At 44.5% G+C, this 494,279-nt stretch overlaps 132 protein-coding genes and 1 non-coding gene across 133 annotated transcripts; 66 read left to right on the top strand and 67 right to left on the bottom strand.

Moving 5' to 3' along the window:
* Positions 1–8,498: 8,498 nt before the first annotated feature.
* Positions 8,499–10,937, top strand: F4807DRAFT_115742 (uncharacterized protein). Its single transcript, XM_047992828.1, has 2 exons — positions 8,499–9,066; positions 9,121–10,937. Exons 1-2 carry the CDS (start codon positions 8,701–8,703, stop codon positions 10,693–10,695), a joined length of 1,941 nt encoding a protein of 646 aa, XP_047858663.1. The 5' UTR covers positions 8,499–8,700; the 3' UTR covers positions 10,696–10,937.
* A 2,899-nt stretch (positions 10,938–13,836) lies between these two features.
* On the bottom strand, positions 13,837–14,450 carry F4807DRAFT_455784 (membrane-associated, eicosanoid/glutathione metabolism protein; the record flags this gene model as incomplete). The annotated part of the gene is made up of 2 exons (XM_048000776.1): positions 13,837–14,321; positions 14,423–14,450. The coding sequence occupies 2 exons, from the start codon at positions 14,448–14,450 to the stop codon at positions 13,837–13,839; spliced, it is 513 nt and encodes a 170-aa protein (XP_047858662.1).
* A 2,054-nt stretch (positions 14,451–16,504) lies between these two features.
* F4807DRAFT_115647 (carbohydrate-binding module family 50 protein) lies at positions 16,505–17,993 on the bottom strand. The gene is made up of 3 exons (XM_047992827.1): positions 17,719–17,993; positions 17,562–17,646; positions 16,505–17,365 (listed from the first exon to the last, which is right to left on the bottom strand). Exons 1-3 carry the CDS (start codon positions 17,828–17,830, stop codon positions 17,074–17,076), a joined length of 489 nt encoding a protein of 162 aa, XP_047858661.1. The 5' UTR covers positions 17,831–17,993; the 3' UTR covers positions 16,505–17,073.
* A 1,810-nt stretch (positions 17,994–19,803) lies between these two features.
* F4807DRAFT_115606 (SNF2 family N-terminal domain-containing protein) lies at positions 19,804–23,448 on the bottom strand. The gene is made up of 6 exons (XM_047992826.1): positions 22,148–23,448; positions 21,537–22,096; positions 21,171–21,467; positions 21,010–21,117; positions 20,297–20,931; positions 19,804–20,240 (listed from the first exon to the last, which is right to left on the bottom strand). The coding sequence occupies exons 1-6, from the start codon at positions 23,036–23,038 to the stop codon at positions 20,017–20,019; spliced, it is 2,715 nt and encodes a 904-aa protein (XP_047858660.1). The 5' UTR covers positions 23,039–23,448; the 3' UTR covers positions 19,804–20,016.
* Positions 23,449–24,286: 838 nt separating this feature from the next.
* F4807DRAFT_115532 (cysteine dioxygenase type I) lies at positions 24,287–25,746 on the bottom strand. Its single transcript, XM_047992825.1, has 3 exons — positions 24,848–25,746; positions 24,521–24,770; positions 24,287–24,469 (listed from the first exon to the last, which is right to left on the bottom strand). Exons 1-3 carry the CDS (start codon positions 25,058–25,060, stop codon positions 24,351–24,353), a joined length of 582 nt encoding a protein of 193 aa, XP_047858659.1. The 5' UTR covers positions 25,061–25,746; the 3' UTR covers positions 24,287–24,350.
* A 3,455-nt stretch (positions 25,747–29,201) lies between these two features.
* On the top strand, positions 29,202–30,517 carry F4807DRAFT_468086 (DUF1774-domain-containing protein; the record flags this gene model as incomplete). The annotated part of the gene is made up of 4 exons (XM_048002566.1): positions 29,202–29,220; positions 29,482–29,647; positions 29,711–30,113; positions 30,172–30,517. 4 exons carry the CDS (start codon positions 29,202–29,204, stop codon positions 30,397–30,399), a joined length of 816 nt encoding a protein of 271 aa, XP_047858658.1. The 3' UTR covers positions 30,400–30,517.
* Positions 30,518–30,827: 310 nt separating this feature from the next.
* On the top strand, positions 30,828–31,587 carry F4807DRAFT_455779 (uncharacterized protein; the record flags this gene model as incomplete). The annotated part of the gene is made up of 2 exons (XM_048000775.1): positions 30,828–31,123; positions 31,182–31,587. 2 exons carry the CDS (start codon positions 30,828–30,830, stop codon positions 31,585–31,587), a joined length of 702 nt encoding a protein of 233 aa, XP_047858657.1.
* Positions 31,588–32,298: 711 nt separating this feature from the next.
* F4807DRAFT_t20 lies at positions 32,299–32,405 on the top strand. Its single transcript has one exon. It is a non-coding gene; the product is annotated as a tRNA-Arg (tRNA).
* A 383-nt stretch (positions 32,406–32,788) lies between these two features.
* Positions 32,789–35,078, top strand: F4807DRAFT_115413 (uncharacterized protein). The gene is made up of 2 exons (XM_047992824.1): positions 32,789–33,580; positions 33,634–35,078. The coding sequence occupies exons 1-2, from the start codon at positions 33,126–33,128 to the stop codon at positions 34,937–34,939; spliced, it is 1,761 nt and encodes a 586-aa protein (XP_047858656.1). The 5' UTR covers positions 32,789–33,125; the 3' UTR covers positions 34,940–35,078.
* A 798-nt stretch (positions 35,079–35,876) lies between these two features.
* Positions 35,877–37,905, bottom strand: F4807DRAFT_406796 (uncharacterized protein). Its single transcript, XM_047996323.1, has one exon. The coding sequence runs from the start codon at positions 37,707–37,709 to the stop codon at positions 36,297–36,299; it is 1,413 nt and encodes a 470-aa protein (XP_047858655.1). The 5' UTR covers positions 37,710–37,905; the 3' UTR covers positions 35,877–36,296.
* Positions 37,906–38,252: 347 nt separating this feature from the next.
* F4807DRAFT_406794 (Nse1 non-SMC component of SMC5-6 complex-domain-containing protein) lies at positions 38,253–39,778 on the bottom strand. The gene has a single exon (XM_047996322.1). The coding sequence runs from the start codon at positions 39,611–39,613 to the stop codon at positions 38,576–38,578; it is 1,038 nt and encodes a 345-aa protein (XP_047858654.1). The 5' UTR covers positions 39,614–39,778; the 3' UTR covers positions 38,253–38,575.
* A 225-nt stretch (positions 39,779–40,003) lies between these two features.
* On the bottom strand, positions 40,004–45,006 carry F4807DRAFT_115374 (uncharacterized protein). Its single transcript, XM_047992822.1, has 3 exons — positions 44,462–45,006; positions 41,173–43,811; positions 40,004–41,120 (listed from the first exon to the last, which is right to left on the bottom strand). The coding sequence occupies exons 1-3, from the start codon at positions 44,764–44,766 to the stop codon at positions 40,408–40,410; spliced, it is 3,657 nt and encodes a 1,218-aa protein (XP_047858653.1). The 5' UTR covers positions 44,767–45,006; the 3' UTR covers positions 40,004–40,407.
* An 849-nt stretch (positions 45,007–45,855) lies between these two features.
* F4807DRAFT_115381 (uncharacterized protein) lies at positions 45,856–48,296 on the top strand. Its single transcript, XM_047992823.1, has 2 exons — positions 45,856–46,141; positions 46,219–48,296. Exons 1-2 carry the CDS (start codon positions 46,118–46,120, stop codon positions 48,010–48,012), a joined length of 1,818 nt encoding a protein of 605 aa, XP_047858652.1. The 5' UTR covers positions 45,856–46,117; the 3' UTR covers positions 48,013–48,296.
* A 352-nt stretch (positions 48,297–48,648) lies between these two features.
* Positions 48,649–52,831, bottom strand: F4807DRAFT_406788 (phosphatidylethanolamine N-methyltransferase). Its single transcript, XM_047996321.1, has 3 exons — positions 52,169–52,831; positions 49,522–52,088; positions 48,649–49,459 (listed from the first exon to the last, which is right to left on the bottom strand). The coding sequence occupies exons 1-3, from the start codon at positions 52,317–52,319 to the stop codon at positions 49,385–49,387; spliced, it is 2,793 nt and encodes a 930-aa protein (XP_047858651.1). The 5' UTR covers positions 52,320–52,831; the 3' UTR covers positions 48,649–49,384.
* Positions 52,832–53,834: 1,003 nt separating this feature from the next.
* Positions 53,835–54,895, bottom strand: F4807DRAFT_455772 (eukaryotic translation initiation factor 3 subunit-like protein; the record flags this gene model as incomplete). Its single annotated transcript, XM_048000774.1, has 3 exons — positions 53,835–54,059; positions 54,145–54,793; positions 54,879–54,895. The coding sequence occupies 3 exons, from the start codon at positions 54,893–54,895 to the stop codon at positions 53,835–53,837; spliced, it is 891 nt and encodes a 296-aa protein (XP_047858650.1).
* Positions 54,896–55,690: 795 nt separating this feature from the next.
* Positions 55,691–58,922, bottom strand: F4807DRAFT_115340 (uncharacterized protein). The gene has a single exon (XM_047992821.1). The coding sequence runs from the start codon at positions 58,450–58,452 to the stop codon at positions 55,876–55,878; it is 2,577 nt and encodes an 858-aa protein (XP_047858649.1). The 5' UTR covers positions 58,453–58,922; the 3' UTR covers positions 55,691–55,875.
* Positions 58,923–66,259: 7,337 nt separating this feature from the next.
* On the top strand, positions 66,260–68,302 carry F4807DRAFT_115186 (uncharacterized protein). Its single transcript, XM_047992820.1, has 4 exons — positions 66,260–66,582; positions 66,736–67,004; positions 67,069–67,495; positions 67,555–68,302. The coding sequence occupies exons 1-4, from the start codon at positions 66,393–66,395 to the stop codon at positions 67,737–67,739; spliced, it is 1,071 nt and encodes a 356-aa protein (XP_047858648.1). The 5' UTR covers positions 66,260–66,392; the 3' UTR covers positions 67,740–68,302.
* A 272-nt stretch (positions 68,303–68,574) lies between these two features.
* Positions 68,575–70,100, top strand: F4807DRAFT_455769 (FAD dependent oxidoreductase; the record flags this gene model as incomplete). Its single annotated transcript, XM_048000773.1, has 2 exons — positions 68,575–68,682; positions 68,841–70,100. The coding sequence occupies 2 exons, from the start codon at positions 68,575–68,577 to the stop codon at positions 70,098–70,100; spliced, it is 1,368 nt and encodes a 455-aa protein (XP_047858647.1).
* A 110-nt stretch (positions 70,101–70,210) lies between these two features.
* On the top strand, positions 70,211–71,156 carry F4807DRAFT_115096 (uncharacterized protein). Its single transcript, XM_047992819.1, has one exon. The coding sequence runs from the start codon at positions 70,321–70,323 to the stop codon at positions 70,798–70,800; it is 480 nt and encodes a 159-aa protein (XP_047858646.1). The 5' UTR covers positions 70,211–70,320; the 3' UTR covers positions 70,801–71,156.
* On the bottom strand, positions 71,066–73,645 carry F4807DRAFT_449488 (uncharacterized protein; the record flags this gene model as incomplete). The annotated part of the gene is made up of 5 exons (XM_048000028.1): positions 71,066–71,150; positions 71,209–71,720; positions 71,928–73,356; positions 73,494–73,562; positions 73,623–73,645. 5 exons carry the CDS (start codon positions 73,643–73,645, stop codon positions 71,066–71,068), a joined length of 2,118 nt encoding a protein of 705 aa, XP_047858645.1.
* Positions 73,646–75,022: 1,377 nt separating this feature from the next.
* Positions 75,023–78,086, top strand: F4807DRAFT_406754 (hsp70-like protein). Its single transcript, XM_047996320.1, has 4 exons — positions 75,023–75,363; positions 75,445–75,571; positions 75,635–75,700; positions 75,765–78,086. The coding sequence occupies exons 1-4, from the start codon at positions 75,334–75,336 to the stop codon at positions 77,579–77,581; spliced, it is 2,040 nt and encodes a 679-aa protein (XP_047858644.1). The 5' UTR covers positions 75,023–75,333; the 3' UTR covers positions 77,582–78,086.
* On the bottom strand, positions 78,087–79,918 carry F4807DRAFT_406752 (multicopper oxidase-domain-containing protein). The gene is made up of 4 exons (XM_047996319.1): positions 79,047–79,918; positions 78,784–78,980; positions 78,464–78,654; positions 78,087–78,325 (listed from the first exon to the last, which is right to left on the bottom strand). The coding sequence occupies exons 1-4, from the start codon at positions 79,860–79,862 to the stop codon at positions 78,192–78,194; spliced, it is 1,338 nt and encodes a 445-aa protein (XP_047858643.1). The 5' UTR covers positions 79,863–79,918; the 3' UTR covers positions 78,087–78,191.
* Positions 79,919–80,932: 1,014 nt separating this feature from the next.
* Positions 80,933–83,272, bottom strand: F4807DRAFT_115040 (uncharacterized protein). Its single transcript, XM_047992817.1, has 3 exons — positions 82,990–83,272; positions 81,802–82,941; positions 80,933–81,744 (listed from the first exon to the last, which is right to left on the bottom strand). The coding sequence occupies exons 1-3, from the start codon at positions 83,178–83,180 to the stop codon at positions 81,234–81,236; spliced, it is 1,842 nt and encodes a 613-aa protein (XP_047858642.1). The 5' UTR covers positions 83,181–83,272; the 3' UTR covers positions 80,933–81,233.
* Positions 83,273–83,509: 237 nt separating this feature from the next.
* On the top strand, positions 83,510–87,524 carry F4807DRAFT_114978 (uncharacterized protein). Its single transcript, XM_047992816.1, has 2 exons — positions 83,510–83,739; positions 83,820–87,524. The coding sequence occupies exon 2, from the start codon at positions 83,922–83,924 to the stop codon at positions 87,342–87,344; it is 3,423 nt and encodes a 1,140-aa protein (XP_047858641.1). The 5' UTR covers positions 83,510–83,739; positions 83,820–83,921; the 3' UTR covers positions 87,345–87,524.
* A 302-nt stretch (positions 87,525–87,826) lies between these two features.
* Positions 87,827–89,064, top strand: F4807DRAFT_455763 (acyl-CoA N-acyltransferase; the record flags this gene model as incomplete). Its single annotated transcript, XM_048000772.1, has 5 exons — positions 87,827–87,924; positions 88,004–88,011; positions 88,127–88,511; positions 88,679–88,713; positions 88,811–89,064. 5 exons carry the CDS (start codon positions 87,827–87,829, stop codon positions 89,062–89,064), a joined length of 780 nt encoding a protein of 259 aa, XP_047858640.1.
* A 6,539-nt stretch (positions 89,065–95,603) lies between these two features.
* F4807DRAFT_114882 (RhoGAP-domain-containing protein) lies at positions 95,604–99,731 on the top strand. The gene is made up of 6 exons (XM_047992815.1): positions 95,604–95,868; positions 95,930–95,960; positions 96,059–97,408; positions 97,464–99,200; positions 99,254–99,387; positions 99,440–99,731. The coding sequence occupies exons 1-6, from the start codon at positions 95,788–95,790 to the stop codon at positions 99,578–99,580; spliced, it is 3,474 nt and encodes a 1,157-aa protein (XP_047858639.1). The 5' UTR covers positions 95,604–95,787; the 3' UTR covers positions 99,581–99,731.
* Positions 99,732–103,193: 3,462 nt separating this feature from the next.
* F4807DRAFT_114821 (uncharacterized protein) lies at positions 103,194–105,801 on the top strand. Its single transcript, XM_047992813.1, has 4 exons — positions 103,194–103,748; positions 103,810–103,920; positions 103,986–104,700; positions 104,790–105,801. The coding sequence occupies exons 1-4, from the start codon at positions 103,586–103,588 to the stop codon at positions 105,592–105,594; spliced, it is 1,794 nt and encodes a 597-aa protein (XP_047858638.1). The 5' UTR covers positions 103,194–103,585; the 3' UTR covers positions 105,595–105,801.
* Positions 105,802–105,941: 140 nt separating this feature from the next.
* F4807DRAFT_114825 (uncharacterized protein) lies at positions 105,942–106,824 on the bottom strand. The gene is made up of 2 exons (XM_047992814.1): positions 106,577–106,824; positions 105,942–106,516 (listed from the first exon to the last, which is right to left on the bottom strand). Exons 1-2 carry the CDS (start codon positions 106,692–106,694, stop codon positions 106,008–106,010), a joined length of 627 nt encoding a protein of 208 aa, XP_047858637.1. The 5' UTR covers positions 106,695–106,824; the 3' UTR covers positions 105,942–106,007.
* Positions 106,825–107,074: 250 nt separating this feature from the next.
* F4807DRAFT_406711 (uncharacterized protein) lies at positions 107,075–110,326 on the top strand. The gene is made up of 2 exons (XM_047996318.1): positions 107,075–107,757; positions 107,830–110,326. The coding sequence occupies exons 1-2, from the start codon at positions 107,470–107,472 to the stop codon at positions 109,933–109,935; spliced, it is 2,394 nt and encodes a 797-aa protein (XP_047858636.1). The 5' UTR covers positions 107,075–107,469; the 3' UTR covers positions 109,936–110,326.
* A 4,489-nt stretch (positions 110,327–114,815) lies between these two features.
* F4807DRAFT_114794 (ARM repeat-containing protein) lies at positions 114,816–118,526 on the bottom strand. Its single transcript, XM_047992812.1, has 4 exons — positions 117,926–118,526; positions 117,741–117,859; positions 116,787–117,686; positions 114,816–116,736 (listed from the first exon to the last, which is right to left on the bottom strand). The coding sequence occupies exons 1-4, from the start codon at positions 118,388–118,390 to the stop codon at positions 114,915–114,917; spliced, it is 3,306 nt and encodes a 1,101-aa protein (XP_047858635.1). The 5' UTR covers positions 118,391–118,526; the 3' UTR covers positions 114,816–114,914.
* A 349-nt stretch (positions 118,527–118,875) lies between these two features.
* F4807DRAFT_114766 (BSP-domain-containing protein) lies at positions 118,876–120,534 on the top strand. Its single transcript, XM_047992810.1, has one exon. The coding sequence runs from the start codon at positions 119,289–119,291 to the stop codon at positions 120,372–120,374; it is 1,086 nt and encodes a 361-aa protein (XP_047858634.1). The 5' UTR covers positions 118,876–119,288; the 3' UTR covers positions 120,375–120,534.
* Position 120,535: 1 nt separating this feature from the next.
* Positions 120,536–122,139, bottom strand: F4807DRAFT_114788 (uncharacterized protein). The gene has a single exon (XM_047992811.1). The coding sequence runs from the start codon at positions 121,857–121,859 to the stop codon at positions 120,696–120,698; it is 1,164 nt and encodes a 387-aa protein (XP_047858633.1). The 5' UTR covers positions 121,860–122,139; the 3' UTR covers positions 120,536–120,695.
* Positions 122,140–125,992: 3,853 nt separating this feature from the next.
* F4807DRAFT_455755 (uncharacterized protein) lies at positions 125,993–126,273 on the bottom strand (the record flags this gene model as incomplete). Its single annotated transcript, XM_048000771.1, has 2 exons — positions 125,993–126,092; positions 126,161–126,273. The coding sequence occupies 2 exons, from the start codon at positions 126,271–126,273 to the stop codon at positions 125,993–125,995; spliced, it is 213 nt and encodes a 70-aa protein (XP_047858632.1).
* A 4,524-nt stretch (positions 126,274–130,797) lies between these two features.
* Positions 130,798–132,256, bottom strand: F4807DRAFT_455754 (uncharacterized protein; the record flags this gene model as incomplete). Its single annotated transcript, XM_048000770.1, has 5 exons — positions 130,798–131,589; positions 131,642–131,764; positions 131,823–131,909; positions 132,050–132,106; positions 132,170–132,256. The coding sequence occupies 5 exons, from the start codon at positions 132,254–132,256 to the stop codon at positions 130,798–130,800; spliced, it is 1,146 nt and encodes a 381-aa protein (XP_047858631.1).
* A 380-nt stretch (positions 132,257–132,636) lies between these two features.
* On the top strand, positions 132,637–136,757 carry F4807DRAFT_406677 (exocyst complex component Sec5-domain-containing protein). The gene is made up of 3 exons (XM_047996317.1): positions 132,637–133,226; positions 133,283–135,375; positions 135,435–136,757. Exons 1-3 carry the CDS (start codon positions 132,896–132,898, stop codon positions 136,170–136,172), a joined length of 3,162 nt encoding a protein of 1,053 aa, XP_047858630.1. The 5' UTR covers positions 132,637–132,895; the 3' UTR covers positions 136,173–136,757.
* Positions 136,758–136,793: 36 nt separating this feature from the next.
* Positions 136,794–139,777, bottom strand: F4807DRAFT_406673 (uncharacterized protein). Its single transcript, XM_047996316.1, has 2 exons — positions 138,978–139,777; positions 136,794–138,912 (listed from the first exon to the last, which is right to left on the bottom strand). The coding sequence occupies exons 1-2, from the start codon at positions 139,633–139,635 to the stop codon at positions 137,264–137,266; spliced, it is 2,307 nt and encodes a 768-aa protein (XP_047858629.1). The 5' UTR covers positions 139,636–139,777; the 3' UTR covers positions 136,794–137,263.
* A 1,957-nt stretch (positions 139,778–141,734) lies between these two features.
* F4807DRAFT_455751 (glycoside hydrolase family 92 protein) lies at positions 141,735–144,316 on the top strand (the record flags this gene model as incomplete). The annotated part of the gene is made up of 5 exons (XM_048000769.1): positions 141,735–141,836; positions 141,923–142,435; positions 142,501–142,977; positions 143,029–143,408; positions 143,464–144,316. 5 exons carry the CDS (start codon positions 141,735–141,737, stop codon positions 144,314–144,316), a joined length of 2,325 nt encoding a protein of 774 aa, XP_047858628.1.
* Positions 144,317–144,636: 320 nt separating this feature from the next.
* Positions 144,637–148,081, bottom strand: F4807DRAFT_114599 (kinase-like domain-containing protein). Its single transcript, XM_047992809.1, has 3 exons — positions 147,325–148,081; positions 147,071–147,270; positions 144,637–146,895 (listed from the first exon to the last, which is right to left on the bottom strand). The coding sequence occupies exons 1-3, from the start codon at positions 147,837–147,839 to the stop codon at positions 144,923–144,925; spliced, it is 2,688 nt and encodes an 895-aa protein (XP_047858627.1). The 5' UTR covers positions 147,840–148,081; the 3' UTR covers positions 144,637–144,922.
* A 312-nt stretch (positions 148,082–148,393) lies between these two features.
* F4807DRAFT_455749 (prion-inhibition and propagation-domain-containing protein) lies at positions 148,394–150,166 on the top strand (the record flags this gene model as incomplete). The annotated part of the gene is made up of 1 exon (XM_048000768.1): positions 148,394–150,166. The coding sequence occupies one exon, from the start codon at positions 148,394–148,396 to the stop codon at positions 150,164–150,166; it is 1,773 nt and encodes a 590-aa protein (XP_047858626.1).
* A 248-nt stretch (positions 150,167–150,414) lies between these two features.
* F4807DRAFT_406665 (DUF300-domain-containing protein) lies at positions 150,415–152,807 on the bottom strand. Its single transcript, XM_047996315.1, has 6 exons — positions 152,506–152,807; positions 152,421–152,438; positions 152,312–152,365; positions 152,174–152,261; positions 151,106–152,122; positions 150,415–151,056 (listed from the first exon to the last, which is right to left on the bottom strand). The coding sequence occupies exons 1-6, from the start codon at positions 152,592–152,594 to the stop codon at positions 150,556–150,558; spliced, it is 1,767 nt and encodes a 588-aa protein (XP_047858625.1). The 5' UTR covers positions 152,595–152,807; the 3' UTR covers positions 150,415–150,555.
* A 239-nt stretch (positions 152,808–153,046) lies between these two features.
* F4807DRAFT_114521 (uncharacterized protein) lies at positions 153,047–163,303 on the top strand. The gene is made up of 3 exons (XM_047992808.1): positions 153,047–153,318; positions 153,392–153,427; positions 153,497–163,303. Exons 1-3 carry the CDS (start codon positions 153,278–153,280, stop codon positions 163,134–163,136), a joined length of 9,717 nt encoding a protein of 3,238 aa, XP_047858624.1. The 5' UTR covers positions 153,047–153,277; the 3' UTR covers positions 163,137–163,303.
* A 341-nt stretch (positions 163,304–163,644) lies between these two features.
* F4807DRAFT_406662 (P-loop containing nucleoside triphosphate hydrolase protein) lies at positions 163,645–167,289 on the bottom strand. Its single transcript, XM_047996314.1, has 4 exons — positions 166,867–167,289; positions 165,923–166,655; positions 164,063–165,838; positions 163,645–164,006 (listed from the first exon to the last, which is right to left on the bottom strand). The coding sequence occupies exons 1-4, from the start codon at positions 166,872–166,874 to the stop codon at positions 163,989–163,991; spliced, it is 2,535 nt and encodes an 844-aa protein (XP_047858623.1). The 5' UTR covers positions 166,875–167,289; the 3' UTR covers positions 163,645–163,988.
* A 154-nt stretch (positions 167,290–167,443) lies between these two features.
* F4807DRAFT_406659 (NUDIX domain-containing protein) lies at positions 167,444–169,532 on the top strand. Its single transcript, XM_047996313.1, has 3 exons — positions 167,444–167,991; positions 168,045–168,190; positions 168,253–169,532. Exons 2-3 carry the CDS (start codon positions 168,141–168,143, stop codon positions 169,211–169,213), a joined length of 1,011 nt encoding a protein of 336 aa, XP_047858622.1. The 5' UTR covers positions 167,444–167,991; positions 168,045–168,140; the 3' UTR covers positions 169,214–169,532.
* A 69-nt stretch (positions 169,533–169,601) lies between these two features.
* On the bottom strand, positions 169,602–173,681 carry F4807DRAFT_406657 (ARM repeat-containing protein). Its single transcript, XM_047996312.1, has 5 exons — positions 173,208–173,681; positions 173,040–173,129; positions 172,680–172,961; positions 172,468–172,558; positions 169,602–172,415 (listed from the first exon to the last, which is right to left on the bottom strand). Exons 1-5 carry the CDS (start codon positions 173,337–173,339, stop codon positions 170,068–170,070), a joined length of 2,943 nt encoding a protein of 980 aa, XP_047858621.1. The 5' UTR covers positions 173,340–173,681; the 3' UTR covers positions 169,602–170,067.
* F4807DRAFT_114458 (small nuclear ribonucleoprotein E) lies at positions 173,570–174,417 on the top strand. The gene is made up of 4 exons (XM_047992807.1): positions 173,570–173,659; positions 173,797–174,135; positions 174,202–174,295; positions 174,354–174,417. The coding sequence occupies exons 2-4, from the start codon at positions 173,995–173,997 to the stop codon at positions 174,404–174,406; spliced, it is 288 nt and encodes a 95-aa protein (XP_047858620.1). The 5' UTR covers positions 173,570–173,659; positions 173,797–173,994; the 3' UTR covers positions 174,407–174,417.
* F4807DRAFT_114436 (5-formyltetrahydrofolate cyclo-ligase) lies at positions 174,306–175,540 on the bottom strand. The gene is made up of 2 exons (XM_047992806.1): positions 175,300–175,540; positions 174,306–175,216 (listed from the first exon to the last, which is right to left on the bottom strand). Exons 1-2 carry the CDS (start codon positions 175,412–175,414, stop codon positions 174,558–174,560), a joined length of 774 nt encoding a protein of 257 aa, XP_047858619.1. The 5' UTR covers positions 175,415–175,540; the 3' UTR covers positions 174,306–174,557.
* A 1,211-nt stretch (positions 175,541–176,751) lies between these two features.
* Positions 176,752–180,662, top strand: F4807DRAFT_114412 (OPT-domain-containing protein). Its single transcript, XM_047992805.1, has 2 exons — positions 176,752–179,186; positions 179,238–180,662. The coding sequence occupies exons 1-2, from the start codon at positions 176,944–176,946 to the stop codon at positions 180,139–180,141; spliced, it is 3,147 nt and encodes a 1,048-aa protein (XP_047858618.1). The 5' UTR covers positions 176,752–176,943; the 3' UTR covers positions 180,142–180,662.
* On the bottom strand, positions 180,459–181,859 carry F4807DRAFT_114408 (uncharacterized protein). The gene is made up of 2 exons (XM_047992804.1): positions 181,270–181,859; positions 180,459–181,164 (listed from the first exon to the last, which is right to left on the bottom strand). Exons 1-2 carry the CDS (start codon positions 181,753–181,755, stop codon positions 180,853–180,855), a joined length of 798 nt encoding a protein of 265 aa, XP_047858617.1. The 5' UTR covers positions 181,756–181,859; the 3' UTR covers positions 180,459–180,852.
* A 1,060-nt stretch (positions 181,860–182,919) lies between these two features.
* On the top strand, positions 182,920–187,027 carry F4807DRAFT_449469 (TRM-domain-containing protein; the record flags this gene model as incomplete). The annotated part of the gene is made up of 5 exons (XM_048000027.1): positions 182,920–183,267; positions 183,463–184,937; positions 185,223–185,226; positions 185,582–186,597; positions 186,631–187,027. 5 exons carry the CDS (start codon positions 182,920–182,922, stop codon positions 187,025–187,027), a joined length of 3,240 nt encoding a protein of 1,079 aa, XP_047858616.1.
* Positions 187,028–187,494: 467 nt separating this feature from the next.
* Positions 187,495–189,943, top strand: F4807DRAFT_455737 (P-loop containing nucleoside triphosphate hydrolase protein; the record flags this gene model as incomplete). The annotated part of the gene is made up of 5 exons (XM_048000767.1): positions 187,495–187,584; positions 187,644–187,812; positions 187,885–188,088; positions 188,141–188,333; positions 188,392–189,943. The coding sequence occupies 5 exons, from the start codon at positions 187,495–187,497 to the stop codon at positions 189,941–189,943; spliced, it is 2,208 nt and encodes a 735-aa protein (XP_047858615.1).
* Positions 189,944–206,938: 16,995 nt separating this feature from the next.
* F4807DRAFT_455735 (uncharacterized protein) lies at positions 206,939–207,292 on the top strand (the record flags this gene model as incomplete). The annotated part of the gene is made up of 1 exon (XM_048000766.1): positions 206,939–207,292. The coding sequence occupies one exon, from the start codon at positions 206,939–206,941 to the stop codon at positions 207,290–207,292; it is 354 nt and encodes a 117-aa protein (XP_047858614.1).
* Positions 207,293–208,141: 849 nt separating this feature from the next.
* On the bottom strand, positions 208,142–210,590 carry F4807DRAFT_455734 (uncharacterized protein; the record flags this gene model as incomplete). Its single annotated transcript, XM_048000765.1, has 6 exons — positions 208,142–208,848; positions 209,004–209,329; positions 209,381–209,436; positions 209,491–209,521; positions 209,578–209,723; positions 209,847–210,590. 6 exons carry the CDS (start codon positions 210,588–210,590, stop codon positions 208,142–208,144), a joined length of 2,010 nt encoding a protein of 669 aa, XP_047858613.1.
* A 4,276-nt stretch (positions 210,591–214,866) lies between these two features.
* On the bottom strand, positions 214,867–215,931 carry F4807DRAFT_113728 (putative ubiquitin carboxyl-terminal hydrolase). Its single transcript, XM_047992803.1, has 2 exons — positions 215,768–215,931; positions 214,867–215,702 (listed from the first exon to the last, which is right to left on the bottom strand). Exons 1-2 carry the CDS (start codon positions 215,793–215,795, stop codon positions 215,014–215,016), a joined length of 717 nt encoding a protein of 238 aa, XP_047858612.1. The 5' UTR covers positions 215,796–215,931; the 3' UTR covers positions 214,867–215,013.
* Positions 215,932–218,196: 2,265 nt separating this feature from the next.
* On the bottom strand, positions 218,197–220,836 carry F4807DRAFT_406594 (general substrate transporter). Its single transcript, XM_047996311.1, has 2 exons — positions 220,061–220,836; positions 218,197–219,990 (listed from the first exon to the last, which is right to left on the bottom strand). Exons 1-2 carry the CDS (start codon positions 220,185–220,187, stop codon positions 218,474–218,476), a joined length of 1,644 nt encoding a protein of 547 aa, XP_047858611.1. The 5' UTR covers positions 220,188–220,836; the 3' UTR covers positions 218,197–218,473.
* Positions 220,837–225,723: 4,887 nt separating this feature from the next.
* F4807DRAFT_113644 (kinesin-domain-containing protein) lies at positions 225,724–228,564 on the bottom strand. Its single transcript, XM_047992802.1, has 3 exons — positions 228,350–228,564; positions 226,124–228,273; positions 225,724–226,071 (listed from the first exon to the last, which is right to left on the bottom strand). Exons 1-3 carry the CDS (start codon positions 228,467–228,469, stop codon positions 225,846–225,848), a joined length of 2,496 nt encoding a protein of 831 aa, XP_047858610.1. The 5' UTR covers positions 228,470–228,564; the 3' UTR covers positions 225,724–225,845.
* A 1,223-nt stretch (positions 228,565–229,787) lies between these two features.
* F4807DRAFT_113589 (ubiquitin-conjugating enzyme E2 2) lies at positions 229,788–230,959 on the bottom strand. Its single transcript, XM_047992800.1, has 5 exons — positions 230,811–230,959; positions 230,501–230,566; positions 230,381–230,445; positions 230,095–230,319; positions 229,788–230,029 (listed from the first exon to the last, which is right to left on the bottom strand). The coding sequence occupies exons 2-5, from the start codon at positions 230,540–230,542 to the stop codon at positions 229,906–229,908; spliced, it is 456 nt and encodes a 151-aa protein (XP_047858609.1). The 5' UTR covers positions 230,543–230,566; positions 230,811–230,959; the 3' UTR covers positions 229,788–229,905.
* On the top strand, positions 230,960–232,957 carry F4807DRAFT_113621 (thiolase). Its single transcript, XM_047992801.1, has 3 exons — positions 230,960–231,676; positions 231,733–232,677; positions 232,732–232,957. The coding sequence occupies exons 1-3, from the start codon at positions 231,524–231,526 to the stop codon at positions 232,927–232,929; spliced, it is 1,296 nt and encodes a 431-aa protein (XP_047858608.1). The 5' UTR covers positions 230,960–231,523; the 3' UTR covers positions 232,930–232,957.
* A 325-nt stretch (positions 232,958–233,282) lies between these two features.
* F4807DRAFT_406575 (uncharacterized protein) lies at positions 233,283–235,489 on the top strand. Its single transcript, XM_047996310.1, has 3 exons — positions 233,283–233,865; positions 233,919–234,228; positions 234,288–235,489. Exons 1-3 carry the CDS (start codon positions 233,537–233,539, stop codon positions 235,263–235,265), a joined length of 1,617 nt encoding a protein of 538 aa, XP_047858607.1. The 5' UTR covers positions 233,283–233,536; the 3' UTR covers positions 235,266–235,489.
* Positions 235,490–237,893: 2,404 nt separating this feature from the next.
* Positions 237,894–239,835, bottom strand: F4807DRAFT_113566 (uncharacterized protein). Its single transcript, XM_047992799.1, has 3 exons — positions 239,314–239,835; positions 239,023–239,255; positions 237,894–238,972 (listed from the first exon to the last, which is right to left on the bottom strand). The coding sequence occupies exons 1-3, from the start codon at positions 239,716–239,718 to the stop codon at positions 238,144–238,146; spliced, it is 1,467 nt and encodes a 488-aa protein (XP_047858606.1). The 5' UTR covers positions 239,719–239,835; the 3' UTR covers positions 237,894–238,143.
* A 2,380-nt stretch (positions 239,836–242,215) lies between these two features.
* F4807DRAFT_113542 (RmlC-like cupin domain-containing protein) lies at positions 242,216–244,027 on the top strand. Its single transcript, XM_047992798.1, has one exon. The coding sequence runs from the start codon at positions 242,772–242,774 to the stop codon at positions 243,732–243,734; it is 963 nt and encodes a 320-aa protein (XP_047858605.1). The 5' UTR covers positions 242,216–242,771; the 3' UTR covers positions 243,735–244,027.
* A 3,763-nt stretch (positions 244,028–247,790) lies between these two features.
* On the bottom strand, positions 247,791–250,116 carry F4807DRAFT_406565 (phosphoglycerate mutase-like protein). Its single transcript, XM_047996309.1, has 2 exons — positions 250,028–250,116; positions 247,791–249,975 (listed from the first exon to the last, which is right to left on the bottom strand). Exon 2 carries the CDS (start codon positions 249,615–249,617, stop codon positions 248,145–248,147), a length of 1,473 nt encoding a protein of 490 aa, XP_047858604.1. The 5' UTR covers positions 249,618–249,975; positions 250,028–250,116; the 3' UTR covers positions 247,791–248,144.
* F4807DRAFT_406564 (uncharacterized protein) lies at positions 250,117–252,350 on the bottom strand. The gene has a single exon (XM_047996308.1). The coding sequence runs from the start codon at positions 252,215–252,217 to the stop codon at positions 250,565–250,567; it is 1,653 nt and encodes a 550-aa protein (XP_047858603.1). The 5' UTR covers positions 252,218–252,350; the 3' UTR covers positions 250,117–250,564.
* A 74-nt stretch (positions 252,351–252,424) lies between these two features.
* Positions 252,425–254,769, bottom strand: F4807DRAFT_113449 (methylmalonate semialdehyde dehydrogenase). Its single transcript, XM_047992797.1, has one exon. The coding sequence runs from the start codon at positions 254,427–254,429 to the stop codon at positions 252,696–252,698; it is 1,734 nt and encodes a 577-aa protein (XP_047858602.1). The 5' UTR covers positions 254,430–254,769; the 3' UTR covers positions 252,425–252,695.
* Positions 254,608–256,940, bottom strand: F4807DRAFT_113445 (ARM repeat-containing protein). Its single transcript, XM_047992796.1, has 3 exons — positions 256,406–256,940; positions 255,777–256,299; positions 254,608–255,723 (listed from the first exon to the last, which is right to left on the bottom strand). The coding sequence occupies exons 1-3, from the start codon at positions 256,698–256,700 to the stop codon at positions 255,111–255,113; spliced, it is 1,431 nt and encodes a 476-aa protein (XP_047858601.1). The 5' UTR covers positions 256,701–256,940; the 3' UTR covers positions 254,608–255,110.
* Positions 256,941–257,094: 154 nt separating this feature from the next.
* On the bottom strand, positions 257,095–258,615 carry F4807DRAFT_406560 (uncharacterized protein). The gene is made up of 2 exons (XM_047996307.1): positions 257,633–258,615; positions 257,095–257,566 (listed from the first exon to the last, which is right to left on the bottom strand). The coding sequence occupies exons 1-2, from the start codon at positions 257,927–257,929 to the stop codon at positions 257,303–257,305; spliced, it is 561 nt and encodes a 186-aa protein (XP_047858600.1). The 5' UTR covers positions 257,930–258,615; the 3' UTR covers positions 257,095–257,302.
* Positions 258,616–258,895: 280 nt separating this feature from the next.
* Positions 258,896–261,330, top strand: F4807DRAFT_406558 (uncharacterized protein). Its single transcript, XM_047996306.1, has 2 exons — positions 258,896–259,392; positions 259,470–261,330. Exon 2 carries the CDS (start codon positions 259,584–259,586, stop codon positions 260,673–260,675), a length of 1,092 nt encoding a protein of 363 aa, XP_047858599.1. The 5' UTR covers positions 258,896–259,392; positions 259,470–259,583; the 3' UTR covers positions 260,676–261,330.
* A 262-nt stretch (positions 261,331–261,592) lies between these two features.
* On the bottom strand, positions 261,593–263,264 carry F4807DRAFT_406555 (60S ribosomal protein L9). The gene is made up of 5 exons (XM_047996305.1): positions 262,926–263,264; positions 262,734–262,781; positions 262,404–262,659; positions 262,138–262,315; positions 261,593–262,067 (listed from the first exon to the last, which is right to left on the bottom strand). Exons 1-5 carry the CDS (start codon positions 262,969–262,971, stop codon positions 262,014–262,016), a joined length of 582 nt encoding a protein of 193 aa, XP_047858598.1. The 5' UTR covers positions 262,972–263,264; the 3' UTR covers positions 261,593–262,013.
* A 200-nt stretch (positions 263,265–263,464) lies between these two features.
* Positions 263,465–264,903, top strand: F4807DRAFT_113354 (vacuolar protein sorting-associated protein 26). The gene is made up of 3 exons (XM_047992794.1): positions 263,465–263,809; positions 263,889–264,361; positions 264,454–264,903. The coding sequence occupies exons 1-3, from the start codon at positions 263,596–263,598 to the stop codon at positions 264,727–264,729; spliced, it is 963 nt and encodes a 320-aa protein (XP_047858597.1). The 5' UTR covers positions 263,465–263,595; the 3' UTR covers positions 264,730–264,903.
* On the bottom strand, positions 264,768–268,788 carry F4807DRAFT_113364 (nucleoporin Nup120/160-domain-containing protein). Its single transcript, XM_047992795.1, has 3 exons — positions 268,055–268,788; positions 265,971–268,001; positions 264,768–265,916 (listed from the first exon to the last, which is right to left on the bottom strand). The coding sequence occupies exons 1-3, from the start codon at positions 268,677–268,679 to the stop codon at positions 265,078–265,080; spliced, it is 3,495 nt and encodes a 1,164-aa protein (XP_047858596.1). The 5' UTR covers positions 268,680–268,788; the 3' UTR covers positions 264,768–265,077.
* Positions 268,789–268,978: 190 nt separating this feature from the next.
* Positions 268,979–270,891, top strand: F4807DRAFT_113195 (DNA repair protein rhp51). The gene is made up of 2 exons (XM_047992790.1): positions 268,979–269,213; positions 269,274–270,891. Exons 1-2 carry the CDS (start codon positions 269,130–269,132, stop codon positions 270,231–270,233), a joined length of 1,044 nt encoding a protein of 347 aa, XP_047858595.1. The 5' UTR covers positions 268,979–269,129; the 3' UTR covers positions 270,234–270,891.
* Position 270,892: 1 nt separating this feature from the next.
* On the bottom strand, positions 270,893–273,188 carry F4807DRAFT_113256 (uncharacterized protein). Its single transcript, XM_047992793.1, has 2 exons — positions 272,466–273,188; positions 270,893–272,404 (listed from the first exon to the last, which is right to left on the bottom strand). Exons 1-2 carry the CDS (start codon positions 272,511–272,513, stop codon positions 271,310–271,312), a joined length of 1,143 nt encoding a protein of 380 aa, XP_047858594.1. The 5' UTR covers positions 272,514–273,188; the 3' UTR covers positions 270,893–271,309.
* A 2,461-nt stretch (positions 273,189–275,649) lies between these two features.
* Positions 275,650–276,712, top strand: F4807DRAFT_113199 (Formyltetrahydrofolate deformylase). Its single transcript, XM_047992791.1, has one exon. The coding sequence runs from the start codon at positions 275,709–275,711 to the stop codon at positions 276,561–276,563; it is 855 nt and encodes a 284-aa protein (XP_047858593.1). The 5' UTR covers positions 275,650–275,708; the 3' UTR covers positions 276,564–276,712.
* A 982-nt stretch (positions 276,713–277,694) lies between these two features.
* F4807DRAFT_113218 (uncharacterized protein) lies at positions 277,695–279,464 on the top strand. The gene is made up of 4 exons (XM_047992792.1): positions 277,695–278,322; positions 278,383–278,411; positions 278,471–278,611; positions 278,680–279,464. Exons 1-4 carry the CDS (start codon positions 278,118–278,120, stop codon positions 279,043–279,045), a joined length of 741 nt encoding a protein of 246 aa, XP_047858592.1. The 5' UTR covers positions 277,695–278,117; the 3' UTR covers positions 279,046–279,464.
* Positions 279,465–279,530: 66 nt separating this feature from the next.
* On the top strand, positions 279,531–281,047 carry F4807DRAFT_113187 (TPR-like protein). Its single transcript, XM_047992789.1, has one exon. It carries the CDS (start codon positions 279,707–279,709, stop codon positions 280,886–280,888), a length of 1,182 nt encoding a protein of 393 aa, XP_047858591.1. The 5' UTR covers positions 279,531–279,706; the 3' UTR covers positions 280,889–281,047.
* Positions 281,047–282,181, bottom strand: F4807DRAFT_113184 (RWD domain-containing protein). Its single transcript, XM_047992788.1, has 2 exons — positions 281,989–282,181; positions 281,047–281,834 (listed from the first exon to the last, which is right to left on the bottom strand). Exons 1-2 carry the CDS (start codon positions 282,056–282,058, stop codon positions 281,206–281,208), a joined length of 699 nt encoding a protein of 232 aa, XP_047858590.1. The 5' UTR covers positions 282,059–282,181; the 3' UTR covers positions 281,047–281,205.
* Positions 282,182–282,317: 136 nt separating this feature from the next.
* On the top strand, positions 282,318–284,788 carry F4807DRAFT_406529 (ARM repeat-containing protein). The gene is made up of 2 exons (XM_047996304.1): positions 282,318–282,651; positions 282,708–284,788. Exons 1-2 carry the CDS (start codon positions 282,402–282,404, stop codon positions 284,543–284,545), a joined length of 2,088 nt encoding a protein of 695 aa, XP_047858589.1. The 5' UTR covers positions 282,318–282,401; the 3' UTR covers positions 284,546–284,788.
* A 695-nt stretch (positions 284,789–285,483) lies between these two features.
* F4807DRAFT_406528 (uncharacterized protein) lies at positions 285,484–286,779 on the top strand. Its single transcript, XM_047996303.1, has one exon. The coding sequence runs from the start codon at positions 285,882–285,884 to the stop codon at positions 286,650–286,652; it is 771 nt and encodes a 256-aa protein (XP_047858588.1). The 5' UTR covers positions 285,484–285,881; the 3' UTR covers positions 286,653–286,779.
* Positions 286,780–286,822: 43 nt separating this feature from the next.
* Positions 286,823–288,348, bottom strand: F4807DRAFT_406527 (RNA polymerase Rpb4). Its single transcript, XM_047996302.1, has 3 exons — positions 287,908–288,348; positions 287,671–287,798; positions 286,823–287,586 (listed from the first exon to the last, which is right to left on the bottom strand). The coding sequence occupies exons 1-3, from the start codon at positions 288,090–288,092 to the stop codon at positions 287,465–287,467; spliced, it is 435 nt and encodes a 144-aa protein (XP_047858587.1). The 5' UTR covers positions 288,093–288,348; the 3' UTR covers positions 286,823–287,464.
* Positions 288,259–289,328, top strand: F4807DRAFT_455706 (sybindin-like family protein; the record flags this gene model as incomplete). Its single annotated transcript, XM_048000764.1, has 3 exons — positions 288,259–288,290; positions 288,757–288,879; positions 288,968–289,328. The coding sequence occupies 3 exons, from the start codon at positions 288,259–288,261 to the stop codon at positions 289,326–289,328; spliced, it is 516 nt and encodes a 171-aa protein (XP_047858586.1).
* A 332-nt stretch (positions 289,329–289,660) lies between these two features.
* On the bottom strand, positions 289,661–290,881 carry F4807DRAFT_468064 (von Willebrand factor type A domain-containing protein; the record flags this gene model as incomplete). The annotated part of the gene is made up of 2 exons (XM_048002565.1): positions 290,334–290,881; positions 289,661–290,257 (listed from the first exon to the last, which is right to left on the bottom strand). Exons 1-2 carry the CDS (start codon positions 290,622–290,624, stop codon positions 289,661–289,663), a joined length of 888 nt encoding a protein of 295 aa, XP_047858585.1. The 5' UTR covers positions 290,625–290,881.
* Positions 290,882–291,227: 346 nt separating this feature from the next.
* Positions 291,228–292,425, top strand: F4807DRAFT_455704 (Borealin N terminal-domain-containing protein; the record flags this gene model as incomplete). The annotated part of the gene is made up of 3 exons (XM_048000763.1): positions 291,228–291,399; positions 291,460–291,748; positions 291,798–292,425. The coding sequence occupies 3 exons, from the start codon at positions 291,228–291,230 to the stop codon at positions 292,423–292,425; spliced, it is 1,089 nt and encodes a 362-aa protein (XP_047858584.1).
* A 115-nt stretch (positions 292,426–292,540) lies between these two features.
* On the bottom strand, positions 292,541–293,874 carry F4807DRAFT_112807 (translation machinery-associated protein 22). The gene is made up of 4 exons (XM_047992785.1): positions 293,556–293,874; positions 293,414–293,433; positions 293,191–293,278; positions 292,541–293,074 (listed from the first exon to the last, which is right to left on the bottom strand). The coding sequence occupies exons 1-4, from the start codon at positions 293,620–293,622 to the stop codon at positions 292,656–292,658; spliced, it is 594 nt and encodes a 197-aa protein (XP_047858583.1). The 5' UTR covers positions 293,623–293,874; the 3' UTR covers positions 292,541–292,655.
* Positions 293,875–295,308: 1,434 nt separating this feature from the next.
* Positions 295,309–299,009, top strand: F4807DRAFT_113070 (uncharacterized protein). The gene has a single exon (XM_047992787.1). The coding sequence runs from the start codon at positions 295,571–295,573 to the stop codon at positions 298,568–298,570; it is 3,000 nt and encodes a 999-aa protein (XP_047858582.1). The 5' UTR covers positions 295,309–295,570; the 3' UTR covers positions 298,571–299,009.
* A 1,186-nt stretch (positions 299,010–300,195) lies between these two features.
* On the bottom strand, positions 300,196–304,627 carry F4807DRAFT_112801 (uncharacterized protein). The gene is made up of 5 exons (XM_047992784.1): positions 304,131–304,627; positions 303,955–304,050; positions 303,247–303,890; positions 303,074–303,197; positions 300,196–303,010 (listed from the first exon to the last, which is right to left on the bottom strand). Exons 1-5 carry the CDS (start codon positions 304,378–304,380, stop codon positions 300,606–300,608), a joined length of 3,519 nt encoding a protein of 1,172 aa, XP_047858581.1. The 5' UTR covers positions 304,381–304,627; the 3' UTR covers positions 300,196–300,605.
* A 4,186-nt stretch (positions 304,628–308,813) lies between these two features.
* Positions 308,814–309,306, bottom strand: F4807DRAFT_112754 (uncharacterized protein). Its single transcript, XM_047992783.1, has one exon. The coding sequence runs from the start codon at positions 309,118–309,120 to the stop codon at positions 308,866–308,868; it is 255 nt and encodes an 84-aa protein (XP_047858580.1). The 5' UTR covers positions 309,121–309,306; the 3' UTR covers positions 308,814–308,865.
* Positions 309,307–311,556: 2,250 nt separating this feature from the next.
* F4807DRAFT_406496 (ethanolamine kinase) lies at positions 311,557–313,496 on the bottom strand. Its single transcript, XM_047996301.1, has 2 exons — positions 312,350–313,496; positions 311,557–312,292 (listed from the first exon to the last, which is right to left on the bottom strand). The coding sequence occupies exons 1-2, from the start codon at positions 313,088–313,090 to the stop codon at positions 311,768–311,770; spliced, it is 1,266 nt and encodes a 421-aa protein (XP_047858579.1). The 5' UTR covers positions 313,091–313,496; the 3' UTR covers positions 311,557–311,767.
* Positions 313,497–313,802: 306 nt separating this feature from the next.
* On the bottom strand, positions 313,803–316,465 carry F4807DRAFT_406495 (uncharacterized protein). Its single transcript, XM_047996300.1, has 7 exons — positions 316,053–316,465; positions 315,687–315,997; positions 315,516–315,629; positions 315,095–315,459; positions 315,018–315,041; positions 314,678–314,968; positions 313,803–314,622 (listed from the first exon to the last, which is right to left on the bottom strand). Exons 1-7 carry the CDS (start codon positions 316,286–316,288, stop codon positions 314,254–314,256), a joined length of 1,710 nt encoding a protein of 569 aa, XP_047858578.1. The 5' UTR covers positions 316,289–316,465; the 3' UTR covers positions 313,803–314,253.
* A 669-nt stretch (positions 316,466–317,134) lies between these two features.
* Positions 317,135–317,904, top strand: F4807DRAFT_455698 (uncharacterized protein; the record flags this gene model as incomplete). The annotated part of the gene is made up of 2 exons (XM_048000762.1): positions 317,135–317,252; positions 317,366–317,904. 2 exons carry the CDS (start codon positions 317,135–317,137, stop codon positions 317,902–317,904), a joined length of 657 nt encoding a protein of 218 aa, XP_047858577.1.
* A 343-nt stretch (positions 317,905–318,247) lies between these two features.
* Positions 318,248–319,612, top strand: F4807DRAFT_112626 (uncharacterized protein). Its single transcript, XM_047992782.1, has 2 exons — positions 318,248–318,547; positions 318,610–319,612. Exon 2 carries the CDS (start codon positions 318,653–318,655, stop codon positions 319,364–319,366), a length of 714 nt encoding a protein of 237 aa, XP_047858576.1. The 5' UTR covers positions 318,248–318,547; positions 318,610–318,652; the 3' UTR covers positions 319,367–319,612.
* Positions 319,613–320,000: 388 nt separating this feature from the next.
* Positions 320,001–323,720, bottom strand: F4807DRAFT_112550 (muts domain V-domain-containing protein). The gene is made up of 5 exons (XM_047992781.1): positions 322,803–323,720; positions 322,503–322,741; positions 321,841–322,446; positions 321,363–321,789; positions 320,001–321,298 (listed from the first exon to the last, which is right to left on the bottom strand). The coding sequence occupies exons 1-5, from the start codon at positions 323,428–323,430 to the stop codon at positions 320,172–320,174; spliced, it is 3,027 nt and encodes a 1,008-aa protein (XP_047858575.1). The 5' UTR covers positions 323,431–323,720; the 3' UTR covers positions 320,001–320,171.
* On the bottom strand, positions 323,721–324,580 carry F4807DRAFT_112361 (magnesium transporter). Its single transcript, XM_047992778.1, has 2 exons — positions 324,450–324,580; positions 323,721–324,375 (listed from the first exon to the last, which is right to left on the bottom strand). The coding sequence occupies exons 1-2, from the start codon at positions 324,503–324,505 to the stop codon at positions 324,012–324,014; spliced, it is 420 nt and encodes a 139-aa protein (XP_047858574.1). The 5' UTR covers positions 324,506–324,580; the 3' UTR covers positions 323,721–324,011.
* A 1-nt stretch (position 324,581) lies between these two features.
* Positions 324,582–326,114, top strand: F4807DRAFT_112409 (HAD-superfamily hydrolase). Its single transcript, XM_047992780.1, has 2 exons — positions 324,582–325,075; positions 325,151–326,114. Exons 1-2 carry the CDS (start codon positions 325,067–325,069, stop codon positions 325,886–325,888), a joined length of 747 nt encoding a protein of 248 aa, XP_047858573.1. The 5' UTR covers positions 324,582–325,066; the 3' UTR covers positions 325,889–326,114.
* Positions 326,115–328,626: 2,512 nt separating this feature from the next.
* F4807DRAFT_112372 (uncharacterized protein) lies at positions 328,627–329,714 on the top strand. The gene is made up of 2 exons (XM_047992779.1): positions 328,627–328,982; positions 329,040–329,714. The coding sequence occupies exons 1-2, from the start codon at positions 328,745–328,747 to the stop codon at positions 329,489–329,491; spliced, it is 690 nt and encodes a 229-aa protein (XP_047858572.1). The 5' UTR covers positions 328,627–328,744; the 3' UTR covers positions 329,492–329,714.
* Positions 329,715–330,957, bottom strand: F4807DRAFT_406472 (Methylthioribulose-1-phosphate dehydratase). Its single transcript, XM_047996299.1, has 3 exons — positions 330,615–330,957; positions 329,941–330,453; positions 329,715–329,878 (listed from the first exon to the last, which is right to left on the bottom strand). The coding sequence occupies exons 1-3, from the start codon at positions 330,743–330,745 to the stop codon at positions 329,782–329,784; spliced, it is 741 nt and encodes a 246-aa protein (XP_047858571.1). The 5' UTR covers positions 330,746–330,957; the 3' UTR covers positions 329,715–329,781.
* A 1,021-nt stretch (positions 330,958–331,978) lies between these two features.
* On the top strand, positions 331,979–334,286 carry F4807DRAFT_112345 (calreticulin precursor). The gene is made up of 4 exons (XM_047992777.1): positions 331,979–332,212; positions 332,309–332,591; positions 332,651–333,435; positions 333,499–334,286. The coding sequence occupies exons 1-4, from the start codon at positions 332,090–332,092 to the stop codon at positions 334,000–334,002; spliced, it is 1,695 nt and encodes a 564-aa protein (XP_047858570.1). The 5' UTR covers positions 331,979–332,089; the 3' UTR covers positions 334,003–334,286.
* On the bottom strand, positions 334,061–335,829 carry F4807DRAFT_112339 (uncharacterized protein). The gene is made up of 2 exons (XM_047992776.1): positions 334,506–335,829; positions 334,061–334,457 (listed from the first exon to the last, which is right to left on the bottom strand). Exon 1 carries the CDS (start codon positions 335,521–335,523, stop codon positions 334,672–334,674), a length of 852 nt encoding a protein of 283 aa, XP_047858569.1. The 5' UTR covers positions 335,524–335,829; the 3' UTR covers positions 334,061–334,457; positions 334,506–334,671.
* Position 335,830: 1 nt separating this feature from the next.
* Positions 335,831–337,445, top strand: F4807DRAFT_112316 (uncharacterized protein). The gene has a single exon (XM_047992775.1). The coding sequence runs from the start codon at positions 336,137–336,139 to the stop codon at positions 337,358–337,360; it is 1,224 nt and encodes a 407-aa protein (XP_047858568.1). The 5' UTR covers positions 335,831–336,136; the 3' UTR covers positions 337,361–337,445.
* A 10-nt stretch (positions 337,446–337,455) lies between these two features.
* On the bottom strand, positions 337,456–339,092 carry F4807DRAFT_406461 (DUF962-domain-containing protein). Its single transcript, XM_047996298.1, has 4 exons — positions 338,675–339,092; positions 338,530–338,613; positions 337,844–338,432; positions 337,456–337,777 (listed from the first exon to the last, which is right to left on the bottom strand). Exons 1-3 carry the CDS (start codon positions 338,705–338,707, stop codon positions 337,977–337,979), a joined length of 573 nt encoding a protein of 190 aa, XP_047858567.1. The 5' UTR covers positions 338,708–339,092; the 3' UTR covers positions 337,456–337,777; positions 337,844–337,976.
* A 657-nt stretch (positions 339,093–339,749) lies between these two features.
* Positions 339,750–340,778, top strand: F4807DRAFT_112233 (RNA polymerase Rpb7-like domain-containing protein). The gene is made up of 4 exons (XM_047992774.1): positions 339,750–340,228; positions 340,300–340,380; positions 340,444–340,613; positions 340,677–340,778. The coding sequence occupies exons 1-4, from the start codon at positions 339,980–339,982 to the stop codon at positions 340,690–340,692; spliced, it is 516 nt and encodes a 171-aa protein (XP_047858566.1). The 5' UTR covers positions 339,750–339,979; the 3' UTR covers positions 340,693–340,778.
* Positions 340,779–341,683: 905 nt separating this feature from the next.
* Positions 341,684–342,657, top strand: F4807DRAFT_406454 (uncharacterized protein). The gene has a single exon (XM_047996297.1). It carries the CDS (start codon positions 341,967–341,969, stop codon positions 342,558–342,560), a length of 594 nt encoding a protein of 197 aa, XP_047858565.1. The 5' UTR covers positions 341,684–341,966; the 3' UTR covers positions 342,561–342,657.
* A 5,237-nt stretch (positions 342,658–347,894) lies between these two features.
* F4807DRAFT_455686 (kama family protein) lies at positions 347,895–349,613 on the top strand (the record flags this gene model as incomplete). The annotated part of the gene is made up of 5 exons (XM_048000761.1): positions 347,895–348,179; positions 348,226–348,398; positions 348,460–348,647; positions 348,696–349,246; positions 349,311–349,613. 5 exons carry the CDS (start codon positions 347,895–347,897, stop codon positions 349,611–349,613), a joined length of 1,500 nt encoding a protein of 499 aa, XP_047858564.1.
* A 2,380-nt stretch (positions 349,614–351,993) lies between these two features.
* F4807DRAFT_468058 (uncharacterized protein) lies at positions 351,994–354,739 on the top strand (the record flags this gene model as incomplete). The annotated part of the gene is made up of 2 exons (XM_048002564.1): positions 351,994–352,398; positions 353,178–354,739. The coding sequence occupies 2 exons, from the start codon at positions 351,994–351,996 to the stop codon at positions 354,603–354,605; spliced, it is 1,833 nt and encodes a 610-aa protein (XP_047858563.1). The 3' UTR covers positions 354,606–354,739.
* F4807DRAFT_112151 (uncharacterized protein) lies at positions 354,691–355,423 on the top strand. Its single transcript, XM_047992773.1, has one exon. It carries the CDS (start codon positions 354,874–354,876, stop codon positions 355,252–355,254), a length of 381 nt encoding a protein of 126 aa, XP_047858562.1. The 5' UTR covers positions 354,691–354,873; the 3' UTR covers positions 355,255–355,423.
* A 1,221-nt stretch (positions 355,424–356,644) lies between these two features.
* On the bottom strand, positions 356,645–361,870 carry F4807DRAFT_112106 (Oligoxyloglucan reducing end-specific cellobiohydrolase). Its single transcript, XM_047992772.1, has 2 exons — positions 357,612–361,870; positions 356,645–357,550 (listed from the first exon to the last, which is right to left on the bottom strand). The coding sequence occupies exons 1-2, from the start codon at positions 361,520–361,522 to the stop codon at positions 356,905–356,907; spliced, it is 4,557 nt and encodes a 1,518-aa protein (XP_047858561.1). The 5' UTR covers positions 361,523–361,870; the 3' UTR covers positions 356,645–356,904.
* A 1,705-nt stretch (positions 361,871–363,575) lies between these two features.
* F4807DRAFT_112080 (uncharacterized protein) lies at positions 363,576–365,850 on the top strand. Its single transcript, XM_047992771.1, has 2 exons — positions 363,576–364,020; positions 364,079–365,850. Exons 1-2 carry the CDS (start codon positions 363,712–363,714, stop codon positions 365,405–365,407), a joined length of 1,638 nt encoding a protein of 545 aa, XP_047858560.1. The 5' UTR covers positions 363,576–363,711; the 3' UTR covers positions 365,408–365,850.
* Positions 365,851–366,084: 234 nt separating this feature from the next.
* F4807DRAFT_112066 (amino acid permease) lies at positions 366,085–368,443 on the bottom strand. The gene is made up of 3 exons (XM_047992770.1): positions 367,746–368,443; positions 367,481–367,690; positions 366,085–367,407 (listed from the first exon to the last, which is right to left on the bottom strand). The coding sequence occupies exons 1-3, from the start codon at positions 368,318–368,320 to the stop codon at positions 366,348–366,350; spliced, it is 1,845 nt and encodes a 614-aa protein (XP_047858559.1). The 5' UTR covers positions 368,321–368,443; the 3' UTR covers positions 366,085–366,347.
* A 245-nt stretch (positions 368,444–368,688) lies between these two features.
* F4807DRAFT_406434 (glycoside hydrolase family 47 protein) lies at positions 368,689–371,783 on the bottom strand. The gene is made up of 3 exons (XM_047996296.1): positions 370,814–371,783; positions 369,413–370,749; positions 368,689–369,294 (listed from the first exon to the last, which is right to left on the bottom strand). Exons 1-3 carry the CDS (start codon positions 371,442–371,444, stop codon positions 369,121–369,123), a joined length of 2,142 nt encoding a protein of 713 aa, XP_047858558.1. The 5' UTR covers positions 371,445–371,783; the 3' UTR covers positions 368,689–369,120.
* Positions 371,784–372,798: 1,015 nt separating this feature from the next.
* On the top strand, positions 372,799–374,406 carry F4807DRAFT_112007 (uncharacterized protein). Its single transcript, XM_047992769.1, has 3 exons — positions 372,799–373,560; positions 373,623–373,850; positions 373,949–374,406. The coding sequence occupies exons 1-3, from the start codon at positions 373,201–373,203 to the stop codon at positions 374,177–374,179; spliced, it is 819 nt and encodes a 272-aa protein (XP_047858557.1). The 5' UTR covers positions 372,799–373,200; the 3' UTR covers positions 374,180–374,406.
* Positions 374,232–374,998, bottom strand: F4807DRAFT_455679 (RNA-binding domain-containing protein; the record flags this gene model as incomplete). The annotated part of the gene is made up of 3 exons (XM_048000760.1): positions 374,232–374,570; positions 374,642–374,858; positions 374,919–374,998. The coding sequence occupies 3 exons, from the start codon at positions 374,996–374,998 to the stop codon at positions 374,232–374,234; spliced, it is 636 nt and encodes a 211-aa protein (XP_047858556.1).
* Positions 374,999–375,486: 488 nt separating this feature from the next.
* F4807DRAFT_449445 (actin-related protein 2/3 complex, subunit 1) lies at positions 375,487–376,704 on the top strand (the record flags this gene model as incomplete). The annotated part of the gene is made up of 3 exons (XM_048000026.1): positions 375,487–375,709; positions 375,767–376,594; positions 376,664–376,704. 3 exons carry the CDS (start codon positions 375,487–375,489, stop codon positions 376,702–376,704), a joined length of 1,092 nt encoding a protein of 363 aa, XP_047858555.1.
* F4807DRAFT_111963 (uncharacterized protein) lies at positions 376,486–378,394 on the top strand. The gene is made up of 2 exons (XM_047992768.1): positions 376,486–376,594; positions 376,880–378,394. Exon 2 carries the CDS (start codon positions 376,979–376,981, stop codon positions 378,152–378,154), a length of 1,176 nt encoding a protein of 391 aa, XP_047858554.1. The 5' UTR covers positions 376,486–376,594; positions 376,880–376,978; the 3' UTR covers positions 378,155–378,394.
* A 5-nt stretch (positions 378,395–378,399) lies between these two features.
* Positions 378,400–383,953, bottom strand: F4807DRAFT_406424 (uncharacterized protein). The gene is made up of 3 exons (XM_047996295.1): positions 382,537–383,953; positions 381,961–382,483; positions 378,400–381,909 (listed from the first exon to the last, which is right to left on the bottom strand). Exons 1-3 carry the CDS (start codon positions 383,359–383,361, stop codon positions 378,635–378,637), a joined length of 4,623 nt encoding a protein of 1,540 aa, XP_047858553.1. The 5' UTR covers positions 383,362–383,953; the 3' UTR covers positions 378,400–378,634.
* Positions 383,954–384,422: 469 nt separating this feature from the next.
* Positions 384,423–386,195, top strand: F4807DRAFT_406422 (RNI-like protein). The gene is made up of 2 exons (XM_047996294.1): positions 384,423–384,851; positions 384,950–386,195. Exons 1-2 carry the CDS (start codon positions 384,657–384,659, stop codon positions 386,012–386,014), a joined length of 1,260 nt encoding a protein of 419 aa, XP_047858552.1. The 5' UTR covers positions 384,423–384,656; the 3' UTR covers positions 386,015–386,195.
* F4807DRAFT_406421 (Dynamin central region-domain-containing protein) lies at positions 386,196–389,698 on the bottom strand. Its single transcript, XM_047996293.1, has 4 exons — positions 389,172–389,698; positions 388,693–389,076; positions 387,023–388,633; positions 386,196–386,966 (listed from the first exon to the last, which is right to left on the bottom strand). The coding sequence occupies exons 1-4, from the start codon at positions 389,268–389,270 to the stop codon at positions 386,655–386,657; spliced, it is 2,406 nt and encodes an 801-aa protein (XP_047858551.1). The 5' UTR covers positions 389,271–389,698; the 3' UTR covers positions 386,196–386,654.
* Positions 389,699–389,997: 299 nt separating this feature from the next.
* F4807DRAFT_406418 (uncharacterized protein) lies at positions 389,998–391,533 on the bottom strand. The gene has a single exon (XM_047996292.1). It carries the CDS (start codon positions 391,100–391,102, stop codon positions 390,143–390,145), a length of 960 nt encoding a protein of 319 aa, XP_047858550.1. The 5' UTR covers positions 391,103–391,533; the 3' UTR covers positions 389,998–390,142.
* A 1,614-nt stretch (positions 391,534–393,147) lies between these two features.
* F4807DRAFT_111849 (protein phosphatase pp2a regulatory b) lies at positions 393,148–395,675 on the top strand. Its single transcript, XM_047992767.1, has 6 exons — positions 393,148–393,502; positions 393,679–393,719; positions 393,868–393,965; positions 394,040–394,691; positions 394,759–395,351; positions 395,411–395,675. The coding sequence occupies exons 1-6, from the start codon at positions 393,459–393,461 to the stop codon at positions 395,432–395,434; spliced, it is 1,452 nt and encodes a 483-aa protein (XP_047858549.1). The 5' UTR covers positions 393,148–393,458; the 3' UTR covers positions 395,435–395,675.
* Positions 395,676–396,410: 735 nt separating this feature from the next.
* F4807DRAFT_406406 (UAA-domain-containing protein) lies at positions 396,411–398,713 on the top strand. The gene is made up of 5 exons (XM_047996291.1): positions 396,411–397,067; positions 397,135–397,160; positions 397,225–397,241; positions 397,315–397,658; positions 397,740–398,713. The coding sequence occupies exons 1-5, from the start codon at positions 396,807–396,809 to the stop codon at positions 398,346–398,348; spliced, it is 1,257 nt and encodes a 418-aa protein (XP_047858548.1). The 5' UTR covers positions 396,411–396,806; the 3' UTR covers positions 398,349–398,713.
* Positions 398,714–399,083: 370 nt separating this feature from the next.
* F4807DRAFT_406398 (AMP deaminase) lies at positions 399,084–403,105 on the top strand. The gene is made up of 4 exons (XM_047996290.1): positions 399,084–399,422; positions 399,527–401,118; positions 401,184–402,304; positions 402,358–403,105. Exons 1-4 carry the CDS (start codon positions 399,416–399,418, stop codon positions 402,767–402,769), a joined length of 3,132 nt encoding a protein of 1,043 aa, XP_047858547.1. The 5' UTR covers positions 399,084–399,415; the 3' UTR covers positions 402,770–403,105.
* A 71-nt stretch (positions 403,106–403,176) lies between these two features.
* F4807DRAFT_406395 (uncharacterized protein) lies at positions 403,177–408,038 on the top strand. Its single transcript, XM_047996289.1, has 5 exons — positions 403,177–404,008; positions 404,085–405,407; positions 405,486–405,543; positions 405,599–407,410; positions 407,470–408,038. Exons 1-5 carry the CDS (start codon positions 403,811–403,813, stop codon positions 407,493–407,495), a joined length of 3,417 nt encoding a protein of 1,138 aa, XP_047858546.1. The 5' UTR covers positions 403,177–403,810; the 3' UTR covers positions 407,496–408,038.
* F4807DRAFT_406390 (DUF887-domain-containing protein) lies at positions 408,039–410,292 on the bottom strand. The gene is made up of 2 exons (XM_047996288.1): positions 409,098–410,292; positions 408,039–409,038 (listed from the first exon to the last, which is right to left on the bottom strand). The coding sequence occupies exons 1-2, from the start codon at positions 409,578–409,580 to the stop codon at positions 408,454–408,456; spliced, it is 1,068 nt and encodes a 355-aa protein (XP_047858545.1). The 5' UTR covers positions 409,581–410,292; the 3' UTR covers positions 408,039–408,453.
* Positions 410,293–410,594: 302 nt separating this feature from the next.
* On the top strand, positions 410,595–412,459 carry F4807DRAFT_111681 (Dor1-domain-containing protein). Its single transcript, XM_047992766.1, has 2 exons — positions 410,595–412,203; positions 412,280–412,459. The coding sequence occupies exon 1, from the start codon at positions 410,661–410,663 to the stop codon at positions 411,987–411,989; it is 1,329 nt and encodes a 442-aa protein (XP_047858544.1). The 5' UTR covers positions 410,595–410,660; the 3' UTR covers positions 411,990–412,203; positions 412,280–412,459.
* A 10,063-nt stretch (positions 412,460–422,522) lies between these two features.
* Positions 422,523–424,006, top strand: F4807DRAFT_111676 (solute carrier family 25 member 38). Its single transcript, XM_047992765.1, has 2 exons — positions 422,523–422,881; positions 422,958–424,006. The coding sequence occupies exons 1-2, from the start codon at positions 422,845–422,847 to the stop codon at positions 423,890–423,892; spliced, it is 972 nt and encodes a 323-aa protein (XP_047858543.1). The 5' UTR covers positions 422,523–422,844; the 3' UTR covers positions 423,893–424,006.
* On the bottom strand, positions 424,005–426,052 carry F4807DRAFT_111637 (uncharacterized protein). The gene is made up of 3 exons (XM_047992764.1): positions 424,627–426,052; positions 424,458–424,572; positions 424,005–424,254 (listed from the first exon to the last, which is right to left on the bottom strand). The coding sequence occupies exons 1-3, from the start codon at positions 425,728–425,730 to the stop codon at positions 424,118–424,120; spliced, it is 1,356 nt and encodes a 451-aa protein (XP_047858542.1). The 5' UTR covers positions 425,731–426,052; the 3' UTR covers positions 424,005–424,117.
* Positions 426,053–426,772: 720 nt separating this feature from the next.
* F4807DRAFT_406381 (Prefoldin) lies at positions 426,773–427,827 on the bottom strand. Its single transcript, XM_047996287.1, has 3 exons — positions 427,724–427,827; positions 427,488–427,654; positions 426,773–427,427 (listed from the first exon to the last, which is right to left on the bottom strand). Exons 1-3 carry the CDS (start codon positions 427,751–427,753, stop codon positions 427,256–427,258), a joined length of 369 nt encoding a protein of 122 aa, XP_047858541.1. The 5' UTR covers positions 427,754–427,827; the 3' UTR covers positions 426,773–427,255.
* F4807DRAFT_406373 (putative alkaline phytoceramidase) lies at positions 427,828–430,121 on the bottom strand. The gene is made up of 8 exons (XM_047996286.1): positions 429,726–430,121; positions 429,627–429,665; positions 429,317–429,464; positions 429,078–429,217; positions 428,797–429,016; positions 428,586–428,720; positions 428,488–428,502; positions 427,828–428,393 (listed from the first exon to the last, which is right to left on the bottom strand). The coding sequence occupies exons 1-8, from the start codon at positions 429,825–429,827 to the stop codon at positions 428,251–428,253; spliced, it is 942 nt and encodes a 313-aa protein (XP_047858540.1). The 5' UTR covers positions 429,828–430,121; the 3' UTR covers positions 427,828–428,250.
* A 323-nt stretch (positions 430,122–430,444) lies between these two features.
* F4807DRAFT_111511 (TATA element modulatory factor 1 TATA binding-domain-containing protein) lies at positions 430,445–433,709 on the top strand. The gene is made up of 3 exons (XM_047992763.1): positions 430,445–430,562; positions 430,625–432,411; positions 432,465–433,709. Exons 2-3 carry the CDS (start codon positions 430,864–430,866, stop codon positions 433,422–433,424), a joined length of 2,508 nt encoding a protein of 835 aa, XP_047858539.1. The 5' UTR covers positions 430,445–430,562; positions 430,625–430,863; the 3' UTR covers positions 433,425–433,709.
* On the bottom strand, positions 433,567–434,858 carry F4807DRAFT_111463 (ankyrin). Its single transcript, XM_047992762.1, has 7 exons — positions 434,726–434,858; positions 434,588–434,651; positions 434,489–434,514; positions 434,300–434,428; positions 434,140–434,242; positions 434,066–434,079; positions 433,567–433,996 (listed from the first exon to the last, which is right to left on the bottom strand). The coding sequence occupies exons 2-7, from the start codon at positions 434,640–434,642 to the stop codon at positions 433,709–433,711; spliced, it is 615 nt and encodes a 204-aa protein (XP_047858538.1). The 5' UTR covers positions 434,643–434,651; positions 434,726–434,858; the 3' UTR covers positions 433,567–433,708.
* A 237-nt stretch (positions 434,859–435,095) lies between these two features.
* Positions 435,096–436,751, top strand: F4807DRAFT_406326 (WD40 repeat-like protein). Its single transcript, XM_047996285.1, has one exon. The coding sequence runs from the start codon at positions 435,180–435,182 to the stop codon at positions 436,626–436,628; it is 1,449 nt and encodes a 482-aa protein (XP_047858537.1). The 5' UTR covers positions 435,096–435,179; the 3' UTR covers positions 436,629–436,751.
* Positions 436,706–439,330, bottom strand: F4807DRAFT_111394 (P-loop containing nucleoside triphosphate hydrolase protein). The gene is made up of 3 exons (XM_047992761.1): positions 438,747–439,330; positions 438,252–438,685; positions 436,706–438,166 (listed from the first exon to the last, which is right to left on the bottom strand). Exons 1-3 carry the CDS (start codon positions 439,104–439,106, stop codon positions 436,783–436,785), a joined length of 2,178 nt encoding a protein of 725 aa, XP_047858536.1. The 5' UTR covers positions 439,107–439,330; the 3' UTR covers positions 436,706–436,782.
* Positions 439,331–440,150: 820 nt separating this feature from the next.
* On the top strand, positions 440,151–441,830 carry F4807DRAFT_449432 (uncharacterized protein; the record flags this gene model as incomplete). The annotated part of the gene is made up of 4 exons (XM_048000025.1): positions 440,151–440,261; positions 440,336–440,901; positions 440,961–441,242; positions 441,299–441,830. The coding sequence occupies 4 exons, from the start codon at positions 440,151–440,153 to the stop codon at positions 441,828–441,830; spliced, it is 1,491 nt and encodes a 496-aa protein (XP_047858535.1).
* An 89-nt stretch (positions 441,831–441,919) lies between these two features.
* F4807DRAFT_111294 (Prefoldin alpha subunit) lies at positions 441,920–442,807 on the bottom strand. The gene is made up of 5 exons (XM_047992760.1): positions 442,658–442,807; positions 442,419–442,586; positions 442,235–442,344; positions 442,058–442,175; positions 441,920–441,993 (listed from the first exon to the last, which is right to left on the bottom strand). The coding sequence occupies exons 1-5, from the start codon at positions 442,680–442,682 to the stop codon at positions 441,944–441,946; spliced, it is 471 nt and encodes a 156-aa protein (XP_047858534.1). The 5' UTR covers positions 442,683–442,807; the 3' UTR covers positions 441,920–441,943.
* Positions 442,808–443,129: 322 nt separating this feature from the next.
* Positions 443,130–446,108, bottom strand: F4807DRAFT_111109 (CTP synthase). Its single transcript, XM_047992759.1, has 12 exons — positions 445,835–446,108; positions 445,652–445,660; positions 445,540–445,586; positions 445,422–445,477; positions 445,336–445,360; positions 445,183–445,280; positions 444,978–445,126; positions 444,915–444,922; positions 444,634–444,825; positions 444,269–444,584; positions 443,959–444,120; positions 443,130–443,798 (listed from the first exon to the last, which is right to left on the bottom strand). The coding sequence occupies exons 1-12, from the start codon at positions 445,881–445,883 to the stop codon at positions 443,158–443,160; spliced, it is 1,752 nt and encodes a 583-aa protein (XP_047858533.1). The 5' UTR covers positions 445,884–446,108; the 3' UTR covers positions 443,130–443,157.
* A 232-nt stretch (positions 446,109–446,340) lies between these two features.
* Positions 446,341–448,899, top strand: F4807DRAFT_406312 (tRNA synthetases class II core domain (F)-domain-containing protein). The gene is made up of 9 exons (XM_047996284.1): positions 446,341–446,883; positions 446,951–447,332; positions 447,395–447,473; positions 447,593–447,697; positions 447,824–448,099; positions 448,168–448,234; positions 448,360–448,392; positions 448,471–448,549; positions 448,610–448,899. Exons 1-9 carry the CDS (start codon positions 446,502–446,504, stop codon positions 448,758–448,760), a joined length of 1,554 nt encoding a protein of 517 aa, XP_047858532.1. The 5' UTR covers positions 446,341–446,501; the 3' UTR covers positions 448,761–448,899.
* The last annotated feature ends 45,380 nt before the right edge of the window (positions 448,900–494,279 follow it).

The raw sequence follows: 494,279 nt of genomic DNA, 5'->3' as shown, positions 1-494,279 counted from the left end.
CAAAATTAATATTTCACTATAAACATAAAACCTTCTGATCGCGACCCCCGCCGTTTTGTGATTTGATATGTTTAATCCTTCCCCTGTCCCCCCCCCCCCCCCCCCCCCCCCCCACGTTATCGTATTGCAAACAAGAGTTAAGATAGGATAACATTATGCGTTGCCTCGGTACTTACTGGAGACATCGGGCGAGCCGTATCGCATCACACGCATCACACGGATTTTCCATGATAATGGGGATGGGAAAGGCTTAACAAGAACGTCAGTCTTGGCTTACGGCCGTGATAGTGGAAGAAATAAAATGAGCCCAAAGACTTCCTAGCCTCTTCCCCTGTCGGGTACTTAAAGGTACTTGCCATGAAAGCAAGCCATTCCGCCCAAATCCCAGGGGATCTCTTGTCATCAAAGTCAGATCCACGTGGCCGCCAGGGCCAGGATATGATCTGAAATACCGCTGTGACCCAATAACCCCTGTAGTCAATCATACCTAGGAAAGGTACAATACAAGTACAGTACGTATTCTGTTGCGTGCAGAAGCGCCAATGGAGGCTTGGATCCTCCACACTGATGGATCGCTGCTAGGTTAAGGGTATGTATCGTTGTCACGGGCCGCCAGGGGCAGTTGGACGAACCCAAGTGATCACTTACGGAGGTGCCGTAACCCCGGAACATATCGCGAACCATGACCGGCATATGTGCTTCAAATTAAGAATTAGTATATTTTTTTTTTCGGAGACTCTAGGACTTTGGAGACTTTGGGGAAGACGGTGAGGCTAGGTGCATGCCATTACGCGCAATATACACGCCATACACTTGAAGCTCGAACGTTCCTTAGTCTTCGTCGTCGCTGGCGGCTAGCTCAGCTTCCGGGGGCACATCTTAAAACGTCTACAAGATCCGTTGCCACTTGCGGAGCGCCTTCTTTTGCATACGATAGCGACGGCGCTGAAAATAAGTGCGAGAATTGAAAAGTGGCGGTCGGGCACCGGGACCGACGTTGGTTTGGTTGCACCACCGAACTTTGGGGGCACCAAAATACCATGCTGGCAAACCAGATGAAGACCTCAACTCATGAGTTACAATGCTTTGTAAGAGGATGCGTCCCAGAATATCAGATATAACAGACAGGTGACGCATCTCATTGTTCGAGAACCAAGATGGCGCCTGCGGTAACACCTAGGAGAAGCAGGGTTAACGCAGGCGGGAGGTTCGGCTCGCCCTATCGCATTGTCTCGGACGCGATACATCATCCATTTGGTGTTCAGGCGAGAGTGGGAGAAGATAGCCGTTTCGGGACCATCTCCGTCCTTCAAAAGACTACGTACGAAGGTGAACAAGCGGCTCGTTGACGAAACGCTGGTTTGGGCATGCCTTACGACGCGGGAGCTACCGCCGGTGCAACACCAACAGACTCTAGAGCTGGCTAGACCATCCATTGCTGAAGTGATGATGATAAATCGGTTACCATAACCTCAGAAGCGGTCGTACCGGGGTGAAAGTCCCTGGCACCAACGTGCTCGACACGCGAAACGCTAGGTCCCGAACCACTCAACGACATTCGATGGCGGCTCAAAATATTGACCCTGAGTTTCAATCTTCGTTGATGTTATGGTTATCATTATTTAATCTGGTGGATGATGTGGATGAGCTGGAGAAGCTGTATTGAATTATCCTTGAGTTATGTTGTGTAGTATAGTAGGTGTGTTAGTGACGTTAGCGATGTTAGCGATGTTAAGTGATGGCTTATGCACGGCACAGGGGAAGATTAGATGGTTTAGTTGGCCCTGCCTGCCCTTGCTGGTCCTGGAGTACGGGTTGGCACCTGCGTACTAAAAAAATTTAGTTGAGGGCGCCGTCTCCCGCTAGAGATTAGAGCCCCTAAAGCTCTTTCCCTATCGTTCAGGTCCCACCTGAATTCCGTACATCATCCAACCATCTTTTACCAATTTGCCAAGACCATTCAGCTCCACGAATCACAGCTCACATTGCCAAGGTACCTGGGTACCTAGAACTTATTTTCCATTCCGGATAGAAGCCATTCCGAAACTGGCTAGAATTAGCATGGCGGTTTAGCCGTACAGCTTTCGCGACCGCCGAGATACTAGTCCAAATGACAAATACTTCGAGATTTGCACGCGACGCTCGTCTAATCTAGATATGGGATATAGGAGAACTGCGCGTGCTATGGCAGAAAAGGATCCGATGTTGCAAAAGGTAATGTAAGGCACCAGGTTTTTGCCAACTTTTCTTAACGGCGCAGCGGCGCTTGAGCAATGCGTAGCATGGATTACAACGCAACGTTGTGGCAATGACGATGGGGGGTCTAAGCACTTGTTAGGAGAAGGATATTCAAGGGCTTACTAACTTACTATGTACCTACGGATTTACAGTTATACCTATGCGAGTCTGAAAATGTAATAGAGACATTGTCATTGTAGTAGTTAATTGGAGCGGCAGCACTGATCACCATCAAATGCACTGCGCTTAGCACAGCCAACGAAAGCCTCGCTGTTAAAGGTAAGTCGGCGATGTTGAAAATGCTTGATTCGGGCAGGAGTTTAAGCCGAAGTTGCAGCAGCTGCAAAGACCAGGGGTCCCAATCTCGCGTCCTGCCTATGAAATTGTGTAAATGCTATATGCGCATAGCATAGTACATTATGGATGGATACCTTTTAGTTAAGCAAGGTAAGGCTGGAATTTCACAGACGCTTAAGCTTCAGTATTGATTTCTCGCTTTCTTTTTCTTTTTTTACTCCGAAGGACAATATCGATATGTCCGATATATTGTCCGACATCTCTCCTTCATCGCGCTGGTGTAATCCGTAGCTCGAACCTCAATTAGCCAAGTGAACGGGATCGACAAGTGACGACAAGGGAATCAAAGAATCAGGGACCTGTCCCACTCGATGATGAAGGGTATCCGGACATCTGGGCTAGGCTGATGATCATTTCCTGTGCGAGTTCCCGTAACTCATATCGTACCACGTATGCAGTGCTTTAGTACCGTAGTAAGTACGGTGGGTTTGGTGGATAAGAGGCTAATGAATGCCTCGGCTCGTCTTGTGAAGTTGTCAGCTCATGACTTTTCGATTTTTCTTTCCTTTGCCTTTTTTCGAAGGGAAATCAACCGAGATGAATAAGAAAAAATAAGCTCATTTCGTCTTCATGTATGCATGTTTACCTAGATACCTATGCGTATGTGTGAGTGCAGGTGGATGGAAGGCTATTTCCGTATGCATGTCTTTCTTGGGCGTGTCTCTCCTTGGCTGGCTGGATGATGCATCGTTGCATCACATACCTAATATCTACATGCATACAGGAGTATGTAAGTCAAGTACAGCATAAGGTGATGAGCAGAATGGGTAATGTAGGTATCGTAAACCACAATATAGGTGTGGTTTGGTGTGGTAAGGAGGTATACTTCAGAAGACAATAGACAAGGTATATGCGTGCATGCAGTTACGCAAATGTATGCTGACTGATTGACTGGGGACTTTTGACAAAGACAAAGTCTTTTTTCGGTCCCAGCTTTCTGGCTCAGCTTGGCGATTTTCGCTTACATGGGACTTACATGGGAACTAATGCGACCCCGGTAAAGTTAAACCCCAAATTTGCAATGTACCCAAGTATCGAGCGTGTCCACTTTTATCCCCCCTGGCTCCCTTGGTGGTACCAAACAGCCGGCCTCCAGGCTATATTGCACATCTTAAGAAAATCGACATTTATGTGTGACCCTGTGGGAATGTTATTGCGACATCATTGTTGATATTTGATAGCCGCTCCCGTAACCAAGTCATATGACGTGAGGAACTTCCTTAACATTTAACTCTATCCCGAAAAGAAAATAAGAGGCTAGATTGTCGTCGGTACTTCTTATTCCCCTAATACGTACTTGAAATGCCCGGTTTCTTTGGTTCGCTGGTGCTTAGTAGAACATGATAGGGTCGTGAGAAGCGCTTCACCAGATTCTAGAGCTAAGAAAAGGCGGACGAGAAAAAAAAAAGACAGCTAACACTAGGATGATATGTAGGCGGTTTTCCCGCTTATCACGCCATAGACTGCCATCTCCCATCGGTACCCGAGCTGCCGGGCCTTGAACTGATGAGGAAACGGGTACTTCCATACTGTGTTAAGTGGTGTGCATGTTGTATGTATATGCAGTGTTATACGCTTCTTGGGAAGGGCTCGAGGAAGATCTCGTTTCCCACGAACCAATCGTCATGCCCTGCCCAGCTTCGGCTTTTGCTCGCCGCCTCGCAAAAAAACGGATAAGGTGTAGTAATCGTAGAACCGCCAGAGAGAGCTGCGTCTAGCTCGAAGCAATGCAACTCTGGCCTGCGAGGTGTTGGCTTCAATTTACTAGACGGGAATAGCCAAGCTACGAATGCGTCTGAGGAGCACCGTCCAGTAACATCCAGTAAGCTTGGAGGCGAAGTAAGGTCTCATATCAGCGAAACCCGCTCTTTGCCAAGTTGGAGCACTCTGCATCCCAAGTGAGATCGGGCGTCCTATCATCGACTCTGTACGATATTTAGTCAGGCACTTGTAAAACGCTGACCTCTTTTCATTTTCGTCGACCGGAAACACGGGTATCGACACGATAGCCACCCGCGCCGATGCTGAACCGTGCATGATAAGGGTGCAGCGAAGAGAGACCCAGCCTAGCGGTATTTCGAGGTTACGAGGTTCGAGGCCCCGAAAACGGCCAAGAGGCTTGGGTTAGCAAGAAGGCGGTGGAGAGTTAGATTTTTCCAATTTTCGACGTTTGATAGTCGGGTCATGATCGTTGATATCAGAGGTCAAACTAACCAGATGAAATTACCACTGACATCATGACATGAGCCTCTCAAATCTTAATATAGTGCCCTGTAGATATTATAAGACGTATAGTTAAGTACCGCGATTATTAATACGGCATTTTATTTACGCTTGGCTTTTAGGGATTTTTAATAGTCGGAGTGAAGCGAAATAGGGCGGAGAACATTCACCGGTAGTCAGATATAACCGTCTAAAAAAGTTAACAGTCGATGTATGTTTTATCCGAGTGCATCCGCGTCTAGCTCGGTAGATGAAAGTAATAGCACCCGAAACTCAAGGCCATGTCGGGGCTGATTGGTAACCTGTAGGTTCAAAGGTTGTAACCTACAGAATTTTTGGGGTCCATTAAATGCGAAGTTAACCAAAGCTCAAAAAAGAGAAAAGAGAAAAAAAAGATACTCGGTACATCCACACATTCTACCTGCACATGCGCATGTGTGAGCTGTCAGTACGAGTACCGATGTGTACCAGCTCTGTAAGATCCGGGGATACCATGCTGCTCATCACTGATCAAGGATATCAAGGATAGCCCAGCCTACATACCCATTTTGTGTGTAGGTACCTTGAGACGACAGTTTTGGGACCGCGGATCTATCAATCCATTTTAGGAAAGGTTTGTTCACAACTTGACTCAAGAGATTTCCTTTTTAGACAGACGACTTGTCAAAGTCTCAGGGGAGTCGAGCGAATCCGGGAAGGTGCCCCACAATAAAGGGGTACCAGTCTTATCCCCTGCTCCCCTGCTCCCCTGCTTCTCTGCTTCTCTGCTTACAGTATGTCATAAGCTATAACACGGTTCGACTAAGGAACAGGTCGGAAAGACCTAAGCAGCATGCTGCAGCGCTTGTTGCCCTGTGAGAAAATGCTTGGCTATGATATCAACTTCAAAATTAAGCATCCGTGTCCACTCTAGATCCCCGTCTGCTCATCCTTGACATATCATATTAACCCAGTCGACCTCGTGGTAACTAGGCCAATCCAGATATTCAAGGATACGGTATTTGCAGCATCACATCACACCTGGTAGTAAGCCCATGACCCGCGGAACCCTTGGTGTTGTTAGTAAAAAGATGAGATGACTTAAGATCTTCCCAAAAGGTAATGTGGTAAACGATGCGCCTTTGCATCTCTGCATTTCGGTTTCTCGGCTTCCCCTTTTCAAATTACCAGATATCGAAGTCTCAGACAAACTAGGCTCGCTTGAGATTATCCTCGCTATTGCGTCTTACCTTCTTCTACATTAGGTAGTTACTAATCTTCAACAGTTCTCTTACAAGGTTGCGACTCTAGATCATTATCAGCGAGTGTTCGAAGCAGCCACAGCAAACATCGAACGCTTGCTTACGGTATACTATGTAATTACCAGATTAAAAAAGACAGCTTGTTCGTTCCCTTGTTACCAAGTACCGTTCGCTGGATACTAAGTAAGTAGATCGCTCTCTGTCGCAATTGATTGGTCGCCCTTAGCACACAATCTGACAGGATGCGGGTAACAAGACGGTTGTAAGTCAGCGAACTAATACGCTAACACGACTATTACTTAACAAACGAGATAAACCTGACAAGAACCTGACAATAACCTTACAAGAATCCTCCTATCTTAGATAATGTCAGAATAGTTGCCATGGGAGCCATGAGATATGCCGATCACTTAGTTATTATACCTACGATGACAGAATTAATTCCGCATTCGACCTGAGCAGCACGGCGTCGACGGATCTAAAAAACATTCGTTGAGAAAACACGGAGTCATATGACCCAGCCGGTACCAGCCTAGATGGGATGCCAAGCCTTCAGGGTTCCGATAAACATTACAGTAATGTGGCCCGCGCACTGTACCGACCCGCTGAAAAAAGCGAAAAAGAGAAAAGGAAAAAGGTCGATTGCCTTACGTACCTTGCCTGGCTCGGCTTGGCAAACCACTGGCTAACCGGCTAACCACCACTTTTCCTGCCCCTGAACTTTAGCACTTTAGCACCTTAGCACATTTTCTCGCATCCCATCCCATCCCATCCCTTTCTCTCAACACCGCCCTCGGGTCTTCTCTATCCCTTCAGATTACGAGCGGCCAAGAAGGATATAGAGTTTCTCCTTCAGACGTTGTGCCTTGCTTTAGTTTATCCCCGAAGTCTCCCCGCATATCTAGTAAGACACAAGAATTTGTGGAAGTCTTCCCACGTCTCCACGCTGCGCATGTTCAGGCCTCCTCATACGTCTTCCTCCTGACGTTTACAGATCCCTAATTTCCTTGCCGGGGGTAACTATAGAGACAGGGAACGCAAGACAGGGGGGCAGCCTGGTCTTCCACCTCTTTCTTAGCGTGGCGGAATCTCCAGAGACTCCAACGTATTCATACAGGGCGTGCGCAGGCAAGTTGTGTGCGACGCGTTGTACTGTGGACATCTCGAGTGCTCCATGAGAATGATCACTGGTTTATCCCTCCCGCTAACCCTTAACCCTCAACGCCTACAACCCTCAACTTTTCTGCCAGGTGGGGATCACACGGCTGCGGGCCATGATCGGTGAGGGAATCTTTGTCTTTGCCCACGTTCTAGTATGTATGTACGTTTCGATGTGTGTTTCCATGTACGTCGTTGGTACAGATTGCTGCCTCTCTGTCCAATGGCCCCAGTGACGCGCAGCAGAGAGCAGCCAGCAGCGAGCCCACTATGTATCCATAGATGTAGTAGCCTTCACGGATGGATTGGTGGCCCCCTCCTTCAGCCTAGCCCCCATCCACTCTCCTACCTCTTGACAACTACCTAACTCTCCAGAGTCCTCTGTCGGGCTTCGACCTTGGACCTTGCGAAGAAGCTGCAAGAAGCTTACAGGCGTAAATAAGATGTGCCCCAAGGGTTGGAGGCGGTGATGTGATGTTAAGACCGGGTCTGGATGAAAAGAGAGATGCTGAATCGCCTGGGCCCGCCACAGCCCCGGCTGGCCTAGTCCGCCCAAGCCAAGTCAGCGCTTCAGCAGCGCTACCCTGCTCATAATAGAATACTCCGCGTCTACGGTTCGGGTAGTCACTGGACGCTAGATCTTGATGAATAAACAAATGAGTGTACGATATGTACGATACCCATACCCATATCCATACCCATGTACGTATCTTAGCAGAAAGTACTTTCAGGTACCCTGTCGGCGACCAGTGTCACCAGCCTTTGCTCGAATCCTCGCTCACCTCCACCCAATTTCGTGGTCGTACCGGGGAAGTACCTTACACCTCCCGGTTCGCTGGTCGCGCAAGGTCCATAAGGAGACCCACAGCCTACTACATACATCTACTTGACGACACGCCCACCACCCCCCTCTCTCTCCCTTCCCGCTCTCTAGCAACTCCTGTATTTGTTTTTGATCCATCCTGTCCCTGCTTTGTCTCTGGTTTCGAAAGAATTTTAGGGGGGCTCTAAAGTGAGTTCTGTGTCTCACTTCGACTTCTTGGACTACGGCAAAACTAGATTTTCGGCCTCTTTACTCTTGCTCTTATACCGGCTCAGCCCCTTCAACTTGAAGTCCGTCCCGTTGTGCTTCGGGGAGTCAGTTCAGTTCACTACCACCACCACGTTCGTTCTTCAGCAATCTATTGGACTTTATCTGTCCGGGTATCTGACCCTCAGTCATTCCTTATAGAAAAATTAAACGGCCGAAAAAGCCAGAGGGCCTATAATTGAAGCATATATACAGCCGCAACGAAGCCGGAAGCCAAAAAGAAGCCCACGCCGCATTTTATCGCCTTCAGTCTCTCCTTACCAGCAACAAAACCTCAGTGTTATAAGCGTCACAGTCACTATAATCATCACCTTCAGGAGTCATTTTCGATATATTTATGTTAATCATTTGATCTGTTTTTTGTGTTTTGGTTTTTTGCGGTTATTGCCCAGGATGCATTACCACCCTCAGTCCCACTACAATACGGGATACAGCTTTCCCCAAAACAGAACTCTCCCGAATCCTAATTATCATACCCAGCCTTCCCAGACCGCCGGCATATCATATGGCGAGAGCCAGGCGTACGGTCTTTACTACCCCAGCTTCCCGGGTATGACATATATGTATGGCTACCAGCAACCTCGAAGCCATATAAACGAGCGCAGCATATTAAGCGAACCCAAGACGGACTCTAAACCGCGGCTATCCAAGGAGGAGGTGGAAAAGCTCGAAAAGGTATTCCAAGAAAACCCGAAGCCTTCGAGCTCGGTGAAAGGATCGCTTGCGGACTCGCTTGGCCTAGATCGACCGCGAATCAATGTATTTAGTATACCCCCTTGTAGTCTGAGCCATGCGACTAATCTTGAGTAACAGAACTGGTTTCAGAATCGGCGCGCAAAGGCCAAGCAGGAGCGGAAGCAGGAAGAGTATGAGGCGCGAAGAGCAGCAGAGAAGGCCAGCTGCGAGCCGGTCTCACCAGATGACGGGTTGTCAAGCGGAGTGTCGGAGCATGCGAACGACAGCGCGCGGAGGCGAGTGCAGCCTTCGTCTGCTCGATTCCCCGATGTCGACTCGTCTGCCCAAGTCGACACCTCTTATGACGACAACGACGACTCTGACGACGAATCTCCCGACTTGGATGAATCCAACTCTACTCAGGAGGCTCACGCTGCGGAAGGGGTTTCGGATGGTTATCTTGGTTTCTCGGAAGGGTCTGAATACCACAACTACCAACATGTTCCTCAAAGTCACGCCCATTCCGAGAACGTGACTGGCTTCGGCATTTATGCACCTCCCGAAGGAAGTGTCCAACATTTTGACCACAACCAGCAGTCGACCATCGTAAACAACAGTCTACCCTCACCCGAGGAGCAGTGCGCGACGACCGAGCACCATAACAATCAGTTTTCGCCTATGCTGGACCCGAGTTTCGCGCACATAACGCCGCTTCTTCAGTCACAGCAAACTTTCACCACGCCGAGGATGAGCGGGAGCCCCATACAATCGCCCCAGGGCCATGGCGATAGCCTAAACACACCTATCAGCGAGGGGCAGACGCCTTCGGGATTGATGCCAACCCCTAATTCTTTCAAGTCGCCCCCGCCTCCCGCGAACATTGCTTCCCGGCGAAACATACCACGACCAGCAACCCTTCAAACGGCATCGCTCAGGAGTCGCTCGTACGGTTACGGTGGTATGCCTAAGACTGCGTTAGATGGATCGAAACGGATGGATCCTTCAAGTCCTATGTCAAGCATACGACGGATTGCTTCTAGTACGGGTAGCATGCATGGTAGAATTCAAAAACCAATCTCGGGTCCCCGGTCACCCATGATTTACAATGCTGAGGCGTTGTTAGCATACCAATCTCGTTCTCCAGCTAATGCCATGGCGCCGGCGTTCTCGGGTGCGGCGCCTCCCACACCAATGACGCCAGCCGTTCTTGACCAGCAAGGCATGCGTGAGCCAGTTGTGACATCCGCGTGTTCTGAGGATACCTCATTCTTACTTGGGGCTAACCTTCCCACTAATATGATGGAGTCTAATTTGAAGACGCCACCCAGCACGCCCGGTGGCTTGCTTAACCACTACGGCAACTCTAACTATCCCAACCCGTACGGTGCCCGAGTAGACTTTCAACCCGACCAGCCTATCCTCACGCCTTTCTTCAATACTGAATTTACCGACATGTCAATGCACACCATCCCCAGCTACGCCGATTTGAGCGACGGAAGCCTCCCTACGACGCCTCTATACCCGATGGGTTCTATTCCGGAGCAGAATACATTTGGTCAAAGCACGATGGCGAACACCCAATTTGACTGGGACACGAACGAAGCCGTCAGCTCATCGAGATCCTCGCCAAACCAGACAAGGTCGAAGCAGATTCAGTTCACCCAGAACATGACGCCGCAGGACTACAACCTCCACACGGACAACAAGCAATAACTCGTCTTCGTCCATCACCTGGTTATCTCGAAAAGACCCGGGGACCTCGAATGTATCTCGTATACCGGGTCTACTGTTGATATCCCGAAATAACTAGGTCAAACCTTTGGAACCTGCTGTCAAGGCTGGGTTCCGTGTACCAATATTCCACGTTATTTATTGTCGATTTTATTTTCGCATTTGCATTCAGTAATGTAATGACACGGCTAATGCGTTGGGTTTGGATTGGCAAAAACAACTACTGATACCCCGGGATGGGAAGGGGAGAGCAGATCGACCCGGAAAGCAAGGTGGGAGGGAGGTCCGGATTACTGTTCGTCTTTCGTTTAGGATTGATCCGCGAGGTTCGGAAAACTCAGTCACCAAACGCGGGCCACCAATACACCCCTATTAGGAACTTTTAATCAGCCGGGCGTCTTGGTTTTACTGTAATGAATTTCTGGAAAGCGGATGACGGATGATGTTGCTAACACTACTACCTTTTCCCGACATTAGGCGTACATGAGGATGTGGGGAATCCGAGCTTTGCACTTTTTCTTACATGTCACATTTATACATATATAGCAAAAGGGAAAACCAGCCATGTTTGGGCGTTTTAGTATATCTAATGGTGGTTTTTGAGGGGTTCGCGGGAGTTGGAAGGCCGCCTCTGAGCGTATCTATCTTTCCAACATGTTGTTACATAGTACGGATGAGAAGTCCAAAGCGAATAGGAGCTTTCGGATATTAGCGATTAGTTTTCCTAAGCGCTTGTTTTACCTATCACCAAATTTTTCAAAATTTGTAAACAATTCTGAACATTCTGAAAATTTCGCTACTGCTGCCAAGTGAACTCGTGATCCATTTCTCACGCGTCATTCATAACTTCATAGTTCAATAGTCGCTCTACTTAGACTTTGGTTCCTGGTTGTGGCTGATTCATCAGCGGTAGTAGAGTGCTGACAAGAGACACCCTGACCCAGACGTGCAGGGAGAGTGCATATTCGCAGTCAGAGGGAGTGGCAGAGGGATGCGGATAGCTCATTGGTCCCGCCGGTATGGTACCTACCTCTAGGCCTCCCGCTGGTTGTACCAGATAGCTGTACCGGCACCTAACCCAACGCGGGCCTCGCCCAGCAAATGCCGAACTTACATCAGACTGAGGCATGGGACGACGATCATCTCCCCTTTCAGAATATTTAACGTAACCCTCTCCAGCCTGTCTCGCATCCAACTGCCGGAAGGCTCTCCTGCTACCCTTTTAGGCAACCCCCCTCTGCCCTCCTCAAGTCCTTTTCCATACATTTTCGTGTACCGTGGCGGCCCCCCGTTCCCCCCGGCACCGTGTAACTTGAACCCCGAGATGACGAGATCTGGACGCCGATTATGTAGTTTATTTTCGTTACTAAGTTACAGGTCATTTTTATTTTTGTAACCGCGTATTACGATATCATCGTACATGTGTACTACATACATTACTACGTGCCATAACCATCCCATCATCCTGCTCTTACGATCCAGGGGGTGGTTTCGTCGCGCTAGCCTTTATTCATCTGAATTTTCTCACGATCGCGACCTCGGTCGAAAGGCAAGCCTCGCCAACCCATTTTCGGGCACCCCTCGAGAAGCAGAATCGAGTCTAGTCTGCGTGGTGGGCTCTGGTTCTGGTTCTGGCTGCTGGTCGTGCGCCTGAACCGGCCTCGCGCATGCAGCCTCCTTCGTCGAATCACACCGCATAGCTCGACACCAGCTTCAATCGATTCTATGGAACCGGTTAGTGCCGATGGGCTTCGACCTTGCCAGCCCGCTTTGCAGATCTCGCAGCGATTCCAATTCTTAGGTACTCTATAAGTACCTACTAAAATACCTACCTATCTACATTGCTAGTGTACATGTGGTAAAGTCGCTGGTGGCAGACCGAGGCGGGCACACACGCACAATCTTCACGATCTAAAAAAATCATCGCACGTTGTTTAGCCTTGCATGTGACATCAGCGCGCCTAAAGCAAGTCGACGGGGGCGCACGAAATTAAAGTCGAGAATTATCTCACCCTGCATGACATGACATGAGGGTTTCGATTCGATAATGCTCACCAAGATGGATGTGAAGCAGGTCATCTCGTCGAGATCGAGAATCGCAACGTGAGCCTGCCCTTACAGCCTGACTAAGCCCAGCAATAAAGCAACCTCATACTCTTACACTACCAAGCGGCGTCCCTTACAGGATTACCCACATACATACATTACATGCGTATTTTGACGGCTCACAAGTAGCTTCGCGTACCTGGACTTCTTTCTTCTCATCTTATCAGATGCCGCTATTTACGGACCTGGACCTTGACGGGATGTCTTCGATCATTAAACACGTAACGCCGGTGGAGAATAAAATGAAGGAGAAGAAAAAATATTATGGCATCTTCCGTCTCTAATTGTTTTTTCGATGGAGATTTGTGGTGGCCCGCCGCGCTAAGGTCCGAGACACAACCAAGATGCTCCGTGGAGATGCTCGTGATGTGATGCCACGGTGGAAAGTGGAATAGATCTTTCTCCATACATGTCTGAGTGTTCAGAAAAGAAGGCTACATGAGGTACATCTAAAGCGAAGTTTGATCGCCGCCTCCTACTATTCTACGTTACGTTTGGATTGCGGGTCCCTCGAAGGAGAGGTTCACCAGACCTCCGCCCGGGATGCGAAACGCCTCTTCTTTAGTGTAAGCGGGTAGTCCCATGGTATGCTTTCTCATTTTTGCTCTTCACCACCACCACTAATTACACCACCTCGTGAACTCTTTCTAGCCAAAAGTATCACGCCGACGGTCAAACTCTTCCCGTTCACCTCTCCTGGTTATTCACTAAGAATAGACCTACCTAGAAAGGTATTTGCCTATCTAGGAATCCAGCCTCTTCTCACTTCTCACCACTCCCCTATTCTCGGTTTCCGCATTATCGGCTTCCCTCACCATTCCCGTCATACCAACCCCTTTCCTCTCCTCCCTCATCCCACTTACACCCGCACTCACGACCTTCCCTCCACCTCCTCTTACCAAACTCTCTATCAACACCTCTTACCACCATCTCTCCCCTCTCGCCTTCTACAGATGCCCTGATCCTCATTCACTCTCACTCTCACTCTCACTCTCACCCTCACAACCACCCTAACCCTCACAACCACCCCCCAAACCCAAACCCACTCCCAAGCCACCCCAAATACCCCAAAACCCCCAAAGTCGAATAAAACCCCACCGGCCTTCCAAGCCCCATGGCATCCGGCCCCAGGATCCCCGCCTCAGCATGCAGCACGCGCGCCGCGAGCAGCGTCCCCAGCGCCGCCCGCACTTCCGCCGGTCCCGCGCCGTTGAGCTCGGCGACGACGGCGAGCAGGAGCGCGAGGGGCACGAATTCGGCGAAGTTCTGCTGCGCGCGGGTTAGGAGGTGCAGCGGGTCGTTGGTTGTGTGGATTCCGGAGGGGGTTGTTTTGTTGGAGTATTGGGGCTGGGGAGAGGTGGGGCTAGGGGAATTAGGGGTTGGGGGAGGGGGGGGAACGCGGTCCCCGATCGCGACGCCGTACTTCAGGCGTTGGCGTACGACGCGTCCCGATAGGAAGATGTAGTATGCTGCGAAGGGGAGCGCGAAGGCTCCCGTGACGGCTGGTTGTGGTGTTAGTCATTCATTCGTTGCTTAGGGAGGTTAGGTAGGTGTGTAGGTGGAGGCGATATCACCTCATACTGGGCTTAAGGGGTTGGCTTACGGAGATGGAGACCGGGCTGGGATGTCATCGTGATATGAAATTATCGTTAGTTTGGTTGGTAAAGTTGGTGGCGAATAAGTCTCACGAGAAGGATACTTTGGGAACTTCTGATTATGTGAGTGGGTTAGTACTGAATAGTGACTTCTTTCGATACTCTGACATTTTGTTCGTCCTTTATACCTCAATGCCGCTTCACGACACCGCCTCGTGGGCCGAAAGTTCTCCATAACTTTCTCCGCAACAATTTCCGCAACTTTCTCCGCAGCGTCGTCGGACTCCCGCCTTGATAGCCGTTCGGAGGCCGTTCGATTTAAGTGAATCTTATTATTCAGCAAGGGGTATATCCTGTTCCTAGTTCCATTCGTCGCGATGGGCTGACACGTCTACGATCTTGCCCGGGGATAGGCGGGTAATAATTCCCATCTAATGACATATAGACGCTCTTATCGGTATCTACCGACATGAACTCTCATCATGCCCACTTGAGTGACGTGTAAGAGCTAAAGAGCATGATGGCGCTAGCCATGTTTAAAGAATGAGGTTATACGGATATAGCACTCTTGGCAACTTTCACATCTTGCGGAGATGGATGTCGTGAGCCTCGCTGGATACTCCCCGAAAGGGCGGCTTTGGGCAAGGTTGGCCGGTCAGATTTCTAAGCGTTCGCTTTAGCTTTAGACGTCGTATTCGTACCTAGCTAGGACTTGCTAGCGGCACTTCAGCAGAAGCTGGATGCGATGACCGTGGAGAATCTCGCCTTACCCTCAGCCGGGATTACTGATGGCAGATGAGGATGACTCAGAAGTGCAATTTCGCATATTGGCCACTTACGGTAGGTGAGCTACTTGAGCCGCTTTCGAGATTTCGTATTCGGGTCTGTGGAATATTCATTGGTGTGTGTAGTTGGGATTGGTCCTAGATCTCGTTGCGGATCTCTTAGCTTAGATTATAACGTCATTGATAGTGTTTCCCCTGCGGCTCCTTGGGTCTCATACCCCTGATAGCTCTGGATACTTAGGTCTACAAGTCATAATATCTCTTATAAGATGAACACACCCATCGCGTTAACTCCGTTTGACTCAAGTCGAAGAGTTCAACCGTGGCAGTATTCAGCCGATGATGAGAGACAATCTGTATGGTCCTGTTCAATCTAAGATTGTCCAGACAAGTCTTAATATCTCGGATATAGAAATTATGTCATTACTTCTTTATCTCGGAGTAACCAGGTGGCTTAATGAAGAAATCACTTTGTGGGTTGAGGATATTGCCATTAAACATGTTTCCCATGCTATCACCGAGATAGATTATGTATTCATATCTCAATAAAAAGGTAATTCAACCGAGTCAACGAAGTCCGAGGATCTTTATATATAGAAACTGTCTCTTGTTCATTAAAAGCCCGCCAATGGCGCTTATTGTGTTTCAGTCAACCAAGTAACCTAGAGTGGTGACGCCCATATCCAAGATCTCTTTAATTCACATTAAAAATCAATTAGATTTCAGATAATATTTGCCAGTAGCTCAATTCAAGTTTTCCTGTCTAAGAGTGTTGATATTTTGAGTTGACTGACTTGACTGTCCCCCTTACGTCCTCCGCTGAGATGAGCCCAGACTATCTCGGCTCGTACTAATAGGAGTCGCAGCGTTTTTTGACATACGCTGAGGTATCTGCGGCAACGGCTATAATGAGCTATGTAGATGAAACCAAAGTCTGTTCGCGACGTGTCACTCACTGTATCAAAGTCCGGTTAACAGAGCTCTACTGTCGTGTCGCCGAGATCGCCGCCGTTGAGATACGAATACGATGGTCAAGCTCTGGTACAAAACAATCTACTAAAATCTCAGTGGAATCTCCTATTACGAATAGAAGTCAAGGATAGAGCCTTTGGACCCTCACATGCAACGTTTGCCAGCGTTACCCACTTGGTGAATATCGGATTTACCCCTTTCCCTTAACACCGATGAATACGAATACGAATTTACACAGTCTAGTCGTTACGGCATTGGTTTATCAAGAACCATAAGTTCTCGTTTCTTAGTAACTCATTGAAATGAAGCTTATGGATTTTCTTAAGAGGGGTAAAACGATTTCAGTAAGTAACTAGACACACTGCCTACTTAGGCACTGAAGTGTTGAGTGATCTTATTCAACATATCAAAATACATGGGTGACTAACATATTGAGAATCTTTTACCAACGTCAATCTCATGACTCCCGATAGGTCATGCTCATGTGCTCTCTACTATGAGATAGCTATTTCTAATCCATATGAACCTACCTTCGAGCAAAAGGAAACAGCTTCGACAGCGCAGGCCATATACTATATCCCATCTCTTTGAATAAAGTTATAAGACACATGCTAAGGGCGAAGTAGGTTACTGCCATCTATCAATCCTTGTGTTTGGTTACTTGGTATAAGGGGCTTCAATATAGGTATCACAATTCTGAAAGTTCTTTCAAGCAATCTTTGTTTGCAGCTTAAGGTTGAACTTTTCGATTCCCTTCCCGCCTATACTTAATTACGTTAAAGGCACCCAACTAGGTGCCTCGGGAGTTAATAAGTCGACCATAGGCAGGCAAGTCCTCCCCCTTTAAACCCCCATCCATCCAACCCCCCGCCACTTCCCATCCCAAACCCTTCCCTATCTACCTAAGACGAAACACCAACGCAGTAATTATACCCAAGCTGCAGATTCGTGCACGCAGCATTCACGCTCGGGTTCCAGGCCAGGAAATTGGCGAGCGAGATGCCCTTGGCCGTGGTGACGGCGTAGCACGTGTCGCCCTCGACGACGGTGTAGCAGGCGTCGCAGTTGGCGGCGATCCCGGGCTGCGTGGGCGCCGGGCACGTCGTCGGCGCCGTCGCGGTCACGCCGACGCAGACTACCTCGCCCGGGAACAGGTTGTGGCAGTCGCTTGCTACTTGGGGGTTCCATGTGTAGCTGGGCGGGTTAGCCTGGATATTGTTCCGGGTTTGGAGAAGGATGGGGTGGTGAAAATGTGGTGGTCGAATGGGGAAAGCGGGAAGCGAGAAAAGGGGGGAAGGGGGTTTAGGGCTGAGAGGGCATTGGGAGGATAGAGGAATAGGGGATGAGGAGAAAGGGCGGCAAAGCGCTTGGCTAAAAGCAGATGACTTACAATTGGGAGAGCGTGAAGGTGTCGCCGAGTTTGTCAACGATGCCAATGCAGGTATCTCCTGTAGCCACCGAGTACGTCTTGGAGCCTATTCAGCATCACTCATATTAGCAATTCTATAACCTCGATATAGGGAGGGAAGGATAGAAGGGCATCGTACAATCAGAGGTGTAGCCCTGGCGCGCGAGTAACTGAGAAGTCTGAGTCGGCGCGGCGAAGACCTGGTTGGCGGCAAGAGCCAAAGCAGCGATGATGGTGGTGATGGCGAGCATCTTGATTACTGATTAGAGATTATTATTTCTTGGTATATCGGTTATACTATTCGGAGCGAATGTCGTTGGAGTGAGTGATGATGTCTTCTGATATAGCGATGAGGTGACGGTTTGAGCCTCTTATATATGCCAGGCACCTCATAGCTAGGTTGTTAGGTAGCATTCCCCATCCCTACCCCCATGCGCTCCGATGCTACGATACTCCCCAAGAAACACCTCATCTAACGAGACGTTGGGGACGGATCAGGCCGCGCTCGCTCCAGATCTAAGCTTTAGGTAGGCTACTCTACTCTACCTGATCTAGATCTAAGACCGGGGCGTTCATCATGACTTCATGCTACGCTCGCGTATTACACGGAACCTCCAATCAGGCATTGTCGGGGCCCCTCTTGGTATGGAGCTATGTAAGCCGCCTCGCTCCTGTGATTCCCATCACGAGGCCCTACGAAAGCTCTGTCCTACCCGCCAAACTCGGGCTCCTTCGGCACTCGAAGCCCGTCAATGCTAAGGCGACAAGTTGCGAGAGACAACTTGGCGACGATCCTTTCGAGCAGCTTTTGAGTGTAGCTAGTTCCTAGGAGGAGATAGTTCGCGAGGCGCAGCAGAGGTCTCGAGTCTTTCTCTTATCAAATGGACCATGCATGACAGGAGATGTCCCGTACGTATACCTAGGGTATACCTAGGTCATAGGAAATAGGCAATAGGTAGAATGAGAGAGAGGGGAAGCGGGAAGGAAACCGAAAGGGCCTGATTTTTCCAGTTCGTATATGCTCGTGTATATACCCCGGCTGTTAGGTAGATTTAAGGCTGAGAAAGAAGAAGTCGAATGATGGCAACATGATGTTGCAATCTCCGACAACTACTATACCTAACTTACCTAATAGAATCAAAGCTCGTCTCCATGCTTGAAGCGATCGGGTCAGCCTTATTAGAACCTAAAAGAGACTTAGAGGTCCTATTTTTGTAGAGGCGGCAACTAATTGGGCAGATGAAAAGAAGAAGAGGGGAAAAACAGGACAAGCTGGAACACGGACTTGGGGTAGAAAAAAGCAGATACGTCCCCGGATCCGGGCCAATGCAACCCTAACCCATGACTATCCGGCCTGTTCCGGTAAATGTCTGTATACCTCCCTGCGATACATATTTACCTACTATATGGATACAACCTCGTATGGGACTACCTATAGGAACAATTCATCCGCTCAGCCCGCCGCCTTAACTATTTATCCTCAACAAACTTCGCTAGAAACGATCTTAGGATAGAGAGCTGAAGAGCTGCCAAGTTCCAGGCTTACCTTCCCCCGCCCCGCGCGCTGCTCGGCCGAACAAATCCTTCTATCATTCTACCCAATACCGCCGCGACGCGTGAGTCGGTCAGCCGCTGATTATCGGATTGGGCATATCCGTATAAAACCTACCTATACACTACACATACGTATTGAACATTAGTATATCTAAGTGTAAGAGAGAACCTAAAGTTTCGCCGTCTGACTCAGCTACGCAGATGAGTTAGTTAGGCGGATTACCTATACATACCAAAAGCCTATAGCCAAGTGTATGATCTATGGAATGACGTAGAAGCAAAATACGTGGTACGGGATATGCGGGCGACCTCGTATTCACCCTCCGCATTCCCTCATGTCACCAGAGGTCCTGGCGGTAAGTCGCGACGACAGAGGAACCGAGTGATTGTTTCCACTTATGCTACGTTGCCATCGTCTGTGATCGCAGACACTTGGAAAAATCGAAAATCGTCATAATAGGACAACTCGTAGGGCATAGTTAATTTCGCGAACCTTGCCGACTCTGAAAATTGCCCTTCAGCCTCATGCAGGGTTAATCCTGGCGTCTTGTATCTCGGAGGATGCGCGGGGCATACCGTCTACATCTGGTCCCATGGAAGAGCTGATTACATACTATTCAAGAAACATTTTAGCAAAATCATTGCAATTTATAACACACTATTGTATAGCCAGACACCGATTTTAGTAGCCAGTAGCCATAACAGCAAACCTGCTTTGCAGCAATCATGTACTCCATCTCATCCTTTCCATATTACTTCCCATTTTCCATTTCCCTTTTCTTATCGACGCCGTCTTCATCTTGGATTCGCCAGCAAATCTTACAAAGAGCAACCGGTCCAACCCAGTCCAACCCTCCAAATCGGGGGAGCTCAACCTTCAAAATTAGGAAAGCAATTGCAAAACGTCGTCGAGACGACTAGTCTCCGTCTGCTCTCGCACCCTGTCGTTCAGAGCCAGGTTGACGAGCTCCCGCTTCTTACCTTGGATGCCGAGGACGCGCTCTTCGACGCTACCGTCCATCACCAGCTTCCAGACCGTCGTCTCGCGTGTCTGGCCAAGTCGATGAACGCGGTCGATTGCTTGGTCCTCCACGGCCGGTGCCCACCCTATGTTGGTATTAGTAAAACAATACTACTGGCAGAGAATATAAAAATAGACTTACAAGAATCCACAAGTATAACCGTATCAGCGGCCACCAAATTCAGACCAACACCGCTCGCAGCCAAACTGGCAAGCATGATTCGCGTGTCGGGGTCATTAGTCAGGGCATCAACCGACTCATCACGCTTGGCAACGGTCATCGAGCCCTCGAGGCGGCAGTACTTGTAACCGCTCTCATCCAGCAACTTCGCAATGATGGTGAGGAACGATGTCCACTGGGAGAAGATGACGACCTTGGACTTTGGATCCTTGAGCTTCGCTCTTAGAATCTTCTCCAGAGCTTCCGTCTTCGAGCTTCGCGAGTCTCCGTCGAATTTCTCTTCGAATTCCACCGGTTCAAGGCCAACGATGGAGTCCTGCTTTAGCTGCTGACGGCACATGGGGCATCGGGTGTCCCGTTCGAACGCCTTCAGGATGCAAGTTCTGCCGAAACGGTGCTTACAGGCCGTGATGATCGGATCGTGCAAACTAAGCGCATCCGTACAAATTGGGCACTCTTCTCCTTCGTTGCTGGCGGTCAGAAGAGCCTGTTGGAGAATATTGAGGTTCTCTGGAGTGAAGGCAACGACTTTGTCTTTTTCCAGAGGTCTCAAAACGTCCTTCACCTGACCTCCACACAAAGTCCAATGACAACACCTATGAATTAATTAGCTACGGCAATGTGGTCTAATCTAACTCGGACGACACGCCCAAGATAGTGCGCATATCACTTACATCTGTCGAAGACGAAGAAGTTTCTCCAGGACGCTCGTGAATCGTATCTGAGGTCCTTCAACCTGGCCTCTCTGCCGATACAATTCTAGAATATGCGTTGTCTCGGATCTGATAAACTATCGTTAGCAACTTTCTCGAAATGTCCCATTTGGTATACTCACAAGAGAGCCTTGTACTTATCCTTCTCATCATCGCGAAACTGGACGCGATGGATGTATTCGGTCTTCGGGGGCAACTTCAAGTCGACGAACTTCATGTCCTTTCTGCGACGAAGGCACAGATCCGCCGTCAACAGCTGGAACAACTTCGAGGCAAGTTTGTAGCTCTTGTCGTCTGAGTCTCTCGAGCCATTTGTCAAAGGCCTGTCGATCATCCGGAGGAAGAAACCAGCTTCTTCAATACCTCCAGTGATTTGAAGGAACTTCAACGCCGATAGGAGGTCCTTGGGTGAGTTGACGCTAAAATTGTACTAAATTAGTCTTGGTTCATAGAAAGTCGAGGGGAAAGAAGCCTATAGTATCACTTACATCGGTGTACCGCTCAACATCCAACGAGTCTTAGCCTTCAGCTGGAACACAGCTTTAGCTCTGGCAGTCGAATAATTGCGAATAGCATGAGCTTCGTCCAGGACAATCCGTCGCCAGTTGACCGAAAACAATGGTCCGTTTTTGGCCTGGTCGTTTCGTACCTTGTCGTAGGTGGTGATAACGACGTCGTGTTTCTGTAAGTCGCTAGTTGAGTAGTTACCAGGCTTGTGGTACCTGAAGACATTGGGCTTGTGCTCCTCTTTTACGTGCTGCTGGATCTGCTGTTCCCAGTTGCTCATGACACCAACTGGGGCAACGATCAAAGTCGGGCCCTCGCTAACAGTTGACATAATTAAACTGATAACCTGTAGAGTCTTGCCTAGACCCATGTCGTCGGCAAGAACACCGCCCAGGGCTAACTGCGGCGGATCCTTTGTGATGTGGTTGGAGACGAGATTGACGAAATTTCCACGGTCAGTACGCTGCCACAACTGGACAATATCCTTTGATCCAGGGGCGGGTGGCTTCGGATTCTCCTTTGAAGTCATCCAAGCTAAGCCCTATAACGGTTGTCAATAAATCGATGTTAAGTAAATGTCGAAGTGCCTTACCTGGAGCTGATATGGCAAGAGTTTAGACCGAATAGCCTGGGGCTGGTGCGCCTTGGGTAGTTTGGACAAAGCATCTTCGTTCATCGCGAATACGTCAACAGCACCAAGGTCACCCCTCAGCTTGACGGCCTCGCTCTCTGCCAACAGAGCACGAAGAGCGTCTCCTTCCTGTCCAACCTCGTCACCCGGTAAGCCTACGGTAGTAGCGTTGACTCTTAGACGCATAGCAGTATTCCTTTGAGCTTCCGCATCCCGCCGAGTCTGCTTGAGTTGGGTGGCCTTAACGAGCTTATCAGCTTTCAACCTTTCCTCCAATTGCAGACGGGCCATGGGATCGTTGGTGCCGTAAAAGTACAGCCGAACGGGACAGTCAAACATGCCCTTCTCGCCCGTGAGAACGCCTTCTAGAACGATCTCATTGTTGTCGATGTAGGGCGCAATCTTCAATGCAACCTTGGCGGGGATGTGACCGATTTGGGTTCGCATGACATTATCAACGCGAATGGCATTACGATCGTAAGGGTTGGCAGGTTCGCGACGACAGAGAACCCGCTCGCCAGGGTTCACCACACCTTGGTACCATCTGACGCCTACAATCTTGTTCTCCAGAGTGCCGTAGAGCTCAAACGAAGAGGTATCAACACCCTGGCTGGGTTCGGGAGCATCACCGTCATCATCATCTACAACCCACGAAGATCTGGGTGGGTGTCGAATGGCATGGCCTAGAGAAGAGGGAGGGGCGGATTGGTCGACAGTAGGCAAGACATACTGTGAAGTGTAGGGATTTGAGATCTGACTCGGCGAATGAGCAAAGGTTGATCCGTTGGAACGTGGGACCTTGGATTGAGATTCGCCCGCGGGTTGCGCCCTAGGAGGGCGCTTTGGCGGCATAGTGGATCAGTTGAATCAAGTGAGTGAAACAAGCCGATTTTTTAATGATTGACTTGAACTAGGTAAATGAAAGTACGCGGAGAACAACTTCAACGTTTAATCCGAACGATTCGAATATCTTAGCTGATTGAATTGTTGTAGAAGTTGTGGAAGTTGTAGAGAGGAAGGAAAAAGTCAAAAATATAAGGATGGAAGTTTACACTTAAGATTCGACGCGTTTTTCGATTTCGATCCGCGTTTGTCATTATTAAAGTCTGACACGACCGGCATCTCGAGATCACGTGATGCCATTGTTACACCTTGGCCCTAGCTCCTGTAAAATGGTTGGATGGGCAGTTTTTACGATATAACATGAGTATCAATATTTGGTGTTTTCAGAAGATGAAGCCATCTCCAAGCAGAATTTCTTTACGTACATTAACTTTATGTCGTATTATGGAGTTGTTACCTCATCCTTCGCCTACCTATTTCGGTTTGGTTGACCAACGAGCAGCCAACGAGCTAGCGGTCCGCGGACGGTACTCGTATCGGCTATCGGGGTTTGCATCGAGACTTAGCCGCTTCAGCCGCTTATACAATGCCGCCCTCAATTCTGTGCACTGTATAAGTCCAGTATGCTGTACTGAGCATTACAGCTGTACTGAACTTCACCTGAAATCACTACTTAATTGTTCAATTAAGTTTTTTTATATGAATCATACGATGACACATTTTAGTTTTTATTTAGGATAATTGTATTACTTTTTTGTTATACGAGAATAGCACATAATGTACAATATAGTACGTTCCTTGTGCGCCGTCTTACAAGTAACTCGTACAGTAGCCATCACAGTGCAAGAACTGTACGGCTACAGGCCGATTTCACCATCAAGACCCGGCGAATGGGACAACACCATGATGGTGCAATCCGAGCTAGGCCAATTCAACGAGACAGAGCACTGCTAATATTAGAGAAACGAGCCGCAACAGCACAACCTCTCTTCCTTTTTTCAACTTCACCTCATCCCGTCGCTCAAATTCAAGGAAATATGGCAGTGCAAGTTGGATTCATTCTCATTCATCATTTCTATCGAAAGGAGCTGCTTGGTTTCCCTATGAACGGCCCGCTCCATCGACGCTTACATGAAGTCATGTATCTGCCTCCCAAGCTTTTAAGGCCATACTTCATATCCATGATTACCTAATAACATGGAAAGGGGCTTCCACCTTCCTCTGGTCTTATATTACAAAGTCATCATACCGTCTCGCTGAGAAGAAATACCCAAAACTCCATACCAATCCCATCATGGTCTCGTCATAGCTTACAAGTCAACTAGGCCTGCACTCGGTTGCCATGCGACGAGTATAGACCACATTTCACGTGCGTTCTCTCCCCCGTCTTGGGGTTGAAGATGTAGCAGCCATTCTTTGCTACGTTGGGAGGAGTGTATACTATCGACGTTAGCCAAGTGGTGCGGCACGATATGCACTTGAGAGACCTACGATGTAGGGAGACAGCGTAGTCGCTGCCTCGGTTGGACACCTGGTGCAGTCCAAGCTCGTCTGCCATGTAGGCGACAGCGTTCTCCTTATGGACATGCTCCGATTTTACTTCCATTGGTTTTTCGGTGTCGCCATTGGGAAATGCGTATCGAGTCTCGGTGAGGTCGCCGCGGAGGATCTTCATCAGGCAATGAGCATTTCCGTGGTCGTGGATGGCGCTACCCTTTCCAGGAGTCCAGACGAGTACAAGCTACATTGATGGGATTGATCAGTATTGCTTGCACTTGGTATAAAGGTGTTGATCAAAGACGGGACATCGAAGCTTACCAGGTTCGCTTTGCCGTTACCCTCGTCGACGAGATTTCGGGTGTACCCCAAGCTACCGTCTTCCATCGCATACATGGACCACTCCTTCTTATCGGAGATATATCGTTCCATGATATGCGTTAGGTCTTCTACATCCACATCATCCGACGTCAATCCCGACGACGGCCCCAAGACGTCCTTGATGTCCTTCACGAGTTGTTCGAAGCGGTTCATCTTGACGGAATTTTTTATGGTACGGATTGGTAAGGACGACTTTGAGGTTTGCTAATATATTCGATATCTAATGGTATTGGATATGAAAGGTGAACGCCGATGGTGTGATGGCCTAGAGCGTCTGAGGTCTATCATCTATTGGAGAATATATAGGGTATGGGAAGAGAGAGGCGGTGTCAGCAGTGGTCTGCAATGTTTTGCAAGCTTTGTGTCAACTCCGCTTTTTCTCTGCACACCTGGACGAACACCTCAATCTGCTCAGTCAAATGTTCCTACCTTTTCCACCTTTCCTACCTTGGTAGTCAGGTAGTGCGCTGCCGATTACCGGGCGTGCCGGAGAGGGGAATCACCCGCAGTTTCCCCTTATCATTACGATCGTTGGGAAAATTGGGAGGACAGAATCGCCGGTAACTAACACAATCCTTTGTGATTGGTTAGGGCCGGTACTGTGAGGGACAAGTGGTACGTAATCGTGGCCTGTTTCTCTACTTCTTTATTTTAGCGACCTCGTGGGCTAGTCGCACGGACGAAGTTTGGAAGAAGTCTTCTAGAAGAATTATTGCAAAGACAAGTCTAACAAGTCCTTGACAAGGAATTCCAAAATAACAAAGCTGTTTTTTTGAGTCAATTCCCACCGTTTTTTGAGATACTGATGAGATAGTGACTTGTACCTTCTGGTTGCCGAACCGAAAAAAGGGGTACTAAAAAATCCGGGTTTAACCGATAAGACCTAATGACCTGTCGCCTCAGCCCCGCCAGTGGACCGCCTGGAACCCCCCTGTTTAAGGCTTATCTAACACCCCGTTTCTTGCACCGGTCGTCGTTCTATTTCGCCAAAATAGAGGACATCTGACGACGCTGGTCATCGGATATTAGCCATTGGAGACATTGAATCCTGGGATATGGAGAGTCGTCATAATTTGCGCAACTACAATACCAGGATATTTGATGGTGTTTGAAATTTGTAAACCAGATTCGAAATATCTGCTCAGATCCTGGACAAGCCGGTACCGCTCTAGCTTTTTCACAGGTCTAAGAGTTAAACGGCACTTGGTTCATATCACGTCTTCTTGGCGCTTCTATCGGCGATCCATTGGATATAATGACATTTCCGAGATGCATATGTGTCCTCTGACGCTGCAGACGTTGACAATCAAAGTAACGATCCCCACTCTACGAGCAGGTTAAGCAGTTTTGTGCATATATGAATACTAGGTACGTATCTAGCTAGGTATACCGCATCTCTGTTTCTTCGTAACTTAGCTCGGAAGCTCTATTTTTCACAGCTATGAGATAAGCTTACTTCTTCATCCCATCTTGCATCATGTACCATATCTTCGGCGTAGAGGGTTACGTCGCTTACCTCGTGCGCTTATCTAGAGAATGACGGGATGGTACCAGGCCCCGGAACCGGACCGGAATAAGCTGGACATTGCGATGCCCCCCGCCCACCGAAGAGAACGTGGCGGAGACTGCCGACACGCAAGATCGGTAGGGATACAAAACCAACGCTCAGGCTCGTCGTCGTCGTCAATTCGGCTCTCGACGAGCTAGAATTTTTATTCGTTCCTTGCCAAATTATGTATCTATAATGAGACAATTGCCAGATTACCAAGGGGTTTTTTACGGATCCATGACACCGCCAGTCAATTCGAACCATAGCCAAGGATTCTTGTTGCAAAAAGGTAGATATGCTTTAAATCTCCAACCTGCACAAATCCTGGTAGCGCTCCGGATCCTCTTCCCCGTGTTAATTCCCGTCGTATCATAGATGGCTGGGACCGTAGATCCGGTTAAATGACCCGGCATATCACCCGTATGCGTACCGGACCTAAACCGGAGCCGGGTAACTAATACGTAAAACCGCCCGGCGCCGTAGTTGTAGTAATTATAATATCAATCGAATGCCGATGAATATAGGCTCGGGCCTCGGAGCGATTGTAAGACTCCAACTTCTCTACCGAAGTTTATTGAGCAGGTGTTTCAATGTGCGAATATTTCACTTCGGTCATTACTTGAGGCTATCGAAGCCGGACAACATTGGGTCTTCGACTGAGAGCCGTACTAATTTATCTCGGACAGCATAGGGGTAAGTCTGGAGGCATATATAAAATGAGAAGTCTGTGTAAATAGAAGACAGTTGGCTAGAAGCGTTCGGTGTGGTGATAGTGACCTCGTCATCGATGATTCCCAGGCTTTCAGTTCCTGAATATCCTATTACATCAGACTCCGAACATAATGTATTCAGGAATAGACTCAACAATGGGGTGAGATAGCATTGATTACCCTGTCCGTATATTACTATACGACGCGCGAATTGTGAACGTCACTGTATGTTTATCTAAGTTCCATACCTCATGTCTTTCCCTACCTACTGAGCAAGACTAGAGTAGCCCAGGGCCTTCATGATGTTATAGAAACCGAAGGTCGTGATACACCGGACAGGTTGAAGAAGTGTTATTAAACATGGATGTGATATATAGATAGTAGAAGGTAGGTCGAGATTCGTGTAACTATTCCAATGATCTGTGAAGGGATCTTTGGTTCAAGGTTGGTGAGAGAAATGCAATTTTCGCAACCCATCTTCCGAGACATGGCGTTAATGCCCCATAATGTGTAAGATAGCCAGAGGATACGTCGGAAATTTTATGGTAGGGTAGAAGATCTCTTGATAGAACGAGGCCTATAATAGCGACCATTACCGTAGTTAGAAAGGTACCTTTACCTAGTAGGCAGGATCTGATGACGACGAAAGCTTGACTCAATGCGATATCTGACGAGCCTCACACCGCAGTTCAGAGAATTTTACAAATTGGAGATCTCCAAGCGTTCTTTTTAAATAGTTGCCTGCTCGTGTCGTACACGCAGGATCAAATATCTTACGTCTTCCGCAGCTCCAACTTCCAACTTACAAGAAGTAGACATACAAGCCGGACTAAAAGCTCCCCTTTGTCGAGGAACTTGCCGTAACTCTTCAATTTTCGTTGTCCTACTTAATTGTCTGAAATTTTACCATGCCACTACCAAGTCAGCAGATATAAAATTGCATCTTTCCAACGTGATGTTTCTTATACCATCTATTGTGTACCAATTAGAAAATACCATTTAAAGACAAATCGAAGGCATTGAATTCTCCCTACTTGTCTAGCTTCAGACTTACAGGACTTACAACTTACCCCATCCAGCCGCGGCATGGCTAATTATGGGTCTTGCGAAAGCCCCCAGGCCCCCTGACGGACCTAATCTCGATCGTCTGGAGAGCTAACAGCCGTCCGGGTCCGGTCAGACGCGGCATTACGTCTATATCTCGTAATCCGTACGTGCAGTCATGCAGCGTCATAGACTTTACAATTCTCCCTTAGCAATTGAGAGTTTGGATGTTACGCGCCATCCCTGACACTTAACTGCCAAAACTACTACCTGGCACCTGCTATGCGGTGGTACTTACCTAAGACGAACTGGTAATGAACCAATCTCGAACCGAAACGCAGGCTCGTACCAGCCCATCCTCTTACTTCGCCGCCAATGCTATGACTCTCTCAAAAGCGGTGATTCGTCAGTAGTGTAACGGTGCCGTGCGTCAAGAATGATTCTCATAGGTCCATTCTCCCTTTTTACTCCGCGTTTCATGCTCGTGGTGCGGGCAAATCCTGCTTCGGTGCTACAGTCATGTTCTCGGTGAGGATGAGAGACGGACAGACAGAACACTGTTTGTGTAAGGATGTATGTGTGCATGTAGGAACCGAAGCTGCCAAATAAGTTTCCTCCTAGCATTCCTCGCCTCAGGTACCAGTACCTCTAAACGTCACCCGTCAATCGCCCCATGTAAAGCTTCCCCCGCACATTCATGCTACAAAGAGGTCCCCGCCATCGTCATCGAAGTCCCTAAGGTACTAGGCCCAGGTCTTGGTTGGGTGGGCAGAGGCCGGTGTTCACTTTGTGTATCGACCGGTCGAACGTTTAAAATTCAATTGGGTCCCCTGTTTAAATTCTTTTTTGTCTCTCCTTTTATACGATTTTGCGTTGTGTTGTGGTTTAGACCTTCAGAATCATTTCGGGAATTTAGTTCAGAGGGCTCGGATACATCTTGAAAACCCTAATAGGCCTGATACAAGTCAGTTACGAAGGAATTACAGCAACAATGGAGCGACTTCATCATCGTATGTTCGAGTTCTGGATACGACGGTGTTGGCGCTAATTATCCGAATAGTGAACCCATTCGCGAAGCGCGATTCACATAGCAAGAATACGGTCATTACTTGGTATGCGATGGTCTCCCAATCTCGAGAATTCGAGTCTCGACCTGTTAAACGAAAGTAGCTAACAATGTGATAGTATGTCGTTAACCTCTTATATTTTGGCGAACTCTCGACTCTCACTTTCCACTTAAGGTCTATAAACATAATATTAATAAATTGCAGACAAGGTATTGACAACAGTGACCTGGCTGTTGTCTATCATTATCTCAATCTACTATACCTTCGAGAAACCGCACGATGGTGTCTGGCCTCGTCGGAAGATATGGCATCAGAACGATAAGTTTCACACGGCGTTCCGACTGAATTCCATCATCGCTAGCATCTACTGGTAAGAATAAATCGAGCAATGCATCGCGAGATGTTTACTTACATCTATATTTCACCCAATTAGGATCGTTCTTTTCGTTCTCCAGGGAGGATACATCGCCCACCTATTCTCCGGAACCGTCGAACACGTGAACGCAGCTTGCTCGGTGGGCAGTCACTTTATCGTGAACAATTTATTCCACTTCGCTTTTGTCATGCTATTCGTACGCTCCTATTTCGGTTGGGCAGAGCTGTTCATCATTCTCAACTTCTTCAACTTGAGCTCGCTGTATTTCCGTCATCCTGGTTACGCACGATTCATCCATACGCCTGTCGTGTCTGGGCCGTTGGCGTGGACTTTTATTGCGATATACTGGAATGGGGCTATCATGGTGCCTCATCCCGACACGCTTGTCGCCCGTATATTCGGTAACATCTTCATCTGGTCGATCCTAGTATACGGTCTGTTTTTCATTGTCGTGTACAAGGTAAGCAAGCAACATTATCTATTATGCCTATATTTGTATATAGGTCTAACGTCTGCAGGATTACACCATGGGATTTAACCTTAGCGTTCTATCGGCGGCTATCGGCGTGTCCCAATTCTTGCGACAGGTCGTTGCGTTTCAATGGATCTTTGCCTTTGTCATCATGGCCGTTCTCTTCGTGGCTACTCTCGTAGTTGCTGTGCCCGCGGCAACAGGCAGAGATATCAAGTTTGCGAGAGCTCGAGCGGGTGATACTGAGCGAGCTCCGCTCCTTGGTGAGAATTAGTAGTGTTGTACGGAGGCTACATACCAGTAACCCTTACTAATGGGTTAATGGGTGAGAGAGGTACCGGCGAAGTGTGATGCCAAGCAATACACTGTCATTGGAGATGTCCTTCATAGCTTGGCCAGTATGACGGCGTCGGTAGGCTGATAGGCATGGAAAGGAGCAAGGTATCATGGTTAAATCAACAATTTGTAGTGTTCAGTCTTAATAGTAAATTTAGCAAGCCTTGACAATTCATGTACCTAAGAACCCAGCTAGTTGCTGTAGGTGCGTCATGTGGGGTGATAACGATAAGACCAGGTACCGGAGCCTGGACGCAGCATCACTTAAAATTTATAATTCACTTAAAAATTTCAACACTGAAAACCCGATATTTACCAACCCCGGGTTTTATTCACGATTCAGTTACAAATCCTTTTCCTTTTGTCATGGCGGTTCCTAGAGTCCCAACCCTTAGCGTCGGCAATGATATTTGTCAAATATCTAGGATCTTGACTATCCTCACTAGTGACGCTGGCCCTAAATTTGTTCGTCGCGTTCTCACCGAAGATGAATTGAATGTCGAAAGGGGCAAGGCAATTCTGAGCGCCATGGCCTCCAGGCGAGGTGTCTTAACGAATCCCTTGAAGTATAGTCGGCAATACGACAAAGGTAGGGAAGAAGTTAGGGTGTCTCGGTCGATGATGAGAAAGATGGAAAAGGCAGCCCAGTACGTGGCTGGCAGGTTGGTGCAATAACCCACAACAGCTGGCCTGAACGAGACAACTTACTTTTTATATTAGGTGGGCAGCGAAGGAAGCGGTTAGGAAGGCGTACACCGTCCGGAGAATTAATTTCCAAGATGTGGAAGTAAAGTATGAACCGCAGATATTTGAGGAGGCAGGAGCCGCAGAGCTTCTCAGCCAGGAAGAAGATGTGGATGTGGATGTGGAGGAGGAAGAGGAAAGCAAACCTGGCAACGATAAATGGCAATCATCTTTGGTACTGGGAAACAAACCCATGTACACCAACTGGGGACCACCGATCGCCATCATCAGAGGCGGGGGTGTCTACGAGGACGAATATGCGCGCATTAGCATAAGTCATGATGGAGACTATGCTATGGCCTCGTGCGTTTTAAATATGACAGAACCAAGGCGCTTGAAGGATCAAGAAGAGTCGGATGAGAGTCAAAATGAAGTGGATTAAGCTGGAATCCAACCATCCTCTACATCCGGCGGCACGTAAGCTTGTTTCTCCTCGACACACGAAGCAATCTTTCGAGGGGACAAATTAGCCTTGGTTAATGTCAATTGAGGGATGGAAATGATTTCTCGGTGAAATCAGTTAAGATGTGGTCTCTGCCGTCGCAGGTAAGCCAGAGACTGCATAGTTATTTCAAGTTGCATTCCGGACACGCCGGGGAGGATATGGAAATCAGGAGTTAAGTGAAAATCTCACTATTTTCACTTGAAAATTCTGAATTTGCTATCAAAAATAGGAATTGAAGACTGGACATTCAAGGAAACCAGTCTTATACTACACTTGAGCCCCAGACTTGATAGATATCACCTCTGCGTATTCATACAAAACGGAATCATAATCATTCAACTCCCCCTTTCCCTAATATTTTCCGCACTTTTACTCCAACGCTAGGCGCTTACCTAGTAGCATTTAATTCGGCATGTAGCGCTACTCAGGCCAATTACAAACTTTGATAGCCCAGAGCTCTTTACTGTCTTTCAACAACTAAACCAAGCATGTCCACATTCCTTACATGTGTACATACCAAGCCCTCTGCCCCGCACAGTAGCAAGACGCTAGGCGTGATTTCTTTCAATATAAGACCTAATAGCGCCGCGAAAATTCATCATCGAGGCCGGATGACTGGCCCATTGTCCAACAAGCCGCCTGGCGCATGACTGCTTGGCGCAATGGTAGCGCGCGGTCCTCCTACTATAATGGGTTTATCCCTTGTAATAGGCAGTGATAGACTGAGGTTGCGGGTTCGAGTCCCGTGGTGGTCGCTCCTTTTTGTTCTTGATGATTTCAGTACCTTTATCGTCAACTATATCAATTGATACTTTTTGGTGTTCCAATTACTACTACTCATCTGTGATTTAGATGATGCATTTTCCTAAATCAAGACCAATCATCTTTACTTGTTAATATTTTAGAAGTTATTACCTTTTATGCCAACTATACATTCATTATGTCAATATTCTTCATGATATTGGCGCATCGTATCTAATGCATCTAAAGGTCTCATATTCTTTACAATGCTGCAGTGATGTGAATATAATTCTGCAGCTTAAGAGGTGCTTGGTAAATATATTTCTATGAACATCGTTCTTGCTCATATCGTTGTCCTTCCTCACATTGGCGCACAGGCTAGAAAGCCGCCGGAAACCACGTCCAAAAAGTCGGTACTAGGAAGGTACATTGAAACGCTAAGGTAGGATCGGAAATATCAGATCTTCCTAACCTTAAAGTCAATTAGTAGGTTACAGAGCCTCAGCAAGGTTGTTTAGTGACTTTAGCGACCTTCCATAAGAAAATAAAACAAACCAAACTCCAATAGCTCCAATTACCGATTTTCTTACCATCACCACTTCTCGACGTTGTCGCATGTAAAACTTTACTATCGAAAATTTAGTGTACCTAGGTGACTGACGAATTGAGTCATCGAAATTTTATTCTCTTTATTCATTGAAACTACTTAGTACCTAATTACCTAGTCAATAACTATGGCGACCGATGTGGATCTACCAAAGCGACAAATCACCCCAGTCCCAGTACCTGTTCTACCCGTATCCGTTCCCCAGAAACGACCTCTCGAAGACGACCACGCGCCCCCCGTCTCTTCACCACTCAACCCAAACCCAGATGTAAAACCCAGTAAATCTCAGTCGCATGACGACGTAGCAGTCATGGCGCGCGAGAAACCCGCAAGGAACAAAAAGGAGAGCATAAAAAAACGAGAATCCAAAGGTGGAGCTGGTGCAGATAGCTCTAGAGCAACGCCCGACCCGAAGATCAAAGAGCTTCAGCTACCTCCGAACGAGTCTTCGCCTCTGCGCTACAAGCTAGCACCCCCGAAGCCGTCTGATTTCGAAACAGCACGAGGTCCAATATTTACTCCCCATCACGAAGTCCCTGCCCCGGACGGATCTACCATCCAGTTCTACGAAACATCGGAACAGTGAGTCGCATTTATGATGATACAATCGCGGCCCTTTGCTAATGTTTATCCAGTGTCTACAACAAGAAGAGTTATCACTACCTACACTGCATAGCCGACCCTGCCTTCCCTTCCTCCTTTTACTATCGACAGACCGAGCCCGAACCATACGGTGCCCATATCAGCTTCGAAGATGCCGCCACGCATATGTATATGGACCAATTGGGCCGACACATAACGACAGACAAAGGTTTTAGAACGGCAAGAGCCAATGTTGCCATTCGCCAAGGTCGATGGTATTGGGAATGCAAGATTACTAGAGGTACTACTAAGAGCAACCCAGATGGAAGTGTCGAATCGCACGGTCACGTACGTCTAGGATTCGCTAGACGTGAAGCCTCGTTAGACGCGCCGGTTGGTTATGATGCGTACAGTTACGGTATTCGCGATGTGCAGGGCCAGAAGGTACACATGTCACGACCTAAGGATTTCTTCCCACCCGGCGAAGAGATCAAGGAAGGCGACGTGGTCGGACTCGAGATCCAACTACCGTCGGAGCAATTGCACAGAAAGGTCGTCCAGGGCCATTATAACCCTGCCGTGGACTCACTGGACGACGAAGAACCCACTGCGGAAGCCGCCAACATTGTTCGGGACAGAATACCGATCCGCTTCAAGCAGCACATCTACCTCGAGAAGATTGACTACCACACGACTAAGGAGCTTGAGGACCTTATGAACCCCTCCCCTGCTGGCCCATCCGGCACGATAGGCAGCAGACCGGCCGATCGTCCAAACCCAAACCACCAGGTGCCGGCCTTGCGCACGCTGCCCAAGTCCTGTATTAAGGTCTATAAGAACGGCGTACTGATGGGCACCCCATTTACCGACCTTCTCGCCTTCCTCCCACCAGCTTCAAAACCCCAAGTACAAGTGGGCGCAAGGGAGGGTATGGATGATGGTATGGCAGGATACTACCCTGCCATCAGCGTGTTCCGAGGCGGCGCCGCCGAGGTTAATTTTGGCCCGGATTTCTGGTACCCTCCTCCGGACTATCTTAATGCCAACTCAAACGTCGAGTCCTCCGACCCCGACGGCGATGGCGACGTTGAAATGGTCGACGTTGATACGGTTAAAGTTGCCACCACCGCAACTAATACCGGTAACAGCAATAAGGATAAGGTCCGTCCGGTGGCGGAACGATACGACGAGCAGATCGTGGAAGATGTGGTAGCAGACATAGTCGACGAGATCGACTTCTGGATGCGCGACGGCGCGCGCATCATCGATCGTACGGGAGGAGGAGACGCGAAGGCGGAGACGACGGCCGGGATCGCGCCCGCCAGGGAGGAGATCAAGGAGCTCGTGCAAGACGACTAGGGTCCGTCAGGGTCTGAGGCTGCGAGATTATCCTCCGGCGGAGCTGCGAGCCCGGCCGGTACTAGTGCTGCTAGTGCTACCGCCACTGCTAAGAACAAGGACGAAGATGTGGAGATGAAAGAGCAGATAAACGTGGACGTGGAGAGCGAGTGTGAGAAGGAAGCGGAGAAGGAGGTTAAGCCTGAGCCTGAGCCTGTACCCGAACTCGATCCTGAGCCTGAGCCTGAGCCTGAGCCTGAGCCTGAGCCTGAGCCTGAGAAACCCTTGCCGAGCAGGGTTCAGAGTCTGAGATCTAGGAAGGTGAAGGAGAAGGAGAAAGAGAAAGAGAAGGCAAAGGAAAAGGCAAAGCAAAAACAGAAGGAAAGGGAGGCGGAGATGGAGAAGGGGAAGGAGAGACGGCGGAGCCTGAGGAGTAGACCAGGGTAGTAGTTTGCGACTTCATGGGGTTTGGGGGGCTGTTGATTTGATCTGGTTTGGCTTGGCTTCATATGAGGGCTGAGGGTCGAGATGTGCGTGTAGTTCAGGCGAGCTAGGGAACGAAGATCAGGTTGAAATATGAGCTAGGCTGGCTATGTAGCAAGTCTAGAAGTCAATGAGATAATTGCTGCATATTTTCTTGTTGATATGAAATGTGATGTTTTGCTTTTGACTCGCTGCGTTGATATCAATGCTTCCGAGGAGGTCTTTAGTCATGGTAAATAAATCCCCTAAGGCTCAAAAGATTGAGCTTTAGATCCGTCTTATAGTATCATTAACACGCTTACCTAAGGCAATACTATCATAGCTAATACTCTGTTAAACCCTTCCTTCGCATAAGTTAGGTGATAGCGTAGGTATGAGGTTTGTTTGCAAGTCAAATAGCCCCTATTCGGATAATCGAACCCACAAGCTCAAACTAAACACAAGTTCTGAAAGTTTTATTCATATTTCATAATAATCATGTCGAACTCCATTGACTACCTAGTATCGCTCACTCACCTATTAATTCCAGCCTTCACCCAGACCATATCGAATATCTCGGATCCTCTTAGATATTTGTCACACCTAGCAAGCCACTCAGAAAAGAATCTAAATCATGACCGACGTTAAACATAAACGCAGCATAACAAAAAATCTAAGTCCTCATGTAAACGTCTAAAGCAACCCGGGTATCTGCATATTACAACAATCCGTCCCGTCATACGTAAACCCTCGTAACCTCATGAATGGGGAGTAGGAAATTGGTTGTAGGTCGGATCAGTCCTAACCTTTCCCTCCCTTTCCCTTCCCTTGCCCTCCTTTTTTTCCCTTTTCTCGTTTTCCTCAGCCTCCTACCCCTACCATTCGTAGTCCTGTTTTAGGTGCCCCATGAACCCTCTCACTTCTTCCCATTAACCTCGACCGGAGCAGAAACCTCGATAACCGGCTGCTGCCCCTGCCCTGGTAGCTGCGACGGCAACCCGCTCGGCGCAGCCTCAATAAGCGGCACACTCTTCCTAGCCTCCCCATTCCCATCCTCCTTCCCACTATCAGCCTCCTCAACCTCCCCAACCACAACCCCCGGCTCTCCCACCGCCTTATCCGCCGCCTCACTAGCCTCCTTCTCGAGCCTGACTTCGCGGCCCCTCTTATAGCAATACCACAGGACACTCAACAACAAGAAAACCGCCATACTCCAGAGCAAATTCGTGCCGATGAACGCGGGAAACCGCATCTTCAACGCATTCACGATACCCTTCAGCAGCCCCACCACAGCGCCCGGCTTCGTCACAAGCTCCATCAGATTGCCCGGGCTCAAAAACTTCTTCGCGCCTTCCTTGCCGGCCGCCTCCTCCATCTTCAGGCCCTGGGACTCGGCCGCGACGGCGAGGAGCTCGGGGGCCAGCGACGAGGTCAGCTTGTCCGGGAGCTGCGCGACGAGCTTCTTGAGGGACTTGGGCAGCTTCTCGTACGAGCGCGCGAGCACGCCGTCGCGGTCCTCGATTAGGCCGACCAGGTCCTGGTACGCCGTCGGCACCCCGTTGACGAGGTCTTTGAGGACCTGCGTGAAGCGCCGCAGCGTCTCGGCTGATTCTTTGGATAGCGAGAAGGCTTTGTTGTCTGTTGATGCTGCGATGTTTAGGTCCTCGAGCACGCGCGCCATGTCGGCTTCTTCCTTCGCTGCTTCCTGCTCCGGGTCGGCGTTGGCAGTGTTGGCGGTTGTGGTGGTCGAGGCGGGTACTGTGAGGTGCTGGTCCTGCTTGTGCTTGTCGCCGCCGGGCTTGCGCTTGAGGCTCATGTTGCGGGAGAGGTTGGTGACGAAGGTGAAGCGCTTGGGTTTGTGCTCGGGTTTCTCGCCGTCCTTGTCTTTTTCTTTCTTATCCTTGGTCTTGCCGTTGCTATCCTTGCCAGAGGCCTCTTTCGCATTACCGTTGTTCTCATTCTTACTAGCAAGGCTAGATGCATCGCTCTCTATCTCGAACACCGGTGTCTTGACGCGCGGGGGTAGAGGCGGCGGAGTTTCGTCGTCGTCGTCGCCGTCATCATTAGCATCTGATGAAGAAGAGGTAAGTCTCTCGAGAAACTTCTCGTCCTCCTTGTCGAGAATAGGCATACCCTCCGCCGTCTCCAAGACGAAATCGGGGGAGCTAGAGGATTCGGAAGTCGAGATGGCAGGGCTGGATTTTGCTGCGCTCTCGACTTCCTTCCCCTTTCCCTTCTCCTTCGTTTTCTCCTCCTTTTCTAATCGTTGCTTCTCGGCCTTCTCTTCCCGATGCTTCTTTAGCTTCTTGATAGTGAAGTACTCGAGCATCTTGGCTCTTTGTATCGTATGTGCGGTTCCGTGGAGTCGCGGGGTTGGTTGTATGTAATATCGGGCGATAAGAGGGAAAGAGATGAAAAAGGATTGGGAAACCAATGGTTATACAACGCAAACTTAATATCCCCCAAGCCTGTTTTACCTTTGTTACTAATAATATAATTGATTGGCCAATATTTCAAGATGGAAGTGGTGAATCGTTGAATCGGGGTCGCTCTGTCAGCAAGGGGCCTCGAGTTGCGATTTCTTGGCGTAGGTCATTGCACAGCCACAATTAACTGTGGCGAAAGCTCCCATCGTTTGCTCCTGATCTAGGATCAACAAGCTTAAGATTCGATTCATGAATCTAGATTTTGTACCTCCATACACGCATAAGTGAGGCGCAGTACACTACGAAGTTCCAACTCTACGGTCGTAGCTAACGATATAGGAGGCCTCGTTGGGAACTAGCCCCTTATCCTTTGGTGATTAAAACAGAAAGGATCAAGCGTAACTCTATCTCTCCTTCAAGGTAGTATCTTTACACTCTAATACATACCTAGATAGACATTAGAGCCGTGCATGTAAAAGCTGCGAGGTGAAACCAGTATATCGTAGATAAACACATAAACCATTATTTTCATTTTCAGGGGAATTATTCACATTACCCCCGAGGGTATCTAATTTATTTTCCTTCCATATCCCATTCCCATTTGTTCTAGTTTCCATGCCTTCTTTTCCTTTCCGACGAGCCATGGTTTAAAATCAGCGTAGGCGTATCGTATAACAGCAATAATCAGCATCAGCAGCCCCATAACATAGCCCATTGCCACTCCCGAGTAGAATAGGCAGCCAAGAATGCGACAAGTGAAGCAGTCTTATTATTCCTCCTCTTCCTCCCCATTCCTCTGCACCAAACTAGCCCTCCCCTTCCCGCTCCTCCGCGCGCCCTTCTTCCAAGCCTCCGTCTCCGTAATCGCCCGCTCGCCCACGAAGTTGCGCCCCGTCCACGGGACGCCGCACCTGGGACACGTGCGCTCGCCGCCGCCCCTGACGCGCCAGAACGCGTCCCCGCAGACGTCGTGCAGCCGGGCGTTGCAGTCGCGGTCCGCGCACCGCTGGCCCCACGTCACGATCTCGCGGCACGCCTCGCAGAACTTGACGCGCTGCCACTCGTCCGCCGCCGCCTCCGCGTCGTTGTACGCGTCCACGAGCCACGACCGCAGCTCGATCAGCGCCCGCGGCGCCAGCGAGTAGAAGCCGTTGGCGCTGCGCTCGAACCACCCCTCGTCCACCATACTCCGCATCACGTTCTCCACCTCGCTGCTCTTCAGGCCCCTCGTGGCAGCCACGGTCTGCGTCGCTCCGCCCTCACCATCCCCATTCTCCCTCTCTCCCTCTCCGTTACCATCGAACTCCTCCACCTCCCTCGGCGCCGTCCTGAGCTTATTCGCCTGCATGCCGTCTAAACAAATCGTCTCCATGCGCTGCGTATTATACCGCTCAAACATGGCATCGACAACCCTCCTAACGAACGCGCCCTCCTCCGCCGTCCGCAGCGTCGCCATCTGCGTCGGCCCGTCGCCCGCCACGTTGACCAGCGCGTACACCCGCTCCTTCGTCGCCTGGTGCGTCGCGCTGCGGATCTCGTAGTCGAACGCCGACGCCGCCTCCGACGCCGCCGACACGTACGACTCGAAGTCCTCGCGCGTCACCTGGCTAGCCTGCGTCGGCTCCGGTTCGGGGTTGTCCGGGTCCTCGCGCGGCCGCCGCGCGTACGCCATCTTCTCCGACGCCGTGAAGATCGCCGCGAGTATCGGCCGCGCCTGCGCGAATGTCAGCGTCCCGCGCGCCATGAAGGCTTGCAGGAATGCGCGGTTGCTGTCGTCGTATTGGTGGGGTATTTCGTCTTCGTCCATTTTGGCGACGGTGTGTTTGGTCTTTCCTCTTTTTCTTCTTTTTAGTATCCGATACTATTTGGTGGTAAAATAGTATGGGATGATTGCTGCTTTACTGATATTCGGTAGAATACCTTCGTTATTTGAGGTGAGAAAATATAACTGCTCCTAGGTGAAATGTGTAGTTGTCAGTTTTTAGAAGCAGGACCCCGCGATTGGGAGACGCGTTTTTGAAGCTGATACGCGTTAATTGGGCCCACTTTTATACGTCGTCGCAACTTCCAATGCTGTGGCTTGAGTTAGAACTCCTTAACTATAAGGCAGCTGCGAGTTGTTTAATCGTTAATATCACGTAATGCCAATACGTAAAACTAGAACATAGCTCCCCACACTATGGATAGATCATTCTTTCACCATACCACTGTATTAATCAAGATGGCCAAGGCAAATCTGTTCTGTCCCTTATATTACAAGATACCTAGATTCTAGAAAGGTAGCTACCCAGTAACTGGCTCGGCCGTGTCCCGGTAATCCCGGGGGCACTGAGACGAAACCGAAAGAAAAATATATCTATAACATACTTTTCGATATGCAGTACAGGCTATAAGTTTTACAACGATAAAAAAACAGACCTCCAGTGCTTCGTCGTGGCGTCGTTGATTCCAAGGTTGCTGACAAATGGGATATGTGTTAGGCTGTCGCAGCTCTGGTGTGCTGTATGTGTGATGTCGATGTGTAATGTCGATGTGTGGTGTGGTGTATAAACTCTTCCTATTCCCTTTCCACCCCTTGCATTCCTTTGCTTTCCCTCATCGCTACCTCTTCGTTACTGGTACTTTAGTGGTCGGTCTTCCTTGTCCAGCGGATTTCGAGGGGGACTTCTTCCGGTCCATGACGGATTTTAAAACTTGCAGCTTTTCTTCTGTTACCCTTATAGCCTCCTCAACTTCTCGCTCGTTCATCCGTTCCTCGCGCAACTTCTCTTCAACTGATCTCGGTTCCATCACCCGCTTACGAATAGGCACGACTCCATCATTCATGCGATGTAGGCCCACCCTCTCTTCTAACCAGTCCCAGAGATCGCTCTCTTCACGTCTCCATATCTCCTCATAGGCGACGGCCCGTTCCGGATATCCTATAAAACCTAGCTCACGCCCGTACGGCGTCACTCTCGGTTGGCCGTTAAACCCAAACCCGAACCACGTCGCTACTAATAACCCGACAAGTAGTCCATACACAACATTGCCGGTAAGAACGGGTCTAATAATATCCACAATCGGACCCAAGAGACCGTGGAGTGGCTCAAGCAGACCCCAATCTTCGGATTTCGACGTCGTTAAAGCAGAGGGGCCGCCCAGGCTTTCCTTAGAAGCTTGATGCAGCTTGCCTTTGGTTCGTTTCTTCTTTCCCTTTGCCGCCCCATTAAGTCCGGCAGATCGAGAACCAGAAGAAACTGCTGCTTTTAAGCTAGCGAAGATATCTTTGCAGTACTGTGTCTGGCCGTCTTTGGCGCCCTTTTCGATAGGTCCTATTGACGTAAGTGTCTAGTCACCGACGGGAATGTGTTTGTTAGGTCTTACCTTTTAGCCAACTCTTGCCACTCCATTCTATTGTAGCGTTGATCGTAACATGAGTCGCATTATTTTCGGCCCAGAACAAGCAGTATTTCGTCTTAACGCAGAATACGTTCCCACTAGGCACGTCTGGGTTCTGCGTAACAACTACCACATTGACACTCTTCTCGAGATCCAGGTTCTCTAGCGTCTCGGTCACTAAACATTTAGTCTGCTTGGGCCCTATGGAAGCGTATAAAGGCTTGATATAGGTAAAGCTTCGGCTCTTGTTATCTTGGGTTAAACCCTTCTTGTCTTCCATTTGCAGGTCGGTGCATTTTTGTTCGTTGGTCAACCACTTCCCCATCCACGAGACGGATGCTGGTCCAAAGAGGAGATTGTACACCTTTCCTAGCGGGGCGGCGACAATATCATCGCCAACAGCAATATCGTAATGAGTATCCGCATCCCCGCAGTCTGTCGGTGCGTGAGTAGCAGGTCCGGGGAAGTCAGTTACGCCAGGGGTCGCAGGTGCGAAGTCCGTCTTCTCGACCGCGCCGTTAGTAGCAAGCGCACCAGATACCTTTCTCGTACCAGCCTTCTCACCATCCGTATCGGCCGGGCTCGGTTCGGTCGTCTGTGTTATCTCGGGTGCGTCGTCGTCTTCCTGGTCCTCGTCGTAGACGTCGTCTCCGTCCTCGCTTTCTTCGTCCTCGGATGCTGTGGCACTTTGACTTCCGGTTACGGCATCGGCATCCTCGACCTTCTCGGTTTTATCGCCACCTGTACCCTCCAACGAAACGCCATTCAACGAGCTTTGTAGGGAAGGGTGTCCTAGTTTCCATATATTAACGATTAAGTCGTAAGTCGAGTCTCGACTAGCAAAACTAGCGAACACGTGCTTCGCATGGAGCGTCGTGATCATGAGACCGTTCTTGAAGACTAAAGCCGTGCTCCTCTTTTCAACGGACACTATCTCGTCAAAGCTCATAACCAGGGTCGTTACCCATCCGAAAATGTTGCTGCTGAAACATAGGTGGCCTTCCGAAACGTAGAGTCTGCCGTGAGCCAGGATCTCGCGTTGCAGGGCGCAACTATAATCTTCGATAAGGTAGTCGTCGTCGGGTACACTCTTGAACAAGGCGTGGAAATCTCGATTGCGTTTCTTACTCGCTACAGCAAACCCGGTAAGCTTCGGAACGCTGCCGGTGGCAGAAGGGTGAGCTACAGAGGCATTAGCTGCCGCAATAGCCGCACCGATCGTAGTGCCTGTACCAGCAGTCCCGCCGGTACTACCGCGTTTCCGCCTTTTACTGAGAGCACTCCTGATGCTGCCGGTCCGTTGTAGGCCTCCGGTCTTTCCTTCGTATAAACTGGTTGGTGGTGTCGTACCTGCTGTCTCCCAAGTGGTCTGGGGCGCCTTTACGGCGAGATCGTCAAAGCGGCCATCTTCGGCAGAAGCATTTACGGTATCCACGGGCGCCGACTCGGAACGTGCTCGGTGGTCAGTCGTCGAATCGGAGAACTTCGCAGCGGTCGGAGTAGGTGCGGTACTTCCAGGTTCGGATATACCCAGCTGGCTTAAGCTGAGATCGCCCTTACCAAGGGTCCTAACGGCCGGTTCCTTGTCGCCCATGGTATCTTCCGACTGTTCAACAGAAGGTTCGACTTCCACCTTATCGTCGTCGTCGCCCGGCTGGGTCTCTCTAGGGATGTTCGATTTAGGTTTATTTCCACCTGGGATATTAGTGTTGGTGACGGCAGTACTAAGACTGGTGGCGGCGTTTTGTGCAGCAGAGAGCATAGAAGAGAAAAAGCTGCCTCCGGGGGTTTGTGGGACAGCGTCCTCGGGGGTTGGTGTGAGCGGAGCCAAGGTTATATTAGACAACTTGCTTGGGCCAATGCTAGTTCCAGATCCAGATCTCGTTCGTCGGTGCGATATCATAATACCCGAAGGCGACACAACCACATTTGGGTTAGGGCCCGTGCTTGCTGACGAGCTTCCCCGAGAGCGGTGTGAATGATGCGAGTCGGTCGGTGTCGGCGGGGTATTAACGATAACGGGAGCGCTCGGGTCGGACGGCGGCGGCGTACGAGGACGCCGGGAAGTGTCGATAGGCGCCGGGCTCTTACGTCGACGTGGGAGTTCGGAAGGTGTTATCTTAGTAGTACCATTTGCATCGGATTGGGATGCGGTACTCGGACGAGAAGCCGAACCGGCGGCGGTCGACCTTTGGGATGACGCGTTCGCCAATTCAGGATCGGCAATGGTAATATCAGGCTGGCTGCCGTTATTGCCCAGAGCCTGGAGGTTACTCGCGCTCCTCTTGCTCCTGAAAGCGTTCCTGATCTTACTAGAAGGCGATTTCGACCGATTCGAAGAGGGATTCTGGGGTGGCTGTAGACTGGCCTTGGTAGGTGATGATTGGCGAGTTGATTCGTTGGAGGGGATGCTAAAAGGGGCGTGGGTCGCTGATCGTGATAGACCGTTTCGACCGTTCGGGTCCAAGTTGTCCAAATTCTGGGCCTCTGGTAGGTGGTCTGCTTGGATAATGGGCGACGACGTTGTCAACTGGCCAATCTGGGAAGGATGCGTTGAGGGTACGGTGGGCCGTACCGACGACCTATGATAATGGTCAATAACGTCGCTGTTGGCAGTTAAATGTCTGATGTCAGATTTAATAACCAAGAATAACCAAGACGGTAACCGTGCTTCCAATTAAGAGCAACGCCACACAACTCTATGTGTGCTATGATTAAACGGTGAAGCTTGGACCGGTAGGAGAGGTATGGGTATGGGTTTGGGAGCGGAAAGCAAGGCAGAAGAGCCGGAGTGGACCGATTGGAGTGCTGCGCATTTGAACGCGGATACGAAAGCGATGTGACTTGGAAGCTGACTAGAACTAGAAATAAGGCCTCGTAGGCTGCGGAGCCAACTAAACTACACGCAGCCCAGTTTTCCAGTTTTCACCCGCTAGGCGAATGCAATTAACTTGGTTCGGTTATGAGTTTATGAGTTATGCGCAACTCATTGTAGTGTAAGTGTAGTGTAAGTGAAGCTCCTCGTCTTATGAATTGAATTAAGTCGGCCAGCTCGACCGAAACAGAGGGGCGGAGTTGAAATGTGGAAAATGTTTCGTTTCAAGGCTTACCTAACTACCGAGCAATATGATGACTACTACTACAGGTAGAGGCAGGGAAGAGAGATAGGTATCATGAATTATAGGGTCAACATGATATGATGATATACATGAATCCAACCAACAGATAAGAAACACAGCAGGGAGTAGACAGATGACAGACAATAGACACTTACAAGTCTTCTTTTTCCGAATGATAGACTTCGGGACTCTCCTCGGGATCGGGCTCCTCCTTTCCATCGCGATCGTCTTCGGCCATCTCGTTAGATTGCGTGGATTGCGTGGTAGAAAAAGACCCGCCGTGAAAATGGTCACGGTCTCGACCACGACTATCTGGACTTCTACCACGAGGCATGTCCTCGCTACTAGCCGCCGATCCAAAACTTTCCTTCGAAGGTTGTTTCTTCCATCGTTTTGCGGCCAGCTTGAACTTTCCAACCTTACTTGGGTTGTTTGAGTTATTTGAGTTTGCGACGTCCATAATGATGACGGCGATGACGATATTTCCCCAGAGAACGATAAGTTTAAATGGCTGATCCTGACGAAGGGTAACACAGCAGCAGGCTACCAAATCTTGAATCCTTAAGCTTAGAGGGGTCAGCTAGAAGTTTAGGCAATCCCGTCTTCCGAGGTTGATTCAATCTTCTCAGGTAATTGAGGCCCGCAGACGTCGTTATCATAACACCAACATCTGCATTGGTTGAGCGCATATATTGTCGATAATGTTGATAGATAAGCCGAGGTGACGGGAGTGTCGCGCTGTGGTTTCGAATGCGCCAATGTGAGTAGCTTAGCTTTTACTACCTGTTTCCATGCGATCTTGTCGTGTCGTCATAGCTTGGAGCTGTCGACCTCTCTCTATTATGTAAGTTGACATACACTACCTATAGAGAGGTCCGTGTCTTTCTTTGTATTGCGTATTGCGTATTGGCGTATACGTAGCGTATAGAGGCGATTCACATATGCTTATTCCCCGGCTACAAATATTTATGACAGCAATGAAGATCTGGCTAAATGACGAGAAGGGTAGATTTATTTCGTATAGTAGTAATGCAGGCAACCAATCTATCGACCAGACGGGACAATTGCTTCATAAATCAAACAGAATAGCCCTGGAAAGCCCCTGGAAATCATCGATCAGGGTTAGCTTAGTAGTACCTAAGCAGGTAAGATGGCAAGATTCACCAGCCACACCACATAGTGTAACTGCCATGTACCTCCCCTACTCGCCTAGTAAAGACATCAAGGGATGATAGCAAGACCGAACAACCCCACCAAGAAGTTTCAACTGTGCGACCAGGTGCGACACAAAGGGCAGGCGCTTATGTCAGTCTAGTAAGTAGGTACATACCTAGCCAGCTACAATAGGTCACTTTCTAACCATTCTAGCCCTACATATACATACTACCCCACATAAAGATGGGTCACAATATTTGGCCGGTAATTGGAAGACAGGAAGATTGGAAGTCCCAACTATAAAGACAAATTGGGGCGGAATTGGTGGAATTGGGGGGGTGGAAGCCACCGACCACCCGCCTCGTTCACACTAATCTTTTTAAAGTTCCGCTACCCGAACTTCGGTAATGGGATGGGGTTCGCAGTTGATACGCCCCTGGCCCTTTTCTAATTGCAGACCTTCCTTGTTCATTATCGTTCATTATCCATTATCGTCATACAAGCACCACCAGCACACAAGGCTGCCACATACTTTCCCACTAACCCAACGGCAACCTATGCAGTTCCTCTTGCAAGGAGGTTAAACCGCTAAGCCCCTTTGTAATAGTCGACCCTCGCCTTTTACGTCGGATCGCTTTACTGGGCTGCTCGGGATCATGGAGTCGTCCCCCTTAATCAAGGTAGGATCACACACCGCAATGTCGGGGCCGGACCCGACCATGCATTATTCCTCGCAGCTAAACCCGTCGAATCACAGGCGCATGATCATGCGAGAGCCGCATCCATAGCAACCCACACGTCCGACACCACTGTCGCAGTGAACGAGCACACTCGAGCCGCCGGCGAGTTCGCCAACGCTGCTAAGAACACCAGCAGCGTCGAGGCTCTGCGGACCTTGAAGTTGCTTGAGCAGCATCACCGCCGCCTCTCCGAACTGCTCCAGATTCCGGGCAAGGTGCCCACCTCGCAGAACTCCGAAAATGACTCCCAGGTCAGCGAGAAGGACGAGGCCATCCCGGATGCGGTCCCGGCAACATCGTCGAAGTCTGATGCCGCCGGAGTCTCCAGCGAGAAGGGTAGCCAGCCCCTACCCACGCTACCGAAGCAACCACGGTATCCAGCGCGTGATCTAGGTGCCTCTATTGCCAGTAACCTAGCCTCCGCTCGTGGTATCCGGTCGAAGTACCGCTCGCAGCCACTCAGTCCGAGCATCTCTAACACCGAAGCTCCTGGCAACATGGACGCGGCGTCACGAAGAAGCGGAAGGACCAAGATGCAAACCATGCTCGATAACTCCGACAGGCCTAGCACCCTATCCTCCCCCGAGAAAGAACGAGCTCCTCGGCAGTCCACATCCCAGAACCAAGCTGAGAATTCCACCTCCACCGCCGCCAGCGACGAGGGCTTCTCACGCTTCTACAGCGCCTTCGGCAGCATCATTAACCGGATCTCCGCGCCCCTAGCCTTCGCAGGTCTCCCACTAATCAGCGAAGAGGACCCCTCCTCCCCTCCATCCACCACCTCCCATACCAACACTAACACCCACACCCACACCCCCGCCACTACCCCCTCTGAACCTCAACCCAAACAACCCTCCCAAAAACGCTCCTCCCGGATCCGCAACTCGTCCGCGGGCGTGGCGGAGCCGGACCTCAGCAAGCTGTACTCGAAAGCGGCCTTGCGGGCCGTGACCCGCGACGGCCAGTCCGCCGCCACCGACTCCTTCTACGTCGTGCCGACGAGCGGCCACACCGCGTCCTACGCGAGCATCCTCACCTTCGCGGACAAGGAGAAGCGACGCTTGGAAGCCCAGGGCGGTGCCGGCGGCCTCGACGACATTACTAACGATGCAGACGACAACGACTTCGCGGACGCGCGCGGGCGCGGGACATCGCCTGCGCCGCTGCCGCATCGGTTCGGCGGTGCGCGTGGAGCGCGCACGCGGTATGGGGATAGTAGGGATGTTGGGCCGGGGAGTAGCAGCAGAGGCATGGGCGGAGGGACCGCGGCGGATAAGGGGGGTAACAATAACAACAGCTCGACGGCGACCGTGATCGAGGAGCTGTACACGGAGAACGCGAGCCTGAAGAATATGCTGGATCAGCTGAGCCGCAGGCTGCACGCCTTCGAGAGCATGAGCCAGAACTCGGGGATGCGGCTCGCGGAGAGCATGAGGCTTATGCGGCCCGGCTCGCCGCTTTCCGGGGCCGGGGGAAAGGTTCCGCCGTCGTTAACGTCTGCGTCTTCTTCCGCTGGTGGTGGTGTAGGAGGAGGAGCGGCGGGAGCGGCGGACGAGGGCCTAGCGAAACGCAACAGAGAGCTCGAGGACCAGATCGCGGTTATGGGAAAACAGATGGAGGAGATGGAACGCAGCTACAATAAAGCGCGGGCCAACCTCGTCAGGTACCGCGAGAAGTGGGAGCAGCTAAAAGCCGGCGCTAAGGCGAGGAGAGCGGGCGGTAGCGCGAGCGGGAGTGCGGGCCCGCCGCAGGGAGGGAGCTCTGAGGTCGGGGGGATCGAGGAGGGGTTGAAGTCGCCTAGTTTGGCGTGAGAGCTGCGTCTGCGGTCCTGAGGGTAAGAGTTCTTTTTGCGGGGGGTTGGTAGGTGGTTGATGTCCATTGTAAGGGCGGTTAGGAAGGGCAATCAGGCGGGTTGCTAAGAAAGGGGTGACACACCGGTAGCGGTAGAAGGTGATGGTGTGTTGCTGGAAGTGAGCGAGTTAGCACTACGTTCTCGAATTGAATTGGATTGAATTGAAAGTAAAACGCTACTAGTGAACACTATGCTACGTATATCTATTTAGTCGAAACAAAGCTGGCTTGATCTTCTGTTATACTTCTATATATACGTACTTGTGATTGGGATAAGAAGCTTTTTATGTATGTGATTCTTAGTGAAGATGAGTAAGTGGCTGAGACCTACTGTGTAGGATATGCGATGCTATCTAATATTTGCCTTGACAGTTTTCATATACCCTGAGGTGCCTACCTACCTAGGCATATACTGCTTTATCAATGAAATGAGAATGTAGGATATCCATATCACAATATAACGTACCGTACCTACCTAATTATCATCTTCCCCATCGACCTGTCTCGATCACTTGCTAACAAATCATTCATGCCTCACTTATAAAACCGATTATAATCTTGTTCCTAGAGCCTTAAGGTAAGAATTCCAACATACACCTCCTTATAGGAGATCACATTAAAACTACAATGTACATAGATCGGCAAGTTCGACTTTCAGAGGGAGTATTAACACAGCAGCCATAATGGACAACGAACCATCCAACCATATCCACAAACAACCCTTCACATATATCAAATTCCTTACTTGAAATGGAGTAAATTTTTTCCATTGGCATTGGCACTACTATCTGGCCTTTGAATCAAAGCTTGAGCCTGCAAAACCCCGAAGTATTTAACAAGCTCTCCCGAAAAGATTCGAGATCGCAGCATCCCATCCACATCATCGTCATAACTCATCTCAAGCCTATCCATCAAAAAGCTAACCCCGACAACTCCGCCCATGTCTCTTCCTTCCCTCCCACTCGTAGGTCGAAAACAGGCCAGAGCCAACCCCTACCATATGTCCACGTAATAGTAGCACCCAGCTTTCCCAAAGACTTCTAAACTCTCCAACTCTCAAAATGCACGATATACGTGATGTTCAGTACGTTTATAAGCCTTGGAAAAGTAGCCGCCGGTTTTTGATTTTTGGCATCTCAACAAAATGCCAGATGCAGAACGAACAATAACGAGAACATGCATGCTTCGACGGGAAAAGAAGACTAGGAAAGACAACATTGATGCTTCAACACGAAAACCACGCCGCACCAAAATCTTCAACTCCGTTCGATGTGCAGAATGTGTGTGACTTAATATCACTCTATACTCCAGAATCATACGCCCTATACCCGATTAAGGGCCAAGTGGTTCGTGTTTCTCCTCATCTGGTGTCGATGTTCCCCTAGAGCGTGACATACTGTACGGAGCCTAAGAAAGTCGTTAGTCCCATTATCCCATTTTCGCATAGTTAAATCGGTCTCATCACTTACCAAAACCTGCTTTGCATTACAAATTCTCCAGGCCAAGTTCTTAACATTGCCATCGGCGGGGACCACAGCAGGCGTGAATTCGATACCGAACATCTGGTGGATAGCATAGACTAGCCTCTTAGCATACTTGCCATGCCGTTCTACGTGGCTACCGAACGGCTCGATTGGTGTGCTCGGTGCAATATCCGGGTCTCGGTCGAGGCAGTTCTGCACCACTGGTAAAAGAGCTGATTCGACGGCTTCCTGGATGGATACTGATGTGTCCGCTTCTGCATCATTGTAGTCGAAGCGGCCAATATGAATCTCGAAGGGTTGCGAGATCGACATGACGTTGTGGTTTCCATCATGGTGGTAGCGGAATTCATAGACACCTTGAGTCCACCACAACTTGTCTCCGGAAAATTCCATCTCGCCACTCACAAGGTTGACATCACCGTTTTCAGAAATTCCGACGGGTTGATCCCACTTCAGGATACCCTTGTCAGCTGTGGTAGACTGGTATTGGCCAGGTACGGTGGGAATCCATCGTCCGAGAGACGAGAGCTCGGTGATTTCACGAGAACGGTTATCAGCCACCATGTACAGACCGATCCAATCCTTCTTCCCGTGGTTCGCCGGTGCCGTCCACTTGACCCTGATCGGAGCGCCATATTCAAAGATCATGGTCTTCAATTCATTGGGGAATTGACCAGCAGTGCCTTCCTTGCCACTAGCTCGTTCCGTCAAAGCAGAGAATCCGGATGCTTCGCCCTCGACAGTCATGGAGTAGTGTTTCGGATCGAAACCAGCGAGATCGGGAGAAAGCTTAGTCAAAGTGAGACGAGCAGGATACTTGTTGAAGAGCGCCGTAGTATCCCTAACAATTGTTGAGACACCCGCAGCTAACTTCGGGCGTGCCGTATCTAGGAAATCTTCGACAAAGTGGGACGTATCATCCATGACTTTGTTCACACTTGACTGCCACTCTGCGACAGGTGGGGGTAAAGAACGCTTAATGAACTTGGTCAAGCCAGCTTCGCGCCTGAGCTCGCGGCCATAGACCTTCTGCATGTGCGGCTTTTCGACGAACTGAAGGAATCCGATGGTGAGAAGGTGGCTCACCAATGCCAAGGCGAATATGGATCTGCTCCATGTGATGATAGCCGCACCCCATAACCCGGCCGTCCCAAGTACTCTCTCCGGGTTGTTCAGAAAACGGTAAATCGAGGTATAGGTAAGCTTTGCCTCTTGGTCGAAGAAGAAATCACCGAAAAACCAGCCAAATTCCCCGAGAGAATCGTAGATGCTTACGGCAGTCCATATTTGAAGAGCGATGAGACTAACACCGACGACGTGTCGAAGCATCACGAACCCGTAGTTCCAGTCAACTGGGACACTGTACATCTTCCAGCAAGCAGCAGCGAAAAAGGCATAGCACATGGTTTGAGTGATGTGATAATATCCTTTCCACTGTCGCCAGCCCTCCTCCGGAGTCTCTCCAACCTTCAAAAAGTGGCGCGTCCATGCTTTACTGTTTGACTGTCGTGTGAGGATTATACCTAGTCCGACAGAGTACCAGAGTCGAAATACAAGTGCGAGTGAGAAGAAGAGGGTTTGATGTAGCGGGGTTTGCGGCGTGGCGAAAGCCATAAGAGCGACGAGTGACATGTTTACGAAAGTAGAGTAATCCACAGTTCGTAACAAGTCGATGTTCTTGATACCCAGTAGATTATGGATACGAGGCCTGAACGGCACCTCACTTTTACGAGTAGGGGGATCGTACGTCTTCTCGATGTGAGGGTTCTCCACGAGAACTAAGAAGGCAAGCTGGGCAGCATGAGCCACAATGGAGATGAAGAGAACCGAATAGCTAGCCGCAAGCGCGGAGATGCCGTAATATCCAGCGTACCCGATCGAATACATAGGATGAGGCGCCATCTCGAATACTCCATCGAATGTCAACTCTTGATCGATCAAGTAGAAGAAATCACCCCAGTACCAGGCGTAATCCTTCACAACTCGGTGGGCGTCGAGCTTAACCCACAAATTGAATCCAATCGCTGACCAACCGAAAATCCATCGAGCAGCGGTGACGAGCGAAGACTCTCCGGCAGGGCGATGTCCGCAAGCAATTGCAAACAGACAGTATGAGACGAAGTCACACATAAGAATGAGGTCCACAAGTCGCCTAAAGACGAGCCAGGTGTTGTACTCAATTGGAGCTTCCTCGAATTTGTAGTCATCGGGAATCTTGATCTCCAACTCACGCTTCAGCAGCCTATACAGCCATGGTCGTGGATTCTTGCCACTGGACGGATTCTCGAACAGCTTCCAGTTTCTAGCCCATGCAACAAGTTTGTTATCATTTGACTGCAATCGTAGAAGGATGCCGATTCCAAGGTTGTAAGATGTTCTCCAGAAGAGAAAGATGATTGCGAATGTAGTGCTCTTTATAGAGTCCGGTAGGAGATAGAGGGTTAGAATGTGACCTGCAAGAACGGCAAGAACAATGACATCTGATAGGTTTTTAGGTTCTCTCGGGTCGAGGAGCTGAGAGACCATATCGTGTGTAGTAGGAACGGTGAAGACTGTCAATACAAAGCATTGATTAGTATACGGTGCTGTACAGCACAATTTCATATATCTAGTCGGTATTGTCTAAGCTTACTTGTTCCGTCTGGTGTGCGACCATAGGTCTTTCTATTTTTTGGTGATGAAACAACATCTTCAATGGCTTCATCGCTGTCGCTATTCTCATCTGTTGCTAGCTTTCTGCGGCGCAACTCGCCAGCATCCGAGGGATCGACGGTTGCACTCATTGTGCTAGCACCTTGACACCTCTGTTCACCTTGAAAGGTACCGTTGAATTTGAATTTAAACGGTGTTGGGTAATGAACCTCGTCGACTGGCAGCCATAGAAACGGTAAAAGAAAAAGAAAGGTAGTAGATTTGGTGAGTTGGGCAACGAGAATGGAAAAGGAAATGTGAAGGGTGAACTTTGTGGAGGAGAAATTGGGATTTTGAATAAATTGAACGAATAGAATACTTGGCGAATATGCAAGTAGAAAGTGGTCGACGGGAACGATGGGGACGGGAAGGTTCAATTGGATGAAGAAAGGTTCCACGTGAGAAGCATTTGCCGACGGCTTTGGTCTTCGATGTTCGATGTCCGGGATCTTTTACGACGTCACTATTGCCTCAATCCTGTTCGTTTTAGATGATCGTGGTACTGATCGATTTTCAGATGCTCTCTGGAGCTCTTAGCTTTATAACGTAGCAAACAATTTTTGAATTGGTGTCGTCTATTCGTCGTCTTAAGGCTGAAGGATCAATTCCTACAGGTACGTCACATGCAAGAAAAGCGTGGATGGACAGGTACAGCACGTTCTGGAATGCAGGCCTCTGCAAGATACTCGGTTGTTTGATAAGCGAATGTCACTGGTTGATAAAAGAAACGCCACGAGGGGGCTGGAGGGGTAACCCCAAAAAGGAAAGCGATACTATATGGCAACAGGCCGTAGCTAACCGACACGGGAGTTCTTTCCAGGACTCTCTATTGCTCACACGACACCTGTGGGTAGTCCATTATAATGATGCCATAAGTGCATAAATGGCATACAAGAAATCTCATGTGTTAACTTAAGATTGAATCATAACGAATACGATGAATCTACACGTACGAAACTGTGTAGTATAAAAATACAAAGAGGGCAATCCTACAATTTCATTAGGTTGGACTATGGCCTTACTGGTAAAGTGGCATTCTATCTTCTTCGTCTTTGTCGAATACTTCCAAGACTGCCTTTGGCCAACAAGGAAAATTTATGAGTGGTTCGTGAACTTGGAACACCACCTAAGGACCAAGGTTGGCTAGGTACTCTGAAAAGGGCTGTCATGGACTATGGTCTCCTCCGCCACCCCTTCAAGGTTAAGTAGGTGAGACGACGAAGAGGTATCGTAGAAGAGGTCTTAATCCCAAATATCGTATAGTTTTCAGCATCCATGGACCATACCCTACGATATATAGTCCCCGTAGACCGTAGACCATATACCAGGTCCACCTTACCGTAGAGAAATAGACACATTCACTTCACGAAGTCCTACTCTGAAAAGCCACAAGATTTAGATTGCAACCGAATCTATTACGTCCCAAAACGCAGTCTGATCACATATTCATATGCCATAGCCACGTAACGGAACCGAGTTTAATGCCATCCCATAACCTCAAGCCATATCCGTCCCTCGTTGCCTTTTCATCGCCACCCACAACGGCGACGTGTAGCTGGTGTAGGTAACTAATAAACCCCATTCCATCCTAACGATCGTGAAGCAGTTTAAGCAGCCTTCTTAGCAAACTCGACACGCAAGATGAGGTGCTTGAAGCCGTAGCCGTCCATCTTGTTGCAGGCCTTGACGGCGTCGTTGCGGTCCGCGAAGCTGATGAACGCGAAGCCCTTCGCCAGGCCCGTCTCACGGTCCTTGGCCAGGAACACGCGCGTCACCCGGCCGAACCGCTCGAACATGTCGCGCAGCTCCGACTCCTCCGCCATCTCGGAGACCTGTATGTCATTCGTCAGCAACAGCTACAGTAGAGAGAGGGACATGTCTATTTTTGAGGAAGGGAAAGAGTAAAATAAAACTCACGTTCGTAACACGCAGCGTAGCAAAATCATCGCGCTCGCCATACTTGCTGCCGCCCATCCTCTCACCCCCAGCCGCGCCCCTATCACCCCTAAGCGCAGGCGGGACATAACTGCCCTTCTTCCCCGCTCCCGCCGCGCCCTGCGCAGCCGCCATCTCATCCGCGACGCCCGCCGCGACATCCGCGGCCGAGCCCTCGGCACCGACCGGCGCCATCGTATCCTTGTACGGGCAACGCGCCGTGAAGTGCTCGCCGTTGCAGATACGGCACTTGACGGTCTTATCTTTCAGCTTCTCCTTCATCGCGTTGGCGGCGCTGCCGCCCTCCTTCGCCTCGTCCTTCACGTCCTTGCGCCAGTTCGTGCTCAGCCGGAAAATGATGTTCTCGCCCACGGATGTCGTGTCCATCTGCGGGCCCGCCCCGTCCTTCTCGCTCAGCCCGAACTTCTGCCACGTCTTGCGCTCTGCTACGCGAGGGTTGACGACTTCGCGGTGCGTCACCAGGCGGATCCGCCGCGTCGTCTTGACTTTTTGGCCGTTCTCGTTGTACCGGTACGTGATGGTTGTTTTGGTGCCATCCTTGTTCTGGATCGTCTGCGGGGGAGGCAGTTCTACTGCGACCTCGTCGCCCTCGTCGTCGTCGGCCCAGTCTCTGTTTGATGGGGCGGTTAGTAAATCCATCGTCCATGCTATCACGTATCCACACCGGATTCAATAAAATTGCGGGTCTTAATTACCTGTTCTTAGAAGCCATGATTGCGGTTATTTTGACGGTGTCGATGAGGGAATGGTGTTGATGTAAGTGGGAGTTGCTTTCTGACGGTTGGTTTTTGTGCGGTTTGGAATAATAATTTCAAGTCTGAGTTTGAGTTTCTAATCCAAAGTGTGGGGTCCCAAATTTCTTATCGGTACCAGAAGATTTGCCCCGCGCTATCAATTAACGTCCGCCTATGTGGTCTGTGCATTTGACCCTAGGGAAGAGCTACTTGGCTACATACAACCGAAGTCATGATTGCCTCATAGCATAAAGGTTCCTCGCATGTATTTGTTGACTTAAAGCAGCACAATTATAATGATTTCTCACAAACAACATAAAAACATGTTCTTCATGAAGAAGCAACCCCTTAAGTTTCATCATACATAGCATAATGCTTTATTTAACTTTTACTTTTTTTGATATTACACCTAGATGATGTACCCAATAACTTGAATCCCTAAGCCCTCAACATTGATCTTCCTTGGTTTTTTGGCATAGAGGTAGGTAATATGAAGAAGAAAAGTCCAAGTGCCGCCAATAAGCTGGCTGAAAAGGCGTGAGTCTTCAAAGAGACATATTTTCCAAGTTTTTCCAAAAAGTTTAAACATCCCTCATCTCAGATTATCGTATCCATCATAATATCTTTTTTGTCGATATCTCTTCGTCATCTTTCATCGCCTCACAGCATTCAACAGCCCAACAACCAACCCAACTTCAAACAAAATACATCGTCATCCGTTTTACATAACATAAAAAATTCAGAGCATCCCCGTAAGGGCCTGTTGTATGTTGTTTCTTTCCGTTCCGGTAAGTTGAGTCTAATATATAGGCATAGAGAAACCGAAACGCCAATCATTATCGTGGGGCCCGTAGGTATAAGGTAAAAATACAATGATATACACGAAGCAAAATATAGAGTCAAAAATATAAGTCAAAGAAAAAAAAAAGGTGTGCCTTGTAGGACAGTGTGAAAAGTATTACGCCCTGATACTCCTAGGTAAATTGGAAGAGCGCTTAGTAGGGATCGGGGGAAGTGCACATGTCGGTGGAGGAGCTGGAGGGGGTCCCTCGGCTAAGTGTGGTAAACTCCTCCTAGTCATCAGAGTCCTCTCGCCGAAGTCCGCCCCCAAGTGATGGTTTGACGTCGACTCCTGCTGTAGAGTCTTGAGAGAAGGCGCCGAGCGCTTGGGCATACATATCAAAGGCGGCGCCAGGGTGTAGGAGGGTTCCTCAATAGAGGCCAAATTATACTGGCTATGGTTCATAAATGAATGGCGATTGAGGTGGTTTGCGTGAGTGTGGTGAGATGGGTTATCAGCTAGCAGAAGCGCATGTTTAAAAGATTGATGCCCAAAGTTAGAGTTCATCGATGATCTCCGCATTTCGAGGGACGATGATGCTCTACGAATTTCTTCATGGGGCTTTATGGTGTCAATAGACTGAGTTCGGGCTGGTCGAGCAATGAACGATTTATCCACGTCAAAGTATGGAAGCATTGGTTGCTGATATTGTTGACTAGCACGAGCATTGCGTTTTTCATGGAACGGCGCGATGACGCTGGTGCTGGTAAGATTCGCTTCTTCCGTCATCCGTTTTAAGATCTGACTCTCGGGCGTTTCGCTCCTCTCATGCGGGCTTTGCTTTGGTGCATAGTTAGGCCGAGGCGCGAACATGGACGGCGAGTCGGGTGCCTGTATGGAAGGGCGAGCTGGGTTGGGCGGAGTGAGAGGTGAGTATGGCGGCCTTGGTGAGGGCTGATCTATGACGATAGAAAGAGGGCGGGATATCGCGAGTTTTGTTGGCGGACTTCGTCGGACTGGTCTTATCGGCCCTTCTCGGTCGGACGCCTGCGGCTGATGTTCACGGGAGGCTGCGGCGGTCAAATTCATAGCCGAATACCGCCGGCCGACAGTATGTGGTACGCTAAAGTTAGGTACGAATTGATGCTTGTCCTCTTGAACCGATGTTAGCGAGGACGGCAGGGTTGAGATCGAGCGGCCCCGGACATCTAAGCGAGGATCGAAACTGGGGATCATCGTTTGCATCGACTGTCTCCGGATCGCGATGGCGGCAGCATTAGGACGCGGCCTCACTTCGGGAGTGGGCGGCAAGGGTTTTTGAGTTAGTTGGAAGAGTTGATCTTCTCCATTGCTGGAGAAGCTCGCTCGAATCGGGGAACTAGTAGGCGACGATTCTGCCGAGGACACGATGGTCCGTTGTCCAGACGAGATGAACGAGAGTCGGTTGCCGCTGCTGCCGCTACTACCACTGCTACCGCCACTGTCTCGAAGACTATCCAGCCGTTGCCCATCCGATGAAACCAAGCTTGAACCGTCATCCAACGTTGATTCCGACGTCCTCTCTGATCGGGGTTCCACAGTCTCGGTTTGTTCTGTAGGGTCGGCCAGTGTGTTCTCCTGGTTCCATGAAAAGTCCTGAGAGATGATGCGCGAGAAGCGCGTTGGGTCTCGCACAATTAACGTCCTCTGGCTTGCTTGGTTCTTCAATATTTGGCTGTCCTCCATCTCGGGCTTGCCCGTTTCTGAAAGCTTCTTCTTACCGCCCAGGGACTCAATCTCTCTTCTCAGGATAGCAAGCCAAGTATCCATACCTTCCGGGTTTTCAAACACAAGTAACATATTAGAAACTTGTCGCTTCTCAACTCCTCTTAGAGCGAGCTTCGATCTAAGAGATTTCGCATCCAGAGCTGGGTTCCCGTCAGCATCCATCGATGATGCCACCTGTACCACCCAGTGTTTTCCAGGGATGAGGTCACTGGCATAAGCAGCGGAATCCCGCGTTAGGTGTAGGATCTTCTCGGGTAGCCTATCGAATCGACCTTCTCCCGCATATTGGAGTAAGTATCCCGAGGTGACGAGTGCGTAGACCTTGTCTGTCCATTCCGGGGCATGCTTAGATTTCTTCCTCCTCTCTGCCTCCCCCAGATTACTCCTCGAGAAATCGTTCTGTTGTGAGTTCTCCTTGAGCTCGTTGAGACGGGTTAAAGCTTCTATCGGGGTGAGACAGGTTGCCAGTGTTGCGTACTTGATTGCCTGTGGATACATCTGGAACAGCGGCGGGGGGATAAATCCGGTTATCGAATCCCTCGTCTTTGGAGACCCTTGCTGACGGAGCTTGTTTTGGTTAACAGTAATGCTATTTTGTCGTAATCTTGAAGACGCCATAGACCCCGTAGACCCCGGCGACTTTATCGAAGACGGAGATGAGCTAAGGGAAAGCTCTGAGCGAGAAGGATGCAGTCTGTGAGGCCAATTACCGATATCCGCCAACGACGAGCGCTTCGAACCATGCCGTGATGACTCCCGTGACGAGGGTGCTTCTTCCACTATTCCTTCATTCTTTACTATTTTCGATTTGCTGAATATATTCCTCAAGCCGATCCTGGACTCACGCTTGGTAGGTCGTAGTGGGACCTTGGCCTCATTCTTGATAACTGTTATGTCTGGAGGCCTAGCTCGTCGTATATCGCGTGAACGATTCTGTAGTGCCTCAAGAGCCGGACTCGTAGGACTCGTGGTGCTTGATTCTGACATTGTGTATTGTGTGTTGCGTGTAAGTGTTGTTGAGGAGTTAGTGAGGTAATGATGATTATGGTTTGCCGAAAGAGCCTTCGACTATATATTATTTTTGTAGTAGGCGGGCAACGAGATCTGAGATCTGCGGTACGTCATCCAGAAACATATACTCGGAGACGAAAAGCCAATGCAGTAATAATAAGGTCCGAAGAGGCATGTGAGACTTTGGAAAGAGTGTAACCAACAAGTCAACGATTCGGCGAGCCTCAATGCATCAGTCGAAAAACAGCCGAGTTAATGAGGGGAAAGTAACTAGGGCCCATGAGCATGAAGTCAAGGCAACCCTGTGTTGTAGAACTTTGAGGCGAGGATGGTCCTGTGAGAATTTCTAATCCGGTAGACAGCCCTAACTCCCGGCGCAACTATACGACAGGCGACGGCTAGTAGTATATAGCTCCAAGCTAAATGTATTAAATGGTCGTCAGATCTTATTAGTGGTGGAGTTTGGGCAAAAAGAAAGTGAGGACTAGATCGTGAGCCTAACACGAGACGGGAGGATAGTCAAGCGTTTTAGAAGGACAAGATTAAGGATTAAGAGACACTACGTCTAAGCCACCGGCACAATGCCGTATAGATAGAATAGTAGTGTCAGGTAATGCAAGTAGATCGAAGCTCGTGGTCTGCTGGTCTGCGGTCTCATTCTCTTACGGGCTGAGACCCTTAAGGGAGAAGAGGAAGAGAAGGGCTGGGACAGGACGAAGAGGTCAGAGAGATAACTCGCATGCTATGTACATCCATACACACATGCAAGCCTGCAAGCCCGAGTCAGAATAAACCCCGGCATCAGAACACGGTCGAAGAGTGAGAAATTTGGGAAGAAATGGGACCTTGGCTGGTCTAGGATTCGCGCGAGAGAGAAAACCCCCCCTGGTCAAAAAGTTACGAAGTGAGTGGGTTGGATGTTCTTGGACTTGGATGTCCTTGACGGCAAGGGAAGAGAAGAAAGACTCCCCCCGGTCATGGATCTTCTTCCAGGGCGTCGGCCCATGACCGTGCGGCTTGGTGTGGGACTAGCGGACGCTGCTACAGTACCTGTCGAATACTTGTTTTGTGTAGTTTTACGTAGTTATTTCCGTCGAGCCTACCCCTGATCTACATGTAGTGTTGATGTAACTCGTAAGGCGTCTAACACTATTATCACGACTTTCTCCAGTGTCCATCTTTTTTTTTTTTTAATCTTTTTTTTCTCATCCATCAAGTTTGAAATATTGGAATTGCTCCAGTTTGTTCATGATCGTGCCGAAGTCTAGCAATTCTGGCATACGATCGACTAACGCAATACAAATAATCACAGATAGGCGCGGAGCACGACAGGATATTTCATATGCAGGCGATGGAGAACCACCCCAAACGTGGTACTGCCGCCGCGAACGCCAGACCTCTTACGTTCTTACGTTCGTCTGACGCTCCGAACATGTACCCATCGAAAGGGCCGGTTCGCAGTTGCGTACTGCGCAGTAGCTGGGCTGAGCCACTTGGAGAATTTAAAGATTTGCTAAATTATTTCCTTTATTCGGAAAGAAGCCGACGAAAATTCCCGCCTTGCCTTGGAATGAATTGCATTGTAATAACGAGATAGCGACAAGAGATTCAAGTTGTCCAAAGCGTCTACAATCTGCGGGCATAGACCAATTACTTTGGACTTGAATTTTCCGCAGCGCAAGTTTGTCACGTTGCGTGCATCCCTAGGGTTTCCAGTGTTGTTTTGGACCTGTGAGAAGAAACGCGCCGGCTCGACCCCTGACTGAGATGGCGAATCATCGACGTGCCAGGATGTGATCTCATTCGTGAGCCGCGAAATACTGTTTGGGGGCTGCGGGCCAGCAGCTAACTGGCTAGCATTGACCACCTAGTGCTGCTGGCTAGCATTGACCACCTAGTGCTGCTGGCTTTGACAGTGACAGTGACAGTGACAGTCCAGTTAGAAGGCGGGGGAGAGCACGGAGGAGGCATCGTCACCGCATGCGAATGCCAAGAGTTCTCGTCTTCCCTTTCTTCCCTTCTCGTCCTTAGATACTCGTCCTAGGTTGCATTCTCGAGAGCTACGGCGTGTTCACTGGCTCATTCCCCTCAATTGAAGTTCCGGTAGAGAGTCATGTTCGGTACTACCTAGTTCTAATTACCAGTAATAAGTGCCGATACCTACTATGAAAGATATGAACGATATAAATGATATGAATGGGCGATTGGAGGTCTGATCGTTGGTATTGATCTAATACCTATCACCGCTCGACGACGGGTGACGGATGATGTCGTGTCGATCGTTCAAGATGCAAAGATATTGTACCTAGATGTCGTAGATATCGCCATCGAGAACTGGTTGGCAATACGTAGCGAAGCTATCTCGGAAGACTATTGATCTTACATACAACTTACAATACACAATAGACCACAATATAATCCGCCACGCTTGGTATGTATGCGCAAGATACATTATTTGCATCCCCGGCAACCCGCATCGGCCGTGTGTCAGACTGTCCAACCACACATAATACGTGCTTCGGGATGCTATGCAGAGCTCTGCAGATTCGTAAGAAACCCCCCTTTGTTACATAGCAAGTTCTATCTATAAATTATCGACACAACGAAAGCGATTCAAGTCACGTACATACCTACCATACTGACTAATGTATGTACCTCTAATTATGTGATGAACTACAGACGCAAAGCCGCCCTGTCCTTTCGACGCTGATCAATTTCCAATATTAGCCCAAACAGGGTTCTGGCGCTTTGACAGGTTCTATCCGGATAGGGCACGCGAAAGAGCCATATTGGGCTCGTGATCCCTCGGCGATCCATCCGTAGCCAGAGTTCTAACAGCCTCATGGGCCTTAGGAAGACTAGTGTGGAAAGAAAATAATAAAAGTTCCAACTTATCTTCCCATCTCCACGATGTTTGTTAAGATTGTTTAAGATTGTCGATTGTTTAGGTAGAGCGGATCGTCGACCACGTTGCCTCTGCGCTACTATGTAATAACCATCACCCACTATAACTCTCCACCGTTGAAGTCTGCCGTGCCATGGCGGTACAGAGCACAGGAGCACAGGAGTGGACAGTTGCATATTGCATGATGGATGCTTCTCAGCTCAGCTGACATCACCCATTCTCGTCCCCGTACCAATTCCCAATTTGAGAATACGATTCCTGTACTCCGTCCGTATGCATCTTCGATCGATGTGTCTGCTAGGTATGCTACGCAATATGTATCTGCTATTGAAAATTCCCACTCACACACACAAGCTATGCCATGCAACTGCGAAAAGCTATTTCCTTGCAATGCCACGAGTTTGCGGAGCCCGCGTAGGGAACATTGTATCCAGACCGGCGGTAAGTCAGACTCGCGTCTAGACCGTCTTGTTGGTCCGGCACTTGAGCGCTACTCCTGGCGCTATCGAGAACCGAGCGGACGGCGTCGAACAACTAACAAGCTGCTAAGGGACCTTGGGTTAGGTCACTATTTACTTGATAAGCCTCACTTCTTGTCGATTGTCGATGCCCAATGGACGAGGGGAAGACGACATGTGAAAAATATTTGCACATTTCGCTCCCAACACATGCAAGGCCCTTCGCGTTACCACATCGCCCTTCTACCCTATCCTTATTAACTAGGGAGTCACTACAGCGAACTACAGCAAGCCCTTCCCACATCCGACCCCATTTAGTCCCCGTGTGGCGGCGTCGCGACAGGTTCCGTCCTGATAGTTCCTGCAGTAGTGGCCGGCCCAGCCGGGATCTTCCATGTTTCTGCATACTTAATACTTACCTACATACCTAGCTGCGAGAGCCATTGGCGAAGCTTCAAGAATTTCTCCTCCGTCGCCTAAAGAACGTGCCGTCGGGTTATGGCTTTGGTCTTTCGAGCTCCCCGTCGGATCCGGAAGGGAGTAGGAATCAGTAAGTCAATCCGTCAAAAATACATTACGATCACGCCCCCCTATATCACATTTTCCAATAATCAACAAACGACGAGCTTCGTTGTTATTTACAAATAAAAGAAAAAGCCAACAGGTAATTAATATATTAAAAATACGATGCTGATGTTTTTATAGCTCTCATCTTATAGTCGGGATAGCTGGGATAGCTGGGGAAGCTGGGTTAGAAACCTTGACCTATACTATTTATGCTAATTCAGCTGAGCTGCAGTGTTCTAAAATCCGACGACTAACAGAGTGCGTAGGACGCCACGACGAGCGGGTCATTCCGTAGGGATTTTGGACTTCTTAAGATTGGAAATGCACAAGAAAGCTGCTTCCAACATCCCTTTTAAGCCCCTTAGCATCCTTCACATAACGGGCATTCTGCGTCTGTCTATCTTGGTACCCAACCAGCTACCAGTATCCATCCCGCAATTATTCCCGTGGCTTGTCTAATGCTCGCTAAAAAGAATAATCCCGTCGGCTCGCCAAATGATTTTAGATGCTTAGGTCTAGGGTTTTCCCCTTCCGCCTACCCAGGGGCACAGCAAAAAGCGCGGACCAGTCAGCGAGGGATGGGGTGGGTGTCAAATCCCGCCAGCTTTCGCTACAGGGGTAGGTAGGGATTGACGAGCAGGGCCGCCACGCGTTAGGGAACTGCGGATTGCCACTATTCATCTGCGGTAGCCGAACCACCGGGTCCGCGTGTGCCAGCCGTCGACGATCGTTCAAATGGCCGATTTAATTAAGAGACCAGAGCGACCAGAGAGCTTGCCGCAAACAATAGGGGGGCCCTGACGTACCTGAACGCCCTCCCCGTGCTTCATGTGCATTAGGGGACGGCAACGATCGCGAATCACAGGCTGGCGATCCTGAAAACCGGTCGTGAGGGGGGATGCAGGTGGTCGCAGCTATCTGCAATGCCGATCAGGACGGAGCAGGCTGCACTTGGGTCACATAATTTTTTTTCTTCAAGCAGTTCGCAGTCCGCGGTCCCGGGGCTTGCTTATACATGTGTGAATAGTTGCTTTTTTGCCTCCCCAGATTCGAGTTCGCCGACCTGTGTTACTATCGCGGGGAGTTCTAGATTCTGGAACCCCCTTTAGAATACGAACCGCTTTCGTTTTCGGGTGGTCCATAGGTATCGATATCTTATTAAGTCCGTACCTTAGTTGACCGCATTCAAGGGCGGAGTATTGGTAATACGCATGTCCGAACCACACTTCACCTCACTCAGCAGCAGTCTTCGCATTTGATATCCTCTTACTACCTCCTTACCGATCGTCGAAAATCCCGAAACAAAACCCACTTGAATAGTCGCCGAACTCAAGTCGTCCCGCTTCCCGTCTCTGCTAAACCCACAAGTTTCAACCCACTTAGGTTGAGATGTTAGGTAAAATGTTTAGCAGCTGTGAGAATTTTTTTCTCTTTTCTTTTCAGACGCCGCGTAGTACTCCCCACGCCAATCATGTTACATAAAATAGCATATCTATTCGTAAGCGTCGAACGCTGATTCATCCTAAAACATCAGAGAACCACCGCTGCTTCGTAAGTCGTTTCGCAATGTCGAGGTGTGGGCGTCATTAGGGCTTTTCTGCCACCGTATCCTCATCACAGAAGCCCAGACCGTTCAGCTTTGGGCAGATGCCTCCCTTTGCCTGAAGCCGAGCCCCTCTTATTCGCCAATGCCTAGGCTATCCGGTGCATTGGTGCCGATCTAGATAGGATCGTCTCTTAGATACACTTGGCGATGGCTTGTCGCCGCCGTGAGTTACCATCCACCAGCCTTAAATTCCGCTGCAAATACCTGCAATTTTTGCCCGGAAAATTGGCATCCGCCGCCGCCCCGGAACGGAAGATGTCATTTAGCTCATTTCATTGGAAGGTTAGATTCGTAGGATTGCGGAAGCAGGTATAGTCTATCACGATAATGCGCTCGGGATCTGTGTATATGCACAGTTCGGCGCTCGCGACCGGTCTTGGAGATTTGGTGATAATGCGCCAGCGGCGCCAGAGTCAAGGTAGGCTGCGATATTTAAGTATGTATGTAATCACGACATATGTAATTAAGGTCACATTCTAGATCAATAGATCAACATATCATGGGATTTGTAGGATCAAGCTCTAATCCAGCATGCTGCGATCGACATCCAAGATAACTGGTCCAACTTTCTTCGCTGCAGCAGTCGATGAGGGGTATCGTGAATATTCGCGATAGAGTCGGACGAACGCCGATCCTCACTCCGTCGCGATATGGAGATTGATGGGATGGGTCTTGAAGCTGGGGATAATCCAAGCCCTTGAAACTCGAAAATATAGGCGTGACTCATCACAACTTACATACTGAGTAGTAAAGCGTCGTATCGAGCTTCATCTAAATCGAACGGAGGCGACATTTAAGTTAGTAATGTTTCGTCAATACAAAGCTAGAATTGGAACCCTTGTCAAAGGGAAAGTTCAAATCGATGTCATATCGTCTCAGACATGATGTAGACTGAACCATAAATTACAGGACAGAGGAAAATGCCTTCAATATTGAGGGATAATGGTTATATTCCGTGGCAAAGAAAGTAAATCGTAAATGCCGCCTGCATGATAGTGACTCAGTGACACTATGCGGACGACGAGAGCACATGACAAGAGCTTCTTGCCTTCGTGTGAAAGCAGAGCGACGTTGAAGGTATAAGGAAAACAATGTCGGCAGAGTCGGTTGCCTATTACACAAAATACGTATATAGAACGGGAGTATATGTAGATACAAACACGATCATATCAGGGGCTTCCAATGCTCATGCAAGGGTCGAGACTTAAGTTGAGGGTTTGCATAAGGAACTCAGCCTCCATTTGGAACCTACATGTCTAAACGTAACTCTAAGGGTCTTGGTCTTAGGTTACTAAGCCTATGGTGGAGTTGTTGTTAGCCTTGTGACCAACATCTCGACAAATGAGACATACATGGCGATGGAGAGCATCCCATAGGCGAGATGGGATGAGTTGTAAGACTTCGTATAACAATCTGTGTATCGAATTATTGAATTGCCATGAGGCTGGGATGCAATTACGACACAACTTCCGTAAGGCATTGAATGCTTAGACAGTTACTAGTATCCGTATGATGTCTCGTGGTTTTGATGAAAATGGGTTGATGGATAAATGCGGCTCAGGAGACTAGCCTCGATATACCGGAGCTGGATATACCGTGGGCCTAGGTTGATTATATAATCCTGGCATACGTAGCTGTATATCGATAACACACAATACATAAAGTTCGTACAATTCCGGGGTCACGTTCCCAGCAAAAGAAATCTAGCCCACATCAACTGACGTCAAGGGTAGCTCTAAATTCCCCACAAGGTCACAGCCCACCTGCATAACGAATGTTAGTGATTTCCGTGCCTAGGTGTTCTTTCCCCAAGCTGTTAAGTTCCGGCTAGTCAACGGCTGTTTGATCACCGGCCTTCTAAAAGTCTTCTGAAAAAGGTAAAATCGTAGGAGAAACAACTAACAACATCGTCCGACTTCCTGTCACCTGAACAAAATCCATCAAAGGAACCGGCTTCAGCCTTCGCGAGTTGGCCTGGTTGGCGAGCTGACGAGGTGTCCATCTCCCCCGTTTATTCCCCCCGATCGGGCGTTTATGCCATGATCGTCTCTTAAACCTCGTCCAGCTCTAAATCTTATTCGATATCCGTTGACGTCGGGACCGCCACCTTGCATATTGTTACTCCATATCGATCTTCCGCATCCTTACCATCTCCACTCCTCCATCTGATTCGTCCTGATTCGCCTTGATTTGCCTCGAAACAGCTTGTTTGGCTTGAAGTTTGACAGGCGATAGTACAGCAGCTTAGGTAACTGGTTCGCTGGTTAGCTGGTACCTAGCTGGCGACTGGCAGCTGGCAGCTTAGGTAAACGACCTAGGTTGTTCCTTTGTCACCTTTACCTGCAGCATTTGCCCTACTTTATCTACTCTAGACGTCAACATGGCCCCTGACCTTAACTCACTTCCACCATCTTCACCATCTGCACGTCCACGCATAATGACCTCCTCAAACGGTAATGGAGACTCTGCTATCCGCGGGGAGTCGGCATCACCGTCTCCTCGTTCAGCATCCACTTCTCTGCAAGCAGCCGCCACTATGAATGCCGGTCTTCAACATGAACCTATGAGACGTAAGTCCTCCTCAACACCGTGTCTTTTAACACCATGTTTCCCTAACCACTTAACAACCTAAGTGCCTAACTACCCACCTCGTTTCCCACCTCATTTCCCAACTTCCTAACTTTTCAACTCACGGTCTACTCACATACACATCTCTTTTGCAGGCTCCTCGAGCAGCTCTCTTTCACGACACCGCCAATCGCCCCAGATGGGCCGACGACGCTCCACAGTCTTGATGAACTTGCAACTCAACGATCCATCCGTTCCCGGCCCAGGCGAAATGGTCTCGGAGGGAAGTGCCGGATATGCCACTCTCAGCCCTCAGCTTACGGCTACATCTCCCCTTCTCATAGGAGGCGATCCTCACCATAATAGAGCCCCGAGTCTGGGAGAATTGCATCAAGAGCTCGAGGCGGAGCAGGAGGCACAAGTGGTATGCTATGCTACACGTGTATCGTTCGATCCGAGTTTCGGTTAGCTAATATGGGTCATGGTAGAACCGACTGCTGCAAATGATTCGCCAGCAGCAACTCCAATTACAACAGCTTCAAGCAGCACAGGGACAAAACCCAACGAGCGTGGCCGCTGAAGACGCGACCCCGACCTCGGAGAGATCTAGTTCTGTAACGCTTCCGAACCCGGTTGCACAACCACCATTTCCCGCCCCGTCAACTTCTGTTCCTCGATCTCCCGTCTTCTCACATCCCCGTTCCTCCTTCGACATCGCCCGCGATGCTCTACACCGTCGATCTAGAACACCAAGTCGTGGTGCTCCGTCTCCTAGAATGAGATCCACATCTATCAGTGGGGAGAGTGGGGAACCGCATTTGTCTGGCGTCCGTGATGAGAGTGCTTACTACCAGGCTGAGACGCAGTCTTTGGTCCGTGAGAATCAGATGCTACGGCACAGAATCCGGGAACTTGGTAAGATATATCATTTGCATAGGTATTTACACATTGATGACGTGCTGACGTGTATTTAGAACGTCAACTGAGTGAGGCCCATGCCAACAACGCGGGGCTGACGCGGGAACCAGCTCACCACTCTCAACTCACACAATCAACCTCGGTATCCGAGGAAGAGGGAGCAGCAGGCTCCTCTGGCCCAGCAGCATCTGCTAGCACAGCTCAACCTGTTGCGGTCTCGGAAACCCCCAAGGACGAATGAGGCGTCTGGGCTGGTCTGTAAAATTAGTCACGGTCTTGAGGCGTTCGGTTGTTTACCTAGGTAACTCGTCATAAACGGACGAGTAAATCTTCATGTTCTTTCAGGTCAGACGTCGGCGTTGGCGGAAGCTCTGGTAAGGGTATCGGGAACGAGGGATACGACTTTACGAAACAGACATACGGCGACTGTTTCCGGCGTTGTCCCTCGATGCACCTCGAATATTTAGTATTATCGATTTCCTTTTACCGGTGTCTCGGCGTACCTTACATTCTCCTGCTTTTTAGAGTGATAAAATTGTGATGCAAATCACAGGTTTTCGTCAACTACGAATGTTTAACTATGGTTGAATGTCTTATTCTATATGATGTGATATAAGATGGCAAGATTCGATATACTAGGTAGCTTATAATGTAGTATTGCTATTGAGATTGCTATAGCGAGGAGTCAAGGACTTCTTATATCTAATATCGTTTGTAATAAGGGGTATTGATGTTATACGCACACGTGATAAGGAAGTCGAAGGAACTACTACCTAATAGCTACAGAATTAAAGTCAAGTTACTAATAATTATAAAGATATCATATATATCATCTTTTGGCCGAATGAGATGTTTCTCTCTAATTACGTACATAGAATCGCTAATGCAGCAGCGGTGCAACCAGCCCTGCCCGACAATATCTCCGGCCCGGGGGTATGATATCATTTTTACTATACCGCATGTAGTATACGGCGTGTAGCATATTATAGCTTGCAATAGCTTATAGCTAAAACAACGGAGCTCATATTCCTAACCTACCCCAATTTCACAAACCTCTCAACTTCGTGCAAACGAAGATGTTTGCCAGGACGGCTCGACGTCAATTGCAATCGAGCACTGGTTTATCATGTCTGGCTCGTTCATTTTCGAGCACGGCGCCGGTTAGGGCTGATTTTACTCATGTCGTAAGTTTGTGTTCTTTACCTTGGTTGTAGCTCTATATGCCTTCATACGCCTATGTATATACGGACTTTCACATACACGCATATGCCAATACAATACAACATATACACTATCCTACCCACAGATCTTGACATCCTCACAGCACCTCCCCCAACCATAGATCATAGGCGGCGGCGTCGTCGGGCTATCCATAGCCCGAGCCCTCGCCTCCCACAACGCCGCCCACAACCCGAGCAACACCACGCTCCTACTAGAGCGCCACCCGCACCTCGGCACGGAAACCTCCTCGCGCAACAGCGAGGTCATCCACGGGGGCCTGTATTACGGCCCTACTTCCCTGAAAACGCGGCTCTGCGTCGCCGGCCGCGAACAGCTATACGCCTTCTGCAAGGCGCACGCCGTGCCGCACCGGAAGACGGGGAAATGGGTCGTGGCCCAGGACGCGAGCCAGTTGGAGAGCTTGCATCAAATCCACGAGACGTGCGCGAGGGAATTGGTAGGAGTAGTGCCGACGCGGTTCGTGGGCAAAGAGGAGGCGCGGAGGTTGGAACCGGGGGTACGTGCTCACGCGGGCGTGCTCGAGAGCCCGGAAACGGGGATCGTGGATTCGCATGCGTTGATGGTTGCGCTGCGCGGGTTGTTCGAGGATGAGGGGGGTGTGGTGGCGGTGAATTCCAACGTCGTCGGTATCGAGGCCCTGCGCTCCTCGTCACCTACCTCCTCCAACAGTAACAGTAACAGCAGCAACCCCGGCAGCGCAGGCTACCGCCTCACAGTCCGCGACTCCTCCACCGGCGAAGCATCCAGCATAACAACCTCCACCCTAATCAACAGCGCCGGCCTCGGCGCCTTCGCGATAAACAACCTTATCCTGCCGCCCGAAAGGCACGTCCGCGCCTACTTCGCAAAGGGAAACTACTTCAGCTACGCCGCCTCCGCGCCCCGCGTCTCCCGGCTCGTGTACCCCGTCACGCCGCCCGGCGCGGGCGGGCTAGGCACGCACCTCACCCTCGATATGGCGGGACGCGTGCGCTTCGGGCCCGATGTGGAGTGGGTTACGTCTCCCGCGGACTTAGCTGTGAGCGCGGCGCGGTTACCGGCTGCTATAGCGGAGATAAGGAAGTATCTGCCTGGTATCGATGTCGAAGCTCTGGCGCCGGATTACGCGGGGATTAGGCCGAAGCTGAGGCCTGCGGGCGCGGTGGGGGATGGGGGTAAGGATAAGGGGAAGGGGGATAAGGGGGATAAGGGGGGGAGCGGGTTTGTGGATTTTTATATCAGGAAGGAGGACGGGTACGAGGGCTTTGTTAATCTGCTGGGCATTGAGAGTCCCGGGTTGACGAGCTGTCTTGCGATTGGCGCGTTGGTGAGGGATATGCTGGTTGGGAGTGCTAGGGTGGAAGGGTCGGCAAGGCTGTGATGGGGGATTGGGATAGCATTGGATGGATGAGTGATGACTACATACCTAGTAGGTTCCAATCTATGGGTGAATGCGTGCGAGGTTGATTACCTATATTACTTACCTAGATCATGGAAGTGCCTGTCTGTCTGACCTTGTTTTGTCTACCAAATATTCCATGACAAATAACGAAAATCGCGATCTGGACATGGGTGTGTAGTATAAGGCTAGGCATTTGCGTATGTATGAGGACATCATAATGCGATGCATGCGATGTAATCCTCGCGATGGCACCGTACACAATCCACGTTATGCAAGGAGTCGACCCCGGACTCGGGATAGGGGGGCCCCGAATAATGGGATTGGAAGAATTGGGAACGCGCAACCCATCCCATTCCAAATTGACCTTACCATCGAACGCGCGCCAATGGCGACGAAAATCCTGAAAAAAACCATGAATGATAAAAAGTCACTGCACTTATTATTGGTCGAATGTAGGCTATGTACATGGGAATTCGATTCGGCATCAGTCAATGCACGGCCAGCAAAACAGCAAAAAATCCGACGTGTCGATGGCTTTTCGAGCCATCCAATTTCAATGTTGCTCTCTCTCCTGGTCTGGTCTCTGCCCGTTTCCTACATAGTACTCAGCTCCCCCTTCGAAAACTCCAATGGCGAACCGACTTTTTTGTGGAGAACTGCAGACGTGTCGAAGGGATAAAATCAACTCCCGCCCCTTCGAAAATTGGAAAATGGGGAGTATCACCGGCCCTTGCGAAACGAGAAACAGAGGCAAACCTTGGAAGGGTAATAAATCATCGCGTCCCTGTCCGGGGGAAAATGTAGCAGACGCAAGCAAACAAAAACGCCCTTGCCGCCACCCCTTAATGCACCTTGTGTGTGAGTATAAAAAACTCCTCAAACGCCGTTAAGAGTCAAGAGTTCTCATCGAAAGGTATCGACCATAGGTTACAAACGAATGCGAACTAACGAAGCTGGAGATCGGGGAACTGTCTTCTGCCCAGCATATTGACATGAAGTTCGTATATACCATCCTCAGCTGCGGCATACCTATGATCGGTTGTTAGCTTAGCCCATTCTCGATCGCAGAGTTGAAAATTCGACTTACAATGTTCGCCCGTCCTCGCTCCACGCCAAACCCGCAGTATCATCCGGATTCTGCTGATGCTCACGGCTGCCTGTTCTGATCCTAGTGAAGAGGGAGTCGTTGGACCACACATCGGCGATTACAGGTATTCCTCGGCGGGGCCTGCTGGATTCGGTTCGAGCGTTATCTTGGGTGCCGCGATCGTTCAGATACGCCATCGCTATATTCTCCGAATCAGGGGGCCAGGCGGAACTAAGTCGTCCAGAAAACCATGGGGAAGACGCACGTTCACGCGATGTCGCCGAACTGTCGTTGTTCGCGTCGTTGTCTTGAGCTTGCGTTCGGTTGGCCGTATATTGCGACATGTTGTCTATATTCTGCGCCAGCGAATGCATGATAGATGCGCTTCGTCGACGCTCTCGTCCCGCAGCGGCAACTCTTCCGAGATCTTGTTCAGGCGGTGTTTGACTGGTACCCGAACGATGTTGATCGCGCATTCGTTCTCGCTCAATAATGCGAGTCATCGCCTCGCTCTGTATAGGATTAGCTCTTGGAACGTTCTGCAGAAATCGGCTAGTCCAGCTATGATCTGCCTCTGGGGATTGGTGCATTGTCCTCAGCATTGCATGCACAGCGGATGGCTCTTCCTCGTCAGGCTCTTCATCTGCATGTTGAAGAAATTCGAGGAGAGAGGGGCGATTGCCTGGGGCTACGGGTCTTGATTCGGACTCAAGACTTACTCGGTCTGTCCAAGCCAATGGTCTCCATGTCGCACTTCTCTCAGCGGCTCGCTGACTCCTATGCTCTCCAAGCCTTTGCTCCTGTTCGCTTCGATCCCGGTCCCGGTTTTCGCGTCGGCGACGGTCACTCTGAAACGCTTCCAGGACCGCAACCTCGTCCGAACTAAAGGGTTGGTTGACTCTCGCCGTGTTCGAAGATTCCGGGTTAGGTAGCGGTCGATCGGCCATCGCTCGTCCCCAGCGCTCGAGTAGCGAACCGGATCCTCCCGCAACATAACCCCCGGGACCGCGTCCATTTGTTTCACCATGCGAGACGAGTAGGCTCGGTTCGATCGTGCTGCTACTGTCGTTAAGAGAGTAGTGATTGAAGCCTTGATGGTTCTGTAAAGGGATGATCTGTCGGCGCTTGAAATTAGTGCGTGCATCCGCCACGCCAATCCGTCCCCGGTGTTCGGACCATGCCAAAAGGTCATGGGGCCCTGGCGAAAAGGCCATGTCTCTCACGGCGCCGCATTCTTCAGGAGCTCGGTCAGAATTAAAGTACGTAATCAAGGGTTCGGAGTCGGGATCCTTGAGAGCGACAGCATCAAAAATGGAGATAGTGCCATACTGAGTGCCCACGGCCAAGTACTTTCCAGATGAGGAAAAGCAAGCCGCAAAACTACCCCTACATTCCGAAGTGTCTTTCTCCCATTCGCCCTTAAGTCGCAATCTTGGTAACTCTTTCCACTTGTAGGATTGTCGTGATACTCCATGGTAATGCTGAGTAAACGGTTGCCGCACGTGGATATAGAGGTACGGGTCGTCACAGATGGCAATGAGAAGAGATCCATCGGGAGAAATGACGCCGCGGTTGACACAGTCAGGATACTCTAAAACATCCTTATGTAGATCGGGTTCGTAGAGTCCTATGATCGTGATGGTCTTGTCGTTGTTAGCCACAATGGCTACTGGCGAGTCATACTGTCCTGGCGCCGGTGCACCGTTCTCTGTAGGCGGGTGCCACATGGTTATGCAGTTGACGCGTTCAGTGCCGACCTTGTAGCTTGAGGCTGACCAAGTCTTGTTCGAACCGTTAATTCGTTCCACAACTGTAAGCATGTCTCGTTGGAGCTGAAGCATGGGTCCTTCGGCCATGTTAGAGTTCTCCATCGAGTTCAGTCTCGACCGATAGTCTCTGCTAATGTTGTCGGCCTGGACATCACTGCTTCCTGATTCTCTAATAACAACCAACTCTCCACTCTCGCCACCACAGCAGATCCAGCCCTTACTAGCAATAAGGCATCGTGGGTGGAAGCTGATTACTTTGATAGTCTCACATTCGCGAGTCGATGTGTCAAGTCGTTGGATGTGCGTGTTGTTGACACCGGCAGGGAAGTAGAGGATGTGCTGTCGTTCTGCACTAAGTAGTGATCGAAGCTGCCAGTGACTAGAAATGGGAGGAAAGATTAGTTCAGCTTGCGCAAACGATGAACAGACGTAAATATAGGTGTTTATAGAGGTCTAGATGGGTAAGGTGAAATGATAAGGTAGCATGGTAGTAGGCAGAGGTGTGGCGAGGCTTACATTGGCGAGACGCTGCTCCGATAGTGTTTGCGACCTTCTCGAAGTAGTAGGTTGTCGGTAGGCCAAAGGCTAGAGGTTGATTGTCAATCAGCGGGGTTCAATATTTGGATGCGCATCAAGGAATCCTACTTGGCCTCCTCGTCTATAGGCATTTTGCCAATGGCGAGTATTGGATACCGCAATTAAGTCGCATCGATCATTAGAAGCGCGTCTGGGGAAAAGTGAGGTAACACGTTGAGAGATGCGCCGATCGTAGATGTTTCGGTCGTTAAGTCGGGATTGTGGTAGGAGAGTACGTTCGGGTTGACTGCCCAGGTGAGATAAACTGGGATGTGGTGGAAAAGTTGAAAGTACAATCACATCCGCAGCGACGGCGACGGAATGGTAGATATGCCCCGATGTGCAGAAAAATCAGTCACCAAGTTATCCACGTCCCGGGGTAGGGGGGTGCAAGTTAATTTGCTGTGTAGGAAAATCACGGATGCGGGACGGTTAGTCGTTATGAGGTAAGGTTAAATGGCGACGGGTAGAATGAAATTATTTTTTGTGTTCACGAGACAATGAAGGACAAAGGTCAAAAGGTTCCCTCTAGGAAGGTGGAAGGCTCCTCAGATGACGTTCAGATTCTCAGCAGTAGCCGTAGCATTAGTAGCAGCAGCAGCAACAGCAACGGCCGACAATCAACTCTGCCTGTCTGGGACTCTGGGTACGGGGCAACCACCAACAACCCTGCCCAGGCGCACCCACCTTAACGGTAAGTACGATACACTGGATACGACACAAAGTACCCACTACATCTGTTAATGTGAGTAGTGTATGTATGGGAGAGGTATGAACGGGTGACTTTCCCTTTAACAATTAAAGATTTTGAACAGTAGAAAGCGCTGTGCAACTCTATATACCCACGCAAGGTACGCCCGTTATCGTTAAAGTAAGAGGGAACGTTCCATGATTTCCGTTTTAGTCAAAGCTAAGGTAATACCTCACTAGACCTTGCAGTGATGCCATTTGGAACTTGGAACAACCTAATTATCCGGATACCAGGAGCGGGAGTATCGTTTAGGTATCGTCTACCTGGTAAACTCCGCGGCACTGGGGTTTTCAAACAACCTTACATCATAAGATACGAATCTGAATATCCTTTGCATTTCTAAGCATAGCTGTTCATGATAATATAAAAATATAAACTATTCCTGACATGTGTTATATGCGTGTTGCAAACATTAATAAAAAAATCATCTGGGACCTACAGCATATGAGACGCAGCCGTTCATTGCTAGTGATGACTGTGCAAGAACTTAGACATCGGTAGGTAACCTACTACATCTGGAATGGCCTACCAATTGAAGGTCTCAAAAAGGTCAACTTAAAAATTCTAGAACTAGAATATTATCTAAGCGCGGCTCCATCACTCCGTCATGCCCGCTGCCCGTCCGGAGGTACATACCGAGGTACCTGGTCTGTTAGAAGAAGTAAGCGCGGAAGAGGTTAGCGCAGAAAGAAGTTAGCGTAGAGAAAGTGGGATGGCCGCCACTTCTTGAATTTTTCAGAGGTACTTAGACCAGTTAGGTATGGAATACCGAGATATCATTGGCCCCGATATTGCCGAATTTGACCGCCCTTCGGGAAGCTTTGAGAAGAAATCTGCTCTCTTCTACGTCGCCGCAGAAATTTTATGGTATCCATCCCGCCAAATTTTTTGCCTCTTCCATTCCCCTCCATACATAATAAAAACGTCGTCGGGTCACCTGTACATTAGACCAGAACTTCTCTTTCCTCTTCCATTCCAATCCTTCCTAACGTCACTATCATTTGCGCCTTTCATTCTCCAGCCTTCAATATGTTGGCCGCCCGATCATTCTCCAGAGCTGTGAGTTTTTAAACCCGGTCCTCCGAAATTCAAAAATATTTTGTGCCCCCGCGCATGGCTAACATTGGATTGATTTAATAGCTTCCTCGAGCAACTCCCACAGCTGCGCGATGGGCTGCGCCTTTACGAAAACCCTTAGGGGCCAGCTTCGCTCGATATGAGTCGACTGAGGGAAAGGTCCAAGGTGCCGTCATCGGTATTGATCTTGGTAAGTTTGCCGATGCTACTGTCACCACTTTTTTTCGGGCCATATGCTAATATTTCCTCTTAGGTACCACCAACTCGGCTGTCGCAATAATGGAAGGAAAGGTGCCCAGAATCATTGAGAACTCGGAAGGTAAGATAATGTCGCTGGCGCACATCTATATGTCTATGACGAAATATTAATCGGCAACGTGCAGGTGCTCGAACAACACCATCTGTTGTTGCTTTCGCGCAAGATGGTGAGCGATTAGTCGGTGTTGCCGCAAAGCGACAGGCTGTCGTCAACCCTGAGAACACTCTCTTTGCCACCAAGCGATTAATCGGACGAAAGTTCACTGATCCCGAGGTCCAAAGGGACATCAAGGAGGTCCCTTACAAGATCGTCCAACACTCCAATGGCGATGCCTGGGTAGAGGCTCGAGGACAGAAGTACTCGCCCTCGCAGATTGGTGGCTTCGTTCTGAACAAGATGAAGGAGACTGCTGAATCCTACCTAAGCAAGCCAGTTAAGAATGCTGTCGTTACCGTCCCTGCTTATTTCAACGACTCTCAACGTCAAGCAACCAAGGATGCCGGTCAGATTTCTGGTCTCAACGTCCTACGTGTTGTCAACGAACCTACCGCCGCTGCGCTGGCCTATGGTCTGGAGAAGGAAGCCGACCGAGTTGTCGCTGTCTACGATCTTGGTGGTGGTACCTTCGATATCTCCGTCTTGGAGATCCAGAACGGTGTGTTCGAAGTTAAGTCGACGAACGGTGACACCCACTTGGGTGGAGAGGACTTCGATATCCGCCTAGTCCGCCACCTCGTCCAGCAATTCAAGGCCGACTCCGGCATTGACCTATCCAACGACCGAATGGCCATCCAGCGAATCCGTGAGGCCGCTGAAAAGGCTAAGATTGAGTTATCCTCCTCTCTCCAGACCGATATCAGCCTTCCCTTCATCACTGCCGATGCCTCGGGCCCCAAGCACATTAACACCAAGATGACTCGATCGCAGCTTGAGAGCATGATGGATCCTCTAATCACCAAGACTATCGAGCCCGTCCGCAAAGCTCTCAAGGATGCTAACCTGCAGGCGAAGGACATCCAGGAGGTCATCCTCGTCGGTGGTATGACCCGTATGCCTAAGGTTTCCGAGTCCGTCAAGAGCATATTCGGCCGTGAACCCGCTAAGTCTGTCAACCCTGATGAGGCTGTTGCCATTGGTGCTGCCATTCAGGGTGCTGTTCTTTCCGGTGAAGTCAAGGATCTCCTGCTATTGGATGTCACTCCTCTGTCCCTTGGTATTGAGACTCTCGGTGGTGTGTTCACTCGATTGATCAACCGCAACACCACTATCCCTACCAAGAAGTCCCAGGTCTTCTCCACTGCCGCCGACTTCCAGACTGCCGTCGAGATCAAGGTATACCAGGGTGAACGTGAGCTTGTCAAGGACAACAAGCTTCTCGGCAACTTCCAGCTCGTCGGTATCCCGCCCGCACACCGTGGTGTTCCCCAAGTCGAGGTTACCTTTGACATCGACGCCGACTCTATCGTCCACGTCCACGCCAAGGACAAGAGCACCAACAAGGACCAGTCCATCACCATCGCCTCCGGCTCTGGTCTGTCCGACTCTGAGATCGAGCGCATGGTTCAGGACTCCGAGAAGTACGCCGAGCAGGACAAGGAGCGCAAGGCCGTCATCGAGACTGCCAACCGCGCCGACAGCGTCCTGAACGATACCGAGAAGGCTCTTAACGAGTTCGCTGATAGACTCGACAAGACCGAGGCTGATGGAATCCGGGAGAAGATCACCTCTCTACGGGAATTGATTGTCAAGAGCCAGTCCGGCGAGGGTACTGCCACCTCTGAGGAAATTAAGGCGAAGACCGACGAGCTGCAAGTCGCCAGCTTAAACCTCTTCGACAAGATGCACAAGGCCCGTGCTGAGTCGGGCGAACAGTCCGGCAGCTCCGGCAGCTCCGAGCCTAACTCTTCGGAGTCGAAGCCCGAGGATGAGAAGAAGCCTTGAATGCGTTAACCAGAAAGAGAATCTTCTCCGTTAGCCCTTAATTATCTCTCGGAGCCGGGACCCACACGACCCAGCTCTCCATACCTGTACATTACCCCTGTACTCATATTTGCCGCTTCCACATTGATTCCCCGAATCGTCTTTCGACATTTCGACTGAGGCGATGTTCTTCTCATCACGAAATTTGCGGGCGGATATGCGGCGTTCTGAGACTTGAGGGGTAGGGAAAGCTTTTTTAAAGTTTTTTTATTATTATTAAAATCTGCATGCGTGCTGAAGAAGACGGGTTTTCACACGGGCTCTACTGCCAATGATTGAATGAAATGGCATCAGGCGGAAGGGTTTGCTCTGGTTTGGGGCATTTACGTGTGTGTGTATATAGGACGTTTTACGACGAAGGATAGCAAAAAAATAATGGAAGACATCCCCTCTCATGATTTGTGGCTTTTTTGGTTGGTATCTGTTGTGGTAGTATGTTTAATTGGGTGCTATGTACGTTGGAACATGTTGATTTAAGCATGTTCCGTTGTTCGTTGGTATTAACTAATTACATTAACAGTTTACCCGCCTTGGCTCTTGGTTATTAGAAAATTCGAATGACATCGCGCCCCTAGCGGGAACTGGGTCCCTCATCGTCACCGGCGCCGCAGAAACTTTGGCTCAGCCGCTTCGTCTCCGGATCCATCGCGCCGACCATACGGACGAGATCGGACGGTCGTTCGGCTAGGGTGAGAAACATGCCACCTGCGTGACACGGTTTTAGTACACTTGGTTCTTGATTTATTTACTTAACTCATTCTAGCACACGAGAAATACGGAAGGGGACAGCGAGACGGAGTAGGGGAGGAGGGAAAGGGGGAAAAGGAAGGGGTATAAACTCACCCTCGACATGCCACGAGACATGGCAGTGCAGCGCCCACACCCCCGGGTTATCGGCCGCGAAGCGGATGACTACGTGGTTGTTCGGCGGCACGGTCACGGTGTCCCGGCGCATGGGGTTGTCCAGATTCCACGTCGTCGCGCCGCTGCCGAAGGCGCCGCGGCCCCAGCCTACGACTTGGAATGTGTGGCCGCTGGTAGGTCAGGAGTTAGCGGGACCTTCAATAAAGAGTACCTAAGAGAGGGAAGAATGGGTAGGAGTGCGGGAAAAGGGAGAGTGGGGGTGGGGATAAAGGAGTAAGGAGGAGGGCAGTGCGGCTCACTGTAAATGCCACGGGTGCTCCATCGCGTCCTTCGAATTAATGACGATTTGCGCGCCTTGCTCGGCGTCTGGGATGTGCAGGACTTGTTGGTTCAGCCCGAAGTCCCAGCTATTGTACGAGTTCGCCTTGTCGGCGGTGAATTGCTGCTCCATGGCTTTCCAGAGCGTGGCGTTGTGAGGGAGGGGCGAGTAGGATGTCTATACACGAATTTCGTCTGTTAGGAGAGAGGTCAGGTTGGATAGGGACAGGGAGGATGGATATACCTTGTTAATGAAAATCCGATTCACCTCCTGCGCTTGGCGGAAAGCGTACTCGATGTAATGCGTGTTCGCCTCGCTCACATTCACGGCGGGCTGTCTACGCATCGGCACCGGCATGTTGAACGGCATATCGTCGCAGCCCTCCCACACGTCGCCCCTGAGCCCGTTGTTCTCGACGCCGTACGGATTCGTCGTATTTCCCGCCACCCCAATCGGTTCGATTATTTCACTACCCTTCCCATCCTCCTCCTCACTATCGTCTTCGGCATACCTCAATACCCCCCTAACGGCATACCCCCCGTCCTCAAGCCCAGCACTCGTATACGTCGAGTACGGCACGAAACACGTCTTCGGGATCGTCGCTCTCAGGTAGTAACTGCCGACCTCCTGGTCCGCGGCCAGGATCACGGACACGCGCTGCCCGAGGTTCAGGTACACGCCGCGCGCGGATATGGGCTCGATCTCGACGCCGTCGAGCTCGACGATGGTGAGCGTGTGGTTGTCGACGCTGAACCAGTATGAGAAGAAGCTCGATGCGTTGATGAGACGGAGTCGGATCTTGTGGCCGCGGCGGATGGTGGTGGTGTAGGGGTTGCCGCCTGTGCAATCGTTGGCGTTTGAGTTGGTGTTGGTGTTGGTATTTCTTAGGGAGGAGGGTCGGTTGGAATTAGGTGGTTGGCGGAAGGTGGTTGAGGTTACAGAGCAATTGTACGTGTTCTGCCCGTTCATCAGGATGTTATCTGCGAGAGGCTCGACGCCCGATTCGGTAGGCGCCCATTTCGAGGTTGGGTTGAGGTAGCTGTCTAATATCTTTATCATATCCAAGATATACTGTTAGCATGAATCCTTCTTCGTATAACAGGAATCTACTTAGGCAAACTCGAGTTTTCGCAGGGGGGTGGGCTCATCTTACAACAGATCCGTAAGCGTGATATACATCCGACACAAAAACCAGCTTCTCGTCATCCGTCCGGGGCACCATCTCCCCCGGATCGCGAATCACGATGGCCCCGTAAGCGCCATCGCTATACTGCACGGAGGAGTGCGCGTGCCACCAGAACGTGCCCCGCTGGTCCTCGACGCCGAACTCGTACGTGAAGCTGCCGCCGGCCGGGATCCCGCACTGCGTCACGCCGGCCACGCCGTCCATCCACGGCGTGCCCTGCTGGTTGATGCCGTGCCAGTGGATCGACGTGCTGGCGTTCGGCATCAGGTTGTTGACGCGCACCCTGATCGTATCGCCTGCGTTGGCCTCGACCAGCGGCCCCGGCGACTGCCCGTTGACCAGGACCATGGGTTTCCGGAATCCGTCTGGTGCCGCGAGAGCCAGCGAGACGTTGAAAACGTACTCGCGGATCTTCTTTCCTTCTTCTCCTTTCCCTGAAGTAGGGGAAAATCCTGTATCGAGGTCAAGCTCCCTCCTATTAACCAGCCTGTCTATCGGCACGAACTCGAGATCTTCCGGTACACCCACACCATACCTACCACTATAACCCTCATCCGTCAGCGGCCTCTCATTCTCATACACGATCTTATACCTCCCGAGCCCGAACCCGCAGCCCGCGCCGAGGCCCAGCGCCGCGATAAACAGGCCCACGAGCGAAGCCACAAAAACGCGCAACGAGACCGATCTCCGCGGGCCCTTCTTCCCCTCGACGACGACGAGAGGAACGTCTACGAAGCTGTTGCTATCCCATGCCTTCGACGGCCAGTCCAGCATCGGGCTATTCTCGCAGTCGGTTCCGGGTCCCGGCGACCCCGTCGCGCTGCCGCTGCTTGAAGAGCGACGACCGAACATAGTTTCACCATGACTCGAACAGAAAAGAAAAGGACACTCGAACGCAGACCTACTCTTTAGATACCTTGGAACTAGGTGCAATGGCGGGGTGGGTTATCTACTTTAAAAGCGTCTTGAGTATAGTAAGGGATGCATATATTCGACACTAGGTAGGTATGGTATGCCTTGTCGCAGAACGCCCTTCCATGCGATGTGGCATCCGCACGATAATCAACCCACATTGAAGGGTGCAGTCCCTTAAGGGATGATAAAAATACGTGGCTCAGGGGATCAGGGGATCAGGGGAAAAAAGAATAGTAGCACAATAAATTGACGAGATGTCTCGTAGCTTGTAAATTTCCGATTTGCTATCTGTTTTACGTAGAATAGACAGCTCACAGGTGGGTTGATTATTACCTTCCGAAAAACCATCCTTTCTTCTGCGGCTGCGCTGGCTGGGCCGGCTTCTCTTCAGGCTCTGGGGCGGCGGCCGAAGCCTTGCCAGGATAATCAATGTAGTTCCAGGCAACATCGAAAAATAGTGGTTTCACTGGAATTGGATCGACCTTAGGTGGGAAGTCCACGAGACAGTTTAAGTCGACGCCTTCTGCCGGGTACTCGAATAACCGTTGTACCAAGGGAATCCTCGCCGCCGGGGGAGTTGTATTCGCTGCCTTCTTTCGCAGATTGTCTATTTCAACAATTGCGCGGCATCGTTGAAGTTCTCCCTTCAAGAGATTATGTAGGAATTGAATATCGGATTGCCGAATCTCTATGTTGCGGGGAGATGTCTCTGAAGAAGAGGTACCATGCTTGGAGAAAAACGCCGCGGACTGCTGGCTCTCGTCAAATGCGTGCTTGGTGAGAACCAAGGCATTGAGCGACTGGTCAGTTAGCGAATGCGACCGCGCAATAGAGAGAGACCTATATAGTCGATAAGTATTCATTCAAATTATATAAGCCGGAATTGTGAATACTGACTTTAGAGCACGGAAATACTTTGCAGTCGCATTCAATTGTTCTAAAAGACCTTCGTCAGCCGCAACACCGGGTAATTCCTTGATCGAGTCGATGCTCTGTATCGTAGAATCGTAAAGCACGACTTTGTCTTTGAGCCGAGAAATCTTTCTACCAGTAGGCTCTACCTTAGGCTTCTGGGAGGTGGCATCTTTCTTGGATTTCCGGGTAGTCGTCGGTGCTGAATCTAACAAGGCCCCATCATGTTCTCCGCTCAATACCCGGTTGCGACCAATTCTCCAGCTGATCATTTGATAGTTGACGGCTGTACGAGTTATTTGCAGACTCTGTATTCGAGGGTCATTCTGGGACACGCCTTCCTCCTTGAGTTCGTCGATGGCACGCTTAGTGGCATCGGCTGCGTCTTGGCTGGCTATGAGCACTTCATCATATGCTGCGGCCATCTCCTTCGGAAGTATAATATCAGACGATGCGAGTTTCTCTGCCAGCTGGGAAGTAGCCGTATCGGTCGAGGCCAGCGCAATTGCGATAGCTGCATCTTCGATCTTTACTTCTCGAGATCTCCACGTAATGGTCTGGGGTGCGTTCGGGGCGCCTACTTGGCCTCGTTGGGCATCCGAATCACTTGTCTTTAGTAATTCCGGGGCTAATTTGTTGATTTGTTCAACTAAAGAAGAGTCAGAAGAGGGGAATGCTTTTCTAGCTATGGTTGGTATCGCCAAGGTTCTCGGAACCTTGGACTGGTAGGCGGCATATCGAATAGATGGGTCGATAGTCTCCGATAGTAGATCTTTGAAAATATCCCCCTTGATCGCGGTGGTGAGGGCGGTATATATGATACGAGCTGTGGCGTAACTCCGTAGACAAGCTTCCCAGCTCTGTTTCTCAAATTGCGTCGCACCCCGTATCATAGAAGCGTACGCACGTGCTTCTAGAATATCCGTATCGCTGGCGCCACTTGTAGAACTGTCAGATAATATTTTGACGAGATCCTCGGCAGCTCGAGCTCCTTTATCCAATCTCGATATTATGTGGGAGCGGGTTCTGCCCGAGATGCCCTTGGTGTCGGCGGAATGGACGGCTTTAAATCTCATGGCGTGCGCCCAGGCACGCTCGGCTGTCAATAACTGGAGATGAAGATACCTCGTTCCAGTCAGCTATTAAAACCCCAACATGGAACATTGCGCATACTCATGGTTTTCCGCCAGCTTCTCGGCTGTGATGGTGTCCTTCTTGCTGAACTTGCCTCGATTCTTGGTGACGATATTCAACCTTTTTCGACAATTGTGTAACTTCTTGACCAACTGCTTGTGATAGGTGTTGTAGTCGCCATACAACAAGGCCTGGTTCCTGGCCGAAACCACGAAATTGGTGATGTCCATGCTTGCGCAACCACAAGCTGACTGTCGCCGGTATGGGTGAAGGTGGATGAAGTTAGTGGGGTTTGACGTCCAACCTACTTATTCTAAAATCCAAAATCCAATTTGATGTGGGGTCGAGATGCCCAGCTCTAAGTACCAAGGTACTCAAGCATCATAGGGCACGTACCTAGCCACAGGTGGCTACCTACCTATCACTAACAAGAGCGGCAGGAGGAATGGAGGGACAAAATGGAGGGACAAAGTTTAATTGATCCAGAGCCGTTTGTAGTGGGGCTATTCATCCCACCACGCATCTGTGACGCTTGTGGCTGAGTGGGTCCGGCTACTAGCTATAGTTAAAAAAAAAAAAAACCGATCGAAGCTGCCGACGTCGTTGAAGAAGTTTAAACATGGCGGGTGGTTAATTTTCCACTATACGTTATATGTCATAGCCGAAGCAGTCCGGTATGGTTTGTAGCCTTTACAACTATACAACTCAGACACGTCTGTTCTCTTCATGAGAATTAGACGTAGTTAATTGTTTAGTGAGTTTTGATAGACTGTTTTACACTGGTGCACAGTAAGTCTATCCATGGATGTTAATGAATTTGCGCCAGGAGCTCCTCGGACTTCGTCAGTACTAACACATATACGAACCAGTTCCCATAATGTCCTGAACTCTTATTTACGATTGCTCTACCCTCTTATTTCGAATTGTTGGCCGTTGCGCGAACTGTGTGCTGCCTCAGACGTATTCTTCTCATGCTGGAGAAGACAGCTGCCAGTCTGGAACCATGCGGTCTCCAACGAGTAGTTCCTGGCGCTGCCAAATCCTTGCGAGCCCCGAGACAGCTTCAGAGTGCATTCTGGAAGCACGGAGCTGCTGACATTGAGCTCACCAGCGCCTGGCAAGCTTTAATGCATGGCACTTTTGATTTCAACATGGGCTCGACATCCGAAGATAACAAGGGTTCAGCCCTGACGGCTTCCGCCTTTCTTCTCGACTTCTTATATCCAACTGGTGCTATCAACCTTATGCGCCGCTTAACCCCAATTACCCCTACCTCTACCAGCCGATCCAACAGTCTCCGCCAAGGCCAGCGTTTTGCAAAACTCGCCCCTCGTTTGTTTACCTCGTCTGTTCCTAGACGACAGGTCGATCGCCAGGGGGGCGAGTCTAGTGTTAGTCCGGAAGAACATGACCCTGAACCTGAAAATAATACCTCGGTTACGGAGACGGGGGAGGTCCCAGACGCAACCGTTGAAGATATAGTCCAAGAAGCTGATATGGATCCTAATGGAACACCTCCACAGCTCGATACTATAGAGGATGATATAAGTCATTTAAGTATAGAAGAGCATATTGAGGCGCTCGATAATCTGTTAAAGGATAATAGTGACGATCCCAAAGATATTGATCAGATCTGGCATCATTACAAGTTCTTAGATGAACCGTCACAATCTATCTACCTGGATCAGGTTTTGCTTTCTCTTTCGAAGAGTGGTCGAATATCTGACTCATGGAAAATTTCGGAACTTTTCCATAAAATGTCTTTACCACAGTGGACGAACCAGAATTTTGTGGCTGGTGTCACGGCTGAAATTAGCTTACAGAACGATAATGAAGCCGTCGAAATCCTCATGAGAGGATTAGACCATGAAGGTCTCGAAGTGCCCTCCTTAATTGACGCGCTCGATTTAATACTTGCCAGTGCATTGCGATCTTCTAAAGCGGAGTTATTATATAATATCTGGAGGCATTATCCCAAGATGGCTGCCAGATGGGACTTCGGGGGCATTGTATCGCAACTGAGACATGTTTCTGAAGTTCCAGGTCTCGCTGGGAAAGCTTTCGAATTCCAGACACGCGGGCGACAGGAGCTTCAAGAGCTCCAAGAACAAGACGGCCACGAGCTTGATCAGGAGGCGTTGGACACGCTGCAGAGAATTTTGGTCCGCAGGGCTCTTTTATCTTGTGCCGATGACCAAGTTATCCCCCTTCTTGGAATAACGAATGATCTTCTTGCCTTCGAGGAATTCCTACGTGGCGTAATCTATAGGGGCCAGGGACGACTTGGGACTGAGGTGTACGGGATCTATCGTGATCTCCCCGGGAGCATGCCGAGTCATCCCGTGCTTCATGAAATATTCAAAGCCTACAACGGTCTGAATGCGCCAATTTCAATCAAGTACCGCGGAGTTGAACTGCTGTGGGGAGACTGGCATAGGTTTCACACTATCCCTTCTCGCAGGGCCTTTCAGAGATACTTAGCTTTCTATGCAGCCCAAGGAGATACTCTTAAGGTTTACGATCTGTGGCCTAAACTTATGAAGCTTTACCGTGATGACCCAGAACTCCCGGCTATCAAAGCTGACGATACATTTTCGCATCTTCTTCACGTCCATGCCGTTCGAGGTGAAGTCGGAGAAACCCAACGCATTTTTGACGATATTGAACGGAAATTTGGCATCGAGCAAAATACCTACGCCTGGAATATCCTTCTGAATGCTTATGCGAAGGCTGGCGACTATGATGGCGCCATATCTACTTTCGAGAAGTGTACCGAGGCAGGAAAATTAGACAAGTATAGTTACGGAACGATGATGCAGATGGCCGGTTCTAGAGGTGACTTAGGCTTCGCGATTGATTTATATCGCCAGGGACTAAGCGCAAACATACGAGCCAACGATGCTATCCTCAGTAGTCTCGTCGACGCGTACTGCCAGAATAATCACTTACAAGCGGCCGAAGACGTCTGCGTTCGTGCAGCCAAGAGAGGGATCGTCGCAACTCGGATGTGGAACAAACTTCTCCGCTATCACGCTCTTCGCCGGGACCTAGCTGCCATCAACAAAGTCCTCAACCTCATGGCCGATAAGGAAATCCCTTATAACGAATTCACATACCTTGAGCTGCTTCTTGGCCTATCGTTATGTCGTCAATCTCAACACGCTCTAGGTCTCCTCGCATCCGCGTTAAAGGACAAAACCTTCGAGGTCACTCAGGATCATTTTCATGTTGTTATGGGTGCTCTGCTTATGACTGGAGAGCCCGCTACAGTCCGACGTCTTCACAAGCTGATGATAGAAAACGGCTTTCCGACTTCATCTACCAGTCTATTCCACTTGGCCCGGGCACTGGGGCAATATAAGAATTTCCCCCCGAAGCAACGAGCACAGTTTACCGCGACGGAATGGCTTGGCAAATCGCTTCGTACATTCTATCATATATATGGCCTCAATAATAATAATAAGAAAATACGCAGGCTAACATCATCCTACAAACCCAATCAGACAGGCGAGCTTTTGGGAGAAAGTATCGAAAAGTCTCATTTCAGCACCATGATTTACATGTTGGTTGACCTGAAAGATTTTGTCCAAGCTCGAGAACTTATTGACCTCTATCGTTATATCTTCCAAGGTGAAGAAGAGACTAGTGGAGTCTTGCCCGTCGCGATGCTTAACGCTATTATGCTTGCGGACCTCCAGGAAAAGCATTATGACCGCGTTGCCAAAACGTGGGATATTCTCTTCGAAGCGGCGAAGAAGGAGGCGCGCTCAGCCGACTACGTTGAAGATTTACCTCATACGCCGAAAATATCGCCCAAATATCGGTACGTTCTATCAGGCGGCTTAGAGTGCATGCAGAGGATGCTCTTCAGCCAGGAGGACGCGGTCGGCATCCGAAGTCTTATTCAAGAGGTTCGTTATGAGGGGTTCGAGGTCGATAGCAAGAACTGGAATTATTATATCCAGGCGCTCGTCCAGTTGAAAGAATACAAGGAGGCGTTCTTTACCTGCGAAAAGATGCTCATGCCTAACTGGACCGGTTGGTTTGTCTTGCGTACCAAGGAAAATGTACGGAATAAGCTATCGCTTGACTTGCGTCGGAAAGGATCTTCTCCCCGACATCTTCGGCCGGTTGCCACGACGCTATACTACCTCGCCAAAGGCTACATGGACCTCGACCGGCTCAGCCCTTTCTCTGCCGACATGGCGAGCACGTTCCTGGAGATAGATAGGGAGTGCGTGCAAGTGGTCCGAGCTATCAAGTCCATGATACGGGTGCACTCGCCCCTCGAGAACGAGATTTTTGACGAAGGGGATTTTATCGACGATATCGACTCTGACTCCGACGACCAGGATAATCTGATAGATGATAGGGAGGGGGAAGTCGTGAGATGATTCTCCTATATGTGAATATGGGCCTGGATTCCATGGCCAGTTGTATATTCAGTGCAAATGTATGTAGCACAAACTCGAATCTACGTGCAATACGACTCAGGCGACTACGCCAGGGGCTTTGGATTAGTGATCATAGATGCTGGGGTAAGGGAAGCTTATACTATAGCGAGTAGATTCCTGCGTTTGTATCGATTGGCATTAAGGCGCAGGAGCTAGAGCGAACTCGGCTTCGGCATGGTTGACTCACGAACCCCCAATTTTTGCCTAAGCATAAGCTGTTAGACAACATATTCCGTACCTTGTAGGTAAGCACATAATCCAACTTCAAGGAAAATCCGACCCAACGGATTACTCGGTTTTATGCTCCGAGTGCTAAGCGCCACACATCTCACACTTCGTATCCAAGCTATCCAAGCATTCAACCCATTTCGTAAAAGTCGGGAACTACACACGTCAAGAAACGCCGTTATTACTCCGAAAACATGGCGCTTCCGTTCCCGCACCCGTCGGCGCTGCTCCCGCCCGGGTTCACGATGTCGAGGGCCACGCCGGAGGACACGGAGGGGATGACGGATGTTTGGTGAGTCTTCTATTCTTCGCGCTTTGGCTTTATATACCTCCATAACCTTACTACGTAATACGATGCTAACTATACATAGTAAGTTTTGTCTTATATTCATATACTAAATTGCCTATATCGTCGCATATCCAACTCAACTTCAGCAATTGCCCTCTCCTATGAGAACTACTAACCATCCACCCCATCCTTTCTTGTAAAACAGACTTCCGCGCCTTCTCCGCCGTCCCCGAGTTCACGTACTGGTGGTCGACGCCCGCCGCAATGCGCGCGTGGAACGCGGACCGCGTCCGCGCGCGCTTCACCGACCCGCGCGTCCAGCAGTTCAAAGTCGCGGAGGAAGGTACGGGGAGGGTCGTCGCGTTCGCGAAGTGGGATGTCCCGGCTACGGTTACGGGGCTGAGAGGTGGGTTTGTGATGTATGATGAGAAGGGGAAGGTTGTTGTTGGAGGCGCGGAAAAGGAAGATGGGGGTGGTGAGAAGGGAGGGGATGGGGTTGGGGATGCGGGAGAGGTGAAGAAACATGGCTTGAAGGCGCCCGAGGGCGTTGATCAGGTGTTGTTTGATGAGATGTTTGGTGGGTTGATGAGGTATGCCTTGTTTAAGAATTTCTTTTGCCCCCTTTTTGGATTGTGGCGAGGTTCAGAGCTGCCTATTTGGGTTGGATAATTGAGATCGTGCTCTTGAGACGAGTTTGAAACTCGCACTTTTTCTGCTAAAAGCGGTAATTGCTTGTTTGGATACTGACCCGTTGTAGGATGCAGGAGAAGTGGCGTACGAGCGAGAAGTTGGGTATGTGGGATATAACGCCCCCTTTCTTTGCCTTTGTCCCTTTATCCCTTTTCGTCCTTCTAGGCGTATTATCTATTCATACTCACAGATGGACCAGTCCTAAGCATCATATGCACCGACCCTTCATACCACGGCCGCGGCATCGGCGCCGCTTTGATACAGAGCGTCCTCGCCGTCGCGGACGCAGAGCAGGTCCCCGTGTACTTGGAAGCCATGCCCCTGGCCTTACCCCTGTATCAGCGCCACGGCTTCGCCCAGGTAGATACGCTTGAATTCGACGGGGGAAAGGATGGTAATGAGCAGAAGCCTACGCTTGCTATTATGGTACGAGAGCCTAAGCCCGTCGTATAGGGGGAATGTTCGAAGACCATATGCAGCATAGCAGACAACGGACGAGATACTCGGGGTCGAGGTATGGGCATCGGTATAGATAGCATACCTACGGCGCATATGCACAATATAACGAAACCATTGTGATATACTATTTACCTCTGACGTCTTAAGATGTGTATAAGGGAGCGCTCGGCCCACCTTTGGTCCCTTACGTGATCCTATAATACCATTTACTCCAGGAAAGAACATGTGAAATAGAGGGGTTCTCATACATGGTATACCACATAGGCATAATTATCGTCTGATTGGGATTTCCTAAGATATATAACTCGACTTCGCGAGGAACTGATCTGCCCACGTGCCTCATCCCAAGCCGGCTACATCGTTTCACATACCGCGATATCTCCCAACTGCGCCGCGCTGCGCCGCCGTCAAGTCACGCTCCCGACCTACTTTAATTAGTACCTACCTAGCCTAACCCAACGTCGACGTTCAACCTTTCACAAACAAGCAGCCCGTCTGGGTCTCGTTGCAATCGAAACATTTCCTCTCTCATGAAACCATGCTAGCTTAAGTCATTCCCGGTTTTCGCGTTGTACTATATATATCCGCCTGATATCTCTGCATGCGCCGTACACCCACATGAGTGCGAGCTTGGGATGCTTAAGTTGGGTACTCAAGGGGGGGAGATCACAGGCTAACACAAAGCTGCAAAGCCGCACGATCCTCCGGCACTGGTGACGATGGTGTGGTAACACATTACATTATACGCCAGGTAGCTTGCCTACCTACATAGTATAGTGGCAGTAAGCACCATGTAAGCGCGGCCAACCGCCATATCGGGGACTTTATATATATATATATATCTCGATCATCTATCTACTTAAAGTTAAAGGTGCTTACAGACCATGCAAGGCGTAAGCGAGGCAAGGTTATGTAGGCTACGTGCGGCATCTAGCTTACCACCGCCTAGCCCAATCCTCCCTCATACATAACCTACCAACCTAGGTAGTTACAAAGAATGTGCGCTCCCGTTATATCGCGATGGGTTCCAAGGGGGTGCCGGTGGGCGCTTCGTCCATTATATTTCCAGATCTCCAGATTTCCCTTTTTGCCCTTCACTGCGGCATGCGGAACGGAAGGTCGCAGTCCCTGTGGCCCGCGGGTCTTGGAGGTCCGGGATTGGGGAGGTTCTTTACATAGTATATATGGGTTAATGCAAGGAGCTTCGGATTGGGAGGCGGGAGTGGAGGATGTAAGGGGATGGTGCTTGGCGATAATTATGACTTTGGATGACTCATTCATATATTTATATGTATATGTGTGGATGTGAGGGTTCACGGTGTTATGTTGTTATGTTGTTTATGTCGTTAGTTTGCTATCCATTGGTAAGTATAGTGCTTCGGTCAACGCTTGCGAAATATACTCATCCTATTATAGGTATACAATAATTGTTTCAACTATTCCCATGAACAGGAAACAGGAAGCAACCTATAATTAAGCCAAGCTTGAAAGCGTTTGCATGAGCAGGTTTTGTGAACTCGGGTCTCCTTTCAAACAGGTAGGTATACCGAGAAGTGATACCCCCTTTTTCCATAACTTCACTTTTTCTATACTCTAAATTATGATCAATTTATTTCCACTTACATAGTAAAGAAGAATGATAATCATTCGACTAAATGCTTAAAATAACTTTGCAACTTGTTAGCGAATAATAATACTAGCGAATATAGATATATATGCACTCAGTTATAGTGAAGCCTCGTGTGATCGACAGGTCGACAAGTTTGACAGGTGGATCGCGAGGGGCATCAATCAGGAGTCGTCTATATGCAAAGCTTTTAAGCACTGGAATAACGTCCATAGCATAAAATATTAAATGGAGAAGACTTCCACTTGTCGTCGGTCCCATCGTTGGGCCACGTCGCATTCCGCGATCTGGTTTTGTATTCCCATTACTACGTGGGATCTGCTGGCTACATCTCACGAAATTTTGCATCTCTTATTATTCTTGGCATTACCCAAGTGGTTCGTGGAGGATAAGCCCTAGGTTTCGAAGATCCAGATCGGATATTTTTATTTATTATCCACTATCCACCCACCGTGCGTTCGGTCAGCAGTGCCGGGTCGCTTAATAGCTTCACCTGTCAGCAGTGGATCTGAAAAGTATGTAATTCAAGATCGCGCTGTGTGAGTTAGCTCTTTGTTTCATTTGAAACATGTTGAATAAGACGCTCGACTACTTCCACCGAATTGTCGGCATTATATGCTCCGAGTCGTACCTTAGAGACCGTCTTCGGCCCGCGGTATTATCTAGTCACGTATGAACGCCTCAAGCATAAGCGGCTAGCATAAAGTCGCTCAAGCAGATCTTTCCCACTGGTACGTAGCCCCGAGATGCTAAAAACCTGTAATGTAAGCACACGAGTAGTTCGGACGTGACGGGGGTATAGCGACATACGGAAATATTTGCATGCATCCGCACTAATACGCAAATGCGTTATACGAATCTATCCGTAAAACACATTATGCGGTCCGAAAAAACGACTGGTTGGCTGTTTTCCGCAATGGATCGGAGATTTCACCTGGGTATGCCGGCGATGAGATGTCAGGATATAAACACTTTCAAAATTTTCGAAATGAAAGGGACAGGGTCGTAGGCATCAGGTTGATAAAGAGAAACAGCTGCCAGATCAAGGGTTTTCAACTGGAATTGGCAATTCTAGATTCCAACAAGTGGCAATGCCTTACAGCACCGGCAACACTTCGCCGGGACCGACTAATAATAATAATTATGAGTACCGCATTGGTAGACTGGGGACGAATTTGACAACAACTCCCATCCATGTCAACAAGGCGTACCCGAAATGATTATGTATATGCACGCTGCAGAGCGGCTCGATGATACAAGCGCGACAGCAGGTCCCAGCAAGACCCAGCAAGGATTCCAGGCTGGGGTTTGGGGTTGGGGTTCCTGGAAGTCTCAAGTGGGCGAAATGGGCGGTGGGACAGGATTCACATCTTGAAACGGCGCGACGTGCTGTAAGCGATCCGCCGCCAATCTCATCGGTTTGGAGGGTCCCCGTAATGTGGTCTTATTAAAGTGCGAATCCTGGACCGACTCTGGACCAACTGATAGACACTGGGGTGTATGGGGTGTACTAGGTATCAGGTACGCTGCCAGGCTCGGAATCGCTCTTGTGCCATCGCTCGAAAGAGAGCAGTGAAAAAGGCGATAGATAATAATGGGACGACGAGCTTGGCAACGACAGGGACTTTCTTATTTCCCCTAAATCAGCAACCGGCCGAATGTTACCTGTAACATTTGCGGACGGGCATGAGACTCCCCAGGATACCGAAGATCAACTCAGGGGTCTTATTCCGACCCTTTAAGGAAAACAGAACAGAGAATCGGGTCGCGGTTAGTTACTGTAACGGAAACACGTAAGGGAATTATATGGATAGTTTTTAGTTTCATAAAGATAAGGCTAGGCGTAGAAGGCCTACCTGGTAGTAGGTAGGTAGGTATGTTGATATGTACCTAGATGTAGAAAATGCTGCATGATGGAGGTTAGGACCCTGGAATAAACTTGATGCTCCATAGCCATCATAAGCATCGTGATCGTGACTGGGCCACGCTTACGTGTGCTTCTAGAAAGAATGACGAGATTGCGTGATGTCAGCATGGTGCATTCCTTTAGAAGGTATGAAGAGGTTGACAGGTTGAATAATATGTCTGAATCGTTTCGTGGCTGAACGAGAGCCATTCAGAACCATGCTCAACTTGAAACACGTTTTAGCGGTCCTTTTACCGCGCTCGAATTGGCCTGACTCGCGTTCCCCTGCTTGGTCTATCAGATCAACGCCGGGATTACATTGCGTGGCTTCGCACGTCACGGAAGAATCCGCCATTATAGAAAAGCCATTAATCGACCCGACTGGTAAACCGGCAGACTGGCAAACTGGAAGATGCGGGAAAAGCAATTTATTTTTAATGCTAGCCTGAGGAAGCTAAAGCTGCTAAGGTAGCTCTGGTAGCTCTCCGCCTGGCGCTTGGTGCTTGGTGCTTGGTAATCGATGACGATAGGGGTAGTCCGACTATAGAGACGGACTTGGTTTAAGTTTTATTTTACGGTTAGTATGACTTCTTGACGTTTTCCATTAATTGGTGCGGTGGATGTAGATGCCTCAGGAACTCAGGAAGCTTAGGAAGCTCAGGAATTCCAGTATGCATGTGTGAATTCATTCGTCCTGGTGGTGTTACAGAACAACGGCATGACGGCGGCGTGAGGACGGCACGAGGCGTTCTTCGGGTTGTTGCAGCTAGACACAGACATAATTCCTCTGGGACCTGGAACCTGGGACTTTGAAGAAAGCCACCGAATGCCATATGAGGAGAATGAGTTGACGGTATGGGGCTCTTTGCGGTGCCGATCTCTAGGCCGCTGGGCCAGACCGCCTCCAAGCAGGTACCAAGACTTTTTGCACGTAGCACGAGTTCCGCCACGTTCATGTAAAGAAGATCGCTAGCGCTAGAACTTTCTCGTTGGCCAACAATGCATTGTTGCGTGCCTGCTTTTGCCTGCTTTGTATGTGTACTGTACTTCCATACATACCTACATATAGGCATGTAGGTAACAACACATCAAAAGTCGGGACCCGAAGCATGATTCGGAAAGAAACTCTCTGTATGTCAGTTTTGTAGCATTTTCTGCATTTTCTGATAGCCCGAATAGCCTACTCACGCTCTGACTTGTCATATGCGAGGCCTCTTACCTTTCGTTATTCGTTATACTAGCCAAGAAGCTGATGTGAGGGAAGATAGGATTCTTTTCTCTTGTTAGTCCGTTTCGTGTAGCCGCCTCTTGTCAAAGGTCGAGCTGTTGGAAACCCAGCCTGCCAGCCCTAGACGTTTGAGATGGCCACAAAAAGGCCGCAGAAGGATGGTTAGATTGTTTGAACGATCTATTTTGGACTTTGATCTAGTTGCCATTTTAACTCTCAATTTCATAAAAATAGGTGACCGTATTGAGATGATGGGTAACACTTTGCTTCGTCCGATTTGATGTAACTAATTTAGTGCCTGGTAAGGTTAAAAGGGTTGGGACCATTGAGACTGGAGGCGAGTAACCTGGATTACCTATCTATCTAAATATTCATCTAAAAGGATTATACTTTTCCAGGGTCAAGGGGATGTGGAGATCGACCCGACTTGCCGTTTTTACTAAAACAACGGTCAACAACTATATCCCATATCGATATTGGCTTTTATGTGAACTTGCCATCCCAACTATTAAATACCATTACTCAACCTGACCCTTACTTCAAATCACATTCATTATGCATTTCTAGTCAACACTTTTACACGTTGCCTTTCAACTCCCTTGAATTTCTCTATTCCCTCTGTGACTTTATATCCGAGCTGTGAACACAACATTGGAAAATAAAAGGCTTCAGGATAATATCTTGTACATGTCTTAGAAATATACGTGACTGTATTTATATTGAAAGCTAGCATACCCCTAATCGACTATACCCGGATAGACAGATTATCAGCTCTTCTATCGCGGATATTCACGTATCACGACAATTATACTTCGATCTTTTGGGCAAGTACTGTACATAACCGTCCCACTTTGGTAATAAAGGGTCCATCTTCTGAGACGGTTAGTTCAACTGGGGGCTCCATCCAGTGGCATCCACGCTTGTATCCCCTCCACGGGTTGCGATTCCCCCCTTTCCTGTGTTCCGAACTTTATCACTTTAGTCGGTTTAGTCAGTAACTTTGCATTGTGATTCATTGAATTGGATTGTTTGATTTGTTTTATTTTATTCTTTTCCTAATTGACCACAGAGCATCGACTGAATCGACTGAAGCGATCCACGATCTACGATCCATTCATCGCTCATCGTTCATCAAGTCCCCTTTCTACGTACATAACCAAATCAAATAAAAAAGACGAAGGAAAAGAAGAAGCAAAATATACCTTTCTTCCCCGTTCCTGAAGTTCCTGAAATCCCGAAGACGCAGTGCCGATTTCGATTTCCTGATCGACGTCGAGGCCCGTGAGTGGCATCTAAGTGGGCATTGGTTTCACCCGTCATACACTCCTGTGTCTCGCCTTGTGGCTTGCTGCTATAGTACACCACTTACTACGCATGCCTAGGTAGAACGCCTAAACTTTCTTTACCCATCTCGCAAACCACATACCAGATCATTACTCGCAGTACTACTCCCAGGACACAGTAGCGCCCTACAAGGCCTTACAAGGCGTTGTTACCTGCTCTCTGGGTCCGCTCTTTTCCTTCTCTTTTACTCACTCGATCTCTGCCACATCTTGCCTCGCGGCTCATCACCGCATCACCGCCATTCGAGATTTCGTCAGACAACCTCGACCCTCGACCGTCTTTCTAACAAACCACTCGAGTGTCTAGGTCAACGACGATTACACACCTATCTTTTCACCCCTCAAATAAATTAGTCGAGTAATTCCGCTTAATACTCGACATTTCCTCCTTCATTATTATCCCGAATATCCATCGAGTTGTCACCGTTAAGGAAGTGGCAGCTTCGATGTTGCGATAGCCCAAACTCGATCGCCTTTCATGACGCGCCGAACCTGAAGCTACCTACACCTCCTCATACTCGTAGAAAAGAATAGCCCTTCCCAGATCGTCGATTGGTTCGGCTAGGTTTAGATATCTTGCTTAGCATATAACTTCGGATCGGCTACCAGCAACATGGCGAGCAGCATCATGGACGAATACACAGACAGCCCTTTAGAGAGCGACGATGTCTTTCCTTGCAAGGGTTGCGGTGAGGTACGAAGCAGATACATATTCACTTAGAAAGATGGCATTGCTAAACTTGTTTTTTATATAGATACTTGAGGAAGGCAAGGCATTTGAACTAGGTGAGTTTACTTTCGATTTCCGAATATTCATTGCATTTCTGTTTGCTTATACTGTGCAAAAATATCGTCTGTGGAAGCTAATTCTAACATGGCTGCAGCCGGAAACCGATGGCATCTCAACTGCTTCCGATGCAACACCTGCGGTACTCTTCTCGATTCGGACGCAAACCTGTTGCTACTTGGCGACGGTTCACTCATATGCAACAATTGCACGTACAGCTGCAGCGCTTGCGGTGAAAAGATTGAGGACCTTGCAATATTGACCGGGGAGCAGGCCTTTTGCGCCGCCTGCTTCAGATGCAGGAACTGTAAAAGGAAGATCGAGAATTTGCGTTATGCTAGGACCTCGCAAGGAATCTTTTGCATGAACTGTCACGAGTCCTTGATGGCTAGACGTAGGAAGAAGTCTAAGGCTGCAGCTCAAGCAAAGGCGCGAGAGAAAGATTCATCCCCTATGATCATGGAGAAGTCCCTCCCGGCACTTCCTCCTAACGCTATACCCCCCAATGCGTTTTCGAACGACAGAGTCGAACCTGACTCTGACACTCCCACCGAACTTTCTCCGCGACCACGACCTTCGTATCCTCGAAACGACTCGTCTAGAAGTAGCTCGAGACCGGCTAGATCGCCTGAACGATCCGTCGATCACACTGGAAGAGATGGTGGCTTACTGCCTTCGCAGACTTATCGGAATAATCGAAACTCGGCAATCTTCGCAGGGGGCGATGTCGCCAGCAGCAACACCGCTGATGACCAAAGTTTCTTCATTCCCGTTGCCTTAGACCCGAGTCCAGTGCCAGCCCCAACGCCTAGATCCGCGACGGAACCTGTCAGCGATTCTAGTAAGAAGTCGAAGGATAAGGACTACTTCAACCTTTCAAAGCCGGCTTCTATATCGGAGCGGAGGGAGCCGGCGCAATCTTCGACGCCGCATATTGCTTTCCAGGAGAAGGGAAGACAGTCATCGTTTGACCACGAGACGCCTCCTCCCCGAGACTTGAATAGGAAGCTTTCCAAATCTAGCAGAAGCGATAAGAACGTACCTTCGAGGTCATCGCCAGCTTCGACTGAGGACAGAAGCCAAAAGATCACAACAAATGGAAGATCGCATCCCGCAGATGATTTCAAGTTGCAGGAAGCGCCTAAGAGTAAAAAGACGAATTCCAGAACAGAGTCCCAGTCGAATGCGGTCCAGGATTCTGTTAGATCTAGGGGTAGTAGCAGTAGTTCCGGCCGAAAAGACAAGGAGGCATTCCCCAGTCTACCACTGGCCGATTCGCCCCAACTCTTGCAAGCTGGCGACAAGACTAGCACCCCGCGCAGCTCACAGGAATCTCGCCTCAAAGACGAAGATGAAGTACGGTCGAATGAATCTTTAGCTACGTCGGTTAGCAACAATGCGAAGCCCATCACTAGAAAGGAGCTTCCTCCTACAGCTGCTAGAAATGGTGAGTGCATTCACAAAGCACTTGGGTTTTATCATTAACTAACAGTCCTTTTTAGTAAACGGTACAGCATCTCGGCCTGGCGCGGCGGAAAGGGCTGGGGAGTCATACATGACCCCAAGAGCACCGCCCGCTCCACCGACGTCGGGTGCGGGCCAGGAGTCGGCCAGTTCGACGGGTGAGCCCAAGACATCGCCCAAGCTACCTAGGTGGAGCGCAGGCGGTGACTTCAGTATGGATGAAGACATGGCTCGCATCCTGGGTACGGACGAGGGCTCGTCTTCAATTCTTCGGCGGGTTTCGAATGCGGTGCGTCATGGCAGAACAAATAGCACGGAATCTAGCAACAACCTTCCTCGCACTGGTCATACGCGCAGTGCCAGCGAAACAACGCGCACAACCACATCACCACGTTGGCCAAAAACTCCAATCGCGGAGGATGCAGTAAATGGCCATTCGCACGACATCACCAGCCCTCTATCGATAGCTTCGAACGACGACCCGATATTATTGAAGCGACGCCTCCGAAATTCTGAGCAGAGAGTCGCAGAACTGGAGCGCCAGTTCAACAACGAGAAAGATCTCAAGAACCTTACCATAAAATTAGAAGAGAAGCGCAAGACAGTATCGGTGCTAGATACGCAAACCGAGATCATGATCCGCCAATTGGAAGTGTTAGCCGGATACGTAGAAAGAGCTAAGGAAACGAAGAGACCTATCGACCCCCGCGAGCTTGAGGAATCGGCCCTGAAGGACTTCGTCCAGAAGCTCGAGAAGCTGAAGCAGTCCATGTCAGCCAGCCTAGAGCAGCTACACAGCGAGAGGGACGAACTCGTCGAAGAGAAGAACAAGGCAATCGCCGAGAGGGATCGTGCTCGAGTGGAGTTCGAACAACTGGTCTCTAAGAATGCGCAGTTGGCCGACTTGAACAACGACCTTACGAACCAGATACAGGAACGATTCAAGAACCACTCGGACCCTAAATCTCCTCCGAGTGGCCTTGGCATTTACAACCAGCACAAGGGCACATCCAACAACTCGGTTAGCTTAGATAGCTCCAGCATTCAGACCGGCGGATCGCTCCTTGCCGTCGACTCGGAAGAACCCATCCTCGAATCTGGACCAACCGTGGTCAAGATAGGAAAAGGCCAGGTCAAGAAGTTTAACTGGAAGAAGGGATCGAAGGCGATGGCCCAGAATATCGCCAAGGGAGTTAACCGCACAGTTGTCGCCTTCCAGCAGCCGGAGCGCGAGCGTCACTTGGGTATGGCGGGTGAGAATATCGGTCTTCCCTACAACATGACCGTTACGCAGGTCGAGGCGCCAGTCACACATATAGGCGGTCCTGTGAACGGCCAGAATCGCCAATTGAACGATGCTGCCAGCCGTCAAGGCTTCTTCAATTTCAAGAAAGGCCAGGGGATACAGAAAAGCATGACAACAGCCAACATTACTACTACTACCCAGGCAGCGGCCGAGCCGCCCTCGGTACTCTTCGGATCCGATCTAGCAGAACGAGCCGACTTCGAACGCCGGCAAATTCCCTGCGTCGTGACCCGTTGTATAGAAGAAGTCGAGCTCAGGGGTATGGACATGGAGGGTATCTATCGCAAGACTGGTGGAAACTCGCAAACCAAGGCCATCCAGGAAGGATTCGACAAGAACGAGAACTTTGATATTTCAGACCCGGATATGGACATTACCGCAGTTACGAGTGTGCTGAAGCAATACTTCAGAAAGCTTCCGACACCATTGCTGACATTCGACGTCTATGATCGTATTCTCGAGACGAATTGTAAGTATCGAGTGGACAAATACTGAGTATCAGATTAAAACTAACTTGACTAGCGATTACGGGCGATGCGGAGAAGTGCGCGCACTTGCAGAATGTATTCAAACAACTACCGCAGCAGCACAGAGACTGCCTGGAGTTCTTGATGTTCCATCTTCATCGCGTTGCCTCCAGAGAGCGTGAGAATCTCGTAAGTAAACGCATTTCTCTACATTCAGCGCACTCAGCTAATAGTTGATTAGATGACACCTAAGAACCTGGCTGTGGTCTTTGCACCTACTATTATGCGAGACCACACTATCGAGAGGGAGATGACGGATATGCACGCCAAGAATCTAGCCGTGCAATTCATCATCGAGAACACGCATAACATTTTCATTTAACCCAAGCCGGCTTCACTGCCATTGGCTCATTATACATACGATTCGATCCACGGACACATTTCATCAACAGAAAGAAGTACTCTTCACCAGTTTCCCGAAGTCGCAAAGTTAACAGCATTCGAGTAAACGCCTTAAGAGTCTTCGCAGACATCACCACCACACCAGTCCAGACTTACCGCCTCACTCCTCTTTTATTCACGGACACGACACCGACCCATCCGGCTCATTGGATTTTTTTTCGACTCTTTCTATTCGAGGAGGTGTCCCGGCGGGATTTTCTGTCTTTACGGTAGGAAATTTAATGATATCCTTGAGAGCATTGCAATTTTTGTTTCATTTCCGAGGAGAGGGATGGGTCCCGCATTCCGATTCTTTTCCTAAGAGACTTGGCAGCTGGATGATCCAAGTACTCAGAGAAGCATGGCTAGTCGGTTATGATAGGTTTTTGAGGGGGGAGAAAGCCAAAAGAAGGGAAGCAAGAGACACAAACAGAATATCTCTATGCCGTGCTTGGGCCAATGCCTAAGTACCTAGCTTTAAGGAGAGAGGCCGGAAATTTGAGTGCGGGAGTGGCTGTCATATTACGGGCTGGAGAATGGCCATGCTCTCCAATACCGTATGGACCCGACGTTACGTTAGCTAGGCAGGGCAGACAGTTGCTATGATCAGAGATCCTAAGTGCTGGTTAGTCGGGTTTATTGTGCATGTGAAGTGACTAGAAGTGACCTGATGTGCTGATAATCGACTATTGAGTATTGTAGAGGACGAACAAGTCTTTCCGTTATCTACATACATACGTGTTAGATTTTGAGAATATCCAGCCTCCCTATAAATCAATTATAGGATCGTATTTAACACAAGGCTCTCGGCCTTGCTTATAATCAAAAGATGGTATATTTCAAAATTGACTCCTGGTCTTACTAAGCTTTGCTATGATGAGGGTACGGCCGGTGGTTATGCCGTGTAATTTAGCAAAGATAACTATTTAGGAGCAAGGCTTCAGATGTTGATTATCTAGGTAGGCTATATACTCGCTGAGGATACTATGAAGAGAATGGTGTACGGGTTATAAAGATGGAATGTCGTCGTTTTTTTATAGTCGAAAAAAAGAAAAAGAAAGACAAAAATCTACACTGAAAGAATTCACCGAAATAGCACGCGTTCTAGAAAGGTCGAGTCAAGTGTACTGTGAACTAAGTCGGATGTTTGCCGTCGCCCCCAGATTCTCCTCTGGAATGGAAGTTGGATGTAGGCGTAGAAAATGTACAGGCGGATAGAACCCCATCTTATAATACTGCTTTACTGCTCTGCGTATATTGGCTTTACACCCACTGCTACCAATTAGCTGACATATCGACGAATCGCGCAGCTAAAGCTACCGCCTAGCTCGAGTGATTCGTTTTCATAACCTTTTTTTTTTTTTTTTTGAAACAAACTTTTACGCAATACGTCTGAATTACGAATTACAGATTACACGAACGTGGCTAGCCGTCCGTCCGTCCAAAACGAGACAAAACGACAAACCTCGGATTCTAAACAAATACCTAGAGTACCTACCTAGTAAGAGCAAAGGGACAAAAACTCCTAGTCAGGAACAGCTCGTCCCCCCCATGTCCGGCACATGTGTGGCCCTAATAAAAAGACCCCAAAGAGTGGAAGGGGGAAAAACGTGGTAGAAGCTGTAGCTAAGTAAGCGCCGTCTGACATGCATACCATAGTACATATTCCCCCGAACGGTCTAGATGGGATGAGCTGAAGCCTGAACGAGCGAACGGTTCCCTCGCTTCTCACTCACCTTCCTGTTCCTTGATTTGTTACATAAGTTAATAATCTTACATTTCCGCTCAAGACATTTGGGCGGACGAGCTGAAAGATGATATTGGATGACTTGCCAAAATAGATCGAAGCAATACATATATGCTGTAATGAATGCAATGCGTACACAGCAGCTTTGTCTACACAATATTACGGATGTTTCACTGCCCGAAGAAACTTATGACAACCTCGTCTTACTGAAATATTCGACGTCTTGTTTGTTAGTAGCTAGGGCAGGCTTGGCTTTAATATGCCGATACGATTAACAACTCGGCGTCTGTGCAGTGAGATAGACGATGTTAGGTCAACGTGGCAGGGCTGCTTACGGCGGCCGGTCGCCTAGATTCATGGCGTCTGCTGCATACCTACCTACATATGTACATCCATACCTATCCCTTGCGCTAATCGTCTGTGCAGTCCAACGCCATCTACACGTATGTTAACGCTGCCATATTGCGAGCTGGAGCTAAGCCTGGTCGCCATTAAATTTAGCAAGAATATCGAATGTTGGGATAGTCTAGACTACTCACTACCTGGTATTCACTCAGCTTACCTACTATATACCTGCGTAGATATACTAGGAAGAGGACAGTCAGTCCTTTCTTTCATCATACCTAGGTAGTTTCTTATATTAGTAGCCTCTCACATATCACATTGTTGGCCGTTCACCTAACCATCCACCAACCAGCCGAGGAAACGATTTACGCACGAAACGAAACAAAGAACAAAACGAAACCTCGCAGCCAACTACATTAGTTGGTAGCATCGAACGTCAAGTGACGGAACAAGCCTCGTAGGTAATTAATGTAGGGAGCCATGCAATACCTAACAAGTCCCCCCCCTCCCCCCAAATGCCATATTACACCCCTGGAAAAAAACGCGATCCTCCAGCGATCGATTCCGAGCCGAAGGATCATTGATGTAAATTGCAGCGCCTACAGCCGCCCCAAAGCAGCTTGGCGCCGCCCAGCCTGCTTCTCAACCCCACGGCCTTTTCTGGCACCTACTGCATCCTCTACGTGCCTACCTAGGTAGTCAAAAGCGTGAGAGGACGCGCGGGTTATTACATAGAGTGGATGCATATAAGTACTTCAATTATTGAGATAGATACTGAGACAGCTATCCGAGCACGACAACCTACGTGTGTCCGGGAAGAGCCGTGTATCACCCTCCGTAAAAAGGACGGGACAGGCGCCGATGAATATCGAATAGAAGCAAGCATGTCTCGGTACTCGTCCCAAGCCCCTACCCCCCCAAAAAAAAAATTCAACCAAAATCAACCAACGCCGCAATCGTGCTGTTGGAGGTATGTAGACGTTGCTTTCGCTTCGCTAGTTTTTTTGCCTCGTCTCGTCAATTCCTACATAGGTCTCGATTGGCAAGGTAAGCTTAAGGTGGCATGTTAGTTGATAGTAGTTCGCAAATACGACGCAAACTCCTAGGAACGGGTACCGGTCCTGGCAGCGCGCGCCAGGGTTCCCGATCCCGAGCTGTCTGAACCCCTGTTCTCATTGCGTCGTCGCCGCGCCGTTCGTTGTGTTGCTTTCCCAGGTGTTCTGCTGATTTGGTACGGAATATACCTACTATTACGTTGAAGGAATTGCGCTATGAGGACAGGTGGGTAAGTAAGTAAGTAAGCAAGCAAGATGTAAGTACATATGAAGTAAGAGTATGTAGGTAAATAAGGTAGGCAAGGAAGTCCAGATATAAAGTCCGTCAGCGAATCCGCTCTCCCCTCGGCCTTGGGGGCTGCGAAACTTATTTTCCGCCCCCCCTTCTGGCGAGGTAGCAGTTCGCAGTTTTTACATGCGTGCGTAGAAAGCAAAAAGCAAAAAGCGTAGCAGCCCGGTCAATTTTTGAGGCGGTATTTCCCCCAATTCGGCTGCGAGACATACATACATACATGACCTGACAGCGGCTGCTGCTGTGTGTGTGCGTGTGTCTATGTGTGTGTGTGAGCTGGCGATGCAAAAGGTCTCTGCCCGCGCACCCGCATCCGAGAAGGAATTCTCCTGCAGCTTTTTCACCATTCCTTCGAACTTGACCCCGGATTTTTTTCACCTGCTTCCTTCGCTTCCCTGGAAACTCGAACCCTTACTTTACTTTATTCTCGGGCGGCGCCTTTCTACCCAAGCCCCCCCTTCATAATGTTCAATCCTTCCTCCTGACTGAAATGTTCAAACCGCCCCGATGAAGGGCTCGTGTGCGCCTTTAGTGTCGCCGCTTCTACTTGCGGCGTTGTGGCTTCTGGGAGGAAGGGAAGGCTTGGTGGATGGGCGTGGGATCGCTAGACGAGATGCGGATGGAGATTTTCCTGGTCTTGACGGTTTCGTCCGGCACAGGTATCCTACAGGTTAGTTAATGCGCAGCGTGCCGAGTGGAAAAGGTGACCCGGATCTAATTTCTGAGTACAGTCGTGGCGTTTAGCTATTACCTCTACATAGACGGTGGCGAGCTGTCCCAGCAGGTCAACGGGACGGGGTCGAATGGCACCCAATCGGGTCAAACATACCCTTCATACGCCGGTATATTCAGCATCTTCGCATCGGTACACCGAGCACCTTGAACGTGTCTACTAATCATCGAGCAGCCAACTCGACATTTTCCCTGAACCTGAACGAGTCATGGACGAACGAGACAGTAACATTCCGCTCGATCACCAAGACGGCACCCCTTATCGACCAGCAGATCTATTGGTCCGACCCGACCAACGGTGCCGGCGCTCTGTACACCTGGGGCGGGATGGCCGTGGGGTCGGACCCACCGCCCGAGAATCAGTTATGGTTATTCAACACGGACGGCACGGGGGGCGGGACCTGGTCGGAAGTCACGCAGGGCGATTTCCGCGACTTCTCCAAGTTATCGCAGCCGGTGGGCGCGGCCTTCACGCAGGCCAACCACGTGGGGTACGCGCTCGGCGGCCAAGTCACCTCGCGGACCGACGCCGCGGTCCAAAAGGAGGATCCGGGTTATGCGTTGACGGGGCTTATATCGTACAACTTCGAAACCGGGCTGTGGGCCAATAGCTCGACCGTCTCGAACTACGGGGGATACGGCACGAATATAAACGGCCTTGCCCAATTCGTTCCTTTCGGACCTAACGGGTTGTTGCTTTTCTTCGGCGGCGCCGAGACGCCGGTGGATGCGACGAATGATAGCGTTGTGCAGGTCCTTTGGAATACCGTCACTCTGCACGATCCGGTCACGGGCATGTGGTATAGACAGGCGACGAGTGGGACGCGGCCGCCGACGATTGAGCGCGCGTGTAGTGTTGGGGTTCAGGGACCGAATAATACGTATGAAATGTAGGTCTACTTTCATTATCTGGTCTCTTCTGAATAACTAGGTTAAGAGGAGTAGTGGGAAGTGACCTGGTATTGACACGTTGTGTTAGATTCATATATGGCGGCTCATCAGACCAAACGGAGAGCACGTCTGCGGATGTGCATATATTATCGCTTCCGGGATTCGTCTTCTTTGATGCGCACTCTCCCGGCACGCCGCGTGCCGACCATGCTTGCGCAGTAGTTGGCGGAGGGAAAAGGCAGATGTTGAGTTACGGAGGTGTGGATGGCGGACCTGGACTGCGAAATCCCACGATGACGCCCGATCCATGGAAGCAGGGACTTGGAATATACGACATGAAAGAGTTGAAATGGACAGATTCATACGACCCAAATACGGCGGAATACGAAAGCCCGAAAGAAGTAGCGGATTGGTACGCACAAGGAGGAATGAACACGGTGACCTGGTGTAATAATTTGGAAGAGTTATTCGTCAACGGTAGCTCGGGCACATATGGTACGACCGGAAACTCGACCTCAACGGAACCGGACAGTTCGAGGTTTAAAAAGACTGGCGTTATCGTTGGTTGCACGGTGGGAGGAGTGGTGTTCCTTAGCGTTACGAGCACCCTCGTATTCTTGATACTAAGGTGGCGACGGCGCCGCCGCGAAAGCACGATGGTGGCTAGCACTTTTAACGAGTATAGACCAGAGCCATGGCCGAAAGATTCGCCGCGGATGAGGTCAGTCACGCCGGGGACGATGGTGTCATCGCCAACGCCGGTTGAACCGATAGAGATCAGTGGCACAGTAAGGGGCGAATTACCCGCCGAAGACGTGGAGTGGACATACGAACTCCCGGTTCCTACACCGCGACTGAGACCTGAGCTTCCGGATCGGAAGTATTCACATTAATGTAATTATATCATGTAAAACGAATTAAGCCTTAATACGTATTGTCAGTTCGGAAAGCTGACTGGTGAATTTGCGAGAAGTGAAGCCTACCAAGCAACTCAGGGCTATGGGCTCATGCTCATTCTCTCCCAATCCAAATTTGACACACGTTCTCATCCAACCTTCTTGAGTAGGCTGTCTCTCATAGCTCTTCTGAGTAATAGCCGGGTACGAAGAATTGCCTGTAGTGTTCGTATGGGCATCTCGTGTTATCCCGACCGTGTCATTGGAAACCTTTCATAGCGCGGCTTCAACTGTAATCCATCCTAGTGACAAATTTGCGTCGGCTCAACGTTCGGTTTGGCTGGATATCATCGTATCCTAGCTAGTCGATAAGCCATCGTTCTGCCTTCCGATTGGGAATGAAATTGCCTTCACTTCGTCTCACCGACAATTTTCTTAACCTTCTCGAGCAATAGTCCACTCTCCCTGCCTAACCTGCGCTGGCCATCTCGGCCAGGTTTCCGCGCCTTCGCCATGGCTTTTCTAAACTTCTCACGCTCGGTGATCTTGCGATTTCGCTCTTCATTGCGCCTCTCGATCTCTTGAGCACGAGCTTCTGCCTCAGCCTTCTTGCGCTCTGCATCGGCCGAGGCTTTGTCAAAGTAGCCGGGCTTGCGCGGGTGCTGTTTACGCCGGCGCGGGCGATCCCCTGATTGAGGCTGCGAGGGGGGTTCTGGTTGTTCCTCTTCATCGTTATCTAGCATTGCCTGCCTCTCAGGGTGAAGCTGAGGTGAAGGAGGCTCTGCATCTCCATGTCCATCTTCGGTACCCGCAGAAGTAACAGGGTCGAGTTTAGAAGATGCCTGTTCCGCAGCCTTTATCTTCTTGTATGCCTTCTTGACCTTCGCCTTATGAATGAGGTTTTTCTTTATCTTATCCACTTAATGCAGATTTCGATTAGTCATTCATATGCTCTTGGAGGGTGAGAGTGCTTGCAAACCTTTTCTCTTCCATGGTCCGTCGGGAAGATTTTGTGGTCCAACGCGAAAACCTTTACGAAGTTTTTTCGCCGCTGGAGTGGCTGCACTGTCTGATTCGAGAGGTCTTTTCACTGGCATCTTCACCAAACAGGTTGTTGCTGGTATGAAATCACCGGATATGAGATTTATGTAGATGAGACTACAGTGAATGACAATCTTGAATCGCTGCGATTAACAATTTCACAACTCAAAACGTTGAAGTCTAAAGTTGTAGGTATCGATAAGTTCCAAGTTGCAGTGGATAAACCCGTTTATGCACGCACTATGTACCTGGATGGACCTACCTAACCAAGTGTGCCAAGTCTAGCTCTTTCCGGATTACAGCACAGGCCCATCGCCCCTGTCACCGCCTATCCCTGCCGATACCGCCCCGAATTTGGCAGTCTTTTTCCCGAATAGGTGGGTTAAATAGCATTTAACAGGCGCTAATTATGACGCTGGACTTACTAAAAGTCGCTGTACAAGTCATAAGATTGATAGGTGAGGAAAGTCCGGATGATCAGAAACAATCCTACATTAATGTACCTTCCGACCTCTTACACCTGTCTTATGATAATAGGCCTTTCTTCAACCTCTCAACTTCAACTTTGAGTCTAACTAGACGAAGCGCTGGAAATACCCAACCCACTTCAACCCTACCAGCTAGCCCTACCTTTACCAAACAGAACATACCCTTGCCGCTCCGTTTCAAACTTCCCTGTCCTCTGAGTCAATGAGGCGAGCACGAGTCAGTTCCTGATACCGACCCATCTCTCCACAGTGAAAAAGAAACCCTTCGAAGACGATTGAAAATGCTTAAATGCTTATAACATGGCCTAATTCATAAACATCTAGACCAGCCACCGAATGCACGATGCCCATGTTCCAGATAGATCTAGAGCGGAGGGAGTCCGCTGAAAAGCCAACGTCACCCACAATGGCGTCACAACCAGACCAAGGTCAAGAAGATAGAGAAGACAGTACACTACGAAGAAAACAATCGGAGGAGAGCATCAGTACGGAATTGTGCGAGGGTCCGATCTCAGATATTCCAGCACCACAAACACCAGAGCGAAATCCCCCGACTGAATGCTCCGATCGATCTGAACTCATCGAACGACTAAAGAGAGGCGAGAGTCCGACTTGGAAACCGAATCGACATGTTCGTAATCCCTTCCCACTTCAAGGTATGAACAGGACATCTGAAGTGGCTAACTTCGTGGTTGATAATCAGTTTGAATCGATATGGGGCCAACAACCTGTCTCTCCTACCCGTAGTCCGAAACGTTCGAATGCAGGTTCACCAACTCTGCTACCTCCAGCCCCGATAACCCCAGAAAAGAAAAGTCCCGATTCCGATGATGAACGTAGAAGGCGGGAGGGATTGAGTATTGAGCGCCCACGTTCAGCTCTCCATAGCGGCGACTTCACACAAGATGAATTATCCGGAGATGCTAGTCCTGTACAAGATGGCCAGCAAGCTCCAAAAAGGCAAGATTTCAGTGGTATTGGTGACTCATGGTTTGCTACTTCGCCTCCGAGGGATTTTACGCCCTTTCAATTTGAGAGGCGGGAGATCTCAACGAGAAGACCAGACCAAGCACCTGGGTTGTCTTCATTATCGTCTTCCATCTCCTCGAGCTTCGTCTACAAGCCACCTACCAGTCCACTGGTTCAATCGGAGAGCAACGAAGATATTGATCTGACCTCTCCCATGGATGGCATCGATATCAGTTCAAGTCTCCCCAGAAATCCACGTCGACACACCTTCATGTCCCCTCATTCAGCCTCGTATGGCATGCCCCACAGCCCATCACCAATGCAACCATCTCATTTACGCCCAGAGAGAAGCTTTCCTTACCAGGCGCACCAGCCCCGACGCTCTCTGGCCTCTACTCCTAACTTTCCAACGACTTCATCTTCTCCACAAACCCCTGCGCTTTTACGGCCTAGACGTCCGTCATATAGCTCAGACGTCTCACCGATTCAACATGCATCTATGGTAGGATCGTACGAGGAAAGTATCTTGCGTGGACGAATGTCAACAACTCCCTCGAAGCCGCTTGATTTCTTGGCACAGATCGGTGTCCTTGGGCTGGGTAAGTGCAAGTCAAGCCTACGGTGTCCGCCTCATGTGACATTGCCTTTTCCTGCTGTGTTTTATAGTTACGGTAGCTCTTCTCAGGGTCATCCGAAGGTAGAAGATGGGCCCAGTCCGTACGTTGGACAAATAGACTTGGAAAATGGCCTTCCAAATCAAGGCGATGATGCAAGATCAAAACGAAAGATACAAAGTCGTACTCAAGAGCGTTTGCCAGCAGAAGACAATGGAGCAGAGGCGAACCGTCGTTCTGTAGAACCATCTGATCGCGACACCCGCAAAACTCAACGACCCAAGCGTAGGTCAAGTTCTCCCAGGGCACCCCCTGGCGGGAGCTATCGTATTCCCGAAAAGGGGCAAATACAAATTATTATCAAGAACCCCAATAAGACAGCAGTCAAGCTATTCTTGGTTCCGTACGATCTGGCGGGAATGGAGCCTGGTACGAAGACGTTCATCCGGCAACGAAGCTATTCAGCCGGACCGATCATTGAGAATATGCCTCTGAAGGACAACGGGACGGGAGATCGCCCAATTCTCAGATATCTTGTCCATCTACATATATGTTGTCCTTCGAGAGGCCGTTATTTTCTGTACAAGAGCATTAGAGTCGTCTTCGCAAACCGCGTGCCTGACGGGAAAGAGAAACTTCGCAACGAGATTACTTTGCCTGAACCAAGATTCACTACTTACAAGTCGATAAGAGTGATGCATCCTCCTATATCTGGAGGTACCGGCCCCGGCGCCAGTCTAGCTGCTGACAAAGCGTTTAGACGACGCAGTTCTGGGTTCTACTTCGTCGGCCCTAACCAACAAGTCTATGATGCTGCTCATGGACTTCATTCGGCAAATGTATCGCATCAGTCCTATTCGTCCGACTTCGGCGGACTCAATACGCCAGTTGAGCCTGTTCCTCTCATGCACAATGGTCCAAGAGATACGGTAGATGAAGGTAGCAACTTGGGATTTTCTGACCCTCAGTCGCCCAATTCGTCTCAGACCAGTCGGCCGAATACACAGAATTCGAACGACGTATCAAGCTGGAGTAGCCTGGATGGCCAAATTAACAGATACGACAAACTTAATAAGGGAGATGTAGGTTATGGCGGCAACCCATTCGCCCACTTGATAAACGGCAACACTGGTGTCGCGGAGAGTTTACTATCGCAGAGGTTACGGTCGCTAGGAGTCCAAGGTCAAGGTCAGGCTAGTCAGGAGTCTGATACAATGCAGGAGTAGGACTCCGGATTTTCTCACATTCATGTTCGGGCGTTAGGTGCTTGGGCACCGATCGTCCTCAAGGTATCGTTCATTGGCTTCTGGGTCGGGTTGGCGAGGCTTCGCATTAGGGATACTCCGGCGCCTTATAACTACATGGCGGCTCTTTGCTTATTTGGCTGATGGGATGAGATTGGACTCCTCATAGAGTTAGCTATGGTCCCTAGAGGATATTGTAACAATTGTGTCTCAACACTTGGCTTGTTAGATGTGATAATAAGTGCTTCCTTCAAGCTAGATATTTAATGTGTTCCAACTGTTACTCCGAGGTTAAAGATAATATGACTTTTCGTTCTAGAAGCAACTCGTCGGTTTCATTATCAACTCTGAAAGGTTGGAAGTTAATGCTAGGAACTCTTCGTTACCATGACATTTCTGGGTCCAGAGGTTATATAAATCATTACTGTGACTTTATTTGGGCTAAGCCAAATTCATCTGGTTCATAAAGTAGGCTATGGGATCAATCTAGGACTACTACTAAGGTCATATTTCGCCTTCTCTTTTGACTCACCCCCTTTCTATTTATTTGCATGATAACAGGCCAGATATGACAACACTTAATTCCTAACACAATTATCCAACAGATAATATAGTACTGTTATATGCTTGATTCAAGCGTATGGATTACATCACTGATCTTGTTCTTAGGAGCAGTAGGAGGCAAGCAATGACTCAACGCTCTTCAAACGGATTTACACAAGTGCTCAATTCAACTGAAATATGAACAGTACTATATGAATCTTATTAATCTACCTATTCATGCTTGAAAATCAGTTATTCCTCCAAATGTGACACTGTAGACGCCCGTTGTCAGAACAAGCATCGTATTCTCAGAAGCCTCTACTTGAGTTGAGTCATAAAATAAAGAGCTCCGGATTATGTATATATAGGTGAACATTTTCCCCCTAGATTCTCTATTATACCTAGGTAGCTACATAAGAGTACCTAAGCATTCTCTCGGTTATGTTCCTAACAAGAATCAAGAAAAATACGTATATATAGTTATATCAACATGAAAGCACCGTAGTAGGAAATCACCGACCTTGTATCCACTCGGTAATCTTTAATACTTCCCCATAAGATTTCCTTTGCCCCCTCACACGTAACGCACGACAAGTCCGCAAGGCCCAGTCAAGCCTATCTCAACTTTAGCAAGAGATTTCTATACCAACAAACCGACGATTTTCTCGACAACCATAGCACTCAGTCAAGTGTATCCTTGGGGGAGGGTAAAAAAAAAAAAATACCAAAACATACTTGCAATATTCCACGCAAAACACAAGAACACAAGAAGTGACTCAAACTACACGACGCACTCATATCCTAAACGTCGTTCTAGGAAACCTCATATTTCATGAGTGAAATTGTACCTGACGAACTTATTAGGAAAGGGCTTAATGTGCAAGCCCTAAGGAAGCGGCAACCTACCTAGTAGTGGAAGTATCACACTTCTCTACTACAGGCGTTAAGGCCGCATTTCAGGTCCTCAGAGGAGTGGCGAAGGATGGAAGGCAGATAAGGCCCACCACCCGCCGAACCCTCCTGATCGACAATAATGCTGAGAATATTGCTAGTAAGGTAGTAGGTTATATGAGGGATGCTTTGACACAGCTTACCTAGTGAGAGCCTTCTCATCATATACATGTCATACTCGATATAATGATGATGTACCCATCAACATTGCAGCACAGGATAATTTACAAGTAACCGCCGTCACAAAACCAGCAGTATTTGTGGTGCGCGTAGCCTGCCTAGAGATACCAGGTAGGCAGTCATCCAAAACACTGGATGCTGAATTCTCTGCAACCCCGGGCAAAACATCACAGAAGCAAATGCCGTGCTGGTTCCGCCCGTATTCATATCCCTTTTCATCACATCAATTCCACCCCTGACCATCAATCTACCATGTCCATCAGACAGTTAGCTAATGATTATATTAGAAAAGATACCTATTACAGGGCCAAATGCAGTAAGGAAAGCTAAGGTATCATCAATTGATGAGAAGAGATAGCTACCTAGCGAAAGGAATCCAAGCTATGAGCGATGTCGTGGAATCGAAGGATCTTCCGCCAGTGGACCACCTCAACCTTGATTTAACATTGTGTCTGTTCCCCCGCTATGGGACACATGCAGACTTATGTAGGAATTTTACAAAACATCGGCTATCATAATTTCGGCCTGGGAGGACAGCTCTCCTTATATGGCAGCGTCCGGATGCAAATTTTATGCAGAAAAAGGCCGAAGAGGCGAATAAGAATACCACGAGAGAACCGTGGCGGCCACTTCACTTGCTTGTGCCGCTGCCTTCCCCATTTACTACAGCATCCTCAGGAAGGAGGAACAGCATAGAGACTGCCTAGTATTAGTTTCCGCCAGCCAGGAGATTACACCGGTTCAGGAGCGACGCCCAGCACCATTGCCCTGGTAGAGCTGGATTTGGAACCCCATGCTACAGGGCTGGTGTTTCTTTTGGTGGAAAACACTATAAAGTCCACCAAGATGTCCGGGACTCATGTACCCACCCCGTTATTAAACTTGCCGGTCTGATAACGACATCTGCATTCTCAGAGGATCGCGCAGTTGTCACACAAGGGAAGACGGTCGTTCTGCGATTTGGTTCACGGTAAACCCAAATGATGGGTTCTCGTGTTTCCGTACTTGACGATTAGAAATCGCAAGTGGAACATTAAAGGATACTTCCAGATTTAATCAATAATTAGATGAATAAGCGGTTTGAGGCAAGCAATGCAGGGCTGCTTTACAGAGAATCTATTTCCTTTCAATATCGCCATTGCTGAAGATGCCACGCGTGTTGGCTTTGCTGGCCGCGGACCAGTTCAAACGAAGCGTCCGAGCTACAATTACAAGTACGATCCGACGAATGGAGCATTCCACTTCTTGTAATTTCCGGGCCTCTATCAACAGGAGGACTCGAATTTATTTCAATCCGAAGGAACTCCAGAACAGACGAAGACAGTCAAGGGCAACTCCTGCTTTTCCGCGCAAGACGGAGGCAAACATGATTTACTATGGCTACATGCGCCGCTATCTGGAGACACTGCGAAGCTCCGATGAGCTTCTGGATGAGGACCAGCGTGTCATATTTAGAGGTGTTTATAAGGAAAAAGATGGCTGTTGATTAGTTGGCACCTACTTCCGTCAAAGAGGAAGAGACAAATGTTAAAAGCACCACTGGTTCATAAACCGAAGCTGGCCTTTTTGAGATGTATTGGTTCCTTGAACCTTTCTTAAGTTGAGGGAAAGACATTTGGAGATAGAAAACATGTGCATGGACAACAACCTCGCCGCACATATCACGGAGCTGAGGAAGGCCGCAAAATACCAGAAATTCTGGGAGCTGCTGGGGCTGGGTTACTTTTAAACGTAGACCAAGGCTCCCAGGGACTGGGCGGTATGTGGAAACTTCACCCGCTGATTCTAGCCGTAAAATCACCTACTCTTCATACTTTTGAGCGGGAATGAGGTTCTTTACTATCAGACAGGATATAAGATCCTGCAGATTCAGTAGGAAAAACGTACTTTCGAACGACCTCGCAAGAGGAAGCAGAGAGCATACTGATTGGTAACCTACAAGGAGTCATCGACGAACAGAGGATACTGCTGTATCGTTTTGCTACGGAAAATGTAGAACTGCATCTCGCGTTAGAGATACATGTAATTCCTCCATCTACATCACCTTCGGCGTTGCATCAAACAGCACTTGGAATGGGGACGCCATAGATGCATAGCCTACTTACCAAAGAGTTCGATTAACTCTTTGACAAAATCAAAATGGAGGAACAATCAATAGTGATGATGATGGCATAGTTGACGGATATGCAACAGGTGCAATTAGAATTGGAAAAACGCCCAACAGATATGTCGAGTAAGCTTGGGATGGCTTTGCAGGAGGTTTATCGACCTTGCAGATAGAAGCGATGACTGAACCACAACGTGGACAAGGGAGGATCACCTATTCATGCTATCACTAATCTGTTCAACAATTTACAGCAACAAGTCGATGAGAACTAGATTTAATTAACACGAAACTAATTCATGCGACTTGAATCTTTGCTATTCATGTGAAGCTCGATAAGAATTGTCATTCAACTGCTAAATAATCCAGGGCATCCTTTCAACTAATTCCGATCCTTGAGCTGAATTGTACTTCCTTTCCTCTCAAAAAGGGGGGTGTATTGAAATCAACTATTCGACAAAATACAGAACTAACCTTTACCCCCCTTGAATATTCACATCAACAATATGATACACTAATTCTTAACTATCACTCACTCACTCTCAATCTCGGAAGCTCAGCTAAGTCAGATAATCAGGTATCATCCCATCGATTGAACTACAAAACCCCGTCACAAGTCCACCACCTCAAAGACAACTTGGTGACACAACACAACTATCAATTACAAAATCTGTACGGTAAACCCCTAAGCCCGGGTACCCGGTCTGGCACCCAGCTTTTATGTGCAAGTGTGTCCCTTACCCATTTGCAAGCCCCTGAATAACCTTGAATTTCCCCCTATCCGAAGGTAAAAAGTTAAGGCACTACTAATTGCATTCCGTTTCGCCCTTTTTTCGCCCGTTAGGTATAATGGATCCCCCCATCCGACACCGCGTCTCAGGGTATAATTTCCCGCCTTTCTCAGATGCTGGGGTATGATACAGTGCGGTACGGCGGAGTACCTAGATATGTATGAATGAACTCGGCTCCCGTATCGGTAAGGCATGGTATCGCGACGAATGCAAAAAAAACAGAGATATACAGAGACAAAGAGAACACCAGCGCCCAACGAATGACTATGTAGTGCCTGGGACCAAACGATGGTATATGCAAGGCAGACCAGAGAATCATGCCTAAGCAGTGAGACCAATGTACGATAAAGGAAAGGAAGCCCAAAGAGCCCTCTCACTCTCCGTCGTTATCATTAGGCAGCAACCCCGTTTTCCCTCTGCCTCTTGACGATATAATAAGTAATCAGGCTCTTCGGGTCATCCTTGACACTCTTCATACTCTCCCAGAACCTAGCATCGCCCAAGCGAGCGTGCAGCGCAACACAGAGCTGTACGGCGTCCATCCGAACGCCACTCTCCTTGCTTTCGAGACACCTGCTCGCTAGACCTAGTAGGCCAGTGATTTCGCTCTCGTTAGGCGAAAACGAAGTTCTCGTGTCAACTAATTCCTTGAGCACGTGGAGGCCCATGCTTAGGCTACGATGACCCGACGTGTCCATATCCATATTTGTCAGATTCTTCGTCATAGTCACTGTAATCTCGTCCGCGTCACCGAGTACCACCAATTCGTCTGCCAGGAGCTCCAACCCGCTTACGATATGCGTTCGAGCATCGTAGCGAGTACGCGCAGCAAGCAGAGCTTCTAGTCCCCGTGACACGTGAGGTTGGAACCTCTCACGAGACTTCTTGAGCAGCAACTTGATAGTTGCAAGGATCTGCGCCTTGACATCCTGGACCTTTTCTGGAGCAATGTTGCCCAGGGGAGATTCGAGATACTCGAATAGTCCCTGTAGCAAAGCATCAAACTTGCTATCGTCAAGCGATATCTTGTTGTCACGGAGAAGGCTCTGTAATTTCCGGAAACCATGTACGTCTAATGTCTGGGCTTTGATTCTAGCAATGCCGCTTTCGATCAGACGAGAGTTTTGGCGGTTCTTATCCGGGGAAACATGAGGACTACCGTTGGCCCCACCCGTCCCGGTAGGAGTCTGGGTCAGATTAGCAGCATCTTCATTAACGGGCCTATCTTCAAGCACCGGCCGCTCTACCACGGGATTCACCGACGGGCGGGGAGTCGCTTGATCCTCCGTAAAGGGGTCTTCGTAGACTTTGAGAGCTTTCGACGGTGTCGGAGTTGGAGTGGCTGATGCGGATTTAGAGACGATCGAGGCATCCGCATCCTCGATAATTATTGACGTTCTCGGCGAAGGCTGGGGTGAAGGCTTGGGCGAGGCCGATCGTGCGCTCTCCTTCAACTGAGCGATAGTTGGCACGACAAGCGTGATTTCCTCGTTTGGATTCGAGGGGCTGCTAAGATTGGGCTCACTTGCAAATGGTGGCCTAACCTTGCCCGGACTCTTCACTGGACCTCTAGTCGGACTAGTCCTTGGAGATTTGGTTGGTTTACCATTTGCTGGCTTAGAAGGAGTAGGAGCAGCAATACTGGATTCACTAGCAGTTGCTACGTGACCAGGACGGGTTCTTGGAGCCGTCCTCCTAGGCGACCCCGAGATCGTCTTTGGCGTCACACCCTTGGCCTTTGCAGCGTCGGTGGGGCTCGTGTGCTCCCTTGATGGTCCATCGTGAGATCTGACAGAATAAGGCCCGGCAGTAGCGGGTCGAGGTGCAATGTCCGGTCTTCTTCTAGCTGGACGCATGGGTGCTACCGACATACCGCCATGAGACTTCATTGACGTATCTGGACGTTCTGGACGTGTCCGAGTTGCAGGAGCAGTCGCATGTGAAGCGGAAGATACATTTGACGAGCCCGACACCGTCCGCGCTGGAGTAACCGTAGCCATAGCAGACCCCGGCCTAGAAGGCAGATTTTTTGTGGTTAGGGCCCTCTTCTGCGCTAACATCGCCTCCCTCAGCGAAGCCTTCGTGCTGGTCATAGTGCTCTTCGAGAGACCTAGCCCTGGCCGGGAGGCTGGTTCGGACTTCTTCGGAGAGTTCGGGTTGTTAGGATCTTTCTGTAGCAATTTCTGCGCGGTGGCTTCAAGCCCATCCATGATCCTTTACCATGATTAGTAATCACGTCAAAAAGGGGGAAATCATAAACTCACACTTCCGCCCTCGCGGGCCAGATCGCAGCAAATGCCCAGTACGTCGAGCGCATTTTCTCGCGCACTCCGGGGTTTGCATCGTTGAGACCTTTCTTGATACACTTCTCGATCATGTCCAAGCTTCCACCATGTTCGAGATGGCTCTTGTGATGCGACTCTTTCTTCAGCAGAGTCTTCACCCAGCCCGTAGCGTACGTCCTCGGTTGGACATTCTTATCCTGACAAGCACTCCATATGTGCTGCATGATCCTAGCATTGTACGTTACTCTTCCAATGACAGTGTCCACGGTAGCATTGGCCAATTGGGATGTGATCTTCTTGGTAGCAGCACATAATTTGATGAAAGTCTGCATGATAATTTCGACCATTGGATCGATGCCCGGCCCAAAAGTATTGGCCAGATCTTGGATGAGGGCGCATCCCTCTTTGGACAAACTGGTTCGTAGTGAGACGCAAGCCTTGATAATACCATCGAGTAACCCTCTGCAGCCATTAACAAAAGCATCCGGGAAATCAGACGGTGCATTGCCAGCAAGGAGGCGTCGTAGCTTGGTGATACTCTCTTCTCTCTTCAACCAATTTTGTTCGGTTTCCCTGCCTTCGAACCATTGGTGCATCTCCTTGATAATTTCGTCCAATTCTCGTTGGGTATTGACGTATGAGGGCTCTACCGACTCCACCTTTGCTTCCGGCATTGGTGTTATTGGCCTTTCGCTGGCAAGAGACGAAACACTCGCGGCCAAATTTGGTCTCCCCTGCATCATCGATGAACCCGGCCTCGATTCTGGGTCTGCTTTGGTCGGGGCTAATGCCTTCACGATGGCTTGCTCTATGGCAGGTCGCACTTTGAAGTTCTTCAATTGCTTCTTGAGATCAGACTTCGCTCCGTTCGGCGCGTCCCTATCATTAATGTTAGAATCTGTGCCGTATGATATGGGGATGGGGATTGCGAACTTGAATAATTCTATAACTGTGCTCTTTGCCGCGTCTCTGACCATGCCGTCGGCATCTTCTAGTAATTCCATCAAGGTTGGTACGTAGTTACGGAATTGTAGGCCTTGTTCCTTGTTCATCTGTGTCATTGTCAGCGCGTCTGGTGTAACGATAGACGTCGTGACAAATTGTTAAGTCGCGCATACCTGTAATAGCCATTGCATGCCCGATTCCTTTGCCCTAGGGTTCTTGCCAGCCATGGCAGTGTTGCGCACAAACCTCTCGGCGTCGATTGGCACATGAGCATATATGGTCGCCATCGCTTGTATGGCCAGACTTCTGATCTTATCCTTCTGATCACCCATCTTCTCGATGATGAGCGGTAGCGTGTGCTTGGCCTCTTTCACGAGGTACTTAGGCTCTTGTAGCGACATGCGCGTTAAGAGATGGTTAAGCGTGGTGAAGCCGGCATTGACGAGCGCCGAGTGCTGCGAACTTGAGGCAAGGCGGAGAGCTTCGAAGAGAGGCGCGACACAGGTATCGGGCACGCTATAGTGTTTAATATCAGATTTCACGGCAGTGACATGTTGGATTTTCGCGTCAACAGAGGCATCTTTTCTGAGAAATGCCAGCAGGCCGGCGACCTGGTCCTCCGTGAGTAGTTCCGCCATGATCCTTCGGGAGAATCGAGGATCAGGCAGTAGGTCGCGAGGTGTCAACAAAATCCGCGATTGTATACGGTCGTGTTCGCTATGTTAACTTTCAATTAGGATGCGAAGAGGTCGTGCTATCGAGCCGTCGCAGTGGAGTGGATAGGGGGTTTTAGGTAGGATGCAGTTGATGAAAAATACTCGAATCTAGAAAGGTCGAATTGACTAGGTGGTTCAAGTATCGAAAGCAAAAGCAAAAAGTTTGCGATAACGGTTCGAGAGATTATTTCATTTCAGGTGGGTGGACAGTTAACATCAGCTAACATTGGCAAGCAAGTTTTTGATTGCGTGAGTGGGCGAGAATAAGTTGTGAAGGAGAAAGTTGTAATGTTTGATAGAATAAATCTTGCACAAGGAAAGCTGAATATCGCTCTTTCCCCGTTGTTGTTGTCATAAAGTCTGCTACACTACAAAGTACTGTCTCAATATTGTTGTTGCGGGAAATGGCCACCATGACAACGGGGGGCGGTCTCCACACTTTCATAGCACTAACAGCGCCGCTAAGTGATCCCTACTATCCATGATAGGTCTGTGTTATCCCGGCAACCAGGATCCCTGTCATGGAAAGACCAGGAACCTGCAAATGCCATTAACACATTAAAACACTGCCCCTCACCAATTCGGCTTCGCGGGGCACCTCCTAGCACTACGATTTGAAGCTGACCAAGTAAATATCCCATCGATGGAGCCTATTGCATCACCTTAGAAAGAGCCTCATGCAAGTTACGCCTTGCTGCTTACTTATGTTTTCTAGGTACATGTACGCATTATTCCACACCAATTATACCGTCACATACGAGAAGTTTAAACATCTGTAAATCCACCCCATTGGTATAGATAGCTTCTATCCTCCAATCCCATGAGTCAATCCGATCCATCGAACATTCTATCCTCTACGGAGGACATCCATATCCACCTCACCATCTCCCAAGGCGAAGACCAAGACCGGAAGTCGACCCACTCGCCAATGGCTATCCCTCCCGAAACCACGCCGGTCCCTCCGTCAGTCTTCACACCGGGCATGTCGCTACGAACCGACGAACCAAAACCAACGCCAGCACCAACACCCTCCGCCATTCCCGTCCGACCAAAAGACGAACCCGCACCAACCCAGACCGAAAACGAAGAAGAGGAACAGAAACCTTTCGAAATTCCCCGTCTCAGGTTACACATAGAAGACCTCTCACACCCGGGATCCGCCATCTTCCTATCCTCAGTCCAAGCCCCCGCCGTCCTAAAGTCCAGCATAGAATCCATACACAAGCACCTCTACGGCATCCCCATTCCCTCCTCTCACCCTCCCACCGCCACACCAACAACCACAACCACCACTCCCTCTTCATCCTCCCTCCCCCAAACCTCCAACTCCCACAGACACCAAACCCACCCCCCAAAACCCCGCTCAATAACCCTCCTCCTCCGCCCCATCGAAGGCGTAGCCTACACAACCGGCACCGACCTCGACCCCGCGCACAAAGAAATCCACTTCTCGCTGCGCTACATCACCTCCGTCACCCCGCCCACCCCTTCGCGGCGCGTATCCGAGTACACCGGCGTCCTACTCCACGAGCTCGTGCACTGCTACCAGTGGAACGCATCGGGCAGCGCACCCGGCGGCCTGATCGAGGGCGTAGCCGACTGGGTGCGGTTGCGCTGCGGTCTGGCGCCGCCGCACTGGAAGAGGGACGACGTCCCGCGCAGGTGGGACGTCGGGTACCAGGGCACGGCGTATTTTCTGGAGTACCTCGAGGCGCGGTTCGGCGAGGGCACGGTGCGCCGGTTGAATGAGAAGTTGCGGAAGGAGCGGTACGAGGAGAAGGCTTTCTGGACGGAACTTGTTGGGCGGCCGGTCGAGCAGCTGTTTGAGGATTACAAGGAGACGTTGCCGAAGAAAGGTGAGGGTGGAGGAAGAGAAGTAGGGTTGGATTCGTTAATAGACAGGTAGGTGACATAAGAGTTACGGAAGCAAAGATCTAGTATATCAAGCAGGAACACATTCAAGGGAACGAGAAATCTTATAGGAAACTTTTTACTACTTGAGACGAGCTTTAGATACCCATTCAGTACTCAGTACTGCATTTTCTAAATCAAATAACCTCTAGTCGAAAGAACCAAATAAAAAAACAAAGTAATGGCTCCATTGTCGGGATGCCTAGCCCATTTGTCCAATGCTGATCCTGTTACCTCGAGTCCAAATCCCTAACCAAGACGCCATGCCATGAAAACCTGCGGTATCGAAGATGAAACAAGAAGAGAACCACCGATATTAATGGTGCACTGCGCCGGCGATGCCGGCCTCGCTCTCGCTCACCACGCTTCCGACCTCGGTCCAGCTTGCTGGGGTCATCATACCCTCATCGTCGCTCATCACATCGTAAGGTCGACTTCCAGTCCATGACACTGCAGATACAGCCTCTCCAACATCCTCCCCAGAACCTGCCAGCGAAGCAGAGTCCGTTGGTGTCAGCATACCATCGCTGATAAGCTCTGGCTCAGACATGGGTTCGGCGGGAGAAACTGGTAGAGGCGAGTAGAAGCTGGCGGTTGAAGCGTCATGAGCCCAAGCCTGAATAGAGCTGTAAGCATCGTGGGAGTCCTCCTGTCCGGCGGTCATATATTCATCAGGGCCAAGTTCTCGTTCGGAAGGTTCGGCAGGCGCTGACGGGGTGGCAGATGTGTGATCCTCAGTCTCGACTAGCTGGGTGGCGGAAGCGGCAGCGGCAGCAGTAATAGCGGGAGATGGTAACAGGGTTGCGGATTGAGGCGTGGTGTCCTTCGTACCGAGCTGTGTGCTGGCACTGTAGATATCCGATTCGATTTCATCTCGCTCGGGATCCATTAAACTGTTCTCGAAGGCAATGTTCTCGTCGATTCCGTGCTCGTCAGAGAAGGGGTTCGTGTAGATAGATTGAGATAAACCTCGAGCTCCGTCTCCACGTCGTCGAAGTCCTTCATTGTTCTGGGCTTCTAATCCTGTCTGAAAAACGTAGGTACCCTTCTCAGCATTGCCGTCCTCCCGGAGAAAATCGTCAAAACTCGAGCCTCGCGGCCGTGAACCTCCAAATTTCTCTGGGTCGCCTTGTTCCTGAGCTCTCTTCTCCTCGCGCAGGGCATTCCAATACATTAATTCTTCTCGTTGTCGTCGGCGGGTCTCATCGTCGGCATCGACACCCATGTCACCATCGGCGTTTATATCAACTCCCCGGGATCGGAAGAATCCTTCGGCATCTTCGGGTCTATTGAAAAGGTTCTCTCGTTCTTGAGGGGTAACGCTGTCGCCGAGAGCGTGGAGAGCTATAGCGATTCTGCGTCGAAGATCGTTCGCCATGCGCTGTAGCTCAGGTGATTCGTAAACCGCTATGGCAGCTGCGACGGCGACCGAAAGGGCGATGACGCCGACTGAGACGGCAGGATGGTTAAAAGGAGGCATGATGCAAATGGTGGGGTTTGATTGTGTGTAAATGAGAGAACAAACGAAAGACTTCTACTATGTAAAACTGTAGATTGAGATACAAGATTTGTGGAAAATCATTAGGGAAGAATATTGCTAAGAATAATGGTGCCTAAAGATCAGGATTGAAAATAGACAGAATAGCTTGCGTAGTTCGTTTGTTGTACGTCTGCTGTCTCGCCACTGGACTCGAGCCACTACAGCTGACTGCTAGGCAGGCGTATTTCTAATGTGATCCGTGATCCGCAATGATTGACGTGGGGTAACAGGAAGTACAAATGACCTTGTTTGGACTACTTACCCTTGGCGGCCACGGGAAGAGGCATGTTTCAAGCCGAAGCCGTGAGCCAACAAAAAGGAAGGATGCAGACACCCGCAAACGAGATTGTTGGCCGACTTAAAATAATAAATATGAAGCGAGAAGAAAAGGAATGAAAGTAAGAGAAGAATTTAAAGTGCAAGAGGGGGGAGGGGAAGTAGAAGAATAGAAAAAGGAAAGAGTTGGTTCGCTACGACGGAGGATAGCGGAGGGAGTCGCAATGAGGCACCCCAGACTCCTCTTTAGGAGGATAAGGTTTGTAGGTACCTACAAGCGAGGAAAAGCAGGTAATATACCTCTAAAGTTCAAAGGAAGGCATAATCGCTACCTCCCAACGCAACTCAAACTCAAAGCCTCATTGCGTAATGATTGTAAGCCAATGAGCTGCGCCATGGTCGAGGGTAGACCCGGGAAAAGAGGGACATTGAACTGTAATAATCCACCCGCATATTGGCAGCTGAAGGGTACATAACGCAAAGAACGAAGGGTAGCTATAGCTTCGCAATAATCAAATAAACCAATCCTAATAATTCTGATGATATGTTAGATTTAATGAGGGACATCCTACAAACAGAATATGCATGTCTTGGAAACGTTGAGTCTTAGACGGGTACCTGGGCAAACAGGGAAAGATCTAACAATTGGACCCTTAATGGGAAATCCGTATCTCCCATGTACATGCAAGTAGCGTCCTTGTATATACGTGCCCCGCATGGGTACATCGACGTACCTAGGTAGGTAATATGCACTTATCCAAAGTCTATCTTGAAATATCTTATCCCCTATCAAGGTTCAATGGCAATAAGAGCTGTCAAAGCTGGGCCCTTGCATGAACCATTTCCAACCATTAAGGTGATGAGATGAGCATGTATCACTGAATCGAGTCCAAACTTGTAGGAAGGGCTCGATAGGGCAATTAGCTACAAGATACTACCTAGAATTCGGAATTTTGGGCTACGTTCTAAGTTGGAGCCGTCCAAGCCTCCGGTATCCTCCTGAATCGCAATGGTCATAATTGACAATCTTAATGTTTAATAGTTCCAGCGCTTCTTGCATGTTCATAAATATAGATTTATACTATTATAAGTGCTTAAGTCGAAAGAGAGAGGAAAACAGGAAAGAGAATCAAAAGTAGTGGAAATAGGGGAAGTCCTCACGAGATGATCACGAAATGTCTAATTTTGGAGGCAGTGAAGACAACTACCAACAAAAGCTTGGCGGCCTTATTCCACAGCGGCAGTTGCGCTGACCCGCAGGAAGTCCAATGCAAGGTACAATTACGGCAAGTGGAAACTTCAATTGAACATCTCACTGTCAAGTCTGCTCGAGATAGCCTTTGCATCGTTGACGGTAAGCTGAGCCTCTATTAAAATTACAGATATTTTGACGTGTTTAGGTGACAAAATACTACAAACACGTCCGTACGTCATAAGGGTTCTAAAAGTGGGTGAGCTTCACGATATTAGACTTAATGACGTCCGGTCTTTTTAACTTCAAATAGATAAGAAGTATACCGAAGAGCATTGATAAAAAACCACATGGCACTTCCTAGTGGAAGACTATACTTGACTATCTGGAAAGATGAACAGACCCAAGTTTATAGTGTAAGGGAAACAGTTCCCATATCAAAGGATCTCGCGATATTACGTGGCACCTATCGCCTTTCGACGAAGTCTCCATAGCAATGACTAAGACTAGATAGGATCGTCGAGAATATCCTGGAGTTTGGTTCGATCCACGATCACGGATCGCCGACTTAGATCCGGAGGACGACGATGTCGGCTGCCGCGTTTTTTAATACTATTCGGTCTGCTACTATATGAATTCCTGCACACTGATAAAGGGGGGACGGATACCACCCACGTGCGCCACGTCCTTACCGCATAAGATAGTCATAGCCGTAGAAACTACGACGAATGGATAATAGTTACGAGTTTGACCATAGACGGCCTCTAACCTCAAAATCGGAGGTCATGAGTATCATCATCTCGGACCTGTTTGCCTACACTCGAACTCTTCGCCTCCCAAAGCCTATAGCGCAGTGATAGCGTGGCTAGGTTCGGCGTATGTGGATGATAATGAGTGCAGCACCATGGCCGCCGTGAGAATGAGGTTGCATATACAGGAACAATATGAAGTTGTATAAGCAGCAGTTGTTCAACATAGCGTGGCGTCGTCAAACCCCGGATTCTCCAAAGTTAACTCGATCTTTAACTCGGGAGTAGGACGGGAGCCGAGACCATTGTGGAAGGCAGTAGTGTTTCAATGGTTCTTTACTCAAGTCTTGTATAGGTAGTCTCAAGCGGGATACTAAGATAACTCAAGACACTCGAGTGCGAGGTCGCAAGTGAGAATAAGTCACAACTTACTCTGGGACTAGTAGATCTATATACAGTCAGTCCTTGTCATCTGTATCGTATTATCACAGCCAAAGCCCTTACATACCCGTACATTGAACTCCCAACAATCCCATTCGCGCCAAAAAGGCTTCGCGGGAATAATCAAGTTTTCCCAACCCCAACAACATGATGAGATTCCATCAAGTAATCCGAATCCTCACGGACGCTGAGCACGGAACACGGCATCGACACCGGTCAGAATAGTCCTGATGGGCAGTAATCCTATTCGACAGGCCCACCCAGTCCCCAATCCGCGACACAAACGCCACCGATTTAGTCATCTGGCTTGGTCTGGTCTGGTCTGGTCTGGCTTTGGTCCGGATAGATCTAAGGGATGATAATGAGCGCGCAAAGAACTAACTTAACTACCCATAATTTTGTTCAAATTGGGTATGTACATGCAGACGAAAACGCCTCACACGAGCGACTAAAGGAAGGGGAAAACGACATAGAGTAACTTAACACCGACGTCGTACGGGATACCCATCTCGGGCAACCCGGACATACGAAGACGGACAATGGTTCGTACGAAGGATCAACAATATCTAGCAAAAGTGTCACGAGCCTAGAAAAGCGAACGAGACAAGGTATTGATAACAATAGGTAGATGATATATATATTTTTGCTAGTTTTTGCTTCGTTTTACTGTCTTTGAATAGTTAAGGTAAAGAGTAATCCCCATCTTGCCCGCGTATCCGCTTTCCGCCCTCCGTCCAGTCAAATCCGAGCCGTAAGACAGCGGAATTTGCCCAGCATTAGTGTTATGTACTGTAGCAAAAAAGGGGCGTTCCACAGCGTCGGTCAGTTGATCTGCAGTCCTCCCCCCACCGTCCAATTGGATACGACAGCTTCCTCCTCGTAGTTTCGCTCTCCCCCAATCCTCATCCCGCATTTCTCCAAATCTGATTAAGAGCGGTATCTATACCATGTACTCAAGGCTCTATTCGAAGTTCAATGATAGACGTGTGGATGATAATTGCAGCTAGGGTCGCACAAGCTGATGGATGTGACAGCCGAGTCAGCTTCGAACCACCGCTTCGGGGGGGAAGGATTGTGTTTTTCCCAGATAATGCCGCAAATCAGGCGGGGCCCCCAACTTTTACTTTTTTCTGGATTGCATTTTTTTAGGTAGGATTTGTTGTACGTATGCGGGATATGCGTGGGCAGAAGTTTCCGAATCGAGAACAGGAAAAGACCAATCTAGCAATATGCTCGTGTGCCCCGAGAGAGAAAATGGAACATGGGGGGTTGTTTTGACGGGGTTTGATAAGTGGACGGAATGCCGGAAAACGGGGGTTGCGCTCGGGGATAGCACCCTACCCCCATTCTCAAAATCCCATCTCATGTGCGCGGAGTGACGAGATGGGAAATTTGGGATTTGGGGAAAAGGACGTCTACTGCGACGCCTTCGAGCTCGTCGATGAGGTCGACGAGGTCGAGAGGCCCGAGTCGCTACGTGAGATTCCCGGGATTCTGACGGTGCGGGCGCGCTCGCTGGGAAGAGATGATGTTAGCTTTCCGTTTCGTTAGGTAATGGATACAAGGGGAGCAGGGTAGCTCACTATGAGGCTCTGTCCTTGTGGATCTGGCATTGCCATCGACCATTTCCGGTCTTGATGGTGAAAGCCAGGGGCTTCGTGTCGACGATCTGCTTGATATCTACGGCGGAAGGCATTGTTGAATTGATATGTAAATGTGTTTATAGGTAGGTTTTGGAGGGGCTAAGTTATAGGTAGGAACTTAGGTTAGGAGGTTTAGATGTTATGTAGATAGAAGAGCAGGTCGAGGAAGAAGCTTGGGAGTGGAGATTGGTCTTGAGGAAGTGTTTGATGACAGAGCACGAAGAGAAAGGTTGCGAAGGAGGCGACGGGACAGCTATATATAATGTTCACGAAAGGACCGAATTTTCCGGTTCGCCCTGTTCAACCCCCTCGAACACACAGATACACAGATACACGTGCCTACCTCAGACTAGCTGGACCCCTAATATAGAGAAGTATAATGTACACTTACGCCCGCGCGGCTCGAAGCTTGCAGGTATAATGTAATCTCTAGTAATCTCCAGTAATAATAATTATAATACTAAACCGAGCGCCGGGTGAGTGATTTTGTTAACTGGGACGCAGCCAAACGGATTCGGAAATACCCTCTCGCACCCGCGCGAGACTACCTCGTGTGGGTACCGTATTTTGGGGCTCCGCTCGGCTGCTGCTTTACTCGATGCGGCGCTACTACGTGGCTGACTGGCTGGAAGTCTTAGTTGGATGTAGGGGTCTAAGGGGCCCGGGGGGTGTGCGCGAGGGAATAGGGAAGCTCCCAATCCCCAAGTTTCGACGGAAAATCCTTGTAAGCATGTTCGCCCCGAAGTTTTGGATGTTCATGATCGTCATTTGTTCGGCTGCTGGGAATAGTTGCACCAACTTTCAGACCGCCCTACCGCACACCCCCATCCTCATCCCATTCTCATCCCCCCCGTGTCCACACAAAGACGGTACTTAATACATGACCACCCTTCGTCGCGGGCAAAGATGAGCGTTGCTAGAACTGTCACGCGACATATGTGAGGGTTATGCATGATGCAACCTGACCTACACGTACTACACAATTCAGCTGTGATGGCTTTCCGCTTGTTGAAAGACCGGTCGAGATATTCCTAATACGCCCACGCCCACACCTTTAGTTGGTAATCTGGTAACCTATCTAATTGAGCGGTATGAGATTGATGTAATCCGTACATCGTCAGAGGTTCCAGGTGTTGGCATATCGTCATCATAGCTCCTCTATTCCTCAAGCTCCTCATCCTTCTTTAAAAACAAGACCGAGAAAGTGCTCTTTCTAAGTTGGGTATAGAGGGGGCTCTAAATCTGCTGCTAATCGACGTTAGCAGCAGGTAGATACGGGAAAAAGGCTTAACTGGACTTGGCTGCTGACGGGCTTTAAAATGGAACACTGAGGACATGGGAAGGTCGTCCAATTATAGAACGCCGATCCCACCAAATCGCTCAAGTGTGCTTCTTGCCTATCCAAACTCTCAGCAGAGAAGGTTCATAATTAAGGGTGTTCTGATCTTGCTTTCGATCTCGAAGCATGCGTGATGGGTTGCTCGCGAAATGCAGCTTGGCAGGTACGCAAAAAGAGGCAGGGCGTCCATGTCTCGTTCATCTTGTCTAGTACATCTTCTACATGCCTAGCACAGGATTCTCTTCTAGAAGAAGCCTCGAGAGCTGTAGATCTACAGTACATGCCTCTCTAGGTACAGTAGCGCGAGAAATCGTTTGGGATGATCTCGAAAGACAAGAAAAGAGAAGAAGCCTTGGATTTCTTGGTGCGGTTCTGTGTTAGTGCAGTTAGTGCCGGCCACCGGATAACATGTACGATGTACGATGTACATGTGCAGACCCCTGCCTACGATTTCCCTAAATGGTTCGCCCGACGTTCCGTGATTGGCCAGCATATCTCTAGCAAGCCGGGGTCTAGCCTCACCGGGACTAGACAAGTACTTCCGTATATGTCTGCGGCTTTTCATGTCCGTGATATTTCCGCACCGACCTTGAAACGACCGAGCCTACAAAATAAGTTGCATAAGTTGCATAGGCCAAATTCGCATCAGTTCGCGGATAGGCGGAGAATTGGACACGCAATTGAGAGGATCGACTTCTCTCGGTGAGCTTTTCCTGCTTTCCCGTCGCCCCGATATTATGTCTCCTGAATGATTACATATTGCATAATTAGCCTTACATTACATTACATAGCCATCTCCACTACTCCATCCTCCATCCTCAATTCCCCAGCCTTGTTTATGATGATGTCCAATTAAGAATGTCTAAACATGGAGAGGAGGCTAAAAGTACACTGACAGACTTGACTTCCCCGTGTCTCATAATCCCAAACCCCCAAACCCCAAGTTTCTACCACTACGGTCTGGGCGGTCTGGACAGTTAAGTTGCACCAATGTGTTGGGGGTTGAAATGAATATCTATTATTGGACGAATACGAACTTGAAAATACCTATTCAAGCAGAGTGCCCGATGAGTATCTATTATTTCTTCTAGGCGGCCATGTATGTATACCTTATCTAATGCTCCCTCTTAGCGACGTTGCTATTCGTCTATTGTCTAGTCTACGGGAGTACTTTTCTGCCCGAGGCTTTTTTTAGTCACCAGCTATAGGGAAAGGGAAGTATTTCATGATAACGTACACACCCCCTTGAGGCATTTCCCTAGAATAGAAACCCGATCACACGCTGGAAAAGCTGCAAGATGGAAAGAAGATTTCGTGATCATGCAAGTCTCGAAATAAGGTACATTTACCTACCAGTCTATCCATCATATTTGCGCGAGGAAGCTTCTGTCCTGGAGACCGACTGGCTCGATCGAGACAGACCGTGACACTACCTAGGTAGGGTAGGTAAACAGGTCAACGAACACATTGGGTTTCGAGGCTGTTTCTGACCGCGTGCAATTATCTCCCAGGAAGTGTTGCACGACCTGCACCGCTGGTAAGCAATCTCGATACGGATCTCGTGTACTGTTGCTCAAAGGGCTGCAATATATCGAATGAAACCGTCTTCTCCACGATGACGGGCTGACAATACGTCACCGTCGAAACACTCGAGAAGAATTAAAACCCTGGTACGCGGTTTACTTCGCTGAAACTTTCCTCCTCGAACCAACGGGAGGTTACTAGGAGGTTATCCGGCAATGGCGTGAAGGACGCGTGAAGGTTGATGTCGCTTTGCGGCCCAGCCCGTTCGGCTTGGAGCCCGAATCCCGCTACCCGCTGTTGCAGGTCCGGGAGCACGCGAGCCAACCAGTCAGTCAGTCAGTCAGTCGGCTAGCCAGTTCTTTTACGAGGCGACACGCGGCTTTTCCTGATATTACCATGCACGACAGGCAAGTCGTTAGCGAATAAAAACAGTCCGGGGAAGTTAAATGGCGCGCATTTTGAATTTCGTCGCCTCATTAGTACCTAGGGAATAGGTAGGGGATGATGCAGAAATCTTCGATGCCCGAGCGCTACTTAATAATGCACACGCTCTCTCTCTATTAAACATACTGATGGCGGTGCTCTAGATATCAGCCATAACTTGCAGCACGTGTGTGAGAGAAGCCAGATGAGTGAGTGAAGGATGAGGCCCTATACCAAACCTCCCAAAACTGCGATCGTGATTTCCCAAGCTCGTCTTTCGGTAACCTCGTCTAAGCTTCAAAAAAGAAAAAAGAAAACCGACGACTTTGTATGTCCATCTATCTACTAGGTATCTATGATACTATCTACAGCCGTATAGCTTGTCCAATTATCCCCCTTATTCACCCACATCCCCACGCAACCTACCCCCCTATCATACCTATTCAGTTCGCCGAGAAAGATGATAGATAGCCCGCGCGTACTGATCCCGACATTAAGAAAATGCCGCAAGAAATTTCATGCGAGATAAGACATACATATCCTGAGACCCTTGGCGCATACATACGCGGAGAGCACAGTTTTATGGTACGATATAGGTCCGAAGACGAACCAAGTAAAGAAAATTGGGTGGTGTATCGACTGTGGCAAGCTTCGATCACAAAAGAGAAGAGCAGACAGGATTTTTTGAGGGGGATCTGACTCGGTGCCGGTTGATGGGAGCACAAAACGGACGGACGTACGGACGATCTTGTTTAAGCATTTGATACGTGCTTGCTTTCGGATCCCTTCGTTTCATAGGCAATTCATGGCTATAGGACAGGGTCAGGTAGATCGGATTTGAGCTTGGCATGCGGCGCGAAAGCTGATCTGAGATACTGGGCTGATGTCTTACTCGGCCTCTATTGGTGGCAGAAGGTAAGCCTTCATGTCGGTCGGGTAAGATTCCTCCTTCAATATCCCCATGACGTAGAGTTGGAAACGACGAGACACATGATTGGGGAGAAATAGTGATGGTTCTGAAAAAGAAGGAAGGAAAAGAGTCTTTGGACGGACCCCCTTTCACTACACCAGAAATCCCGTTTAGGTTCTGAATTAGGTGTAACTATTGGATGGAAATATTGGTTTCACGATCCTGCTGCTTATACCATTCACCAATGTACCTAAGCCGCAGCTTGACTTCAATCATGCAAATTCGTTCCCATTGTTATACACTCTACAAAGCGGAACTACCCAGCTCCCTTTCTAATGGACGCCACTATGGATGTATGATGGATGGATGAGGAGGAGGTATCTACAACTTGGAAATGATGGCCGCCGCGTACTCGCCCGTCTTCGCCTTTCCGCCCAGGTCGCCCGTCAGCGACTTCCCTTCCGCCAGGGTGTCGAACGTGGCCTTCTCGATCCTGTTGGCGTAGTCGTTCAGGCCCATGTGTCTCAGCATCATCATGGAGCTGAGGAGCAGAGCTGTGGGGTTGGCGAGACCCTTGCCAGCGATATCCGGCGCGGATCCGTGCACGGCCTCGAAGATGGAGCACTCGTCACCGATGTTGCCCGAGGGAGTAAGACCAAGACCGCCGATCAGACCGGCGCACATGTCGGAAAGGATGTCACCGTACAGGTTGGGCATGACGAGGACCTTGTCGTTGTAAGGTAGGGGGTCGGTAACCATCTTCAAGCAGGTGTTGTCCAGCAACTCGGCGTCGAACTCGATGGTGGGGAAGTCCTTGGCGACTTCTCGGGCAGTCTTGAGGAAAAGACCGTCGGACATCTTCATGATGGTGGCCTTGTGGACGACGCGGACCTTCTTGCGGCCGATCTCCTCGGCGTGTTGGAATGCGAATCGTAGGACACGCTCGCTGGCCTCGCGAGTGATGAGCTTAATGCTCTGAACGACACCGTCAACCACAACGTGCTCAATTCCAGAGTATTCACCCTCAGTGTTCTCTCGGATCAGGACGGTGTCGACATTGTCGTAGTTCGTCTTGTAGCCGGCGACGGAACGGCATGGCCGCAAGTTGGCGAAGAGGTTAAAGGTTCGTCGGAGTGTTAGGTTGAGCGAGACGTGTCCCTTGCCGACAGGGGTCTTGTAGAATAGATTAGTCGTAGCGCGCATAGACAGCTGATTATAGACTTACGGCAAGGGGACCTTTAAGGGCGACCTTGTTCCTTTGGATACTCTCAATGGTCTCGGAAGGAATAGTAGTTTTTCCATCTACCAATTTGGGAGTGACATCGACAGGTTCCCAGCTAATAGGCGTCTAAGAAGTGTAAGCATCGTGTCTCTTGGCTTCGGGGTGAGGCGAACGGTCAACCAACCTTAGCAGCCTCAAAGATATCCTTCACAGCTTGCGAAATCTCGGGACCAATTCCATCGCCCTCGATAATGCTGACCGGGTAACGGCCCTATAGTCCACCTTATTAGTGATTATCCTCCAAACAAATGACATCAACTAGCCAATGCCAAGTCCAAGACCAGGTTTGAGTGATTTTCCTCGATCGAATTTCGCACGGCAGCAGTCGCATGAGATAATCGTAACACATACATCAGAGCCCTTTACACCCGTGAACTTGGCGACCTTGTCGGCGTAGCCTCTTCGGTTCTGTTAACAAGGGATTGGTTAGCGACCGTGCGACCTGGGCCAAAGTTCTCGCTGAGCGCCCACCTGGAAGGATAGAGTTGCGGCGGCTCGAGGGGCAGCCGATAGGCATTGGCGCCGTAAAGGTGCGGCGGCCGCTCGAATAGTCAGCATTATATACGATTAGGTATACGTAGGAGCTATATGTAGGAATTGGTGGGCTCCTGAAGAAAGTTAAAATGCTGGCGTGAGGAATCGGTCGTCGTGGGACTTGGTTCGGTTTCGATTTCGCAAAGAACCTTGGAAGCACTTTTGCGGCTCGGGTGGTATCGGACGGACGGCTGTTGCTTCTGAAAGATCTGATAACAGCAAATGTGGGTCTAGATTTGAGCCGAATTCATTGGTTTTTTCACCAGAGATTTCCCGACAGCTACGTAACATCGATCTTATCGATACCTGCATTAGCCACCAATTACATAATGCCTTGCATTCCGTGGCTGCATTGTGCTATGCAGGGGTCCGTGTCTTAGTTTGATGTCAATTGCTCGGACGCAATATCCGTTTACATAATCTCTTCTATGCGACAACACCTCCATTCATCCCACGTTAACACCTATATCTCTACGAATCCGTACCTATTTTCCCCTACCTACGGCCTAGCACTCTCAGTGAGAGTGTACGAGACGAACCAATTACCACGATCCCGTAGACGTTGGCGGATGGGATAGTCCTAGGATCTGGCAAGGGGCCATACGCTATTGCCATAAGGCAACTATCGGATACTTAGTAGGAAGTGTAGGACGTGTAGGAACCATGGCAGACTTCGACAGGAACGTGCTGGAATTCTACCAGCTGTCTACACCATTCCCCACCGAATGGCCGACGGAGAAGGATAACAAGAGCGACGAGTCAGATAGTGAACTGGAACAGAAGAAGCGGAAAATCAATCGGAGAAAGTCTCGATACCAAGCACTCGAACGAGCTGTCAGCAATAGAGCCAGTATTATCCAAGGATCTGAGAAATCAGCAAATGGGGTGAACAACTTGGTCCAGAAGGACGAGCCTGACCCGTTAGGGACATCGGATAGTGTCGTGAGAACGTTGAAGCAATTGGGAGTGCCGGTTCAAGATGATATCCGCCTGCGTATGTTTGATGTGATTATAGTGCCTATTGGTTCAAGCTTACCAATCTATTTATAGGGAATCGTTTTCTCCTATCATCTACGAGCTTCTCTCCTGCCTTGTTCCTATCCCAAATGCATGCGACTGCCGATACCCAATCCCTATTAAACGGTCTCGAAGTGCTATCCAAATCCATTGACCAGAAATCTGCATCCCTGAAAGTCCTTGTCGAGTCCAATTTCGAGAGATTTGTTCGAGCCAAGGCTACAATTGACAATGTCTACAAAGAAATGAAGTATAGGGGCGTTGAACCTCCATCCCCCACCATTCGCGCCCGTGGCCATTCCCGACATGCTAGTAGGAGTAGTTTCAGGAACAGCCAGGGTGGCGCTGCTCTTGGGCCAAATCCATTGGTATCTCCTGTCCCCGATATCACCAAAAAGAAGAACGCATTGATCAAAGAGAGTGATTATGGAGTCATGGGTATCAAGACGCCCTTGCTAGACGTCGCGGCGAAGGCCGAAGATGTGTGGGGTCCGGCGCTTGGTGGCCGGGAGAAAGAGGAGAATCTCAAGACCGTTTCAACCTCACTTGATCGTTATAAAGAATATATTGAAGCAAGTTCTAATATTGCCGAAAGTATTAAGAGAAAAGATTATGAGGCCTTGGTAGAGGAGTATGTGCGCGCCCGAAGGTTCGCGGATGAAGCGCGCAAACTTGTTGAAGAATTAGGCTCAACACCCCCGAGCGAGACGCAAACATACCAAATTCTTATCGCAGCTAGAATGTGGTATGACGTCGAGGAACAAATCCAACTCTTCAAACGCGACGTGTGGAGGAGACTTACCTCGCTCCATACGGTGAACAGAACAGAAACTCTGGCCGGCCAACCGCAAGACCAACATATGGAATTAATCGGCTTATTGCTAGAACTTGGTGTTGATGACAACCCGATCTGGGTATGGCTTTTAAGCAGGTATGACTATCTCAAGGGAAAGATAGCATCGGCAGGCGAACGTGCAAAGGTTGAGATCGAAGTACTCAGACGTCGTCTAGCAAACGCTGAAAAGCCAGCACCTCAGATGATGGCTTCCCATCTGAAACACCTTGGTCGACAATCTGTTGATGGCAAAGCTACCGGACTGGATTCCGCTGACGTCATCGAGCTATGGGAAAAGATGCTAGCTTTCTTATCAAGTCTCCTGTCCGCCCAGGGTATCCTAGGAGAGGTTATAGAATTCTGGCAGACTGTCGAGAGCTTTATCGATGGAAAGGCACAGAAGTCCTTACCCACGGGTTACAATGGCGAATCCCGTGACCATCATCGACTTTCACAGCAGGGAACTGTTGATTTACAAAAAGGTACCGTTGAACTGGTTGATATGATTCGTACGCATGTGTTCGAATTCTTTGCCGGTGCTCCCCCTGAGGATATCTCGCTACTCTTCTCTCCATTACCGCCTTCGCCCGGAACTCCTTTGTCAGCAGGTTTGACACCTACTAATGCGCGAGACCCTCGTTTCAACTTTGATGCGAATAATCTACCTCCTCCATCTCCTAAAAGGGGAGAATCATGGGAGAAGTTCGCATTCTGGCCGCCGACTTCCAACTCAGTCAGCGGGGTACACTATCTATCCAAGATGCTTAGCTTAGTGGGTTCTGGCGCATCCGAGATGGCGAGCGTGGCTCCCGTCAAGCAACAAGATGCGAAACAGCTCGAGATGCTGAGGACCTTGGTCGGCGCTGCGCGCGAGAGGTCCGTTACGGCGTTGTGCGCCGCGTGGAATAAGGACGCCGAAAACATTAAGTATGTCGAAGATTGGAAGCGCACCAAGGAGATGGGAGACGTCACGCGCATGCCGGCGAGTTTCGCATCATTCGAAGGCGCCTTGCTCTCAGGGATGCAGAAGATCCTCTACATCCCAGAGGCAATGGCTAAGTCTGGCTCCGGGGATATCGTCCTCGCGCCGCCGACGAAACTCCTACAGATGGTGCGAAGTCAGTATGTCACGACGCTCTACAAGGCACTCAGCGGAATGGTCGAAAATGCGGAGCGCGCGGTTAAGAAGGCGGATGATGAATGGACTACCGATGCGGACTTAGTTGTCGGATCCGCCAGCGATAGGGCGTCCCTGCTCGTTGGCTCGGGGGCCGTCGACGCTGGTGACAGAGTAAGTCCCTTCAAAACTATAGCGCATGTATCAAAGTCACCGCTAACAAATCTACGTAGAACGTCCGTATGCTCTTAACCCTCGGCAACCTTCACGCCTTGCGCACCAAAGTCGTGCCCAACCTAAACGGCCAGTTCGAGAACGCCTTCTCCGTCAAACTAACCGACGAATCTAAAACCATCAAGGACGTACTCGGCCAAATTGACGCCCGTCTCTTCCAGACGTACACGCGCCCCTCTCTAGACGCCCTGCGCAAAATCATCCGCGCCGGCCTCGCGGACCCTAAGTGGGCGCCGCCCAAGCCATCGGAAGTCAAGCCGTACGTCTACGAGGCCCTCCTCACGCTCGTGCTGGTACACACGCAAGTATCCACGACGGCGCCGAGCATGACGCACCAGGTGATCTCGTACCTGCTGGAGCAGATCAGCCGCGAGCTTCTCGAGAGCCTGAAAGCAAGGCCCAAGTTCGACCTCGGCGCGCTCATGCAGGCGACGTTGGACGTGGAGTTCTTCGCGCAGACGCTCAGCCAGTACACGACGGAGCGCGCGTCCGGCATCCAGGGCGAGATCTACTCGATGCTCGACAGCAAGACGGATAACACGGCCCGCGCCAGGCTCCAGGACGAGCTGCCCGGCATGCGCGAGGTCCTGAAGAAGCTTAGGGAGCAGAGCAGGAGCGAGTTCGCGTGCTTTAAGAGGCCGAGGCGCAACGGCGCGGGCAGCGGTGGAGGAGGAGGTGGTGCTGGTGGGGTGCCGAGTGTTGGGCCCGGGACCCTGGAACGTACGGCGACGGGCTAGGCGCTTGTTAGACGGCGTACGGGGGTGGGGAGGAAAGGGAGTGGTGCGAGTCTTATTGGGAGAGAGGGAGACGGAGAAGGAGGAGAAGGAGGTGAGGATGGAGATGGGGATGGAGATTATAGGATCGCCGGGTTTCTCAGTCCGCAGCGGTTCGTGGCGGCTAGGCCCCCGATTCAACTCCCCCTGCTGGCGGATATCGAAGCGTATGTGCTCGAGTTCAGGCTCAGGGCTTGGAAGTTGGGAGATAATTTGTAGGTACTGAGTTGTGGGGAGGATGAAGAGGAAGAATGAAGTGTGAAGTGTGAAGTAGAGAGAAAAGGGGAAGGGAAAGAGGAGAAGAGAGAAGAGTGGAAGGAGTGTAAAAGCTGGAAAGTAGAAGGGAGGAGAAAGATGAGGATGGTGAAAGATTAGGACATTACACATAGGACATAAGATATAAGACAGGCATTGTTGTAGTCTTGGAGCTGAGCAGGTACATTATGAATGAGATAATCGCGATTGCAACAAAGGCTTTACATCGGTTGCTTGGTGTTTGGTTAAGTTAGTAGATGGACTGTTTATGAAGGAATGTAAAGTCCATGCGATCCATTAACTTAGGTACCATGTTTACTGACCGGTTGGCAGGAACTTGTCTAGCGTACGAGAAACCTACTGTTTCTATTACTATAATCACGCGCACAATTAATCACAACCAAAGAACACATCATAATATTTGGGGGAAAGGGGGGCAATACGTCAATTAGTGAGTACGTAATGAATCTGGGACCATATTCCCACACCCAAGGCCAATTTATGACCAAGGGAGGGTACTGAAAAGCCTAAGGCTTCAAAGCCAAAGCCAAAGCCAAAGCCGAAGAAAAAGCCAAATCTCCCTCCAGTCATGATGAGGGAGTTTGAAAAAACCGGAAAATGGGGTATCTTGGTCAGAACTGTAACTTTTGTCTTCCAAGTAACGCCGATGGTGAAAAAATGGGAAAATGCGGTTTGTCGATAGTATAGCGTAAGCATCGTGAGGGTCGTGAGACGTCGTTGTCCTCATGTTTATCTAGTACCTAGTAGGTAGGGTAGGAATGTAGAAAGAGTCTTGATTTCTATTCCGGAAGAAGAATCTTGGAACCGTATAAGAACTCCAATGAACGAGAATCTTCTGGCTGGAAATTGTCAGGTTCTTGGCGAGACTCGAGGTAGGCTTGCGTGATTCTTAGTTGCTGAAAGTACTCAACCACACGACCATCTCTAATGGCCCTGATTGGAGAATTCGGATCTGTAGCGACTAACTTGGGCAGGAAGTTCCGGACCTTGAGGAGCACTCTCAGCAGATCGGCGAGTGTCTGTCCTTGTTTTGTGAAATTGCCGGGCGGTCTCTCCAAGGGCCATTTGGGACGAAGGTTTTCCTCTTCCCACACCTTGAAAGCCCAAGTCGTCTTCTCGATACAGTTCAGGAAGAGTATCACGACCAAGAACATGGGAAACCCATGTTTAATCTTCCCATCTTGGAGGCGGCGTTGGATTTCGCTAAGCAAACTCCTACTAGCAATGGATGCTTTACGTTCCGCCGCCGCAGTGAGCTGTAAACAAATATTGGTGTAGGCCTCGCTATCGGCGGTATCGTCTATCCAATATTCTTCGCCATCACCGTTTGGTGAGAACGCGCACATGGTCCACTGCCGCTCTCTGTCCATGAGCTCCACAACCCCCCAGAACTCTAAGGCTTTCTTCAGGAGCTCATCGCCGGTCTGGGTCGCAACCGACACGGCCGTGTCAAGAGTGACTCGGATGTAGTGTGATGGTTCTTGCCGGATAAGCTCCGGCAGAGCGTCCCTCATATAACTTTCTACTTTCCCGGCGATATCCTCAGCGTTGTTATCGATGAGGAGGGCTCGATGGGTGGTGGCATTATCTGCCCCACCATCCTTGGCCACTCCTCTAAGAACCTGAAATGCGACCTTAATTCCAGTAGTAGGGAAGTGGGATACTTCCACTACTACCCCACAGTTTTCTAGCTCATGGGTACTTTTATACCCGTTAATCCGCTTTTGGGACATGACAGCCTGGACCCCGGCCGAGTATAAAGCGATATCTTCACAGAGCTGGGCACGGATGCACTCAGTTCTCCACACTCTCGGCGTGGAGACCTTTTTACATGTTTCGCACGGCGTGCCTGGTGAGCATATCTTTCGTAAAATCCTGCACCGCGCACAGGCACCGATTCTTCGGACTTCTTGCACTTGCTTTCGTCGAGTATCATCAAAACGCGCTCGGCTATGATGATGTTTTCCATGATGGCTGTTTTCCGTATTCATACGACGTCCACCTTTGCTCAATGTTGCAACTAAGCCGTGACCGTGATTGTTGACGGTTGCTGGTGCATGAATATCCTCCGATATATATGTCATACCATCCCAAGGTGTGGTCGAAGCGGTTGAATACGCTTGAGAAGCCGGCTGTGTCTCCGGAGAAGGTGGGTAATTAATCAACATATCTGTTGATTGGGCATGTCTTTCTTGTTCTTGGGTTGCCCTTTCTGCCAGACATTGGGGATCCATCTGGTAATCCACCTGGCGATCGATGATTTGGGTATTGTTTAAGCGGGCGGTTGCTGCTGCGGCTGCAACCGATAGCGCTGACTGGGCAGCAAGATGTGTCTCATTTTCATGGTCATGGCCACGAAATTCTCTGAGAAGGGCTTCTCGCAAACGCTTTTCGGCAATTTCCAGAGGCTTCTCTGGTAAATCGACATCTAGGTAGGGCTCTTGTTAGTATGTACTTTACCTAGGTAATCCCAGTTTTCCTTTCATGACGTACCTCCATTATCGTTCTGGGGATGACCGCTGACAGTTGTAGGTGGATGATCGAGGGTAAACTGTTCATGAACTTCGAATGTGTTTGAAGCACTTGCCGCGGCTGGAGGAGCATTGGGAGCACTAGTTGATGCCGTTGTTGGAACATCATTGGTAGGCTCGTGGGTTGTCTCGACGTGGTCATCATGCTTGTCTTTAGCCTCGAATTGACGAGACACTTCAGCCAGCGTCTCAAGTGGCGTCCAAATTTGGGATTGAGGTTGCTCCAGTGAGGGAGCAGGGGCAAGAGCAGCAGGCGGAAGAGACGGGGAAATCGGGCCGTGAGTAGAGTCCTTGTGTAGGAGACCATCGAATTGAGAGCGATTCGTGGAATTAGTGGAACTAGTGGCATTCGTAGCATTCGTAGCATTCATTCCATTCGTGGCGTTCGTGAGCTTTGCAGGGTCGTTCAGGCCATTCAATGCTAGGCAAACATTGACTCGGTCGGCTTGAGAAATGGCAGGACATTTCTTAAGCAGATGGGCGGTCAAGCTATCGCTGCGACCCTTAGGAAAATCTTCGCCACAAGCCTTGCACCTATGATGGTAGCGATTGCTATTGTCATTCAACTTCGGACCGCGCTCGAAGTATTCGACAATTATCGGATTGGGTCGGCGACCCATCTTGCTGAATGCGCAATGCGTTACTTGCCAAATGTCGTCACTAATGTTGAGTGCGAAGATAAATCTGGCAGAATTTGAATGCGGTGAGCAAGAAAAGATGAAAGAAGGAATTGAGTGTGGACATGGGCCATTAAACGTCGAGAGTTTCAGCCCTGGTGGGGTTAAGCATTTTTCTTGGAGGGGAGATTCTAATCAATTAAACCACCCCGCCAAATATTCAAGTACCTGCGTATTTTTAAGACAACAACCAATCAGACAACGTGCGTCGACCGATAACTGATAGGTACTTGAGTACTTGTGTCACGATCAACCACAGCTTTACTTTTTATAACGATAATACGGTATGTGAATCGTCAATATACACAGGTACAAGATGATTTTATATATGAATAAACGGCTTTTAATGTTTAAAGTAATATTTTGCTTCTTTTCCTGATATTGGCCAGTCAAATCTCCGATCATGATGTGCGCTTTACTATTTTAGACGATGATCTGCCTATGCACAAATGTAGGTAGGTTTCTTTTCTGTATGCATATAACAGCATCACTCCCTCCTCCGTACATAGTAGGTATGTATGTATTACGTAGTACATCTCTCATCGTTCAATATTGGTAGAAATGGCGCATCAATTCCGGTACTACTTACTATAAGTATTTATTCGAGTACTACACCTTCCAGGTCTGTGAGGTCTTTGAATAGATATTGGGTTCGCGGGTACCTACGAATAACCTAAATTTAAACTACTTCGACCCCTGATCCTTACTCAGGTACTTGGGTATGGGTGTTAGGAGCGAATGGTAACGATGTATCTTAAATCCACATGTGCCTACCTATTCAAAATGAAGACTCAGTCTTTCTTTTCGGTTCCAGCTGGGCAAAGAGGCATAACATACAATTCTGGCATCAACGAATAGCTTCCTACATTTAATTTTTACTGCCTAGGCATCTTGAGAGGCGTGTATGACAGACACTCAAGTTATAATAACAATAATAGCCATGTATGCTGCCCATGCCACCACCAAATCGGCATTCGGGAAATCGGTTCATGCAAGATCAACGCACCTGGACGTTGTCATGACTATCATTGGTAGGTTCTCGTCAAGCTTCTTTTTTAACTATTAGAGCTTCCGACGATTTGCTGCACCCTTCGGTAGAATACCACACACCTCACCACAGGCGAGACCTGCCACTCTTGGAACTTAGTTGATTTAGTTGACACTAAGGATCCTTCGTATGTTTAGGGTGACTGGCTGACAGGCCGCGACACAACAAGCGCGACACAGCAAATTCAGATGACAAGGTCAACCGAAATTGAAATCTCCCTATAGACGAACTATGCAGGCCATGCCGATCTTAAAGGGGGACCTGAGATGGCCGGAACCGAAGTGTACCCAGCTTACATACGGTAGCAGCATGAGTACCCTCTCTGCTTCTCAGCCTCTCTACTAGAATCGTCGATCATGACGTTCTCAGCCTATTATTCAATGATGGAACACTCCACGTCAATATTTATTATGAATGAAGTGTCTTCGGTAACCTTACTGCCTTACTAAATAGCAGCCTCAAATCTAGCTGCCAAGCCTTGATCATGCCTTTTCCGGGGAGGTGATCGTCACTGCGCCTCGTCTAGCTGGACCCCTGGCGACTTTCATTAGATGCAGGGTTCCAGCAAATTTGGTCAACGTTACAGCTGCAGCCGCTGCAGCCTCCCACTCAGCGGGAATGCGCAATCCGGTCCACAAGGATTCCTAGGCACCGTGGCTCTGTTACTCCTTTGGATAGGTCCAAATTTAGGTAGCTCAGGTAGGTTCGGGGGATCTATGTCGTCAGGAGCCCCAAGAACCAAGCCAGAAACATCGTCTATGCCGTCTAGGTAGCCACTCGCTTGCTACGCTATTCACTATTCCCCATTCACTCACTCTCTAATGTGAATGGGACTACTACTGCCTTGATGTTTTCGGTCTCCCTAAAGTCGCTCGTTAAGATATCTACCAGCCCATGGAGTAACTTGACTCCTTTGCTTTTCAGTGTTTGGATATTAGGTGCTTTTGGTTCTAGCCAATTCGACCAACTCCGACACCAAAGCCACGCCGTCACGATGCGTCCCTCCGCCGGCATGGCACTGGGCGTGGCGCTCGCCGAAGCCCACAGCTTCCATCTCCAAACACAACAGGACTTGAGTCAATTTGTGTTACCTCTGGTACGTAAATTGAATTAGCCTGCTATAAGATCTCAAACTGGTAAAAAAAAGAAAGAGGAAAATTCAAATTAACATTGTTCTTGAAGACCGGTACTACTAATGGAGGCAACACCTTTCCTGGCGTCAGCCTGCCGTTCGGGATGGTAAAATTGGGGCCTGACTTATACACCGGATCCGATAGCTACTCGGGCTACCAGTCGACCGGTAGTTTCATCGGCTTTAGCATGCTGCACGAGAGCGGCACCGGTGGCGCCCCTAAATACGGCGTTGTCTCGCAGATGCCCGCCGTCGGCACCATCGACAACCCATTGGCCGATCAGAGCGTCAACCGAAGCGCGGCGGACGTGGCGCGGCTTGGCTACTATAAGTCAAGCCTGACCAACGACGTTACCGTGGAATTGGGAGCGACAGCCAAGGCTGGATTATACCAGTACCAGTTCTCCGGAAATGCTGCTGCTTCAAACGTCATCGTCGATGTCTCGCACGTTCTTCCATCATTCAGGGGTCAAGGTCTTGGCCAAAATTACTTGGGTGGTAACATCTCGGTAACGACGACCGACAATGGCGTTCGTTACACCGGATCTGGTTCTTATGATAATGTACGTCTTGAATTGGTGGAAGACGTTGAATGGATCGGATGGACGGATTTGTTGACACTATTTAGGGATGGAACCGTGCTCCGCAGTGGACGGTATATTTCTGCGGCTATTTCGATCAAGCGGCAACGTTCAAGACGTTCCTCGGAAATGACTCGACTAGCGATGACCTACAAGATTATAGCACCGCTTCCTCACAAGATTCCGAGTCTAGGCTAGGTGCTGTTTTTACCTTCGACAGCGCAAACGTTACATCAAGAGTAGGAGTATCGTTCATCTCATCCGACCAAGCCTGCGCAAATGTAGATGCCGAGATACCTGCAGGAACATCGCTAGATACTCTAGAAAACAACGTGAAATCGGCATGGAACAGCCAAGTGCTCTCCAAGATCACTACGACGGACACCTCCAACACCACGAGACTGCAACTCCTTTACTCGTCGCTGTACCATATGTCCCTCATCCCGACCAACAAAACAGGCGAGAATCCCCTTTGGTCATCGACCGAGCCTTATTACGACGACATCTTCACGTTTTGGGATCTGGTAAGTTGGGCGCATTCCAAACCATGAATGCCAAAATCTAATCGGACGTAGCACCGTTGCACAACATCTCTTTTCCATATTCTACAGCCTGTGGCGTACGAGGAATTCATCCGCTCTCTCGTCGACATCTGGAGGAACGAGGGCTTCCTGCCCGATGCACGATCCTCGTTCTTCAACGGCGCGACACAAGGTGGCTCTAACGGAGACAACGTCCTCGCAGATGCTTACGTGAAGGGTGTCCGTGGTGCCGTTAACTGGGACGAAGCGTATTCCGCCATGGTAACCGATGCCGAGACAGTCCCCGCTAACAATAACGACCCGAGAGATACGTCGTCTTCGACTAAGGAAGGACGAGGCGCGCTCCCGGATTGGATAGACCGCGGCTTCATCACCACTAAGTACGGGCGATCAGTTAGTCGGGCTATCGAATAGTATGTTACCCCCCTGATCTCACGATACTTACCGTGCAAGACTAACAAGCTGCAGCGCCGCCAACGACTTTGGCCTCTACCAAGTGGCCAAGGGTCTCGGCAAAGACGACGACGCGCAGAAGTATCTCAACCGCTCGCGCAACTGGCGCAACCAATGGAACCCGGACCTCACCGCGCTCGGGTTCTCCGGGTTCCTAGGCCCGATCGACGAGGACGGCAACTTCACGGCGCAGGACCCGCTCAGCTGCGGCGGGTGCTACTGGGGCGACGACTACTACGAGGCGCTGCCGTTCGAGTACTCGTTCAACGCGCACCACGACATCAACAAGCTGATCGATCTCGCGGGCGGCAACGCCACCTTCCTCGCGCGCCTCGACAAGTTCTTCGAGGGCGGCGTCAGCTCCGGCAACTCGCAGTTCAACCACACCCTCTTCAACCCCGGCAACGAGCCCAGCTTCACCACGCCCTACCTCTTCCACTTCGTCGGCCGCCAGGACTTGAGCGTCAAGCAGAGCCGCTACGCCGCCGACTCTTACTACGCGCCCACCCCCGGCGGGCTCCCGGGAAACTCGGACGCGGGGGCCATGGAGTCTTGGGTCCTCTGGTCCATGATCGGCCTGTACCCGCTTACGGGCCAGGCCACTTTCCTCGTCGGGTCACCCTGGTTCCGCGACCTGGCTATCGACTTAGGTGGCGGCAAGAAGCTCGCTATCACGACGACGGGCGGCGGCGCACAGTCGTACTATGTTCAGTCGCTCAAGGTCAACGGGCAGAGCTGGAATAAGTCGTGGGTTACGTGGGATGATATTTTTGCGAATGGCGGCACGATGGACTTCGTCCTTGGCTCTGAGCCCGTTGACTGGGCTACGGGCGATTTGCCGCCGAGTCCGGCGACGGAGAGCTCGTAGGTCGTAGTTCGCGCGTGTGGGGATCTGGAGATTGGTTGACGGCTATGGCTACGGTTTTAATGACCTGTTTACATACATACGTACATACCTGGTAGGAAATGTGAGTATGAATAAGCGGGTATGCGTAACGGTGTAGATATAAAAGGAAGAGATTTTAGTTCGTGTATATACTGTACGGTAGACTGGAGCGTATATATATGTGCGTATACAATATACATATATAGGGACTTGTCTATGCGGTACCTCTATGACCCGGTTAGAACCTAGAAGTGGACGCCTTGATGCTGGTTTTCAAATTGTGAGCATGGCTGTTTGAGACTGGTGATTTTGATGTGTATTAAGCTTTACGATAAGTCTAAACGGGAACTCCTGACCGAGAACTACTTGGTGGAGGGAGTTGGAAGTGGTGCTTGGGTACGATAGAATAGCATTCGTCGTTTCAAGAAAATCATTTAACTATTGCAGGTACCTACATCAATACACCTAAGGGATAGTACGCAAACGCCGACACCATGCTCAATGAATGCCCAAAATTACTCGTCCAAGTACCTATTTGATATATCTCCTCTACGGCCCCATAGAGTAGTAAGAAAAGTCCCCAAGATATCAAGGAAAGTATATCGTTTTCGGATTACACTCGTGCTGGAAAAGCAACCGTACGGCTTTGGACTTGCCCTGGAAATAGTAACGTCTCAAGAGGCAGTGCATTTTCTCGATTGGTGACGACGGAAGAATCGGTTTCGGGAGGTTGGCTGTACGTCTTGTAGGTTCAGGTTTATTGGCGAGAGTAGTAGCGTTGAGGGATAGCGCGTATCCGCCTTCAGAGGTATGATTTGACGCAATTTTCTCAAATTTGTTCTGAGCATGCAATTCATCTGCTGTGGTTGGCCGTGGTTTTTGCTCCGATTCTACTGATGTCGTATGCTCTTCGAGGCCGGCCGCTATGCTTTTCGGTGGTGTAGCCGGTACGTCTACAAGGGATATGTCGACATTCGATTCCATCCCGGAAGAGTCGACAGTGGCTCCACCAATTCCTGCGGTCTTGCAGAATCTAACTGGGAGGATCTGATGTTCACTTGAAATTCCCCTGCCATCATGAGATAGATTACTTTGAACAGGCGCATATCTTTGGGCTCTAGACTTGACGTGTTCAACGTGAGTGGCATTTGTAATGCCTAGCCCGTCTCCAAGCTCAGAACGATCAGAGGGTTCATCATCTAAGCGCAGTTCGGGAGGCGCTTTAAAATATCCCGAGACACCTTCATGTATATTGAGGTTTCCGTCTCTGGGGGTGATCTCTGGCGAGGGCCTCGCTGTAGAATAGACGCTCTGATATTCGTCCTCGTCGAAGACAGATCCCGAATATTCTGAAATTTCATCAAAGGGGCGGCATACAGATGAGCCGCTGTCGTATTCTAGAAACCCAAGCCCTGTGTCTCTCAGATCTTTCTGGTCGACAGGACGAGGAATCGTCTGACACTCCTCTGGATTCCAGTTTGGTAATTTAGGGTCTTGGTGCCAACCTAAATCAGTGGACACTCTAGAGGATTCGTATATTGACGAAGCAGGTATATCCTCGCCACCAAACGAAAGCTGAGGGTGCTTGGATACGTCAATCCATGAGTTATCATATCCATAGGAATCGTAAAACAAGCAGTCTTCACTTGCCACATCGCTGTAAGAGTCATGCTCCCCGGTGATATCTAGGCACTGGTCTTGTTGATAATCCCGGGCTTCAGGGGACTCAATAGCATCGTCCGACTCTTCGCCTACTTGTTTCTTACGGTAATTAGATGGTGTGACCAGAGATTGCACCGAAATGCCGTCTTGAAATAGTTCGGTGGTGGTGTTTGTCATGTCTATCATGTCTTCCCACTGTCCGAGATTGAATATGGGTGATTCATAGGCGAACCCACCATCTTGAAAGTCTTCATGACATTTGAAGCAAGAAAAAATAGTGACGAATGATGAGTCTCGGATTTCCTTCATCAATATGCGTGATGATGGGCGATCTCCCGGCATCATTCTGAGAAGGTCTTGTGTCCAGAATAATGGTTCGTTGTCATGTTCCGATATCGTGTTGCCGAGACGAAGGACCTCCAGCCAAGACGTTACGACGGGATAGTTGGCGTATATATAGGGAACAGCTTTAGTTTTACGAGCATGTGAAGAAATCCTCCGCCTTAGTTCTTCGATTCTCCGGCCTAGTAGCCTTGTTGTCATTTCGAGGAAAACGACGCCCAAAGACCACATATCACTTGATGATCCTACCTCCTCTCCCCTCCCAACCTCAGGAGCCATATAGTCTGGGCTGACAGGAGTATCCATGTGCTGCGTCTTACTCGTTGGTTGGTGTGCCCAACTATAAGCGGAACCAAAATCGCTAATGTAGACACCGTTATCATAAATTAGGATGTTGCGGGCCGTGAGATCCCGGTGTCTGATGCAGTTATTATGAAGATAATGAACGGCACCAGCAAGACAGCCATAGAATTGACGCAGCATTTCGCGTTGACCAGGATGTAGGAACCCAGTCATCGTTAAGAATTGTTCGAGTGTGCCGTGAGCAACTGGAGACACTACAATATCGGGAGTCAGTAGCTTATCCTTGAAAGAATTCTGGGAGTTTCAAACAAGTGTCGGGAGCAAAAATTATTTAGTTAACTCGATTGAGAAGTTTTCGCTCTCAAGCCAGGTTAGAAGGAGAATAGAAGGAAGAAAAAGGAAGAGACAAGAACTCTCGATGTTACATACTCAAGTACGCGATATACTCTTTGTCAGTGTAACTCCCGATGATCTTCACTAGGTGGCGATGGTTTAACCACTTCAATTGTTTTAACTCTTCTATAATAGAGGCTTGGGCTCTCCGGTTGCTATCAGAATCGCGACCTCTCACAACTCGTTTTCGCGCGTACCGTTTGAGGCTGAGTCGACTCACAACCAGATCAACAGCCCTAAATATTGCTCAGTTCCGGCGAAAATTATCGAGCTCGAATCCGAAAACTCACCCAAATCCGCCTTGGCCAAGAATCCTGCGTGAGGCAAAATGAGCATCGCCAGAAGTTTGGAACGTGAAATGCTTGTGTTTTGAACATTCGATTTCGAGTCCTTTGAAATCGAAGAGGAAATAACTTTGGATATCTAGGAAGGCACGCCGGAAATCATTATTTTCGAATCGTTTAATGAAAGTTGGCAGTGTCTGCTCGTTATAGGGGAGATGAAAGTCGTTCAACTGGTACTTGATGAAGAGATCCATCGTGTCAAGACACCCAATATTTCGGAGGATAGAATAAGTGCGAGGCCTTAAATGCCAGTGTGACTCTTGTTTATCTCGCCCATGCTTCAGATCGAGATATTTCAAAATGACCTGAATTCGCTGTACATGACTCTCAGAAATTCGTATATCTCCTTTTCTGTAGTTGGGCACATGGCAAAATTTCTCCAGCCCTATTTCTAGCTCTTGCTCAGAAAGGACAGGCTGCTGGCGCGGAACCCCTAAAAGCGTACGAATACCTGGGAACATGATGGGTTAATGCTACAGAAGAGAACTAAATCGGTGATCCAGAATATCTCAAAAACTAAGAACACTTATATCAGCTAGTTAGTACTTTTTTATTTTAGTGACTTGAGGTAGTATGTATTATACCCACAAATATCAATGGCACTTGGGTGTAGGTATCAAGCAATCGCGCTATCCAGATCCGCTCACCTGTAGCGTCGGAGTAAATGATGTATTACCAAAAGATGAGAGGGGGGATAGAAAATATTAATCATTCGTATCTGTCGTATTGTAAAAGAAGCGGTGACTAAAGTCGAATATGTGGCTTGGGAGCAGCACAGTGTGTTACTATTCATAGCGATATCATTGGCGTATCGTAAAATGTTCATCGATGTGATATGTGATTTCAATGGTTCACGTCTGTATGTATCATGCTGCATTCCCAATTCGATGGACGATCTCTGGGGGCCTAATGAGGCTGGGGCTGAGAGGTCACATTGATATAGGCTATGCCGAGGACATTCAGCTATCTGTCGGTCGGTACTTTAGAGACATTCATGAATAATTGCTTCCAGAATATGAAGTCTCAAGTAACTGCTATGGACCTTGGAGCAGCCGGCGTTAGCTTCGCCTCTCTTGCGCTCCAGCTTTTCCAGGGTTGTGTCCAAGGATTCATATTCTTTAATACCGCTCAACATATTGGAGAAGACGGAGGCTTATTTCGGGCGGGGTTGGAATTTGAGAAATACCGCCTGATAAGCTGGGCTAGGAAAGCTGGGCTGCTGGAAGAAGATGCTAATCCTAGCCCGCGAGTGAGTTGGCAATTGGCGACGATGCTATTAGAGCAACTGTCTGCGTTTGTGACATCGGCGGATAAACTTGCCAAGAAGTACGCGCTCAGCATTTCCGAGGAGGCGATCGAAGAGCGCGAAAGAGCATTTGTTGCAGAACCACCCAAGCAAGGGCTCGCAAAGCTACTATCTCGGTTGAAGCCAGAGATATATAGCACCAGCGGCAAGATAATACAAGCCAATAATGGAGCCATGAAACGCATGCGATGGGCTGCTACCGGCAAGGACAATGCGAAGCGCATAATTAGAGAAATCCATGATCTCATAGACAAACTCGAATCCCTTCTTGACTCTATAGATCGGGAAAGTCGTCGCGTCGAAGATACACGCTTGCTAAGAAACCTAGTTTCTCTCTCAACCACAGCCACAGAGGTTATAGAGCTCAGGGACATGCTTGGAAGCAGTATGAGCTTGAGCAATAGTGAGAGGGCAATTAGAGCTGCGGCCTATGTTAAACAGATAAGGCTCACGCTGGGAGCGGATCGGCGAGAAGATGAGGTCCAGCCAGTTGCGACGGCGGCAACTCGGAGTATCATGCCACCATTGAAGGTTATTAAGAAGTCTTTAAAGGCGTGGTCGGGGGTAGAGCTTCAATTGGCCGGCATCGAATTTGCGAGATACAACAATAGTCAGGTAATCGTCCAATGGAAAATTGCCGAGGGAACCTTCTGGGAAAAGTATAAAGATCAGATGAAGAGTTTGGCTGTTCTTCTTATGTCTTTTTCTCACACATCGTTCCGATCTCCCCAATGCATCGGGTATTACCCAGGAGAGAGTCTTGGTCGTCATGCAATAGTCTTCTCCCTACCAGAGGGTACATCTAGCCTGAGCATGAAGAGTCTCTCGCAGCTTATTTCGGAGGAAAAAGCCATTTCGCTGAGCAGACGACTTGCAATCGCTCGAGCTCTGGCCGAGACAATACTCCAGCTTCATACTGCTGGATGGATGCATAAAGGTCTCACGTCGGAAAATATCATCTTCTTAGCACCTGAAGGATCCCAGAATGAAGATTTTCTTCGTTCCGAGCCCCTAGTCATGGGATATGACTACGCACGGCCTGACACGGCGGACGCCGCGGTGGCCTTCACCCAGTTGCCTGAGAGTAAGCCTAGTGCTGAGCTGTATCGGCATCCACAGGCAAGAGGCCTCGCTAGAGAGACATATCAGAAGCGTTTCGATCTTTACGCTTTAGGATGCTTGTTCGTGGAGCTGGCATTATGGCAGCTTATGGCGGATGTTCATACAAGTTTCACCACAAACGATTTGGTAGAGAAAATGGCCAAAGCAGTAGAGCCTGGTGCTACTGTCATTGACATACCGACACTATCTGACTTGCTTGAAAACGATGGGGCGTTGGCGAGCATGAAACATCAGGCTGGGGAACAAATTGTAGAGGTCATCTCAACCTGCTGTTATATCAACAAAGCCGAGGATGGTAAAGAAGCCGCTCTGGATGAGCAGCTGAAGGTATTAGAGGTACTTTCTCAGTGTAAGCTATGATGGATTCGTACATGCTCACTTTGGGGATTGGTGATGAGTGTTGATGAGGTTAGAATAAACTCACGCTTGAATGAAGAGGTTAATATTGAGGCCCACTTCTTTTATTAGTCCGAGACATCAATGCCAGGTAGGAACGGGTATTTGCAGAGAGGTAGTGCCTGACTGAGCCAATTGTGTAAGAGTAACAATGACCGGGATGGAAGCTACTACCTTATGCTAGTACCTCGGACTTCAGTCGACATGAGAGTTGGCGAGGATAAAACACAGCTAAGGTGTCAATTTTCAATATTTCACTTTGCTTTCTAATTACATACCGGTATGGAACGGCCGTACAGAAAATCCAGGGTATCTAATAATTACGGCGCAAAAGGACAAAACAGTCTTAAAAATCACAAGCGGTCGCCGCCCCAAACGTTCCGAAACTCGTCCTCACCGGTGCTGAAAATCGGGCTTGTTGTACTGTGATCTGCTCCATCGCCTCCCCACCGTCTTTCTTCTTCCTGCCCTCCAGGGGTAACTTCTTCGGATGTCGACTCGCCTATCTTAAACGTCGTGTCTTCCTCTTCCGCTTCTTCCTCTAAAATTTGAGGTTCAGAAGTCGAGAGCAGGGGCGCCCCTAGAGGGCCTTCCGATTCTCTCTCTTCTGCAACGACAGCCGCAGGCTCTGGGGTAGGCTTCGGTGCAAATTTATTGTGTTTCTGTTTACCTTTCTTCTTTTTGCTAATGACGGTCTCAGCACTTGGGGGCGTTGGTTCCGCGGGTCTGTTACTGATGCTCTGGGATGATCGAGTACGAGTTGTTTGCCACGCTCCAGTACTTGATTGATACACTGCCGGTTGCCTTGAGATCCAGCGCTCTCTGGTTGGTACATTTGCAGTAACGACAGGATACTAAAAACACATCAATAAGAAGACGATCAAGTATATTGGTTGAACTCACATTCCAATCCCCAAACTCTAGTTCTCGTGCCTTGTGGTAGAGGCTCTCGTCGTCAGGATCTAGTGTGGTCTCGTCGGTAGAACCATGCTGATACTTTGGCGTTGGATTGCCTGACCCACTAGGGCCTCCATTGGAGTTTAAGAGCGGCGTATTTGCGCTCATCTCTCCCCTGACTTCGCCCGGCTTGGGAATCCAATATTTGGCTTCACCTCCTCGTTTATATCTCATCCCATCTTTTAGCCTTGCAAACCGTGAACTCGAGTCTTCGTGTGCAATAACTTTTCCACTAGAGTCGAATATCCTGTAACTGTACTGATCGCCTCTGAAGGTCTGTTTCGAGTCTTCGATAAGGTCGAGGACTCCGAAAGCGTCTCTCGCGGCATACTTGACGGGCAGTCTAGCGGAGGAAACGGTATTGTCGGCATAATCATGCCAGGAGAAGGCATACCAATGCGCCACCGCAAACGCTGGCATCTCGCAACAGATCAAAGCATCTTGAATGGCAACAGCAAGGTTGTCCGAAGTATACCCCTGAACATCATCCGGAATAGCCCCCAGCCAAACAAGAATGGAGAGGAAGAACCCTTGCCAGTAAGAAGCGAAGATGATGAGCTTGATGCACAGGAATTTGGGAACGGGCCGGTAAGGGATTAGGTCATTGTGCATGCAGACCCAAAATAGACCAAGCGAATACAGACTGACCGTAACGCTAATATTGTAAATGATCCCGCTCCACAGGTAGCCTGACGAGATGCCGATGTACCCCTCCTGATATATACCTGTTGCTTTCATAATAATCGCGGCAAAGGCTAATATAGGCTTGAGCCACGCGTACTGAAGTATCCCTCGCTTCACGGCTAAGAACGTATGAGGATCAGATATGTCGACTTTCGCTAAGACATGGTTTAGGGGCCATAGGTGGTGTACAGGGGCACGCCCGTGTGCCATGATTATGAGGGCCCTTTCGCCATCGAGGTAGTTGATGAGAAGTTGGAAGAAGGTGTAGATCGTGAAGGCCTTTCGTTAAAATTAGATACGGGAAAGCTAGTGGGTGTGTTGGATTCGTACCTCGTATATATCTCTAACAGGATCCAAGAATGCTGCTGCTGACAAGGACACCATACTAACCCACGAGCTTATCGAATAGATGGGAACCCTGATACCGATGTCAGACAAATATCAGATTATACTTCGAATTATCCTCACATTAATAGTATGCGTACGACGTATCGCTGCAAGAGTGGCTTTCGATAGTTCTTTCTGTACACACGCTTAGCTGGGTGTATTAGTTAAATGGATGATCGGGAGGGCTTACAGTTGAAGCCATATTGAGCTGTTCCAGTAGCATATCAGTACTTATTACCTCCGGACATACAGAGAGACGGATTTATATATCTTACACGATAGATACGAAGGTTGCGGCCAAAGAGAAGACACCGGCGATGATGGTGGTAGCCGTAGTGAACTTCTGGCCGGTGCCTCCAGCCATGTTGTCAGGTGGAGACGCGGACGCCGGGAAAGATGCGTTGTCCTGCCTACATAAAGGACGGAAGATCTAAAGGCGCATGGTCGAAAGCTGTGGTGCTGCGAAAGGAAGAAAAGCGACGCGTGGGAAGTTGAGTGTTCTAAAGAGGAGCGAAGGGTTTCGGGAAGCTTTCTGAAATGTCATTTGATCATTTCAAGACTCGAAATCCATGAACCCAGTCAAGGTACGTACCGCAACGTACATCGCAATGCAACCTAAATGAGAGCTTATGTGGATGCCTACTTATCGATAACGATGGGTCAGACGGCTGATTTAGTGCGAAAGGAGATCCACCAATAACGTTTATGCATTTTTACTCCGGTCTACCGTCTAACCCCTGTTCGTTCGCGCGTCATGCAGATCTAGCCTTCCTTTGCTATTAATTGTATACCAAGTACCGTTGGATCGGGATCTACCTTCTAATCAATCTGGCGATAGGTTATTCGAAACTTCGTCAACTTTGTCGAGCCGGCTATCTAAAACGACATATGCTCAATGTGGACGAATACTCCTCCGTGGAGGCCTTACAATTCGACCGACATCCGCGGCTGGAGGTTCAATGCCTTCAATAACTAAGATCTTGGAGAGAACCTAGGCGTCGCAAATCGTAGGGGGTGTTTGGGGGGTCGGGGGGTCTTGAAGCTATCATGGCTCACACTCTCGTGCCAGGTTGGCGCGACTTCAATGGGTAGGTTAAGCCGTATTGCTGCCATATACCTCGTAACACAATTGAAAGTTATCAAAACTGACCAAGAGAAAAGCCAATTCCTAGCTTATATCATTGTCTGCGGTTTCCTGTAAGTTTCCTATCCAGGCCATACTCTGTATCCGTATATTTGTCCGTTACGCGCCTAACTCAGTTGAAGTGCTGTCTTTTTCCTGCTATACTTTAATAGAGTATTCGCCTCAATCATCTCGTACATAATTCGCACTTATACGTGGCATACCTATCGGATCTATATCGATATTCAAGCCTTGCAGTGGTCCTTGCTTGGTGGACGAGTCTTCTTCACCGGTCTTCGATATCACGGAAATAACGAAACGATTCTTATCCAGAATGGGCATATCACTTGGTCATATTGGTTGCGTAGAGTGCGGGATGTTGGAATTGGCGCAGGGAAAAAAGACGTGAAGCACGAAGACGGTATTGCGCTGGACGCTAGTAAACAGCCGGAGCTCCCCTGCCGTGTCAATATTGTCGTTTCCGGATTGGAATGGTTCGTCTATAACCGGAGTGCTGCCTACGACTCAATGCTCAATGCGATGACCGAGAGCCCTCCGCCTGAACCCGCCGATATGCTTAACGGAACTGATGACCTCAAGAATGGCTCTGCCAAATTGCGACATCGACAACGCAATAGCCAGGAACAGGCCGATCATCACAAGGAAAACGGTATAGGTTTCGCTGACGAGAAAAATGGATTCGAAACTCATCACCAGAGGACCTTCAGCTCTAATTCTGTCTCTGGCAGTAATCGTGAGACAGGCGAAAAGGAGGATCTTCCCTTGCTACTACAGATATTCCCAATACATTTCAGGTGTGATAAGGCTGCTATGGTTATGGGAAATGAGAATACCAAGTCTATTTTAATCGCGAAGGCTAAATCTTTGTCGGGGGAAATTGACGCAAGCGATTGTCAGACTCCAGATCCGTACCGACAACTCTTCAAAATTCAGCTCGAGGAGCCTGTAATTGAGATGAGGGAGAACGAAGGATATAAGGAAGAGCAACTCGCCAAGGCACATAAAGATCAACAGACGGCTAAGGACTCCCATCCTGTCCAAAATAGACGATTCTTTCGAGCACAACGCCGTAAAATGCTTGGCCAATTACGTTACATGATTCCGTATTGGAGGAAATCTGTCGAGTCCTTTTCAGTGACCTCACGAGACGGCGGGGACGGCGGAGAAGAGCCAGTTGACACTCGTATTCCTGGTTCTAACCAATGGCAGGGGCTTTCTCGATACCTCAATGACGATGACGAAGATGACAAGCTTAAATGGTCGTCGGTCGAGTATGGCTGTGTGAATACGGTGGCTGAGAGCCCTGAGGCAACAGTAACAATACTGTGGGATGTTCCTGGGAGAGTCACACCGCAGAGCGCTTTACACTCCTCTAACGGCGATGGCTCTTCGGATAACGTTAATGGGATCACAGCGCCAGCCTGGGCGATCAGCCTATCGTTGAAAGGCGGCACACTCCATTACGGACCTTGGGCAGATAGACAGCGAGCTGAACTACAGAGGGTATTCTTCCCGGGTTTATGCAAAGACGCCGTACCTGCGCAGAAACTTCCGCCCGGCGCATATCGGGTGCCTACACAATTCAACTTCTATCTAGAACTTGAAGAAGAGATCATACTTAGAGTGCCTACGCGCGAAGATTCAAAAAATTGGAGATGGAAGAAGGAAGCTCTCACGTTGCAACAGCACCGCAAGCAGGGGAGTAGGCGAGAAAGGGGTCGCGATCGGAAGTCTGCCGCAACCACAGCAGCAGAACAGCGTCCTTGTGGGTGGCTCGATATTAAAGTTGCGCCAAATGCCACGGTCTCGTATATAATGGACATGCTTGCCAGGCCAACTGGGTATACGAATACGTTAAAGATTGACCTTCCTGCAACCGAGATCTCAACGAGCGTTAATCATGGGCTCCTGTGGAAATCTGGACGCCAGCAAATATCTTGTGATATGTCTACCCCTCTTAAGTGGAATGCCCTTCGGACTTGGCGCTTCAACATCGACAGTGATGGCCTTGAGCTTTTCATTTTAAGAGATCACATATTCCTACTCACAGACCTCATAGACGATTGGGGCAGCGGGCCACCTTCGGAATACCTTACTTTTACCCCTTTCAAATACCTCTTGAACTTGAAGTTTCGCAGTCTGAAGCTCTATCTCAACGTCAATGATGTGAACATCGTCAACGATCCCACCAACTTTGAGGAGAACACATATTTAGTGATTTCTAGCCCATGCTTGGTAGCAGACACTTGCATACCGATAAATAATTATCGACCCCCGCTGAACGCAATACCATTCCAAGTTACGGCCGAACCCCTTCGCGTTGACTTACATGTTCCTCCATGGAACACTCAAGCGACGTTCTTGCCCTCGAAAGAGATAGGACACCTTGAAAGTCTAACTCTCGAAGGGAAATACTATTATAATTCAACGACATCGCCTGCAAACACTGATACCCTTGTCCTCGACGTTGGTATACAATCTCCTACGGCTTTTCTTTACGGTTTTCTTGTTCGATATTTCTTACAGCTGAAAGACAATTACTTCGGTGATCACGTCCATTTTAGAACCCTAGACGAGCATCAAGAAGCCTTACGAACCAAAGAAGCGGCGCCAGATTCCCAGTCAACAGATCGCCCTCCGCATAAGAAGTCGAACGATATGGACGTCATATTGAGCGTCCGTACTGATGATCCAAAGATTTTCTTGCCCGCCAACATGTATTCCCCCAAACGTCATATACCCATAGAGGCTGCCTCTCTGGCCATCGATCTCCGTTTCACGAACTATTATATGGATCTTGAGCTCTGTTTTAGCCCATTAAGTCTTTCCCTTGGAGACGACGACGAAGGCGCCACTAGCCCAATGAGTGCCATATCGAGCACCCAGCTATTTATTGACGGTATTACTATCTACGGACATCGCCTGTTTGGTCTGCCGCCGGTTGAGCCCACGTATCTCTGCAACTGGGACTTGAAAGTCGGAGCTGTCACTGGTGATTGCTCGACCGATTTTATAGCTAGTCTTATACGAGGAGGAAAGGCATTCGGCTTCTCCCTCGATGATGACGAAAATGCCCTAATACCATACTCGTCTATAATAATGTACGATGTGACGTTTTTGCGAGCTTTTGTTGAGTCAGTCCATGTTTGGATGCACGTGGACGAGGCAGCATTCCTGTTCTCTACGGGGACATTGGACGTACAGTTCAACGATTGGGCGAGGACGCATTATTCCCGACGTGCCGATATCAAGGTGCCTGATCTTGAAATTGCTTGTGTCAATTCAGAATCCGCTACAAGACATCGATCACGACTTCGCTCCCATGTCGATACTGATGTGTTCGTCCGAACCAATATACATTTTGCACTTATTGGACGGAAGTACGACTTTGCACAGGAGAGACAATTACAACAAGAATTAATACGTCGCCATGACCAACGGACGCATCGGACCAACTTCTTGTTACTTCCAGGTCTCCTAGGCGACTTCACGCCCGACGTCGTCGACAATCCGGCACAAAGCGTTCCTTCAGTCCCTCAACCAGTTTCGTCGGGTTCAGTTGCTGACAACCGTTCGATGTTGTCTTTAGGCTCCTCGCACCACTCTGCAAAGCTTCGCCGGAAAAGCTCGTTTCTTTCGCTGTCTAGCTCGAACAATGGTAGTATTTTAAGACCAGGTTCGGTCAGAACGGCTCAACAGTCTCGGGTTTCTGGCCGTACTGCTAGTCCCACGTTACTTAAAGGTGGCGAGTCGAAGCAAACCGCCCAAGTTCACGAACATCCGACTTCCTCTACGCACTATTCGGCGCCAATGAGTGCTTATGGGCAACACGGGGACAGGAGAGATCCACATCATACTACCATATCATTTTCGAGCCAATACTTTGCTCCTTCTTTTCCCTTACAGAGTGTCCAACCAGGTACTAAAGAAGCCATATTGCGCAGTATCGAAGAAAACGAAGATGATAATCTTTTCGGCTCTTCCGATTTTAGCTTAGAGAACTTCCATCCTGACCAATTAAGTCAAGACCACGCTCACCAGAGTCTACTCCTTGAGCTCCCCTCCGGAATTAGTGTTTTCCTCAATACTCCATCTTTACGGTGCATAGCATCTCTGATACGATCTTTTTCGCCCTCTGACCCTGAGGATATCCTTGATACTCTCCAAATCGGAGCAGTAACCGACATATTCGATTCTCAAAAAGACACGCGAGTAAACGGAACGGTTACTGATTTTATCCTGCGGTTACCCCAGGCGAATTTGCGGTTCTTGAATTGCTCTACTTTTGATTCCGACGATTCTTCCCAAGAGCCACAAGACCAGTATGACGTGTCGCTTAAGTCACTTGTGCTTGCTACACGGTCTGGCTTACCCGCCAAGGACGCCAGTGGTACTCCTATCGTCGGCAGCTCTCAACTATCGTTTCATTTTCGTCTTGCTTCCATGGAACTCTCTGCTGCCGAGAGGCTCACAAATCTAGACCAGATGCCACAAGCCGCGGTATTAGCTAGGATAGAAAGGATTATGGTCTCTATGGGCTCAAAAGAGGTGAATTATATCGACGCCGACATTGGTGATGTCCATGCTTCTTCAGCTTCGGGCAAGGTTGAATACCTTGCTTCGCTAATTCACAGGACGAATATACTTGTGTCTGAAACGGCAACCCTTTTCTCGGACACATTTTCAGCTGGTGATGAACGCATGAAACAGTTCACATATCGTGTTATAACTGAGGGACAGCAAGCGAGTGACGCTCCTTTCGTCGTTCGTCCCTCAGCTATCTTACGGACAGCAACCCAGCATCTGAGGACCTACGATTCCTGGAAGCTCGTTACAAGGTTACGCCAAATGTGGTCTGCTCTCGATTTCGACGCTAAGGAGAGCCTCAAGCGAGATTGTCTGTTCGGGTTCTCGCAATATCCTGGCGATGCAAGATATCAAGTTACCGCAGCTTTCGAGCGGTGGCGTAGTTGGGATCTCGAAGACCCCAGACATGCCGTACTATTGGATAACATTTTTGGCAAAGCTCCCGAGCCAACTTCGAATGCCTCTAGTCAGATTCCCACGATGGCTATTGCCAGGATCCAAGAGATGCAGTTTGTGCTTGATCCCGGCCCAAAGCAAAATGAGATAGTCATCTTAGAACTCACTGTCAGGGTCCAAGAGAGAAACAACAGCATTGAAATGCTTGATGAGAAGCCTGTTGATACTGGAGAGCCCCTGACACTTGTTAATGTATACTGTGGCGAAGCATGGATCAAGACTAACTGGGAACTCTGTGAACTTGCGGACGACATTCTCCGACTCTACAAGCAAGCAGATTCATCAACGTCTGAAGAACCAAAGCCTAAGAAAGAAGATATAGCAGAGCACAAACCATCTCGCCCGCTCCATGTGGTGTGCGTCCTAGGAGAAAGTGCGATCTCCTTTGAAGCTATTAACCTGAGCTCTAGATTGCAAAGTAGCGACCTAAAGCTATCAATCCTTACAAACAGCGGAGCGCGGGGTTCTACGAATACGAATGTTATTCTAGGGTGCGAATCGGCTACTGCTAAGGTCAAAAGCCATTCGCAAGCACTCGCTACCGCAAGACTTCAACACCCCAGCGTTATCATTGTACACGATGTGCAATCTGATAAGCAATTCGACACACACACTATTAAAGCAGCAGCTAGCAGCCAAGACTTCAAATTTGTTGTTAGACAAGATCCAATCGTCTTAGCCGAGGTCCTGGACCTGCTGGTAAAGGATGAAGTAGCGCAGCTTTACGCCTTAGGACAGAGATTCCCTTCAAACCCGTCTCCTGAACCCCAGGAGCGTAAGGGAGGACGGTTGTCAACAATACAGGGCAACCTAGCGATGTTCTTGGACTCATATACGATCACCATACCCTTATTACGTTCTCTTACCTACACTATCTCTGGTGTTGTTGCGCGAGCAAATATAGCCGCCAACTATGGTAAAGAGATGATACTCGATTTTGATATCAAGGAAAACTCTCATGATATGCAGATCGAAGTCAATAATACGCCTCGTAGCATTTCACTACTACAGATCCCCCCGACGAATGGTCGAATAACAAGTCACACGTCTGCAGAAGAGCATTCAGTCACCGCGTTATTCTCACTAGAGCTTGTAGAGCTAGATGCCTCTGCCGTCTATAGTTTGCTTACTGCACTCAACCGGCCACAAATCTCGAACGCTATCAATGATCTTCAGGAGCAAGTCAAGATTATACAAGGACATATCGACGAAATATTTGGTTCCACAGGAACTTCAACGACAGAACCAACACCAGAATTAGCGTCACCGAAATCTAGTGATCCAAAGTTGACATACACCGTTCACGGCAGTCTCGCTGGGCTTAAAATATTCGGTATCGCACCAATCAAATCAGACGTCGAATTGCGTGCAGGCCTGTCGTTCCATTTGGATACGGTGCAAATACAGGTTGCGAACAAACTAGACGAGGGGGTCATTCTCGAGAATCCAGAGATACATATTAATCTTCACCAGATTATGTTCAACATAGAAAAAGGATCGGAGACTATGGGAATGAAATCTTGCGGAAATCTTGCCTTTGGCGCTTTGATTACTGCCACAAACCGCGAATCAGAAGATGGTAAAGAGGTGAGGTCTTTTGATTTCAAATCCGACGCGTTTGAGATAAATCTCTCGTCAGATACTGTGTCAACGTCCGTGGACGTGCTCGGCTACATGGGCGACAAGATCAAGGACCTCGATACTTCACGAGAACTTGAATACTTGCGGAAATTGAGACAATCAAAGCCCCGCATTGCTATCAACGATGAAGAGCAGGAGACAGAAAGCGACATCCTGGACTCATTCCTCTCATCCGTCATGTATTCTTTCGAAATCAAGAACATTCAAGTATGCTGGCTTGTGTCCCCCCTGAATCAGCCTACGGTAGGCCAGGAAGACCTAGTGTTGTCATTCCAACGGATCGAATTCGCTACGCGCAAGAAAAACTCGGCGAAGTTAACCATAGAAGATTTCCAACTACAAATGGTTCCGCCAGGTCAAGATAAATCACGTCGATCACTAAATTCGGCGCTCCTGCCAGAGGTGATTTTCAATATTGCCTTCGTTTCGACAGTTGATGCTCGCCGACTAGCCTTCCAGGCCGTAGGAAAATCTTTAGACTTACGCTTGACTTCTGCTTTCATCGTCCCAGCAGCCCATCTCCAGGATTCCATCAGTCTATCGGCGAAGAACGTCCAACAAGCTTCAGAACATTGGGCGCCAATTGTCATGCAAGAAAAGCCGGTCACAGCAGTCACGGGGCTCGCTGATCAAGAGGTCGAGACTAGACGTTCCTTGTTTGGAAGCAGGAGACTTGAATCACTTTTGATCGATGCAGACTTTGCCGGTGCTGTGGTACACCTTACCGGTAAAAGGCCAATAGATGACCCAGTTACTTCAGCTGGGTCCAAGCCTATGTTAGCTGGAAAATACGGACAGTTCAGTACGGACGAAACGGGCAGCAGCATGGCCCTTTGCGCCCCTGGGTTGGCCTGGAAGACCGAATATAGAGACAACGGTAAAGAAGACCCGACCTTGTATGGAGAGATTAAGATCGCTCCGTCACGCAACATTCTCTACCCAACTATTGTTCCCCTCATTATGGATATCACCACTAGCATCAAAGAGGTGGTTGGCGACGACGCGGCCGAGTCACCGATTTCACCGACAAGACCAAGTGAAGATGCGGATAAGGACAAAGATAAACCAAAGTCCACCAATGAGGACAATATTCTCACAGCAGACCCAAGCGCAGTATTGGGACGTGTGAAACTAAATCTGGGTCTGCGCATTTGCAAGCAGGAATTTACGCTCAGTTGCCAACCTATCGGCCGAGTTGCAGCCACGGCTCGCTTCGAGGATATCTATATCACCATGAATACAGTCCACGGAGCAGAACACGGGAATTTCTTCGCCATTTCCGGCACATTCACTGGATTCCACATGTCCGTACAACATGTCTACTCTAGGGAATCCACTGGTAGCTTCCAAGTCGAATCGATCGTACTTTCGATGATGAATAGCAAACACGTCAGCGGTACGAGCGGCGTTTCTGCTATTCTGAAAGTAAGCCCGATGGAAGTGGCTATCAACGCCAAACAACTACAAGATTTCTTACTCTTCCGAGAAATCTGGATGCCGAGAGAAGTAAGATCAAATACGGCGCCCGTCTCGACGGTCACAGCAGAATCGATAGCTCAGGGCCATCTTGTACAGAGATACCAACAGGTGGCTGCTACGGCGGCGTTCCCCTGGACAGCTACAATTTCCATCGCTTCCTTGGATGTTCTTGTGGATTTGGGTCAATCCCTCGGCAAGTCCAAATTCGCTATAACCGAGTTCTGGGTTTCGTCAAAGAAGACGTCGGATTGGGAACAAAACCTCTGCCTAGGATTTGCAAGCATTGGTATCGATTGTACCGGCCGATTAAGCGGGTTCGTTGCTCTTCAGGACTTCAAATTACGGACCTCAATCGAATGGCCAGAACGAGAGGAAGCATTAAACGAAACGCCGAGGATCCAGGCTTCAATTAGCTTCAGCCAATTCAAGTTGAAGGCAGCATTTGACTACCAAGCATTCCTAGTCGCAGATATCACGAAGATGGAATTCCTCATGTACAACGTGCGCCAAGAGAAGAACGCCTCAGGCGACAGACTCGTGGCAAACCTTGACGGAGAAGCCGTCCAGGTATTTGGCACCACGACATCGGCTTCTCAGAGCGTCGCTTTATGGCAAGCCATCCAAAAACTCATGCAGGAGCGGAAAGCGAGTTACGAGACGTCGCTACGAGATATTGAGAAGTTCATGAAACGGAAGTCGCTCAGCAGCCAACCGCCCGCTCTGCAACCCAGCCCAAGCAAGCCGCACGTCGACAAATCCGACACGAAATCCCCTATATCCCTCGACACGGACGTCGTAGTAACGCTCAAGGCCCTCAACCTCGGCATCTTCCCGAGCACCTTCTCGGACCACCAGGTGTTCAAGCTGGAGGCGCTGAACGCGCAGGCGAAGTTCGCGGCGAACATGGAGGAGAAGCGGATCCACAGCAGCCTGGGCCTGACGCTGGGGCAGCTGCGGATCGGGCTGGCGGGGGTGCGGCGGGCGTCGGCGCCCAAGGCGGTCAGCGAGATCGCGGTGGAGGACGTGGTGGCGAGCGCGACGGGGTCGCGCGGGGGCACGATCCTCAAGGTGCCCAAGGTGGAGGCGCGCATGCAGACGTGGCAGGCGCCCGCGTCGCGCCACATCGAGTACATCTTCAAGAGCTCCTTCGAGGGCAAGGTCGAGGTCGGCTGGAACTACAGCCGCATCTCGTACATCCGCGGCATGTGGGCCAACCACAGCAAGGCGCTCGCGCAGACCTGGGGTAGGGAGTTGCCGGCTATGTCCGCTATCAAGGTCACCGGGGTGCCGGAGCAGACGGGGGACGGTGGCGGCGGCGAGAAGGGAGGGGCAGGAGAAGGGGGGAAGCAAGGAGGGCAGCAGAAGATCACGGCTGAGGTCAACGTCCCGCAGTCTAAGTACGAGTACGCGGCGCTCGAGCCGCCCGTCATAGAGACGCCGCAGCTGAGGGACATGGGCGAGGCGACGCCGCCGCTCGAGTGGATCGGCTTGCATAGGGAGAGGCTGCCGAACCTGACGCACCAGATCGTCATCGTCTCGCTGCTCGAGCTGGCCGGCGAGGTCGAGGACGCGTACGCCAAGATCTTGGGGTCGTCGTGATGGATAAGTGATAAGGGGGGAAGGTTGGAAGAATGAGAAACAGGAAAGAAAGGAGAAATATCAAGATACTAGGAAGATGGAGACAGACAGACACGTACAGAGAGAGGGGGGGAGGAGAGAGAGAGAGAGAGGTGGCATTCATGCATCGGAAAAATTAGCAATTTGCATAACCAGGGCGTAATGGAATTCATCGTAGAAAGGGACTGAACACATCATCAAACGTTTACTGGTTTAGCTGCATAGGCGCCATCGAAAACTGTATTGAACTGCATATTTTCTCCCCTTTTTTTAGTTTTCTTTGCGTTGGGATTGGGATGAGAGTATCTAATATTATTAGTTACCTATACTCATAAACGTTGATTTTTTTTTTAGCGAGATTTGTGTTGTGTTTGAATTTGATATGTATCCGGAATACCAAGGTAGGTACCTAGGTAAAGAGATACGTCTTACTTTTTTGGTATATAGAGTATAGGGGGGTTGGCTACAGCTTCGTCGGAAGAATATACTGGAGATGGGCAAGTAATTCTAGAATCCTAGGAAATCTATAATATCCTTGATGTAGTCAAATCATGAAAGATCACAGTTTCACCGAAAAAAGCATTCCTTTAAAATCATGATCAATTCTGTTCTTCATGGTACAAGCAAACCCGATGTACGACAGCTAATGAAAGTTCCGCGTTCAATGCCTTTGCGTAGCTTTTCTGTATCCACGGCCGCATGTCATTCCTTATCGATCTACTATAGGATCGTATTATCCATGCGACAAACCCAGATGCAACGCGCCGAGTCGTCCCATGATATTTGCCAATAATGGCACTAGGTAGTAGTCTATCAAGCACTGGGCGAATCCTTTTATAGCTTGTCGTAGTACTATTGTCTAATGTCAGTATGGTGCGGGTTAGGAATGTTACGAATTTTGTACTTACGTTGTTGACGTCGGGTACTTCGACCTTGAGACCCTTGCGCTTGCGCATCGTCTCGACGATCTGTCCGACCTTGGAGGTCTTGTCCAAAGGAGATCCACCGGGTAGTAGTTGCCAGTGGTCGAAGACCAGTTGAGGGAAGGCTTGGCCGGAAGTAGCTTGTCGAAGATCGCCGTTGAAGCCGAAAGACTCCATGACGGGCAGGTAAGCCTTGATGGTGAAGAGAGGAGTACCAGGGCGCTGCTCCTCGTTGAAGACGTGACCTCTCCTGCGGGTCAAGACTCCGTAGACGCCACCCATGGCCTGCTCAGGCACCTGGATTTCGACCAAGAAGACAGGCTCCTGGAGAGCAGGCTCGGCAAGCAGAGCAGCTGCGTACAGAACACGACGGGCAGTGGGGATGATCTGACCACCGCCACGGTGGATGGCATCAGCGTGCAGGGTAACATCCAGAATGTTGAATCGGACGGATCGCATTGGCTCCTCGGCAACGGGACCCTCTCTCGAAGCCCACTGGAAACCGGAGACGACTGAATCCTTGATTTCGTTAAGGTACTGTACGGCCTTGGTCTGGTCAACGAGCAAGTTGGCACCGACGGTGTCGGGTCCGAAACACCAGATCTTTCGGGCATCGGTCACATCCCAGCCGAAGTCGTCGGCTAGAACACGGGCACGAGCCTTGAAATCGTCACGGGGTCCGATCTTGCCATCCTCGATAACCTTGGCGAGTTCCTCGTCAATGGGCTCGGCAACCATGTACAGACGGTTGTGCTTGTTGGGAGACTTGGAAAGAGCGGTAATGCTTGACTTTCCAGCAACGGTCTCACGGTACTGGACGACGGGGTCGGAAATGATAAGAGGGACACCGGCGTGGTCCTCTTCGAGATCCTTCAAGCAAATCTCGAGATGCAACTCACCGGCACCGGCAACGACGTGCTCACCGGACTCGTTGGTCTTGGTCAAGACGCAAGGGTCAGACTTGGACAGACGCTTGAGACCTTCGACAAGCTTAGGCAGATCCTGAGCGTTCTTGACCTGGACGGATCGCTGGACGACAGGAGAGACGGAGAACTTCATGACCTTAAGGTTGTGGGCGGTCTCAAGAGTGGAGAGGGTACCAGACTTAAGCAGGAACTGATCGATACCAACCAGACCGACAATGTTACCGGCAGGCATATCGTCGATGGGCTCGACCTTGCCACCCATCATCAGGACGGTACGCTGGATGGCCTTGACGAAGAGATCCTCCTTCTTTCCGGGAGTGTAGTTAGGGCCCTGGATACGGACCTTAAGACCGGATCGGACGGTACCGGAGAAGACACGGCCGAAGGCGTAGAATCGACCCTTATCAGAGGTCGGCACCATCTTGGAGACGTAAAGCATGAGAGGACCCTTGGGGTCACAGTCTCGGATACCGATGGCGGCCTCGTCATCAGGGGGACCCTCGTATAGAGTCTCGGCACGGTACTTCTGAGCGGTGACAGGGGAAGGTAGATGAAGAATCATCATCTCCAAGAGAGAATCGGCAGCGGGCAAGAAAGTTCGCATGACAGCCTTCAAGAGCTGCTTGCCTTCCTTGTCAGCATCCGCAGGGGGGAGCTTGAGGTCAAGCTTGGTAAGCAGAGTAGCAACTTCGTCCTTCTTAAAGTTCATGACGGCAGAGAAAATCTTGAAAATAGGATCCAAGATAAATTGATTGAAAGCACGCTCAAGCTGCTTGCCGTCGTGGGTGCCCTTGGTGGTCCACTTCTTGGTGGCGGCGTTGAAGTAGTTGTCACCCTAGTACAAGGGTTAGCAAATGATACGAAGAGATAGACAGAACATCTAGAATAACTAGAACAAATAATCCCAGGCAAGACTCACCCATAGACGCTCCATCATCTTGTTTCGGTCAACACCGAATTTCTTGGCATATCGGATGGCGAATTGACGAATGGTGAAGGCCCAGCCGTGAAGACCTGAGCCGAAAGCAACGGTTCCCTTCTCAGGGTAGACCTGGAGGTCGCCAAGCGACTTGTCGAGGTAGGTAGAGATAACAACGTTGACTGACTCAATTGTTCGTAGGAAGGTCTGGTAAAGATCCTCCTTGGAGACCTGAAGCTCTAGAAGAGCACGGTCGACCTTGTTGATGACAACGACGGGCTTGATGCGCTCAGAGAGAGCCTGTCGCAAGACGGTCTCAGTCTGGACACAGACACCCTCAATGGTGTCGACGACGACGAGAGCACCATCAGTAACACGGAGAGCAGCAGTGACTTCGGATGAGAAATCAACGTGACCGGGCGAGTCGATCAGGTTGATCAAGAAATCTCGACCGTCGGTTTTTTGACCGACGATATCCTTGATGTCGTCATCGCTGGGTAGGTTGCCATATAGGGAGATGGCAGTAGACTTGATAGTGATACCACGTTCCTGTTCGTCAGCTCTCGTATCCGTAGCTCGGGCATCACCAGCTTTCGCGGTGGAGATGATACCGGCTTTGGCCAGGAGAGAGTCGGTCAGGGTAGATTTGCCGTGGTCGACGTGGGCAATGACGGACATGTTACGGACATTGGTAGGCTTGTCCATAAGCTGCCTGATCTCGTCGATGGTGAAGCTATTCGGAGTGTCATATTAGTAACTAGGTATGGATGTAACGGAGCTCTTATCTCCGGGTGGGGTTGTTTTGGGCATCGTGAGCGATGAATCTTTGCGCGCAAAGACGGGACAGAGACAGATGAAATGAAGCTAGGTGAGATAGCATTGTGCTGCACCGTAGACAAATATGGAAGAAGGCGAAGATGAAGATGAAGAAGTGATGAACTTACTTAACCATTTTGGCGGTATTGATGCGAAAACCGTTCTATGTGGTGTTTCTATTCAACTGACGATGGTGATAAATGCGCGAAGGCGGGGTGGTATTTGTATTGAGGGAAGTGGGCTTAATTGCACTTCTCTGTCATACAAATCACCAACGATCTCTTCTAGAGAGAATCGATTAGCGTTTGGAAGTAGGGGTATGGAAAAAAAGAAGGAAACGAAGCAGTTAAGTGCAAAAGTCGCAAGCAACCACCGTCGACCAGCCTGTTCGTAGCTGTGTGCTTCGAAGGAAAGGAAAATTTGTCGGGGCAAAAGTCGAAGGAGGGGTAAGGTACAAGAGGAGAAAATTCACAGGCGGACAGGCCACACTCAGATGGGGCTTAAGCGGGGCACCTCGTCCTGCAAGTGACATCAATTTTTGTATACAGTAGAATTTTTGTGGTCTGGTGGGGTTGGTGGGTTGTTTCTCTCCCTTATCGTTCCTGCTCTTATCCTATAAAGGCAAACGTGTAAAATAATTCAGCTTATCGAGGAAGCTGCGAGGGTTCTAGCCCTGCCATGTATTAATAATGTAACTCACCTAAGCTCAAAGCTAACTTTGAAGTATTTAGTATTTGGTATTTTGTGACTCTTCGTTCTTCGATATTGACCACTGTTACACATTATAAAAGTTGTACATGAGCATCGTTTTATATTAATGGAATCCAGGTAAGTTGCCGATGTGGATTGGTACCTAGGTACGATCCGGTTATAGTTTCTACGGGCTGATGGGATATACTCACGCTATCTTCGGTGTGACTATTCTTTATTCCCCATACTAAGGTGACAGATCCATACAGCACTGCAAAACATCATTCCACCTGGACGGGAGAGTTACGCATGGTTAATTGATCTTCACAAGTTATACTTTTCTATGTATTTTCAAACCCAAACCCTTCCAATCATTGTTTGACAATCATTCTCTTTAATTTGGAACTAGCCCTGTACTGACCTTCGTATAATCCTCTATAAGACTCACCTTGATCATACCTTCAAGAACCCGGTTGTGCGTCATTTTTAAGCCTCATCCTGTTACCGAATTATAAACTTCAATTTCAGTCAAGCAGCTTCCTATTGTACACCGGGTGACTCATGTAAATTTATCAAGTGCTTTCCGTAACCAAAAACTCTAATAACTCCGTATAAGCTTAGACCTCGTCTCCAACCCGGAAGTCGGAGTCGTGATAGGTATCGATTGTAGAAGGCAGTAAAGGGGTTAGCCGAAGAGCTACTCAGGGGCAAAATGGCATCGCCTCCAACAACCTACCTTGACTTGATCAAGGCCTGCGACAAGTATGCGCTTACTTAGCTCACCTAAGTAGCTTACCTAGACCACAAAGCTCACATGTCCACAGCTTCCCCAACATCGACCTCACCCGCACCCCCTACGCAGAAGCCCCAGACCCCATCTTCTACCAGCTCCTACTACCCTCGGACCCGCGTCCGCACGGGTTCATCCACCCCACCGTTGTCGCCGCCATGCCCTGGACAGAGCACTTCTCCATCAGCCCACCCGGCGCCCGGCCACGGACCGTCCAAGTCCTCGACCCATCCAACGGCACGGACCCGCGCGGGTCCAGCAACACCGCCTTCTCCGCCGTCGTCCAGCACGCCAAGGACCAGCACATCTTCGAATCCCTCAACAAGCGCAAGTCCACCGAAGACTACCGGATCATCGGGGCGCGGTACCCGACAGTGCAGATGCGGCGCGCCGCCGCGCCGCTCTTCGGGATCGCGTGTCTGGGCGTGCATCTGACGATGTACGTGCGCTCCAAAGGCAAAGGGGGAGGGGAAGGGGAAGGGGATCAAGACCTCCAGATCTGGGTCCCGCGCCGCAGCCGCAAGATGCACACGTACCCGGGGAAGCTGGACTCGTCGATCGCGGGGGGCGTAGCAGCGCACGAGTCATCGCTCGAGTGCCTCGTGCACGAGGCCGCCGAGGAGGCCTCGCTCCCGGAATCGCTGATCCGCGAGCGCGCGCGGGCCTGCGGCGCCGTCACGTATGTAGGGGTCACCGAGACGGGGCCCGAGGCCGGGGTCGCGGCACCGGGGGTATTGTACGTGTACGATATGGAGGTCGACGAGGCGGTTGTGCCGAAGCCGATGGACGACGAGGTGGAGGAGTTTTACCTGTGGGATGTGCCGAAAGTCAAGGAGGCGCTGCTGCGGGGCGAGTTTAAGACGAATTGCGCTATGGTGATGATTGATTTTTTCGTGAGGCATGGGATTGTTACGGAGGAGAATGAAAAGGATTATTTGGAGATTACTACGAGATTGCATCGTTCTCTTCCTGTACCGTTGACTCCGGGGACATGATGGGACCGGTGGAGTACTGGGAGAACTGGGATTATGAATCTCAGGTTTAGACACAATGGGCCACTTTGAATTAGAGGGTTAAGTTTATCATTACATAACTGGGATATTGAGATAGATTATGGTCCACAATCAGAGGCTCAAGGATGAAGATGAACATATCAGGGCAACATTTTGAAATCAGAATCAACCAGGTTCAAACGGATCTAGAATAGATAGGTAATCAGAGAGATGGGAAAGGAGGTCCAGCTTCGCGGCACCTCATGAAAAATGATGATATGAAAAATTTAGTAAAGGAATAAGAAATTGAAATCGCACGCTACAACATGTTGCTTAATTAAACAATGCCCTACTATACGAAGTAAGTGAATACTTCATTGTACAAGTCGTATTTGTCTTTACCACAATATTGATTGATTAAGCCCTTAGTACTACCAAGACGGCCAATTTCTTGAATCTTCGCAATAGTTGTGAATAGCTATTGCTAAGTAAATGTTGGCATATGTACAATCAATCTCTGGGCGACGACCCGCCTTAGACGATCTGCGATCATAGCAGAGCTACTGTTGTTAGGTATCATTTTGCATCCCGTCTCACTCCCGAATCTACGCCACCACCGCTCCGAACCCAACGAACTGAGATTATACCTATCTACTTTTTTTTCCTGCAGATTACACAGCTGCAGGAAGGTCCTGACTAATAAACATTTCCCAAATCATTCACCCCTTAGCCATCATACAGCATCTCGTTGTCTAACTCGTCGGCATCGAGCCCCTCATCGTACGTAGACCCCCATCGGTGATATCCATTTACTCCTCTTAGATGGTGCGGAAAGGGACGACTTCAGTTACTTAATCTCAGAAGCTACCTGAGAATCGGAAACGCGATCCCTCGAGTGCCCCTAAACCATCACGAGGCGCGACATATCTTCGTCGGTAGGTGTTAGTGAAGTCCTGCAGAATCGAGCGTATCTGTCGGACATCTCCAGAATCGTTGGTAGAGAGTCTATCTCTAATCTTAGCCATGAAACGGTCCACCTCCGTCGATGTGACAGTGCCCTCAGGTAGTAATCGGAGCGTACGGTCTACCCATGTTGTCGTCTCACTCGGGAATATCTCGAATAACGTGAGAAGGGCACCACTAGCATCCGCAAAACAGTCTTTCGGGAAAGTAATCATCATGCCGGCGAGCAAGCGCTTAACCAACATCTCTCCTTCCTTTATGACGAGACGCTTCACGGCCTCTCTTAGTACCTGAGCTTCCGATGCCGAAAGATGTTCGTAGGATGATGGTGGGTATGCGGTACCCCATCCAAGGACATCGCGAATGTAATGTAGGGTAGCGGAAAGAGGCTCGCGTTGTTGCAGGACGAGAACGGAGTAAGCAGCTTCGAACACTGGTTCGAATAGGGGCGAAGGGATAAATTTTTGAGGGTAGTACAAGAGTCCGTCCACGGCTAGGCGGAAGAAATCTTCTATGACGTCCGGAAGATCCAGTGACGGCACCTCCGTAATGAAGCGTAGGACGTTGGTGGCCTGAGCGTTGAAGAAGACGTAGATATCCTCCGTCATCGCCGGGTCTACGTGCTCTCGATCGTCAGAAAACTCGCGCAGAATCGCTCCGGTAACCCATAAGAAGCATCCCTGTCTTGATGTAGCAAATCCACTTGCTAACTGATTTGCCATATCCGGAAGAATAGGTGCCATGGCGCCTCGGTGCGAGATCACCATGAATCTCCAACATCGGCAGACTCTCTCGCAGATGGGAGGAAAGTTAAGGAAGCTTTCCAAGACCTTGGATAAGATCGGGAAAACCTCCTGCCAGTATTTAACAGCAGGATCCTCTTCGCCACGCTCGACTGGGGGAAGGACGACAACGTGTTGAGCAAATAGCGTGATCAATTGAAGATGGTCGGCGACCGCGAGCTTCCCTTCATTATCGTCCTTGCCTGCTGCGTTGTTCGCCTTTGTCATCAATCGCTCGATTAGAGGATCGCAGAAAAGCTTTAGAAGCCTGTAGATCTCGGACTTCGGTTGAACGGAGACAACGGTCGCAACTCCCTCGGTGATCTCTTCTTGGCTGAGCTCGGGAAGTTTATCTAGAATGAGATTGTAGAATTCCTGGAGTTGAACAACCTGCTGGCTTAGGAGATGCTTGCAGTCAGTACAGAAGTATTTGATCGCCATCGCGGCAGCCCGCACGATTTCCTTCGAATTCGCGTTGAAAGATTCTATGATGTAGTTAAATTGAGGGTGAAGGAATTCGGGATGAGCAGCGGTCCACTCGGTGTATCTGCCCAAGACCATAATCGTCGCAAAACGTAGCTTCTCGTGAGCCGGCATTTGAACTAGAAGCGGCATGAGCTGTGGCAGAATTGTGCTCTCGTCCTTGGTAACCATGCGGCCCATAGCCCTCATGGAGAATAGGGGGGCCTCTAGTTGCTGCCAATGGGGAACGGATGTATCATTCGCCAAGCTAGCGTATTTCTGCATCCATACTTTGATAGCATCGTGAACCTTCGCGAGGCACTCAGAAACACCCATAATCTCGCAGCAGTCCTTAAGAGTATCACCCATAAGGTGTCTAAATTCGCGGAACTTTTCCTCGGCTTCTCTATCCCCGTCAAAAAGATCTTTCTCGTTGCCAGATTCGGACACGGGATACTCCAAGTGCTTAAGCAGAACGTCAACGAGCTTCGCGTAGACGTCGAGGAGATTCATGCGGGCCTGAATGTATTTTTCCAAGACTAGGTACTGCTTAAGATCATACCAAAAGTCGAAGGTGAATTCGATGACCTCCCTATCCTTGTCTCTCGCTGCGCACTCAAGGACAGCGTCGACTAAGGGTCTGAAGTGGGTGGGTTCGCGGGCTATGGCAACAGCCCATGATGATCCAGTTTCGCCAAATAGCTTAGTAAGGGCCTTGTAGGAGTCAACGTCTTCCTCCTCAACCACCTTCTGAATCTTTGGTTGTAGAGCAATAATTCGCGGAAGGAGTATTTGAATAGTTTCAATGTTGTCGTCTATCTCCTTCGTCTCTCTGACCATTGTGGAAATACAGTCTGCGGCAGCTTGGAAAGAGGAATCGGCCTCGAGAGCGTTGAAGACGATAGATAGCAGCGGGGATTTGACGATGTCGTTCACAGGAACCTCGCGTAACCACGAGGTAATGCAATCGAACAGCTGAGGGTTCGTAGCGGAAGCGGCTGCTCACACATGTTAGTCAAGTCCTTTCATATAAGGTAATTTGGATCTTACGAGATGAGTGAGCGTAGTTGATTAAGAGTTGCACGACTTGCGGAGCATTCTGTTCTAACAGTTCGTTGGTCCTCTGGGCGAGTTCTTCGTCCTAAACGATAATCAATTAGATCGTAGTTCATCTCGAGTCGTAATCATCGCAACGAAACGTCGCCGGAGGATAAAAGAGCAGGGGTCGTATTAGACGTATTAAACTGCGTCGGTCCACGTACTGTCAAGGTGATTTTGCGTCCCTCGGTCACCTCTTCCGGTAGAACTCTAAGGAAGTCCAAGATGCAGGTGTGGCTTTCGGCGTCGTTGCCGAGGGACGATACCACGACGGGAAGAACGTCCTTCCATTCCTGCATCTGTATGGCTAAGATAGCCAGGCATACACATAGCTGCACCCTTATCGGCTTCGGTCCCGGCGCAAACCGTTTCAGGAGTGCTAGTAGTTGAGTTCGCACGGCCGGAATCTCAGCTGCAGGCACTTGAGTTGTGAGATCGTATGTAATCTATTTGTGTTGTTGCTCAGTCAGCCTCGTTGTCTGCCCAGCTTACCATGATGCAATATGATCTCGTGAGTGACTAACCTTTCCCCTGAGCGTCGTCGCCGCAAATAACTTGACGTCTGCTTCGGCATTCGACTGTAATATCGTGATGCTCGTGGTCCATGCTGCCGGCTATACGCCATATCATATCAGTACTGATGTACGCCAAGGCCAAAGTTGGCGTGACCAAATCCGACTATGTATACTGACCGACTTCTGGAAAAGTTCAAGGTACTCGTGTGCATCCTTCTTTCTCTTCTCTGTAGCCCCACCCCTCATGGTCAACATGGCTTGAAGCACCTCTTCCGGCCCGAAAGCCGGTTGCGCATCGCTGGCGGCCATGACGCGCAACTTCTATCGATCGGGACAACGGCCGTGGGGTGGGCACGGAGGTCGGTAGGAGCAAGCGGTTCGTCAATCGGGATTGGTCGCAAGTTCAGCAGTTGTAGTCAAAATAAGAAGTAGGAATGAGATGCACCGACGCCAGAAAATGCACGACGGTAGAAAGGATCCTAATAATAAAAGCGGAAGGTAAACTTCGCAAGACTTCAAAAAGTTGGCGAAATTCTTTAAAGTGCAAGGTTTTGTTATACGTGTTGGCGTAGGAGGGAAAGAGGGGCCAAGAAAATAATCCAAGGAAACATCATTGCTCTGGTTGCCATGTGAGCCTGAACAGTATGGAGCTTTCCCAGATGCCTCAATCTGTGGCTTGACTTGGAGGGGTCAATGAATTGTGGCGCACGGGTTCTAGGTGCATCCTAGCCCATGCTCAAATCAAATCTAGCTAATATTTTCTTAGCTCCACTTGCAGTTACCCTACCGCCTCAGCCTTCCAAGCTTCTTTCTGCCTCGTCGGATTTTATTGTGAGAATCCAACCGACAATAGACGTGTCTTAAACCTTCACGCATACTTCCGCTACGTTCCCCAAACTTCGATATTCGCTCGTTAAATACACTCCGTGAACCCGACACAGAATCTCCCTTTAAGTACACCACAATGGCTGGTCGTGGCGGCGGCGGTGGGCGCAAGATCTTGCTCCCACCCATCAATTTCATCTTCAAGCTACTCCAGACACACGCGACCGTTAAGATCTGGCTGTACGAGCAATTGTCAATCCGAATCGAGGGCAAAATTAGAGTACGCAACAAGCTTCCGCGATACCAGTCACGTCTCTTCGTTCTTTGCTAATAGCTGCATACACAGGGATTTGACGAGTTCATGAATCTTGTTATTGATGATGCGGTCGAGGTCAAGCAGATTACGAAGACAAACTCAGAGGAGAAACGAAGACCGTTAGGTATGATCTTAGTTCATCGTCCGACTTAATGATTTGTACGCAACTAATGTTTTTGTAGGGCAAATCCTGTTGAAGGGAGACAATGTGTCGTTGATCCAGGAAGCCGTATGAAAGGATTCAGGCTGGAGGTTGTTGAAGGACGTGGATGATAATTGGAGGTTGATTCATGGAGATTACGATTTGACGAACGTTCGCAACGAATCCGCCGCCTATAAATACCAGACGATTATGGATATCCGAAATTGGTCAAGATGTACTGATTCTATTCTGCATCGCCGTTCTCGTTCGCAGACTCTTTGATTTGGCCATCTCCGAGAAACAGACCATCTATCGGTTGATCATGGGGACCAACAGGAACAGACTCCCCCGATGATGGGAACAGGAATTGCTCTTTCAATGCTAGGGCATATAGTAATACAGCCGGTCGACCATTTGATGTCTTCTCCTCGGGTGAAGCAGCCAACGTATATCGATGAAGGAAATAGTCGTAGAAGCCCCTGCCGTGGCCCAGCCTTCGGATAGCCTTAGAATGTGGGTCAATATCGAAGGCGACACCGGGTAAAAGAACCAGGTCGAGGGAGACGTCCTCGGACCTGTTTCCATCGAGCTCGCCCACACTTCGTGCCCTTTCGTGGATCGAAGCAGCATCAATGCTCGGAATCCCCCACTTGTCCCTCTGTAGAGACTCATAATCCTCAATATCCCTTAGACTCACCATATCCATCAGCCTAGTCGGCCCGTCGCCCGGTTGTAAACCAGACTTGTGTAAGTAAGGTACGAAGACTTGCTTGCCTGAAGATAGAGCATGCCTAACGATGGGGTCCGTCAGGATCTCCCCACCTGGCATGGACAGGTAGACCGCAATTCGCTTCGCATCCACATATGGTTTGAACTTGGACAAGGACAGGAAAACTTTTGAGCCTACATCTATGGTCAACTAGATGTACTCGTATGTACATGGAGCCCCTGTTCATGTCATATCAGGCCATGTAAAAGAGACTCACTCTGAGCTACGATGGAATCATGTGAGAGATTCGCCAGTCGCTGTTTCATTAACGAGCGTAACTGCGACTTGGCGGCACTAAGCGCTGATGAGTTCATGTCTGTCCCCTGTGACATGCTTCAAAAGTGATAGAAATTATGATGGAGATTCTGCACTATGTGTCATGAGGTCACCTAGGTATCATCGGGTTGACCCGCGTTCCCGTCTGCCTGCGCGATGGATGAAACCTGGATTGATTCGACGGTTGGGCCGGAGGCTATGATTCGGAACGAGCGGTGACCGAATAAACCCCCACAAAAATCGGGATAAGGCAGGAGGCCAGGAAGGTGAGAATTTTCGTATCCAATACAACCCATTACACAGCACAATTTAGTGCATCGCGTACGACCACATCGATGCAATTACGTTATTGGTGGTGTTATCAGGTACTAGCAGAATTAGATATTCCTTGTAGAACAACTGGAAGCGATGGATCTCGATAAAAGGATAGTTCGACTTTACGGTTGGTCAAGTGTCCTACTAACCTAACGCTAAAATCTCAGGTCGTACAACCTTTAGATTCACTACCTTAAGTCCACCACACCTCATGCCATTCTATTTTCTTATTGAGTCAAATGGTTCGTTATAGCCGTTTTAGCCCGTTATAGCTGCACTAAACTAAGAGTATCGGCAGTATTAGTACAATATTGCAACTCAAGGTATAGGGGTATACTGCATATGTAGGTATGTACTACACACTACAAGCTACAATATAGTATTCCAGCATGTACTCGATTCAAACAATGAAAATCACACGTCCGGATTTCGCAGTAGATGTGCATTACTATCCCTACCTAGTACCCAGAATTATCTTTTTCATCTTATCCATCGTAATCTAATCAATCAATCTTGATCGTACGTACGACTGCTTGAACCAACATAGACATGCAACGGAGATCCACCTAAGCGAAATACGATTAGTGGTTAGCAGCGTCCCTTCTTGGGTCCGGTGCCTCATCCGTTCTGCACAACAAGTTGGGCGAGCTGCAGCGTGCTGATGCTTCTATCAGCTAGCGTGCTCCGACGCCGTTAGGACCTGCAACATGGGCCTTGCTGGGTCCTCTTACCAGGTAGCTTGTGTATCACAACCGCCTTTGGTTTCGTTTGGCTTTATTTTCACTCTCTTTAATTCCTGCTGTAACACTAGAACTGCAGCGCTATTAGCCTTATATGCCCTTCTCACTTTACACAAAATTCGCAGAGGTACAAAGTCAACATATCTAGGCTTGTTCAACTTTTATTGGGAAATCGGAAACATATAAGGTACAACGTCGGTTCAGCCGATCTTGTCCGTCCGGCACGGCTCGAAAGTACTACACTCTGTAGCACAGGTATCATTGCATACACGTGCATGCTTAAAGCAAGAGTAGGGGTACCTCGGATAGCTCGAACATGAACTTCGAACCTCCACTCTTCCCGCTCGGCGGCAACCTTCATTAAGAAAATCCACTTATTAGACTTACATTCTCTTGTAGCCCCGAAGGTACTACCTGTGTAATTCGTGTAAACGCAAAAGTGCGCCTTCCCGGGTGGGATACGACTGGATAAGACTGGAAATGACCAAGCCATCGCAGCTGCGGCCACTACGTAACCTTTGGCCAAGAAGATGCCATCGATTTCCTCAAATGGCAGGGATAATTCGTCGCTTATGCCTTTAGATCCTCGAGACCCCCAAGATGTCCACAATGACCAATCTGAAATCCTCCCATTGCGACCCATCAACACCAACACAAGCAGGAGCTCCGCCCAACCCTGCCTATCCGCAGGCGCGGATCCAGTCCAAGTCTCAGACCCCACGCAACCCACGCCGCTAACTTTCCGAGATACAAATACTGCCGCCTCCTCGTCGCCCGAATCCAGATTCCCTATTAGTACTCCTCGCTCTCCGTCGAGCTCGAGCCATGACTTCCAATACACCGAACTCGACTACGAGGAGGCGAATCATAATCCTGCCGTCGGAAGCCGACGAGGTTCGAGGATCATGTCGAAAGCCCCCCTCTTGATTCGCTCCTCGCCCGGGTTCGGAAACGGCTCGTACGGAGCCGCACCTGTACATCCCGAGACCAGCGGCTCAGATACTGAGGGTGATACTGAGGGTGATAGCCTAGTATCGCCGAATAGAAGAACCAGCGCGGAAATATACCACTCCAGGCGACATAACTCTGCCGACGCCGGTCGTTCGACAACCTTCCGAACAAGCACGTCCTCCTTAAGTCGAAGACGAAAGAGTCAATCCGAGCAGATCGGAGGGTCGACAGTAGCCGATGGTCCCGAGGGTCGCTCTAGCATTGGTGAAAGGCCTTTGACAAACGACCTCGCCCCCGATGTGAAGTCGGATAGCTCGGCCGCCGACGATGACGAAGAGGGTTCCGAAGATGCGAACGATGGATCCGATCCAGACCCTCCCGATAATTCTCCATATCCTCAGGTCCGTGCTTCGGTCTCCCCAACCGATAATACCTCTCTATCCATAAATACTCCTCGCATGTGGATATTATCTACCCTATTCTCTATAATTGGCTCTTCCACAAATCTCTTCTTCTCCTTGAGATACCCTAGCGTTTCGATTACACCTGTCATAGCATTATTGCTTGTTCATCCCCTTGGTCTCTTATGGGACTTCTTTCTAAAGCGGCCGGACGATCCCCGGGAGGAATTCGAAGAAGGCGTCCGAATAGATCGGCCAGACGGACATGCGCCGGCCACTACTAAAGAGAGGAGTCGGCTTGGGCGCCTCCGCCTGTGGCTAGCTCAAGGCTCTTGGAATGAAAAAGAGCACAGCTGTGTATACGTGAGCAGTAACGTGTCTTTTGGCTTTGCGTTTGCGACAGACGTTATCGTCGAACAAACCCAATTTTATAAACAAGATGTTAGCATTACCTACCAACTACTACTAACCCTCTCCACCCAAATCTTGGGTTATACCTTCGCCGGCTTGACAAGGCGCTTCTTAGTACGCCCGGCCGGAATGATCTGGCCTGGCACTTTAATGTCTGCCGCTATGTTTACCACCTTGCATAAAGAGGAGAACAAGCCCGCAAATGGGTGGACGATAAGCAGGTGGAGGTTCTTCTTCATCGTCTGGATATCCGGATTTTGCTTCTACTTCCTTCCCGGCTTATTGATGCCAGCGTTAAGTTATTTCAACGTGATCACTTGGTTTGCCCCGGATAATCCTGTAGTCGCGAATCTTTTTGGTGTGGCCTCCGGCTTGGGCCTGTTTCCACTCACGTTTGACTGGGCGCAGATTGCGTATATCGGATCGCCTCTCTTAACACCATTTTGGGCCGCCATGAATGTCATCGGGGGCTTAGTGATAGTGATGTGGATTATTGCGCCGATTGGATATTATTGCAACCTATTCTACTCGTCTTATATGCCGATTCTTTCGTCGTCTGTTTTTGACAATACCGGCAAGATATACGACGTTAGCAAAATTTTGACAGCGGATTTTCTCTTCGATAGAGAAGCGTATTCGAAGTATAGCCGGGTGTTTCTCCCGATCACCTATGTCCTCAGTTACGGCCTTCAATTCGCTGGGTTAGCATCGCTTCTGACGCATACTACTTGCTGGCATGGCAAGGATATATACACTCAGTGGAAGCGTTCGTTGAAGGAAGCGGAGGAAGACGGCAGACCAACTTATCAACCGCTCGAAAGTGAAAATAACGGAGGAGCCCATAACGGATATCAACCTAGCATCGCAAGGTCGAGTTCGACTTTCGACAATATTTTGAGTCACGAAGATGTTCACAACCGCCTTATGAAGAAATATAAAGACGCGCCAATCACATGGTATTTGTTGACTTGTGTCTCAATGACGGTCATAGGAATCTTCGTCGTCGAATAGTGAGTCCACTTTGTTTTGATACTTGGGATTGTTCGCTTACACGTAAATAGCTATCCCATTCATTTACCATGGTATGGGCTACTACTCGCTCTTGGGATATGCGCCGTGCTATTCATACCCATCGGTATCGTCATGGCGGTGACAAATCAGCATAGTAGCATCTATCTTATTTGTCAGCTCATATGCGGTGTAGTATTTCCCGGAAGACCTGTTGCTAATATGGTCTTCGTGACTTACGGCTACATCTCATCCGCTCAAGGCATCAAGTTCGCGGCAGATTTGAAACTAGGACATTATATGAAGATTCCGCCAAGGCTCCTTTTCTCGGTGCAGATGGTCGCAACTGTCGTCTCCTCAATAACACAAATTCTCGTGCTTAACTGGATGTTCGTTAACGTGCCGGGAATATGTACTCCTCAAGCCATCAACGGGTTCACCTGCCCGATCGCTCGAGTTCACTTTAACGGTTCTATACTGTGGGGCGTAGTCGGACCTGCAGAGTTCTTCGGACCCAACGCCACATACCGCCCTCTGGTATGGTGTTTCCTCATCGGCGCCATCGCCCCGATACCGCTGTGGCTGTACGGCCGCAACAAGAAATCCAGCATCGTTCGGAAGATCAACCTGCCCGTCCTATTCGGGTCGCTGAGCTGGATCCCGCCGGCGACCGGCCTCAACTTCTCCGTCTGGGCCGTGGTCTGCTACATCTTCAATTACCTGATCAAAAACAGGGCCTCGGCCTGGTGGGCCAAGTACACGATGACGCTCAGCGCGGCGCTGGACTCGGGACTTGCTTTCGGGATCGTCATCGTCTTCTTCGGATTCATATACCCCGGCTGGATGGACGGGTTCAGCTGGTGGGGGACGGAGGTGTATAAACAGGGCTGCGACTGGCAGGCTTGCTCGTATAATACCGTGCCGAACGGGAGTCATTTCGGCCCGGATACGTGGTAGAAGTGAGGTGTCGAAGGACGTCTGCGTATGTGATTACGTATTATGCTCGAATTGGATTGATGACGGTATTGTTTTGACGGATGGCCTGGCTGTTTTTGATTTTGAGGCGCCCTTGGCATATGCATATACGGCTTCCGACTTACAGCCTAGAATCTAGATCCCGCTACGTACGAATACACTAGTAGATTATTCAATGACAATGTTCTTTCAACGCTTTTGGCGAAGATTTACGGTATTGAGAGTGCTAGAGAGCTAGGACAGAAAAATCGATGAATTAGAGACAGGGCTAAAAGATATTTTCCCAAGCAAAACACTGCATAGATAGAGGTAGAGCATCGATGATCTAAAAAGTCAATTATGCCTAGACTATCCGTCCTGCATGAAACACGCCTCTGACACGCCTCTTGCGTCTACCCTAGAAGGCCAACGATGAAGAGAATCGCTACTTATATAAGCCAGCTCTAATTACTAAGATGCTCTGTATAACCACCAACTTTGATTATCACACCACCATAACAACTAAACGCAAGAGTAATTCGTAGTATCGGCAAGCAAACACGAAAGTAAGACTCCCAAACATCTCCTTCGCCGAGTTAGAATAATTTCCCGGGATTATGAGTCGAGCTATGCATATGCGTCGAGGGATCAGATTAGGAGTCGGGTATCAGGGTATCAGAGTACGGTATTAGGGCGTTATATATCAATCAACTTTCACTTCTTCGAATCAATCATCCTCGAGGCTCTCTCAGCGAGTCTCTTATCGCTTCTCGGAGCGGTGGTGTAGGTGGCTGGAATGTTGTTCAGGACAGTCTGCCTGGCGTCCCGGAACATGGTGTAACAATCGGCGAGGACTTCGTTGATGTCCTGATCCGCGGGGACGAGGGCCGTGTCGACAATGGACTTCAGGTGCTCTTCGAGCTTATAGAATTCATTTCTATCCGAGCGGTACCTGGCTGGCAGACCGCTGTTGTGTAGTAGGGCTAGAATTCCGCCAACGCAGGTGTTCATAGCAGCGATGGAAGTCTAGTCCGATATTAGAATTTAGAAATCGGTATCATGAAACTTGTATTCAACGACTGCTTGATATGCGTATGCTCGAAGAGTAGTACTGTAGAAGAGACGACTTACGATTGCTGTCCCCTCCTTGACTGCGGATGAGGTTGCCACGGATCCGAGAGCGGTCAAAACGGCGCTCATTGCTATCTGAATGAGCATCAAGGCCCACGTAATTGTGGATACAATATGGAAGAAGTAGGTGAACTTGGTCTTCTCAACAAGGACGTCTTGATAAAGACCATCTCTAAACCCCTTTGGCGGCCACCATAAACTGATTGGACGAACCACTTCCTCGCTCTCGTCGTCTTTGAACACACCAATGCCTCGACAAAACTGAGCCCACTCATTGTGGGAGAGTTGCCGGTATGTCTCCTTCTTAGGGTCTCCAGGCTTCTTAGGAGTGTTGCTACCATGACTGCTGCCTGGCTTTGGGGATGGCGGTGCAGGAGCAGGTGCGGGAGCTGGCTGAGAAGACATCGCCGCGTCAATGTTGAGTCGTGGAATAGAAGAACGATGAGAGCTCGAGTTCTTAGAGGGGTAGATCGTGGTGGCAGCCATCTCCAGAGACGAGCTATAGGTAGAGGGAGTGAGGTTGATTTACGAGAAAGACAGAGAAGAGAGAGTGAGATCTCAAAGCTGAGATGTCCCAAGGGAATGCCATTTCCGGCCGTAATTGCTCCTATCCGAAGCACATGGCCTTGGGTATGACTTCTCTACGTACGAGAAATTGTGGAAGTGGCTCTCGAGGTTATACATTGTAACTATTGTCATATTACTGGTCTCGGGTAGGCTTGAGGGAGAGAAGATAGTACCTCGGTAGCTGCTAACCTGCCTTTATATAAGATAGTCATATGTAGGAGGAACGCTGAATGGGAGTGCATGTCTATCATTCTTGAAGCACTTTCACTTTCATCGGGTTGTAATGTCATGTTCCTGTCTTTAACGGGGTGGCGTTACTTCACGTAGCATTTGCAATTGTTGCCGTAGAAGGGCCGGACGTGTCTTAGACGATTGATCGAGTAGGAACTGTGCCATAAAGGATTTTCCACATTTTATGTTTCTGAGACGAATTAAGATGGGAGTATTTTATATAGCAGGTTGAGAAAAGTCCCGTCTCAATATTTTGAAAGCTAGGGTGCTTTTCGTATTTATGAGATCTATAGAGGAGATGGATGTGATGATGTTCGGAGATTAGGATGGGGAGCTTGGGGTCTCGAGGTTGTGTTCTAGCGATAAGATAAGTCGTTGAATAAGATGCCTGCCTAACGAAGTCGCTACTTCCAACTAATTGCCTGTTCGTCTCGTTACTTCCAATGAATAGGACGGATATGAGTCGGAGTAGGTAGTCGTTATGGAAGTTGAATTCTCTAATCTAATACTATTAATACCTAGGGGCGCTTGCTTCAGTGCAAGATCCCCAGGATTAGTGGACATTTAAGGTTGAAGTTTAACAGAATTGGGGAAGTACCCCCTGGGCGGAATAGAGCTAGAACGGAGCTTAAATGGAGCTTAGATAGACCCCACCAAGAAAAAAAAAGAAAATCGCAGACTTCCTTTCAACATTCTCACGCAATCTACCAAAATTTGGGTAGATAATTCAATGCTACTGCCTTCAAGGGTTATTTCATGCCATTTTCACTCTCATTCGCATCTTATCGACTAGTGATAAGGCATGCAAATCGATTCATCCTTAATCCGTTCTTTCTTCAAACTATGCACACGATGACTTCGAAAACTAAAAACGGTACTTCGGCTGCGACGACCGAGATTCCAATCATCACACGAGACGGACAAGACTTTACAGAAATTAAGGAAGGGCTGGCTCGAATCCTAGTTCCATTCTCGGCGACAGATGCCTCGGGCAAGAAGCTCAACAATGTCGAAGAGCAACAAAAAGTTTTCTACAATCCTATCCAGCAATTCAACCGTGACCTTACTGTTCTCGCGATTAAAGCCTACGGACAGGCGAAGAAACATCCCGCAAATGCCGATAGAGTAGCTAAGAGGAAACGCGAGAAGTCTGATACTGGCGGCAACAAGCCAAAAAAGCAAGAGAAGGTAGATGCGGTAGTAGGGGCTCTACAGAGCGATACATCTATAGTTGATGCGACTGAGGATAATGTGGTTCGACCGAGCGAGGCGCATGTAAACCCTTCAAATCAACAGAACGGCCACGAGAAGGGTCCTCAAGAGAATCCTCAAGAGAAATCTTCCGACAACACTCAGAACAGCAATGGTGATTTAACATCCAGTGATATACCTAAGGCTAATCAAACTGCTGGAGATGAGCAATCGACCAAGGTACAAGAGGCAAAGACCAGCGAAACTAAACGACCTGGTCCCACATTCACCATTCTCGATGCTTTATCAGCTACAGGACTCCGGGCGTTGCGATATGCTCAGGAATTACCATTTGTTACATCAGTTACTGCAAACGATTTGAGCCCCACAGCAGTGGAAGCCATCAGGCGTAATGCCGAACATAATGGAGTCGAGTCTAAAGTGAATGCTACGTCAGGCGACGCCCGCGCGCACATGTACTCCTTGCTTACTCAAGAAGAACCAGATGATGGCGCAAAGGACAAGCATCGTAATAAGAAGGGCGCTCACAAGCCGAACAAGACGAACAAGAAATACGATGTAATCGATTTGGATCCTTATGGAACTGCTGCTCCTTTTTTCGACGCAGCACTCAATGCTGTTCGAGATGATGGCGGCCTATTGTGCGTTACGTGCACGGACTCGGCTGTCTGGGCGTCAAACGGATATCCGGAGAAGGGATTTGCCCTTTATGGTGGTGTGCCTGTGAAGGGGTTTTACTCTCATGAAGTTGGACTACGTCTAATACTCCATAGTCTTGCCTCAACAGCGGCACGATACGGACTGGCCATCGAGCCTCTCCTAAGTTTGTCAATCGACTACTACGCCCGAGTATTCGTTAAAGTTAGGAAATCTCCTGCACAGGTGAAGTTTCTTGCAGGCAAGACAATGGTCGTGTATAACTGCGACCAAGGGTGCGGAGCTTGGGAGACGCAATTTCTAGCTCGCCATAGGAAGGCTCCTAACAAATCTGGAAAGGGGGTATTCTACAAGCATGGTTTTGCCTTGGCGCCTACAGTCGATCAACTTTGCAAGGAGTGCAACTCCAAGATGCACTTAGCGGGACCGATGTATGGTGGGCTATTGCATTCTACCGACTTCATCCAGAAGATCTTGGACGAGTTACCCAATGCCCCGGACGACATCTACGGCACGAAGCCGCGTATAGAGGGGATGCTCCAGACAGCGCTTGAAGAATTCCTGCCAGTTCCGGAAGATCATCTGGAGAGTTCTAGGGAAGATGAATTTGCCGCGGTTGAACCATACCCGTTCTTTTTCCACCCGACAGGTCTAGCACGCGTGGTGCACTGTATCTGTCCTGATGAAGACAGTTTCAGAGGTGCTCTGCGTCACTTGGGCTATCACGTCACTCGCAGCCACTGCAAGCCGGGCAGTTTGAAGACCGATGCGCCATGGTCAGTTCTTTGGGATGTTATGCGGGAATGGGTTCGTCAGCATCCTATCAAAGCCGAGAAAGTCAAGGAAAATACCCCAGCATACACTTTACTCAGATTAGGCAAGAAAGATGAGGCAGCGAAGCATGAAACTATAAAGGACAAGGAACACAACGAGGTCGATAAGCTAGAGATTGTCTTCAATCAAAATCTCGGGCGAGACACATCCAAGGCCGGCCTGACCAGGTATCAAACGAACCCAACAGAGCACTGGGGTCCACAGACGAAGGCAAAAGAACGCTGAGGACAAATGGCAGTAACTTGGTACCATATTAGGAGCTTTAGGGCAGGTCTGGAGTTTGAATGTGACGGTTGATTTTAAGTACGGTCAATGATACCCCTTTTGCTTTCTGCTTATGCTTGTCTAGGTATTCCCATGATAAAAGTGAATACCCACCACCCCGGAACGTACCCGTGGACCGCCAACGAACGCCCCACTATAATACCCAACATAGGTACTGCGCCAATTAGACATGTCAATCTCAGCCCTACGGAGTCGAAGATAACGCACAATGACCTAAGATTATGCAATGAGGTTTATGTGTCACATCATGAAGGTATCCTGGGTTTGGTCTGTTTGTACGACTTCCAAGCCCCTGAAAGGCTTAATTATAATTGACTATCACGTATCACAGACCCCACCCTGCCTTTTATTACTAATCTAGATCTTGCGGGCTTCCGCCTATTTCCACCGTTAGATCCTCTTCCTTACTTCTTTAGCATGGATGGGTCACTCGGTCCTCTTCACCTCTCACCACAAGCAGTCTCGTCGACACTAATAAAAATCGGAACATATTCATGGATAGCGCTTGAAAGAGCGCTACACACAGTTTTCCGTGCATAAACGAAATATGTCTGTTAACAATTCCAATGGTGTCACCGCCGACACCGGACAAGACGGGTTAGGCAGCGATGTTGGTTCGGTTAAATCTGAAGAGATTGTTGTAATTCTGAGACGACCACAGGGAACAGACAAGCCCGAATCATACGACATTTATAGCCTAGGGGAAGAGGCCGGGGAACATGGGCCTTCGTTTAATCTATCGAAAATTCAGACCACAAGTGTTCCACAGGTCTCATTCTTAAGTGATGATATTCCGGGGTATTTACGGAGCGGACCATTACAGCATGTCCATGTCGTCGTGTCAACCGGTTCCGGGACGGGTCTCGCTTCAAACTTTTACAATTCCGTTCTCCGACCTCTTCTAGAGGGCCTGGGTATTCATGCGTTGGAACCATGGGCCGATTTGGCGGAACGATCGAGACCGAATATTTATAATCTCGTTATCACACAACATGCTGATAGTGTGCGCGATTTCGCTAGGGATCTCGGAGGTTCCAGCCAGGCCACAGTACAACACACCGTGGTCCTTCTTAGTGGTGATGGCGGTGTCATTGATTTTCTCAATGCTAGAGCACCGATAGAAGAATCGGACGCGGGAGCTAACCTCCCCTTAATCGCAATATTGCCATTAGGCACAGGAAATGCGCACTTCCACTCGCAACATAAATTGGCGAACAAGGTTACTGAATCCCCTGAGCCCTCTAGTCTAGTTCAGAGTTTACGCACTTTGTTCAAAGGCAAAGCTGCGCCTCTGCCCTCTTTCAAGGCAGAATTCCCTCCTGGCTCTCGTATTATTACCGTCGAGAAGTCTGATAAAGGCCTCGAGAGCCAGGCTAATGCTATCTCTCACCTCTACGGCGGTATTGTCGCTAGCTACGGCTTCCATAGCCAGCTAGTTTGGGAGAGCGATACGCCGGAATATCGAAAATACGGTGCTGAGCGGTTCAAGATGGTTGGACAGCAGCTTCTCGAAGAGAGCCACGCGTATAATGCTGTCGTTGAGTTTTCTACGAAAGACGGATCTCACTTACAGAGAATTGACCGAGACCGACATGCATACATCTTAGTTGCTATGGTATCCAACCTGGAGAAGACATTTACGATTTCGCCGGCCAGCAGACCCCTGGACGGTGAATTGAGACTCGTCCACTTCGGGGCCGTAAGCGGGCAGAAGACCATGGAGATTATGATGCAAGCGTATGATGGAGGAAAGCACATCGATATGAAATGGACCGGTAGCGATGGCGAGGAAGAAGGGGTCGGATACGATGAGGCACGGGTAGTCAGGATCACCACTCTAGAAGAAGACGCCAGATGGAGGAAGGTCTGTATCGATGGCACGATTGTAGAATTGCCCCAGGGTGGTTCTATGACGGTCAGAACAGAGGATAAGGCTCATTTGCGGGTTTTGGTAGATCGGTCTGTCGCATAAACACGCTATCTCAGGGCTAATGTCGTCAAATTTTAGAAACCAGGTAGAGATTTCTCAATGCTCACCTTATCCTCTTCCAATAAAGGGAGGTAGCGACTAAAACACGGGAAACAAGCGGCGTGAGTCACTTACCTTACTTAAGTTGGTATACTTCTTTGATTGACCAATCACGGAAGATGCCTCAATGAACCAGAATGAATCATCCGCGCTACTGCTAGTTCTATGCAGCTAAGAATGCAATACCACGCCATCGCATAGACCGTATAGATCTAAAGGAGGGTACGATCTTAAACATCCATTCCAAGACATGCGCTGCGGCTCTAATGTCTCCTTAAAAGCAGATATAGTATTTGTTTTATATCAAATTTAAAAACATGAAGAAATATCGGTTCTTTTTCCCAAGCGTGGAAGACTTCACCTTATGCCACCGATTCGCGACGAAGGCGTTCAAGTAAATCGTCGCGATCATGACATCTATGGAAGCAGAAAGCGCCGTAACCATCCTGTGTACCTCTAAACAAACTCGCTTCAACATCGGAACTCCTAATCATCGCGAAGTACATATTCCACTCACTGTTAATTATACGTATATAAGTCCTAATGAAGAGATGTACAGCTAGATATCGAGGGACTGAATATCACGGTTACATCAGGGGTAAAGACCAACGCCAAAGGCAAGGCCAAGGCGAAGAGCGAAGGAATCGAGATTCTTGCCAATGCCAAGCTGAGGTTGAAAGCTGGCCAGCGGTATGCTTTGATAGGGAGAAATGGCACTGGAAAGTCAAGTGAGTTGCGTAAACCCTAACCCCAACCCTAACCCTGGTAAAATAGAAACCGTAGCTTACGGATTGTTGTAGCTTTATTGAAAGCTATAGCCGAGAAGCTCATTCCAGGTATACCAGAAGAGATGCGCGTAGTCATCTTACAGCAGACTGACACTGGAGACGCAAATACGGACGATGGCCCGGCTTCTACCTCTGATAATGGTGAGGGGCCGGTCGTGTTAGAGGAAGTCATTGAACGAGCTACGGCCAAACATGCGGTGCAGCGAGAAATAGGCAGTCAGTATGACACAATATCATTATTAACCCTTTAATTGACCTATTCGTACAGTCTTATCCAAGGGCATTAACAGTGGAGATTCTTTCGGCACCTTAAGAGCCTTTCGAAAAATTCACCATGAACGTCTCCAGAAAGAGCTATTCCTGAAGGATAAAGATGCTAGGCTTCGTAGTGGCGCTAGGGGTATGCAGGCTAGAAAAGCTTTGACTGTGATGGAGAAGAAAGTTGCTCAATTTCAGTCACAGTATAACCCCCCTTACCCCTTAACAAACGGGTTCATACGACTCTAACATGAAGCACAGGTATGAAGAAAACGACGAGGACATCTCGCCTGAGACGCTATCCAAAGAGACAACTGAAGCAGCAGATATGCTAGCTGACCTCCAACTCCAAGTCGAACCCTCAAAATTAGCAGACGTCGAATGCAAGGCGAAGAAGATACTCACAGGTCTCGGTTTCACCGACTCTCGCATGGCACAGCCCGTATCAAGCCTTTCAGGAGGCTGGAAGATGCGAACAGCCCTAGCAGCCGCACTACTCCAAGAAACCGACATCCTCATCCTCGACGAGCCCACCAACTTCCTCGACTTGCTCGGGATCATCTGGCTGCAGCGGCACCTCACCTCCCTCGCCTCGTCGCCCGACGCGCCGACCCTAATCCTCGTATCCCACGACCGGGACTTCATCTCGCTATGCACGGACCTGCTCATCCTCAAAGACAAAAACATCGAACCCTTCCACGGCGACCTCCCCGCCTACGAAGCCGCGCGGGCGGAAAAAAGGACGCATATGGCTAAAGTGAAGGACGCGCAGGATAAGCAGAAAGAGCACATGCAGCAGACGATCCAGCGCAACTTGCGCGAGGGCAAGGCCAAGGACGACCAGAATAAGATCCGCCAGGCTAAGTCGAGGCAGAAGAAGCTGGACGGGAGATGGGGCCTCGAGACGAGCGCTAAGGGGGGCAGGTTCAAGCTCAATAGGGATCTGGTCGGGTACCATCTTACGAGTCGCGCGGAGGTCGAGGTTCCGACTGACGAGAAGCCGGTTAGTTTTGCGATTCCGGGGCCGTCTGAGCTGAGGTTTCCCGGGGCGCTGGTTTCGTTGGAGGGGGTGGCATTTAGGTACCCTGGGGACAAGAGCAAGGCGAAGATGGTGCTGAGAGATGTTAGTTTGTCGGTTGGGGTGGGCGATAGGATTGGTGTGGTGGGGCTGAACGGGAGTGGCAAGTCGACTTTGGTTAAGCTGCTCGTTGAGGAGACGAGGCCCGTTGCGGGGACGCTGACGAAGCATCCGCGCCTGAAGTTGGGGTATTATGCTCAGCATGCTGTGGAGGAGTTGCTGAAATTGGGACGAGGGGAACCGGAGCTGACGGCTCTGGCTCTGCTAACGAGAGAAGTCCACGGCGAGCTGGATGAGGGAGAGACTCGTGGTCTGTTAGCTCAGCTGGGTCTTCCCGGACGTCTGGCATCGGATGTTCCTGTTCGCAGACTGTCCGGTGGGCAACTTGTCAGGCTCGAGATGGGACGTATACTCTGGCAGCGACCGCATTGTCTGGTATTAGATGAAGTGACCACGCATCTTGACTACGAGACCGTGGCTGCGCTTAGAGAGGCGCTGAGGGACTGGGAGGGCGCGGTTGTGGTGATTAGTCACGACCGATGGTTTGTGCGTGGAGTGGTGGAGGGCATTGGGGATGAGGAGAGTGAAGATGAGGATGACAGAGCGGGGACCAAGGCAGCAAGGAGGCGGGTTGTGTATAGGCTGAAAGCTGGGGAGATGAAGGTTTTAGAGGGAGGAGTGAGTGAATTTGAGGAGGGGGTTGAGAGGAGGGTTAGGAGGTTGGAGGGGTATTAAAGAAGAGAGGGGCTCAGGGGTGCATTCTTAGAGATGAGACTGTCTTCTTATACTGAGTGACGGCAGCATTGGGAACACATTCCCAGTCATTATATATGTGGCAGCTCTGATAATGCTAAAAAGATCTACTACTACCATGGGGCATAAAAGGAGAAGGGAGCTACGTCTCTCCTTGCTGCAGGGGAATAGGGGCCCCCTGTTTCCAGAAACGATATTAACCAATGTCACATTAATATCGGATATATAAAGTTACTATACCAAGCTCCTTCTTTCCACTTGTAAGGGTATTTCAATCTGTTGTGTATTCACTTGATTAGCTGCCGTTGTAGTTGTGAAACTATTTGAACCTTTTAAGATGATAATGTAAGGCCCCTGAGAAGGATTCACATGGCGCCCTCTCGGACCACCACACAACAGCCAATTATAACTACTTGACGTTTAAGGTTTCCCAAAGCCCTCCGAGTTAGACAACATCAATACCACCAGAATACAAAAGGCGGCTGGGAGCCTACGCCCTGTATTTCAGGGCTAGATACATGTTACCATAAACCTTTCTTTACTCTTACCAACTTAACCTTTTGGAAAAACAAGTATGACACATATGATTTGCGTCTATCTCAACAAATAATATAAAAGGGTTTGTTTCAGTACCTGTGTACTTACCTACTCCGCGAAATCGAGAGAAGTCTTTTTTTCCCTGGGAAATTGATCACTCACGATAGTCATAACGTCCATTGTACTTATTAGACTCTGTATCTTTATAAAGCAATTTTGAAAACGCCTCATTATGCTAAACAAGCTTATAACATTTGCTATCATTGAGATATAGTAACTTCCATGTCATGAATTGCTAGTTTAAGAAATAGCAAGAAATAAATATAGTGAGCAAAAAAGTAAACTTAATATGTAAGAACCAATGGCTTTTATCTTTAGCCTAACCTCCTTCTGTAGGAATGTAGTGGCATTGGTTTGCCTATTTTCAAACATGGCCTAGGTTTGTCGCTATCTACAAAAGGGGCAATATGTCATAAGCAAGTTCTTTGCCGCCAATGAGAGAAAAGACATCTTGTACTAACTACTGCCCATCAAACTAGGTACTTGAGTCATTCCATCGTTGTGCTTATCAACTACAAACTATATATACTAGGTCATAATGGGGTCACATGCTCCTTGAACAACATCTTAATAGACATAAGATCGCTATGTGGTAGTAATTTATATTGATAATAGAGCTCATCACAAGCATGGGCCTTTTAGTTTCAAGAGAGTATACCTACCTAAGTAACACAGCTTCATCTATCATGTCTGTGGAAGATGTAACATGACAATGAAAATCCTCACCATATACTAGAGTGTTGGGAACTACACCATAGCTACGTGGTCCTAACTAACAAGCCATAAGCCATAGAGGGCACTAGCTACCTAGGCTAGGTAGTTAACATTAGCTGAGCATAACTGTCCATGATATTTTACTTTAACTTAATATTATTAACCAATTATACCACAATCTTAACCACTCCGCTCGCATAGCTCGCATAGCAAATAACCCAGTCAAACCAACACAAAGAAGAATAAACTCTTCATCCTTAATGCTTTTATGCTTTATCACCAGATAATTCCATAAAATGATGAAACAGTAATGAGGTGCCCCACCCCTATATATATCAGAACCATAAACATACCTACCTTTTCCCTTTGTGCCCAAGAATAAGGCAGCAGCTACACCTCTAAATCTTTTTTGCAGAAATTCGCAAAGATGAAGACTATACATACTAGTCTTTCTTCGCCTTCTCAACTTCTACTCTTTCGAAGTCATGTTTATCAATGTCAGGCAAGCAGACTCATCCGTATCATAACTGTACCACAGGACAGGGACACTATGGTCGATACCCTCGATGTCCGCTCCGAGTACCAATCTCGACCAACGATGTCGATCACCAAGACACACGACTCTGCAAGACCCTCTCTTCCGGTCATGGCAACGGCAAGTCATCGGGTGGGCATCATGGCATGCCAACCTCTCATATCGACGAGGATGACGACGGCTGTGACCAGCCTTTAGGCCATGGTATTTTATATGGACATGTAAGAGACGACATGGGAAGAAGAGAGTTCATTTCCCTTTCGGTACGACCTTTTGAACCGTGGAATTGACAATGAGAAGAACTACACATCGACAGAAGTCCAGGACAGTGTCTAGTTAGTCCGTTGTATATACGGAGATACGTGTTGTACGCGCATGCAAGACTTGCAACAATCGTGGACGTATGTTACCTACATAATGGAACACAGACCCTCTCTACCAAAAGAACCTACCATACTGACAAGAGACTCTTGAGAATAGGATGTTCCCTGTGGTAACCCTTCCGCCTGCTCCTCAGTTCGCGCTAGAATCACCACATTCTAGTCTCGAGTCGTGAGACGTTTGGCTGAGCTGAGGCTAGAAGTTGAGTGTAGCTACACGACAAAAAAGAAGTGGGTGTCAGTCTCATGTTTGAGAACCTTAATCAGAACCAAACCTGAGACTTTGCCTTTTTTGTCCTTGCTTGTGAACATCCTAAGCCATATTGTGTGGCTGCTTCTTTTATTTCTTTTTTTCGTATTCACTGCCTTGAGCATATTCGTCGTCGATTCGAAGGACTCATCTTAATTTTATCTCTTGGGTTCGTGAGGAACACGTCTACCTCTCAGATCGTTGGGAGACTTGCTGCCAGCACCTCTTAACAGAACGAAGACCGACCTGCCAGAAACGATACACCATAGTGGCGTGGTATGGTTTGGTTCGTCAGTCGCGTCTTCCTCTGGTAGGGTAACCCTAACCCTAACCATAGCCCTTACTCAACATGTTCGTCCATATGTATAGCATTTCGTTTGCCTGGTATGGGATGTAGGTATGTGCTAGAGCTAATGCGTTCTTAGATATTGATGGCTTAGCAATATAAACCCGTTCGTGATTATGAATATGGAGGTTATATCGACAGCGGGAGACGGCCTGACTATGTATCATAAGAAGCCGGGAGAGTACATAGATGGTTATCAATGGCAAAGAAAACAGTCCAGCGAATTCCAAATCCGGGGTTCGTTTTGCTTAACTCTCGAAAATTCGTTCTCCGGCGGTTCTGTATGCTCCATTTCACCATAAAGGCCTTAGAAAGATGCCGTGGACATAGCGGCAGCGTACTTCATACTTGATACATACGAAGAAGCGTCAGCTAGAGTAGTCATCGCCATCAGTGCGGGGGATTGCCATAGAACTAGATAGTCAGCAGGGAAACCGTCGTGTTCTAGATAAAATATCTTAGTTGCTCCACTCAATTACCATAAAGTATCCTTCTTTCTTAAATGTTTTTTTTTTCTTGACCATCCGTCTCTGATATATAATTGTGTAACTTCGGCAGGGATGTAGGTGCTCGATATCAGTCTGTCGTAATCCAGAAATGTGGTTCCGTTGGATCGTGTCGGTAGAGACCAAGATGATAAACTCATGTCGATATTATCATTTCTAGTTTCGCGTCCCTCGTTTCCAACTTCCCGTATCTTCATACCATGTGCCATATTGCTCAGTAAAGATCGATAGATGTTACCATATATAAAGTCCCAAAATTTCCAGTGCATCGATACTCCATTATTCATATACCTAATCTGTAAACCAGGCTCGAAATCCCTCTATAACGCAACGTCGATCCAAATTCCAACGTTAATTCGGTTTCATAGAGCAGATGTAGAAGTTTCCGGTCGAGCTATACTGCTTGGTAAGAAAACGGACCCCGAAAGTAATCAAAATCAGGTCTTGATGTAGGGTGATCTACATAGATAGTCAAGATATTAGTTATTTCTCGTATTTTCGTAGATAACCGGTGCGGGTCTGCCAACATCATCGCATAATCAAGGCGGCTCCGGATTCGTCGGTCGGTAACCGATGGTTACTAGCTCCCGAATCGCGATCTTGTTTTCAGCTTGTCCATCTCCCCTCGGCAGTCTCGGCTATCATATCTCCTCTGTCGACAGTTCGGTCCGACCACCATGCCAAGGCAAACTCGCGCCTAAACCAGATACTTCTTTTTCTGTCATCTTCTCATTATTGCGGTCGTTTTCAGGGAGCCCCCTATCAAATTTTGTTGCCCATCAATAAGTACCCAAGTTACGTCGACAATTCCCTCGAACTCGTCGTCTACCCATCCATTGTTCCTAAAACGCCAGCTATCGAAGGCATAGATTCGTGATCGGAATCGAGAGATGATGAAACGCAAGGAAAACTAGAGGCAGTCCTCGGGAAAAAAGGAATAGTCTACTGTCGGGAAGGGACGCCGTAATTGAAGTTATAACTGAGCCGTAATGACTTCTCAGTCTTGCCTTCGAGAGCCTCGAGTTATCAGGGCGACGACGATAAATAGTTGGATAAAGTCAAAAAGGTCCATCATAACCCTCGTGACACCCTCTCTACCGACTCCGTTAGGTTTCGTCCGATATTTAGAGAGTTGAAAGGATGCTTCAAATTAGTAAATTAGACGGGTGCGTTAAGTTGTAACCTAGCTATATTCCCATATGTCAAAATTGACTGGAGGGGAAGCTTTTGATGGGATACCCCTTGAGGAGTTGGTCTATCGAAGTTGTGTCATCTTAAAAGGTGGGCGTGTTGTGGTTGTATGTGATGCTCGTAATGCTCTCTTCGGCAGATCATCTTTTCGTCATTTTAGCAGCAATGATGCGAATTGCGATGTCTCCAAAACGACTCAGTGAGAAACAGGGGTTCTCCGTCTAGAATGTGATCAAAAACCATCTTCTCCTAGTCCTATGATTCCGGTTGTGAGTTTACGCTTGGATGCTGCTCGCTTGATAATGCTGCTCGCTTAGGACAGTGCCGACCGACCGGTAGTTAAATCAGGTTGAAAACCATTCTAAATCAATTGCCGTGAGGGGCATCCCCTATATTTAGGGCGTTAGGCGGAAAGGGGCTCGTTATTGGCTCCTTCGTAATCCAATGGCTCAGCGTGTATTGCTCTGAATTTGGCTGAGAGATGGCGTTTGGCGTGATAAGCGGTAAATGGGTTAGTGTCGAAATCATATACATTACTCCTCAATATCGAAGGAATATAAGTTTCCTATAGTAACGGTATTTCTCCTGGATGGTGTTGGTTTCATATAGTCGATTCTTTTCTGCTGTAAGTGGACCTCGAAGTTGAATCGTTGCTAGTGTTGTCACCCCCCTAAAAGTTTTTCAACCCCTAAATCTTTCGAAGGAACGGCAAGGATATCCACTAATTTTCGGTCCGTCCACACTCTTTCCCTCCCCAAAATCATCTGTCGTCAAAAACTCGGGCAGCGTCGTAGTATTAGTTAGTTTTGTCGTGGAAGTCCTGATGTTTTGTGAGGCTAGGAAAGGTTGCGATGGTTATCTGAATGTGTAATTGTCGTGTCTCCCAAGAGGAAAAGGGGGCAATTGAGATCCACTAGACGAAAAATGCAGGAGGCTAGGTGTCCATTTTGTCTGTGTGGTGCAGATACCAGATGGCGGAACGTAAGTATTGATTACGTGGGCTGTTAATATTGAATCCATCATTTCGGGTCGTAAGGCAGTAATGATAGGTACATCGATCTCCTCATTCATTCCTAGTCACTATGGTAGGTAACAGGACGCCCCCTATAGGTGCAGATTTGGGAACAACGCTGATACCATCCCAGAGGCTTGGGCCCCCTTTTTCGGGTTCCTGCACGCCATTTCGTCGCGCCCTATCGCCTCCCATGCGAACCAATCGGAATCTGGGATTGTATCGCAGATGGAAGGCATGTATTAGTTACTTTCCAGCATGACCCTGGCGAAGGAGGCTCACCAGATCTCGGCGAATAGGTGGACCCTAGTACTCGAACCCATGTGCCGATGGTAGCATCGTACAAGATGTCGGGAGCGGGGGACGCTGGCGAAGAGGCAAGGTACTTAGACATGCAGCTCATAGCCAGAGCCCTCGGCTTTGTACCCATACAGGGTTCTCCAGAATAGCATCTCGTTGGGCTCAGCTGGGATTTCTGACAACGAGCTAGCACGCTTCTAGCGCTAGAAGGCTGCATCGGACCCGAAGCAACTTCCAGAATAGGTACCCAGGTATCTTGCCGTCCTTTTCGAGGCTAGATCATGGGTGATTTAGCACCGATTCGTGCGAACAGGTCTTTGTGAGGCTCTAGCAAAAACACGTTCGCCTGTGAATTCTCGTATGTTTTTTTTTTGTAACTGCGGTTTAGCCCCGGCTAGGTTAGGGTTTTCGAGACGGGCGCAGCGTAGAATCCTAGGCCTTTCGTACATGCCAGGTGAGTTTGGGTACAAGGAGAGTGAAACAACTCCGTTCCTTCTAAGATACCCTTAGTGACTGGGAGGTAGTTGCCCAGGTATTTAAATAGACAGATCTAGTGATCGTCAGTCAGGCTGCCTACTTTTCAAGTAGGGCTTTGGCCGTGAATTTGAAAATCCGCACGAATCACTGTGTATCGTTAGACCAAATCACGGAACGGAGCCAGTAGTACCACGAGGCTAACGGGTGCCCCCCGTTCTCCGTACGCACGTAGCCACCGGGTTGTCGCCGGGGTACGTATAATCGACCCCGGAGCGGGTGAGTTGTGGTTAGCGAGCATGCGAGTGATCGGAGCGGAATGTCACAGTATGAACTGGATATGTCGCTTACTTAGTACCTGTTGAAACCCAATTTGTATCCATATTATAGGGTATCTACCGGTATATACCTAGGGGTAGATGCATACGTAGTTGCATATGCACGTATCCTAACCCGATTCTAAGCTACGCTAACCTAATCCAAATACCACGAATTGCGAAAGGGGAACCAAGGACGGAAGATCTATTTGCGCACGGACCACTATATCAGAGACAACCTTAAGCTTAAGTGAAGCTGACGCCTCGGCCACGGTTTTTCCGGCCTCCTAACTTCTGCTTAATTCTCAGTGGCTGGGATTTGTTACACCATCCTTTTTTTCTCCTACATACACCTACGTATCCTAGAAGCTCTTTGACACCAAACTGCGGTGCGAGATCAAGGGTATGAAGCATGAGAGAGGGCCAAGCGAAAGAAAACATCTGTTCATACAAATTACGTACATATTACATATGTGTCAAAATTCAAAAATTGATATATTACCAAGTCCCATTACCCCCGTTAGTTTGACGACTTCAATGCCAGGGGGAAAGGCTAGAGACCAAAGGAAATGTGTGACCGTTTTGCAGCATTGTCCGATGTAGGCTTCTCCTAGGAGTCTTCGAATAAATGAAGGAAGACCCGGTTAAAAGACGTGGGATTGTTACCATGTACCGGTAGCCTGTCTATCCCGCCGTACTGCATACTGAAACGAACATCTTGCAGCGGCTTGTATCGAGCCATCACGTTTCGAGATCTGCCCTCGGCTGCTTGTGGCGGTCAACCTCGCCCTGCACGATTTCGGAGTGCGACCCTTCCCTCTACGCTGCGCATCGAACGTAGTAGCGGCTGGAGGTCCGTCCGCACCGGCGCTCGGTACCAGAACAAACGAATGGCGTATTATTGACATGTTGTCTTATGTGTTATTTTTCAGGACAGGACGGGACGGGATGTAAAGGCTAGGGTGCCAGTTACAGGGCCTTGGCCCTTTCCTTTTCTAACCGCGGTCATCCTGCTATCCTGCCTATCGGTTCTCCGATGTCTTACTAGATGCGGTTGACGGCCATCGTGGTTGCATCATTGCATTAGCCCGCCATTCTTGCTTAGGCTAGCACACGACCAGAGAGTGTGTGTGGGGTGTGGGTTCGGCTGCTGCGTGTCGTTCCGCCTATGCGTGTGTGCTCTCCTTCTAATTATGATCGATGTCAGGGATTTTTGACTCACAAAATTCGGCGACGGCATGACTGGCATTCCCCGCATCTTCCCTCTCTCTGGGAGACTCTCTAACGACGCTAAGGTTGGTGGAGGTCATATGGCTAGACGTTGATTCGGCGCCCGCAACTGTCGTGTGCTGTGTCACGTCTATTCTCTGTTGGATGGTGGCTGCTTGGGGGACAGCTAATGCCCTTACCGGGGCTGCTTATCTTACACATGCCTTAGATGGGGCCTCCCATGGTGATGATCAACGAGACGTGTGTCTCATGCAAGTCATGTTGCTTCCGAGAGCACCTCCTTCATGCCTCGACGGCTGGTGGGAGACGTCATTGACCTCGTCAGCCGTGTTACCCGTAATTAGATATCTTTTCATTCACCGAAGGATCAGTACGGAGTATATCTTTCAGCGATGTTGCTAATATTATCTTATAATTGTCTTATTAATATGCCGCCTCCCCACGCAGCTGGCCAGGGAGTCTCGGCCCTGGAAGGCACGCCCGTAGGACCCAGGCGCCTGACTCCCGTTACGTCCCCTGCAACTTGGAGTGCTGTAGGCTCCACATCCCGTCCGAGATGGCAACACGGGATCGATAGCCTCAGTAGTCTAGCCGGATGTGTGGGACCCAGTAGTGAGGGGACCCTGCAAGACCTGGGTTGGTTCGGTGTGGTAGTGCAAGGTCGAGTCCGTGGCCTACCATCCAGAGAATTGAGCCTGCTTGCCACACGGGCGTTAGTACCACGTTTTCTCTCGAACGGAAAGGTGTGGAGAGTTGTCGAGCAGGCTATGGACGTGCAGCTGACGAGCAACTATCGAGGCCTTTACTACTATCTAGCGTTTCTCCTTCTCTAGCTTCCCCTTAACGATCCCTCATTGATTACGCGTAGCCTGTCGCTATAGTTATGCCATTGACAAAGAAAGCTTTTACGTCCGACTATCCCTTACATCGTCGGATAGATGAATCAAGGCACTCTAGATCTGGCTCGTCAATTTATTTAACGACGGCTTGGCCCAGGTGAGAGGAAGAGGGTCATGGCGTCTTCGGCATTTTATGGAAGGCCCCATCTAGATAGATTGGCAAATAGGGTAGCTTACCTGGCCATTGTTATACATCATTAGTTACCCGGCCGCAGCTAGAGCGGGCTTCTATACAGAGGACCCCTATAGCCTGCCTACGAGATCTACCATCCCCATGTTGCGAGAGCGGTCATTGGGCCGCGGTGGTTGTATCAAAATGGCCAAGGCGTAATCAAGAGTTATATTTGGCCCCTAATATACGCGTACTTCGCACGCAATACTAGTCGACTTCACCGTCCCTAGTCAATGATACAGATCATGTGAATTAACCTGGATAACTTCACTCCACCCTCCTTCGGCCCTAGATAACCGCCAGCTGCATGCGAGGACGGACTCGCAGCAACGGTAGGTGTGAGCGAGCGCCGTAAACACCTCATCGGTCTAATTGTAGGCAGACAGCGAGAATCCGGCGCGGCGTTGGTACACATGATTCTAGGCCCCTATTACCCCTTATCGTGGAGCACACGTGAACTCGACAGCCAGTGATGTTACAGAACGATGTCCTGCGGAGGGGAAATATATACATGTATTTGTTTTATGGTACCTATAAAATATGTGATATCGAGACCATTGTTGAGACCGTCGCCAGTGAGGCATCCCTCCAGATGTAACCAAATTCCGACCCACTCCCTCCGAACGCCGTTCAGAATAAGTGTACATGAGAAGAATAAATAGATTAGTCCGTAGAATGTGGTCCCGCAAAAGCAACGCTGTATATCTTACTACCGATGATAACCCAAGGGTCATTATGCCCGTCTCAAGTATGTCACCCAACTATAATTGAAACCCCTAATGACCCTTACGCCGAAGTAGTAATCTTTGCCAAGATAATGATGCGAGCCACCTCCAATAAGTAAGCTTCCATCTCCAGAACGACTCGTGAAGTTCCCCTTTACCTGGAAGTACCTCTAATCCGATCACCTTTGCGAGCTGAGCCCGCCCTTTTCCCCTCTAAGTTGACCCCATCTGCACCTACTAGTGCCTTATCACGTTAACCGGATCCCGATATTACACGGGATGAATGCGCCGCGAGCTCTTTCCGTTGTAACCGAATAGTTGTAAATGTAAATTCAAACCCAGAAATCCTTAAAAAATTGAGGGCAGCCGCCCTTTTCCTTAAACACCTTGCCATGATGACCGGATCAAGCTGATGAAAACGATGGGAGGGTGACCCGAGATATCGAGGAGTTGCCAGATAGGGAAATTACATATTATGGTGCCAAGGATAGCTGCTAATACAGTATATTCGAGGTGGAAGGCGCGGCATTTGGCGAACGTAGGTGGATGAGAATATAAGAGTGACTTAGGTCTCGGCTTCGTAATCGTGGAAATGTAAACTGCGCTATAACCCCTCATCCACACAATGGACATTGTCCTGGCTGTACAATGTACCGCTCATGTGGGCCTCTCGGGCAAGCATGTTTTCGGCTGCCATCCATGGAAGTGCGGAAAAAGTGAGCCCCTGGGTCCAAACAGGATGTGTAGATGTAGTAGTTCTTGGTGAAATCACACATGATTATGATTAAGTGTATACGATGTATAGGAGATCTTGGTATGTATGAGTCTGTTGTGTTTGTGTTTGTGTATGTGTTTGCGTCCGTGTGACAGTGGCTGAGCAGAGCTACATCGTCAGTAAGCGGGCTAACTCATGTTTATATGTAGGTAGGTATGCATGTATGTGCGTAAATAGGTAAGTGTAGACATGTAAGTGTGTAGGTATGCCGGTAAATATGTTGTTTGTTGATAAGTTCTTACATACCTCTGGATTCGACTCTTTTCCTAAATATATAAGGTGACGGGCTGAGATGGTACTTGAAGATTTCGAAATAGACGGCTAAGTTGGATGTACTAAGTGGTCTAAAGTCTTAAGGCTAGAAGTTGTGATGGTAAAGTTCTAGGACGGCTTCGGAAAGAAATCGTGACGGCATGCCCAGGTCACTTATATAGGTCTGGAGAGTAGAAAGTACAAGGTGGAGATGTGGAAGACCGAGCCGCGTCCCAAAAGTAAAGTCGTACAAACTACCTTGTAGATATGGCCTCTTAAGAAATCGATATATAACACTTATTATTAAAGGTGTGGTCAGCCTGGTCCCTGTGTGTGCGTGCACATAGGCTGATGAGAAAGATATTATTATTTATGTACGAGTTTAAGGGAAAAAAGAGTGTGTGGGTGTGGATAGATGTGGGTGTAAGTGATAAATTAGACATATATGGTGAAGCAGGCTCAACACCACGTTCAGTGGGACGGCACAGTAGCGAGCGCGGTACATGTGAGCGTGAATATAAAATCTGGAGCTCTGGGGAGAACCCTACGAGAAGAGAGGACGACAAGGGTGTCGAGAGTGAAAAATTGAAGCGATTATCCATGTCCGAGAGCACTGACAGAAGGCGCCTGCACATTACGTCTCAACACCCCAGGTAACCCAGGTCGATTATCAAGAGCGGTACCTAGAGACTTCATCGAAGTAGAGAGCAAGAGGCAGCGGCGTGAATGTGTGAGTGTGACGAACGGGGCCTAAGCAAATCTAGGCTCCATCAGACGATCGATGAAGCATGGTCGGACATTGACAAGGGGGCCCAAGAAGAGAAAGCTTGGAGTGAGATAGCTATATCCCTGAAGGGAGGAAAGAAAAGAGTGGTCCAGGACTACTCAGGAGGGGCCGGAAACAGTAATAGAGCGGGGGGTGAACATGGCAGAGCATGGACTTGGACGTGGAGAATTTGGGAATAATAGTGATTAAGGTCCGTTTGATAGAAAATAATAATAATAAGGGTCAGAAGGGTCTAGCGACGGGTTTCCCTACACATTATTACTCTCGTATAGGTCTAAGTGTGACGAAAAGGGAAAAGAAGTGTATTGAAGCATTGAAAGTTGTAGAGTTGTAGAGTTGTAAAGCTGCAAAGTGGTACAAGGTAAAGCTGGGAAAGAAGATCATCAAGGTTCTCCGATCGAATACCTAACCGAACCAGGGGAAGGTACATCGCAGGCGTACCGTATATGCTAGTGGGTATGCATGTAACGGCGCATATGGATACCTGTACATGGTAGGTAGCTTGAGGCCAATACTGAGGTACATAGCTCAAGGTGGTAATTGCGACAGTGGGCATGATGCAAGGTAAATCCATTTTCGGCATCCTGGGCTCGTTCTGTTTGGTGATTTACCTACCTACTATGCAGACGTATCTGTATGGGGACGACATTGGAACCATAGCTGCCATGGCCGATGAGGCGGTTGTCTGTCAACTTGATTAGCGAAGTGACGAGAATGGCGATAGTTGCGACAGTTGCAGATGTTGACACGACCGTTGATTATCTAGCGCTCACTAAACTCACTAAGCTCACTAGAAAACTAAGCAGAACACTCTAAAATGATGGGAGGCGCGGGAAGGTGCGCTAAACGTGGTACTAGTCTAACAGGTGCGCGGTACCTACCCAGGTACCTACTTGGTTACATAAGGTTACCTCTCTGAGGTCCCCGAAAAGGTCCAAATGTTACATCACTTATTTGCTACATAAGCTTATGCACGTAATAAACTAATTGGCAACATACCATAAACAAATACCGAGATTGCAGTTGAATCGTTGCTTACTTTTATAATTGGAGGATATCTCATAATCATATCAAAGTTGAAGATACAATCCATATAATCCAATCTCGAAACACCTACTAGGTAAACGCCTAGCCGCATTTAAGGTGCCAAAGTCTCGGCATTCGACAACCTTGAAGGTGGACCAACCAGGAAAGGCCGATCTAATATATACTACGAGTTAGCACGAATGCCACAAATAAAATAAACCTGGAGATCTGTCACCTGGACTATGTCTCATTATCCTTCACAGCTTCCGTCAACTTGCATCTCCGGAGAAATCTTGTCTCAAGTCTCCAACCGCAAACAAAGTAGCCCTAAGCGACCAACTTGCGACAACATCGGACATCGCGATATAAAAAGACATCGCCCCCCCCTCCCCTCCCCGGCTTCATGCAAAACATCCTCACCCCGGCACCAGCTAAGAAGTAACGAGAAGGTTTTGGCCATATCGGTTATGTGATGCCGATTCCGGTTGAGCATGGGCATAGTTGTGATATTAACAAGCTGAAATTCTTGCGGCGTTCTAACCCTCGATGCTTCGCATTGTCATTCTTCATGAAATGTTGGATCCACAATGATCCGAGCATCATAAGAGCCCGGAATAACCATGAGGACACGCAACGGAAAGGAAAGAAAAAAAAATTGTGTGAGGTAAGCAAAAAGCAAACTGCTGTAAAACTCCGTCTGTACGAAAATACATGGAGGCTTCCGTGCGGCGGCCAAGCGCAGAACCCCTAGTCTAGCTTCTAGCTTCCAGCGAATGCTGGCCGAGAACTGGGGAATGAAAGAAGCTCCATACATCCATACATGTGGTCTACCGTTAAACGCCCGCTGGTTACGGGATCCTAAGAGAGCCGCGGCCCCGCGAACATAGGTAGCTTGCATCAACATCGGAAATTGTCTAAATTTAATGAGGGTCAGTTTACTCCTCTTATATTCATACCAAACGCTGCGGTAAGCAACGTCGAAATTGACAGGTAAGAAAGTGGCTTGAAGCTACCTGAGCTACCTACGTAGCACGTAGGTCATAAACAGGTTTTTTCTTATGACGATATTAAACCATGACAGGGCTGCAGGAGCATCACTATTTGTAAATAGTACTTACTATGTAAATCAAAGCTCCCACGTATTATTGATGATCTTAACATAGTGCTTTTCTTTCCTTGTAGCCGCTACTGCTAGATCGCTTTAACAGCATCGACGACAATCTCAAGATCCATCAATTCGAATAGCGCAACAAAAAATGACGCTAGAGCTATTATCTAGACTGCTATACATGTGTGACATTACCGATTTTTTCGTCCTCGATTTCTTGATTGGTCCATTTATCAAGGGTAGCAAGGGACTCTCCTCATCCCTGTGATCTTAGTCTATATCAGATGCTTTGAACCTCAAAGCACAGAATGTGACGACCCAAAATGCCTCAAGGGACCGCCCAGTAGTTTATGGTCGTGTGGGGCTTTGGCGGCATCAGTTCGTCCAGTCTCGTAGTCGCTTAATATCACATGCGGTTCAACTCGGATCGTAGAGAACACCCCACGGAGCCAGGCTCGCTAAGGAGGATATCCACAACGAGACTGTCGTCATGTCATGCGTAGAGCTAGCGTAGAGGGGTAAGGTACGGAAGTGGAAAGGCATTCGCCAGGGAAATATCAGAGGAAATATATACGAAGTAGTAAACGAAGCCACCGCCGCACTGCAAGCTCCTTAAACCCGATATAGAAGCTGCATATGTTAAGACCGATCCGGTTTCTTCGCCGGACGCCCGTCGGCTCCGTGAGATAAGGGGCTATAATGAGCTATAGTATCACGATTTTTAGATCTAAGGATAGGGTCGCCATAATAAGTTAGTAGAAGCGCCGATCGACAAGTGTTAATTGAGTGTTGAGAACTTGCAAGGCCGGGAAACGAAGCTACGGCAAAGCTAAAATTCTTGAAGTTGGGATATAAGCGATAAAAAAGTGAGGCGTTGAAATTGTGGCTTTTCGCATCTTTCGCCCGACATCCGAGTCGATCTACCGAACTGGCCGCATACGCGGCCGCCGATCTTCTGACTAGGGTCAGTAGGGTACTAGTGTGTTGTACTATGTACATGGCAGGTGAGACGATCCAGAACTATGTATGCTCTTACCAACAACATGCAATACATATCCAAAGATCTCGGGAAAGCTACGAAAATTGCGGAAGTCCCTGAAATTTTCCCAAGGAAGAAAACATCCAGACTCGAAAATCGGGATTTGGGAAACGCCAAGACGTCCTGTCAGCCACTATGGGTGTTAAAGATGTAACACGAACACGTTTGGTTCGCATTGAAGATATTCTTCCCGGGAAATTGGATAGACAAAGTAATATAACCGCAACAGCGTCAAGTTCAAGGTAACATCGATATTTCTTAAAAACCTAGTTAGTCGACTATGGGTGAAGACACGATGACACCGTGATGGTATGATAGACAGATAGACAGATCCAGAGGCCTTAGGAAAGATTAGCGATATTCCCGAAGGCCCAGGGCTAGTCCGCAGAAATCTAGCTGGATTAGAATCATGGGTGCTAAATCGGGCCGTAAATCGCTTCCAGGGTTGGGGGATGAAGAAGTTAGGAATGAGCACGCGTGCGGTCGGGCCGTGGAGATAGATAGATATTATCCTAAGCATACTACTAGTACGTATAACAAGGTTTATACCATAGCAAGGTATAGCATGGTAAAGTATAATCGGGTTATCAGGTAGCGATTGCAAGAAGATAAAAGAATCCAGTTTCGCATGCTCTTGCCGAAGACAACACTGGGCACCTGCATAATAAGCCGCTGTTCAAGTGGGTTTTCCAACGGGCGACTACTGCAACATAGTGGATGTGTTTCCGTCCAGTCGGGGTCGAAGGCCAAGAAACATACGCTAAGTACGTAGTGTAGGTAGGGAAGTAACCATGTACTATGCGTAAGTGCCCCGTCCCGAATCAAAGGGATTGATGCAAGTGAAGGCATCATGGATGTTGATGTTTCTTTCTCTTATTCGTGTTTCTCCCCTGATGTTTCAACTGTGGACAAGTGTGGGGGGAATGTTTCTCGAAGCAATTTGCCAAGGCTACAAGCAAAGTTCCTTAGATTTCATATCGTGTTATGAGTATCTAGTATACGAGTAACGTAATTTTCTTACTTTCTTTTTTTATTTCTGTCGAAATGTTACATGTCAGATCGTTCATTAGGTTGAAACGGCTATGCGGGGCTGGAAGGAAACTAATATCTGACATGCTTTAAGTATCTTAATACATCCAGAGGAAAGTGCTGGGATTATATGGTGACGGAATTATATGGCGAATTACCAAGGATGTGTGGCTTCCTACAGTGTAGAGGCAGGAACGACATCACTGGAGGTAAGAACTTGTGGATTCCCGTAAAATGTACCATTCCTATCAAAGTTTAAACACCTATATACGTATCAATATGCATCAACCGAGATCTAGCACTTGGATTTTGTTCCGACGCGCGCTTAGACACTTATCGATCTCATTATGGAAGCCCCCTCCCCCGAAATGGCCGAGCAAATGTACAAGATATCCACCAGCGTCAAAGCGCAAATTGGGTTTCGTCCAAGTCAAAGCGCTCGTCTGATCTCTCTCCATGTCCTACCCTTATTATTAACTCCATCGAGTGAACCGAGCCGCATGCTGCACATTGCTGTTTCTTTTACTCCGGTGATGGGCTCTCTTTTCCGTTTGGTGCCCGACGTCAGACTTTATTAAGATTTTATTAGGCCACGATTATATATTATAGGGAGTCCACAAATTCCCACAATAGCACCGCATGGCACGCGAGAAGGTTCGTGCGATGCCCTTTAATAAAGCATCTAATAAAAGTCCGAATAAAGCCTCAATGCGGTGCGACGCCGTGCAACATTTTTCCCACCAGCTTGGCAGTCTGCCTGGGTTCGAATTCTAACCGATTCTGACAGGTCATAGCCAAGCCAGCGGTTCCTCGAACTTGACAGCTTGAATCCCTATGGCATATCATGTCGTAACCTGCCACTTACCGGACAAATTCATGCTCGGCCATCAACACACGTTCACCTATCATTGCCATTTTTTGGAATCTTAGTGGTGGTCTCGACGAATAGGTTTCCGCGGGCTATTCGGACGCCTAAACCCGATTGGGTTTCGTACCAAACGATGCTCAACACCATCAACTCACCCGATATACATATTCGCCCAAGTTTAAAAGGGGGTTAACCGTGAAAAAGATTCTGGAAATATACCCCGCCTCCGCACGTATCAAGTAAATGGATCTTAACACACACAGACACATTATTATCTACCTGTAAGCATAGCACCCCTAAGGTTGATCCGTCGGAACACTTTCGCCGACGGTATATCTCGCTCGCTATATAGCTGGGCTATGGGTCGATGACGGCGCAATTCTTCAACAGTTGAAGACATTTCGAAGCCCGAACAGGTCGTGCTAGCCCCGAGAACTAAGACACCATGACACCTAGCCGGATCTGCAGGGGCAGCTCTTCCATTCCAGAAGCGGTGCGGCTGACCGCCATTTTACACCGCACGGCGCGCACGATGCTTGCAGATGAGACTCGAGCCCCGTCGGACCGTCGCCCACATTGGGGGAGGGGTTGGACGGGTTTCCACTCCAAATGGGATCAGTTCGCATCCTCCCAGTACGCTGGGTTGAGGTCCACATCGGCCTATCGTGGGGCAAGCAGCGCTGGAGTGTGGGTTGCCCTAGCAGCCCAGTCGGGCTTCTTAACGAAATCATCGTCAACCGCTCCAGGGGTGCAGAAGGAGTCGGTAATCTTGCTCGTGAACTGCTTTGCGGGCCCCTAGGAAGGTAGCTTCTTCATCCTGTCTCCGCCGTGGTTAAGAGGATCATCGTCATTGGCCTAAGAACCTCACCGTCGGGACAACTGGGCCGCATATCTGGCGGTCTGTGTCTTGATGAGCAGACGGTCGACGTACGCGCGCGGGGCTCGAAGAGGCACGGACGAGCGCGTCGCCAGGTTTGTGTTGACGAAATAGATCTACCATCGCATATGGTAAGTCTAAGGGTAGAGTTCTAGGGCTTGTGGGGTCTGAAGAACATGTCATTAGTTTCCCCATATTCACAGCGCGATAGGGAACAGTCATAGGATAGGTCACGTAAGGACAAGATCATCATCACCAGAGACCCAAGGACACGGAAGATGTAAGTAGAAAGACCCCGGCATGAGTATGTTCAATTATTGGCAGCCGGGAGCCGAGGAAAGTCTACTGTAAATGCTTCGCGCGAACGACAAATAGCCAGACGAACAAAAACGAACACACCCTCCCAAATAACGACCTTTAGATCCTTCGCCCAGCAATGCAGAAATCAAATCACTCCCACGCACACGTATACTTCTGTTAGAAATTTCTTATAACGATTCCGCAAGCCCCTAGCGCCAGTTAAAGATAGCCTCGATACAGGATGTGAGTGATATATAGTAGTTGTCAGGTGATTTGCGACCTCCCTATGAATCTAGACCTAGGTTAAGTAAGTAGATAGTAGTTATAGTAGGTAGTTATAGGAGTAGGGATCGGTTCGCAAGCTCCCGTCAAGATTTTCTTCGTTCCAAATTGCTACTACTGCCTCCCAAATGCCTCGCAATATATAACCCAAGGAGAAACGCTCCGACAAAGAAAAGTGAAGTTAGGGGTTCACGTGTCGTCCCCCAGCGAGTAGACACCCTTCAGAATCTCCCAGCACCATAGAGAAGTCGCGTCTGTGTCTTTCAGGTCCCGTATCCAGTCTATGCATAGTAAGGCCGTCTCGTTGGCGTCCTGGTCGAATTTATTGCCCATAAGTGACGTCCTTATTCGCACTAAGATCGGTACTTTCTGTGTCAGGTGTAGGATCAAGAGGACACCGAGGAGGTTTTGCGACCAGAAGAACAAGCACGGGATGAGTCTCTTGTGGAAACAAGTAGGCGACATTGTGATGGGCCATTTGATCATGGCTTTTAGGCATTCTGCGACGCCTTCTGCGTCGTCGTGCGTTACTTGCTCTGGATGATGCAGGGCTTTGAAAATAAACGGCCGGTAGATGAGATATTTCACATAATAATATCGCGTCCTAAGATTTGCAGTCTGTATATCAACGGCGTAAGGATAGGTTACGGGCGGATTGTCTAGGTCTGCGGAGAACATGAAATTCGTATGGAGATCCGGGACGGGGGACGGGTACATCGATTGGTCGTCGTATAACTCTTCAGCCGGAGTCGAGAACGCACCCGGGTTTTCTTCTTCCCAACGTAAATAGACGGGTAACAATCCTCTCCACTGATCCAGTTGTGATGCCATGTTCTTCATCATGGCAGCCGCCGAAGAGATTGGTGGCTCAATAGGAAGATGTGTAGGCCCGAAAGCTTTGTAAATTTAATTAGTTATCTTTCCTAAGAAAATTCAAAGCAGTAAAGGAGAAACAAAGGGCATATGCTTCCCGCTCTTCTCTTGTTGAACCATAAATCTTGTCTGCTCCTAAGCATTCTAGGAGCCTAGGAGACTCCGAAATGCAGCTTACCATTTGTTAGAGTAGTATGAAACTCCACGGAAAGTCGCCGAAGTACTATTTGCGACGCAAAATGCTCTTGGAAGTGGGAAGCTTGGTTCCCGATGTAATCCTCCTCGGAGAACGAGCCGCTGAAGTCGGGTAATCCTACCAGCGGCTCTAGTTTATTGAGCCCCGTCTGAGGAATATTCAGCTCCATGTTTAGACACCTGAGACTTGTCAACTTAGATCCGATAGGGGTTAAGTATAGGTTAATGACGTACGTCTCCATTATGGAGCAGTGCCAGAATGCTCTTCGGACCAGGTCACCTCGATGAGTCGTCAGTTCTTCCGGATTACTAAAAACATCGTCAATACGACCCTAACCAATGTCCCAATTTGACACATACCTCGTCAACAACGCTTGACACGCCAACGATGCTGACGTCGTCATGCGCCAGAATTCCTGCATCAATTAGTATGCAAGGCTAGGTGAGTACCCGGGAGCGGTTCTAATTACCAAGTGATGACAGCACGTTCCATAATATATGCTAGACGCAGAAAGGCGTAAGTGATGAAACCAATTTCCAGCAAGGAGAATACTCACGCCGCCAACGAAAACATTTGCACATTCTCTAGACTGCATTCAGTCAGATTGAATCCCATTCGTTTCCTAGCCTCGTTGAAGAATAGCAACCCTGGCGGCCTTTCAACGGTCCCTCCCCTAATGCCACTGGGTCGGCCTTTATGTGTCTGCAGAAATCGGATTAGCAAAGTTCCAATTTAGGGGCATCAAAATCGTGCTCTTCATGGCACATTAAAATTACACGACACATTCAGGGAACTGTGTGCGAGTAAGAGGCCGTAAAACCTTACTGTAATGGGAGCGCCTTGGACGGCGCTGATAGCAACTTCGCCGAGGGCGAATATCAAGCATGCTAAAGTCGAAGAGCTACTCTCGTCAAAGCCTTGGTTCGCAATAGTGGGCAAGATTTCGGATTGAAAGACTTGTCGGTCCAAGATCGGATATATTAAGTTAAACGTGTCAAAGTACGATTTAGTTAGCCGCTGCATCGTGTCCCAGTTCATACCCCCGGTTGACATCCCGCCGACCGAACTCCCGGGAGCAACTTGCAGAGGAAAAGACGTTTCCTCGGTACCGAGATGCGCAGTTTCGTATACACTGGTTGGCAGAGACGTCACTCGGCCTTGCAAACCCAACAACATGGCTGCTCCGTCCTTTTCCAAACTCGCCAAGTCGAGATTCGGAACCTGGCTCTCCAGGACCTGCTGCATAACGGGCCAGGAAAGCATCTTATGCGTGGCGGAGACATACTGAACATCGCGAGGTGAGGCCGGAGAAATTGCTTGGGACTGAAGATGAATGTTTGTAGCAGGCCACGCGCTAGACCTGCCGGCATCTAGCGTCGTCGTAGGAGGATGGGATTGTATGGGACCATAAATAGACAAGGGAAGAGTCCCACGAGCATTAAGGCTATCGACCTTCCCATCGAGGTTTCTTAGCCCTCCTTCAAGGCTCTTCAGCCGTTCTAGTATCTCGACAAGGGTCTTGTCTTTCCTGCAACATGTTAGTGTATTCGGCACGCTATTGTGCAACATGATTCGGCTCGGGATTTCCGTCGAATGCATCTGAGGATGGTACAAGTTGCCTTCGGACTATACGTACTTGGTCGGTTGAGGCTCTCGATATTTGCATTCCAGCTGATGGGGTTAGTGAAAGACAAGGCACGGGGTAAGACGAACCATCCTTACATTCATTCGCTATTCCACACCTCGGCGTTAGTCATCAATCATCAGGTCTCTACCTTGCGGTTTGAAGAGTCACTAGGAGCAGTATGGCCAAGGGAGCGAGCAGACGAGAAGAGCTGTACAACCTCGACGTCATTCTTTTATCGGAGGCATCCCTAGACAGAATCGGAAGGAGATGAAGAAACTTCGATTACTGACCTGACAAGTGGCGCACTTCGGCCTTTCTTCGCTACATCTCTGCTTGCGTTGTCTGCAAGATTCACAGGCCTGAGAGGGAGTGTTAAAAAACTTAATGATGGTGGAAGAGGAAAGACGGGAATACCTGGGCTGCTATAGCACCCCGCTCCTTTCTACTATTAGTGGGCGTCGCTGGACCACCAGAACTCGAATTAGTCGAGGTATTCTCGGGATTCATCCTTGGGGATCAATAAGGGAGCCGGAGGGTATGGAGGTGAAGATCGAGGTCGATCGAGAAAGCTTTCTATCGTCCGGGCACATGACAGACGACAGGAGATTAGTGCTACGGTTGTGCCCAAACACGACCATCCCTAAAAAGAAGCGCGAATCCGAAAAGAGGGAGTTTGATGCAGGTTAGGTGCGGTACACTTGCCGTGTAGGGGGGATTGACCTTCAAGGGAACGGTCGCCGGGCCGGACCGCGAGGACAACGCGTGAACGGCAGAAGTATAGTCTCGGATATCTACTAGGTAGGGACCCTAGATAGACCAGGATGTTGGCGACGGACCGGCCTTAGACATAAATCCTGCTCTACCAACGAGTGTCATGCAATAGGGGTTTCTCAGGATGGCACGAGGGCAAAAAACCGATTGAGATTTTGTATTTTTTGGAGACTTTTGGGCTAAAGCAGCAAAAAACAGAATGTTTTGATGGCTGTGGAGGGCGGTTCTCACGGAGGAAATGCCCGACTCCGCTCCTGGCCGCCTCACCAAACGAAGGGAAATACAGGGCCTCTCTTATTTAGTTTTAACGGGCGCTCGTGATTGAAAACTGCGGTCTGCGGTCTCTCCCGTTGGACCAAGTATCAATTTACAGCACCATCAAAGTGCAGTTGAAGCCCGTTGTCTAGAATCTAGAACCAAGACGTACACATGACTTCCCTTTGGGTCGTAGAAGAGTGCGGTGGAATTTTTTGAATTTTTTATCGTGGTTGATGCCACGATGCTGGCTAGAGATGGGGAAACAATTGAGTGTGGCTGCTGCACTTGCGAAGGAATCCATAAGAATACAAGAGGTAAAGTGGTAAAGTGGACAAGAGGGAAAATAAAACATCAGGGGCTGAAAAAGAAGGCTACAAGCTAGGTAGGGGGATATCAATGCTTCAATCCCGCCCAGCCATTGCGAATATGTAGGTACCTTACCATACCGTCCGTACCTTACCTCTTTTCTTAACTCGATCGTTAACCTACCACGTGTGCAATCTTAATATATGAATAAATGTAGGATCCGCATTTTGCGCTCGCGACCTGCTAAGTTCGCCAGTAGGCAGTTCCGCGCCGGCTCATGATGCCCGCGGTTTTTGCTCTCATACGAACCTCGCCCCGGACAACGAAGGTATCTTGCGGCCTTCTCGGGTGCAAGAACATTGTCGCCCAGGTCCCCACAAGAGCTGAATTAGATGTACAGCACCCAGTGAGAGGTCATCGTCAAGAAGGCATCAGAAAAGGGCTAAGTGTCCAGGCCGGACGACAGGCTTGGCTGCCGAAAAAAGAGCCAAGGTCGACGTCATGCCGCACCTTGCCGGTGATTTTTCTAAGATATCAGATGGGGACTGGAACGGCATAAACGGAACAAAAACTTGATGCCTGTCAAACCTGTTCATGGACGAGTCGGCCCCCCAGGTAGGTACAGGCAGCTCTACTAGCTAGGCTAGGTAGGTCTCGGACGTGACAGGAGGTCTGATTGGGGCTTCATTATGTATGAAGGTCACAAGCAGACAAGTAAAAGGTAAAAGGATACTGCACGTATGCAACACACATCTTGCGAAGTGGATCCAGAATCAGGGTTAAGAAATGCCAATCGCAAAAAAATATATTAAAATGAAAGTGAAATGGGTAAAAAAAAAGGAAAAAGAGAAACTTGTTGCGAAGATAGAAGAGAGAAAGCTGGCGAAACAGAGGAGAGGAAAAAAGGTTGATGATCCATAATTCAAAGTATTATCCAATTGGGTAATAAGACATACATTCCACTACCTAGTAGCTGCCTAATCAAAATCATGGACATCACAAGTCGTCATGGATGATCATGGATGCTGGATGATGGCAGGTAAAGTGCTTAGGTGCTAAGGTACACTTGCTTCTTAGTCCATCATCCGTCTAGGCAGTTCCTGCGGTAACTAAAAACCGGATAACTAAAGTCATTAGCGGGAACCTTAGAAACCTGGGAAGTTAATGGATCTCCTACGCTAACGGTTCCAAGCACGTGTACCTGGTAATGGATAGCCCTAGAGGAAATGTGGGGGTTGGCCGGGGAGGCGCAAGTACCCCCGGTGTGCGCCTCACCGAAAAACAAATAAATAGAGAACCGGATTCGGTAAAATGCTTGAAAGCTTGTTTCTCTTATAACCCCTTCGAGCTTGGAGAACAACCCCCCATCCCTATGCAACCTAACCGGCAAATATTTTCGTCTCAGCCTTAATTCGAGTACGAAATATGAGAATCCAAGATGTCGTCAGTCGGCGACATTAAGGGGTTACGTAGTCGTGACGAAGGCCGCTAGATTGGCCTAGAACCGCTGAGTTATCTGTCATGACTATTGATTCGTTTCTTGCCGGCGTAGGTCATATGCAACCAAACCCTCAGCTGAGGTTCTCTCGAATACTTCATTGGAGAATGCAGACTTCGAGTAACAGATGATCTATCGATGATCTTCACCTTTTTCAGCTACCCTCGCTTGAGCCGCAGCCGAGTCCGGGCGACGACATCCCGACTACATGTCTATTTTGACTAAAGAGCCAGACCGCTTATCCCACGTGTTCTACTCCCCAACTTCAAGTCCGCAGATAGCCAGTTAGATGGGCGGTGTGGCCCCTCTTCGTCTTTGCCGATGATTGCTTCAATAAGGTAGATTTACGGCCATTACCTATCTTACTAGTCTCATGTCTCTTCGCAGCCCTTTCTGGCCTATCTATTGTCGTCCCCTAGTCCCGCTTAGTCCGCAGGTCCGATCCCGTGAGTACAGGATGACCCTAACACGAACGAAACAAGTCTCGGAATGAACCCGATCGACAACAAACCTATCAATCTATCGAGCAGATAGCTTGGCATTGATGGACCTGCAGTACCGCTTCTAGATAGCTTCGTCTATCCGTTGGCAATGTTGAAGGCTTACCCTCGATACCAATAACTATTATTGTTCTTCAGTTAGCTCAGGTTAGTAAAGAAGCTAGATTTGTACGCTACCTAAGTCAACGCGGCGCTAACATGAACTAGTAGGTAGGACACGACGACCTACGATCGACGAGCGACGGCAATGTCGACGCCTAAGAATACAAGCTTAACGAACTCGTTTGGGCATTAACAATTGACAATTAGGGACAGCAGATGAAGTTATGGGAGTATGAGGAATGAGCAGTCTTAATAATATTGAAGATATAGGCTGTTCGTCGTTTCAAATCAGAAGAAATGCCCGAGACGCACCCGAACTATGGAGCTATGCGGGGTCTCCAAGTCTATAGCGCCATCTGCCGGGCTGCTGGTACGTGGCACAGTCGCTTATCAAAGGGAACTTACGTGAACAGAGGCAGATAAGGGGGGTTGGATCCGACTGGATCAATAATACGGTGCCTAGGCCCGTCGCTGAAGATCATTAGAGCTGTCGTGATATCTATCAAGGTAAATTCCGATCTGCAAGTAATTGGAGAATCCAGTTACACTGCGACACGCTCATGCTTATGTGTTATTTTTGGTAATCAGTAAGATGTCACGGGTTCGGATCCGATTCATCAAAGCCCAAGACATCATGAATATTCCAGGCACACAAAAATATCAATATAACACGCAGCATTATCGCTCTCTACGAGACTAATATGTTGTCGCCCACTAATTGGCATTGCTATTGTTATCAGCCAAGCTTGGGCTTCAGTGTCTGACGCTAGCATACGGCCTATCATGAGGAAGTAAGTTTCATGCTTCAAACAATTGAAGATCCAGCCATGCTTATGACCTGCCAACAACACTAATAGCCGTTCTGGCTCCATTGCTCAAAGCGTGTAGAATCCATGGATTTTAACCACTTCATGCATATTCTGAGAGACATCATGTCTTGCGGGCCAATGCGATACAACTGAATCGCAGATCATCACCTCCAGCCTCCTGATCAAGCCGAATGGTCCGTTTAATTCCCAGGTCAAGGGCCTTTGGACTGAGGACGTCCTCATCGTCTCCTAGCTCACCCCGGTCGATCGGACCCTTCCTCGATCCCTCAAGCTCCCAAAGTCTGCCGTCGACTTTGACGAATGCCACGAAATGTCCAGGATGGCCTTCGTTAATCGGAGCTGTGTCTCCAGTATGGACACAAGACTTGTGGGCTTCTTCGAAGGGGACACTATTGTAGAGCATATCGGCTCTCTCCTCCATTCTGAGGGGAATGGCGGCATGCCGGATCTTATCCAGGTCGGAGTCCGGCCGAATATACTGGGCGGCGGGGCCGTTGATGGCACAGTGCAGGAATCCGATCGATCCGCAAGCATGCCCGATGGTCTGCTTAAACCAAATTACGGGCTCTTCCGGCCCGTGGCCTTTGTAGTCACCCTTTTCAGCGTCCTCCTCTCGACGTTCCTTGTCCCAAGCAGGGGTAAGAGGAAAGATGACTAGCAGGGCCAGAACCGGACGAGGGATATGAGCCAACAGCTCAGGTTCGTCCAGTGACCAGACATCGTAGAAAGATAGCTCGGAAGACAGTCCTAGTTTGAGTGCCAACTGGTTCATCACCTCCGGATTGTTCTCTGCCATGCCATATTAGCGGCATTACCTTGATTCAACAACGAATGTACACTAATAAGTTTAATACCTAGCTTGACCCATGTCTTTCGCTCCATGATGACGGATTGATCAAATGATCCTAGGTATTTGACAATAGACGCCTTTGGCTGAGCGATTCTCGGATCATGTGATGAATGTTGTATCTATAAGGTTGTGTAGCTAAATTTAAACGTTTGTTGACTTCTAATACAGTAAAAATCAGGCAGCAGAGACGACGTCACTGAAACTTGTACCTGGCCAAGTCGTGCTTACCCCACACTTAGCCACGTGGGGGTCAGTTACCGAAACCATCTACTCGGAAGCCGCTAATCTAAACCATTTCTACTCCTAACCCGGAACTTTATTTGGCGTCCTTCTAATCTCTTTGGAAATAAGTGTGAGCTTATAGGATCCATATGCATATTTAGGGATTCGTACTATATATTCAACTAAACCACCCACAACTCACTTACATCATATTTCATGCATACGGGTTTAAGACGGAAAAGAAACTATAACATAGTCAAGATATTTGTAGGCACAACGGCACTTAAGTCAAACTGCCAGAAAGGCAATGTACCACTTCTCATCGTCAAGAAAAAGATAAGTCTTACTAGGTAATTCCTTGCCGAACCTTCACCTGAAGAAAAATCATTGATCACCACTTATATAGATGTTTATAAATAGAGATATTTCGCATGTAAGCTTGCTATTTTGGACGAAATCAACGGCATAATCCAAGAAAGCAAACATTCAGCCAAGGAAAACTATGTCCTCTAAAAAATGGAAAAACTCGTATGTCATTTTTAATCCTACATGGTTTTTCCCACACATATATCCAATGAAAGCAATGACACCAAACTCACTTAGAAATAAACCCTACTCCACAGCTTCAGCGATGCCGATTATTGCTTGGCCATCACCGAGACAAGCATATTTGCTCTTGGAAAAAGCAAGTTGCTTGTGTATGTCCTCTTGCTTTTATTTATTTTATTTTATTTTAAACGAGATACAGGATAATCTAAAATAGATACATGGAAGTGTCCTCAGCCTTATCGGTTCCAATTCAACAAGTAATCAATCCCTAAATGGCACAATATGTAGGTAGTTAGTTTGAGCATTAACTCTAAAAAGATCCATTTTATTAGGTTAATGTCAGAGCTACGTAATGTTGTGCATAAAGTAACGGAGCCCCGTGACAAGAGAAGGAAAATTCCCGCAGTACACAGTACATAACCTACTATACCTCCGTAAGCCTGTTGTGGCACCTCAACTGATGTGTAACACAACATCACGGAACGCCAAAATGGAGTTCTGGGGGTATTCGCCCTACGTACCAATCTCATGATGATCTTGGTAGATTGAGCGCGCCACACTTTAAATTCGATTAGTCTATGTACTTCAAAAAGGATCTGATTCGTCCCTAAAGATATTGAAACCATGGAGGGGCGGGGAGGGTGATACATTATCCACCCTCTCGGGTTAGGTAGTATCCTAGCTACATAGGAAATACCTCTGAAAGTTAGAAAGGAGAATGTCTTCCGAACAGAAAGTGTAGATATAGATCGTGTAGAATATGAAATACCTATGTTTACCTCAACTATAAACAATAAGAACAATCAAGGAAGAAAAAAAAAATTTGGGCAATGTGTGGGTTCCCATACTACGCGTATGGGGTCTGCCTTGCCTCGCGCAAGATCCGCCTGACTATGGTCAGAATCCCACAGAGTTTGTGGTTGTGGGAATTGTAATGCAACAGTCTGACTTTATTGCCCTGAGTGTCACTCGAACCTCGACCTTGAGAGAGCCCCCAGAACCCACCCCACACATCAGACCATTGCACCACACGTCACCTTCGAGTGACCTTGGAAAATCAAGTTGTAATTAAGGTATATAAGGTATCTAGTGGTCAGGGCAGAACTAAAGTGAGTCACGCTTTTAGACGTTGTCAAATATCCACGTGCCGTCGTCCTGGTTACCGATCTTCCAACCTCTTCCCACCTATTCTTGCACAGTGGGACAGCATACCACGGGTTCAAAAATCAAAATACCGTCGCCATATCGAAAGTCAAAAGGAGCTTCGCATAAATCCTCTATTCCCCCGAGGAAAGCTTCCAAGTTCCACTCTAAAAAGAAAATAGGTAAACATGGCTATGATTATCAGAGAGTAAGATCCATGAAAAGGGGTTAATCCTTCAATCATCATGTAACTCCTTACTAAAATGCCCAACACATAGGGATACCTAACCAGCAAAATCACATCATAATTGTTGAGATCAACGGAGGTTATGAGTGTCGTACTCGTTATATTAAAAAGTTAAGTTAATAAGAGGAAGTAAAGGTCCATAGATAGTACATACCTATACCCCTGAGATACAGCGCCTAGGCTTCCAGCCACCTAATCTTCCAACAATAATACAGAGCGAGCAATGGCCACACATAATACATATCTCATCAACGTCCTTATCATTCACGAACTCATCAAGATCTTGGTATTTATAATGTATCATGTTGCAAACTAAAATCAGCTTATATACCCATAAACCGAGCACGGAGCTCGACTATCTGTCTTTTATATAATTGTTTTTTCAAGTATAAGTACGGATATATCGTTATATAGTCACATATGAGGTAGCAGGTATATATATAACCTAGGTCTGATCTTCGACCCACACAGCCGCTTTCTCCAGCATGGCTCCCACCGTCCGATAGCGACGGCTTCTGGTAAGGTACAAAAGTCCGGAACGAAGTCCTTCTAGACCTTCTCCTCGATCGTATCACCCAAGATCGCCTGATTATCCTCGACCTGGTGCATCTCGGCCGCGTACGTGTGGCTTGGTTTCCAGCCGGCCGAGCGGCGAGGGCTGACCTCCTGCATGCACATATCGGCCTGCTCGAGGGACAAGCCCTTGAGCTCCGGAACGAGGAAGTATGCGAAGGTAAGGGAGAGGCAGCATAGCGAGCCCCATAGGAAAAAAACCTTGGGACCTAAGTTGGCCTCGTCAACGTTGACGAGGTAGGGGGTGATGACAGCTATGATGGTGTTCCAGAACCAGTTGGAGGCGGTGGAGATACCGACACCGCGTGATCGGATGGGAAGCGGGAAGATCTCGCCAACTACAACCCAAGCGGTGGGACCCCAGGTCGTGGCGAAGAAGGCGATGTTAATGCAAATAAACGCGATCATGGCCTGGACGGCGGCGTTGTTGTGGACCTCCTCACGTCCCTGCGTGACACCGACGGCGGCGACGATGAATTGAGAGATGATCATACCAGAAGCGCCCGTCAGGAGAAGGGCACGGCGACCGTACTTCTCGATGGCGTAGAAAGAGATAGGCGTCGATAAAACGTTGACCAGGGTCGTGATCAGAGAGATCAGGAACGGGTTGGAGATGGTTCCTAACTGCGTGAAGAACGGAGTACCGAAGTAGAACACAAAGTTAATACCGGTACATTGCTGCATGAATTGTAATCCCGCACCCAGGATAGTTCGTCGAATACTGCTATTACCGTGGGATAAGGAGCCCTTGAAACAGGCGGTCCAAGAACCGATATATGAAGTTTGGGGGATGTGTTGTAGCTCGAACTCATTATTGGCCACGATTTCGGCTAGTTCGTCCTTGACAAAGTCGGAATCCAGAGGCTGGCCGCGGACGAAGGCGAGAGCCTTGGCAGCGTCCTCGATCTTGCCCTTCTTCACGAAGTAACGGGGAGATTCGGGGAGGATGAATAAACCAATACCAAGAATAAGGGCCCACAGGAACTGAACACCGATAGGAATTCTGTACGAGCCCGAATCGGGGCGAGATTGGGTAGCATAGACAACACAGTTGGCTAATAGGATACCGATGGTAATGCAGAATTGATAACCGGAAACCATAGCACCACGGACCTTCTTGGGCGCGATCTCGGACATGTACAAGATGACGACGGCGGAAATAAAACCGACACCACAGCCAGCAATCAAACGGCCAAAAACGAATAGTACTTCTTGGTTAGTACTTGAAATCTGCATGATGCAACCGATGCTGAAGACGAAGCAACCGGCAATGATAGTAGGACGTCGGCCGACGAAGTCTGCGATGTCACCTCCCATGAGAGAGCCGAAGAAAGTACCGCATGACAGAATAGATGTGAACAGAGACTGCATCGAAGAAGGGAGCACGAAGGTATCTTTGTTAACGCCGATTGGTGCAGCAGCGTCGTAGTCGTAGGGGATTCCAGTGTATAGAGTGATGAAGTACGGCATGGCCAGCACGCCACCCATCCAACCTACATATCATATCTCTGATTAGACCTAACGAGCGTATGGTATAACTGATCTGGATGATTTCGAGCTTACCGGTATCATAACCGAAGAAGATACCACCGAAGGCGGCGAAGGCGCAGATCAGGTAGGCCTTAAAGGTAACCGGGGCCTCGACGCGGCCCACGTCGACAGTGCCCGTGACGATAGCACCTCCAGCCATTTTTCGTTGTTTATCTTTGTCCCTGCGTATATTATAAGGTTGAAGCTATCACGATCCAAAGTTTAACTGGCGTCGCCGATGGAGCACGGAGGACGGCGCGTCTTAGACGGGGGTAGCAAGGGAAAGGAAACATAGGAACGGTAGGATTGGGGAGTGTTTGCCAGATATTATATAGCTGCACCGTCCAGTAGGGTATCGACGGAAAGTAACCCACAACCTCTGCGACGAGATGAATACACCCCCCTGCAGATAGCATCGAGTTGTTGGTGGGACCACCATATCCCAGCCTGGGGGAAACGTGGTAGCTAGGTGCCCAGACGAACCCAGCAGGTTCTCCTGGCTCTCGTCGAGGAACGTTGGAAACATCCCGGTGTTCTCGGACGTAGTAGTAGAGCGTTACACGCCATTATTTCTTTTTACTCATGTAGCTCTGTTGCTTGGACTAAGCTTCTTTGGGGCAAATCATTGCTGCGAAGATTCGGGGTCTCCTGTAGGGTCTAGACTGAATAGTTGCAGTTGACGGGTCGGCGGTGATTGGATTGCCGCACATCTGCGAGCCAGGATATTGGCTTATAGACCAGGGTGTAAAAGGGCCGTCTCTTGCTTGGGGAAAAGAAGACGTCTACTTGTTTTCGCCGACATGCAGCTAGATCTGACCCACAATGCCGCAAAGATCCTATGCCAGAGTAGGAACCCCAAACTCGCAGACTTGGGGAAAATGGAGACGAGGGAAAATGGGGATAATACCCAGTTAGCGCAAAATTATTCTCGTGGTCCTAGCCCGCTTAAGACGCACGCTCCTTAGCTAATTAGCAGCAAAAAGACCAACGAAATACCGCCAGGATGTTGCTCCTGAACTCAAATTTTCAATAGGTTTGTATATCAATATTGCCAGGTTCTCTAGGCGAATATGATACGTGATGTACTAAATACGAGGGGAAGGAGGTACGATTCCGTGTTGACGAATGTGATGTTTGTTGTATGCCTGGTTGAGTCGGAATCCCTTACTCTTTACCATTTGCTCCAGTAGGCAGGCAGGAAGGTAGGTACATATTGGAAGCTCATCTATCACTTAATAGATTGCCATACCCTTATGATCTACAGTAGATCTTAAATGGTCGAGATAGAGCGATATAAATGGATGTGTACATATGCATACAATTTGGAACCCGACAGCTAGTGTGGGTATCCGGTTTGTGGCTTGCAACGGAATTTATCTGCAAAAATATATAGCTAGCAGCGCTGAAAGATCTCCTCATGCAAGTCGCAAAGCCATCAATCTCTCTGATATTGATGTAATTAGGGAGAATGTGCAAGAGCAGGGATCCACCGACCAATTGCTGAATTGGTACTTTCGTGATCCTTAGGCCGGTTGGCTCGCTTGGATGCTCAAGCGCCATGAATTAGTAGATACGCCGACGGCTGAGCGTCAAAGCTGTGGAACGGATGAAACAGATTGGAGGGGAGAAGGATTAAACCAGTTGCCTATGTTGTTCGTTCCGAGTCCTATATTCATGGTCTATGAAATTTCTGCTCGCGTGTTATCCTAAAGGATAACTTGGTTCTGTCGTCAGCTGGCCAGGGTTTCCGCCCAATAGTTTCTTGCTGACTCTTGACCTGAATTCCTACTCTCGACGACTCGAGGCAATTGGAACATTGGAACAGTTGTCGAAGATGCCTCATTTCGGCGGGAGCTCATAGACGCGACGTTACATACTATCTCTCGGAGTACGTACCAAAAAGGTCCTAATTCGAGCTTGGGGTTTCTGCCTATCATCGAAGCGAGTTTGTTTAGAGGCCTGGAGCTAAGTAAACCAAGTAAAATGTCTTTATTATTACTTCTCCGACCCGGTGCCTTTTCTTTTCTTTTCTTCTCTTCTCTTTCTTTTCTTTCTTCAGTCGAAGCCTTCCCCACATCCTGATAGGATGGCGCGGGATGATCTAACTTCCAAGGTTTCTTTAACTAGAAGGTCCTAGGAACGTGGCGTCGCGTAAGTGTCTGCTTATTTGCGTCAGGACACCATGGCGTTGGTCATGTAGCCAGTTAGATATGAGTATCAACCGTCCAATGCAGGATTTTCGATACTGCATGGCGGATTTAAGTTGCGACACTAATCCTGTGTTGTTCGCTATTGATTCAGGTCATGATTCCAAATAGGACTGGCCAGGGTTAAACAAACAGTAGTAGCATCCCGGAAGCAGATCCTTCTTGGTAGCCACGTTCGCCACTGAGCGATTCTTAAAGTGCTTCGGGCCTTGCAGTGTTATGATTCTGTTATTAGTGAATAACCATAGCTGCCTCATTCATAAGTATTGTACATAGGAGTATATATTTAGTCCGCTTAATCCAGCTTTGATCTGAGGAAGGATGATCAACTTGGCCTATCTTGTCTTAGCAGACCCGTGTTGCAAATCTCGTGAGATCAGATCTGATGGGTAGAGGTTGCAATGGCTCGGCCAACATTGTAAGCGAGAGGAAAATCAGAAAACGAAATTTTCTAGAATGGAGATGACATGGTGAAAATACCAAAGTAGTAGCATGGGCCGAAAAGGATTGTCGTTAATCTACCGCCGAGTAAAAAGTTGTGTGAAAAGTCGAGGCCTAATACAAATGAAGTAAAACCATGGATGCTCTCTTCGTTTTAGCGGGGCCCCGATACGGGAAAATAGGGGTCCTGGAGGGGGAACCTGGTAAACCTTAATGGTGACTCTGGAGCCCCGCGCCGCTAACTTCTACTAACATCTATCAAATCTCTAAAAAGACGTGATCGGCCCGAATAGCTCTCAACTTATTAGATTCTACTGGGTATCCTAACTTTTCTAACCTTAATCTTACCATAAGGCCGACGTATCACATCCCCGTACTTTCCTTAACCTTATTGGAACCTAGCTTCTCACAGAGGCTCCCAGCCCTATCAAACTTCATTCATTACATGTGTTACTAGAGCTACAAGTATAGGAAGTAAGCAATCCAACAGATATCTCGTGATGTCTCGCTCTTGATGGTTTTCTTATATTCTCCGCAAATGCGACAGCGGAGTATATCCATATACAGGTATAACTTAGCTTGCTACCAACTCCTTCGGGCCCTTGGCACAGTATGTGTTGGATCACCAGGCTCCAAGCATGCCCCAACCCGTAGCGCGGCGCTTATCCTGAACTCCGAAGAGGGGGTTATTGGAGGCTCTAGAGCCGCCTAGGCTATCCGTTCGGAATTGGCAGCCTGACTTACATCGACCACGAGGTGATCGTCCATTAGGGTATCTCCAACTGTACGAATGTTGCGTCTTCTGGAACCTCCGTTACCGAATCTCTGGAACGAGTCGGCCTAACCCGGGTCATGGGCTGCATCGACAATGGCCTAGACACCTTTTACTTTTCATCGAGAAGCTTGTGAGTTCCAATTTTATACCTCGGTCCTGTTAAACCCGAATAAAGACTGCAATTTCAAGAGTCTCCATACTATTCGTGATATTTTCCCTGCCGAAGCTTACCAAGAGCTACCCTTGTTCAAGGTTGACAATTAGCCTCGTCCAGCTTTCTCTAGGCTAGATATTTGTCACTGCTGATATGTTTGCTTAGCGACAGCGGTTAGCTTCCCTGCTAGACATACCAGCCCCTGTTGCTATTGGTTCTCGAGAAATAGGCTTCGTTCCTTTTCCAAGTTCATTGTCATGGCATGGCATTGTTCGTCGTTAATCAAACGGCGCCTTGTCAAAGCTCGCTTGGTGATCAGATGACCTTTTTTTTTTAGCTCCCTAGATCCCCGCCTAATAGGAAGGATAAGACCAGACGCTAACGTTGATAGATGAGTTGGTTGCTAAAGGAAAAGACGAGTGGAAACTCGGTTGCTTCCAGAACATGGTCCCATCGACATCTCTCATTCTCACCGTATATCATTGCTTTTTATTCATCAACATTCCACTGAATAGACCGCTTCGAGCCTGGACCAATGGCGTTAATTCCGTCGTGGCGCTGAGACCGGGTTCCACCGGCAAATGCGACGACGCCGTCACCGCCTTATCGGTCTCCAAATGACTTTTCTAGCAGTCGATTTGGGAATGGAATCGGAGGCCTTCCGGATAAACGAAACTTGTTCCGTGCCATAAGCATGTAAACGCCGGTTTTGCTCACATGGCGGATACATAACATGTCGTGAACAGTAGCTCGATTCGTAGAATTGGCCTTGTGACCTGATTTCGGCTATTACTATAATCGAAAAAGCTGAGTCTCGACTCCTACCGATTTACCCACTGTACCCTGAATTCAAGATATATCCAAAACTCGTTTCACATCAGCTCCTCGACCGTCCTGTCTTCAAGATCCAAAGAGCGGTGACATACCCACCCTAATCTTGACTCATATTAGTTTTTACTCTTATAAATTTCAATTATCTGGATCGCTCATTGAGACCTATCGAAGCCCTTGCTTATGTCAGGTTACCAACCGGATGGGGAGCTAGAGGAAGTGTTTCCATACCCTATCCTCATACCTTCAGAGGTCTTGTTCTCCGTACAGGTTAAATTAAAAACGCCAGGCATGCTTTGATAGTGATTCCTTAGTTGTGTGGCGCATGACTTGGTCTAATCGTATATCCGTCTACGTGATTAAGGTTGCTGTAGAAGTTTTATACTGACATAGAGACGATCATCAATAATGGAATATCGCCTACATAGGTAGTAATCACAAAATCCTGCAAGACAGGAGTGCGCGTTATCTCGCAGGCAATGCTGCTGTTATCCCTAAAATAGAGTGTAATGTAACGCTGTCCCTTACTTGGATAGACAGTAGTTTCTCTTCAGGGGTAATCTTTATCCATGAGAACGATTCCTAGTATCTTATAATCCCTCGTGTTCTAGAGCACCCGCGTTTTTTTAATCAGTGGTCCAACAACTTGCCAACCTGAGGAAGGAGTGAATATACTGGTACGAATCGTAACCGCGGTCTCCAAGACCTCACAAGAGGCTATCTCGTTATTACGCCTCTATCATGAATTATTCGGAACCCATGGCCAAGGTTAATATCAACGCAAGGGTCTTTGTGGCCACAATCAATATCGAACTTCATGTTTGGCCAAGTTGAGTATCTGTCTTCACATTGAACATCTTACTGTCTTGACTACCTACACAAGCAAGTAACCACACAGTCGGTTATGACCACAAAGTATGGTATTACGCAAACTCCCCGCCCTCCATTCCAATGCATGCAGACAACTGCAGAACTAGTGAAAAAAGCCATATCGTGTCGTGTCCTGTCATCATTACCCGTGCAAACAGTTTCGTCACACCGAACTTCAATCCCTCATTGTCTCCTGTTCCGCAAGCACGATCAACCCATAGGTCCAATTCAGAATCAGAAACCAAAACGACAGGGAGTCGGCGCATACACATGTATAGGGGATTAATTCCATTCTGACAATCCGCCTCTCGAGGCTCGAATACAGTCAGAGCAGTGGAGTGTCGAAATAGAAGAAAAAGGGACAGGGGTAAGAGAAACGCAGACTGATGATTGGGGTATAATCCTCTATCTGTACCGTGGGATGAAATCGAAACGTCTCGCATGTCTTCTAGAGCGTAATTAAAATCCCTAAACATTCTGGTTCCGTCCGACTGTTCGGTGCTCACAGTTTCTATTCGCTGCTTCCTTTACCTGACGTGCTTATTTCTGGAAGAACCAGCTGCTTCTCTTACCAGCATTGCCTTCGTTCTGCAGATTCGCAACGGTCGGGACTTGGGCAGGAGCGTCGCCCCCTCCACCACGAAGTGGCTTCGCGATACGGCTACCCAAGAACCCGCCAGCACCGGATGATGAGTTTAGGCCGCGTGTAGATCCGGCCTTGGCCGCCTCAAGACGCTCCTTGACGGCGGTAAGCTGAGACTCGAATCTGTTATACGTGTTAATACAAGCGAAACCGATATTTAGGGAGGGTAACCGACCTGTGGTTCGCGGCAGTAAGCTTCTCTTGGCTATCTTGCAACAAGCTCTCTAGGCTAGAGATACGCTCGTTCCTCGCGATAAGCTTCCTCTCTGCAATAGCGACCTCTTTCTTCAAACTACTATTCTGCTCGACGAGCTGGCGTTGGACCTGTGTGAGTTGCTCCAGGTTCCGCTCGAGGAACGCCATCTTCTTTTGCTGGGCACGGTTATTAGATGACCGTAGCACATTGTTATACTGTTCTCGCGTCTCGTCCAAGGAGATCTCCAGCTCGACAACCCTCTCGCACCTATTTTGCAGATCCCGCATCAAACTCTTCTTCATGACATCAAACTCAGCAATCTGTTGCTGCATAGTCTTGCCATTGGCCAGACCCGGTACACCGCTGTGCAAGGACAACTCCGCTTGGCGGACGATACCTTGGGTCTCTACCAGCTTTGCCTTGAGTTCCTGCAAGTCATCCGGAGGAATAGGATCCCCTGATGAGCTCTGCTCATAGAGCGCCTCAACTTGTTGAATAGCATTTGCAATCGACTGCTCATTAGCGCTGAACACATCTCCGCCTAAGTCGAACCCGGCCATCATCTTAGCCATCTTCTCCGCCTTCTTCTTCTCCTTGTCATCCAGGACGGCACTTGTCTCTTTCGCGCTCATCTTAATGTCCAGAAGCTGCTGCTTAACATCGTCGAGTTCGGTCGTGAGCTCGGAGTTCGCCTCCTTCAATGCGTCCATCGTGATCTGAGCTTCCTTGCTTTCGAAAGTCAGACGCTCTAGTTGCATTTTCGCCTCATTGACCTCGGTCGTCAATTTCTCGTTCTCCTTGCCTAGCTTACTGTCGTGTTCCTTCAAGAACGTCAGCTCTTCCTTGGATTCCTGGAGAGATTTTTCAGCCGCAGCGACGGCAGATTCCTTCTCCGCCAACTGATCCTGGAGCTCATTCTCCCTTCGAAGGAACTCTTCTCTCTCGTCCTTATCCAGAGGAAGACTTGGGGTCCCCGCGCGCTCTGTTAATGCGGGCGTTTCGGCGCGGCTCTCGGGTATCAACCGCGATGGAGTTGAAGGACGATGAGGCCTCGCCTCTGCTCTCGTGCTAGCAACGCCATCGGCCGCCATCGACGTGACCCATTGAGCCTTAGGAACTGTCTCGCCGCCTCGCCATAACTGAAGCTCCCCTTCTAGGTTCGAAATGTACGTCTCGAAAGTTGTGATGTTAGCCTTAGCTTTAGCAAGCATAAGCTTGAGCTCTGCAGGACTGAGTTCGGCATTGACCTTCGCCTTGTTCTTGATCGACTTGGCTCGCATACCGAATCGTAGAGTACTCAGTGTCTCGGCATCGTTGTAGCTACTTGGCGAACAATTTATGATGAGCGTGGTTCGACTATTTCCACCGAGCGATTCTTGTAAAATTCTCGTTAACTTCGAGTCTCGATAGGGCACATGTGAGGATTTGCCGTCGGTAAGCGCGTTGATGACCATGCCCAAGGCGCTCAAACTCTTGTTGATCTTCTTCGCTTCCTCCAAGGTTTGTCCGCTGGCACCGGTCTTGCCTACTTTTTCGCTACCAGCCAAATCAACTAAGAATAGCTGACCGCTCTTCATCGAGCCGGTCTCAAGGTTCTTCTGAGAGATGGTGATGACGAAAATAGAATGCGAGCGTGATGATTCTTGGTTCATGTTGGTGGCAGCAACAGCTCTTGCATTTCCACCTCTCTTCATGACCTCGAAGACCTCCTCTACGCTAGAGACGTAGATCTCGAGGAGCCCCTTGACATATACACCGCGGTTCTTTTCCTCGTGGACGGGTAGGTTGTCGTTCTGCGGAGCCAGAAGATCGCGGATACGCTCCATGTAAATTTCCATGTAACTCACTCGGACAGTATATTCGATGGTAGGTGGACTAGACATGATACTGCTGAAGATCTGTTCGACGATACGAGGAGTAATACCCTTGCCTTCGTCATCTTCTATACTCGTTCCCATCATTGTATATGACTTTCCGGCACCTGTCTGACCGTATGCGAACACCGTTCCATTGTAACCGTTAAGAATATCGTCGACGGTGGGCTTGATGGAGTAATCGAAAATATCGACCTGTCTACCTTGCATATCAAACACGCGATCAAATGTAAAAGAACCTGCGGCCTCTGCCGACTAAACTCGGGATATCATCGTCAGCATGAGTGGCGGTAAAGAGAGGGGCATCCCGCAGGTAGACGGGTAGACGCACATTCAGGGTACAGGTATCGGGGCCATCGAAAGTGACGATAGGCTCTCCGCCCGATGCCAACTCGACCTTATTCTGCGGCCTAAAACGGGCAACGACCTTGATACTGTTTGCGCTAGCCATGATGACGCTTTGCGTTGGTAGACGGCTACACGCAGAGTAATATGTACGGAAGGGGGGAGGCCTATTTCATGTTAGGGAAACAGGGCTGGATCTTTGGTTAGGTACAGACGCAGCTCAGCCGATAAGACGGCGAACGGGTCAAAGAATGTCGAATAGGGTACAATAAGACTCGTCGTTATGTTGTATTATCTTTAGTTTTCTTTATGTTTATGTTTGAATGAGGATTGTTGCGGTGTTGTGAAGCGCCGCGTCAATTTTGTTGGAGTCGGAGTTCGTAGTATGTAAATTGTATTGGGGAGAAAAGAGTCGTTCACGTTTTCGCTAGGTTTCGGTCGTGCCTGAAGTTCGAGAATCAAGCACCTAATCCAGGGGAAGTGGCAGCTGCAATTGCAAGGAAACGAAAAGGCCACAATATTGGCGGTATCAAGTATGTACCATGCCTGTACCTTCCATGCAACCGTACACCTAAGATTAGCCTGAGCGAAGGGTTTTAGTGACTTTTTAGTAACTTAGATGAGACGTGGTACCCCTCAGGTACGTATCCCTCATTTACATTCCAAGGTTGCCCGGGTTGCTGCAGTCACTAAATTCAATCTTTCTCATCCCACCTTTTCAGAAGTAACTTGGAACTTGGAACTTGGAACGCGTCTAAGCACAAACAAAAATTCAATATTTGTTAGTGATTGATGGTATGTAAGTGTGTGTACATATCCTACAATGTAAATACAATGACTGCATATCCATATGTAGGTAGTAGGTATGGAGGAGCATGATACAACACGCCATCTAACCCAAAATAATTAAGGACCTGACCCGACTTTTATTAAACGTGTGGACTTCCTAGCCCTGCAAGTCTGGCAACCTTTAACCTGCAGTTCATGCGTACATTCATAAGCAACCTGGAAATCTCCAACCCGAACAGTGCCGACCTAGCAAGGCATCTAGGTAATCGACCTGTCAGGACACAATATGAGGCCAGCTGAACACTTTGCAGGGTTTATCCGTTCAATGTTTCTACCATTCTTTGTAATTTGTCGCGGGCTAATTAACTAGGAAGCAATCGTGTCTGGCATTCCCTAGCAAAGAAAGAAACGACAACGCCGGGGCTGATGCGGGGATCTGGGAAAACGGGAAATGAATCCTGTGTAAAGCAATGGCCCATAATATGATCATTTGAGCGTCGAGAAGGATTATCAGCATAATCAGCCACCGAAATACGATAGCCCTTCCTGTTCGACGCCTACCAAACGCCAAACCCTGACGCCCCCAATGGACGGCTCTTGCTATTCAGCCGAAACGGCTTCATCGTATGCTACAATGTTGTGCGAATTCCTAAGCTCAAAACCTCATTGTCCCAATCATACGTAAATCATGATCGAGAGGTGTTTCTATACACCTCAGGTCGTCATATTCTCGTAGAGAGCTCAAGCTCGAGCTTAATCTTCCCAACTCTTCTCCACGGTCTCGCGAACACGCTTAGTGTATTCCTTGCGATTATCCTTGTAGAGGTTGGAAGCTTCCACATTCGCCGGAGAGCCAGTATTGGGGTCATTGAGCAAGCTGATTCCAGCATATGTTAGCGTTTGATAGGTCCGGTGGTAAATTCAAGAGTCATTCCTCCTCACCTTTGAATGCTCGTCAAGACAGCTGCAACATCGTAGGTAGGGCTCCATCGGTTTTGTAGAATGTCGAGACAAAGTTCTCCGGTGGCGTAGACGTTGGGGTGGAACATCTGGCTAATAAACTTGACCGCAGGAGGCTTGTTCGGATATTGCTCTTCGAAGTGCATCACGAGTCGAAATGTTCCGTCTTCGAACGGCGTGTCGGCGGGTCCGATGATAACGGCATTCCTACATAAAATACCATGAGTTCTAGATCGCGATAGGAATGAAGTAGTGTCATTGAGCTCACCAAGTCATGACATTGTCGGGAACCGGAGAAGCGGAAACGCCAGCCGGAGGGTCAGTCTGCATTCGCTACACCATCTCGTCAGTACGTCATCTCTTCAAGTTAGAGGCGTGCGTATCTGACCTTGAAGTCTCGCATCAAACGACGACGGGCAGCGGTCGACATCTTGGGTAGCTTTGGAAGGGTGTTCTGAATGGCGACTCTTGTAAGAGAAGGATCCGGTCAACAAATTGATGTTTGTCCCGGAAAGGAGTGGAATGGTACGTAGAGGAAGAGATGGCACGAGACTTGTTCGTGATGTGAAGAGTTAGATGAAGTTGAGTGAGTTATGGTAGAATGGTGAGCTTTGGGCGGCGACTGTCCCAACAGAGATGGACATTAATAGTAGGTGGAAGGAATTGACGTGATAAGGGAAGGGTACATAGGTACCTACCGATACTAAGTAATCAATGAATCGTTCCGAAGAGAAAGAGCTAGGGATACACGTGACGGACTAAGGAACCAATATGGATATGACTGTTACACTAATTGGACGGAACCTCTTGCAGAGCGGCCAGTGCCCACGCATAGATATAGGTACCTCTGTACTTAATTAGCCATTCGGACTGGTAGTGATGGTGTTCTAACCAGTTTAGTTCTACTGTTTCTGCACATGTGTTTCCAGTCTGTTTCGATTGTTTCGATATACCTATTCACTTACGTGTAGGTATGGATAGAGCTTTACAAATATTCCCACGCACCTACCTACATACTACTTTAAAGTCAGTTATGCTTAAATCCATCAGGAAGGTACAGCACGGAGAATGCCCAAGGAATGCTAGGTGGCGGCCATGGATTTAAGCTGGCAGCTACAGATGTACTTCCCCAGATTATGGTTCCTCGGTTGATCCTTTGAGTGGCGGGGCAGTGTCTAGCACTTTTGAAGGAGCATTCCGTTGTAAGCCGAGGTGCCAATAAGCATCGAAAGGATAACAACGGAGTTTGAACTTATTAACCTGCTCGCAATTGCCATTTTACTAATGTCATGAGCTTAGTTTAACATTTGTTTTACCGGGTTTAAATAATTCATCTAGTTCATTCGTCAACTATCTCTTTTCCAGATATACTCTTGTGTCCCTTTATACTCTGTGTTTAGGAAACCCCAAAATGATACTTCGACCAGGTGTAATCAGATCTACTGCTAGAAGCTCGGGGATTCGAGCTTTCGGCGCACCGCGCTATTTCTCAGCGCAAACCGCTCGGCGGCAAGAGGTTCGAGATGCATATATCTTAAGCGCATCTAGGACACCCACCGCGAAGGTAGATTTCGCTCCCAGGCCGGGCGCAGACGTCATGACAACTAATATCGAGTACAGTTCAATGGGTCATTTCTCACAGTATCCGCTCCACAGCTCGGCGCTGTTGCTATTAAGTCAGCTTTGGAAAAGTCAAAAGTGCCGGTTGAGGAAGTGACAGATGTTTATATGGGAAATGTCTTGCAAGGTTCGATTGGCCAGGCCCCCGCCAGACAAGCAGTTATATTTGCTGGTCTTCCCAAGACCGTTGAGGCCACCACCATCAATAAAGTTTGTGCTTCGGGGCTTAAGGCCGTTGTTTTTGCGGCTCAGAATATCCAACTAGGCTTGAGTGAGGTACAAATTGCCGGAGGCATGGAAAATATGTCGCAAGTTCCGTATTATGTTCCCCGTGCTAGCAGCTTACCCCCGTTTGGCCACGTCAAGATGGAAGATGGCCTCATCAAGGATGGATTGACGGATGTATACGATCAATTCCACATGGGAATATGCGCCGAAACAACTGCTAAGAAGCACAACGTCTCTCGAGAGGCACAGGATGAATATGCAATCCAATCTTACGAGCGAGCACAAGCCGCATGGAAGAACAAGGCCTTTGCAGATGAAATTGCCCCTGTTACTGTAAAAGGTCGGAAGGGCGATACCATAATCGACACTGATGAGGGTTACTTGGACATCAAGCTCGAGAAAGTTCCCACGCTAAAGCCAGCTTTTATTCGCGATGGCACGGGTACCGTCACGGCGGCAAATTCGTCTACGCTTAACGACGGTGCCAGTGCGCTAGTACTGGGAAGCAAAGATATAGCAAAGGAATTTGGAACTGGCTCAAGAGTCCTAGCGAGGATATGTGGCTCTGCAGATGCTGCAGTTGATCCCGTGGATTTCCCAGTTGCTCCGGCTAAAGCTGTGCCTATAGCTCTAAAGCGTGCAGGTATTACAAAGGATCAGGTTGCGGTATGGGAATTTAACGAGGCGTTTGCTGCGGTCATCAAAGCAAATGAAAAGGTAAGGACCAATTTTCAACTATGTAGTCATATAATTACTAACATCGGATAATAGATTCTTGGTCTTCAGGGTGCTAAAGTCAATCCATTGGGCGGTGCTATCTCTCTAGGTCATGCACTAGGTAGCTCGGGATCTCGAATTCTCACAACGCTGTTGCATCAACTCAAGCCAGGAGAGTATGGTGTTGCTGCTATTTGCAACGGAGGTGGAGCGGCCACTGCTATTGTAGTTCAACGTATCGACTCTGTATAATTAGTGTGGGATGCCTAGGATGTAATTCTAGTCTGGGAGTTTTAACACTATTTCTACTAATGCCAAATACTTTGGGAGCTGGCGATATCAATAAAGCTATGGAATGCCAACTTTTCAGCACCACTACTGGTCATCAGGCAAATGATACTGACTCCTATTCTCTTCTCCGTATGAAGATTATCACATGCATCGTAGTACAGTGTGACTTCTTAGTGTAGGATGATGTCACATGTGTACGTACGTACCATACTATACTGAAGCAGGGATATTGATTAGATTAGCCCTACAGCATCCCTAGACATTTGATTGGCTACAGCATCCGTCAATGTACCCACATTCTTCACCTACACCATCTTTGTTCTCGCGTCTTGAAAGGTAGCTTCGCGTCGACTGGTCAATAAGTCGATCCACCTACTCAATCAACTACCACCGAGGAATCTCGCCAGACTTACATCAACACGCCTCTCTACATTTTACGTTTGGACGAATTCTTGCATTGCCAGTCGTCTTCACTCACCGACCATGCTGACTCAAATGCAATGACTTGAATCAAGACGACGTTCTCCGACCTCGAATCCTAAGACACCCTACCCCACAACTTCTCACCATGTCTGTGACAAAGCAATTTCTTGCGGGCATCCGCGAAATACTGGTAGCCCTCAACGGAGAAGGCCTACGTGACTGGCTCAAGGTAGAACCGCCTTTGCCGCAAGAGTATCTCGATCTTGCAGCTGAGCTTAAGAGTGGCTATCAAGACGACGATGCGCTCGAGAAACTCGTCGAGTCCAGCCTACCAGAAGATGACGACGTACCAGAAGGGCAGGGGACATCGTGGTTCGGGTTCAACGCCTTCATAAAAGACTATCTTCAATATTGGCGAGATGTGGACTTCGAAGACCTTCTAGGAGCCCATCAGTTACTCACTGCATTGACCAAGTACGCCGATTCGCCCGTTCCGATCTCGCATCGCCGTCGGCTAATAAGAGTAGTTCATGTGCAACGGCGCTTAATAATCCCACATATGGAACGATCATGTTGCAGACAAGCATATCGCTTTGCGGCTCCTTCTCGACCTTGTCTATGACCTTGAATAAGAGACCGGATTTGACATCGAGGTTGGCGGCTTTACATAGCGGCGATGATGAGCAGAAGTCATTCATCGAGATCACGGCGGAGATCATGCAAAAGTTCTTCACGGCATGCCTCACGGATCGATCAAGCCCGCGATTCGCGCCGCCCACGGGCAAAAAAGTCGGCATCTACGTCTTCGCCAACAAAACCATGAAGCTCCTTACGATGGTATGTAAAGATACACAGCTAACTCAGAGCTTCGCCGTGCTAAATTCTGCGGCGCTCAGAACAATCGATCCTACTTGGCGACTCAACTCTTGACCAACCTCATGGCAAAATCACCGCCGCTTTCGTACTACCCAGCTTCCCAGAGGGTCACATTTCTGTACTTCCTCGGCCGCTTCCACTTCAACCACAGCCTCTACTGGCGCGCCGCGCAATGTTTCCAAGAAGCATACCTGCAGACGCCGTCCCACTACCAAAAGCACCGGCGCCTCATCCTCACATACCTAATCGCCGCAAATTTCACCATGGGCCGGCTGCCCTCCCAGTCCCTCCTCCAACGGCCCGAAGCCCAGTCCATGGCGCAGTGCTACTCGCAGCTCTCGTCCGCGGTCCGGAAGGGCAACTACATCGCCTTCCAGCACACGATCAAGCAGCACGAGGACTGGCTGCGCAGCAAGGGGTACCCGCTCTTCATGACGCTGCAGTGGCGCATCCGGCCGCTGCTCTGGCGCTCGCTCTCGCGCCGCACGTTCCTGCTCACGTACGCGCCCGACGAGGAAGGCGACTCGCGCAAGGCCGCCGTGCTCAAGCTCGCCGACTTCCGCACCGTCCTGACGTACGTCCAGCGCCGGCTCGAGGGGTACGTGCCCGCCGCGCCGGCGCCCAAGGCGCGCCACCACCACCACCAGGCCAACGTGAACTCGTACCTATTGAAGGCGGTGTCGAACAGCGCGGGCCAGCCGCTCAAGAACTCGACGCTGGCCCCGCCGCCGGGAGGCGTCAAGGCGCTGATGCCGGACGAGGGCGTGCTGACGGGCAATATGCCGGTTACGGACCACCACGTCGAGAACATGGTCATGTCGCTCATCGGCCAGGATTTGGTGCACGGGTATATAGCGCATACGCAGGGCGCGTTCGCGATCATCGGGAAGAAGCAGAAGGGCAGCGCGGTGGCGGCCGGGTGGCCGAATGTGTACGAGGTCATCGAGGCGAGGTCGGCGGAGAGGGAGATTCCCGGGTGGGTTCAGGATCAGAGTTAGGATCTAGACAGAGAGCGGTGCTAGAGGGGGAGAAACGAAGAGATCGTTAGAGAGCGCAAAAAAAGGGGAGGGCGGGGAGGAGATATATACCTAAAAACCTGGGTATAAGTGCATTTGGATTCGACGAATCCCGTTTATCGACTATACTAGTCTGGCTAGTCATATAGTAGGATTGCTAGACATGGTTTCTGGCTGGCGTAATGAAATTACGAATGATACCCCCATGCGTGCTAGTTTGCTTTGGTATTTGAGTGCATGCAAGAAGCTGAAGCTGGGGAGGTTTTGGGTAGAAGGTATGGATGACTTCCCTCTTGCTGGTGGATTAAGATTGTATCGGGTGAAGTGCCCTGTATCTTTGGGATAAGCGATTGAATGCAGGGACAAGCCCTCACTCGGTGAGAATCAACCCATAATTCTTCCCCGGTATGAGTATTGAGGCTCCTAAGAAGAATATTGGAGAACGTTGTGAAAGATGGCTGGACATTTGTGTATGCCCTGCTGTCTGCCTGGTTAGACTCGGTGACCTAGTATTCGAGGTAGCTACCGTCGCTCCTAGCAAGGAGATCATATCTAGATTATGTACACAGGTGAAAACCGACCCCAGATCATCTGCCAGGAGATCCAAGAAATTCCGATAAAATAACAGGTCTAAACTTCAAAAAGGAATAAATAGATGGGTAGGTACAGTTGTACAGTTGCTAGGTGGGCACATGGGACCCGAATCGAGTTCCTAGGATACCTATTGTTTTGCTATTTTTAATGAGAATGTATACTCAAAAAGATCAACGCGGAAGCAAGTGCATCACGATGCGATAAGAAACAATGAATGAATGAAGACCAAAAAGAGAGCCAACTCCCCCGCAACCCTCTTCAGGCCCAGCCCAGGATCTGTAAACCGGCTCCTGGCTACTGCGCCCCCGCTATTGGGTATTTCTTTGCCACCCTTTTTCAAGGCCCAGACGGGTGTGCAATGTCTGGGAATCGAACCCTAGGCTAGCCATTGCAGGCATGCCGTTAAGGCAGGTTCGATGTGGTGTCTGTGACACTAACCAGTCGGCCACTCTGTGTGTTCAGGCCCTGGTGTCAATGTCGCCGGTTGAAATTTGGTGACTGTATTGTGCTATTTAAGCTTGACCTCGGAGCTGGTGCCTGGCGGATTGACCACCTGATTGCAGTCGTGTTTACGCGTGACGTGTTCTCACAGTACCATTTGCAAACTTTTTCGGGGATAATTAAAGCCCAGAACTTGTAGCAATGAAAATCTGGTTTTCCAAGCTGTCTTCGTCGGTACATAATTGTACAATACTTGTCCCCTTACCATTTTATCCTCCGTATCTACCACATCTACATATATTAGCCTATCTCAACATACATATTTAAAGGTCTATCGTGATTACTAGTGAAGTATGGTAAACCCTTTAAGCTTTCAATGCCATTAGTATCGCTGTAGTTAACAGCTGCATAGCAATGTAGGATCGGGTTCACGACAAGTAGATAGAGCACGATTCTATCGTAACTGTTATTGTAGAATATATAGAAGCACCTGTATATATATAGACATGTCACAAAAGCTTCGTCCATCTGATTTTCTACTTAAATGATCGAAAGTTTCTATTACTGCCTTGGTCATTTTTCGCATGACACCATCAAATGGAAAGGGGCTACTGTAACCGGTCAGCTGGGGCCAACTGAAAATTTCCCAGAGGCTCATCTAACATCTAATAAATAAGAAAACGAAAGATATAACAAGATTCAGTTACGGCAAATTAGAACAAATTCGGAACTCTATTGTTGAAAAGGGGTTGATATTGTCACGTGATACCCAGAGAGAAGCACAAGGACTATATAAGTACCTATACTTCATTGAAATCATTTCAAGTAGTTATTAGATTAAATGAAATTGCATTAGGGTAAAGGGATGGTTTATTCGAAGTGGCTCAACTACAGTTCAATACCTAACAGCCTCCTAATAACCCCCTTCCCTTAATAATATTTATAGCACAATCACATGTTTAATTCGACATCATGTCAAACATAAAGATTAACACATCAAGCACTATTGCGTTCAGCTTCAACCGAATCTCATTCAATGCTATCAAATGCCAATACCGGGAGTAGGCACATCGTGGCAGAAGGTAAAGTATATGCACAAGAAACGCAGGGTCTAATCCCAACCCGCGTCTGCCAAAAAATATGTCCAAAATTCTACCAAACCCCTCAACAAGTATTTTTCCTTTTGATCCAAGACTCCCTGGTTGCGGCGCCCCAAAGTCAGCGATGTTCATGAACGAAGTACAAAATCTGATTCGCGTGGCGTGTCGTCTTGGTCGTATCTCTTGACTCCAAACCTCACCGCCTTCCAGCAAAGCTAACTCCATCTAGAATATTCGAACCCGCTTACTCAAAAGTGGATAAGAAATGGTTCTGAGGAATGATAAAAAGGACTCCAAACCACCCAGCCGCAGGGGCTACACAAAAGGGGGTATATTGAGAAGACAAAAAATGTATGTAGCCCGAAATGAGCAAGAATGATACTGATGAATGTAGTCGATGATTCCGGAGATCAATCGCCATTGAATAGATAATAAACACTATCGAATAAATTTTTCGTTATATGCAACCAGCTCCAGCTCCAGAGGGAGTGATAAGAGCCCCATAAGCTGTAATATGTACGTAAACTGTTATGTCTATTGTCATTCCGAGATGACAACATACATATCGACAATGCCGGCAGTGATCAAGATGTGGTCGCCTCGGCGAAGGAAGTCGCTATCCCCGTAGTCGCGACTAAAAAGTGCCAGAGCCCCCAAATTAACTTTTATATTGTTGAAATTAGATTCGCGTTGGCATATTCGGCACTTGTGGCTACTCGATTCTCTTAAAGCAAGTAGATGGCAGCCACAAAAGCAACGACAAAGCCTGCCATAGCAGCACCACCTTGTCGCTGACCCGCGCCTTCGTTCTTATTTGTTTCGCTTGACGCGGGTTCTTCTCCACTAATAGAGCTGGACCCGGCAGCAGATGTCGAAGAGGGATCAGACGAGGAAAAGTTCATGGCCGACGTTCCGTTTTCTTGGAACACTCCGCCATAATTTGGCGTGGGGGTAGGGCTTGCCTGTCTTGAAGATACTAGCGAATAAGCGGTGGTAGCAGAGGTAGCGATGTTGCTACTCGATGAGTGAGCCGACGAGCTAGATAAGGTCGGGGTCGACAAAGAAGGCGTCGAGGAAATTGAAGTCACAGAGGGTACAGAGCTGATCGAAGACACGCTTATCGAGGTAGGAGCTTGAATTGACGAAGTTGGCGCAGCCAGCGAAGAGCTCGATGATCCGGAATCTCCCCCAGAGCCATCCAAGTTATAGACGACGATATTGGCCTTGCCCCCACTAGGAACAGTGACAACGCAAAAATCACCCCCACCAGCACCAGATGCCTTGTTGTCGCTCGTTACGCCACTTGCGTCAACTTGGCATTTAGCACCATTGCATCCCCCTTGTGGGCATTCAACTTTTAATCCGAAGGTTGGCTTGGTACTAGAGAGCGAGGAACTCTGCCATACCGGGTTGATTCCAAGCTTGACGTAAGTCGATCCGTCGGCGACGGTGTTTGCTCCTGCAACGAACGGGGACCAATTACCCATCGGCTTCGATTCGTCTCCCCAGTGACACCCCTGACTGGCATCAACTCCAGGTGCATTGATATAGTAACTAGACATGTTAGCCCAGGATACCAGTTGGTTCAAGCAATAAACACTTACTGAGCTGCGGTTTCGTCCCAATAAGACGTGCCCGGAACAGCTAGAGTAATAGTACCAGTGACATCATTGGGAATGATCATATCTTCGTAACCTGGCAAGCAGGTTTGACAGAAAGACACGACCTTTCCGGCCTTGTTCACAGCTTCCACTGCACCGGTACCATCAACACACCAGGGCTTATCCTTAAAAGGAACCTGAATTTCGCCATCATCGTCGCAGTAAACACCACCGTACTATAGTCAAGTTAGTTAGCTGGCACACCTTAGATCAAGATAATAATTTGGCACTCACGGTGGATTCTGGATACGCATAAGTCGTGCCCGGCTTCCATTGCGCCATGACTTGACCAGAAGGGCAAGCAAAGGGGCACCAGGTGCCTGATACGCACGGCTGGTCAGGAGACATCGCCCATCCACCGTTCTGCCCAGACGGCGTGACCGCAACGAGGCCCTTATCGGTAGGAAACTTGCACGTCTTCTTGCCATCTCGCGATGCAAGCGGTAAATGATTCCGGACACTGTACTTCGGGTTGGTGCTGTTTGAGTGAGCTAAACCATGGCCATGGCTATGGATATGATTGTGCTTCTTCTCGAGGTGAAGATGGTGGTGCCGATGTCCGGTAGTAGCGGCGCATGATTGCGCACTCAAAAGAAGGATTGCCGACCCCAAGGCGGCTTGTATCGTAGTGATCTTCATGATACCACGTTCTCGAGAACGATTTCGTATCAAACGAGTGTAGATATGCTCCGAATAGGAAGCTAAAGGCGCATGCCCCTCTGTTAGTGTAGCGCTTCAAGTGATCAACAACGCGATCAACAACAGAGACGACGATCGATCTGGTGTTGGAAGTCTAGTCGCCGGGATGAGCAAAAGGTGAGCCTAGCTCTTAATGTGCTTCGGAATCCTTCTAGAACGAGCGTGGTGGTTTACTTCAAAAGAGTGGCAGGGAGAGTATTCTCCTCGATAAAGAGTGATTATTCACAAACAAGAGAAAAAGAGCGTAGGGGGAAACGAAGGTAATGAGGGATTTGGGCCGGCTCAGCTCGAAGAGGAAGAAGAGGTGGACTCCAGCAAAGGAGAAGAGAGAAACTGGGGGGTAAAAGATAGAAGGAGAATAGGATGCTGACAACCGCAGCGCATTGGGCTACAATCTCCAAATCTCCAGGGGCGCTTTACTGCATAGTAGGACGCCTTAGGGCATTTTGGGGACTAGCGCAATCCGATGTCGTTGTGATTGGTCACTATCCATGAAGCTTATTGAGATTTCTACCAATGAGAGAGCTCAGACAAATGAGCTAGAAGCAGGTACAGGGATATGTTTCCTAAAACGGATAGGCAGGAGCGTGCAACTACCGAATTAACCTATAATGACCTATAATAGCCCATATCAAATTTCCCTTCTTTTTCTTCCACATTTCCACAATTTCCCAAGGCCCGAGATCATCTCCATCACCTCACTCGCCTTTGTAAAACCACTACTGCAAGGCACCACCGTGCCAAGAAGGCGCGATTTCGATCAGCATAACCCACCGCAAAATCGATAAAATTTTCGATGGTGTACCGCATAATGAATCAAGGACACATGTCGAATTGTTGTCCCGGGCAATGGTCGGACTGTCAACTATTCCGGCGAGGTAGCATTCAACGTGTTCTTCGAAATACAGGTACACGTAGAATGGGATGATAGCACGAAGACCTAGAGGTGTTTCAAATACTACCTCGCGCTATGGACGCGTTTCGATTTGCTCCAGGAGTTGGACGATCCGAGCCGACGAGTTGGAATCAACAAGGCGCGAGGATACCACCTACTTTTGCAACGCTGCAAGTGCAAGGTACGGCGGTCCAGCTCTGTTTATATATTAATTGAGTCTGGAAGTCCCCAACTTCTTCCGGTTTGATTCGACGGATTACAAATATCACATGCGCCTCACTGTGGCCACTATCACAGCACAGAACATACATACTATGTGCGATATACAACTATGAGTCTATAACATAGTTCGGATGAAGATATTCAATTGCATAAGTCAAGCAAAATTGAATACTCCTTTCAGTTCGACTTGGCCCCTTTTTGTTTCTTGGGTTATTGGGATATGATCGCCATGTCCGACGTCTATCCCGGCTCTCATCTTACTCCCCTTGTCCGGAATTCAGCCGTGGAACATATCCACTAATAGGCCTCGAAATGTTTTTATGACATGGGAAAGATCATACGATCGTAACCAGTGGGTCATATCTAGGCATATCCTCAGGAATTTCACAGTCATTCTTGAAATACCACGGTCAGCCCGTAACCGGAACAAGAGGGTATATCCAAGTTTACCATGATAGCCTCAATTTAAAGCTGACTACATCACTGTTCATCCAGCTGGAACCATTTACCCCACATTGTCTATCAGATATAGCTAACTCTAGCTCTAGTATAACGAGCCTTATATGATATCAGCTATACATCTTTGTGATACGCCGGAATGTTTGTCTGACTCAGATCAAATCACCGATTCGATCATATGCGGCTCTGAATGCATCATGGCCAACGGCTTAGGTAGCTCAGCTATAGCTAAATGGTATCTCACATTTTTCGAGTGTCGTTGGCCAAGTCGTACAATCCTCCGCCTCATGCTTCGACTTGCATAGCCACTCGCAATCCAGGAGTCAAACTGTCCTCCCTCTAACAAGTGCGGCCTCAAAGGGAATGTGTCAACAATAACATCGGTGTTGATACGTTATGATCATTTGGCGAGTCATACCGCTTAGCCTATCGCCGGAGAACAGCGTATACATTTTAATAGCTCCTTAAGATCAGCTTAGTGGTGTGCGTATAGCATCGTTCACTTTACGACCCCTGAGTCTGTTGGGTTTTGAGGTGTGACTTCGCGAAGACTCGCTATAGATAATAGTGACATCTTTGTTGTCTCCCATCGTCACAGCCCCTCCACGATCCAGATACCGGGATCAAAACCTCAATGTTCTAGACTACTTCCCCGGCAAGACTTATTCCGTGAGAAAACCTGATATCTATATGGTCAACAGCGCACTAAGTAGACGCAGCTAATATCTTAGCTCAGCACCAAATCACGAACAAGCTTCAATCCTTCTCTGATTGGCTCGATCGAACTAAGCTGCTCTTGTTTTCCAGCTCTCGTTCAATGTTGCTGCTATTACCAACCAACTTAACAACCCGACTAGCAGCGTCGATATTTTTATATCAACATTACGCCATCATGCCGGCTCATCCAACCTGACAGCCCTGGGACCCGCAGCCACGTTGCATCTTGGCATTTCTCGAATATCTGCGAGATCCATCCAATCATATGGTTGAGTAATTGACCATGACAGTCCCGGCAACTTGGTAGCCGTTATTGCTCAGCCCTATGGAATTTATATCATGCATGAGGAAGACGCCCTTCAGTTAAGGGTGAAATGGAAAATGGCTATTGGCCCATTCGCGTTCGATATGTTTGATTTGAGTAGTCAGAGGTAGATATATAAGAATGAAGTTGAAACCCGGAAGGGAAGACTTCTTTTTTCTCCCATCACCACCAACATCAAACCAACAAAATCAAAACATTTCCTATTTCTTATTTATTTCCTTATTCTCCTTTGTCATTTCCTCATTTCCTTATTTCCTTAAGTCTTCTCCTACTTCTATTTCTTACCAGTGCAGTTCGTTCTTTTGGGCCGATCCTCTCCTACTACCACAACATCGCAATCGTCAGTTCGTCTAATTCAAACCTAATACCGTCAAAATGCTCAAGATTGGAACCGTCGCTGCCATCTTGACTTTCTGCTCCGTCTCTACGGCTGCTCCTGCCAACTTGGGATCTGATGCGTGGGCCAGCACTAGCTCCGGATCATACACCACTCCCCCTAGTTGGGTTGCCACCGGCGGCTCGACTTACGAGACTTCCATTCCCTCAGGCTACTACAACTCTATGAGCTACGCCCACAACGGCGGCAGCAACAGCACCGACGCAGCAGGTGCTTCCGCCACCGTCTCTGCTACAGACTCTGCATCCGCCGCCGCCGCCGCAACATTCAGCACCAGCGCCGCAGCCCCCGCCACTCCAACGGGCATGAGCAAAGTCCAGCAGATCCTACTCTCCGACACCCGCGCGGACGCCATCAACAACGTGCTTACCTCAGACTCCGACTTCATCTTCGACTTCCAGCAGATGCGCAAGTACGGGCCAGGCAAGGGCGGCGAGATCGTGCAGGCGAACCGCAAGGCCTTCCCCGCGCTGACGGGGACGGGGATGAGCATGGCAGTCGGGTTCCTGGGGCCGTGCGGCTTCAACACGCCGCACGTGCACAACCGGGCGTCGGAGCTGCTGATCGTGACGCGCGGCAAGGTGGTGTCGGAGATGGTGATCGAGAACGGGGTGGTGGGCGGCGCGGACGGCCAGCCGCGCGACATCGTCAACACGGTCGAGGAGATGCAGGCCACGCCGTACTTCACGGGCGCGCTGCACACGCAGTACAATCCCACCTGCGACGAGGCGATGTTCGTCGCGCCCCTGTCGAGCGAGGATGGGGGAATCAGTCTCATGGCGCAGAACTACCTCGCTATGCAGGACGGTACTATTGCTGCGGGCATGGGTAACCATATCGACGGCGCTGATATCGATAGGTTCCGCGGCATGGTTAGCGTCAGCGTGGCGCAGGGTGTTGAGCAGTGCTTGCAGACTTGCAATATCTCTAAGCGCAAGTAAGGGGGCTCGAATAAGTTGCTAGGACCTACCCTTTGAAATGTACAAACTTCACGGATGTAGCAATAAGTGATGAATAGGATGGTAAAGGGGGTATGACGGGCTTTTGGGATAGTAAACGACAGCGCACGTGTGATGGTTGATGGTTTAGAGGAGTTATTAGGCATCATCGGCTCGGAGTTCTTATTGCATTGGTTTATCTGTTTATTTGGTGGAATTTGGATTTTAATTTTTACTTGAAAACTTGGAAAACCGCCAGCTATCTATATACGCTCGTTTCTGGTAGTATTTGAGCCTGTACTGTTTTGTGAATCTTTGTGGCCGTGACATATCACCATAGTGAAGATACTATGTTTTCAATACCTACCTACCTCACTACGAGTATGAAGTAGCAGATGCTTCTTGACCATATCCATCCAACGGGCAGCCGTCTACAGGTAGGAGTTATTTCGTAGAATACTATTCGCCTAACCCGGTGGTACAGGTGTTGGTGAGTTATCACCTATAGCAGGGTGTGTTATACCTACCAAATCCTATCCGCATGTAAGTACTAATGAAGTGAGAGTACGTGGAAAATAATAAAACCAACATACACCTTCATTGCCCTGTAAATGACGATGTTAAATAAGTTGCGGTGCTATTTTTATTAATCGCATGATAAGATGTGAGGCTATCCTGGCTGACTGGTTCATCACCAACTAAAGGGGTTTCTCAGCCAAGAGATGGAAGCCCAGCCGATGGTTTTGAAGGCTGTTTTTTTATCATTCTACTTTGTACGATATTTGGATCATTCACAAATGAGATATCTAGTTCGCGTTTCACCGGAATAGCGGTCTGAGCCTCGAGTTTGTCTTGTACCTGACCAACTAACTATTGTCGCATGTCAACCCTGACTAGAAACAAGATTTATATACCCCTTACTGTCTTCAAGTTTTCAACTTCATCTTAAGCACGGATGTTTCTCTGGTCTTCATCATTCAACCAAAGACAACTGGTAAATCGAAGCAAACTCCGCCGTCACCAACAAATATATCGGCCAATTACTAATCACGATTTTTCTTCGGATATCCGAAATTGAGGTACACCGCCTACAACACGATTTTCGCGAAATCCTCCAACACCAGGGCATCGTGCATCTTGAACATTACTAATAATAATTTAGAGAAAAAGGAAGTATGGTTAGACTCGACGATAGTTTAACTGTCTTTCTTACATCCTAAGAAGTACTTCAAATGTTTCAAGATATAAAAAATTATCTGGTATAATAATGACAGTGGCATGTTGAAATAGGGGTAATCTAGCTTCTCCTAACTCGTAGTCAGTCCCTTACCTCGTAAATTCGCCAAGTTAAATCACAGTAATGTACGTCGTATTGATAATAACTATAACCTAAGGCATTTCTTACCTGTGCATTGAATTCTCATGATAAACATGAGAATGTCTACTAAAGGCAGTTGTGACAAAAAAATTTGGCAACGCTTGGTCGGTGGTTGATTCGAACCCTCATATGCGCCAAACCACCACAACCCGTCATGGCATCAAATATTGAAATATTGAAACCAAAAAAAAAAGAGAGAATGATGCAGTGCCAATTAATAGATTACCGAAATGTGTAGGAATAGGTGCATCTCTAGGAGAAATGCAAAAAATAGAGAAAAAATTGTTTGCTTCTCTTTGATTGAGCGTGTCATCCTTAGTGCAGGGGCCATGCTAATCTTCTCTGTATCGTTTCAAATTGACCAAATGCCCGAAGGCGAAAATTCATAGTTTATTTTGCTATATAAGTTCAATAGTTTACCCAGAAATCAGCCGATTGGTCAATTGGAGAGATCCACATCTAACATCCCGTAAAGAATCGCGCCAACGTCATGGCCACTTTCACGATAACCTCCATTTGTCTACAAGGCGTATTCCGGATTGAATTCATTCAACTTCTACCCTCATGCTGTACTCCAATGTTACCGGATATGGTGCTAATAAATCAACTATAGTATCCATATTCTAGTTTGGGGAAGACATAGTTGATCATCCTCGAACTAAAGTCGCATCTTTAGGTAATCATGTCGTAGAGACGAGTGGAAAAGTCGACTTGGTATATCACACATTTCTTTCTCTATGGGCATTAGGATCTTATAAACTGCGAAAGCGATACCCTTAGGCTAAGGCAAGGCCTCGATCGGTGTGGATTTACCACAGTCTTGGCTTTTACCCCCTAAAATTACGCGATGCTTGCTTGTATTTATCACTTATAACGACCGAGACAAGCAAGATTGCTATATCGTGGATTATGATACCATTGATAATCACTCAATCCTCTTGTCTAGGATGTAGCGTGTTAATCTGCAGCCTCCGTCGATCATCAGTATAGAGCCTCCCCCCTAGGACGGTCCGAGGAACCCAAGGCCTCTCTCGTAAACGGAATATTGGTCTCCCAGGGCAGCAGATCCGTCGACGGTACCGAAGCTTCCATGTGTGTTCCGTTTAATCGTGGATTCTCGGCTAAGGAATATCCTATATGGGCTTCTCGACGTCTCTTTAGCTTCGATCACACGCCGAGCATATTATTGAAGCCTTGAGGAGTATGGTTAACATTGTTAGCCCAAGGGTTATAGTTAATAACGGTAAGATCTATGAGTGAATGTAAGTTATAGTTGTCAAGTATGTACTTAACGAGCTAAGGGCCGGATTCCTCAATTACCACCCGATTCCGTGGACTGGATTCTTAGTCCAAGCGAATACAGACAAGAGATCTTTACAATACCGTTTAAGACTGCCCGCAACTACTCATAATCATGGACTGGCGACCAGCTTGCGCAGATGCCGGATGATGCCAGGGGAGTATCACCGTCGTCGTCATAACTATCTAGATACTCCCTCAAGAAAATAATCATAAATATTTTTATCAATCATCAGCCACATAACGTACATGAGCGTTCCTCTAGCCATAGTGGAGTACAGTATACGTACTCAGGCGATTGCTCGCCCTATCAAGATTGATCTGAAGGCATCTTTGTCACGGGCCAACTGGGCGCCAGTGTGACTCTTCCAGCAAAAGTGGACCCTTCAAAATGTACGAGGGCACACAGTGAGGTTATATATCTAAACAACAATGCTTCTCTCAACAATCCTTCAAGTACTTGTTTGAAACGAATAATTTAGCTCAGTCACCGAGCAATGGGTAAACCGCGAGTGTAATGCCGCTGTCCAACCATCAGACTGATCTACGATGGTTCGAAACGGGTTCTTGGAGACTTGTTTTTGCGTTTCATTTCTTTCTCAATTTTTTTATTCTTTTCATTTTTTTTTTCTTACTAATTCCAATATGCGATATATTCATTCTACCTACGTAATTCTACAGCATTAATTATACCCACCGCCGCGTTACTGTCTTCCACTATATGGAGATGGTGAGAGACGGGTAGCTAGCCGGAAGCATTGACAAACGTGCAGGCTCAATATACATATACATAAATAGTACCGACTAATTCAGTATATTGGCCTTTATACGGTAGGTATGCTCTGCATCCCAGCATCTATTACAGTTGATGATCCTCTTGTAGTTCATGTCCTTAGTTAGCGCTTCAGGGAAGTACCTATGAATCCTAACATCCAAATTACTATCGTCATCACTATCATCTCCCGGACCGTTTGCGGAGATTCTTATATCTCCCGTGGTGGCAAGAGACAAGATCCGGCAGCTTATCATGATACTAGACGAACGTGGAAGAGGAGGGTCTGCTTGGATGAAGTTACCTCTGGTTACGAAGGAACGAAGAGGCCTGGATTACATATAGAACATCTGATGGAAAGACAATTTATTCAGCCAAGAAGAACGATTATTTAGGTATGTAGCATTGCGCGTAAACGCGCCTCCTCTCGAGAGGTAAGTTATATGCGAATTAACTTGTTCTGTGGCAATGGACGATATCTAGATAACACCCATTCTCTACGGGAAGCCTGAATAGGGGTAGGGTGTCCACAATACCATACACACATATTCGCAGATAAACGTCTAGCTTCCATCACTGAGTAACAAAGATCATTGAACGCCATGGTAGATTGATATATCTACCATATATAAAATATTCATCAACCATCAAATCGGCTGGAAGGGAATCAACATGACAACCTCCTATCAAAGTAAGCAAGCCTCACGATCTCGGATGAATCCTCACTTACTGCTTCATATAGACGAACGAGTAGGACTTCAATTATAGGTAATTAATAACAACGAAAGAAGTTATAAACATCGAAACTATATTCATTAGAGATCACACATATACGAAGATCCTTCGCTTCTATTCATCACGCATCACTAAATTGCAGAGACCCTCCGAAGACATCATCTCATCTTGTCTCGTATTTCGTCACTCCCCGGTATCACCTCCACCTCACCCCCAGAAAACATCCCTCCTAAGCCTTCGCCCCCGCCGCCGCACTCGTAGCCGAAGCCCCGTTCCCAGCCCCCGCCGCCGCAGCAGCCAGTGTCGACTTCTTCACGAGCTTCAAGCCCGCCAGCGCGTACACCAAGCCCTCCACTCCCAGAATAACCACGAGCGTGACCAGCGCGCCGATAACGCCCGCCACCGGCAGCGTAACGCCGTTCCCGGACTTCGACGACGACGCGTCCGCGCCGCTGCCGTCCGATCCCGATCCCGAGGACGAAGCAGCAGTAGCGCAGATCCCCGTCGTGTTGCCGCAGGCCGCGCACCAGCTCTGCGTATCGCCGATCGCGATCTTGCCCATCTCGTCCGCGAACGTCGTCCACGGGATCGTCGTCTCGCTCTGCCCGAACAGCGGGTACACCTGCGGCTCGTGGATCGCCGCCGTGCCGTTCGCCATGTAGAAGCGCACGCTCACGTCGTCGGCGCTCGGGTAGTTGGCGCTCGACGCGCCCGTCGCGTTGGTCACGAGCTCGAACACGATCGACGACGCGTAGTCCACCACGCCCGTGAAGTCCACCGACACCTTCTGCAGCTGCGCGAGCCCGAAGAAGGACATGAAGGACGCGTACGCGCCGAACTGGATGCTGACGGGCGTGCTGCCCTTCTCGGTCAGCGTCGCGTTCAGCTGCTGCAAGATCTGCGCCGCCAGCGTCGCGCCCGCGATCGCGCGGATAGGATCGCTGCTGTTGTACGCGAGGTTCCACTCGTGGTTGTCCGCCAGCGTGCGCAGCTGGAACAGCGTCTCGTTCGTCAGCAGCTGCGAGTCCGGGATGCTCTGGTTGTGGATCGTCGCCACGTTCACCAGGTCGAAGATCGTGTACGCGTTCTTGAACGTCGCCTGGCTGGCACTGAACGTCGCGTTGTACACGGGGAGCAGGTTGGCGTAGAAGCTCTTGGTGGAGCTGAGCAGCGACGTGTATTCGGGCGACACGAGGTAGTTGTTCGAGCTAACCACCGCATTGCCGCACCCGGACCCGCCCTGCAGCCACTCGCTGTTCTCGGAGTCGGCGCTGCTGGAAGTAACGGAGCTCGTCGACACGGGGATGTACTGGTACCCGCCAAGCGGAGCGACGACCTCGGATTTATTGGCCAGGACAGACACGCTGTTGCTGCCGGCGGGTGGGTAGATACCCTGCAGGAAAGCCAAAGACGAGCTCTGCAACACAGAGTCGGCGGGCGAGATGACGCTCAGCTGCGTGGGGACGGCAATGTCATTGCTGAGCCCCAAAATCGGCGTGCTGGCATTGGATGAGATGTACTTGTTCCGGTAGTAAGTGCCGGACTGGAACACCTGGTCTGCGCCAAGAGCGGTTAGGTTCGTCGGCGCGAGGGCTTTGGCCGATCTGTCTCCATGACGATGGAAGATATAGACACCAAGGACAGTCTCACTGTTAGCGAGCGGGAGAGTCGCGAGCGAGAGGAGAAGCGCCTTGAACGCCATGGCTTGACTTGGCTTTTCTTTTTCAGGTATCGATAGATAAATACCCAATAGTAAAGTGAGATTATACCTACGAGGCTAGCCAACCGGAAGAGCGATCCAACAAACCTCTAGAAAGAGAAGCGAAGACGGTGGGAAGATGCAGTCCGAGTATTAATAAATCTTCTCTCCCTTCCAGCCCCGCTCATCGCAGGGTTGCATACATATAGCTAGGCAAGCTGGGTAGCACCACAGCAGGCGATAGCCGCATACGGGAACGGCAAGCTAGGGTTGATCTTGGAACGATTCGCCGAATGGTTTCTATCACAGATGCGAGGAAAGCTCCCCACCTACCCCCCATTCTTGATCTTTTCCCACCGACCTGCCTAGTCGGGTTATCAGATGGCCTGGATGGATTAGATATCTTTACATACATGCCTAGCACATCGTAGCTCTCTAAGGCATGTCGGGCTTGCGCCAAGAGCGGATCTATCACCGTCTAATTGCCCAATCATATCTGAGGACGAGGAATTTCCTGCATCTCCGCTGCAGTCCGGGAGGGGCCGATACGGACTTGGGTCGGAGACTTACGCCCTATGTTGACAGTGGTAAAAATAACAAAATGGATATAACATTTCCGTTAGAAAGTTGCAAGAAGGGATATACCTAATGTATTGTGTAATATTGCAAGGTGCTCTACTAATCGAAAATAAGACGATGGATCGGTTACTAGGTACTACCCTTTTCCTTGTCTGAGCTGTTCGTCTTAAGATGAGGCCATCTTAGCTTCCTCGCATTTCCGAGGGTATGATAGGACATGGTTCTAGTTTAGCCATGGGACTTGCTGAAACCTGCGGCGAGAGCTGCGATCTAAGCAAAGTAGTAGAACCTGGCGATACTTAAGTCGTCTTTGTTTAGGATCGTGTTTGTGAACGGCCGAAATTTGCGCGGCGAAGCTGTTTATGGTACCATCAAAACCGCACAATGGTAATCGATCGATCAGATTCGTCACCAACCACCCACCGCTCATCCCCCATTATCTTCCCACTCCGCAGCAGCCTATGCCACATTGCATCCTCGAACCTAACCTCAACCAGCTGGTCTTCTATCCCCGAACCGCCATTTCGCTCCTCTTGAACGCTGATTTTGGGGGGCACGAATGACGACAGGACCTTCATCATGAAGCACTGTCTTGCCACAATCCTGACGCCGGCAGCAGCATCCACCACATGGCTCACAGTTAAGTACGGGAACTCCTCATGTCGCCAGCAGGGCGCCCAGCCAGGCCACGTCCCACTCTTGCTGTCACTGAAACCCGGGGGTCGGTTCCCTAGGGCGCGCGACAGCGATCCGGCGCGCGGGCAGAAGCTCATGGATACATCGCCATCAGCACAGCACTCGTCAAACCAGCGAGGTCCAATTCCCGAAAAGGGAAACCCTGTGCAACGTACTTGATGATGGCGAGGTGGCGATGGATTTGATTCCGCACCTACGAGCCAGGGATGGTCTTCTTCGTGGAAATACACATTTGCTTCGTCAAGCAGAATTTCTAGTAAGCGTGGCCTGTTCCTCTGCAGTAGGCCTAAGAAGTTTAGATCCCCATGCGAAAACTTATTGATGACCACCGGACCTTGTTCACTGGAGCCAGGCACGGGTTTGTTAACCCCGCTTGGATCGAGCGACACTCGGTAAGGAGATGGCTTAGAAATGTCCCAGATGATGAGCTCTTCTCGGGGACTAAGCAAGTTCTGTTCTGAGTCCTCAGATGTCCATAAATACAGGGCGTAGTGAGTAGAAGTATGAACAGAGAAAAAACGGTGATAGTAGGTGATAGTGATGCAAGCGGGGTGAAACTGCCATTCAGAGCGGAAGGTGATATCCCAAGTGCTTGAATATGGCCGCCTCACGACATCAAACGCGGTGGTGAAATGGCGATAAAAATCTTCATCACTCGTTTGTTCTTTACAGGGTCTGTCCTCGCACCATTCGATAATCAACACATCGCAGGCAAGCCGCACGCGCCGGAGATATTTCCCCTCGGTATCAAAAGGAACAGAGACTCCATTTCGAGTCTCCAAGTCAAACGCAATGAATCGTTCCGGAATAGGGTCTAGATATACCAGCAACCCGCGATCCACGGTCCAGCTCGGTTCAAAATAATCAAAGACAACAATTTTGTGGTCGCAGTACAGCCGGCGAAACCAAGGATCGACAGGAAGCCAGTTATCGGGTGATCGAAGGAGCATGATTTTCCCAACCGATCGCGGTTTTGCGGAACGCAGGCAGAAGTATCTTCTTGCTACGTTGGCGAAGATGCGAGACCAGTTCGGTTTCTCATCCGCTTCCCGCTCCGGCTCCGGCTCCTCGGCGAATTGCCGCATTTCGCGACATCGGGGGAAATACCATCTCATAAAACTCCGTGAGGTGTCCTCACTTGCAAATACTCGAAACCATAACCGGCTCACTCGGCGACAACGCACGCAATCCTGCGGCGAGAGGTAAGAACATATAAGAAAAAAGACATCGTTAGGTAGGTCCGTCAAGTCAAGTTTGTAATCATTATGGATATTTCTAGTAATGGCATTGGAGTTATCGTAACCAGTGTTATCGTCTATTTTGCTCATTGTTCATAGTGTTGATGTTTTTGATGAATACTGTAAGTCATGTCCGGATGTAGAGTTGGATACGTTCGATAGGTACATATATGCACCTAAGTACTTGGTGACACGTCACTTATGCGTACACTGGCGAGATCCGACGGGAAGCTGCATCTGGATCGGTTATAAGCCCCCGCCCCTTGAACTTACACGGTCCTTGATTTTAACAATCAATGTAAGGAGAAACCAGACAGTTTGAATTAAACATGATATTACGTAATACGTATTGAATACCTAGTACAAGTCCTTAACGAATACTACCCCTGACTTTGAATAACAGTTATTTCATCTCATTCTACCTGATAGCATGCAAGGACCTTTCATTGCCTTGCGTATGTACATATATACATAACATCTCGCCTCAAACAATTTTCTCTCTTAATACCTAGATAGCACCTAATCCCCCCATAACAAGTCAGTCCAATCCTTCCAGTCCACATTACCCCTAACTATGCGTGGGCATGGCCACGTCCGCCTTCCTCGAAATAGCATCGGCGCTTGACCACAGAGCCGTCACCGTCTTCTGCTGAGTGTAAAAGTTGATTCCCGGTCTGCCGTAGAACGTGTTGGCGCCGCCTCCAGCGATGCTCTTCTTGTTGCCCGTGAACGAGAACATCGGCAGCGGCACCGGGATCGGCACGTTGATGCCCACCTGCCCAGCCTCGATGTTCTTCCTGAACGCCTCCGCCGTCGCCCCCGACCGCGTGAAGATGGCCGTGCCGTTGCCGTACTCGTTGCGGTTGATCAGCTCGATCGCTTCGTCTAGCGTGTCCACGTTCAACGTCACTAGCACCGGCCCGAAGATTTCTTCTGTGTAGCACTTCATATCCGGCGTAACATTGCTGATGATAGTTGGGGCGACCCAGTTTCCGTCGGGGTACTTGGCCGGCTTGTATCCACGACCATCTAACAAAATCGTCGCGCCCTCTTTCTCGGCGCTGGCGATCAAGCTCTCAATCCGCTCTTTACTCTGCGGCGAGATGATAGGGCCTAGATCCGCACCCGCCTCAAAGCCACCGTTAACTTGAAGCTTCTTCGCGCTCTCAGCCAGCTCCGGTAGCCATTCCTTGGTCTCGCCAACCATGACTAGCGTGCTGAGAGCCATACACCTTTGGCCGGCGGCGCCAAACGCAGCACCCGCGACCGCATTAATGAAGTGATTCTTATTGGCATCCTGCATGACAACGCCGTGGTTCTTGGCGCCGAGGTTGGCTTGCACCCTCTTCCCGTTCGCGGATCCCCGAGTAAAGATGTACTCGCCGGCCTTATTACCTCCCACGAAGCTGATAGCCTTGATCTCCGGGGCGTCTAGGATGAAATCAACCGTCTTGTGCGCGCCGTGAATCACGTTAATCACGCCATCGGGGAATCCAGCTTTCTTCGCCAACTCGACCAGGATCATCGCAGCGCCGGGGTCCCTCTCCGACGGCTTCAGGATCAGCGTGTTGCCGGTCACCGTCGCGATCGGGATGCACCACAGCGGGATCATAGCCGGGAAGTTGAAGGGGCAGATGGCCGCCACGACGCCGAGCGGCTCCCTGTAGCTGCGCGTCTCCATGTCCTTGGCCACCTCGAGCAGTTCGCCCTTCAGCAGCTCGGGCGCGCCGCACGCCGCCTCCGCGACCTGCAGGCCCCGGAGCACGTCGCCCTTGGCGTCCGCGAACGTCTTGCCCTGCTCCAGCGTGATGCTCGCCGCCAGCCTATCCCAGTTCTCGCGGATCAGCGCTACGAACTTGAACATGATCTGCTGCCGCGCGAGCACGCTCGTGTTCCTCCACGCCGGGAACGCCTTCTGCGCGCTCTCGACCGCCGCCCGCAGCTCCTCGTCCGTGTTCTGCGGCACGCGGGTCACCAGGTTGTTCGTGGCGGGGTCGCGGAGCTCGATGAACTTGTCCGCCTTGCTGGCCACGAACTCGTTGTTGATGAAATAGGGGGTATCCTCCGGCTTCGCGATGCGTTCGTGCGTCGTCGGGAAGCTGGTCGCTGTCGACGCCAATGCGCTGTAAGGCCGCAGGTGTTGGGCGGTGGCCGCTATGCGCCTGGCTGCCGTTGCTCTGGACGCCATCTTAGATGAAAGTGCGTGAGGGCAGGTGGTAGAGGCAGAAGTAGAGTAGGAAAGACGGGTGGCGGTGCGGCCTGCGCTGGCAGCGATGCTTCGCGTGCGGTTGAGACGATGCATGATGAACTGCCGTAAGGAATAGCTAGATCAACTCGACTCAATTCGACAGAAACGAAACCCCTTTTCTTATGGATGCTACCTAGACTCCTGGGTATTGAATGTCCCGGGAGGGAATGGCAGCGTTATCGGGGTGGCCATCGCCGAGACCTATTATTTAACAAAGAAATCGGATTGGGTAGGAGGGGTAGTAGCTGCTTCACCGTGCAACCGAGGGCCTGTGGCAAGGTACCGCCGCAAACCGAAAACCCCGAGTACCGGATAGGCGGTTACTGGCTAGCTAATTGGGGTAAAGCTGGGGTAATTACGTGATAGCGCAAATTAAGCAAAAGAAGCTCTACACATGTATTTCGTATTGATACACAGGTAATTTCCCTTTTCTAGAAGTTGTAGCCGAGACTCTCGTAGATGATACGATCTCATCGACCTCAACGACTGAAGCCGAGTGAGTCAGTGAGGTTGGTGACTAAGAGGATGTAGCAATTTATACTCATTATCAACTTAGTTATCGGATTCGATGTCGATTGACTAAACTAGCTCGAGTCAGCCGTCGTATCTATCCTATCCGATAGAAGATGCTATCGTCCTTGCACCCACGCCAGTACTAGGTAGTGAGACGCCAATAACAGTTGAAAGAATACAGTAAAAGGTATAGTCATATTCACACACCCGAACATCGGGCTATTAGTTCTCAAAGCTGTACTTGAGCCAGCCACCAAGAGCTCGCAAGCTCTCCCATCGTACAGCTTCGTCAGAGTCTTGCATGAGTTCCATGATTCGAGCCTTCAAACCCAACTTCTCCAGTTGGTATCTCTTCTCCGGGACCTCCTTCACTAGGTTTCCAATATCGTTGCAAGCAATCGCAAGCACCGCCTTGTCGTTCTCCCAAGGCTTCTTCATGATATCCGCTAGCTTTCGTGGAATCTCGCCATTCTCAAACTCAAGAATCTTTCTCGAATTCTCAACCCAGAAGACTTCGTGACGGTGAGGTGGCGACCATCTTAGGTGTCCAGATTGGACCTCGGCGACGTATTCATCGAAGGTAGTCTTAGTCTTCTGATATTCTTCAAGCATCTCCTTGAGCCTTTCCAGGTCCTCTAGCAGATCAGGGTCCGTCAAATGGCGACCACCAACATTTTGAAGTAAACCAGGAAGTCTGGCTAGGACAGCCGTAGGAAGTAGCGTAGATGGATTGGCTTCGAGAAGGTTATGCAACGTTGACAGGAGGAGCCGCGTCGTCTTCTCTTTTGGCGAAAGGCGCAGTAGTTGAGTATATAATAAAATGATATCGTATTCACTATAACCGTGTTAGTTGTAGCCGTTGCAATATTGACGAGTTTTGCTTCGTACTCGTTCAGGTCATCGCCAACATCTTCTGCTTCGAAGCTCAGTTGCCATAGTACGAGTAATACATGGTATAAGAGCTGCAACCCAACCCCGCCGCTGATACCCTCGAAGCCTCCGCTTCTCGTCGTTGTGTTTCCACTCCAAAGACTGGCCGAAGACTCGCCACCGACACCGGCTGCTTTTCGGAGAATCTCGATTAAGGGTGCAACGGTCTCGCTTCTTTGCTTCCAGAAAAGCTGTCGAGATGATCGCCCATATAGAAGCGACGAGTACTCCATGACCGCGATATCTTGCAACCCCGCGTCGTTGGAATTCTTCACTAGGCCGCAGAGGTACGTTAGTAGAAGAGGAAGAGCATTTTCTGTCGCCGCAGATTCATCTCTCGAATTAGACATAAGTATAGTCAAGACAGTAGAGGTAAGTAGAGGGATAGGATCCTCAGAATTGTTCGACCGCGCAAGCAGAGGTAAGAAATGTTGGTACGGGTTCGAGTCCTTGAAAAGCGCTTTCGCTAGAGACGGGACGCCTGAGACGATGTCAGTACATTAGGTTGCCATCGTATCATACTTTAGATATCTAGGTAAATAGTTGACCTAATATAGGTACAACAACGAGTTTGAGGTACGACGCACCTTCAAGCAGGTCGCTAAGTAAGACCAAGATATACTGAACAATATTGGAGTGTTTGCTTGCCGACTCTAAGACACCAGGCGTGCCCGGCTCTCCAATAAACAGTATCCGATAACCATCTAAGTCACCCTCGACTACTTGTTTTCTCTGTTCCCTCTTTACTTTGTCAACAGCCCTTATCTTGGCCAATTGAGCTTCTGTGATGGTGCCGGCCCTAGCTGCGCCATCCCAAGGAATTGGTCGCTGGCGGATGTTGTTCTGGAGCGAACCGAGGTAAGGAGGAGGATCGAGCGACATGGTGAGATTGCGGAGGTTGGAGGTTAGAAGTTAGAAGTTGGAAGGAATTTGTGTTGTCGAAGTCAAGTCGGGGGGGACTCGAACTAGAAACGAGCTTGGCGTGGCAGCGTGGTTGAGAGTAGAGCTTCCTGTGTTATGCAGGTATTGAAGCTTGATGTCTAGGTAAGCAACTTTGATGGAGTCAGTTCTAAGCTGCTCTGAGATTGGTGTGTTTAGACGTGACACAAGGCTTTGAAAGCTTGACGTTTGAGAAGCTGAAGGTCTCCAGGTCCCCATGCGCCTTTTGCAGCGTTGCAATAAGCTACTGGCTTAAGTGGGTCTTCCGTCATAGGCACATGCAGCTGCTGCCCTGTAATATCTTGAACTTTGAACTCAATCGATATAAGCATAACTATCGTCTACTACCTACATAGGTAGTAGTTAAATAATTTCTAATAAGTTTATTTACCAGAATTATCAGAATCAAACTATGAAATATTTGTTCAACGCGTAAATTGTGAATATTCTAGGACCTCCTCTGGACAGTCGGGCGAATACCCAGCACGCCCTGGAGAAACGAGATGCACCTGCTGTCCCAGAATGTGCAAGACTATAATACCGAACTATCCCATTCTCTGCTTCCTTCTTACCCATACTTCTTGGTCATCTTCTTTCTCGTCGCTTACTCCGGCCTCTGTACCGGGGCAGGGACGTAACTGAACCTCCCATATGCCTAGCTTATAGCTGGCACGATCTGCTATCCCGGTATACAGATCAAATGACCAGCCATGCTTCGGGCAGGTGATCCCAGCACTTAACGTCATGCCAAAGTCCTCAATATCAAATGGGATACCCTCAGAGAGTGGGTATGATGAATGTGGACATCGCTACTTTCACATTAACCGCCATATTCTCATAAGAGTCTAAGTGTAGGTACGTTTCTCATAACTTACGTTATTAACGGCATGGATCTTGCCGTTATACTTGAACACAAGCACCTGATCTCTCAGATCTGCTTCGTCATGAAATATCGAATCACCCTCGATCTGGCGTGCTTGAGAACTGTCCGTGACAGGGACATGGAATACCTTGCATCCGGGAGCTGAATATTGTCCGGTACAAGGACGCTGTTCAGAGAGACTAGCGCTGTTAGAGTTGGTTATGTCAGGGAATGACGAGACCGAGCCAACACAGAACCACGCATCACCTTTGCGAGATGGAGCCGAAAACACCGAAAACAGGGAAGCCATTTGGTGTTCTCGACATTTCCACGATAACGCTAAAGTGTGCTGAGTGTGTGTAAGATATAACCTAGAAGGTCTATCTGCTTGGTTTGGAATAATTCAATGTTGTACCTATTGACTGGAAAGTTGAGGAAAGGTTTCCGTGGGAAGCGATAACGGAACTCTTTCTAGATAAGCATTTCTCTAAAACTTGTATATACTAACTTAACTTTTTACCATGTAGAATTGAAAGATCCCAATAATTTGAGATACCTTGAAGCTCTCTGTAATTTTAACCCATCTCGATCTCGAATATCTCGAGCATCGGTATAGTCCTCTTAAACTTTCGGAACAGTGACATTAACCAATGTTGACACATCAAATTCGATCTTTGACACTAAGGCACTTGTGGATCTGATTTATGGGTTCGTCCGCTTCCCCTCTTTGCATCGGACTTTACGATGTGTTCAGGAACAAATGTGAGTAATACATAGTGTCCCTCGTGTTTGAGAAGAATGCAGACCTCGGCGGTGATGCCCATCATCTGAGCAATGGGAAGGGTTCCTAACAATATGAGGCCTTCGGTAGGCCGCCGAGGATCCCTAATCTAGGAACGTGGACGACAGCCAGCCAACTAAAGGAAATATTCAAGATCCCGACACACCTTGGGCCACTTTTAGTTTAGGTGGAGCGAGCAGCTAAGTGGGGTGATAAAAGACCGGGTTACCCCATCTAAATGAGTTGATAGGCTAACCATCCTGGGCGGCCCTACTTATCGGACCATGTACCTGGCCTACACCGTTTGGCCCCTTAGGTACTTGGGCGTAATCGATTATCACTGTTACAACAGCACGGGCCACAATCAACAAGTTTGCACTTTTCATACTTGCATGGACCTCTGCCAGCTCACTTGTACATCGTACATCTTGCATATTGCGATAGAGGTTTGATTTTTTATGAGCTTCTTATTTAAGCTGCGCGGTCTCAATCAATTGGAACTAATGGTAATAGTAATAGTATATAGGACAGAATAATACTGTATCATTCAAGATCATCTGGCAAATTAAAAATTTCTAGGCAGGTTGTGATTTGACATCAGAGTGGGAAAACCCCTGTCGATTCCAACCACCGCTGTTTTCAACTTTCCCGTTTTGCGCACTTAGAGAGAAGCAAGCATCACCACCCAGCCCCGCGTCATTTCTGGCAGTCACCTTCTCGTACTTGGGAGGTTGGGAAGTTGCAACCCACCAGTAAAAGATGTGTTAATGCATTTTGCATTTGCATTAAGGGTACAAGCTCGAAATCTTCTTCCTGATTTCACACTTTCCACCTCCTACTCCTTTTCCCATCTTCTTTACTCTTTTCATTTTCCGTCATTTGTATATTCTACGGAAAGGCGGTTTTTCGTGTCACCGTCAATTACTAACCCTCACAGCTAAATTTCTGTCTTAAGCTTGGTGGAACAATTCAATCCAAGTTATTTTGGGAATGTATGTCTTTCAACTTTTCCTACTTTTTTTTATAAACCGCATTCCTCAGTCTGTGATTAATACTAATTCAGCTTAAGTTGTTGGAGGAGGTAAAGAGGTCACTAAATCATTGGCCTTGGTTTGCAAGAGCTTGTCTCAGTCGCATTCCCAATTCCACGAGTCGAGTCCACTTTGGACGAAACTTAGACAAGATGCGACCCAGCCAAAGCCGAAGTTTACTTCTCCCCTTCCTATTCAACCTCGTTGTCGCTCACCCCTACCCGGCCGACAACCTTAAAGATGCCGGCTTCGGATACCTCATGAACCGCGGTTGCGCAGCTTATTGCGGCTCTGACAACCAGTACTGTTGTTCTGATGGCGAATCGTGCACTACATCAGCCGGCATAGCGGGTTGCGCCGCCTACGATTACTACACCACCACCTGGACTGAGACGAAGACGTACACGAGCACTTTCAGTTCCGCCTTAGGTGCGTCGACTGCCGCGGCCGGAGGGGAGGATTGCGTACCACCAGCAGGGTCCGGGCAAATCGCTTGCGGTCCTATTTGCTGTGCGACCTGGCAGTACTGCGCGCGCAGCGGACAGTGTCTACCAAACGCCGGCGCCAGTTCTTACACCCAATGGACCACGGTTGGTGTTATCACAACCCAGTTCTCGGCGCCCTACAGAGTCACGAGCGGCAGCACCATCATACAAACTTCAGAACCTACCACTACCGGTACTGCAGCCAGTGAGACCACAACATCCACCAGCACCGCCGCCCCAGCTCCGGTCGCATCCACGAGCGGCTCTCTAAGCGGAGGTGCAATTGCCGGCATCGTCGTTGGCACAATTGCTGGTGTGCTCTTGCTGCTGCTACTATGTTTCTGCTGTATCGTCAGAGGATTGTGGGACGCGTTCGCGGCTGCTCTCGGGTTGGGTGGCAAGAAGAGGAGAAAGGAGGAAGTCGAGATCATTGAAGAACGATATTCCAGACGCGGAAGCAGGCACGGCAGTGCATATGGCGGGGGCTCGGCTGCCGCACGACCGGTCCACCGAACATGGTTCGGCGGCGGTGGGGGCCGACCCACGTCAGCCGCCGGCCGAAGAGAAAAGACTTCGGGAAGCGGCGCAGGTTGGCTCGCCGCCAGTCTGGCTGCAGCGGCCGTTGTTCTAGGCCTGAGAAGGGATGACAGGCGTCGCACTAGCAGCGCAAAGCCGCCTCGTGAGACGGAGTGGAGTAGTTCGTACTATACAGACTCCTATACTGCAAGCAGCCCTAGTGAGTTTATCCCTCAAAGATAAACTCCAAGAGGGTTATTACTGACCAGTTGTTCTCTACAGGTAGCCGAAGTACGGATCGAAGAACGCAACGATCGCGCGCCTCCCGAGCGGCAAGAACATCGAGAACGTCGAGAGCTTCGCGGTCGAGACGAAGCTAGAGGCACGAAGCTCCACCGCGCTCGCGTCCTCCTATACTTTATGAATCTTCGGTCCTAAATTGAGTTCATAATTCCTTTTTCGTCGCGAGATCATTTTTCCTTTTAAACTCCGACACCCCCCGGCATACATACCATATCTTCGGCACGAAAACGGCGTTTCGGCATGGGATTATTATTTTTTCAATTACTCGTTTCTCCTTTTAGACTTAATTTTTTTCACGAGGATGTGCGACGATACTCGGGTGAAGACGCAACGAAAAACTCGAACAAATTTCATACGAACGAATAGTTTGAAAGATGAAATACGAATAGGGGATTGAGATGAAGCCTCCGAAATGATGTACATATGAAGATAACGAGGAAAGGAGAGGTCTGGAAGGCGAAGTGAGTTGAGATCGGTATGATTCCCAAAGGCTAGGAGCGAAGGGCCTGGCAATGCATGGAAATGAAGTGGACGCGTAGATAGTTACGAATGGACGTTCAGTGCTCCGTGGGATTTTCCCCGTGGCAAACTGAGATCGGATGATTTCTACGAACCTTGACGTGATTTGAATTTCGTAGCATCCGTGACATGAAAGCAAGCATCACAATCTTTAGTAGTTGTTAATGAATCAAGTAAGTTCGTATTAGGATTTCGTTCCGAGGACATATAAGACTTCATGCCCACGCCCTAGGTATTTCGAAGTTCGTTAACACCGCATATCATATCGAACGCGACTAATTGCGACTAATATAAGGACATTCACGGGAACTTCATAAACTATAAATCTAAGAGCTCGTGGACGAAGGAGAGCAAGCTACCAATGGAATGTTATTAGATACTATTGATGCCACTAGGTCTCGTCGAAATACTCATGTAACAGATGTTGACTACGTATAGTATAATAGGGACTTCCCAGCTTTGGGTGAGAGCAACCCATAAGCTCGTAATGCTCATAACTTGTAGGTAGACTAGATGTACTTACTATCCACTTCGGATATTTTTCACGTGGTCCATAATAACTTGCCATGGATATTCCAAAGGGTATCACAGCTTCCAACTCACAATTCAGAGGAGGATCATAGAAGAAGAGCATTTGCTCAGAATTCTTAGTATTCGGTTCCGTTTTTCGTAGCTATTTTGCTACGTGATGCACATGAACCCCTGCGACTCCGTATTGAGACCCAGAAAGCAAACAAATCATTGTGTCCATCCCCCCATTTAGTTGTCGTCCGCGATGTTGCCCTTCTCGGAAACGTACATGCCGTCCAAGAACTAGGGGTTTGTTAGCATATTAAACGTAGAAGGAGAATATGAATATTAGATTAGAATTGGTATAGCGTACCTTTCGAATATCCTTGTTTCGGACCCGGCAGATCTGTTGGATGTCGGCGGCACTTTGGGAGACGTCCTCGAGGGAGTTGCCTAGGAGGAGTAGCTCATCCTTCTGGGTTGTGGAGATCTGAACATCGACGCCGGGCTGCATGACGACTCTTCGGACGAGCTTCTCACCGATGAAGTTTCTATTCCACAATTATTAGCGATCCTCGCCCTTCCAGAACATTTTCGAAATATCCATCCGTGAATATTTCCCAGAACACTCGAACATACCGGATCTCGACCTCAAAGTTGCCAGTCTCGCCGTTCTTCTCTACGTTGACGTTGATGGGGAAATGGGCGTAGACGTAACGCATCTTGTACTTAAAGCCCTTGGTGACACCGACGACCAGGTTGTTGATGAGGGTTCGGACAGTTCGGAGGGTAGCGACATCCTTTCGCGATCCGTGGTGAATCTCAATGCCAATAACATTCTTCTTCGGCCGCGAAAAGTTGACAGCGATGTGGCTCAGGTCCTTGGATAGCTTGCCTGTTTCCCTCATTAGAATCCTTTCCGCCTTCAGTTTGGGAGTTGGTGATCGTTGGCAGTAGGGAATATCGTACCTCGGGGACCCTCGACAGTGACGTTGCGAGACTTGATGTGGACCTTGACTATTTCGCGGATCGCATGTCAGTATTCGTTTTGATGCTGCCAATTTTCATGTCTCCTCCAACGAGATTCGAATATTTGAATCTCCAAAATCTCCACGTTCGATAGCAGCGCTTCCAATAAATAAATCGGTTTCGTAGACGTACCTCCCTCGGGAATCTCCAAGGTCTCTTGGCTGTGAATGTATCGCATCTTGACGGTTCAGGTGAGGATATGGCGGGGGGAGAAATGGACCTGTAGATTGGAAGAATGCGTGAGCAAGTTGTGAAAAGTCTGAGCTCCAGCAGATGCGAAATTAACGGAATAAACAAGAAGGGACGCAAATGATTGAGAATTGCATTAGGCGCGGGGGAATTCACGTACCTGAAGTTGATGCTGTCTTGAACGGGGAAAAAAAATCACCAAGTGCCAAACTCTAGAAAATCAATTGAGGAAATTCGTTGTGGCCGGTCGCTAAGCTAAAATTGGGGTAAAACTGCGGAATTTCGGTACCTGTGTACCTAATGGTTTATTCAATTAGGGCTTCTAGGTTTACATAAGTGGCAGGGCGAGATGTGGCTAGTGTATAAATGCAAATTGTGGCTAATGTTAAAGTGGCTGGTATTCTTCACCGTGCAACGTCTGTTGTAATGTGAGGCTGAAGCTTAAGCCACACTAGGCCCAACTTGGGCCCATTGACCCGTAATTGGATGTGGGGCCCGACAAGGCAGGAGGATAACGGACAGTTACTGGTAACTCGTGAAGGCTTCAACAACGAGTGACATAACAGCGATATCAACAACCAATTCGCCCCCCTTAACTTGATAATCGCCCAAGATGTCGTACTTCTTCGCTACGCCGGTGGATATCGATATCGTCCTTGAAGACAGCGATGAGCGCCAGGTAGTCGACATAAGAGAAAAGCAGCGCCGCGAGAAGGCGCCGCTGTATATGGACGGCGAGTCTGTTAAGGGGCAAGTCACGGTGCGCCCGAAGGATGGGAAGCGATTAGAGCATACGGGGATCAAGGTCCAATTCATTGGCACGATAGGTATACGATCCCCCTTCTCTATTATACTTGGTCAATGGATATAAGAGCTTCCGACAAGAGCTGACGCAAACCCCAATAGAAATGTTCTTCGACCGAGGCAACCACTACGAATTCCTCTCGCTAAACCAGGAGCTCGCGGCGCCGGGCGAGCTGCAGCACCCGCAGACCTTCGACTTCAACTTCAAGAACGTCGAGAAGCAGTACGAGTCGTACAACGGCATCAACGTGAAGCTGCGGTACTTCGTGCGCGTCACCGTCGCCCGCCGCATGGCCGACGTCATCCGCGAGAAGGACCTCTGGGTCTACTCCTACCGCATCCCGCCCGAGATGAACTCCTCCATCAAGATGGACGTCGGCATCGAGGACTGCCTCCACATCGAGTTCGAGTACAGCAAGAGCAAGTACCACCTCAAGGACGTCATCGTCGGCCGCATCTACTTCCTCCTCGTCCGCCTCAAGATCAAGCACATGGAGCTTAGCATCATCCGGAGGGAGACCACCGGCGCCGCCCCGAACCAGTACAACGAGAGCGAGACCCTCGTGCGCTTCGAGGTGAGTTTTATCTTAGGTTCCCCAACCTTACCAGCCCTATTCCACCCCTACCAAACCCGAAACCATTACGCTTGGCTAACGTACTACGCTAGATAATGGACGGCTCCCCATCCCGAGGCGAGACAATCCCCATCCGCCTCTTCCTCGGAGGCTTCGACCTGACCCCTACGTTCCGCGACGTGAACAAGAAATTCTCAACACGGTACTACCTGAGTCTGGTCCTGATAGACGAGGACGCCCGGCGCTACTTCAAGCAATCCGAGATCATCTTGTATCGGCAGGCCCCCGACGCCGCTGCGAACACAGACCCGCAAGCGGTAGTATCGGTCCCCGAATCTACGCGCCCGCCTCTACCTGTCCAAGCATAAAGAAGTTGGTAAAGGCGAAGATAAGATTCTGTTGGTTTTTTTGTTCTACTACTATTATGTGTTGACCTATTCTCTGTACATTCTTATTCACCTCAAGGTCGAGCATTGACGGCACGGCGTTTAGTGGTCTTTGATTAGCATGTGATCAAGTCAGAAAGAGCCAAGGCGTTACTCGTGAGGGTTGTAATTTAGTCAAGCAAAAAAAGAATCCCTGTTGCAATTCGCAGTTTTTTTTTCCTACCACGCGGGCCTGAGGTCTATCTTACAGCTCAGGAGGTATCATCCAGTAAAACAAGTCATATTGTACATTTGCGATCGTTCCACATTATTGATCGCTCTACCCTCAAATCATAGGATCTCCATCTCGTCGTCTGCCGCAAACCCAAATTGGTCGTTGTGGATCGCCGCGATGCGGTCAAGTTCGTCCTGATACTCCTTTCGGATATCAGCCAGGGTTACCACCTTACGCTTCGCAGTGCCATTTGTGCCCGACTTGCTTGAGTGTGGTTGGCCTTCGATCGTAATCCATGCCTGCTTCGGGTCCACACAACTCAAGACGTTGATAAGCATCAAATATTGCCTCGTCACGGCCGTGTCCAGAATATCATCCCCTGTCACCTGATCACCTTCCCCGAGTTGTCTAAGCTTCTGGATACGGTCAAGCAAAATTGATGCTGCCCCACGGTAATCGTTTCGCTTGATGCGCCAAGCATAGAGGATCTGGTGATAAGGGACGCCCGTAATGACGTCCACTGTATCTTGGCAATGCTGCGCAAGAATATCGTCGACGGCGGTCTGTAAGCCTGGGAAAGTAAGGTTGACTAGTTCGGAATTGTGCAGGTTATCGCACATCCTCTGGATGAGTGCTCGTAGACAGGAGTGCTGCAGGGCGCGGTCCTTCATCGCCACCACAGTCGAATGTGCCGTCTCAAATTGTGAGGTAGCCAGCGCACCACTAAAGAGGCGGCACTGGATTTCTGTTCGGACCTTATCCGCATCCTCGGTTGTATGGTTGACAAATTGGAGTGCTAGGCGAGCAAAGTCGATAACAGAGAAGTACGCCTTCTGATGTTCAAATAGGGCGACTATGTGTGCGTAATAGCGTGGTAGCCCGGCAAAGAGCAGATTCCACTCTGTCTCATCAAGAAGACCGCTACTATGCCTTTCAGGGTTCGCTTGGGGCACACCTAAATCAACTATTAGCTAAGCTCTATTAGCCTCACCGTCTCTCAGTCACTTACTCATTCCATACGCTGCCCTCTTAAAATAGGTAGCGGCAGTCGTATAATCTTTGAGAGCAAGATATACGCGCCCTTGCACGTAAGTAGAGAATGGATCTTGTTCGCAGAAGGGAGTTAACTCAACGGCGAGATCTGCTCTATCTCTAACGAGCAGACCACATTGGATGTACTGAGGTTGTAGCTCCACATTACTAGCGGGCGCACAAAGGTCGGCAACAATGTTCGTAATCCACGAAGGCATTGCACCTGTATGGATTGAGGCGAGTACAGGTAATTCGAGAAGGTGTCCCACGTTGCCCTCGAGAGCAGTTAGGACTCGGTGTTCCTCAACCTGTCGCTTCGAGTTCACCGGGGAACCTCCAGGCACAGAATTTGGCTTATCCGCCTTCGGTAGCGGCGTGGTAATCTGGGTATTGGCAAGCCATCGTAGGAGTTCAAGTCTCCTAAGTATTATAAGCAAGTTGCGATATATAACGCCAACTTCGACGTTATTGTGAAGAGCATCTTCCGGGCTATCAAACTCGAATTCCATATGAACAAGGAGGATTATTTGACTGAAGCAAACACGCCATTGTAATTCAGCCACGTCCTGAACCGATCTAACGACGATTTTGCGCCCGAACTCTGTAAGAGGAAGTTCTGTTGGGTGTGGAGGCTCCCAGGTCTCGTTGAATGTCGCAAGCACCCGGTCGTATAAGCGTGTCGTTACTAAGTTGAAATTCGGACCCAGAGTATCAGTCACTTGGGCCGCATCTTCGTCAGATATTTGTCGCCAGAATCCTGCCTTGTCCGAAACGAACTGAAGACGTTCTTGGTCTGACTTAGATGACTCTTCAAACATCTCCGGTCGAAGTACGGAATGGCATATTTGTAGCATGCTGTCTGAAAACCCCTCGACGAAGTTAACCCCGGAGGTAAGGAGGGCTGGAACCTCATTCGACCCTTCAAATATCGAGTTTGGGTTATGACAAATCTGTTCCAACTCACAGCATTCTCTAATTGCAGAGACGCTGTCAGCGCACACAACCCACGGCATTCCCGACTCCGATTCGTATGATAGCGACAACGCTTCACCACGCGGTTTGTCGAGCTCCAATAGAATTCGGTAGAATTTTCGCCATTGCATCTCGCTAGAGTTTCTAAACTGCTCATGATCCATATCACCAGATGACGTCTTATTCAAAGACGAGGTCGAAGCGATGGCGGAGCAGATCGATTCGGCGAGGCCTTGGCCATTACGCGATGAAGAGCGGCCCTGCCTTCCAATCGCACCTTCGTAGGCACTCAGCGCAGCCTCGACAGTCACTTTGGGGAACCTTCCCGGGAAGAAAATAAGCTGAAGCCATTTTTCTGTAGGGTCGGTGGGGTCAGATGGACTAGATATTTGTGCGGTTGGTATGGCCGTGTCGGAAAATACAGATCGCCAACGGCTCTCCCAAGCTTGCGTGAGTTCTTCTAATAGGAACGTTAACTCCTGGACCCGATATGCCATGTTGTTCTTCCATAAGAGCCACATTCGAAACTCATCGGTCGCGGAACGTTGCGCCACGCTAAAATCAGCGAGAGTCCAAACATCTGATCCGAGTGGCGGAATGGGTATGAAGTTTCTCCTGGGGAAGAGATCATCCGCCTGGACAGTGTTGCCGTTATCAGATTCCAGCATCCAAAACTTGAATTCGCCAGGGCCAACTGGCGAATAAGTCACACCCAACCTCCTCCCTTCGGTGTCGCCCACAATACGGATCAGGTTCGTCTGCGTTGCATCTAACTGCCACTTCCCCGTTTCCTGCGGATCTCTCGTGGCATTGTTTAGTAAGTCCAAAGCCTCGAGAATAGTACCATTATTGAGATTCCAGATTCGTAACCGATGATCGAGACAAACTGTGAAAAGGAACGAAGCGTTGTTCAGTCCTAGATCCGTATGAACCGCCGCTGCTGCCGCCTTGATATCTAGATCTCCTCGGCCACCTAGTAAACTTCGAAACCAGCCTTTTGCATTATAAAACGTCTCCTTCCATGGTACCTGCGAAGCTAAAATGTCTAACGTTAGACTTATCAGTATTGAGAACAAGGACAAATCATACCGTTATGTGATGTATTCTTATCAAGGCGAATATGGCCACCGTCAGAGAGCGTTGCGACTAGCTGGTCGCAGCTCACCGCAATAAGTCTGTACGGGTGCTTGAATCCTCCTCGGAAGGCACTAGGCTGGAATATCTTGCAAGAATCTCCAAGTCCCGATTCAGCAAACGAACGCTTGCGGAAGGAGTCTGGTCTTAAGAAGATGTTGTATAATTGGTTGGCAGTGTCGAGGATGAAGATACTGAGCGCATCGTGATCGGGTGGATCGCAAAAGGCAACGCAAGTAGGTATGATGGGTTGTTGAAAGTGGAAGTTGAGGATGAGGTTTGCGTCGGAGGCTTTCTTGGGCTTGCAGATATCGACAGTTCGTATACTCAAGATAGTATCATCTTCGAGAATTCGCCAAAGGAAACCCTTAGGGAAGTTGTGGTGTTTTCGGTAGTATATGGCAGAGGTGGTAGCTCGAGGGGTGTTGTTCTTGGAGATCCCTTTAGCTGGTTTGGTGGACCTTCGCGAGCTTCGTGTTTGGGAACTCGTGGTAGGGAGCTCAATGTCAACAATGTACGAACTCGAAGACGGCTCCAAGTTAAGGCGCGTCTCCTTGTACAAATATGACGTGGTAGCCATATTGGATGCGCACCCTTGAAAAGGAACAATCGATGTTGCTGAGAAGGTTGCTTGTGGAAGAGGAGCGCGCAATGGGAAGGAATTCAAAGCTCCATAAACAACTTCTAAGAATTGAGAAGCGTTAATGGGTACATGGTCCAGATGGTCTTAGCTGATCTTATCGATAAGTTTATTCGTGACTGCCAACTTGCCAAGAGCAGGTTCTTGGTTGCTGCGGCTGCCTGCAGTTGCCAGTGGATCCGCAAATCCAGTTAAATTGATAAATTGTTCACGTGTTTCCGCGATTTACAATTGTTTCCCTTGTTACACCCCGCGTCGACGCGTTCTAAATTCCCAAAGTCACAAGTTAGACTTACACAGCTCGTAGACTTTTGCCTCTTGCCATCGCTCATTAATAAGGTCTGTATACTACTCAGTAAGGCGAGATTTGGACTCTAGTTATTCGCAAAGATGGCAGAAGAGTATGAGGAAGGAGCCGGAGAAGATGGCGGAATGACTGGGCCTGGCGCGCCGACGCCTATCTTCGCTTTAGATGTAAGCCAACCAAATCGATGAAGATTAGGATTTAAAAACATTGGCTAATTGTTGCACCAGGGTCTTGCGGGCTTGACAAAGCGCGACTGTCAGCTTCTGGCAGATGGCGGCTATCAGACAGTTGAATCAGTCGCCTATACTCCAAAGCGAACCCTGGAGCTAGTCAAGGGTATATCTGAACAGAAGGCCACCAAGGTCCTTGCAGAAGCCTCCAAGCTCGTGCCCATGGGCTTCACAACCGCAACAGAGATGCACCAACGGCGAAGTGAACTAATCTCTATCACCACTGGGTCGAAGAACTTGGACACGCTACTCGCCGGTGGTGTCGAGACAGGGTCAGTGACTGAGCTCTTTGGCGAGTTCCGTACCGGAAAGAGTCAGATCTGCCACACCCTCGCGGTCACGTGCCAGCTACCCTTCGACATGGGCGGCGGCGAGGGCAAGTGTCTATACATCGACACGGAGGGCACCTTCCGGCCCGTCCGCCTCCTCGCCGTGGCCAACCGGTACGGCCTCTCCGGCGAGGAGGTCCTAGACAACGTCGCCTACGCACGCGCGTATAACTCCGACCATCAGCTGCAGTTACTGAACCAGGCCGCCTCGATGATGTGCGAGACGCGGTTCTCGCTGCTCATCGTCGACAGTGCCACGTCGCTCTACCGGACGGATTTCCTCGGCCGAGGGGAGCTGTCCTCACGACAGACCCATCTGGCCAAGTTCATGCGCACGCTGCAGCGGCTCGCCGACGAGTTCGGAATCGCCGTCGTCATCACGAACCAGGTGGTAGCCCAGGTCGACGGCGGCCCCAGCGCCATGTTCAACCCGGACCCGAAGAAGCCGATCGGCGGCAACATCATCGCGCACGCCAGCACGACGCGAGTCAGTTTGAAGAAGGGCCGTGGCGAGACCCGTATCGCGAAGATCTACGACAGCCCCTGCTTACCGGAGAGTGATTGCCTGTTTGCCATCACCGAGAGCGGAATTGGCGATCCGGCTCCGAAGGATATGGAGAAGGATTAATAGCCCGTCCTGCTACATCTGCATAAGGATTGGTAAAGGCGACTCTTCGTTAGACTTTCTAAAAAGGGACACGTAACGACTAGCTACGGGATATGACTAGGCTTGTTTTGCTTGAACGGCACGCATGGCTTCGGCGTTCAGAAGGGGGGTTGGCAGCATGATTGAGGCTTTTTACAAACGTCTATTCGTGCTTTATCTTGGAAGCATCACATCTTAAGGTTAACAGGTGCAAGGCGGCTTTGCTTTACTATTTTGCTGCTGCAATACATAGCTGCTTTAATACATTGCCGGATCATCTTCAGCCTCAACGTGTTAGTTGATCCTCCTTCCACCGGGGATTGTGACATGATAGGCCGTAGATCGTACAGGGGCTAGAAGTCAGGCATCAGCCCCTCGCTAGCGTTTCGATGATCTAACGCCAATCTCACTAAGGAACTGGCCTAGAACAAGCCTCCTGGGCTAATTATGCCTTCATTGTCAAACCCAAAGAGGATGCTATCTCTTTCCTTGAAATCGTAGTTTTCGTGATTTCTACTTCATGCAAGTTTCTGAAACTCATGTAGGTGTCAGTCGATGGTGATGATCAACAGCATGTGAAGTGGGGAATTAGGTTCTGCATAACCTTGGAACTCAGCGACTTCGCCGCGTCATCTCGGCAACCCCCATTTTATCTAGGCCAGTCACCAACTTCAGAGAACAAGACATTACACATGCATTCCACGATCAAACGCTTCGAATTAATTATGTATACGCACCATAACGCTCCAGCGCAGCAAGCGAGTGCTCTCCCTCCCGCTCGTTCAACGCCCAGTATTCAGAACATTTTCAGTAAATTATTCTCCATGAGATTTTCCGCTTCCCCTTCCATTCCGTCTATAAACGCCAATATGGATACCAGCCCACTCCGTCCTGCCTTGACGCAACTACCTTCTAGAATTGCCCGAGCAAAATGCTATCTACATTCTTTCGCGTGGTATGTAACTAGAGGCTCGAGCAATGACGTTCTAGAACCGCTTGCGCAAAGTTTAAACATCATCGTTTCCTCTCTATCTACGCCTCGTATGTACAGTGGGTTGTCACCTCGTCAGCTCAGTCCTGTCTCGCGATGAGCGGTCGCGATTCTTCTTCTGAATTTTATTGTTGCTGTGCCTCCTCGGCTGGCTATCTTCCATCTCGGTTTGACTGTTGGATCGACTGAAAGTACCAGCAGGTAATACTTCGAATCCCGCATTAACTTTCCTACTAGTTGTGTTCGCATGGGAGTCGCCAGAATACGATCGACGGGGTGTCGGTCTACTTGCGGCTAGCGGAGGACGAGGAACTTCCTTCTTCTCAGGAGGTGCTTCGAACGGGTTTCTCCTCTGCTCGGTATATTCACCAAAGAAATCCACGTGAGATGCCGGCTGCTCTGAGCTATCGGGTAGGTTGAAGGTTTGAGGTGTAGTTATGGCGGAGCGTCGAAGATGAGATACATAGCGCGAGCTTGAATGGCGGGCACCCTCGTCAGATGAGGTCGAGCTGCGTTCTACCATCGTCCTTTGCTGCGAAGATGCCGAAGATTCTGCGCTGGAAAACGAGTTTGTGGGGACATAAGTTTCAAGCTGTTGATGCCTAATCAAGTTGCGCTCGGGTCGGTCCAGTAAGTCGACATCGGGGATATCGTCGGCTGTGATATCCGTCCTACGGTGAGACGGGCCCTTTGGTCGATATGTAGACTGTGCGCTCAAGGGGAAGACTCGAGGATGGCTAGGGTCGGCTCCAGGGAGAGTATGCCGCTGCAACGCGCTGAGAGCGGGGCTTGGCTGTGGGCTTTGTTCGGGTGTGGGTTCGACTTCGGTGGTTGTCGCAGTCAAATCCTTCTCCTTTCCTTTCAACTTGGTTTCCGTCTCAAGAGTGGATGAAGAGGCGAATGACGGGCTGAGTCGGCCGACCTCGATGGGAGTACTGGGACGTGAGATCCATATACCGTCGACTTCTACACCACTTTGGATTGCGCGTATGCCGAAAGGGATATCGACTCGCTTGCCCGCGGGGAGACCGCTCTTTGCCATTTCCATTTGCCTAGCCCTCTTTTCCAGGTCAAGAACTGTGTGCTTCTTGAGGTATCTGCTCAACCACCACAGCTTAACTAACCCCGCAAAGAATACCGCGACGATGGCCGCAGCGAGGACCTATATGGGTATGAGCGGAACAGGAACATGATACCTCAAAGGGGCTGGGGAAGGAACTCACAAAGGTCATCTGCTGCCATAATTCCCAGTTGGTGAAAAAATTAATCATTTTGAAATGCTTAGGATTGACAATGTCCAAGTCAAATTATCCAAAGCATAAAAAATGATTGTTTAGAGAGAGTGATCCAACTACGCCAGGACGGCAGCGAGAGAAACGAATGTTCAAATAGGTGGATGAAGACGAAACGAGGGATGAGGTATTGGGTTATGGCTTATGATGTGTAGGATGATGATGGAACAACGAATGAATCAGGCCGTTAAAAAAGAGTGTTCGGCCAGACGAATAGTCGAAAGTTTCGATCGAAGAGGGGAGGTACCTCTCGCTTCTCTCGTACCTCTTGGTACCTTTTAAAGATAAACAGCGAGAAGGCAAGAAGGTGGTTGCGATCGAGGTTTGGGGTATCCCGCTAACAAACTGCCCAGTATGACGTTTTAGTTTGATTCCAAGTAGGGAAGTACCCTCTAGCCTCTTGTTTCGATACGGTGTCGCAACTTCCACGACTGACTGGATGATATAATCAATCCGAAGCTCGTCCAATAATTATTCGACCGGAGTTAACCGTTGTGGTCAAACCTCTCCCTTAGCTGCGCCGGCTGCGCAATACGAGGAAGCTATTCGATGCTGTGTACCATCGGTATTACTATTTCATAGGACGAATAGGAGCTTCCTCAGACAATGACCGCAGCTGAGAAACGCAAGGCTGGAGAGCTGAATGGCAGTGATTTGCCCACTTGGTGTCGATCACCTTTCGCAACGTTCCCTGAGCTAGACCAGGAGGAAATGTGTCAACGGCAGAGTAACCTTACGACGAAGGTTTGGCCGATATATCTAACAGGTCGGCTTGTATAACCCGTTGGCTCTCTTTTCCCTCCTCTTTGTTCTCGAAGCCGGCTAGAAGTGGGGTTACAGATTCACTTCCCGAATAACGAACGTGAGGCTAGCTAAAGGACCGAGTGGTAGTATATTAATCGGGAGACCTAGCCCAGTTGATGTTCCAGCCAGAGGTTGTTGAATATAGCCGGGTCAGAATAACGCGCGTTCTCGACAAGGGCAGAACAATGGCGGGATCCGGAGTTGGAGTACACGCAACGACAGAAACGAGTGTGAAAAAATGAGCATACGAATCTCTAACGGCCACGATAGGAGGGGTTCAGGAGAAACTTTTCTCATCTATCGACGGTCAAACGGATATGTTCTTCTACGTAGGTAAGTATATAAACTTTGCTTACTCCGCATCTAAGACACGGCGCTACGGATACCAGCATCGCGATGCTAGCAATATACAGACCGAAGTACCTGCCACTTGCATGTACCGTATCTGTGCTTGTCACGAAGTATTGGTGGATAGCTCCTAAATAGAAATCAATAATGGAGCATCAGTGCAGGACGCCCCTTACGCATGGGCTGGTGCTGGACAAGGCCGTGGGGATATGTTTTGAACGATCTGGAACCAATACTTTTCGAAATAGACATCCGTCACTATGAACCCAAAATCCCATGTGGGACGGTTAACTGGCGATCCGGGTTAAGCTGCATCTTTGATCTAAGCACAGATCCATTTTTACGATTTTCCATGCGACTTTGGTGCACCAACCGGTTGAAGTCACTAGAAAAAGGCCTGTGCCCATACGGAAGCACGGTGCTGGTAAGAATCACGTCACGGTGCCAGCGTGTTACGAAGAGTATGCAGGTTGCCGGTGAAGCAACCTTCCACCATGTGCTCCCGGGCCAGTAGACGTAGACAGCTGATAGGTAAAGTATAGACTTTACCCGGAAGCGAAGTCTAGTACGGTCCGCGGCTCTGGGCAAAGTCGAAATGGATTAAAAAGATAAATAAAGCATACGTACCCCTAGACGAACCTGCTAACGAGTCTTCGATTTCAATTTCGACAATGAAACCATCGTGTGTTTAGGATATCGCCTTTTCCTCCCATAGATGATACGGCCTCAGCTAGCCTTCGTCGCTCTATTGCTCCCTTGCAGGCGTATCTGTACCGATGACGAGAATACGAGTCTGTGGACATTAGCGGCAACTTGGCGAGTTGCCATGCTGTGTTGGCAGGTCCAAACAAACAGAACTAGATCCAGCTGGTTCAAATAGACTCTGAATCTAGTACCACACACCACAGTTAACTGCCCGATCGAGTGGGCCCAGCATTTGGTGATGGATCATGGGAATCAATTTTTTCCTTCATCGGATAAGATGTGCGTTTGAGCCGGGGTACTCCTCGCCTCAACACCGAGGGGCGTTTTTGGGGGCGTTGAACCCCCCAAATTTCTGATGGGAGTTGCAGTTGCAGTGGTAAAAATATCGTGGTACAAAATCAAAATGTGGAAGGTCATTGGTGAATAAGGAAAAGTCGGTGCGATTGCTCAAAAATCAATATACACATGTGCATGTATATTGGATGGATACATGTACCATGTCACTAAGTGTTCGCATCCGGTAAAATGGTAAGTTCACTTAGTTGACAACTTAAACTTCGGCTCGCTTTTCCGTGGCGGCCTAACTCAATATACACAGCTACCTAGTGCATATATAAAAAGAAACATTGAACATTTGAACGGGAGAAGTTTGCATGTAATTGACACGTTCTAGAAAATTGATTTTTTCATAGTTGCCGAAGGTTTCATGGATCAAGTCCCGTCCTTGCGGCCCGCTCATACATGAGACATATAAGCAAGCCGACTACGCTAGGAATATTATTGTCTAAGTCAACGTGATATTTATTCTTTGGCTATGAGGCTCATTGAACATTTATATTTGATTTCCGAGCCGCGAGCTACAAGACTCTTACTATCTTAGGAATTATCTATCTTTCATCTAGGGCAGCTAGGGTTAGTATTGGATTCGTAGGGTACATAGAACTTGCCAATCTGCTCAAGTGCTCTGAATACAGCGTTAGAGCACATTAAGAAGAGTCTTAAGCTCACATGGAGTTATTATCAATATGTATATCCAAAAAAAGAGTTAATACACCTGGGTAACTTCTTGCGATCTGCTCGACTCTCACTCTGATTCTGACTCATACAATATAACACTTAATTCAATATCACCTCTCATTATCGCATATTAATACCACTTAGATGCAAAAATGCTATGCATCAACCCCAACGCCGATCTCAAGCCGAAGCTAAGAGTTATTATCCAGGAGTGTGAAAGGGAGAAAATTAGTCATGTCATTGCAAAATACTAAAATTTTGATATTATCTGGCCTCATAAAATTTAATAAGTAACAAAAAATGTCTACAAGCGACGACCATATCCTCACGCTTTCCTGCCCGGATAAACCTGGCATTGTCCATGCCGTCACTGGGTTATTGGCATCCAATGGCCTCAACATCCTAGACTTACAGCAATTCTCAGACAGGACGTCTAAGAAATTCTTCATGAGAGTTCACTTTGGCCATGCTGCGTCGACGGAAAACTTGAACGATCCCATAGCCAAACTCGTATCAGAATTGGAAATAGACCAACATGACTTAAGACCGGCCAGCAAGAAACCTAGAGTCTTGATCATGGTGTCCAAGATCGGCCACTGCTTGAACGACTTACTTTTCAGAACTAAGACAAATCAGCTTGGCATTGAGATTCCCCTGATCGTGTCCAACCACCCGGAATTCAAGCCCCTGGCCGAGAGCTACGGTATTGAGTTCCACCACCTTCCGGTGACCAAGGACACGAAACTAGAGCAGGAACATCAGATCTTAGACTTGATCCGGCAGAACAACATCGACCTCGTGGTGTTGGCTCGTTATATGCAGGTCTTAAGCCCGGGGCTGTGCGAGGCGATGAGCGGGAAGATCATCAACATCCACCACAGCTTCCTGCCGTCTTTCAAGGGAGCAAAGCCTTACCACCAGGCATACGAACGTGGAGTTAAGATCATTGGCGCCACGGCGCATTTCGTGACGGCAGACCTAGACGAGGGCCCAATTATCGAGCAAAGGGTGGCGCGTGTAGACCACAACATGAGTCCGAAAGAATTGGTCGAAGAAGGAAGCAACGTCGAGAGCCAGGTTTTGGCCGCGGCTGTGAAATGGTGGAGCGAGAAGCGGGTATTTTTAAACGGCCATAAGACTGTTGTCTTCAACTAACAGCGCAACTTGCATCATATTGACCTGGCGGAAATTGCATGTTTAAATAAAAGCCTTTCGTTTCGAGTACATCATCATACACCTATTCATCGTAATAAGCGCTATGAGTCAAGTTATACCTTGAAGTTAACGTCTTCGAATTTTCGCAACATCCAGGTCTTAGCGTAAAGCCACTAGTGAAATCAAACGTTGAACATTGACTGACGATTTAGACCCATACTTCGGTCTCAGGCTGCGAGATGATGGGTGAAGATAAAGAAACGACGTCATGTAGACTTTCGAATTTAGAAATTGTCAATGGTTGCAGTTCCTTGCATGCGAGAGACTTATAACGACATAACATGTGACTCGGAGATAAGAAAGCCGACCAACAGGACTCTTCCGCTCCCGAGGTCCTATCTATATTTTCATTATTCCCATAAGGCAAGGACGGTGTCGTTCAGCTTCTCGTTAAGTCGTCCAACTGGCAGACTGGCTAGGTACTTAGGCTTACTACTTCAGGATGCATATGGATGCCCGAACACGGCGTGTTTCCTTGCCAGTGGCAAATATAAGCGTTGGGCGAGACCGAGGCTGTCGGTTAGTAGTCTTTTATGTTGTACAGTTAGCACCGCCATCTGCGCCATGTGTAGATCATCTCCGAAGGAATCTCATTGCTTTACTATACTTAACAATGATGTGCATCGATTCGAACCGCAAGATACCTAAGTAAGTAATAACTGCATCCTCGGCCGCCTCGGATCTCTTTTGTAACACCAAAAAGACGGAAAGATAAGAGAGACGAATAGATGTTGGCGGATTTGCGAATGTGAGTGTGCTGGTGTGTAAGGTGAAAGGGGGGTTAATTACTAGATCGGGAGGTTGATCAATTCCTAATTGCTGCAAGAAGGGACCTCGACAACATTTGAGGCGAACAGACGATGCAGGTCCCGATACTGGAAAGGTAATTCTCATAGGTACTAGATGAGAGAAACTGTAATTGTTGCATGTTGTAAGAGCAGGGATGCCCCACAATCAGCCCAAAGGGCCTTTGTACACGTAAACGAATGATTGTTGATTGCCCATGCAATCGTCAAACCAAGCCTTTAACCAGATTTTCAATCTTGGTACTTTACTTGGTATATTGGAAGGTCGGAATGAACACTGACGGTCAAGGCTCGAGTTTAAGTGAGAAATGAAGAAGAAGGTGAGAAAGTGAAAAGTGTTGCACGAACATTAAAGTCACCGCTCATCCGGGGGCCAGCCCTTCGCCCTTTCCGTCATATTACCAGAATCCTAGCTCTGTGTAAGGGTAGGTCCAAGTTCCAAGTTTAGGAAAGACCCGATCCGATTCTAAAAGATTTGTATGTACTTGCCTTACTGTGCTGTATGATTATTCATTCCGTTGGTACTCGGTCCTCAATTGCGATCATTCAATGTTCTAACCTCCCATTGTTCCACATCGTCTCTCCTTACTTCAACCTTGCAACACTTTGAATTCACTCAATCCACCCCTAGCCATATCGTCTTGACTTAATTGCTATTGCTTTATTTCGCGCAAAAGAGTACTTTACAATGCCAATTCGAAACCCATTCGCAAGGCGACCCGGTCTGCTAGGCGGTACCGAGGTCAAGGATGAGAACGTTCGACCCGGTGCGCTGGTTCCCGAATCTGCGCAAGCAGGCTTCGAAAAGGTCGACACAATTGGTTCCAAGGCATCTTCCTCTCTAAGTATTCGAAGCTCAAAGAGCCGAGACACCGGCGATTACAAAATGAGTGGTTAGTCTGTGCTATAAGACTTTGCGCCCGGAGAATATACAGTCTGACTTGCCATTCCAGTCGTCAACGACAGCGGGGTCTATCTCCCGGTATGCATTATCATAAGATGATAACGATTGTAGCACCACGCTCATGTGTCTAATTCTAGCCCTCTCCAACCGACGACAAGAGCCTCTGGCCAAGACGTTCAGCAGCGTCCCGAACATCCATGGATACCCGTAGCAGTTTTGGTGATATTGAGCATTTCTCCATCTCCCGCGAATCTTTCGACTCCTACCGCCGGTCCTTCGTATGTCATGCTTCCATACATTCCCCGCATCTACCTAGGTAAACATAGTAAACTAAACGTATTTAAAGGACATCTCAGCCAGATCGCCTGTCATAGTCCACGATCAACCCCGCCAGAGTCTTGATTCCGCCCGATTTACTCGATCGCAACGGATGTCAATCAGAAACCGTCCTTGGGACCCGCCCACCGCCGAAGAGGGATTCGAAGAAGTCGGATTGAATGATGACCAGAAGCAGCAACCGAAGAAGAGAAGTTTCTTCTCCAAATTCTCCGAGTCGCAAGAGCCTAGTGCGCCGCATTCCCAGAGTACTGGTATGGGTATGTCGCGATTCATCCCGGGACGCAAACGAGCGCAAAGCGGTCAGGGATCCGAATTGGGTCACATCGAACGACCCAAGTCTCGCCAGTCCATCGAAGAACAAGAAATGCAGTAATACCCTATGCCCTACACCTTATACCCTATATGAGACGAATGGATTGGAAACAATATGCATAGATGATTTTACGGAGTTTAGGAGGTACCGGATGGGGCTTCATGATATCTGAGCGATCGCTTGCCCCTTGTCCAACAGAGACTTCGATTTCTTCACACCCCGTCGCTCGCTTCTCTACCTGACGAGCTGATAGATGGTTAGGGACAAAAGGCAGATGGAACGGTTTAAACTGTGTAATCTGTGGTCCCCAATTGGGGAAAATTAATAATGAGATAAAAGGGTTCGGAATGGTACAGGATATCTGCTATGGAGAATCAGATACCAGCTCGTAATGACCCAAATATATAATTTCTACCTCAGACTACGACTGCTATTCGCATGTGCTTAGAAAAGTCTCAATATAAGCGCATACATCACTCATATTCATATCACTATTGTAATTGGTAAATTAATGGGCATTATTCGCTAAGTGGGGAGAAATATGTGCCCCGCCAATTTGCAGACCCCACGTTAAATCTTTAGTTCGCATTTAAGCACAGCTTGGGGCCGATAAGACTAAAATATTTCTTATCGGCATTATATCAAGACCTCTACACCAATCCGTCTCCCACCTTTCCGCTCGTTACTCAAATAAATTCAATAATCAGAATATTCCCTCACCATGGCACCGAGACGGCCGGACAAAAAGTCCAAAAAGCAAAAAGGCGCCATATCCCGGGCCGCGGGCGGCGATTTTAAGCCGGTCTCCCCCCAGGTCCTCGTCAAGGCCGCCGAGTTCCAGCTCCAGGAGGGCAACATCCAGGACGCGGCGGCGCTGGCGCAGAAGGCGCTCGAGCAAGCCCCCGCCGACTCGGACGACCAATTGCTCGCGCTGAACTTCTTGGGCCAGATCAACCTGGAGCTGGGCGACTTCGAGGCCGCGAGGGACCACTTCTTGCGCGCGGTCAAGATCGACGCGGACGGCGGCAAGGACGAGCAGGTAGGCGGCGGGCCGGAGAAGTTCTTGTGCCTGGCGCAGCTGAGCGAGGAGGGCGGGCGCGATAGCGTGGGCTGGTTCGAGAAGGGGGCTAAGGCGCTCAAGGCGCAGATCGCGGCGAGGGAGGAGGCGAGAAGTTCGCCGGGGTCGGGGTCGAGGAGGAAAAGCAGCAGCGGCGACGATGACGCGGAGGAGGCGATGCTGCTCGATGAGCTGAAGAAGAAGTTGGCGATGACGCTGTGCTCCGTCGCAGAGGTCTACATGACGGACCTCTCCTGGGAGGACGACGCCGAGCAGCGCTGCGAGGCCCTTGTTACTGAGGCTACGCTGGTTGCGCCTGATTTCGCGGAGACTTGGCAGACGCTGGCCAATGTGCGGATTTCGCAGGAGAGGGTCGACGATGCGAAGGCCGCGCTCACGAGAAGTTTGGAGTTGTGGAAGGATTTACCCCCCGAAGATCCATCCGTGCCCGATTTCCCGAGTAGAGTTGGTCTAGCAAGACTGCTCATGGAGGTGGGAATGGAGCAGGAAGCGATCGAAGTTCTCGAAAGATTAGTCGGCGAGGACGACCAGAGCGTCGAGGTGTGGTATCTAGGCGGTTGGGGTCTCTACGTCATGGGCGAGAAGCAGAAAGAAGCGAAGGCTAGCGAGGAGGACTGGAAGGCTTCATGGATATCGAGTCGCGTCTGGTTGAACCAATGCCAGCACCTATACACATTACAAGATTACGAAGACGAGCCGCTGGGTGAACACGCGAAGGAATTGCTTTCGCTTATAGCTAAGGAGCTTGGGGAAGCCCCTGCCGGAGAAGGCGACGAAGACGATGAGTGGGAGGACGAGGATAGTGATGCGGAGATGAAAGATTAGGTTTCTTCACGGCAATGGATGGATAGGGGTTCACTATAAATGGAAGATACCACGAAACTTAGGGGTTCTTGTCTTGGCATGAAATGGCGTTGGGGTTTCTAAAAAAGGGGCAGAGTGCCTTTCATCATGTTCATGTTCATAAATGAAATGAGACGATTCTCTGATATATCCGTAAAAGTTTTTTCCTCCGTTGCGCCAGAACTCCGAGTCAATGCTCGACCATGATTTCAATATATCGAATTCCATACTCGTTGGGTCTCCAATCGGCAGTTCAGAATATCTTTCAAAGCCGCCGAGTAGTGACCCATTGTGTCTCATCATGCCGCAATCTTGAGACCCTCAACTTTTTCAGAAGGGATATCTTCATCGTCATCGCCTTCGTCAACCTTGCCAACCAATCCCCGTTCCCATAATTGCCTACCCGTCAACTTAACCGGTTCCTTGACCTTGGCCTTCTTCAGCTCGGCCAGTCTCTCGTCCTCTTCCCGCTGCGCCTTCTCCTCCATCTCCTTCAAGAAGCCCTCGCGCCACTTCATGAAAGTTTCGGGCGTCACGGGCGTGCCGTGGAACTTCTTGTTTTCCTCGCGCTCTGCTGCTAGTAGGGCCTCCTCGTGCACCTTTAAGGCGGCCTCCTTGCGTTCCGCAATTAGTTGCTCGGCCTCTTCTTTTAGAGTGGTCACGAGCGTAAATATCATGGGCATGCCCAAGTTTTCCTGGATGGTGTCTTCGAGCCCTTTTAGTAGCTGCTCCTTTTCGGCAGCCACTGAGAAGTGAGGGTGTGAGGCGGCATTTTGGGGAGGTGAGAGATCGAGGATTGGCGCCTCGTCTGGGTAGTTTTCCGGATATCGCACATATAAGATGAGGGTAGGGGGCTCAGAGGCTTCCTCTCCATCTTCCTCGGGGAGGTCAAGCTTGATTGATATCCGGTATTCGGTGTCAGATATGTCTGTGCTTTGGTTAGATACAATTCTTCGGCGGGTCTCCAGTCATCGGTCCTAGCAATTTGCTTTTTTTTTGCTGCTGACTGGAGGTTCGGCGATGAATTATCTTCAATATGATGGCGGGGTAGTTGATCGTATGTCTGATATACTGTCACTAACCTGTGATTTCGTCTGGGAAAATGGATTCCAGAACCACTGTGCGCTCTTCTATTTGTTCTTCTCTCCCCATGTTGGCGCAATGGAGGCAATGTCAAACTAATTTATGAATGACACTTTGTGAAGAGTTCATATTTCAAATGAATGCTGAAGTTGCCTACCTAACCGGCGTAATCTGCACCAAAGCTGCCGTGTATATGCATGCGCTAAGCAATTTAGTGGGGCCGCGGGGTGAAGATTGTGAAGATAATGGTAAAGATAGCGCTTCACCGCCCGGCAATATAGCGGTTCCACTAAAACTTTTTTAGTTCTAGGATCGCAAACTCAAACCTCGAGCTACTCGCGCTCCTCAAATCATATTTCATCATCATCATTGAACAACTTGTCGCCAATTCTCCCTGTTGTGGATTCTCGCAATGGCGCCTAAAAGTGAAGCATATGGAAGTAAAAGGAAGCTTGTCGATCGAAGCAAAGATCATTCAAGTAAGAAGCCGAAGTTCGACAAGCGACAACCACAGCGAGAAGAGCTAGAGGATGAAAACGATGGTAGCGAAATCAGCGACTTTTCAGATCCGGATGACGGCGGCGCTCCCCTGAGCGACACAAAGCCGCAAAATAAGGAGTCAAAAAATGGCGATAACCAAGCTGGGAAAGTATTCGAAAAGGGTCCGTTTTGACGAGATCAAAGCTTACAATATGGCCGGTTTGCTGACTCGATATAGGCCAAAACTCTCGCGAATCCCATATAAAGCAGAGGCAACTTGCCCAGGAGCGCAAATCCCAGAAGCCTCTAGCCGATGACTTGCACCGAACGAAAAAGCTCTGGGAAAGATTGCGGTTGAAATCGAAAGTTCCAAAAGATGAGAGGCAAAAACTTGTCGAGGAGCTTTTCAGCATTACAACCGGTCGTATGAAGGACTTCGCGCTTAAGCATGATGCTGTTCGTGTCGTTCAGACCGCCATCAAGTATGCGACTCCTGAACGCCGGAAGATGATTGCAAAGGAGTTGAGAGGTACTTACCCTCTCTTGGCTGAGAGCAAATATGCCAAATTTTTGATCGGCAAACTTCTCGTGAAAGGGGACGACGAGGTCCGAGATATTATTGTTCCGGAATTTTACGGTCGAGTCCGAAAGCTTATCAACCACCCTGAAGCTTCTTGGATTCTAGACGACATATACCGAGGCATCGCGACTAAGGAACAGAAGGCCATTCTGTTACGGGAGTGGTATGGTCCCGAGTTTCATATCTTCCGACAGACAGGAGAGGGCGAGGCCGCTCCTTCGGCGGACCTTTCTCAAATCATTGCAGAACAACCAAGTAAACGGGGTCCGATTATGAAATATCTACTTGATTTAACGAATCAACTTATTCAAAAGAAGATGACTGGCTTTACGATGCTACATGACGCCATGTACCAGTACTTCACCAACGTGAAGCAGGGCTCAGAAGAAGCTAAGGAGTATATGGAAATGATCAAGGAAGACGAGAACGGCGACCTACTCAAGAACATGGCGTTCACGAAATCTGGCGCCCGACTGGTGTGCTTGCTTCTCGCCCACGGAACTGCGAAGGACCGGAAACAGATTTTGAAGACATACAAAGACACCTTCCAACTTATGTCAAGCGATCCCAATGGACATTTGGTTATTCTTGCTGCTTATGACCTAATCGACGATACCGTTCTAACTTCCAAGTCCATCATATCCGAATTGATAGGCAAGACGGAGCAGGATGAGGTCACCAATATTGTCATCAGTATCAATGACCCCAATGCGCGCCTCACCATTCGGTATCCACTTGAGGGTACATCTAAGGCACTGTTTGACGCTGGCCGTGCCGATGATTTGAAGCTCCTCGAGGAGCTCTGGGAGATTCGAAAGACTACAAGCAAGAAGGACCCCGAGGTCCGTCGAAAGGAGCTTGTTGCAGCTTTGTCACCACATCTTTTGGCTGCTATTGCTTCGTCGCCGCAAGATTTGATTTCCACTTCACATGGATCACAGATGGTCACTGAAGCCCTCCTTTCTTGCGTCGGAGACAAGTCGGAAGCATTACAGGCCGTAGCATCCACCGCGAAGGGAGATCCCAGCGAAATAGAAGAATCTGAGGCGGCCCTCACCCCTCGAGAACACATATCAAAAGCTCCTCACGGCGGACGTATGTTCAAGACGCTGATAGCTGGCGGCCATTTCGATAAGGCAACACGTCGCATAATACCAGTTGATCCTCCCCTTCACTTCGCAGACATACTCTATCCCATCATTAAAGATCACATAATAGCTTGGGCAACTGGGCCGAGTTCATTTGTGGTACTAAACCTCCTAGAATCGGATGACTTCTCCCACAAGGACGAACTCAAGAGCATACTGAAGAAAAACAGGAAAACACTAGAGAAAGCGGCGACAGAGGAAACGCCGGAACAAAAGGCAGCGAAAGAGGACGCCGAGATGGATGGAGAGAAGAAACCGTCCAAAAAGGGCAAGAAGGCTGGAGCGAAAAAGGAGGCTCCTGTTGGTAATATGGGCTCGAAGCTGCTATTAGAGCAGATCAAGGGATAGATACGTACCATGATTTAGACATAGGATTTTCGGAATTATGAATGAGGCATTGTTACAGCCCTGGTATCACAAATTTTGAAGTCTACATTTCGGCAGTAACCGTGGTGGCTTAGTTCCGATTTGAAGTGCAGTCTGAGCTCCTTGGCTTATTTATTGCGGCAATGATAGTTTCTTAAATAAGTTGTTCCACGGGCTATGTCGTGTTTGATCGTGGCTATAGTTCCACAGCACACCCTTTGCTACCTACTTGGTTGCCTCACAATTACGTTGGCTTGTCCTAATGCATGCGTTTTTTCGTCTGAAGTAATGGGATGAAGAGATGATTTAGAATTTGAACATTTTTTTCTCTTTTACCTGCTTGCTAGTCTATAGTAGCTTATGCGTAGAGGAATGAGAATGGATACATATAACTAACTAGTAGAAGCATACTGTATGTTTCAAACTAAAAGCAAACAACCATCCTGGTTAATTCCCCATGAAGCTAATCTTAGTAGTTGTTTGCGGTTGTGGGAGATGAAGGGAAGGACTTGTTACACAATCGACGTTTTCAAGCCGGCATATATATCCTAAGGGGGAGCACATCGGATTCTACCAAGGTCGATTACGCTTCTTCAAGTATTATAGAAGCGCAAATGTATACCGTGTCACTAGGAGGGGTGAGCGTGGGCAATCTTGCTCAAGTATCACTTCATCAACCTCAATAATCGGTCCTTCTTCATAAACGTTCATCGATTGTTCTCATACTTCCTATTCTACTTCAGTATATAGAGCAAGTTGCACTTACTACGACCACCAGGGTAACCTGAGATGTCCGACTACCGTCGTCAGATATATGCAGTCGATCCCCCATCTAGCCCAGTTGAGTAGAAACCTCGAGGGTTGAGCGAAGCTTATGGTATTTTTCGGAGGGAGAGAAGGATATTTATAGGCCCACATGAATCGACTTTTAGTTCTCAAGGAGGAGTCATCGTTATCGTCTTGATATTCTTCTGACCCCTCAGATGAGGCTCTTTGGTACGGGTTTGCCGTCCGTCACCTACCCAAGTACTTGGACTAAGTCAAGCCCAAGCTTCCGAGTTTCTGCTATCTAGTTTCCTACTTTCTATTTAATCATTGCCACTCTACCGTGCGCTTTGACAACCCATTTTCACCTACCATCTGCTGGTGAACGACCGAGCGAGTCTAACCACAAGTTTCTTTATCATTATTTTTACTCCTCGTCGTTCACCTTCAGAAGCTTTACATTCACCTACGATAACAACAAAAAGTACATCGTGGTTTATCAAACCACCCTTATTCACACCCTTATTATCGCTCTTCCCCTACCACCATCATCATGGCATCTATGGGGATCTGCGAGTTCGGGTTCCAGTTTTACAGCTGCGACAACGGCTTCAAGGGCTGCTGCCGCGTCAACGCGTGCGGTCCAGACCAATGTCCCGAGGGGCAGCGAACGACAACTTCGTACCCAGTCCCATATATCGACTCGTCGACCAAGGCGAACACCGTCACGCCTTCGGCGACCACCATCTTCACTAATACGGAAGGCGGCAGTAACGGTTCCAGCACACGGTCGACAGCCACTACAGAAAACACCTCAGAGTCGACCACGGCAACAATACCGCAGACCTCGTCACCATCATCGTCTTCCTCACCATCCGCTTCGACTTCAACTCCTTCACCCTCTACACCCTACACAACTCCTGCGCCGCCCACCGTCTGGGTCCCAATCCCAACGAGCGCACCTCAACCCAGCGCCAGCAACAGCAGCGGAGAGCACCCGCGCCTCAGCGCGACGGCAATCGCCGGCATAAGCGTAGGCGGCACCATGGCCGTCGCCCTGCTCGCCCTCATCGGCTTCCTGCTGATCCGGCGCCACCGCATCGCGCGGCGCAACGCGCGGGCGCCCGCAGCGAACCCGTTCGCGTTCTCTTCCAGGGACGCCGAGGGGTTCATGGCCGACCACCCCATGTGGCGCGAGGGGGACGATGACAAGGTCCAGGACGGCTTGGCTAAGGGAGCGGCTAGGGAGACCGGGGAAGTTAAGGTGAACGAATTGGAGGCTAGGAAGAATACTGGCTTGAGGGGGCTGTATGAGTTGCCCTAGCTAGGGAGGGGATGAGGAAGAGACGGGAGTAGGGGGGGAAGGTAGAGCGGGGGGTTGGTCGGACGCTCGTTCTTGAGGGCTGTGGGACCGGCGGTGGTGGATGAACAGGAGAAGACTGCAAATGAGGACCGAGCGATGTTTGAGGGAAGATGAGGGATGGTTTGTGGGGGAATTTGACTGAGCTGGTTGAAATGAAGGAGGATAGTTTGGTGATTCAGTCAGTCGCTGGAGTTGGAGGAATATCATGGCGATACCCTTCACCACGTCAACTCTGCTCATGAGTTTTGTTACGCTGCATCCTATATACCAGTCGCTCAAGATTAGCGGCTGAAAGTTGCAAATTTAGCTTATAAGTGATTTATATAAAAGAAATCGCATTTTGCACCAACCAGTGTTCCTCCCTAATGTAGGCAATAGAGCTGTGACTGGGCTCGTACTTTGAGTACCCTAAATGCCACCTTACGAAAACCAGCAAGACTTCCTAAGACAAGGATCCCGGATACTTGTGAGGGAAATAATCAAATGCCATTTTTGCGTCTGCCTTTATCTGCCGATCTTATGGGGGTATAGAAGAACACCAAAGGGAAACAGAAGTCTTTTCCTATCCTACGCCGTCCATGTGCAATTACCAGTCCTCTGGTCTAGTTGAAATGAAACGCCTCAAAGGAAATCTGTATTATTCCACCCTGAATTGAAAACCCATCATCACCACTTCTCACTCCCGTCGTAGGTCCGTTCTATTGCTATGGTCTTGATCTGACGAATCGTGGAGAATCGCGGAGGTGGGATATCTAAAAGCCCCGTCGATAGGATTACCGGGGCATTAACTTGTAGATCTCGTCGAGCATCTCTTGGAGTTCCTCGTCGGAGATCTTGTTCTGCAGCGAAGGGATGAGGTACTTGGCTTCCTCAGCTGTCTCGCAACAGAGTGATCCTAAGACGCGTGACTCTCGTGTTAGCTACCCATAACTAATACCAATGGCTAGCATATATATATCGTAAATGTGGAAATGCATACCAAGTTGTGCTCGCTCGAACTTGTGCAGCTTGGGATACGAGCTCAAGAGACGCTCAACAGCTTCAACGCTTTCCTTCTTCTTGAAGCGCGCGAACGTGTCCAGATAGTCAATAGTCTTAATAAGCATACTGAAGAACGCGAAGTTAGCATATTTCTCCATGAACAGACCAGCACGCTCTTTCTCCTTTATTCATCACCATCGTTTATCGAAGAGGAATCAAAGGGCGAAATGCGTACTCTGTCTCATTCACGTTCTTGCGATCATTGCGACGTTTGGCCACGAGGGCATTGATGACTAGAGCAGCTTCGGACAACGTGAGGGTATCGACACCCTCGAACTCCCCGAGCTTGAGAACGGTGGTGGCCTCTTCGGCACCAGGAGGCTCTGGCCTCGATCGTGACGTGGGTGCGTGGTGAGACATCGTCAAGCTTGACCGATTGACCCTGTGCGATAGCAATCGCACGAGGATAAAGAATTGATTGAGATATCAAGAGAGATTTGTACTTGGTAATGCCGATAATTGGTAATTGTTGATTTGTGTCTTGGTTGTCGCAAAACAACGACGCGGTGATGCGGCGGGTTGGAAAATGGAACTGCGAAAATGCGACAGGAAAGAAAGGTAAGTCAGCTTGTTAGACATGCGGCTGCCTGTGATGGACAAGGTTGCACAAGCTTTGCATGGGCATGTTGTGAATTGTGGGGATTTGGGGGAACAATCAGACAATGAAGCTTTTGTAAAAATCCACTAACCAATTATCGTAATGAGCTAGTATTTTCCTGGATAAACTTCGGCGTTTTGACTACGTAAGGGCCAAGGTTCAAAGCGTGGATTCATAAAGACCACCTGCAGCGCTGGACTTAGGTATACTTAGGTACCTATTGTGTGCTAAGAAATATTACATTGAGTTAAAGGTATCAATAACCGATATCTTGATGAGAAATGAACAGGGAAATATTATCTCCTGAAATTCTTGATACACCACGCCCATCCACGAATAAGATCACACCATAATCATAACCTATTTCCACACAATGTAAGCATGAAGCAGTCAGAATATATGCACCAGGTACTAACCCTCATATAGGGGCGTCTTGGCTCTCATCGTGATCAACAAGGCTGGAGGTCTTATCTATAACAGGACCTTTGGAGATGGCCTCAACCAGCTTAATACAAATGACTACCTCGTTCTTGCTGGGACCTTTCACGGGTGAGACTCACTCCATTGTCTCGTTCCTAAAATCTCACTGGCTCTTACCATGAGGCTGCATGCTCATCTCATCTTATAATGATAACAGAGTCCACGCCATTACAGCACGGCTCAACCCACTCAAGGGAATAATGAACTCTCAACAGCAAGTAGCTGTCACTGCGGGTGGCGTACCGATACCGACCAGGCCAGAGCCACCGTCCGGCCTCGAGGTGCTAGAGTCCGAGAACTTTCGGCTGCAATGCTTCAACACTTTGACCGGCACTAAGTTCCTGCTGTTTACCGACACAATGCAGACTAACGTGGATTTGACCATTCGTAAAATCTACGACCTGTACTCCGACTACGTCATGAAGAATCCCTTCTACCAACTCGAGATGCCTATTCGTTGTGAGACCTTCGATAGGAAGTTACATTCTTACATAAGGGAGATCAATAGCTCTAGATAGAAGGGAAGGGTATCCAGGTTATTCGATAAATGTTTATTATGAGCTCGTCACCAGGAACGGAGGAAATCCTGTCACCTTGATATGGCGGGATCATGAACTAGCTATGTAGGGTTGGAGGACTGCATCATCGCATGGCGTTTGGAGTTAAGAGACTTGGTTTTAATATGGCAAGGCAACAACCCTACTTCTTGATAGAAGAAACTGCGCTGCCTTGCAAGAATGTCATTGCCATTTCCCCCTTAATTCGCCGCTAGTCTATCATTACTGTACAAGCCCAACTCCGAAATCCCATGTTGATGAGAATAGAGTTAACAGCACGTAGATGAACACATCTAAGACGTGTCCATTTTATCGTCGTCGCCTTTCTTGTTGTCCTTGGAAGATCCGCTTCCACTAGGCTCTCCCTGCTCGTTTAGCAAGGGCTGGTTCTCACCCTCTTCCTGGATGCCCTCCAAATTCGTCTTTGAGGCAGCCTCTTCGTTTTCCCTGGCCTGCTTGGCCTGTCTGGCATTTTCTTCCTCCATACTCATGCGCAATGCGAGGGCCAATTCCGGATCCGCGCTAGGGTCGAAGTCGAAATCGCCGAAGTCACCACCGCCTTCGGCCATGCCACCTGAACCACCAGCAGCGCCTTCGCCAAGTAGAATAGGTGTAGTAATGAGCTGGTCGCTTAGAAGTTTTCCACTAGGTGGTATAACAACAAGGTGTGAGTTCTCGTTAGTCTTAACCGCATTGTTGAAAGCCTCGAGCTTCTTCTGTACGTCATCGTCATCTAGATCGCCGAATAGGACGAAGTCGATATCGATGTTGCCCTTCTTCATCTTCTTAGCTAAAGAAACAAGCTTCTTTTCGTCATCGGCCACTGGAGAGCACACGAAAACGATGATGCGCTGACGTTGAGACTTGTTTTGTCGATGCTTGAGTGCTAGCTATTAGGTAAAAGAATCATATCATTAGCCTGAGCGCCCTTTCTACCGCATTCTTGAACATGAAGTTTAAACATACACTAGCGATTTGGATACCGGTTGCGAGATGGGAAGAGCCCGAGATCTTCTTCTTCGTTCGGTGCAGGCCATCGAGCAACTTGCCTCGTTCCGTTGTCAAAGTCGACAGGACCTCGGGCCCCTTGCCACCCATGCTCATCAAACCAACGGAAGACTCTGGGTTGGACTGGGTGATACTCTCGAACATGATATTTATAGCATCGGCTTGGGCGTCGAATCGCGACGGTTGGTAATCTCCATTTCGGCTGCTTTCGCTGTTGTCCACAACTATCATCACTGCTTGCAACGGCATCTTGGCGATGTTTCTGCGTTGGGACTATTTCGTAGGTGATATGTGGAAATTAGGATGTTGACGGTCGTATGAGGCTGAGGGAAGAAATAAATTTGGGAACAGCTTTAAGGTTGTGGATTGGAAGTAATGAATTAAGGTGCAAGGTGCAAGGTGCAATTGCGATTGCTTAGAATCGGAGTTTGAGCTCTACTAACAGATAAACGTCAGGCAGGTGCAGCCTGGGTAGGTACAAGGTACATACTACATACATAGTAAGTGTTTATGATGGTGCTAACGTCCATGATCCGTACCTAATGCAGTTAGTTGCAGTTGAGCTTGGAGCTTATGTGCTTTACCGCCATTACTGTTTTTAGGCATTAGAACCCCACCATTATCTGGATCGGCCAATTGAATCACCCGCAACCTTCAGGAACCTGTATTCTCTATCTTTCCCAGGTTTGTTTACTTGCACAATCTTTAGTTTCATCAACACCATTCCTGCATTGTACTCCATAGTACCCCATATTCAAAAAGGCACTACAAGACGAACGCGTTGAGTCTTAAAATTCACCACTTATTCTCCTATCCAACACTGAACCAAGTTAAATACAAATACCTAACAACATGGCACCTGTTAAGGCGACGCGAAAGCGCAAGTCGAATCATTCAGTAAGCCCTATCGGTGACAAGATCTCCATGATGAAGCATAGCCCGCACCGAAGTCCTATTAAGAGGCGAAAGCTAGGCCTCACGCTTCAGCAGAAGCAGGCCATCATTGACAACTGCCGGCTGGAAGGTATGAACGCGACAAAAAACCTCTGTAAAACTACACGATACTAACTTACAATTAATGTAGTCACTGAACGTGCTCGACGACTACGAGCCCAATATAATGTGCAGGCGCAACAACTACGATCACGCGTCGAGATGCGCGTCAACCGAATTCCGACTGCTCTACGCAAGATGAAGATGGGAGAACTCCTGGCCAAATCCCTACAGCCACAACAACCCCCTCGCCCTCCTAAACCAACCAAGTCAACGTATGTAGCTCCGCCAGTTCCACCTAAGGACGGCAAATTACCCCAGCCTGTTACCCGCAAGCCAGTTCCCGCACGCGAAGCAGCAGTCGGACGAAAGCGCTTGAGGTAGGATTAAATTTCTGTCTGTTCCCACCGTCTAACTAACAACATGTAGTACGGAGATTTCATCCGATAAGGAGAATCGAAGCAATGCTGTTGAGAACCCCAAGAAGAGACTTCGTGGTGTCCCTGCTAAGGAGCCCGTACCCATTCAACCGGCTAACATCCTGTCGCCTACGTCTTCAAACACCAATACTCGAGCTGTCCCCCGCCAACGCCCTGCATCGCCTACGAAGCCAATGATAAGTAGACCCGCATCCCCTACAAAGGGCCCGCCCCCTAAGGCCCCGTCGAACCTCTTGTCGGGTATGGCAGATAAGGTCAGAGGAACTCGGCCTGCAGCGGGCGCACGCAAGGCTACAAACACATCTACGACAAGTTCGAACAACGGCCCAGCTACCACCCGCACGCGACAAGCTGCGGCAGTTTCTCGTCCACCAACTGCCGCCTCTACGCGTGGTCGGCGCAAGGCCAGTGCTGCAAGTGAGACAAGCAACGGAAGCGCAACAACTGTTGTCAAGAAGACAACTGCGTCAAGAGCTGCTAAGACCACTGCTCCTCCGGCTAAGCGAACAGTGATGAGCACAATCAAGTCAGCTACTACTAAGAAGCCTCCAGCGTCCAAAGCTACAACTGCACCCACAGGTACAGGCACTGGAAGAACGCTGAGAAAGAGAGCATAAGTCTCCAATGATCATAATGTGTAATTGAGGTTTGAGGTCTGGTTTTTGCATGGAGTTCAAGGTCGGTTGGCAAACAAGGATAATGGTGGTACGGTTGAATCGGGTCAATCAGGTCTCAGGTCACAATGAAAATCCTTGTGTTGTTTTTTCCTACTTCATGGATTGTGTCCTCCTGTCTCCCCTAATCTGCTATGTTAGGGTTCATGTGATTCCTTCGTGACATAACACGCTCAACCGGCAGCACTGGCGCCTTTCTTCTTCTTGTCATCTATTAACTCGATGTTGTCCTCCGGTATATCTTTATACTTCTCTAGCAGGAACTCCTCGATCTCGTCACTCACATCGCCCTGGACTACAATCTCTTCTCCACCGCTTGGTACCTTGGTCACCGAAGAGCCAGTGGCAAATTTCTTACCGAACTCTTTGGCAACTTTCTTCAGGTCCAATCCAAATGCCTCGAGGCCGGATACGGCAGTTACGTATTTGCGCTTGTTTCGCTCGACGCGCTTGATGGTTACAACGCTGTTGGCGATCTTGTCTGCCTGTTTCTGCTCCGCTTTTTCTGCCTGAGCGGCCTTCTTTTGGGCGTCCTTTGCGGCTCGTTTTTGGGCTTCGACGGATAGGGAGGCGGTGGCGGCTTCTAAGGCTTCTGTGGATGCGAGTTGGGCTGTATTAGTGTTGTATTCTAAGGACTAGGATTGAGAATTTGCAGATCCATATCTTTAGGAATTGGAAAGACAAGTCATGAAGAGAGATTCCACGTACCGGGAGACCATATCTGCTCGTATAAAGACGGGTAGGCCTTCTGTAGCCAGTCCTGGCATTTCTTAACGGTGCCGCCATATTCGCAGTACTACTTGCTTAGCAATTAGTCTTCCACTCATGTACTTTCGCGCCCATTCTCCACCAACAACTATTCGAACTCCAGTCGGCGAATTTGCAGGCTAGGGATGCATCGCATTATCTGAGATCAATGAATGAGTCGTACCTCTGGTGGTAAAGTGCATACTATGCCAATAGAAAAGATGCTGTTAGCTAAAGCTCTCTAACTCTGCCACTACCTCCTATAGAACACCCCCTGCCAGGCCGCTGGTGGGGACCTGGTCGTTGTTGTTTCTTGTTTGACTTACCGCCGCAGTAGATCACATGGCGACTCTGGGGCTCGCTGGGGGCTTCCGCCTGCTCTACGTCTGCCATTCCCTAGTAGTCAACGGAGATGTAGGGAAACAGGTGGTGTTTCGTAGTTCGATAGCTAGGGGAGTATCGTGTTGGCCGCTGTCAAAGAACTATGTATTTGCAGCGCGGGGTTGTTCGACGTGGGTTGGTGGGGTAGTTGCTTTATTGCAGCTTTGTACAAGCATGAACGTTCCACAGGCCCGCGAAGACGGCGCGAACCGAGAAAGACTTAAGGTACCTACTCACAAGCCACGGAGCACAGCCTCTTGATTTCATGTTGAGTTTACGCCACAGTACGTAGTTATCAGGACAGTTCTTTGGGAAGTGATTGAATTGATTTTGCTATGGCCATCGCTAACTTCAATGTTTCTCTATTACAACTCACCCCTTCTCATCAATCACATAGGTAATGGAAAATATCATGAAGCTTGATCTATCTTCATCTAATAATTGGTGGTCAAAATGTGTCGGCTTCTCATATATTTTAATCTATTGAACGCCTTGGGGTTACTTATACAACGTTCGAGGCCAACAATGGTCCCTAAATCCACTATCCTAACGGCTTCGGACATCGACCATTTATTCAATCATGGATGTCCGTAGTTTTTAGTATACAAATCAGACGCCTTCTCGGCGTCCCCTCTCATCTGCGCTACGCAAACCTGGTCACGTCTGTCGAACTACGTACGACTATGGCTGTCGATGGGTGACGGTCGGCCTTCTCGATCTGCATGTAGGTCTTACATGCATCTAGAGTCCTCCAGAACCGGTCTCATCTCCGCAGGCCTGGTGGCATTACATTGCTTCACGCATTGCATGTGTCGACGTGTTCTCTCAACATGTCGGATCAGTATCGATGAGAGGTAGCATGGCTGCAACAATCAAGACTCGAGAGCGTTAACACATCGGCAACCTGCATGATGCACGAAAGCAAACAATTGGTTTTAGTGTCCTACGATTGTCAAGGCCATCAAGTATTCTCTCAACCGATATAATATTCTAAGAAGGAAAATGCTTCTTTTCTAATCCCAGGGGTACGGTACATCGGTCCTATATGCCCATTCGAAGAGGGTCATCTGCTGTTATCGATTCTTGCCGCCATTTATTAAACAAAAGTCGGCTGGATTGACATGGAACTGCCCATGAATCACTTCTTATGACGTTTATCTAGCTTTTGTTCTCTCTTGTGTTCTGGAAGTTTGGTTTCGATGCACGATTCATCCCATCGTGGAATGCGAATCGTCCAATCACGGAGCGTCACAAATCGAAGAGGGCGGTTAAGCGCTCAGTTCAGCGTAACCTTACCTCATTGGCCTGGAAGCCTGCAATATATTCCCAATCAGACTTTTTCCCCGTCCACCTCTCCCGCGCGCCAGTCTCACTATTGGTCCCCATTGCGGAGTTTTCTAAAATTATACCACCGCCGACCGTCTGGCTATGAACCATGATTGGGTGTTAGAATCGGTAGCCCGACCGAAGACCAGTCTTCTTCGTCCTCTTCCGGCACCGCTATCACAAATTCATACCCAAACCGGCTCTAAGAGGTGGTGTGTATGGTCAATTCTGCAGTACGGAACCATGGCTATGCAACTTCTTGTTACTACCCGCCCATTAACATGGCAAACCACTGGCTTGGAAGCGCTGCCTTCTTCTCGATGAGACTATCCCCACGCGATAGCCGCTTGCCTTGCCCAAGGTAAGAGTCATAAAACTACTTGCTCCCGAGCACCTGGTAGGTCTCGTCTCCTTTACTCTCTTCTCTCAAGCTTCCTTGTGGTTGCCTCAGTTCATACTTCGCTTTCGTTGAACGAAGCGTTTCTGTCGTTAAAGCATTTTCTTCCACTGCCTTTGCTTTCAACGACGCCGGACGTCATATTTTAGGTCGTCTTACCGTTGCAACACCCAGAATAGCTGCGGTCTATTTTTCCTTCAGAATCTTACTTATTGCATATTTATATACACCACCAACATGCCTGAGCTAGTACTTTTACCGTCTAGCACGTACACACCTCCGTCCCCTTCGCTGGCACGAAGACCGGGGAGGTCACTTAATACAATAATGGAAGAGGAGCCGGAAGGGTCGCAAAGGTCGATGGCGTCGAGGGGTCGTAAAATACAAGCCAATTCATCCAACGAGAAAATCGTACAATGGTTATCACCACGAAGTGACCATTTCCCGACTCCGCGAGGATTTCACTTCCTATCAGCTCCAATACTACCTGAGTCACCGTCAACTGCTTCTGTGGACGAAAGCAATTCGCCGTCAATAACGTCCTCGGACCCCTGGAACCGAGAGAGCATAAGTACTGACGTGACAGAGTTTGACGATATCTACGAAATCTCAGACGAAGAAGACTCTCGACGGATTTCGAGGAAGTCTTCGATAAAGCGTCGGAACAGCTCCCGAAACACGATGCTAAAGCGAACCGCAACTCAATCTTCGGCCTCACACCGGGCTCTCCCGCCTCTAGTCATCCCGGCGCAACAAGAACAAAATGCCGAGAGCTTGTCAGGTAGGCCGGAATTCAAGAGACTGATGTCGCCTCTACCTCCTACGCCACCGGCCAAGGTTGAAATGTCACCAGCTGTGATCTCATTTTTACAGGCCCAACAATCTGAGGAGGTACCAACCATTTCCGCTCCACCGTCCCTTGATGGAAGTTTGAGCTCCGATCAAATGGCTGCTCTGTCTGCTCCGCCGACACCAGTCATTGGAGAGGAAGAAAGTACCACTAACACGGATTGGTCTGGAGTCCAGCTACAACCTGCTGCTCTGGCTACGCTACAAGCATTGTCGGGAAGCGAGGACTCTGAGGAAGAGTATCACCCAGAGCAGGTTATCGAAGTTACGGAAGAACGAAGACCGGAAATGTCGCAGCAAACACCGCGCCTGCTCACTTCCATGTCACGACCGATCCGTAGGGTATCAACTCAGCAGCCTTCCCTCAACGGTTTAACAAGACTTGAGATTCCTTCTCCCGGAGGTTTCTTCTCTGGTCTTTCTCCCCGCACGAGGCACACTTGGCACCTACCTACAATGACACCTGATGAGAATGCGCCTCCTACTTCGACTACTGCAGAACAGTTCTATCGTTGCCCGTGGAATGAGCCTACTCCTCAAGTCCCAACTCTGCCAAATGTTCCGGTTCTACCTCCTCCTCCACCACGACCTGAGCGCTTTGCTGCCACGCCTCTCCCATCAGTACCAGTTGAGCAATTCGTAGAAATCAGGGGCACAATGTCGGATGGCATTCCAACCGCAAGGCCAGCTGTATTAGAACAGGTTCTTGAGGCAAGGGGTGATCTTACCGAAGAAGTAATCACAGCGCGACGCATTGAGCCAAGAAACCCCTTAGTCTCCCCTACCGCTTTCTATGAGCCGTCAAGCCCTCACGAGGATATTACTGCCACGGAAATTGTAACCACCTACGATCCTGAATATGCCAAGAAGCAACAAGAAGCTGCCCTGTCCAACCTGGACCGGACAGAATTGTGGCTCATGGCGCAAAAGGCCTATCTGCAGGGCATTCTTCCAGAGGAAGAAGTCAAACCAACAGTTGACCCTAAACCAGAGACGCATGACATCCATGTCGAAGAAGAGCCACAGACAAAAGAACCCGAACCTGAGGTGGCATCCCCATCGCAGAGGAAGAAGATGGTTCGCTTCTCCGAAGTTGTAGTCGAGACTGATATCCCAAGGACCTTACCGCCCAAGCTTGCACGGCAAGAATCGGCCTACTATCGTGCTTTTCAGGACTATATCATTAGGTCCCGCAATCATGATCCCTTCGTCCATCGTCTTCCTCGCTTTGAGGCCTTGCAGGCTCAGCGCGTCTCTCTACGCGAAACTCATCGTAACCAGCTTCTTGGAAAGTACCAATTATCTGTGATGCCTCAGTCAGCTAAAAAGCGGATGAGTGCCAACGTAGCCCGTGGTGACGACATTCTCGTCGATGACCCCGAGAAACTGAAGCGGGAGAAGGAACACGAAGCACTAACTCAAATGTCCATGGCAAACTGGCACGTCGGCGCAATCAAGGCTTTGAACGGTGGACGTCTATTTTCCGCTCCTATTGCCAAGCGTCTCGCCCGCCTCTCCCGCATTGGCGGCGCCAAAGACCGGGCGCGTATCCTGGACCTAGGCGGTCAGGCTGCTTGCGGCTGGGCTTGGCACTGCGCTATCACGTACCCCAACACTAAAGTGTACACGGTGACAACCAAGGCGATCCGACAGTTATCCAACTCGAACATCCGAGGCCCGCCCAACCATCGACAGGTCGCAGTAGAGAGACTCACGAAGCTGCCATTCCCCGACGGTCACTTTGACCTAGTGTCAGCGCGCGAGCTACATTCAATTCTCAAGTTCATCGGCGAGAACGGCGAAGATGAGTGGGATAGCTGCTTAAGCGAGTGCATGCGCGTGCTTAAGCCCGGTGGGTACCTCGATTTCTCGATCCTCGACTCGGACATCACCAACGCGGGCCCACTTGGCCTCGCCAAGTCCGTCGAATTTGGGTTTGCCCTGAAAACCCTCGGCTACGACTCGTCCCCAACCCGGATGTTTATCAGCCGTCTTAACCGCGCTGGTTTCGAAGGCGTGCGCCGCGCGTGGGTGTGTCTCCCTATGGGACCGGACCCCGCCGTCCGACGTAACCGCAGAGTAGTGTGTGACAGCTTTACGGGAGTAGAGCGTCCGCTCGACCTTGAGGCCATGGTGTGCGGCAGCACGGAGGCGGCGGCCTCAGTTACGGGCCTAGCAGGGAGCTGGGCGTGGGAGAGGTGGCTGTTGAGATGTGAGACGGAGAAGGTGGCGAGTGAAGAACGTCTCGGATTCTTCGAGGTGGAAGCGGAGAGAGAGAAGGCGAGCAAGTGCCTCGATGGCGTGCATGAGGTTATTGAGGAGGGGAGGAAAGTTGGCGCCGGGTTTAGGTGCTTGAACGGATATGCTAGGAAGCCTACCGAATGTTAGGTTGGCCAATCCACTACTAAGGGTAAATAAAGGGTTACGGGCTGTTAATGGGGGAGTATAATCGATCTTTATAAGATTAGGAAGGGGATTCTCTTATGTGTAATGCGGTTGGGTTACGGGTATGTGTGTACGCATGGACGTATGCATGGATATGAGGTGCGTGTATGGCTGGTGATGATACCCCGTTCGGAAATTGGGAGGGAAAATATATACTAGAGAATGGGATATCTTCCGCTAAGCATGAGTACTTGTGTAAAATGTAAGATTGGTTTAACGTATTTGGTTTGATTCGTGTTGATTTTGTCTTTGGATGTCAGTATCTTATGTATGGCGCGTATATGTAGGTGATCCCAAAAGTTATATACCACCTCCTTATCGCTCCCTTCTCACATATGGTAGACATTTCTCCCCCTCAGTCTGAAATATATTGACATCCACTATAATCACTTCAGTTGAGTAGCATGAGAGACTTCAAAGGCAATATCATATATTTTCATCTTCAATAAGCCTCCTATTTTCTCACTTGTCCTCAAAGGCAGCGCTATTGAAGAGGACACAGGGTTCCCATACACAATAGCATTAATAGATATGTCAGACTTAGTACTTGACAAGTAAATAACGGTCATCTGGGTATCATTTAATATCTCATATGTTCTTCTATCCGGGCTACGATAATACTCGTCCCTCGAAACTACCTTCCGCATTCAAATATAGCCAGCAAAGCCAAGGCCTCGAACAGATAGGACATGCTGGACATGCTAGCTTGAAACCTCCACTATAGAGTAGAGCACGGATGGGGTCGTCCATCTGCAATGGCAATCGTAATATAACGAAACCTAGTATCCCCGCACGGTTAGTCCTATATTGCATCACATCGTGATGCCCCATGCTAGCCACGTACTAGAGAAGGTGTCTTTCAACCCAAATGTCCCAACCACGTTGACTTATATTACTAAACAGCGATACGCGACAGGACCATCACCGCCCAGCCCTATTCCTACCCGTTCTTCCAACGACAACAAGACGTACGTTCTAGCGGAGTTATCAAGCCACGTGCGTAGGAACGGGCTCCCATCCATAGAGCGGTACCTGGTCCCAATGTACCCTATACACAGGCCCGATGGGATGTATAGTGAAGACGGGGGGGTAGGGGTGGAGGCGAAGGAGCCGAAGCCAGACGGAAGGATTTTCGCTAGTATCGCGAAATGCCGATAGTCCTACGCCTCCCGCTCCTAGCAGCAGCCTGGGCTCGGTAGATGGGACTGCTGCGCCGCAAATGCGAATATCGAGAGCCGATCCGAGGTATGCATGAATATAGGTATAAATATATGTAGGTAGATATGTATGCGGAAGCATGCGAGTGCCGCTCTCGCAATCCCCATATGAGACTAGGTAGCTTGCATACTATTGCCGCAGAAGTATAATAACAACTGCAGACCTCGGCCCTAGAGCCTTGCATGTACCTTGCACAGGGAGGAATCCTTCAGGTACGGAAGAACATCGTTGGAATATTTGCCTAGGTATGTGTAGGTAGATATGATACTATAATGGCGTTATTATAGTCTGACATGTAGATAATTACTCGAGTGCCTCGGTGTCGATATTCATGACACGACTAATCCAGATACACTACTCGTTCTCATAAAAGGACACGCTTAGACTAGATCCCAAGCTAAATTCCCGATAAGATTCCATACCCTAACTTGGAAACGAAAGGGTCCTGCATCTCGCTAAGCACAGAATCCTTCCCAAAGTTCTCCGACCTCTGGGCCTCGGCTTCATCCTCGTCGATCATTACCACCAACGAACTCGATAGTTAGACGAACAAGCCTGTCATCGCGGTCCTCACACCCAATTGGTCACTGCTGTCGTAGGGCGTGTAAGCCTATGTCGTTCAAGTTCTTGATATGCGTTCCAAGTTTGTATACACGAATACAACGGTCGCTCTCGTAGCACCATGATATCTTCCAAACTCCTTCTCATTTCTTTCGTTCCATCGTATATACACTACCCATATATTTTCACATTCCTAATCCTAATCCCTGTCCGAGTCCAGATCCATCTTGTCCCCTCGTGTCGGCGATATCGATATCGCTTTGGAGGAAGAGGCGTCCATCGCCCCCTTTGATTCAGCCCTACTTTTTTCGTCGGAATCCTCTACCGCAACGACGATGTTCCGTTCGTCGTTCTTTTGAGGCGTCGAAACCCTGTCTTTCAGAGCCTTCGGCGTTGTAGGGACGATAACGTTTAGAACGCAATCGTCCAAGTGTTCGTAGAACTCCTGCGCCGTTGAGAACCGTGTTTGGCAGATAGAGCACTTAGCATCGCCACCATTCCGAGAACTGTTCCCGGTGATGATCATCTTTCGGCTGTTAGGAGGAGTCTGCTCAACATTATGTACGGCTGTCAAGTGCCGCTTAAACACATCGGCTCTGTTGAAAGCCTTTTCATATGCCGTCCCTGGCCCTGGACAGAAAGGACAGACCATCGTGCCCTTGTAGTGTGTCAACGCATGTCTGTTCTTGTCGTACTTACGGGCGAACCCTTTTGTGTGATATTCGCAGCTTTCTATCGGACACTTCTCAGGCCGCTCCTCTTGATGTGTCAGCATATGTGCTGCTAAATCTTTGAATACCCGACCGCAGTCCGGATGGGGACATCGATTTCTGTTGTCCTCGGCCTTCGGTATGACTGGGCTACTATGTGCAGTGCTATCCAAAGACGGCGCTATTGAAGGTGCTAGTAATGGTCCTTGTGGTGGCGCAGGCGCAAGTCGTGGAGCTTCCAAGAAAGACGACTGTCGAGGCAACGCGTAATCTTCCATCATTCGTACGTCGTTATCTTCTTCTCCGCTCGATGTGTCGTTCTCGTTAATGTCAATCGACTGCCGTACTTCGCGCATCCAATCCTTCAAAACAGTCATTGGAGGCCAATCGCCACTAGCTTTGCCACTCCTGTGTGGGTGGAAATGTGCCCGCCGTAGGTGAGCTGCCGCATTGTAATAAGCACCGTATCGTTTCTGCGTAACGCAAGCTTTGCACTTCGAAAGCGGTATTACGGGTGCTGGACTGTTAGGACTTGCGTTCTGAGGTTCCGTACAAACCCATCTCTTAACCAAAGAGGCGTGCTTAGCATCATTGTGCCTTCGAAGTTCGTGTTCGCCACGGAACCCCTCGGGGTATTCATTGCATTTGGTACAAAATACGCGCCGAAGCGGTGGCCGTTGGTAAGAAGTCCTTAGTTTTGAAGGAGAGCTAAGTCCTCTCGCGATTGCGCGCGAAAAAACAGGATTCTCTCCTACAGTATGCCGCCTTCCAGGTTCGGGAGTTTCTATCGCATATGTTGCAGGCAGCATTTCCTGATCGCTTCGATTTGCCCATGGGTCAATTGGACGCCATTGGAAAACGGGTTTTCGAACATCCGCAGCTTGGCCCATGAGGGAAGGCTGCTGGTACGAGACGTGCCGATAAATGGGTGTCCGTTGTCTAAAGAAGCCATTAAATCCGGCATTACCATCTAGATAGCCGCTCCCGAGCCCAAGGAGGAATTCCCTAGACGAGCGGATACCTAATGCAAGCCAGTCATCCTTTCGAATAGCCGCAACAGTATTAGCAAATAACGCGCGATCGTTCCCATCTAATTCCTGGGCAGGGTCGTCAAGTATCATCGGCGTAGACCAGGCGAATACGCTTACCAACGCCTTATAAACGCTGTGCATAGCGGTGGCGCCCGCGGACATGGGGAAACCGGCTTGGGCTTGAGGAGTAAGGGTTCGTGACGGCGTGGAAATCAGGTCGGCCAAGATCGTTCTCACAATACTAAATATACAAAGGGAAACGAAAACAGCCAGCCAGCTCTTTGGATCCGAAATGACTCTTCGCATAGTCGTACTCTCGAAAGATTGCAAGAATTGAACCATGCAATTGTAAATTAGTCGGTTTCGCCCTTCGTAGTCTATATCGTCGGGCGAGTTTTGGGCGCTCGTTACATTCGTTAAGTTGACCTCGGTTCGTATCGATGGTTCGGGCTGCTGTAAGTCATAGAATAGTATCTCCCTTAGAAGTAATTTCGCCCGATGAAGCACAGGATAAGTCACAGCTTCTAGTTCCCGACTCTCTGACATAAAGCCCGTCAATCTGAAGAGCTCCCAGAATTGAAAGGGGACTCCTTCGGCGTTCCAACTTGCTGCTAAGACTTTCAGTACAGGCGGCGGTTTATCTTTGGGGTCTTTCGAATAGTTCGCTAGAGTAGGATTGGGCATTGGCAACGACGCTAGATCTTCAGTCCACCAGAAGCCGTCATCAAAATCTAGATGTGACTTCACCATATCAGACATGGTCTGGGTCACTAAATAAGTACGTTCGAGATATTCGTTCATATTACGCCGCCTGGCTAGGGGTGAAGTGACAGGCGTGTGCACTTGTCTCGGTGATAGAGCTTCTGCTTAGGACGTGAGTACTCTATTCTAAATCAACTAACTGATACAGAAAGACGGGGACATACCTGGTAGCATATAATCAGCCAGCGCGACCAGCGGGCCACGATGGCAACCAAGCACGCTCCAGAATTCATCATTAGCAGAGTTTGGCGGTTCGGCGCAGAACGCACAGTCGTCTTTCGAATCGCACTAATGAGAGTAAGTGACAGTCCGGTCTACAAGAAGTGAGTTTTCATACCGGCTTCGCCTGAACTTTACAGCGGAGACATGGCCCGGCGTCGCGTGGCAACCTAAGTTCACCTATTGATTCAAGCCTTCCGTGCCCGACTCTGCTTCGCTTCAGGGGCGGAAGCAAAGAGTCGGGCTCAGAATCGACCGATCCCCTGGGTTGGGGAGGAATTTCATTCGCGAAAGGATACCCAATCGTCGATTCACGTCGGTCTCTCGGCTGATTGGCAGTGGCTAGTGGGAGCAGAGATGGAGGGACAGAAAGCCGTGGCAAAGCAGCTGGAGAGCTTCGGTTTATATGGTCGGTGCCGAATAGTCGCGACGACGCTTGGTCTGAGAAGGTAATTGGGGGAATAGTGCCCACCGAAAGACCCGAGTCTCTCTTCGGAGGGCCGGCATGTTGCTTTATATGTTCGTCCCGATCTTCGGGGTTAGAAAAACCATATATATAATACACGCATCGGTCATCCCAACATTTAAAGGAAGCCTGACGTCTAGAAATCAAAGGTATTGTCTCTCTCATCCTCCATCCCCGGAATATGGGGTCATAAAATGAGATGTTCTTATCCAGCCAAGCATCGTAGCCGGACGGCGCATCATCCTGGCCGTACAACTTCAAGGAATGCAAGAATTGCCCGTCATGAAGGTCTAAACCTATTTTTGCGACAGGGCATACGTTAGGCAAGGGATGGATATACGAGATGGCTTAACTACATACCTTGGTCGATCAAAAAGCTCTCGATGCATTCGCATTTATACTGCAGGGCGCGGGCATCCTCGACTTCAGATAATATTGGAACGGTCCCTGGCAGGTCTTGGATTACATATATCAGAATTCCGTCCAACAGCAAAACGTCGCACTACGCGATTAAGACTAAAATGGAGGCAACTCACTTTGATTCTTCACATAAGCCTCCAGTGCTCTGAGCTTCCGACGGAGCATGTCCAGCTCGAGCTTACTGTTAGGAAGATATTTGGCTGGAAGTAGAGCTGCTAGTTTCGCCTGGATTTCAGCTTGCTGCTCGAACAGCTGTCTAATCGTGGGGTCCAAAGACGGGTCAAAACCGGGTGCGACTTGAGATTCCCGACCCTCGAGCAGGGAGCCGCGACGGTCGAGTCGAGGCTCTAACGAGTCGGCGGCCATTGCTCCTCCTCCTTTTGCGCCTTGCGCCAAAATCCTGGGTCGGGGGACGGGAAATCTTCCGAAGTTATTAAATTCCTCCCTTGTTTTTCTACCCTCCTCCTTTTTATAGATCCTGGGCCTTCGCCGCGCATATATATATAATACGGACCGGCGACTGTGCCGCAGAAAGCGGGCGGGAGAGACTAGGGCTGGGCCGCTCTCCGCCTCGTCCTGCTCACTCTTCTTACTGGCTCTCGCTCGCGCGCAGACTCACTTCCCGCTTGCGCGCGTGACTTGGCGGTACACATCAACTGCGGTTTATGAGGGACGAAGAATCAATCATAAACATAAACAAGATGTTCATGACGGAAACGTCGGCCGAAGGGTGGAAGGGTTAAGAGAAGGAAAAAAAGTTAATGACTGCGCCTCGTGACGAAATGAGCCAATAGCATCAGCAAATTTTAAAGATTGGCTGCAGGACGCCTATCGGAGAGACTACGTTCGCGAGGGGTGTGGATGGTGAACTTTAGAAGAACATCTGGCCGACTTTTTTTTTTCTTCTCTTTTTTTCTCTCTCGCTTCCTATCTTCTTGTGGGGGGGAAAGGATAAAAGAGGAGAAGAATGGAAGGAATAAAAATAATTGTTTTACTTTTTTCGAGAAATTGTCTCGGTATAAGGAAAGGGTATCAAGGAAAGAGAGGAAGAGAAAAAAAATGAGATAGTAAAGTAACTTGGGTTTGAAGGTAAATTGGCTAATAACTTTTGGGGTCGTCGCGATCGATGAAAAAGTAGACTGATAGACAGGCGAGATACCTAGTACTAAGTAAAAAAAAAGGCTGGCTGGCTAGACAAGAAGGTGGGGCGACCACTACAACGGCAGATTACACACACATGGAGCCTAGCTGCACAATTATTCCCAGGGAGATACAAGAGATTACAATGCGAATAATGGAAAGAACAGGGCAAAATGGCTCGTACCGTACCTACTCTCTCACTCTTCGAACATGAAGTTGGAAGGGGGTGCAAGCAGTGCAAGGTGTAAAAGCAAGGTGCAACGCCTTGCAGGGATTATAGCTCCCGGGCTGCCGGGGTATTCGGGAGGTCGGTGCGGAGCGTTGACACTTGACCCTTCGACAGGTACAGCTACCTAGAATTCAGGGTACCTATCGCATCATTCCTTTCCTCATACCTACTTACATACTTACTAGCAGGTACATATGTCCGGGTATGTAAGTTCAATGTTGATAAGTTGGCCGGATCACTTCAAGGTTCATTCGGAGACGGAGTTGTAACTTTAAGATAACTCACGTAATATGTAATATCATCTATTATCATTTATCGAATATGTATAATATCTAATGTACGAATCTGATCGATCTATAGGGTTTAGGATCGTAAGCCTTGTTCAATGGTAATGGTAAGCGTTGACGAATTTCACTTCCGCCTACAGTGACTAGCTGAAATAAGAACAACGACGACAAGGCGAACAAAATAGTACGTATGTACATAATAAGATCATCGATGCGGATGTGGATTAATACTTTATGTGGATTGCTAGAATGGAGACGGAGTCCCTTTATTAGATACATAGTGCCATAGTATGGCGTATAGAATCATGCTTGCCTTAGTTAGGTACCGACTACCTTTATTACCTAATAAAACAAGAGACATGACAAGAGGCAAGAGACAAGAGACCAGAAATAAAGCCGAAAGCCGTTGCGTTGGTTATAGTCGACTATGCTAATCTGGACTAGGTAATTCCGGACTAATGATCCAGCTAAAGCCTCGACTAGGTACATAGTAGGGTAGGCGACTAATAAGATGGGGCCCTTTCTTGCGTCGTCTTTCTTCCGACAACGTGCTACTGGGACGGACCACCGTGTTAACTACTACCTTGATAGCCAAGGGTTACACATACGATGCTATCATGGCTGTGCTTCTGGCCACAATTATAAAGAGTGTAGCTCCTATTCCTTGTATGGGTATATCATATCATTTATAGTACATATTTACATACTACCTACTACTTGGTATGTGGTAGTAGATGAGTAAGTAATGTACACACTTAAGACAGGTACTTGTACAGTCTTATTCGACGTACCCCCGAGGGGGTACTGCGCTTTAACTAACGAAATGGGCAGAGAGTTGCGAAATACCCGAAATACTTCCGGATGGGTGGAGTTTACTATTAAAACCATGTATATAGGTATAAGTAGATAGCCCTTATTATTACATACAGTATTTATCTATAAGTAGAACAGCTATTATAAGCCCTATAATGCAACAAGGTAACTTCTATTTTATTTAACTAAAAGGTATAGGATAATCTTCGGATACTTTGCAACTCTCTGCCCATTTCGTTAGTTAAAGCGCAGTACCCCCTCGGGGGTACGTCGAATAAGACTGTACAAGTACTTATTAGACAGTTAGACTTGGACTTGAACTTGCGACTACCTAGTAGGCTTCGTAAGTCGAGTGTTTTGGTTACGCCATCTATCCCTTTCTACTTGGCAAAAACGTCTTACTAGATCTACTTGGTTCACCTTCTTCCGCAAAACGATAGTGAGCACTAAAGAGTAACAGTGCTGGACGCGCGCCACCTATCATTATCCGAATATCTTGATTCAGGCGGCTAAGCATTGCTTACGAGCGAGGGTAGTCGAGTCTCCATCGAGTCTCCAAGTGGGATAAGCCGAAAGCCATTGGACACATATGTGGATTATAACGTGAGGTAGTACGCGGTTTGCATCAACCGCAGCTGCATGCATGTCAGGCGGGAAACTTTCACAGTCCCAGAGCTGGCTCGGCTGGATGTCCAGCTCTGGCTCGAGACCATGTTGATCACTGCTAGTGCTCACAAAGTGACTGCAACTTTAACAATGGTTGAGCTGTGCTATGGTGGCACAACGATATGAGCGCAAAGAAGAAGAAAAAAAAGTGACCGGGGGTATTAAGGACATGGGCCAATGAACGATACCACCTAATCACGTTACCACCGACTCCATGCCAGTCAGTTCCTCTTATCTACATACAGACAATATGTAGCATCAAGCCGATGGATAGGTATTAGCTTCTTCCGTGTAGTTCATAAAAACGTTAAGGGACAGGCTCGGGAATGGTCGTGTAAAAGGATGAGCTATACCATACCTAGCGCGTACCGCATGTTGCCTGAGTTCTCATACCACGCCGTAGGAGCCGAGCTATCAAGTTCAGGGCGGCCTAGTCAGATATGGGATCTGAATAGGATTCCCCCCCATTCGCACTTTTGGATAAGAGCCGGAGGATGGCTTGGCATGGGGTACCCCTTGATAGGTCGATCGAGGCCGCCAGTAAGAAGTGGCTGCGGCAATCAGTATGCAGTATCTTCTTATGCTTATGTATGTATTAAGAGATGCAGCCTGCAGTCATATGAGTTAGAGTAGATATGTACGTAGTAAGTAATGACGGCAGGGCTTTTACCAGCGCTTTAAGCAGCTGATAGGCAGGCTCGCTCGATCACTTGTTGAACAGATTTCCTCGGGGGCACATCCGGAAAATCTGCATACCTACAGGCAAATAGGTAGTACGCAGGACGGATGTATCCAAATGTACCCATAGATGATCTCCAATAGCCCCCAACTTCGAGAATTTCACAGCCAGTAAAGCCTCAACGCCAGCGCATAGTGAACCACCCGACCGCCTCAGCCCGGTAATTTACTTGCCGCTAATTACAGCCTGGCATCAGCTCAAAACAACCGTCCATGCAATTTGTTTCGGCTGACCTCTCCCACACGCTCTAGACCCTCATCCCGCGCCGCCCTCTCCGCTTCACCTCTTCTCTATCATCACTTTTTTTTCTTTTCGCCCACCCTAATTTTAAAAAAAATCGATGCGGTTGCAACCGGTCCAGAAAGGAAATGGCCTTATCAAAGCGATGAGATTTTCCCATAAACCATGGCGGATACCATAATTTGTCTGAAGCGTGATCAGACACCATCATCATCAAAACGAACAGGGTGTAAGGTTATTCTCAAGAAAAGATTAGAAGACAAAAATGAGAAGACCATAAAAACTTGCCTCTACCCTAAGCCATGCGGGAAGAGGATCGGACGTCGACCATATGATCCGGCACATGCATCGAATTTTTTGCTGATCACTTCCCAAGACAGGAACATCATGTTTCTTAAGTGCATTGATAAGTGCCGAGATGGTCTAGGCGAAACTTCGTCTTGTCCACCGTCGCCGCTCATTGGGGAGCAGGCTATTATGTGTGGGCTAATTGAGCGTTGCAGATGGGGAAGCAGGCTCCATATCTTGCTCTTCCTCTCTCTCCGTCGTTCGTTCTACTATGCAATCCGTGACTTGCCTCATAGGTATCCTCCGCACAGATACGGGATACATGCTGTCAGAAACACCAAGTGAGTGTGCGGAGGGTAAAAGGGTTTCAGCGCTTGGTGAAACCACTTTCCCTTAATAATCAACGTATCGACAACTCCGACTTTGCATTGCCGTTTAGGGAAAGCCGCTCAGCAGGTATTCCCCGACGCAGATCTTTCTGCATGTCGGGTTATAAAAGGCGGCAGAGTTGAGAGGGCCGGCGGAGGGAGCGAAGGGGACTGGAGGGATGAAAAGGTGGATGAGGTGGCAACGAGCGAAATCGCGTGCGCGCGAATGACAGAATTGCAAGGGCAGAGGCGGTCAAGAACTAGGCGACATGTAGGCAACATGCAAAGCTCACCCAGCACCAGCACCAGCACGAGTACCGGCGGCATCAGAATCATTCTCTGTTCGAATCATGGTTCGCGGAACAAGCTCGTCACACCTAGGATTGCGCGTCGCCAAGAATTCTCTGCAGGTGAATAGATGGATAGATATTCACTCATTGATTTGAAAAGGCCGACGTCGACATGATGGGAGTTGGTTTGAATCGAGATAGGCACGATGAGATCGAGAATATCTCCAGTCCCCTAGCTGTATGTATGAGAGAATATGAACCTGGGAAAGTTCCAATGTTACAACTTCTTTCCTTTTCCCCAACCAATTTCCATTCAAGGTTGATACAGGTATGCACCTACCTCGACATGCTCATGTACATACTACATGGGTACGTATATACGTGTGTACTTCGATGTTTCCTCAAGTACGCCCTTCAATTCTACCTCTATGTAGGGTCTGCTCCACTTTCCCCTCCCTCGTTTCTGGCTCGCATTGCAACTTGAAATATTTGAGCTCGTCTGATTGGTCAATCTATAGCGGTACCCCATTCAACGCCTTGAGATGGTTCGCAAATTCTTATCTGTGCGTTCGGAGCGCTGCGAAGCCTGCCGCTTCCTTCAGCTCTCCCCGTTTCCGGTTCCCTCCTTCAGCATTAGAGGATGGAGTACCTAGGTACATAGCTGACTGGTCGCGCGCATTGCGTACAGGCACTAGCAGGGCTCTAAGGCTATGATAAGGCGATAAGGCGAGAGGCGGCATTCCAACATGTCGTCTTCAGGCCTCGTCTCAGCTTGCCTTACCCTCAGCTGGCCCCCAAAAGTATGCCAGAACATCCCCGTTTCTCTGCACGACGACAAGCCGTTAGCTCGGCACCGTTTGCTTGAGACAAGTAAAACCGATATGGTCATACATCAATAACCTCGGACTCTTGGTATTCTTGACCTTCTTGACATCTACAACGCGGACGCTTGGTGATGTGACAAAATCCCATGTCCTCAGTCAACATCAGATATTCAACTTGGCGAGCCTTGGAATGGTCTATGGTGAATCATATATGTCCAGAGTAGGCGACCTACGTCCTCGTGAGATACGTAATCTCGCAATATCTCACTCGGCATGACGTTGTTGTCCAATGGCTACTCTTGTCGCCAACTCACCCCCTTTCACCTCCAACCTGGGCAGGTAGCCAGCATTTTCTGGCAATTTCGCCTTTACTACAGGTGGCAGCAATCCTAATAGAGTTATGGCGCCTACATGATACCCTTGTTTGTCTAGGAATTGGTGTTTTATATTTCATGCGACCAGTGTTTGTTTTCCCTCTGCTTCTCTTAATAACCCAAGATGTGATTCTGTGTGTCCTACCTCACACGGATTTCTCCTTTAACGCTTGAAGTTTATCTTGTTTCCTTTTCCAGCATTGAAACATCTAGGTACTATTACAATGCGTAGCTACTTCTCAAGCCTTCTATTTTAGCTACCATAGTCAATGTTACGAGTCTTGTTTCCTCGCAAGCCTTTTCGTCATTACCCGGACTTGCTCCTTACAAAATATCAACTTATAATACTTTTAAAAATCAGGCTTCTCCTCATGAGCTTTTATACCTTCGCTATATTCAGTTTGAATCCTTTTCTTTTCCCAAAGGGAAAAAAGACTACTAGACTAAACAGAACATATGAACATTATACATCTCCCTCGTCACGGTTTTGAATACGCATACCAATCAACCAACTTTCACAATCTATATACTCCCAACATACCGGGACATTACCTTACATACCTAGGTAGAATATCAATCATAAACTATGGGCAAAATAGAAAGCTGATTAGCAGCATAGTCTCGTGACCCTGGCTACACAATGTCACCTCGCCGCCTTCAGCACCCGCACCACCATACCCAAGCACACATCGAGGAAAGCCGGCAACAACAACAACAACAACATCTAAAGGGTGTTGGCGCTCGGTTTAAAGACACTAAGGTGGATTGTGTTGGCCTATCCTCGGCCCTTGATACGCTTCTGGGCAATCCATTGGCATATTCACTGACTCTGAGGGCACTTCTTGGACGGACTGATAATACAGACAATGCCAGGACACGTCTCTTGGAATCTGCCGTTGTCTTGGGTTTATCCTCCGGGGCGCCCAGATGAAGTACAATGATGATTTGGAGGATGCTCTCACACGTTTAGCTGAACAAGCGGAGAAAAGACCGGCTCTCTATTATAGAACCCCGATATCATAAATGGGTATATAAATATTCAGGGTAAAATTATTTCCTCATAAGATGATATCCGTCTCACTGGATACCGGGGAAAGGGGGATAGCCTTGTTTGGTAGTACTCCGTAGGAGCACGCGGTTGTATGGGACCATTCGTATTCAAATGGAGGAGATTGTATGGCATTCTCTCATCAATTGAACTAAATGGCACATATGGTGAATTATTATTGTTCAAGCCGACACCCCTGATTGAGATCGTGCTTGTATCCTCGTCACTATAGTTGACAGAAAATGTAACATCCATTTGCAAGGTATCTTGAAGAGTATCCGATGGTGTGAAAAATTCGTACTCTCTAGTCTTAAATTTCATGAAAACATCATTCATTAATTTGACCGTGCGGGCGGGAGGTCTACAGACACGCCCTCTATCATAAAATGGTATCTATTACGATGCTGTCGTGAATAACCAAGGCTCTTCCTCCTTGCAAGCCCGGATTTATTCCGGTTGCGCCCATCTCCTTTCTCGCAGCGACAACTCCTTGCCTGAGAAAACTTCCGTACTCTTGGTCGCTTCTCTCCATCCCCAGTACTCTCCTAGTCTGATCTCGGCATACTCGGCATAGTCGAAATCAATGTGTGAAATGGTTGCCTGGATTAAAGCCCATATCCCCCAGTAGAACCCAGGCACACCACGGAATATATCAACTTCAGCTAGCAGTTTCTGCGTTTCGGCTTCCTCGTCTATGCTGCTAGGCTTTTCGGGAAGTAGGCTAAAATAAGTGCGGATATATTCCCGAATAAACTCTAACCGCTGTGCACGTGTTGGCAACACAGTGTAGTCGCAGTCGAAGCCACCCCATTCGGCGAAGTGGTTTGCCAAATCAAAAGCTGCGGGCGAAGGAGTGGCATATTCGTAGTCAATAAAGCTGACTTTCTTCTGGTGTTCCCCTTCCTTGGCACATGTACTTTGAGGTTCAATAATGACATTTCCACTCAGGAGGTCACAATGCGCAAAGACAAGCTGTAGATGATTAGCACTCGGAAGTTACTACTAGGGCTGGCCGACAATGTTACTTACGCCATTCTCTCCTAACCCAGGCCGTTCACTCAATTCCTCGATAAGCTTGGTAAGTTCCTGCTGGAGATCTGCCTGTCGAGTACGTTGAACCTCGGTGTCGGTAGGGAGGGCAAATATCCATTTTTGCATAACCGTCCATACATTAGGAGAAGGTTTCCCAGGCGCTGCATGCTCAATAGCCGCATTACGAGAACCGTTGACATTCCCATTAACACCGTTCATCCTGTTCTTTAGCGGATGTGCTTCGTATATGCAGGGAACGATAGCATGCCACTGTGCTAGTCGCCTTGCAACAGCCAAGTATATCGATGGTTCCCTAAGGTCGGCGGGCTGGGTAACCGTGCCTCTGATATAACGGTATATCATGCCGTTGTCAAAGCGAGCTAGCAACTCCGGGGCCAGATCATGGTTCATGAGAAGTTCATGATTCTGTGTCTCTCTATGTCGGTCTATGAGCACATCGGTTCCATGTCCGTATGCTCGCAGCAGAACTGCTTCCTTGTCTACTTCATCTTCAGACATCCCCTCTTTCTTATTGATGGCTTTTAATAATGTATTTGTGATGCCGTCTTTGAATGATATGAATTCGAGTTTAGAGTCGGGGCTCGACCATTCAGGACGTAGGGCGAGGATGAGGGCACGGGCAGAGGAATCAGGGTTCTCGCTGTCGTATGAAAGAGGAATGTGTCGCAACTGGCCAAGTTGGCCATTGGCAACCCCGTTAGCATTTTGGAGATGCATAGTGTTCACGTATCCGATCGATTACTCGTTGCTTTTTCCTTGACAGGTGTGTAGAGTCATAGGTGTTTCGTGAAATCAGGAAAGTTGAGATTCCAAGGTTATTTATCTTTTGGAGTACTAGTTCAATTAATAGGGACGAGTTCACCGCCTAGTGCGCAAGTGACAGACTATCATAGGTGGATTAGTGGATGCGTCGCAAAGGATAACGATCTAAGAATCGTCTAACTCTCAAGCGCTAAGCAAACACATTATCGCGGAAATGGATTGTACAGAAGGTTGATGTGTTATTAATGTTAGTATGATCAAGAAAGTCATAAGCACACTTTATGTAAAACAAGCGACAAAAACGTCATTGCCGTGCAAGTAAGGCAAGGTGCAGGAAAAAAAGGTGGTGTAACAAGATGCGCGAAGGAAGTGATCAACCAGAAAACTGGCTAGCGTTAGTGGTCAGGGACCAGCTAATGGGTGGAACTAAAATCAGGGACAACAGGGGTTAGCTGCAGCCCTAGAACAACTGAATCTTGGGAACTGCGTGGTGGCAACTTCCCAACGTTTCTTTTTCTAATAGCCAGATGTACCTACTGCAGGCCTGCAGAAGGAAACATCCAATAGGCTCTAGATAAGCTACAATAAATTCATGGATGGCATAAATATCATCCATAGGAAGATGAGAAGGGAACCTTAGATTTCTATGTAGGCACATCCTACGCCACGACAGCAGAATTACGTACCTACATTAGTACTTCAGATAAAACAACGAGGTCACGAGATCAGTTGCCCCTCTTGGTCCAAAATAGAGGCATGTGAAAGCGAATGTTTGACGTTGAACTTCTAGATGACGAATACGTCGAGTTTTATCCAACTGTCTAACGAACCTTAAAAATTAGTAAGCAACTCTAGACACCAGGTTAAAGTTGAATCTAAAATTTGAGTTGGCCAGTCGTATAAACCTTCTGGAAATGAAATAACCGACTGTAAACCTCCGGTGGGTTATGTAGCTACTACCATCGTATCTTCTAAAGGCATTCAAGAGGTTTTACTACCTATGTATGCGGTATAGCCATATAACAGGTACCTAATGGACAGCTTCAACCAGAGCCAGATTTCCACTACCAACGGAAAAACACTAAAAGCGCCACGCAAACTTACATCAACCCTTCCCATTAACCTTCGTTGTCGTCGTCGTCGTCGTCGTCGTTAGATTTCCACCCCACTAGCAATTTCATACGTTGCAAAACGTCATTGCCCCGGTCTAGTATAAATGCCGCCCATTCGTCCATCATATCACTAAAGAGCATAAGTAGCCTGCTGAAGAAGAACAGGCTCACGAAGGACACGCTCGCGATAACCGCAAACGCGTACCAGTACGTCTTGCCTGTCCAATATATGTATAGATCTTCGATCTGCACCGAGAAGTAACTTGTCATAAAACTGATCGGCAGGAAGAAGACGCTGAGTTTGGCTAATAACGTGGCACTTCTCGTGAGCCTAGCCGTTGCCTGCGAATCCTTCTGTTGTGTCAAGTTGAAGTACTGTTCAGTAATTAGCTGTATTCGAACGTTAAAACAACCGACTACCACCCCTTACCGTTGTCGATAACGCCGCTATCTCTTCCAAGTACCCTTCGATAGTGTTCAGCATAAGATACTGAAGTCGGTCTCTTAGTCTGTCGAATCGGGACAAAGCAGAGTTCGTTAGGAACACCTTATGATCCGCATCGAGATGAATGCTTTGAGGTGAATCTCGTTTGCCGACAGCCATTATCTTACTGATGAGGTTCTTATAATTCTCGAATAGGTGCTTAAACTCTCGAAGATCCTTGCTCAGATAATGCAGTGTGGGTATGATCTCGGAGCTCTTGGACACTTTGCTTCGACGCTGCGATACTTAGCGATAATTAAGACGAATATCTAGAGATTTAGCTTACTGTACTGTCCAGGATCTTGTGGGTCTATGCGACGGGTGTTAGTAACGTCTTTTCCATATCACAGAAGTTCAGCTTACCATCTCATCCAGTTCCTGTTCCGCGGCTTTGAGAGGGCCGGCTGCAACGTAGTCTTCAAACAAGTAGTAGAAAAGGTTGCTAGTTCCTTCGTCGGCCGGACTTCCCGTCTCGCTGTTATTGAAAACGGATACTCCTGATTGTGTTCTGCTTAGGTCTTGCCGGGGGTTCGGCAGTGATTCCCTAACTGAACTTTGAGCAAGTGGATTGCCCTTGTAAAGGTCGACCCCTTTAGTAGATAGCTGCCGGAGAATATCCATGATATGCGCCCTCATAGATTCAAATTCCTCATTACGCCAGCTTACCTTGTCCTCCTTTTCCGGAACTGGTTCGAATAAGGGCTTCTCGTGGATTGACAAGACAGTGTCTACCTACAGCTTTAGCGGCTACTCGACAGCAGAATGACAATAAGGTAGTACGCACGGTTATTACACAATGCAAGCCATTGCCAATGCTTGGGCGGCATTATGCTGATTCGTGGATGTTCAAGCACTGGTACCGGTCGTTTATGAAGCCAATTTGCTCCGATGCAGAAGGCTTTTTGCGCGTGTTAGCATGGAAGTCGATGGGCTTTTTGCCTGAAGCGCAACACACCTTTCTGGGTTTGATCCGTTGAGAAGTAGTTGACGGTATCCTTCACTTGCAGATATAGAGCTATACTATCATTGATCTCCGCGGACGCTAGAGGCTTCGGGAAGCTCCCATTGATGACATCTCCTTTTTCTAGATCCCTGTTTGATCGTTGATGATGGCGGAAGGAAATCCTCCTCCTATGATTATGCCGTCGCGCCTCATCCTGCTGTGATCTTGGTGTAGACATTAAACCAAGTAGCCTAGGCGAGAAACCATATTTCTTGCCAATAGAGCCCATGACATCCCTTTGCGCGCTAGGGTCCCAAATATTACTATGGCATTCATTAGTAAACATGATACATCAAGTATTTGCACTTAGCAACGTACATCCATCGAATAGGATAATCTCTCTGATCGCCAGGGTTTTGATCAAGTAGCTCCTTCATCTCATTATCATTCAAGTCGAATGCGATTCGCGCGTGTTTCCGACTAAATTCAACTACGAAATTTCTGCTTTCCTCATTCCTCACGTGTAGTTCGGCCTTCCGAAAGACATCATCTTGATCGAAGTCTTCAAATGCGATCGGGGAGCTTGCCGAAGAAAATTCGTCGTCGGACGCCATGATGGTATGCGAGTAACCTGAGACGGAGACAAATGACTAACCGTCACCTAAGACAAGCAGAACGTGAAGATGGTCATGATATGGAAATGGGTTAGAGAAGGTATATGATATTTTAACATTGTAAAAGAGAGCAAAAGTATAACGAGGCTACGGAAGGTGGCTTTGATAACATAACATTCAACCCTCCAACGCCTGATCAAATGGCGTTTTATCATATACAGGGATTCGGTTGAGCAGGCGACACGCGCCGAAGATGCAGGTGACACGTCGGAATTGGTGGGGACGGTAGCACGGCCGGGGGCTTGTGTTAATGGCTAACTTGGAAGCTGCTAAGGCCGCCGGACAGCGGTTTGGAGCGGGTAGTCCCTTAAAGTTTAGCTTCTAAAGGCTGACCGTTCGGCTGGGTATAACGGACTCGAACCTAAATCGCAAGTGCATAGCCGCTGCAAGTATGGGGATGGCGCCCGAGGCGAGGGCTCCTACCTGGACCACTTAGAGCTACCTATGTACTCCAGGACTTCCTGTAGTATGCCGAGTATACATCTAGGAAACTAGGTAGGAAACTAGGAAACTAGCCGATTTCTTCCTGAGACAACATCGTCAATATGACTCCAAAGTCTAGATCGTGACTCACATCAATGCTCCGAAATAATACATAATGATGCAGGTATCGTTATATTGTCCTCCATGTCTTACGATCTTCGTCCAGAGTTGAAGATTTGCAACAAGGCGTTTCAGCTAGTGGATGCCACACAGCCATACTATGCGTATAACCCCTCCGGTTCCGACGCCAATCATCACTCTTCGGTTATAAATACGACTTCTACAGCTTCTAGGTACACCAACATGTCCAATCTAGCCAGATGGAGGATCGAACTCATATCGACGGATGAAGAAGGATGCAATTTTTATCTCAACCAGTACAAGCCGTTCAGGTTGGCTGCCTTGAGAAGAGATCCGGACGGTAGGTTTGCTTAATACTTGTAATTCATTTATGTATTCATTTAAGTGATACGTGTTGGACTCTTTCGGGGCTGATAGCTGACCGTCCGTGCTCGGCCACTTACAAACCAACAGCGTTCGGTTCGACTTACGACAGAGAAATCAACTTCACTAACGATGACTGGCTTAGCCGCATCAAGAACCCTCTGGTTAAGACATTCGTGGCCGTGCGGCCACACGATGGAAGGGTTCTGTCCGCTACGTCATTAATTGGGCCTTTGCCGAACCCTGACCCATCAAGCAATCCGCTCCAAGCCAGTGCCGAAATGAGGAATGGTGGCGATCAACACCACAAGCATGGCAATGCCCAGGTCTCACCACTGTCATTTCAGATTTCCGGCGTCTATACGACGCCAGAAGCTCGAGGCCAAGGCTTTGCTAAGGAGTTGATCAAGACCGCGTCGGAGCAGGCCATCAACTCCGCTAAGGGGCAGGACAGACAGCTCTCGCTGAGCGTCGTCGTCTATGCATCAAACAGCGCAGCCATAAGGCTCTACAAGAGCTGCGGCTTCGTAGTCGGCGAAGGGGGATTCAGAAGTTCATTCAATCCTCATAAGAACTCGTCTTTCGAAGAACTGGTCATGCATTATCGCGAACCCCCCTCCATTTCATGAGTGGCGGATGGCGAATTTTACATAGCATAGCAATTTCTCCCCTTTAACATAAAAAAGAATTAATACTAGTGAAATAAAATGAAGATTACCCCAGAGATCTTCACCAAGAAACTCCACCCTTCGTCGACCTGGCCGTCCAACCCGACCAACTACAGGTTGATTCCCTACCAGCGCGGTCTTGGCAATGCGTTCAAAGAGGCAGCTTGTGACGTCTGCGCTCGCAGGATTGGCTCGCCTTGCTCGCCGCGACCCGAACTAATTAAATGATGGCCCAAGGGCACGCACGGAAACCGACTGAGATTATCCTCTGGCAGGTCGACGACCCTGACGACCCTAGCTCGCGATGTTTCACACTATAAAATTCGCCCACGAAGGGAGGATGATCCCGGCAATCTTCTACCCGCCAGGCGGGCCTCGCTGCCGAGCCATTATTTTATACATATGGACCGCACGAACGTGATGAAATCCGGCGTGGTTAGTTGTATATCAAACAGTTCCACGTTGTTTGCTACCTTCGTTCTTTTACCTCGCATCCACACTTCTTTCGTTCACCGCGTTTCAAATTCGCTCGACATAGGCTTCGTCCGTCTGCCACCTTGGAGGGATATTCGTTCATTCATTCTCACCGTCACTCTTTTTCGAGGTATAAACTACCATATACTATAATAATACTAAAAAAGACCCCTTACGATCCTTACATTCAAGGTTCCATTCCCGCCTCTCGTTCTATAATCTCCAAGCCATCAACATGTTAGCGAAGCAGCAGATCCTCCTCGCCGCCCTCGTCGCGCAGGCCGCCGCCCAGTACCCGACCTGCGTCACGAGCTGCGTGCGCCAGTCCGGGTGCGCGCCCACCGACGTGGACTGCATGTGCAAGAAGGCGTCCGGCACCTTCCTGTCCGACGTCGTCATCTGCATGAACCAGTGGTGCGACGCCAGCACCAAGTTCTCCGACCTGCTCGGGCCCATGCAGGCCAAGTGCGACGTGCCGCAGTCCGCCATCTCGGCCGCCGAGGCCAAGGCCGGCTTCGACACCGGCTCAGACTCGACCCCCTCCGCTACCTCGAAGGCCAGCTCCACGGGTTCGGAATCGTCCCCCTCGGTGTCCATGATTATGAGCGTCGGCGAGCCTAACAAGATCGACGGGTCTACCTCCGCGCCTCAGGTCACCGGTAGCGCCACCAAGGCTAGTAGCCCGTCGAGCGCCGTGTACTCGGACTCGACGGCCGTTATTACGGCGACCTCTCATGCTTCGGAGTCCCTCCTCGTCGCGGCTACCACTCTCACCTCCGCCGCCAGCGCAACCAGCACCTCCACCTCCGAGGACTCTAATGATGGCTCTGGCTCGTCCGACGGTAGCCCAGCCGGTGGTCACACTGGTGACAGCAGCGCCACTGCGAGCCAGGCCTCTCTACTCGCTGCCGTACTGGCCGTTGGTGCCGCTATTTCCTTCGGCTGGTAAACACCATCTCTGCCCCCTATCTCCACCTATCTCCCCCTTGTGTATTTATTGGGGAGGTCTAAGCTTTAATTTTCTATCTGTATGTATTGGGAGGAGTCTGTACGCTGTATAATGGATACTGGATGAACGTCTGGAATCACGACGGGCACTGTCGTACCGGTTGTTGGACGAATCACAAGCTAGAGTCGAGACAGGATGTGGTAAGGATGAGGCGAAGGGAAGTAATGCGTATAGACGTTTACACCGCGGGATGAGACTGGCTGTGGAGGTGTGTCGCGCAGTATTGGGAGAATAGAGGAAATTAGTTGAAAAGCCGTTTGGCCGTAAGTGGCCCCAAATTACAAATCTTCAATCAACGATTGACATCGTATCAACCTAAATTACGAGCTGGCCTTGATAGTTCTTTGTTTTGCCGTCAATATTCTAGGTCCGACGTGATGGTTGAATTGTAAAATGTAGGACGCATAAATGGTAGATAATTACAGGCTGGGTTAGAGGCTATAGTAGCTTATCCTTCTCATAAATAAGAAAAAGGGGGAGGCAGGGGGTGTGGAAAATAGTAATAAAATACGATCATGACAGACATTTTCCACTCCATACAAAACTAGATCAGTTCTTGAAGCAAATAATTAGTATCGGCTTGTGGCATAGAAATGATAGTTTCAGAAGTATAACTATTGATTTAAGTACGGCTTAAGCATCCATAATAGCAGCAGCTCCAGAGATACGTGAGTAGGTACCTATAGCGAATCGTCGTCGAGATACTCTGAAACTATAGATCAAAGTTTACCGAACAACATATGAGCTAAGATTCTGATGTTGAGTCACCTAATAATGAAATCTGATCGAGAATCTGCCGGTACCGTTTGCCTTGAGCCCTTATTCCATTGTTAGGTGGTGTTTGGATGTCTTGCCCAAGGAAATTTCGCGCAACGGCTTCAGCTTCCTCAAGCTTCTGCGTCTCGACATCCGAGAGTTTTGAACAGACCACTTCAAGGTCTTCGTTTCTAACGAGCATAAGCATGATGGATTCGGCCCTCTCAACTATCGCCTCATCGATGCCATTCATCGCCGCGCAACGACTGCCAAAGCTCGCAATACTTCGGCCCGACTTCAATTGGAAAAGATAGGTAACTTGATCTTCCATAGTTGGAGCATCGAAATCCAGTCGAACATCCATATGCCCAAAGGCTAGCTTCGGAGTTTCCGTCAGAAACTGGCCCTCGAAGATCTCGTGGAAATGTGTGGCTGCTAAAACTTTTGGCCTGTCAGGACCAAGAGAAGTGAAATGATCTAATACTGCCGCAACTAAGCCGGCGCCATCTAGATTATTCGTGCCTTTACCGAACTCGTCTATTAGCACAAGACTTCTGCGAGTTGCAAAGTTCATCGCAAAAGCAACCTGGCGTAAGTCAATGGAGAATGCGCTTTCGTTCTTTGCCACACTCTCACGTGTAGCAATACGCGTTAGTATACGATCGGTAATTCCAATCTGCGCTTGTTCAGCGGGCACGAAACAACCGATATGAGCTAGATATACAATAAGGGCGACCTGTTTGAGATATACACTCTTGCCGGAGTGGTTTGGTCCCGTCAATACGAGCGTGCTAGGATGCTCTATCGAGTTTCGTTCGACTTCAGATGAGTTGTCGTTTGAGATACCTTCGTCCGGATCTCCAGGTCCGCCGGAGATATAGCAGTCGTTTGCAATAAATGACGGCACCACTAATTCCTGCAAAGGATGGCGCCCCCCCTGTATATGGATGACATTTTGATTCGTCATTTTAGGTGCAACCCAGTTGTATTGCCCGCAACCAATTGCTAACGCAAACAGGCTATCAAGCTCACCGAGGACGTCAGACGCTGTAATTATGGCTTCTTGTTGTGCCAGGATTTTGACGGCGAGCTCGTGGATTATCTCGATCTCTCGGTCTACTAGGTATAAGCGAGCTCAACCAAAGCAATGACATGCAGAAAAGGGGGAGGGGGCACCTACCAATGATCATACAATACGCATCTCCAAAATGTTCATCCATCTCCTTCATCTGCCGATTCTTATAATATACACAGCCATCAGCTGCAAACATACGTTCCCACATATCATTCAGGCCCTCACCATCGTAGTTGCCTTTCCCTGTTTCTGGGTTGAGCGAAACCACCGTCAAGAATCCTAATTGCGGAAAGAAAATGCAATTTTGCACATATCTCCTAGCCCATTCAGGCAACTCGCCTCGCAGTTTTGCTATGACGTTAGTTAAGAAATCCTCCATCCCATCATAACTTCGTTTCAGTCCGTCTAGATCGTCGTCAACGCCATGCCTGACAGCAGTCCTTCCGCGTTCCACGGATTGCTCAAAGTCAATGGTCTGGCTGATGAGCTCGCCTACTTGGCAGAGGACAAGTGGCTGAATAGCATCTACTACCTATTGACACCATAAGTCAAGTTGTAACCTAGATAACAGACGGTGTCTTACCTTTCTGATGATTTCAACCTTTTCTGATCCTGGCAAGGTGCGGAGTGAATCTCTGAGTCGCAAACTATATGCGGCGAACCGTTGTAGAGAAGCCCAGACATTGTTGGCTATAGATATCTTACGACCAGGAATATCAACACCCTTTTCTAGTAGAGCTACAACTGATTTCATGTTCTTAATTTTCTTGAGCTCACTGCTTAGCTGTACAAGAACCTCGGTATTCCCTGGTCTCAACAAGAAAGATATCGTCTTCTGACGGATATGGATTAAATTGATGTCAGTGCTTGGTCGTAAAAAGATTTGGCGGAGCTTCAATTTCCCCTGGGGAGTACGAGCTAGATGTTGAAATAGTCCGTAGACAGAAAGACTTTCCTTGGAACCAGAACCAGAATTACTCGGACCTCTCTGGTGACTATTCGGGTGTTGCTCCGATTGTAAAATCTGAAGGGACACCAAAGTATCGGCGTTAATGAACATCGAATCAAACAAAGCGAACATCTCGATCGATTTGATCCTGAATGCAACTAAAGCATCAGGGTCATTTGGCAAGTAATGGGCCGTTCTCCTTCGCTGCAGGTCTCCGAGCAGCGCTCCAGCACAGCCGATCTATTACATATTAGAAATATGGCAAGGTATCAGTTAGACGACAAGGTCTGACTGACCGTTAGTCGACTGTCAAGGTTTATTGAAGTCCCAAGACGCATTAGGCGGGCCTGTTTTGAGTTTTCTTCCCCACCGAAACCATCGCCTTCATCCATGGCCTCGTCAACGATAGACGTATAGAGCACGCTCTGGTGGCCGAGCGTTTCGAGGTTGAGAGCCAGTAACCTCGCTTTTCCCGCGTCATAGCGAAAGTCAGCAGAATTGAGGTTCCTTAGGATAAAGGCACTTCGTAAATCGCCTAGAAGATATATTAATAATGTCCAATATGTATCTACTAGGATCAAGAACTTCGATCTCACCCTGGTTCCCATCGACGCCTTGGACTCTCTTGGTAAGGTAGCCTGCCAGCGCCTCGGATGCCCTCGCGGATATGAGGATGGTAGTAGGGTTCACGTGGAGAAGAAGTGTCTCGACAAGGTCGATACCCGACATGGGTACGTCTTCAAGGAGGAACATGGTCTCATCTATGGCAACGTAATAAGCACAGCCAAGGTTCCCATTGTCTCTCATGTCAACCGCCATAATTATTTCCCCTAGTGCGTCTGCGTCTTCGCTAGATAGCACATCCTCAAGACATGAATCATCGTCGTTTCCCTGACGACGACCTGAATTATCCGAAGATGCCCGGCTAGACGGGGGACGCAGGGACAACCTTTGTCTTTGTGGGTGGGGTGGGAGCTGAGGAGAAGACTGATAAAGTGGTACTACATTTCCTGTGTTTGTACGGCTTGAGTTTCTCGACTGATTCGTACTTGACGAGTCGGGATAATTAGGGGCAGCTTGTCTTTGGTTAGGAGTAGAGAAGACATGGCCATCTGTTGTTGACCGAACAAATAAAGAGCTAGACTGAGTGAAGTGCTGAGTATGAGCAGATTGCGACGATGACGAAGCTCTCGACGGAGTTTTGTATCTTTGTTTAGGTGACATATCGCACTAGTATTTTTGGAAGGTTGTATCTTCACTACCAATGCAGAGTGCAGCGGACACCATCCATATAAGCAGGTTGCATTGAGATGAAGAAGATAAAATGGTGATGAGAATCATGTTGGGCTTTCTAACTCGGAGTTAATTATACCCTTCCACACACGGTGTACTCGAAGCGGAAGGGGCGGTTCCTTGTGTTTGTGTGGATAGGAAAGAACCAACTTCTCAAGAGAATGAATTAACTTCATCCCTCGTAGCTTCCATGGCCCCCAAGGACGGAAAACCTAGTAGGGACCTAGTAAAGACGTACCCTCGACGGACCTGTAGTGTTGAATATTTGTTTATCTCTCCAGCTACTTTGTCAGGATCAGCATTACAGAGAGTGATTACCAGTTTACCCGGATACCTAGGAACCCATCTAGCTGGAGATAACCGTATAAATCGCCAAAAGTCGTGGTAGGTAGGTATATGTAGGTAGCCTCAAGCATATAATTCTACCTCTAATTCTCTATACTCGTGGCCGGTATAATAGGTCCATTGTAATGTTGATGTCCTTTATGTTCTATACTGGCCGCTCAACCCGTCTATTTGTTTTTAACCCATTCGGCAAACTCTCTCCTCTGCTTCCGAATATCGACGAATCCGGGCCGACTCTCTAATAAGCGGAATGGGTTTCCGACGTAATCCTTCTCTAGCTCTCCGTTGCCGTCTAGAAATCCAGCTTCACCTTCTCTTTCGATCTTCCCTGCCCAGACGCGCCATTGGATCGGACGTAGATTTGAAGTTCCCAGCACCATTCCTAGGCAGACGACAAGAGTCGCGACAATGGTTTCGATGGTGATGTCAATAGGTAATGTGCTGGATGGGGCGTTATGCGATGTCGTTAAGGAAGAGAGGGATGCGGCCCGGTGCGCCTGAAGAACAGAATGTTCATAAGCCGAGTAACAGCTAAAGATGCCGGCTATTGTAAGCTACAGTACTCTACGATATTGTCCAACAGTGATAGAAATTTGAGCTCTTACGCATCTGCTAATAGGACCAGCCCGAAGGCTGTTGTTAACTTAGAAATCATAGTCATCTTTTGTGTACACCTAATGACATATAGGTGATGGTTGTTGAAAATGATTGATGGTGTTTAGAGTAAATGACTGGGTCCATCTAATTCATTCAATCCAATCCATTAACCATTACATAACTTGTGCCATATCCACGGAAGTACCTTCCCGAGTGGGTCTTGTACTCGTTATGCATTAAACAGCTATTATGCTCTAAACCCGTATGGATTATAGTTTTCGGGCAGTCGGGGGTACCTTAATGATGCCCACGCCTATCGGTCCGTACAGGTAATTACCCCATTTAACCTTAAGCTGCCGCCGCTTGCCCTTAGCGGCGCCCAGGTGCATGAAGTAGGTGCGACAGGTGCGCTACCACGGCTCCCGTCGCTGAAAAAACCCCGCAATGTAAAGGGAAGCTCCCCGCAACGATCTTGCCTTGCCTGTGATGCACTTCGTCATTTTAGACAAACTTAGAACAACATCCAGAACCTTGGGCAGATCAACGTCGACGTCCTTTGACTCTGAGACAACTTGACTAAGTGTTAACACGACTCATTCTGCAATTCTCTCGTCATTCATTCAACATGCCTCGTGTAAGTATAGACTTGCTTACGGTAATATCCATATCCTTTTAGGGATCTTACTTACTCAATGTCCTGGTTGAATAGGCCAAGTACATTCTGCTCGACTGCGACAACACCCTCTGTCTATCAGAGCGGTTGGCCTTCGAGGCTTGCACCGACTTGACCAACGAGGTCTTGGAGAAGTGGGGCAGACCGGAGCGCTACACCGTCGAGCAGCTCCTCGAGGACTTCGTTGGCCATAATTTCCGTGGCATGCTCAATGGCTTGCAGAAAAAGCATGACTTCACCATGACACCGCAGGAAGTCGATGCTTATGTTGACCGTGAGCTCGGCGCTGTGACTGCAAAGCTGAGCGAGAAGTGCCAGCCTTGCCCCGGCGTACCTGAGCAGCTTGAGGCGCTCAAGCAGGCCGGGTACCCCATGTCCGTTGTCAGCACGTCAGCCAAGCCCCGCGTTGTTGCCAGCATCAAAAAGGTCGGAATTGACCACTACTTCCCGGACGAGCATGTTTACAGCGCCGCTACCAGTTTGAACCCCCCGTCAAGCAAGCCTGACCCAGCTATCTACAATTACGCTTGCCAACAGTTAGGTGTCAAGAACGAAGAGTGCGTCACTGTTGAGGACAGTAAGAGCGGTGCTACTGCTGCCATGCGCGCTGGTATCCCCCTGATTGGATACGTTGGTGTCTACGGTATCGAGGACGGCAAGGAGAAGATGGAGGAAATGGCGAAGCTTCTAACCGAGCAATGCCATGCCAAGGCCATCATGTACGACTGGAAGGAGTTCCCCGAGCTACTGAAGAAAGTCGAAGAAGGTTTGTAAGTCAGCCTACACAAGGGCCGACTCAGTTCTCGGAAGAGCGTCTTATTACATGCGGTTATCATAGACGGGTTTCCGAGGAAGACATCATGACTTGATGAATTTGCGCACCGGCGGTAATTTCTTTCCCAGCTTCAGCGCCACGAATTTCGGGACAATGCAATTCGATCCTAGGCAGGCTACGGGCTTCTCACGGAGAAGTCACCGCGGACTTGGCCCACCATCGAGGTGCAATTTGGAGGCTGACCAAGATACTGAAATTGTGTTAAATATCGCTCAGAAATAAATGGCTCATTTTACTTACGTTGATTCCGATGTGATTCATACTTATCACAAGTGAGGCAGAAAATCGCACAAATCACTGCAGAGCAATTGGGGTTAGTGACGTAGATAGACGAAATGTGGTCTGTTTAGGTAGCCTATGCCGAATTGTGGCCCATAGAAAATATAGAAAATGGGTTTGAGTTATTATTTCTGTATGTATGTGTCAATCTTGTCGATGATGAGGTTTTGTAGAAATAAGACAAGTATGACTTTCCGAGTTTATGCACTTCTTGAGAAGATGCCATGTAGGCATGCATTTCCCCAGATCTACACATGCAGCATTGTAAGTATCGTGGGGAAATTGTTTTGGGGGTTGCCAAATTGTTGTAAATGCTGTTGGCTGTCAAATCTACTTCAGAGCTCAATCGAGGGTCGAGATCTACCCCCCAACAGCTTCCAGGATACCCAGTTCAAAAAAGGTTGATCATGATACCGACGATCGCAAAAGCTATGGTTGATTCCGGATCGTCGAGTGAAAGCAAAGACCCCAGGCGTATCCGTTACGCACGGACAGGGCCTCAACACTCAAGAGTCATGTTGTCAAGTTCGTAGTTGAGTTCCAATTTTCTGGTTGGTGTTAAACGACTAGACGACTATTCCGCGATCATGGTAAGATACTGCGATACAGGTAGGTGAACCACACGATGACAAGGTGAAGGAAGATGAAATGGAAAAAAGAGCCCTACAGCTGTCACAGTTATGACATACATGTAAGTCTCGTTTATTACCTAAGATTACCTGAATATATTCCCACTTTAGTTAGGCTGTCTTGGCCACAAATAGATCTTCTGCCTACCGAGGTTGGGATCGAATGTCGAGGACTTGGACAGTTGGAGTAGGTATTAGCCATAAATTTCCAACATTGGAACAACGGACCAAACATTCCAATTCACCGCTATCAACCCTAACCTGCTTAGCCACTTTTTCGAAGCGAAGCGAAGGCCCGAACTTGAGGGTCGCCAGGACCATCTACCGTAGGTGTTCGCCACATGGCCATCGTATACGATGAGATGGCATTGGACAACGTCAGTTTGAAACGCATCGGAGAAGATCGCACCTCGTATTCTCCCCGGCTGTCTGAATGGTGAATACCACTAATGCCACACCTTCGCCGCACCCGATTTTAGACTGCTGTACTACCCGCAACGGCAGTGTACTACTTTCAACGAGCTAAACGGGGCCTTTCTAGCCACTTCTCGAACCTGAGGTCATAGGCAAGATAAGTAGGTAGCCGACGACGATACTTTTCCCATAGTTGAATAGCGACGAAGCGGGTCAACGGCTCTCGGAAGAAAGCTGTGGAAATCCAAGTACTTAGGTATGGTTTGGAATTGCAATATGAAAATATTGACGTATTTACACTGTAGAGCAATACATAAACAATATTACTGGAATGTAGGAAGCGTCCCAAAGCTAACGATATATACTTATCTAGTATGTCTCTGTAGGTCTCATTTATACGAGGAAACTTCACTTACTATAGGTATATACGCGAAATCTTTCTTAGTTGCAACTTTCTTACTTGCAGACTTCGGTGAGGTTAGTGTGTAGTAGAAGGTGAAAATTTGATTCCGAAAAAAGATCAATGTTTTGTCAGACACAACATGATGTGTCTGAGATGATATTACTACCTAGTAATATGTATTCGACTATTGCTCTTTTCCTTTTTCTTCTCATGTCTCCACACAGCCAATAGGTGGTCAGATCCAACCCTAGTAATTCCAAAAATGGATCCCCCTTTTTTTTTTTTTTTTGGTAAACAGTTTTGACAGCGAACGGTACAATGGGCAGAAATGGGTCGAATGGATTCTCATACCACAATCAGATGCCTCGTCAGCCCGTCTATCAACTGCTTATGGCTCTATTTTCTTCTACATAGTCGTTAGACTTTAGTTCAACTGTTATAGTATGTATCTACCAAGTGATTCCAGCCTCGATCTGATCAAGATTGCTGTGATAATTTCTCTGGGGGTCACAGCATAGAAAGTTGGTCGTAATTTTAATTGTACCTTGAGGCTTGGCCGATACAATCCCATCAGCAATTTAGCTGCACCCCTGGGCCGGCTTGGAAATCCGGTCCAACCAACCAAGGCAGAGATGACCCTGCTTGACTTAGATTGGTCAGTCTAGATGGTCATGCATGGCAACGCGACGGCCGACACGAAAAATTGGACAGCTCAATGACGAGGTATGGAGGCGTCTTAGCGCTCAGCGCTCTTCTTGGATCTACCTACCCCTAGTCCAGTCGGCCAGCGGCGACGATCCAAGCTGCAAAGCAGGCTTTCCCCAGGCACGCTAACAGAGACCCGTCTCGCATTCATTTCTTGTTAAATAGAGGCTCACCCAAGGTTATTGATATTTTGGTTCTTGTTCTTGTCTTTCCCCGTCCGCTCTTGTTTTTAAAGACTTCGTCACTCGCTCGTTAATCCATTCAGCAAGAAGGCTTCGTTCTACACTCGTTCCAACATTCCTCATACAATAGCTACTTATTAATACCTAATTGTATCAACGCGAGCTGTACAAATAACCACCAAGATGCGTTTCTCCGTAGTTGTCGCCGGCTTCTTCGCCGCTGTCGCGAGCGCCCAGTCCGAGACCTCCTCTGTTGAGTCCTCCGTCGCGTCTGACATCTCCTCCATCACCTCTGCCGCATCTGGTGCCTCGTCAACCGCTGTCGCGTCTACTTCCGTAGACACTGCTTCTCTCACTTCCGTCAGCATTGACCCTGCCCAGAGCTCTGCTCAGGCTGCCATAACCGACTGCCTCAAGGCCTGTGAGTGGAAATCCTAACCACCTTCTTTTGAGATTGGCAGCTAACCCTTCAAAACAGGCTCTGCTGACGATGTCAACTGCCAAGCCAAGTGCATTGCTGTGCCCAGCCCTGACACCCAGAACGTGAATAAGACCACCGACTGTGTTGCTGCCTGCCCCCAGGGTAACGGTACCGCCACTGACAACTTGAACTACGCCAACTGCGTCAACGAGTGCATTGCCCAATACTACTACACCACAACGGGAACTCCCAACCTTGCGTCCAGCACCGGTGCCAGCGGTAGCGGCGCCAGCGCTACCCCTAGCGTCACCGAGGTTAAGTCGACCGTTACTTCTGACGGATCAACCTTCGTTACCTCCTTCTCGAGCACTGTTGCTGCTTCCGGAACCGGTTCTGCCGACTCGGCTTCCTCTACCTCCAGCTCATCAGCCGCTGCCGATATGCTCTTCTCTCCTGTCGGCTCTGGCATTGGCCTATTCTCCTTCTTGGCCGCTTTCCTCGCTCTATAAGCGGGGTGGCTAGCTGAGTGATGAGTATGGACGCTATGGATAACGGGATGGGGCCAATATCAGTATCATAATGCTATGGATATGTTGGGCGATATTTTAATAGCGGGCGCAAAAGTGGAGTGAAGGGAAAAAGCTTTATTAATGCCTTCGGACGTCGATATTTAATTGGATATGTAACCACGCTACATAGACGCGAATATAAATCTGCTATTGACGGCCAACTTGTCTTGCCCTGTATGTTTCTTTTTTAAGTGCGGTTATATGTTCTTTGAATCGTGATGGGGAAATTGTTATCGTTGCGAAGTTGGCACAACTACTGGAACGTCGCTCAGCCAAGGCAAACCAAGTTGTTTCATTTCCACCGCCAGCTGGAAAAGGTAGTCCAGGCTGTGAAGGCGATCATGGTTAGGTAAGTTATCTCCATTGATCTGCGGCGGGGTAGGATTTACCTTTCACACATGGTCTTTGCTTTGTGGACATTATCGCCCCAAACGTAGACTCCGTGCCTACGGACTAGGACCGCATAGGTGTCCGGATACTTTTCCATAGCTTCTTCTAGAAACTCGGTGAGATCTTCCTCGTGGGCCGTGTTCTCGATCACCGGAATGCGGAGCGTGTCGTGGTAGCCCAGGTTACCCTGCTTCTGGAAACCCTTGCCGAAGCCCTTGATCTGCTCGATGTTGTTGATCTCGAACAGCTTGTCCTTGCCGGGGCCATGGGTCTCAAGGAGTAGGGTGACCAGCACGGCCCAATGTGAATGCGTATGGATACAACAACCGGCTCCCCGCTTAGTGAAAGCAGCCAGGAACAGCGGTGTGCATTGTGAAGGTCTGCCGCAAGGCGGGGAGCGCAAATAGACACGATTCTTGAGATCCGTCTGCTTAGACAGGGCAAGCACATATATATCAGTGTGCTTCATAAGCTCCTTCTGGACACCAGACGGCGCGATATATACCAGGTCACTAGAGCACAAAATTATGAGACAACGAGCTTCTATTCATACGCATAGTAGCTACATGATCATGAACGAGGAATAAGTAAAGAAGTAATATGAGCGATAATACGTTGGCAGGGCGGATTTCGCCAACTAAGCCGTAGCAAAAGAGAAATAGTGAAGCCTTACTCGTTGCGAATAGAGCATCCTCCTCCCGTACCTGTAACCCAGCCTAAAGTCCAAAATTTGGCGCATAAGGATGGGATGAGGTTGGCCGGGTGGTCAGGATCGTCGGAGGTTATGTAATGGTCGTCACTCATTTTTCCTTTTTTGCTTCAGGGTTTCCTGGTATACTACAATAGCTATACCTGAAAGGCTAAGTATATCAAAACTGATTAATATGATTAGGCCAGAGTGGCCTTTTCGGAGAGGAGGAGAGTGAGATATAGTAAAGGAGAAGTTTATTGGGAGGGGGAAAACTGTTTGATCTCCAATTAACAAATAAAGTTGATGAGGCTAAAGTCAAGTATCATAACCCAAATCTTATTCCCCACTTAGCAAAGCACGCAAGCTTGGAGAGTGGTAGGTACCATGTACAAACACAATACAAGTAAGCATTTCCACGTGTGCATTCTTTTGGCTACTACCTATCTAAACGCGATATTCCAGAGCGGCAGTCGTCTTTTGTGCATTAGATATCAATGCTCTTTTTTATTATCATAGCTCTATATAACGCAGCAAGTCCAATTGCTAGGTACATATAGATGGGTTACCACTAGCTAAATTCTAAACGAACTGCAATTGTTGTTCATCAAAGCCGTCGTGTTCAATGCCATTTCCCAGGGATAACAAATACCTACCTATTTAGATAAGTGCGCATAATAACATCTACCTAGTATGCTGCAAACATAGCATAAACCAGATAATATAGTACAACGTAACACTACCTAGGTGATATCTGATAGAAGTTGTTGACAGGTTTCATCACTTTTCTACATTAATTATCATTATTAGTGGGTGGGTACATCCTCTGTCATAACACACGTCTGCATTTGTAACTCCAGAAAATGATGATTGAGGAAATATGTAAAACCAACATTCTGTTAATAACACAAAGGTAAGTCCATCGATATAACACTTTGTATCCATGGGTAGGTAGGTATGTAGTGAGAGCAAGCACGGTACTTCAAGATTCGATGTTCGTGTCGACTTACTGAAGTACGTATGTACATAAAGTTGCGGCGCAGCTTGACCTGTATCTTAGCCTTATTTCAGGGAAAGGACAGCTGAAGATTTCCTAGAGATTCTATCGATATCCCCGCACTCTAATGCACCCGTGAACACAGGTACCTACAATTTTTCTGATCCCGAGAATCCAGCCAATCAAAGGATGGGGCTAGCTCGCCGAGAAAGGTACGTACTGACTTTAGGCCACGTTTGACTTGGAAGGTCCGGCCAATAATTAAAAGTTCACGACGAGCATTTGCAATTGCTTCTTTCCGAGTCCATCTTTTCCTTCTTATTTTTTTCTCGTCGAGCTCTGGGAGTTCTTTCTCAACAACACTCTCGATTCAACTCCGTGTAGACGGAAGAGATTAAGAGAGACAAGCAAGAGATCAAAGTAAAGCTAGGCAAAGCAAAGCAAGCATTGCTAGCTTTTCACCATGAAGCTGAACTCTGCTATCGCGGCTGCACTTTTGGCCACCGGCGTCCATGCCGATGATGCCTCTAAGGCCGACAGCACCGAACCATCCTCTTCCGTTGCCGTCGAGGTGCCTACCTTCACTGTAAGTATACATTCTTCTAAATCTGTAGCTTCTTTCATTCAATTGGCGATGTCGTCGATCTACATCTAGACCCTAACTAATGCTTTGCTTTCGCAGCCCACCACCATAAAAGCTCCTTTCCTAGAGCAATTCACCGATGACTGGGAGTCACGATGGAAGCCTTCTCACGCCAAGAAGGATACCAAGGGCCAGGAAGAGGAGTGGGCTTACGTTGGTGAGTGGGCGGTTGAAGAGCCTTACAAGTACAAGGGCATTGAGGGCGACAAGGGTCTTGTCGTCAAGAATCCCGCCGCCCATCATGCCATCTCCGCCAAGTTCCCCAAGAAGATCGATCCTAAGGGCAAGACCTTGGTCGTCCAATACGAAGTCAAGCTTCAGAGTAAGTCAATTGATCTAGATAACGCCGTGATGTCATATTTCTAATGCTTTCGCCTCTAGAGGGACTTGAGTGTGGTGGTGCTTACCTAAAGCTCCTCCGAGACACCAAAGCTCTCCACCAGGATGAGTTCAGCAACACCACGCCGTACGTCATCATGTTCGGCCCCGACAAGTGCGGCGCTACCAACAAGGTCCACTTCATCTTCAATCACAAGAACCCCAAGACGGGTGAATATGAGGAGAAGCATCTGATGGCTGCTCCTCAGGCCACCATCTCCAAGACCAGCGAGCTCTACACCTTGATTATCCAACCCAACAACACCTTCACTGTCAAGAGGGGTGGTGAGTCTGTTCGCGATGGTAGCTTTTTCGACCAATTCAGCCCGGCTGTCAACCCTGAGAAGGAGATTGACGACCCTGATGACAAGAAGCCCGAAGACTGGGTTGACGAGTCCCGTATCCCTGACCCCGAGGCTAAGAAGCCTGAGGATTGGGACGAGGATGCTCCTTTCGAGATTGTTGACGAGGAGGCTACTATGCCCGAGGACTGGCTTGAGGAGGAGCCTCTCACCGTTCCTGACCCTGAAGCCCAGAAACCTGAAGACTGGGACGACGAAGAGGATGGTGACTGGATCCCCCCTACTGTTCCTAACCCCAAGTGCGCCGACGCTTCTGGATGTGGTCCTTGGACTAAGCCCATGAAGAAGAACCCCGACTACAAGGGCAAGTGGACTGCGCCTTACATTGACAACCCTGCTTACAAGGGTGTCTGGGCTCCTCGCAAGATTGCAAACCCCAACTACTTCGAGGACAAGAACCCTGCCAACCTTGAACCCATTGGTGCTGTAAGTAATTATAATGATCTTAATCTTGCTCTTAAGAGATTCCTAACTAACGTATTGACATAGATCGGCTTTGAGCTCTGGACCATGCAAAATGATATCCTCTTCGACAACATCTACATCGGCCACTCCATTGAGGAGGCCGAGAAGTTCGCCAACGAGACTTTCTTCAAGAAGCTTGCTATCGAGAAGGCACTTGAAGATGCTGAGAAGCCTAAGGCGGACGATAAGCCTAAGTCTCCCTCAGACCTCAAGTTCTTGGATGACCCTGTTCTTTACATCAAGGAGAAGCTTGACCTGTTCATGACTATTGCCGCGAACGACCCTATCCAGGCCATGAAGTTCGTTCCTGAGGTTCCTTCCGCCGTCGGTGGCCTGCTCGTCCTAATTATTTCCCTCATTGGTATCTTCACTATGGGAGGTAGTGCACCGGCGGCAGCCAAGAAGGCTGGCACCGATGCCAAGGAGAAGGTTAAAGAGGCTAAGGACAAGACTGCCGAGGCTGTCTCAACTGGTGCCGAGAATGTGAAGGCGGAGGTTAACAAGCGTGCTACAAGAAGCCAGTCGTAGGGAGCCGCTGGGGTAATGATAAGCGAGGAAGAGGTACGGGAAAAGTTCAGTGACCTATTCCAGCCTTGTGGGGACTTCTAGGGGTTACGGTGCCATCAAGGCATCCTATGCTTTTGGGACTTCGGAATTATTTTGCATGGCGTCAGTGTACTTTACACCCAAATAAATCCAGTTAAATATCCTTTGTATCAACCCGTGTCAAAAATTAAAAATTTTCTTCTATTGATAATGGACTTGGATCCTCCACCGATAGTTTTGGTTGCGAAGACTAGGTACCTATGTAGTACTATGTAGTACTATAGGTGTTCTACAATAAATTACCACGTACGTACCTTTTCCTTTTTACAAGTTCATGTCAAAATAAAGGCCCTGGCCGTTCAGAGTTGAGATGAACATGTTAACTAGGTAGTTAACAAATATAGTAGCTAAAAGACAATTGTAATTATCACGACACACTATTCAAACTTTAGTGGATTTTATACGAAATTCGATTGATGACTTACTTTTCTAGGTACCCGCAATAAAGGATCTAAACCAACAACCAAAACAATGTGTCGTAACATAAAACAGAGCAAACAAAGATATACAGCGATAATATATGTAGCGGTAAGCAACCAAAACTTTTCCGGATCCCAAAAATGTAAAGGGAAAAATGAAAAGAAAGTTTACTTACGGCGAGTTATCGCATCCCCCTGAATATCTGTTAATGTTCCACCGACCTTGATGCTCCCCTTTCGCAGATTCACTGTCGCTTACTTTCGGAACCTTGCTGTTGCGAACCGCCAACTTATATGCCTCTCGGTTAGTACGGTCAGGGCTAGAATTTCTGGAGGAGGCTCTAGAAGAGGAGCTCGAAGAATAGGACTCTCTCCTCGTGCTCGCAGCTGGTCCTGGGATTCTAGACGGCTTAGGGACATCCTGCTGCGACTGGATGTTGATCAGCGGCCTCTTATGCTCCTTGAAGAGCCGAGCGATGCAACGAGGGCACAGACAGTCTGGCTTGCAACTTCTTCGAGGTCTTGGCTGAGATGAAACTTGCCCTCTGGCTGCGAGGATAGACTCTTCTTCTAGACTGTCACGCCTGTCTCGCCAAAGGAAGTCGTAATCGATATGAGATGCACGACAGCTTTCAATCTCGCGTCGAAGTTCCGGGCTAGTCAAGTCCAACCAAGGCTTTACACTTTGAGATACTAGTGTCTTGGAAGACTCTCGTTCGTCTTTCGCCACATTGGATCGGCTAGAATCATCTGACGCCCGGCGAGGTAGCCTCGGACATTTCAATTCCGGTTCGGTTTTGATAAGAATCCTGCGAGACGCACAATGTGCAATTTGCGGTACATCAAGACCATTCCTTGTCATCTGGAACTGGGAACTTTCATATAATTCGGTCCGCCCTCGGGATTGGTAAGCTTGCACAGGTACATTGGGAGTAGCATAGATCCTGTGATCATTGTTTGGTGCTGGTAGAGCCGACTTGCTCTTCTTCTTCCGGAGAAGATGGAAGATACCGAAGCACCCCATTCTGTATAGCTAAAGTAAAGCTTTCAAATGTCAATATAAGGCCACGCCACCTCTGAAAAGATAGCGTGATAATTCTAAGAATTGTGGGTGGAAAAAAAGAAATGAATGACATCGGCGGCGTGGCTGAGCAATTATATATCTACGCCCATCCTACCATTGTTCGCGAACAATACTCTTGTCAACGAACAACAGGATGATGATTATTATCCTCGTACGTATCCTCGTACAGAATGGCCGTAGCCACGTGCTTGTAATAACAAGCAGGAATATACTTCTCTTTTCTCTGCTGCCCTGCTTGTAATATGTCGATTATTGTTCACCTGGCAGGCTGTTGGCTCAAAGAAATCTGAACAATGACTTCCATTGTCTCCGGGAAGCCGCTTATTGTTCTCTGGACAAGCATGTTCTCGAAAGGTCTTCGAAAGGCGTTCAGTTGTTTGATATACTTAAGTAGACAGCGCTGCCTACCCGCGCAAGAAGGAGCGCGGAACCAATAAAAATCATATTGTCCACCTTGACATATCTTGTAGTCGAAGTGGAAATTCCCCCCTAACAGGGCGATTAGCCTTGACCAAGAATTTTGAGACTGAGACCAGAGTTGGTCTAGAACATCATGTGTCACGACTGGAGCCAGGAGTATACTGAGTGTTTCCACGTATCTAGAAAGCTCATCAACTGTCCCACATACTACAAACAGCAGAGCTCGGCGAAGGGCTTCTTTGGTCGCCTACTGTATAGCACCGTCAAGAATAGGAAAGATTGCGGTCGGGTCATCCCCCATCATTCAGACCCGCGACCCTTCTGTCCCGAATGCACTGTCAGAGTTGACCAGCTTCGGGCTAAATACGTCGGTGAGGGGGCGCTGAAAGTCTTTCGACCAAACATGGAAAATGACTTCCGCCGCCCCTTCAAGGAACATCGCGAGAAACGTAAGCAGGCCGCAGAAATATCGCCTCAAAGGCCAGAGAGGCATGTCGAGCATTGCAAGCATACGCCAAAAAACGTAGCAGTTTGGGTGCCTGAGTTATATCACCACCCAGAGATGTTGGCAAGGAAGAAAACTTGCCGAACAACAGAAGCGGCGGCGCCGATGAGTACTTCGCGGTCGAACAAGTTGTACGACCCGAAATATTGCTCGCGTAAACCCGTAAAGGGGGTGAAGAAGCCGGAAGCTGACAAGCAGAGCTCGAAGCAGAAGTCGAAAGATGATCGTAAGCACGGCTGTTGTGGCCCCTCGGACAGAACTTCAGCCCCGAGTCACTCAAAACGTCCCCAAGGGCCAGCAATCCCATCAGCGAAGCATCGCTACCAGCGTCGTAGGGAGGTCGTCGGGGATGGGTCGCATATACCACCTGCCCCGAAACCTCCTCCTAAGCCACCGCGCCAGCGGATAAGGTGCGATACTGGCGGAAATCGACCGGAGCTAAAACAATACGCCATTTCTCGCAAACCTTTACCATCTATACCACGACCTATCGAGAAGTCAAGGTCGGAGTCATCAAGCGAATACCCAGACTTGCGTCGAAACGCAGGCCAAGCCTACAATACTAGCTCTTCAAAGCCGCTCCCGAATCCTGTCCCGCCGCCTGCGTATCAAGTATATCTAAACGCTCTCAGGAATCCCGGCCCAGATTTCGGAAGGGTAGAACAGTTGCCTAGACCACCACCGAAGAAGAAGAAACACAGCCATGTCGCAGAAGGGCTGAGAAGTTCGGGACTGCGGAAGATGATGGGAATTGCACCGTCTAGCCCGGACTCAGCTATAAGTGATGTTAGTTTTATGTGCCAAGATTCGAAGAGATTGACCAAAGGCGTGTCGGACGTTGATGGAAGGTGAATTAGATATACCAAATGTTCACCTCCATAGCCTTCCTTCCATCCCTAGTAAGCTTCATTATAACCTTAGGTTTGTATAGGGGGTAGAGTGACATACGGGAGCTGTTGGTATATGCATATATACATGTACCATACCTAGTAAGCTAAGATCCCTCCGAAGCCCAGAGCAAATTACATAATTTATAATATAAAGTTTCTTGATTCAGTAGCTGTATATTCCATTCTTAAGTCGTGTAGAGTTTTGTACTGATTCAGGTGATTAGCCTAGACTATATATTATGGCATACCACCCCTCTAGTTCTATATACATCCGTGTCGGAAATAGAAGGGTATCAGTTTAGGGGTAGTCAGTTGAGAATCGTTACTCAACCTCCCCAGTCTAGCACGAACCGCATGCTTGTATGCGAGGTAAGCTTTGCTATACGCCATCAGCTATTAGTTCTGGATGAATATAGATATTGCCGGCTCAGGCAGTAAAACTAACTCCTGAGCCTTTATCATAGGTAGCGTCTCGCCTTGGGCGCGTAAAGTTATAACGCTAGAATGCTGAGCATTCTTCCTTCTTTCCCACAGAGAAGACTGTTGTTGACGTGGATTTCTCTATTGATTGACATCGTTCATTGGTTCTTCCCATGCTTTTGTTCTTTAAGTTTGTCAATCTCAGCTTGGATAGCCTTCCCAATGCGGTCTTGCAACTCTCGTCGGTAGCCGAATTTGAATAGAAGCTCAAGCCAGACGAAAAGGGGTGACAGAAATATAGCTTGGGACCAGTTACCCAAGAACTGGGACAGCTTTCGGCCGTCGAGTACGCCGTGCCCGAATAATTGAAGAAGCCAACATGTTCCTTGTACGGCAATGGCAATTCGGTTCGTCAACTCCGGATCTTCGGACAAGGCCTTATTCGCGTACGCGGTTGCCCCGAGACATACTAGACCCAGAATAGTTCCGGCAACCGGCTCAAGAAGGACATATAGACTGGCCCATACGAAGGCTGCCAATGTACCAAGGTTAGGTTCGAGATGGGGTATCGTTAAGACCTTGGGTAGAGGAATGAGAGTGCCCGTATTTGCGGCCTGCGACGAATGGTTATGCTCGTTAACAATGATCAAATAATGGGGGGCGACGGAGGCAATGAGACAAGAAGACAATGATTGACGGGGTCTGATATACCAATGCGAATCCGGAGAATAGAATCAAAGGCACGCAAATCATATGCAACGCGATATTAGCCTCATTCCGGTGGTAGATGCCGTACTGGAAACGTTCGGTCAGCATTCGGTTACGTGATCGCATCGGTTTACCTAGGTATACTCACAACAATGAGTTGCCTTTCGAGGTTGAGCGTCATGGCGATGAATCAGAGGAGATGGAGTATAGAGGGAAAGTACCGGTGTCAATGGACGTGTTTGTTACAGGCACCCGCATAGGGGAGAGGGAGGAAAAGTGGTGATCAATATTGAAATGTAAAAAGAGTTCGAAATGTCGTAACGGTAACGGTTCTGTACCTAAGTACATACATAGTCTTTTTAGTTGCCGGTCATAATGGAAGGTGAGGAGCATAGAAGTGGGGCAATATACGTTCAAGGTTCTAGGTAGGTAGGTACAAATCTCCTTAAGCATTTGAAGCTTCAAGTCAGAACATCGGAGCTTCATGAGCTAAGGCATATGCATATATAGGTATATGCGTATCCAGGTACTGTTCTTCAGCCTTAACATTGCCAACATGTATGTCCACTTCCAATTCTGCGCTGGTGCGCGTGCTTAGGTACATCTACTATTTGAGATGTATACCTACACAATAGGTATTATGTACATGTATATAGATAGGAGGAATAATAAGGCTGTCGTCGGTGATTCTTGCACTTAACCGAACCCGAGGTATTGCCTATATTGAAGTTCACTGATACAGGTGCGGCAGATACCTATGTACCTAGAAGAAGTTAGCCTCGAAAATAAATGGGACATAGACCCCCGGCTTGCACTAAGATGAAAGGTAGGGTAAAAATAAGGTCAAGGTTGTTACTGCTGCAGCTTACTAGGTACGTACTTGGTACGTACTTGCTAGCCGCGTCGCGCGCCTTGTCTCTTTCTATCATCTTTAGAACTGCGGCTGCGACTAACTTTCTTTCTACTCAATTCTCGCCATCGCATCACCCATGACGGTAGTCAAGACATAGTTTCGCACAGCGCAGTCGTGAATAGGACTGTCTTCATTCATTCATTATTGCATTTCTTGACAAAGCTATATGATACCCTTAGATTTCTAGCCAGATTTTCTCTTTTTCTTTAGATGCGCTAAGCAGGCTTGAGGCTTAGGTTCTCACCACCTCAGCCTGCGTGGGCTTCCCGACAAGCAGCTACCCACCACTTCAGCACCCACCGCGCGTCGCGACTTGATACTCTTAACCCCGTCACCTGTCGAATTGGGACCTTTCAGGCATCGCCCTTTTCCCCCATTGCGCCCGTCCATCTACGTCCCAACCGATTCGAACATCCTGAATAAATCATTCATATCGCCATAGAATCCATAAAATCTTCTCTCTTAATCCTTACCATTTTCCATCTCTACCAATACCTCGGCCGATAACGTCATACGACCGTTGAACTAGGAATTATCACCATGTTCTTCCTCTACAATCTCGAGCGCAGTGTTACCCTGCATCCGTCGTACTTTGGCAAGAATATGCACGAGCTTGTTACGGGCAAGCTCTTGAAGGATGTTGAAGGAACATGTACCGGCAGTTACTATATCATCTCCATCATGGACACGTTTGATATCTCAGAGGGTCGTATCCTTCCAGGAAGTGGTCTAGCCGAGTTTATGGTTGGATACCGAGCTGTGGTCTGGCGGCCTTTCAAGGGCGAAACGGTAAGTTCCTCATGCCCTTGTCTGCTTCTGATTATGCTTCCAATTCCGTAAGCTGGAACTAATCAAGTCAGATCGATGCCAGGGTTTTTTCAGTCAATCAGCATGGCTTCTTTGCTGAAGCTGGGCCGCTTAGAGTCTTTGTGTCCACCCATGTGAGCACTCCTCTGGAAACTGATAATGTGTTTATTTAGTATGAGCTTACATATCCCACCTAGCTGATCCCGAACGAGGTCAGATGGGACCCCAACGCCACACCTCCTCAATTCACCAATAACGAAGACACCACCATCGAGGTTAACACTCAGGTTCGAGTCAAGATTATTGGTACCCGATCCGAGGTTGGTGAGCTCTGGGCCATCGGTAGCATCAAGGAGGACTACCTCGGGTATTTTTTACTACCTCTTCCCTTGACCTACCGCAACATCGATGCTAACAACTCATCTAACAGGACCCTCCAGAACTAGTCACCCAGTACGTCTTGACCGCGGAGTCTTTTTCTGTACTTGGTATTACCGTATGTGCGAGGCAGAAATGCGTTCACACATACGGGGAATATACACCATAGGATAATGGATAGGACTATGTTTCCTAGTTGATGAATTTGGCACTGGTAGTCCTACGTAGACACCCCATATATGCAAGACAGTCTTGGGCACCTAAGTCTCGCGAGCTTTGGACGTGCTAGGAGGTTAGTCGCCTACACGGTATTTAGTATTCTGCATCTGCTACAGCGTATGATCAGTTTACTCCGCATAACACGTTGTTGGCGCTCTAAGAGCAAATTGCCCGCAAGGAATGGCTGATCAAAGTCTTAGGATTATATCATTATACGTATACAGCCCTGATTGGAAATACGGGCTGTTTCTACCGTTCATAGACGCCGAGTTCTAGTACTTGGTGTCTTGGACTCCGGCCGCACTTGAAATACTCACGAAATTTTCAGAGATTGGGCATAATAAATTGGCATCAGGCCTATTACGGATAAACCGTCGGTCTTGAGTCCCTTAGTGTAGTCTTAAGGTGATGAATGCTAACAACGATCCAGTAAATGGGTTAAATACTACTGATTCACTACTTCCAAGGACTCACTCGAGTGGGAAAGCGTAAAAGACCAGTGGCACTGGGCAAATTGTGCGTTTTCGTGTACTCTAGATCAAATTATGGTGTTTGATACCCAAAATCTATGTCGAAACAATATTGAAAAGATAGCTCAGGGGAGCTGTCTCCGAGGTAAGCAGTAGTGAGTAAGGATGATTGCTCCTCAGATTGTTCATCAAGTTTAGATGATTCACCTTTGCTAAAAGCAATCCGAAACTCTCCACCTTCCTCACTTAGTAACAGAATCTTAGAATCTTGATACTAGTCATCTATCTATTCAGCCGTTTAAGCAGTTACTCTCATGGGTCCTCTTCCCTTTCCCTTCATACTGAATTATCTCAAATACAGACTATATAAAATTAATGTCATTCACGTAGCCATCGCTACATTCATCGTCAGTACAATTTCCTTAAGCTCTTTCCTTAGTAGCCACGCCGGCAAATAACCAGGAGTCAATCTGCTCTACCACAATCCTCGAAGGGACCTTCTATCGCAATAGATACGACTAAAGAACTTTGATGCGGAGTAGCAAGTACCTCAAGTAGCCTACCTACCCGAGTCCGTCCTTGATGAGGACCGGTGTGGTACATTTATCTTACTCGTTACTGCTCCGCAAGCGGAAATCTCAGTAACCTCAACGATGGCTCGGTATGACAGCAACTTGGAAGCGTGTACGCAAGACCACCGAGACAAGAACACGGGTGAGTCGAGTAGTCCACAGAGCCAAAGACCGGCTACTACTACAACGAGTACGAAGAAATCGACCAGACTAGAAGAGCTAAAGACTAATAAGGGCCTCCAACCTACCACTGACACGGATCTACACGGTTCTCCTACTAGGAGCCATGTCAAGACCAGATCAAATGGTCAGCAGCTTCAAAAGTCGAGGCGCCAAATCGGCCAACATGGGGTTGGGTCGTCATCGAACAAGAGATCGACAAACTCCTCCACGCGTGGAGCGAGGCCATCCCGGTTGTCCCGCTACGGGAGATTTCTCACGGCTCCTAAACCCTCCGGTGGTCATCCCGCACCTAGACTGCCGAGATGCGTATGGTCACTCTTATCCATGCCTCTGACGCCGCCGAATGTCCCGATCGTTGCGGTTACAAACCCGCAAGGTGTGGTCAAATACCCCTTTGATCACAATTATTATGATAGTACGGATAGCGAGGATAGCGTGTCTAGTAGTTCGGACGGGTGGGAGAGCATGGACACCTCGGATATGGAAGACTAAGCTACGTGCCGCTTTCCGAATGTTTAACAGGCTCTGGAACTTCACAGGCACATATTAGCCTGGGCTCATGAAATGAAATAAAATAAAATTTCCAAACACCTACCTTTGATGACTGTTTTGATGCATAATCCACTCCGCGGCGGTTGCGGGTTGTTTCCTCTGACGTGGTAGGCCTGCTGTATCGCCTGCTGGAGGCCTAATCGTCCTATAAGCTAGCCGTTATAAGTCTGGTTTCTTACCTTAGTAGTATTAATGACGACCTAATATAACGCAGACAAAGAGGATAGTTATACGTAGACAGTGATCTGGAAATCCTTACGCACCCACTTCATCGCCACCACTCTGTTCAGTCCTTGTAGTAGCATAGCCCCTTATTCAACCATCTATATCCCATTTCAAGGCAAGGCCGTTCCTCGAAGAGACTTAAGGATTTGATTTTGTAGCATACACTTTGAAATTGTTCAGTGGATAAGTCGACACGGAGATGACAGTCATTAGTTGGATTGACCGTAGTAGAGTCCGATGATTTGGTAGGACCGCGATGTTTTGAAGGCTCGGGGGATAATCAGAGCTTCGTTGCGGCAGGGATGTCAGCACATTATGGTTATGGCGGGCGAATTCGGTCGGATATTAATAATTGTGTATTATCTTGGACAGGTTTAGGGAATTAGGGGCTTCGGTTATGACCTTAGAAAGTCCTCTGACTGGTAGGTAGGCATATTGGTGGAATGAAGTACAATAGGGACTTTACCCAGCTAAGAATATCACAAATGACTTCACCGCAAAACGTTTCACATCCTATGCACTTTTCTATACTAGCGAGCACCTCTAGGTCTGAGGTGTACAAATGGCTGCTAGTGTCACGAGGCGGAACCAAAGGGCTAAGGAATAACGACGTTGTTGCGCAAAGAGGTCTAACTACTCCCTTCAGGGGATGCGGTATACATACATAGACCTTCTTTTGTCTACAGCCAAGGGCCAACTGCCAACAGGGCGGCCTCGACTCCCGATCCCTCTGGGCTACTAGCTAACCCTGGCGAGACCTCTGGCTATCAGCCCTCACAGAGGAGGCTTCTGACAGCTAGGCCCTAGCCACCCTACTTTTCCAATAAAAGGGGGCGCTTATCAGAGTGGACTCGGGAGTCATATCATTGAAATACGGGACTAATTCTCCCAATCATATAGCTCCTCTCTCATTCGATGAAACCATTACCCTTCTGTTATCATAGGAAGTAATGTAATAGTAGGTATTCCAATACGGACGATCCAGGGAACTCGGGCGAAGTCCAAATGAGGAAGATAGGGTTGCAATTCCCAAACTGATGATAATAAGCGAGAGTTATCGGAAGAAGGTTGTCACCTTGTTGGCGTATGTCCAAATAAGCGAGGTCAAAACTCCCGCACTCCATATAGAAGCCTCGAGTTTGTCGAATATCTTCAGATCTCGTGGCTTACAAACCCTTTGGATGGGCTTCGGCTCCAATCAGTATATTCCCAGGGAACAAGAAGTCGACAATTAGATAGCATATCAGTCGTAGGTGTACAAACCAGACTCGTGATTTTCTACAGCATAGTGATGATAGGTAAGACTTAGGTATCGTCAAAATCATCCGGGGTCAGCTCCTATCTCTCAGCAAAATCCCAGTCCGCATAGGAGGGTCATTGGAGAGGAGCCGTCGGCTTTCTCATGCTTCGAGCTCATGAGGTGCTCTGCCTATCCAAAGGGGTACAATATTCATGGTAGTCTCTTCATTACCCCTGTCGCCATATCGTCGATGAGCTCGTGGATGAAATGGGTACAAAGGCCTGGGCAGATGGATCATCGTCAGCGGGATTACAAGGCATATAATCATGCCCCAATCAAACGAGGACACATTTCGAGCAGTGGCATTTGAATGTTGACGCCAAAGTTGCCAGTATTTCTCGCTTTAAGCTATATTCGTTGAACCCTGCCTTACGGTAGGATCGCGTCTGTGTCATGTTGGTGTGGGGGTTGATCCACCGGCGCTACATACCCAACGACGCCATTTATCTCTCCTTTTTTTCCCTTCTCCTGGTGAGTAAGACTAGGTACCTAGTCTTAGGATTCGTGCCCATTAATCGGGATTAATAAGCCTTCTCCATATAGGGTAGGCCAGAGCACCATGGAGTAAATCCACATGCTCATTCTACACAACGGCTATGATTCCTTCATCACTAGGTACTGAAGAGCCGCTAATGCGACTTATATGCAAATAAGAACAAGTTCGCTGTTGCACCCGCACCCTTTGATGTCACTATCACTTGATTTATACGGCTTTTGCTTGTTGGGGATGTGACGGGGAAGGCGAAGAGAGGAAGACTGAGCAAAGCCCGATCCATTTGCATATCATGGTTTCTTGACGATTCGTTATAGGTACCAGACTGCCGGGGCGGGTGGTTGGCCTGGGAGGAACCCTTGAAAAACCTGGTATAGAAGCGGCCCGCACCGCCCGGAGCTCTTGATTCAATGTCAAGCGCTGATGATCGATCTATGGGGCCCCGGTTTAGATAATTTTGTGCGCGCAATTCCCGCCAGAGGACATACATTGGACATACATTGGACATATGTCTTTCCTCTAAACCATGGCAATCTACCTGGTGCCTCTTTATAGTCAGGGCTATTACGTGTATTAGATGGATGCAACGTAGTCATTTTCTACCGAGAAGGGCTTTACCGATGGTCTCATCGCAAACTCGGATGCGGCCTGTCGACATCGAACCCGTGGTCGGGAAAGTCATGTTTACATTGCCCCGTACATAGTCGGCTACTACATGATGGGGTATGAAGTTAGAATACTACCGTGCCGTAGCACTTATTCATTGGGTGGTATCTTGGCATAAGCTACTGACCCGACAGAACGGAACCCAATCATGTAGAGCCAATAACTTCGTATAGTGGCCGGTTATCAGCGAATCATATCACACCCCGTCCTCGGCCGTGTATGCAGCCCTCTGCTGGCAGGCTCTCCACCGATGAAGATCCTATAACCAGGCAATATTCGGATGAGAATGCTCATTTTTAGGCTAGAGTTGGTCTCGCTGTTCGTAATAGTCCGGCCGGGATACTGTTTATCGAGCCATCTAATGCGGCTCCTTTCTCCTACAGTACACAAATCACCAGGTCTTTTCTTCATCAATACACACCGTACGGCGATTTGATTCTTTCCGTTAAACCGTTGTGTTGCTTTCTAAGTCTGACCTGCAGAGATCTTTCAAGCCACTTCGCCCCAAGGGGTAATTCAATCCCATGCTCAGCCGTAAATCGGGAGCCGAAAGTGACAAGACCAAGCTCCGTGCGGTGTGACTCTTCATGGTGGCTTCTTGTCGTCAATCATTGCGATCTAAACATGTCTCGACCAAGTGAAAGGATTCGCTAGAGTGGTTTCTAGCCATGCTATCAACAAACCATTGGTTAGATATGCATACGTACTTCATAACCATGCCATAATAATTCCCTTAGCGAGAATCCCCAATATGCAACAGGGGTTGAATCATGCTGCAGTAAGATGACCATAATACCTTTATCAATCAGAGCTAATTAGTAGTAGTAAGGTGGTAAGTCAACTAACTCTTGAGGATTTTCCACAAAAGTGGACCAGATGCCGTGATGACGAGGATGGTCCACATTAGCTACTGTTCATGGATATGTACGTGAACCGGTCCGTCTAATACTTAGATATCATGGAACTTGAAAAGCAATTATACCAGGTTCCCAGATCAACGGTAGGAATGTCTAACCAATTCCCCATAACCAACATGCTGTATGCAACAGAGGACGCCGGCATACAAGTATGTGGTTGTTCCCAGTTGAACTTCGGAGTTCATGATGGTTGGTTCTACCAGCCAACGCTGATTGACGACGAGCGTGAGCGTTGTTACCACGTGGATGGAAACCAATCAGCAGTTTAAAATGACAAGATAGGCTCCCCAAGTGTAAAAGGGAGGTGTCCGCCGTCAGCCCCGATGGGCGGCAAGTCGCACTAATGCACTTTGTCTTACTTCTAGACTTCATACTCCCAACGAGGAAGCTAATCGTGACCTAGATCGCATCAGCACTCAAGTTGAGGGCCCATCAGGGGTAATGTACTAGCAGGCCGCCTAGTTACGTCCAGTGATATCTCTCCAGGCTACCGAGAAACACCGGAGTTGCCATTTGGTAGCTATGCCTAGGGAATATGTGGCTAATGGTTGGTAAATGCGACAGCCACGTTAGTATCACGCCAGAAGAATGGATAGTTGACAGACATTAGGTGAAGGGGTTGTGAAATTGAAAACCCAACCTAATAACACAGCAGTATCAGTTGTTGTTCTAGCTAGGGCAAAGACAATTATAGATTTCAGTCGGTCTATACCGTAGCATCGAAGTAGGAGCAATTCGCATATGGTTCTCACAGGGTACTTGGTATCAGTGGTTCCAAACCAGTCCGATTGTTGGCTTTACCCTGTTCCCGGTCATCAGAGAGTTGGATTTAATATGCATCATGACATAGACTGCCAGAGAAGGCTTCTTTTATACATAAGTAGCCTCCGTGTGTGGCAAACCCCTTAGACATATACAGATACAAAAGCCAAGCCACCTACTGTATGTAAGTGACTATGCAAAAGGGGGCCCCGGAATATTATCCCTCGGCCCCGTGAAGGTTCCACGTGCAACGGATATGGATAGTCAGCGCCATCCACGACTAGGGTGGGCGGTGATTTGGGCTGTCTGTAAGCGGGGATGCATGGTGATTACCATATAATGGACTCCATAGAAATCCCGTATGTGGTTCTATACATTATCTCGGCGAATAGACATGCTCTCATAGGCCCAGACCTCCGGATCGGATTTTGGGGACGGGACATATTACTACCTCGAGCTCTCTTTTATGTATGTTAGAGACAGAAGTCGAGGTTGGAAAGTTAGAATCAGAGTTGTTATAGGCCAGAAATCATGAAACAATCGCCTGCTCTAGTCTACATAACTGTGCTGGTTGCTGACCAACCTTGAGACGGTGGGATGGCAGCATTAGAGGCAATAGTACAGCGTTACATCAATCGTGAGTATATCTCGGTTTACGCTGGTCGATCAGGCCAAGAGCATCAGTCGATGAATCTCGATTTTATATCCGTAAAGCTGGAGCTGGAGCTAGAACCAGTGTATGCTAGCTCTTGTAAGCGCTGTTGCGTCAGCCAAGTGTGTATATAACACTCCCGACAGGCCTCCCTTCATAACACCTAAACTGATAGTTAGCCAAAATAAACGTTTAATCATTATACTTAATGTTAGCTACTATATGTCCATTAGTATATAAGAAACCGACCTAATTCATGATGTTTCGTCAGGCTCTCGCTCGTGGTAGAGGAAGCCTAGGCGTGCCAGGGACATCACCCTACCCCGTACGAGGATTAACTACCTCTACAACTCGCCATGCACTCGAAGCAGATACCAATCAAGGAATCATACTAGGTCATCCTCCTATACCTCCTGTTGCGTCCGCGCCGACCCCGTTATGGTCAGAACCTCACCGAGACGTCGGAGACGACTTCTGGCGCAAAATTTCGCAATGGAGGGATGTGCCCAGTGACGAATTTCTATCTTGGAAATGGGCTGTCAACGTAAATCTACCCTTCTCTATAGATAGCATTTACTAAAATGTAATAGCACGTCGTCGAAGCAAACACGAAAAGGAAGGATAAACTAACAGAATTCCTTTATGCTGTGGTGCCGGATGAGCTCCCTCGTGCATATGGTCTCGGCGGTCCGCAGAGCCGTGATGAGTTTGTAGGTGACGTGATCAGCGGCATCAGAAAAGCCACAATGGCTGTAAGGGTCATGTAAGTGTTCCCATCGAGGGCTAAATTGCTAATGAGCCGTTCGACATCTGACCTTATATAGGCCCTATTTACTAAGTAGGATCAATTGGAGCGATCCAGCCAACGACCCAATATTTAAACAATTCATCCCGTTGGGATCGATAATGGTCGAGGATCACCCTATGGCCAAGATGGACTCTTTGAATGAAAAGTTGGACAAGCCGGTCGAGGGTCTCGTACATCGCTACCCTGACAAAGCGCTCTTCCTCCGTATGGATTCCTTGATATCCTTGCAAATGCCACACTAATATATCGAAGCAACCTCTGTGTGCCCGACATACTGCATATTTTGCACAAGGGCTTATGGCATTGGACCGGACACTGAGATAGTAGCTAAAGAACCGCCTAAGATGTCAAGGGCAAAGATCGATAATGCCTTCAAATACATCGAAAGTCAAGAAGGTCTTCACGATATAGTCGTCTCCGGTGGAGATGCTTTTTACATCCAGCCGTCCCTCCTCGAGGAAATTGGGGATCGACTCATCGCAGCGAAGAACATCGAAAGGTTCCGTTTCGCAACTAAAGGGTTAGCAGTGGCACCGCACAGATTCCTCGATAGAAAAGACCCGTGGACAGATACTCTGATCCGCGTATCGGACAAAGCAAAGAGGGCAGGCAAGCACATGGCTTTGCACACCCACTTTAACCATCCGAGCGAGATATCCTGGATCACAGAACAAGCTACCCTCAGGCTCGTGCAGTCAGGCATGACTATACGCAACCAGTCGGTATTACTTCGTGGCATCAACGACAACGTTGATACCATGCTAACCCTGATCAAGAAATTGGCCAAGATGGCGATTCAACCGGTAAGGAATCACGAATTAAACCATTAGATGAAACCGATCAGTTGCGAACTAACCACTTGGTCAGTACTACATATATCAAGGTGACATGGTGAAGAAGGTCGAGCACCTGCGCACGCCCCTGCGGACTCTACTTGATATTGAATCGCAGATCCAGGGGGCCGTCGCCGGGTTCTTCATTCCGAAGTGTATAGTCGATCTTCCTGGCGGCGGTGGTAAACGGCCGGCGTCTCTCCACGAGTCCTACGACCGGAGGACCGGCGTTTCCACATTCAAACAACCAATCCTTAAAGGCAAGGGCAGGGAAGATAAGGTATATAAATATTACGACCCGGTGGACACCTTACTCCCTATTCAAACTCCTGTCTGAAGTTGGGTTCGTTAGGGATGAGTGAAGGCAGAAGGCAGGATCCTAGAATTTCAGTCTCCTACTTCGACTACCTAGATAGCAGGTAATTATTGGTTAGGACGTATGTAGGTAGGTAGCTATAGCATTTTTTTCTGAATACCCGGGTACCTATAGCCCAAGTGCTCTGGCCTTCGAGCCTTAAAAAGTACCGTCCCTGGTCTTGCAGCTTGGTTGGTCGATTCCCTGCCTGTGTATGTACGTAATGCACGTCCAGCATGGTCTGATGAAGGAGCAGAGCCAAATAAAGCGGGAGATGTGCAGTAGCGTATAGCTATATGTCCGTATGTGTCCGATACCCTGGGGGCCTTGCATGTTTCAGGAGCAGACCCCGTCCAAGCTCGTTAGTGCCTGTGATCGTCCCCTCACCGACACGGTGACATACAGAGTACCTGCCCTTACATAACTTATTTGCTATGTATTTCCGGTAGGCAAACTGCCTGATATCGAGTCGCGGCGAAATTATCCAACGTGACAGCCGGCATCGATGGATAGGCTCGGGGAGAAGAGCTTTAATATAGTATATGGTATGATGTGTAAGAACGTTCCCGAAGCTAAGTTCTGGCCATTACCGAGAACGGTATTCGCTATAGTGTAGCTGAAGGCTGAAGTGGATGCTCGGTATCTTCCTGCCTAGGACATGGCCTTATTGTTTCCCAGTGTTCGGCTGTACTTATGTTTGATTTGAGGAGGGAAAGATATCATGTCAACTTGACGCAGGGGTTCGGATGAGGTCTCGAAATTCAATCACGGGCTATTATGTCAGGTATGTAACTAATAGTAGTTAGACAGCTGACGGTGAGTATAGCGATACAAGTCCGTACTTGAACAAGCAGACAGGGTCTAACGCTCGGGGACCGTGGAGGACTCAGGAATTATGTACGTAGTAGTTGCGGAGCCGATCATACCGCCAAGGCCCGAGACTAATGGTATACTATGTGAAGGTGGTTGCAGAACAGCTCCCAAGATCGACGATTATCTAGAACACCTTACCCATGCAGGATATAGCTCACATGTGTCTTTTCCATACTGACGTAGAGTATCGATAAATCGGGGTAAAAAGATGATCACGATGGCTTCATGAGACAACAAGGAACGAATAAACGTGGAAGTTAATAAAACTAATAACGACAGTGTGACAATGTGACAATGTTGGCTATTGTGTCCTTGTGACGACATGGGTGAGCCAAGGCTTATTCGATGCTAAGAGTACTCAGACAGCTAAGTGTCAGATGTAACATGTTGTCGTTGTTGAGTTGAAATGGGATGTGCTCGGGCCAGACCATACCTAGGTATGTACTACACCGTGGACAACCTAACATAAAGTCCAAAGCACGGACTTGAAGCACAAGGTTTGCCTAAATTACATAAAATGCAATCATGGATTGTGGTACGGGAGATCGTGTACTACCTACTGGGTCATGGTAGGTACGGTACTGTCAGGTACGTAGTAGCCACGTTTTTTTCTGGCGGGCGCCACCCCATTTTATTCCCTGATACAGACTATGTGGTTCCTGGACTAGCCAGATTGGGCCTAATGGCTCGTCCCGTGTCGTTGATAGTTCACTCAACTACTACACAGTAACGGCAAATAACGGCCAAGTCTAGGGTCAAACTGTCAAGTTAGGTTAGGTTAGGTTAGGGGTCGGGGTCGGGATCCTGAACATTCCCAGCATTCAGGAACCGTTTATGTCAGGTACTTTGTCACGTCCCCCCCCCCCCAGGGCTGTCAGGGCTGTCGAGAATTCCACCTGCCAGGTTATTATTGGGTTATTATTGGGTTGTTATTTGTGGAAAGCTTCATTCTCATACCTGGGGAGTCTGCTAGTACTAGCTATGACAGGTATGATGGGTATGACAGGTATGATGATAGTAGCGCTTGAGGTGCACATGGATGTATGTGATGGCAAGGACGGGCCAGTAATACTGTATGTAGCCAGCCAGGTGCTGTGGAATTTATCCTCGTTCTCCGGGTAATGCGCACTGAACACCAACACGAAATTCAATTTATCGCCAAGTATCTAGGTATATTTTCGTTTTCGAACATTCCTTGACTTCCACCTCCTTTTCAATCTCGTAAACCTTGCAGACCTGTGCAGGCCTAGTGACCTTGTAAACCTTGTCGCTCTGGAAAGTCTTGACTCTTGTTTTATGCTTTCTATCAACGGCCGTACTTGCACCTGCTACTTGCACTTGCACTTGCAACTTGCAACTTGCACTTTCCAATACTAATCATGTCTTTTTGAAATTGACTTTTCTCTTCTTGATAAGCTCCTAACTTTATAATGTTTCCTGGCGATTTTTGACCCAATCAACCTCGTCTATTACAACTTCAACTCCAACGATGCGGCACTGCACTGGTACCAACCTCAGCGACGGGAACCATACAGACCTACAAGTGACCCGCCTCAATGCAGCTGGCCGAAGTAGCACGGTAGACTATCACAACAGCCTCCTCGATCAAGCCCGACAGCAACACGAGTCGGAGCAACCCCAAAGACCGCATACGCACCAGTGCCATCCGACTCAGAATCACTCGCTTGGTTCGATTCGACAATGGCTGCCACTGTCCAACATTAAGAGACAGCGAACCTCGGGAACCAGCGACAATACAGGAAGGGGATGCAACAAGAAGGCAAAGAATGAGAAGGATCACAACAACCGTGAATTGGCGTCACCGCCACATCCACATCTCACCAAGAGAGATATCGAGGAATTTGAGGCTCTTCCAGTAGCTATCAGACGAAAGGTGAGTTTTATTTATTTTTATTTTTCATTATGGTTTTTAGGTTCTATGTGCTTTTCTTTATTTCCCCCTTGCCTTTCCCTCCCTTGCGTCTGCCATCGTCACTTCATCTTCCGTCATTAAAAAGAAAAGAAGAAAACTATTTGATACATAGTATCTACCCTTTTCTTTACATGGCTGGATTTCCCCCTCTCACAAGCTGGCACGTCTTCGGCGTGTCATGTTGTGTGGGGATATGATATTTCACACTTATTCCCACCAGTTCCTCAGTCAGATCTCTTTTTCCCGGATTAGACAGTCCGCAAAGAGACTAAGCTGCAGAGACGCGCCGCCGCAGCTTCGTAGTGGCAAGCCCCTTCTACCAATTGGGAGGCTCGCACCGACCTTGGAAAGGGTTGGTGGTAAGGAGGGTAGCCAACGAAGCTGCGTGGCTGTTCGCTTATAGGTTGGCTAGGCTGCTTAAACAAAGCAGTATCGGCGGCGACCAAGCTTAGACTGGTTTAAACTAGCTCTGGGCAATATATTACCCCTGTATAGCCCTGGATATTGCAACGCTTTGGGCCACTGCGAGTGCAGGTTCTGCAATCTTCATGCATGCATATAGTTACCATCTACTATGTATTATGCCCGTTCCTGCATCAGAGCACACTCTTCCCATTCCACACATTCTCCCTATTCACCCTATCCTCTCCGTTATTCAACCCTGTTGTTTTGTTGTTATACATATGAAAGCGTTCTGTCAGTGTCTTTACTAAATTCCTCCCTCCCCCTCTTTTTTACAGTACTTCTCCACCTTGGAACGTTTGCGTCTCGCTCAAACCTCTGGCATCCTGGACCCCCCATCCGACGCATTCAGACATCATAAATTCCGAGGAGCCTCGCTCAGCGGCGCTGCCCCCGGCAAGCCACTGGAACGTCCCACAACCGCTCCATCCCATCGGGGCCACGCAGCCTCTGTAGACTTGGCCTTCCTGGCCAGGCTTCCCGCCAAGGTTAGGGAAAAGCATCTTAGTAGAGAAGAGCAGGTCGTCATCGCAAAACGCTTGCGCCAGAGCGTTATCCTTGATGCTGCCGACGAAGCGTGTCTGAAGGCGGGCCGTCTTGCGAACAGACACCCTACCCCTCCACTTCATTCACCTACCTTATATTCCTCGGCGCGGCCAAGCATGGAGTCTTTGGCGAGCGATAACGGTTCTCTCAAGGCGCACGATGCGCTTTACGATAGCTTTCGATGGCTAGATGAAGACGAAGAACTCGACCTCCGCCTCGCTCTTGACGACTATCACGTGAACCTGAGAGAGTCTGTGCCTATACCTCCTAAGGAATCAAGACCTCCTTCGTTTCGTCGTCACTTATCCTTTTCCAAGATCCCATTTGGGCGCCCGTCTATCTCTTCGAGTCGGCCCGCAACAAAGGATGCGGCACCTCCTACCGCCCCCTCGGCAGCGCCCAGTCCGGTCGCATACCTGCCACCTGTAAGGCGAAAATCCAGGGCTCTATCTCTCATCACGCCGAAGCATGCCGCTCACGAGTCGATTTCCTCAATTGACCCTGGCGCGGCTCATTATCAGGATCCCGAAGCGCGCTTAAAATTACGAGTTTACCTGGCTTCACCCCAAAAATTCGACGAAGCAATAGAGTTTGGTTTTCCATCAAATGACCCTTCGTCAGCTGGTGCATATAGAGATCTTCCAAGCGCCAAGGACCAATCGCGCTTGATGTTCTCTCCAGACTCGGAAAAATTCAAGACGTTTCTCTCGGATGATCGATCGTCTACTTATAGCGAGGATGCATCACTGCCGGACCCGGAGTCACCCAGGACTCCAAATACGCTAGATAAGCATGTGAAACCTCTTCAGCTGCCCGCCACCGATGATTACTCCTCGAGACCTTCGGAAGGTTATGCGCAAGTGCCTGCAGCTTCCCGCGAAATGACGCTGCGTATGACGCTAACGCGACCGGATTTACGAGCCTGCGAAGACCAAATATACGGGTGGCAGAAGGGATCACGACAGTATTCAAGTAAACCAGCTCAGATTTTGGCCTTGCAGGACGAATTGCCTACATCTACGACTACGACATACGTTAGGGATAGTCCCAAAGACAGCATAGAGAAGATTTTCGCCGACATCGACCAGGAGCTCGGCCCTCCCACCTCCACAGATAACAATGTGATGAAGCGCATCTGGAATCGAGTGCGACGAGGCTAAGTAATCGAGAGAACAGTATGGCGGCCAGTTCTAACAAGGGCGATCGGTCAAAAGGACGACTGGCCTTAGTTTCATAATTTCATGGGCTTCCAGTTTGCCTCGTCGATATAGCCCTCATTTTTATTACGGCATATTCTTCGCTCCGTCTCATTCGAGTCATGTTCTCTCTATGTGGGGCCCGTACCCTTGATTCCTTTATTCTACAAAACATACGACTCCTCACGCCTTAGGGCGTTGAGGAAACTGATGACATCGGATTGTGATACTTATGCCCACCCTGGCGTTTATGTACATGGGATCGATCATTGCCTGGAGTTACGAGGTGTTGGTTTGTGGTGTTTTAGCAATTGACGAGGTATTCAAAATGTTATTTATTCTTCAGAGGCCCTTTTTTGCAGCCGACTATGGGACATGCGCTGGGAGAAGAGTTGTTTGGCGGAAGCACGAAATGCAATGGAAACATCACATTCCCCTTTACTACCCTTCATTTGATTTAGGAGATGTATATCATTGCAACTCCCAGTCTAGATCAAATATATTATATTCAGGCCGAGGCACTTTGAGCCGGCCGGTCCCCATCTTTTCAGTTCCTTTGCACCCAAAAACTGATGATTCAAGAGTGATATGCGAAATAGTGCAGGGTATCTAAACCAATGTAGGTAGACCTTGCATAGAGATTGACTTGGACTCATGCGGGACGCGCTGATCCACGAGGGGTCTGAGCGGTGAGACAGACCAATACCAACTTGCCCGAGCTGAAATAGTCTTCGAAAATATAAGCAAGCTTAAGTCCGATTCTCGTAAACGCCTTAGCTAGTCACTATAGCGCGCGGGTGCTTCTTTAGATTATCGTTAGTTCTCCATGCTATATCAAGACTATAATAACTAGCTACAATAGAGCCGAGACCTTCTTGTATTCTAATAGGCGCCCGACAGAACGGACCTAGCGACTTTTCCCCTGCAGGTACGCGTATCGCCATGTGACGATTTAACTAGCTTCGTTTTGGGGTCGGCGTCCATTGGGGACAGTGCTTAGCTTTTGACCTTGGCGTCGCTTTAGATCAAACGCTGTCGGTCTTTTTCTTGTTCTTTTTCGTCCATGAGTCTCTGCTATGTACGTCTGTAGTATGGTCGGAAGGTCAGACGGCCAGACAACATAAGTTGGTCTGTAAGAAGTTAGTTAAAAGTCGTAAATATAACCGAAACCCTCTAGAAGCGATACGTAGAAGGTTGAATTGCCGTTCTGGGTAGCATGAACGTGTAATATAACTCTCGGGCGAGAAATCCGGACTTGCAACTTATGACGTGGATAAGGAAGGACTCGAGTCTTATCATCATTATTATTATTATTACATGGAATATCAATAACTTTGGACAGCGATGGTGACGGTGACGGGAATCGGAACCAGATAAGCGGATGCTCTCTTGTTTTGTAAAAAGCACGGAACTAAATAAGAGGAGGGGAAACAAGAATAAAAGGACCAATAGAAATGTCTAACTTGACGTGCTGACGTTGTATCCCGAGCCCCGAGCCCCGAGCACGCAGCATGGTGCATGAGTTTGTTGCAGCTGAGTCGCTCGTCAGGGGAGACGGACAAAAATGGCAGTGAGTTGTCCTTCCATCGTTCGTATTAGGGTATGTGCCTAGATAAGGTAGCTTTGACCAATATTTCATGTATATTACTACATGCTTGCCTGTCTCAGATTATACAATGTTGGGAAGGAGAAGACATATCGACTAATATAAATAAAGTGTACGGTATACCTAGATACCATTAGGTATCCGAGGCTGCTACCCATATCGCCTACTTGAAATGACACTCCGAGAAATTGTAGGCTGAATTAGAAATTGCTTACTACTTTTCACCCTATGTCGTAAAACCTCTACCTAGCTCTCATGCGGTAGAGCGGATAGACTCGGACGGGATCAACTAGTCTACTTCGTCTTGTCTATCCCGCTAGAAACGAGGAACGTTAATACCAATACAAGTTCACACACACAAAGCACACTGGCCCCTATTACTCCTAGACCTCGGCGGTGATGCTAACCAAAAAAAAAGGAGCTAAAACTGTCTCTTCCATCGCACAATGCTACAGTGACTACCTAGGTGATTGTAGATAACGTCGTAGACAACGGCAACGAATGGTTCATATTCTTGCCTACACCATCCCTCGCCTAGATCATCACGATTTTCCTAAACCCTGCCTGTTGCCTATGCGCCTCCCGAGTTGCAAAAAATACATTCAATTCCTCTCCTCCCACACTACATGTGATAAGAGAAGTAAGACCCTTCGTCGCTCACACCTCGTCGTCGCTGTCGTCGCCAAGAAGTTCGCCTTCGTCTTCATCCACGATGGCATAGTCACCTCTGCCTCGAGCGAAGCTGTCTCTCGTCGTGTACCTTCGCTGGCTTCCCCGCAGCCAGCTATACCGACCGCCGCTATCTCCTCTGCTCCTAAATTTATCTATCGCGGAGCCTACACTACGCCGCAGACTTCCTACCAGAAGGGGCATCGCGCCAATAACCGCTACTACCGCCGACACTGTCACCACAGGGTACTTGACCCATGGCGAATCGCTGTCGAAACCGCTTTGTTCACCAAGTCGAATCTGCCCGAACTTGCTTTGCCAGTTGCGGTAGACCCACCAGCCGGCTAGCGATGCGAATCCGAACGGAAGAACGATGGCAAAGAAAAGACCGACGCCGGAGACGCCGCGTGCTTTTTCGAATTCTTCCTCGTGGCCAGGGCAAGGGTGAGCCTGAAGCACCTTGTCGGCCTCGAAGCCCCCTTTACAAGTTGTTAAGGGGATTCGACGGAAGCCGCTAGGCTCGTAGTACTCGATTTCATCGGGCTTCTCCTTGCAAACCTGCTCGGGGTCCAGGGGTTTAAGACCCTCGACGAGTGCACAGTGCCCATGATTATCCATTTCGAAGTTATAATCGCTACGGGAACGTAGTTAGTACCCGGAACATAATTCGTAGACAGCTATCTCACTGTACTTACCATTCAAAGTCCTGTCGAGTACACTCACAATTCTCGACGTTGTACAAGTGCTGAAGCTTGTAGCTATTGTAGCATTTCCGATCTTTCTTTTTGCGTAGGTACTGGTTTTTATGACCGAATAGACAACCGTTCGGCTGTAAAGGATGCTGCGGCGACCATAATTCGTAGTCAGATTTTTCCCGGTCTTCGTCATCTTTGCATGGCTCTCTTGCCAAGCCCGAGAAATCGATATTCACGGTGAAGAGCTTGTCCCCTTGGTGACCCCAGAGGAGGAAGTTTCTCGACGAACCAGAACGTAGCGTCGTAATATCGGTGATGACGACCTCGGAATCTGTGAATGTATAGTCGTTCCAAGTATCGCCCCGATCAAGTGAGTAGGATATGGACTTGGATCGTGTATTTCTTTGGGCGAGAACCACGATCGATCCTTGGTCACCGAAAGACCACGTCCAGCTGCCCTTCTTCACCATCTTCCAGCTTAGCCCTGCATCAGCCGTCATGAAGGTGTCGGCGTCTTTAGGATCTCCGAGAATCGGACCAACATTACCGACGCCAAACATGATGCCGACTGCTGACTCTGACGAGTAGGTCTTCCCAAAATCGGCTCGTTCAGTATAGCCGTGGATATGGAGAGCGCATGATTCATCTCCATTTTTGCTAGAGCAGCTAAATTCCTTGCCGTCAAGATCTCGTTCGGGAGGTGGCAGGAATCCCCACTCGGCCCCGTCGTTGTGACTTATTCGTGTAGTAAGCTTCTTTGGCTCCGAATCGCTGCCCTTGTTCTCTACCGTGTTGACGAGTGCAACTCCTTCTAAGCCGAGCATCTTTTCGAAATCCACATAATAGCCCCTATTGCAGTTGACGCCCGCAATGCTCAGCACATAGGATGTTCCGTTCGAATTACTTTTGAGGATCGACCCGTACCGGTGATTTTCCTCGTCCTCGGTAACGATAAACAAATTGACGGCGTGAGTCGAGCTGTCCAGGACAGTATATGCATTTGTATGCGGAACCTGGAAGTTGAATGGGAAATGTGCTGGTGCATAATCGCGCCCATTCATACTAGCAAGCGCGTTGAGCGTCCCCTCTGTTCGATTTTCCGTGGCGACGACGATGAATTCAGCCATAGTGGCGAAATTGCTAACATTCTGCAAGGCCACGCTCATCTCATATCTTGGCCACTCGTCGCTATACAATAGTTGGAGGGGGTCATTATCTCTGGTCTCTTCATGCGCCCTCGCGAGACACAGTATTTGTGTGTTATTGCGAAACTTGTATGCAGATGAGCCAGTGAACTCGCACTTGATCACATTGCGCTTGATGGTCTTCCAGTCTTCACCGCGTTCAGTAGAAATGGTGGCTACAAGATGGCAATCATTGTCGCCAGTGCATCTCTTTCCATGCCATATGAGCCAGTCTGGTCGGTCTGGGTGAAACGCAAGAGGTAACCTATCCAAGCTGGTATCTGGTTCATCTCGTGTTTCGAAGTAGTTGAAATGCCGACCACGATCAACAGTGTAGAAGACCTTTTTTCCCCGGGTCAAGAGGAATGCCATATCCTTAACATAAGGATGTGTGACAACCGCGTAAATACCCTCGTCTCCGGGCAACTTAGCCTTCGTCCAATTCTTGCCATGATCATGCGTGATGAAAACGTCACCCGCCGCGCCGGTGAGCGCTTTATACGGTCTGGCGATTATTGTCTCTCCATCCTCGGGATCTAATTCACCCCGCTCGAGGTAGTGCTTATCGAAGCGATCAAACTCGCCGTCAAAGGGAACTAGAGTGTGTTCGATCTCATTACTTCCGGGTGCGTTCGGCGAGCTTTTAGCGTCCGAACACTTCCACTCCTTCTGTTTATCTTTCTGATCCCCCCCTGTGCGCTTACATTCGTTTCCGGGGATGAGACGCCAACCAGATGACCCCAAAAACTTCTCGTCTGGATTATCGTTCTTGCAAGCGCCCTCGGGTGCCTGGATCGGGCCAGCGGGCTTGCATTCGTCTCCATCCCGCACAAAGTTAAAGTCACACTCAAAATCGGCGTTGGTGCAGTCGCACGGAGATGACTCGGGAATAGGATCCTTGAATTCTTGTTTGATGAAGCACTGCGCATCCTTCTTCCGTCTGTGGTATTTCTGTGTATGGCCCATCACGCAGCTTGGCTTGCCATCGTCACCTACTCGCGCGAACCAGTCCTCCATGTCGCTGTTCTTACAAGTATCCTCATGGAGACCTTCGAAGTCAATGGAGACGACGTAGAAGCCAGTAGGTGAAGCTCTCGACCCCTTTCTAGCAGTAAGCAGAAACTTGAGGCCGGTCGAGCCTTGATCAGTCAGCAACGTCCAAGGAGAGATACTCAGGCCTTCGGGCAGTTCGGCCGTCTCCCAACTTTTACCGTGGTCCAGAGAGTACTTAATCTCCTTTACATCAGCTTCCTCACTATCTCTAACAGCGAGGAGGATAGATCCCTGATCGCCAAATTCGTATTTGTGTGGTCCCTTTGGCCCCTCGATCCACGTTTTGCCAGCATCGTCGGATATATAAAGATGAGATTCCCAGTAGTCTCTAAGATAACTACCTTGGTTACCGTTGCCCATCACGAGACCTGGAGCAGGGCTTGAAAAGACGGGGCCGACATTGTTCATTTCCGTGACGGAGTGTAGGTGAATTTCTTCATCACCTGTCTTGACAGACTCGAAAGTTCTGCCATCGTCGAAAGTGATCTTCGTCTTAACCCTTTTACCCGCCTTGCCTTCCTCTACTTCCTCCCAGTTCTCTACTTGGTTGACTAGGAATATTCCTTGAATGTTGGAGACTTTTTCGAAGTCGACGTAGGATTCTAGGTTACGGTTGGTATGCTCAGCGTTCCTGGTGAAATACGTGCCGTTCGAATTGCTAGTCAATAGAGTGCCCATAGGGTTGGACAACCGCTTGCTGGTTCTGACGTCGATTTGGATGCTATAGTTGGTACTCTCCAATACGGTATACGAGGATTCTAGGAGAGGATGGTCATGAGGAAACACGGCGCGATGCCACTTCACGGTGTCGCCGCTCACGAATAGAGTCATCTCAGCCGTATTACGCGAGGTGGCAGCTACCAGGAGGTATTTCTTGACTTCGACTAGGCTCACAATACCCTGGATAGCGCCATTGCCGTTCAAATCTGGCTCGTACTCCTGGATGACTCCGTCGGCTCCTTCGGCGCTAAAAAAGTTGTCGGAAATCAGAAGGCGGTTGTCTTCCTGGGGTGAGAAGATGCCGCCTCTGATGATGCACAAAATTCTTTGTTTATCCTTCTCATCATCGCCAGTAGTGAAAAGTGGCGACGACTTGGCCCACCAACAGCCCTGAGTACGTCCGCGCAAGAACTTGGCATCATCCTCGAAGTTATTTTCGGTATACATAACCACCTCTTCGCAGAGCTCCGGGAACGGACAATCCATACCGGTAAATAGAATCTTGTCATGGTCATCGGCATGGAAATTCATCCATCGGCCGATAGTATCGATGAAATTACTCGTATAGGCGTCGGTAAAGAAGGTCTTCCAAGTCTCTCCCTGGTCATCTGTCTTCCAGTGGACGTTACCACGAGTCAAAACATAGGCGCGCTTCGGATCGTACTCGTGCATGACTAGGGCGGCGGCCTTATCGTGTTCGATTCCTTCGGCTTTTGACCAGTTTGCGCCGCCATCAGTCGAACGCCAAATGGTGTGCCCGTAGGCTTCTTGGAATAGGACGACATTTGAACCTTTGAAGTAGTTCAGGTTGTTCGGCGGGTTTTCGAACTCTTTGACGACGATGTTCGGTCCGCTCTTTGCGTAAGCAGTCGGGACGCTCCATAGAAGAGCTGTTAACAAGAAGACGGACGACCACAGCGAGGTTGCCGCCCCCGAAGCTCCCCTGGCCCTCATGGTTGCGTGGTTGTTGACGACAACGTGGAGATCATGACAAAGTATTTATTGTTCTGCGTAGAGAGGGTTCGAAATGGATAGAGGCGGATATGGAAGGGCGCAGCTGGAGGGAGAAGTATTTCGAGCTTAGTAGACGCTGCCTAGGTAGAAACAGGTCGCTGGTAGCTGGTATCACTAGATAACACGAGAAATAAAGTATCTAGGATTAATAGGTATGATGAAAGAGGTATTTTCTTTACTACTCGAGAGAGAAAATTGATGGCTGTTTTGGTTTCTTCAATATTGTCATTGATTGTTAGTTAAGATGATGTACACGAGTTGAAAGTCTCAGCTTTGAAGATGCGCCGCGCGGACATCCAGGAGGTAGCGACTTTCCATTTCGTAGCTGCTCTTACATTGGGACAAGTATCCGCCTACGTAGCACTAATACCCACCAATAGTCTATTGATAGGGGCTCAGCTCGGTTGGTTCGGCGCTTCGCCACACATACTTTAGGTACCGTGATTGTGGCTCAAATAGATATCAAGAAGGTACCTGTACCTACTACCCACATAGTAGTGAGTAGGTACAAAGAAACAGCTTGCACTTACATTGTCAATGGAAAGAGAAACCACCAAATTTAGTTTGGCAAGTCCATACTACATAGTAGGTAAATCAAACTCGTACCTACCTAAGGTACTAAGAGATGAATCATTTAAGTACAACTTTGTGAGAACGTAGGGCTGATGCCGAGTATGCTAACCACCTAGGAATGACGATAGAGCTGTATGGCAAAGGCCACAAAAATTGGCTCCTTGAAATACCCGACTTACTATATGACGTGAAGACAAGACCGGGCGGGGCTAATGTGATAAATACTGTGGCATCTTAGCAGCGAAGTGCATATTACTATTTGATAACTTGATAATATTCTATAAACGCTGTTAGTAATATGTTCTTACCGTGTTGGGTCTGAGACCCATTATTTTGTTTCTTTTGAAACGGTCATGATCCCTGCAAGACTGAAACATACTACATTCCTAGAATACTGCATATTATGAGATTGGTCAAGTTTGAACATGGCCTACTTTCATGTTTGAGACTCACTTGTATTCAGTATAGACTCTCTAAGTCTATATGCAGTCTATGTACATAGTATTCAAGGCTCTTTCAAAGTACATCTAGTGCAATGCTCGTCTAGTGATCTTATCCAAGATCCATTTCTATATTACCTAAGTACACCACTTGCATACATATGTAAGTAATAGCGTAGGCCCAGGGGTTTACTAAACTTGGGTAGAAAAGGCTACCGTGGGGCCTCGATTGTTTGGAACTCCTGAACCCCTCGCCCCACTAATTAAATCTCCGCGCATGAAATACCTACACGGAAACAACAACAGCGCAGCACATTATAAACTAGTAACAAATACATCCATATAGACACTGTCTATCTAAGGTACGGGACGGTCTAATAAAAAAAGATAGTCATGCGCTACAGTTGAAAAAGCACAGGTTGCTTTCGTTATGACTAGTCTTCATTAGCTACTAACTACCTAATGCTGGTATTTTAGTAATAAGTATATCGAATATTCAGCATGTTTGATATATGGTCTTTTGGTACCTAGTAGGTTAAGTGATTAGATGCATTTTCCAAATGCTAAAGAATTGTTCTTGGAACTGAAATACCTGTAAACAAGTGTTGACAATACCTATACTCTGGGTGTGTGATACCAAGAAAACGGCGGGTATGCCGGGCTAAACGTGCCAGACAGGGTTCGTGGATGTAAACAGAGGGAATCGACAAGTGTCTCATGTTCCTTCCCTTTTAATATCATTTTCACATACATCTGGGTACATCTACCCAGTTATACCTGCCGGGTAAGGTACTTGGAAAAATAAATAAGCAGTCCTTAAGGGTTCCTGCCGCGACTGCATAGATATTTCTTTCTTCATCCTGGTCTACCGCTACTGCCTACCTAGCAACGCGACAAGTTCTATATCCTGCATTCTTAACCCCTTTCGCTCTTTTCCTTTTTCCTCTCTTCCTGCTCATCTACTTCATCTTCACCTTCATCCTCATCTTCAACCCAGTTTTTCTACATCTACAAGCAGCGCAAGAACCATCGCACTTTACTCCAGCTGCTTGCGTACTTTTGCTATCAAAACACGCATCGCGCAAACGCGCTCGATTTAAATACATCACCACAAACATGGCGCTGGCAACCGTATACAAGCAATTTCTTGATGCGCCGAGTTCGTCACAACTGGCTGATGATGCTACCCTCAACTACATTACCACCACGACTAGTTTCAAGGGCTCCGACCAAATAGGCAAACACTTCACTACTTCGGCCAAACAGCTCAAGAAGAAAAAGCAAGAATTCCTCTCTGTTGTCGAGGGTCAGAACGCCATCGTGGCTGAGGTTGATACCGTTCTCGAGTTTGTCACCAGCGGCGGAGCTTACCTACCTGGTCTTGATGACAATTTCGTAGCTGACCGCACTGTTTATCTTCCCATCGTAGGTCATGTCGCCTTGCACTAACCTGGTTCAGTAAGTTGACTAATGCGCGAACCAGATTCATATTGTCACCTTTGACAATGATGGTAAGATACAGCAGATTCGCCAGGCCTGGGATCAAGGTTCTCTGCTAAAGCAGCTCGACGTCATCGGAAAATCCGGCCGCAATTGGCCTATTCGCGACAGCACCGAACAGATTAAGTTGATTGAAACTTCTGTCAAGTCATCCAGTGGTTCCGATTGTAGCCAAGACCCTCACGACTTAGCCGTTCGTTCTCGCGGTAACTCGACCAATGTCCTACGAGATCCCCACGCGTCACTCGCATTGTTCGCCCCTCGCGAGGAATCCGACGAAAGTATAGCTGCTGTTATCTCTCCTAGAGGTGGGACCCGGCCACGACAGCGTGATTTCGCCGAGATCCTAGGCGATGAGCCGGTCGAGGGCCCTAGTCGGGAACGATCTGAGTCTCCCAGTAAAGCAATCGCCCCTAAGGCTGGCGCTGACAAGAAATTCCAACCAAGTCGTCTTTTTGGGGACGAGGATGTTGTCGAAGAGAGCAACTTGCCCAATGCGGTTGCATCCCCCAGCCGCTTCATCCGACCCAACCCCAAGAAGTACAGTCACTTTGACTTTGCTGACGACCCCGAAGAGTTTCCGCAAGCGCCCGATCTGAATGCTAAGAAAACAAAGCATTCGAGCCAGTGGTGCTTTGACGATTTTAATACCCCACAAAAGCCAAAACCATCCAAGGTCTTGCAAAAGCAAAATGTGCGCCATTGGGGAACCGAGGACGACCAGGTGCAGGAGAGTCCCGTGCGCAAGGTTGCACCCGTCAAGCCTCGTCGTGATGCTGAGACACATTTCGAGTTTGTGGACGACGGCACCCCTACCGGAGAGCCTCGTGCTACGCGCCCCCGCGGTGCGACGCACAACAATGGATTGGGGTTGTACAAGAACAACTTGTACAGCGAGGATGGGAGTGAGCCAGTCGATGGTGAGGAACCTCGACCTCTAGGAGCCATTACGAATTTGAAGGATCGTGGTCGAGATTTTGAAGCCCATTGGCAGATGACCGATTCGCCAGCCCAGAAGCCTTCGCCTAAGCCCCCTGTAGGGGAAGATCGAAAGAAGGTTGTGAAGATGATGGACGCCAGCTGGTCCAACTTCGACCAGTCTCCCGGACAAAAGGAGAATAAACCTATTCCGCAACGCTCTGGCACCAATGGCGAACGAGGAATACACATCGGCGGTGACGGAATGGGTGGCGGCAAAGGTTCCAACCGCAACTGGCTCTTTGGTGATGACGACGACAGTCAAACGCCCCAGCCGGCTCCTAAGAGAAAGCCCGCAACCGCAAACACAGGAGGCTTTAACTGGGACTTCTAGGCGACCCGACATAACCTTCGACATTGAAGAAGAAGACGCGCACATTTACTTTTATGAATGAAAATGCCTAGATGTTACCTCATGAATTACGAGAAGAATGCCAGGAAGAAGCAAGGTTCAGCGTCCGCGTGATGGGGATCATAGGTTATTCTGTGGACAGGGGCAGTTGACTTCCGAAATTTTTTTGAGTACAATTCCTCGTGTGTACTAGCATCGTGTTGGGGTGTCATCGTAACATTGTGATGAGGTTGGCGATGCGATGGTCAAGTCTTCCTTGGAGACCCGAGACCCTTCTTTATTTTCCTTAATTCCAAGTGTTATGCTTGTCTCTTGTCTATGTACATTCTGCAAGCCCGCATATAGTTCTCTATGTTGCGTTTCCCCTGTCCAAGAATACAAAAAGGCAATGAGATAATTACTTGACAGGAAGTCGTGGTTCTATGGGTACGGCATTGCTCAACCGCTTGTAACAATACAATAACAGTCCTTGACAATACTAAAGAGGTCTATTTCGTAGTACGACGAGTAAGATCTCGCATAGAACACGGTGTTAGATAAGGCTAATATACATGATCTCTAGCTCCTACAGACCTTTATGTTATACCATATACGCGAAGACGTCTCATTCAACATTCTCATCGAGTAAAAACTGTGCATCTTCCATCTCGGTCGGTGGCGACTCCTCCGACAACTAAAGGGGTATCAATTGTGTCCTTAAATTAAGAGGATGTAAAACGTCCTAAGAACGCACCGAGGCCTAATTGATACGGGAACCGAACGCCTCGCTCCAATAGTATCGTCGTACAAATCCAGAAAATTTCCCTCTCTAATTATCCAGCCCAACCCAACCAGACCTCTAGCACTCTTCCCGCTTATATGCAACAACTCTATCTTAACCTGGGTAATCTCGAGTGAGGAAATGCACAAGAAAAGGGATACCCTAACAGAAAAATCTATAAAACCTTTTCCACTTCGGCCAGCCCCTGCGCTCCTCGGCCTCCTGCGCGAGCAAGATCGGTAGGTTGAAATCTCGACGTCCGGTGTCGATGTCCATGTCGGCAGTCTTTATGAAGCTCGTGCGGGCGTAAAGGCGGTGCGCGAGGTAGAAGACGACGACTACCGGGACAGCCATGTACTGCAGAAAGAAGTTCTTGGCCAATTCGCCAGAGGATTGCTGTTCCCAGTCGACGGGCCACGCGCCGACCCAGAATTGGGCCACCAACACCAGTATATTGAAGAGCAAGCCCAGGTACGAGCCGAACACGCCGCACTGGGACTTAAACGCTAGCTCGCGCAGGCTATGGCCCTTCTGTGCCCAAGCTCGACGGAACCGGATATGCGCCAGGCAGATAGACGACCAAGTGAAGATGGAGGATAATCCAGATATAGCGACAAGCCAATCCAGCACGACGCCTTGCTGTTTGAGATCGGCGAGGTAGGCGAGGAGACCCATGGATGATGCGATTATGATGGAGACCAAAGGCCGCCCCCGACGATCAACGTAGGACAAGATCCTTGGTGCTTGGTTCTGATCGGCTAAGGCGGCAAGGGTTCGTGAGGAACCGAAGACGGAGGAATTCCCGACAGACAGGACGGCGATCAAGATGACGACATTCATCACCGACGGGAGGACATCGATACCTGCATTCTCGATGGCAATGACGAAGGGAGATGCGGCCGCGGACGCCGATCCCGGGATGAGTAGACGTGGGTCATCGTACGGCACAAGCAATCCGATGAGAAACAGAGCTACGATATAGAACAAAGTTATTCGCCAGAACACCTGCTTGATAGCTGTCGGGAGCGATTTGCGCGGGTTCGCCGTTTCGGCCGCGGCGAGCCCGACTAGTTCTGTCCCGGCAAAAGCAAAAGCAGCTGTGACAAAGACACTGCAGAGACCTTTAAAGCCGTTGTGAAAGGCGCCGGGGTCCCGCCAATATAGACCCCCTATATATCCGCCGCCCGGTACGCCTCCAATATTCAAGACAATTCCAAGCAAGCTTGAAGAACGAAGGTGAGAAAGTCAGTGTCCAGTCCCTGGAGGCGCATGGATGGCAGGAGAGGGAAACTCACATGAAGCCGATAACCGCGATAACCTTGATGATAGCGAAGACGAATTCGGCCTCACCATAACCCTTAACACCAAATAGATTAATCGCGACAACGGCGATCAAGAATATGGTGACGAAAATTGCTTTGTTTAGGTCGGGGTTCCAATACGTTATGGTAATAGATGCCGCGATAATTTCGAGTGGCAGTGCGACCAACCATTGTAAAGCGTAACTACGAAATAATGTAAGTCGTTTCTTGATCTTGAATAGGGGGAGGAACGACATACTTCCAGCCCATGGCAAATCCCCAAGAAGGGTCGAGAAAGCGTGTAGAATAGGCGGAGAAGGATCCTGCGACTGGGAAGCAGACGGCAAGCTCGCCGAGGGCTTGGACTGTGCAATACAACATGCATCCTATGAAGAGATAGGCGACAAGCAACGAAGCCGGGCCACCAACTTCGAGGGCGCGACCTGAAGCGACGAATAGGCCGGTACCAATAGAACCTCCTATAGCGATCATCTGCAGATGGCGACCTTTTAGCTTCCTCGCGAGATGCGACTGCGCAGTTTGTAAATTGGCTAGCCGCACATCGTAAGAGTGCGGGCGCGGCGATCCGTTACCGCCTAGAATAGGCCGGTGCAACTGGGCGACTTCGGCGGCGTGGATCTCGTCTAGAGGATCTTCCGGGGTGACGCGCTGGTTTGGATCTCTTCGGAACCCGTCGACTAGGCGATCAAAGAATCGCGGTGGTGACGTCTCTTCGTACAGGGGCTCGCGCATCGTGTAGCTGCTCCCCTGCGCAAGAGAATCCTCTTTGATGGGGAATATGTTCATCTCGATATCGTGATTAGATGGTGGCATGGTGGGTTCGTCGGGAGTCCGCCGCGAGGGCGGGGCCAGCGCCAGTTAGCAATTGGAAAGGGAGAAATTGGGCGACGAGAGTTAGGGTATGATATGTAATACGATATAGTAGGTATTATCTTGCAGCGGATGGAGAGAATACGGATGTTAGCAGTACCTATGCTACCTAGGTAGGTAAGTAATGTGAAGAGAGTCCGGAGAGGATGGTCGCGTGGGGTTTCGGTTCAATTCATATCTAAGGTACATATGGGGAACTTACCTAATTCTAACAGACCTAGCTTATCGGCTGCGGCAGCTAAACCGCGTCAGGTAGGTACTACCTCATGTACTAAAGTATAGTGATGTGGGATAGATAACGTGCATGAACTGCTTTTACTACACGTGTGCTACGTAGATACCTACCTACGTACATAAATTAGATCGAATCTGTGGCTTATGCATGTAGATCTACTAACTTACAGGTGTGGTATGTAGGTACTCCTACTTACCTTGGTGAATGCGTCTTCTAAACTCAGACATCTACATACTATTCCGAAGACCATCACCACGCTATCAAAACGCCATGACTGTATCCGATAAGGCCGTACGGATGTAGTGGACAAAGTTTATACATAATTCTATTGTGCCGTATATACCACGTGGCAAAACAGAAAAAAAGGCGAGCATGACAAAACGAAATAAAAACAAATCCCTTTTCCCCCAAAGAGTAACAATACGCCAACAATGCTCCTAGAAACAGGTAGGTAGTAGGTAGTAGGTAAAGCTTTTGATGCAATTCGCATGCTTCAATATCCTGCAACTCACTTAATTATTTTTCCATCCGAATCCCTCGGCTTTCTCTTCCACCCGGTCGAGAAAAGCTGACCCATATCAAACCGCGGAAACGGGTGCGCCTCGGTATTAATAACGATTTTATCCAGCGGAAGAAGATCGTCAGGGGAGAATAAGAGATAGAAATATTTCAATGTTTCCGCCTGAAGAAGTTTAGTTAGCACATGTAGATGCGAATATGAACATAACAGTTGGATGAAAAACAACATAAAAAGGGGTATGGGGTACGGGGGACGGGGAAATGAGGTTAGCAGAACATACTAGCCAAAAGCTCTCCATGTTATCTCGCATCACAGGTGGAACCTTGTTCGCATTTGAGAGGCTCGAGAACCCACCACCATCTTGCACAGCGGTGTGGTTCATGAACGATTTAAACATTTCCCAGCCCCATTCTCGGTACTTTATATCACCAGTAATCCTCCACATATAGAAAAGGCTCTCTACGGTCTCCGGCCGCTGTAAATTGTGAGTGTCCATCGAGTGGACCGTGAAATCTTTTCGCCATTCCGCCGCAGGATTCTCGTCAAATTCAGTCGGCGGGCTGTGAGGAGCGGATTCGGGAAGAGGGGGGTTAGCGATGTTAAAATACGTGATCTCGGCGGCGAGACCAGTAGCCATCCACTTATACATGCCCCAGCACGTTTGCATCAGTTCCCTTGCTAGTTGCATGTCGGCCTCATTCTTTTTCGTCCACGTTGACTGCTTCTTGGCTTCTGCCTCCGTCAAGCCACCCGTCACAGCAAGAGCAATAGTACCTGGCATGAAACAAACCAGGTGATCCATCTTAGGCGACAAAGAACCCTTCAAACCATCAGGTCGTTCACCGATTATCGTGAATCCAGAGGGCTCGGTATAGGTAACGAGATGCTTGCGGACTCCACGCAGAGACTCGTCCCACAACTCTAGGTAGACTGGCTCCTGCTTGTTTGTTTGCAAGTACTGCTTGATGAGATACTCATAATAAGAGTCTCCACGGCTTCCCAGTCGGATGTTGTGGCCTCTAAAAGTACCGTCACTGGCATAAATGTAGATTGGCACCAGGCCATCTTCAACCCCATTATTGTCGACGACTTCCATCACCTTCTCGGCTTTATCCCAGAAATACTTTTCGCCGGTCAACTTGGCAAGGTATTTAAACTCGAGCTGCAACGTAGTTGTCTCGGCAGTAGATGACGCGCCACCCTCGTCGTGGGCTGGTATGCCTTCGTACTTGCCAATATTCACGCTTGCGTAAGGAACACCGGACGGCGAATCAAAAGCGGTTACAAGTCGATCGGCCAGATCTTTGGCTTTCTCGAGATAGAGATCCTCCCCGGGCGCACCTGGGTCGTCCTCAGCCAGCGGCGCCAGCTCAGGAAACTCATTAGAGAGATAATGAGCTGAGAGGAGACCGCCCAGCATACGTATTGTCGTTTCGAAAGTGCTAACATCCTGGTCTTGATCATAGGATAAGGTCGAAATCCACTTCCTCGCATGAGAAACTCGGGAAGTAAGATTCATCAAAATCATAGTATCTAACGCATCCACGATAATCCAGCCCATTCCTTGCGGGGCCATCTGCTCACCTTTCTTAGATATTGGATGGAACGCGTCGTAGCCTGGAGATGAAGTTAGCACGTGCATTCACAAATTGCGTCTAACAGCGCAGGAGTTGAGTCTCACCCCAAGCGTATCGTTCATAGGCGTCCCAGCTCAAAGTGAAGGCTTCTACAACACGCTCCCTCCTCTTGGACCAGTCGGCCACCTTTCCTGGTTCGGTGCCAGAGCTGAGCCAGGACCATATAGGGGTTGAAGAGACACCGGTGTCGTGGTGGTGGCCGAATGCGCCGAAATAGTATAGTAGCGAAAGCAATAAAAGGACAGAACCGAGAACTCGCTTTCTCCGCCAGATGGGCCTGGCTCGTTGAGACGGCGGATAAGCGTACGGCTTGTCCTTATACATGGGGAGAGTATTACGGTCGTCGAACAGGCTCCCAACACGATCCTGGACCTCTCCAAGTATTCTCGAGTTTTTGTTTGTGTGTGACGAAGCCTTCCCACCTCGCGCGGTGACGGCTGTGTTGCCCCAGACACGGTCCTCCATTACCCTCTGGGGATTTCCGAACGAGGGAACATTTTTGGGGACGGAAAATGACATGTCAAGGTCGTCAACAGCTTGTTTGCTTTTCTCAATAGCATGGATACTGGCCTCGACGGCGCGCTCGGTAAAATCGACAGCAGCACGGGATGCGGTAGTTTTGAGGATGGATAGAGCACTCTTTCGATGGATACCAAAAGGGTCGCGTACGTTCATGGAGTAAGAAGGCGTAGAAATTAACAAAGAACTACCATTGGAAGTTATTCGTCCGATCTCTCGCTTCTTCTCCTCTTTCGGAACAAGATTCCTGGATTCAATTCGTAGATTCGTATGCGAAGGGAAATAAAGCAAGTAATTGGCGGGATGCTGCAGCGCTCGAGGATTTTAAAGATGCTAGAATGATGACAAAATCATTTCTGTTTGCTATGATCGGCCTCCTCTCACACACTCTCTCCGTGCTACCCCTTGGAAATTCTTCTCTGAAGGGGTTCCTGGTCAGCCTTTGGTCATTGGGGAAGAAAAAAGAAAGTAACAATAAGTGTAACTTACTTAGCTGTGCCAAATATCAAATATCAAATGTCAAATGTCAAATGTCAAGTGTCAAGATAGGTGTTCATATGCTGGGTAGACTGTACCTTCTATGCAAGTACCGATTGAGGACACTCAGCCAAGTTCTACCTACATACATACATGTAGTACCTATAGAATGCAGGGATGTCTATGTAACTAAAGGAGTCTTTTGACGGCGGACGGTAGTACCGAATCCGCCAACCCGCCAATTCATTTTATGTACTGCGATGTATACAGTATAGGTGCACAGTACTTTGAATAATTGTTACTGTATTTTTGAGCTTACAGGGACTATAGCGCTAAAGGGCGCTATAAATTACAGCGTGCTATAGCGCACACTTTCGTTATCACAGCGCCCTTAAATCCTACCTAGGTAATTAATCCTTAAATCAGTTGAAGGGTCAATTGAATACTAAGTCAATTGAACAGTCAATTGAACAGTCAATTGAACAGCTCTTTAATAAGTTCAATGATTACTGTTCAAAGGTCAGCCCCAAGGTGACACGTGACTTACAACACTCGACGTATGGCACATGACTAGTGTCACGTGACCCCCTTTGCTAGGTACAATATAATGTCGGTAAACCTACCCAATACCTACATACTTACCTTTTATACAACGTATTTTGACCAGGTTTGAACCTAGCTAATTGACTAATTAAATCGCTTTTAAGTTGCAAATGTTTATTCAAGCCTAGCGAATAGCCAAGTAAAACTTGCAATTCAATTGAATGGATTAATCCCCTATAAATTATAAGGAGCTACGCGCTATAGCACGCTGTAGTTTATAGCGCTCTTTAGCGCTCTTCAGCGCTATAGTCCCTGTAAGCTCAGAAATACAGTAGTAATTACTCAAGATACTGTGCACCTATACTGTATACATCGCAGTACATAAAATGAATTGGCGGGTTGGCGGATTCGGTACTATCGTCCGCCGTCCTTTTGCCGCCTATCCGATAAGTACTGCTTCCAAGTTGTTAAACAGCCTTTTAAATTCACGCGGGTGTCTACATACTAGTATGCGTGCTACGCAGCCTGCTACTTGCATAATTGGTTTATGCTATGCTATTAACCCCTCTACGGAGTGCTATCCACATGTGTGCGTTTATACATTAGGTGCCTACCTACATACCCAGCTTCACTCACTATATGAAGCTCGACATTTTATAGTATTAACCCGATATCTTGATCATTTCCGACTCTCATTATTTCTCAAAAAGGCTCGCTTATTATCTAGATTCACTAACAAGAGAAGAGAACTTCATTAGTCTTAAGATCAAAATTCAGTTCTGAATCCTCAGTCTCCACTGTTAAATTGCCTTGCGAGCTCTCATCTAATTAGGTACTATACGAAGACTCATGTTTATTGAGAGGCTTCCGGATTTTAAGGTAGCGAAGCACGATGGACATGGATATGGATCGTCCGAGTACTCATCGTTCAACTTATAAGTGCTACCCGTACCTTACCAAGGAGGAATTCGCCGAAGTATGCCACTACCTCGATAGGAGATACTGTCAAGCCACCCTAGGGCCTTTGCGAAGACGATGGCGCCTCCATGTTCATACAGCACTCGAGCTGTCATTTGATGCCGGACCGGACCGCACAACCTTCTTGCAGATCACTAGGCCTTTAGAGGATGAAACGCTTGCCGAAGATGATCTCGCTGCAAAGTTGGGAGACGTTTCTTTAAGCGAAGATCAAGACTCACGCATGCAGGTCGCCGCCGACAGTGTCATGGCCGAGATGGAGAATTCAGATAAGGTGGATTGAACCATCTCGACAGTTTACGGCACGTGGGGCACTAGTCGCTGATATACTCGTAGGAGATCCTCTCCAGACCGCCGGCTCGACCAAACTTCCGAGTCAGTCATGTCAAGTACGAGATACATCTCCATCCAACGTATCGTGCGCCCTGCCTCTGGTTCAGCCTACATAATCTGCCGGCTACCGAACCAGCGTTCGATATCGAGACTGTTTTCCGCCGCCTCGTTCCCGAGCAGTTCAAAAATCCCATTCGACAAATGGGCCCCTTGGGTGGCATCTCAATCGACGTAGGTGATTCCCCTGCACTGTTCAACGAGTCAATTGCTTGTATCTCATCTCGGGTATTTTATTGTCTCTACCTTACGACTAAACGTGATGTCTACAGCATCACCCTATCACCGGGCTCCCTTCGTTCTTCGTTCACCCATGCGTCCTTGGAGACGCCATGGCTGGATTTGACTGCCCCAAAGAAGATTACCTCATGATATGGCTTGGTTTCGTCGGAGGTTGCGTTGGACTCTGGGTCCCTCAGCAAATGGCCGCGCTCAGTGGAGGGGTGAGTTCTCAGAAAGCTGGAAATGGAACAAGCCACATCCTGCAATCCGACAACAGATAAGTGAAGCCTTGTTTTAGAGTGCCTGTTCGGCAAGCAGTGAATTAGAATGTCTTCATTCATCATCGCTGTCTTCTTCCATTGCTACGTCCTCGTCACTCTCCTCCTCCTCTTCCTCCTCTTCGTCGCGAGGCCGCTTTTGTCCTCGGGTATCGGGACTCTTCGCATCCGTCATAACCCGGTCGGGACCTCGAGGCGGTTTCGCAGGGAGACCGGACGAAGCCTGGGTTGTAGCGGCTGCGCCCGTAGTGGTAGAGGTGCCCGGTGCGGGAGCATTAAAAATGCTTTGCTGAGCTTCGGTCATCTCGACGTTGGCGGCGGCTGATCCTGGAAGCTTGTATGTACCGTCCAGCTTTGCTACCACGTCGGATTTAGATTTCGCGTATTGGATGCGCTGTAGCAGGCAGACACCGGTTAGACAAATTTGAGGTGGATAGACACAAGAAACCGCGTATGTCAACGTACCAACTCCGCGCCCAAGAATTTGAAGCCCTCTAGCGACCGTAGCGCCTGGGTCGCCGCTTGGAGATCACGAAAAACGATATGAGCCTGGCCACGCATCTTCATCGTTTTCAAGGCCACGACATCGAGGACTGGGCCGTAGGTCGAAAATAGCATATAAAGAGCCGTTTTCAGGTCTGCCTTGTTTATTTTGTTTGACGGTAAATTCGTGACGTATAAGCTGAGAAGGAAGTTGATTTTAGCAGGAGGACGCTGATCAATTACGAAACATCAAACTTACGTCTGGTTTGGCGGAATGGGAGGTATCTTGACTGCAGCTCTCGAGGCCTGACCTCTTGCAGCAGTCGTGGTAGCGGCCATAGTCTTGAATAAGAAACAGGTAATAGTCAAATTTGTCGCGTCCCTTATCTCATTCTTCTCAGAGCTGATGAGAATATCTAGTAGTAGTACATATAGTGTTGGTTTAAAAAGTACCTATGTGAAGGTCGCGTGTAAATCTTCGATGTTGTATAACATTTGCACCTGTACGGTACCTTCTAAAACTTCCTTGAGGCTGGGCTTGCAAGCCACAGATACTAAGCACCGTTTTCTCAAGCCACATTAGGTGGGGTATTGTGGCTCGTTCAGTGACGCATGCCACCTTACTTTAATACTTCGTGTACCTTTTCCATGAATTGGAACAATTCCAAACTTCCATCCGCCTCCTTTCTCTCCCTCCCCTATCCTTACCAAACTCATATGAATCTGACGTGGTAGTAGAGAGCTATACTCCTATCACTCGTGTCAAGTCAATAGAAAGCAAATTCTTTTTTTCTTTTTTTAAAAAAAGGGAAGGGATAACCACTAACATGGCCGCCCCTGAGGTTCATCATCTCTTCCACCGCCCCATTGCCGACCACTCTTTCTCAGCCGATCGCAAGACCTTAGCTGTAGCTAAGGATTCTACAATCGAGCTGTATGGAAGAGTTGGCAATTCTTTCAAGCTGAAAGATGAGTTGAAAGGTCATGATAAGACCATCACTAGTGTCGATATCGCTCCAGGTAGTGGTCGAATCGTCACATGTTCCCAAGGTCTATTATACCCTCATCCGCAATCCCTAGAGTCTCTATTCTGATAACGCGTCTTAGACCGCAACGCTTTAGTCTGGGAGCCTTCGCCTCCTGGCTATAAGCCTACTCTGGTACTTCTCAGGATTGCTCGGGCCGCCACCTTCGTTCGTTGGTCTCCATCCGAGACTAAGTTCGCTGTGGGGTCCGGAGACAGGGTCATCGCTATCTGTTATTTCGAAGAAGAGAATGACTGGTGGGTCTCGAAGCATCTCAAGAAGCCTATCCGGAGCACCATCACCACCGTTAACTGGCATCCCAACTCGGTCTTGCTCGCTGCTGGCTCTACCGACGCCCACGCAAGAGTCTTCTCAAGCTTCATCAAGGGCGTCGACGCTCGTCCAGAGCCTAGCGTTTGGGGTGAGCGTCTGCCCTTCAACACGGTCTGCGGTGAATTCCTCAACAACTCCGCTGGATGGGTTCATTCTGTCGCTTTCTCTCCGAGCGGTGACGCCCTCGCCTTCGCTGCCCACGACAGCAGCATCACCGTCGTCTATCCAACTGCCCCTGAGCAACCTCCGAAGGCCGTGATCAGTGTCAACACTCAACTCTTACCCTTCATGAGCCTCATTTGGAACGGTGAAAGCGAGATCATCGCGGCCGGATACGACTGCGAGGCGTTCAGATTTAGAGGTGATGCATCCGGATGGCAGCTAAGCGGTACCCTGGAATCCAAGGGAAGACCTGGTTCGGGAGATGCTCGGGAAGAGTCTGCTTTGAACATGTTCCGGCAGATGGACTTGAAAGGCAAGGTCAAAGATGATACTCAGCTAAAAACCGTCCACCAGAACACGATCTCGACAGTACGCGTTTACGAATCCGATGGCGGACATGTCACAAAATTTAGCAGTAAGTCCTTTTTTCCTCGTTACGAGGCCTGATGTTCAGTTGCGTTGAGAAACTAACAGCATACAAAAGCGAGCGGCGTTGATGGTAGGATTGTCATCTGGCACACTTAGGTTGAAAGATAGTATCTAGGTAAACACAAGGATCAACTTGACATGTCTCAACATATTGTTTTTTGTCCACGGTGCCGAGAATTTCTCTATGCTTCTGTTCTTGTCTACCCGAAGGATCCCTTATCTAGAATTCCTTGTATAAATCTCTACAAGTTTGCGGCTTATCCCTCTTTAGTTGCCTATGTGTCTGGCACGCTATTAATACCAACCTAAGGCCGCCCTTTTCCTCTTAGCCTTCTAGATTACCTGCCTCTGCAACTCAACCATACGAAAAATGGTATCATCACCCAGCGATTTCATCTATCGGAGTCGAGATACCTCTCTCGCTTTATCCGCTCAGATTAATCCGACTATGGAATCTTTACAGGCCACGGCTTCTAGCACTTGCCAACACCATGAGCCGCCGGCATCTAACTACACGCCTTGGGAAACGGTTAGTCACGGGTTACCCGAATGTACTAGGCCGAGCCGGCGTGCTACGTTTCCGAACGCCCAGCGCCATAATGAACATCAAGGCGGGTTGCAACACGAGCTCCCACGCGCAATATATGCTCCTATGCGTCGCGTTTGCCTAGCTTGTCATCAGGATGAAACACCAAACTCTCCATCAGTTGGTACTGTGCCGGAAACTACGGTACCCCAGTATCATCACGAGCCCACAGTCCTTGCTTCATCTGCTCCTTTGACAGACAGCGACCGTCCATATGCTCCTAGCATAGGTTCAGACAATTCGTCCCAGGTCCGCTTTCCTATTCCACGCATAGCAGATCCCACATCTTTTCCAGGTCATTCCTCCCCGGCAGCCACACGGGACACCGGTAGTCGAACATCCAGCACCTATAGCAGCAATCCCGAACGGGTAAACCGTATCTTCGCTACTGTCCATGCCGTACATGACATATGCCTACAGTCTACCAAGACGTGGCTAGACACACACCTTGTGAATCGCCGCGCAAGGGCGAGTAATTCGTCACTGCTATCGGGCCAACAAGCGGACTCCGCAGACGGCACCTCTACTCCTATCCATCTAAAAGTAGAGGGCGGCTCTGAAAAGGGTATCAGCAGCGAAAGTAAAGGATCGTACGCCGACATTAACAGGAATGGGAGTGCTCGGGGAAACGGCTGCGGCCCGATTCCCCCGTCGACAAACTCGCTCCTCAAGAATATCAGCAGTATCTGTAATATGCTATGGGTCGGCTCTCAACGGGACAGGCTAGACGTCCTCAACGTCGAGCGTACGACCGTCGGAATCATGAGCCATCTCCTATGCTGGGCCGAGACGGTTGCGCTGGGCGATTACGACGAGTGGAAGATGGCCGAAGAGGAGGCGCTTCTCCAGGTCCTTCAGGCAGGTCAAAACCTGTGCAACTGGCTCGACGTGCCACATGGGATTCAAGCTATTGAAGTATTGTATCACAATATTACGGAGTCGGGATACGAAGTGATTTGAGCGAAAAGGGGGCGTTTGATCTTATAAGGAGTCTTGTACGATTGCACCTGACTCACTGGCGTAGCGAAACGATAGTTGTTCGTCTTGGGTAGATTAGTACACGTCGTAGTCGCTACACCTTGAATGGGTCTCGTTACGTAGATTAGGAAATTGGAAATTCATGGAATGACCCCATTCTATGCTATCATTACAGATAATTTTAAACAGGTCTAACGAATCGAGGATCGGTGCGGATGAGTACTCTATATATGCGTCATGAATAATTGTGGGTGTTGTCTATCACTATATAATCTAAACCTAGAGCATCATGACAGGTCCCGAATACTAGTTAGAAAATATCCATCGTTTGGTGAATAGGCGATGATGCCTCATCAACGTTGTGCCATATGACATGGTTTTCATTAAAGTATACTTAAATGTCCACATTATATCGTAGAGAGAGCTTTGTACCAAACTTCTATGAACCTTCCCCTTAACAACTCAAGGCCATCGGTAGCGGAGTTGCTGACTAATGCTTGAGCCCGGCGGAGCGGCGGGATATCTCGGGTCATAGTCTTCATAGCCAGCAAGATCACCTCTTGGAAGTGGTTCGTGAGACCTCCGACGCAGGTCTACCGGTCCCACTCCGACTTCATGAGGTTGTCGCAAATGGGTATCGATCCCCGGCACAGGCTCAAGTCCAAGCCGGCTGCTAGAGTACTCGTTATTTTCGTATGATCTATACTGAAGCGTGGAGTCTCTATATGGTGCATGCCCGTCTTGGTAAGTAGGCTCCCGCTCAAGCTTGATCGGCCGCCTAATAAAGTACTCGCCTTGGAAATCTCGCATTCGGATAAGTTCATAAGTTTCAGCATGTTCAGGAGTAGGCCGGCGCAATCGCATATCATCGGTATACGCATGGTAGTGTTCTTGACGGGGTGGTTGGTCGTATGTCGTATCATCTCGAATTGTAGTAGCCTGTGTCGGTAAGTCGGTATGATGAGAGCTGGGACTTTCTCGATATTCGCTAAAATGGTGCCCGGGTCCGTGCCGAACATATATAGGAGACCCTGGGCGAATTTGATCATAAGAATATCTTTGGCTATGGTGATGATGTCCAGAGCTAGCATATCGTCCATAAGAAGGCTCTTCATGATCGACTTCATCGGTAGGTTTCGGTCGATAGTCAACATATTTAGATGGTACTTGCTGCAGATCTAGTTGGCTTTCGAGACCAGCCATAAGGTCATCTTCTTCGCGCTCTTGGCCAGCGACAGGCTGTTCATGGCTTTGGTTCCGAATAGAATACGTTGGTGACCTAATAATCCGGGTCGCCTGGGTATAGGCACTTCTACGGTCTTCTGCTTCAAGAGCTACTATTGGCGAGTCAGATTCTTCAGCTTTATTCAAATGCTGATTTTGGGAAGCAAAACGGGCCGCCTCCCTGCGATCTGCGGCCCACATAGCCCGAATCTCCTCCTCTTGGCGGCGGTCTTCTTCCGCTATCAGATCTCCTTCGTTAGGCTCTTGAGATTTGGCCTTATTTGATGCAGCTGCTACGCCGCCCTTGCGATTTTTAAGCCCCTGACTTGGCGTACTTCGGTGGTCTCTGGGGTGATTTCCCTTCTGTTTCCTTGATCTTATCCCACAGGGCCCCTGCCACGTTTCTGATGATTCACGGCCTGAGTCATCCTGTGGGAATCTTTGATAATTGGTTAATGTAGGAGTGCTCGATGAAGCAGCCTGACTAGGACTCAATTTTTGACCTGATATACTTGCTCTGGTTGCATCTTGTCTGCGGGGGGCAACCGAGTTATGCCTAATTGCGACACATAGCGATGCATGTTCATAAGCAGAAGAAGACTGCGGAATTAAATTGCTATGAGTAGGGCTTTGGCCGGCATAGGTGGTGACAGGATCAGGCCCGGCGCTCTGAATTCTATCAGTAGTCATCCCTTGTGAGTAATCATCCAGATGCGGTGCTGGCGGGAAAGCATTGGAAATGAGTAGGAACTTTTGGCTGTCCATATTCGTTAAATTACGGAGTTTGGTTAGCACGGATAGGTCTGGTGTATGCACCATGTTGATCGTCCAGTCGAGAGAGAGTGAGGCTGGCATTTGCGGTTGATCCACGTGCGCTTGCTGGAAATGGTTCACTAATTGCGGCAATGAGAACGTCCTGCTGCCCTGGCCTGCTAATGTTCCGCCGTTGAGACTAAGACAACACGCTTTGCACATAAGACCGTTGACATTGCGAACTGGGCGCATTTCCTTATTGTTCGCGAGACCGTCGATAAACATAGTTAAGGGTGGACTTTCGAAAAATCTGGATCGAAACCTCTGTACAACATGATAGATAACGACGCATACCCTGATCTCTCCTGGAAGTTCCTTTAAGCCAGCTGTCGAAGTCCATAGCTCACGCGAACTTCGCGCCAGGTATCCAAGTTGGGCATGATATTTGCCAGCCAATGGGTTGCTATGGGAAGCTTGGAAGTTTACCTGGGGATTGTCCTGTGGCGCATCGAAATTATAGCCGTAAGATACGTCCGTGGAAGGGTACGCCGGGGGCCTGCCGTGGATTCCAGAAAAAGAAAATTCTGAGCTGGAGTAAGCCGCTGCACGCGGGTCATATGGTGACGGAGGAAGTGCATGCGAAGAGCTATAGTCATGATGGCCCGAGATGTAGGAGTGTCCCGGCCCGTATGGAGCTAGTTGCTGTGCTGTAGATCCGTACATTGAAAGTCCACAGCCCGGCAGAGGTGCAGTAAAGTACGGGGGTGGCTGGAAGGACGCTGGATTTGAGGCCGAATAGACGCTAGCATTATGATGATGGAGAGCAGCATAGTTCGGAGGTTGTAAGGGCCCATACGATGACCTCGATGATGGTTGTTCGGCCTTGACAGTGCGAGCATCGGACCTAAATGGCGGCGTCTCTGGCCATTCAGCCCTCCAATGAACGACGACGCTCCCCAAGCTGAGAGAATTGCTGTGCTTGGCAGCATAATGTTGGATAACCCCTTCAAAACCGAAAGCCTTGAAGTTAACATCGCAGCCGTTACAAAAGAATAGATCTTTTCGATGAGATTCCGTGCGAGTCTTGATCTTTACATCGAATAGCCATTTCATGTTTTCAAGGGTGAGCCTTTTCGTAAAGGGCCCTTCTGGAGGATCCTCAGCTGGCACTTGGCCGGCAGCGCGTGCCTCGACAGATTCCTTTGCAATTTCCGTATAAAATCTTCTACGGACATGGAGGAGAACCTCTACTGCAAATTGCGGGCTATTGCCCGCATCAACCTTACGCCCATCATCCCAGCTACCCCGGATGATTTCGTCGGCATATGCGGATATTCGTGCACGCAATGGTGCTTGAATATCATCCCAAGTCTTGTCGATGAGCTGCTTAGCTGCTATACTGTTCTCCTCTGTGTGGCGCCGCCCCTCGGATCGTTCCGGGACGATGCGAGACTGGGAAGCAGTTTCTTCACGCTTCTCGAGCTGTTCTGCATCTGCCCTCTGAGCAAGCAAACGAGGTTTGAGCATCTCCCACGCGTTGTCATCAAGAGGCGAGATGATTTGGATGGCAGCCTGAAAAGACAGTATGTGCGCTAATATATTTGCCGGTAACGGCGGATCCAGCTCCATTGCGCGGCGTTCGATTTCCGCGCGCCGGGCAGCCTTAAGTTCCAGGGCCTCCTCCCGAGTTCGAGCACGAGGGGCATTAGTCTGATTGCTGTGCTTGATTGGGGGTTGCACCGGAGCTGTAGAATTATGCTCTATCGAACGAAGTTAGTTATGATTGAAAGGACTGAACAAAGTATACCTACGAAGATCAGTTCCAAGGGGGGCGTATGTAGGTTGGGATGTCGTCGCGATAGGAGCTACATAACATGGATCGGGCGTGTGTTGTTTAGGAGTATTGGTCGAGTTTGAATGTGATTTAGGAGCCGATAATGATACATTCACCGAAGCTGGCCCCTTATTATTCGGAATAGCAACAATTGAAATACTATCAGAGGAGAGTTGAGTTCGCATCTGAGTAACTCCTCCAGTCGTCATCCACTTCTCCCATCGCATTAGGTCGCTGAATAACTCCTTTCCTCGGGTTTCCAGGCCTTTCAGCCATTCCTCGGCTGTCGCTCCGCCCATCGATTTGACAGATAAGAATTCTTGTTTCAATCTCTCTACTTGCTCAGGGAGGTATATCTTTGTGACTTGCAAGTCCGGTTGAGCTAGACCTTTCCGGAGTGTGTCCGGTGATATCATGTGCATCTCATTGGTGACTAACACGAACGGCAGTGCTGACATCAACAAGGAGGGTATCGAGGAAGAAAGTAGCAAGTCGATTTCCTTGTCAGGTGGTGAGATAATTTCGTCTTGGGCAAAATTTGACGCCTACATACCTTAATCGTCTTCTCTACAAGACAAGGCCCACAGCTATGAATCGCAAATGCCCAAACGGGTTGAGTGTTATTACGCTGTGGGCTATCAGGCGAGTTTGACGGCACAGAGCCTGCTTTATTACAATATTGACACTTCTTTCCACAAGCAAGGCGCCACATATCAAGCTCCGTCTTTTCCTTCAGCGGAGCCGGCATCCTGGGCCAGAAACGCCTCCTTGAAACTTGCCATATAGCATCAGGCTTCAACAGCGGGACAGAAGTGCGGGAGTGGAGTAATGGGGATTTACACTGGTAGCGAGACGAAGGGTCGAGGTACACGTTAAATAATTTGTTGGTACACAACAAATTACCCAGCGCCCTAGGAGGAGTGAAAGAAAAGATACGATGCCAAATCTCGGCAGGAAGCAGAGATTTGTCTGAGGGATACGTAGCTGTAGATGGAGGTTGTTCATAGCCCTCTCTATCTAGCTTCACCTTTTTAGAGGAAATTACTATGCAGCCCGGTGTATCAATGCCTTCAACCAATTTCCGTTTCCTGGACATAGCCGGATCTTGTTCGACAGTAGGGACAAGAGTGGCTGGAAAGGCCGAAAAGAGCGGTTGAATCGGAAGACGCTCATTGCCGGTCGAAATTAAAGGGCTGGCCTCGTCGTCGCTGTCAGAGCCGGACATGGAAATGTCAGATGAATGCGAATCCTCACTACTACAATCGAGAGGGATCTCGTCATCCTCGGCAGATGGCGGAGTTGGGTTATGATGAGTCCTCCCTGCTGGTAAGCTAGACGATGTCTTGAGGATATTGTTGAGTTTTCCACTAGGGTCCATTTCCTTTCGACGGTGGTTGACAAACTTGCTGTGGTTAAGAGAAAAGAAATTGTCACCTAGCGTGATTAATATCAGATTATATTTATGCTGGTGACCCGAACAGCGGTCTACAAAGAGGCCAATGAACACTTGTCACGAAACGATTGAGACGGGCTGATGGGTTGACTCAAAACGAGTCACCCGTTAACTGTGATATCCTCTCAAGGCTCGTCACACTTTCGAGCGAAAATGTGGCTCCTTCAGAGACCTCTGAGGGTAAAGAGAGAAGAAAGAAGAGAATTGACGCTGCAGAGCGCAGTGAGGCGATCAATATAGCAGGATCGTAAAGGCGTCAACTAGAGATATATCCTGAGATAGGATAAATATGTTGAGCAAAGTTTGGGTGTTCGAGTACGCGGTGAGGTGCCGAAGGCGCCTTGCCATGCCTCTTGAATGTGAAATGAGATGTAATGAGTACGGAAACTGAAAGGTGTATGGGCCGCCAAGGAACTGCTTCATGAGCAGATTTGGGAAAAGTAAGAGATATGCGTGAATGTTGTGAGAGAGGTTAAGAATCAAGACTCAGCAACTCGATATTAATAGAAAGTTGAAAAAGAGGCAGATTTGATATTGGGCTAGAGTATCTACTGAGTACCTACCTAATTAAGTGGATGATGTGTGGATACTACTACCATGTGTATGTGGGCATAGTTCCCAAATCAGCATTACTTGTACTGTCTTATTCGACGTACCCCCGAGGGGGTACTGCGCTTTAACTAACGAAATGGGCAGAGAGTTGCAAAGTATCCGAAGATTATCCTATACCCTCTAGTTGAATAAAATACAAGCTACCTTGTTGCATTATAGGGCTTATGATAGCTGCCTTACTTATAGATGAATATTGTATGTAATAATAAGGGCTATCTACTTATACCTATATACATGGTTTTAATAGCAAACTCCACCCATCCGGAAGTACTTCGGGTATTTCGCAACTATCTGCCCATTTCGTTAGTTAAAGCGCAGTACCCCCTCGGGGGTACGTCGAATAAGACAGTACAAGTAGCGTTTAAACTTGCAACCTTGGAAGGCTCTCATGCCAAGTTGCGTTTATCTACATATGTGCAGTTAATCGCATGTAGGATACATACATAATATATGAATGCCCCTCCCCCACCATTCAAGATTGGCATCTATTTTCTTTTCTCTTATTTACCTACTACCTACATATACTGGGTTCAGCATCGACAAAGCCAAGATTCTAGGTTTCATCGCATTTCGTACTTCTCTCGCGCATCCAAATTCTTGTTACGAATATGGCTACGTCCGATAAAATATTCTCCCTCGAAGGGAGGGCCTTAAAACTGGACACAGCTCAGGACCTTGAAACACACATAGGGCCACTGCGGGCTATGGACGATGTCGAGGAGGTGCGCATTCTCGGGAACACATTAGGTGTCGAGGCCTGCAAGCTTCTTGGAGAAGTCTTGGCTACAAAGAAGTCTCTAAAGGTAAGATTACCACATATTGGCTGGCGCAAATGAGAAAACCAAGAAAGAAAAACAAAGTACCTGGCTAACCTACCGTCTCACGTTGCTTGTTTATATAGGTTGCAAACCTGGCTGACATATTTACTGGTCGCCTGTTAAACGAGATCCCCGAGGCGCTTTCTTCTCTGCTCACTTCTATCCTCAACCTGCCCAATTTACGTACTATTAATCTAAACGACAATGCATTCGGTCTTAACACCCAGGCGCCTTTAGTCGCTTTCTTATCCAGTCACGTCCCGCTTCAACACCTGTACCTCAACAATAATGGATTGGGGCCTCATGCCGGTATTCTGGTCGCCGATGCGCTTTCCGCACTCTACGCAAAGAAGGAAGAAGCCAGAAAAGCCGGGCAGGACGTCCCCTATCTCGAGACCGTCATTTGTGGTCGCAATCGATTGGAGAATGGAAGCATGCTTGCTTGGGCTAAGGCCTTCAGTCTTCACAACCGGGTTAAAGAAGTGAAGATGGTCCAGAATGGTATTCGACAAGAAGGTATCGAACAATTGCTCACCGCGGGCCTGAACCACACCACCGAGCTCAAGATTCTAGATTTGCAAGACAACACATTCACCTTCAAAGGAGCAAGAGCCTTGGCAAAGGTCGTCCCGCTTTGGGTGGATTTACGAGACCTTGGCGTTGGCGACTCGTTACTTAGCGCTAAGGGTAGTGTCCTAGTTGCTGACGCTCTTGGTAAGGGCCAGAACCGAAAATTAGAAACACTTCGCTTGCAGTACAACGACATCACTTCCGCAGGAGTCAGAGGGTTCGCATCCGCGGCGAAGGATAGCTTGCCGGCTCTAAAGAGGATCGAACTCAACGGAAACAAGTTCACAGAGGACGATGAATCTATCTTAGCTCTTCAAGCGCTCCTAGATGAGCGAAAGGAAAAATATGGCGGAGACATTGTTGACGAAGACGCTTGGGGTGTTGATGACTTGAGTGACCTTGAGGAATTGGATTCGGAAGAGGAAGAGCAGGAAGAGGAGGAGGAAGAAGTACCTCCGGAAGAAAAGGCCGAGAAGTTGGTCAAAGAAGCCGAAGAAGCCCAAGAGCAGCCTACTGTCCAGCTTAAGGACGACGAGGTTGACGCTCTCGCAAAGAGGCTGGAACGCACTGGGATCTAGGAATTCAGTTTCAACGATGCAGCTCACGAGCGTTCGAGCTCTAGATAGAGAGAATGGGACGACGATACCCCGGTCGTAGATAGACGGTAGTCTACTTTACTACCATGCCCCGAGCTGTTATTGATTTCCCGGTAACAAAACATAAGAGAATAAAATAAAACCATGAAGCATAAACCCTAAGTATGTCTGTATGATACAAGTAATGTCAGGTCTGTTCCTCCTGGCTGTTTGGTCTCGTACGCTGCTAAGTCCACTTCAACCTTTATTCTGCGGGGGGTCAAGATGAAAATAGCACACGCCATGCAAGCATTAGCGTTAGTTGCGACGATTTGAGAGCGATGCTGGTAAATATACTAGATACGCAAGAGTAGCATAGCTGCGCCGTATGTACAAAAAAGGTGCGCCTCGTGTGTTCTAATACCTCAAGCCCATCCGTTCCTAGTAGCACAAGAGTGCGGAGCGAATAAGTAACAAGCATCCCCAGAGAACACGGAGCGAAGCCGGCCTTGGGCAAGTCACCCCCATCTTTATCGTACAGATAGCAAGCCAGACATCGCATCCTCTCTACGTGAAAACCTAACCCTCTCCCAGGTGAGATACTCCCGATTTCTATTACAAGGTGACGAGTCATAATACCCCATTATAGCACTTCGCCAATGATCTTCGCTGCTTCTCGGTACGTTTGAAGCAACTTTTCACACTTTTCGCGCTCCTTCTTGACGCCGTCATCTTCGTAAAGGAGCTCTTCGAAGAGAGCCTCCTTATATAACTCGCTGACGAGCCTGTTCTGTACAACATCTTTACAGTGGTTGACAAGGAGGTGCATGACCGCCTTCGGAACTTGGTCGGCGATGGACTCACGGACAATATTGAAATAAGAAGATATCAAAGCTCGGATCAGTTCCGTCTCCATTGCCTCGCGGTCACTCATGGCAGGTTCCACATTGTCTCCCTAATAGCTACATGTTAGTCGAAGATGGTAGGTAGAGCGTCGAGAGAATATCTTACCGAGTGGGGTCCAAAACCAAACCCAGCAGCTTGAGGAATTTCTTCCTCGCGTATCAGCGAAGACGATAACGCAGGCCGATGGGTCAATTTGTCTTCACCTCGCCGAATGCTTTGGCTGAAAGTAGGCTCTACACCTTGGCTGACATGGCGCGGGAGCGGAGAGGGAGCTCCGGCTCCAGGAGGTTGTGCTGTGCCATCTTTGCCAAAAAAGTAATTCAAGAATGAATCGCGGGCATTCCCAATTGCTGGGGGGTTAAATCGGCTGGGCGAATTTGAACGCACACCGTTCATAGTAGCGGCAATGCTCGCAGTCCCATTCTGACGAACAGCAGGCGACATGCTCCGAGATCCGTTTGCAGCCGGTTTCCGCGATTCGATAACGTCGTTCCTTTCATGGACAGAGTCATCCCCGTTCTCCGGGGTGTCTGTCCCATTCGTGCCAAGTTCTTTCAACCGCTTTTTTTCTCGTCGGTCTCGTTCATCCTGAATCAATTTCTTCCTTTCGCGCTCTTGCTTATTAGTGACAACGTGACTCATAGCGGCAGCTGCTCCTAAGAAATTGGGATGGTTTGTATTAATATACGCTCGCTGAATGCTGATCAGAGACTCCACATAAGACGACGCTGGTCCGAGCCGCTCTCGCAGAAGATCCGAGACGACTTCTATGAGCTTGGCTTGGAGCCTCGGGAAACGTGAGAGTTCCGTCGAACCGCATGTGTGACATATCTTTATCAATTCTTCGTATACAAGCTCGACACATCTCTGACTCGGGAGCTCTAGCATCTTTATTTGGGGCTTGACAAGTAGATCAAAAGCCATTTCCGGCACGAACAAGCTTGGGCGAGGACCTGTTGAGTTCCGAATAGCGGTTCTGATATCGACGGCAGAGAGATTGGAGGTGGGGTCAATTGACTCCAGTGCGCTCCCAAACACAGAATTAAAGATGTAGTAGATCCTTGCGCCTCCGGAAAGTTCCTTGGTTGATATCTCGGTAGAGGTACCATCAATGGACGAGATGAATGATGTGGCGAATCGGGTCATGAGCTGGAGAATCATAGAACCACGGTGTTCCTTCCCGCTGAAGTGCATGTCACCGTAGCTCGCAAGCTCCTGTTGGGTCTGTCCCATCAGAGTGTTGAGACGTGCCTTGATGTCCGGCAGACGCTCTCGAATGTGTGCCATGAGGGTCTGATTTAATGTCTTAGCCAAATATTGAGTACCACATCGCATCGAGATGTTCCGGTAAGCAGGATGGTGTCGGAAAAACTCCGCCTCTGCTTTCAGAGCCTCCTCCATCGGACGGTTACCCTGTATATCTTGCTGTGATCGGTTGACAACACCGATAAAGCCCAACTTCAACGGGTAGACGCGACCGGAAAGGATATCTAACGCGTTCGTGCCATGGTCCATCAAATCAACCTTAGTAAGAACGCCGATCGTCCGCCTACCAAGAGGATCAACATGTCTGGCGAGCTTGAGAGCCTCCGAGTTGACGATGTCGACATTTGCAGGAGAGACGGCGAGAATGATGCTATTAGGCTTGGCGATGTATTCTGAGATGAGGGTCCGGGTCTGCTTCTCAATATCGGCTGGTTGATCGCCGATGGGAACCTTTCGCGTGCGAGTCAGCCACTGCTGGGTGGTTGTCCTATGGAGGGGGGCATACATACCTTGGTAAGTCCTGGTAGATCGACAAGAGTTAAGTTGAGAACATGTGGAGAATAGATCTTTAGGTTAATAGGCTGCCTGTTGATGCCCTTGTTACTGCCGGCAACGCGTGAGGTCTCATTCTCAATTTCGCGCTTGACATCCCCAAAGTCGGTAAACCTTCGACTGGGAATATGATGGAACTCTGCCCATTCGGAGCGGCGTGCTTGGGTAGGGTTCCTATAAGCAGCGTGGACGTCCGGTTCCGATTCATCCTCTTCTACGTTGATCAATTGTAGGATAAGAGGACGTCGAGTTACGATGCCGCTTCCTCGGGGCAAGAAATCACGGCCAACGATATTCTCGAGCACGGAAGATTTGCCAGCAGATTGGGAACCGACGACAACCTATTTGGTGGTGACGAATGTAAGTAGCCGTGAGACTATGATGCCATAATCAAAGAGAATAGGAATTATTGCGTGCGAAGGCACAATTGACATACGATTTGAGGTAGGTCGAGAGAGTCCGTGCCGATGGTATTAAAAACCAAGTCTTGTAACTGGTTTACAATCCGCAACAGATCGTCTCCTAGGGCCGCCATCTTGGAGACGGATAGCTCTCACTCGACCTCTGGAATGAAACGGTAGTAAACAGAAAGGAAACTTGACTGTCGTTAGCTTCGCTTCCCCTCTTAGGCGTGATTCTTTTCGCCGGCAAAGAGAGCTCTGCTGGGTACCGGTTTTTTTATCTTCTCAACGGGGAACTGGGTACTAGGGACGGATAACGGGGATCGTGGATCGTGGTCGCAATCGGTAAAACAAGCTCTGAGCTCGAGAAAGCACAAAGTATCGCACAAATTATTCGGGATAGATCTCGACTCTAATGAGGGAGATGAAAGGGAATTATGGACGGGTGTCGCAGCCCCAGTGTGTGCAATGTGCAGTGTGTGTAAAGGACATAAAAAAAAGACGAGTCCTTGAAAAAAATATGGAAATGTCAAATGCTAAAAAGTACTTTCAACAATGGCTGCATGGCTGCATGGCTCTCCATACCAGACGTGTTATTGCATTTCATGCGTACATGTATATAGCTTAGGTACTGTACCTTACGCATAACTATTTTTAGGTATCGAATGATGCTTCGGCCTGGGCATCATTACATTTGGGTAGGTACTGTACTTCTCTAGAAATACCGGGGCTGAAGATCCACCCCGTATCCCCGCCCGTCCAATCAAGTAATTTCCGTTGAGTTAGATAGGCAATCATCGAATGGGCTCATCCTATTAGATAGCAAGTTAAGCAACTTAGAGCAACTTACAGCATTCAATGCATATATAAAAGCAGCATATAATTACACGTGGATATGGCGACGCAGGTTAGATACCTAAAAAACTATGGGATCTTATACACTTCCCTTCCTATCATCCTTCTTGATTCTTGGTCATGTACATTTTTCCGTTTCCCTTTTCCCACTTCACATGCCACGAACATGCTTTAGAATCTGCTGAAGCCTACGCAGTGCTTTCGGTTTCGAAGGTAAATCTTCGAAGGGCCCCGAAAGACTATCAAGTTCTTCTCGAGCCACGTTTACCAAAGGACTGAGATCTCCCCAAACTTCATCCGTATAACTCGAAAGAACGCATTGCCATTGGCTAATCCAGACATGCCTGGCTTCTCCTGGATCGGGAGTACCAAGCAAGTCGGCAAGTTCCTGTGAGCTGTTACTATCCGCTTTGAAGTCCGGGAAGAAATTCAAAGTATCTTCCCAGCGTCCTCTCTGGGAAGGAAAACGCCTCGAATTGCCACTATCGTCGAAAAGATGGTACCGCAATGCTATTTTTTCATCGTCTGGTAATGGTGTGACTGCTTCATCAACCTCGTCGTATCCCGAGTCGAGAAGGTTGACCACGTCTATGCCATCCGTCGACAGGATGGCCGGATTTTGAGGAATCTGCTTTGACACGGGGCCGTAGCCTTGCTCACGGGTATGTTTTTCGATATTACCGGCTTCCATCATCTCTGGCATAGTTGTTCCGTCTAAGAATGAAGAGAAATTTGACTCATCCGAGGTGAGCTGTTCCTGTGACCGTGTGGACTTGAACATGCCACCGGATGTTGCTGGATCAGTGCGGCTCTTGTAAGATAGCGCCTCCTGCATTCTTCCGGCCTCAACAGTTCCAGACGATTCAGCTTTACCTGAGGGCAAGACGTCGGCTACCTGGGCACCGTTAGGGTACCGGATGATCATATCCTCGGCTAGTTTGCTCGCAGATGCGCTTAGCCGCGACATAATTGAACTTTTGTGCGCGCCAACTTGCGCGGAACCCGAACAACCATCCTGACTGGTGGACGAAGGCGACAAATTACTCTGGTGAGTCGCGATGCCCTTACCCTTACTATCCGGCATTCCTTGTTCCCTATTGTCTTGGACCATTGTAATCACATCGGCTCATGTACGCGACTCGAGGTTCATCATGATATCGAACTTTGACAAGAGAATTTCAAGAACGCAAATAAAAAGATAGTCGAGTTTCGATGGCATGAACCAGGTATCCATGCGTAAGAAGGCTTTAAGGACCCGAGAAGGAATCGTTTCCAGTGTTGTAATTACATGTTTTATCCGCTGGAAGCCTCATGCTACCGAATTGCCTACCTAGGTGATGAAGAGATCGGTAAAGTTCGGCTCTGAAAACGGCGAGAAAGCTACTATGATGCACATGTATGCTCAGAATTGAACTAACCTTAATTTGAGTTCCAACTGGCATGTGATGACTAAGTTCTCTGAGTAGGTATCTTGGTACCTCCATTCATGTGTACTTAGTACTTATCTATGTAGGCATCCCTGAGCATTACCTTGAAGCAAGATCAATCAATCGTGGATGTGATAGTATCCAAGATCCAGATCACTACAAGCGTACTGTATGTAGGTAAGCCGAACGTTGAATACCATTCCAAGATGCTGAAGGAAGTAGTTTTTCGAGGCATCCATTAAGTACCCATATTCATTTCATACACCTCAGACTTGAAGCCCAACCACGTTTACTCGGGTCACATTGCTTTAGTAGCGAGAAAAAACATGTATAGATTTATGAGTCGTGCCACGTGCGACACTTCCTGATTTAGTTATACAGAGGTCGTTTTATTCTATGTTGCTAGTTATGATAATGCGAAAGCTACCTTACCTAGTACCTAACGAAGCGGATCAGGTATGTATTTTAGAGTGATGTGTTGATATTGCATCTATGGAGGTATAAAGAGGTATGTAGCCTGACGAGAGTATGTAGTAAGTACCTACCTACATACATACATATAGTAAGATAAAAGATAGCGCCTGCCCCTCCTTTCCTTGATTAGACAATGAAATGTACACCCAGCATACTAGTTTTGCACATATTAATTGATACCCAAGTGTCTATAAAGCAATAATTACTACTGATAGTTGGATGGACATATGAATGTTTGTCATCTATTATCATTATCCTTTTCAAAGGATTACTAGGTACCTAGGCATCTTAGATACAACTAATGTTCTCTTCGATTTTTTCGAAGCTCCTGGTAATTGATGTCACTGGTTGGTTCTAGCTCTACGTACATGGTGTATTTTCTTTGGTACGTGCAAGGGGGAGGGGTAGGTTATTCTTGCCCTGGAGCTCCGCACTGCATATGTACGAAAGAGTATAATGCTTCAGATTTGCATATATGCATTTGGGATTATGATGCTGTGATGAAGTTTGCCAAATCCAGCAGGGTATTTGGAATTCTCAAATGAGATACATATATAGGTACTATATTCAGGTACACCTGGACAACTTTAAGGCGCATCTTTTGACAATCAGTGTCATGCGAAATATCATATCACGAGGTGAAATTTAAACTAGACATGGGAGATTCACGTGATACATTATATATGTATAGTGCAATATACAAGGTATATGTATCTAAATGGAATGGAAGCCGAGTACAAAGGTACTCGCGCAAGGCCAAAACCGGCAAGGCCGCACTGGCCTAAACCGACCACTTTCCAGAATGCAGACAGGCTCTTCTAAATGTAAAGCAAGACCCTTGCGCTTAACCTTGGAAAACACCCCCCCATACATCCAATACTTACGGCTCTACAGCCTACGACCAAGGACCTTACCACTATCAATCATCACATCACATCACTGACCACAACCACGACTTACGCCTTGCCGTCATTTTGCAGCTACTCGTGAATTCTCTTTCTCTTTCTTTCCCTCCACCCTCTCAACCCTCAATTCTCTCTATCCTATCCTCTATCCTCCCCTCTCTTAATAGCTAGCGGGTGTTTCCGACCAGCATCCACCAACCTGTGCACGGCTTCTTGATTGACGACAAAATATCCACCTAGTTCATTCCTTCATCCCACCGACCGCAAAGTCGTTGGGAGCCAGTGCACTGTCGGCCTAAGCCCTCGCATTTTCTACAACTACATACTCCGTCATTACATACACTGACCAATATACAACACACCCCGCCGCTTTTCGATCTGTCCCTTCGGCCACTTTTTCCCTCTCTGTCTCTCACATACGTCCTAGTCTGCGTATCCACCTTCAATAGCCGCCATAACGTATCCTGGAGCGGTTCCCGATCTATCGTCATCTCAAGGCGCGTACCAACCATCTGTCGCCGGACTCCAGCTGGTCGCGGCCGCGAATACACTAATACAACTACCCGCCACACACATCTAGCACACACAAAACACACTTTATTCATACTAATAGACGGGCCGGAGCTTTGGTAGCTTCATCCCGATACTCATCACAAACAACATGGTGGAAGGAGATTCAAACTCCCCCACCTGGAAGTTCACCCAGTAAGTCATACCACAAAGAGCCTATCACGCATTCCTCTATATGAGTCGAAGCGCCTGCCGCCTGCCGCCACTATTCCGTCCTGCCTGGTCGATCTTATCCTCTGGCAATTTTCTCCTTATATCCCTCGTCGGACTGCTCTGTAGCAATATTGCTAACCTCACTCCCTGCTTTCTAGGTGTTTTGGTGACAAGGGTGATGTTGAGGATATCACAGAAGGTAGATTGCCCTGCCCTCTACCCTCGAAAGTTGCAGAGTTCTCGCGGGGTTCTCCAAGCTTCAGCCTTCCACCCTCCTTCGGTTTCACATCTTATCTACAAATCTCAGATCTAGCGTGGGGTTTCTTCGGCTAACGCATATTTTCTAGCTGACATCATATCGACTGTCGAGTTCGACCATACTGGCAATTATCTAGCAACAGGAGACAAAGGCGGCCGGGTGGTTTTATTCGAAAGGAACGAGACGGTCAGTAAAAAGAATACCCGTGATCTATTCTTCGTCTCCGGGAGAGCAACTATGTCTAATGCGGCTTATAGAAGAAAACCTGCGAATACAAGTTCCATACAGAATTCCAGTCGCACGAGCCAGAATTTGACTACCTTAAATCCCTCGAGATAGAAGAAAAGATCAACAAAATCAAGTGGTGTCGTCGTCAAAACGCCTCTCACTACCTGCTCTCCACCAACGACAAGACGATCAAGCTATGGAAGGTCTTTGAGAAGTCGCTGAAGGTGGTGGCCGAGAACAACCTGTCGCATGATCTCACGCCGGGCAGTGTCGCTGGGGTAGGAGGAGGCGCCCCGCGATCTATTCCTCAGTCGCACTTCAAGAATGCCGGGGAGCTGAAACTCCCGCGGCTGACCCACCACGATACCGTCGTTGCCGCCGTTCCCCGACGTACGTACGCGAACGCCCACGCTTATCACATCAACAGCATATCCGTCAACAGCGACGGTGAGACCTTCATTAGCAGTGATGATCTGCGCATTAACCTATGGAATCTGAACATCCAAGATCAGAGCTTCAACATTGTTGATATCAAACCTGCAAATATGGAGGAGTTGACCGAGGTCATTACTGCTGCCGAGTTCCACCCCATTAGTTGCAACTGGTTCATGTACGCAAGCTCAAAGGGCACTATCAAGCTGGCGGATATGCGTGAGAGTGCACTTTGTGATCAACATGCGAAGCGTATAGTCCCCCCTTTTGCCCCCACTATCTCGTAGGACTAGCCCTCTAAGCTAACAATGCCAAATAGTTTTCGAGCAGGAAGAGGATCCCTCATCGAGGTCGTTCTTCTCCGAGATTATTTCTTCTATTTCAGATGTGCGATTCTCATACGACGGCAGATACATCTTATCTCGAGACTACCTCACAGTCAAGATTTGGGACGTCAACATGGAACGCCAACCGGTCAAGACTATACCAATCCATGAACATCTACGACCTCGGCTCTGTGACACATATGAGAACGATAGCATCTTTGACAAATTCGAAGTTGTTTTCTCGGGCGATGCGAAAAACGTCATGACCGGAAGCTATAACAATAACTTCATGATTTATCCGTCGGACCCCGAGAAAGAAATTGAGGTTGTCTTACAGGCGGACAAGTCTGCTTTCAAAGCGAAGAAGGTAGGAATCCCGACGCCTATCAACTCGTCGACGAGCCCCACAGCGACCAACGGCGGTAAGAAAGGCGGATCGCGTGCGGGTAGCCCGGCAGCTGGGGCGGGCCAAGGACAGAGAATGCGAAAAGAGACGGACGCGGATCAGATCGACTTCAACAAGAAAATCCTACATATGAGCTGGCACCCTTTCGAGGACAGCATCGCGATTGCTGCGACGAATAACGTAAGTCCGAACCCGGCTTGAATTTCCCGGCCGTTCACATGGTAGCTAACACGGTGTAGTTGTTCGTCTTCTCGGCTCTCTAAGTGTACGATGGCGCTCTCCGGTAACGGCCGGACATTTCGCAGCATGGTATAACCTGATCTGCGGAAGCACGTCCCGGCTCGAATTTCGGGCAGAGACGTGCGTCATCATTGCCAGTGGTCTCCTTGATACTTGCGCGGTCCCTTGAGACTTAGATTATTACTCGTGGTATCCATGGCGACGACCTCTGGCTCACTCAACGGAAGCGGACGCCTTTGCAAATGAGAAAAACGTTGGGTTTATGACACAAAAGCTGCATATAGGAGGTTGGCATTATCCCGAGTCCTGGTACCCTAGGCACTCGGGTTCGTATTAAGACATGCTGGTAGGAGTTGAAGCATGGATTTGGCAATGAAATCTCCACGAGGAGTCGGTTGCTTCTTTCAAGTCAGCAGACATGGGGCCGATATTATGGCATAGACTCTTCAAGGCAGATTAAAGGCCCTAAGACGGGACTCAAGAGAAATGAGATCTGAAGCATAAATGAGTATCCGTGCCAAAACCTGTCGTGAAAGTCCATATATATTATATGTTATCTTAAATGCCTACGTAGTGTGTAGTAAACAAGCAACTAATGTGATGAAAATGATATCTAAAATCTAGTAAAATAATAATAGCTACGATGCGTGCGATAATGGAATACGGAACTAGCTCTCCGTAGATAGCGGGTCAGGGTAGGTACCCAGTGTATACCGGGCGATATAGGTACTTTTCCCGCACATTGAATCTAGGTACCTATCCAGGAGTGAGGAAGATCGCAAAACTACCTGCATATAGTTGTCAAAGTCTTCGTTGCTGCAGGCGCATTTATCAGCTTTCATGTTATATGAGTTATGTACTTCAGAATCTGCAGTAATATGCGAGCAGCGAACCAGCAATGTCGAGATTCAATCAACGTCACCACGATGTACAAGTACATAGGTACCTAGCTATAGTTGCACTAAGTGGGGCCAAGGTGTGCCCAATTTGGATAAGCCCGTCGGCTGAAAAAGCTTAGGTTAGCATGGATACCTGGACCTTAGATGCTGTCAGATTGCGACGAAATAAATACGTGCGTTCAGTGAAACCTGTCAAGTCCAAGGCCAGCAGCACCAGGTACCTATAAAATCGACAAGCCACATTCATTACCCAGGAATCGGGCAGGCATAGTAATCCAAACTCATGTCTACTTGCCTATCAAATACGTAGATGCAAGGAATCGCCATAGCAGCGGCAACACATCCCGCTATCGCTATTGGTACGGGACCCTCTCTCGGATGATCGATCTAGACTCTAAAATAGCCGGGAACAACTGACAGGTTGCCGCAAGCGCAGGAATAAATCTCTCGCTATTATCAACCCTATATATTCCTCCCGTCCACATCCTCTACCTCGATGACGAGCCGATCGGCGCCTCGGAGACGCCAGACTCTGCGAAATTCCCATGCCGCTTCGCAAAATGGCGCCGCTATGACACCAAAGGTCATCAATGCCGGCCCTTCCCTCGAGAAGGCCGAGCTATACGGCATAGATGATCAACGACCAACCTTCTCCAAGATCATGGGTCTCGCCGGCCGCATTTTCATCGAGACTATCCCGCAATGGCTGGCCGTAGGCGCAATGCTCGGCCTGATCTTTGGCGGCTGCTGCTCGAACGTGAGGTCGAACGAATCCCGACTGCTTGTTACCGCGATAGAGAACTAACATCTGTGGGATTGCGTAGGTCTTCGCTCTCGAGGCCATAATCAAGTAAGCTCCCATGATACACCGCGTTCAAAACTTGGCCCGTATTCCGGACTAATAATCTCGCCAGGGTTGAACCAGCAAGTGGTATGATAGCGAAACTTGACTGTATAAAATCCGACCCAGAATCGAACTGACGTCTTACATTTCTCACCTTTAGGAACGCTTCTGACCTTTGTGCAATTCCTCTTCGTCGCCGTCACGGGATACGTCTCACAATTTGACTATACACGCCCACCATTCTTCATCAAGCCAAACCGAGTCCCGATCCGTCGTTGGCTGATCAACATCGTGCTTTTCTTCAGCATCAATGTGTTGAATAACCACGCGTTCAGCTACGATATATCTGTGCCGGTTCACATCATCCTGCGGTCCGGCGGGAGTATTACGACAATGATCGCCGGTGGTTTATATGGCAAGAGATATTCTCGCATACAGGTTGTCGCTGTTCTCTTGCTCACGGTTGGCGTTGTAACGGCCGCGTGGTCAGACGCACAATCCAAGGTCAGACGCTCCCATCTATTCCCATTCACTCCTATTCACTCCCATTCTAGTCAGTGATATTTGGGACTAACTAATTCGAAGGAGACAAGCGCTGGTGATCCCCACGGAAATGTTCCCAAGTTTAGCACGGGTCTCGCGGTCCTCTTGATCGCGCAGATCTTATCGGCCATCATGGGACTGTACACCGAAGAGACATACAGGAAGTACGGACCGCACTGGAAAGAGAATCTGTTCTATTCTCATCTGCTATCATTGCCGCTCTTTCTTCCGTTTTCGCGCTCCCTGATCACGCAGTTCATGCGTTTGGCTAGCAGCAAGCCACTCCCGTTACCTCTCCTGGCCGGACAGGCAAATCTCTCGACCGTTCCGGCCACGGTACGGCAAAGGGTCGAGGGGATCTACATTCCTAGCCAAGTTGCCTACCTAGCACTCAACGTCTTGACACAATACGCCTGTATACGGGGTGTCAACCTTCTAGCTGCGGCGTCTTCGGCACTGACGGTCACGATTGTGCTCAACATTCGCAAGTTAGTTAGCCTACTGTTAAGTATATGGCTTTTCGGAAATCGTTTAGCCACAGGTACACTCATAGGAGCTATCGTAGTGTTCTCTGCCGGTGGCCTTTACTCGTTGGATTCCAAGAAAAAGGCAGTACCAAAGCCCAAGGCAGCCGGCGGAAAAGCGGGATAGCCAGCTACGTCGCGTTGAGATACGAGAGTAGGACTTGTTTCCCTCATGAAACGGCCAATATAAAGTACGATATCATATATAAGGCATACGGCCTGCGAGAAATGTGTCATTTTGACGCGAAGTGAACACGATCCGTAAGTCAGATCGCCAACGATGTTGTAAGCCATGCCATAAACATACCGGTGAACAAGGTGCAAGGTGGTAGATATATGCCTACACGCTTAGGTCTAGATATATATATCAGGTGTCCATCTATCTTTTGACACCATATACTTAATTTCTGGGGAGAGTAAAGAAGCCCTTGGCCAAATCCGGTATTTGGCCGTAAATAGTCATACACACGTCGTGTTTATTCCGCATGTGACGAGCGATGATTTCCACCACGATTCCAAATTTGAGGCCTCGTATAGGTATTCTTCAATGTACATACGTACAGTTGTGCATACTGTATGTGCCTACCTACTTAAGCTACCTACCTATGTATCCATATTATGTTCATTACATACCTACCTAGTAGGTACTACCTAGGTATGTATGTACATAGGTAGATACCTGGTAGGGAATAGTCGACAATGTACCTTACATGCTCCGGTCTTATCAGTTGCGGTCCAGCCCCCTCTTCCCCACCATCGACCAAGTATACAATACCTATTATGGGCCATTGGACAAATCAGATATACAAATCCCATCCTACCTGACGTAAAAAGAAAAATTAGGTTAAGTTTAACTACCTGATGTACCCACATATGCTTGGGTACTTTGCTGTCATAGCTGGGCACCTAAGAAAATGTAAGTACCTAAGCATCAAAATCGTGACAGAATATCGATAGTATCGAAAACTTCATGTTACATCAACCTGGCTTCTATTTATTACGAATAGGTTATAAGTCACTCATAGAAAAGGAGACAACGCCCTTCAAGGCTATAAAGTTTACTACCAACGACTACATCACTCGGGTAAATTGCCTGGTACTATGGTTTATAAAATATAGACATCAGCAAGTCAGACGTCCAGAGACTTAAATCACGACGGGGAACCTACCGCTCATCCTGGCCTCACCAGCAATATGTCTTGTTAGTCAATCAAACCGACCTACCTAACCATGCTAGCAGTCGTATCTCGCGGTGATTCGGTTACTTATGTTATATACCGCTGGCTAACGGCGCTAGTACCACAGCTTTCCATCCAACTTCGCCCAAGATTCCGGCTGCACACAAGGCCCTCGAATTCGACTCAGATGGCTCTGATGCCGCCGCACATGCTATAGAAAGTGACTCGGAACCCGAGACCCCATCGCGCCACTCCGGGTTGCGAGACCAGATGCGCAATGCAGGGACAGACGCACCGGAGTATGCAGAGGAGACGTCCTCGCCCTCACTCGAGGACGGCATGCTGCTGCGAGACCGTCCAAGGAAAACTACGTTCCACGACGCCGTAGCTGAGCGGCAACTGACACAGACTGATGCTAAGTTGTTTTACCACATGCAAAGAACCCAGCTGGATCAGTTGAAGACGGAAGGAAGCAACTGGAACCAAACCCAAGCAGCCACTCCTAACGGGAGTCCTGTAGCCTCCGTCGGCCTAGCAGCGGTAAGGCCTGCTCGTGAGACTTCGCTTACTCGTTCCCACTCCAATTTGGGCGCTACTCCGATCTCCACACCTTTGCCTTCAACGCTCCAGAGTTACGACTTTCCCCATATTGCAGGCTCCTCTACTGTTCCTCACAGCCTCGATACAGCTCCGCGTACGGCCACACGGCCATCTTTGGGAGGGCATGTTGGTTCCCAACCAACCAGCCATCCACGTGGCGATGCCCCTCAGGACAGGCCCGGGTCCAGCTTACAGCCTGATATGGGTCTTCCAGGGGGAGCATCATCCAACATCCCCAGTGGCGTCGGTAGCAGTGATCCGCACATCGTGGCAGAACTAAGCACTATCTTCCGAAATATACAGAAAATTTTAGACATCCGTCACAAATACATCCGTTTGTCGCTGCAGCGAGATGGCGACAACCCCAAGGACGACCCTAGCTGGGATATCTATCCACCGCCGCCAGAGCCTGCCTGGGTTGGACCCAATATGAACCAGGATAGCCATGGCCCGAACACTGGAAATAACAGTATGAGTAATAGTACAGTTTTGCCTATCCAAGCTGGCGCACAACGCCCGGGGGACCTTGGGATTGCGACTGCGGAAGCCGAACCTAAAAGAGTGCCTAGGAAGCGTAAGCCGGGCCACGATATTGGGGAGGATTTCGATATGGGAGATCTGCTACCCCTGCCCCAGGCAAGTGAGCTCGTATTTCACCTTGATGAGAATGGCGTTTACCAGGTGTATGAAACCGATGCTGCGAACAAAGCCAATACTCCAGTGGTGGGCGTCCCTACGATCAAGGACTTTTATGTGAACCTTGAAGAAATATTGTCCATATCGTCCGACGGGCCAAGTAAGAGCTTCGCCTTCCGGCGGCTTCAATATCTGGAGGGCAAATTCAATCTGTATGCTCTTTTAAATGAGTATCAAGAAACTGCAGACACTAAGAGGGTTCCTCATCGGGATTTCTACAATGTGAGAAAGGTCGATACGCATGTCCATCATTCTGCCTGCATGAATCAGAAGCATCTCTTGCGATTTATTAAAAGCAAGATGAAGAAATGCCCAGATGAATACGTACTGTTTCGGGACGGTAAAAACCTCACACTTAGGGAGGTGTTCGAGAGTATTAACTTGACCGCGTACGACCTCAGTATCGATACTTTGGATATGCATGTGAGTTGACGACATACGGCCTCGGTCCTTTCTCCCGGGAAATGCGTAGATTAACTTGAGTGTAGGCACACACTGATTCCTTCCATCGCTTCGATAAATTCAATCTAAAGTATAACCCTATCGGTGAATCGCGACTACGGACCATCTTTCTGAAGACGGACAACTTCATCCAAGGTCGCTATCTGGCAGAGATTACGAAAGAGGTCATCTCTGATCTTGAGTCCAGTAAGTATCAGATGGTGGAATGGCGAATCTCGATCTACGGAAGGTCATTAGATGAATGGGACAACCTCGCCGCTTGGGTAGTCGACAACAAGTTATTTTCGCCCAATGTCCGTTGGCTTATACAGATTCCGCGACTATATGACGTCTTCAAGGCTACCAACTTGATGGAATCCTTCGAACAGATTGTCAAAAACGTCTTCCAGCCGCTCTTCGAAGTGACCAAGGATCCCGAGAGTCATCCGAAGCTTCACGTCTTCCTACAGCGAGTGATTGGGTTTGATAGCGTGGATGATGAGAGCAAGGTCGAACGCCGGCTGTATAGGAAATTTCCCGTCCCAAAGGAGTGGAATTCTAAACAGAACCCCCCATACAGCTACTGGATCTACTATCTCTTCGCTAACATGACCTCACTCAACTTCTGGCGTCGTCAACGAGGCTTCAACACATTTCTACTTCGGCCGCATTGTGGGGAGGCAGGTGATAGCGAGCATTTGGCCGTCGCTTTATTGTGCAGCCATAGCATTAGCCACGGGTTGCTCCTGAGAAAGGTGCCCCTCCTGCAGTACATCTTCTATCTCGAGCAGATCGGTATCGCCATGTCACCACTTAGTAACAATGCGCTCTTCCTAGCCTACGAGAGAAATCCGTTTCACCAGTACTTTAGACGTGGCTTGAATGTATCGCTCTCTACTGACGATCCTCTTCAATTTGCGTTTACTAAGGAGCCGCTGATGGAAGAGTATGCCGTCGCGGCACAGATCTATAAACTAAGCCCAGTAGATATGTGCGAGCTGGCGAAGAATTCGGTGAAGCAGAGCGGCTACGAGTATTCTATCAAGCAACAGTGGCTAGGAGAAAAGTTCAATCTTCCGGGGAAGGATGGAAATAGTATGGTGAAGACTAACGTACCGGATCGAAGAGAGGAGTTCAGGCATCATACATGGGTTGAGGAGCATCGAATGTGAGTTACATGTTTCCTTTCTCCCAGGCCCGTATGGCACTAATTAATCGTAGGATCTCGAGTTATACATCCACGACTGAGCTGCGCGAGGTGCTTGAGCATCATCCAGCAGCCGCGTCGAGCCTCAACCCGGCCTCACCGACCTCGTCCCTCAAGACGAACATGGCTAGTGGGATCACCACAGGTGATTCCAAGTCTCACGCCTACATCAGTATCACGGATCTAGAAGGTCGGCTGCCGCGTTCGGGATCCCAAGCAGAAATCAGTAGCTCTCACCTCGATGCTCATGCCGAAGACCTACGCGAGACACATCTCTCCAGCCACGAGCCTAGGTATATCCCTGGAATGATGGCGAGAGCTTCGAGGCACGGTAGTATGCACCGTAGCTCGCCTCATGAAAGCGAAGATGTCTGTTCGCCCCGTGTCACTCCTAAGAAGAATGCTGGGAGGGATGAATCGAGTTAAGCGTTGGATTTTGCACTGTAATATTGGTGGACGTGATGAATTTTGCGGACGATAAAAGTTCTAACGTGGCCTATGAATTGGTATGGAGGTAATGAAGATTTAAACGTATGTATGGGTACTGAGAGTTTATAACTATCTTGGAGATACTAGTTAAGAACCCGGTGATCGATCCGTTTCGGGATGCTTTTTAAGACGTATGGGACTAGTAACATCTACCTCCATAACATGGAACATAGAACATACATAGAACATAGATATATATAATGTTTATAGAATATGTGCATAAATATGTATATAAGCGAGTGTTTATGCAATTATCAGATTCGTTAATATACGGGAATAATTTAGCGCGTTTAGTAATTCTTAGTCCTACCTGCTGCCGATTACGACCGTCCTCGGGTTGCTCTGTGCTTTTGGTACCCTGTGCACCCTGTGTAGCCAGTGCTCCGTTCTCTGTGTGCCCTGTTCCCTGACGATTGCTTCACGTGGTTTTACCTTTTTCTACTTATTACCTTCAATATTACATTTCAAATCTCCCTCCCCATATATTCGTCCGGACACGCTCTCCTAGGCTGCCCGTTGCGTTTGAAGCAGCACAGCTTCGAGGTATCCGTAATATGTTTGCGTATGGTTACATCGCAACGACAAGTCCCTGGGAGCCTCTTCTTGTGTCTGCGCAACTCGTTACACCTACATCATTACTTCTAATCGTCATCTAAAGGGAACCCCCTTTCCGACTTTGCTTCATCCTGCTTTCTGTTTGTGCCTGGACTCGGACTAAACTTGGACTGGATTATCCCTACCACGATCAATCTCCTCCCCCTTCGGCCGCAGTTTAAGCTTTGGGAGAACCTCTTCTTCTGCTCGCAACACTCGACCTCTTACCGTACGCTCGCTCGCTATCCTCGTACTGAACTCGCATGCGCTCCTAAAAGACGTAGCAGCTATACCCGACTTACTAGCAACAGGGCCTCTCTGATCGAAACTTTTCCTCATCCCCCATCCTACCCTATCCTACCCTATCCTCCCTCCTAGCCTGCCATGGGATTTCTCGGCGTATACAAGGCCATATACGATTATGCGCCACAGTCAGAAGGGGAACTTTCGATAGGGGAAGGAGACGTACTATATGTTTTGGAAAAAAGTGAAGATGATGATTGGTGGAAGGCTAAAAAGAAGGCCAGCGCCGATGACGAAGATGAACCGGTTGGCTTGGTACCAAACAACTATGTGGAAGAGGTGCGTGTACAACAAAGTGCAAAAGACATCTTCGACGATCATCCACCTTCAAGAAGAGAGTGCTAAGCTTTTATAGGCGCAACCCGTAGGTCAAGCCCGTGCCTTATACGAATACACTCGGCAGACAGATGAAGAGCTGTCGTTTCCTGAAGACGCCCAGTTGCAAGTCTTCGATACATCCGACCCTGACTGGATCCTTGTCGGATTTGAAGGCGATTATGGTTTTGTTCCGGCGAATTATATCGAGGTGACTGCCACTGCCTCGGCTTCGGGCCCGAAGGTCGAGCCAGATGTCGAACCTCAGCCTGAGCCTGAACCCGAACCCGAATCTGTAGTAGTCCCTAAGCCTCCGTCACTACCTGGGCGACCTCCCGCCCCGGTCGAGTCAGAAGCGCCTCAGAGTCCGCCTCTACCGGACAGGAGGTCATCAGTAAGATCCGCAGCGACTCCGGCGGCACCGGCTGCGCCGGCTGGCCCAGCTGCCGCCCTGGCTGGTGTAATGGCAGGTAGAGGTTCTGGCACACGCGCACAGACGCCCCCACCAGTTACTGTACCGCCTCGCCAGCAATACCTGTCAGAAGAATCCGATGGCGAGCCAAGCCCCGCTCTACCGGCCCGGCCGCTGTCTCAGTCGGCGTCAACTATATCCAATGACCATCACTCAGCGCCGGTAGCCCACCCGCAGCGGTCTTCTAGCCGCCGCGATTACGAAGATGAATCTCGCCAACCCCAGTCGAGCCGCATTGCGCCGGGTGGTTTCCACATGTATAACATCAACGAGATGGTGTCTGTGATGGGCAAGAAGAAGAAGATGCCGACAACGCTAGGCGTGAATCTGAAAACGGGAGTTATCCTCATCGCCCCAGAACATGCTCAGGACGGCCCAACCCAAGAATGGACTGCGGATAAGATGACGCATTACTCCCGAGAGGGTAAGCATGTGTTTCTGGAACTCGTACGCCCAAGTAAGAGTATAGACTTTCATGCAGGCGCCAAGGATACAGCCGAGGAGATTGTCAGCGCTCTCGGTGAGCTAGCCGGAGCCGTACGAGCAGAGGGTCTAAGGGAAGTCATTATGGCTGGGACTGGTCGAGGTGGCCAAAAGAGGGGCCAGGTTCTCTACGATTTCATGGCCCAGGGAGACGACGAGGTCACTGTTGCGGTAGGAGACGAGGTCATAGTCATCGACGACAGCAAGAGCGAAGAATGGTGGCAAGTCCGTCGCCTCAAAAACGGAAAAGAAGGCGTCGTCCCTAGCAGCTACATCGAAATCACCGATGTGATTACAACACAGACGGCATCAGGAATCAATGCCGGCAAGTCTACCGTGGCGCAGAATCGACTGGAGGAGGAGCGCTTGACTAAAGAAGCAATCAAGCGAGATCAAAAAGCAGCAGAGGTAGGACCCGGAATGCGTTTGCCTGAGAGGCGTAGTAGTTTGTCAGCAAGGAACAATGGTAACAATTTTGGGCAACAGCGAAATCGACGCGAAAACGGCCACGCCGAAAGTAGCCGTTCCGGTTCTTCCAAGCCTAGTGAGTTGCCTGGGGCTAAATCTGTCGTACGGACGGTGCTAACCCCTGACTTCAGAGCCAGATCCGGCCAAGGTACGAACTTGGACCGACCGCTCCAAGTCCTTCAGCGTCGAAGCTCAGTTCCTCGGTCTTAAAGACGGGAAAATTAATTTGCACAAGATGAACGGCGTCAAGATCGCGGTGCCCGTAGCCAAGATGTCCATCGAAGACATTGAGTACGTCGAGCGTACCCTAGGAGTGTCTCTAGATGAGGATAAACCTCTGTCAGAAGTTAAGCGCGCGAGGTCATCGAGACCTGGTGCGAAGTCTGTCACTAATAAAGTTGGCGCCTCCATTGAGCCAGCAAAGCCGGATTACGACTGGTTCCAGTTCTTCTTATCTTGCGATGTCGCTGTTGGCCTTTGTGAACGTTACGCTCAAGCATTCACCAAGGATTCCATGGACGAGAGCGTCTTGCCTGACGTGGATGCTGGCGTTCTCCGGAACCTTGGTCTTCGAGAAGGCGATATAATCAAGGTCATGCGCTTCTTGGACAAGAAATTTGGCCGTGATGGTAAGAAGAGAAACGTTAGCTTTGCGGGAGATGACGAAGACGGCTCTGGCGGCGGCCTCTTTTCTGGACCAGGTGGAACACTCCGGAATAATACCCGAAAAGGTCGTCCTGCTCCGGCTGTGCAGACGAACGACAGCGTGGACCCCAAAGCGTTCTCTCAGCAGAAAGAGAATAGCGCACATAGTTCAGATTCGTCATCTCCTGCTACGTCTCGTCCAAAGGCTGCGGAAAAGAGCAACGCCGGTGGGTTCGACGACGATGCCTGGGATGTGAAGCCTGCAAGGCAGCCAGAGCCCGAGGCGAAACCAGCACCGACTCCAGAGCCAAAATCAACAACGGCTGCCGAACCTCCCCAGCGACCACCAACGCAAGCCATACAAGATCTTTCCCTATTAACGGCCCCACTAGAGCCTACCAAGACGCAACCAACTAGTACGGTGCCTTTAATAGCTCAGCCGCCGCTGCAGGTCCAACCGCAACAGACACAACCCCAACCTCAACCCCAAGGAGCATCACCATCATTCTTCACGGGCATTCCGCAGCAGCAGACTGGTATCCCACCCGCGTCAGCCTCACAGGCCACGCCAGCTCAACCCATCAATCTTGGTCTCGGTAATCGGCAAAGACCACTTCCGCCTCAAATGACTGGAAATCAAGGCGCTCTGATGCCACCGCCTCCCTCGCGACCATTGTCGGCGCCGCAGTCGGCACAACCCAGCGGCTTTGCGCCTCCTCCGCTGCAACCACAAATGACAGGAATTGCGCCCCCGGGGCAGAGCATGAACGATCTGAATCAACAGCGGATGCAGCAACAGTTCATGGGATCTTTCCAACCCCAGCCGACGGGCCAGGGCATGATGCCATTCAACCCGGCTACTGGCATTCAACCGCAACCCGGGTTTGGGACAGGGCAGTTCATGCAACCCCAAATGACCGGAGTTCCACAGACGCAGAGTCCTTTTTCAGACCCTCGCCCTCAACAGTTCTCGCCGATTCAGAACCAGCCCACCGGATTTCCGGGAGGCTTCCAACCAGCTCAGCCTTACCCACAGCAGCAGGGTGGAGTGAATTCGTTTTTGCCACCGGCGTTGGAGCCTCAGCGAACGGGCATGCCACCAATGCAGCCGCAGCCTACCGGGTTTGGAGGATTCGGCCAGGGTTTCAACACGGGCATGAACAATACGGCTGCTCAACAGCCACCCGCGGCTCCTCTCCAACCCCAGAAGACCGGACCGGCACCGCCCGTGCGCTTCGGTGTCGCGGACAAGATTGTCCCTCAGCCGACTGGACGTCGTGCAAACCTCGCACAAGCGAGTAAGTCCCCCCTGCCCTTTGTTTACCACAGTGGAGGTCGCCTAACTAACATCCTACAGCTCCGGACAATCCCTTCGGGTTCTAAAGGCCCCTGTGTATATGAGTGCTGTAGTCAGCTAGGCGTGGTATAAAGTTGGCGTTTACTATGTCGGACACGTCTGACGTGAACGGTGGGTTTAATGGAATTGAGTATTGTGCCAGTGTCACTGCGCTTCTCGCTATACTTGCGCCCTGTAGTTTCTCTGGCATTGTCTGAAATGTATTTACGTCGACCGCTTGGAAGCCACTTCAATCTCGAGGCAAAACATACCCCGAGTTATCACGAAAGCTCATTTTCTTTTTGGGTGATCAAGCAAACGTGCGGAAAGACCATCAAGAACAGGCCATATAACGGAGCGATATGTGGATGCTTCTTGGACACGGTTTACTTACTAGAATGCATGGCCTCTATATATAAACACCTTATACATATGGATGTGCCCCAGCCACGCTGGAGTGGACATCTCCAGTTGTACCCAATAGAATAATGGCACGAATCTTCCATATGGATGTCATATAACTTGAGTCAACCTATTTCTTTAGATCACCACATTACGATTCCGCCATGTATTACTAAATTTGCTACGTAATGAATTTCTATTTCCATTAGGTATATTGTGGTTATCAACGCTAAGACACCGTATAGAACACCCCGCCGTTTGCTTAGGAATAGCAAACAGCCTCCAACTGATCTCCCATCTGCTTTGTTTCTGACAATCGTTTCGAAAGCTGTCTCGTAATGTCCGCTGGATTGACTTTGTCTCTTGGGAATCCTTTATAATTCACCTGAAGCACTTAGCTAGCGGCTAAGCTTCTAATAATCCTTCATTCACGATGCAGCAGTTCAAACCTATCGCATATCAAATTCTTCATAGTTATATTGTTATTTGTCTAATACGAGGAAATTCTCTGATAAGGGGTCCGGAAGATAATAGACCGAAGCTCTTCACGATCATATCAACACGTGACCCATATATAGAATAGCGGGTTTCTCTTTGGCGATATTAGATCGGTGGGGGCTCGTCTTCCTCTTCTCCGTCTAGCAGGGTGCCACGGCGCGGCCGAGCCTTCAACTGGACATTATCAGATTCCACGCCAGTGGCGACGGCATGATTCTCCTTTGTCTTCTCCGATTCCTGGACTTCCTTCTCCTTGGGGTCGAATCGCTTACGAACAGCATCAATCATCTTGAAGAACCAGTAGAAGTTCAGCGAATTCAGAGTCAAGTTGCTCCCGGTATAAACAGCGGCAAGCCATAGCGGGACACCAGTTGAATCAGTCACAAATCGCATAGTGTTGGCGTACTGGGAAGGTAAGATCGCTTCGGAAACATCTTCGGGCGCTATGTTCGCCAGGACGGTTGGCACGGAATGCAAGCCGGTCCACAGATCGCGAGCAACGAGGACAGACTGGTATGTACCCCATACAAGACGGCAGCAGAAAAAGGTAAAAATGAGAATAAGACCGTTATAGAGCTGCGCCCGGGACCCAGTCATGCCCATCTTGTCGAAGAACCAGTGGATGTTGAGGAAGGGAGAAGACAGCTCCCAAAGGATAAAGTTGCAACTATAGTAGTTGACGAACGGTCGCTGTTGTCAAGGTCAATACCAACCGCGCAAAACTCGATCCCTGGGTGAGGGAGACTCACGAAGCCAAAAGAATAAACTAGCAGAGCACTGACAGCGTGTGCGAGCATGCCAAGACCGAAGATGTTGATGTGGGATGCGGTCATGATGAGATCCCAGAGAAAATAGCCTGCGGCGAGAGCTTGGATCATGGCGGCGGCACCGGTATAGCCCCAGATACGCTCTTGCCAGTCCATGTTCCTACGTTCATCGTCGACGAACATGACCCATAACGCGAGGATATTGATTGCTGTGCTCTGTACGAAGGACACGACATGGACGTCCCAGTTCAGCTTCCTGCTAGGGGATAGGGCCGAGTAGTGGGTAGGGAAAAGTCGACGTGATAGGATAGGAGAGACGACGCTGCCTATGACATGGTAGAAGGCGGCCATCAAAACGACCTCATGTATATGTAGTGGCAGCGTCGGTAAGTCGAAGTAGTCGGCCCATGGTTGGACAGCCTTGCTCAGGGCGGGTATGGGTGGGATAGGGAATGGATCCCTCATCGTCGTTTGGTCTCCTTTTTTTTCTCTCTCTCTCTTCTCTTCCTTGTTGTTCGACTTTAGAACGTTCCGTGTGTTACGCGGCAAATGTATTCGGAATGCTGTGATACCTTGAATAAAAGGTACGATGTTCTACGTAGTAGATATCCCGAATCAGTTCGAACAGGAAGTATCTAAACCTAGAATCGGAGATAGGTAAGTAGATGGATGAAATGGGTGGGCGACAAAGTAGCAGGATATAAGTAGTAGGAGTATACGATAAAAAAAGAAGAATTGAATTAAATACAAGTGAGGATCGTGGCAGTCAGCTGCCGGTGACTTACAACTCAGAGCTGATGACCTTGCATATGACACCCCCTGTATTGCACCTACATGGCACCTGAACGGATACCAATAGCTTTTTGGCTTAGGATTTAGGCAGCGAAGGGTCAGCAGAGATGATTTGACTGTTTGGTGTGCGTGACAATTGATTTGTTAGAAAAGGGAGGAAAGAGGAAAGAGGGCGGAGGGAGGGCGGAGGATCTACAAGGTAGCGAATGCTTCTGAATTTTGAGTCCAAAGGTCCAAGGTACCTGGATATAATTTCCGGCACGCCCCCCTTCTTTTTCTTTTTAAAATACTTATGTAATTATCTAGTAGTTATTTTTCGTGTAGAAGGCTAGAAGGTAGGTAAAGTTAAAAGAGTTAATAAAATATAGTGTACCATCACGTATCATAGGTACGTGCATGACTGCATGGATCCCGTAGTCCTAACTTTACTCAAATCCCCAACACATGCACACGCTAAGCACAAAATAGGTAATAGACCACATGGGAGTTCAAAGTCGTTGGGTAAGTACCTACGTGCGTAAGAACTCGGAACTTCAAGGTGGAAACCTCAAGTAGGTATCTATCTCACATAATTCATCACATAGAGTAATAATGAGTCTTATATACATAACTCCTTAATTGAATGAGCAATGGAATATGAGCATACATACGTGACATGTAGCAAAAAGTTAATGGCAGAATTGGGATTGCTTTCAATCGGTGTCAATAATCTCATTAATAACTATACCACCATTCCGTCGGGGTTATTAAAGCATGTCTGACTTATTTTATGAGTCACTGAAGTCGCCTGGCTCAACCGATACTCGTCCCAATGACAAGTCTCATAATGATCCCGTCGCCCTCGAGTATTTATCCACTCTGGCTTCTATGCCCCTTTCTCAACTAGACGGCTCCGAACAGCAATCCCTAGCACAGTCCTCCCATTCATTACTCCTATCTTTACAAGCACTTTCCAAGCGCTCCCACAAATCTATCATCGCCTCCGCGGCCAATCATTCTCACCTCCGCTCAGCACTCCCTATCCTAGCAGCCTCGACAAATGATCTCACAAGTGCTATACCCAAACTAGATAATGAGGCAGTTCGTTTTTCTACTACTTACAATAAATCCGGAGATAATGAAATTCTGAATGCTCGGAAGCGAGCTCTGTTGTTATCAAGAAACGTCGAGCGCCTAGTTGACGTACTTGATTTACCTGCACTACTCTCCACTGCCGTCGCGGCTGGCTCTTCAGCTCCGGCCGCCAACTATGCATCCGCATTGGACCTGAACGGTCATATCCGTCGATTACACGGATTGTACGCGGACTCGCCTTTAGTGACGTCTGTGTCCGCACAGGCTGACGAGGCTATGCAGGCCATGGCCAAGAATTTAATTGTGGGCTTACGCACACCCGGCCTCAAGCTGGCATCTGCCTTGAGAACAACTAGTTGGCTTCGAAGAGTAGTGCCGGACCTTGACTCTGCCGGTACGGCTGGCAACGGCGGGGGGCTGGGTGCCCTTTTCCTCGTATGCCGTTTATCTACGCTTATCAATATGCTTGCCGCCTTGGAGCCACTTCGCGAGTTGGCAGAGCAGGAAAGAATCCGTCAGCAGCAAAACCCATCCGGGAGCGCGTGGTCTGGTGGTCAGCAGACCGAGCGATACCTCAAGCGGTACATAGAAATATTCAGAGAGCAAAGCTTTGCTATTGTTTCTATGTTTAGGAGTATATTCCCTACGCCGACAAACGAACTGTCCTCGAGAACGGACGACGGTGATCCTCTCCGACCTGTTCCCTCGGCGCTGTCAACATTCCCGTTCCACCTAATCGAAATGTTGATGGAGACGCTACGAATCTACTTGCCAACCGTCAAGGACCAGCCATCTCGTGATAGCCTCCTAACACAGGTCCTGTATTGCGCCGGGAGTCTTGGGCGTCTTGGAGGCGATTTTGGCATCTTGTTAGCTACGATTGACGTTGGAGAACAAGCTGAAGACGAATGGGTCGAAGTAGTGAAGCGACATCGACTTATGGCCGGCCGGCTGGAATCGATTGTCGGGGGCAAAGAAAAGGCTTCTCCAGATCTCACCGTAGCATGAACATCCATCTACAAAGTTGACTAAGGGGTTTTACATTGAAGCCGTGATCATATACCCGGAGTTGGCGCACGTGGGAACCCATTATCTACGGATGTCGTTGCTTAGGTATGAAGGGAACGAAATTCCGAAGAATCCTGAGATATTATTCTCGAATTCTCATTCAGTTGATAGCTCCCTGCTCGCTATTCATCCTTTACGGACAGTTAGGTGCTTAGTAAGTTGATAAAGCTCAAGTTATAATCGAGTAAATGTGAGATGTACATATTCTTACCTACATATGCTACATATAGGTACTACATATGCTTCTAGCCGCGTATTACTTCAAGGTTATATGTAACCTTTGTGCTTACCTTAGCGGGAGTTAATGGGGCTAAACAAGGCCTGTGCAAGGCTGTATAAAGTTTTATACAAGGCTTGTGGTGTTATTATTTTTATAAGGTTTAATTTTTAAAAATAAAGTTTTAAGTTTGTTATATTTTTATATAAGTTTTATATAAAATGATTAATATTTATGAAATTTTTAAAACTTATAAGTTTTTTTATTAAATTATTTATTAAATGTATTATATTATTTATTATAATTATATATTATATTTTATTTTTATTTATTATAATAATATATTTAATATATTATAAATTTTAAATTTATTTATTATAATATTTTATAAATTTATTATATTTTTATTATAAATTATTATAATAATATATTATAATTTTAATTTTAATATTTATAATTTATTATTTATTTAAATATTTAATTAATATTATTATTAATTTTTTATTATTTATTTATTAATAATTATTTTTTATTATTTATTTATTTTTTACGTGCTTATTTTTTATATGTTATTTTTTTTATATATTTTATATTATTTTCATTTAATAAAAACGTTAAAACTATATTAATTAATATAAAATTATTTAAATAAAATACCTTTTTCGTATAAAAATAAATATATTATTTATTTATTTAAAATTAATAATTAAAAATAAATATTAATATATTAAACATTTAATTATTTTAAAAAAAATTTTATATAAATATAATAATATTAAAAATAAAATATAATATATAAATATAAAAACTTTATTTTAATAAATATTTAATAAATTTTATTTTTATTAATTAATTTTAATATTAATTATATATTTTTAATAAAAATTATATACATTTATATTTAATATTTATTATATAATTTTATACATTTATTAAATTAATTTTATTATATTTAAATATATAATTATTTAATATATTTAATATATTATTATAATTATAAATTAAATCCTTATAATTTAAATAATATATTAAAATATTATATTTAATGTTATAAATTATTTAAATATATATTTTATATAACTTTCGTAAATTATTTTTATTTAAATTAAAAAAATTAAAAGTTTTTTATTAATTAATTATTATAATAATTATAAATATATAATTATTATAATAAAATATTTTAATATTTAATATTAAAATTATTTTATTTTTTAATTTATTTAAATCTTAATATTATTATTTAACTTAATAATATATAATTTTTTTTATTTAATAAAATTAATATTTATTATAATAAAACAATTATTAAAATAATAAATTTTATAAAAATTTAATATTTTATTTTTTTTATTTTATACTTTTATAAAAGTAAAAATAATAAAAATATATTATTTTTTATTATATTTATAAATAAATATTTAATTTATAAAATTTAATTTAACTTTATTATTAAATCGGATATATTAATTTTTTAAAAAAATATATTAATATATATTATTATATAAATAAATAAAAATTAACTTTTAATTTAATATTATTAAAAATAATAATTAAAAAAATAATATTATTAAATATTATAATAATAATAAATAAATAATATTTAATAATTTATATTAATATTATATTTTAAATTATATTTAAATATTATAAAAATTAAGTCCGGGTTTAAATTAAAATAAATTATTAAACATATTATTTTATTTATTATAAATTAATATTTAATTAATATAAAGTTTATTTAATTAATAAATTAATTTTAACGTTTATAATAAGTTATTATAATTTATATTAATATTAAATAAATTTTAATATAAATTAATATTATATTTTTTAATATTAAATTAACCGTTAAATTATTATTAAATTAATATTTAATATTAAATAAATTTTAATTTTAAATAAATATTATTAAATATTAAAAAACATTATTAAGTTTAAATAAAACATTAAGTTTAATTTATTAAACGTTATTAAATAATATTTTTTAAATATTAAATAAATATATTTAAATATTAAATAAATATATTTAAATATTAAATAAATATATTTAAATATTAAATAAATATTTCCGAACGTTAAATAAATATTATTAAATTTTAAAATAAAATATTATTATTTAAATTTAAAATATAATTTAATTTTTCATTTTTTAATTAATATTATTAAATAATGTATGCACGCGTTATATTATAAATAATATAAAATAAAAGCTTATAAATAATAATATTAATTTTTAAATTATAATTAATATAAAGAAAAAACTTATTAAAATATTAATAAAAAAAAATATTAATTATTTTATTTTTATAATTATTTTTTCCTTAAATTATAACTTTAATTTTATTTTATTTTTATTTAAATAAAAAAAACCAATTAAATTATTTAATAAATTAAAGTTATTATATATCCCATTAACTTTTTATATGCTTCCATATATTTTTAATTATAATTATTAAAGTTATTATAATTTATTATTTAATAATATAAAATTAACTTTAATATATAATTTTTAATATTATTATTATTAAACTTATAATAATTTATTATAACTTAAAATTAACGTAAATTTATTTCGTTTAAATTATAATTTAATTTTACATTTATTATAAACTTTATTTAATAAAAATTATTTAAGTAAAATTAATTTATACACTTATATATTTACCATTAAAAAATTAATAAAAAATATTAAATATATATTATTAATAAAATATTAATAAAATAAAATAATAAAATTAATATTAAATAAAATTATATAAATATAAATATTATATATTTATTTATTAAAAAACTTAAATTTAATAACGTATTATAAATTATTATTAAATATATAAATTTTAAATTAACTATACTTTTTAACGTATATTTTTCGTAATATTAATTTAAAAAGTTTTATTATAATATTATATTATATTAATAAAATGCGGTTATTATTAATTATATAAACGATATTTTTAAAATAAATTTAATTAATAATAATTACTTAATAATATTAATAATTTCCAACATTAACGTTTAATTTAAAATTTATTTTTTAATTAAATATATTTTAAAATTTAATACGAAGTAATATAATATTAAAAAAAGTTAAATATTTATTATATAATATTTAAATATAAATTATTAACTTTAAGTTATTATAAAAAAAAACATTTTATAAAATAAATTAAATTATAATTTATAAATTAACCTTAATTAATAATAACTTTTTAATATTAAAATAATTAATTTTATATATTTTTAATTTAAATTATTTATATAATATATTAATATATAACTTAAATTTAAATTTATAATATATTAATATTAATTTTTACTTAATAAAATATTTATATTTATTAATAATATATATTTTTTTATAATTATAAAATAATAAATGTTTATATAAACATTAAATTTAATTTAATTATAAAAATATTAAATTATATACTTTAAAATAAAGTTAAAAGTTAAATCTTTAATATTAAATATAAATATATTTATAGGATTTTATTTAATAATAAAATTTAAAATAAATAATAATTTTATCGGAATAAACGGTAATATAAACGGTGTTATTATTTATTTTTAACTTTATTCGTTTTATTTATTATAATTATAATTATAACCGCGACCATGTTATAATATAAGCGTATAATTATTAAAATAATTATATACATAAAAATTATTAATAATAAATTATAATATAAATTAATAAAATTATTAATATATATTTTTAATTACGCGAATAATATTTAAAAAGTTTTTTTAATTATTATTTAAAATTTTCATACTTATAAAAATGTTATTTAATTTTATTAAAATAATAAAAACATGTATAATAAAATTAATAATTTTTTATTCCGTTTTTTAAATTTTAATTACTTCCGTTATAAAATATAAATATATATATTCCGAAAAAAATTAATATTATAATAATATTAAAATTATAATTAATCATTAAATATATAAAAATAAAATATAATTTTATAAATAATAAATAAAGGATTAAAAGTATTACCACCCGGGTAAAAAAAATTAAACTTTTAATGTTTATATATAAAAATATTTACCATTTTTTCGCAAGATTTTATTAATTAAAAAAATATATATTAATTTAATAAAGCTTTAAAACTTAAAATAAATAAAATTTAATAAACATAATAATATAAAATCGAAAATTAAAATAAAATAAATAAAAAATAAAAAAAATTTTTAATAAACTTTATTATAAAATATAAACTTTAATTTTAATATTATTTAATTAATTATTCATACATTTATATATTTTTAAATTTTAATAATAATATTTATTATATATTATTATATTAAAATTAAAAATATCGGAAAAGTTATTTAATTTTATTATTATTTATTTTATTAAATAAAATCGGTAAGATTTATAAATTTTTAAATTATAAAATCTTAAATTTTTATTTTATTAAAGCATGTTTTTAATATAATAAATTATAAATATATATAAAATACTTTTCTTATTATTAATCGTAATTTTAATTCCGTAATTTAATTATTTAAAAAATTATAATATTTTAATAATATTATTAAAATTAAAATTATAAAAAAATAATATTATAAAAAAAACATTAATTACTTAATAACGTTTATTAATATTAAACATTATTAATATTATATAAACTTCGATTAATAAATAATACGAGTTTTAATATATATTAAAATTATTAATAAAAATCGTAATTAAATATAAAATCACGTTTATTTTTAAATTATTTTATTCTTTAAATACGTTGTAATTATACGTTTTAAGTTTTAATTTAATTCGGATAAAATAAATATAATATAAAAAAATAATATTATTATTTAACATGGTTTAATAAATAATTAAAACCTTTTTATTCACTTAAAAATTATAGTCGTATTTTTAATAAATAATTTTTTTTTTAATAATAAAAAAGTTTAAGTTATTTATAAATTCACTTTAATAATAATTACATAATATTATATTTTTAAATTAATTAATAATATATATTTTAAATATAAAAATAATATTAAAATTAAATATTAACTCGTTTTTATTATATAATAATAAAATTAATTATTTAATAAATAAATAAAAAAATATAAAACTTTAAAAGTATTTATTAATAAAATTAAATGTTTTTTAAATTTAAAATATTATTTATCCTTATTCTTAAATATAATAATTAATTTAATTATTTTTACTTATATTATATATATAATTTATATAAATTATTAAAAAGTTTATAATAATAATATTTTAATAATTATAAATTTTTTTATTATATATATATAAAATAAATTTTAATAAAAAAATAATATTAATTTCGTATTTATTATTATTAAAAATATAAATAAATTCACTTAATATAATATAAATAAATAATATTTATAAATAAAAATGAAAAAACTTAAATAATTTATTAATAAAATAAATTATTTCTATATATATTTTTTTTATAATTATTTTAAAAAATATAAATATAATAAAAAAATTAATAAAATTAATAATTATTAACTTTATTATTATAAATTTATTAAAGTTATTAAAGTTATTTATTTTCTTAAATATTTTTTTTAAAAATAATTTCTTAACGTTTAATAACATTTAAACCGTTCGTATATTTAATAAAGAAAAGCGTTTTAATATTTTATTTTTAATGTTTATAAATTAAAAAAATAAATTAAAAATATTTTTAATAAACTTTTTTTTTTATTATTAATTTAAATTAAAGTTATAACTTTATTAAATAATACGTATTTTATTTAATTAATGTTAAATAAATAAATATATAAATTAAATATTAATTTAAAATTTAAAAGTTTTAAAAATTAATTTTATTAATAATAATTTAATAATAAAAAGTTTTTATTAATTAATTTATTAATAATAAAAAATGTAATAAATAATATATTAAATAAAAAAAAATATATTATTAATATTAATTCATTTATATATTAAAAACCTTTATTAAACTTATTAATAATATTTATTTTAAAATATTTTTTAATATTATTATTATTATTATAATTATATATTTCATTAAATTCACGTTAATTAAAACTTACCGGTAAAATATTATAATCGCATTTAACAACTTTATTTATATTTAAATTAAAATCTTTAATATTAAAAATATTTATATAAAAATAAATATAAGTAATAATTTTATTAAAAAATAAAATATAATATTTATAAAAATAATAAATTAATATAAAAATAATTACCTTTTAAATTATTATTATTATTAAAATTATTAATTTATATAATTATAAATTTAATATTATTAATAATATTATTATTATTTTAATTATTATTATATATAAAAAATTTAATATTATTAAACTTATTAAAATTTTCGCTAACTTTTTTCTTATTAAAAGGAACACCACGTTTAATTATTTTATTACGTTATTAATAAATATATTTTTTATAATGTAAACGGCGAAAAAAATCTAATTTATTATTACTAAAAAAATTAAAATAATGTTTTTTAAATATAATAATAAAAAAAAAAGGTAATAATAAATATATATATAATTAAATAAGCTTTAATAATATTTATAATATTTTTCTTTTCCGTATTAAAAATTAAAAAAAAAAAAATAATAATATAATAAAAATTAAAGGAATATATAAGGTAATATTACGATAAAAAAACTAAAAAATAAGATAATATAAATATAAAAATTTAAAAAAGTATTAAAAAAATAATAAAATAAATAATAAGAAAAATAAATATATATAATAATATTATAATAAAAAATTAAAGGAATATAATAATAATAAAATAAAAGAAAAAATATAAAGTTAAGGAAATTAAAGATTTTTTTTTTAAATAATAAAATGAAAAAATATAATAATATTATAATAAAAAAAAAAAAATAAAGTTACAAGAATTTAAGTTTTTTTTTTTAAATAAAAAAATATAAAAATAATAAATTTTATATACTCGCATAAAATAATAATATAAATTAATTATAAAAATAATAATAACGTAACTTTTTCCTTTAAAATTAAATCTTTAATAAATTAAAGGCTTTATTTAAAAAAAAACCCATTATATTTATTCCGAAAAGTTTATTTTTTTAACATTTAATATTATAATATATACACTTATATAATTATTTATTTAAATTCCGTTAAAAGTTTAAACTTTTATAATAAAAAAAAATATATATTAACATTAAAAGTTTTAATAAATTTTTTTATTAATTATATTACTTTAAATTTTTATTTATATATTTAACTTTTATTTATTTTATTAAAATATTTAAAAAAAAAAAAATTTTTTAAACTTATAATATATATTTTTTTAATTTAATTTTCCGTTTATTATTTACTTTATAAATTAATATTTTTTTATACTTTTTAACTTTTTTAACTTTAATATATTTATATTATTATTATTATTTATTTATTTATTATTTTTTTTACTTCGTTTTTTTATTTATATATAATTATTATTATTATTTAATAAATTTAATTAACTTTTACTTTATATATTCTTAACTTTATAATTATTAAAATATTATTTTATTAAATATTTATTTTTTTTTTTTTATTAAAAATATTAAATAATATTAAACGTTAATATAACATTTATAATTTTAATAATATAACGGAAAAAAATAATAACTTAAATTTTACGTAATTATCGTAATAAACTTTTATATTTATATTAAATTTTCTTAATATATTAAACTATAATCCATTATAATTTAATTAAATATTTACTATTTTAACATTACATAAATTAATATTAAATATAACTTTATTTTAAATTTAAATATTAAACTTAAATAATACCTTTTAAACATTAATAATATAAACTTTAAATTAATTTTAAATATAATTATTTTTATAAATAAATATATAATTAAATATAATAAAATAAATTTATTATTAATATAACATTTAAAATAATATTAACCTATAAATACGGTTAATGGTTTTATTTAATTAATTATTAAAATAATTAATTAAATAAAAATTAAAAAAAATTAATAAATTTATTAAATTATATATAAAAAATCCAATTAATAATAATAACATTATTAATAATAATAATAATTTATTATTTCTAAAAATTATAATATTAATAAATTATAAATTAATAACCACCTTTTTTATTAACCATAATTAAATATTATTTCCAAATATAAAAAAATATATAAAAAAAATAATTAAATAAAAATCCTATATATTATATATTAATAAATATTAATATTATTAAAGTTATAATTAATTAAATAAATAATTTAAAAAATAAATTCTTACATCGCTTAAAGCTATAAAAAAAACTTAAATTCTTAAAATAAAAATATTAATTTCTAATAAAAAAAATATAAATAATTAATAAATAATAAAACCTACCCCCGTATTAAATAATTTTAAATATTATACCATAATAAACTTAATTATTTATTTTTTAAAAAAACGTTACTTATAATTATTTTTTAAATTTTATAAATTTACCGTTTATATTTAAAAAAATATTAAATTCATATAACTAAAATATTATTTAAATAAAAACATTTTTAATATAAAAAAACCTCGTATTTATAATAATAATAATCTTATAATAAACTTTTTATTATTAATATTATTATTTAAAAATTTTTTTTTAAATTAATTACTAATTAAAAAAAAAATACATTTAATTAATTAATTTTTTAAAAAATACTTAAAAAATTAATTTATTTTTCACGGAAAATATTTCGTTATAAATTTCATTTTATATATATTTATAAAAATGAAACTTAATTAATATAAAATAATTAACTTACGAAAAATATATTTAATATAATATAATAATTAATAAAATAAATTATTATTTATAAATAATTTAAAATAATAATATAAAAAATATATTAAATTAAACTTATAAATTTTCTAAGTAACGTTTAATATAATATATAAAAAATTTAAAAAAAATTAATTTAATTATATAAATAAATTTAAATAATTAATAAAATTATAATTTATTAAACTTATTTTTAATATAATTTAAAAACTTTTTATAAATATTATTAATTATTAAACCATTTTTAATAATTTTAATAATTTAATTATATTTTTCATTTAAATTATATTTTTTATTTTTATATTATTAATATTTTATTTTATTATAAATAATAAAAATAAAAATATAAAATAAAATATTATTAATATATATTATAACTTAACATTTAAAAAACGTTTTAAATATATTAATAAAAATATTTTTATATAAATAAATTTCGCTTTAAAATATTAAAAAAAAATTAAAATAAATTTAACTTTAAAAAAAAATATATAATATAAAGAAAAAACACCGTTTTTATTTTTAATATATTAATTTAACCCTTAATATAATATATTTTAAAAATTAAATAATATTTATTTAAAACTTTAAAATATTAATAATATTAATAATAAACTTTATACATTTAAATAATAAAATCGTTATAAAATTAATAAAATATTAATTATTTTTTTTATTTTATTTTATTATTTTTACATTAATAATTATAATAACATGAATTTTATTATTTATTAACTTTATATTAATAAATTAAATATACCCGAAACGAATATAATAATAATAAAAATAAAATTATTATTTAAATTAATATAAACTTAATATTTATACCGTATCCGTTATTTTAATAATTAATTTTAAAATTAATAATTATTAAAAATATTTTATTTATTATTTTAATTTATATATAAAATTTATAAAAGTTATTTTTTAATAATATAATATTAAATTTAATATTTATTATTTTTTAAATATATTATATTTTTTATATTAATATAATATTTAAAACCCGGAATAATTTTAATTTATTTTAAAATAAATTTATTTAATTTTTTACTTTTATAATAAATATAAAATATAATAAAAAATATTTTATTATTATTTAAAAATTTTATAAATATTATATTATAATAATAATTATAAAAATAACATTAATATTAATATAAAATATAATTAAATATTTAAATTATAATAAATTTATAATAAATTTATAAAAAATAAATATTAAAAAATATATTATAAAAAATATAAACGTATTTTTTTATATAAAAATATATATACGTATATTTATAATTTAATTTTTTTTTAATTTAATTAAAACTTATAGATTTAATAAGCTTTATACCAAAGTTATTTCAAGCTTATACAAGGGTTAAAGTACTTGTACAAGGCTTATAACTTCATAACAACTCCCCACTATATATGACGTAGAAGAAAGAACCTAGCGGCGGACCCTAGTCCTTGGTATTGATTTGACAGGCGGGGCAGCCGGACCCAAGAGCCAAAAATTACTTCGTGGGATGCACCTGGCCAAGCTTAGCCTTCCTTGTGTTAATAACTTTGATAATAACCTTGATAATAATAAGTTTCCATTACATTTTATACTTTACGCTTTACACTTTACATCTCTCACTTCCCCTTTATTTCGCCCTTTTCCGCCCTTTATGTCATGCGGACACCCGAATGCCAGGTCAGGAAGAGAGGGATAAAATCTATTGAGCAGATGGGTTTGCAATAAGGCGAATCCTCCGCCGCGGCAGGATTCATTCATTCGCTCATCTATCTGTACTGCTTCATCATGTCGCAGAAGTCTGGTGTGAGCAAGTCTTCGTCGAGTAAGCAACACGGCGTCAATTCTGAATAAGGGTTGTGTGAAGACACTGATATCTCCTTTTTTTCATGTCGACACAGCCTTCCATTTTGTTGCTGGTCTCGGTTCCGGCACATTCGGTGCTGTGCTTCTACAGCCATTCGATCTACTTAAGACACGCGTTCAACAGTCAGGCTCGCATTCGATCAGAGCCGCGGTGAAAGAAATCGCCAGGTCTCCAAATGCCGTGACTGCCTTTTGGAGAGGCACGATCCCATCAGCCCTCCGAACGGGTGTTGGGTCTGCCATATATTTCACTACTCTAAACGTCATACGGCAGCGTGCAACAGCCCTGCCATTCGCCACAGTGCCCGTCACCGACCCGCTGAGGTCTTCTTCATCCCTCCCCAAACTCTCCAACACCGCTAACCTCGTGGCCGGTGCATTTGCTCGAGCTTTCGCTGGCTTCATCTTAATGCCACTGACCGTCATCAAGGTCCGCTACGAGTCCAACTTGTATTCGTACAAATCTATTGCTGGTGCTGCGAAGGACATTTACAGAACGGAACGTATCCCTGGGTTTTTCGCCGGTTTTGGCGCAACCGCCATTCGGGATGCTCCTTACGCTGGGCTTTACGTGCTCTCGTATGAACAGTTTAAAAAACGACTTAGCTCCTGGCATTTTCAAAGCCTACCTATTCCATACGAGCAGATCAGCGCTGGCATGGGGGGCTCGTTATCGGCCACCATAAACTTTAGCTCCGGAGCGCTTGCCGGCGCAACGTGTTCCTTCATCTCGAACCCGTTCGACGCCGTGAAGACGCGCATACAACTACAGCCACGCGAGTACCGAAACATGATTCAAGCCTGCCGCAAGATGGTTACGGAAGAAGGCATGCGCTCTCTCTACGACGGACTCACTCTACGAATGGCACGCAAGGCGATGAGCTCCGCATTAGCTTGGATGGTGTACGAAGAATTGATTCGAAGAGCAGAGAGTACACTGCATCGAAGAAATACGAAGGGACATGTATAATATTCCAATCCGAATCCCCAGTCAAAATAACTCCCCGCTCACAAGCCTTACCAATTGATGATCCCGAAGCAGACCGCTCTATAGGACGGGTATTCTTGCTTGTGATCATCTGATTCTTATCGTCCTAGGAATAGGAAAATGGCATAAGTCTGTTCGTCAACTACGAATTGCAGCGGTGATCCCTATCCGTGCGAAAGAAAATTATTTAGAAAAGAAACCACCGCACTATGACGGCCTCCCTCCGGCCAAATACATCAATAAAGAAGGAGATCGGCTCCGTCGACGCTCCTTCTTACGGACCCATTCAAATTCGGGCTCGAGATGGTGATGGTGCTTTCTCCTATCCTTCTCTTCAATGGACACTACAGAATCCAGTATTAGCATTTGCCCATCGGAATATTTGAAGAGTGGGCTTGGGGTGTGAAAATATGTACTAAGGGCGAACCAGTCTTTAGTTAATCCCTCCCTCCTTTTGCCCTTGGGATTATCAAGTCCTAAGAATGAAACGAAAAAAAAAAATAAGAAGAAAAGGGCGTAGAAGGGTATATATATGGAATATACTTACTAATGAGCTTGCCAGACCCGGAGGCCCGCTTCTCGCGAATGATCTTGGTATGCCTCCAGAGCATATCTTGCTCTGGCTCATCTACCCACCTCTTGACCAGGATATAATCTGGATCCTACATTGCAAGGTTAGAGAAAGTACTGACGGACATGAGATGGTATTGACTTACGGGGTCAAGTTGAAAATCGATATTATAAGCCCTTAGGGTCTCGATCGAGAGGTGTCGTCTCGCCAGGCGCGTGTAGATGGGGCGAGGTGCCTCCTCTATCTCCTTCACCTTTTCCTTCTCCTTCTCCTTCTCCTTTTCCTTCTCCTTTTCCTTCTCCTTTTCCCTCTTAATCTTTTCGCCAGCGAGAATAGCATTGATCTCTCTCTCGCTAAGGCCGGACTTTAGCAACTGCTCTTGCATTTTGGCCTTGTATTCTTTCTCGCGAGCCTCGGCCTCCTGCTTTTCCCTGAGCCTACGCTCGGCCTCTTCTTTCTTATATTTCTCGATGGCCTCCCTAGCTTCTTTGTCGCGACGCTTCTTCTCTTCTAGTGCAGCCTCTTCTTCCTTCAACCGCTGGAGTTCGAGCTTCTGCTTAACGCGGCGTTCATACTCATCGCGCTCTTTAGCTTTCCTGATTTCGTCGAGCTCCTTCTTAGCCTCCCGCAAGTCGCGCTCTTCTTGGATAGTGCGGTTCCGGCGCTTCTCATCCTGCTCGATCTGGGCGGCCAGCTTGAGCTCTTGGAGTTCTTTCCGGGTATGCTCTAGCTCATACTCATGCCGTTTGTTTTCGAGGTCCTTCTCGTAATCCCTGCGCTTAGCCTCGATCTCCTTCTCATAATCCCGGCGCACGTGCTCTAGTGCATACCGGTCATGGTCATGTTCATGGGAGTAGGTCGAAGAGGTACGCGAATGGGCCCGCGAATGAGCACGGCGGCGAGATCGAGACCTCTTCGTCTCGCGCTCCGAGTCTGAATCGGATATGGACTCGGAGTCAGAGTTGTTATAAATACGGTTGTTGATGATGACCGGGGGATTAGGCGCGCTAACTCCCGGCGAAGGGTCACGACGATCGCGTGAGTGCGATCGTCGGGTTGTCACAATGGTGCGCTCATTCGTTGGCACCAGAAAACGGTCCTCTGCACGGGGGCCGGTCTCGTAGTAACGAGGACGAGGAGAGCGGGCGTCTACATAATGCGCAAGAGGAGGTGGGTTAGGAGAGGCACGCCGATGCCTGACGCGAATGTCGAGATCCTCATCATCGGAATAAGAATCGTATCTACTCATCTTAGCGTCTTGGGTCCGCGGTGAGGATATGGCAGGCGAAGACGGAGCAATGTACTGATTATTCTCTAGTTCGATTTTATGTGAAGAGTACTGAACGTTACGCTCGAGAAGGAATCAAATAAACTACCTAGGTGGGTAGTAAATGGCAAGTATACGGCAAGTATGGGAAATTCGGTGAGAGGGTGGAAGAGGATGGGAGAGGCGGAAGGGGAGGGAGAGAAAGAAAATGAGGGAGGCAAATTGCAGAATTGGGAGTCAGCGAAGCCAGCCGTGCTTACATCCACGCATGAAGGCGGGGGAGAGCGTCTCGATTTATCATGCTGGATAGTCGATAATAAGTAGGGATCCCATATCTACTTAGGTACCTTATATACTATATTAGGTCACATTTGGCGCCGGTCCTAAGAGCCCCTCTGCCGTAGATACTCTTCCTGCGAAACGAGGGATACCTAAAAAAATGCAGAGTAGATGTCGTTTCTAACCTCACCCTGTTAGTATAGATGCTATGCTTCCCGGTATAGGGAGGTCCAGTTAGGGTCTCTCATAGGCCGCGGAGGTACTTGGAAAAGATGTCGTGTCCTATCACAGACTTAGAAAAGGGTACCTCGTCAATAGTCGCGAGTAGGTAGTTGTGCTGTCATGAGCTAAGTACCAACACCCGATACCCAGTTCATCTTGGGGGCCAAAAACAATTGACGGTCATTCGTTAATAGGTGGGATGTTCGTGAACTAGCTAATGAGATGTTTTTTTTCCTCTTCTTTTTTACAATCCCATCCATGCTCGAGGGCTGAAAGTGGGGTTATAAGAAAAGAGGGACTGGTCCACATTAAGTACTTACATAGGTAGGTACACACATTATGTACCTAGATACATATGCATGTACCGTTTATTATCATGGAACATTGACTGGTTTCATTCGGTACGTATGTACTACGATGTACCTAGGTAATGGATCCATCCCTATTAATAGATGCATGTATGTTTTAGGGCTGTACACCTGGTAGGTCATTGTACCTTTAGAAGGTTCTTATGAAAGGTATTGTACGTATATATGTATAGCATACTATCAGCTATTACTCGAGCCTTTACGGGGCTTTCCACCTTGACAGTTTTAGTAATGAGTCGTTCAAATTACTAAGTCAATTAAGACATGGAAAATATGATGATGTCTGGATAATTAAGTATGTCTATACTTAGAATCAAATACTCATACGAACTAAACGGGCGTGTTGACGAGACCTCGATATCCCGCTTCTTTCTCACGTGCTGGCGGGTACCGTGTTTCACAGATAGCCTCATATTCATCATTGCAATCCCATACTACAGATAAGCAAGCGTCATCGTAGCGTGAGCGGGAAAGGTTGCCTAAAAAACTATCCGGTGAGCGGATCGTAGTTGTTTGGTTCTTGGAGTAGTGGTTACGCAGCATTTGTAGCGCCATCGAATCGTGTCATGATATCGATGGACGGCGGTGGACCTGTAGCAAGCTTCTTCTCTTTCCCCTCTCCCCGAAGGAGAGACCAGCTAGGAAGCACCCACGCCACCCCTAAGCATGCGATCGATTTGGTCCTTGCTGTTCTTCTGCGAAACCTCTAGGTAGTGCAGCCGCTTCCCTAATCCGTCTACCTCTCCCTCAGCTTCCTTGATCTGGGCTTCCAGCTTACTCTTCATGCTGGAGACGGGTAAGGCGACAAACCTAGCGATTCCTTTTAGTTGGGATGAAATAGGGGTTAGTAAGGGGTTAGGGGCTACCGACATCTTGCCAACCCCCTCGTAGACGTTGGTGTCTGGAGGGAGTGCAGAGACCTCTGTGCGCGTTAATTGCGCCATGCGCAACTCACGTTGCTTGGAAGCTTGCTGGGTCCGGACGAGAGAGATTTGTTGTTGCGCGGCAATTGCTTGCGTCTCAACCTCCCGCAGCAACTAAAATGGTAGAAACTTTGTAAGCGGCTCTAGCTTATGCATGTGCGAAAAGTACGTTTAATAGCATACCTTTTGCAGGGCTTCGTTAGAAATCGACATCGTTCCTTGGTTTGGTCGTTCTCCTTTTCCTTCGGTGTGTCCCGAATATGCAGGCGATGTTGATGCCTTCGCTGTACCGGAAATATTTATGCACACATGTGACTTGAGGCGGAACGTAAGAGATTTAGATCAGACGTCAGAGTCCGGTCCGGTGGTGGGGCACCCCGCACGTAGGGATCTACCCAATCATTGTACGTGTACTTTGTGACAACCTTTCATGTGGGAATGTTTAATGGAACCTTCTGTTACAGTTCAATGAAACCGCGCTTGCGAGCTAGCGTTCCTAGGACCCTAGCGCCTCTGTACTAAAGTGCTTCTATTAATATGATCAATTCGCTGTAACGGAGCTTCTATACTGACATCTAGTGTAGCTTCTATGGACTTTAATGAGAACGCTGTCTATCAATTGAAAAGAGGCACCGTTTCCGAGGTGCTTTTGCGTACGGCTCCTCTGAAAATGTGGGTGAGTACGGTGATACACATCCTCGACTAGTTTTCTATTCCCTCTTCTTGTCTAAGGTGTCTTCTATGGGGATCACGTCTGGCATTCTAAAGAACGACGGCCAGTAAAGGCGAAACTTATCCTCCTCGCCGTCTAGGATACGATGAATCCATATGCGCCATATTATGTAATAGTACGCTAGCATAGCCGCCGTGTTAGTCAATACGGAATTACAATCTATACTCACCCAGCCTCATGAGTGCCAGAGAGGGACAGAGGGACATCAACTTACCACCTATTCCGGTCACTACAAAACACATTTGACATCAGCAATTGTCTTCTCATCAAAAACAAACCAAACCAAACAAACAAAGTGAAGAGGGAACGTACTTAGGTGCCACCAAGCATGTCCTTCAAGTACAATAGCCCAGGGGAGCCGGAGACGATGTCGCCATTCTCGAACAGTGCTGCAGTAGATATTATCCAAATTCCAGATAAGGTAACCACCGAGGAATATGCTCAGACCTGTAGATAATCCCGGGACTTGTCAACATACACAAATACCAGTCAAGTAGCAATCAAGCCGATAATGGTTGCTTACCTGTCGCAACCATGACCCACATCTGTTTCACCATCTCATTGGTCGTCGGTAGCCTCGGGCTGCTCGGGGCGCGGCTTTCTCGTCTACTCTCTTCCCTCATCCTCAGAGCCGGTCGGAGCACTCGCTCCATAATCCACATGTTAGAGAATACCACAATAGCGGTCAAAACTGCATAAGCGTTCTGGTGAAATACGGGATCTTTTGTTTTATAATATCTTGCCTAACGTTCACCGTCAGCACTCCCGGAAGTGGCTCAGATGATGGCAAGGGGCAAGGCGAACTGTAATGAGCCATGCGAGGCTAATGAGGCCGGCACCGAGACAAAATGAGAACTGAGTAGACCTAGCATACGAAAACGTGGCAAAACACATGAAGAAGGTCGTATAGATCATGGCCAGTTCGTCGACGAGTTGCATTGGATCTGCCGAAAGTTAGGCGGAAACGGTCTTGAGAGACTTCGGGGGCATGGCCTGCACCAAATAACGTTGGATACGGCATGGTCAGTGGCGCATAGGCTTACACTTGAGAGAGGCGTGGAAAAGGGTAGACCCTAGGCCAACCACAATGTATCCGACGAAAGTCACGAAGAAAATGGGAGGATGTGAATATTTGATGCAACCTCGGATGCCCTTATAGCCTAGCCATATGAAAAGGGCATTGGTAAGAGTCTACAAGCAAAGTCGTACACAACGCATTAGCCTTTGGATACTTCTCCCATGTAAAAAGTGAAAAATGGAAATGTGCGAATAATTCCCATCCATGACCCAAGTTGAGAGCGAAGTGGGGAGGTGAGGTTCTGTAGAAAAAAAAAGGAAACCTGGGCAGCCTACGTTACAGACTTCAGCACAGTAATAACTCATGACATAGTCCTGAATTTGGTATTTAGCCTCATACAATGTTACTCGATATATAGGCGTGCGTCTACTTACCTCTTCGCAAAAGTTCAAGGTAGATGTTTTGTCGCCCCAGAAGCCATGCCGAGGCTCGTGATAAGGGAAGCTCAAGGCTTCTAAGAGGCTCTGCACGGACATGATTTCGAGGTATCTAGGCAATGGGGGGGCGGGAACGGATTTATTACCTGAGAGACTTCAGGGACGAAATACGGGGGATTTCACGAGTCTATCCCCAGCTAGATGATCTAAGGAGAAGCGGTTGGGGAGAAGGAAAGAGAAACATGGCAACATCGAAGTGTGCAAGTATCTGTGTAAGCCGTTAAAAGTATCCATGGATGTTTCCGGCACTCCGGTAGGAAGGCAAGGTAGCGTCAAATCGTGCCTACCTAGTAAGTATCTAAACCTAAGTTGATTTAGGTAGTTCCATAGGGTACGCACCTAGCTACTGACGTAATCATGTAATGGAATTAAGACATATGCATATCCGTACGTACCTACCTATGCATATATCAGGTACTGAAGTCTCACATCATATGAGGTATCTGTATAACAGTACTGTATGCATGGATAGGTACATAAGCCCAGGTACTATAATATAAATAAATTTATAGATTATTCAAGTAACAGGGATACTCGATATTCCTCTTACTCGATGTGTGCTTCAAGTTTAATGTCTAATTTAGCGTTACTATAATATACATGCCATGTAGATATGTACGAATTTAGCTGAGCCTTACATGCACGTACTTGACGCACCTCGTACATGCTTTATTGACGACGAAGCCTCAAGGTGATCGTTCTCTCATCGTTGGCTATGCTAACCTGACATTTCTCATGGTAATTATTCTAATTCATAACTGCCACGCTCCACTAGTGAGAATCAGAAGTCTTCAGTGTGCGAAGGGAATGTTGCCATATTAACTCTTGTATGGTAGTATCTAAATTACTTGCAGCTTTTCTGCGACCAGGAAAACCAACACGATCGATCCAGTCGTTCTCTTATTAAACAGCAGCGAGGCGCAAATGCAAAGATAAACCCCCATACGATGCGCCGACTCCATCTTCCGAAATCCCAAACGACCGAATTACATGCGATATAATCACTTACTCAAGATCAAAGATCGTCGTATCTCCAGTCACACCGTCATACCTTGTGGGCTCCAGAGCCTCAGATATGTCAACTCCCCAGAAGTCATCCAGATGGGGCTCCTTCTTGTCCCAGGCCGTCGCTGGCGTCGAGGCGAGGCTTGACAATATCCTCGCCGAGGAAGATTCTGCGAAGCAGTCCGCATCGCAAAGACCCACAAGACCGTCGTCCGCTTCCTCTACGACCCCTTCCAGCGCGAACATACCACCCCGGTCTACTACGCCCTCCAGATCTACCAATGATAGATTACAGGAACGCTTAGCTCGAGCCGTTGCCGCCAAGAATGCCGCTCAAAGGTCCGGTTCTTCGCCTGCCAGACCGAGTACCGAAATCGTCTCACCAACTCAAAGTCCCCGTGCTAGCTCTGACATTCCCTCCAGAACAAGCGCTGAAAGGGTGGAGGTCTCAAAGGATGATACACCGAGCCAAGAATCTACTTCGGAGCAGACATCCGCCGTACCCGCTAATGGACAAGTCGATCGCGATGTTGACGTTGAAAGATCCCAGACGCCTGCGTTTGAGCCTGACGCAGTGACTTCTACTAGCCATTTAGAGACTGAAACCGCTTCGTCGTCGACGACATTATATGAACAGCGCATTGCAAATCTTGAGAAATCTCTAGAAGAGACTCATGTACAACATCAGGAGGAGCTTCATAACCATGTGGAAAGGGTTGACGCTCTACAAGCTAAACTGCAATATCTAGCCCGACAAGCGTCGGAGGCAGCGAGAAATGCCGCCACCGCTGCACCGGCTGGGAGCGAGGAGAAAATCATTGCCGAGAAGGACCAGCAAATCGCCCAGTTAATGGAGGAAGGGCAAAAATTGGCAAATACAGAGCAGAAACACCGAAGCATCATCAAGAAACTAAGGGGTCAGCTTGCGTTGGGCGAAAGGGAGCTCAACGAACAGAAGCTCTGGCGTCAAAAGGCGGAGAATGAGCTTAGTGCACTACGGAAGAAAGTAAACGAACAGGGCGATGTCGAGAAGGCAAACACGGAATCTCAGAAGCAAATAAGCCAACTTAAGAGAGACTTAGAAAGACTAAGAGCCGAGATCACCTCAAGAGACAACACGATATCTGAGCTTAAGGATCGACTCCGAGAAGAATCAGACCAGGCTAAAAATCTGGCTGCTAAGATAAACGATCAGCTACGACAGGCGGGAGAACAGCGCGTGAAAGAGCTAGAGGACGCGGTAGCGGCGCTGGAGGTAGAGAAAGGCCTGGTAGCCGACCGCGCCAAGATACAAGCAACAGAGCTACAAGAAAAGGCTGATAGGGCCGCGGAGCGTTCTCGCGCCGTGGAGCTAGAGCTTAAGGGGGAAGTTCAGATTCTCGAAAGCAAATTAGAAGCCCTTCGAATCCGGGCGGAAGAAGCATCGTCAGGCGCCGTGGGCGATGCGCAAGCAAAACTACTCCGCCAGATAGAAACTCTCCAAACACAATATTCCATCGCCAGCGAGAACTGGCAGGGTATCGAAGCATCCCTGATTGCGAAAACCGCGGCGTTGGAGAAGGAGAGGGACGAAGCGCTGCGTCGCGAATCAGACATGAGGCGGAAAGCCCGGGAGACGGTAGGCAACGAGCATTCCCTGAAGCAAGAACAAAGACTAATTACCGAAACCAGGCTTCCCGAGCCAAACGTCAAGAGGAAGAGTTGGAGGAAGCGAGGAGTCAACTTCCCAGCGTCCAACAAGATTTGTCCTCATACCAATCTCAACTTGAATCATTGCGCAGGCGAGCCGAGGAGGCTGAGACTTCGTTGGCTGAAGCAAGATCCGATTTCGAACGACAGCGGTTGGCTTGGAAAGAAGAAAAGGCTGAACGGACGGATCAGGACCGGCGGAACTGGCTAGAGGATGTCCCAACCGCAGCCTTTCGCAGCATTAGCCGTCCAGAATCTCCTCTGCTGACCGCGCCGCAAAGAACTTTCAGCGGCGAGTTCCTCGGGCTGCAGAGCTACCCGACAAGACTTCGCAAGACCTCGGCGCCCTCTAGTAACGGTGAGCCGAGTCCTGGCGATCGACCGTCGTCCGCCAGGCGGCCGTCAGCGCAGCCTCCCATCCGCTCACCCATGTTTCCCGTGACGTCGGTGCAGTCAGGAACGCCGCCATCCCTCTCGGGCGGGTTGGAGATGTTAGCATCTCCCTCGTCGCATCCCATCGATAGGGACGACGTCTTCGACAATTCCGAAACTCCGGCCTCTCCCCAGAACGTGCTACAAGATATGGTATCAGTCTCGACCATGACAGCGGGGCCATCAGTGCAGCTCGTTGAAAGGATGAGCGCCGTAGTTCGTCGTTTGGAGAGCGAAAAGGTAGCAGCCAAGGAGGAGCTTGCTAGGATTTCGAGCCAGCGGGACGAAGCTCGCGGGGAGATAGTCGTTCTAATGAAGGAGGTTGAGGCTGGGAAGGGAGCAAGGAAAAGGGTTGAGGAATTAGAGAAGGAGGTGGCAGAGATGAACGAAAGATATCAAACTACGCTCGAGATGCTCGGAGAAAAGAGCGAGCTGGTGGAAGAATTGCGTGCAGACGTGGTCGATGTCAAAGCCATGTATAGGGATCTCGTAGAACGCACGATTAAATAAGGACGAGCAAACGGCTCGGCTATGCCTTTTGTTACCTAAGCCTATTTTTGGGTATAGGCATGAAGCAATATTATCATGAGTAGCACATACAGTCGATGACAATGGTCGAACCCTGTAATGCCCTTTCACAGCTCAATCCCCTCGTTTTCAGCCTCCCGCTCGATATACTTGCGAACTTCCTTATCGGGCGCAAGATCTAGTGCGAGATATCCGTCCAGGTCTCGCTTGTCGATCTCGGCTCCAGCCTTAAGTAAGGCCACCGCGGTGGCTCCTGGTGTTGTCAGTTACTCAACTTTTTTTGTAAGTCGATGTGGTTTTGAAGAGGGAGACCAACCGTGGCCTTCAGCAACGGCGTGGTGTAGGGCAGTATAGCCGGCGCTGTCAGTCGCGTTAAGCGGACTTCGATTCTGCAGCAGCAGGTTGACCATAGCCACAGAGCCTACTGCCGCGGCTCGGTGGAGGGGGTATTGACCACGCTTGTCCCTTACCCGGGTGGATGCCGGTGGTTTATTGTCTAAAAGCTTGCGGGCCACTTCGAGGTTGTTTTTGGAGGCAACGAAGTGAAGAGCCGTCTATACTATCGTCAGCTACCTGTCCAGACTCGGAATTTTATCTAATCCAGCTTCTGCTTGACGACGCACCTGTCCATTATTGTCTACATACTCGCGGTTAGCCTTGTCATGACGCCGGTTGGACTATAAGCAACAGGCCTCACTCTTCTGATTCACATCTGCGCCTCTCGACAGCAACAGCTCTACGATTGCGTCGCCGTCCTTCACACTCGCGGCAATCATCAGAGGAGTCCAGCCACTGTCGTCCTTGAAGATTGTTAGCCACTGAAAGGTGATGGTATATTGCATAAGTGGTGTTATTACCTCAACGTCTGGGTCGAATTCTTTCTGTTGAGTTAACATCAAGACGATGGGGTGACTGTTCGCAGATGCGGCCCAATGGATAGGAAGACGACCGTCGTCGTCTTTAAGACGAGATAGTTTCGGATCTGCCTACAAACACACTGAGCTACGTGAAAACCCGTAAGAAACAGGATGCCTTCACGAGCTTACATTAAGTAATGATTCGACAACAGTAACTGCGAGCAGATGGAAGCGATCAGCCGGTGGGGTTCTCAAGCAAAAGGGTAGGAGTATGGGAGGCCCGTTTACCTTTACCTTCCCGAGCAGCAGCATGTATAGCATATTTTGACTGGTCGGATGACATGTTGCCTGCCTACACAAGAGCCGTGAGTATGAAGCGTTACATATACAATACCTAGTTAAGAAGGAAATTATATGAGTTATCACCTCGAAGGTACTTGTCCCTGCTCTTGTATTCCAAGTCCCTGGTTGTACGAATAAAACTGGATAGATAACTAATATTTTCAAGTACTATGATAATAGGTAAAAGTGGTTGAATATGGATATCTAATTGCACGTGTGTCTAAGATGATGATATATACTATTATAGGTACTTAACCTACATACTGTACTACGTATGGAGCAATATATTCAATACCTACCTATATTCAATCAATGGGGTGGGGTCACTAGAGTTTGCCGCTAGAGGTTAGCTCTGTCAATCCACTAGACTTGATTGGAAGCTAAACCTAGTGAGTACATTAGTACCTACTACCGTACATTGTACACAGCTAAGGTCTCATTGTATGTAAATTTCCAAATTTCCAAATTTCTGAATCTCCGAATTTCTTAACCTTTGCCACGTCCTCATTCTGGCTGCGCAATAGAACCCAGCACGACAATGGAAGTTGCGCGTCCGAATCTAGAAAGCCTCGTACTTGACAATTCCAGACGATCGAAATCACTCTTCGCAGATCCGTCTGGTGAGTCGGCGCGAAAGAAAGTCAGGTTAACCGTCGACGCGACTGAACCACAACGCGAGAAAGATGCTCTTTCTATTCGCTTCCACGCCGAATACCAACATGTCAAAGACCTACCGCCTGCTCTTGCCCAAAAACAAGCAAGCGCTATGAGCGCCAGGAAGAAGGGGAAGAAGCCGGCTTCGAGTCAACCTCCTGCCGCATCTGAGGATCAGAAGACCATGAAGCTGATTGAAGGTATCGCTGAATCCTCGAGCAACTCGGACAAGCCTCGACCTAACTCCAATGCCCTCGTCCATCTACGCAAGCCTCCCGCGACCTCCTCGCAGTCATCAAATACCACATCCGAATCCTTAAACGTCGCCCGCGCTCAGGTCACTCATCAAGTCAAGCCCGACTGGCATCCGCCTTGGAAGCTTATGAGAGTCATCTCAGGCCACTTAGGCTGGGTTCGAAGTCTTGCTGTCGAACCACACAACCAATGGTTCGCTAGCGGCGCCGGTGACCGAACAATCAAAGTCTGGGACCTTGCGACGGGACGCCTTAGAATCACCCTGACCGGTCACATAGCCGCCGTGCGCGGTCTGGCAGTGTCCCCTCGCCACCCCTACCTCTTCTCCTGCGGCGAGGATAAGATGGTCAAGTGCTGGGACCTGGAAACGAACAAGGTCATCAGGCATTACCACGGACATCTTAGTGGGGTAAGTAGTTTGTCGCTTCATCCTACTCTAGACGTCCTCGTCACAGGCGGAAGAGATGGTGCCTCTAGGGTCTGGGATATGCGCACTCGCAGTAATATCCATGTCTTATCTGGCCATACCCGGTCTGTCACCAACGTTCAATGTCAGGAGGCCGACCCACAAGTCATCAGCGCATCAGAAGACCATACTGTCCGGTTATGGGACCTCGCCGCCGGCAAGACGATGGGTGTGCTTACTCACCACAAAGCCGGCGTTCGCGGTCTCGCCATACACCCTACCGAGTTCACATTCGCCACCGGAAGCAACAGTAGCATCAAGCAGTGGAAGTGCCCAGAGGGCGCTTTCATGGGCAACTTCGAAGGCCATAATGCGATAATTAATTCTTTATCTGTCAACGAGGACGTCTTATTCTCCGGGGGACAAGATGGGTCCATGAGCTTTTGGGACTGGAAGTCGGGGCATCGATTTCAGGCTATGGATACCATCGCCCAGCCCGGATCGCTGAACTCTGAGTCTGCAATTTATAGTTCTACCTTCGACCGCACAGGCCTAAGACTCATTGTCGGCGAAGGAGACAAGACAATCAAGGTGTGGAAACAGGATGAAAAGGCAACGCCCGAAACTCACCCCCTCGAGTGGAAGCCGACTTTAGGAAGAAGAAAGTATTAGAAAGACGTTCCTATTTTAATGTACATTGCAAGCACTTAAAAGTGGAGGAGCTTTGGTCTGAACATCACTCGCTGCGGGCGAGGGTCAGTGAACGAGTGGACAAATAGGAAATATTCACGTCATGAATCTTGACTTTGGTATTATAAATTATGAACTAGAATGTTATACCCAACGCCCTAATTTCGGGGTCATCTCGGAATGCAAGTTTAATCTCCTCGTCACCCACGGCAAGCCGAATCTTGCTTGGCCGCTCGGCCCTCTGGCCTTCCAGTATGATAATGCCGGCACCAGTCAAGTCTACGGCAGCAGCGCTAATCCCTGCTGGCCTTACAAGCCTTGCTTCTCCCCTTCGCGTAGTGACGTCCATCCTGGAATCCCTCTCCGCCGTGCGTTTAAGCAAGTTAACGCGCCGGCTCCCGGCGTCGATGACGAGAGCCCGGTTCATCTCCTCCATCACGTCGCCGTAGGTGCTGTCGGGCAGACCCGTCCGTTCGTTCCTCACAAGTAGGGACGTGAGCACTAGCTTGGAGGCGAACGGAAGGGCGCGCAAGTATTGCTGCAATGGACTCGAGGTCGCCTCGTTGATCGCTCGCTTGACTGTCGAGATAGTGACCTTGCCCTTGGAATTTTTCATTTTCTCAGCTTCGCTCGCTTTTGCCCTTGCTCTCTTGCTCGGCGTCGCTGGGTCGGCTTCCGTGGACCTGATTTCGGCTTCGGCTAGCTCCACCGCTCGTCGGCAAATGTCGAGAGCGCGTCGCGCGTCGCCACTTACAGCGGCGACCTTTCGGCTGGCAAATTGGACGGCGTCCGGTTCGACGATGTTCCCCGGCACTCCTTCAAGCCGCGACTGGATTATCTTCATCAACTGCTCGTGATTGTAACCTGGAAAGGTGATCCGGGTCAGTCCTAGGCGACTGCTGATTTTATTGCTGAGTGTTCTCTCCGGAAGATCCATCGTATTAGCCACGGCAAGCACAATCAGCCGGGAATGTCTTAATCCCGGCCAGTTGAAGAAGTTATACATGACGCTCTGGTTCTTGGTGACGAGCTGATCTAGCTCATCCATCAAGACGACGCAAGGCACTCGGCGAGGGCTCGGGTTGTTGAACTCGCGCTCCAAGAGGTCTAGCGCCTGGCTTGGGCTAACGCGTTGTCCCTTCAGGGCTTCCCAGAGCATGGCATACGACTGGTGCGGGTCAGTTATCTTCATGCCATTGATTTCGACGAAGATGAAGTCGTCGAGCTCGTCGGATCGCACTGCTTCGTCTAGTTTTGACACCACTTCTCGTACAGTAGCTGTCTTCCCAGTTCCCGGCGTACCAGATATGTAAATACACGCGCCAGACCCGTCGGTAATAGCAGCCTCGAGATGTGAGTACACCAACGAGAACTCAGACTCCCGACAAGGTAGACTACTAGGTACTGAGGCAACGTGCAGTTGGGCCCTTGCGATTTGAAAGGGGGACGACTGATGATAACTCGGTGAAAGGGTACGGGTGGCAAGTGGGGTGAATTCCAATGCCTTTTTCACCACAACCCTGGCGTTTGAAGTCAGTGGATTGGTTGTACTGGAGAGATCACGTCACAGTTTTGAGGAGCAGGGCCAGCGAGGCAAATACGTACCGACGGTTGGAAGGCGTCACTACCCGTGTTGTTTTTTGTCGTTTCCTTGGCGTGGTCACTGTTCGGCGAACGGCATCATCAGAATGATAATCATCATCCTGTTCTGGCCGAGTGACAACATAGTCGGCTTCTAGAGACGCATTGTGGTTGCGCTTCCTTGTCGACCTCGTCTTGCTCTGCACCAATTCTAGCAAGACGCCTATATCCTCTTTGCCAGAATAGACGTCTTCCCAGACGAATTCGTCTGTGTACGTTGAAGTCCTCGTGTTGCATCCTCTCCTGCAGACGAAAGTCTTGTTGTAGCCCGGTGAGTTACGGGGGACCTTGCCGTTAGGGTATTTCCGGAGAAACTCTTGCTGGGACATGACCACAGCCCTGCCATTGATGGAAGCTAAGGGGTTCACATCAGAAGATGGTGTAATATAAAGCTCGTTCTAATCTCGAGTTAATTAGTAAGATATGTGAACCTTACGAAGGAGCGCGTCAAGAACCAACCGGGAGGAAGTCCTTTCTTTTTCGGTCACTATTCCGGATCTCCTTCTCGGTGGAAAACCACAGGAAATCAGCGGCCTTGTCCCCATCATCATCGGCTTCGCGGAACCCGGCAACGATGGCTACCCATGCCTCATTCGAACCCTCCGCTTTCAACAGAACACAATCGCCGACATAGCATTCAAACGTCCCCATGCGGGCGCCGATGATGTCGTGTTGGTCATTTCTCTTCTTCTTAGTTGCCGAGACAGAACTTTGGCTTTGTTGGTAAATCCATTCCCAAGGGTGGTCGTCGATGCCAAGTTCATCGTCTGAATCATCTCGAGCAACCCCAGTGACTGCGGTTGAAGAGCGACGGCCCATCGGGGATTACCAGTTGGAGAGAAATAGAAGACAGCTGAACGGATAATTTTAAATGGTGCAGAACCCGAGTTTCGTTTCTCTTCTCTTCTTTTTATTTCATTCGCTCAGCTATGCTCACAAGTAATGGGAAGAGAAAACAGTACAAGAAACGAGGAAAGGATGACGTTTCTTAGTGGGTATCTATCTATTATGTAGGTAAAAGAGATAGCACCGACACGTGTGGGATTCATGGATGTGAAATATGCGCGTTGTGGAATTTCGCGAGGTCACGTGCGCGACTCAATCAATTTAAGTTACTTAAACGGTATCCATTTTACATTTACCCCTGCTTGATTGGGCCGTCGAAAGCAGTAAAGAAAGGCAGTTGCTATATACTTATGGATGACATTAGTACGCTGTATGGACATACCTAGTAGTTGCTAACAGTATCTACTTGATACAAGGTATTTGTACTGCTATATATAGACAGACTCGAGAAATTAGACATAGAAATAGACTTTTTTTTAATTCTAACTGTGAGCATGAAATGTCCTTACTACTTAAGGCTTGAGTTATTACTCTATCCCTCTTCACAAATGCCTACCTAGGTAAACGAAATACAAACACTAGATGAATAAGACATCATAACCGCTACGTATTAATAAAAGCTACAAGCTTTCTTTCTTTCTTTCTTTTCTCCTTCTTACCATCTTTTCCTCTCTCACTTCAAATCATAACAATCCATCCTCATCCATCAAACAGACTAATACCCAATCACCAGAAACCACTGCCTGCCTAATAATCCTAGCATCATGGGATCACCAATAGACGTGTACGTTCCTTTCGTCCCTTCTATTAAATTAACCTATAGCTCACTACATTTCCAGTGACTCTCATTCGTCGAAAGACAAGCACCTCACCGGCAATAGCAAGACCAAGCCTTCCTTGGATCTTCTTCCCGTGGGGGCTGACAATGATGAGCCTGTACTTCGGGACCGTCCTATTCTCGCTGCTACCACGTCTATGGGTTATGCGCCCTGCCGTTCAACCGAGAATGGTCCCGAAATGTCTGGCTTGCCGGCACCATTGAGTCTTCCAGAGCCAGATCCCATCCAAATCCTACGAGACACAGTAACAGCCACAGATACCAGTATCCGTAGTAGCGAACAAGCCCAGGTATTGTACCCCGGTCGATGGTGATACCGAAGGATATTAGCTAATGTGCCTTTGCCCTTTTTCTAACTTCCTAGGCCAACTTCATCATCTCACATACTCCTGAGTTAGCTTCCGGAGTGACCGAGGCTGTTCATAAGGAACTAACCCGGGCAAATGGCGGCCACGGGCTCGAAATTCGTAAGACGCAAGAAGGCTCTTACCTGCGCATCATTGCACCTTCAAAGAACATCGCAGAAGTAATTAGCGCAGCCCAGGACGTGGCAAGTGAATTAATCTCCGACGAATCCACTCGAGGACCGGGCGTTTTTCAGGAGCCTCCGGCCAGAATCAGCAGCGCTTCACAAGTCGTTCTAGATATCAATATCGAATCGGGGGAAGTACGACCAAAGTTGCAGCCAGGGCAAGGAGCCGCTGATGGCGTAGAAGTCGCTGGGAACTTTCATGAATATGTGACGAAGCTGAACGATCGTGTCTGCGCCGGATTGAAGAAGGCCGGTCGACTCCCTTTATCGCTGACATTAAGGGTCCACTTCGGTTTTTGTATGCTGCGAGCCTACCCTCAAGGCAAGAAAGTCTATGGATACCGCGACTTCTGTGCCATGATAAGAAATCCCCGTGCTTCCGCATGGTTGAAGACAACGTCAGTGCTAAGACATTTGAGGCTGATGGGCTTATTTGGAATAGCTAACGCTCAACTAGGATCGGCGACGAAATTCTTGCTAGAAGATTATTGGACTTTATTAGAAACGACACGAACGGTCCATTTCTTTCTACTGGAAGCGAGCTAGGCTCGCCGGCAGATGTTTTGCCAGAATACGCTTTCGAGGCGAGCTCGCAACAGACAAAGTTTGTCATGGGCATCAAGGTAAGAACTAGAGGAAATACAAGAGGCAGAGCTTCCTGTCAGCTGCACCGCGCAACAGCGCGTGGGGCAGATGCTAACTTTGCCGAGCTTGACATTCCCAACCTAAGCCTTGGAAGGTAAGTCCATACACAGATATCATCCGTTGGTTTACGTGATCTAACGGCAGTACCAGAAACCTTGACTGGAAATTTGAGGCTGTGAACGAGGATAAGGGCGCAAAATCATTCCCGGAAGTTGACAAGTACCTACAAACAGCTAACATCGAACTGGTGAACGTGGACCGACCCCATGACCTTGACGTTTATCCACGCGTTAAACTCGAGCCGATCAACCCGGTAGCTGCAAAGATCAAAGATGTCGCAGTAAAGACCTTATATCGCTTTAGATGGAAGCAGACGTCATATGTTGTCGAGGTGGCAGTTAATCATCGATGGAGTAGCATCTCTGCAATGACAGCAGAAAAATCGTCCACTATCGACGTTGGAGTGAGCGTGTATGGGCAGGATTGGGATTCCGAGGACGAGTCTGCAGGAAATATATGGGGTGACGAGCTCCAATATCTACTTGAAGCCGGGAATGGTCACACGGCGTCTAGAGGCATCGAGAGGGTTGACAATTTCATACGGGTGATAAGGGATATTCGCAATACCCTCGACCCCATCTTCAAGAGCTGGCCAGGCGAAATTAAGACCACGAGGTGTTAGGTACAGATTTGCCAGAGATGGTTCTACTTATTGGTAGCTTAGTATCAGGGGCTTATTAGTAGGGATCCTAATAGCTATCGAGGCTGACCTTAGAGCCCACTTCTCCTCGGCTTCTACGGTGGCGGTGTCTGCTGAGTTCCGCCGACCATTTTTTGCCTCAAAACTAATAACGATCGCATTAGCTATCAACAACTACAAATAGTCATCTAGAGGCGAATGAATAATACCTTCCTCGACAACACGGACGTTGTTCGTTTTTGCTTGCACGATCGTTTCGAGATCCTTGATGCTCGCCCCAACCTCACCCACCTTGTTTTCATAGAAGTCTGCCGCCGACTTGACCTCCTAAATATCCAAGTTAACATCGTCGTAACCTACGCGACCATAAAGCATGTGATTTTCACCTTTTCGACGTAGAAACCGGTGCCAATGTCAACTACGACATGGGACGCGCTCGATAGAATTCCGCCCACGTAGAGAGAGTTGGTAAGCGGGACGAGAATCGATTTGTTCTCTATATATATATTTATTTTTTAGATCACTAGTCCGATTATCCAGTGCGTTAAGTCGCACGGAGTGTAGACGTACCCCGAAGAGCAGGCGACTTGTTCTTGTCTTGGACGCAACGCAGGCAGTCTCGAAACTTGGCTTGAGCGGCGTGTAGCTGGGCGAAAGAGGACGTTAGATGCTCGAGTTCCTCGTCCAGCTGCTTCTTCACCTGGCTGAGTTGCTGGGCACTCAGACTATCGAGGTTGACTATTGATAGAAAAGTAGGTTAGCCATTCTGTAGAAGAAAAAAGAGGAATTAGCGACGGGGGTAGGCCCACTAGTTTCGTTATTATTACTAGACATTGCGCATATAGTCACTACTTCTCAATAGCACCAGGCGAAATAGAGAGACCCCGGATGTGAATGCGCTGGCGTCGTTCTATAGTTGAAGTGTAAATTGATTTTTTTTGGGGGGGGGGGGGAAGGTAAAGGTAATATGGATATAGCGCGGGTAGCTGTCTAGCTATGTTCCTCATAGAGCTGCATGTGGGGGTTATGCTAATAAACCGAGCTTCATGTTTAACCCAATATTGCATTTCCTTAAGTATTACGTAACGGGTTTAAAAATATGGGCGATCACCCAAATATCCCATTTTATTACCTATCCATTCCATCTCCATAGCCAGAAGGTTGGTAGGCAAAGACGCGCATCAAACCCCAGTCAGACTCCCTCTATAAAGATCAAGCCTAGCCTGATGAGTCGCATATATGCCCGGTTCTAATCCAACCCGTCAACCGCCTGAAAATGACTTTCCCTTTTATAAAATTTACCCCATCATCAGAAATGGACGCTTTCGTCTACGCCGTTGACAAGCTTGCCAGTGTGCTTCTGTTGTCGTATGTCTTGTATGACCTCATCGAGGCAGCCTGTAGTGGCGGCTACGAAACCGAGATATGTAGGCGACGGAGCGAGAACACGTGAAGTAAACTCGGGGTGCGCCTGAACCCCGACAAAAAAAGGATGGTCCTTCAACTCAACCACCTCCATGCGCTTGCCTGTTTCATCCTTTCCTATAAAATTTAGGCCGGCCTTCTCAAGCTCTTCCACATAGTCTGGGTTAACTTCGTAGCGGTGCCGGTGCCGCTCCTCCATTTCGTCGACGTCTCCGTATAACGCTCGGAGCTTACTCCACTCACTCCCCGGTTGGAAATAAGTAGTCTTCGTGCCCAGGCGCATTGTGCCGCCCATTATCTCTTTTGACCCTTCTGGCATGAATATGATCACGCGATGCTCAGCCTGAGCATCAAACTCTTCCGAGGTAGCGTTCTTGTAGCCACAGAGATTTTGCGCGGCTTCGATAACAGCGACTTGCATTCCAAGGCATATGCCCAGGTAAGGAATTTTGCACTCCCGAGCCCACTTCGCAGCCTTGACCATGCCCGGAACGCCTCTGCCACCAAACCCACCCGGGCAGATGCCTTCAACAACAATTAGCCACTATAACATTGGAAAAGCTTAAAATGAAATAAAACGCATGCCACATCTCGAAAATTGCATTCCAACTCATGGCCGTCTAGTAATCCAACCGCCTCTAGGATTCTGATTGGACACGGGGAACGAGGAGTCGATAATACTTACATCCGGAGGCAATGGTTAGTTGAGACCAAGCCTTATGGTATGTTGTGGGATCGATCTGTAAAGTGGCATCTTCTAAATGTTCCGCGTCGATCCAAGCTAGGTTCAGTTTCCGGTTGCATCGCATCGCCGAATGTTCGAGGGCCTTGATTACGGAGAGATAGCCTATGGTAATCTAGGTTATTCACTACTGTTATAGAAATCTCTTGCGGGTGGTAAACAAGCCCTGCAGACGGGATCTCTGACAAGCCGAGGAATTGCTGCCTATCGAATCTATCGCAATAAGGGTCGGTGAGGTGAGGAGTAGACTTACTATCAGGGAGTGCTATGTATTTTCCAACCAAAGCAATGTTTACCGGCTCAAGATATGGCTTCGAAACAACGGTCTTCTTCCATAGTTGCCATAAGCGTGCACCTTTGTTGACCATAGTCGGCGGGAGGGATAATTCGTCTAGCATCAAGGCCTCGCGTAGACGTTCAAGTAGTCCCTGGTCCTCGAGTAGAAGCGGAACCCTATAAATCGTTTCTATATCGCGAACCGTAAGAACCTGTTTGAACTCAACCTGACAGCTCCGGGCTATCTTCTGGGTCGTAACCTCATCAAGAGCACGCTCACAACGACAGGCAATCTATAAAAAGCATTAGCTATCGGTCTCGATGGATTTCCGGGCTACTGACTAAGTCTGGTATCAACCCTGCACTTCGCATCTGTTTGATAGCGTGCTGCGTAGGTTTTGTCTTCTCCTCTCCATGAATGATGGGCACATAAGACACGTGGATGTTGACAAGGTTTCCTTTGCCAACCTTGTATCTGAATTGGGTCAATGCCTCAACGAAGGGCATGCTCTCGATGTCGCCAACCGTACCACCCTACCCAATAACAGTTAGATGTATTCGCAGCGGACTCTCGAAAAGTGCCGATAGGGGTATCCAGTAAGAGGTAGCGTGCAGGTACATACTAGTTCAACTATCAAGGTAATGTAAGTCGGCGGCTAAAATAACTGAAGATCAAGTGTACGTACTAATACAGACATCAGGCTCTTCGCCACTATCGTCGACGGGTATCTTCGCTACACGCTGGATCCACTCCTGGATGGCGTCCGTAATATGCGGCACGACCTGGACGGTACGACCAATGTAATCGCCCTTCCGTTCCCGTTCGATCACGGCTCTTTACCGACCTACGTGTTAGCACCGGTCAAGATAGGGCACGGCAAGGGAGCTAACTTGTAGATCTTGCCGGTTGTGATGTTATTCTCGTTCGTGAGATTCAGGTTGAGATAACGTTCGTAGTTTCCGAGATCAAGATCGGATTCACCTCCATCCTGGTTTTCATTAGTATGGTTGTGAGGTTCCGGTTCGACAAATGCGATGAGTCACCTTGAGGACGAAGCATTCGCCATGCCTAACACAAATGGCCCAGGTTAATTTTGCATCCGATGTACATCCTTAGACATCTCACCTACTCGAGCGGACCTAGCGTGCCGGCATCCACGTTTAGGTATGGGTCAATCTTAATAGCCTGGAGTCAATGCAATTAATATATGCACCTCATAATCCATCGGTGAAGACATATTCTCGTACCGTGACTTTGAGTCCAGTCGTCTTAAGTAAAAGCCCAGAGGAAGATGCTTTGGGTGAAAAGTCAGTGAGCTGAGGAAGAAACGATCAGGTCTCTTCTCGTCATCACACATACCTATTATGCCTGTATAAATTCAAGTTAGCGACTAGAACCTAGTAAATACGCACTTACTGTTCCAACGTCAAGATGTGGTCGTAGGGGGAAAAAATACGTAACTACCAAACCACTTCGAAAGAACGTCCCTATAAACGACATACGACATCAGAAAAACCATGACTAAAAATCAATCCGCTGTACCTTTTCCAATGCCACTGATGACACCGCCACTGACCAAGACGTACTTCATCCTGGCAGCTGGTGACAAGAGCTGGGGTTTATGCGTACGGCACCCGTACAGAATACGGGCAGCCTGGGATCTGTAGGAATACAACGACTAAGAGGGGCTAGGTATGGGAAGAAGGTGATGAGATGCTGGGGAGGAAACTTGGAAATTTGAAAATCTCTTAGTACGGGCAATGTGTGATAGGTGAGATTATATATAGAAAATAGAATAAAATAAAAAAGTTTGTTTTACAGTGTTGATTCAAGTACAGTACTATAGCAACCCCACTACTGATTAGATAACCTTATTTGTTTAGGAAGGCGGTGAAAGATTCTAGCTTACCTAATACATGTCCTGGGTGACATACTGAGGTACGTACCTTGGAGGGGCCATTGGCAGACCCATGTGTTCCAAGGTTTAAGTAATTTTTTTCCCATATGACGGAGGGGCACAGTGGGAGGGGTGGTCCACCTATTTCGCAATTGACAATGTGAGTCAAGCTTTGCAGCATAGAACAGCTACGTACCTATGCGACACAGTCGGGATAACACCAAAATTACGCAACATTTTCTCCCAACAATAGAAAAACACAAACCCAACGACGCATGAAACAAAAAGACGAGAAGTCTTCCATAATTGAGAATGGCGTCCTCAACGGTGAGCCCATCCCCTTCCGGGGACCTCACTAGCCAGATACTCCAATCTCTCGACAAGTCCTCGCCGCTCCTGTCTGCCGAAGCCTTCCCAGCAGCTGGCTTTGTCGAGGTGAAGGCGGCCCTAGATCGTTTAGCCTCACGCGACATGGTCGTCTATGATACTATAGAAAAGGAGGAGGCTATACTAGAACCCGAGGGCGAGCAGATCGCCGCCGATGGTAGCCACGAGGCCCGCATATTCGATGCCTTGCGTGCTGCTGTCGATGGTCTCACCGTGCAGGACCTAGAGAAGACTATCGGTGACAAAAATGTTGTCAAGATTGGTCAAGGAAGGGCATTCAAGGAGAAGTGGATAACCAAGACCAAAGGTGCGTACAGGGACGCTTTTCCGTCCAATCTAGCGCAGGCCGACTGACATACAATTTTTCTCCGCAGAGGGCAAGTTCAAAGCCGCAATGGACTCGATACGAGATGTTACCAAGGAGCAGTTGCAAACCATTAAGGAGACACGGACATATCCAGACGCGAAACTACTTGCCGACTTAAAGAAGCGAAAGCTCATCAGGATGCAGAAGATCATCAGCTTCAAAATCCACAAGGGTGCCAAATTCGCTCTCAAAATTCCCGAGGAAGCTACGGATCTAACCGCCGACATGATTGCCACCGGCTCGTGGAAGACGGCCACATTCAAGCCTTACAATTTCAAGGCTTCGGGGGCAGATCAGCACTCGGGTGCGTTGCATCCGCTCAACAAGGTCCGTGCCGAATTCAGGCAAATATTCTTCGAAATGGGATTTGAGGAGATGCCTACTGACAAGTAAGTAATCGTTTTCAAAGGTTGCGATCATCTGTGATAACTAACGTGCGCCCCTATTCCAGGTTCGTTGAATCCGGCTTCTGGAATTTCGATGTCCTCTTTGTTCCACAGCAGCACCCAGCTCGTGACCTACAAGATACCGTATGCTACGTCTGCTCTCATTCTAACCCCATGACTGCTATCTCTGTCGATCTTGTCATGAATATTGGCTAGTCCCAGTACCGTATCGCGCTTGTCTTTCTAACATATTCATATCATAGTTCTATATTTCTGACCCGGCAGCCGCCGATATACCGCGAGCAACATCGTCCGAGGACGAGAAGGACTACGCTACCTATTGGGAGAATGTGAAGGCGGTTCATCAGGTGCGTACTTTACCAATGTGTATATGCTCTATGATTTACCTTGCAAATATCGGGAATACTCCACTTAACCAGTAACCCCGACCTTCACCTAAGCTAGCAGGATATTCTAACTTCACTCGGGGACAGGATGGCAAATATGGCTCGATCGGTTACCGGTATCCCTGGTCGGGTGAAGAGTCCTTACGGCTTGTACTACGTACCCACACGACAGCAATCAGTGCAAACATGCTACATAAACTAGCAGCAAGGAAGGGACCAGATGGGCGTCCACCTCCAGCCCGTTATTTTTCCATCGACAGAGTATTCCGAAATGAGAGCGTCGACGCAACGCATCTTGCCGAGTTCCATCAGGTCGAAGGGGTCATTGCTGACAGAGACCTAACGTTGGGCGGACTCATGGAAGTAAGGATAGATATTATCCATCTGTGCCTAACCAAAGGTAGCCCGAAACCATAGCTAATTGTTTTCAGTTCATGGATATATTCTTTGGCAAGATGGGCATAACGGACCTCAAATACAAGCCAGCATACAACCCCTGTGCGTATCCTCCAAAACATTTCCTCATTCCCAATTAATCGCAAGACTACACGCGGAGTTTCGGAAATATACACATCTCCCAGCCCCTTTTATTATATGATATCATGGACGCTAATATTGGTTAGATACTGAACCGAGCATGGAGATCTTCTCATATCGTACGTATTCCCTACTATCTAATAATCCTAGGTGTCGCAGCTTTCCATTCTGTGATGATTCTAACAGGTTGCTATCAGACAAGGGCCTCGGAAAGCTTATTGAGATAGGAAACAGCGGAATGTTCAGACCTGAAATGCTGGAAGCAATGGGTTTTCCGTACGTATTGCATACACTGACTTATTGAAACGCCCCGAATTCCTAACTTGTTTTTAATAGAAAAGATACACGCGTATATGGATGGGGCCTTTCATTGGAACGACCCACAATGATTAAGTACGGGATCTCAAACATTCGTGAGTTATTAGGTCATAAAGTAGATCTGAATTTCGTGCAAGGAAGCGCAGCTGTAAGGTTAGACAAGGATTAAGTTTAAGTAGGTAAAGAAAAAAATGTAATTGCAAGTATGTTATTAAGTTCCGAGTTTTAAGGAATTTTATTCGATTATAAAAGTGAGTTAAGGTTAATTAATTATAAGAATTGAAAATTATTTTAATAAGGATAAAAAACCTGCGGGTAAAAGTTATTATTTATTAATTAAATTAATAATTTTTAAAAAAAATAAAAATTATAAAAATAAAATAAATAAAATTAAATAATAAATAATAAATTTATAATTAATTAAAATTAAAATTTAAAAATTTAAAAAAAAAATTATTTTTAAACGTTAATTTTAATATTTTATTTAATTTTTCGTATATAATATATATATTTTTTATATAATTATTATTTTTATTATTTATTATATAATAATTTTATTATATATTTTAAAAAAAAAAATTTTTATTATAAAAAAATTTTTTAATTTATAAATTTTTAAATTTTATAAAAATCGTAAATAAAATAATTTCGGAATATTATAAATAATAAAATTTACCCGTTATAAAAATATTAATATAATATAAATATAAAAATAAAATAAATAAAATTAAATAATAAATAATAAATTTATAATTATTTAAAATTAAAGTTTAAAAATTTTAAAAAAAAAAATTATTTTTAAACGTTAATTTTAATATTTTATTTAATTTTTCATATATAATACACGTGTTTTTTATATAACCGCCACCTTTATCGCTTATTATATAATGGCTTTATCATGTATTTTAAAAAAAGATAAACTTTTTATTATAAGGAAATTTCTTAACTTATAAACCTTTAAATCTTATAATAAATATTTTTTAATTTTATTTTTATTTTTATAACGTTAATAATTTTTATATTTAATTAATTTATTATATATTTTAAATTTATATATATATATATATATTATATATTTTAAAAATAAAATTAAAAAATTAATAATTTATTTTATTATAAATAAAAGTTTTATATTTTATAATTTAATTTTTTATTAATTTATAATTATAATATAATTATAAATATATTATTTTATTAAATTTTAAATTTATAAAAATAAAATAAATAAAATTAAATAATAAATAATAAATTTATAATTATTTAAAATTAAAACTTAAAAATTTAAAAAAAAAGTTATTTTTAAACGTTAATTTTAATATTTTATTTAATTTCCCGTATATATAATACACGTGTTTTTTATATAACCGTTATTTTTATTATTTATTATATAATAATTTTATTATATATTTAAAAAAAATAAACCTTTTATTAAAAAAAAAATTTTTAATTTATAAACTTTTAAATTTTATAAAATTTATAATTTTATAAATTTTATTATATTATATTTTAATATTTATTATAATAAAATTTAAATTTATTATTAAATATTATTTATATTAATATTTTTAAATTATATAATAATATTATATAAAATAATTATTTAATTTATTTTTAAATTATATTATTAATATTATTTAAAAATAATAAATTTTTTATTATTTATAAATTTATTTTCGTTTATATTTTTAATTTTATTAATAAATTAAAATATATTAAAAACGAATAAAAACGAACGTAAATAATAAAATAAAAATAAACGTTTTAATAAAATAATAAAAATATTTTTTTTATAATTAAATAATAATAATTAAAACTTAAAAATAATAATTAATAATAAAATTTTAAATTTTATAAATATAATAATAAAATTTTATATAATTATATAATATATATTATAAAAAAACGTATAATATTATTATAAAATATATTTTTATATAAAAATTATATATTAAAAAAATTTAAACCGTTTTAATTAATTTTTATATTTATTACGTAATAAAAAAATTTTAAAAAATTATATTATTAAAATTAAAATTTAATTATTATTAATTAATAATTTAACGTAATAATTTAATATTTAATTCGTTTTTAATTAATTAATTACTTGTTTTAATTTAAAGGAAAAAATTTAAATTTTTTAATTATTATAAATTTTATTTTTAATAAAATCCGAACTTTATTATTTTATAATTTAAAAAAATAACGTTAATACATTCCCGTTTAATTTACTTTTTTTAAAATGAAATATTTTAAAAGTTTAAAAGTTTAAAAAATTATTAAAATTATTATTAATAAATAAATAACGGTTAAAAAATAAACCGTTTTTATTTTAAAAAAAATAATAAAAAAATTTTATTTTATTTTTAATAAATTATTTTAACGATAACGGAAAATATATTATCCGTTTTATACCCGCTTTTTTTTAAACACTTGCCGATAATAAAATAAATTTATTAAAATAATTATTAAAATTTATAATTATTATTTAAAACCGGTATATTTAAAAATATATTATTATATTTTTAATAATTAAAAATTAATTTAATATTTTTTTTAAATAATTATATAATAAAATATAATTTTTATAATTTATAAATTAAAGCTTTTAATTAAAATATAATAAAATAAAATAAATTATTATATAAAAAATATAAAGTTTTTTATTTTAATTATTATAAAATTTTTTTTATTATTTTAAATAAAATAAACTTAATAAAAAAACTTTATATCGATTATAACCGTAACGTATATAAATAATTAATAAACTTACGCCGGTTAAATATATGCGAAAATTTATTTTATAATAATACCGAACGTTTTTTACGAATATTCGAAATAAAAAATAAATAAATAAATAATTATTATTAATTAATTAAAATTTTAATTAAAATTAAATTTAATTAATTAATATTTTTATTAAAATAAAATTAATTAATTAATAATTTTAAAAAAATTAAAAATTAAAGTTTTTATAATATTTTTTAAAAATTTTTTAAACGTTTTTAATAAAAATTATAAAAATAATTTAAATTTTATTTTAATAATTTAAAATTAAACTTTATTTAAATTAAAAAAAATAAAAATTCTTAATTTTTAATTTAAATTTATTTAAAATTAAAATTTTATATAAATTAAATTTTTAAAAAATAAACTTATAATAAAATTAATAATATAAATTTAAATTTAAAATTAAATATTATAAATATTTAAAAAAAATTAAAATTTTTAAAAATTAAATTAAATTATTTATTAAAGTTTAAAATAATAAAACAATTTTAATAATTTTTTTTTTAAAATTTCGAAATATTAAAATTTATTTATTTTATTAAATAATATATTTAAAATAATTAATAAATAAATAAATAAATTAATTATAATTATATAATTATTATATTATAATATAATAATATTTATTATTTTAATATAAATATAATATATATTTATAATTAATTTAATTATTTAATTATTTAAAATAATATTAAATTATAAAATAAAATATATAATTATAAAAAATTTTAATTTTAAAAAAATTATTAAATAATAAAATATATATTTATTTTAATTTAATTATACGTTTTTAATTATATATTTTAATTACGTTAATATAATAAATGATTTTTTTTTTCGATAATTTTTAATTAATTTAAATTTAAAATAATTAATTATTATTTATAATATTATAATTAAGTTTTATTAAATAATAATTTTATTTTATTTTTATTATTTTTTAAAATAACGATTAATTTAATTTTTTATCATTTATTTAAATAAAGTTTTTTTATTTTTTATTTCGGATTTTCGGTGTAACGAACCGTTTATTTTAATAAAAAAATTCATTATATAATTTTTTCGTTAAATTATTATAAAAATTTTATTTTTCGTTATATATATATATATTTTTTAATTTATATAAAAAATAATATTTATTAATTTTATTTTTAAAACCGAATTATTATTTTAACGCGTTATAAACTTAAATTATTTTTTAAATTTTTATCGGTTTTAAGTTTATATTAATTACTTTTTAAATTTTTATTAATTATTTTCCGAATTTTTATTAAGTTAAGTTTTTTTCGGTTATTTATTAAATTTTAAAAAAGTTTTATTAATAATTTAAAAAAGTTATATTAATTATATTTTATTATATTATTATATTAATACAAAGTTTATATATTATATTTATTAAGTTTATATTAATTAAATATAATTAATAATTTTAAAAAAAAAAATTATATTTATTATTAATTTTTTCGAAAAATTAAAGTTTTAATTTTTTAAATAAAATTAATAAAATTTTTATTAATATATATAAAGATTTTAATTTAACGATATATTTATATTATATTTAAAGATTTAAAATTATAATATAATTCGAACTAAATTATTAATAATTTTAAATTTTAAAAATTTTTTAAATTAATTATTTAATATTTATAAATTTTATAAAATTAATAATTTATTATTAATTTATTTTTTATATTAAAAAATGTTTTTATAAATTTTATAAATTAAATTAATTATTTTATTTAAATTTTAAATAAAATTAAATAAAAAATTAATATTAAATTATAAAATTTTTTAAAAATATACTTAAAAAACTTTAAAATAATAACATTAAAAATTAATTTATATTAAATAAAAAATATAATAAAACAAAAAAAATAAAATTAAATTTCATTAATATTAATTATTATAATATTATTAATAATAATAATATTAAATATTTAAATATAAACTTTAATATTAAAATAAATAATAAATATATTATTAATATAAACTTTTATTACTTTATAAATTATTATTATATTATTCGTTTAAATTTATATTAATTTTTTATTAATTTTATAAAAATTTATATTAATATTATTATATTTTATATTAATATTATTATATTTTATATTAATATTATTATATTTTATATTAATATTTTTAATTATATAATTATTAATTATATAACTAATTTTTTAATTATTTATTTTTTAGTTATTAATTTTTTAATAAATTAATTATTTATTATTTAAATTATTAATAATAATAAATAAACTTTTAAACTTTTTAACATTTATTTAATAATACATTTAAACATTTATTTTTAAAATAATTAAATTATTTATTATTATATTTATTAATTTTATTATTAAAGCTTTTAATTTTAATATTAAATTTATTAATTATAATTAAAGTTGGAATTTAATTATTAATAATTAATTAAAGCTTCCATTGAAATTAAATTAATTAATTTAAAATTTAATTAAAATTAAGTTTAATTAATTAATGTTTTAATTAAAATTAAACTAGTTAATTAAAGCTTTAATTAAAACTAATTAAACTTAATTAATTAATAATTAAAAAAAAACTAGAAATTAAAGTTTTTAAATTATTTTTTTTTAAAAATTCTTAACTTATTAAATAAAAATCGTAAAAATAATCTAAGACTTATTTTAATAATTTAAAATTAAGTATTATTTAAACTTAAAAAAATGAGAATTTTTTAATTTAAATTCAAATTATAATTAAAGGTTAAAATTAAATTTAAAGTTTTATATATATTAAGTTTTTAAAAATTATTTCTATTTTAAATAATAAACCTTTAATAAAATTAATTATATTTATTTAAATGTATAATTAAAATTTATAAGTAATTAAAAAAATTTAAATTTTAAGAATTAAGTTAAATTATTTTATAAAACTTAAAAGTTTATAAGTTAAGAAATTTCCCCATGACAGGAGGTTTATCCCTTTTTAAGATATATGATAAAGCCATTATATGATAAGCGATAAAAGTGGCGGTTATATAAAAGGCACGTGTGTTATATGCGAAAGATTGAATAAAGTATTAAAACTAGCGTTTGGAAATAACTTTTTCTTTTAAATCTTTAAGCTTTAATTTTAAATAATCATAAACTTATTATCTGTTACCTAATCTTACTTATCTCATCCTTATATATTTATTAAGGTTTAAAATAAGAAAAAAATTTTAATAAAAAAAAATTTAAGGTTTTAAAGTGCCAAGGTTTATTTGCCCCATCCTGTAACCAAGGTTAAAAAAAAAACTAATAATTTTTAATTATTTTTTAATTACTAATTAACTAATTAAGATTACGTAAGAAAACTAACTAATTAATTTAATTTTAATCAAGGTTTTAATTAATTAAGCTTAGTTTTAATCAAGGCACTAACTAACTAAAACTAAGCTTAATTAGTTAATTAATAACTAAGAAAAAATTAAAAATTAATGGTTTTTATCCCACCATTTTCAAAAATTCCTAACTTCGTAAATATTCATCTTAAAAATAAATAAAAACCATTTTTATAAATTTAAAGTTAAATAGAATAAGGGTATTTAAAACTGTTTATTTTTACTTATTTATTTTGATTTTTAATTTAACTTAGAAAATTATTTTATAAGAAGTCAAGTTTTTTTATATCGAAATTATTTTTCAAACCTATATTATAAATCGAAAATAAATAATGAAATTCTACCTCCTTTCAATTCGTATAATATTTAACTTTAAATTTAAGGTTTATTAAATTATATAATTATATGACTTAAAGTGGGCCCTAAAATAATTTTTGAAGTTGGAAGGTCCTTTTAAGCAACCGATTTTTTACAGTCAAATATCTTACTTTGGAGAAATTTTCTAAGTCTTGAAAATTTTACCCTATAATCTAATATTATTATTAATAACTAATTAATTAAATTAGCTATAAATATATATTATATATGCATCGAATCAACGAGTTCAACTAAATCGAATAATTATGGTTATATAATTATAGCTAATTTATTTAAATAGTTATTAATTATTTTAAGTGTGTTGCAGTGTGGGGCAAGTAAGCCTTGGCACTTTAATACCTTGAATTTTCCCCCACCAAAATCCTTCTATTATTTCAAACCTTAATAAATAATTTAACTTAATTCCTAAAAATCGAATTCCTTCGATTACTTGTAAGGTTTAACTTTAAATTTAAGTAAATATAATTAGTTTTATTAAAGGTTTTTTATTTAGGATAGAAATAATTTTTGAAAACTTAATATATATAAAACCCTGAATTTGACTTTCACTTTTAATTATAATTTGAATTTAAATTAGAAAATTCCCATTGCTTTTAATTTAAATAATACAGGACTTTAAATTATTAAAACAGGTCTTAGATTATTTTTACGATTTTTATTTAATAAGTTAGAAATTTTTAAAAAAAAGTGGTTTAAAAACCTTAGTTTTTAGTTTTTTTTTAGTTACTAACTAACTAAGCTTAGTTAGTTTTAGTCAGGGCCTTAACTAACTAGCTTAGTTTTAATCAAGGCACTAACTAACTAAGCTTAGTTTTAGTCAGGCCTCGAATTAACTAACTTAGTTTTAGTCAAAGCCTTAACTAATTATTAATAACTAAATTCCAACCCTGCCTGCAACACATTTAAAATAATTAATAATTAATTAAAGAAATTAGTTATAAGTATATAACCATTGTTATTAAATTTAATTAAACCTATTAATTCGATACATATATAATATATATTTATAATTAATTTAATTAATTAATTATTTATAATAATATTAAATTATAAAATAAAATTATTAAGATTAAAAAATTTCTTTAAAGTAAGATATTTGACTGTAAAAAGTTGGTTCCTTAATAAGACCTTCCATCTTTAGAATTTATTTTAAGGCCTACTTTAAGTTTTATAATTATAAGGTTTAATAAACCTTAAATTTAAAGCTAAATATTATATAAATTTAAAGAAGGTAGAATTTTATTATTTATTTTTGATTTATAATATAGGTTTGAAAAATATTTTTAATATAAAAAAACTTAACTTTTTATAAAATAATTTTCTAAGTTAAATTAAAAATTAAAATAAATATGTAAAAATATAAACTTTTGTTTAGTTTTATTTAATTTAACCTTAAATTTATAAAACTAGTTTTTATTTATTTTTAAGATAAGTATTTACGAGGTTAGGAATTTTTAAAAATGGTGGGATAAAAATTTTTAATTTTTAGTTTTTTCTTAGTTATTAATTAATTAACTAAGCTTAGTTTTAATTAGTCAGTGCCTTAATTAAAACTAAGCTTAATTAGTTAAGACCTTAATTAAAACTAAATTAATTAATTAATTTTCTTATATAATTTCAATTAATTAATTAATACTTAAAAAATAATTAAAAATAAATAATCTTTTTTTAATTTTATTAATAATTATAATATTAAATAAAACTTAAATATTATTATAAATAATAAATATAATATTATATAATATAAAAGATTTAATATTATTAAGTTTAAAATTATTAATATTTAAAATATTTTCTAAAATAATATTAAAATTATTTTTATATTTTTAAATATTATATTATTAAAAATTATATTAAATCCTTTATTTTTTTAAAGAAATATTATATTTAAATTATATTTTTAATGAAAATTAAATTAAAATATTAATTAAATTTAAAAAGCTTATTAATATAATCATAAAAATATAATTTCTTTTTATTAAAAGTTAAGAAAATTAATAAAGTATATATATATTTTAATTATATGTTTAAATTATATTAATATAATAAATAATTCTTTTTTTGAAAATTTTCAATTAACTTAAATTTAAAAGAATTAATTATTATTCATAACATTATATTAAGGTTTAAAAAATTCATTAATATAATTATAAAGACATGGTTTTTTTTTATTAAAAGCCAGGGAAATTAATAAAGTATACACGTATTTTAATTACATATTTAAGCCACATTAATATAATAAATAATTTTCTTTTTAAAAATTCTTAATTAACTTAAACTTAAAAAAATTAATTATTATTCATAACACCATATTAAAGTTTTATTAATTATAATTATTTTTTTAATTAAATTTTCTTTATTAAATAAAACTTTTATTTTTATTAAATTTTTTTTATTAAAAATATTATAATAAATATTAAAATATTATTTTTAATTGTTTTCATTTATTTTTTTAATTAAATAATATATATAATATTTATAATTAATAATAATTAAAATAATTATAATATTATAAGAAATTAAAAAATTATTAAAATATTTATTTTAATTATTTTTAATATTATTAAAAGAAAAAAAATAAATAATATTAATTTAAATAATATATAAAAAATTAATAATATAATTTTATTATAATATACTTTTTATGTAAGGTTTAAAGTTTTATTAATAATTATTATTTCTAAGTTTTAGTTATTATTATTTAATTATAAAAAAAATATTTTTATTGTTTTGTTAAAATGTTTACTTTTGTTTTATTATTTATGTAGTTTTTGCTTTGTTATTTCCTTATTTATTTGGAAAAAGATAAATGTCCGCGTTTGTTAGATTTTTCTTTTTTTTGGTGTTTCCATTAATTATTGTTGTAATTTTTTTTTTTGGCGTTAATATGGATGGGGTTGTAGGTTTTATTAATATTATTAATGTTAAAAATATGTTATGTTGTAATTACTAAATAATAAAGTTTAATTTTTTATTTATTTGCTTTATTTTTATTAAGATATTTTTTATTATTGCTACATTTTCTTTTTTTTATAATTCATTATTTAATGTTTTATCCAAATTATTTATTTCGTTAAAAAATCTTATTTAAACCGGTGGTAATACATGTTTTATCTTATTTATTATTATTTAAATTAATTTAATATCTTTTAATCCCTGGTTTATTACTGCGGGTAAAGTGTTAAATTTGTTTTTTTTAATATCTTTATAAATTTTAATAGTTTTTAATATATTTAAATTTAAAAAATCTATTTAAGAATTAATTAAATTATAATTAATATCCGTTAATTTTTAATATATCTTAGCGATAATAACTTTTTAATTAAGGTAGAATTTTATTTTAAACGGTTAGGTATAAGGGTGGATGTAATTTAATAGCTTTATAATTTTTATTTTATTAAATAATGGATATAAAAAATTTTTCGTGAAAATTTAAAATTAATAATTTTATATTATTTTAACACTTTTAATAAGCTTAAAATTATTATTATTAAATTTATTCTTTCCGTAAAATTTACCCTTTTTAATTAATAATACCATTTAATTTTTTATTTTAACGCTTTATAAAATAAAGTTATCCTTTATATTTTACTAAATTATTTATAAGATTTTTTTTTTTAAAGTTAATAAATAAATTTCTTTTATAATTAAAATTTATAAATGTTATTATAATAATAATGTAAAATAATAAATAAATATATTATTGTTAATATAATAATATGAAATAATAAATAAATATATAATTATTAGTGACGAATTAAATAAAGGTATAATTGTTAAAGGTAAAAAAAATTGCAAATATAATAAAGAAAAAAATTTTAATTATATATATTTTTTTTTAAAAATTTTAGTAGGTGCGTATATTTAACCTTGTAAAGAAAAAATTATTATATTATTTAAATAATTTTTTAATTATCTTTTTACATGTTTAAGTTGTTTTAATTTTCTTTTGATTTATTGTTTATTTTTAATTTATTATTTTTTACTTTTAAATTATCGAGTAATAATGGGTATGTTTTATTAAATTTAATTATTAATTTTTAAATGTTTTATATTAATAATAATCTCGGGTATTATTAATCATTTTTTAAGTTATATTTTAATTATTGTATTAAATATTCCAATATAAACTTACCACTTTAATAATTTTTTTTTAATAACTTTTTTATTTTATATAAAACGTAATTATCGTTATTTCTTTTTATTTAAACTTATCCTAGCTTTTATTTTATTTTTAAAAATGGATTTAATTTTAATAATATAAAGAATAAATGTGTTATTAATATTACGCGATATATTTTCTAATGTTTTAAAAAATTTAATTTATATATAAAGTTGTTTATTTTATAAATTATTATAAAGGAATTAACTTATTATTGTAACCATTTACAGGGTGGTTCTCTTAATAAATTATACCTTTTATATAATTTTAAATAAACTTTTTTATTAATATTAAATTACCTTAAATTATGTTTTATATTGTAATAAATTTTTATATTAATTGTTATAAAATTTATAATTATTTTAGCTTTTTATTAATATACGCTTTTTTAAGTTTTAAAATTAATAAATTCTTTTAGTACCTTTAAAATTATTAAAAAAGGTTTAACTTTAAAACCATAAATTATTTTATTTAAAAAGTAATTAAAGATAAATAATTTAAAATTATTAAAATTATATTATATTTTTAAAATAATATTAATTTATGGGATATTAAGTTTAAATATTATATGGTAGCGTATAATAATTTTTATATTTTAATTTTTTCTTTTATTTTAATTATTTATTTATAAATGATTTGTTGTAAATATTCCAAGTATTATATTTTATTTCCTTTACATTATTTACTATAATTTTAATATAAATTTTAGATTTTAATTGGAAATAATTTTGGTTAAGAATCTTTAGTTTATAATAAAAAACATTTAATAATATATATACATTTATTCACTTATTATATACGTAATATAACCAAGTATAAATAATAATTTTTTCGCAAATTTATAAATGATTATTATCATTATATTATATTTGTTATATTTAATTAATTTTTATATTATTCTTATTATAAATATTTCAGGTAATTTAATAATAAAGTTTATTATTATTATATAAAAAAAAATTATTAGTTTAATTATTAATTTTAATTTTCTTAAAAGCTTTTATTTATTTATTTAAGATATTTAATATTAAAGGTAATGTTAAATGTAATTAATTAAATGTATTACGAGCTTTTAAATATTAAATTTATTTAAGTTATATTTTATTTATTATAAGTTAAAATAATGTTTATTATTATAAATTTCTTTAAAAATTTATTAAATGTAATTATTTGGTATAACTAATTTCCTGGCTTTATTTAATGATTTTATATATAATAAACCATTATTTAATATATATTTAAAATGTTTAATTAATAAATCCTTATTTTTCTTTCGTAATAACTTGTTTTTTATTTATTTTATTTTAATATTATTTTTAATCCTTTTTAAAAGTTTCTTCTTAAATTCCTTTAATATTATTATACTTATAATAAATATATATTTAAAATCATTTATTATATTATTTAATTTATTTTTTGTTTTATCCTTAGCCTTTTTTTTATTTATGTTATTCACATTTATTAATAACTTAAATAAAATATTTAACATTAAGTTTATTTTCCTTAATATATATTTAATATTTAATTAAAATTAAATTAAATATATTAATGTAATTATTAATTAATTATTTAATTTAATTAAGTTTTATAATTAAAGTAATATTTAATTAATTATATTTTTTATTGCTTTATAATTTATTAAAATAATAATTAATAATTAATATAATTATAAAAATATTCGAAATATTTTAATACTTTATATAAAATAAGTAACTTTTAATTTTATTGCTTAAAATTTAATTTTAAATTTTATTAATATTTTGTTAACGTATTAAATTAATTTAACGGAATTAATTATAAACTTATTTTTATTTTAATTATTATTATTATAAAATATCATTAATTTAAATCTTTTTTTTTTAATGCGTTTATTTTTAAAAAAGTTTTACGTAAAGGATTTTAATATATTAAGTAACCCGTATTTATTAACTTATTTTACAATGTTTAAAATGCTTTAAGTTTTTTTTCCAAAAAGTTAAAATGGAATCCTACCACCCATTTCTTTCGTCTTAATTAAAAGTATATTTATTAATTATTAAGTTTTTAAAGCTTATATTCTTTTTTTTAAACCTTTTCTTTTTATTTTTTATAACGTTAAATAAGTCTTGCGGTATTTTATCATTAAATTCAAAAGTAAATTTTATTTTATTTATTAAATTAAACTTTTATAACATTTAAAAGTTTTTACTTAACTTTGCTACAAACACGGTTATTATTAAAATATAAAATATTTTTTCTTAAATTATCGCGAAAATTCTTTTTTCATTATAATTAATTAATATTCCTAAACATTCCTTTTATTTTATTTTTATTAATTTATTTATAAAGTTTATATATGGAATAACTTTTATCGTTTTTATATTTAATATAACACTTATTATTCCTTTTATTATAATAATAAACTAAAAATTTTTCTTTAATTTTTTTATATTAAAAACTAATAAATTAATATAATTAATAAAAATACTTATTATAATCTTAAAAAAAACTACCACATTATATATTATTTAAACTTTTTAAATAATACCTTTACTTTTTTTTTTTATATTAATAAATATAATTAAGTCCTTATATGAACTTAATATTATAGTTTTATTTAAAAAATTAATTAAAATACCGTATTCATTTATTTATTTAATTTTTAATAAAAAGTTTAATTATAATTTATCATATATAAACCAAGCATTTATTTCTTTTTATACCTTCTTATACTTATTATTATATCGTCCTTTTATCTTAATTTTAAATCATACTTTCCTTATTAAAATTATTTTATTAATAATACTTTTAATTATAATAAATTTAATTTTATAAATTTTAATATTTAATATATATTCTTTTACTTAAATTTTATTAATAAAAATGTTAAAGTAGTTTATATCCAAGCAAATTATGGTTGGTTTATTATTATTTTCCATTATAATTTTAAATTTAAAATATTAATATGAAACTAAATTATTCCTTTTATTTACATTAACGGTTTTAAGTTTCGTTAAAATTATATTAAATATATTATCTTTTATGAAATTATTAATAAATGTTAACATTATTTATGATTTTAATAATTTAAGGTTATTATTATTAATGGTTTTAATATATTTTTTATATATTTAACATTTACGGGATATTAAATAACAAAATAAATTCGTTTTATTATTAAACTTTCGTTAATAAGTTAAGCATTTTAAAGCATTAATAACTTCCTAAGCTTTTTTATATATTTTATTACAAGGGTTAACAAAATAAAAAGAATTATTTTTATCATTTACCTCCTTATCCTTTCCGTTAAATAATTTTATATATACTTTTTTTTTTTATTTTTTTTTCTAATTTCTTTACCATAATATATCCTTTTATAACCATTTATTACTTATGCTTAATTAATTATAAATTATTTTTATTTAAATATACCTTATTTTACATTTTTATATATTTTTTTATAAATTATTTTAATTAAACTTATTATTTATAATATTTTTAAAATAATCTTTATATATATTAAAATTCACTTTATTCGTATCTTTAATTTCGGCTTTGGTTTTAACTTTTATTTATTTAACAAACACATTTTCCGTTGTTATTATAACTGCCTTTTTAATTAAATCTTCTTCGTTAAATAAAGTTTTTACCTCCGTTAAATCTTTTTTTATTAAAAACATTATAATAAACATTAAAATATTATCTTTAATTATTCCAGTTTATTTCTTTTAATTAAATAATATATATAATGTTTATAACTAATGGTAATTAAAGTAATTATAATATTATAAAAAATTAAGGGATTATTAAAATATTTACTTTAATTATTTTCGACATTATTAAAAGAAAAAAGATGGGTAGTATTAATTTAAATAAAATATAAAAAATTAATAATATAACTTTATCGTAATATACTTTTTATTTTTCTTTAATATATTTTAAATATTTATTTAATTTATTATTATCCTTTAAATAATTAACTAATTCTTATAATTTTAAATAAAGAAAATTATAAATTTAATTTAAAAATTATGTATTAATTATAAAGCTTATTAATTTTATTAATTAAATTAACTACATTACTTAAAATATAATGTTAATATTAATAATTAATTAATTCTTATTATAAACCATTTATTACATTCTTTTAAAAATATTTAAAATATTTAATTTAAAAGCTTTTTTAATTTATTTTAAAGTATATAAAAAATTAACAAATATAACCCTTTTTATCCTTTTCGATATTTTTATTTTATACTATATTTAAACATTTTTTTTTAATAATTAAATAAAATTATCTTAAATTATTTTTTTTTAATTTTAATATTCACGTATGTCCTTATTAAATTCATAAAAAGGTTTATATTTTTTTAATAAATATTATTTTTAATTATAATATAATCCCCCAAGTTATAATATTTGGGGGTATTTAAATTAAAATAATTAATTTATTTAAGTTTTTATTTATATAATTTATTTTTTTTATTTAATCCGTTTAAAATATTTACAAGTCTTATTAATACATTTTTAATAATTATATTTACTAAGATTACTTTAATTATTAAAGTTAATTTCTTATTACATTTCTTTAATTTATTAAACGTTATATATTTTATAAAGTTAAATATTTAAATTTTAACCGATAAAAATGAAGAATCTTTATAAAAAGTTGTTATTAATTTTAGAAAAAGTTATATAAGAAATCTTATTAATAATTTTAATACGAAAGGTTTTAAAAAAATAAATCTTAATAAAAAGTATTTTAAAGAATATTTTAAAAAAAGAAATTTTAATAAAAATTATTTTAATAAAAAAAATCTTAATAAAAAATACCTTAATAAAAAAGATTTTAATAAGGAAAATTTTAATAAAAAATATCTTAATAAAAAAGTTTAAGATTTTATAAATAATCGAAATTATTAACTTAATGATATAAACATTAAACTTATCCGTTAAGTAAATTCCATAATTCGGATACTTCTTTTTATTAAAGTTTTCCCTAAAAATAACGTTCCTTTCGGAAAAACACTTAAAATCCTTTTATTTTATCCGTTTATACATACTAATAAAAATAAATAAAAGTTTTCTTAAAGCGGATCTAAAGATTTGTTTTATTAATTATATTAATATAAAAATATACTTTATTAATTATTATTAAAATCTTTTAAATTAAAACATTTATTAAATAAAAATAATTAAGGTTTTTATTGTTTTTTGTTTTATAATTATAAAGGTATTAAATATTTTAATAATATTAAATCTTTTAATAATAATAAATTTTTTAATAATAATACATCCTTTAATAATAATAATAATAATATATTAATACATTCTTTTAATAAATTATATTAATTAATTTTATTTAATAATTATTTATTTCTTTGGTTTTTTATAAAATTCATATATTTATAATGTTTAAATTTAAATGGAAATAATGGAATTAATGTTAATAATTAAATAAATAATAAAATGGTATATAATTATTATAATGTTTAGAAAAGGTTTAATTTATTATGTTTATAATTTTATATTATTATAATTTCTTAAATTTATTATATTATATTATTATGTTTTTTTTAATTAATAATATATTAATTTATTTAATATATTATTATTTTAACTTTAAATATATTAATTATTTATTTAAATAAATATAATAATAAATTTTAATTTTAAGCTTAATATATTTATCTTATTATTAATTTAATAATTTAATATTTTTAAGTTATTTTTATTAAGATTTTAAAAATAAATTTAATAATATATGGTTTTATTAAATTAAATATTTTATAAATTTAAAATATATTATTATTTTTATATAAAAATATAATTATTTTATAATAATTATTAATTTTATAATTATTTAATAAATTTATTTATTAATAAGTTAATATTTTAATAAAACATTAAATTTTAATATAAAATTTAATACATATGGGATAAAAAAAAAAAAAAAATTAAAATAAAAAAATCGGAATAAATTAATTAAAACTAAAAAAAAAAATTAAGTTTAAAAAATAAATTTTATGTTATAGCTTAAACTATATCGTAGCTTAAATCGGTTGGCCCTGAACTTGGGCCACCTTAAAATGGCAGTAAAACGTTATTCCGGTATAATAAAAAATGGGAAATATATCTTTATAATTGCGAGGTTATATAATTATTTCTTTTTTTAATTTTTTTTCTTTAAGTAAATTAATACATATGATCATTTTTTAAAAAGTTAAACCATTGTGTTTAATTTAATTAATGCAACCTTTAATATATTATATATTTAAAACTAAAAATTATATATAAAAATAAATTAATTCTATAATTTTTATAAAAATATATAAAATAACTTAATTAATTTATTTACCTTAAATAAAAAACATATAAATTATTTAATTAATTTAATAATAATTAAATTAAATTCTTTATTTATTAAAATTAATAATAATAAAATTAAATAAATTAAATTAATTAATATTAATAAGTAAAAAAATTAATTAATTTGTTTTAAATTAAACGCTTAATTAATAAAATTAAATATACAGTTAATTAAAAATATATAAATTTACCATTGAAACTAATATTATATTATAAAATATAAAAAATTAATTTTTTTATTATTAAAATAAAAAAAGTTTAAAATTATAATTAAAAAAAATAATAATAAAGGTATTACCATTTATAAGGTTTAAAATTTTATTAATAATAATTATTTTTAAATTTTAATTATTATCATTTAATTATAAAAAAAATATCTTTATTATTTTATTAAACCGTTTATTTTTACTTTATTATCCACGTTTATTCCTACCTTATTATCCTTGAAAATAATTACGTTTTTAATTTTTCAATAATTTATAAAATGAAAGATTTTAATAATATTTTTACGAATATTAATTTTATTTAAAAAGAATTAAAAAAAATGTAAAAATTATTAATAAAGTAATAATTTTAAATATATTAATTAATAAATTTAAATTTAATTAATTTTAAACTTGACTTAACTTTATATTTACATTATAAAATAAAGAAATATTTTTAAATAAATTTAATTAAAATTAAACTTTATTATTTTTTTTATATTTAATATTTTCTTTTATAATATTATTAATTTTATAAAATTATAATAATGTTATATTAATTATTAAAAATATATATAATATATTATAAAATAAAATAATAAACATTTTATTTATTATTATAATTTTAAATATATTATTTTAAATATTATAATAAAGTAATAAATTATATTTAATAATAAATTTATAATATATAAAAAATAAAATACTTCCTTTATAAAATATAAATTAAAAATTACCTTTAAAACCTTAAACACTTTAAAAACTTTAATATTTTTAAACTAAATTTTTAAACATATAAATACTTTAAAAAATATACACTTTTTTTAATATTAATATTATAAAGAATTTAAAACTTTTACTTATTATTTTAATTTACTTTTTATATTTATAACTTTAAATTTTATTACTTTATATTAATAAAACTTTTATTAATATATATTAAAATTTAAATAATAAAAAATATTTAAAAAACCAAAACAAATAACACTTTCCCATAAACTTTTTAAAAAAAACTTACATATTATTATATAACGTTTTTATTTAAAATCTTTTTTATTTAAAAATATTATATTAAAGGAAAAATATAACTTAATTGACTTTTAAAATTAATATAAATAATAAAATTATAATAATTCTTATAATTATAACCTTCTTTAATTTAATAATAATTTTAAATTTAATATAAAAATAAAAAAATTAAAAACTTATTTATAAAATTATAAAATTATTATATTAACACCATTAATTTAAACTTAAAATTAATTAATTAAAATAATAAAAAAACTTTTTAAACATAAACCTTTTATATTAAAGTTATTTAAAAATAACGTAATAACATTATTTATTAATATTAATAATATTATTGTTTTATTAAATATTATTTAAAAATTAATAAAAAAAAACTTATTAAAGTTAAAAAAAAAAAGGAAATTTAACCTTATTTTTAAATACCGCTTTTTTTTCTTTTATAATTTATATAATACCGTTAATATAATTAAAAACTTAAATAAAATATAATAAACTTTTAAATTAAAATATAATAATTATAACTTTAATTAATTTAATAAATTAATAATATTTTATTAAATTAATAATATTAATATTTTATTTTATATATATATATATATATATATATATATATATATAAATTATTATTAAATATATTATAAAATATTATAATAAAATTAAAATTATATTAATTACGTTTATAAAAATAATAAAAATATTTTTTTTATAAAATTTAAAAGTTTATAAATTAAAAGATTTCCTTATAATAAAAAGCTTATCCTTTGTTAAGATATATAATAAAACCATTATATAATAAACGATAAAGGTGGCGGCTATATAAAAGGCACGTGTATTATATGCGAAAAATTAAAAAAAATATTAAAATTAATATTTAAAAATAATTTTTTTTTTAAATTTTTAAGCTTTAATTTTAAATAATTATAAATTTATTACTTGTTATTTAATTTTACTTACTTTATTTTTATATTTTCCTTACATTATAAATAAAAATGTAATATTTTTATTTATTTTTAAATTTTTAAATAAATTTATTAAAAATTAAAATTATTTTACGTAAAAAACTTATTATTTTCTTTTAAATTTTCCATTATAAAAAAATAATTAAATTAATTAAATTATGAATTATTACACTTTTAATATATATTCCCGCTTATTTTATTTTAATAATAATAATAAAAATAAAATATTAATAAATTATAAAAAATATTTTTCTCGTTTATAAGTTATAAAATAAATTATATATTTTAAGTTTTTAAAGCTTTAAAATTTTAAAATTCGGAACCTCGAATAATAAAAAATATAATAAGTTTTAACATAATTATATATATTAATATATTTCTTATAATATAAATAAAATCTTTATTATTAATAATTCGAAAATTTTTATTACATTAAATTAATATTTAATTATTTTTACCGTTATTATAATAAATTATTATAAATAAATAATACGGAATATTTAATATACGAACACGTTTATTAATATTATTAAATTAATTATAATTATTTTAATAATTATTATAATAACATTAATTAAAAAAATAAGCTTTTTATAAAAAATAAATTTAAATAACCGGTTAAAAATATAAAAGATATTATATTAAAAAAATTAATATAAAATTACATAATTAATTTTTAAGCTTTAAATAAAATAAAAATCGGTTAATTTTTTTAATTATTAAAATATAAACATTAATTATAATTAATTTACATATATTAAACGTTATTTTTATATATTTTTAAATAATAATAATTATTAAAAAAAATTACGTTAAAATATATTAAATAATTATAATATTAAATATATACCGTTAAAAATATAAAATATCTTAAATTAAAATTTTTCTAGCCTTTTTTTATTTTTAAAGTACGGCTTTCCGCAATGTCCGGGAAAAATGGCCCTTCGCAAGCTATGGGATTTTTACCCTCCCAAAGCTATAAGGACTTCAAAAATAAAAAAAAAGGCCAGAAAAATTTTTCTTCGCAGAAAGCAATATACTTGGGAAGCAGGGCTTAAAGGGGGTTGGAAAAAAAGGTAGTATCCGTCCGAAAGACTTTAAATCCCTTGCCTTAAATAAGTTCTTCGAACCTGTCCTTAAATTAATTAAACAATCAATCCCTTAATTAATTTAAAAGTCAGTTCAAAATCAGTTTAATTAGTCCTTAAGTCAGTTTAAAAGTTAATTAAACAATTAATTAACTAACCTTTAAGTTAAGTTAAAAATTAATTTAAAAATTTATTAAACAATCCTTTAATTAATCCCTAAATTAATTAATTAATTAATAATATAATCCTTAAATCAGTCTTTAAATTAATTCCCATGTTAATGAAACAATCAATTTAAAAGTTAATTAAATAATTAATTAAATAATTAATTTTAAAATTAATTTAATAATTAATAAATTAATCCTTAAATTAATTTAATAATAAATTAAACAATTAATAAACCAGTCCTTAAATTAATTAAATAATTAGTTTTTTAATTTTTGAACTTAATAATTAAACTTATTAAAAAGATGCATTTAATTAAATGCGCGGACGAATTTAAGGTATATATTAAAACGTTAACTTTTTAACGCGATTAATAAGCCGATTAACGCGTGTAATAATTTTTTATTAATTTATTAATTATTTATTAATTAAATGAAATTTATTTACGTAAGCGCTTATTAATTAAAAAAAATTTAAACGTAATATATTTTTTAAACGAATTAATAAAAATTAATTTATAATACGATAATAAAATATTATTAAAAAAGTTTTATTATTTTAATAATATTATATTTTAATAATATAATTTTAATTTAAACGTGTAATTTTTAATTAATTAAAAAATTTATCAATAAAATATTTTTTAATAAAATACTTGAATAATATTTTAAGTTTAATTTATTTTTTTATAATTAAATAATTTTTTAAAATTTAATAATATTATTATACATTAAAAATAAATTTATAAATTTTAATTTTATAATTTTAATAATATAAAATTTAAGCCGGTATAAGTTTTAAAAAAAAGTTTTATAAAATATTAAAAATTTTAAAGTATTTATTTAAAAATTATACGTTATATGATACCTTTAATTTCGCCGTAATATTTTTAACTTATTATTTAAAATACGTATAACTTTTCGAAAAAAAGCTTAAATTAAATATAACTTATATCATTTTATTTACTTTCTTTATAATTACTTAAAACTTTAATTATAAATTAAAATCTTTTTTTTAACGAAATTATTTAAATTAAAAGTTTTAACTTATATAAATATAACCATGAATAAAAGTAATATATTAATTTACATTATTTTTTTATAACAAATTAAATACCCGGACTAATCCCGTTATTTTATTAATAAAGTTTTAATTAATTAAAAATCACATGTTTAAACTTAAGCCATATCATGAAAATGTAATATTATTAAAATAATAAAACTTTATTAAAAAAGTTAAAAAAATAATATAATGTTTAAATTACATCGTTTTTAAATTAATAAAAATAAAAGTATTAAAAAGTTTTATTTACGCATTTTTAAATTATTATTATAAAAGTAAAATCATTTATTATTAAAATAATTCTTATAAATATTATAAATAATTAAATAAAAAAATAAACATTATATTTATTTCTTTATATTTTATTAAATAACTTTTATAAATTATTATTTAAAATTTCTTTTATTTTAAAGTTTTTATAACGTTAATTTAAAAATATTTACCATTTAATTATTAATAAAAAAATATATTAAATTTACAAATAATTAAGTAAATAAATAAACGGTTACGGGAAATTTTCTTAACTTATTATAATAAGTCTTTTAATAATATAAGTGTTATATTTATTAAGGATTTCTTTTAATTTCCTTTAATTTTAAATAAACCCTTTTATAACATAAATAATAATTTAAAAAAAATAAAATTTTTAACTAGAATTTATATTACTTTTTTAATTATTTAATATTTTTAACTATTATTTAATATTAAGTTAAGAAGGAATAAACTTAGTTTTAATAAGCTTTTTTTAAATTATATTAAATAAAAGTTTTAATTTTATTATAAGAATTATTATTATTTTAATATGTTATAAACTTTCTTAAAAATAAGGTCATTAATTTTATAAATATACTTCGGATTTATTTTATTAAAGCATAAATTAATAAATTTAACCATAACCATTTATTAAATTTAAATAATTTTATTATTTATATTTAATTTATGAATGAAAGTATTAATATAATTTAAGTTAAATTTTATTAAATTAAAACCTTTTTTAAATTCATCCTTATATACGTTAATTATAAAGTTATAATAATATATAATATATAAAGTGATGTTAATATAATTAATAATGTTTAAAAGATTATATATAATTAAAATTGGAAAAAAAACTAATAGTTTTTAATTATTTTTAATTATTAATAAAGTTAAAAAAAAACTAATAATTTTTAATCATTTTTTAATTATTAATTAATTAATTAAGATTACGTAAGAAAACTAATTAACTAATTTAGTTTTAGTTAAGGTCTTAATTAATTAAGCTTAGTTTCAGTCAAGGCACTGATTAATTAAAACTAAGCTTAGTTAATTAATTAATAACTAAGAAAAAACTAAAAACTAAAGGTTTTTAATACATTATTTTCAAAAATTCCTAACTTTGTAAATATTCATCCCAAAAATAAATAAAAACCAGTTTTATAAGTTTAAAGTTAAACTGAATAAGGCTATATAAAAGTCTTATTTTTTACTTATTTATTTTGATTTTTAATTTAACTTAGAAAATTATTTTATAAAAAGTTAAATTAATTTATTTCGAAATTATTTTTCAATCCTAAATTATAAATCTAAAATAAATGGTAAAATTATACTTCCTTTAGATTCTTATAATATTCAACTTTAAATTCAAGGTTTTTTAGACAATATGATTATAGGGCTAAAAGTGGGCCTTACAAGAATTTTTAAAGGTGGAAGGTCCTGTTAAGGAACCGACTTTTTGCAGTCAAATTTCTTACTTTGGAGAAAATTTCCAAGTCTTGAAAATTTTACCCTATAATCAAGTATTATTATACATAACTAATTAATTAAATTGGTTATAAATACACACTATATATGTATCGAATTAAATCCTTTCACTGGTTTGAGTAATAGTATTCATATAATTGTAGCTAATTTATTGAATTAGTTATGAATTATTTTTAGTGAGTTGCAGGGTGGGGCAGGTGGGCCTTGGCATTCTGAAACTTTAAATTCTCCCCCACCAAAATCCTTCTATTATTTTAAACCTTAATAAATAATTCAACTTAATTTCTAAAATTGTAATTCCTTTAGTTATGTGTAGCATTTAGCTTTAAATTAAAGTAAATATAATTAGTTTTATCATAAGTTTATTTTTTAAAATAAAAATAATTTTTGAAAACCTAATATATATAAAACCTTAAATTTGATTTCAACCTTTAATTATAAATTTAATTTAAATTTTAAAAATCCCATTCCTATTAATTTAATTAAGACTTAACTTTAAAATAATAAAACAAGTCTTAAATTATTTTCAGGACCTTTATTTAAAACGTTAAGAATTTTTGAAAAAAGTAATATAAAACTTTTAGTTTTTAGTTTTTTTTTAATTACTAATTAATTAAGCTTAGTTAGTTTTAGTTAAGGTTTCAATTAATTAGCTTAGTTTTAGTTAAAGCATTAACTAATTAAGCTTAGTTTTAATTAAGCTTCGAATTAATTAATTTAATTTTAATTCAAGCTTTAATTAATTATAATAAAATATACATGTACTTTAATTTAATTATATGGCCACATGTTTAAGTCACGTTAATATAATAAATAACTTTCCTTTCGAAAACTTTTAATTAATTTAAACTTAAAATAATTAACTATTATTTATAATATTATAAAGAGATTTTATTAAATGGTAGCTTTATTTTATTCTTGTTGCTTTTTGGGGTGATAATTAATTTAATTTTTTATTGCTTATTTAAATAAAACCTTTTTATTTTTTATATCGAATTTTCGGTGCGATAAGTTACTTATTTTAATAAAAAAGTTGTTATATAATTTTTTTGTTAAGTTATTATGGGAATTTTATTTTATGTTATATATATATATAGTTTTTTTAATTTATACGAGAAGGAAGGAATATTTATTAACTTTATTTTTAAAATTAAATTATCCTTTTTAACGCGTTATAAATTTAGGTTATTTTTTAAGTTTATGTTAATTACTTTTCAAGTTCTTATTAAGCCAAGTTTTTTTCGGTTGTTTATTAAGTTTCGAGAAAATTTTATTAGTAATTTAAAAAGATTATATTAATTATATTTTATAATTATGTTAATTATTTTTTATTATGTTATTATATTAATATAAGGTTTATGTGTTAAGTTTATTAAGTTTATATATTATGTTTATATTAATCGAGTATAATTAATAATTTTAAAAGAAAAGAATTTTATATTTATTATTAATTTTTTCGAAAGACCGGAGTTTTAATTTTTCCGATATATATAATATATATTAAATAAAGTTATCTTAGATTTATTTTTTTAAATAAAGTTAATGAAACTTTTATTAATGTATATAAAAACTTTAATAAAAGATTTATAAAAGCTTATACGAGTAATATAATAATAGTTTATAAAATAATAAGAATTTATATTAATAATATACTTATTATTTATTTTAATATTAAAGTTTATACTTAAATATTTAATATTATCATTAATAATTATATTATAATAATTAATATTAATAAAACTTAGCTTTATTTTTTTTATTTAATATAAATTAACTTTCATTTTTATTATTTTAAAAATCTTTTAAATATGTTCTTAAAATTTCTTATAACTTAATGTTAATTTTTTATTCGGTTTAACTTAAAATTTAAATAAAATAATTAACACGGCTTATAAAATTTATAAAAAAAATTTTTAATATAAAAAGTAAGTTAATAATAAATTATTAACTTTATAAAAACTTATACCGATATTATTATATTTTACATTAAAACCTTTAACTACATAATTATTAATTACATAATTAATTTCTTAATTATTCATTTTCTAATTATTCATTTTTTAATTATTCATTTTTTAATTATTCATTTTGTAATTATTAGTTTTTTAATAAATTAATTATTTATTATTTAAATTATTAATAATAATTAATAAACTTTTAAACTTTTTAAAATTTATTTAATAATATATTTAATTATTTATTTTTAAAGTAATTAAATTATTTATTATTATATTTTTACGATTATTAAATTTATTAATTTTATTATTAAAGCTTTTAATGTTAATATTAAATTCATTGGTTATAATATTAAAGCTTTTAATTTTAATGTTAAAGCTTTTAATATTAATATTAAATTTATTAATATTAAATTTAATATTATTAATAATAATATTATCGATATTAAATTTAATCTCATTTATAATAATATTAATATTATTAATTAATGTGTTAAATATATTTATGAGAATAATAAAATTATTTATTTAATTATTTTTTTTGTTTTAAATTATATAATTATAAATTTAATGTTAATATTATAAATATTAATTATATTATTATAATTATAATTAATTTATGTTATTACAGTTTTTATTTTATTATTAAATAATTTTATTATTAAATAATTTTATTATTTAATTATTAAACGAAATTATATTATTATATTTATAATTGATTTAAATTATTATTGTTTTTATTTTAATTTTTTTTATTATTTTTTAATTATTATATTTTAAGTTATATTATATTATTATGATTCTTAAAATGGCGGATGTTAATAATGGATTAAACGATAACGGTTTTAATAATTTAAGGCTTTTATTTCCTTATTATAATTATAAAATAAAATAATGGTTAATCGAAATAATATTAACGGTATAAATTATTATGGAATGAGTTTTTAATTTAAAAAAAATAATAAATAATATAAGTAATGTTATAAAAAATATATAAGTAATTATTAAAAAATAATTAAAAATAATGGAAAAAAAAGTTAAATTAAAAAGATAATTTATTTAAGATATTAAGTATTTTTATTTTGATTTAAATATAATAATTATTAAGTTATTAAATATTATTATTTTAAGTAAAGAAATTTATTAAAAATTTATATATTTATTTATTAATGTTATTAAAGTTATTTAAATATTATAAATATAAAAGGATATAATTTAAGAAAAATTTTTATAACTTTTAAAAGGTTTTATATAATAATGGTGGGTGAATATATTATTTTAAAAAAAAAAAATTAAAATGTTTAATTATTTATATTATTAATGAGCTAAATATGGAAAATTATAAAAAAAAATTAATAAAAAATAACTTTTTTTTAATTAAAAAATATAATATTTATAATTTTAAATATAAAATTATTAAATTTAATTATATTAAGTTTTTATAACGTAATAAAATTAAAAAAACTTATTAAAAATATGGTAAAATATTTAATATAAAATTAAATTATTTTAGATATATTTATATTAATAAATATATTAAATTTATATGATTTGAAAAATCCTTAAAAAAAATATAAAAAGTTATAAAGTGGAAATTTTATAATTCTTTTTAATTTTTAATTTTAAAAAAGTATATAAAATTAAAATATTAAAATATTAAATGTTAAAATAAATTAAATTTATTTATAATTTAAAATTATTTATATATATATTATATTTATTTTATAAAAAAATGGATAATATATATTTTATTATTTTATAAAAAAGAAAAAAATTATAAAATATTATTAATATTAAAAATAAAAATAAAGATTTAATATATATAAATTTAAAATAATAATATATAATAATAAATAAAAGTTATAAAATTTAAAAACTTTTAAATTATTAAACTTTTAATATTATTTTTATATTAGAAGCCACCCTTAATAGTATAATAACCTTAAGTTTAACCGAACTAAACCGATAATTCGATTTTTTAATGTTACGGTTTATAATTTTTAAAGGAAATATATGGTTGCGTTATTTATAAAAGCTTAATTTAAGGTATTATTAATATAAATGGTGTAAAATAAAAAATAAATATAATTAAATATCATTTATATTTTTATTAAAGTTTTATAATAATAAAAAACTTAGTTTTTTATTTATTTTAATTATTATTTAAAAAATAATTAAATCTTAATTCTATAACTATTATTCTTACCTTTAATCTTTTTAAAGTAATAATATTATTAATAAGGGTTAATAACCTTAAAAATAATAACGTTGTTAATTAAAAGTAAAAACATATTAATTAAAATTATAATTATATATATAAAATATTTTTTTCATTTATAATTATTAAATATTAAGATAATTTTAAATTTAAATAATATAATTATTTTAAAAGATAACTTAATATAATTAAATTTAATTAAATGCGTATTTAAGAAATAATTGGAATATATAATATTTAATAGTTTATATATTTATTTAATTATAATATAATTAATATAAATTAAAAGTTTAAGGAATTTAATGTTAAAAGGGATATTATTTTAATTTTAAAATTAGGTTTTATGATATATTTTGGTTTATACGTTTTTTTAAATTAATTATGCGTAGCGGTTTTAGCGTAAATTATTTTAAATAAGATATAAACCATTTTAAATATAATGTAAATTATTCCGAATTTTATTTAATGTTTTTTTTTTTACTTTCTTTAAAATGTATCGCTTTAAAATTAATTATTATCTTATTTGCTTTTTATTATAATCCCATTATTAAATTATATAATTTAAAATTTAATTGGTTAATAATCTTAAAGTTATAATTTCCTGCGTTATGGTTGTAATTAAGTTATAAAATGTATTATCCGGTTATTACATTATTATTATTTTTTTTTTTAAATTTATTGTAGTTTTATTGTTATTTTATTTATTTTTATATATTATATATATATATTGTTTTATTTTAATTAAATTATTTACCATGTTTAATTATTTTAATAATAAAGCATTAATAAATAATAATTATATTAATATTTTTAATAAGGTTTTAATAATAGTTCCGTTTTTTATATTAATGTTTTTTTTTTAATTGTTGTTTTTTAATTTAATGTTAAATATAAAGTTGTTTATAATTAAAATTATAAGAAAGTTTATTAAGATTTTCTTTATTTTTGAATTATTGTAATTTAATAATAAATTTTTTTTAAAATATTATTAGTATATTTTTTTAAATATATTATCTGGGTTACCTTATATTAAATTTGTTTTTTAATTTTCGGTATTTTAATAATAATAATGTTTAATATAATGTTACATATTATGCTTATTATATTATTATTAATAATATTTAAAAATATAATAAAAGTTATTAAAAAATTAAGCTTTATAAAGAAATTAATAATATTAATAAAGGATTAAAGGTAGTTAATTTGTTATAAGTAATAAAATTAAATAGTTTTTATTATATTTTTATTTTATATAATACTTTAAATAAAAATAAAAGCAAAGGGTTTATTTTTTAAGGTTGTTTTATTAAAGTTTTTATTTAAGAACTTTATAATTAAGAATATTTTACGCATGCTCGTTCTTTTTTGTTAATAAATTTAAATCCTACCGAATAACATTTTATTATTACTACACTTAACGACGGTATTTTTTATGGTTTCAAATATTATTTTTATTTTTGCGAATACTTAAAGTATATTTAATATTTATTTACTTCGAACTTTATATATTAATTTTTTCCATATAATAATATTCCAACATTATAATTAATATAATGTAATCCTTTTATAAATAATATTAATAATGTAATTTAATAAATTTATACATTTATTAGTTCGTATGAAAAAAATAAACATATTTATATAATCCCTTAATTTAAAAATAAATAATTCGGATTTAATTATATATATAATTATTAAATAAAAATTTATAAAGGGGCTTCCATTCATTAAACATTTAATACTTTATAAATATAACTTAATATTCATTAATTATTTAATAAAAATATTATTATAATTATATTTAAAACCATTATTATTAATATCCTTTTTTTTAATAATAAATATAACTTAATTTTACATTATTTTCATATTAATAATATTTTATCATTAAATTTATCTTTAGAAATCATTTATTATTACTATAATTACTAAATTTAACTTATACTATAGATTTATTAAAATTATTGTTTTATTTATTTTATTTAATTGTTTTTTAATGATTCATTTATGCTTATTATAAAAATAAAAAAAATTAAATTTAATCTTTATATAATAAATTTAAATTAATTTAAGTAATCGTAATATATTATAAACAAGTTAATTATAATATAATTTTTGTTTAAGGGTAACCTTTAAAATAAAAATAATAAATAAACTTATAAAAATAATAATTTAATTAATAATAATGTTATTAATAAGGATAATATTTATTTAATATACTTTAATTATAGGGATTTACTTTTTTATAATTTGTATTATTACTTTTTAAATAATAATAATGTTTAAAGTTATATAAAGAAATAGTTTTGTTTAACGTTTTTTTATAATAATTTTAATGACTTAATAAATAACGATTTTTTTTTTAATAATAAAGGTATCCCTTAATTAAATATTAATTCTTTTAATATATTAATATTAAGTATTATTAATTTTAAAAAAATGGATTTAATTTTAATTTAGGTTAATTAAAGTAAGATTACTTTTCATAATATAATGTATATTTTATAAAATGTTCTTGTTTTTAAAAAATATTATAAATCTTATCTTAACCTTATAAAGGAAGGTAATAATGTTTAATTTTATTAAATTGTTTTGGTGTATTTTTTTAAAAAAACGTAAAATTTAAATATATTATATTTTATAATAAAATTAAAATATATATCAGTTAATTATATATTTAATATAGGAATATTTTAAATAAATAAGTAGTTTTAAAATATTAATATATTAAATTTATTTCGTAATGTATTTACATATGTTAATTATTTATAATATAAAGTTTAATATATATTTAATTATTAAATAATATCCGAATAACTTTATTATAAAATTTATTAATTAAATATATTATTTTTTTATATTTATTACTTATATAATTTTTCAATAATATTTAATAATATATTTATTATTTTATAAAATATTTTAATTTATAAATAAAACATTAACTTATTTACGCTTTTTTTACTTTATATTAATAAAATTAACATTTATAATAAATTAATTTAAATTTTATTCCTTTAAGCTTATCATTATATAACTTTATGTAAAAATAGTTTAATTAAATAAATAAAAAAGAAGATCCATATATTAATAGTTTTTTATATTTTTTAATAAGTGATAAGGACATATTGTTTAAATTGTTAATAAAATCATTTATTTTTTTGTTATTATTATAATTAATAATGCTAGGTTCATTATTTGAATTTAATAATAATTTTATTAATTTTTTAATATTTTAATTTTTATAAGTAATTATAACGGAACTTATTTTACTTAGTTTTTAAATTAAGTTTTTAGGTTTTATTATTATTATAAGATTTATCAACATTTCCTTACTATTAATAACTTAAATATTACTTTATTTATTAAGGAATTAAATGTTAAGGTTGTATTTTTACATTACATTTAACATTATAATAAATATAATAATAAAATCTTATTTCATTAAAATAAATAAGTATTCGTTAATTTAAATCGGAACTAGCACTTTTTTCTTCATTAATTACATTATTTAAGCTTATAAATTAATTTTAATTAATATTTTCTTAAAAGAACTAGTATTATTATATTAAATAATAAATATTTTTATAACTAAATGAATATTTTTATTTAATATAATAATATATATTAGAGCATATTATAAAGGGGTGTTAATTTTATAATTAATATATATAATATACTCTTGTTTTAATTAATTAATGATTTTATTTAAATAGTAAATATATTAATTTTCTTTTACTTTATTTTTCCTTTTATTTATTATTTAATTATATTTTTTTATTATTAAATTATTAAAAAAAACAAACACATAAAAAACATATAAACCTTTTTTTAGGAGATTTAAAAGTGGATCTTTTTTATTATGGTTAAAGAAAAATTAAAATTCAATAAAGAAATTATAATATAACATTGATTTTAATACGTTTACATTTAAATTAATGTAAGGTATTTATGGAAAAGTATAAATATGTTTATAAAGGAATAATTAATCCAATTAATTTATAAAGGAATTAAATTTAAGTTTTTAATTTTTATATTATATATTTTAATAAAATGAGAGTTAATAAAATATTTTCTTTGGAAGTTTATATGGTTAATATATTATTGAATTATTAATAAAAATATTATTAAAAGTATATGTTAATTATTTTTAACATTAAGATTATTTTTTATTAATATTTTAAAAGTTTAAGGATTAAAATTTTTAAATATATGGATAATATTATTTACTTAATATTTGTAATTTATATTATAAAATAAATATAAATTAATTATAAGTTAAAAGTTATAAACATATCGGGTAACGTTAAAATAAGTAAAAATAAAAGGAATTTATATAGTTATATAAAATATAAAAATAAAATTCTTATATTTAATAAATTAATTCCGCTTTTCTTATCGTTTAATAAATAAAATAATTATAAGGAATGAAATGTTAAAGTTAAAACCGGAATATAAATATAATACATAACCGTTATAAATTAAAGTTATTAAAATGAATAATAATGATATTATTATTTTAATATGTATATGTAGGCAGGTATATATATGGTAGTAAAATTAAAAATAAAATTAATAATGATAAATATAAAAAATAATAAACTAAGAATGAAGCGAAGGTCGTATTATTATATAATTAAATTAAGCCATATAATTATATATTTTAATACGTCATTATTAAAGTAAATAACGAAAAAAAGTAGACTTTTTTTTTTAATCGGTCATGAAACGCGTTATAATTTCCCATTAAGTGAATTAATTATGAGTTGGGAGTTATAAACGTATTAAACAATGTTAAAATAAATAAAAATAAAAAAAATTTATGTAATTATAAAAAATATAAGAAAAAAATTCTTGTATTTAATAAATTGGTTTTGTTTTTATTATTATTTAATAAGTGAGATAATTGTGAGCAGGGTTCGAATTTAGTTATTAATAGTTAATTAAGGCTTTAACTAAAACTAAATTAATTAGTTCGAGGCCCGATTAAAACTAAGCTTAGTTAGTCAATGCCTTGATTAAAATTAAGCTAGTTAGTTAAGGCCTTGACTAAAACTAACTAAGCTTAGTTAGTTAGTAACTAAAAAAAAACTAAAAACTAAGGTTTTTATACCACTTTTTTTAAAAATTCCTAAAGTCTTTAATAGAGGTCCTAAAAATAATCTAAAACCTCTTTTCTTAATTTAAAGTTAAATGGTATTTAAATTAATAGAAATAAGATTTTTACGATTTAAATTCAATTTATAATTAAAGGTTTAAGTCAAATTTAAGGTTTTATATATACTAGGTTTTCAAAAATGATTTTCATCTTAAATAATATACCTATAATAAAAATAATTATATTTACTTAAATTTAAAGTTAAATACTGTCAGTAATCGAAGGAACTCAATTTTTATTAATTAAGTTGAATTATTTATTAAGGTTTAAAATAATAGAAGAATTTTGGTAGGGGAAAATTCAAGGTTTTAAAGTGCCAAGGCCAACCTGCCCCACCCTGCAACACACTTAAAATAATCAATAACTAATTAAATAAAATAGCTACAAATATATAATTATTATATCCCGATTCTATTGAAGAAGCTGATTCGATGCATATAGAGTGAGTATTTATAGCTAATTTAATTAATTAGTTATTTATAATAATACTTGATTATAGGGTAAAATTTTCAAGACTTGGAAATTTTCTCCAAAGTAAGAAATTTGACTGCAAAAAGTCGGTTCCTCAACAGGACCTTCCACCTTCAAAAATTATTTTAAGGCCCACTTTAGGTCATATAATTATATAGTCTAATAAACCTTAAATTTAAAGTTGAATATTATAAGAATCTAAAGGAAGTATAATTTTATTATTTATTTTAGATTTATAATATAGGTTTGAAAAATAGTTTCGGGAGGAAAAAACTTGACTTTTTATGAAATAATTTTCTAAGTTAAATTAAAAATCAAAATAAATAAGTAAAAATAAATAGTTTTAAATAACCTTATATTATTTGACTTTAAATTTATAAAACTGGTTTTTTCTTATTTTTAAGATGAATATTAACGAAGTTAGGAATTTTTAAAAATGGTAGGATAAAAACCTTTAGTTTTTAGTTTTTTCTTAGTTACTAACTGATTAACTAAGCTTAGTTAGTTAAGACCTTAATTAAAACTTTATTAGTTAATTAATTTTCTTACGTAATCTTAATTAGTTAGTTAGTAACTAAAAAATAACTAAAAATTATTAATTTTTTTTCTAACCTTAATTATGAGAAATGAAATGTTAAAGCTAAAATTGGAATATAAATGTGATGTATGATTGTTACGGGTTGGAGTTGTTGGGATAAGTGGTAATAATATTATTGTTTTAATATATATATAAGTAAGTATATATATGGTAGTAAAATTAAGGATAAAGTTAATAATAATAAATATAAAAAATAATAAATTAAAAATGAAATGAAAGTTATATAATTATATGTTTTGGTGCGTTATTATTAAAGTAAATAATGAAAGGAAATAAATTTTTTTTTTAATTAATTATAAAATGTGTTATAATTTTTTATTAATGAATGATAATTAATAATTTATATTATAATAAATAATGTATTAAAATATTAAGTTAAATTTAAGTAATTTATAATGTATGTTTAGTTTTTATATTTTTTAATTTAAAATTAATTAATTATAAAAGTTTTATTTAAAAATTATAAACGAAAGTAACTTTTTTTAATGGTAAATTTTATATTAAAAAATTAATATAAAAAAATATCGGATATATAATAATAAATATAATAAGTAAGTATATGTAAAATGTTTTCAAGTTAAACCGATAATTAATAGATTTTATAAGTTATAAGATTTTTTTATTATATTTTAATTAATTTTATAATGGATATTAATTTCCGGTTATTACGTTTTGACGTATATTATTATATTTTTGTGGAAAATTGATTTTATATTAATATAAAGTGATAAATATTTATAATTATTATATATTTTTTTATATAAGAAATTTTATTAAGGAATATAATATGGAAAGAAATATTATAATTGTTATATTATTAATTATTTTATTTATTTTAATATCTTTTGGTTAAATTAATTATATTAAGGATTTTTAATATTTTCTTTTATAATTATAATGCGATAATATAATATTATAAAGTTAAAACTTTAGAATGTAAATTATTAAATTAAAGATTAAAGGGGTTATTATTTAAAAAAGCTTGGTTTTAACTGGTTGTGATAATTAATTATAAGTTAAAATATTATTAATATAATTAACTTAAGATAATATAAGTGGAAAATTATATATTTTATATGATTTTTATTTTTTATTTAATTTATTAAATTAAATAATTAATATATATTTTAGTTAAAAGTTTTAAGTTATTAAAAGTATATTTTTAATGTAAAGTTATAATATTATTAATTTAATTATTAATTAAGTATAATAGATTAAATGATAATATTTAGTTAAAGTTATTTTATAATTTATTTTAATATAATAATATTATTATAATATTAATTTTAAATTATAAATTATTTATTTATTATTATTTATTATTATTATATTATTTTATAAATGTATGTAAGTGTATTTTTAATTAATAATGGAATTAAATAATAATTGCGAATTTAATAAAAAAAATAAAAAATTTAATGTTTTAATTAAAGTGGTTAAATGAATTATTAAAAATATTATTTATGGTATGAATAATGATTTTTATTTAAAAAAATTAACTTTAAAAAATTGAGATTTTTTATGTTTAATTAATAATTATTATAAAGTTTTTTATATTTTAAATTTCTGGTATAAGATATAATGTGATAAAAGGTTATTTTTAAAATGGTATTACATATATTTAATATAATGTGTTAGTAAAGATTTAAAACTTTAATTATGGGAAATGTTTTTTAAACAATTTTTTAAAGGTTTAAGGTTTAAAAATACCATTTTTTTTAAATTTAAAAGAATATATATATCAATTTAATTATATAAATTATTTCCCGTAACGTTTAAAAACAATAATAATATATAAAGTTTATTAAAATAATATTTAAAAGTAAATAATATTATAAAATTATTGTTTAATTATAATATAAGTTTTATATATTTATTTTTTCTTATTTATAATTAAATAATTAAGACTTTTAAAGGAAAGGTTTTTTATAATTAGAATTATGTTTAAATTTATTATTAAATTCATTTTAAATTTAATAATTAATTAATTTAATAATTTATTATATTAAAAAATCATTAAATATATTTTTATTTTTATTAATAATGTTTATTTTATTATAAAAATTCTTTTTTATAAAATTGAAAATATCCTTAAAAATATTTATATCATATAATATAGTTTAAAAAAGCTTAAAAAATAAAGCCTTATACCATAATTAAGGTTTTAAAAAATTATAATAAGAAATGTTTTAAATTAATTATAAAAATTTAATCATTTATATTTTTAGATTTTATTAAATAATAATTTTTAGAACGTATAAAAAGATAATAAAGAATTTATACCATCCTAAATAATGGAATTTTTTATATATATATTAAATTTTAAAAAAGAATTAATAAAAAAGTTAATATATATCTTATAAAAAGGGAAATAAGATTTAACATTTAAAAATGATAATTTAAGAAACGTTTTAAATAATATAATTAATAAAGATTATAATATATTAATATAAAATTTTAATAATAATATAATATATATTAAAGATATTAAAAATTATAATAATAATATAAAAAAATAAGATTAATTAAATACGTTTTAATAAATAAAAAAGATTTTTATTTTAAATTAATTTAATAATATACTTTATGATAATTTTAATAAATTACTTATTTTTAAATTTTAAATATTTATTATATTAATGATAATATTTTTAAGATTTTTTTAATTAATTAATGATAAATTTAATAATATGTAAAAGGTTCATTTTATTTAATAAATATTTAAAACTGAAAAATATTAATAATAATTTAATAATATTAAAAGTAATAAAAATAAAACATTTATTATTAACGAATTTAAAAATAAATAAACATATATTTAAATTATTATAAGAAATTAATTTTTAAGTATTAAAGAATTATATTATTTTAAATTTATTTTTATTAAAATATTTCCATATAATATTAATAAACTTTTCGTCATAAATAATAATTAATATTAAATATTATAAAAGAATAAAGAAAAGAATTTTAATTTAAAAATGTAAAATATCCCTTTTTTTTAATTTAAGGTTATATTATTAATATATATTAAATAGGTGGGTTATTATTAAATCATATTAATATAATGTTATAATAATAATTTATTTAATTTTCCTTTTTTTTATATTTAATTAAATTATTAAAAATAATAGTAATAAAATTAACTTAGTTTAAGTTAAAAAAACATTTTTTATTAAATTATAAAAGATTTATAATTTCATTTTTATTAAATATTTTATAAAAGTTAATAATGAGTTAAAAAATTATAAAAATATTAATAACGAATATATGAATAAATTATTAAAAGAAATTTTAATATATAATTAATAATAATTATTATTTAATAAAATAAAAATAAAATAACAGGATTAAATAAAAAGTTTAATAATATAAAATGGTTTATTAGTTATTTAGTTTATTATTAATTTAAATGATTTATTTTTATTAATTTAAATTAAAATAAGTTTTAAATTTTGAAATTCTTAATATTATTAATAAATTAAATGAAAAGTTAAATAACACTTATTAAATAAAAAAAAACGTTAAATAAAAAAATAAATTAAGATTTGGTTTTAATAGTTTTATAGTTTTATATATATATATTTACTTTTTTTAAAGAAATTATAAAGGTTAAAACTAAGGATAGCGCATTTGGATTTATTAATTAATATTTTAAAGTTATTAAAACGAATAATTACGGTGTTTTTTATTTATATGGATTCTTATAATATTACGGTAATATTAATATAGAAAAATATTATTTTAACTTTATTTTTATGTTTAATAATAAAGAAATTAATAAGTTATTTAGGTTTATTAATGAATATTTTAAGGAAAGCTTTAATAAAATTTTATTAAAAGAAAGGTTTTTTTTTTAATAGGAAATAATTTTTAAAATAAATAAAAAAATTTTTAAATTTATTAATTAATAAATGGGAAAATAAAGTTAATTTTATTGTTATAATATTATAAGTTTATTAATGTATAATAATATGTTATAAATATTTAATAATTAAAAAAAAATAAAAAAATGATAAAAATAAAAGTAATGTTGTTTTAAATGGTTATAAAACTTTATTAATTATATTTATATTAATGAAAATGAAGTTTTATATATTAAACGGAATAATTTTAATTATAATTATTGGAATTTTATAATTGTTATAATATTATAATATAATTATAACTTTTATTTAATTTTTATAATAATTTAAATATGATTATTAATATATTATATTATAAATTATATAATAAAAATAAAAGTGTTAATATATTAAAAATTAATTATGTTTATTTTATATTTTAAAGTAATAATTAATTTATTAAAGTTTATTAATTTAAAGAATAAAAATAAAATTATTTATAGCTTTATAATTAAAATTTTTAATTAAATTTTTTTTAATTGAGAGTTTTCTTTTATAAATATATATAATTATATTTTTAAGTATAATATTTTTTATTATTTTTAAAAAAATTAAATATAATTATATTGTAATATAATCAGGGTTGGAAATTAATAACTAAATTAGTTTTTTTTTTCGGACCTTTTTTCAGCTTTCAAAAATCGAATTCGAATGGTATAATTTTTTATTATACACCATAAAATAGCTTGGAAAATCAGTAAAATAATGATATAGGTTTTGTAATTTTAATGGGGGTGGTCATTGCGCAAGGCCCTGAAAGGCCACTTTAGTAACTAAGGTTTCCGTTTCTTAGTTACTAAAGTGACCTTTTTGATTATAGCAACACGATTACCCCCACTAAAATTACAAAAGCTTTATCACTATTTTACTGATTTTCCAAGCTATTTTAAGGTGTATAATAAAAAATTATACCATTCGAATTCGATTTTTGAAAGCTGAAAAAAGGTCCGAAAAAAAAAACTAATTTAGTTACTAATTTCCAACCCTGAATATAATATATTTTGCCATTTATTATTAATGAAATTATCTTTAAAAACTTATTATTAGTTATTTTAATAATAATAAATTAGTTTTAAAATTAATAATATTTTTTTAAAAAATTAATATAAAGTTTAATATATTTAATGTATATTTCCATTATAACTTTATATTTTAAAATTTATGTTTTTATAATTATTTTTTATAATTAAAATTACATTAAAATAAAAATAATGAATTAATTTATATATTAACTTTTAAAAATTCTTATTAAAAAAAATTTATTTTATTAATTAATTTTATTAAAATAAAAATATTATACTTTTTTATTAATAAAAGTTTATTTTTTAAACATTAAAAATAATAAGATATATAAAAACACTTTTATTATTTATATAATTTTATTTATTTTTTAAGAAAAGTTTTTATTTTTAAAATAAAGTTTAATTTTTAAAATTTAAGAAAAGTTTAAATAAAATTTCTTAAAACGATTATAATTTATATAGGTTAATTTTAATTTATTATATAAGTTTTATATAGGTTAATTTTAATTTATTATATAAGTTTTATAAAAATATAATATTAAATATAAAAATATAGGATATTTAATTAAATTAAAATTTAATTATAGTTGTTTATAATGGATTATTTAATAAAGATAAAAAGGATAAAATAAACGAAAAGGAAAAAGTAAAATTAAAAAAAGAATAAAAAACTTAAAAATTTACTACTTTTTTATATAACATTAATTAATGTATTTAGGACTTTTATAAGATAGGAATGCTTATTTTTAAATTTATAATAATATAATTAATTAAGATATTTAATATTAAAAATATAATAAAAATATTAAATTTTTTTATTATATTTAAACTTAATTATTATTATTAAATATAAAATGATTTAAATTATATTATAATTACATTTATAATTATAAAACATTAAATAAATATTATTATAAAAAAATATTAAGGGTTAAAAAAAGTAATTAAAGTAAATTAATTTTATAAGGTTTTAATAAATGGTAAGTAAATTAAATAATACGTTATAATAAAATATATATAACATAAGTTTTTTTTATATATAAAGATGAAAATAAAGCATTATTTAGAATGAATAAAAATTTTATTACATATTAAAATTTATTATAAAATTACTTTATTCTTATATATTTTAATTAATTAATAAAATTAATTATTAAATATTACTTTAATTAAATATAAATTAACATTAATATTATGCTCGTAAAATAAAAAAATTTAAATAAAAAGTAAATAATTTTCTTAAACATTATTTTTTATTATTTTAATTTAATTAATATAATTAAAATAAAAAAAGTTAATAATATATTATCATTATAAAACCTATAATTACTTCATTATCTTAAAGGCAAAAGCGGAATAAATAAAAATATTATAATTAAAATTTTAATAAAAGTTTTTAAAAATAAAAAACTATAAAAAAAAATTTAAATTATAGCCACATTAAATAATGTAAAGGTATATATTAATAACATTACCATCCATTTTACTATAAGGTTATTTATCATAAATAAAAGGAAAATATTATTAATAAAAATATTAATATAAAAAAAAATTAATATTTTAATTATTAATAAATATAATATAATATTAAGTAAAAATTTATATAATATTTATATTAAGTTTTAATAAATATAAGGTTATTTTAATAAAGATTTTAATGGAATGTTAATAATTATTTTATATAATAATTTTTATTAATTTAAATTAATGTAAGGCATATTTTTATTATACTTAAAAAAAATAAATAATTAAAAGAAATAAAAATAATTAAGAATAAGTTTTAATATAAAAGATAATAATTAATACTTTAAATATTAATTATTTTAGAAATTTATTAACATTATTATATTAAATAAGTAAATGAAAATAACGGATTTAAATTTTACCGTTATATTTTAACGACTTAAAAATAATATATAAATTATAAAAGATATTAATTTATTAAATATAAAATAAATATATTAAAAAGATATTGTTTTAAATTAATAATTTAAGGCAATAATATTATTAAACTTTATATAATATGTTATTAATTTATAAATAATAATAGTTTTTATAAAAAAATGGAATTAAAAAGTTTATATTTTTTTATTTACATATAAACTTTAATTATTAAATAAAGTTATAATTATTTAAAAAGTATATAAAATGATGGATAATTTAATAATAAAAATATTAATATATATATGTTTTATTTACAGAATATTTTTAACATTAATAAAAAATGACTATTAATTATTAAAAATGATAAACAAAATTAAATATACCATAAAAAGCTTTATATTAAATTTAAATTCTTTTATATATATTTTAAATAAAAATATCATATTAATAATTTAATTACTTTTAATTATTCTTATATTTTTAAAAACAATAATAAATATTTAAATAAATAGATTAAAAAAAGGGATTTTATTATTATTTTTTAAATAAATAAATGTATATAATTATAGAAGACCTTTCATATATATTAATTATATATTAATACTTATATTTATTATAATAAAAATTAAAACTTAAGGATAAATATTAATAAAGGCATTTTTTAATTTAATAAGTAAATAAGTTTTAAAAAAAGGTGTTAATTTTATAATTATATATATATAATTATTAAGAATTATTTCCTTTAATAAATTTCATTTCTTTTTATTTATTAATTTAGCCCATTAATTAAAACTATAATTATTAAATAAAATAAAAGAAAAAATTAATTAAATATTTATATTAAAAAAGTTAATAATGGAAAGTTATTAAAATATAATAAATTATATATTCAGGGTTGGAAATTAGTAATTAAATTAGTTTTTTTTTTCGGACCTTTTTTCAGCTTTTAAAAATCGAATTCGAACGGTATAATTTTTCATTATACACCATAAAATAGCCTGGAAAATCAGTAAAATAATGATTTAAGCTTTGTAATTTTAGTTGGGGTGGTCATTGCGCAAGACCCGGAAAGGCCACTTTAGTAACTAAAGTTTCCGTTTCTTAGTTACTAAAGTGACCTTTTTGATTATAGGAACACGACTACCCCCACTAAAATTATAAAACTTATATCATTATTTTACTGATTTTCCAAGCTATTTCATGGTGTATAATGAAAAATTATACCGTTCGAATTCGATTTTTAAAAGCTGAAAAAAAGTCCGAAAAAAAAAATTAATTTAGTTATTAATTTCCAACCCTATATATAATATTTCTTTAAATAAATTAAAATCTTATATTTAGTTTAATTACCTTAATTTAAGGGTTGATTAATTATTAAATCCTTAATTTAATTTATATTAAAAAATAAGTTTAAAAATTAATTAAATAAATATTTTAAATAAACTTTTTAAATGTAGTTTATACGCGAAACTTATTTTTTATTATTATTTTAAAAATTTAAATTTTATTTAAAACTTATTATTTATAAACGGATTATTTTAAAAATTACTTACATTATATTTAATTAATTATAAAGCCTTAATAATTAATTTTAATTAATTAATAATTAAGTTTTTAAATTATTTTTTTTATTCTTACATTTAATTAATAATTATATTATTTTAAAATTATTAATGTCGCATAACTTTAAAGCCGGACTTTAAGGGATTATTATAATAGGAAATTCTTAATAAGGAATTTTATTAAGAACCTTAAAGTTTAAATCTATAATATCCCTTCGTAAACTTAAAGTAAAAAAAGAAAAAAATAAATTAAAAAATATTTAAGTTTTAAAATTAATATTATAAATAAATATAAAATTAAATTAATAATTTATATTAATTTAAATTTTTTTAATTAAATGGTAAATTAAAAATAATTAAAAAAATTTATTTAAAATTTTAAAATATTTATATTAAAAGTCTTATATTATATAATTAAAATAAATTTAAAAGGTATAATATTAAATTAAAAAATATGATTTTTTTTATAAAAAAAAATTTAAAAAAAAATTAAAATTAATAATTTAAATATTAATGAAAACATGGATATATGAAAAAAGTTTATTTATATATTTATTTTTAAGTAATAATTTTTTTATTAAATATAAAATTATTTTAAATTATTTTTAAATAAATATACTTTTTTTAGTTTATTTATAAATATAAATTCTTTTATAAGTTATAAAATTTAAATTAATTTAATAAAAAGTAAAAATGGTTTAATTAATTATAATATTAAAATATATAATAATGTTAATTATTATAAAATATTTTAATTTATTAAAAAATTAAAATTTTTTATTTATATTATGTTATTTAAATGTATGTAATAATTTATATTAATATAATTTAATTAAAGGAATGGTATTTTTTAATAATATTAATAAAAAAATATAAATTTTAAAAAATATAAAGTTTAATATTATTAAAAAAATAATTAATTATATATTTTATAATATGATATTAAAAAATGCGAATATAGTTTAAATTATTGCTTTTAATTTTAACGATAATATATAAATATTTAAATTTAAAGAAAGGTATATTTTTTTAATAAATTTTATAATGGATAATATATTAAATATTACTTTATAATTTATTAAATTAAATTTATAAAATATTTAATATATAATATAATTAAAAAGAAATTTCTTTAAAATAAATATATTATTATTTAAAGTTATTATATTAATAAATATTTTAAAAGTAATATTAAAAAATGAAGTATATTATTATATAATAAACCCGGAGTTTAAAAAACGATTAAAAAAATTAATAAAAAAATATAATTATTAAAGTAATAAAAATATTATTAAAATGTTTAAAAAAAATAAAATAATAATTATATTAATTAATAATTAAAAACGAATATATAAAAAAAATATTAATATTTATTTAAAATTAAAAATTAAGGATTTTTTAATGAAACTTTTAATAAAATGTACGATTAAGAAAAAATGAATTAACAATGAAAACTTATCTTTTTTAAATATTTATATTTTATTATATAAAAAAAAAAAAAAAAAAAAAAAACCAAGTTATAATTAATTTAAAAAAGTTAAATAAATATATTTTAATAAATGTTTATTTATTATTATTATAAAAGGAAATAATTTAACGGATATATAATAAAAAGTTTTTTATTATTATTAATAAAATAGTTTTTTATTATTAATTCTTTATTGTTATGAAAAATCGCGATAAAATAATAATTATTTTATTTTAAAGATTAAAAGTTTTAAATGTTATATTAATAAATTTTAAAATTTTTTTTACGTATATATAATAATTTATGGATTATTTATTTAAGTTTTTTAAGTTATTTACGAAAGTTTATATAAATAATATAATAATATTTTTAAATATTAAAAAATAATGTTAATAATATTCATAAAAATTTTTCTAAATAATATATAAATATTAAGTTAATATTATTATTAAAAAAGTTTTTTTTAAGTTTTTTAATAATTATATTATTTGGATTTATAATTAATAAAATTAATTTATAAATTATTAAAAATAAAATTATAATAATATAAAAAATGAAAATGTTAATTATTTTATTAAACTTTAAAATATATATTAATATAATTAAGTTTTTAAAAAAAATATTTTATTTTATTAATAAAAAATATAATTATTATAAAATTAAAAAATTATTTTATTAAATATTAAGAAAAAAAAGGAAATATTATTTTTAATATTAACGTAAAAAAGTTATATTTTATAAATAAAATTTAATTTAATTCTTATAAAACGATAATTTTTTATTATTTTATAATTATAACTTAATAAGTTTTTATATTTTATATATTAAAATATTAAAAAATAAATGTTTATTAATGTTAATACATTAAAATAAATAAGATTTAATGTAATAATATTTTATTTAAATAAAAATTAACATGGTTAATACATTAACCTTAATAAAGTAAAATTAATTAAATATTATTTTAAAATTTTAATAAAATTAAAAATATAATATAATATATTTAAATTAAAAATTATATATTTAATATAATTATATAAATTAAATAAAATTTAATTATAATTATATAAATTATTAATTTAAATAATAACGGACTATTAATTAATAATTAACATTATAAATTAAACTTCGTTAAAAATATTAAACTTAAATAAAATAAATTTACGGCTTATTATTACTTTTATATATTTATTATAATTTAATTTATAAGTATATTATATTTTTATTTTAAATAAATTAAATTTAATGTTAGATATTTTTTTAAAATTATTAATAATTATAATTATAAATGATAAAAAGTAAAAATAAATGTAAGTTTATTTTAAAAAATATAATTTAAAATATAATATAAAATAAAATTAAAATATATATATAATAATAAAATTTAAAATTATAAACGATTTTCGGTAAAAAATTATAAATAAATATTAATATAATTAATATTTAAAATGATAACTTAGCGTAATGGTTTAACGTTTGGTCCGTTTTCGATTAATTAACTACTTATTTTAATTTATAAAAAAAAGGTTCGAATTTTTTAATTACCACGGATTTTATTTTTAATAAAAATTTAAACCTTATTACTTTATAATTTAAAGAAATAACGTTAATATGCCTTTATTTAATTTATTTTTTCTAAAGTTAAATATTTTAAAAACTTAAAAGCTTAAAAAATTATTAAAGTTATTATTAATAAATAAATAATAATTAAAAAACGGGTTATTTTTACCTCGAAAAGGAATAATAAAAAAACTTTATTTTATTCTTAATAAATTATTTTAATAATAATAAAAAACATGTTATTTATTTTATATTTTTTTTTAAACACTTATTAATAATAAAGTAAATTTATTAAAATAATTATTAAAACCCGCAATTATTACTTAAAAATTAATATACTTAAAAGTATACCATTATATTTTTAATAATTAAAAATTAATTTTACTTTTTTTTAAAATAATTATATAATAAAATATAACTTTTATAACCCGTAAATTAAAATTTTAATTAAAATATAATAAAATAAAATAAATTATTATATAAAAAATATAAAGATTTTTTTATTTTAATTATTATAAAGTTTTCTTTTTTATTATTTTAAATAAAATAAACTTAATAAAAAAACTTTATATTAATTATAACCGTAATATATGTAAATAATTAATAAACTT

The sequence above is a fragment of the Annulohypoxylon truncatum genome (assembly GCF_022578515.1).
Source record: "Annulohypoxylon truncatum strain CBS 140777 unplaced genomic scaffold F4807scaffold_2, whole genome shotgun sequence".
NCBI classification, from domain to species: domain Eukaryota; kingdom Fungi; phylum Ascomycota; class Sordariomycetes; order Xylariales; family Hypoxylaceae; genus Annulohypoxylon; species Annulohypoxylon truncatum.
This window is presented reverse-complemented; position numbering and strand designations above follow the sequence as displayed.

What these genes read in the sequence shown, in the direction of transcription:
- F4807DRAFT_111394 (XM_047992761.1), bottom strand. Translation starts at nt 439,106, where the DNA reads ATGGGCCGTCGCTCTTCAACCGCAGTCACTGGGGTTGCTCGAGATGAT. An exon ending in AAAGAAAGGACTTCCTCCCG is followed by an intron (nt 438,686 to 438,746) that starts GTTGGTTCTTGA and finishes ACTCGAGATTAG; the next exon opens with AACGAGCTTTATATTACACC. An exon ending in GTGACGCCTTCCAACCGTCG is followed by an intron (nt 438,167 to 438,251) that starts GTACGTATTTGC and finishes TTCAAACGCCAG; the next exon opens with GGTTGTGGTGAAAAAGGCAT.
- F4807DRAFT_111294 (XM_047992760.1), bottom strand. Translation starts at nt 442,682, where the DNA reads ATGTCTAGTAATAATAACGAAACTA. An exon ending in TAGTAATAATAACGAAACTA is followed by an intron (nt 442,587 to 442,657) that starts GTGGGCCTACCC and finishes TTCTATCAATAG; the next exon opens with TCAACCTCGATAGTCTGAGT. An exon ending in CGTCCGTGTTGTCGAGGAAG is followed by an intron (nt 441,994 to 442,057) that starts GTATTATTCATT and finishes GATCGTTATTAG; the next exon opens with TTTTGAGGCAAAAAATGGTC.
- F4807DRAFT_111511 (XM_047992763.1), top strand. Translation starts at nt 430,864, where the DNA reads ATGTCAACTCCCCAGAAGTCATCCAGATGGGGCTCCTTCTTGTCCCAG. An exon ending in GGCGGAAAGCCCGGGAGACG is followed by an intron (nt 432,412 to 432,464) that starts GTAGGCAACGAG and finishes TACCGAAACCAG; the next exon opens with GCTTCCCGAGCCAAACGTCA.
- F4807DRAFT_406424 (XM_047996295.1), bottom strand. Translation starts at nt 383,361, where the DNA reads ATGGACCCTAGTGGAAAACTCAACAATATCCTCAAGACATCGTCTAGC. An exon ending in TTGTAGAGAAGACGATTAAG is followed by an intron (nt 382,484 to 382,536) that starts GTATGTAGGCGT and finishes CCACCTGACAAG; the next exon opens with GAAATCGACTTGCTACTTTC. An exon ending in CCCCCTTGGAACTGATCTTC is followed by an intron (nt 381,910 to 381,960) that starts GTAGGTATACTT and finishes TTCGTTCGATAG; the next exon opens with AGCATAATTCTACAGCTCCG.
- F4807DRAFT_113184 (XM_047992788.1), bottom strand. Translation starts at nt 282,058, where the DNA reads ATGGGGAGAGAAGAACAAATAGAAGAGCGCACAGTGGTTCTGGAATCC. An exon ending in TTTCCCAGACGAAATCACAG is followed by an intron (nt 281,835 to 281,988) that starts GTTAGTGACAGT and finishes ACCAAAGCACAG; the next exon opens with ACATATCTGACACCGAATAC.
- F4807DRAFT_406794 (XM_047996322.1), bottom strand. Translation starts at nt 39,613, where the DNA reads ATGGACGAAGACGAAATACCCCACCAATACGACGACAGCAACCGCGCA.
- F4807DRAFT_406555 (XM_047996305.1), bottom strand. Translation starts at nt 262,971, where the DNA reads ATGCGATACATTCACAGCCAAGAGACCTTGGAGATTCCCGAGGGAG. An exon ending in CACTGTCGAGGGTCCCCGAG is followed by an intron (nt 262,660 to 262,733) that starts GTACGATATTCC and finishes TGAGGGAAACAG; the next exon opens with GCAAGCTATCCAAGGACCTG. An exon ending in AACTTTGAGGTCGAGATCCG is followed by an intron (nt 262,316 to 262,403) that starts GTATGTTCGAGT and finishes ATTGTGGAATAG; the next exon opens with AAACTTCATCGGTGAGAAGC.
- F4807DRAFT_113354 (XM_047992794.1), top strand. Translation starts at nt 263,596, where the DNA reads ATGTCGTACTTCTTCGCTACGCCGGTGGATATCGATATCGTCCTTGAA. An exon ending in CCAATTCATTGGCACGATAG is followed by an intron (nt 263,810 to 263,888) that starts GTATACGATCCC and finishes AAACCCCAATAG; the next exon opens with AAATGTTCTTCGACCGAGGC. An exon ending in AGACCCTCGTGCGCTTCGAG is followed by an intron (nt 264,362 to 264,453) that starts GTGAGTTTTATC and finishes GTACTACGCTAG; the next exon opens with ATAATGGACGGCTCCCCATC.
- F4807DRAFT_113566 (XM_047992799.1), bottom strand. Translation starts at nt 239,718, where the DNA reads ATGAAGATCACTACGATACAAGCCGCCTTGGGGTCGGCAATCCTTCTT. An exon ending in ATGCGTATCCAGAATCCACC is followed by an intron (nt 239,256 to 239,313) that starts GTGAGTGCCAAA and finishes ACTTGACTATAG; the next exon opens with TACGGTGGTGTTTACTGCGA. An exon ending in TGGGACGAAACCGCAGCTCA is followed by an intron (nt 238,973 to 239,022) that starts GTAAGTGTTTAT and finishes TAACATGTCTAG; the next exon opens with TTACTATATCAATGCACCTG.
- F4807DRAFT_406754 (XM_047996320.1), top strand. Translation starts at nt 75,334, where the DNA reads ATGTTGGCCGCCCGATCATTCTCCAGAGCT. An exon ending in CGTCATCGGTATTGATCTTG is followed by an intron (nt 75,572 to 75,634) that starts GTAAGTTTGCCG and finishes ATTTCCTCTTAG; the next exon opens with GTACCACCAACTCGGCTGTC. An exon ending in AATCATTGAGAACTCGGAAG is followed by an intron (nt 75,701 to 75,764) that starts GTAAGATAATGT and finishes GGCAACGTGCAG; the next exon opens with GTGCTCGAACAACACCATCT.
- F4807DRAFT_113364 (XM_047992795.1), bottom strand. Translation starts at nt 268,679, where the DNA reads ATGGCTACCACGTCATATTTGTACAAGGAGACGCGCCTTAACTTGGAG. An exon ending in TAAGAATACATCACATAACG is followed by an intron (nt 268,002 to 268,054) that starts GTATGATTTGTC and finishes TAGACATTTTAG; the next exon opens with CTTCGCAGGTACCATGGAAG. An exon ending in GAGGGCAGCGTATGGAATGA is followed by an intron (nt 265,917 to 265,970) that starts GTAAGTGACTGA and finishes TAGTTGATTTAG; the next exon opens with GTGTGCCCCAAGCGAACCCT.
- F4807DRAFT_111463 (XM_047992762.1), bottom strand. Translation starts at nt 434,642, where the DNA reads ATGTCATCCGACCAGTCAAAATATGCTATACATGCTGCTGCTCGGGAA. An exon ending in TGCTGCTCGGGAAGGTAAAG is followed by an intron (nt 434,515 to 434,587) that starts GTAAACGGGCCT and finishes ATCTGCTCGCAG; the next exon opens with TTACTGTTGTCGAATCATTA. An exon ending in TTGTCGAATCATTACTTAAT is followed by an intron (nt 434,429 to 434,488) that starts GTAAGCTCGTGA and finishes GTGTGTTTGTAG; the next exon opens with GCAGATCCGAAACTATCTCG.
- F4807DRAFT_406395 (XM_047996289.1), top strand. Translation starts at nt 403,811, where the DNA reads ATGGGATTTCTCGGCGTATACAAGGCCATATACGATTATGCGCCACAG. An exon ending in GAGATCAAAAAGCAGCAGAG is followed by an intron (nt 405,408 to 405,485) that starts GTAGGACCCGGA and finishes TTTGGGCAACAG; the next exon opens with CGAAATCGACGCGAAAACGG. An exon ending in TGCAAACCTCGCACAAGCGA is followed by an intron (nt 407,411 to 407,469) that starts GTAAGTCCCCCC and finishes AACATCCTACAG; the next exon opens with CTCCGGACAATCCCTTCGGG.
- F4807DRAFT_406575 (XM_047996310.1), top strand. Translation starts at nt 233,537, where the DNA reads ATGTCTGTGACAAAGCAATTTCTTGCGGGCATCCGCGAAATACTGGTA. An exon ending in TTACTCACTGCATTGACCAA is followed by an intron (nt 233,866 to 233,918) that starts GTACGCCGATTC and finishes TAATAAGAGTAG; the next exon opens with TTCATGTGCAACGGCGCTTA. An exon ending in CCATGAAGCTCCTTACGATG is followed by an intron (nt 234,229 to 234,287) that starts GTATGTAAAGAT and finishes TGCGGCGCTCAG; the next exon opens with AACAATCGATCCTACTTGGC.
- F4807DRAFT_115606 (XM_047992826.1), bottom strand. Translation starts at nt 23,038, where the DNA reads ATGCCGCCAAAGCGCCCTCCTAGGGCGCAACCCGCGGGCGAATCTCAA. An exon ending in ATGTTGAGCGGTACACCGAT is followed by an intron (nt 21,468 to 21,536) that starts GTAAGTGATACT and finishes GTACAATTTTAG; the next exon opens with CGTCAACTCACCCAAGGACC. An exon ending in GATAAGTACAAGGCTCTCTT is followed by an intron (nt 21,118 to 21,170) that starts GTGAGTATACCA and finishes ATAGTTTATCAG; the next exon opens with ATCCGAGACAACGCATATTC.
- F4807DRAFT_406406 (XM_047996291.1), top strand. Translation starts at nt 396,807, where the DNA reads ATGACGAGCCGATCGGCGCCTCGGAGACGCCAGACTCTGCGAAATTCC. An exon ending in TTGGCGGCTGCTGCTCGAAC is followed by an intron (nt 397,068 to 397,134) that starts GTGAGGTCGAAC and finishes GGGATTGCGTAG; the next exon opens with GTCTTCGCTCTCGAGGCCAT. An exon ending in GGTCAGACGCACAATCCAAG is followed by an intron (nt 397,659 to 397,739) that starts GTCAGACGCTCC and finishes ACTAATTCGAAG; the next exon opens with GAGACAAGCGCTGGTGATCC.
- F4807DRAFT_114408 (XM_047992804.1), bottom strand. Translation starts at nt 181,755, where the DNA reads ATGGCTGCCACCACGATCTACCCCTCTAAGAACTCGAGCTCTCATCGT. An exon ending in TCAAGGAGGGGACAGCAATC is followed by an intron (nt 181,165 to 181,269) that starts GTAAGTCGTCTC and finishes ATATCGGACTAG; the next exon opens with ACTTCCATCGCTGCTATGAA.
- F4807DRAFT_406529 (XM_047996304.1), top strand. Translation starts at nt 282,402, where the DNA reads ATGGCGCCTAAAAGTGAAGCATATGGAAGTAAAAGGAAGCTTGTCGAT. An exon ending in TGGGAAAGTATTCGAAAAGG is followed by an intron (nt 282,652 to 282,707) that starts GTCCGTTTTGAC and finishes GACTCGATATAG; the next exon opens with GCCAAAACTCTCGCGAATCC.
- F4807DRAFT_112372 (XM_047992779.1), top strand. Translation starts at nt 328,745, where the DNA reads ATGCGTTTCTCCGTAGTTGTCGCCGGCTTCTTCGCCGCTGTCGCGAGC. An exon ending in AACCGACTGCCTCAAGGCCT is followed by an intron (nt 328,983 to 329,039) that starts GTGAGTGGAAAT and finishes CCTTCAAAACAG; the next exon opens with GCTCTGCTGACGATGTCAAC.
- F4807DRAFT_406796 (XM_047996323.1), bottom strand. Translation starts at nt 37,709, where the DNA reads ATGCTCGAGTACTTCACTATCAAGAAGCTAAAGAAGCATCGGGAAGAG.
- F4807DRAFT_115532 (XM_047992825.1), bottom strand. Translation starts at nt 25,060, where the DNA reads ATGAACCGCTTCGAACAACTCGTGAAGGACATCAAGGACGTCTTGGGG. An exon ending in GTAACGGCAAAGCGAACCTG is followed by an intron (nt 24,771 to 24,847) that starts GTAAGCTTCGAT and finishes CCATCAATGTAG; the next exon opens with CTTGTACTCGTCTGGACTCC. An exon ending in CTACGCTGTCTCCCTACATC is followed by an intron (nt 24,470 to 24,520) that starts GTAGGTCTCTCA and finishes TAACGTCGATAG; the next exon opens with TATACACTCCTCCCAACGTA.
- F4807DRAFT_114825 (XM_047992814.1), bottom strand. Translation starts at nt 106,694, where the DNA reads ATGCCAGTGAAAAGACCTCTCGAATCAGACAGTGCAGCCACTCCAGCG. An exon ending in CGGACCATGGAAGAGAAAAG is followed by an intron (nt 106,517 to 106,576) that starts GTTTGCAAGCAC and finishes ATCTGCATTAAG; the next exon opens with TGGATAAGATAAAGAAAAAC.
- F4807DRAFT_112080 (XM_047992771.1), top strand. Translation starts at nt 363,712, where the DNA reads ATGGCGCTGGCAACCGTATACAAGCAATTTCTTGATGCGCCGAGTTCG. An exon ending in GCACTGTTTATCTTCCCATC is followed by an intron (nt 364,021 to 364,078) that starts GTAGGTCATGTC and finishes TGCGCGAACCAG; the next exon opens with ATTCATATTGTCACCTTTGA.
- F4807DRAFT_406657 (XM_047996312.1), bottom strand. Translation starts at nt 173,339, where the DNA reads ATGGCCGCCAGCGATGCGCAACCGGCTTTCGGGCCGGAAGAGGTGCTT. An exon ending in TTGAACTTTTCCAGAAGTCG is followed by an intron (nt 173,130 to 173,207) that starts GTCAGTATACAT and finishes TATGGCGTATAG; the next exon opens with CCGGCAGCATGGACCACGAG. An exon ending in GACGCAAAATCACCTTGACA is followed by an intron (nt 172,559 to 172,679) that starts GTACGTGGACCG and finishes ATTATCGTTTAG; the next exon opens with GACGAAGAACTCGCCCAGAG.
- F4807DRAFT_115647 (XM_047992827.1), bottom strand. Translation starts at nt 17,830, where the DNA reads ATGCTCGCCATCACCACCATCATCGCTGCTTTGGCTCTTGCCGCCAAC. An exon ending in CCAGGGCTACACCTCTGATT is followed by an intron (nt 17,647 to 17,718) that starts GTACGATGCCCT and finishes GATGCTGAATAG; the next exon opens with GCTCCAAGACGTACTCGGTG. An exon ending in ACCTTCACGCTCTCCCAATT is followed by an intron (nt 17,366 to 17,561) that starts GTAAGTCATCTG and finishes TAACCCGCCCAG; the next exon opens with CTACACATGGAACCCCCAAG.
- F4807DRAFT_406421 (XM_047996293.1), bottom strand. Translation starts at nt 389,270, where the DNA reads ATGGCGGCCCTAGGAGACGATCTGTTGCGGATTGTAAACCAGTTACAA. An exon ending in CTCTCGACCTACCTCAAATC is followed by an intron (nt 389,077 to 389,171) that starts GTATGTCAATTG and finishes ACCACCAAATAG; the next exon opens with GTTGTCGTCGGTTCCCAATC. An exon ending in TTGGTTTTGGACCCCACTCG is followed by an intron (nt 386,967 to 387,022) that starts GTAAGATATTCT and finishes TGTAGCTATTAG; the next exon opens with GGAGACAATGTGGAACCTGC.
- F4807DRAFT_111109 (XM_047992759.1), bottom strand. Translation starts at nt 445,883, where the DNA reads ATGAAGTACGTCTTGGTCAGTGGCGGTGTCATCAGTGGCATTGGAAAA. An exon ending in CAGGGTTGATACCAGACTTA is followed by an intron (nt 444,585 to 444,633) that starts GTCAGTAGCCCG and finishes TGCTTTTTATAG; the next exon opens with ATTGCCTGTCGTTGTGAGCG. An exon ending in ATACATAGCACTCCCTGATA is followed by an intron (nt 444,121 to 444,268) that starts GTAAGTCTACTC and finishes AGATTACCATAG; the next exon opens with GCTATCTCTCCGTAATCAAG.
- F4807DRAFT_113644 (XM_047992802.1), bottom strand. Translation starts at nt 228,469, where the DNA reads ATGGCTAGCGCAAACAGTATCAAGGTCGTTGCCCGTTTTAGGCCGCAG. An exon ending in CCGATACCTGTACCCTGAAT is followed by an intron (nt 228,274 to 228,349) that starts GTGCGTCTACCC and finishes TCCCGAGTTTAG; the next exon opens with TCGGCAGAGGCCGCAGGTTC. An exon ending in CTTACTGCCGCGAACCACAG is followed by an intron (nt 226,072 to 226,123) that starts GTCGGTTACCCT and finishes CACGTATAACAG; the next exon opens with ATTCGAGTCTCAGCTTACCG.
- F4807DRAFT_113070 (XM_047992787.1), top strand. Translation starts at nt 295,571, where the DNA reads ATGCCTGAGCTAGTACTTTTACCGTCTAGCACGTACACACCTCCGTCC.
- F4807DRAFT_406673 (XM_047996316.1), bottom strand. Translation starts at nt 139,635, where the DNA reads ATGGGTCGCCGACCCAATCCGATAATTGTCGAATACTTCGAGCGCGGT. An exon ending in TCCCCAGAACGATAATGGAG is followed by an intron (nt 138,913 to 138,977) that starts GTACGTCATGAA and finishes AGCCCTACCTAG; the next exon opens with ATGTCGATTTACCAGAGAAG.
- F4807DRAFT_406564 (XM_047996308.1), bottom strand. Translation starts at nt 252,217, where the DNA reads ATGAGCAAAATAGACGATAACACTGGTTACGATAACTCCAATGCCATT.
- F4807DRAFT_114766 (XM_047992810.1), top strand. Translation starts at nt 119,289, where the DNA reads ATGAGTCAATCCGATCCATCGAACATTCTATCCTCTACGGAGGACATC.
- F4807DRAFT_406326 (XM_047996285.1), top strand. Translation starts at nt 435,180, where the DNA reads ATGGAAGTTGCGCGTCCGAATCTAGAAAGCCTCGTACTTGACAATTCC.
- F4807DRAFT_406711 (XM_047996318.1), top strand. Translation starts at nt 107,470, where the DNA reads ATGCCCATGTTCCAGATAGATCTAGAGCGGAGGGAGTCCGCTGAAAAG. An exon ending in CTTGGAAACCGAATCGACAT is followed by an intron (nt 107,758 to 107,829) that starts GTTCGTAATCCC and finishes GTTGATAATCAG; the next exon opens with TTTGAATCGATATGGGGCCA.
- F4807DRAFT_406398 (XM_047996290.1), top strand. An exon ending in TCGATACTTTGGATATGCAT is followed by an intron (nt 401,119 to 401,183) that starts GTGAGTTGACGA and finishes ACTTGAGTGTAG; the next exon opens with GCACACACTGATTCCTTCCA. An exon ending in TGGGTTGAGGAGCATCGAAT is followed by an intron (nt 402,305 to 402,357) that starts GTGAGTTACATG and finishes AATTAATCGTAG; the next exon opens with GATCTCGAGTTATACATCCA.
- F4807DRAFT_114821 (XM_047992813.1), top strand. Translation starts at nt 103,586, where the DNA reads ATGAAGGGCTCGTGTGCGCCTTTAGTGTCGCCGCTTCTACTTGCGGCG. An exon ending in AACATACCCTTCATACGCCG is followed by an intron (nt 103,921 to 103,985) that starts GTATATTCAGCA and finishes ATCATCGAGCAG; the next exon opens with CCAACTCGACATTTTCCCTG. An exon ending in CCGAATAATACGTATGAAAT is followed by an intron (nt 104,701 to 104,789) that starts GTAGGTCTACTT and finishes ACGTTGTGTTAG; the next exon opens with ATTCATATATGGCGGCTCAT.
- F4807DRAFT_112626 (XM_047992782.1), top strand. Translation starts at nt 318,653, where the DNA reads ATGTTAGCGAAGCAGCAGATCCTCCTCGCCGCCCTCGTCGCGCAGGCC.
- F4807DRAFT_111963 (XM_047992768.1), top strand. Translation starts at nt 376,979, where the DNA reads ATGGTATCATCACCCAGCGATTTCATCTATCGGAGTCGAGATACCTCT.
- F4807DRAFT_113621 (XM_047992801.1), top strand. Translation starts at nt 231,524, where the DNA reads ATGATACTTCGACCAGGTGTAATCAGATCTACTGCTAGAAGCTCGGGG. An exon ending in CTAGGACACCCACCGCGAAG is followed by an intron (nt 231,677 to 231,732) that starts GTAGATTTCGCT and finishes TATCGAGTACAG; the next exon opens with TTCAATGGGTCATTTCTCAC. An exon ending in TCATCAAAGCAAATGAAAAG is followed by an intron (nt 232,678 to 232,731) that starts GTAAGGACCAAT and finishes ATCGGATAATAG; the next exon opens with ATTCTTGGTCTTCAGGGTGC.
- F4807DRAFT_406434 (XM_047996296.1), bottom strand. Translation starts at nt 371,444, where the DNA reads ATGAACGTACGCGACCCTTTTGGTATCCATCGAAAGAGTGCTCTATCC. An exon ending in CTATGAACGATACGCTTGGG is followed by an intron (nt 370,750 to 370,813) that starts GTGAGACTCAAC and finishes CTTCATCTCCAG; the next exon opens with GCTACGACGCGTTCCATCCA. An exon ending in ACATGGAGAGCTTTTGGCTA is followed by an intron (nt 369,295 to 369,412) that starts GTATGTTCTGCT and finishes AAACTTCTTCAG; the next exon opens with GCGGAAACATTGAAATATTT.
- F4807DRAFT_406752 (XM_047996319.1), bottom strand. Translation starts at nt 79,862, where the DNA reads ATGATAAAGATATTAGACAGCTACCTCAACCCAACCTCGAAATGGGCG. An exon ending in ATCGGATTTTCATTAACAAG is followed by an intron (nt 78,981 to 79,046) that starts GTATATCCATCC and finishes ATTCGTGTATAG; the next exon opens with ACATCCTACTCGCCCCTCCC. An exon ending in TGTCTCGTGGCATGTCGAGG is followed by an intron (nt 78,326 to 78,463) that starts GTGAGTTTATAC and finishes CGTGTCACGCAG; the next exon opens with GTGGCATGTTTCTCACCCTA.
- F4807DRAFT_406677 (XM_047996317.1), top strand. Translation starts at nt 132,896, where the DNA reads ATGGCAGACTTCGACAGGAACGTGCTGGAATTCTACCAGCTGTCTACA. An exon ending in TCAAGATGATATCCGCCTGC is followed by an intron (nt 133,227 to 133,282) that starts GTATGTTTGATG and finishes ATCTATTTATAG; the next exon opens with GGAATCGTTTTCTCCTATCA. An exon ending in CCGTCGACGCTGGTGACAGA is followed by an intron (nt 135,376 to 135,434) that starts GTAAGTCCCTTC and finishes AAATCTACGTAG; the next exon opens with AACGTCCGTATGCTCTTAAC.
- F4807DRAFT_406454 (XM_047996297.1), top strand. Translation starts at nt 341,967, where the DNA reads ATGGCTCGGTATGACAGCAACTTGGAAGCGTGTACGCAAGACCACCGA.
- F4807DRAFT_406565 (XM_047996309.1), bottom strand. Translation starts at nt 249,617, where the DNA reads ATGGCGTTCAAGGCGCTTCTCCTCTCGCTCGCGACTCTCCCGCTCGCT.
- F4807DRAFT_406373 (XM_047996286.1), bottom strand. Translation starts at nt 429,827, where the DNA reads ATGTCCGTGCAGAGCCTCTTAGAAGCCTTGAGCTTCCCTTATCACGAG. An exon ending in TTTCCACGCCTCTCTCAAGT is followed by an intron (nt 429,218 to 429,316) that starts GTAAGCCTATGC and finishes AACTTTCGGCAG; the next exon opens with ATCCAATGCAACTCGTCGAC. An exon ending in GTGGGTCATGGTTGCGACAG is followed by an intron (nt 428,721 to 428,796) that starts GTAAGCAACCAT and finishes GATTATCTACAG; the next exon opens with GTCTGAGCATATTCCTCGGT.
- F4807DRAFT_114599 (XM_047992809.1), bottom strand. Translation starts at nt 147,839, where the DNA reads ATGTTCCCAGGTATTCGTACGCTTTTAGGGGTTCCGCGCCAGCAGCCT. An exon ending in CTTGGCCAAGGCGGATTTGG is followed by an intron (nt 147,271 to 147,324) that starts GTGAGTTTTCGG and finishes AGCAATATTTAG; the next exon opens with GGCTGTTGATCTGGTTGTGA. An exon ending in AGAGTATATCGCGTACTTGA is followed by an intron (nt 146,896 to 147,070) that starts GTATGTAACATC and finishes CCGATATTGTAG; the next exon opens with TGTCTCCAGTTGCTCACGGC.
- F4807DRAFT_406312 (XM_047996284.1), top strand. Translation starts at nt 446,502, where the DNA reads ATGGCGTCCTCAACGGTGAGCCCATCCCCTTCCGGGGACCTCACTAGC. An exon ending in GTGGATAACCAAGACCAAAG is followed by an intron (nt 446,884 to 446,950) that starts GTGCGTACAGGG and finishes TTTTCTCCGCAG; the next exon opens with AGGGCAAGTTCAAAGCCGCA. An exon ending in CTGGAAGCAATGGGTTTTCC is followed by an intron (nt 448,550 to 448,609) that starts GTACGTATTGCA and finishes TGTTTTTAATAG; the next exon opens with AAAAGATACACGCGTATATG.
- F4807DRAFT_406558 (XM_047996306.1), top strand. Translation starts at nt 259,584, where the DNA reads ATGCGACCCAGCCAAAGCCGAAGTTTACTTCTCCCCTTCCTATTCAAC.
- F4807DRAFT_113195 (XM_047992790.1), top strand. Translation starts at nt 269,130, where the DNA reads ATGGCAGAAGAGTATGAGGAAGGAGCCGGAGAAGATGGCGGAATGACT. An exon ending in CGCCTATCTTCGCTTTAGAT is followed by an intron (nt 269,214 to 269,273) that starts GTAAGCCAACCA and finishes TTGTTGCACCAG; the next exon opens with GGTCTTGCGGGCTTGACAAA.
- F4807DRAFT_112345 (XM_047992777.1), top strand. Translation starts at nt 332,090, where the DNA reads ATGAAGCTGAACTCTGCTATCGCGGCTGCACTTTTGGCCACCGGCGTC. An exon ending in TCGAGGTGCCTACCTTCACT is followed by an intron (nt 332,213 to 332,308) that starts GTAAGTATACAT and finishes TTGCTTTCGCAG; the next exon opens with CCCACCACCATAAAAGCTCC. An exon ending in ATACGAAGTCAAGCTTCAGA is followed by an intron (nt 332,592 to 332,650) that starts GTAAGTCAATTG and finishes TTTCGCCTCTAG; the next exon opens with AGGGACTTGAGTGTGGTGGT.
- F4807DRAFT_113728 (XM_047992803.1), bottom strand. Translation starts at nt 215,795, where the DNA reads ATGGAGCGAAAGACATGGGTCAAGCTAG. An exon ending in AAAGACATGGGTCAAGCTAG is followed by an intron (nt 215,703 to 215,767) that starts GTATTAAACTTA and finishes ATGGCATGGCAG; the next exon opens with AGAACAATCCGGAGGTGATG.
- F4807DRAFT_113218 (XM_047992792.1), top strand. Translation starts at nt 278,118, where the DNA reads ATGCCAATTCGAAACCCATTCGCAAGGCGACCCGGTCTGCTAGGCGGT. An exon ending in ACAGCGGGGTCTATCTCCCG is followed by an intron (nt 278,412 to 278,470) that starts GTATGCATTATC and finishes GTCTAATTCTAG; the next exon opens with CCCTCTCCAACCGACGACAA. An exon ending in ACTCCTACCGCCGGTCCTTC is followed by an intron (nt 278,612 to 278,679) that starts GTATGTCATGCT and finishes ACGTATTTAAAG; the next exon opens with GACATCTCAGCCAGATCGCC.
- F4807DRAFT_113542 (XM_047992798.1), top strand. Translation starts at nt 242,772, where the DNA reads ATGCTCAAGATTGGAACCGTCGCTGCCATCTTGACTTTCTGCTCCGTC.
- F4807DRAFT_115381 (XM_047992823.1), top strand. Translation starts at nt 46,118, where the DNA reads ATGGAGTCGTCCCCCTTAATCAAG. An exon ending in AGTCGTCCCCCTTAATCAAG is followed by an intron (nt 46,142 to 46,218) that starts GTAGGATCACAC and finishes GTCGAATCACAG; the next exon opens with GCGCATGATCATGCGAGAGC.
- F4807DRAFT_114794 (XM_047992812.1), bottom strand. Translation starts at nt 118,390, where the DNA reads ATGGCGGAACTACTCACGGAGGACCAGGTCGCCGGCCTGCTGGCATTT. An exon ending in GCATGCAATGGCTATTACAG is followed by an intron (nt 117,860 to 117,925) that starts GTATGCGCGACT and finishes ACAATGACACAG; the next exon opens with ATGAACAAGGAACAAGGCCT. An exon ending in ACAGTTATAGAATTATTCAA is followed by an intron (nt 117,687 to 117,740) that starts GTTCGCAATCCC and finishes CATTAATGATAG; the next exon opens with GGACGCGCCGAACGGAGCGA.
- F4807DRAFT_406560 (XM_047996307.1), bottom strand. Translation starts at nt 257,929, where the DNA reads ATGGCTTCCCTGTTTTCGGTGTTTTCGGCTCCATCTCGCAAAGGTGAT. An exon ending in AGATCCATGCCGTTAATAAC is followed by an intron (nt 257,567 to 257,632) that starts GTAAGTTATGAG and finishes ATGTGAAAGTAG; the next exon opens with CGATGTCCACATTCATCATA.
- F4807DRAFT_115374 (XM_047992822.1), bottom strand. Translation starts at nt 44,766, where the DNA reads ATGGACGTCGCAAACTCAAATAACTCAAACAACCCAAGTAAGGTTGGA. An exon ending in CATTCGGAAAAAGAAGACTT is followed by an intron (nt 43,812 to 44,461) that starts GTAAGTGTCTAT and finishes ATCTGACATCAG; the next exon opens with ACATTTAACTGCCAACAGCG. An exon ending in TGGCAAGAGTTGGCTAAAAG is followed by an intron (nt 41,121 to 41,172) that starts GTAAGACCTAAC and finishes TTACGTCAATAG; the next exon opens with GACCTATCGAAAAGGGCGCC.
- F4807DRAFT_112801 (XM_047992784.1), bottom strand. Translation starts at nt 304,380, where the DNA reads ATGGCCGCCGACTCGTTAGAGCCTCGACTCGACCGTCGCGGCTCCCTG. An exon ending in GAGCTTTTTGATCGACCAAG is followed by an intron (nt 303,891 to 303,954) that starts GTATGTAGTTAA and finishes TCGCAAAAATAG; the next exon opens with GTTTAGACCTTCATGACGGG. An exon ending in GTAAAGTTCAGGCGAAGCCG is followed by an intron (nt 303,198 to 303,246) that starts GTATGAAAACTC and finishes TACTCTCATTAG; the next exon opens with TGCGATTCGAAAGACGACTG.
- F4807DRAFT_115040 (XM_047992817.1), bottom strand. Translation starts at nt 83,180, where the DNA reads ATGGACATCACCAATTTCGTGGTTTCGGCCAGGAACCAGGCCTTGTTG. An exon ending in AAGCTGGCGGAAAACCATGA is followed by an intron (nt 82,942 to 82,989) that starts GTATGCGCAATG and finishes GACTGGAACGAG; the next exon opens with GTATCTTCATCTCCAGTTAT. An exon ending in AAGTATTTCCGTGCTCTAAA is followed by an intron (nt 81,745 to 81,801) that starts GTCAGTATTCAC and finishes TCGACTATATAG; the next exon opens with GTCTCTCTCTATTGCGCGGT.
- F4807DRAFT_112754 (XM_047992783.1), bottom strand. Translation starts at nt 309,120, where the DNA reads ATGATTCTGATGCCGCCGGTACTCGTGCTGGTGCTGGTGCTGGGTGAG.
- F4807DRAFT_406527 (XM_047996302.1), bottom strand. Translation starts at nt 288,092, where the DNA reads ATGTCTCACCACGCACCCACGTCACGATCGAGGCCAGAGCCTCCTGGT. An exon ending in AAGAACGTGAATGAGACAGA is followed by an intron (nt 287,799 to 287,907) that starts GTACGCATTTCG and finishes CGCGTTCTTCAG; the next exon opens with TATGCTTATTAAGACTATTG. An exon ending in GTTCGAGCGAGCACAACTTG is followed by an intron (nt 287,587 to 287,670) that starts GTATGCATTTCC and finishes CACGCGTCTTAG; the next exon opens with GATCACTCTGTTGCGAGACA.
- F4807DRAFT_112151 (XM_047992773.1), top strand. Translation starts at nt 354,874, where the DNA reads ATGCCCACCCTGGCGTTTATGTACATGGGATCGATCATTGCCTGGAGT.
- F4807DRAFT_112233 (XM_047992774.1), top strand. Translation starts at nt 339,980, where the DNA reads ATGTTCTTCCTCTACAATCTCGAGCGCAGTGTTACCCTGCATCCGTCG. An exon ending in GGCCTTTCAAGGGCGAAACG is followed by an intron (nt 340,229 to 340,299) that starts GTAAGTTCCTCA and finishes TAATCAAGTCAG; the next exon opens with ATCGATGCCAGGGTTTTTTC. An exon ending in GAGTCTTTGTGTCCACCCAT is followed by an intron (nt 340,381 to 340,443) that starts GTGAGCACTCCT and finishes TATCCCACCTAG; the next exon opens with CTGATCCCGAACGAGGTCAG.
- F4807DRAFT_406472 (XM_047996299.1), bottom strand. Translation starts at nt 330,745, where the DNA reads ATGAGTGACGACCATTACATAACCTCCGACGATCCTGACCACCCGGCC. An exon ending in GGATGCTCTATTCGCAACGA is followed by an intron (nt 330,454 to 330,614) that starts GTAAGGCTTCAC and finishes TTTGTGCTCTAG; the next exon opens with TGACCTGGTATATATCGCGC. An exon ending in GCAAAGACCATGTGTGAAAG is followed by an intron (nt 329,879 to 329,940) that starts GTAAATCCTACC and finishes TCGCCTTCACAG; the next exon opens with CCTGGACTACCTTTTCCAGC.
- F4807DRAFT_114978 (XM_047992816.1), top strand. Translation starts at nt 83,922, where the DNA reads ATGCTGGAGAAGACAGCTGCCAGTCTGGAACCATGCGGTCTCCAACGA.
- F4807DRAFT_406390 (XM_047996288.1), bottom strand. Translation starts at nt 409,580, where the DNA reads ATGAGGGATCCATTCCCTATCCCACCCATACCCGCCCTGAGCAAGGCT. An exon ending in TAGTTTATTCTTTTGGCTTC is followed by an intron (nt 409,039 to 409,097) that starts GTGAGTCTCCCT and finishes CCTTGACAACAG; the next exon opens with CGACCGTTCGTCAACTACTA.
- F4807DRAFT_111676 (XM_047992765.1), top strand. Translation starts at nt 422,845, where the DNA reads ATGTCGCAGAAGTCTGGTGTGAGCAAGTCTTCGTCGA. An exon ending in TGTGAGCAAGTCTTCGTCGA is followed by an intron (nt 422,882 to 422,957) that starts GTAAGCAACACG and finishes ATGTCGACACAG; the next exon opens with CCTTCCATTTTGTTGCTGGT.
- F4807DRAFT_114788 (XM_047992811.1), bottom strand. Translation starts at nt 121,859, where the DNA reads ATGCCTCCTTTTAACCATCCTGCCGTCTCAGTCGGCGTCATCGCCCTT.
- F4807DRAFT_113256 (XM_047992793.1), bottom strand. Translation starts at nt 272,513, where the DNA reads ATGATTAATTTTTTCACCAACTGGGAATTATGGCAGCAGATGACCTTT. An exon ending in TATGGCAGCAGATGACCTTT is followed by an intron (nt 272,405 to 272,465) that starts GTGAGTTCCTTC and finishes ATACCCATATAG; the next exon opens with GTCCTCGCTGCGGCCATCGT.
- F4807DRAFT_406662 (XM_047996314.1), bottom strand. An exon ending in AGATGATGGAGCGTCTATGG is followed by an intron (nt 165,839 to 165,922) that starts GTGAGTCTTGCC and finishes CCCTTGTACTAG; the next exon opens with GGTGACAACTACTTCAACGC.
- F4807DRAFT_115096 (XM_047992819.1), top strand. Translation starts at nt 70,321, where the DNA reads ATGTATGAGGACATCATAATGCGATGCATGCGATGTAATCCTCGCGAT.
- F4807DRAFT_115413 (XM_047992824.1), top strand. Translation starts at nt 33,126, where the DNA reads ATGGCGACCGATGTGGATCTACCAAAGCGACAAATCACCCCAGTCCCA. An exon ending in TTCTACGAAACATCGGAACA is followed by an intron (nt 33,581 to 33,633) that starts GTGAGTCGCATT and finishes ATGTTTATCCAG; the next exon opens with TGTCTACAACAAGAAGAGTT.
- F4807DRAFT_112339 (XM_047992776.1), bottom strand. Translation starts at nt 335,523, where the DNA reads ATGGGGTGCTTCGGTATCTTCCATCTTCTCCGGAAGAAGAAGAGCAAG.
- F4807DRAFT_111637 (XM_047992764.1), bottom strand. Translation starts at nt 425,730, where the DNA reads ATGAGTAGATACGATTCTTATTCCGATGATGAGGATCTCGACATTCGC. An exon ending in TCGATTTTCAACTTGACCCC is followed by an intron (nt 424,573 to 424,626) that starts GTAAGTCAATAC and finishes CTTGCAATGTAG; the next exon opens with GATCCAGATTATATCCTGGT. An exon ending in CGGGTCTGGCAAGCTCATTA is followed by an intron (nt 424,255 to 424,457) that starts GTAAGTATATTC and finishes TGGATTCTGTAG; the next exon opens with TGTCCATTGAAGAGAAGGAT.
- F4807DRAFT_115186 (XM_047992820.1), top strand. Translation starts at nt 66,393, where the DNA reads ATGGCCCCTGACCTTAACTCACTTCCACCATCTTCACCATCTGCACGT. An exon ending in TCAACATGAACCTATGAGAC is followed by an intron (nt 66,583 to 66,735) that starts GTAAGTCCTCCT and finishes TCTCTTTTGCAG; the next exon opens with GCTCCTCGAGCAGCTCTCTT. An exon ending in CGGAGCAGGAGGCACAAGTG is followed by an intron (nt 67,005 to 67,068) that starts GTATGCTATGCT and finishes GGGTCATGGTAG; the next exon opens with AACCGACTGCTGCAAATGAT.
- F4807DRAFT_113199 (XM_047992791.1), top strand. Translation starts at nt 275,709, where the DNA reads ATGTCTACAAGCGACGACCATATCCTCACGCTTTCCTGCCCGGATAAA.
- F4807DRAFT_406496 (XM_047996301.1), bottom strand. Translation starts at nt 313,090, where the DNA reads ATGCATCTCCAAAATGCTAACGGGGTTGCCAATGGCCAACTTGGCCAG. An exon ending in CTGGGTTAGGAGAGAATGGC is followed by an intron (nt 312,293 to 312,349) that starts GTAAGTAACATT and finishes AATCATCTACAG; the next exon opens with CTTGTCTTTGCGCATTGTGA.
- F4807DRAFT_114521 (XM_047992808.1), top strand. Translation starts at nt 153,278, where the DNA reads ATGGCTCACACTCTCGTGCCAGGTTGGCGCGACTTCAATGG. An exon ending in GGTTGGCGCGACTTCAATGG is followed by an intron (nt 153,319 to 153,391) that starts GTAGGTTAAGCC and finishes CCAAGAGAAAAG; the next exon opens with CCAATTCCTAGCTTATATCA. An exon ending in ATCATTGTCTGCGGTTTCCT is followed by an intron (nt 153,428 to 153,496) that starts GTAAGTTTCCTA and finishes ACTCAGTTGAAG; the next exon opens with TGCTGTCTTTTTCCTGCTAT.
- F4807DRAFT_115742 (XM_047992828.1), top strand. Translation starts at nt 8,701, where the DNA reads ATGCATTACCACCCTCAGTCCCACTACAATACGGGATACAGCTTTCCC. An exon ending in TAGATCGACCGCGAATCAAT is followed by an intron (nt 9,067 to 9,120) that starts GTATTTAGTATA and finishes CTTGAGTAACAG; the next exon opens with AACTGGTTTCAGAATCGGCG.
- F4807DRAFT_406461 (XM_047996298.1), bottom strand. Translation starts at nt 338,707, where the DNA reads ATGACGCTCAACCTCGAAAGGCAACTCATTGTT. An exon ending in TCGAAAGGCAACTCATTGTT is followed by an intron (nt 338,614 to 338,674) that starts GTGAGTATACCT and finishes GAACGTTTCCAG; the next exon opens with TACGGCATCTACCACCGGAA. An exon ending in TATTCTCCGGATTCGCATTG is followed by an intron (nt 338,433 to 338,529) that starts GTATATCAGACC and finishes CATTCGTCGCAG; the next exon opens with GCCGCAAATACGGGCACTCT.
- F4807DRAFT_406788 (XM_047996321.1), bottom strand. Translation starts at nt 52,319, where the DNA reads ATGAGTGCAACCGTCGATCCCTCGGATGCTGGCGAGTTGCGCCGCAGA. An exon ending in TCGCACACCAGACGGAACAA is followed by an intron (nt 52,089 to 52,168) that starts GTAAGCTTAGAC and finishes TTGTATTGACAG; the next exon opens with TCTTCACCGTTCCTACTACA. An exon ending in GTAATGCAAAGCAGGTTTTG is followed by an intron (nt 49,460 to 49,521) that starts GTAAGTGATGAG and finishes CGACTTTCTTAG; the next exon opens with GCTCCGTACAGTATGTCACG.
- F4807DRAFT_112361 (XM_047992778.1), bottom strand. Translation starts at nt 324,505, where the DNA reads ATGACTATGATTTCTAAGTTAACAACAGCCTTCGGGCTGGTCCTATTA. An exon ending in CTGGTCCTATTAGCAGATGC is followed by an intron (nt 324,376 to 324,449) that starts GTAAGAGCTCAA and finishes CGGCATCTTTAG; the next exon opens with CTGTTACTCGGCTTATGAAC.
- F4807DRAFT_406422 (XM_047996294.1), top strand. Translation starts at nt 384,657, where the DNA reads ATGGCTACGTCCGATAAAATATTCTCCCTCGAAGGGAGGGCCTTAAAA. An exon ending in CTACAAAGAAGTCTCTAAAG is followed by an intron (nt 384,852 to 384,949) that starts GTAAGATTACCA and finishes TTGTTTATATAG; the next exon opens with GTTGCAAACCTGGCTGACAT.
- F4807DRAFT_112066 (XM_047992770.1), bottom strand. Translation starts at nt 368,320, where the DNA reads ATGCCACCATCTAATCACGATATCGAGATGAACATATTCCCCATCAAA. An exon ending in GGATTTGCCATGGGCTGGAA is followed by an intron (nt 367,691 to 367,745) that starts GTATGTCGTTCC and finishes ATTATTTCGTAG; the next exon opens with TTACGCTTTACAATGGTTGG. An exon ending in ATCGCGGTTATCGGCTTCAT is followed by an intron (nt 367,408 to 367,480) that starts GTGAGTTTCCCT and finishes TCGTTCTTCAAG; the next exon opens with CTTGCTTGGAATTGTCTTGA.
- F4807DRAFT_111849 (XM_047992767.1), top strand. Translation starts at nt 393,459, where the DNA reads ATGGTGGAAGGAGATTCAAACTCCCCCACCTGGAAGTTCACCCA. An exon ending in TGTTGAGGATATCACAGAAG is followed by an intron (nt 393,720 to 393,867) that starts GTAGATTGCCCT and finishes CATATTTTCTAG; the next exon opens with CTGACATCATATCGACTGTC. An exon ending in TTGTGATCAACATGCGAAGC is followed by an intron (nt 394,692 to 394,758) that starts GTATAGTCCCCC and finishes AATGCCAAATAG; the next exon opens with TTTTCGAGCAGGAAGAGGAT.
- F4807DRAFT_406659 (XM_047996313.1), top strand. Translation starts at nt 168,141, where the DNA reads ATGGCATCGCCTCCAACAACCTACCTTGACTTGATCAAGGCCTGCGAC. An exon ending in TTGATCAAGGCCTGCGACAA is followed by an intron (nt 168,191 to 168,252) that starts GTATGCGCTTAC and finishes ACATGTCCACAG; the next exon opens with CTTCCCCAACATCGACCTCA.
- F4807DRAFT_113445 (XM_047992796.1), bottom strand. Translation starts at nt 256,700, where the DNA reads ATGTCGCTCGATCCTCCTCCTTACCTCGGTTCGCTCCAGAACAACATC. An exon ending in ACTTAGCGACCTGCTTGAAG is followed by an intron (nt 256,300 to 256,405) that starts GTGCGTCGTACC and finishes ACATCGTCTCAG; the next exon opens with GCGTCCCGTCTCTAGCGAAA. An exon ending in GTTGGCGATGACCTGAACGA is followed by an intron (nt 255,724 to 255,776) that starts GTACGAAGCAAA and finishes ACACGGTTATAG; the next exon opens with TGAATACGATATCATTTTAT.
- F4807DRAFT_114882 (XM_047992815.1), top strand. Translation starts at nt 95,788, where the DNA reads ATGGCGAGCAGCATCATGGACGAATACACAGACAGCCCTTTAGAGAGC. An exon ending in TCCTACAGCTGCTAGAAATG is followed by an intron (nt 97,409 to 97,463) that starts GTGAGTGCATTC and finishes AGTCCTTTTTAG; the next exon opens with TAAACGGTACAGCATCTCGG. An exon ending in TCGTATTCTCGAGACGAATT is followed by an intron (nt 99,201 to 99,253) that starts GTAAGTATCGAG and finishes TAACTTGACTAG; the next exon opens with CGATTACGGGCGATGCGGAG.
- F4807DRAFT_406665 (XM_047996315.1), bottom strand. Translation starts at nt 152,594, where the DNA reads ATGGCTGGAGGCACCGGCCAGAAGTTCACTACGGCTACCACCATCATC. An exon ending in GTCGTACGCATACTATTAAT is followed by an intron (nt 152,262 to 152,311) that starts GTGAGGATAATT and finishes CATCGGTATCAG; the next exon opens with GGTTCCCATCTATTCGATAA. An exon ending in TAGAGTTTGGGGATTGGAAT is followed by an intron (nt 151,057 to 151,105) that starts GTGAGTTCAACC and finishes ATGTGTTTTTAG; the next exon opens with TATCCTGTCGTTACTGCAAA.
- F4807DRAFT_113187 (XM_047992789.1), top strand. Translation starts at nt 279,707, where the DNA reads ATGGCACCGAGACGGCCGGACAAAAAGTCCAAAAAGCAAAAAGGCGCC.
- F4807DRAFT_114436 (XM_047992806.1), bottom strand. Translation starts at nt 175,414, where the DNA reads ATGTCACAGGGGACAGACATGAACTCATCAGCGCTTAGTGCCGCCAAG. An exon ending in TGATTCCATCGTAGCTCAGA is followed by an intron (nt 175,217 to 175,299) that starts GTGAGTCTCTTT and finishes CCATAGATGTAG; the next exon opens with GCTCAAAAGTTTTCCTGTCC.
- F4807DRAFT_112807 (XM_047992785.1), bottom strand. Translation starts at nt 293,622, where the DNA reads ATGGCAGACGTAGAGCAGGCGGAAGCCCCCAGCGAGCCCCAGAGTCGC. An exon ending in TATGCACTTTACCACCAGAG is followed by an intron (nt 293,279 to 293,413) that starts GTACGACTCATT and finishes CTAAGCAAGTAG; the next exon opens with TACTGCGAATATGGCGGCAC. An exon ending in CGAGCAGATATGGTCTCCCG is followed by an intron (nt 293,075 to 293,190) that starts GTACGTGGAATC and finishes TCGCATCCACAG; the next exon opens with AAGCCTTAGAAGCCGCCACC.
- F4807DRAFT_112106 (XM_047992772.1), bottom strand. Translation starts at nt 361,522, where the DNA reads ATGAGGGCCAGGGGAGCTTCGGGGGCGGCAACCTCGCTGTGGTCGTCC. An exon ending in ACTCGACAGGACTTTGAATG is followed by an intron (nt 357,551 to 357,611) that starts GTAAGTACAGTG and finishes ACGTTCCCGTAG; the next exon opens with CGATTATAACTTCGAAATGG.
- F4807DRAFT_112007 (XM_047992769.1), top strand. Translation starts at nt 373,201, where the DNA reads ATGGACATGGATATGGATCGTCCGAGTACTCATCGTTCAACTTATAAG. An exon ending in AGATGGAGAATTCAGATAAG is followed by an intron (nt 373,561 to 373,622) that starts GTGGATTGAACC and finishes ATATACTCGTAG; the next exon opens with GAGATCCTCTCCAGACCGCC. An exon ending in TGGGTGGCATCTCAATCGAC is followed by an intron (nt 373,851 to 373,948) that starts GTAGGTGATTCC and finishes TGATGTCTACAG; the next exon opens with CATCACCCTATCACCGGGCT.
- F4807DRAFT_111681 (XM_047992766.1), top strand. Translation starts at nt 410,661, where the DNA reads ATGTCTGACTTATTTTATGAGTCACTGAAGTCGCCTGGCTCAACCGAT.
- F4807DRAFT_406381 (XM_047996287.1), bottom strand. Translation starts at nt 427,753, where the DNA reads ATGTCGATTTCTAACGAAGCCCTGCAAAAG. An exon ending in CTAACGAAGCCCTGCAAAAG is followed by an intron (nt 427,655 to 427,723) that starts GTATGCTATTAA and finishes CTACCATTTTAG; the next exon opens with TTGCTGCGGGAGGTTGAGAC. An exon ending in TACGAGGGGGTTGGCAAGAT is followed by an intron (nt 427,428 to 427,487) that starts GTCGGTAGCCCC and finishes AGGAATCGCTAG; the next exon opens with GTTTGTCGCCTTACCCGTCT.
- F4807DRAFT_406495 (XM_047996300.1), bottom strand. Translation starts at nt 316,288, where the DNA reads ATGGCGTCCGACGACGAATTTTCTTCGGCAAGCTCCCCGATCGCATTT. An exon ending in AACAGGAACTGGATGAGATG is followed by an intron (nt 315,042 to 315,094) that starts GTAAGCTGAACT and finishes CCCGTCGCATAG; the next exon opens with ACCCACAAGATCCTGGACAG. An exon ending in TAGCGGCGTTATCGACAACG is followed by an intron (nt 314,623 to 314,677) that starts GTAAGGGGTGGT and finishes ATTACTGAACAG; the next exon opens with TACTTCAACTTGACACAACA.
- F4807DRAFT_114412 (XM_047992805.1), top strand. Translation starts at nt 176,944, where the DNA reads ATGCCATCGATTTCCTCAAATGGCAGGGATAATTCGTCGCTTATGCCT. An exon ending in GGAATCTTCGTCGTCGAATA is followed by an intron (nt 179,187 to 179,237) that starts GTGAGTCCACTT and finishes ACACGTAAATAG; the next exon opens with CTATCCCATTCATTTACCAT.
- F4807DRAFT_113589 (XM_047992800.1), bottom strand. Translation starts at nt 230,542, where the DNA reads ATGTCGACCGCTGCCCGTCGTCGTTTGATGCGAGACTTCAAG. An exon ending in GTTTGATGCGAGACTTCAAG is followed by an intron (nt 230,446 to 230,500) that starts GTCAGATACGCA and finishes GAGATGGTGTAG; the next exon opens with CGAATGCAGACTGACCCTCC. An exon ending in GTCTTGACGAGCATTCAAAG is followed by an intron (nt 230,030 to 230,094) that starts GTGAGGAGGAAT and finishes TGCTGGAATCAG; the next exon opens with CTTGCTCAATGACCCCAATA.
- F4807DRAFT_115340 (XM_047992821.1), bottom strand. Translation starts at nt 58,452, where the DNA reads ATGTCAGAATCAAGCACCACGAGTCCTACGAGTCCGGCTCTTGAGGCA.
- F4807DRAFT_406594 (XM_047996311.1), bottom strand. Translation starts at nt 220,187, where the DNA reads ATGGCTGGAGGTGCTATCGTCACGGGCACTGTCGACGTGGGCCGCGTC. An exon ending in CTTCTTCGGTTATGATACCG is followed by an intron (nt 219,991 to 220,060) that starts GTAAGCTCGAAA and finishes TATGATATGTAG; the next exon opens with GTTGGATGGGTGGCGTGCTG.
- F4807DRAFT_112316 (XM_047992775.1), top strand. Translation starts at nt 336,137, where the DNA reads ATGTGTCACGACTGGAGCCAGGAGTATACTGAGTGTTTCCACGTATCT.
- F4807DRAFT_114458 (XM_047992807.1), top strand. Translation starts at nt 173,995, where the DNA reads ATGGCTGGTCGTGGCGGCGGCGGTGGGCGCAAGATCTTGCTCCCACCC. An exon ending in GAATCGAGGGCAAAATTAGA is followed by an intron (nt 174,136 to 174,201) that starts GTACGCAACAAG and finishes CTGCATACACAG; the next exon opens with GGATTTGACGAGTTCATGAA. An exon ending in GGAGAAACGAAGACCGTTAG is followed by an intron (nt 174,296 to 174,353) that starts GTATGATCTTAG and finishes ATGTTTTTGTAG; the next exon opens with GGCAAATCCTGTTGAAGGGA.
- F4807DRAFT_406418 (XM_047996292.1), bottom strand. Translation starts at nt 391,102, where the DNA reads ATGGTCCAAGACAATAGGGAACAAGGAATGCCGGATAGTAAGGGTAAG.
- F4807DRAFT_113449 (XM_047992797.1), bottom strand. Translation starts at nt 254,429, where the DNA reads ATGCATCGTCTCAACCGCACGCGAAGCATCGCTGCCAGCGCAGGCCGC.
- F4807DRAFT_112550 (XM_047992781.1), bottom strand. Translation starts at nt 323,430, where the DNA reads ATGTCACCTAAACAAAGATACAAAACTCCGTCGAGAGCTTCGTCATCG. An exon ending in AGGCGTCGATGGGAACCAGG is followed by an intron (nt 322,742 to 322,802) that starts GTGAGATCGAAG and finishes TATATCTTCTAG; the next exon opens with GCGATTTACGAAGTGCCTTT. An exon ending in AGGTTGAAATCATCAGAAAG is followed by an intron (nt 321,790 to 321,840) that starts GTAAGACACCGT and finishes TGGTGTCAATAG; the next exon opens with GTAGTAGATGCTATTCAGCC.
- F4807DRAFT_406528 (XM_047996303.1), top strand. Translation starts at nt 285,882, where the DNA reads ATGGCATCTATGGGGATCTGCGAGTTCGGGTTCCAGTTTTACAGCTGC.